Consider the following 576716-nt stretch of genomic DNA (forward strand, 5'->3'; position numbering starts at 1 on the left):
ATGTGGTGACATGTACGCACTCTGATAATAAATTTTGCTTTGAACTTTGACAATTCATTCTTGAAATAAAGATTGTATTTATATATGACAATAGCCAACCTGTATACAAACAAAGTCATTTTTCAATAGTTACTATTAAGATCACCAAATGATTCAAAAAAAATTGTGTTCAACTACCCAACAAAGTAATCACAAAGCTTCTCAGCCAGGCAATGTGTTTGCTTCTATGAACATTTACACAATAGCTATTCAAAAGCCAGTAATTTAAAAAAGGACTTGATGACTGTAATGTCAGGAGATTCTACCTTGTGATTGGCATGATTTTCAAGACAACATTTTCCAATGAAGGCTGTGTTTATCACCAAGTCTGCTGTTACAGGAATAGTTTACTTAACAGAAATTGAGGAAAAGAACAACAGCTGTACCATACAGAACAAGTAGCTACCTAATACATTTAGAGTATTTGCTTCAAAATACTTCCACCACTACGATCAAAGGTTTAAAAACAGAGGGGATAACTTTACTCAACTTCACTTGCCCTATCACCAAACCGTTTTCGCAACCTTTGGACTCTCTTCCAAGGACTCTTCATCTCATGTTCTCAATATTTATTGCAACACACACAATCATAATGTGAACCATCAACCTGAATCAGTCGTATAGCCATGTTGCCACAAATTAAAATAAAAGCTTCCAGTGAGTTTATCCAGGAGATAATGCATACCCTGTTCATGTTCCATAGTCTTTCAATTTCCTCTTTTAATTCAGCATATTTCTGGTTTTTTCACTTGTTGATTTCTGTAAGTTATGTGTGTTTGGAATGGCTATGTCTATTAAGTAAGTAGTTCTTGCTTTTCATCCTGTATTATTTTACCTGGACGGTTATTATGGATTGTCCTATCTGTAATAACAGATCGGTCATAATACTGTATAATATGTGGGATCCTGACTCTAAAACTGGATCAGGCTTGTATTTATAGTAAGGTATGATTTCTTTTATGAGATCGTATTTTAAAGCAAGACTTTGAATAATGATGTTTGCCACTTGATTGTGCTTGTGTAGGTAATTAGATTGAGTACTGTGTAAATTATTGGATTGCTTCTGTTTTTTCTTGGCATTTTCTACATTTATCATCTTGTATTTGTTGGTCTTTCATTATGCATTTTTGAGTTATTTTTTGTGTTAACCACTTGGTCCTGTATTGCCACAAGAAACCCTTCTGTTTTTGGGAAGAGGTCTCCAACTCTGAGCCAGGTGTTCAACGCTTCCTTGTTGACATCTAATCTGCTCAGATTATGGGGTTGTTTCCATGGAGGGTCATGATCTTCCATTGGTTAACCTTTTCTTAAATAGTGATAATGTCTTCATTTTTCTTGGTTGTGCTCTTATTTAGATTTAGTGGTGTATACTTCCTATCAGAATTGCATATGCTCGCATAGAGCACTGAATCCTGTTTTCATTGATGAAAGTATATCCTTAGAAGTTTTATCTAACTGTTGTGTAGATTTTTAATGTAAGATTATCCCTCTTCCCCCTTCTGTCCTTGGTAGCTTTAATTTAAGCGCATTCAAGTATATATAATGTTTTCTGAAATTTGTCACTTCAATTCTTATTTTTCTTAGTAAATTTTCCAGATCGGTTTCTGACTAAAATATTATGCCAAAAGAATACATTAATATAGGTATAATGAAAGTGTTTATTGCCTTTGTTATATGTTTACTGTTGAACTCTGTTTGATAGATTTTCTTAAGCCTTGAAATAAATTGTCAAAAGTTTATTTTTTTTTGATTTTCTTGTCTTTTGAACACTGGTTGTATGCCCTGTTGGTGCAGTCTTTCATTGATTCTATTGTGTTTCTAGTACTTACTGAGTTTGCCAGCAAGAAAATGAATCTCAGGGCTGTGTTTTTGACATATATGTACTTAGATAATAAATTTACTTTGAACTTTTATCAAGAACATTTGAACAGAAAGGGGAAAATCTAAGTTTCATCCAGATCACGCAGTGAACGTAAAGTATGTTATTTGTCAATGATACTAGAAAGCAGAAGAATTTGGATGAAATGAACAATCAACCCGCACAAGTTGTATCCAGAAGTTAAAATAAAAATATCCAGTGAGCTTATCCAGGAGCTATTGAAACTACATGTTCAAGAATTCTTGAGGTGCTTGATATTTTTTCTTCACCATCTGGATGATGACTGCCTTGTTATTTCAAGCAAGGTCACTTTTTTTTTCAAAATTAAGTTGAGTGGGGACCATTTGTTCCATTAATTTAAACAGAAGAAAGCATCAATTTTCTCCATCTCCACAATTTCATCTCTCTGCTCCGCTCAGACAATACTTAAGCTTTGGTGAGACAAAGAAAAATTGACTCCATTGTTTGATAAACGCAGAAGCACTACACCATCTGATCAATTATTTATTACAATGCTAACTGTTCCTATGATACCACAGGCCTCATTGTTGTAAATAAAACATACCCTGAGACTAACCTGAGGTTAATTGCTTTTAAGAATACTCCAAGGGTAATTAGTGTGTAAATATTCTTCTGTGGATTGGCAGCTGGTTGCAAATTCCTTACCTCCTTCCCAAAATGAAAAGAAGTAGCACAAAATGACTCATTATCCTTTTTCATATTTTATGACTATAACCTATGAAGTAACATCAAAGCAGCCCAAATTAAACGAGAAGCTGGAAAGGGAGATTCACGTTTGCTATTGCTGACAAGGCATGCAAGCTAAGGAGCTTTTAGCATCAAACATAGTTACATCGAAAAATTATATCGAAAGTTAATACAAAAATGAGAACCACTCAATTACTTCAAAAAAAAACTCGTGATGGACTATCGCCTTTTCCTCGGTTGAAACCATAGCTTCGGCCAATCAGATAGCTATGGTTAATTGACTGGTTGAGATCAGATAACTTCTTTTGGGGCCGCACTGAACATTTCTGGTAGAGTTCCTTTCCTTCTCTCTTTCAGCCTTTGCCCCACACACAGCTTTCCCAGTAAAGTCAGATGCATTCAATGTACTATGAATGCTCTTCTTAGGGTACTGCTCACAACTCCTTTAGATCTCAAGCTCAGTTGTAAAACATTAAGTTTTAATATGTCCTCGGCTTTTACAGATTACAGCTCTAATGAAACAAATTTGGGGAAATGCCTGCAGCTCTGCAGCAGTTGACCAATCCACACCAACAGTCTCTCAAATGCACATTCACATTTATCGACTGTAAAAAAATCAGACGTGTGTAAGCTGGGGAGGACTTGTAATTTTGTTGTAATGGTCTTTCGGTCACTTTCTAGAGTATCTTAATGAATGCCAAAGAAACTGGATTTCTGGTCAGGTTTACTCAGTTCACTGCCACAGAATTGATACCTTGATTCATCGAACAGAGTTTCAGAAAACTGCCGGTCTTGCAGAGCAGTTATTCCAACGAACAGTGCCAGTTTGCACATTGCATCTCTTCTCCTCCCTGTTAGTCAGCAAACACTGCAACAGGCAACACAGGCCCTTTGCAGCAGTAACCAGGAGTGACCTCCACAGGGCTTCCTGGGTAGAGTTCAGCCTCATTGTTTCTATACAAAATGTTACCCAAGCTAGGTGTTAAAGCCAACAACATTAATACAAATTGTCTGCACTTATCATACTCTGTGATGGGCAGAGAAGTGCTGTAGCATAATTAATGGCATGAAATAATTTCACATAAATCACACTTACAATCTGGATAGCGGTTCAGAATAAGTGATGGCACAAAAGCACTAGTATGCAAAAAAAAATCTTCAGGTATCAATTTGCAGGTAATGAGCTTGAATTGATATTTACATTACGTGATTCGATTTTTGTGAAATTCATGTAGTGCTGCAGTATTGCAATTGTACCTAAGCACATATTCTGTTATATAATGGATTTGATCTGGAAATGTTTTCTAAAGCCTGAATATGATAGCTTGACTTTCAAATTATATATCTTTTGGAATATATTTCATTTGTTAATTTATTTGTGGAAATATTATTTTATGCATTGTATGTGTGTTACTGCGTCGTGCATCTTGGTCCGGAAGAATGTTGTTTCATTTGGCAATATACTTGTATACAATTAAAAGACAATAAATGTTTCCTGAACTTGAAGTTTTCCTGCATCTTAAATATGTCTTTAGTTCCAAAATAATTTCATAGTTTTTGAAGAATTTTTGCAATAGTGGTGATGGAACCAATAATAATATTTTAGCATTGTTAATTTTAACTTTATTCCTTAACCTCATTGCCTCAATGAGCACAATTGCTTCCATGTTTCCACGTTAACAACTCCCTTTCCTTCAATCAACTCTCAATGTGACCCATCGTGCCCTCAGAAGTGCTGTTTGCTGATGACACCACTGTTGTGGGCTGTGTCAAAGGTGGTGATGAATCAGCATACAGGAGGGTAAATAAAAACTTGGCTGAGTGGTGTCATAACGATAACCTCTCACTCAATGTCAATAACACCAACGAACTGATTGTGGACTTCAGGAGAGGGAAACCAGAGGTCCATGAGCCAGTAATCATCGGAGGGTCAGTGACTTTAAATTCCTGGGTGTCACTATCTCAGAGAACCTGTCCTGGACCCATCATAAAAATATAATTGCAAAGAAAGCACGACAGCACCTCTACTTCCTCAGGAGTCTGCAGACATTCAGCATGTTATCACAAACCTTGGAAAACAGATGTGTGGTGGAAAATGTGCTGACTGGCTGAATTACAGCCTGGTATGGGAACACCAATGCCTTTGAGTGGAACATCCTACAAAAGGTAGTGGATTCAGCCCAGCAGATCATGGGTAAAGCCCTCCCAACCATTGAGCACATGTAAATGGAATGTTGCTCTGGAAAAGCAGCATTGATCATCAAAGATCCTCATCACCCAGGCCATGCTCTCTTCTCATTGCTGCCATTAGGTAGAAGGTGCAAGAGCCTCAGGACTCGCACCATCAGGTTTAAGAACAGTTACTACCACTCAGCCATCAGGCTTTTGGGAGAAAGTGGGATAACTACACTCATTCTACTTCTCATTCCACAACCAATGATCTCACTTTAAGGACTCTTTATCTTGTTACTTCATGCTTGTCATTTATTGCTATTTAATTATATTTGCATTTACACAGTTTGCTGTTCATTGATCCTGTTTATAGTTCCTGTTCTATAGATTTGCTAAGTATGCCTGCAGAAGGTTGAACAAGTTGGGTCTTTATTCTTTGGAGCGTTGAAGGTTGAGGGGGGACTTGATAGAGGTATTTAAAATTATGGGGGGGATAGATAGAGTTGACGTGGATAGGCTTTTTCTATTGAGAGTGGGGGAGATTCAAACAAGAGGACATGAGTTGAGAGTTAAAGGGCAAAAGTTTAGGGGTAACTTGAGGGGGAACTTCTTTACTCAGAGAGTGGTAGCTCTGTGGAATGAGCTTCCAGCAGAAGTGGTTGAGGCAGGTTCTATGTTGTCATTTAAAGTTAAATTGGATAGATATATGGACAGGAAAGGAATGGAAGGTTATCGGTTGAGTGCAGGTCCTTGGGACTAGGTGAGATTAAGAGTTCAGCATGGACTAGAAGGGCCGAGATGGCCTGTTTCTGTGCTGTAATTGTTATATGGCTATATGGTTATAAATAAGAAGCTAAGGATTGTATGTGGTGACATCTATGTACTTTGGTAATAAATTTTACTTTGAACTTTGCTCCTAATACAATACAAAATTGTCAAGGGCAATCGTAAGAACAGACAATAGAGTGTGGATTCTTGCTATCAGTCTACTTTTGGATCAGCTGCAATATCTTATAATTTCTGAAGCCAAAAAATTAACAAACCCAGATAACGGCATTGTGCAGTCAGGTGGTAAGACTCTGATCATCAAATAGGAAAGAATGATAAACTTTGCCCACTCAAGAATGGCTACTTGTCAGAAACTAATATCTCAATTGTGGTTACTTCTGCTTTAAAAAAGGCACACTCGACAACTTTGTGCCCAAAGAAACCACTTTATGTCGAACATCAAAACCAATATGTATATACAGAGGCTTTCACAACCCGTACAGCATGGCAGGGACACTATATACAGAGCATAGGAATTAAAAAGAACGGAAGTAGAAACCCCCCATTATCCTAATTAGTATTAACTTACTTTCAATAATGCTCACATTACAACACTTCTCCCCCTTTAAAATCCAACATTCCTCAAACGTAAAAAAAAACTAGGAAATAAGAACAGTGGTGTTATTTACTTGCGTACCTCTGAAAACTTATACTAGTATCTCAGCAACAGTTTATCAATACAAAACATCTGGAAAACATGACAGATTCAACATTCGATCTAACAACAACAAAAAAAGAACTGTCCCGTCAAAGATTCAGTCTGTCAGGAGGTTTACGAGTGCGCTGTGCTGTGATCTGCACACTACCCCCGGTGACCCAGCAGGAACCGCTGGTGAGGGTGTTTTGGGTGGATCTGGTTTTGGGGGCATGAAAGGGTTCTGTGTGTCTGTGTGAGAATGTCCATCCTCCTCAGGGGACCCCAACCCCTCTGCCAGCGTCTCTCCCTCTGGCAAAGTCACTGGTGGACATGCTTCCACTGTAGTCTGTTTCACAAATGAAAAGTCCATGGAACTGTCTGCCTCTGAGCCGGTATTATGACGCAGGCGCACATGGTCCTGGTGTCTGCGGAAAACACACCCATCAGTCGGCTTAACATCATAGGAGACAGGACCACTCTGCTTAAGAATAACCCCAGGCAGCCATTGCTGATTGTTTCTCACATAGACATTGTCATCCGGTTTTAACTGTCTCTCTCGCACATGTTGATCATGTCCCTCCTTCTGCTTTTCCTGCTTTCTCTCCACTTTCGTCTTCATGTCCGGGCGCAGCAGGTCCAATCTTGACTTGGGCCTACGCCCCATCAGCATCTCCGCTGGAGTGCGGTTAGTTGAAATCTGTGGCGTGAGGCGGTATTTAAACAGGAAACATGAAAGCCAAATGCTAAGAGAGTCCCCTGTCATCCGCTTCAGGCCTTCCTTCACTGTCTGAACAGCCCGCTCAGCCAAACCATTGGAGGCTGGGTGGAAAGGGGCTGCCCGAATGTGATGAATGCCATCCTGCTGCATGAACTCACTGAACAGTTCACTGGTGAACGTCAAGCCATTATCAGTGACCGGAGTGTCAGGCAACCCATGAACTGCAAACACTTGCCTGAATTTGTCTGTGGTTGAGGGGGCTGTGATGTTGCTCATGATGTGAGCTTCGATTCATTTAGAATGCACATCTACCATTACAAGAAACATCTGCCCAATAAAAGGGCCAAAGTCCAAATGTAGCCTAGACCAGGGGTGGTCTGGCCACTTCCATGGGTGCAAAGGAGCTGATGGTGGCATATTCTGATTAGTCTGACATTGTGTGCATGATTTTACCTTGATCTCCAGATCCTGGTCCATTCTTGGCTACCAAACATAGGATCTCGCAAGACTTTTCATTCGAGACACTCCTGGGTGAGTCTCATGAATTTCCTCCACTATCTGTGAATGGCCAGGGAGAGGCACGATGACCCTCGCGCCCCCCCCCCCCAGAAAATGCAGTCATCCTGCAGACTGAGTTCTGTCTTGTGTTTGGCATAAGGCCTCAGTTTCTCTCCTTCCACGACTCTGGGCCAACCTTGCAAAAGAAAAGTCTTGACTTGGGACAGGACTGGGTCCCTCTCTGTCCACTGCTTGATCTTGGTCGTCTTTACAGGTGTCTCTGACAGCCTCTCCAATGAAAACACAGTCTCTGGAGGCACATATGTAGTAACAGGTGTCTCTGGTAAAGGTAGTCGATAGTACATCGGCGTTTGCATTATTCCCACCTGCTCTGTACACTATAGTATGCCGGTAGGCTGACAATGTTAGAGCCCAATGCAGTATCCTGGCTGAGGCTAGTGGTGGGATGCATCTAGTCTCACTGAACAGGCTCATCAGTGGTTTATGGTCTGTATAAATTGTAAATACGTGTCCATAAAGGTAATGATGAAAGCGTTTGACCACAAAAACAATGGCCAGACCTTCTTTTTCTAGCTGTGAATATCCCTTCTCAGCTGCTGTCAGGGTACGTGAAGCAAAACCAATAGGCTTCTCTGAACGGTCCTCCATTACATGTGAGAGAACTGCCCCGTCTCCATAGGGCGACGCATCGCATGCCAGGGTGATCTCCTTGTCTGGGTCATAGTGAACAAGCAGCTTCACTGAGTGGAGGAGTTCTTTCACTTCCTTGAAAGCTTTCTCCTGCTCTTCACACCACTGCCACTTAATGTCATTGTGAAGCAGCTTATACAGTGGGGTCAAAACCCTTGAGGGGTCAGGAAGAAGCCTGCCATAATAATTCACAATGCCCAAAAATGATCTGCGTTCTGTGATGGTCTTAGGACTTGGGGCCTCCTTAATAGCTCTCACTTTGTCCTCCACAGGGCAAAGCCCCTCAGCTGTGATCTTGTGTCCCAGGTAAGTCACACTCGATGCCAGGAACACACATTTTCCACATTTCAACCACAGCCCTGCGTCTGAGAGCCTCTTCAGCACCTGTTCTATGTTCGCCAGATGCTCCGCCTCCGTAGCCCCCATGATCAAAATAGCCCCTGCAGCAAAGTCTCCATTGTCCTTTGGAAAATGGCAGGGCTGGACAACTCCAAATACCAGGCGATTGTACTTGAATAATCCCTTGTGTGTATTAATTGTGACCTACTCCTTTGAATCCTTTTCGAGCAGCAGCTGTTGGTAGGTGTGGCTCATGTTCAGCTTTGCGAACAGTTTACCCCGCCCCCCGACAGGGTCAAAAACGGGTCATCCACCCATGGCAATGGGTACTCCTCCAGCCTAGAGACCTGATTCACAGTAAGTTTATAGTCCCCACATATCCTCACCGTTTTGTCTGCTTTCAAAACTGGAACAATGGGAGCCGTCCACCTTGAAAACTGGACGGGCTCAATAATGCCCAGCCTCTGTAAGTGTTCCAGCTCCTCTTCGACTTTGCCTTTCATGGCATAGGGCACCGACCTGGGCTTTAAGAAACGTGGTGTAGCCTCAGGGTCGACATGGAGTTTCACTTTCACGCCCTTCAGTGTTCCTAGCTTGTCCCTGAAAACGTCATTGTACCACTGCAGAATGTTCTCCGTCGTGTGTACGTACTTAATTTCATGCCAATTTAGCCGGATTTTGCGAAGCCAATCGCGACCCAAAAGACCGGGCCCCTGCCCTTAGCTATCACTAGCCTGGCTTCAGCCTTCTGACCCCCGGCTGAAATGTCCACGTATAACACCCCTAAATGAGGTATGGGCTGCCCCATATAGGTCCTGAGTTTGAGATTTGATGGTCTAATGGGAGGCAGGTTGGACCCCCATGTCCTCCTGTAGGTCTCCTCACTAATAACCGATGCAGTAGCCCCTGAATCAATCTCAAACTTAATGTTCTTTCCCCTGACAGTGACTGTGGCATAATATGGTTCAGGTGGTTCCTCATCCGTTTCCACTCCAAACATGTTGTAGGCACACGCTGCCTCTTCATCTGTTTCTTCTAGATGGTGTGTGGCTGCCTGAGCCTGTTGAGCTTTCCCCCGCCCAGGCTTAATCTTACCCTTTGAACTTCTGCACTTTTTAGCTAAATGTCCCTTTTTGCTACAAGCATGGCAGACAGTGTCTTTGAATTTGCAATCATTCGCATAGTGCGACCCTCCACACCGGAAACATCCCACCTGCTTTGCCTGTTTACCAGTCTCCCTCCTGACTTGGTGCACTGCTGCCGACTGTGACCCCCCCCCCGCATCATGTCCTTTCTGGATATCCTTGACATTATTAGCAGCCATCTCCATGCCTTGGGCAATCTCTAAGGCTTTCTTGAAAGTCAACACTGGGGTTTCCCCTAACAGGCGGCATTGTATGCCGACATTATTAATGTCGCATACCAATCTATCACGGAGCATGTCTTCCAAGTTCGGCCACAGACTGACCTGGCTTCCTGAAACGGCTGTGGAACTTACACCGTTGGACTATCACAGAAGTTTTCGGATTGTAGTGGTTCCCCATGAGCCTGCCCAGTTCGTCATATGGAATGTCTCCCGGTTTCTGCGGTGTGGCTAAGTTCCTTATTAGCTTGTAAGTCTTTGCCTCACACACACTCAGGAGAATAGAGCGCTTTTTAGCCTCCTCAGTAATTCCATTAGCACAGAAAAACTGTCCCAACCTTTCCTCATACTCCGGCCAGTCCTCCGTCACCTCCACAAAATCACCGGTAGTCCCAAACATAGCCATCTGAACGTGAGGCTGCTGTTCCCGCTCAAAACGTGCCGACACGTCCACAAAACCAGTTCACCTCGTCGCCAAAAATATGTGGTAACTTCTACCTTGAAAAGGGCACACTCAACAACTTCATGCCCAAAGAAACCACTTTATCTCAAACGTCAAAACCGATATGTATATACAGAGGCTTTCACAACCCGTACAGCATGGCAAGAACACTATATACAGAGACGACCAGAAGTAAAAAGAACGGAAGTAAAACCCCTCATTATCCTAGTTAGTATTAACATACTTTTAGTAATGCTCACATTACAACATCAATAATTCATCTTTTCGTTGTCGTAGGTCGCATCTGGAATCTCCAGTTGGTGGAGGATTTCCCTCCACGCCGCTCTGACATATTGGGAAATCATGTACGTGGCAGGTTACAGCAGTGGTTTGCCTTTGCCTTCTGCCGGGTGAATTTAAAGAGATCACCACCTCTTGCAGTGGATAACCAGGATGTCTACGTGCCTTGTCGTGCTCTTAGCGCTCCACAAAGCCTGCTGGCCTGCCTTCTTGACCGTTGGACCATTAATCACTCTCTTCCTTTCAATCTGCCATGGCCAGACTTCACACGCTGGGATAGGCAGATCCTCTACCTCACCGAGGGTCGAAGGCCCGTCTGCCGAGACAGTTTACCGGGATGTGGCCACTGCGCATGCTACAGCTACTTGGAGCCACAGGTGAGAGCTGAGCGCCAGGTGGGGACCAAAGGTGGATGAACTACTCTGAAAAGGGCATGATGGGCACCCCCACCAGAGGTGCTACCCCTCCCTAGACACCCCATACACCCCAATGTATCTTTTACAACACAGAAATAGGCCATTGATCTTATCGGGTCTATGCTAGATCCCATTAGACCCTTTCATTGACTCCTGACTTCTTTGTATCCCAACAAATCTCTTATGATTCTTTTTGCCATTAACCCCTTATGATTCTTTTGCCATTACCTTTTGCCCAGAGGTAATTACTGTAAATTATAATTTACAGTAGCCAAGCGACCCACTAACCAAGCACATCTTTGGGATGTGGGAGGAAGCCAGAACAGCTAAAGAAATCCATACAGTTGTGGAGGGAATACTTAAATTCTGCATAAACAAACCCGATGGTCAGAACGAAATCCAGATCACTGTAGAGAAGCAGATATCTATTTTTTTTTCATGGTGTGGGGGGTTCTTTTGAAGACCCTGACCTGGAGTTACACTCTGACTTCGGTTCTTTGTGAGAATGGGACCTGCTCTCAGGGTCTCATGACCAGCTGCTTTTTGATATCCCGAGGACGCGGCCTGGAAGACGAACTTGAGGGCAGGGTGAAAGTTGGAGGCAAAGTTAATGAAGCCAATGAGCTCAGCATGCGTGCAGTCGTCGATGTAGCGAAGGAAAAGTGGGGGACAGATACCAGAATAGGTTTGGTGTTCCATAAAGCCAACAAAAAGGCAGGCATAGCAAGGACCCATACGGGTGCCCATAGCTACACCTTTAGTTTGGAGGAAGTGGGAGGAGCCAAAGGAGAAATTATTAAGAGTAAGGACTAATTCCACTAGATGGAGCAGAGTGGTGGTAGAGGGGAACTGGTTAGGTCTGGAATCCAAAAAGAAGCAGAGAGCTTTGAGACCTTCCTGATGGAGGATAGAAGTATATAGGGACTGGACATCCATGGTGAAAATAAAGCGGTGGGGGCCACAGAACTTAAAATCATCGAAAAGGTTAAGAGCGTGAGAAGTGTCACGAACATAGGTAGGCAGGAATTGAACAAGGGGGGATAAAACCGGGTTGAGGTATGCAGAAACGAGTTCGGTGGGGCAGGAGCAAGCTGAGACAATAGGTCTGCCAGGACAGGCAGGTTTGTGGATCTTGGGTAGGAGGTAGAAACGGGAAGTGCGGGGTGTGGGAACTATAAGGTAGGTAGCAGCGGATGGGAGATCCCCTGAGCGGATAAAGTCGGTGATGGTGTGGGAGACAATGGCCTGGTGCTCCTTAGTGGGGTCACAATTGAGGGGTAAGTAAGAGGAGGTATCTGTGAGTTGTCGCTGTGCCTCGGCAATGTAGAGGTCAGTACGCCAGACTACTACAACAACTCCCTTATCGGCCGGTTTTATAGTAAGGTTAGGATTAGTGCGGAGGGAGTGGAGAGCAGAGCGTTTGGAAGGAGTGAGGTTGGAATGGGAACAAGGTGCAGTGAAGTCAAGATGGTTGATGTCCCGTCGGCAGTTAGCAATAAAGAGATCCAGAGCAGGCAGAAGACCAGAGCGGGGTGTCCATGAAGAGGAGAAGGGTTGAAGACGGGAGAAGGGGTCATCAGTGGGGGTGGAAGAGTCTTTGCCACTTAACTAGTGGTGTTCTGCAGGGGCCAGGGTTGGGTCTACTACTTTTTATGTAATAATTTAATGATCTGGTTGACAGATTTGATGGCTTTATGGTGAAGTTTACAAATAATACAAAGATAGGTGGTGTGGTGGATAGTGTTGAGTAAGCAGGGAACCTGCAGGAGGATTTGGACAGAATAGGAGAGAGGGCAAAGGGAATACAGAAAAGTGTATAGTCATGAAGTAAAGATTAACTTGCAGGTTGAGATGGCATTGAAAAAGACAAGTGAAATATTAGCATTCATTTCAAAAGGACTAGAATATTAAAGCAAGAATATAATGCTAAGGTTTAATGGCATTTGGCAGACAATATTTGGAGCATTGTGAGCAGTTTTGGGTCTCATATCTAAGAAAGAATGTGCTGGTTTAGGAGAGGGTCCAGAAGAGGTTTACAAAAATAATCTAGGGAATGAAAGGGTTAACATATGAGGAGTGTTTGATGGCTCTGGGTCTGTACTTGCTGGGGTTTTGAAGAAACCTAACGATTATTAAAAGGCCTATATATGGACATGGAGAGGACGTTACTATTAGTGGGAGAGTCTAGGATCAAACGGCACAGGCTCAGAATAGAAGGACATCTCTTTAGAGCAGAGATGAAAATTTTGTTTCTGAGAGTGGTGAATCTGTGGAATTCATTGCCACGGATGGCTGTGGATGCCAAATCATTGGTTATATTTAAAGTGGAAGTTGATAGGTTCTTGATTAGTAAGGGCGTCAAAGGTTGCTGGAAGAAGACAGAAGAATGGGGTTGAGAGGAAAAATAGATCAACCAAGATAGAATGATAGAGCAGACTCAATGGGCCTAATGGCCTAATTCTGCTCCTATGCCTTATGATACAGACAGCATCAATGAGTAGAAAAGACAAATTTATATTTTGGGTCTAGAGTCTTGGAATATTTCTGGGTTAAGAATCACATATTTTCTGACAATATTTTTGATACCATCACTTTCCATGGGGGTCTTCAAGTGAACGCATTTCATCTGGTGATGTCGGGCTACAGTGCTTTGATGTGTGAAACCATTTGAAGATTTGGGAATATAATAAATTAAAATTAAACTGACATACTACTAGTTTGTTTAATGAGAAACGATTAGGGTTTGGTAAAGGTAAATGTAAACTGGGTTAGCGGAATATGCAAATGGACATGCATGTGTAGGCCACAAAGGATAAATGGTATTGCTCAAACATGAGGAAATCTGCAGATGCTGGAATTTCATGCAACACACATAAAAGTTGCTGGTGAACACAGTAGGCCAGGCAGCATCTCTAGGAAGAGGTACCTCTTCCTAGAGATACTGCCTGGCCTGCTGAGTTCACCAGCAACTTTAAAATGGTATTGCCGGTCACCTTCATTTTCCTTTAAATATCCTGACTCAGATGCTTTATTTCTCATCTCTTGCAGATGATGTAGTGAACCTGGTTTTCCACCAACCTGCAGTAATCAGTGAGGACCATTTTCAGATATCAGAGAGGGCAAACTTCTATACAGATAGCTCATGCAATAGTTTGACAAACATCAGCCAATACAGCACTGCTCCACAGGCACTGTCATTGTCTTTTAGGTATCACCTTTCCAGAGGGAGAGAGTCGTAATAAAGGATTTCAAAACTTACAGAGCCATAGATGTGCTGTAGAGTTGGCAATTTCTTTTGATTATCCACATTTCAGTATGAGCAGCTGGAGACCTGAAGACATTGATCTCACAACCTTCATGGTTGTTAAGTCATTCTGTGGGATAGTGTAACAGTACTTCAATGCTTTCAGCTTTTAATAGAGGAGGCACTCAAAGATTATTAAATGCAAATTACTCCTGTAATATGTGTTTTTTATTTTGCTAATGGAAAATAGTCATTTTTTTAATTGTGGTATAATGGTAACTGGATGCTCTCGATCAGATTTCAATTTCCTGCAGTTCTGCTAAGGAGTATATTAGCAAGGGATTGTACAGTGAGATGGCATTCTGGCTACAGAGGCCTTGGACCCAGCTGATTACAAAGTCATCACCTGGTCAAGGTTGATGATGAGTCTGTGAGTATAATGAGAATTTAACAACAATGATAACTATGAATATGGTGAATTAGTAATCAATAAAACAATGTGCCAAAAATCTAGGAGGAGTTAAAAAAGACTGAAAACAACTTGTTTTGTGGCTGGTTGAGTAAATGGTTGGATGAAGTTGGGGCAACTTCAGTAAAGGTGCATCAAAATCAGTTTAATTCAGTTCACGAAATAAGGAACAGGTGTATGCACACTCCTTATAATTACCTGCTGGAAGATCTTTTGTGCAATACTCACAGCACGCTGGAGGAACTCAGCAGGTTGGGCAGCATCAGTGAAAATGATGAGTCGATGTTTTGGGCCGGAATCTTCTACCGGCATCTCCTCCATTTCTCGCACTTCGGCCCTCACCCCATCCTCCCGCCACCACGACAGGGACAGAGTTCCCCTTACTAGTAGAGTGGATAGGGGAGAACCAGTGGATTTGGTATATTTGGATTTTCAAAAGGCTTTGACAAGGTCCCACACAGGAGATTAGTGTGCAAACTTAAAGCACACGGTATTGGGGGTATGGTATTGATGTGGATGGAGAATTGGTTGACAGACAGGAAGCAAAGAGTGGGAATAAACGGGACCTTTTCAGAATGGCAGGCAGTGACTAGTGGGGTACCGCGAGGCTCAGTGCTGGGACCCCAGTTGCTTACAATATATATTTATGACTTAGATGAGGGAATTAAATGCAGCATCTCCAAGTTTGCGGATGACACGAAGCTGGGCGGCAGTGTTAGCTGTGAGGAGGATGCTAAGAGGATGCAGAGTGACTTGGATAGGTTGGGTGAGTGGGCAAATTCATGGCAGATGCAATTTAATGTGGATAAATGTGAGGTTATCCACTTTGGTGGCAAAAACAGGAAAACAGATTATTATCTGAATGGTGGCCGATTAGGAAAAGGGGAGGTGCAACGAGATCTGGGTGTCATTATACACCAGTCATTGAAAGTGGGCATGCAGGTACAGCAGGCAGTGAAAAAGGCGAATGGTATGCTGGCATTCATAGCAAGAGGATTTGAGTACAGGAGCATGGAGGTACTACTGCAGTTGTACAAGGCCATGGTGAGACGACACCTGGAGTATTGTGTGCAGTTTTGGTCCCCTAATCTCAGGAAAGACATTCTTGCCATAGAGGGAGTACAAAGAAGGTTCAGCAGATTGATTCCTGGGACGGCAGGACTTTCACATGATGAAAGATTGGATCGACTAGGCTTATACTCATTGGAATTTAGAAGATTGAGGGGGAATCTTATTGAAACATATAAAATCCTAAAGGGATTGGACAGGCTTGATGCAGGAAGATTGTTCCGGATTTTGGGGAAGTCCAGAATGAGGGGTCACAGTTTGAGGATAAAGGGGAAGCCTTTTAGGACCGAGATTAGGAAAAACTTCTTCACACAGAGAGTGGTGAATCTGTGGAATTCTCTGCCACAGGAAACAGTTGAGGCCAGTTCATTGGCTATATTTAAGAGGGAGTTAGATATGGCCCTTGTGGCTAAAGGGATCAGGGGGTATGGGGGTAGGCTGGTACAGGGTTCTGAGTTGGATGATCAGCCATGATCATACTGAATGGCGGTGCAGGCTCGAAAGGCCGAATGGCCTACTCCTGCACCTATTTTCTATGTTTCTATCTTTCTATGTTTGTCCTTACCAACCACCCCACCAGCCTCCAGATCCAGCACATTATCCTCCGCAACTTCCGCCACCTTCAGCAGGACCCCACCACTAAGCATGTCTTCCCCTCTTCACCCCTCTCTGCTTTCCACAGGGATCGGTCCGTCGCGACTCCCTTATCCGCACGTCCATCCCCACGGATCTCCCACCTGGCACTTATCCCTGTAAGTGTAAGTGCTACACCTGTCCCTACACCTCCTCTCTTGCCACCATTCAGGGCCCCAAACAGTCCTTCCAGGTGAGGCAACACTTCACTTGTGAGTCTGTTGAAGTCATCTATTGCATCCAGTGCTCCCGGTGCGGGCTCCTCTACATCGGTGAAACCCGACGCAGATTGGGGGACCGCTTCGTCAAGCACCTCCACTCCGTCCGCCACAACAGGTAGGATCTCCCGGTAGCCACCCACTTCAACTCTGCTTCCCATTCCCATTCAGATATGTCCATACATGGCCTCCTCTACTGCCATGATGAGGCTAAACTCAGGTTGGAGGAGCAACACCTCATATACCATCTAGGTAGTCTCCAGCCCCTTGGTATGAACATAGAATTCTCCAACTTCGGGTAATTCCCTCCCCCTCCCTTCCCCTATCCCTATTTCACTCTGTCCCCTCCCTCAGCTGCCTATCACCTCCCTCATGGTTCTGCCTCCTTCTTCTACTACCCATTGTTTTCCTGCTTCCCCTCCCCCACCCCTTTGTCTTTCAAATTACTGGTCTTTCAACTGAACCTACAAGCATTCTTCAAATCCTTCCCCCTCCTTCTTTGTTCAGTCCCGACGAAGGGTTCCGGCCCGAAACGTCGACTCATTGTTTCCACTGATGCTGCTCGACCTGCTGAGTTCCTCCAGCGTGCTGTGAGTGTTGCTTTGGAGCATCTGCAGATTATTTTGTGTTTAAGATCTTTTGTGCAGTTTGTCCATTAACCCCATACTACGAAGAAAGGCACTTAACCACACAATGCTCCAGTCTACCCAGCTGAGAATGGGTACCGGCTGGGGGTTAACCTTGCGATAGACTGGCATCCTATCGGGGTGGGGGGGGGGTCTCGTACTCTCAGTCACTTCACGCCATGGAAACTGGCATCAGCACCAGCCTGATGGGCCACAAGGCTCGTGACAGATTTTAATTTTTAAAAAATGAAGAAAGAAAGAACTTGATTCATGCAGCTCTTTCCACGATTAAGGAAGCACCACACAAAGAAATTTAGTGAAAATCTCATTAAGCCTCAGAAACAAGAGCTGGTCATATAACAGCCTCACAGCCAATTGCCAAATGTACTAAATGCTTTTGTTCACATCTATGAAATGGAGTAATTAGGATGGTCAGACTGTCCATTTTCACTTAGTGGGGATGTAGCAGAACCAACCATTTGCATGCTCAGCTCCACACTGACAAACTATTACACACCTTCAGCTGGTTTCCTAGTCATTGACAAGAGCTGTTACAACATCCAGTGTCAATGAAAAGAAAAGTAATTGTTAATCTCGGTAAGCCCAAACTGATGGGCATCCTATTAAGAAAAAATGAACAAAGACATAAATTTGTGATGACATATCCTTAAGATTTAAAACAAATTAACAGTAAAGAAAGGGAAAGTTACATCCTAAGCAAAGTAAAGTCAATTTGTCACAATTAAAGGCACAATAATTAGGAGTTTTAATAAATATTTAATGGCAGTAAAACAGAAAGCTTTTTTGAGGCAGAAATACAGAATACACACGTCAGCATTAATGATAAACCAAACCTTTTTTATAAACAGAAAAGACAAAGTATCAGAATAAGGCATATTCAAACCCAAATATACTGCAATCTTGTTTCTGAAACATACCCTTTTATGGATCCATTTGCAATACATATAGAACACAATTGCTACCTGATCAATCACCTTGTCAGGAGCAACAGCAGGCCCTCATGTAATTTTGTTGCACCATGGACTGATTCAGTATTCATACATAATAAAGCTTCAAGGGAAAGTATAATCATCTCAATGATATTTCCATGATTCCATAAACACTGAATTTTTACTAAGATGCAAACTCAACTATTTTGTTATTCCTTTTATTCCTAATTTTGTAATTACAGTAATTTTTATGTCTTTTCACAGTACAGCTGCTGTAAAGTGACAAACTTCACATCAAATAATTCTGGGATAATAAACCTGATTCCAGTTCTCATTCGGATAATTTTAATATCACAATGATAACCTCAAGAATATCAGAATATGTGTTATACTTTCATCTTTCAAATAATCTTACTTTTCCTAGTAACCAGTAATTAAAGGTAGATTCACACCAAAAGACTAGCCAGTGATGTTAATGAGTTGTAAAAGCTGGAACTAATGCCCACATTTGTGTTTGATTTAAACTCTCAGATAGAATATAACTCTATACTGAGCTCAACTTTTAAATTGGGTTTTCATGTTTATGAGTTTATGTTTTGGAACATCCATATGACGCTCCTTTCTCTTGCTTGTCTGACCACTGCTAAGAGTTTCTTTATGTCCTTTATGAGCTTTGACTCCCATTAATAGTTTATAATACCCCAATTACAAGGTCATTGACAGATAAGATAGATGGCACATAACAGGGATTCAAATGACAAGATGATATAACCATTTTGATTTGTCTGAGAATCCAGAGCCAATACAAAGTCAGATAGTCATTTTCAGCACTTATCAAATTGCGGGTTTTTGTTCACCAATAAAACCTCCCTTTTCTTCCCTAAATATAGCTTGAAATAATTTAATAACGCTATTTAATTGTATTCTTGAAAAAATTCTTCATTACCATACTTTGCGCTATAGTGATTTCTCAGTGGGTCCCTGGATACTGAATCTATCATCTTCTCACCATACTGTCTTCTTCTGTCCTTTCATTAAGACGCTCATTTCTACTGATGTCAGAACAAAAACAATTTATACACCATTTAGCATGACCTCAGCCAACCCATGACATGTGGCCAATTGAACATGTTTGCGAAGCTAATATGCGCAATCCAAGATTTCCAAAAAAACAAAATAGATCAGCTATTCATTAGTGAAATAAAAACAGAAAATGTTGAAAATGTTTAGTAGAAAAGAAAACAAGGTTAATAAAGTTCAAACTGGAAAATGTTAGAGGTGAATGCCATTTAAATGGAGCAAAGCCAAATCAGGGGAATAAACAGAACTGTAGGTGTAACTGAGTAGAGAGCAGATTAAGTGGTGAAAGTGATCGTAAGGGGGTGAAACTGGAACTACCACCTGCCGGAGAAAGTAAAGGAAATATTGAAAATGAGGAATAAATAATGCCTAAGCCACTGCCAGTAACGCCATTCTCTGTATCAAGGGAACATGTTACTTACATCCAATGTTACGAGAATACACATAAAATTAAGATGTTTGCTGGCCTGGGCTAACATCAGTGGCATCAGCAGTTGGTCTGCCACCTGCCCTCAGGGGAAGGAGAGATAAGGAGCAATGGAGCAGCGTCTGGAGATGTGTAATGAAGGGACGTGGGAGAGAGAGAGCTGTCTGGAGCGGCTCCCCCCTTTGAACCCTGAACTGTTTGAAGTGATGGACAGGCGATGCCCCAGCAGGGGGATAAAAAGGGACAGGTTCGCTAAGACAGACAGACACGCCACCCGAGGTAACGAGACCCTGGAAGCGGTACGCCTCTCACGAGTGGTGAGAAGTACCGGACAACGCACAGGGTGGAAAGGTACGATCAGCGGGAACCCGGTGTGTGTCCGCCCTTGCCTGGGTGCCGGGTTCACTGCAGAGGATCGACCGCATCTGGAGGAGGGGTCACAGTCGGTGACCTCAGGTGACATCACCAAGGACCCGCCCAAAAGCTGCTTGTGAGCCATCTCGCCGGTCTGTGAGTGAAGTGGTCTGAATGATCAGTTGTTCCTGTTCCATCTCTCTCTTCCCCCACCTTGTCCATCGCCATGGCAACGATTACTGCGAACTGAACTACTAACTGGACTGAACTTTGAGTCATTTTGAAATTTGGTCATTTACCCCAGACAACGATAGAGTTTGATTGATGCTGTTATCTTAATTCTGTGCACATGTGTGGTTATCATTGTTGAACTGTTGCATTTATTATCCTTTCGATTACTGTTTTGCTTGTTTCTTTAATAAAACTTTCTTAGTTCTAGTACTCCAGACTCCAACTGAGTGATCCATTTCTGCTGGTTTGGCAACCCAGTTACGGGGTACGTAACACCAACAACAGGGACAAAAGGAGTTGAATTTCATTCAAAACACCGTACCTTCAAAAGTACTGCACCCACTCTCTGTTACCTGATTTATTTTCATATTCTTCTAATTTCACAGGCGATTTTACAGTCTCTCTAGTCTATGTCAGATCCCAGATCAATCCAATTCCTCTGTTTTTCCCCATAACTTATTCTCTCTTACGTACCCCTTAATTCCCCCTTTAGCATACAACCTTCCTACCCTGGGGTAATTTATAATGGCCAATCAACCTAGTGAAAAGCCCATCTTCAGGATAAGGGAGGAAACTGGGGGAAATCTAAGTGGTCAGAGGGAGACTGTGCAAACTCCACACTGCATCACCTGCTGTACTCTCTCGTGTGAGTCTCAAACCCATGATTCAGGTATGACTGAGCAGTTGAAGAACAATCCACTCTAGCCCAGCCCTTATCCCCAACTATCCCAGTAACTATTCTACGCATAGGATACAAGTTTGGACTGTCTAAAAACTACTTAATTGCAAAAGCCATCATTAGCAACTATCCTGACCTAAAGTGCACTGGTATCCATTTTCCAGCCCATCTCTGCTCTGAGATGCCATTTGCTGCTCCCACCAATGCTAGTGATCAGTTTATTCAAAACAAACCGAACACTGAACCCAGGACTTTGTGCCATTGCTGATATCATCGACATTCATTTGCTGAGTCACTGCAGAAATATTGCACTTTACTAAAAGATGGAAACTACCAGTGTGCTTTTGGAAGTTCTTTATCTTGGGAATGAGAATCAAGTGCATTTGGAGGGAGATCTCATCTGTTTGGTTTTGTTAGCATCTGCTACTCTTTTCAAATGTTACACAACTTTTGTATTTGAATTCCAAGACAAAGGCACTTAAACACAATTTAAATTGTGATTCAAAAATTGCTCATTGGAAATAATATGCAAAGCAAACACAATGTTTGCCTGATGCCCTTTTAGAAATGATGAGCGTGGAAGAATGGCAGAATGGTCTTTGGTCTTGACAGAGCAAGGACTTGGTCTGGTGGCAATTGATCCAAGATGACGCCAGACCAGAATCGGCCGTGCGAACTTAGCACACATATATACATGGGCACTCACAGAGACACCTCCTCATATTCACACACACACACAAAGGAATGAACATGTTCTTCCATCTCACTTTTCTTACCCACCCTATTCCCAGCACTATCCTCCTCCTCTCTCTTCCTCTGTCACATACCTCACGCCTTTCCTTTTCCTTCAACCCACCCAACTCTCCCAATCCAAAGACCCACTTTTTTTCTATTTTTCTCCAACTTGCGAGCTGCCAGCAGCCTCTCAGCTGGCACACTCATTGCCGATAATAAAATTAAATAAGATAACTAAAATAACTGGGCCCAGAACACATGCACTCTAATGACGCAAGCATTCTATTTATACTACTTGTGCACAAGAAGAACAGCATGGACCCCTGTCATCCTCACTGTTCTGAAGCCTGAACAGAAAGCCGCTATTTTAACACAGAATTGTCTTACCTGTTACAGATACTAACCATTTGGTAAATTGTATATGTTTGAATTCCTTACTTGCAATTTCAATCATCATTCACAAGAGAGATGTTAAAAGTTAATAGGAACTTTGTAAGCTGACACTTTGAAGTTAGTAAAGCAATTTTTCCTTAATTGTTGCGTGTATTTCACATCCTTCCATTATTCCTATCTCATCTGACTCTGGCATCCCCTAAAGGGATGCTATATTTTAGGAAGACCTTTCTAAAAAGGTCTCACTACAGAGGCTTCACTTGTCTGACTTGAGTACGCACTGCCACAGTCACTACCGCGGATTCACTTCAAGGGTCTCGCTTGACTACAACTGCCCCAGGCTATTCTTGCCTGGACGTTGCCTTTAACCGTTGCATTAATGCAACTCCACACTCCCTCCTCTTTGTCCAGTATAGGATAAAACGTAAATCTTCCTGAATTTCAATAGTGCAGAGTCTTTGAAGTTTCATCAGAGACAGCTGGCTGTTGATATGAGGGATGTACGTACAACACTCCTGGCTAATAATGGCACAAATACCACCCCTCTTAGACAACAGAAAGTCGATTTTGAAGGGATAAGGTGTGGATTGCCTGCGTTTCAGCTGTAATGTCATTGATATCCTGGCTCATTTCAAGTAGTGCTAAGGTTATAAAATTAGCCAATTTCTCCAGCAGCACTGAAGCCATGGTAATGCTTTCAGAACAGGAATATCATAATCCAGAAACATTGTCTTACAATGGCATCCACACACGGTATGATGCAGACAGGCCTACGCACTTGGTTTAGATTCAGGCCAAAGATTCTATTTAGAAGGGGTGCCCATGGCAGTCAGCGAGAGCCCTGAAGGCCTCATACTCAGTAAGTACCATTAACATAGATACTGAAACTTAGAAAACCTACAGCACAATCCAGGCCCTTCGGCCCACAATTCTGTACTGAACATGTACTTAACGGGATTGAGAGGGCCACCAGTAATATAGATATTGCACATGCTGTTACCTAAGTCTAGACCCATCCCCTGACAGTAACACCCCTATCTCTATGAAGCAGCTTCAGAGCAGGATGGTTAGGCAATTGTTCTAAGTAGGTTGATACCGTCCCTCAAAACAGTTGCATTGCCAAGAGTCATTCCTATGGGTAGTGCAGTCCTGTGCTCCCTTACAATTGGAATTGTGTTATCAAATAAGAACACAAAATTGGACTCACTATGATTCAGGGTAGAAACATATTGGCAAGCCACCTTCTGAATGTATAGGCCCTCTCTAGAGCACACCAAACAATCTGGCCAGTTATTACACGGTGCACTTTTAGAACTAAGGTGACAAGAAGTGTCAGGAGCATTGGCATCATGAGATACTTCTGTATCTGGGCGGAAAATAGATGTCCAGGTTATCCAAAACTGATAATGCATGGTGATCACTTAAGGTGGCAAATAGCAAAGATCAAAACTTCAGTCTTGGCTTCAAGTACCTGTTGTTGGAAACAATAATGCAGCATGCTTCCACTCATAATATGGATGTACATCTGTTTAATTAAAAAGGGCGGGGTGACTGGCAAGAGCATGGTGCAGTTTTAGGAAGACCTGTCACAATAGAGACGTTAAAAGTCAATTATTTGAAAAGACGTTTCAAGAAGTGTCTGATCTAGAGGCCTCACTTGCCTGGCTTGAACACACACTGCCACAGTCACCCTCACCTATCTCATCTGTAGTAAGCAAAGGTGTCTCCAGCAGTCGTACTTCAAAGGTCTCACTTGACTACAACTGGTACAACTATCCTTGCCTCAACGTTGTCTTTAACCCTTGCCCCAACACAACTTCCACAGCACCAATCACCCTTTCAAAGCATAGCCTGTCAGACTGATTCCCTACAAACCAGGTCTGTCGGCAGCCTGGCGCAGATGACCTCCACTATAAGAGGACCCAAAAATAAATGTCATTAACAGGATACCACCAACACCAACTCTTCCATAAAATTCTCCAAATCCTCAGACAAGGTAAACATTAAAATGCCAGCATCCTCTTCATGATCATCATGTTGACTTGCCCTGGTGAGTGGGTCACATTGTCTAAAGATCTACCTCCAGACTCCAGTAAAACAAACACTTCACTCTGACCTTTCTCGCAACAAGCAATTCCCAGGACAGGCGAATTGCTTTCCCAAAGGAATATGACTTTCTCTTTGCCTCAACACTAGTCAAACTGCAGAAGTACTTGAAGACACAGAATTATTTTGGTCTCTCCATGGGGGAGCACATAGAGTCTAAGCACAAATGGTGTATGCAGCGTGCAATATCCTATATGTCCACCTAACCCCTCCATCTCTAACTGTCCCACCTGTGGCTGAATTTGTGGATACCACCTATGACTCTCTCAGAACCCATAGAACTGAAGTACAGCTTCCAGCCTCAGGGCCTGTTTGGTCCATAATGCAAGTGTTACACAGCATTGTTTGAATGTACTTGTGGAGAGTGCCCTCTGCTGTAAAATATATGCAATCTCAGTGATTTGGTCACATATGCTGATACATCACATCATTTCAAGTTAACAACTAAAATACCATCAGAATTAAACTATTATAATCTTAGTTATTTAGTTACTTATTCGTATCTATTGATATTATGCATAATTAGATCTTTTTTTCCTATTGTCATGTGCAAGTTGTGTGAGATATATGTGCATTTGCCAGTATTTTGTGAACAGACACATAATGGATGTGTAGGAAATATTAAGAAAACAGATATTATTCCTAATTTAAGTCTGTAATGGGTTGCAGGGAATGAAGAGAGAAGACATGAGAGGCAAATTTCCTGCACTTGCTGGGTAATTTGCATAACCTTCACAATACAAATGAAGACTGAAGACAAGACACTGCAGACGATGGAATCAGGGGTAAAAAAATAACCCTGGCAGAACACAGGTCAGGCAGCATCTGTAGAGGCGGAAGTTGTGAGTCAATATTTCAGTTCGAGACCCTGCATTAGGACTAAGTGGGAAGAGGAAAGTGTGAGGTAAGGGTAGGTCAGAGGTGGCAGATAGAACCAGGTGAAGAGGGGGGTGGAATTATGGGCAGGTGGAGCCAGGTGGGTGAGAGGATGACAAAGTTGAATAAACCTGGATGGACAAGTATAGGACACAGGTGTGTGGGTTATCTGAAACTGGTAAATCCCAAAGTTGCTATCATTGTGTTGTAGGCTAATCAAGCAAAATATGAAGAGCTGATCTACTAGCTTGACCTGTGGTAGTGGAGCAACCTGAGGAGAGAGAGGATGGTAAAGGAAGGGAAAGTGAAAGAGAAACTGAAATTACTAGGACCTTGAAATGACATGTTCTCTCATGGCAATGAATGGAATCCACGGGGAAGCAAGACAACTGGATTCATACTTGGCTTAGTAGCAGGAAGCAGAGGGTGATAGTTGCTGGTTGTTTCTTAGACTGGAGGCCTGTGTCCAGTGCTGTGTCAAGGGGCTCACTTCTAAGATCTTTGTTGTTTGTAATTTATGTAAATGACTTGGATGTAAATGTACAAGGCAGAGTAATTTTAGATTAGTTATGTGGATGATTCTAAAATACATGGTAATATAGATCGTGCAGGTTATGAAAAATTACAAGGGCATCTTGATCAGCTAGGTTCGTGGGCTAAGAATTGGGAAATGGTTTTCAATACAGATAAGCAAGAGGTATTTCATTTTGGGAGTTAAAAATCAAGGTAGGACATACACAGTGAGCTGTAGAGACCTAGGGAGTGGTCTGGAACACAGGGACAGAGGAATACAAGTGTAAATTAGCTGAAAGCTGTGTCACATTGGCATGCTGTCCTTCATCTATCAGGATACAGAGTATAGGAGTTAGAAAGTTGTTTTGCAGTTGTATAAGATGACTGCACTCAGAGAACTTTTACCTCTCAGTGGGAGAGGGGTGCTTAAAACAACAGGGCATGAGTTTAAGATCGGAGGCAAGAGATTTTAGAGGGACATCAGGAACAGCTTTTTCATATAAATGGTGATGCGTATTGGGAATGAGATGTCAGAAATCATGGCCGAGGCAACAATTAAAAACTCTCTAGATAAGTACATGGATACGAGAGGTTTAGAGGGCTATGGGTCAGAGGCTGATGGACTAGCTCACTGGGCAAGTCAGTATGCTCCAAGTTGGGCCAAAGGGCTTGTTACCAAGCTGCATGATTATTACATCCATTGGAAGCTTAAGGATCCCATTGTCGACAGAGCATACATACTATGCCTGGTGTTGCTGATGTAGGGGAAGTCATGCCTGAGCACTGAGTGCAATAGACCATGTTGGAAGAGGTGCTGGTGAATCTCTGCCTCGCTTGCAAGTGGTATTTTTGTGCCTGGATGGTGGTGCAGGAGGTGAAGGGATATATGATGCATCTTACCTTCTACGGTTGCAGGGGAAAGTGTAAGGGTAGAGGCAGGGATGGGTGGGAAGGAATGAATAGAACAGGGAGTTAGATATATTGCTATGGATAGCAAATACATGGAGCGAGAGATGACTTGTGACATGAGGTGCACGTTCCCAGCACTTGCTGGGTAATTTACAGCATCTTCACAATAGAAATGCAGATATTAGAGCATTCAACAAAAATCAGAATGAAGAGAGATCCAAGACTACAGATGCTGGGGTCTGGAGCAACGAGCAATCTGTAGGAATAACTCTGGGTCATGCATTATCCATGGAAGCAAGCTCTAAGCCAGCATTTCCAATTGACACTTCGACCTATACCACCAATTAGGGCTGAATTTCATTACTGCAGGTTTAGTCTCAGCTGGCTCTATTAAGTTTACATATCAACTATTTTTTACTGCAGTAACTTGTACAAGTTGCTGGCACGAAGTCAACCCCTCATGAAAACTTGAACCATCAATCTGACGTCCTTGACCAGTGAGATTTGATGAACAGAGGAGCAACAAAGTGTGAACTTGCCTCAATATAGTCAGAGAATTAACATTTAGACAGCTACCGTCTACAGATTGTAGTTGAATTGTTCCCAAAGTCTGACTGAAATAGCACACAAAGAAACCCACATCAGGCAAGCATCCCCTAAGCAGTTATGGCCATCTGAATTGCTTCTGCCTTTCACCTTGCCCTTGCTTATCCTATCCACTTGCCCTTCTGTGCTGCTCAGCAACCCACCTATTTAAACAACCAACTGGTATGTTTGGACTGTGGGAGGAAACCCAGTCACAGGGAGAACGTACAAACTCCTCAGACTGCACTGGAATTACAGCATCATGTTCCTGCACTCCTGTGTTCTCAGTACCTTTAAACTTGTTTCCTTCTACATCCTCTCACGTCTGATGAGTGAACATTGACCTGAATATTTCCAGCATTTTATTTTTATTAAATGCTAATTTGAGCAGCAAAGGCCAAGATCTTCCAGATGGAACTAGAGGACAACTTCTCCCAGCCCATGAGCACAAGTTAAAATCCTTCCTCTTCTAATGTCTCCATTTTCCTTTTCAGGCTGGTTGGGGTCCTGTCAGGTCTTTGATCTACAGTGGTACTCAAATTGTGGTTCAGTGCAGCAGCATGTGGTGCTCCTGGAGCGCACCAATCGGCCACATTTTCCATATGTCCAGGTTCAGTCTTGAGTCGGATGCCTTCAGGGTGGACACGAATTCTCACTGGTGTTGCGGTGAATGAGTTTGCTGCCAATTCTTGAGTTGGGGAACACAAAATAAAAAGCAATTCTGCAAACTATAAATGAGTGAGTTTGTCTCCCCTCTTCCTTGTTAGAGAGAGGGACATTGAATTGACGGAATTTAAGCTTTTTACGTACTGTACACCAGGCTCTTTTGAGTCTTTGCTGTGGCTTGCATGGTGGATGATGGGAATGCCAATGTTTTATACCAGGGGTCCCCAACCATTTTTGCACCGCAGAGCGATTTAATATTGACAACATTCTTACCGACTGGGGGTGGGTGTAGGGTAAACTCACCTCAACATGTCTTACAGTTAGGGTTGCCAACTTTCTCACTCCCAAATACGGGACAAAAGTAGCAGTCAAATCCCGGGACATCTTACCCCAATAAAGACTACCATGAAGCCTTGTGCAAGCACCTGTGTGTGCATGCGTGCCAATATCCCCCCCCCCACCAAATCAGTTTTGCCTTCATCTTTCCGACAATACTATACATTATTTCTACTTTTTATAGGCTGTGTATTTCTAATTTATCATTCAGTTGCTTCTTCACTTCATGCCATTTCAACACAAAATATTTCATAGGAACGCTCTACCTTAGCGGGTGAAATACGGGACAAGGGCGGTCCCGTATGGGACAAACCAATTTAACCCAATATACAGGACGACCCGGCAAATGTGGGAGTTGGCAACCCTATGTTCAAGTTCAACAGTGCGTGACAGGGAATGAGGAAAAGGTGCATCTGACTCATATGGTTTCCTCGCAGCCCAGTGATTGTGAACTGCTGTTTTATACTACAAAAAGTGTAGAGGGGTTGCATGTAAGGAGCTATGGGGTTTACATTCTTTTCCTGTCATTTATTCTTGAGGGTTTTCTTCCATAGTTCAAGTATGCATGGAGACTGAGAATTTCAGGTTGCATATTGCATACATTCTCTATAAAAATAGATAATCCATTGAAACCACAATTCTGTCAATGTCTATTTGATCAGTATGCATTTTCCCATCCAGCCCCAGAGCTGATGCACAAGCTGGATACCATGCAGAGAACAGGCTCTTCAACGTGCTGCCCAGCAATCCTGATTTAATTCCAGCCTAATCAAGAGACAATTTACAATAACTAATTAACCTACCAATCAGTCAGTCTTTGGCTTGTCGGAGGAAACCTACAGTCACAGGGAGAAAATAAACTTACAGGCAGTAGTGGAAATTGAACAGATCACTGTACTGTAAAATGAAATGCTAACCACTACACTCCCATTACTTTTGGTCTCCATTATTAGATCACTGCATTTGCACACAATTGTCCACTAAACTGGTATCAAATAATTTTCTGCAGTAAGAGTCAAGTATCTTAGCACTACAATTCCCTGATCATCTACAATAAACTGTTCGTGTAAGTGCCTTCACTCCCTATTTGGAATAGGGAATGGGGTCTACTAAAAAGTAGATACAAGACATGACAAATTTACTGTATCTTAGGAAGATCTAGAAACTTACTTTGTGAAACAAGATGAAACAAATGTAAATATTTGAAATTTTATTCAGAAAGTGCGTTTTGACATATTTACATAAAAAAACCCACTGAACATAGCTATAAACACAGGTGGCTGAAGCTACTTGGGCTCCTTAATAAAACACTTGACAGTACCAATGCATACTCAAGTGGTTCTACACAAAATGATAGGCGCACTGATGTGCTGTAAACTTCAATTACTGTATGTACATCTTATTTCAAATATGAAATGGTATATGCTACTGAAAACATTAAAATGTGCAACGTCTATGGAATGCAACTCATAGTACAAACCAGATCATTAATACAAACTGAAAGTCGCTCATGCATGGAACTAACAAAAGTCAGCTTTTCCAATCCCATTTTGTCCCAGATACAGATCTTCAGTCCTTTCAGAAATCTGCATCCAGTGTGAAAGAGTTATCAACTGACTTGGCCATCACACCCATTCTCTGGTACTCGCCAACTCTCTTTTCAAAAAAGTTAGTTTTGCCTTCTAAAGAAATGTTCTCCATGAAGTCAAATGGATTTTCAGCTCTATAGATCTACAAAGAAAGTCATTAACACAAATCAATTTGACGTTTAAAACAAAGTAAACTACATTTTTTTTTAAAAAAGTGAGCTGAGCCTGTTGGCATGTCTGTGTGGTGGGAAATCGCGGATTATGTTGGAAATAGATACTTGTGGACTTCAAGAACGAACGTGCTGACTTCAAGTAGTAAGTGGGGTCTGTCAGGACTTGTCTGCAGTGGGAGATTGCTTGGATTATTACTAACTTAGCAAGGGCCATTAAGAAAAAGCAAGGCTCAAGCAAATCAGCTATTGCTTGAGTGGGCCAGTGTTAGAGCACTCTGGCCTTGCCTCAACAGGTTGAGGTGAGAATTTAAAGCTTGAGAAGTTAGAGCCAAAGGTACAAGTGTAGGCACAGCAGTAGATAAGGCAGTGTAATGCTCCTCCTGTTAAGGTGTAGGGTATCCAAGTCTCCCCGATGACTACATCTGTGGAAAATGCATCTAACTTCAGGTCTTGACTAACAAGGTCAAGGAACTGGAGCTGGATGGACTCTGGACTAACCAGCTGGGTGCAAACCTCAGACAAGTCATTTTCTGAAGAGTTCAGCTGTGGCCAAACCTCTTAGCAACAAGTATATACCCCTTTCCTGGCCCTTGGATACTATTAGGGCATAGCTGCAGGAGCCAGGCCAGTGGCCAGCTTGGAGGCTTAACAGGGAAGAGTAAAGGATAGGAGTCTGAATAGTTAGGGGGATGGTCCAGACGCAGGAGGTGAAACTTGGGAGACCACAGATTCCCCCACCCCCAAAAAAAATACAAATATTTAAGTATTTAATTGGCACAGTGAAAATTTACAGGCTGAAACTCATAGAACTCTAGACAAGGTTTCTTGCTAACGGGATGAAAGATTACTGTGGATAAATGGAAATGCAGGGTTGAGGTTGCATCAGGTTATTGAAATAGAAAAGCAGGCTGGTGTAGTCCTACTTTTAGTATGTTCGTGCATCATACCTTACTAAATCCCAGTTCCAACATTAATCGATCAGCTACAAATTCAATGTAACGTTTCATTAAGGTGCAGTTCATTCCAATCAAATTCACAGGTAAAGAGTCTGTCAAGAATTCCTGGAATGAAAAAAAAAACTGAAAAAGTTCAATGGGAAATAACACAATGTAGATCCCCAGAAATATGTCAACTGCATATCCTACAAAGAACTGCTATTAAAGACAAAATTAAAACTCACCCAACCACAACCAACCCTAATCAGATCCCACTAAACACAACTCCAATCATCTCTGTGGAAATGTACACAAGTTTTTATTTTTAAAATTACCTGTTCTATACAAACAGCATCCTGGATGATATCTCGCACTCTCTCTTCTGAAGGTTTTCTTACCAAGTGTTTGAACATCAGGCAAGCAAAATCACAATGCAGACCCTGCAAAATTACAGCACCACCTTTAGGTTTTAAGATTTTGTGTTTGGATTACAATTATGGTACTACGGCATGTAATGAAACTTCATAAATACATCATAATACAAATCCAACAGGAATATACAACTTAACCAAAGGACCCCCCAATTAGGATTGGGTGGGGGGGGGGGAAAATATGAGAAACTAAATCCATTTTACAAAGAAAAACATAGTTGCTGCAATGCAGAACAAAATATCTCCCGCCCCTTCAAGACATGGGCCCATAAACAGATCATGAACTCAGAAACCAAACAAAATTGTTTGCCTTCAGCATACAATTGGCATTGATAATTAAATCGTGATGTCCAGGTTATCAATGCAAAGATTTATTTACTTTATTTCAGAGTAAACAATACTAAATTGTAATTTTAAAAGGTACTAAATCAAAATCCACACCACCTGAATGTCATACCTCATCTCTGCTGATGAGTTCATTGGAGAAAGTCAGCCCAGGCATTAAACCTCGCTTCTTCAACCAGAAAATCGCAGCAAAGGATCCAGAGAAGAAGATTCCTTCAACAGCAGCAAAAGCTACAATTCGCTCACCTGGTAAACATAAAATAATCAACATTACTTCGAGATGCGAATTTAACAACTTTTTGTCATAAATGCAAGGCTAAATAGGCTATTCAATTCAGTGCAAATTCTATATTACAATCCCAAGAGTTTGTATTTCCTGGAAGCAGCATAGTGCTAGATTCACTCTTACCTGGTAATGATCTACTACTGACAATCTATCACCATGGTCCATGGTTGGAACCAACGGTAATCAAGGTCCCGCACAGTGCAAGAATCAAGCTCCAAGTCTAGTGTCATGGTTAGAGACCAAACCCCACTCAAATCCTCAGGGCTGTTTCTGCCACATATACTGGCAAGCAGGTTTGAGTGTTTTCCAATAAAAACAGATGTTATTTAAAAACTAAAATGCAAAAGCACTTAATTGAAAATGAACTTAGTCTGAAAGACTGCCTCATATTTCCTTCCCAAGAGAAATGAGTGCAATCACTAAATCTTTGCTAGGGAACAAGTTCTCCTGCTGCTGCACGAGCTGAGAATCGGAGCATGAGGAAATAATTACCAAGGGGACTAAGCAAGTCACTGAAGGATGCTGTGGTGGGGCTTGAATTCTATCACCTCCTACACCAAATGACAATGATTTGCTCCCAGACGAGCTCAGTCTTTTATGGTCACTTTGAATGTCAAAACACAGAGCCAACAACCCTGTGATTTCAGTCTGAGGCCAACATAGGAGCATCCTTTAGCAGGGTCAACCCCACAGAAAGCATTTGGCCCAGATTGGATACTTAGCTGAGTGGCGAAGACCCAAGCTGATGAACTGCCTGGAGTGTTCAATATTTTAACCTCTCACTTCAGCAGTTGGAGGTTCCAGGAACGGGGCCTCAGTGACTATTATCCAATACTTTGCTTTGAGAGGTTGGTGATGCAACATACCAACTCCTGCCCGAGAAGCGACTTGGATCTGCTCCAACTTACCAACCACAACAGGTGCCATTTCACTGGCTCTTCACTCAACCTTGGTACATCTGGACACTGAAGATGCAGACATCTTGATGCTCTTCATTGACTACAGCTCAGCATTCAATACATTATCCCTTCAAAACTAATCAATAAGCCTCACAGACTTTGGCCTCAGTACCTCTTTGTGCAACTGGATCCTTGATTTCCTCAGTTAGTTAGGAATGGAGGATCTGTCCTGGGTCCAACATGCAAGTGCCATTACACAGAAGGCACGAGAGCTTAGAAGCTTGCAGTGATTTGGAATATCATCCAAGTTTGACAAACTTTTAATAGGTGTGTGGTGAAGAGAATATTGACTTGTTGCATCACAACCTGGTATGGAAACACTAATGCCCTTGAATGGAAAAGCCTAACAGTAATGGATACAGCCCAGTCCATTACAGGCAAAGCACCCCCCCCCCCAACCATTGAGCGCACCTAGAGCACTGTTTCAGGAAAACAAGGACGCCCTCCTTCCAGGCCATGCTCTTTTCTCATTCATCTACAAATGATACAGATTGTCGGTCCTTACCGAATGTTGCTTGATGGTCACCAATCCAACGTAGTGCCCAGTCAGCTTTCCGCTTCACACAGGGCATAGTCTCAATCGCGTTGAACAGATATTCTCTGTGAAGGAAAATGAATACTTCAAATGTTTGAATGGGTAGAAGAGATGATAATTTGAAGCTGCATTGACAATCCATTTACCTCTCCTTAGAATCTTTGATGTAAGTGTCAATAAGAAGACTGTACATCTCAGAGTGGATATTTTCCATTGCAATTTGGAATCCATAAAAACAACGAGCCTCTGTAACTTGAACTTCTTGACTGAAACGTTCAACCTTTTGACAAGTAAAAGCAAGATCAGTAATAATGCACCAAAACAATCAGACCACAAAATACCAGCTAAAAACATTACATCTTACCAAATTCTCATTTACAATGCCGTCACTTGCTGCAAAGAAAGCCAAGACATGAGAAATGAAGTACTTTTCTTCTGGTTTCAAGGACTCCCAGTGTTGAAGATCTTTTGAGAGATCAACCTGAAAGAGAAATTTATACACATTAGTACTCAGCCAGTCACAAACTTCAAGAAAACACTGGTTGCCAATTCAAAATAATGCAAAATTCTGGCTAAAAACCTCAAGATTTAACATTCTCTCAGCTACATTATGAAACTGTAGCTTTTGAAATGTGCACATGGAATTAGAAAACGAATGGCAAGTCTGGAGTTTGAAAATGCTTTTAAAAAAATGCAAGATGGAGGACAAGGATCAAAGACATGAACAGAGATGACCTGAAAAATGGGAAGATGTGCATAAAAGAAACGAATATATATCATATTCAGATTTTGTAATATGGCATATTATGCAATTTATTTTTGGGATGAGACATAAACGAGGAAAGCTGATGACAAAACAAGATGCCACCACTTGATGTGTGCAATAAGGCACAATTGCTCAATTCTCAAGATTTACGGCATAGGATCAACGGGAACAGCAAAATTAAAATATTGCCCAACAAGATTTTGCAATGCCCAGGATTTATGGCATAGGATCAACAGGAACAGCAAAATTAAACTATTGCCCAACAAGATTTTGCAATGTCCAGGATTTATCAACATTATCAATAAAACTGATGAAAGTTAGAATCAGAGGGGAAAAAAACAAGAACAAAAACTACTATTGAATACTACCCACTGTAAACATTTGTAATATCTTTTGTTTGTGCAACTGCAATTTAATCAATATTGCAAGTGTGTGTTAAGTTTGTTAGATGTGAAGCCAGGACGGGCTGTGCCTAAAGAGTTGTATTCTCTGATAGCTGGCACCTTGTAAGGCCGCTTGAATAGCTCAAGGGCGGTTAAGTTGTAGAGGTCACGTACAAGACTAATTAGACCAGGGCAGTATTTTCATTATTATTGGGGAAACCAATGAAATCAGGATGAAAATAAAATCAACATATAATTTCGCGTTTGAAGATTGCATTATCCTGTTAATAAGATTATTTAAAGTGTTACTGTAACTTCCGCCGATGACTCGACTGTATTCCGATTTGAACTGCACGTCATAAATCAGTTTACAAGATTCACCCCTCCCCTTCTACGTGGCACACATTCCCGCTCAACGACGAGCGTTGACATTAATACTTAACTTCAGCTTTTAAATGTTAAAGCCTCCAAGCGCCTCCTCTCGGCTGTCAGCTATAATACCCAAATTCGGCTGTTACGTAATACAAAAGGCCACTATGAAGCTCAGATGGTACAACAGTTAAGGGTTTCTGAAAGATTAAGTGCTACAGGTACTGAAAAGCGAAGAAAAATAATTAAATTACTGTAAAGACTCATCAGCAACTATTAGGAAAGTTACCTCTTCTGCCGTCCAAAAGGACGCTTCAGCTTTCTTGTACATCCGCCAGATGTCGTGATATTGTATGGGGAAAATGACAAAACGGCGGGGGTTTTCTTTTAGTAGAGGCTCATCCTGTAAACTCGACGACTCGTTAATGTTTTCAGGTATGATCTGCAAGAAAAAAAATCACTGTTAAAGAACCAACTCTACACAAAGCAGCAAGATTCCTTACTCCAGCAAAGGGAGGGGGGTAGAAACATTTGGCGCCAATCAGCTCTGGTTCCCCATCCTGACAGAAAAAAAAACAAGTATTTTAAGTTATAAGGCTTAAATGTTTTCAAACATCGAGGTTAGGCGGATTCGCTCCCAGGATGAAACGCATTCGTTGGGATTTTGCAACCATACCAGAGGCGCAGGTCCTCGATGTTTGGCGCCACAATCCAAGCGCGCACTCGGATTAGCGGGAACCGGGAAGGCTGACAGAGCCGACCGTAAGGGCTACTCACTTGGGTAATATCTCCGAAGATGTTGCGGGCTGTTTTACTGGCCAGAATCCGGGTACTGTTTACAGAAGGCGGCTGTGGAATGAAGAACAAAAAAAAAATTACTCCTCCATTTATCCCACGTATCGGTCTTTAAATAATAGGATTGCACATTTAGAGAAATAAAATTTCCTCCAATTTACCGTATTTTCCTTGTCGTTGAGAGAGACGTCATTCATCTGAGTAAAGATTACATTTTCATTCTTGGCAGCGAGAGGAGTGCGTTGCGAAAACATTTTGGTAACCGAGAGGTATAAAAGTGAATTTGTTAAAAGGAAATGTAGGAGAAACGATTTCAAATTGGGGTGAAAAACCGCGTTAACCTATGTAATAGTCTGCAAAAGTGGCAGAGCACGAAGTGTGCTTACTTCAGCAGAATACACCAAAACCCGTCTTCCTATGAATACCAGGTTTGGCGCGTCGATTCACCCTGAAATGCTTTTGCGAATTTGGCGCGGATTCCAATCCTTCCAATCAGTAGCAACGGAACCGCCCCTGACGTGACGTATCAAGTGTCTGGTGGCCAATCAGTACACGCCAAAAGTTCGCGGGAGTTTCAACTTGTCAACAGCGCCCGCCTGCTGGGGTGGGGGGATTTGAGCGCGGAAACCCTCGGACAAAAAGAACAATAATGATATTCACCAGTTTGGCGGGAAATACTTCAAAGTATCACTTTTCACAATGTATTTATTTCTTATATTATTTTTAGATATTTAAATCTTACGATTAAAAAAAAGTCTCGCCGGAACTGTTCCCTTTAAATGTGCAAGTCATTACCGGTTTACCAACCGATTTTAAATTAAAGGAAATGTCCTTGACATTTGGCTAATCTTGGTGATCATGCAATTTACCGTTTGGATGAAATATTAATCAGTTTTATTGCAATATTGATGAAGTGCAACAAGAAGTTTAAGCACATTCCGCAAAGGTGTAATGGAGCAATAAAACAAAACAATCTGAAATCGGTGCAAGACTAGTGGATGTATTCTGACAGAATTAATCCTGTCGTTTGATTTTTATTATGTTCACAATTCCATTTACTAACAATGTGGAACGAATTTTCAACTTATTGTACGAATATTTACAGTGTAACGTAATCCAAAGACAATCGTTTGCAAAACTTCACGTAAGGCAGTTATTCCCTTTATCAATATGCAGGGAATAGAATTACAATCAAAACGCGCACAGAAGTTAAAGATTTTTCCACAAACAATTCGAAAATCCGAATTTTAATCAAATCATTCCCGGCAGCAATACTGTATAATGATCATTCCCAGTGGCTCTTGTAGCACCCCTGGAGGTCGGAGTATAAAATTAACCGTGTTTTATCTGAAACTGCAGTGGAAAGAATTCCCAGTACAAAGACCGCAGATCTTGGGGTGAACGAAAATAAAATGGCGTGGTTATCATTTCTGATCAACTTCTAGTGACCTATTCTGAAAAGGACGTATGTGCTCTGGGGACTGAACAAAGCAGGTCTGATGGCAGATTATATGATCACAGACACATCACAACCAAGCTCAATCAAGCTGCTGATAGTGTATGCAGTTGTATTTCTTGCTGAGTTTGCTGGACAGAATGAGAAGGCTTGAGCAGTAAATTGAGGATATTAAACCCATTGCAATCTCTGTTTTACCCAGATTAATACCAAATGCTGCCAAGCAAAACAACCCCATTTAGCTTCTCTTCCCAGACAGTGTCAGGGGTCGTTTCATTCCTACGCTGTGGGTTTAAAGGGCAATATGTGATCCACAGATCCGCCATGGATAGAACAGGGGGTGCTTGGTATGGTGGTCAGGTGGTGGCTTGGGAAAGGGTGAGCATCTTCCCATTATTTACACTGGGCTTCTAACCGCTCCCCAGAAGCTAAGGTGAATGCCTTCTGTCTTTCCCTGCCTGTGCTTTAGCAAGATTATGTGGAGAGAGTGTTTGTGACTCCTTTCCAGAACTTTGAGATGCCTTCTCTAGGTAGTCCATGTTTCAAAAAGGTACAGGATGGCAGAGATTACTGCTGCTTGGTAGACCATGAGCTTTGTGCCACATATATGGTCTTGATTCTCATACATTCTTTTCCTCAAACGAAAGTCTGTGGTGGGACCCTGAAAGAGATGATGGAGGTTATCATCAATGCATGTCTTCATTGAACAGTCTTCTCACTCTTCGGCAAATATCTCCATTACTATGAAAAGTATTGAGGTACAGTGAAGCTTGCCACTCGTACAGATCATTTCATCAGCACATTGAGGTAATACAAGCGAAAAGTGATGTTGCAATGCAGAATGTAGCATTATACAGTACACTTACAGAGAAAGTACAGTGTAGGCAGACATAGTCTGTGAGGTCGAGGGTCCAGCTTAATGTACAGGCAGTTCATTCAGGAGACTTGTAACAGCAGGATAGAAGCTGTCCTAGAGCCTAGTAAACATGCTTTAAGGCTTTTCTATCTTCTGCCTGACGGAAGGAGGGAGAAGAGAGAATGTTTGGGGTGGATGGGGGTCTTTTATTACACTTTACTGAGGCAGCAAGAAGTGTAGACAAGGTCCACAGAAGGAAGGCTGGTTTTCATTATATGCTGAGTTGTTTCCACAGCTCACTGCAGTTTCTTGTAGTCTTGGGCAGAGCAGCTGCCAAACCAAACGATGATGTATAGGAGGCTTTCAAAAACATTGGTGAGGGTCAACAGCAACATGCCAAACTTATTTAACCTCCTGAGGAGTTAAAGGTGCTTTATTGGCCATGATATCTACGTGGTTGGACTAGCAGAGGATATTGGTGAGGAACTTGAAGATCTCAACTTCAATACTGTACCACTGATGTTAAAAGGAGCATGTGCACTGGCCCACTTCCTGAGTCAATGACCATGACTGCAATTTGAAACTCAGCCAACAAATCCTCCAAATGTGCACAATCATGTGTTTCTTCAGCATTTCTACTTCTGCTTTCATAGCATAATAATTCAGCCCACTTTCCAGAAGGCCATTTGGAGACTAAAATGCAAAGAATATTAGAAGGTAATATGGAGACAAAAGGCAAACTACTGGAGGAACCCAGCAGATTGACAGGTATTTGTGGAAGGAAAGGAATTGTCAATGTTTTCAGTTAGAAAACCTGCATCAGGACAGTTATACAGCGAGCATGACTTTTTGGACTGCAGTGAGTACAGGTACTAGCTGATGCTATAATGACACTCACATGCATATACGTTTTTCAGATGATACATGAGATGATTTTAGCTAGAGTAGTACTACACCTGATCGGCCTTTCAAATGTTTGCATTGGGGCAAATTTGAAGGGAAAAGGAACTTTGCAATTGGTGTCTCTGAGAAAAAATGAGATTGTCAAATGACAATGGAAGTAGTTGTATGTTTCACTCTATCCTCAATAATTGCAACTGTCATCATCAAAGTTCAAAGTTTCAATGCGCAGTTTGCCTCTATGTAACTTGACCCTAGTCAGGAACACCAGGACTGGAGAGAAGTGAGTCCTGAGTCTCCAGTATTTCCAAGGCAGAAGTGAGAAGAGAAGATGTCCTGGGTTGTGGGGGTCCCTGATGATGGATGCTGTTTTCCGGTGACAACGCTTTATATAGATGTGCTCTGCTCTCTATATACACATGACTGTGTGGACAGGCATAGCTCAAATACCATCTATAAATTTGCTGATGATACAACCATTGTTGGTAGAATCTCAGGTGGTGACAAGAGGGTGTACAGGAGTGAGATATGCCAACTAGTGGAGTGGAGCCGCAGCAACAACCTGGCACTCAATGTCAGTAAGACAAAAGAGCTGATTGTGGACTCCAGGAAGGGTAAGACGAAGGAACACATACCAATCCTCATAGAGGGATCAGAAGTGGAGAGAGTGAGCAGTTTCAAGTTCCTGGGTGTCAAGATCTCTGTTGATGTAGTTATAAAGAAGGCAAGACAGTGGCTATACTTCATTAGGAGTTTGAAGAGATTTGGCATGTCAACAAATATACTCAAAAACTTCCGTAGATGTACCATGGACAGCATTCTGACAGGCTGCATCACTGTCTGGTATGGAGGGGCTACTGCACAGGACTGAAAGAAGCTGCAGAAGGTTGTAAATCTAGTAAATCAGCTCCATCTTGGGTACTAGCCTACAAAGTACCCAGGACATCTTCAGGGAGTGGTGTCTCAGAAAGGCAGCATCCATTATTAAGGACCTCCAGCACCCAGGGCATGCCCTTTTTCACTGTTACCATCAGGTAGGAGGTACAGAAGCCTGAAGGCACACACTCAGTGATTCAGGAACAACTTCTTCCCCTCTGCCAGCCGATTCCTAATTCACATGCCGGTGATAATAAACCTGATTCTGATTCTGATTCTGCTAAGTGGTAGGGAGGGTGATGGGCCGTATTGATTACTTTACGTAGGATTTTCCGTTCAAGGATATTGGTACTTCCATACCAGGCTGTGATGCAGCCAGTAAATATACTCTCCACTGCACATCTATAGAAGTTTGTCAAAGTTTTAGATGTCACACAGAAACTTTGCAAACTCCTCAGAAGATAGAGTATTTCTGTGCTTTCTTCATATTCGCACTTACATGCTGCACCCAGGACAGGTCCCTCCAAATAATAACATCAAGGAATTTAAAGTTGCTGACCCTCTCCACCTCTGATCCTCTGATGAGGACTGGTTTTCTCCTCCTAAAGTCAATTATCAGCTTTCGACCATTAGGTGTTCAAGGTCAGGGGAACCTGAGCTCAAATAAACCACCACATTGGAACACCACCAAGAGTTTATCATGAAATACTCCCAGATCCGCCTCTCGCCTTTTTCGAATCAGAAGTTTGGTCCATCCTGTGAATTGGGAAGTCTTTGGGTCTGATCACTGTATCTAGGGTGCTGGGAGTAAGCCAAATCTCATTCAGACATAGAACACAACAACCTCTCATTTCCTTCCAATATAGCAATCTTGCCCTCAGGTCCCCAGTTTTGTTCTCCAGTGACTGCACATTTGCTAACAAGATGCTGGATATAGGGGATATCATCCCTCTGTATTTCAGCCTGGCTTGGAGTCCTCCCCTCCTGCCTCACGATGGAGATCAGCCATCGTCCACTTAAAGATACCGTACCTGCTTGCTTGAGAATTAAGTCTGCCGATTCCTTCATAAGATAGTGAAATCCATTGATTATTAACTTGATTTAAAAGTACATTGCTTAAAGGGAAATTACATGCTGCAGATTGCAGTGAGAGTAATTCAAAAGAAGTACTGAACGTGGCCTGCAGGAGGTTGCTATGATTCACCACATTGGGAACAAGGGTGGACTGGTCAATATCAAGAGGAATTACATGTATTTTATGGAGCTGGTACTTACACAGAAACATAGAAAGCCTACAACGCATTACAGGCCCTTTGGCCCACAAAGTTGTGCCGAACATGTCCCAACCATAGAAATTACCTAGGGTTACACATAGCCCTCTATTTTTCTGAGCTCCATGTACCTATCCAAAAACCTCTTAAAAGACCCTATCGTATCCGCCTCCACCACCGTTGCCGGCAGCCCATTCCACACACTCACCACTCTGCGTAAAAAAACTTACCCCTGACATCTCCTCTGTACCTGCTTCCCAGCACCTTAAACCTGTGCCCTCTTGTGGCAGCCATTTCAGCCCTGGGAAAAAGCCTCTGACTATCCACACGATCAATGCCTCTCGTCATCTTATACACCTCTATCAGGTCACCTCTCATCCTCCATCACTCCAAGGAGAAAAGGCTGAGTTCACTCAACCTATTCTCATAAGGCATGCCCAATCAAGGCAACATCCTTGTAAATCTCCTCTGCACCCTTTCTATGCTTTCCACATCCTTCCTACAGCGAGGCAACTAGAACTGAGCACAGTACTCCAAGTAGGGTCTGACCAGGGTCCTATATACCTGCAACATTACCTCTCGGCTCCTAAACTCAATCCCATGATTGATGAAGGCCAGTGCACCGTATGCTTTCTTAACCACAGAGTCAACCTGCGCAGCAGCTTTAAGTGTCCTATGGACTCAGACCCCAAGATCCCTCTGATCATCTGCACTGCCAAGAGTCTTGCCATTAATACGATATTCTGTCATCATATTTGACCTACCAAAATGAACCACCTGATACTTATCTGGGTTGAACTCCATCTGCCACTTCTCAGCCCAGTTTTGCATCCTATCGATGTCCTGCTGTAACCTCTGACAGCCCTCCACAATATCCACAATACCCCCAACCTTTGTGTCATCAGCAAAGGTACTAATCCATCCCTCCACCTCCTCATCCAGGTCGTTTATAAAAATCACGAAGAGTAAGGGTCCCAGAACATATCCCTGAGGCACACCACTGGTCACCGGACTCCATGCAGAATATGATCCGTCTACAGCCACTCTTTGCCTTCTGTGGGCAAGCCAGTTCTGGATCCACAAAGCAATGTTCCCTTGGATTCCATGCCTCCTTACTTTCTCAATAAGCCTTGCATGGGGTACCTTGTCAAATGCCTTGCTGAGATCCATATACACTACATCTACTGTTCTTCCTTCATCAATATGTTTAGTCACATCCTCGAAAAATTCAATCAGGCTTGTAAGGCATGATCTGCCCTTGACAAAGCCATGCTGACTATTCCTAATCATATTATACCTCTCCAAATGTTCATAAATCCTGCCTCTCAGGATCTTCTCCATCAACTTACCAACCACTGAAGTAAGACTCACTGGTCTATAATTTCCTGGGCTATCTCTACTCCCTTTCTTAAATATTGGAACAACATCCGCAACCTTCCAAACCTCCGGAACCTTTCCCGTCCCCATTGATGGTGCAAAGATCATCGTCAGAGGCTCAGCAATCTCCTCCCTCGCCTCCCACAGTAGCCTGGGGTACATCTCATCTGATCCCGGCGACTTATCCAACTTGATGCTTTCCAAAAGCTCCAGCACATCCTCTTTCTTAATATCTACATGCTCACGCTTTTCAGTCCACTGCAAGTCATCACTACAATCACCAAGATCCTTTTCCATAGTGAATACTGAAGTAAAGTATTCATTCAGTACCTCTGCTATTTCCTCTGGTTCGATACACACTTTCCCACTGTCACACTTGATAGGTCCTATTCTTTCACATCTTAGACTCTTGCTCTTCACATACTTGTTGAGTACCTTGGGGTTTTCCTTAATCCTGCCCGCCAAGGCCTTCTCCTGGCCCCTTCTGGCTCTCCTAATTTCCTTCTTAAACTCCTTCCTGTTAGCCTTATAATCTTCTAGATCTCTAACATTACCCAGCTCTCTGAACCTTTCGAAAGCTTTTCTTTTCTTCTTGACTAGATTTACTACAGCCTTTGTACACCATGGTTCCTGTACTCTACCATAACTTCCTTGTCTCAGTGGAACGTACCTATGCAGAACTCCACACAAATATCCCCTGAACATTTGCCACATTTCTTCCGTACCTTTCCCTGAGAACATCTGTTCCCAATTTAAGCTTCCAAGTTCCTGACTGATAGCTTCATAATTCCCCTTACTCCAATTAAACGCTTTTCTAACTTGTCTGTTCTTATGTCTCTCCAATGCTATTGTAAAGGAGATAGAATTATGATCATTATCTCCAAAATGCTCTCCCACTGAGAGATCTGACACCTGACCAGGCTCATTTCCCAATATCAAATCAAGTACAGTCTCTCCTCTTGTAGGCCAATCTACATATTGTGTCAAGAAACCTTCCTGAACACACCTAACAAACTGCACCCCATCTAAACCCCTTGCTCTAGGGAGATACCAATCGATATTTGGGAAATTAAAATCTCCCACCACGACAACTCTGTTATTATTACACCTTTTCAGGATCTGTTTCCCTATCTGCTCCTCGATATCCCTGTTACTATTGGGCAGTCTATAAAAAACACCCAGTAGAGTTAATGACCCCTTCCTGTTTTTAACCTCCACCCACAGAGACTCTGTAGACGTCCACCTTTTCTGCAGCCGTGACACTATCTCTGATCAACAGTGCCAGGCCCCACTTCTTTTGCCTCCCTCCCTGTCCTTTCTGAAACATCTAAAACCCGGCACTTGAAGTAACCATTCCTGTCCCTGAGCCATCCAAGTCTCTGTAGTGGCCTCCACATCATAGCTCCAAGTACTGATTCACACTCTAAGCTCAACTGCTTTGTTCACAGTACTCCTTGCGTTAAAATAGACACATCTCAAACCGTTGGTATGAGCACATCCCTATTCTATCACCGGCCTATCGTCCCTCACACACTGTTTCCGAGCTTTCTCTATTTATGAGCCAACTGCCTCTTCCCCAGTCTCTTCAGTTCAGTTCCCACCCCCCAATGATTCTAATTTAAACTCTCCCCAGTAGCCTTAGCAAACCTCCCTGCCAGGATATTGGTCCCCCTGAGATTCAAGTGCAACCCGTCCTTTTTATACAGATCACACCTGCCCCAAAAGTGGTCCCAATGATCCAGAAATCTGAATCCCTGCCCCCTGCTCCAATCCCTCAGCCACACATTTATCCTCCACCTCACTCTATTCCTATACTCACTGTCGCATGGCACAGGCAGTAATTCCGGTCTTGCTTCTCAACTTCCTTCCTAACTCCCTGTAGTCTGTTTTCAGGACCTCTTCCCTTTTCCTACCTATGTCATTGGTACCAATATGTACTACGACCTCTGGCTGTTCTCCCTCCCACCGCAGGATATCGTGGACGGGATCTGAAACATCCCGGACTCTGGCACCTGGGAGGCAAACTACCATCCGAGTTTCTTTTCCGCATCCACAGAATCACCTGTCTGCCCCCCTAAGTATAGAGTCCCCTATCAATACTGCCTTTCTCTTCCTTTCCCTGCCCTTCTGAGCCACAGGGCCAGACTCTGTGCCAGAGGCATGGCCACTGTTGCTTCCCCCAGGTAGGCTGTCTACCCCCAATAGTACTCAAACAGGAGTACTTATTGTTCAGGGGGACAGCCACAGGGGTATTCTCTAGTACCTGACTCTTCCCCTTCCCTCTCCTGACTGTCTCCCGTGGCCCCGGTGTGACCACCTGCCTATAACTCCTTTCTATCACCTCCTCGCTCTCCCTGACCAGACGAAGATCATCGAGCTGCATCTCCAGTTCCCTAACGCGGTCCCTTAGGAGCTGCAGCTTGACACACTGAGTGCAGATATAGCCATCCGGGAGGCTGGGAGTCTCCAGGACTTCCCACATCTGATACTTCTGGAAGATTCTCCCAGCAAGATATTTGCAACATTGCTTTTCTGTTTTGAGTTAAGTTAACAGCTCAAAAATGGCAGGTAAGACAGCGCTCACTTGCATCTACATACTGCCGTCACTCCAGGCTGGTCTTCTGTTTATTTTGCTGAAGTGATTCAACCCCTAAAATCCAACTGAGGGAGGGTGGTATCTTCCGTAGATGCACTGGTTCTTCATGGCATCAACATGTACAAATTAGACAGGAATTTACAATGACAGCAAAGAGCAGAATTCACCATCATCACCATGTAAAACGTTGACATCAAATTCTGAAATCTGTGCTTGCACAGTTTAATGTGGAAATCCTCTGGTTATTGGTGTCGTTCTTTGGCTGCCAACTGGCGGCATTCAATGCAGATTAAATCCACGTGTAATCAGTAATTTGATATGAACTCTGAATTTTAATTACTGTTCTTGCTTTTAATACTATTGAAATATTAACCCCTGCTGAATGTGGTGTAGCTGAGTTTCCAATGGTATACTATTTCATAATCTCTGAACAAAACCTCTGACACTAAAAATTAAGTTTCTAAGTCTTATTTCCATTCCCTGATAAAAGTTCCATTGATGTTTAAAGTAACATGCATTTTTTAAACTTTATAATAATTTAGCTTCCACTTTAATTCCATGCAGATGCTCCTTTATTTCATGCTATGTAATCTAAGATAATTAAATGCTAATTTTAATTGATGGTTTTTATTTCTCTTTTACTCCAAGAAGCTGTTTTGCCTCACATTTAATATCACTGAGACCCCCTCTTGACAGCACCAGACAGCACTTATTACCATCATAGAAATTGTTATTTCTTTGTGGATTGCCTTTTTTCAAAGTCAACAGTGGACTGTTGTTCCTTTGCAAAACCCAAACCAGTGAGTTTGAGATATACCATCTATGCAAGAGGAGAAGGTATCAATGGAAAGACATTCTAAAATAAAAGTTCCCTTGAGAAGAAGGAATGGCCATAGCATTGTTGCCTTCTTCTTGGCAGTGTCTTTATAAGATGGGTGGTCCCAGCCATTATCAATACTCTTGAGCAATTGTCTGCCTGGCATCAGTGGTCGCATATCCCAGGTGGATACAAAAGATATTACAGAAGGACAGAAGAATCCCCTGATATCCTGGTCAAATTGATCGCTTAAGGAACATCCTGATATAAAACAGATTGTCTGTTCTTTTTCACTCTATTTGTATGAGTTTTTTCTCTGCAATAGGCTGTGCCCATGAAGTACGTAATTAGAAACTAAACCTTTTGTGACCACTACAATGTTTTAAAAATGTAGTTTCAGTAAAAGCACTGGTCCCATTTTTGAGAAGTACATAAGATTGTGCAGAACCGTGGTTTTAGACTTAATAAGGAGCTTAGAGGTTGCAAATTTGATATGTGAGTGGCATTATGACAAACTGTACCATATCAATAGACACGTTCCAAGGACTGAATGCCTAAATGCAATGATACAGAAGATCTGCTCTCTAAATGCAATGGAAAACAGTAGCGATTGCCAATAATGGTACATAGAAGATTTGAGCTTTTTTTTGATTATTTATGGAATTATTTAGCTCATTCTTTGGTGTTTATTTTATGCAGTTTTAGTGAAAGAACTTGTTCTTACATTGGGAAATATAGGATACTGAACTGAACTGTAGATTTGGACTTAATAAAAAGTTAACTAATTGGCAATTCACTGGCTGAAAAAATTACTATGCTTTTAAAATATTTCATCAATAGGTGGTGCTTTAGAGCCATGAACTCCAATTTAAATCATTGAAATTTCTTTGTAAAGAGTGACATCACTTTTATTTTTCAGTATTTATTTTGCCTTGCTCCTCCTGATTAGGGTCAGAAATAGTTGTGATGGCAATCAGGCAATTATGAATAAATAACCTATCTTTGCAGAATATATAGACCAATTCTGAAGATGATCTTGGCCCGAAACATTGACTGTTTAATAGGAAAGGAATAAGCCTGACCCGCTGAGGTCCCCCAACATTTTGTGTTTGTTCTTTTACCATGACACTGCCATTTCTCTGTGAGTGTACATGGGTTGACATCATTCACTGTACAACATTGCATTTGGAGAATTACAGTGGATCCTATGATCTTGCAGCCCACAACTTTGGGCACATTTTCAAAGTACAGCTACATACTAAGCTCCCAGCTCCTCAATCAAATAACTGCTGTATATACCTGCTCACAGTACATTTGGACCTCAAACTAATGACCATTTGAGTCCAACCAACAAATAGTGGTGGAACATACATCAAAGTTGCTGGTGAACGCAGCAGGCCAAGCAGCATCTATAGGAAGAGGCGCAGTCGACGTTTCAGGCCAAGACCCTTCGTCAGGACTAGTCCTGACGAAGGGTCTCGGCCTGAAACGTCGACTGCACCTCTTCCTATAGATGCTGCTTGGCCTGCTGCGTTCACCAGCAACTTTGATGTATGTTGCTTGAATTTCCAGCATCTGCAGAATTCCTGTTGTTTACGTTTAAATAGTGGTGGATATGGCCCAGTCCATCACAAGTAAGGCCCTCTACAACACTGAGCACATCTACACAGAGTGTTTTAGCAGGAAGGCAGTATCCATCATTGAAGACCGTCACCACCCAAGTCATGCTCTCTTCTCACTGTTACCATCATGAAGGGGGTACAGGAGCCTCAAGATTCACACCATCAGCTTTAGGAACAGTTATCACCCCTCAACCACCAGGTTCTTGAACCAAAGGGGATATCTTCACTCAACTTCACTTGCCCCACCATTGAAATACTCCCATAACTTTCAAGGTCTCTTTATCTCATGTTCTTGATATTGCTCATTTATTTAATATTATCATTTGTGTTTGCACAGTTTGTTTCTTACACACTGGTTGAATGCTCAGTTGCTGCAGTCTTTCATTATTCTGTTATGGTTATTATTCCATTATGGATTTATTGAATATGTCCACAAGAAAATGGGTTGTATATGGTGACATATATGTACCTTGATAATAAATTTACTTTGAACTTTGAACCTAACAAAAGGAAGACCCGTGGCATCTTTTACAAGCACTTAAATTATGTGGATGATATTGTTCACTTCATTCTTTGAGTGATGGCACTACTCATCTTCTTTAAAACAGCAAGAAAAATATCTGACAAATGCACTACATCTGCATATTTATAAACACAAAACTTTTGCTTCTTACAGACTTTAAAGATGAACTCATAATCCAGATTGCAATGTTGTCCCTCTGAGGGAAAGGTTTATTTCCTATTTTTCTCTGCTGACTGAGGTGTACTTTGATGCTTTGTGGTAGCTCTGTGGGGGCCAGCAGTCCTTTGGTATCCTTCCCAAGTGGTTTTTCTTCGTGAGTGAGCCTAATTATTAAAGTGCAGATTCCTCAACCTGATCCTTCCAGTTGACAAGTGCAGACAGGTCTGGAACATGTAATTTTCCATCTGGAAGATCACAGACTACCAGGTCAAATCTTGCAATTGGCATCCCACAAGGACGTCGAATTCCGACAATTGTACTGAAGTCAACATTTTACTCAATGACAAATGTTCATGTTATGATCATTCCCATTCTTAATTAAAGTAAATTTATGGCTACTTTACACTTTTACAGTTGTGAGTTAAGTTTGCATCTCACTCCAGAAACTTGAGTAAATATTCGCAGATAATAAAGGACGTTTCCTTCAGATGATATATTAAACTCAATCACATCAACCTGAAGTGGATGGAAAAGAACTTCAATGACACTCTTGGAAGGAAACAGACATTCTTCCAGAGCACAGGCTAACATATACTCCCAATTAATACATCTAATATTTTAAAAAATCTATCCAATTATCTTTTTGTACATTCTGGGATCTTATTATTATGACCTTACGAAGGAAGGGAGGTCATTGATGTAGTTGAAAATGATTGAGCCTTGGATAGTGCCCGAAGAAATGAAGTCATGTTTCAAAATCATCATAGTCAGAAGACAAACATGATCTTTATAATATCCCTTGGACATGCATTTGGAAATTATGACAATATTTTGGCAGATTCCTGTTGTATTTCCTTTAAATTATGCACATTTCAGTCAACATGACCGAGGAACGGAAAATGTAAATGTTTCCAATGGTGGATGGATCATCTATCGAACAGACTCTAGTGCGCTAAACAGTGTTTAACAAATGTTTATGTATGTTGCTTCAGAGGAAGGGACAGTAGATGTACAGGTAGGCACAGAGTGTAGAGAGACTATGAGGAAAGATAGACAATGGATAGGGCATAATTGCAGTCAGTTGAATGGGTTGAAGAGTGTCTCTTTTAATAAGTATCAGGAACAAGGGCAATGATTGGTCAGTACATGGAACTACATCATTTTGGCCATTTCAGAGCCTTGATTGTCACAAGGGCAGGAATGGCTGCTAGATGTTAGATGGGATTAGATGTTTCAAAATGTTTCAAAAGGAACAGGAAGGTAGTTAAAAGAGGTGGGGGAGTGGCATTCCTAATCAGGAATAGTATCACAGCTGTAGAAAGGGATCTTTATCTAAGTCAGTGTGGGTGGAAGTTAGAAACATTAAAGGCACAATCACTGAATTGTGAGTATTCTATAGACACCTTAATAGCAACGGAGAAACTGAGGAGTCGATCGGGAGGCAGATTTTGGAACCGTGATAAAATAATGCTTATTGTCATGGTTGACTTCAACTTCCCTAATGTTGATTGGCACCTCCTTAGTGCAAAAGGTTTAGATAAGGTGGAATTTGCTGGGTGTGTCCGAGAAGGGTTCCTGACACAGTATGTAGTTAGGCCAACTACAGGAGAGGTCATACTGGATCTGGTACTACCCAATGAACCAAGTCAGGTGTTGGATCTCTTGGTGGGTGAGCATTTTGGAGACAATGACCACAGCTCCCAGACCTTTTCCATAGCCTTGGACAGGGATAGAAAAAAATGAAAGAAAACCTTGAGGTGCTCTACATGTACATGAAGAACAGGAAGATAGAAAAATATTTTGATAGTTAAGTCCCTGGAGCTGGATGGGATGTAGCCCAGAAGTGAGGGAAGAGATTGTTGCATTCTCACTGGCCATAGGAGTAGCAACAGAGGACTGCAGGGTGGCAAATGATTTTCTTTGTTCAAGAAAGGAGATAGGGTGGGATAGTAAGTTTACAGATGACATGAAAGTTGGTGATGTTTTGGATAGTGTAGAAGGTTGCAGTTGGTTATAGCAGGACATTGATACGGTGTGGGGCTGGGCTGAAAAGTGGCAGATGGAGTTCAATCTGAAAAAGTGTGAAGTGATACACTTTGGAAGGTCAAACTTGAAGGCAGAGTACTGGGTTAATGGCTGGTTTCTTACCAGAATGCAGTAACTGAGGGATCTTGGGTTCCAAGTCTATAGATCCCTCAAGGTTGCTGTGCAGTTTGATAGAGTGGTTATGAAGGCATATGATGTGTGAGCAACACACATCAAAAGTTGCTGGTGAACACAGCAGGCCAGGCAGCATCTCTAGGAAGAGGTACAGTTTACGTTTCGGGCCGAGACCCTTTGTCAGGACTAACTGAAGGAAGAGCTAGTAAGAGATTTGAAAGTGGGAGGGGGAGGGGAAGATCCAAAATGATAGGAGAAGACAGGAGGGGGAGGGATGGAGCCAAGAGCTGGACAGGTGATTGGCAAAAGGGATATGAGAGGATCATGGGACACGAGCCCCAGGGAGAAGGAAAAGGTGGAGGGAGGGAAAAAAACCCAGAGGATGGGCAAGGGGTATAGTCAGAGGGACAGAGGAAGAAAAAGGAGAGAGAGAGAAAGAATGTGTGTATATAAATAAATAATGGATGGGGTACGAGGGGGAGGTGGGGCATTAGCGGAAGTTTGAGAAGTCAATGTTCATGCCATCAGGTTGGAGGCTACAGATGGAATATAAGGTGTTGTTCCTCCAACCTGAGTGTTGCTTCATCTTTACAGTAGAGGAGGCCGTGGATAGACATATCAGAATGGGAATGGGATGTGGAATTAAAATGTGTGGCCACTGGGAGATCCTGCTTTCTCTGGCGGACAGAGCGTAGGTGTTCAGCAAAACGATCTCCCAGTCTGCGTCGGGTCTCGCCAATCTATAGAAGGCCACATCGGGAGCACCGGACGCAGTATATCACCCCAGCCAACTCACAGGTGAAGTGTCGCCTCACCTGGAAGGACTGTCTGAGGCCCTGAATGGTGGTAAGAGAGGAAGTGTAAGGGTATGTGTAGCACTTGTTCCGCTTACAAGGATAAGTGCCAGGAGGGAGATCAATGGGGAGGGATGGGGGGGGGGAACAAATGGACAAGGGAGTCGTGTAGGGAGCGATCCCTGTGGAAAGCAGAGGGAGGGGGAGGGAAAGATGTGCTTATTGGTGGGATCCCGTTAGAGGTGGCGGAAGTTACGGGATGTGTGTTGGCTTTCATTAGTCAGGGGATTGAGTTCAAAAGCCACTAGGTAATGTTGCAGCTCAATAAAACACTAATTAAACCATTGTGTTCAGTTCTGGTTACCTCATTATAGGAAGGATGTGGAAGCTTTGGAGAGGGTGTAGAGGAGCTTTATCAAGAGTTTTCTCAAACTTCCAGTAATGTCTCCCCCACCCCCTTCACCATTTACCATTTCCCATCCCTTTTCCCTCGCTCATGTTATCTCCCTGCCCGCCCATCACATCCCTCTCGTGCTCCTCTTCCCCCGCCCCCCCCTTTATCATTCTTCCAAGGCCTTCTGGTTCTTTCATCAATCAATTTCCCAGCTCTTTGCTTCATCCCTCCCTCTCTGAGTTTTGACTTTCTCCCCTCCCCCCAAATTTCAAATCTACTCCTCAGCTTTTTTTCTCCGGTCCTGCCAACGGGTTTCGGCCCGAAACGTCATGTGCTTTTTTTTCTCCCCATAGATGCTGCCTGGCCTGTTGAGTTTCTCCAGTATTTTGCGGATTTTTTCCTGCATCTGCTGATTTTCTCTTGTCTGTTAATTGATTACCAGAATGCTGACTTAATCGGAGAACATGTCTTATGAGACTATCTTGAGTGAGGTAGGGCTTTTCTCTTTCGAGGAAAGGATGATAAGAGATGACTTGAAAGACCTGTACAAGATGATAAGCCATAGATCAAGTGGACAGCCAGAGATTTTTTCCCAGGGCAGAAATGGCTGATACGAGGGGTATAATTTTAAGATGATTGGAAGTAAGTATAGGAGGGATACTAGAGGTAAGTTTTTTTTCCACACAGAAGATGATAGGTGTGTGGGAGCCACTGTTAGGGTGGTGGTAAAGGGAAAAATATAAGAGACTCTTAGAGAGGCACATGGATGAAAGAAAAATGGAGGGCTAATTGGAAGAGAAGGGGTTGATTGCTCTTGGAGTAGGTTAAAAGGTTGGCACAACATTGTGGGCTGAAATGCCTGTACTCTGCTGTACTGTTCTATGTTCATCCAGTGAGGGCAGAGTATTCCATTATATTGCTGGTTTGTACATTGTGGAAGGATCCTAGAGAGTCAGAAGGGGAAATCACTCAAATCAGATTATTAACCTATGACCCACTTCTATAAGCAACTAAATTTAGGTAATCCTGTTAATATTGCCCCCGCCCCTCCCCTCATGGTATGGATGAGGTAGATTACATATTGGGAATACCTTTGAAAATTCAAAGTGGCTAGAGCTCCCCTGCTGGCGATGATTTGAGGTGAATGGTGTGTGTTACTTGTCACTCTTATTCAAGTCCTGTTAAATTAAGCAACATTTATATCCAACAATGACAATCTTCCTTTGTGTATTGTTTGACTCCAGTTTATGTGGAGTGTTTTCTCCTTCATTACAGTTTTACCAATGGTCTATGATTCCACACTTAGCTAAATACTACCTTGAAGTCACGGGTGGTTCTTCTCAGGAATTCAACTCTTTTGTTTGTATTTAAGCAAATTCCCAACCAAGTAGCAGTGTGTGTGTTCTTGATGTAATAAGTGCAGTTTCATGCCACTGCTGTTGTTCCCTCCATTGCTTCCTGATGGAGCAGTTATTGGTTAAACTAGTTTTGTCCTTCTCCAAGGCAAATTATTATTTTTGTTGAAGGACTATCTCAAAATGTAAGCGGAATATGCCCATCACAGACTTAGCAGAAAGAGTGATATGGTTCAATAACAAAAGGAAGAGCACAGAGGCTTCCATGACATAGGAATTATCCACACAATGGAAAGCTATATTTCTAAATGAAATACAGTGGATTCCGGTTAATCAGAACACATCAGGACCAGTACATTTTGACCCAATTAAGTGGCTGCCCCAATTAGCCAAATTTTCAAGAAAATAGTTAAAAAGGTATAAAAAAGACAAGCTTCCATTTAACTGAGTAGCAAATTATTGTATTTATTTAAATAAATCAATACTACTTCAATACTATAAAACTGTATATTAGATGTAGTAAACAACAGGAATTCTGCAGATGCTGGAAATTCAAGCAACACACATCAAAGTTGCTGGTGAACACAGCAGGCCAGGCAGCATCTCTAGGAAGAGGTGCAGTTGACGTTTCAGGCCGAGACCCTTCGTTCTTCCTGACGAAGGGTCTCGGCCTGAAACGTCGACTGCACCTCTTCCTAGAGATACTGCCTGGCCTGCTGCGTTCACCAGTAACTTTGATGTGTGTTATTAGATGTAGTAGTTATCCACAGAGGAATTTATCCAGTGCATCCTTTTGAGCAAAAACAGCGCAGACAACTAGTGCAGATAATGGACTGCCTTCATACGATTCTATCAATGATTGCATTCTCCAAATCTTCGTTTTCATCGTAACATTGAAAATGATTGTCGATACTTTCAAATTCTTTTTGGATCCTAACTTGCTGAAGTAATGAAATCACTTCATTTTCACTCTGGGCCATTTCTGGTATCTCAAACCTGGACACTTGAAAGCACAGCGAGAAAAGCAGTTCTAAGTTGTCTTACTGCCTATTTCTTGCCAACTATTGGTGACAAGAATTACTGCTTTTTGAACACAAGCACACAGAACTGATGAGATTTAAGAACTAATCATGGTGCAGTGTCTAACAGCCACACAAGTGCACACGTCAGCTGCTTAGAAACTGTTCAGCAACAGTCTGTTGCCCCAATTAAGCGGCATAATGTCCCAAATAAATAAAGGGAATCCCAGATATTTTTGTGATTAATTTATGTCCCTTAAGATAGTTTCTGTCCTAAATAAGTGGCTGCTCCGATTAACCAATGGTCCAATTAACTAGAATTCATTGTAGTTACAAATAGAAGATACTAGCTTTTTGTATCAAGAAATCTACACTCGTAGTTTAATTCAAGCACCCTATCAAATTTAATTCCACTCTTCTCTTGTTTCCTTTAATATTCCATATTTCAACTAATCAAGGATGGATGCATATTCAATAAAAAAATTAAGTTATGCTGAGCAATATCATGCCTCCTTATGAACAATATTGATGCCGTCTCAAAGAAGTGGAAGTCTGCTAACAAAGGCATAGCAACAAGCTTTCAAAGGGTTTCCCAATAAATTAAAAGGCTCAAAGGTTCATTTATTATCAAAGTATACAACTCAGAAATTCTTCTTCTTCAGATAGCCAGAAAACCAAGAAAGAAAAGAACAGCAACAGGACCGTCGAACCCCTCCTGCCAATCACCCTCCCCCACAAACAAACTTAGAAAGATCAGGCAAAAAACACAGAATATAGAAAACAATAAGACTGAAAAGGTCCGTAGTCCAAGTCCATATCCATATCCATATCCAAAACGCAGAAAACCTTAGTAACAATCTCTGGGCACAACAATCTCTGGACACAGCGGCAGGCCACACAGTCTCCCTTCTCCAGCAGCAGAGTGGTCCCATCAGTGATCAAAAGGCAGGCTCACCTTCCCCATTTGCCTAGATGTTTCAATCTCCTTCATCACTTTAATCAGCGAACAATGGAAGCTTTAATCGGTGACATGGAGTTGAATGGCTTGTGTTCCCCACAGCTTCCTCACCACGAGGCTCGTGCACGTTGCCTCTGCCTTCTGCAATCCTCTCAGAGACAGCAAAATTAGCATAACTTACATTATGAAGTGACAATTACTTTATAATATTCTCACTATTCATTTTGTCAGAGCACCTGCCATGTGGCTATTTTAAGAGAGGAAAGAGAAGCATTTATAAACTCATAAAAAGGCCAAATGAAAATTTTGGTTTTGTTTCTACTTCTATGCTGGAAGTTTTGAATGAAGTTTGGGGCACCTTGTGTTGGAATGGATCTCACATCAATGCAAATTCTGGAGTGCAGAGTCACTGTTCTCAGAGATGAAGAGGGACTTGAGAATTTACAGGTCTAACACTAGAGATGCAAAGTGTAAAGTATAACCCAACAAGGGTGCTCTACAAGATATGAAAGGTCATTATGGAAAAACAAAAATCCTGTTCCCAGACAGTGAGTGGTTAGATTAAGAAATACTCTGCTACCAATAGTGGTTGAGACAATTTATGTTAGAAGATGATTAGCTACAGAATGAGTTAATCTAGCAAATTATACTCTCAGATGTGTTTTCATAAAATGATCAGGGATATATCCCTTCCCAAATAGATCTAACAATATGCCTTGCAAACTAGGTGGGCACATTGGCTTCTCTGATTCTCTCATATTTTTAGTTCAGCCAGTATGGTGTAATTCCACACTTAATTCACCTTTCTTTCATAAACTGGACCGTAGGAGAAAATATTTTTCTCTATTTTCATTAAAAACTTGGGAACAGCATCAGTGATAGCTCCTCTTCTGCTTCTCAGGTGCGTGGGATCTGCTGCAAGTAAATGGAGAAAGCATTGCCTGCTTAGAAGCAGGGAGGATGCCAGCTACCACCCTGTAAGGACACTTTCAATGAGCCATTTTTTCTGTGTCGGAAGAGATATGAGACAAGAGGGAATCTGGATCTGGAGTTCACCGACTGGAGTCCAAACATTCTTTGTGAATACCTGGAGACTTCAGGCCAAATTTGTGAAGTTCCCCAATATGATTATAAAATGCTCCCAAGAAATGTTATAATGAAATAGCACAGAATATCGAGTCAATGGCTAATACAATATAAACACTGCTCAAAAACACTAACAAACACACAGGTTCTCCTAAATATTTGATCAAATACAGGTATGAGATCATCTGGTTTTCAATTTTAGTTAAGTAATGAAATACAATTAATTACTACTGTTCTTCTTGAAATATTAGGTCCAAGTAGAAGCAAAACTCATTTTCATTTAACAGCAATTGGGTGAGGCTTTGTCTGAAATTAAAATACATGATGATGATAGCCATTGAAATTATATCAATAATACAGGAATGATTCACAATTTATACCTTCTCATTCAATAGCAGGTTTCTTTCTATAGTCCCAGTTTATCTAATCTATTATTTATAATTCAATAGCTGAGCATGGAATAACGACAGCAGGGCTCTTCAGAAGTCAGCAACTTAACACAGGGGATTGTACAAAAATAGATCAAAGATTAAACCATATTAGTTAAAATTATGTCAATCACAGTAACAATTTAAATTTAAATTGCTCCTATATACTTCTTGAGTGTGATTTTGTGTCAGAGATCCCTAATGAGCCACAGAATTCACATTCGAACTGGACATGCAAAAGTGAAAGTGGAAATTGTTTTCCTTTAAATGAAAGCCCTTGATATGCCAACTGGACAAAGTGTGGTCATTCCAAGCAGCACAAAGAAATACCTCACTAAATTGTTATTGAATATTAAATACAGAACATCAAGTATATTAAAGTCATAAAGTCGTACAGCACAGAAATAGGCCCTTTGTGCCTAATATGTCCATGTTGACCTTTCTCTTGGATTAGCAACAATCAATACCACTAGTAGGGATGATGGCAAAGCAACAATGGCTGGTGTTTCTGGGGACAATTCGGAAGGCACAGGATACATACAAAAGTATTCTAAAGGCAAAATAAGGCAACTGTGGCTGAGAAGGAAAGTCAAAGACAACATAAAAGCAAAAGAGAGGGCATATATTATAGCAAAAATTAGTAGACATTTAGAAGATTGGGAGGCTTTAAAAAAACCAACAGCAGGTAACTGAAAAAAGCCTTAAGGAGAGAAAGGACAAAATATTAATGTAAGTTAGCCAATAATATCAAAGGATACCAGCAGTTCTTTTCAGATATATAAAGAGAAAAAGAGAGATAAGATTGGACAGTGGTCTGCTGGAGAATAATGCTAGAGAGGTAGTAATGGGGGACAGAGAGATGGCAGATGAAATTAATAAGTATTTTGCGTCAGTCTTCACAATGGAAGACAGTAGCAGTATGCTAGAAATTCAAGAGTGTTGGGGAAGAAGTCAGTGCTGTTGTTATTATTAAAGAGAAGGTGCTTGGGAAGCTGAAAGGTCTGAGGGTAGATTGGTCACCTGAACCAAATTGATTACACCCCAGGGTTCTGAAAGAGGTAGTTGAATCCTCGTGCAGGATTCCTTAAAGGTTAACTTGCAGGCTGAGCTGGCGGCAAGGAAGCCAGTGCAATTTTAGCATTCATTTCAAGAGGGCTAGAATATAGGAGCAAAGATGTGATACTGAGCTTTTATAAGGCATTGGTCAGACTGCACTTGGAGTATTGTGAGCAGTTTTGGCCCCTTTCTGAGAAAAGATGTGCTGGGATTGGAGAGGGTCCAGAGACTGATTCTGGAATGTACAGGTCAAGCATATGAGGTGCACTTGATGGCTCTGGGCCTGTACTCTCTGGGGCTTAGATGAATGAGGGGGAATCTCATTGAAACCTATCGAATATTGAAAGGTCCACAAAGCCATCAATTCTGCTATCCAAATCATTGAGATATAAAGTGAAAAGACGCGGTCCCAGTAGTTACCCATGTGGAACACCACTAGTCTCCGGCAGCCAACCATTAAAGGACCTCTTTATTCCAGATCATTCAATGGTGCCTGACCTCCTGAGCTCCTCAGCACTGTGTGAGTGTTCTTTTGGATTCCCAGCATCTGCAGAATCTCTTGTCTTTAAAACATCAAATACATAACATCTACCTTAGATATAAATTTGCCTTTTGTATTAAATATACAACATTATGCAAACGAAAATATGGAGATGATTGGGTCCATCACATCTGGGACAGCCCTTTACAAATGGTAACCAATTAGGCCCACTCTCATGGTTTGTCCTCCTTACTGTAGCCTTAGAAATAGGTTTCTAACACTTCACAAGTAGTTCCAAAAAATATCTATTTGTATTTAAAACAAAATTTCCTGGTTCTTTTCCAAGTACTTTAAACCAGTGTGTGTTGATTGCTGACATTTCCATCAACATCTGATTGCCTACTAAGCTCTGGCAACAACTGGAAAGAGCTCTGTGTGGTCCATATTTAGCAAGGGGAATGACAAAGCCTTAAATTTATACTAAATCAAAGCAAAATATTGTCAGATATCTGAAATAACACCAGAAAACAAGGGAAAAGAAAGATACACTAATTTCTCAGATCAATCACCTTCAATCAGAATGCAAAATTAGATTAGATTAGATTATGAGGACACTCAGTCCTCGGTTATTGTCATTTAGAAATGCATGCATTAAAAAATGATACAACGTTCCTCCAGAATGATATCACAAGAAAACACAGGACAAACCAAGACTAAAACTGACAAAACCACATAATTATCACATATAGTTACAACAGTGCAAAGCAATACCATAATTTGATAAAGAGCAGACTATGGGCATGGTAAGAAGAGTCTCAAAGTCCCGATAGCCTCATCTTCTCACACGGGCGGCAGAAGGGAGAAACTCTCCCTGCCATGAACCTCCAACCACCGCAAACTTGCCGATGCAGCACCATTGTAAGCATCCGACCGCAGTGGACTCTGAGTCCGTCCGAAAACTTCAAGCCTCCGACCAGCCCCTCTGACACAGCCTCTCTGAGCCCCATCCTCTACTGAGCGCTTCGACCCTGCCCCGGCCGCTGAGCAACAAGCAAAACCGAGGACTCGGGCCTTCCCCTCCGTAGATTCTGGACCACACAGTAGCAGCAGCAGCGAAGCAGGCATTTCAGAAGTTTCACCAGATGTTCCTCCATGCTCTCACGTCCGAATCCATCAAATCAGGATTGTGCACGGCACCCTACTTGACAAATAACAGACATCACCACTGGAGTGGCTGCTGCGAGCTGCGTCGCACCGCCATCTTCTCTTCTCCTCATTAGTTTGACATTTTTATAAGCAGGCTGTTGTGTTGTTATACTAGATAGGTTATATAAATATTTTGTATTAACAAATGCAGTTAAGAAATTTCAAATAGAATCCAGAAAATCCAAACCTGTATGATCAATTAGTTAATTTTCTATTTGTAGATGCAACCAATTGCCAGATACTATTATACTATTATGTATTGGAAAATGCTATTTATGAGTGTAGTTTCACATTATCCCATTTTTCACAATTACCAACTTATCATATCAAAGTGAGATTCTTGACTAGTGCAAAGGAAGCTATTTCACATGACTTGTGAATAAAAATAACAAACTACATTTATTAATAATCTTTACACCTTCAAGAAAATATTAAATATCTGAGGTGTTAAATAATATGGAATCAAGGGGGATGAATATGGATTAAGGACTGAAATTTTGAAGTTAAATTCCGGCATGACAAAATATATCTTTGGCTAGGTAGTTTACGGAAAAGGGGGGACTGTTTATTTTATTTTAAAGCAAGTGTCTAATGATTTCATATCAATCACTGAACCACTAATGTACAATACATATTCCATGTCCTCTAGTCAGTAAAAGGTGCAAAAATTTTTCTTAAGATGAATCAAAATACTTAAACTTAATTTAATATTGCCAATTTTTCTAGAACTATGTCTGTGATAGAAAGTGATTCAGTATTTTAAACAGGCATGATCAATACGTCTCACAGAAGCCTACTTCAGAAGAGCATGGGTAGATTGTAAATATGGGAAGAAAGATATGCTTACAATCTGCCTGTAGTCAGCACAAGTGAAGAGTTTTAAAACAGCAAGTGGTTATGGATGGAGTGCCAATCAAACAGATTACTTTAATCTAAACAGACAGTTGATGATGCAGCACTCAAGGCAATGATAAATATATAATATTCCTGACTTGTGCCTTGTAGATGTTGGTAAGACTTGGGTGTTACAAGACTCTACTGCAGCATACTCAATCTCTGATGTATTCTTGCAGCCAAGCTATATACGTATCTAGTCCAGTTGAGTTTCTGGACTATGATAACCCCAAGGATATTGACGATGTTGGATTCAATAATGGCAATATCAAGGGTAGATAATTAGACTGTTCCTTGCAGGATTGCTGGGTCTAACTGGGTCAACAACACAATATTCCAAAAGTCATTATACAGATGTCTTAAACAGCTTCTGGAATGATGAAGACCCCTTTTTACTGTCTATTGCAATGCCTGCTGTAAGATGAAGAAAACAAGCACACATTTTAGGAGACTACATTCAGACTGAGTCAAGCCTTTATCTTGTACAGCTATTAATACTCACACATTGCTAGAAAGAGTTAAAGAAATTAATAGAATGACAAAGAGAAACGGTGTGACAATAGAACATAATATTTACTGGCATTATCAATACAAAGGGCAAGATGGATAATCACAATCAATATTACAGTCCATTATTCAACTGAATAAAGCACTGAAATCTGACTGTAGGAAATGGCAAATGACCCATTTTACAAGCAGCCCACTCAGCACCTTAATCAAACCATCTTATTTAAACACTTGTTTAAAGTGAATAGTCAGAGATAGCCATGGTGATAACAGTTTATTCTCTTGGTTGAAGTCCTCAAGCAGCTAGTACCTGTTTGTGATACTATATTTTTTAAACCAAACTAGACAGAATGCCAGACTAGAAGCACTTGCAATAATTTGATTGCAAAGCTAACCATAAAACGTTTCCCTAACAGGGCTTAAGGTGTATTTATTGCCTTCTGCAGGAAAGAAGTGTCAGAAGAGGTTGGAATGAGATAAATTGAAATATTTAATAAGTAACATTTAATTATGCAAATGAAGTTGAAAGTTATAAATGAAGGTCTATTTGTTTCTCAAAGTGGGATACTTGATCTTATAAAGCTGCATCAGTATCATGCCACTGATTCCAATGGCTTTATACAGAGTACTGTTAGAGAAAGCGAAAAAAAAAGGCAAAAATAATCTTGGGCATTTTCCGAGCAACAACCACCAACATGGAAAGGTTGATATCCACATAGCTTGCTTAATACAGTGAAACATCTACGGAATATCATACTTGTGAACAAAAGTTGATGAAATTAATTTTTAAAATTTCATAGGTACAAATCTTATGCTAGAGAGACATAAACAATAAAGATCCTTTGTTTTTGAAGTTTACAACAATAGATATTTGCAAAATTACTGGAAGATCTTACTTCTAGGCAGATATTTGCTTAATGACATCTTTTTGTCCCTTGGGCTGCTTTGCAGTTTCAAGGAATGATGTTTAGCCACATGGTGCTACATTTTTCAACGCTATGTGTATCAAAAATGATTTTCTTTTTAAGACAGAACAGAATTATAATTGTTTCTGGGTCAAATTGCATCATACTAGAAATTTGGCCAACTTGGCATGTTGTGAATCAGATTGCACAGATCAGCCATTGCTGTCCATATGATGATATAATTTTCCCATAGCAACACACAAAATGCTGGAGGAACTTAGCAGGCCAGGCAGCATCTAAGAAAAGAGTACAGTTGACGTTTCGGGCCGAAACCCTTTGGCGGGACAGGGTTTCGAAGGGTTTTGGCCCGAAATGTCGACTGTACACTTTTCCCAGATGCTGCCTGGTCTGCTGAGTTCGTCCAGCATTTTGTGTGTATTGCTTGGATTTCCAGCATCTGCAGATTTTCTCTGGCTTGTAATTTTTCCATAGAACATTTCTTTTAATCACTTAAAGAAATTAGGTTCTGTTCTGATTTTTGAGGATTCTCAGCACAATCAGATTTTCAGTGTGCTGCCCACTCTGCATCAGTATGGCTTAAAGGGAATCTTTGCAACACACGTCCCAGCTCAGGACTTGAGAATGTAGCATAACCTGGTCACTTTAACTTAATGCTAGCTTGCTCCAGTCCATGCCCTCACCTGCCATTAGCTCCTGCAAAATCACAAGCCTCACTTACTATCCCATACCCACCAATCACCTAACACCTCTCTACATCTTTGATTGTCCATTTCTTTGGCCCAGAGCCACTGAAATTACCCTTATATCCCAATCTCCTTATCTGAATCCTTATACTCACTTGGGGACTTCACTCCCCAGCTTTCCCAATGCAATAACCATCATCATTCAAATTCCTCTAACACTGTGGTCCCCAACCGCCGGGCCGCAAAGAATGTGCTACCGGGCCGCAAGAAAACGATATGATTTGGCGATAGGAGTCAGCTGCACCTTTCCTCATTCCCTGTCACGCCCACTGTTGAACTTGAACGCACATGAGGTCATTACGCACGCGTCATTCATGTCAGCACGGGAAGGGGATCAACTCCTTGAGCTTGCAGATGACGGTGGGCTGAAAAGTATGTTTGACATATCTCCGTATCGTCTGCAAACTGTGCAACAAGGCCATTAATTCCGTCACCCAAAGCAAAGACACAAAACGTAAAAGTAATCATAACATCTCTGCCGGCATTCTGGATCAAAGTCAAGGCTAAATATCCTGAGATAGCCACGAAAGCACTGAAAACGTTGCTTCCATTTCCAACATATCTCTGCAATGAATGCAACAAAAACTAAATTGCGGAATAGACTGGACAAAGGACCCCCCCCCCGCTTCGAGTATCGCTGTCTCCCATCAACCCTCGATGGGACCGTCTTGTTGCATGCAAACAAGCCCAGGGCTCCCACTGATTCAGTGATATTGGTGTGTTGCAATGATTTTATATGTTCGTACGGGGAAAATATGTGCTGTGTATTTAATACCCAAACGTAACTTAAAATGTTATGATGCTATCAACTTATAAGAGACTTTTACAGTAATTGACATCACTATATTCATGTGGGGAAAATATGCGCTGTGTGTTTAATATTAAATTCATTAGATAAACCCTTTTAGAAACGAAATTGAGTGTATTAGCCACTAAAAAGTGACTTATAGTTGACTGATCTTCTATATTCTGGACCCTCCCGCCCCGAACAGAATCGCCAAAAACGATGTGTAGGAAAAAAAATCAGCACGTACACATGCGTGCGCACACAGGTGCCCGCACAAGGCTTAATGGTAATTGTAGTCTTCTCGGGGTAAACACAACGTATTTGACAGTTACTCTTCTCCATTGGCAACCCAACCCCCCCCCCCGCCCCCGGTTCGGCCAGTCCGCAAGAATATTGCCAATAATAGACCGGTCCGCAGTGCAAAAAAGGTTGGGGACCCCTGCCCTAACACACCAATATCTTACCCTCACGCTGACCCCATTCATGAACAATGGACCTCTTCACCATCCATGTTTTGTCCCCCCATCTGCAGCCCAGTCATCTGGAATTTACCTGTTTTTCTTTTTGTATGTTGCACCAGTGAAGGAAGGGACTTTAGTAATTCATTTTAATAGTTCCCATTGCTTGGATTTCAAATACCACAGCATTTGCAAGTAAAAAGCCTCTGGCCAAACCTGCCATTGTCATATGATGCAGCAGGCAATTAACACATCTCTGCAAGTGCTATTGAATGTGTTCCTTCTCTGTGCAATGGGATAACGCAACTGACTCTCATGTTTTGGAATATGACATAGAAATAGGTATGTTGTTCTGGGTTTGATAGTCATAAAAATCTCACATGCTTCTTCATAACCTATCATGAAGGGGACCAGGATGGCAATGCTTGGTTGCTGGTAGGTAGGGTTAATACCTGACTTTCAAGAGCACTTGTGAGTTATGTTCGGGCTGGACTTAGTCCTTAAACCGCTGGAGAACAGTGTGGAAAGAACAGGTGCTGTTTTCTCCCGGTAGGGATTAGTTTTTAGTTCCAAGTGCTCCTGCCACGTTTTGTCACCCTGCAACCTTATCCTTCAATCTCTTTGAATTATGGAGGACAGCATGTGTATAAATGTCTCTCTCTAGCAGATCTCATCATGATCATCATGACTCCAGTATTTCTACTATTTTTTAATGTTTCTTGATTGTACATGTGATTTTTTTGTGTTCTATCGCTGAGCAGCAGTGAACCATCTGACTGGAACATCAGAGTTTTCTTTGGGAACTAGTTGACTTGATCAGCATTTCTCATTTGGCTATTGTTCACGATTGCACTTAATAAAAAAAAATTCCTTCTGTGTGAGAGTCTGGTGTTGCTGAACAAACAAAGGAATTTTGCAAAAGGGTATAAATTGCATAGTATGAGTGCAACCTCCAAGAATATGGGTATTAAGTGTTAGGATTATGTGAAACTTAATTCTGAAACTATGTGATCCAAAGACAAAAGATCAATTTACTTATCAGATAGTTACATTTCTTTACATAGCACAAAGCCTTTGTGGCTTCATAGGAAGTAAGAACAGGAGCAGGATAAGACCTGTGTGCCCATTTAGAAACATAGAAAACTTACAGCAGAATACAGGCCCTTTGGCCCTCAAAGCTGTGCCGAACATGTCCTTACCTTAGAAATTATCTCTGGTTACCCATAGCCTTCCATTTTTCTGAGCTCCATGTACCTGTCCAGGAGGCTCTTAAAAGACCCTATTGTATCCACCTCCACCACTGTCGCTGTCAGCCCATTCCACTCACTCACCACTCTCTGTGTAAAAAAACTTACCCCTGACATCCCCTCTGTACCTACTTCCAAGCACCTTAAAACTGTGCCCTCTCGTGCTAGCCATCCCTTTGATCCACATCCCTTGATTCTCTTAGTTTTCTTTGATCCAAGAAATCTATTGATCTCAGCCTTGAACATTAGAAAGACTGACCGTCCACAACAGTAAAAGGTTTGCTCACCTCTTAAACTGAGATCACATCTCTCAATTATGAGCATATCTGAGGAGGAAATGTCTTCTCAACATCTGCCCATGATTCCCTCCGAGAATTTCAATATTTTTCTAAACCTCTCTTACCCAATCTCTTCTCATGGGCCAAATCTTTCAAAACAGAAATCAACCTATTAAACTGATATTGCACTTCCTCCAAAACACATAAATCATTCCTTAGAAATAAAAGAGCTCAGTACCCAGGTGAAATCACATGAAAGTCCCTGATGATTTCCTTAAGCTTCTGTTTCAGCCTCCTATGCCTTTATAATTGCTTGCTCTGCACCCATGTTAACCTTTTACTGTTGTCATCAGCAATATTTACTAGTCATTTAAAAAAATTAACTTTACTGATCTGCCTGCCAAAGTCAATAACCCTATTTTACACACTGAGCTTTTTGCTAGTTTTGCTCAGGACTATGCTATCCATATTTTTCTGAACACCCTATGGACCTTTATCACAGCATCTTCCACCACTTGACACCAACAGCTAGAAAATGCAAAAACATTTTTTGCTGTTGACCAGTTTAAGAGTGATTGACAGCTGGTTACAAAAGATAATGAGTAACTTGGTTGTTTGGGTTTCTGTTATTTACTCAGCCCTTCTTCATTGCTTACTATTAAAATGAATTTCTGATACATTTACATTCAGCTGATCAGCCTTTCTATTAGTAGTTTACCAATTATACTATTTTAATGCAACAAATGATTTTACTTGAGTATTTTTGGGGTGTGATAGTTTTCAAAAGGATAGCATGGACTATAACATATACAATACTTTTAATTACGCAGGCTGTAATATGTTAAAACTGAATAAATACATTTATCTTATGATGGTTTACAATGTTCAATATACATGATCTAGACTAAATTAAGCAATCGTTTTCTCTGTAATCTCAGTCAAATTTTGTACACAAACCCTGAGTGCAAAAAGCCTTGCAACATTGAAACCATGTTTCTTCACTAAGTTACACACACACAAAATGCCAGGCAGCACGTGCTTGGATTTCCAGCAACTGCGGATTTTCTCTTGTTACTTCAGTAACTTGCATGGAATTCTAAACCAAATGTTTGTGATGAATTTATTAAAGAATTTAATTGCCCAATTTGTCCCATTCTGCTTTGTTTTCAGGAATCATGCTGACATCAGATTGATCTATTCAGAGAGTCATATGAGATGGTTCATAAAGATAACCCAAGTTCTTTCAAAGGCATATGACTTTAACAGAATTAGTGACAAGGACACAGTAGAATGTATGAAGTACTGAAACAACTCAACTGTTACCTTTTACTCAAATCTATTTGCACATTTTAAGGTTAGGCCTTGTTCAGTTACAGAAATGAGAAGGCCCAGATTTCAATATCAACTCGATACATATTGCTCCTGGGTCAATGAGGACAAAACATCTTGTTGAGGCAAAGACCTGTCACTTCTACCAGGGTAATCCTGCCCATGCGTGGGACTTCTGGTGAAATATCAATCCATTATCATCATGGCTAAGCGTCCGTCATCAAGGACCTCCACCATCCAGGCTATACATCCTTCTCCGCTGCTACCATTGGGATGGAGGTACAGGGGATCTCACACCACCAGCTTAAGGTACCCTTCAGCCTCCTGAACCAGCCTGGATAACGTCACTCAGCACTATACTGAACTGATCACTGGACACAACCAATGGAGTCACTTTCAAGGACTCTAGAACTCATGTTCCCAGTATTATTTATTTACTTATTTATTATTACCGTATTTACACAATTCGTCTTCTTTTGCACATTGGATTACTTGTCAGTCTATTGATTCTATTGTATTTCTTTGTTCTGCAGTGAACGCCTGCAGAAAAATGAATCTCAGGGTAGTATATGGTATCATACTCTCAATGGCCACTTTATTAGATACCTCCTGTAGCCACTGAAGAGGCCACTGAGTGTATGTTCATGGTCTTCTGCTGCTGAAGCCCCTCCACTCCAATGTTTGATGTGCATTCAGAAATACTCTTTTGCACACCACTGTTGTAGCACGTGGTTATTTGAATTATTGTCGCCTTCCTGTCAGCTTGAGCCAGTCTGGCTATTCTCCTCTGACTTCTATCATTAACAAGGCATTTTCACCCACAGAACTGCCACTCACTGGATGCTTTTTTGTTTTGTGTACATTTCTCTGTAAACTCTGGAGACTGCTGTGTGTGAAAATCCCAGCAGATCAGTAGTTTCTGAGATACTCAAATGACCCCACTTGGCAACAACAATCATTCCACAATCAAAGTCATTTAGATCACATTTCTTCTCCATTCTAATGTTTGGTCTGAACAACAACTGAACCTCTTGACTGTGTCTACATACTAATTGGCTGATCAGATATTTGCATTAACAAGCAGGTGCACAGGTGTACCTGATAAAGTGGCCACTGAGTGTATGCATACATTGATAATAAATTTACTTTGAACTCTGATGGCACCAGTGAACAACGTGACCAAGGGTGATGGTTCAGGAAACTACAGTGGTGCAAAAAAGTTTCTGAACCCAGTAGAATTTTCTCTATTTCTGCATAAATATGACCTAAAATAGGATCAGATCTTCACACAAGTCCTGAAACTAGATACAGATAACCCAATTAAATAAAGAACACAAAAACATTATACTTGTTTATTTATTTATTAAGAAAAAATATTCAATATTGCATGTATTTGTTGCAGGTTTTTTCCACTGGGGTTGGATGAGACTAAAATTAGAATCATGGTTTAAGGGTGAAAGGTGAATTGTTCATGCTGAACATGACGAAGAGGTTACTCACTCAGAGGGTAGTGAGAGTGTGGAACAGGCTGCTAACGGATACAGGGTTGATTTCAACATTTTAAGAGAAATTGGATGAGCGGGATATGGCGGGCTCTGGTCCAGGCGCTTGTTGATGGGATTGGGCAGATTAATGGTTCAGCACATCCTAGATGGGCCTGTTTCTGTTCTGTAATGTTCTGTGATACTGTGACTCCGAGCTCTCCCAAATCACCCACCCTCCTCAATGGGAAATATATAGTGCAGCCTTTTCTTCATTGTCACCCAGTCAGTATCCTGGAAATTCCTATTGACCTGCATTGTGCGATTACCTTGATTACAAAGATTGCAACGATTCAAGAAGATGGCTTATTCTCAGGGGGAGTTAGTTACGGATGTTGTGCATAAGCTTTGCAATTTCTCCCTACCTTTGAAGGATTTTTAAAAGCAGTGTGCTTGCCTTTTAGGTGGCAAGTTGCAGACGATAATAGCAGCAGCTCTTTCATGCGATTTATTGTGAATAAAATCTAGATGAACAATACCTGTTTTTTGTATAACTGGTATCAGGATCTTAATTATACACAGGGTTCATAATAATCATTACCCGAAACTCTCCGGATGTACATTCTCACTTGAGTATTCTCGCAATCACAGCACAGAGCTACAAGGAGAAATGTCTTGGAGGAACCAAATGAATGATGCATTCAAAATACAGATTTTACAGTTCAATAGGCAAAAGCTAATTATTAACATATCTATGTTGCATTACACAGTCTACTGGTAGAACCCAAGGTGCGTACTCTAAGATCTTCAATTAATAAACAACTTATATCAACTCAGGATTCTTTTTAAATGCTCAGCAGGTTGAGTGATACTGTACTTAAAAGAAAAATATCAGTGCACTTTTGGAAGGGGAAAAAACCCACAGAACGAGCACAAAGAATGTTGGAGGGGAGAAGTTGAGTAGCCCCTGGAAAAAATGATGTAAGCTTTATCTTTTAGTTATCTTCAGAAGGGGGGGGGGTGAAAAAAACATTAGCAAAAATATCCTTTCGGGTTTCGACCATGATTGCCTATACTCCTAGATGGACACCACTCACATTGTACGTCCATACTGTAGTTATCAGAGTTGTAGAGCTCTGTGGCTGACCACTAGGGAAATGAGGGAAATTTGAACTGTGTAATGCCTTTCAGGGGCTTAACCCCTCTGGTGTCAGCTTTGATGTTTCAGGTTTCTTGTTCAGACAAGTAGAAAGAGTGTTTGTACTTTGAACGCCACCGATTATTTATTCCTTTCAGGAGATTTCTCTTGTGATTCGTTCTTTTAAGTATCCAAGTGGCAACATTCATTCCTCTTCCCCTTTCCTCTGTATTCCAACAAGAAGCACCATGGCTTTACATTGTGACATAAAATGGAACACATTTTGGCGGAATTCCATTTTTTCACAACTGTGAACCATTTTTGGATTTTGACGACTTAATTTATACCCCTACAATAGGGCATCTAGAAGCAGAAAACCCATGTTTAAGAATACAATTAAGGTTGCAAACAAACCACAATGAAGGTTGTAATTCATGTGTTCATTTTGGTTTACTGAATAAATGAACTTCCAAATAAATAAATAAACTACAGTACATTAATAAAATTGAGAGAAGGCTGGAAAGGTCATAAGCAAAGAGTTTGCGTAAGAAACTTCAAATATTTTCTTTTCAATGAGAAATTTCATTAGTTAACGTTATAAAAAATACTCATCTGTGGAAAAGTTCTTTGCAGCCCTCTTATATAAAACTGCCATCAATAATTTCAGAAACAAAAGAAAATCTGCAGATGCAGGAAATCTGAGCAACACACACAAAATGCTGGAGGAACTCAAAAGGCCAGGCAGTATCTATATAAAAGAGTAAACAGTCCATGTTTCAGGCCGAAACCCTTTCAGCAGGGCTGGAGAAAAAAAACTGAGGAGTAAATTTAAAAGGTGGGGGAGGGTTCTGATTACAGTCTTGTCTCTGGGAGAAACTGCTTGCTGTCTGCTGCAAGGGATAAGCAACGGAGGAAAACATGACGCTGAAACTCAAAGAGTGCTTTTCCACACTTAGCAACAGGCCAATGTCACTTTCTTCGATCCTTACCCGTCAGCCCACATTACCGGTGCCCTCCATTGCAATCCTTGGTGTTTCCTAACCCAAGACAAGACAGACACACCAGAGGTAAAGGCACATGAATACACACTTGGACTGGTGAGCTCACCACAGGATCTTATGCTTTAGGTTAAACCCTAGCACAGAAACTTTATGTTGACTGACTATCGCATCCCTAGAATTTTATCCCAGAATTTTCTCTTCAATATGTGCATGGAGGTTTACAATAGTAAATTCCTTGTTTTGTATAACGATGCAGCCAGTTATACCACCATTCAAATGTTAACAAATTATTGAGCTCCAACAACCTAACAATGTCTTTACATTTCTCAAGTGATCATTGTCAATCTACTTTTAGAAAGAGCAGCATACCCGTTTATGAGTGCATTATGGTAAGTACAGTCCAGAAACAATTGTGGTATCAATAGATGGTGACGTGAGAGTTAGGATTCATTTCCTCCAAATGTCTGAGTTTAAGAAAAACTGGATATTGCAGTGGACGTCATTCCTACCTTCAGCATGAACTTTCTCCCTTGCTGTGTTACTGTTCTGAAGTCAGATGATTTTATTGTCCAAATCTAGTCTGTTAATATCAGAGTCATAGATCTGAATGGTGGAAGGAGGCCACATGACAGCAATCCAGCTAGTCCCTCTCTCCTGCCATCTCCCCACAGGCCTGCAAATTCTTTTCTTCTATCCAGCTTCCATTTGCACACGCAAACTAAATCTGACTCCCCTACCACCCCTGACTGTACATTCCATATCACAACTGCTCATCATCTAGTACAAACAGATGTGAATAAAATCTTGCTACTGGACCTCACTGACAATGGATTATGCAATATTTAATCACTATCTGAAAAAGTAATGGAGGTAATGCTTCCTGTTATTAAGGTCAGTGCAGGTGGGATTGTAAAACTCTATGTCCATTTCAGATGGAAAGGATGTGGCAGACACCAATACACTGACACACGGTGTTGTTCCAAAAAGAAGCAACTTTAAGAGATGTAAAAGGATGTAATTTATCTTCTGGCTCTGTTGCCCTAGTGTTGTAAAAACAAATTGAATGACCGGCTTTGTCATTGATCTCTGGGATGCCTTCAGTCTCATGAAGGAATGTACGGACTTTCACAAAAAGAAAACTCAATCATTTACCTATCAGGATCCCCAGCAACAGTTGCAGAAACTCTGAAAACATAGCACTATTTACAACAGCCTAATAAAAATCCACTAAAAGGAATAATTATACAGATTCTCCCAATACACATTACAGTTTTAACAAGAGATGCTTTCCAACTAAACAAATTTTCTAAATGATCAAAATTTAACAATTCTAAGATCACACATAACTACGATATATATCAATTCACATCAGTTATTCTTCTACTAAATATGTGAACTTGATTGTGATTACGCAACTGTGCCATTTCAAAGGGTTGGTGTTTGACATGAGTTATTGGCTGGTACATTCAGCTGTAGCTGGAACTTGACATAAAATTGGAAGCTCTCTTATCACCTTAAAGGTAGTCAGAACCTATGGGAGATTACATGAATCCTTTGGGATACTGCAAGTTAAGGTAAACACAATGCAAACATCCAAAATTCCACACAGCAAACGGGATACTGTACTTCAGAGTCAAAATTCTGTGATTTGAGTGACTTTGTGCCTCATCACACAGAGAGTGGTGAATCTGTGGAATTCTCTGCCACAGGAAACAGCTGAGGCCAGTTCATTGGCTATATTTAAGAGGGAGTTAGATATGGCCCTTGTGGCTACGGGGGTCAGGGGGTATGGAGGGAAGGCTGGGGCGGGGTTCTGAGTTGGATGATCAGCCATGATCATAATAAATGGCGGTGCAGGCTCGAAGGGCCGAATGGCCTACTCCTGCACCTATTTTCTATGTTTCTATCAGATATCTTCCTAAGTACACTTAAATGTGGAGTTGATTTACGCTCTATTCATTATCAATCAACATGTTTTAACTATGAACAATGCCACAGGAGGTACTTTACCAATTGTATTTCTTATTTAGGCCCAGTATGACTGAAGAAACTACTCAAATTTTTAAAAAAATCTTGCCAGGACTGAATGGTAAACCCCAAAGTGTGTTGCCTGCCTGTTGTGTCACTGTGGGAGTCCTTACACAGCAACTTAAGACAATAAAAGTTGATGATATAGGATCAGAATTGGGCCATTCAGGTCTACTCTGACACTCAATCAAGACTTTATTTTACTTAATTTTCTGTCTTCTCCCTGCAACTCTTAACCTCATACTAATCAAGAACCTTCAATTCAACTAATCTCTGTTTTAAATACACCCAATGACTTAGCCTCTTCAACCCTCCACGGTAATGGCCTTTACAGATTCTCCACTAATGAAATTTATACTTTATTGTTGTCAAACAATTGATACTAGAATGTACAATCATCACAGCGATATTTGATTCCGTGCTTTGCGCTCCCTGGAGTACAATTCGATAGTAAATATTAAAAATTTAAATTATAAATCATAAATAGAAAATAGAAAAGGGAAAGTAAGGTAGTGCAAAAAAACTGAGAGGCAAGTCTGGATATTTGGAGGGTACGACCCAGATCTGGGTCAGGATCCGTTCAGCAGTCTTATCACAGTTGGAAAGAAGCTGTTCCCAAATCTGGCCGTACGAGTCTTCAAGCTCCTGAGCCTTCTCCCGGAAGGAAGAGGGACAAAAAGTGTGTGGCTGGGTAGGTCGTATCCTTAATTATCCTGGCAGCACTGCTCCGACAGCATGCGGTGTAAAGTGAGTCTAAGGACGGAAGATTGGTTTGTGTGATGTGCTGGGCTGTGTTCACGATCTTCTGCAACTTCTTCCGGTCTTGGACAGGACAACTTCCATATCAGGTTGTGATGCACCCTAGAAGAATGTTTTCTACGGTGCATCTATAAAAATTAGTGAGGGTTTTAGGGGACAGGCCAAATTTCTTAAGCTTTCTCAGGAAGTAAAAGCGCTGGTGGGCCTTCTTGGCGGTGAACTCTGCTTGGTTGGACCAAGTCAGGTCATTTGTGATATTGACCCCGAGGAACTTAAGCTTTTGATCTGTTCCACTTGCGCACCACCGATGTAAATGAGGTCGTGCGGTCCGCTACTCCTTCTGAAGTCAACAACCAATTCCTTCATCTTGCTGATGTTGAGGGATAGGTTATTGTCTTCGCACCATGCCACCAGGTTCTTAATTTCCTCTCTGTACTCAAATTCATCATTACCCGAGATACGGCCTACAAATTTGGTGTCATCAGCAAACTTATATATTTAGTTCAATGGAAACTTGGGTACACAATCATGGGTGTACAGTGAGTACAGCAGGGGGCTGAGTACAGTCTTGTGGGGCACCAGTGTTCAGAATGATTGTAGAGGAGAATTTCTCCTCATTTCAGTTCTAAAGAAACTCTTTGTTCTAATGCTATACCTTCAGACCCTAGATTTCCTAATTAATGGAAAATCCTCTCTGTATCCACTCCATCCAGGCTTCTTGTTTTTGGTTGGTTTTAATGAGATTCTCCCCTCATCCTTGCAAACTCCAGGCCTAGAGCTATTGAACCCTCCTCATACATTAAACCTTTCATTCCTAGGATTATTTTTGTCAACTTCTGGACTTCCTCCAGGACCAGCACATATTTTCTTAGATATGGAGCTCAAAATTGCTCACACTTCTAACCAAAGCCTCAGCAGTAGTTCCTTGCTTTTATATTCTAGCCCTCTGGAAATAAATGCTGACATTGTATGTGCCTTCATTACTGAACTCACCCTAATTTCAGAATTCTCCCCCCATTTAGGGAATAGTCTACACCTTTTATTTTTCCTACCAAGTACATAACCCCACAATTCCCTTCGCTTAGCCCTCACAGTTCCTTAGTTTTGGCACGCTAGAGTAACTCACATGGATCTCAGCCCCTCTTAATGGGAATTCACCGTGGATCACGATTCTTGATAGAAAGTAGGAATTTGAGGTGCAGAGGGGACACAGTATCAGGATATTATCAGACAGCAGGCTATTTTTTCCAGATGGGCTAGAGATGAAAATTGACATGTTTGAGGTTGTTTTGTGGAGAGGGGATTGGGCTGCCTTATTGTTTTTCCTCCCGTCTGTCCCGCCCTCAGGTTGGATTGGTGAACAGAAACTGACGCGCTGTGGTTGTGTTAAATATTTATCCCCGAAAAAGAACATTAAAAAAGTCGAATGCGGGGGGTGGCGGGGAGAAGAAGAAGGAGTCTGTGAGGGAGAAGGTGGACGTTCAGGGATGCCTACGGACAGTGAGTGAAGAATCGCTCGAGGATGGGTGGCAGCGGCAGTAAGTGGAGGAAGGCGGCGGTGGGACCCCCGCTGCCGGCTGAGGAGACGAATGCGGGCGGCAGAAATCGGAAGAGAAGGGGCAAAGAGGAAGAGCACGACTCCGGGAGCGGCTCGCAGTTCGCAGATGAGCGGGAGCCGGAGCCGGGCCCGGCAGCAGCTGAGCGTGGGCACTGGACGCTCAGCCTCCGCCTTGAAGGCGATGGCGGCTCCTCTCGGCGGTCCAACACTTCCACGTGGAGGCTGCCGAAGGCACCGTGCGGCGATTGTACACCTTCCATTCGGTGCCTGGCTGGGCACGGTGGCGCGGCCGGCAGCCCGGTGAACGCCCGCCAGCCGCGGGCAGAAGGGGAGCCGGCTGGCCCCCGGTCCTCAGCACCAACCGGCTCCAAGCTCAGCACCAGCCTTCCCAACCCTACACACGTGAGTCCGCAACTTAATATTTAAAAAGAAATATCAGGGGAGGGTCAGATCAAAACAGTTGTCACAAAATAACGATGCAGCGTTTTCAGCCGTAGAATTCATTTACAAGAACAAGTACTTGTGTTTTTCCTCTGGATTGCAGTCTCAGATCCAAACTTGTTCTACAGTTTTTTTTCCGAAGGATTATTTTTAAAAATTTCGAACATGTATTTCAATTGGATTATTAATTAGTTGCTTTTATAATATTAAAACGATTGTAATCAATATTCGGACTGCAGTCTTAGTTTGTCAAATGAGAAAGAAATTGGGTGCTGGCGTATGAAACGTTTACTAAAAATAAAACTCAATCAAAGTTTAATTTAATATAGTATTACTTTATCAGTAATCCGTAATTTGAGACCTCAAATTGTGCCCAAATATTTTGAAAACTCTTTCTTAAAAAAAATCACGTTTTTAGCAACGTGTTAGGTAATGTGGCCGTACATCTTGTGTCCTTTAGGCTTAGCTTTTTAAAAAAAACTTTCCCCCATTAAGCTTCCTATTTGTACATTAGACAGCGTGGATTAACCAATAATTATTAAGACCAACATTCTTGAATACTTTTGTTCCAACCGCAATTTTTTTTCTCAAGTGAATGTTGCCAAGCATAAAGGCCTGGAAACATCGTAGATTTTAAGTTCAAACCTGAGGTATAGTGGCCAACCGGAGGAAATAAGGCTGGCGAGCTGATGGAATGTGGTAGGCAACTGTCTTCAGTTTATTTCTGGAGAAGCAGGGTGATGCGCGCCGTCCAGGGTTTTCTATGTTGCCTCAGTGTGAAATGGGATTCCCCGGCGGCCGCTCGGGCCCCATCACCATTCTCTGTTCTGTCCCTGCTTAATATTCCACAGTGACATGACCACTGTGAGATTTCAAGGAGCTGATGACTTTTAAATCTTTGAATGTATACTGCGTTTGGACGACGTGGGCACTAGATTGGGTTCAAACATGTAACAAAGATTTCATTGTGAATCAGAATCAGGTTTATTATCACCGACGTTATCTACAATTTGTTGTTTTGCGGCAGCAGTGCAATACATAAAATACTATAAATTACAAAATAAAATTAATACGTAGTGCAAAAAGTGAGGAAAATAGGTGCTCTGTGAGCACTGTGCAGAGGCATGTCTATGTTATATTTGGTCTTGAACTCAGTGCCTTTCTAGGCTGTTACAGGGGACAAAATTAGTGTTAGCAATGCCACTGGGAGTCAGATTGCATGTGGTTAGGCCAAAGTAAGAAAGACAGACTTCCTTCTCTGCAGCCCATTAGCGGGTCAGGTAGATTTTTATGTCAATCAGAGTTTCATGATCACCATTACTTATTTAAAATTTTCAGCTTTATTTAATAACTTAAAGTGCCAGATGGGATTCAGACTTGTGCCTTAAGTTCATTAGCCCTGGCCAATGAATACCAGCCTAATAACTTAACCACACGTCTTCAAATCTATTCTTTCAACAAAAATACAGGATGATGTTGTACTGATAATGAGACAGCTATTGTAAAACAGAAATGGGGAAAAAAGTGGGAAAACACAACAGAGGAGACAAGGATGTGTTTTTAAGAAGTCACATAAACCAGTTCCTAGATGTTTTGAAATATTTCACTGGCTGTGTCCTTTAAATATACACCAAGCAATAAAGTGATGATGCATAAATTCATCACATCATATATTTGCTTATTTCAAGGTACATGCATTATTATTGTGAGGTGAGCAAAATGTATATCTGACCATCTTGTTGCAACTCCAATCCCCAGTTCAACTTGGGTTGGGGGTGGACACTAAATGGGGGTGACAAAATTCCCATTTTATTCTAATACAAATTGCCTCTTCACTTTCACACTTAAAAAAACGAGTTCATTTAGGTCCTGAGAAGTGGGTGCTTAAAAAAAAAAGTTTATTCCTTTTAGTGTCTTGCACTGCTTGCTGCCTGTCTGTAATATCCTCTGATCCTTTAACTTTCAAAGTATTCCCAAAAATCTTGCCTCTTGGATATTCTTGACTGATATTCTTTATCTGTAGAGACCATAACTTCTGAACTTCCCTTCCTTTGTATCCGTTTCTCTCCTTCCATTAAGACTTCTTTTATTAAAAAAATTCCTCATCCAAGCATTTTATCATCTGACCTAATGTCAACTCATGGCTGTCTATTAACTTTGTTTAATAACACCCCTGTAAAGCAGGGGTTCCCACCTTTTCTATGCCGTGGACCAATTACATTAAGCAAGGGGTCTGTGGACCCCAGGTTGGGAACCCTTGGGGTGAAGTTTCTGGAAATCTTTGCTCCATTACTCCGTGCTGCATACACGTAAATTGTTGCATTGTAGATCAAAACAGTAAATTGTGTGCAAAGGCAGTTTTACAGTGAAGATGGAAAATATTTTAGCGATGTCTATGAGAGGAGAAATCTATTTGGAGTCCAAGAGATCCTACTGGCTTTCTTTAGATAGGCACTTGCAATATTTCACAGCCAGGTACACCTAAACAATGTTTTAAGAAGCCAGATGCTTTAATCTCAATCTCTAGTCCTTTTAAAACAAACCTACATTTGGAACCACACTTTTGGTCCTCTGAACATCACTAAAGATTGAGTTCATTTATACTTGCACCTTGTGCAGCTCTTAAGAATGTTTTTGCTACAATTAAACACAATTTACTTAAATTGTGGGTATTTAAACATTTATTACAACTTCTCAGTAACCTACCTGTTCATTCTACAGGATGTATTCATGATAAAGACTCGTGATAAAGAAAACAACAACTCGGTGAATGGGTGAGTTCTGTATAAATATACCAGCCTATAATAATGCTGCCGCACCTTTGAAAGCTAAACCTCTCACTCAAATGTGGAGATTATGCACCAGGTTATCTTAATTAGTTAAACAGCGAGTAAATTAATAATAGTTTTATTTTATCTCAACAGCCTTCCAGCTGAATATTTTTTATACACTAAATGGAATTTGTGTGCTTTCTTGCAAGAAATGATATCGAGTTGATTTTAACTAAATAAAAATGAATAATTTGTCAGCAAGTTAGAGAACATAGATTTTGAAATGTAAAAGGAAATTGTGGATGCAGGAAATATTCAGCAGTGTGTGTAGAAAGAGAAAAACTTAATAGTTCTGGTCAGTGACCTTTCATCAGTTGTAATTTCTAACCTGCTGAGTATTTCCAACATACTCTTATGTTGTAAATGTTGAGGAGCTTGCTGCTTAAAGTTTAACTTGTAGTTTTGTTTGGGCTGTTTTCTTACTTTTCAGGATGGAACACAATGTCCTCTGATAGTAAGAAATGAAATTTGCGTACACATAAACAATAATGACTCTCCTTATAACTAATCTTGTGTTACATCCCACTCAGTCAATGGTATTAACAAAATGCCTCAAGTTTGATCTAGCAATTCCCATTATATCTGAGAATTTTGAATTCACAATCAATACAAGCATACATGTTCTGTGAGATCTTTTGATAAGATTGTGACCAAGTTCCTCCAGCATTTTGTGTATGTTGTTTGTGTAGAGACATTTGCATCAAGAGAATATTCAGTCCCTTCAAACCTGATAATTGGATAATAGTTTATTGTGACTCTGTTTCTAATTGCTATATTGCTTGATGTCCTAGTTTGATTTAAGAATCTTTAAAAATTAAATTTATGCATTTCGGAGAAAGCAAATTCCAGTTTTCCATTAGCAATTTTGTATTTTAAGAAATGCATTTTGATTTCTTTAATGTTTACCTAATAGTTTACCTAATGAAGAAATACATGGGAAGGTCTTTGTTGCATAAAGTAAAAGTAGCTAGTTAAGGAAGTTTCTGGTGAGAACTGATTTAGCGAAGGTAAACTAGAATCAAAGCTCAGCAGCCAAAGTTATGATTGAATGATGAAATGCTTTTTAAAGTGAGGCTGCTTCAGCTGCAGTCAATGTGCTTTCCCATGAGGGAGAAGGGTTGGAAAATTAAAGCTAGAGCTCCATCAATGACCAGTAAAATAATGCAGGGAAAAAGCATAAGAGAGCTGCCAGGCTGTTAATACAAGTGAAAATTGGGCTAATTACAAAAAATATAATTGCAGGCAAAGTTAAAAAGAAAATAAAAGAAGCAAGTATGAAATGGAACCAAAAGCTATAGGCATGCAAAAGGGAGGGGCCATGGAATAGGTTGCAATGGAGAAGTAGTTCAAATATGAGAGAAAAAGGGAAATTTAATCTTGGAAACTAACAGCATGGCTGAATTACTAGACTTCCTTGCTAAGGAAAAAGATGCTTCAGGAGCCTCAGAGAAGGCAAGTGTAACTCGGATTCTCGTTGTGCCAAAATGTAATAGAGGTGAAATAGCTTATCTAATAAGGACAAATCACTGCATTCAGATGTGAGGTTTTTTAGACTGCTGAGGGAAGTAAGGGAGGAAATTGCAGAGGCCTTGGCCATAATTTTCCAGACATCCATAGATATTTGGCTGGTGCCTGAGGATTGAAAAGTTGCAGCTGTAATTCCCTATCCAAAAAAGTGTGTGGAGATAAATCTAGAGACTACAGGCTCCAGAACATTCTCCACCACCACAGTTTAATCATGGTGCAGAATGTTTTAGAAGCAAAATTTTGAGTGAACTTGTGGTCACCGTATGGATTCTTTAAAAAGACAAGACAAAGGCAAACTTGCTGGATCTCAGCCTGTATTACCTCCCTGACTGAGATTTAATTAACTGATATTGGCAGATGTGAACATTGCATAATCCACATGAGAATGTAGTCTCCCTACACTGAAAATCTCTTCTGCTATGTATGACTACCACTGAATTAAATGGAATAGATTTGAGCTCTAAACAGGATGGTTTAAAGACAACACTGCCATCTACTTGATAAAATGGAACATTGCCCAGACATCTCCTGCCTGTTAAAAGTATGGTCAATCCAATCCTTGTAGAGGCTCACTGCCAGTAGGTCTGCTAAATGTCATCTGCAAAGCGATGAAAGGTGTCCTGTCTTATACTTTAAGCAGCAGTTAATAATAATAATTTTTACTAATGGTTGCTTTGGCTTCTGCCAGAGCCAGTCAGCTCCAGATATCATTACAATTCTCAAACATGGACAAAATAACTGGATTCTGAAGCTGTTGAGAGGGACTGCTTTTGATGTTGGGGCAGCACATGGCCTCGAGTCAAATTGATGTCCATTTTTATCAGGTGATGAAATCCTCAATTGGATGAAGTCATAGCAGGCACAAGGGAAGGTTAAGCAGTGTAAACATTTAACATGTTAAACAACATTTACAACTCATTTGGATAGGTACATGGATAAAGAGGGCCAATGTGATAAACGTGGATATGCACCATGGTTGGGCATGGTCAGCCATTGCTGTGCTGTGTGTCTTTCTGATTCAGTGAAGATGGTTGTAGTTACAGGTTTCCCCCGCCATCCGAAGGTAGAGCGTTCCTATGAAACAGTTCGTAAGCCAGAATGTCGTAAAGCGAAGAAGTAATTACCATTTATTTTTATGGGAAAATTTTGTGAGCGTTCGCGGACCCAAAAATAACCTACTAAATCATGCCAAATAACACATAAAACCTAAAATAACAGTAACATATAGTAAAAGCAGGAATGATATGATAAATACACAGATTGCCTGAACTGTTCTCCGTAGCGAAAAGCTCACACAAGCGCTCTCTGCAGAAACACGGTGCAAGCACTCTCCAGTAACCTTTAAGCTATGAAGCTGCCAAATCATACCAAATAACACGTAAAAATACACAGCCGATATAATGTAGAAATAATGTATGTACAGTGTAGTATCACTGGCGGGAATCGGGACGACAGCTTGCCAGGCACATTGATGATGGTGTTAGGCTGTGTTGTCGCAGGTTGGGGTGGTGCAGTGGTCCCCACCCTCCAGGCAGCGAACCGATACCGATCCGCGAAGCATGCAGGGGTACAGCGGTGGCTGGGAGGCACACAGCACACCTTTAAGAAAAAAGCTGAGCAAAAGATGTGCTGAGTGCCTCCTGGCTACCGCTGCATTCTCCGCGAATCGGTATCTGTCCGCGGCCTGGGGGTTGGGGTGGTGGGACACTGGGGTGTCATCTCATCATCGATCAGGGCAGGCAGCTCATCTTCTCCTATCTCTGCCCGCCTCGATGTCAAAGGTCGAGGTTCGTCGTCTGCTGTGGCTGATGTGGAAGGCTTGCTTGACTGCTGAGCCTCGTGCATTTTTCTGTCATACAGTTCTTTGTAAGCACTCAAACCATCTTGCAAATATGCCCTAAAGCTACGTACCCTTTCAAAATTAAAGTCGTACTTTATCATTACTCATTCGGTTTCGTTTGTTTTCCTTTCCTTTTCCAATTGCATCAGCTCTTCATCTATCAGTTCTTGGTCATGGGAAGCCAAAACCTCTTCAACATCATCTTCGTCAACTTCCACAAGCCAAACTCACTTTGTCCTTACTTCGTTCACCACGATCGAAATGCTTAATTATGTCTAGTTTTACGCTAAATGTAACACCCTTATGAGCTCTTTTAGGCTTTTCGAATACCTTAGAACTCATCTTGCTAACGGCTGCTCACAGGCCTGTGTTTAAACAATGCCGGCGAGAATGCCATTCCCAATCCGGGGGAGAGCGGCTGCTCGGGGTGCGCGCTGCTTTTCCCCACGCTCTGCCTTTCTTCGTAACAGTGAAAACACCTTCTGAAAGCAAAAACGGGGAACTAATGTAGGTCTTTCGTAACAGTGAGGTTTCGTAAAGCGAACTTTCGAAAAGCGGGGGACACCTGTATTGGAAGACATCCCTCTCTGTCTGTCTGAGGACATCACTTTGGGGGCTCCTCAGCTCATTGTTGTGAGCCAAGGCACCATCATCAACAATCTTGCCCCGCACCTCTGCACGCCATCCAGTGTGTGCCATCTAAATGATGCACTGTCATAACCCTCTAAAACTTCACATCTGCCTGCAGACACACAAAACTTTACAATCTAGTAATTCTTGGTCTGTAGGTGAGTTGAAGCACCCCCACCTTCCAAATTCATTTCCAAGCTGCATACTGACTTGAATTAGACATGCATAGAAATTTACAGCATATTACAGGCCCTTCGGCCCACAGTGTTGTGCCAACCATGTAACCTACTCTAGGAACTGCCTAGAAGTTCCCTAGCACATAGCCCTCTATTTTTCTAAGCCCCATGTACCTATCTAAGAAGCACTTAAAATACTCTATTATACCTGCCTCCACCACTATTGCCAGCAGTGCATTCCACTCTCTGTGTGGAAAAACGTACCCCTGACAACCCCTCAGTACCTATTTCCAAGCACCTTAAAACTATGCCCCCTTGTGTTAGCCATTTCAGTCCTGGGAAAAAGCCTCCGGCTATCCACACGATCAATGCCTCTCATCATCTTATACATCTCTATTAGGTCACCTCTCATCCTCCATCGCTCCAAGGAGAAAAGGCCAAGTACACTCAACCTATTCTCATAAGGTATGCCCTCCAATTCAGGCAACATTCTTGTAAATCTCCTCTGCACATTCTTCCTGTAGTGAGGTGACCAGAACGGAACACAGTGCTCCAACTGGAGTCTGACCAAGGTCTTGTATAGCTGTAACATTACCTCACAGCTCTTGAACTCAATCCCACGGTTGATGAATGCCAACACACCAAACGCCTTCTTGAAAACACTGTCAACCTGTGCAGCAGCTTGAGAGTGTCCTTTTGAGACGGACCTCAAGATCTCTCAGATCCTCCACACTGCCAAGAGTCTTACTATTTATATTATCTGTCTTCAAATTGGACCTACCAAAATGCACCACTTCACACTTAGCTGGGTTGAAGTCCATCTGCCACTTCTCAGCCCAGTTTTGCATCCTATCGATGTCCCACTGTAACCTCTGACAATCCTCCAGACGATCCACAACATCCTCAACATTTGTGTCATCAGCAGACTTACTAACCCACCCTTCTACTTCATCCAGGTCATATATAAAAATCACAGAGGATGGGTCCCAGAACAGATCCTTGTGGAACACCACTGGTCACTGATCTCCATGCAGAATACGAACCATCTACAACCACCCTTTGCCTTCTGTTGGCAAGCTAATTCTGGATCCACAAAGCAAGGTCTCCTTGGATCCCATGCCTTGTTACTTTCTGAAGGAGCCTTGCATGGGGAACCCTATCAAATGCCTTACTGAAATCCATATACACTACATCCACTGCTCTACCTTCATCAATGTGTTTTGTTACATCCTCAAAGAATTCAATCAGGCTCATAAGGCACGACCTGCCCTTGACAAAGCCATGCTGAAAAAGCGATCCCTAATCAGATTTTGTCTCTCCAAGTGCTCCCTTTCTTGAACAAGGGAACAACATTTGCAACTCTTCAATCCTCCGGTACTTCTCCGGTCCCTATTGATGATGCAAAGATTATAGCAAGAGGCTCAGCAATCGCCTCCCTCACTTCCCACAGAAGCCTGGGATACATCTCATCTGGTCCTGGTGACTTATCTAACTTAATGCTTTTCAAAAGCTCCAGCACATCCTCTTCCTTAATGTCTATATGCTCAAACATTTCAGCCCCGCTGTAAGTCATCCCCACAATTGCCAAGGTCTTTTTACCTGGTGAATACTGAAGCAAAGTATTCATTAAGTACCTCTGCTGCCTCCTCCGACTCCATGCACACGTTTCCACTATCACACCTGATTGGTCCTATTCCCACACAGCTCATCCGCTTGCTCTTCACATACTCGTAGAATGCCTTGGGGGTTTTCCTTAATCCTGTTCATCAAGGCCTTCTCATGGCCCCTTCTGGCTCTTCTAATTCCATTCTTAATCTCCTTCCTAGCAACCTTGTAATTTTCTAGAGCACTAACAGTACCTAGTTTCTTGAACCTTTCATAAGCCTTTCTTTTCTTAACTAGATTTTCTACATTCTTGGTACACCATGGTTCTTTAACGCTACCATCCTTTCTCTGCCTCAGTGGAACATACCTATGCAGAACTCAATGCCACATTTCTGTCGTGCATTTCCCTCAGAACATTTGCTCCCAAGTTCCTGCCTAATAGCACCATATTTCCCCCTACCCCAATTAAATGTTTTCCCAAATTGTCTTGCTCCTATCCCACTCCAGCGCTATGGTGAAGCAGATAGATTTGTGGTCACTACTTCAAAAACGCTCTCCCACGGAGAGATCTGACACCTGACCAGGTTCATTTCCTAATACCAGATCAAGTCCGACTTCTCTTCTAGTTGGCTTATCTACTGATATACTTATCTACTGGGTTATTTCCTGATGCTGCATCAGGAATCCTTCCTGAATATACCTGACAAACTCCATCCCATCTGAACCCCTTGTGCTAAGGAGTTGCCAATCAATATTAGGAAAGTTAAAATCTCCTATCACAACAACCCTATTATTATTGCACCATTCCATAATCTGTCTCCTTATCTGCTCTTTTGATATCCCCGTTACAACTGGGGGGGGGGTGTGGTCTATATAAAAAAAAACCAGTAATGTTATTGCCCCTTTCCTGTTTCTGACTTCCACTCATGTCGACTCAGTAGACCATCCATCCGTGACTTCCTCCTTTTCTGCAGCCGTGACACTATCCGAATTAGCAATGCCACACCCTCACCTACTTTGCCTCCCTCTCTGTTCTTTTTGAAACATCTAAAGCCCGGCACACTCAGCAGCCATTCCTGCTCCTGAGACATCCAAGTCTCTGTAATGGTTCATCGGCCTTGTTTTTGATACTCTGTTCATTAAAATATACACACATCTCAAACCATCAGGCTGAGTGTATCTTTGCTCTAACATCTGCCCATCCTTAATGTGCATCACAATTCTTTCACTGTTTGTCAGAATGTAGGAATTCCTGACAGTAACAGCAGTCCATCACTTTGGCTTTGCCTGTTAGAGAAAATACTTTTCCTCCAGTTTCTGAAAGACAGTCAGTAAAGGGAACCCATGTCCTTGAGTAAATAAAAATAAGCAGGAATCTTAATAGGATTGTGTTTAATTGAGGCACCAGTTTTGAAGTCCCATATACTTGAAATAAAATCCCCCCCATTATATTTGTACTGCTACACCTCCTTCACACCTACACTTAAATCCCTGGCCCTCCATAGCTCCTGGTGAACATGATGTATTTATTTTTATATAAGGGGGTTTCGTCTTTTACGTTACTGTGTAGGCTAATTAAAATGGCTTCTTTGTTATGTTATCCAGGAATGCTTCTTTGTTATGTTAAATGCTGAGAAAGTCCTTCCCGCTAGCAGTTTGTTTTGTATTATCTATTAATATGAGGACGAATGAACCAATTGGGATAGTTGTTATATTTTTGGTGTATTTGAAGATACTGTATGCATGGGGTTTTGGGGCAGAAGGCGGGAGAGAGAGATAGAGAATGGACCAGGTGCTGTGAGTCCGCTAACGGGGTCAGACCCCAAGCGGGGCGTTCGGCGAGGAGGGGAAACGGAGTTGGACTCATGGAGCGTCTGGTCCACCACCGTTGTTGGTCCCAGGCGGCCGGTCGAGGTGGTCCGAGAGGTCGCAGGGTGAAGAAGAAGGGTCCTGAGCTCCAACTTTTTTGTGCACGAAGAGATTGTACTTTGATAAGTGTGGCGCCTTTTATTTTCCTTTTATATTTTATTATATTATCCCCTTCCCCCCATTCCCCCCCTTCCCCCCAATAATCTGCTTCCAATTGTTAATAAATCCTGATGGTTTGCAGTCTGGCTCCGCTCAGTGCTGGGGTCCAGTGCTCCTGCACTCCTGTCAATGCACCAAGAGCTGGGGCTTCTGCGCTTGCCTCAACATATTAGGGCCTGAGGTTCCCATACTCCCTCAACTGACTGGGGCCCTGTTTCCATGTTCCCTTTAACCTTATCAGGTACTACGGGAGAAAATGAATAAATAGTGAATTCAAAGTGTGTTGGACTATTAATCAGGAATAAAATCCAATATTCTGTAAAATCTGCCAGTATAACACCACCAAAGTTCCTCATCTGCTGGATAACAAAGTTTTGGTATACAGGTTTCACCCTGCCATCCGAAGGTAGAGCGTTCCTATGAAACGGTTCATAAGCCGGAATGTCGTAAAGCGAAGAAGCAATTACCATTTATTTATATGGGAAAATTTTGTGAGCGTTCGCAGACCCAAAAATAACCTCGCAAATCATGCCAAGTAACACATAAAACCTAAAATAACAGTAACATATAGTAAAAGCAGGAATGATATGATAAATACACAGCCTATATAAAGTAGAAATACTTATCCACAATCATTGCCAGCACTGTTCTCCGTAGCAAAAATCCTCACGCAAGCGCTCTCGGTAGAAAATCTCACGCAAGGACTGTTGGCAGAAACACTCTCTCCAGTCACCTTTAGGCTATGAAGCTGCGAAATCATACCAAATAACACATTAAAAATACACAGCCTATATAAAGTAGAAATAATGTATGTACAGTGTAGTATCACTTACGGGAATCAGGAAGACAGCTTGCCGAGCACACTGATGATGGTGTGTTAGGCTGAGTCGTTGAAGTTTGGGTGGTGCAGTGGCCCCCACCTTCTGGGCAGTGAACCAATACCGATCCGTGAAGAATGCAGGGGTACAGCGGTAGCTGGGAGGCACCCAGCACATCTTTAAGAAAAAAGCCGAAATAAGCTAATTAATTAGGTGCCGCCCAGCACGTAATTGTCGGCCCAGATCAGAGGTGACGCCATCGGCAATCACCTCCGATCTGGGCTGACATTTACGTGCCGGGCGGCACCTAATTAATTAGCATGTTTGTTTGGGCTTTTTTCTTAAGGATGTGCTGGGTGCATCCCAGCTACTGCAGCATTCTCCGTGGATTGGTATCTGTCCGCGGCCCAGGTGTTGGGGTGGTGGGACACGGTGTCATCTCATCGTTGATCAGGGCAGGCAGCTCATCTTCTCCTATGACTGCCCACCTCGAGGTTGAAGGTCGAGGTTTGTCGTCTGCTGTGGCTGATATGGAAGGCTTGCTGGACTGCTGAGACTCGTGCATTTTTCTATCATACAGTTCTTTGTAAGCACTCAAACCATCTTGCAAATATGCCCTAAAGCGACGTACCCTTTCAAAATTAAAGTTGTACTTTATCATTGCAGCGAAAATCTCACGCAGTTGCTTCACGTTCAGTTCCTGGATGACTTGACTTTCGCTACTGAATTCAGTTTCAGTTTGTTATCCTTTCCTCTTCCAATTGCATCAGCTCTTCATCTATCAGTTCTTGGTCATGGGATGCCAAAACCTCTTCAACATCATCTTCGTCAACTTCCACAAGCCAAACTCACTTTGTCCTTACTTCGTTCACCACGATCGAAATGCTTAATTATGTCTAGTTTTACACTAAATGTAACACCCTTACGAGCTTTTGTTGGCTTTTCCAATACCTTTGAACTCATCTTGCAAACGGTTGCTCACAGGCATGTGTTTAAGCAATGCCGGCTAGAATGCCATTCCGAATCCGGGGGGGAGCGGCTGCTCAGGGCACGCGCTGCCTTTTATCGTGCGCTGCTTTTCCCCGCGTGCTGCCTTTCTTCTTAACAGTGAAAACACCTTCTGTTAGCAAAATCAGGTAACTAATGTAGGTCTTTCGTAACAGTGAGGTTTCGTAAAGTGAACGTTCGAAAAGCGGGGTACACCTGTAACCATCATATATAGATTGGAAGTGACTTTGTTTCTCTAACGAATTTCAACTGCTTTGCTTTTTCCCTACTCTTACATTTCTTATGTAACTTTCCCTTCTAATCCTCCCTAACTTGTTGGTTTCAGCTGCTAATTTGGACATGCAGTACATTTCTCAATTCCTCCATCCATTCAATAACTATAATGGGGAAGAGACCAGCAGATTATGTCTGAAAACTTCCTATTGATTTTAATCTTGTCTACATCAATTGTGGGGCGTAGTCACTTTATAGTGATTATCGATCGCGGTTTGATTCCCGCTACCGTCTATAAGGAGCTTGTATGTTCTCTCTCTGACTGTATTGGTTTCCTCCTACATTCCAAAGATGCGTATATAGAAACACAGAAAACCTTCAGCACAATACAGTCCCTTTGGACCACAAAGGGCCAGACGTGTCCTTTGCTTAGAAATTACTTAAGGTTACCCATAGCCCTCTATTTTTCTGAGCTCCATGTACCTCCAGGAGTCTCTTAAAAGACCCTATCGTATCCGCCTCCACCACCGTCACCGGCAGCCCATTCCACATACTCACCACTCTGTGTGTGTGTGTGTGTGTGGGGGGGGGGTGGGAGGGGGAACACAAACAAATAACAACTACTTACCCCTGACATCTCCTTGGTACCTACTTCCAGGCACCTTAAAACTGTGCCCTCTCATGCTAGCCATTTCAGCCCTGGGAAAAAGCCTCTGACTATCCACACGATCAATGCCTCTCATCATCTTATACACCTCTATCAGGTCACCTTTCATCCTCCGTCACTCCAAGGAGAAAAGGACGAGTTCACTCAGCCTAATAAGGCATGCTCCCCAATCCAGGCAACATCCTTGTAAATCTCCTCTGAACACTTTCTATGGTTTTCACATCGTTCCTACAGTGAGGCAACCAGAACTGAGCACAGTACTCCAAGTGGGGTCTGACCAGGGTCCTATATAGCTGCAACATTACCTCTCGGCTCCTAAACTCAATCCCATGATTGATGAAGGCCAGTGTACCGTATGGCTTCTTAACCACAGAGTCAACCTGCGCAGCTGCTTTGAGCGTCCTATGGACTCAGGCCCCAAGATCCCTCTGATCCTCCACACTGCCAAGAGTCTTACCATTAATACTATATTCTGCTATCATATTTGACCGACCAAAATGAACCACTTCACACTTATCTGGGTTAAACTCCATCTGCCACTTCTCAGCCCAGTTTTGCATCCTATCAATGTCTCGCTGTAACCTCTGACAGCCCTCCACACTATCCACAACACCTCCAACCTTTGTGTCATCAGCAAATTTACTAACCCATCCTTCCACTTCCTCATCCAGTTCATTTATAAAAATCACGAAGAGAAAGAGTCCCAGAACAGATCCCTGAGGCACACCACTGGTCACCAACCTCCATGCAGAATATGACCTACCTACAACCACCTGTGGGCAAGCCAACTCTAGATCCACAAAGCAATGTCCCCTTGGATCCCATGCCTCCTTACTTTCTCAATAAGCCTTGCATGGGGTACCTTATCAAATGCCTTGCCGAAATCCATATACACTACATCTACTGCTCTACCTTCTTCAATGTGTTTAGTCACATCCTCAGAAATCGTTAGGGTTGGTATGTTATGGGTATGTTATGTTGGCACTGGAAGTGTGGTGATACTTTACGGCTGCCTGCAATACAATCCTCGGTGATATGATGCATTTCACTGTAAATGTGACAAATAAAGCTAATCTTTAATAAATACTTAGTTGTCGCATATTTCCCATTTATCACCCCTTAGCTTGTTATGTACCAGCAGCAATAGATCACAAATAAGTCATGTTTTAATGTTAAAACCACTATCTTTATTAGTAACTACTCCAAATATAGAGACTTAAATGAAATAAACAGAAGTTAACAGTGTTATGTGTGTATATGTATGAATATGTAGCTCCAAAACTATCAAGCTTGGGAAACACCACTTAAAGTCTTAAGATGGTAAAGTAGAAAAGTTCACTAATCCACGGAATAAGTGAGTGAGGGGAGAGATTTGTAAATACACATGAAAATGTAGAGAGAAGGCAATTATGAAGAATTCCACTGATTCCACGCTGGGTAAACGAAATAACAGTCACCAAAGATCTTATTCATCGAGTTGTTCCGAAATCCAGTTAGAAATATCACCAGGTGACAGTCACAGGAATATCATCTTCAAGTGGTTACCACATAACACCCGATTCCAGGTAAGGGCCAACAAAAGTGATACCACAGGATACTCCGACAAATCCACACACATGGATTATACAAAGTGACAGTCACACATCCGTTGTGCGCTGCGTGCTGATGATCAACCCAATCTTTTTGGGCATGAGAGAGATCCAAACCATCTCCTCCCCCCCCCGAAAATCTTAGCAGTCTGTCGCAGCTTGTGATACTATCGTAGTTCCGCCTCATCCAAGCGTCTTAAAGTGACATTCCACAGTGAATGAAACCTGTGGTCTCATAACAATCTCATAATTTAGATGTCCATTGTAATTTATATTTTGTACTTCTCATTGCAAAACCAAATATTGAAAATCTAAAATGGAGCAGAAAATGCTGGAATTACTGAGCAGGTCAGGCACCATCTATGAAGGAAAACTAGACACTGCCTGTTGAGCAGAATATCTGGAATTTCTGTTTTTATTGCATTTATATTTGCTTTACATCCCTTGTGATTTCTGTTGGTCTCATTGTTGCTTTTATATGTTTTTTGATTTCATTTAGTTAACTATCAGCAATAGCAAAAGCTTGGCTTCCTTGGAACATGGGCTAATACCAACAAAAAACAATTGTGGTATTTATATAGCAAGTAAATGTATACTTTTACTGAGATCCTCCTTTCCATGACAGAAAATGCTCATTCTTGTTTCTAGCCATTGAGATGTGCTAACATCTTGGCATGTGGTGAAATTAAAGGAGGCTGTTTGTATCGGAATATGAAAACCAGGATGTTCACATGGCAACAGAGTATGATGAAGACAGTATTTTATCACACTGAAGTTGCACTGGCTTTCAATAACTTGCACAGAAAAATTTGGAGAAAATAATCTTGACACTGGATTGGAGTTGACAAGATGGCAAACCTCCTTGTCTACAACAATCTTGTTGAATGTTATTCATTTTCCCTTGTCCCCTTTCGACACTTCCTGAAATTTCTTGATTTTTAAAATGAAATGTTTTTGTCATGTGGTTAGGAAACTGTGCATTTATAATTCTGTTTGTTTCTCCTCTTCCAGATTCCAGATCAGTGGCGAAAATGTGTCACACAACTTAACTCCAATTCTGTATGATTATTCTGAAGAAGAACTAATGGCCAGTATTGAAAAAGAATATAGCTGACCTGGAATGAAAGATTGCCTATTTGACAGAATCCATACACTTTACCAAAGTGAACAGGAATGCCTTTGAACATATTTAGCACTTTGCAGCAGTTTTGCAAAATGTATTAGTATATCAATTGTTTAGTATATAATTTTTTAAATAAATGATTTGTGTACAGAAATATTCATGGTTGACAATTACTGGTTTCAATTTATTCTATGCAAGCTGGATTATTAACTGGGTAGTAGGTTTATTGCTGGTACCAAGGCAGTGTTTGCATATTTGTAAAAGATGTTTGATCATGGGTGCAAATCTTAGTATCAGTCAATAGCCCAATTTTTAAAACCTAAAAAAGCAAGTTCTCTGTTGCCATCCAATCACAAACAAGAGAAAATCTGCGGTTGCTGGAAATCCAAGCAATACATACAAAATGCTGCAGGAACTCAGCAGGACAGGCAGCATCTATGGAAAAGAGTACAGTCGACATTTAGAGCTGAGACCCTTCAACAGTCCTGCTGAAGGGTCTTGGCCCGAAACGTCAACTGTACTCTTTTCAATAGATGCTGCCTGGCCTGCTGTGTTTCTCCAGCATTTTGTCTGTGTTGCTTCTCTGTTACCAGTTGTCTACCCAGGAAATAATGTTCAAAATATGATTGTTATTAGTAGTGTAGCTATTTCATCAATGATTCCATTTTAAAGTTTACTTCAGAATAATTCTCATTTAGGTCATCATACTTTGGCTAATCAATAACGTGACTACAGCTTGCATTTTCCTGTAACCATGTGAGTTTTGTCCAGGTGCTGCCATGATCATGGGTGAAATGGCCTCTGTCATGAGGTAAATAATACTTGTTCTAGAAGGTCTCCAGAAAGCTAAAATTTTTCTTGAAGGAATTAACTACTTGAGGGCACCCATCATCTGTCACCTGCTGTTTCCACTTTGCATTTAAGGTTTCCAGGAGATTAGGTGCAAATGGTGCAAGTCAGCTACATATTCTAAGTTTGTCTTTGTTGAAAATGGGGCAAGTCACGGGTTTGAATTTGGGTAATGTCTAGATATTTTTATACAGAAGACTATATTTTCTATACATGAGAAATAGCCGTTGGGTACAAAATCACTAAAATATGTCAAATTCTTCAAACCAGATCCAACTTGATTTGTTCTTTGGTATCTAATTAATGTGTACAAATTTAAGAACAGTAGACCTGGGAGGGAGGGAAAATGCATGTTTATGTAATGTTTCTAAAGTTGGACATACCATACAAATTTTATAGAGCAAGCTTACACAAAAATCTATGTGCAAATGATCAGATAAATTGTTTATTTTCTGCATATAGAGAAATCTGACTCATTGGATAACTGCTCTGCGTGCCTTGGAAACATGGCCATGTACCCTTCATGCCACCTGAGATGGTAGATGAGGTCTCAGTTATTAGCTAATGAAAGATGATTTGCCTGATCCTACAGCACTTTCAAGTGTCGACCTCTGCACACGCGTCTTTGGAGCGGGACTTGAACCCAGGATCTTCCGACTTGGCTCCTAGTAACTGAGCATTCACTAACCATTGATGCTGCCCTCACCGGCATCTCTTCCATTTACCAGACTTCCACCCTCATCCCATCTTCCCGCCACTTTAACAGGGCCAGAATTCCTCTTGCCCTCAGCTACCACCCCATGAGCCTCCACATCTGGCGCATCACTCTCCACAATTTCCACCATCTTCAACAGGATCCTACTATGAAATATGTCTTTACTTCCCCCCCTCCTCACCCCCACTACCACCAACTCTCCACATTCTGTAGGGATCACTCCCTCCATGATCCCTTTGACCATTCATCCCTCCCCAATAAACTTCCTCCTGCACTTACCCTGCAAGTGGAAGATGTGCTAAACCTACTCATTCACTTCCTCCCTCACCTCCTTTCAGGGCCACAAGCTGCCTCTCCAGGTAAGGCAACACTTCACTTGCGAATCTGTTGGGGTTGTCTACTGTATCCAGTGCTCCTGAGGCAGCCTCCTCTATACTGGTCAGCCCACTATAGATTGGGGGACTGTTTTGTCGAGCATCTTCACTTCAACCACAAAAAGCAGGATTTCCCAATGACAAACTATTTTAATTTCAATCCCCATTCCCATTCCAACATGTTGGTTCATGGTCTCCTCTGCTGCCACAATGAGGCCACTCAGGTTGGAGAGGCAACATATCATATTCTGTCCGGGCAGCCTCTAACTTTGATTTCTCCACATTTCAGAAAGCTTTTCCCCCACCTCCCCTTTCCCTCTTCAATTCCCCACTCTGACCCCTCTCTATCCTCTTCCCCTCACTTGCCTATCGCTCCCCCAGTGCCCCTCCTCCTTCTCTTTCTCCCATGGTCCACTCTTCTATCAGATCCCTTCTTCTCCATTCCCTTACCTTTTCCACCTATCACCTCCTAGCTTCTTACTTCATTCCATCTCCCCCACCTACCTATCAACTAGCTTGTACCCCTTCCTCCCCCCCCACCCATCATATATTGGCTTTCTCCTCCCCCCTCTACTTTCAAGTTCTGATGAAGGGTCTCAGTCCAAAATATTGACTATTATTATATATATTGTTACATACCTCATGGATATCTTGTGACTGTCTTATGAGGATGATGTAATGGCCTTGAGGTCACATGATGTAAATTTTCCCGCCGATGTGAGGTCACGTGAGGACCTGTTCTCAACAGGTATATATAAGGGTAGACCCCTGGTGATGCAGTTAGTTTTCCCAGTTGAGTTTTAAGTTTAGTTCATCAGTTACTCCGTATTGCTGCGTATTTTTTTTATGCTGCAGTTTCGTTTTAAAACGGAGGTTTACTTTCTATTGTAAGGTACAGAAGTATTGGGCTGGTAGTTGCACCAATCGCTGCCAGGTTTGTTGATGTATCTTTTCAGTAGTATTGGAGAGTGAAGACGGGAACCTGAAGGAGTCGTTCGGTGGTTTTGGAGAGGGTCGACCATTATTGAATTCGTTCAAGTAAGAGCGATCTGCATGAGATAACCTCTGCTAAAATTAGCAGAAAAAGTTGTGCAGTATCTAGTCCATGGAGGAAAAAGGTCAGTGCCTTTAAACCGTTTTATTTCCGTCATCGTTAATCCTGTGGACAAGGCAGGTTCCGGCTGGAATCGGCAGTAACGTCGAGTCTTCAAGGAATTCTTTACTTCAGAAAAGTCTCTCCTAATTGACTGGTAAATTTGAAAGTCCAAGAGATTTATACTTTCTAAGAACTGTGTTCCAATTTACCACTTTAAGAACTGTTTTCACATTTACCGCTTTAAGAACTGTACTGAGGAGCGGTTTGTTAAATGGCCGCATAGCAGTTTACTTCCAGTTAAGGTTTTCATTTGTTTATCTTTTTACTAATTTTGAGCAGAGTTTAATAAATGTTTATTTGTTTATAAAATCTGACTCATTTCTATATTCACTGTTCCCAGTCACGTGACAATATATGCATATGAGACAGGAGCAGAATTAGGCCGTTTGGCTCAATGAGTCTGCTCCACCATTTCATCATGGGTGATCCAGTTTCCCTCTCAGCCCCAATCTCCTGCCTTCTCCCTGTATCCCTTCATGCCTTGACTAATCAAGAATCTATCAACCTCTGCCTTAAATATACAAAAAAGACTTGGCCTCCACAGTTGCCTGTGGCAATGAATTCCATAGATTCACCACCTTCTGGCTAAAGAAATTCCTCCTCATCTCCTAAAAGGTCACCCCCCCCCCCCCGCCATTCTGAGCATGTGTCCTCTGGTCTTGGACTCTCCCACCACAGGAAATATTTTCTTCACATCCACTCTATCAAAGCCTTTCACTGTTCAATAGGTTTCAAATCAAGTCAACCCCATTCTTCCGAATTTTAGTGAATGCAGGTACAGAGCCATTAAATAGGCTTCATATGACAAACTGTTCAAACCTGGAATCATTTTCATGAACCTCCTTTGAACCCTCTCCAGTTTCAGCACATTCTTTCTAAGATAAGGGGCTCAAAACTGCTCACAATACACCTAGTGAGGCCTCAAGAAGGCCTTATAAAGTTTCAACATTACATCCTTGCTTTTATATTCTAGTGCTCTTGAAATGAATGCTAGCATTGCATTTGCCTTCCTCACCAGAGACTCAGCCTAGGATTAAACCTTTAGAGAATCCTGCACTAACTGTGCTTTAGTTTTTTTTTCATATTTTCTCTGCATTTAGAGAGTAGTCAACCCTTTCACTTCAGAAGTGAAGATGGAATACAATGTTGGTAAATGTGAGGTCATCCACCTTCAAGGAAAAATGGAAGATCAGATCATTACTTAAATGGTGAAAAATTGCAGCCTACTGCTGTGCAGAGGGACGTGGGAGAGCTTGTGCATGAATCACAAAAGGTTGGTTTGCAGGTGCAGCAGGCTATCGAGAAGGCAAATGGAATGTTGGCCTTCATTGCTAGAGGGATTGAAATTAAGAGCAGGGAGATGATGATGATAACGTCAACTCAGGCCTGAGAAGCCAGCGTTGGGCATTTTCATGCCTTACAAGGCGTGGAACGAAGGGCTGTGTGGGGCACCACTCCTCGCACAGACATTTCGCTGTATTATTTTACGAGGCTGAGTTGCGAGCTCGACGTCAACCCAGCGCGCTTGGGGGCGGTCTGTCACCAGATGGAATTTGGAAACCTTCGCTCTCGAGCCTGGCTCTGATCTCACTGCGCCACCAGTGGAGCAGGGAGGTTATGCTGCAACTATACAGGGTACTGGTGAGCCGCATCTGGAGTACTGCATGCAGTTCTGGTCTCCTTACTTGAAGAAGGATATACTGGCTTTGGAGGTGATGCAAAGGAGGTTCACCAGGTTGATTCCAGAATTGAGGGGGGAGAGATTGATTTGCCTGGATTGTACTCGGAGGAATTCAGAAGGACAGGAGATCTTATAGAAACATATAAAATTATGAAAGGGATAAGATAGAGCAGGAAAGTTGTTTCCACTGATTGGTGAGATGAGAACTAGGGGACATAGCCTCAAGATTCGAGGGAGTAGATTTAGGATGGCAATGAGGAGGAACTGCTTTTCCCAGAGAGTGGTGAATCTGTGGAATTCTCTGCCAATGAAGCAGTGGAGGCTACCTCAGTAAATATATTTAAGACAATGTTGGATACATTTTTGCATAGTAGGGGAATTACGGGTTATGGGGAAAAGGCAGATAGGCAGAGATGAGTCCAGGGTCAAATCAGCCATGATCTTATTGAAAGGTGGAGCAGGCTTGATGGACCAGATGGCCTACTCCTGCTCCTATTCTTATGTTTTACTAAAGTGCATGACCATACACATCCTGACACTGTACTCCATCTGCCACTTAACCTATTCTCTTAAATCTATCCTTCTGTAACCTCTCTACTTCCTCAAAACTACCTGCCCCTCTACCTGTCTTAGTATCATCTACAAAGTTTGCAACAAAGCCATCAATTCCATTATCCAAAACATTGACATATAATGTAAAAAGAATCCGTCCCAATACAGACCCCTGTGGAACAGCACTAGTCACCGGCAGCCCACCCAAAAAAACACTTGCTTTATTCCCACTCTTTGCTTCCTGCCAGTCAGCCACTGACTGCTTTATCAATGCTAGAATCTTACCTGTAATACTGTGGGTTTGTAGCTTGTTGAGCAGCCCCATGTATGGCAACTTGTCAAAGGCCTTCTGAAATCCAAATAAACACCATCAATCGATTCTGACTATCTCCTCTCTCATACCTCTGTAATTCCCTTTACTCCACTATAATACTGATACATCTGACTTTAGCTCCCCCTTCTCAAAATTCAGGGTGCATTTGATCATACTATAATCACTCTCCTTGGGGTTCTTTTACCTTAAGCTCTCTAATCGATTCTGGATCATTGCAAAACACCCAATCCAGAATAGCTGATCCTCTAGTGAGCTCAACCACGAGTTGCTCTAAAAAACCATCTTGTAGGCATTCTAGAAATTCCCCCCTTTGGAATCCAGCACCAACCTGACTTTTGGAATTTGCCTGCATATTGAAGACCCCCATGACTATTGTAACATTGCCCTATTGGCATGCATTTTCTATCTATCATTGTAATTTGTAGACCACATCCTTTTTACTGTTTAGGGGTTTGTATATAACTCCCATCAGGGTCTTTTTACCCTTGCAGTTCCTTAGTTCTATCCACAATGATTCAACACCTCCCAACTCTATATCACCTCTTTCTAATGAACTGATTCATTCTTTTCCAACAGAGGAACACCACTCCTTCTGCCTTCCTGCCCGTTCTTTCAATACAATGTGTATCCATGGACAGTATCCTCCCAGCTATAATCTTCTTTCAGCCATGATTCAGTGAAGCCTACACCATTGTACATGCCAATTTGTAAATGTGCTACAAGTTCATCAACCTTATTCCTGTACTGTATGCATTCAAATATAATGCCCTCAGTCCTGTTATCTTTTTTGATTTTGTCCACCTTTTACATTGCAACTCATACTGTTGACTGCAATTTTGCCCTATCATCAGCCTCTCCTTGCTAGGAGTCTCACTATACACTGCCTCTGTTTGTAACCGAACCACCTCATCTTCAGCACTATCACACCAGTTCCCATCCCCTGCCTAAACTATAAACCCACCCAAACAACTCTAGCCAACCTGCCCTCGGTTTCAGGTGTAACCCAACCTTTTTATACAGGTCATACCTTCCCCAGAAGAGACCTTTGTCTGGTCAGGGAAAGTGAGGAGGTGATAGAGAGAAGCTAGAGGCAAGTTGTCACACTGGAGCCTCGGGAGACAGTTAAGTGGGTAACAGTCAGGAGAGGGAAGTGCAAGAGTCAATACTAGAGAGTGCCCCAGTGGCTGTCCCCCTTAACAGTAAGTACTCCTGTTTGAGTACTGTTGGTGGGGGAACAACCTACCTGGGGGAAGCAACAGTGGCCATGTCTCTGGCACAGAGTCTGGCCCTGTGGCTCAGAAGGGTAGGGCAAGGAAGAGGATGGCAGCAGTGACAGGGGACTCTATAGTTGGAGGGGGGGGGGCAGACAGGCAATTCTGTGGACACAGGAAGGAAACACGGATGATAGTTTGCCTCCCATGTCCCAGGGTCTGTGATGTTTCTGATCGTGTCCACAATATCCTGAAGTGGGAAGGTGAACAGCCAGAGGTCATGGTACATACTGGTACCAACGACATAGGTAGGAAAAGGGAGTAGGTCCTGAAAACAGGCTACAGGGAGTTGGGAAAGAAGCTGAGAAGCAGGACTTCAAAAGTAGTAATCTCAGGAATGTTGCCTGTTTCAGGCGACAGTGAGTATAGGAATAGAGTGAGGTCGAGGATAAATGTGTGGCTGAGGGATTGGAGCAGTGGGCAGGGATTCGGATTTCTGGATCATTGGGACCACTACTGGGGCAGGCGTGTGTTGTAATGTGAGCATTATTAAAAGTAAGTTAATACTAATTAGGATAATGGGGGCTTTTACTTCTGGTGGGCTTTGTTTATAGTGTGCCCGCCATGCCGTACGAGTTGTGAAAGCCTCTGTATATACATAAGAGTATTGAAGTTTGAGATAAAGTTGTTTCTTGGGCATGAAGTTGTTGAGTGTGCCTTTTTCAAAGTAGAAGTTACTACATATTTTTGGCGACGAGGTGAACTGGTTTTGTGAACGTATTGGCACGTTTTTCGAATGAAAGCTTTGTGTTTCAGATGGCTACGTTTAGAACTATCGGTGAATTTCTGGAAGGAAACGAGGACTGGCCAGAGTGTGAGGAAAGGTTGGGACAGTTTTTCTGTGCTAATGGAATTACTGAGGAGGCTTAGAAGTGCTCTATTCTCTTGAGTGTGTGTGGGGCAAAGACTTGCAAGCTAATAAGGAACTTAGCCACACCGCGGAAACCAGGGGACATTCCAAATGACGAACTGGGCAGGCTCATGGGGAACCACTACAATCCGAAAACTTCTGTGATAGTCCAACGGTGTAAGTTCCACAGCCGTTTCAGGAAGCCTGGTCAGTCTGTGGCCGATTTCGTGGCCGAGCTCCGGCAGCTGCCGGAGCACTGTGATTTCGGAGCGGTGTTGGAAGACATGCTCCGTGATAGATTGGAATGACGGCACACAACGTCGTCTGTGGAAACCCCACCGTTGACTTTCAAGAAAGCCTTAGAGATTGCCCAAGGCATGGAGATGGCTGCTAACAATGTCAAGGATATCCAGAAAGGACATGGGGGGGGGGGGGGTCGCAGTCGGCGGCAGTGCACCAAGTCAGGAGGGAGACTGGTAAACAGGCAAAGCAGGTGGGATGTTTCCGGTGTGGAGGGACGCACTATGCGAATGATTGCAAATTCAAAGACACTGTCTGCCATGCTTGTAGCAAAAAGGGACATTTAGCTAAAAAGAGCAGAAGTTCAAAGAAATTAAGCCTGGGCAGGGGAAAGCTCAACAGGCTCAGGCAGCCATACACCATCTAGAAGAAGCAGATGAAGAGGCAGCGTGTGCCTACAACATGTTTGGAGTGGAAACGGATGAGGAACCACCTGAACCATATTATGCCACAGTCACTGTCAGGGGAAAGGACATTAAGTTTGAGATTGATTCAGGGGCTACTGTATCGGTTATTAGTGAGGAGACCTACAGGAGGACATGGGGATCCAACCTGCCTCCCATTAGACCATCAAATCTCAAACTCAGGACCTATATGGGGCAGCCCATACCTCATTTAGGGGTGTTATACGTGGACATTTCAGCCGGGGGTCAGAAGGCTGAAGCCAGGCTAGTGATAGCTAAGGGCAGGGGCCCGGTCTTTTGGGTCGCGATTGGGTTCGCAAAATCCGGCTAAATTGGCATGAAATTAAGTACGTACACACGACGGAGAACATTCTGCAGTGGTACAATGACGTTTTCAGGGACAAGCTAGGAACACTGAAGGGCGTGACAGTGAAACTCCATGTCGACCCTGAGGCTACACCACGTTTCTTAAAGCCCAGGTCGGTGCCCTATGCCATGAAAGACAAAGTCGAAGAGGAGCTGGAACACTTACAGAGGCTGGGCATTATTGAGCCCGTCCAGTTTTCAAGGTGGACGGCTCCCATTGTTCCAGTTTTGAAAGCAGACAAAACGGTGAGGATATGTGGGGACTATAAACTTACTGTGAATCAGCTCTCTAGGCTGGAGGAGTACCCATTGCCATGGGTGGATGACCCGTTTTTGACCCTGTCGGGGGGCGGGGTAAACTGTTCGCAAAGCTGAACATGAGCCACACCTACCAACAGCTGCTGCTCGAAAAGGATTCAATGGAGTAGGTCACAATTAATACACACAGGGGATTATTCAAGTACAATCGCCTGGTGTTTGGAGTGGCGTCCAGCCCTGCCATTTTCCAAAGGACAATGGAGACTTTGCTGCAGGGGCTATTTTGATCATGGGGGCTACGGAGGCGGAGCATCTGGCGAACATAGAACAGGTGCTGAAGAGGCTCTCAGACGCAGGGCTGTGGTTGAAATGTGGAAAATGTGTGTTCCTGGCATCAAGTGTGACTTACCTGGGACACAAGATCACAGCTGAGGGGCTTTGCCCTGTGGAGGACAAAGTGAGAGCTATTAAGGAGGCCCCAAGCCCTAAGACCGTCAGGGAACTCAGATCATTTTTGGGCATGGTGAATTATTATGGCAAGTTTCTTCCTGACCCCTCAAGGGTTTTGACTCCACTGTATAAGCTGCTTCACAATGACACTAAGTGGCAATGGTGTGAAGAGCAGGAGAAAGCTTTCAAGGAAGAGGAAGAACTTCTCCACTCAGTGAAGCTGCTTGTTCACTATGACCCAGACAAGGAGATCACCCTGGCATGCGATGCCTCGCCCTATGGAGTCGGGGCAGTTCTCTCACATGTAATGGAGGACCGTTCAGAGAAGCCTATTGGTTTTGCTTCACGTACCCTGACAGCCGCTGAGAAGGGATATTCATAGCTAGACAAAGAAGGTCTGGCCATTGTTTTTGTGGTCAAACGCTTTCATCAGTACCTTCATGGATGCGTATTTACAATTTATACGGACCACAAACCACTGATGAGCCTCTTCAGTGAGACTAGATGCATCCCACCACTAGCCTCAGCCAGGATACAGCATTGGGCTCTTACGTTGTCAGCCTACCAGTATACTATAGTGTACAGGGTGGGTGGGAATAATGCAAATGCCAATGTACTGAGTTGGCTACTTTACCAGAGACACCTGTTACTACATATGTGCCTCCAGAGGCTGTGCTTTCATTGGAGAGGCTGTCAGAGACACCTGTAAAGGCGACCCAGATCAAGCAGTGGACAGAGAGGGACCCAGTCCTGTCCCGAGTCAAGACTTTTCTTTTACAAGGTTGGCCCAGAGTCGTGGAAGGAGAGGAACTGAGGCCTTATGCCAAACGCAAGACAGAACTCAGTCTGCAGGATGGCTGCATTTTCTGGGGGGGGGGGGCGCGAGGGTCATCGTGCCTCTCCCTGGCCATTCACAGATAGTGGAGGAAATTCATGAGACTCACCCAGGAGTGTCTCGAATGAAAAGCCTTGCAAGATCCTACGTTTGGTGGCCAAGAATGGATCAGGATCTGGAGAACTAGGTAAAATCATGCACACAATGTCAGACTAATCAGAATATGCCACCACCAGCTCCTTTGCACCCATGGAAGTGGCCAGATCACCCCTGGTCTACGCTACATTTGGACTTTGGCCCTTTTATTGGGCAGATGTTTCTTGTAATGGTAGATGCGCATTCTAAATGGATTGAAGCTCACATCATGAGCAACATCACAGCCCCCTCAACCATAGACAAACTCAGGCAAGTGTTTGCAGTCCACGGGTTGCCTGACACTCTGGTGACAGATAATGGCCCAACGTTCACCAGTGAACTGTTCAGTGAGTTCATGCAGCAGAATGGCATTCATCACATTCGGACGGCCCCTTTCCACCCAGCCTCCAATGGTTTGGCTGAGCGGACTGTTCAGACAGTGAAGGAAGGCCTGAAACAGGTGACAGGGGACTGTCTTAGCATGTGGCTTTCACGTTTCCTGTTCAAATACCCCCTCACGCCACAGACTACAACTAACCGCACTCCAGCAGAGATGCTGATGGGGCATAGGCCCAAGTCAAGATTGGACCTGCTGCACCCAGACATGAAGACAAAAGTGGAGAGAAAGCAGGAAAAGCAGAAGGAGGGACATGATCAACATGCACGAGAGAGACAGTTAAAACTGAATGACAATGTCTATGTGAGAAACAATCAGCAATGGCTACCTGGGGTTATTCTTAAGCAGAGTGGTCCCGTCTCCTATGTTGTTAAGCTGACTGATGGGCGTGTTTTCCGCAATCATCAGGACCATGTGCGCCTGCGTCATAATACCGGCTCAGAGGCAGACAGTTCCATGGAGTTTCAATTTGTGAGACAGACTACATGGAAGCATGTCCACCAGTGACTTTGCCAGAGGGAGAGAGGCTGGCAGAGGGGTCGGGGTCCCCTGAGGAGGATGGACATTCTCACGCTGATACACAGACCCCTCTCATGCCCCCAACACCAGATCCACCCAAAACACCATCACCAGCGTTGCCTGCTGGGTCACCAGGGGTAGTGCGCAAATCACAGCACACTTGTAAACCTCTTGACAGACTGAATCTTTGATGGGACAGTTTTTTGTTGTTGTTAGATTGAATGTTGAATCTGTCATGTTTCCCAGATGTTTTGTATTGATAAACTGTTGCTGAGATACTAGTATAAGTTTTCAGGGGTATGCAAGTTAGTAACACCACTGTTTTTATTTCCTAGTTTTAACATTTGGGGAATGTTGGATTTTAAAGGGGGAGAAGTGTTGTAATGTGAGCATTATTAAAAGTAAGTTAATACTAATTAGGATAATGGGGGGTTTTACTTCCGTTTCTTTTACTTCTGGTGGGCATTGTATATAGTGTTCCTGCCATGCTGTACGAGTTGTGAAAGCCTCTGTATAAACTAACGGTTTTGAAGTTTGAGATAAAGTTGTTTCTTGTGCATGAAGTTGTCGAGTGTGCCTTTTTCAAAGTAGAAATTACTATAGCATGACCTGTACAAAAGGGAGGGGTTGCACGAATCCAAGGGGGTCCAATATCCTGGCAGGGAGGTTTGCTAAGGCTACTGGGGAGAGTTTAAACTAGAATTGCTGGGGGGTGGGAACTGAGCAGAAGAGACTGAGGAAGGGGCAGTTAGCTCACAAATAGAGAAAGCTTGTAGGCAGTGTGAGAGGGAGGATAAGCAGGTGATAGAGATGGAATGTGCTCAGACTGATGGTTTGAGATGTGTCTATTTTAATGTAAGGAGTATCGTGAACAAGGCGGATGAGCTTAGAGCATGGATCAGTACTTGGAGCTATGATGTTGTGGCTATTACAGAGACTTGGCTAGCTCAGGGTCAGGAATGGCTACTTCAAGTGCCAGGCTTTAGATGTTTCAGAAAGGACAGGGAGGTAGGCAAAAGAGGAGGGGGGCGTGGCATTTCTGATCAGAGACAGTGTCATGGCTGCAGAAAAGGAGGAAATCATGGAGGGGTTGTCTACTGAGTCTTTGGGTGGAAGTTAGAAACAGGAAATGGTCAATAACTCTACTGGGTGTTTTTTATAGACCACCCAATAGTAACAGGGACATCGAGGAGCAGATAGGGAGACAGATTCAGTAATAACAGGGTTGTCTTGATGGGGGATTTTAATTTCTAGAGGAAGGGGTTTAGATGGGGTGGAGTTTGTTAGGTGTGTTCAGGAAGGTTTGTAGACAATATGTAGATAAGCCTACAAGAGGAGAGGCTGTACTTGATTTTTTATTGGGAAATGAACCTGGTAAGGTGTCAGGTCTCTCAGTGGGAGAGCATTTTGGAGATGGTGATCACAATTCTATCTCCTTTACCATAGCATTGGAGAGGGATAGGAACAGACAAGTTAGGAAAGCATTTCGTTGGAGTAAGGGGAAACATGAAGCTATCAGGCAGGAACTTGGAAGCATAAATTGGGAACAGATATTCTCAGGGAAATGTACAGCAGAAATGTGGCAAATGTTCAGGGGATATTTGTGTGGGGATATTTCTGCACAGGTACATTCCAATGAGACAGGGAAAGGATGGTAGTGTACAGGAACCGTGGTGTACAAAGGCAGTTGAAAATCTAGTCAAGAAGAAAATAAAAGCTTATGAATGGTTTAAAAAAACTTGGTAATGATCGAGATCTAGAAAATTATAAGGCTAGCAGGAAGAGTTTAAGAATGAAATTAGGAGATCCAGAAGGGGCCATGAAAAGGCCTTGGCGAGCAGGATTAAGGAAAACCCCAAGGCATTCTAGAACTATGTGAAGAGCAAGAGGAAAAGACATGAGAGAATAGGACCAATCAAGTGTGACAGCGGAAAAGCGTGTATGGAACCGGAAGAGATGGCAGAGGTACTTAATGAATACTTTACTTCAGTATTCACTATGGAAAAGGACCTTGGTGATTGTAGTGATGACTTGCAGTGGACTGAAAAGTTTGAGCATATAGATATTAAGAAAGAGGATGTGCTGGAGCTTTCAGAAAGCATCAAGTTGGATATGTCACCGGGACCGGACGAGATATACCCCAGGCTACTGTGGGAAGCAAGGGAGGAGATTGTTGAGCCTCTGGCAATGATCTTTGCATCATCAATGGGGATGGGAGAGGTTCCAGAGGATTGGAGGGTTCCAGATGTTGTTCCCTCATTTAAGAGAGGGAGTAGAGATAGCCTAGGAAATTATAGACCAGTGAGTCTACCTTCAGTGGTTGGTAAGTTGATGGAGAAGATCCTGAGAGGCAGGATTTATGAACATTTGGAGAGGCATAATATGATTAGGAGTAGTCAGCATGGTTTTGTCAAAGGCAGGTCGTACCTTATGAGCCTGATTGAATTTTTTGAGGATGTGACTAAACACATTGATGAAGGAAGAGTAGTAGATGTAGCGTACATGGATGTCAGCAAGGCATTTGATAAGGTACCCCATGCAAGGCTTATTGAGAAGGTAAGGAGGCATGGGATCCAAGGGGACATTGCTTTGTGGATCCAGAACTGGCTTACACACAGAAGGCAAAGAATGGTTGTAGGTGGGTCATATTCTGCATGGAGGTTGGTGACTGGTGGTGTGCCTCAGGGATCTGTTCTGGGACCCTTTCTCTTGGTGATGTTTATAAATAACCTGGATGAGGAAGTGGAGGGATGGGTTAGTAAATTTGCTGATGACACGAAGGTTGGGGTGTTGTGGATAGTGTGGAGGGCTGTCAGAGGTTACGACAGGATACAAAACTAGGCTGAGAAGTGGCAGATGGAGTTCAACCCAGGTAAGTATGAGGCGGTTCATTTTGGTAGGTCAAATATGATGACAGAATATAGTATTAATGGTAAGACACTTGGCAGTGTGGAGGATCAGAGGGATCTTGGGATCCGAGTCCATAGGACACTCAAAGCTGCTGCGTACATTGACTGTGGTTAAGAAGGCATACGATGTATTGGCCTTCATCAACCATGGGATTGAGTTCAAGAGTTGCAGCTGTATAGGACCATGGTCAGACCCTACTTGGAGTACTGTACTCAGTTCTGGTTACCTCCCTACAGGAAGGATGTGGAAACTATAGAAAGGGTGCCGAGGAGATTTACAAGGATGTTGCCTTGGTTGGGGAGCATGCCTTATGAGAATAGGTTGAGTGAACTTGGCCTTTTCTCCTTGGAGTGACGTAGGATTAGAGGTGACCCGATTGAGGTGTCTAAGATGATGGGAGAGGCTTTTTCCCATGGCTGAAATGGCTAACACGAGAGGGCACAGTTTTAAGGTGCTTGGAAGTAGGTACAGAGGAGATGTCAAGGGTAAGTATTTTTACACAGAGTGGTGAGTGCGTGGAATGGGCTGCCGGCGACAGTGGTGGAGGCGTATACAATAGGGTCTTTCAAGAGACACATGGATAGGTACATGACACTTCAGAAAATAGAGGGCTATGGGTAACCCAAGGTAATTTCTAAAGTAAGTACATGTTCTACACAGCATTGTGGGCTGTAGGTTTTCTATGTTTCTACATCCCAATTGTCCATAAATCAGAACCCCTGCCCCCTGCACCAGTTCCTGAACCATGCATTCATCTACCAGATCATTCTGTTCTTGAACTTACTGGCACGTGGCACAGGCAGCAATGCAGAGATTACTACCCTGGAGGTCCCGTTTCTCAGCTTTCTACCTAGCTCCCTAAAAGCTCTCTTCAGGACCTCCTCACCTTGTCTACCTCTGTCATTGGTGCCAATATACACCAAGACTTCTGGCTGCTCACCTGCGCCCTTGAGAATGCCACAGACCCAATCAGAGACATCCCTGATCCTGGCACCAAAGAGGCAACATACCACCCAGTGTCTCTGTCATGCTCACAGAACCCCTCCTCTGTTCCCCTGACTAAGGAATCTCTTATCAACACTTCAGCCCTCTTCACCTTTCTGCTATTCTGAGCCACATCACCAGACTCGATGCCAAAGACCTGGTCACAGTGGCTGCCCCGTAGGTCTTCCCCCTCAATAGTATCTAAAGTTATATACTTATTACTGAGGGAAACGGCCACAGCTGTACTTTGCATTTGCTGTGCATTTCCCCTCCTTCTGACAGTCACTCAGTTACCTGTCCTCTGCAGATCAGGGGTGAGTACCTCCTTGTAGCTATCTATCACCTCTTCATTCTCCTGTATGTGTTGAAGGTCATCAAGTTGCAGCTCCAGTTCCTTAATATATTCTCTCAGGAGCTGCAACCTAGTGCACTTTTTGTAGATGTGTTTATCTGGGTGATCTCCCAGAATTCCCACATCCCACATACAGTACAAAACACTGTCCCTCTGAGCCATTCTCAATACACTTCTGTGCCCTAACAGGCGAGGAATGAAGAAATAAGAACAAAAAGAGAAAGTTGCCAAAAACTTTACCTCATCCAAGCCTGATCTTGCCTTAGCCTGATGAGCCAAAGGCACTCTGAAGACTAGCATACTCCAAGGAATGGCTGCTCCGCTTGCACTGGTGTTAGCCTTATTCGCCCTTCCTAATGAATCCCTCTCTGTTGATCAGTTGCTCCTCAAATCAGAAAAACTGCCATGAAACTCTGCCTTCAAAATCTTGATAGCACCCCTGATTTAAAAAGTAGCTCTTTTTCACACACCCCTGTTGTGTATTATCCATTTCCATAGATGCCTGACCTGCTGAGTTCCTCCAGCATTTTGTCTGTGTTGCTCTGGATTTCCAGGTTCTGCAGAACCTCTTGGGTATCCACTTTTTAGTAATACATTTCCATCACAGTGGAATCAGAAGGTCAAAAATTGACCATCCTTCCAAGGGAGAGAACTTGCTTGGCTTTCTTAGTGCAAACACTGGTGGATCTCACATTACATAACCTGGTAAGGACAACAGACTTGTCAATGAGGAGAAATAGTGAAATATGTTTTTACAACACAGTGCTAGTTTCAGGATCATTATTATTGAGACTGGCTGTTTTGCCGCTTTTTAAATGGAAACTTTAGATCAGTAACTGACTTTAAATTGCACAGCTGGAATGGTGGGGTTTGAACTCGGTTTGTCACTCCAGCCTTCTGGATTATTAATCAGACAATTTAAACACAGTCCGAATCTCATCCTTCCATACTTTCCTGTTATTAATGCATAGATGGAATCCTGCTAAGCCTCTGGATAGAGCAACTATCTTAGGCAGTGAAATTCAATGTTTCTTTCTCTGGAAAGGCCAGGCCAAGCCAAAGGTGGAGCCCATCCGTTTATCAATGTTCTCAATGAACTGAACAACTATGAACATTTATATAAATGTTTTCAAAAATTAAATTCCTTGAAAACATAATCATTGAGAAAACATGAAAAGATAGTTAAAATGATTAACTTTTAGAAAAGAGTAACAGTTCCTATTCTACGGGATGAGAATCCTCATTGATGGATTGGCATTGAATTGGAGAAGACTCAGATTCGGACTGTGGTCGGGTGCTTCCAGGATGCTGCATCGGCAAGTTTGTGGTGCTGGAGGCTCATGGCAGGGAGAGTTTCTCCCTTCTACTGTCTGCGTGAGATGTTTGGACCATCGGGAATTTGAGACTTTTTTTTACCATGCCCGTGGTCTGCTCTTTATCAAATTATGGTATTGCTTTGCACTGTTGTAACTATATGTTATAATTATGTGGTTCCTGTCGGTTTTAGTCTTGGTCTGTCCTGTGTTTCTGTGATATCATACTGGAGGAACATTGTATCATTTTTTAATGTATGCATTTCTAAATGACAATAAACGAGGACTGAATGTCCTCATAATCTAATCTAATCTACTCCCTCCAATCCAGGCAACTCTTAATAATTTCTCCTTTGGCTTAGTCCTTACTCTTAATAATTTCTCCTTTGGCTCCTCCCATTTCCTCCAAACTAAAGGTGTAGCTATGGGCACCCGTATGGGTCCTAGCTATGCCTGCCTTTTTGTTGGGTTTGTGGAACAATCTATGTTCCGTGCCTATTCTGGTATCTGTCCCCCACTTTTCCTTCGCTACATCGACGACTGCATTGGCGCTGCTTCCTGCACGCATGCAGAACTCGTTGACTTTATTAACTTTGCCTCCAACTTTCACCCTGCCCTCAAGTTTACCTGGTCCATTTCTGACACCTCCCTCCCCTTTCTAGATCTTTCTGTCTCTGTCTCTGGAGACAGCTTATCCACTGATGTCTACTATAAGCCTACTGACTCTCACAGCTATCTGGACTATTCGTCTTCTCACCCTGTCTCTTGCAAAAACGCCATCCCCTTCTCGCAATTCCTCCGTCTCTGCCGCATCTGCTCTCAGGATGAGGCTTTTCATTCTAGGACGAGGGAGATGTCTTCCTTTTTAAAGAAAGGGGCTTCCCTTCCTCCACTATCAACTCTGCTCTTAAACGTATCTCCCCCATTTCACGTACATCTGCTCTCACTCCATCCTCCCACCACCCCACTAGGAATAGGGTTCCCCTGGTCCTCACCTACCACCCCACCAACCTCCGGGTCCAACATATTATTCTCCGTAACTTCCGTCACCTCCAATGGGATCCCACCACTAAGCACATCTTTCCCTCCCCCCCCCCGTATTCCGCAGGGATCGCTCCCTACGCAACTCCCTTGTCCATTCGTCCCCCCCAACCCTCCCCACTGATCTCCCTCCTGGCACTTATCCGTGTAAGCAGAACAAGTGCTACACATGCCCTTACACTTCCTCCCTTACCACCATTCAGGGCCCCAAACAGTCCTTCCAGATGAGGCATCACTTCACCTGTGAGTCGACTGGGGTGATATACTGCGTCCGGTGCTCCCGATGTGGCCTTTTATATATTGGTGAGACCCGACGCAGACTGGGAGACCGCTTTGCTGAACATCTACGCTCTGTCCGCCAGAGAAAGCAGGATCTCCCAGTGGCCACACATTTTAATTCCACATCCCATTCCCATTCTGACATGTCTGTCCACGGCCTCCTCTACTGTGGAGATGAAGCCACACTCAGGTTGAAGGAACAACACCTTATATTCCGTCTGGGTAGCCTCCAACCTGATGGCATGAACATCGACTTCTCTAACTTCCACTAAGGCCCCACCTCCCCCTCGTACCCCATCTGTTACTCATTTTTATGCACACATTCTTTCTCTCTCTCCTTTTTCTCCCTCTGTCCCTCTGAATATACCTCTTGCCCATCCTCTGGGTCACCCCCCGCCTTGTCTTTCTTCCCGGACCTCCTGTCCCATGATCCTCTCGTATCCCCTTTTGCCTATCACCTGTCCAGCTCTCGGCTCTATCCCTCCCCCTCCTGTCTTCTCCTATCATTTTGGATCTCCCCCTCCCCCTCCAACTTTCAAATCCCTTACTCACTCTTCCTTCAGTTAGTCCTGACGAAGGGTCTCAGCCTGAAACGTCGACTGCACCTCTTCCTATAGATGCTGCTTGGCCTGCTGCATTCACCAGCAACTTTGATGTATGTTGCTTGAATTTCCAGCATCAGCAGAATTCCTGTTGTTCCTTGTAAATCTCCTATGCATTCTCTCTGTAGTATCCACATCTTTCCTGTAGTGAGGTGACCAGAACTGAACACAGTACTCCATGTGGGGTCTGACCAAGGTCATCTATATCTGTAACATTACCTCACGGCTCTTGAACTCAATCCCACGGCTGATGAATGCCAATACACTATACACCTTCTTTATAACACTGCAGCAGCTTTGAGTGTCCTATGTACATGGACCCCAAGATCTCTCAGATCCTCCACACTGCCAAGAGTCTTAACATTTATAGTATATTCTGTCTTCAAATTGGACCTACCGAAATGAACCACTTCACACTTATCTGGGTTGAACTCCATCTGCCACTTCTCAGCCCAGTTCTGTATCGTATCGATGTCCCGCTGTAACCTTTGACAACCCTCCAGACTATCCACAACACCCCCAACCTTTGTGTCATCAGTAAATTTACTAACCCACCCTTCTATTTCTTCATCCAGGTCATTTATAAAAATCACAAAGAGGAGGGGTCCTGGAACAGAACCCTGTGGAACACCACAGGTCACCAACCTCCTTACAGAATACGAACCATCTACACTACATCCACCCTTTGGCAAGCCAGTTCTGGATCCACAAAGCAAGGTCTCCTTAGATCCCATGCCTCCTTACTTTCTGAAGGAGCCTTGCACAGGGAACCTTATCAGATGTCTTACTGAAATCCATATACACTACATCCACTGCTCTGTCTTCAATGTGTTCTGTTACATCCTCAAATAATTCAATTAAGCTCGTAAGGCACAACCTGCCCTTGACAAAGCCATGCTGACTATCGCTAATCAGATTATGTCTCTCCAAATGCTCATAAATGCTGCCTCTCAGGATCTTGTCCAACAAATTGCCCACCACTGAAGTCAGACCCACTGGTCTATAATTTACTGGGTTATCTCTATTCCCTTTCTTGAGCAAGGGAACAACATTGGCAACACTCCAATCCTCCAGTACTTCACATCCCTATTGACGCAAAGATCATCGCAAGAGGCTCAGCAGCCTCCTCCCTCAGTTCCTACAGTAGCCTGGGGTATATTTCATCTGGTCCCAGTGTCCTATTAAACTTAATGCTTTTCAAAAGCTCTAGCGCATCCTCTTTCTTAATGTCTATATGCTCAAGCGCTTCAGTCTGCTGTAAGTCATCCCCACAATTGCCAAGGTCTTTTTCCTTTTTAGAGTATACATTAAGTTCTTCCAGAACCTCCTCCGACTCCATGCACACGTTTCCACTATCGCACCTGATTGGTCCTATTCTCACATGGCTCATCCTCTTGCTCTTCACATGCTTGTAGAATGCCTTGGGGTTTTCCTTAATCCTGCTCACCAAGGCCTTCTCATGGCCCCTTCTGGCTCTTCTAATTCCATTCTTAAACTCCTTCCTACCAACTTTGTAATTTTCTAGAGCTCTAACAGTACCTAGTTTTTTGAAACTTCTGTAAGATTTCTTTTCTTCTTAACTAGATTTTCTACATCCTTTGTACATCATGCTTCTTTAACCCTACCATCCTTTCCCTGCCTCAATGGAACATACCTATGCAGAACGCCATGCAAATGTACCCTGAACATTTATCACATTTCTGTCATACATTTCCCTCAGAACATCTGCTCCCAAGTTCCTGTCTAATAGCATCATATTTCCCCCTACCCCAATTAAATGTTTTCCCAAATTGTCTGATCCTAACCCTCTTCAGTGCTATGGTGAAGGAGATAGATTTGTGGTCACAACTCCAAAATGCTCTCCCACCGAGAGATCTGACACCTGACCAGGTTCATTTCCTAATACCAGATCAGATACAGCCTCTTCTCTAGTTGGCTTATCTAAATATTGCATCAGGAAACTTTCCTGAACACACCTAACAAATTCCACCCCATCTAAACCCCTTGTGCCAAGGAGATGACAATCAATATTAGGAAAGTTAAAATCTCCCATCACAACGACCCTATTATTATTGCACCGTTCCAGAATTTGCCTCCCTATATGCTCCTCGATGTCCCTGTTACTATTGGGGAGGGGGTCTATAAAAAACACCCATTAGATGTACTGCCCCTTTCCTGTTTCTGACTTCCACCCATACTGACTCAGTAGACCATCCCTCCATGACTTCCTCCTTTTCTGCACTGTCCCTGATTAGCAATGCCACACCCCACCTCTCTTGCCTCCCTCTCTGCTCTTTTTGAAACATCTAAAGCCCGGCACACTCAGCAGGCATTCCTGCTCCTGAGACATCCAAGTCTCTGTAATGGCCACAACATCACATATTGATCCAAGCTCTAAGTTCATCTACTTTGTTTACAAAACTCCTTGCATTAAAATAGACACATTTCAAACCATCAGGTTAAGTGCATCTTTGCTGTAACATCTGCCTATCCTTCCTCACAAACTCCCTACGAGCTGTCCCTACCTGTGCTCCAACCTCCCCACCCTCTGCCTCTTCACTTCGATTCCCACCCCCCTGCAAACCTCCCCTCCAGTATATTGGTCCCCCTTGGATTCAAGTGCAACCCATCCTTTTTGTACAGGCCACAACTGCCCCAGAAGATGTCCCAATGTTCCAAAAATCTGAATCCCTATCCCCTGCTCCAATCCTTCAGCCACGCATTTATCCTCCACCTCATTCTATTCCTATACTCACTGTCACATGGCACAAGCAGCAATCCTGAGATTACTACCTTTGAGGTCCTGCTTCTCAGCTTCCATCCTAACTCCCTGTATTCTGCTTTCAGGACCTCCACACTTTTTCTACCTCTGTCATTGGTATCAATATGTACCACGACCTCTGGCCGCTCACCCTCCCATTTCAGGATATTGTGGACACTCTCAGAAACATCATGAGCCCTGGCACCTGGGAGGCAAACTACAATCCTTGTTTCTTTTTCGCTTCCACAGAATCGCCTATCTGTCCTCCTAACTATAGAGTCCCCTATGACTGCTGCCCTCCTCTTCCATTTCCTACCCTTCTGAGCCGCAGTCTCAGTGTCACTGTTGCTTCCCCCAACAGCACTCAAAATGGAGTACTTATTGTTAAGAGGGACAGCTACAGGGGTGCTCTCCACTACCTGATGCCCTCCCTTCCCTCTCCTGATGGTCACCCACACCTGTCTCCTGTGGCACTGGGGTGACTACCTGTCTTTAGCTCCTGTCTATCACCTCCTCACTCTTCCTAATATGCCGAAGGTCATCGAGCTGCAGTTCCATTTCCCTAACTCGGTCTGTAAGGAGCTGCAGCTCGATGCACCTGGCGCAGATGTGGCCGTCCGAGAGGCTGGAAGTCTCCCGGACATCCCACATCTGACACCCAGAACAGAAAACTGGCCCTGCAGTCATACCCACTATCCTAATGCACCAAGCCCCACAAAATGCACCTTTTTCAAACTCTTCTCCCCAACCTGTGTGAGGCTCTCTCTCTCTCTTTGAAGGCTTACCTCTATATCTTCTGCGTGATCCTACTTTGAAGTCTAAATCAATAACGTTCTTCATAAAGAGAAAGGGACATAATGATCAGCTTGATAAGAGCCTTAAGTCACAAAACAACCATCATCCATTACCCTTTGCTTTGCATTATACCACTGAACTAATTTCACATCAAATTCAATACAATGGCAACAGTATAAGTGTATACTGTGTATAAGATGATGAGAGGCATTGATTGTGTGAATAGTCAGAGGCTTTTTCCCAGGACTGAAATGGTTGCCACAAGAGGACACAGGTTTAAGGTGCTGGGGAGTAGGTACAGAGGAGATGTCAGGGGTAAGTTTTTTACGCAGAGAGTGGTGAGTGTGTGGAATGGGCTGTCAGCAACGGTGGTGGAGGCAGATACAATAGGGTCTTTTAAGAGACTTTTGGATAGGTACATAGAACTTAGAAAAATAGAGGGCTATAGGTAAGCCTCGTAATTTCTAAGGTAGGGACATGGTCGGCACAACTTTGTGGGCTGAAGGGCCTGTATTGTGCTATAGGTTTTCTATAATTCAAGTTTAACTGTCATTTAACCATACTTGAATACAGCCAAATGAAACAGTGTTACTCTGGAGTCAAGATGCAAAACACAATACCAACAGTCACACACAGCACAAAGAAGAGCGCAAGCAAAAATGGTATCATAATCATGTAAGAAAAGAGTCCAAAACTCATGCCATCAAACACTGGGGGGAGTTGGGGGTGGCAGCACCCAATCCATCCTGGACACTGCGCTGCACTGGCCCTGATGCTCCTCCCATGACACCACGGCTTGAGGCCCAGTCCACGCATAGACAAGGTGACAAGCTCATATAGAATATCAGCAAAACACAACTGCACAAAATATATACGTAAATAGTTCAGACCCATCAGTCCATTGAAATCTCCAGTGTCCACAGTGGAAATTGTCTTCTCCCAAGTGAACACTGGGGAGTGGCTGGGGGTGGGGGGGGAAGAACCATCTCCAGCCCGGATGCTGCAGGCACCACGCCACAACTGATAGAGCGCACCAGCTTGGACATCTCTGACCCGGCGGATATAAAACTGACGAACCTGCAACTTGAGGCCCGGAGTCCATTGAGTACTGCCAAAGTCTGCAGTCAACCACAACAGAGCTTGTCTTCTGTCAAGCAAAGCACTGACTCCGTCCTGGATGCCACGCCACACTGCCCCAGGGGAGCACTTCGACGACTCTGCAGACAGGCGTCTCCGTGCCTTGAGCCCTGGTCCCCACTTCGACCGAGGCCACGCGGCTCCCTCTAACTTGGATCTACTGGACATTTTGAACAGTCTGCTTTGTGGGGCCTTATCAAAAGCCTTACATCAGTGAAGATGGACAGATAGTAGCAAAGATACTGCCCTGAATCAATGTCCATGTTATTTCTTCATAACATTCCATCGGCTCAGGACTTTTCCTTTAACAAAGTTATGCGATCTGATCCTGATCCTTTTGTGGGTGCACATTATCCTGACTAGTTGCATCAAAGACTGGTGTGGAAACACCAATACCCAAGAACAGAAAAGCCTACGAAAAGTGGTGGACGCAACCCAGTTCATCACAGGCAAAGCCCTCTCCACCACCAAGCACATTTACAAGGAGCGCTACAATAGGAAAGCAGCATTTATCATCAAGGACCCCCATCATTCAGGCCATGGTCTCGTATCACCGTTACCATCAGAAGGAGGTCCCACACTACCAGGTTCAGGAACAGTTATCACCCCTCAACCGTCAGGCTCCTGAACTGGTGTGTATGACTGCAGCCACCTCAAATCTGAACAGGTTTCACAATCTATGGACTCACTTCCAAGAACTCTACAACGCATGTTCTCAGTGTTATTTATTTTTTATTCGAACAGTCTGCCTTCTTTTGCACATTGGTCGTTTGTTTAGTTTTTCATTGTTACTATTCATTTTTTTTTGTTCCTTTACAAATGGCTGCAATAAAGGTAATGGAGAGAAGGCAGGGGAATGGGGTTGAGGAGGATAATAAATCAGCCGTGATGAAGTGGTGGAGCAGACTTAGAAACATAGAAATTACGATGTATATTCATGATTTGGAATATGGATTAAATGGTTTTGTGGCTAAGTTTGCGGATGACACCAAGATAGGTGGAGGAACAGGAAATGTTGAAGAAATGAAAAGGTTGCGGAGAGACTTAGTCAGTTTAGGAGAGTGGGCAAAGAAATGGCAGATGAGATACAACATTGACAAATGTAAGGTTGTACATTTTGGAAGGAGAAATAATCAGGCAGATTATTATTTAGATGGGGAGAAAATTCAAAAATCGGAAGTGCAAAGGGACACGGGGGTCCTCGTGCAGGATACCCTAAAGGTTAACCATCAAGTTGGATCGGCGGTAAGGAAAGCGAATGCTATGTTGGCATTCATTTCAAGAGGAATAGTGTATAAGAGTAAGGAGGTGTTGATGAGGCTCTATGGGGCATTAGTAAGACCTCATTTGGAATACTGTGTGCAGTTTTGGGCCCCCTATCTTAGAAAGGATGTACTGATGTTGGAGAGAGTTCAGAGAAGATTTACGAGGATGATTCCTGGAATGCAGGGGCTAACATATGAGGAGCGTTTGTCGGGTCTTGGACTGTATTCATTAGAGTATAGAAGAATGAGAGGGGATCTCATAGAAACATTTCAAATATTGAAAGGGTTGGACAGAGTAGATGTGGAAAGGTTGTTTCCCTTGGTGGGTGAGTCCAGGACAAGAGGCCATAGTCTTAGAATTAGAGGGTATCCAGTTAAAACAGAGATGAGGAGAAATTTTTTTAGCCAGAGGGTCGTGGATTTGTGGAATTCGTTGCCACATACAGCTGTGGAGGCCCGATCATTGAGGGTGTTTAAGGAGGATATTGACAGGTATCTAATTAGTCAGGGTATCAAGGGATATGGGGGAAAAGCCGGAAATTGGAACTAGATGGGTGAATAGTTTAGCTCATGGGGGAGCTGCAGAGCAGACTCAAGGGGCCGAATGGCCTACTTCTGCTCCTTTGTCTTGTGATCTTGTGATATACTTTGATAATAAATTTACATTGAACTTTGATTAATCTGTGGCTTTCTCAAGGATTTACACTCTCCTTGGAAATGATTCCAAAAATTTGCTCACCTCCAATGTCAGGTTAACTGGCCAACAATTGCTCAGCTTATACCCCTTTTTCTTTTTAAACAAAGGTACAATGCCAGAAGTAGGCCTTGTCCGTTCCAGTTTCATGACTTGTTAAACATTAAGCATTGCCAAGGAATCTCTCTGGCACTGAAGATTAACTTCTGCAAATGTTAATATTTGTTGGAGATGTGGAAAAATTGAAATAATGTTTAATAATGTTTCCATCTTTTATACCTTTTATAAGTCCCAGCTTTCTTTCATTTTATTTTCCATTTTATGCACCAGTTGGCAATTAACTTAACTTAAATGTTCATTTTCAGACTGGTTAAATGCAAAAGTCAACAGTGGATTGCATTGTTGGCAAGAAAAGGAAAAAAAACAGGCCCACATTTTAGTTCAGAAAAGACTAGCTGATATAAATATCTGCTCAGGTCAGAAATCTACAAAGAAAGAACTCTGCTAACTATGGTATTAATTTATCTCTTTCAGGAAACACTGCATTATTGAAACTGTTTATTTAGTTGAACAGACTTCAAGAACTGTTACTATTATTCCCGATAGTCACAGAGAAACTTACTGTGTTATGATCGTGGCTTTTATTATTTGTTTTCTGAAATGACGTCCTATCTGACGCATGGAGAATAAATAGGTCGATTGTTGGATCCCGCTGCGCTATCCCAGAAAATGTGATGCCATTCTCATAGAAAAATAATATCTCTGTTTGTCATGGAGGAACGGTGCATTAAGAAGCAATGGTTCTTCAGTGCATGTGACACGCAGTTGTGTTGCTTCCTACCTGCAGCCCAGTGCCATAATGGCATTATCTGTGGTGACTCTGAGCTGTATTAAATCTGGAATTATCCAGCTTGCAGTAAGGAATGTCAATAACAGTCTTGTATTCATGAGGTTAGTGATGCCAAGTCCTTTTGCTGAGTTCCTTGTACACAGCCAAGAGCTGCAGGACAAAGCTCCTAGGCTTTGCTTCCTCACGAACTGCACTGCCATTTCTCCATGGAAACTTTCTAATGAACCTGATGACAAAGGTTACCACTTCATTAATGAACATCTGACTTGTTAATAAGCAATGCATCAGGCAGGTACTTGCTGATGTTCCTGACAATAATTACAATGTGTATGTGCCATTTTTTGCTTGCATACAGCAAGTGAGAGGCTGACTAGGACAAATGTTTTCCCCCCCTGAACACTTGCTTCATGATGAAATTTATTCCGATCCAGAGATAAACCAGAGTCTTCTTCACGCAGACCTTTGGCACCCTCAATCAATAACCCCGTGACTTTAACACCATTCAGTGATAGTCATTCAATATAAACGGTATAATTGTCTCGCAAAGGACTACAGAAACATCCTATTTAGAAAAGAACTTCAAGGAAGAGTACAAGCCTTCAGCCAAAGCTCTTTAGCAACAGCTCACTGGAGCATTTCAGCTGGACAATACCTGCAGGAAACTTATGTTTGAACACATGGGATGAAGTGCATCTGCTAAAAGAACACTAATACCCTGTTATTAATGTTACCCTGTAGGAAACTGATGCTCACACATCTAAACACCGCCTCTTCCCTAGAATTACCAGCGATTACAGGGGCAGCCATTTTAATGGAATCACCAAGCTCCATTAAGAACAAGTGAATATGTGCGTATATTTACTAATGCTAATATTCTTAATAAATTTATGTCGACTAATGGAATTAATAACCTACAGGAGCTCTGACCCTACATTGTAAGGTGTAAATAATATTAAGTTGATAGCGTCCTTGGGCAGGTGTAGTTTGCTCCACATGTTTATACCATGAGAAACATATAGGAGAATCTCTCTGAGCACAAGCAAGATTCGAGGGGCAACATGTGGCAAGAAGGGTTTTTGTATTCTGGCTCAATGTAATGAGGTTATATGAAATTGTTGTTGACAGGACAGATAAAAGCGTTACATCTTAATGTCCAGAAAACACTCAATAAAATGCTAAATATTTATTTTACATAAAAGTAAGGATCATATGATTGGATAATTATGTAATTAGTATAGAACATAGAATATTGCAGCACAATACTGGCCCTTCAGCCCATGATGCTATGCTGATCTTTAACCTACCCTAAGATCAATCTAACCCTTCTCTCCTATATAAAAAACAATTTTCTATCATTATTCTGGATATCTAGGCATTTCTTAAATGCCCCTAATGTACCTGCCTTAACCACCATCCCTGGCAGGGCGTTCCATGCAACTACCACTCTCTGTGCAAAGAACCTATGTCTGACGCACCCTCCCCAAACTTTCCTCCAATCACCTTATAATTATGCCCCCCCCCCCGCCCCCTGTTTTAGCCATTTCCACCCTAGGAAAAAGTCTCTGGCTGTCCACTCAATCTATGCCTCTTACTATCTTGTACACAACTATCAATTCACCTCTCATCCTCCTTTACTGCAAAGAGAAAAGCCCTAGCTCACTCATCTTACCCTCATAAGACATGCCCTCTAGACTAGACAGCTGGTAAATTTCTTCTGCACCTTTTCCAAAGCTTCCACAGCCTTCCTATAATGGAGTGACCAGACTGAATACAATATCCCAAGAGTGGTCTAACCAGGTTTTTATAGAGCTGCAACAACGTTACCACACAACTCTTGAATAAGCTGAGAACTTGACAGTGGACAGAAAGCACAGAGTAAACAGAGAGGGTATATTCACAGTTGTAAATTGTGTGGAGCCACAAAGAACCGTGCTAAGTTATTTGCAAGTCATATCATTGACTAAGTACTATCAGATCATTGTACTGTGCTGACTGGCTGTGTCAACATCTGGTATAGGGTGGGGCTACCGCACAAGATTGAAATAAGTTGCAGAAACTTGTAAAATTACTCATCTCTGTCATGTGTACCAGCCTCCGTAGGGAGCGGTGCCTTAGGAAGGCAGCATCCGTCATTAAGGATCCCCATCTCCCAGGACATGACCTCTTCACACTGTTACTTCGGGAAGGAGGTACAGAAGTCTGAAGGCACACAGTCAGCAATTCAGGAATAGTTTCTTCCCCTCTGCCATCCGATTTCTAAATGGACATTGAACCCCTGAGCACTACCTCACTACTTTTTTATTTCTGCTATTTTGCACTACTCATGTTAGGTTAACTATTTAATAGGTGTGTGTGTATATATATATATATAAAAGTGAAAGGGAGTGCACTTAATATAGCAAAAAAATTAGTGGGAAGTTAAAAGATTGGGATGCTTTTAAAAGCAAGAAAAGACAACTAAGGAGGGAGGGAGGCAGAAGAAAGGAAATGATAGGCCAGTTAGCCTGACCTCAGTGGTTGGAAAGATGTTGGAGTCTAAGTAAAGTTGTGAACTGTTTTCTAAATGGGGAGAAAATTCAAGTATCAGGTGCCAAGTCCATCTGCAGGATTCCCTAAAGATTTACTTGCAGGTTGAGTTGGTGGAGACATTCATTTCAAGCAGACCAGAATGCAAAAACAAGTATGTAATGCTGAGGCTTTATAAGGCTCTGGTCTTGGGGAATGAGCAGTCTTGGGCCCGGAGGAGGTTCATGAGAATGATCTCAGGAACGGAGGTGAATATATGAGGAGCATTTGATGGAGAAGACTATGAAGTTAAAAGTTGCTTATTGTGGACACATTACGCGGAGAGATAACATCTTGTCGGACTTGCTATATGGAAAGGTGGAGGGAAAAAAAGGGAGAGGAAGGCAAAGAACAACATGGCTGGATTACATCAAGGATTGGACCAACCTGGCCAAGACTAGGGATTTTGTGGACAAGTGTCGGGACAGAGTGGCGTGGAGGGAAATCGTCCGCCAACTGGAAATTCCAGATGCGACCAAACGACGACGACGATTTGATGGCTATGGGCCGAACTCACTGGAGTTTAGAAGCGTAAGGGATCTCATTGAAATCTACGGAATATTGAAAGGTCTGGACAGGGTGGATGTGGAGAGGATATTTCAAGTGTGGAGGAGTCCAAGACCAGAGGGCACAGCCTCAGAATTGAGGGATGTCCACTTAGAACAAAGATATGGAAAAATTCTTTGGCCAGAGGGAGATGGATCTGTGGAATTCTTTTCCCACAACAGCTGTGGAGGCCAAGTCACTGGGTATATGTGAGGTGGAGGTTGATAGGTTATTGATTAATCAGGATGTCAAAGGTAATGGAGAGAAGGCAGGGGAATGGGGTTGAGGAGGATAATAAATCAGCCCTGATGAAGTGGTGGAGCAGACTTAGAAACATAGAAACATAGAAAACCTACAGCATAATTCAGGCCCATCGACCCATAGTGCTGTGCCGAACATGTACTTACTTTAGAAATTACCTAGGGTTAGCCATAGCCCTCTATTTTTCTAAGCTCCATTTACCTATCCAGGAGTCTCTTAAAAGACCCTATCGTATCTGCCTCCACCACCATTGCCAGCAGTCCATTCCACGCACTCACCACTCTCTGTGTAAAAAACTTACCTCTGACATATCCTCTGTACCTAGTACCTTAAAACTGTGCCCTCTTGTGTTTGCCATTTCTGCCCTGGGAAAAAGCCTCTGACTATCCATACGATCAATGCCTCTCATCATCTTAGACACCTCTATCAGGTCACCTCTCATCCTCTGTTGCCCCAAGGAAAAAAGGCCGAGTTCACTCAACCTATTCTCATAAGGCATGCTCCCCAATCCAGGCAGCATCCTTGTAAATCTCCTCTGCACCCTTTCTATGGTTTCCACATCCTTCCTGTATTGAGGTGACCAGAACTGAGCACAGTACTCCAAGTGGGGTCTGACCAGAGTCCTATAAAACTGTAACATTACCTCTCAGTTCCTAAACTCAGTACCATGGTTGATGAAGGCCAATGCACTGTATGCCTTCTTAACCACAGAGTCAACCTGTGCAGCAGACTGGCTGGGCAAAGGGCTTAATTCTTTTCCTAGGTCTTCTGGTCTTGTGTACTTAGTGGAGGACACCAGTCTAATGTATACTACTTTGCTGATGACGCAAAGACAAACAGAAGTGAAAGCAGTGAGGGAGGTGCAAGTGGATGGTGAGCCATGTTGAGATTAGCAAAAGGATGTGAAATGGAGGATATAAATTGAATTTGATCACTTTAGCAGGAAAATGCTATTTTTAAAATGCTGGCAGACAAGCAGCCATTGATACACTCACAGATTCAGGCGTTCTTTTGCAAAGGTCGCAAAAAGTAAACACACAATTATAGTGTCAAAAGTAAAAGATCTGATTATTTTATTGTGTAGAATTTGGAAAACATGAGTAAGAAAGTCCTGTTGCTGGTAATGTTGGGTTTGATGAGACTACATTTGGAGAACTATATACAGTACTGTCTTTCTCGAAGTAGGATACAGTTGGCCTGTAGTGTTAGCAACCAGTAAGAGGGTTGTTTAAGGGGAGAGATTGAGCAGTGTGGGTTGATGGTCTCTGGAGTTTAGAAAAATCTAAATGAAATGTATTAAGGCTTCAGAAGCCTAGACATAATTAAGAGATTATTTTCCCTGGCCAGATTCTGAAACCAGAGGCAGGCCTGATTTCAGAGTTATGATTGGTTAAGGCTGAGAGGAAGAGAAATTTCCTCAATGAGAGAACTATTGATGATTGTTCAATAGGTATACTCGAGGCTGAGATTAATAGAACATAAAGAGAAATGACTTTGTGGGGAAGCTGGAGCTGATACAAGTAATCAGCCATGATTTTATTCGATAGTGGAACAGATTTGAGGAGCACAATAGATTACTCTTGCTGTTCCTTTTGTTCTTAGGACTTGATCTTTAACTGATTACAAGGCAGGACAGAAATTAGGTATTACTGAACATAAAGAAGACATTCAGGGCTCTAAAGGGAATGAAAGGGCCTCAATAAATTGTCCTGACAAAGGGTCTCGGCCCGAATCGTCGACTGTACCTCTTCGTATAGATGCTGCCTGGCCTGCTGCGTTCCACCAGCGTTTTGTGTGTGTTGGTCGAATAAATTTTAATTTCTGCTTTGAGGCATGCTGTTCCTTACAGTGTAAATAAATTTGCAGATTAATGGAAACACTCAAAAATTATACATTAAAATTGCTTGGATCTTCCTGCGAGCAAGGTAGCGACCCAAAAGGCTTAGTAGGGTAAAGCAGCAGTACATTTTCACAGTGAAGGTCAAAGGACATAGCTCAAAACAGTTAATAACCTGAAGCTTATTGGAACGGATCCCTTTGATAGGAGTCAGTTCAAAATTCTTGGATGCGGAGCGGAGTCCACCGGAGCAGCAGGGAAAGATCCGAGCTGGGTGATAAGTAAAACTCAGCATCGCCCCCCAGGTCACTTCTTACCCAGAATTGAACCTGAGGAAATCTGGAACTCTGTGATGCAGGATTGGTCTGGGAGATCTCCTTATATGTCTTTGGAATCAACATCTCCTGTGCATGGCAAGAAGCAGAGTTTGGAACACCGTTCAGACACAGAGAGTACTCTGGAACAACAGGACCGATGTACAGTGAGCACAAAGGAAAATCATATCACTGGCAGCAAAGATAGAAATATTCCTCCACATTATTAAGACGGTAAAAACAATTATAATCCAATTAGATTTAGCATTCAGTGATGTCAATACTCAGTGAATTTTACCCAAGGAACAGACCTGTAGATTTCCCCCTGCGACAAGCTATCATAAAATCTTGGGTATATCTGCTGTTTAAGTTATGATTTATCTATGGTTGAATGCAGTTTATTGCATGTTTGTTAAGGCTGTTTGTGAACTAACTGCAAGCCGTTTTTGCAAGCACTGACAGATTGCTGAAGCCAGCATGTACATCCACATTATTCCTGGCACAATTGTGGGGTGTGGTCTCCTTGCAATGAAAACAGTTAGTCATACTGTATGAACCTTTGCTGTAAGCCCGGCAACCACCTCAAAGCATTCTCCTAAGATGATCATTGCCAGAAATCTTGGCACATCGAAAAAGCCAATAAAATAGGCTGATTGCAAGGGAAAATAAGACCCATAGGATCATAGTCACGAATGCCTCAGCAAGTCATGCTTGGCTCACTTAAGCATTACCGCTGTTCTGCTGATTTCAAGCCAGTTCTGCTACTAAATAGCTCCCTTAAAAATTCCATTTTTCTATCATAAACAACAGAGAACTGCAAAAAGAAAATTCATTTCAAAATGTTACATATTCTATTTTTTTTCAATATATTTTAAAAGCCTGATTATACACATTTGTAGTTGTAACTAAACATTGGTTATACATTTTTAAGGCAGTATCTTTCTTACAATACACAAGGCCTTTTGGCCCATCAGATTGGTGCTAGTTCCCTGCAGAACAATCCCATCGGTACCTATTTTTATTAGCTCTGTAAATTCATTCACTTCCCTTTGCAGATTATCTTTGCCACATATACACTGTGGGGCAATTTACAGTGGTCAATCAATCATCTTCGGGACATAGGAGGGAAGCAAACGACAGAAACCCATGTAATCACAGAACAAACATTCAGATTCCAAACAGCTGGCTGAGATCAAGAACCAAACTTGGGTCCGTGAAGATATGAAGTAGCAGACTAACTGCTGTATTACAATGTCACTCTTCTTATTCAAAGATAGCTATCCATATACTTCTTTCTTAGGACACAATTGTGTACGTGCAGGGCATCACTTTAAAAATTTGCCTTAAGTGCATGCCCTCTGGAATGTATTAGACATTTCAACTTTGCAAAAAGATACTGCCTGCCTACTCTATTTATGGCTGTCAATATCTTATAAACCTTCTATCAAATATCTCAGCCTCCACTGCTCCAGAGAAAGCAACCCAGCTTTGTCTAACCTCTCATTATAGCACATGCCCTCAAACCTAGCAGCATCCTAGCACCTCTTCTACATCCTCTCCAAAGCCTCAGCATTCTTCCCATAATGGGAGTGACTAGAAGTGCCTGTAATACTCCAGATGCAGCCCAATTAGAATTTTATAAAGCTGCAATGCAAGTTCCTGACTTTTGAGCTCAATGCTTGGCCTAAAAAAGGCAAGCATGCCATTTGCCCTGTTAACCACCCTATCAACACATGTAGACATTTTCAGGGAACTATGAACTTGGACCCCAAGATTCATCGGCTCATCAACACTGTTCAAAGTCCTTAACAGTGACTGACTCTTTACATTTGACATTTCTCATTTGGCCAGGCTAAACCCCATCTAGCTTTTCTCCACCCATACATACCAGCATCTATATCCCACCATATTCTTTGCCATAATACCAGGAATCTTCGTATCATCTGCAAACTAAGAATTCTCTCCAGTAACTTCCCTACCACTGATGTGAGACCTGCCGATCTATAATTTCCAGGATTATCCTTGGATCTCTTCAAGAATAATGGAATGTTAGCGACTCTTCAGTCCTCCACAGGACCTCACCCATGGCTAGAGAGGACACGAGGGTGTTGGTCAAGGCCACAGCAATCTCTTTTGCCTCTCTCAATAACTTGGGATATATCCCAACAGGACCTGAGGACTTACCCACTTTAATGCTCTTTAAGAGAGCCAACATGACTTCCTCCTTTACCATGAAATGCACTAGCAATACGCTCAGCACTAGTTTACCTATCCACAACATCCTTCTCATTTGTAAATACTGACGTAAATACTCCATAAGGACCTCATCCACATCCTCCACGTTCAAACAATGTTTCCTCTACCCACTCCCTAATTATCCTCTTGCTCTTGATGTATGTATAGAATGCCTTGGGATTCTCCTTCAATTCTTCTTGGCATTGAAGTACTGATAACGAACAACTGAAGCACTTGGAAAAATTTGAGTTTCAATCAATTATCTTCATAGGAAAACAAATATTTTAAATTGCTTTGTGACATTAAAAAGCATTTGGCCAAAACCTTAGCAATAACAAACTGTAGCTACTTCTGTCATGGAAACAAGCACCAGTTTCAGGATAGCAAGCAAACACAACAATTGTTCCCTGTGCACAAACCTCATTTAGTATCCCTTCCTCCTAGTTTGGGAAGTATTGTGATTAGCCTGATGTGTATTGAGAAACACCAAGAATGAATTGGTACATGTAGGAATAAGATTTTGCAGTTCGTGTTCCCTGCTGGTTCAGAGGGCAAAAGTCAATGCAGAAATAATATGAACCACTGCAACTACAGAATGTACAAAGATGTTAAATTAGCAAAAACATTCCATGGTGCCTTACAGACAGATTAGCAAAGGGAAAATTACGATGAGCAACACGAGGTATTACCAGAAGCTTGGTCAAACAAGGAGGTTTTAAGAAACATTTGAAAAGAGGATGGAGAGGTAGAAAAATTGATAGGCTTAGGAGGGAAATCCAGAACTTTGGACTTTGCAGCTGAAGGTACAGCTGTCAGAGACCTAGTGGGTGAAGTTCGGGAGGTTAGAAATGGAGGAGCACAGATTTCTCATATGTTCATAGGACTCAAAAGAGATTATAAAGCTAAGGAAGAGTGAGATCATGGAGGGATTTAAAAAAAGAGAAATGGCAAGTTGTCATTACAAATAACACCAAATGGCAACAACATTGTAAAGCTAACTTTTTGACGAAGTGATAATTTTCTGCTGGTCAACTTCAGTTACTTTTAAAGGCATACATGTTATTGTACAATTATGAAGTATACTGGCAGCCAAGTGGAATGTGTGCTTATCAAGCACACAGATATATGAAAAAGTAATTATGAATTTAGGTAATGTTGTAAAACTTTGGTCTCAGCTTTCCCTCATTTAAAGCAGTTCCCCTGATTTCCATTGCTAATAAGGATCCGCAGTCACTTAATGACAGAGTTATGCCCATTTACTTCGGTGTTTCTCCTTGATTATCATATCTTCACTGAACCCATCTTCTGCTTAATGAAAATGCTGTAGAATAGTTTCCGGTGTTTTGTTTTTATTTCAGATTTTCAGCATCTGCAGTTTTTTTTGATTTTCTTCACCCGATTACTGCTTGTAAACCAGAGATTAAAAAAAAATACAGCCCATCCTGTCCTGATCTTGAACAGGGCACTTCGGATAGCTACACACAATTTGTGTAATATATGGCACACAGGAAACAAAATACTATATAAATGCTGACCATTGAAAATAATTGTCATAATACCATAATGTGAATGAGAGTAAATACATTATCAATTTACAAAATAGTCACGTCTAAAATATAATATTTCAATTCTTATCCTGGTGCTGCATAAAATTATTGCTTAAAGCAATAAAACAGTTCAGTGCTATTCCTGAATGGCAAAAACAAACATTTCTGATCTGTTATACATGAAAATTGATTTATTAAATAGAAATATACAATATGCATAGCAAATACTATTTACAATACACTTAAAATATTTAGATGAAAATTTCCATGAACCACTGCAGAATTTCCCCATAGCAAATGAGGAAAATTCCACCCTTACGTTTGTTATTTATGCTTTCAACCCGTTCACAAAAGTCTTGTTACCACTCACATACAGTATGTCAGAAAGATAAGTCATACTTTGTAAATGTAGTAAAGCACATTGCTTTCAGAATTTCTCGAGCATTCCATCAAACAACAGCCACTTCTCCAGTTCTGTTGATAACTCATTTAGTGCAAATATTGTCTGCAAGTCATCTCATTTAGGTGGATGTTGTGGGAGGAAGCAGTATGTTTTTCACAGGGATGGCAGAAGGTGCTGAAATAGCTATTTTGTTCAGTTTGTTGACCTCTGCCTGCCAATTAGGAACTTTCTTTGTGGTCATGTGACGCCGAGCATGTTTCGTGAGGTGATCACTGCGCATGAAGCGTCGATCACAAACGGGGCACATGAACTTCTTCTCTCCGGTGTGAGTCCTGCGGTGTCGTGACAGTTCATCTGAGCGGGCAAACTTTTTGTCGCATCCTTCCCAGTTACAGTTAAATGGTTTCTCGCCTGAAAAGATAAAATACATTATTAGAATTGAACTTCAATGAGAAAAGCACGGTTTGGATTAAGGGACTCAGTTTTCTTTGCTGAAATATACCAAAAATTGATTCAAACCCAGTGGCAGATCATTGGACTCTGGCATGGTGCCAGAGGACTGGAAAATTACAAATGTCACTCCACCTTTTAAGAAAGGAGGGAGGCAGCAGAAAGGGCATTATAGACCGGTCAGCCTGATATCAGTGGCTGGGAAGATGTTGGGAGTCAATTGTTAACCATGAGGTTATAGAGTACTTGGTGACACAGTGCAAGATAGGACGAAGTCAGCATGGTTTCCTTCAGTGAAAATCTTGCCTGACAAACCTGTTGGAATTGTTTGAGGAGATTACAAGTAGCATAGATAAAGGGAATGCAGCGGATGTTGTATATTTGGATTTTCAGAAGGCCTTTGACAAGGTGCCACACACAAGACCGCTTACTAAGTTAAGAGGTCATGGTATTACAGGAAAGTTACTGGCATGGTTAGAGAATTGGCTGATTGGTAGGAGGCAGCGAGTGGGAATAAAAAGATCCTTTCCTGGTTGGCTGCCAGTGACTAGTGGTATTCTGCAGGGGTCGGTGATGGGACTTCTTTTTATGCTGTATATCAATGATTTAGATGATGGAATAGATGGCTTTGTTGCCAAGTTTGCAGATGACACAAAGATTGGTGGAGGGGCAGGTAGTGTTGAGGAAACAGGTAGGCTGCGGAAGGACTTAGACAAATTAGGAGAATGGGCAAGAAAGTGGCAAATGAAATACAATGTTGGAAAATGCATGGTCATGCACTTTGGTAGTAGAAATCAATGTGCTGACTATTTTCTAAATGGGGAGAAAATCCAGAAATCTGAGATCCAAAGAGTCCTTGTGCAAGCACCCTGAAGGTTAACTTGCAAGTTGAGTCGGTGGTGAGGAAGACAAATGCAATGTCAGCATTCATTTCAAGAGGTCCAGAGTACAAGAGCAGGGATGTGATGCTGAGGCTTTATGTTGTGAACAGTTTTGGGTTCCTCATCTTAGAAAATATGTGCTGGCATTGGAGAGGGTTCAGAGGATGTTCAGAATGATAATTCCAGGAATGAAAGAATTATCATACAAGGAACATTTGATGGCTCTGGAATTTAGAAGAGCGAAGGGGGTTGAGGGTGGTCTCATTGAAACCTTTCGAATGTTGAAAGGCCTAGACAGAGTAGGTGTGGAAAGGATGTTTTGCATAGTGGAGAGTCTAGGAGAAGACTCTCCTAGCACAGCCTCAGGATAGAGGGGCATCTATTTAATCAGAGATGCAGAGAAATGTCTTTAGCCAGAGGGTGGTGAATTTGTGGAATGTGTCACCACAAGAGCTGTGGAGGCCAGGTTGTTGGGTGTATTTAAAGCAGAGCTTGATAGGTTCTTGATTGGACATGGCATCAAAGGTTATGGGGAGAAGGCTGGGAGTGGGGTTAAGGAGGGGAAAAAGGATCAGCCATCATTGAATGGCAGAGCAGACTCAATGGGCCAAATGGCCTAATTCTGCTCCCATGTCTTATGGCATGAATCACAAGTTGCAGAAGATATTCAACAGACATAGGTGACTCTGTCCAGTGCCCATATAGTGACACGTGGGCAGATTTAATTCGGGCTGATATTAAGTAAATGACATTTGTGCCATCTCAATCCAAGGTTCCATCAAGACGAAGTTGAACCCATTTCACTTGACATTCAATGGCATCACCGCAGCCAAGTATCCTGCGTCAACATTCTGAACAACGTTACCAGTCAGCCACACAAAAAACAATGGTTTCAAGCATAGACCACAGGCCCTGTGACAAATGATCATCTCTGGATTTCCAAAGCCTTTTCACCATCAACACAGAACATCTCTGGAAGCATGTAGATCCAGCAGTTGTCATGAGCAGTGGCAATGCTCAAGTGAAATGAATACACTTGATTGGCAACCCATTCTTCAATATTTCCTCCCTCTACCCCTAATCACTGCAAGCTGCTCTGCACAAAGCACCAACTCCCTACAAGAAGAGGAGCAGCAGATGCATGGGAGGAGCTTAACCTCCAAGACACACAGCTGACCCTGAGTTGGCACACATTTCCACTTGACCCTTGACCCCTGTTGCTGCAACTCTGTGGAAGTACGGCGCGGCTCAGCACCACCTTTACAATGGAAATTAGAAATGGTCAATGCATTCTGGTCTTGCTGGCAAAGGCAGTTTCTCTCAGTTACTTTGCTGATTATTGACAGTTCAGCTTGCTTGGATTCTGAAGCAATAACAGAGGAATATGAAATATTGCAGGAGGCAAACGCAAGGGTCATTTCCAGCCTTTTAAGGGGAAACCGAAACTTGGTTTTGCTGTGCACTATCTACACAGTACTGTGCAACACATACAAAATGCTGCAGGAATACACAGCACTGTATTTATTTTGGCTAAAAAAAAAATGAGAATGGTGGGGAAAAAAAGTGAATAAATAGATGCAGAGGTGCTTAGGATAATCCAAGGCAACAAGATACAAGAGCAGAACTGGGCCATTGAGCCCATCAACTCTATTCTGTCATTCTATCATTTCTGTATTTTCTAACCCATTCTCCCACCTTCTCCCAGTAACTCTTAACAACCAGTCTTGGTCTTAAATCCTTAAAACTGAGATTGTTGTTATGTAATTTACTTCAACCATTGGAGAAAGCATCAGATGTATAAATGAGCATCTACTTTGGCAATTTGTTACATTTCTACTCATACAGATAACTAGACATTGAATAACATTGAGATTAAACTTGACATGAATATTTTACAACTGAGATCACATTTCCAGCACAGAGCATCAAAGGACACTAAACATGTGGAAAACAAGGAATACCTGTGTGTGTCCGGAGATGTGCTTTCAAGTGCGAACTCTTGAAGTAGGTTTTCCGGCACCCAGTGAAGTTGCAAATATAATTACGCCTCCTGGAGAAGTCCAGCTGTGGAGCACAGTGTTGACTCGATGAAACAAACACTGGAGCAGGGGCCAGTGGTAGCAGCTTCGTGTTGCCGACGGTCATTATCGTCTGATGAGCAGGAGTTGACGGCGTTAAAGTAGGTTGGGGTAGCACAAACATCACAGTCCCTTGCGATACTGAGGTTCCCAACAGAAGAGGCTGAGAAACTGGAGATGTCTGGGGAAGTATAGGCTTTACACAGTTGCTTGGCTTTGGGACCAATGCTGAAATGACTCCACCTCCACCACCTCCTCCTCCACTCACAGACACCATCTGACAGATCACCGGAGTGTTTGGCACAGGGGCAGGGGGTAGGCGTGCTGGTAGGGAACTGGCTAGGCTCTGATGTTCGGTTTCAGGTTTGTTTATTGTACAAGATGGTGCTAGGGAGGGTACTGTTGGCTCTGAGTCCTGGCCAACTGATCTGGAGACATTCTTCTGCAAACAGCACCTGCTCTCAGAACCAGAGGCCAAAGGCATCTCCTTAGCGTGCTTACACTGGCCTGTTGCATTTCCTTTTGCCCTCATCCCAAGGCTTTGGAGACTCGAGTGGGGCCTTTCGATCACCGATGGTGAGGGAATGTGGCAGCAAGGGGAATTATCGGCAGTGTGACGGATGACACTGGTGGCCACCGACCGGCAGTGAGAGGCAACAGTCTTTTCAGCTGCAGGAGACTTTTGGCGTGAAAACTCGTGAATGTTCACTAGAGCAGGTTTCACAGTCACCGTATTGACTGCGTGGATTCCACTGCTTGCAGTGGTAGTTGCTGGCTTCGTGTAGGTAATTTGTGGCACCGGAGGAGTATTACCAGATTCAACAACACCAGGACTGTGCGGTGGTGTCATACACTGTAAAGATATAGGAAACTTAATACTTAGTTTGAGGCCAAGCTCAACATGTCATCTATAATAGATGCAGTAATCTGTTCATATTCTTTCATTGCGTTTGATTGCAAATAGAATATCAACAGCTGCAACTACAACTATAGCCAGTCTTAAAATTTAGATCACTGCCAAGACTATAAAATTTGGTTTTGACTTCCTAGTTACAAAGAGGCATCAGTTGGAACAACTGCATACTTACAAGGAATGAGAATGAGTGGTAGTCTCTCTGCAACACTGGAGGGACAGATTCACAGTGCACAGAATCTGTGTCTGAAGCAGGTGTAAGTGGCCGCATTTTTAGGAGATCCCCTTTTTGTGACCGCTGTCCCCAGGAGCTCATACAAACAAGAGCTTCCACAGCTTCGATGTCATTCTGTTCCAATGGACTGCCAGAGGACCTTTCACTGTCATGACGTTTCCTTTCTAATATCGACTCATAAATGTCTATGATTTCAACCTGGAGGCAAAAACCATTTTGATTTTAAAGTTAAAATCAGTTGCATATCTATCGTGGAAATCCTCATTTACCCACATATTTTTGTGTTTTCCAAAATTACTTGTACGCATGATACAGTGTTCATAAAGGTACAATTTAGATTTTTCCTCAATTTGTTCCAAAAGTGACATAAATACTGCAAAGTGCATTTATACATCTTACAAGTGTTAAACAAGCAGCACCCGTGCCTTTCCCAGTTCAGGCATAGAGTCTTTGACCTGAAATATTAACTCCGTTTCCCTCCTCAATGATGCTGCTTGACGCCGAAGCACATTTCGTTTTTTAACGTTAATCGATTATTGCCAATTGGCAGTTAATTGATTAATATCAAATGCTCTGGTGTTGCCAATCTAAGGGAGTTGCTGTAATGTATTACGAGATATTGGACACAGGGTAGCAGCAATGACCCTGAACGTCTTCAACTTCAAATATAGAATCACGCTGACGTCACCAAGTAAGCAGCCGTGTGAAGTCTGCATGTCTACAGGGCTTCTACCAGGAAGTCCCCTCCTACAACACCTCTTTGTCCAAGGAAACAACTGGAAAGCTTGATTTAGTTTAATACGAAATTCAATATTGTGCAAATTGCTCCGAGACGGTACCTTAAAACAACTTGGTCGCTTTGATAGACTATGAACGTATTTTATTCGTTAAGTGCTCCGCTTTGCTACAATTATCCAATTCGTATCAATGAATCTTTAAACAAGAATATCCAAATCGAGCATGAAGTAACATAATCACCTTAATAAACACTGATTGCAATACACAGCTATGTCGAGACCACTAATAATCCAGTTCTGTTATACAATGCCCCGTGATGCCCCTAAAGAGCGGTCCTAGACCATTATTGCATTGAAAGCGCCTTTTTTCTGCATTTTCTCCTAGCCGCTTAACATCTATCTTAAAATGCAGCTTCAAGAGTATTACAAATATTAGACGAAATACGCAAAATTCATATTTTTATCATTTCAAATTAAATGTCCTTTTTAGAATTAACTATTACTGTAACATTAATATACTTACGTTGCGTGATTCTTCCATTTCTCCAACTTGACACCGCATTTTAATTATTTTAACTTAATTAAACATGAACAAAAATTCAATGAAAACAATATAACGTTGAAGGGAAAAGCAAGAAGGGAAAGCCATCGCAAATGGTAGCAATAGGAATAACAAATTCTCTCCGGGATGGACATAACGACCCGATTGCAACATGCACAGAACAACAAAAATTACATTACAGCTGGCGGCTGCGAAGCTCCACCAATCGTAGGCAACGGTGTAGAGCGCGCCGGCCAATAGGAGTACAGCGAGCGCGTGATCAGAGGCTGATCCCTGGCGTGGGCACCCTTCGTCACCGGCGTGATTGGCGGGAACGCCACGACGGCCCCTCCTCCCCCCACCCTTAGCCTGCTCTCAACCAGGTCCGCCGAAATGCTGGTCTTTTAAGTCAACGCGAACTGCATGAACTCAGCTCTGGAAAGTAGGAGAAAGGTCACGCTGCGTCAGCCGGCCCGAAGCTACCGCGGCCGCTGCAGAGTAAACAGGAGGGGGTGGGAATGGCAGCGGGATGGGAGGTTCCAACCATCTGGAAATTGTTATCCTTTTTAAAGGATGAAGTCAGCAACTTTTTTTTCCGCGAGGCTTTTAAAGGTGCAATTTTCATCACAGCTACTTAAAGACACCAACCTGTAACAATTTCAAGAAATTAATATTTTTCAATGTTTTTAAAAAAGCTGTCCCTGATAGTATTATATTTCTTTGGCTAACGAGAGCAAGAATGCTGATCCTTTAATTGCTGCTCCGAGGTTTCTTTGTGGGGATTTTTTTTCCCCCTTTCACCGTAAACTTATGCATACCTTAGCCTGTGGGTAAGAGCAGAAATCCTTCTTCATCCTTTCATCGCAGGGAAAAAAAAATATTTGAGAAGAATGCAGAAGTTTGGGAGGAATTGAGGAAAACGAGCAAGGCCTGAAAGACAAGTTATTAATGTAAATACATACAGAATGCCAAGAAGGAATGTTTTAAAGGTATTTTTTTGAGTGGGTGCAGGAGGATAAAAGTAGAAGCAACAGCTCAGATGGCTCACAGAGAGTTTGTGGAAGGAGAAACAGATTTCTCCACAGATTCTGCCTGACTGTTGAGTTTCTAGCATTTTCTGTTTACTATTTCTACAGCACCAATGCCGAAAGAACTGAGTAGAATGGATATGGGGAGGATGTTTCCATTACTAGGAGAATCTAGGATCTAAGGGCACAACCTCAGAATAAAGAAGGGTTCCTTCACATCTGAGATGAGAAGGAATTTCAGAGAGTAGTGAATTTGTAGAATTTGCTGCCTCAGAGGTGCCCTGGAGACCAAGTCATTGGGTATATTAAGGGCAGAGATTGAGAGATTTTTGTTTAGTGAGAAGATGAAGGTTTTTGTAATGGGAATTATTATTGTCACATGTACTAAGATGAAGTTTATCTTGCATACGCGTTCATACAGATCATATCATTACACAGTGCATTGAGGTAGAACCAGGTAAACAATAAAGCAGAATGAAGTATAACAGCTATAGGAAAAGTACAGTCCATACAAAGAATAAGGAGAGCGAGCGGAAAGACCTAACTTTGCTCCTATATTTTACGGCCTGTGTTTATTTCAAAATATCAGGTTTTTTTGCTTTGCAATAGAAATATTAAAAAGTAGGAAATAAATTGAAGTTAAAATTGTGAGTTACAGTGAAGTGTGAATACATTTACAGGCTGAATAGAAAGACTCAGCAAAGTGGTTTCATGATCATTTTATTTCTACTTGAAAAGAATACGCTGTGAGCATAGCCTCAGTGGCAACTTTAATAGGTACAGGACTGGAGTGGCCTTCTGCTTTAGACAGTTTTCTGATGCTGTAGTCCACCCACTTCCATGTTTAATGTGTTGTGCATTCTGATGTGCACGCCGCTGTTGTAATGCATGGATGTTTGAGTTACTGTTGCCTTCCCGGCCATTCTCCTCTGGCCTCTCTCATTAACAAGGAGTTTTTGCCCGCAGAAAACTGCCACTCACTGGATGTCTTCTGTTTTTTGCACCATTCTGTGTAAACTCAAGAAACTGTTGTGCAAGGATATTCTAGGAGATGAACAGTGTCTGAGTTAGTCCCGTCTGGCACCAATAATCAATCCATGGTCAAAGCCACTTAGATCACATTTCATTCCCATCCTGATGTTTGGTCTGAACCGCTCATCTCTGTAAGAAAAAGATGCTGGGTCTAAAAATACAGTATTGTATGTGCAAACAGATAAAAGTAACACCATGTACATGGAAATCAAATTCATTTATTTAAGATCTATTTATTTACCTCTGTACGAAAAAGGTAAATAAATAGATCTTAAATAAATGAATTTGATTTCCATGTACATGGTGTTACTTTTATCTGTTTGCACATACAATACTGTGCAAAAGTCTTAGGCACCTGTAAAAAAATCCTGTAAAGCAAAGATGCTTTCAAAATAATGAAAAGATTTTTTCTAAATATAAAAAAAAACTATAAAGTGCAGTAAAAAAAAACTAGATCATATCAATATTTGGTGTGACCATTTACTTAGGTACACTGTCGAGCAGTTTTATAAGAAATAGGCTGGGTTAGGTTGTTCCAAGCATCTTGGAGAACTGGCCACAGTTCTTCTGCAGACTTTCAATACCTGGCTTGCTTCTGCCTCTCCAGGTAATCCCAGACAGCCTCACTGATGCTGAGATCAGGGCTCTGTGGAGGCTATACCGTCTGAAACCATATAAAAAATCTAGGGTGCCTAAGACTTTTGCATAGTACTCTGTACTATATAGAGACTGGTTTTTAAATAACTGTAAATAAAAGATTTTGCCAAATGTTACCAAAAATTTGCTGGTGGAATCAGATTTGATACAAAGCAAAATTGGGTAATTACTTATCTCTTTCGTTCCGCAGGAAAACAAAGGAATAGGTAGGTCAAATTGATGACCTTTCTAAAGGGCAGGCCTAAGCAGAATGGCTTGTGCCTGTGAGGTATCACCCTATGATACGTACTGTGGTCTGAGGAATAAGCCTGATGCAAATAGAGACAATGGTCTAGAAAATATAGAATTTGCAGTTCAGTGTTTTGTGGCAAAAATATGTGAAGATAATCTGGTTGACACAAAGGTGAGTGGAATATAATTAACACAAATATGATCTATTTAATGCTGGAAAAAGGTTTATAAAACACTGGTTCAGCCACAGAAGAATATTGTGTGCAGTTTTGGGCAATGATTGACTCTGTTTCCCTCTCTTTATGGATGCCGCCTGGCCTGCTGACTGTTTCCAAAATTCTGATTTTATTGCAAATAAAAGCAATGTGGTCAAGTGTGAGAATAATCTAGTTACAATCTTTAGGTGTTCAACCTAAAAATGTTGGAGGAGAATACTGTCAGCCTGGAAAGCTAGAGATGGTGGAGGACCAAAGAGATTTAGTAGCACAAGGACCTCGTTCGTAAAAATGCCATGTCAAAGTCAAAGTAAATTATGTCTTTGACTTTAAAATGCCATGTAACATCACAAAGAAATCAAAAGCCTATGGAGGATCAGACCTCATTTAAAGGATAATAAAACAAGAGGTTAGAAGTTATGCTGGAAGTATACAAAGCCTTGGAGAATTGTGTGCAGTTTCGAGCACCACACTCTCAGAAGGATACATTAGTCTCAACAAGAGTCCAGAATGGATTTGAAGAATAATAATCCAGAGTTTGGTTAAATTATGAAGAAAACTTGGACAACCTGTTATATTCCATGGAATTCTATGTGATTTAATCCAAATTTTTAAAGTATTGGTGCAAACATAGATAACACGTAGAGAAGCGATCTCAAAATCAAAGTTCAAAGTAATTTTGGAATCAGTACATATATGTCACCATATACAGCCCTGAGATTCATTTTCTTGTGGGGATACTCAATCCAATAACATGATGGAATCAATGAAAGACTGCACCTACAGGGCAGACAACCAGTGTGTGAAAGACAACAAATAGTGCAAATACAAAAAGAGAGAGAAAAAATAATTAATATAACAATAACAATAAATAAGCAATAAATATCAAGAACCTGAGAAGGAGTCCTTGAAAGTGAATGGTTCTGGGAACATTTCAGTGATGGGGCAAGTGAAGTTATCCCCTCTGGTTCAAGATCCTGATAGTTGAGGGGGTAATAACTGTTCCTGAACCTGGTGGTGTGAGTCTTGAAGCTCCTGTACCTTTTTTTTGATGGCAGTAGCAAGAAGAGAGCACGCCTGGGTGGTGGGCATCCGTGACAATGGATGCTGTTTTCATGCAACAACATTCCATGTAAATGTGCTCAATGGTTGGGAGGGTTTTACCTACAAATCCACTGGGCTGAATCTACTGCTTTTTGTAGGATTTCTATTCAAGGACATTGGTGTTTACTCTTTACCAGACATCTATTGAAGTTTTCCAAAGTTTTAGATGTCATGCTAAATCTTCGCAAACTCCTGAGGAAGAAGAGGCACTGCCATGGCCAAGGGCAGATCCTTCAAAATGATAACACCCAGTAATTTGAAGCTGCTCACCCTCTCCACCTCCAATCCTTTGATGAGGACTGGCTCATGGACCTCTGTTTTTTCCCTCCTGAAATCAATAATCGGCTCCTCGGTCTTGCTGACTTTCAGTAAGGGACCTGCTGCGGCACCACTGAGCCAGATTTTCAAGCTCCCTTCCATATATATATATATTCATTCATCACCACCTTTGATTTGGCCTATGACAGTAGTGTCGTCAGCAAACTTACATAAGGCATTGGAGGGTGCTTAGCCACACAGTCTTAAGGGTAAAATGTGTAGAGCAGGAGACTAAGCAGACAGCCCTGTGGTTCGCCTGTGCTGATGGAGATTGTAGAGGAGATGCTGTGTCCAATCTGAACTGACTGGGGCCTGCAAGTGAGGAAATTGAGGAAGTATTGAGGCCAAGGTCTTGAAACTTATTGGTTAGTTTTGAGGGCATGATAGTATTGAATGCTGAGCAGTAATCCATGAACAGCATTCTGATGTATGCATCTTTGCTGTCCAGATGTCCCAGGGTTGAGCGAAGAGCCAATGAAGCAGCACCTGCTGCTGACCTGTTGTACTGGTGGGCAAATTGGAATGATCCAAGATGCTGCTCAGGCAGGAGTTGATCTGTTTCATCACCAATCTCTCAAAACACTTCATCGCTGTGGATGTAAGTGCTACTGGACAACTGTCATTGAGTCAGGGTTTTTATCTTAGGCACAGATATAATTGAAGTCTGCTACAAGCAGGTGGGTACATCAGACTGCCAATGTGAGAGATTAAAGATCTCAGTGAACACTCCAGCCAGTTGATAGCACAGGTCTTTAGTACTTAGCCATCTGGGCCGGAGGCTTTCTGTGGGTTCTCCCTCCTGAAGGATGCTTGGACATCAGCCTCAGAGACTGATTATCACAGGATCATCAGGTGCTGTGGGAGCTTGTGATAGTTCTTCCATATTTTGACAGTGGGAGTGAGCACAGAAGGCTTTGAGCTCACCTGGAAGCGAAGCCCTGCTGTCACCTATGTCACTTGATTTCACTTTGTAAGAGATGATTGCATTCAAGCCCTGCCACAGCTGTGGAGCATCCTGCATTGATTCAAGTTTAGTTCGGAATTGCCACTTCACCTGTGAGATGGCTTTCTGGAGATTCTACCTAAACTTTCTTGGTCACCAGACTTGAATGTCACTGATCTGGCCATCATCAGCAGATTGTGGATCTCATGGTTCATCCAGAGCTTCTGGTTGGGGAAGACTCTACATGGTTTTGTGGGGACGCATTCTTCTATGACTGTTCCTATAATTGAGTGACAACCATAGTGTATTCACTCAGATCCAAGGATGAGTCCTTGAACACGGCCCAGTCCACCAACTTGAAGCGATTCTGTAGCCACTCCTCTTCCTCTCACAACCATCTCTTTGTTGCTCTAATCTCTGGAGCTTTGCTCTTTAGCCTCTGCCTGTATGCAGGGAGGAGAAGGACAGCCAAGTGATCAGATTTACCAAAATGCAGTCTGGGCATGGAATGGTGGGCATTCCTTAACTTAGTATAACGGTGGTTTAGTGTGTTGGGACCTCTGGTGCTACATGTTATTTTCGGATGGTAGTTGGGCAGGGCTTTCTTCAAACAAGCCTGGGTGAAATCTCTGATTATGATTTGCAATGTGTTGGGATGGACAGTTTCTTGTTTGAAGATGGCATCATGCAGTATCTCAAGTGCTTGATCATAGTTGGCCGCTGGTTGTATGGCAGCTGACGTCAGGATTACGGAGAACTCTCTTGGTAAATAGAATCGTTTGGTTGTTAGGTGTTCAAAGTTGGGGGGGGGGTGGGACAACAAAAGTGTCACATCAGAACACCACAGAAAGTTTATCATGAAACACATAACTCCACCTTTTGCCTTTCTGTCCATCCTGTGTATCGAAAAGCCTTCGGGTCTGATTGCCGTATCTGCCATACTCTGAGGAAACAACGATGATAAGGGATTGATGAGGGAAAATGATATGAGAATATAGGCTACATAGTCAAAATCAAAGCCATGCCTTCAAGGAGCTGAGTTAAAAAAAAATTCTAGAGAATCAGGTTGCTATCACTGATATATGTTGTGAAATTTGTTGTTTTGTGGTAGCAGTAGAGTGCAATATATTAAAAATTATTTTGTAACAATATATTTGATAGATATTTCTCACCTCTTATGGTTGGTGTGTATGTGTATTTTTCCCTCAATCTCGAGTCCTCTACCAGAGGCCTGGGAGCTTGAGGTGTCAGTGCAGTCGCTATTCCCAGTGCAGTCTTCTGGACTGAGATCTCAGGTGTTGTTCCTGGGATTTGTTGGAGCCACTCTCCCAGTCTGAAGTCACAGCTCCAAGTGCTTCTATCACCACCAGGATTACTCTGGCTTTAACCTTCCACATCCTTTCTGTCTGCACTTTCAAGCCCTGGTATTTCTCCAGCTTCTCAGATTTGTTCTTCCTAATGTTACTGTCATTCAGGATTGCCACATCTATCACTATTGCTTTCTTCTATTCCTTGTCCACTATTACTGTGTCTGGTTGGTTGGCCAGTACCTGCTTATCAATCTGTATCTGGAAGTCCCACAGGATCTTAACTCTGTCATTCTCCACTACCTTTTGGGGTGTTTCCTATTTGGACTTGGGAGTGTCCAATCCATATTCAGCACTGACGTTCCTGTACACAATTCCCTCAACTTGGTTGTGCTATTCAGCGTTAGCTGTTCCTGCCTGCATCTTGCACCCTGCTACTATATGCTGGATGGTTTCAGCAGATTCCTTGCACAGTCTACATCTTCGGTCTTGTCTGGTATGATAGACCCCTGCTCATATTGCTCTTGTGCAGCCATGAACTCTGTGCTGTCCCTCAGTCCTGCCATTTCCACCCGTTGGCAGGACTTTCTTATAGAAACATAGAAACATAGAAAATAGGTGCAGGAGTAGGCCATTCGGCCCTTCGAGCCTGCACCGCCATTTATTATGATCATGGCTGATCATCCAACTCAGAACCCTGCACCAGCCTTCCCTCCATACCCCCTGATCCCCGTAGCCACAAGGGCCATATCTAACTCCCTCTTAAATATAGCCAATGAACTGGCCTCAACTGTTTCCTGTGGCAGAGAATTCCACAGATTCACCACTCTCTGTGTGAAGAAGTTTTTCCTAATCTCGGTCCTAAAAGGCTTCCCCTTTATCCTCAAACTGTGACCCCTCATTCTGGACTTCCCCAACATCGGGAACAATCTTCCTGCATCTAGCCTGTCCAATCCCTTTAGGATTTTATACGTTTCAATCAGATCCCCCCTCAATCTTCTAAATTCCAACGAGTACAAGCCCAGTTCATCCAGTCTTTCTTCATATGAAAGTCCTGCCATCCCAGGAATAAATCTGGTGAACCTTCCTTGTACTCCCTCTATGGCAAGGATGTCTTTCCTCAGATTAGGGGACCAAAACTGCACACAATACTCCAGGTGTGGTCTCACCAAGGCCTTGTACAACTGCAGTAGTACCTCCCTGCTCCTGTACTGGAATCCTCTCGCTATAAATGCCAGCATACCATTCGCCTTTTTCACCACCTGCTGTACCTGCATGCCCACTTTCAATGACTGGTGTATAATGACACCCAGGTCTCGTTGCACCTCCCCTTTTCCTAATCGGCCACCATTCAGATAATAATCTGTTTTCCTATTTTTGCCACCAAAGTGGATAACTTCACATTTATCCACATTAAATTGCATCTGCCATGAATTTGCCCACTCACCCAACCTATCCAAGTCACCCTGCATCCTCTTAGCATCCTCCTCACAGCTAACACTGCCGCCCAGCTTCGTGTCATCCACAAACTTGGAGATGCTGCATTTAATTCCCTCATCCAAGTCATTAATATATATTGTAAACAACTGGGGTCCCAGCACTGAGCCTTGCGGTACCCCACTAGTCACTGCCTGCCATTCTGAAAAGGTCCCGTTTATTCCCACGCTTTGCTTCCTGTCTGCTAACCAATTCTCTATCCACATCAATACCTTACCCCCAATACCGTGTGCTTTAAGTTTGCACACTAATCTCCTGTGTGGGACCTTGTCAAAAGCCTTTGGAAAATCCAAATATACCACATCCACTGGTTCTCCCCTATCCACTCTACTAGTTACATCCTCAAAAAATTCTATGAGATTCGTCAGACATGATTTTCCTTTCACAAATCCATGCTGACTTTGTCTGATGATTTCACTGCTTTCCAAATGTGCTGTTATCACATCTTTGATAACTGATTCCAGCAGTTTCCCCACCACCGACGTTAGGCTAACCGGTCTATAATTCCCTGGTTTCTCTCTCCCTCCTTTTTTAAAAAGTGGGGTTACATTAGCCACCCTCCGATCCTCAGGAACTAGTCCAGAATCTAACGAGTTTTGAAAAATTATCACTAATGCATCCACTATTTCTTGGGCTACTTCCTTAAGCACTCTGGGATGCAGACCATCTGGCCCTGGGGATTTATCTGCCTTTAATCCCTTCAATTTACCCAACACCACTTCCCTACTAACGTGTATTTCGCTCAGTTCCTCCATCTCACTGGACCCTCTGTCCCCTACTATTTCTGGAAGATTATTTATGTCCTCCTTAGTGAAGACAGAACCAAAGTAATTATTCAATTAGTCTGCCATGTCCTTGCTCCCCATAATCAATTCACCTGTTTCTGTCTGTAGGGGATCTACATTTGTCTCTACCAGTCTTTTCCTTTTTACATATCTATAAAAGCTTTTACAGTCAGCCACCTCTGATGGTACATCCCATGCAGTGGCTTGTCCTGCCATGGCCTCTGGCTCTGCTTCACCCACTTCCACTTCCATTTCCATATCTCCTGCCCTGCTGTCTGAGGTGTTCCCCTAGCAGGTCATCCTTAGGGGTCATCTGGAACCTGAGGCTGCTCATCCATTCCACAACTGACCGTTCAATGAAGACTGCTGTGTGTTCTCATGACTTCCCCACCCTGAAGACTAGTCATTTCCTTATTCTTATTGACATCGAATGCAAGTTTGTTGTGGAACACCACTAAAACAGCCAATCTATCTCTCTCCTGTCCGGCTTTTGGTCACCATCTGAGATTCTGCTAACAACAGTTACGTCACTGGTGAATTCTATAGTTGGCACTTGGAGCGACGGAGGATGAGAGGTGACCTGATAGAGGTGTATAAGATGATGAGAGGCATTGATCGTGTGGATAGTCAGAGGCTTTTTCCCAGGGCTGAAATGGTTGCCACACGAGGACACAGGTTTAAGGTGCTTGGGAGTAGGTACAGAGGAGATGTCAGGGGTAAGTTTTTTTATGCAGAGAGTGGTGAGTGCATGGAATGGGCTGCCGGCAACGGTCGTGGAGGCGGATACGATAGGGTCTTTTAAGAGACTTTTGAATATGTACATGGAGCTTAGAAAAATAGAGGGCTATGGGTAAGCCTAGTAACTTCTAAGGTAGGGACATGTTCAGCACAACTTTGTGGGCTGAAGGGCCTGTACCGTGCTGTAGGTTTTCTATGCTCTATGTTCTATGTATCCTTGAGGTGCGCGATGGTGATTGTTAGTGAGGAGATGTTATTACTGATCTGAACTGATCATGGTCTCCCAATGAGAAACTCGAGAATCCAGTTGCAGGGTGGGGTAGGGAGTCCCAGAATTTGGAGCTTGTTGATTAGTACTGAGGGGATAATGGTGTCGAGTGCTGAGCTGTAATCTATAAAGAGCAGCCTGACGTAGGTATTGCCGTTGTCCACGTGCTCCAAGGCCAAGCGAGTAAGATTGCATCTGCTGTAGACTTGTTTCAGCAGTAGACAAATGACAGCGTATCCAACTCCTTGCTCAGGTAGGAGTTAATTTGGACCATGACCAACCTCTGAAGGCACTTCATCACAGTGGATGTGAGGGCTACCAGGCAATATTTGTTGAGGCTGTTTTCGGCCTGGAACTTAGAAGAATGTGGGTTGGGGGATCTCAGTGAAACCTATTGAACGTGGAAAGGACTAGATAAGGTGAATGTGGAGAGGATCTTTCCTATGGTGAGGGTATCCAGAACTACAGGGCACAGCTTCAAAATTGACGGGCCACCTTTCAGAACAGAGGTAAGGAGGAATTTTTTTAGCCAGAGAGTAGTGAATCTGTGGAATGCTCTGCCAGAGACTGCAGTGGAGGCAAAGTCCATGGGTATATTTAAGATTAATAGTTTACTCTTTTATTTTAAATCCTTCAGTTAAGGTTGAGTGAGGTATACTTAAGGCAGAAGTTCATAGTTTCCTGATCAGTTAGGGCATCAAAGGAGGGGGCAGGTGTATGGGGTTGAGTGGGATTCGGGAACGGCCATGATGGAATGGTGGAGCAGACTCGATGGGCTGAATGGCCTAATTCTGCTCCTATGTTTTATGATCTTATGGTTATATTTCTTATAAATATCATGAGACACTGATGTCAAATTAACACTTTTATTAATGCTGTCCTACATGACCCCCTCCCCCCCATCAGATGATTGGGAAATTAAACATGTTACTATTCTGAACACTGTTTCTTGGTGAGTTAAGGCAGAATCCCATGTTTAATCTGGTACTTTAAAGCAACACACACAAAATTCTGGAGGAACTTTAACAGCTTAATTGCTTAAAGGTTTCCTATCAAAATACTCTTATGTGATGTTTTCAGCATGACCTCGATCACACGCAGTTTTGTATTTCCAAGCCACAGTATAATGATCAGTTTCTGATTTACAATGATCCTGTTGGTTGGGATTAGAATGACACAGCCTTTAGTCATATGTGATTAGATTTATTAACTTGTTCAAGTAACAAAGTTCGCCTAATCGTTCCTTCTGAATCCTCCCTTCTGAATCCTCCAGTTAAGACTTAATGACATTAGTAGCAAGGCGAATGAAGTACAACTGGGACTTGCAGAGATTTGGCCAAGACTACAAAACCCAGACAAATGTGAGGTCATCCACACTGGGCGAAGGAAAAATAAAGGCAGGGTAATTTTTTAAATATGGAAAAAATTAAAAGTTGGATGACCTTATGCACAAATCTCTGCAAGTAAGACATATAAGTGCATAAGCCCATAAGACATAGGAGTAGAATTTGGCCATTTGGCCCATCAAGACTGCCCTGCCACTCCATCATGGCTGATTTATTTTCTCTCTCTGCCCCATTCTCCCAATAAACTTTGATGCACTTCGACCAAGGACCTTAAATATATCCAACGACTCCACAGCCATCTGTGGCAATGAATTCCACAGATTCACTACCCTCTAGCTAAAGAAATTCCTTCTCATCTCAGTTCTAAAGTGACATCCTTCTATTCTGAGGTTGTGCTTTCTAGTCCTAGACTCTCCTACTATTAGAAACATCCTCCCTGTGTCCAGTCTATTTAGGCCTTTCAATATTCATTAGGTTTCAATGAGATTCTCCTCTCTAACTTGTGAACTCCAGTAAGTACAAAGCTATCAAATTTCCTCATACATTAACCCTTTCATTCCTGGGATCATTCTCGTGAACCTCTTCAGGATCCTCTCCAGTGCCAGTACCTCCTTTATTAGATATGGGGCTCTAAACTACTCAATATAATTCATAGAACATAGAACATAGAATAATACGGCACATTACAGGCCCTTCGGCCCACAATGTTGTGCTGACCCTCAAACCCTGCCTCCCATATAACCCCCACCTTAAATTCCTCCATATACCTGTCTAGTAGTCTCTTAAACTTCACTAGTGTATCTGCCTCCACCACTGACTCAGGCAGTGCATTCCACGCACGAACCACTCTCTGAGTAAAAAACCTTCCTCTAATATCCCCCTTGAACTTCCCACCCCTTACCTTAAAGTCATGTCCTCTTGTACTGAGCAGTGGTGCCCAGGGGAAGAGGTGCTGGCTATCCACTCTATCTATTCCTCTTATTATCTTGTACACTTCTATCATGTCTCCTTTCATCCTCCTTCTCTCCAAAGAATAAAGCCCTAGCTCCCTTAATTTCTGATCATAATACATACTTTCTAAACCAGGCAGCATCCTGGTAAATCTCCTCTGTACCCTTTCCAATGCTTCCACATCCTTTCTATAGTGAGGCGACCAGAACTAGACACAATACTCCAAGTGTGGCCTAACCAGAGTTTTATAGAGCTGCATCATTACATCGCGACTCTTAAAATCTATCCCTCGACATATGAAAGCTAACATCCCATAAGCTTTCTTAACTACCCTATCTACTTGTGAGGCAACTTTCAGGGATCTGTGGACATGTACCCCTAGATCCCTCTGCTCCTCCACACTACCAAGTATCCCATTTACTTTGTACTCTGCCTTGGAGTTTGTCCTTCCAAAGTGTACCACCTCACACTTCTCCGGGTTGAACTCCATCTGCCACTTCTCAGCCCACTTCTGCATCCTATCAATGTCTCTCTGCAATCTTTGACAATCATCTACACTATCTACAACATCACCAACCTTTGTGTCATCTGCAAACTTGCCAACCCACCCTTCTACCCCCACATCCAGGTTGTTAATAAAAATCACAAAAAGTAGAGGTCCCAGAACAGATCATTGTGGGACACCACTAGTCACAATCTTCCAATCTGAATGTACTCCCTCCACCACGACCCTCTGCCTTCTGCAGGTGAGCCAATTCTGAATCCACCTGGCCAAACTTCCCTGGATCCCATGCCTTCTGACTTTCTGAATAAGCCTACCGTGTGGAACCTTGTCAAATGCCTTACTAAAATCCATACAGATCACATCCACTGCACTACCCTCATCTATATGCCTGGTCACCAAAGCCATGCTGACTGTCCCCGATCAGACCATGATTCTCTAAATGCCCATAGATCCTATCTCTAAGAATCTTTTCCAATAGCTTTCCACCACAGACGTAAGGCTCATTGGTCTATAATTACCCGGACTATCCCTACTACCTTTTTTGAACATTTGCCTCCCTCCAATCCTCCGATACCATTCCCGTGGACAACGAGGACATAAAGATCCTAGCCAGAGGCTCAGCAATCTCTTCCCTCACCTCATGGAGCAGCCTGGGGAATATTCCATCAGGCCCTGGGGACTTATCCGTCCTAATGTATTTTAACAACTCCAACACCTCCTCTCCCTTAATATCAACATGCTGCAGAATATCAACCTCACTCATATTGTCCTCACCATCATCAAGTTCCCTGTCATTGGTGAATACCGAAGAGAAGTATTCATTGAGGACCTCGCTCACTTCCACAGCCTCCAGGCACATCTTCCCACCTTTATCTCTAATCGGTCCTACCTTCACTCCTGTCATCCTTCTGTTCTTCACATAATTGAAGAATGCCTTGGGGTTTTCCTTTACCCTACTCGCCAAGGCCTTCTCATGCCCCCTTCTTGCTCTTCTCAGCCCCTTCTTAAGCTCCTTTCTTGCTTCCCTATATTCCTCAACAGACCCATCTGATCCCTGCTTCCTAAACCTCATGTATGCTGCCTTCTTCCACCTGACTAGGTTTTCCAGCTCACCTGTCACCCATGGTTCATTCACCCTACCATTCTTTATCTTCCTCACCGGGACGAATTTATCCCTAACATCCTGCAAGAGATCTCTAAACATCGACCACATGTCCATAGTACATTTCCCTGCAAAAACATCATCCCAATTCACACCCGCAAGTTCTAGCCTTATAGCCTCATAATGTATTCAAAATTTTTCTGTCCCCTCTGATTCTATCCTTTTCGATGATAATGCTAAAGGCCAGGGAGCAGTGGTCACTGTCCCCCAGATGCTCACCCACTGAGAGATCTGTGACCTGACCCGGTTCATTACCTAGTACTAGATCTAGTATGGCATTCCCCCTGGTCAGCCTGTCCACATACTGTGACAGGAATCCATCCTGGACACACTTAACAAACTCTGCCCCATCTAAACCCTTGGAACTAATCTGGTGCAAATCAATATTAGGGAAGTTAAAGTCACCCATGATAACAACCCTGTTATTTTTGCACCTTTCCAAAATCTGCCTCCCAATCTGCTCCTCTGTATCTCTGCTGCTACCAGGGGGCCTATAGAGTACCCCCAGTAGAGTAACTGCTCCCTTCCTGTTCCTGACTTCCACCCATACTGACTCAAAAGAGGATCCTGCTACATTACTGATGCACCATCAATAACTCCAAAAGACTGGAAGTAGGGTAAATACTGAAATGCTTTTATTCGCCGTAAAATGTGACCCCCAGCATACTGAGTGTCTGCCCCTGGACTGAGAGGAGGAGCCAAGGCCCAATCGCCTTTATTCAGTGGTCTGTGGGAGGAGCCACAGGGGCAGTCAGCAGAGGGGTGTGTCCAGACAGGTCACCCAATTACAACATATATACACGGTTTACCACAATTACCCACTCTTTCTGTAGCTGTAATAGTATCCCTGACCAGTAATACCATCCCTCCTCCCCTTTGCTCCCCCGCTCCATTCCTGCCCTGGTGCCAGCCAAGTCTCTGTAATTCAGCTTGAGTGATAGAACATAGAACATAGAATAGTACAGCACAGTACAGGCCCTTCAGCCCACAATGTTGTGCTGACCCACAAACCCTGCCTCCTATATAAGCCCCCACCTTAGATTCCTCCATATACCTGTCTAGTAGTCTCTTAAACTTCACTAGTGTATCTGCCTCCACCACTGACTCAGGCAGTGCATTCCACGCACCAACCACTCTCTGAGTGAAAAACCTTCCTCTAATATCCCCCTTGAACTTCCCACCCCTTACCTTAAAGCTACGTCCTCTTGTATTGAGCAGTGGTGCCCTGGGGAAGAGGCGCTGGCTATCCACTCTATCTATTCCTCTTATTATCTTGTACACCTCTATCAGGTCTCCTGTCATCCTCCTTCTCTCCAAAGAGTAAAGCCCTAGCTCCCTTAATCTCTGATCATAATGCCTACTTTCTAAACCAGGCAGCATCCTGGTAAATCTCCTCTGTACCCTTTCCAATGCTTCCACATCCTTCCTACAGTGAGGTGACCAGAACTGGACACAGTACTCCAAGTGTGGCCTAACCAGTTTTATAGAGCTGCATCATTACATCGCGACTCTTAAACTCTATCCCTTGACTTATGAAAGCTAACACCCCATAAGCTTTCTTAACTACCCTATCCACCTGAGAGGCAACTTTCAGGGATCTGTTGACATGTACCCCGAGATCCCTCTGCTCCTCCACACTATCAAGTATCCTCCCATTTACTTTGTACTCTGCCTTGGAGTTTGTCCTTCCAAAGTGTACCACCTCACACTTCTCCGGGTTGAACTCCATCTGCCACTTCTCAGCCCACTTCTGCATCCTATCAATGTCTCTCTGCAATCTTTGACAATCCTCTACACTATCTACAACACCACCAACCTTTGTGTTGTCTGCAAACTTGCCAACCCACCCTTCTACCCCCACATCCAGGTCGTTAATAAAAATCACGAAAAGTAGAGGCCCCAGAACAGATCCTTGTGGGACACCACTAGTCACAATCCTCCAATCTGAATGTACTCCACCACCGCCACCCTCTGCCTTCTACAGGCAAGCCAATTCTGAATCCACCTGGCCAAACTTCCCTGGATCCCATGCCTTCTAACTTTCTGAATAAGCCTACCGTGTGGAACCTTGTCAAATGCCTTACTAAAATCCATATAGATCACATCCACTGCACTACCCTCATCTATACGCCTGGTCACCTCCTCAAAGAACTCTATCAGGCTTGTTAGACACGATCTGCCCTTCACAAAGCCATGCTGACTGTCCCTGATCAGACCATGATTCTCTAAATGCCTATAGATCCTATCTCTAAGAATCTTTTCCAACAGCTTTCCCACCACAGACATAAGGCTCACTGGTCTATAATTACCCGGACTATCCCTACTACCTTTTTTGAACAAGGGAACAACATTCGCCTCTCTCCAATCCTCCGGTACCATTCCCGTGGACAACGAGGACATAAAGATCCTAGCCAGAGGCTCAGCAATCTCTTCTCTCGCCTCGTGGATCAGCCTGGGGAATATTCCATCAGGCCCCAGGGACTTATCTGTCCTAATGTATTTTAACAACTCCAACACCTCCTCTCCCTTAATATCAACATGCTCCAGAACATCAACCTCACTCATATTGTCCTCACCATCATCAAGTTCCCTGTCATTGGTGAATACCGAAGAGAAATATTCATTGAGGACCACGCTCACTTCCACAGCCTCCAGGCACATCTTCCCACCTTTATCTCTAATCGGTCCTACCTTCACTCCTGTCATCCTTCTGTTCTTCACATAATTGAAGAATGCCTTGGGGATTTCCTTTTCCCTACTCGCCAAGGCCTTCTCATGCCCCCTTCTTGCTCTTCTCAGCCCCTTCTTAAGCTCCTTTCTTGCTTCCCTATATTCCTCAATAGACCCATCTGATCCCTGCTTCCTAAACCTCATGTATGCTGCCTTCTTCCACCTGACTAGATTTTCCACTTTACCTGTCACCCATGGTTTCTTCACCCTACCATTCTTTATCTTCCTCACCAGGACAAATTTATCCCTAACATCCTGCAAGAGATCTCTAAACATCGACCACATGTCCATAGTACATTTACCTGCAAAAACATCATCCCAATTCACACCCGCAAGTTCTAGCCTTATAGCCTCATAATTTGCCTTTCCCCAATTAAAAATTTTCCTGTCCTCTTTGATTCTATCCTTTTCCATGATAATTATAAAGGCCAGGGAGCGGTGGTCACTGTCCCCCAGATGCTCACCCACTGAGAGATCTGTGACCTGACCCGGTTCATTACCTAGTCCTAGATCTAGAATGGCATTCCCCCTGGTCGGCCTGTCCACATACTGTGACAGGAATCCATCCTGGACACACTTAACAAACTCTGCCCCATCTAAACCCTTGGAACTAATCAGTTGCCAATCAATATTAGGAAGTTAAAGTCACCCATGATAACAACCCTGTTATTTTTGCACCTTTCCAAAATCTGCCTCCCAATCTGCTCCTCTGTATCTCTGCTGCTACCAGGGGGCCTATAGAGTACCCCCAGTAGAGTAACTGCTCCCTTCCTGTTCCTGACTTCCACCCAGATTGACTCAAAAGAGGATCCTGCTACATTACCCACCCTTTCTGTAGCTGTAATAGTATCCCTGACCAGTAATGCCACCCCTCCTCCCCTTTTTCCACCCTCTCTATCCCTTTTAAAGCACTGAAATCCAGGAATATTGAGAATCCATTCCTGCCCTGGTGCCAGCCAAGTCTCTGTAATGGTCACTACATCATAATTCCATGTATGTATCCAAGCTCTCAGTTCGTCACCTTTGTTCCTGATGCTTCTTGCATTGAAGTACACACATTTCAGCCCTTCTACCTTACTGTCTTTACACCATTTATTCTGCTTCTCTTTCCTCAAAGCCTCTCTGTATGTTAGATCTGGCTTTACTCCATGCACTTCTTTCACTGCTCTATCGCTCTGGGTCCCATCCCCCTCGCAAATTAGTTTAAACCCTCCCGAACCATGCTAGCAAACCTACCTGCAAGGATATTGCTCCCCCTCGAGTTCAGGTGCAACCCATCCAATCTGTACAGGTCCCACCTTCCCCAGAAGAGATCCCAATGATCTAAAAATCTAAAACCCTGCTCCCTGCACCAACTCCTCAGCCACGCATTCAACTGCCATCTCCTCCAATTCTTACAATCACTGTCACGTAGTACTGGCAGCAATCCTGAGAATGTCACCCTTGAGGTCCTGTTCTTCAGCCTTCTGCCTAATTCCTGAAACTCACACTTCAGGACCTCATCCCTCTTCCTGCCTATGTCGTTGGTCCCAACATGTATCACGACTTCTGGTTGCTTTCCGTCTCGTACCAGGATGTCGTGCACCCGGTCAGAGACATCCCGGACCCTGGCACCCGGGAGGCAACAAACCATGCAGGTGTCCTTCTCACGTCCACAAAATCTCCTGTCTGCTCCCCTGACTATAGAGTCTCCAATGATGACAGCTCTCCTCTTCTCCATCCCACCCTTCTGCACTACAGGGTCAGACTCAGTGCCGAAGGCCCTGCCACCATGGCTCACACCTGGTCGGTCGTCCCCGCCAATAGTATCCAGGACGGTAAACTTATTATTCAGGGGAATGGGTACAGGAGTGCTCTGCACTACCTGTCTGCTCACCTTCGCTTCCCCCCCTCTGACTGTCACCCAACGACCTGCTTCCGACAGCCTAGGTGTGACTACCTCCCTGTAGCTCTCGTCTATGACTGCCTCATTCTCCCTTATGAGTCGAAGGTCATCCTGCTGCTGCTCCAGATTCCTTATACGGTCTTCCAGATCGCCCAGCCGCATGCACTTCTGGCAGATGTGACTCTGCGGGAGAGGGGCGTTCCCTCAAGACTGCCACATCTCACATGAGAGGCACATCACCATCTCAGGAGAGATTGTAAAAACTAACTGCGAGCTAGCTTGTCCTCCGCCTCTGCTCGTCGAACCCTCTCGAGTCAAAGCCTCAAAGCTCCACTCCTTCACTGGCCCACTCACGCTCTGGCTGCTTTCCACTGCCTTATAAAACCTCAGCATTGCATTCTTGCTTTTATTTTCTAGCAAACGAATGCTAACATTGCATTAGTGTTCTCACTATCAACTCAAACTGCAAGTTAACTTTGATGTAATCCCGAACTCAGTCTCCTAAATTCCTTTGCACATCTAATACCTGAATTAGCTCCCTGTTTAGAAAATAGTCTACTTATTTATTTCTTCTACCAATGCTCACGACTGTACATTCCCCAATGCTGTACTCCATCTGCTACTTCTATGCACATTCTCCTAACCTGTCCTTTTTCACATTCGCTGCTTCCTCAATGCAATGTGCCCCTCCACCTATCTTTGTATCATCTGCATAATACACAAAGCCATCTAGATCATTAATATATAAAGAGAAATGTCACAGACCCAACACCAGCCACTGTGAAATACCGTTAAGCACTGGCAGACAATCTTCTGTCCATACTAGTATTTTTCTCGCGATACTGTGAGCTGTTATCTTGCTTAGCAGCCTCACGCATGGCACCTTGTCAAAGCTCTCTGAAATTCTAAGTTAACAGCATCCACAGACTCTCCTTTGTTTATTCTGCCTATTAGTTTTTCAAAGAATTCCAACAGATTTGCCAGCAAGATTTCCCCTTTTGGAAATCGTGCTGACTTTGGCCTGTTTTATCGTGTGTCTCCAAGTGCTCTGAAACCTCATCTATAACAATGGACTCTAACATCTCGCCAAACACTGAGGTCAGGCTACCAGCCCTATAATTTCATGGAACATAGAAATCAACAGCGCGTTACAGGCTCTTCGGCCCACAATATTGTGTCGACCATGGAACCTACTCGAGAAATTGCCTAGAATACCACCAGCACATAGCTCTCTATTTTTCTTAGCTCCATGTATCTATCTAAGAGTCTCTATTGTATCCACCTCTACCATCATCACAGGCAGTGCATTCCATACACCCACTACTCTGTGTGTGAAAATCATATCTCTGACATCCCACCTGTATCTACTTCCAAGCACCTTAAAACTATGTACCCTTGTGTTATCCTTTCAGCCCTGGGAAAAAGCCTCTGACTATCCACACCATCAATGCCTCTCATCATCTTATACACCTTTATCAGGTCACCTCTCATCCTCAGTTGCTCCAAGGAGAAAAGGCCAAGTTCACTCAACCTATTCTCATAGGGTACGCCCTCCAATCCAGGCAACATCCTTGTAAATCTCTGCACTCTCTCCATAGTGTCCACATCTTTCCTGTGGTAAGGTGACTAGAACAGAACACAATACTCCAAGTGGGGTCTGACCAAGGTCTTATATAGCTGTAACATTACCTCACAGCTCTTGAACTCAATCCCATGGTTGATAAAGACCAACATACTATACACCTTCTGAACAACATTGTCCACCTACTTTGAGTGTCCTTTGGGCATGGACCCCAAGATCTCTCAGATCCTCCACTCTGCCAAGAGTCTTAACATTAATATTATATTCTGTTTTCAAATTTGACCTACCAGCATGAACCACTTCACACTTACCTGGGTTGAACTCCATCTGCCACTTCTCAGCCCAGTTCTGCATCCTGTCGATGTCCCGCTGTAACCTCTGACAACCCTCTAGACTATCCATAACAACCCCCACCTTTGTGTCATCAGCAAACTTACTAACCCACCCTTCTACTTCCTCATCCAGGTCATTTATAAAAATTACAAAGAGGAGGGTTCCCAGAACAGATCCCTGTGGAACACCACTGATCACCAACCTCCATGTAGAATACAAACCATCTACAACCACCCTTTGCCTTCTGTTGGCAAGCCAATTCTGGATCCACAAAGCAAGGTCTTCTTGGATCCCATGCCTCCTTACTTTCTGAAGGAGCCTTGCACAGGGAACCTTATCAAGTTCCTTACTGAAATCCATATGCAATACATCCAGTGCTCTATCTTCATCAATGTGTTTTGTTACACACCCAATGAATTCAATTAGGCTTATAAGGCATGATCTGCCCTTGACAAAGCCATACTAACTATCGCTAATCAGATCACATCTCTCCAAATGCTCGTAAATCCTTCCTATCAGGATCTTCTCCAACAACTTGCCCACCACTGAAGTAAGACTTTCTGATCTATAATTTCCTGGGTTATCTCTACTCCCTTTCTTGAACAAGGGAACAATATTTGCAACTTCCCAGTCCTCTGGTACTTTTCCCCTGCCTATCTATGATGCAAAGATCATCACCAGAAGTTCAGCAATCTCCTCCCTCACTTCCCACAGTAGTCCGGGATATATCTCACCTGGACCCGCCAACTTATCTAACTTATTGCTTTTCAAAAGCTCCAGCACATCCTCTTTCAGAATGTCTATATACTCAAGTGCTTCAGTCCACTGTAAGTCATCCCCACAATTATCAAGGTCCTTTTCCCCAGTGAATGCTGAAGCAAAGTATTCATTAAGTACCTCCACTACCTCCTCCGACTCCATGCACGTCTGTCACACCTGATTGGTCCTATTCTCACATGGCACATCATCTTGCTTTTCACATACTGGTAGAATGCCTTAGGGTTCCTTATCCTGTTTGCCAAGGCCTTCTCATGGCCCCTTCTAGCTCTCCTAATTTCATTCTTAAGCTCCTTCCTGACAACCTTTTAATTTTTTAGAGCTCTAATAGTATCCAGTTTCTTGAACCTTTCATAAGTTTTTCTTGTCTTCTTAACTAGATTTTCTACATACTTTGTACACTCTGGTTCTTTTACCCTACCATCCTTTCCCTGCCTCAATGGAACATACCTATGCAGAATGCCATGCAAGTGTTCCCTGAACATTTGCCACATTACTGTCATGTATTTCCCTGAGAACATCTGCTCCCAATTCGTGCACCCAAGTTCCTGCCTAATAGCATCATATTATCCCCTAACCCAATTCAATGTTTTCCCAAATTGTCTGTTCCCATTCCGCTTCAATGATATGGTGAAGTAGATAGAGTTGTGGTCACAAAAATGCTCCCCCACTGAGAGATCTGACATCTGACCAGGTTCATTTCTCAATATCAGATCAAGTACAGCCTCTCCCCTAGTTGGCTAATCTACATATTCTATCAGGAAACCTTCCTGAGCGCACCTAATAAACTCCACCCCATCTAAATCCTTTGTTCTAAGGAGATGCCAGTCGATATTAGGAAAGTTAAAATCACCCATCACAACAACCCTATTATCATTGCACCATTCTAATCTGCTTCCCTATCTGCTATTTAATGTCCCTGTTACTACCAGGGAGGGTCTATAAAAACATCCAGTAGGGTTATTATCCCTATCCTTTTTCTGACTTCTACCCACACTGTCTCAGTAGACAATCCCTCCATGACTTTGTCCTTTTCTGTGGCTGTGATAATATCCCTGATTAGCAATACCACACCTCCACCTCTTTTGCCTCCCTCCCTGTCCTTTTTGAAACATCTAAAGCCCAGCATACTCAGCAGCCATTCCCGCCCCTCAGACATCCAGGTCTCTGTAATGGCCACAACATCATAGTTCCACGTATTGATCCACACTCTCAGTTCATCCGCCTTGTTTATGATTCTCCTTGCATTAAAATAGACACATCTCAGGCTATCTGGATGAGTGCATCTTTGCTCTATCATCTGCCTATCCTTCCTCACAAACCCCCCACAAGCTGTCACTACATGTGCACCAACCGCCCCCTCCTCTGCCTCTTCACTTCGGTTCCCACCCCCCGGCAAACCTAGTTTAAATCCTCCCTAATAGCATTAGCAAACCTCCCTCCCAGGATATTGATTCCCCTCCAGTTCAGGTGCAACCTGTCCCACTTGTACAGGTCACCCCTTCCACGGAAAATGTTCCAATGATCCAAGAACTTGAAACCCTGCCCCCTGCACCATCTCCTCAGTCACTCATTTGTCTGCACTGTCTTCCTGTTCTGACCTTCCTTAACTTGTTACACCAGGAGTAATCTGGAGATTACCATATTGGAGGTCCTGCTCTTCAGCTTCCTTCCTAACTTCATAAACTTACTGCACAGGATCTCTACCCCTCTCCTGCCCATGTCATTGGTACCAATATGTACCATGACCTCTGGCTGCTCACCCTTCCCTTCAAGAATATTCTGCAACTGCTCAGAGACGTCCTTGATCCTTGCACCCGGGAGGCAACACACTATCCTGGCATCTCTTTTGCTGCCGCAGAATCTCCTATCTGTCCCCCTAACTATCGTGTCCCCTATGACTATTACTCTGACTGACTTCACCCTACCCTACTGAGGCTCACAGCTGACCACAGTGCTATTGGTCTGGCTGCTGCTACCTTGCCCAGATAGGTCATCCCCCTCATCAGTATCCAAAGGGATATACCTTTTCTGAGGGGAATGGCCACAGGGGGAGCCAGCACTGACTTCTTTCTCCCTTTACTTCTCTCAGTGTTCACCCATCTACTCCCTGAATTCTGCACTCTAGGTGTAACCACATGCTCAAAAGTCATATCAAGCAATTGCTCTCCCTCTCGGATAACCTTAGTTCATCCAACTCCATCTCCAGCTCCTTAATGTGGTCGTTTAGGAGTTGGAGTTGGCTACACTTCCCGTGGATGTAGTCATCATGGATCCATGAATTCCCTCATCCTACAAGAGGAGCATTCCACTGCCATATCTGCAATCCTGCCTGCATTGTACTATGGGCAACCAAGACCAAATCAGCAATAAACTAAGGGAAGACCTACCCTTCTTACCTGTTTCTTTGGCCTCAGACTCTTCTCATCGAAGACTCTTGAGTCAAACATTCAAGTTCCCAGTCTGTCTCTAGTCCCCACTCGAAGATGGCCAGTTCAATGATGACCATTCCACTCGACCCTATCTCTCCTTTATGGTTTAAAAAATAAGAAAAATGCCCACACAAGGAGAAAGAACTCATTGTGTTTGGTGGTGCTTTGCTGATGTCTCTGATGCTTCCCGTGCCTCCCTTTCCTGTCTTTTTCCTCTCTCCCTTCTTAAAGAGTGGAGTGACATTTGCAATTTTCCTCTTTTCCTGAAACATTTGCTGAGTGATTTATCTACCAGGTGACTGTACCACCTTCAGCCCTTTCAGCTTCCCATACACCCTCTCCTTTGTAATAGCAACGACTTTCACTTCCGCCCATGACACTACAGCGAATAAAATTGAAGCACCTTCAATAACTCCAAAAAACTGAAGTTGGGTAAAATACTGAAAGGCTTTTACTCGCTGTACAATACGACCTCCATGCTGAGTGTCTGCCCCTGGACTGAGGGGGAGGGGCAAGGCAAAATCACCTTTATCAGGATCTGTGGGAGGAGCCACAGGGGCAGTCAGCAGAGGAGCATGTCCAGACAGTTAACCCAGTTACAACATGTATATGGTTTACCACATTCACCCCTCCTTCTTTTTAAAAGAGTCCCACGGGGTGAAGTGACTGACAATATTTAAACAAGTATATTTACAGGTCAAGTCTATCAGGCGGTCGAGTCCTTCACTGTGATCTACGTAGCACCGGTGGTGATTGCACCGTGTCTGGGTGGTTAAAACTCTCCGTGCTGCCCGTGTCAAACAGGCAGCTTGTTCTGCGCCCCTCCACCAGGATGTCCATCATTGACCTTGCGAGCTAGTGGGGAGCGCTTTGGTCGAGGGTCATGGAGGCCAGGGTTGAGTTGCTGTCTTGGTCCGGCGCGGTGGGGTGCCCCGTGAGCACCCGTTGGTCGTAGGCGGTGGGAGGGGGTGCCGATCATGATGGCCGCCCCCATGTCTCGCACATGGTGGCGGCGTGCAGGGAAGATTGCGGCAGGCAAGATGGCGACCCCATGTCTCGCATGTGGTGGCGGCGTGCAGGGAAGATGGTGACCCCCATGTCTCGCACGCGGCGCTGCTCGATCCCGCTCACGGTTTGGACTTACAGACCTTGGTGAAGTGGCCCTTCTTTCCACAGCTGGAGCAGGTAGCTTGTCGAGCCGGGCAGCGTTTCCGGGGGTGCTTCTCAAGTCTGCAGAAGTAGCACTTGGCGGACTCGCGACTGGCAGCAGCCGATGTCGATTCGTCGGCGGGTTGCGGGGTCTGCGGCACACATGAGGCAGTCGGGGGATCACATGCGTGGAGAGCCTCGGAGTTATGTAGAGCGGCCTCCAGCATGTTGGCCAGCTTGATCGCCGAACTTAAGGTAAGATCGGCCTCTTCCAACAGCCGCTGGCACACATACACTGACCTGGTCCCCGTGATGAAGGCGTCTCTCACTAGGAGCTCTGCATGCTGTGCCGCCGTCAGCTCCCGGAAATCGCAGGCTCGCACGAACGTCCATAGGGCCTAGACGAATTCAGCACTTGACTCCCTGAGCCGTTGTTGCCGTGTCGCTAAGCGATGTTGCTCGTAGACGCTGTTTATCGGCTGCAGGTATTATCCTTTGAGTGCGCTCATCGCGCTGTCATAGCTCGGCTGGTCTCTGAACAGCGAATAGACCCGTGGACTGACCCTGGTGAGTAGAACTCTGCATTTCGCTACGGGGTTGGTATTGAAGCACCTTCAATAACTCCAGAAGACTGAAGTTGGGTAAAATACTGAAAGGCTTTTATTCGCTGTACAGTACGACCTCCATGCTGAGTGTCTGCCCCCGGACTGAGGGGGAGGGGCAAGGCGAAATCACCTTTATTCAGGAACTGTGGGAGGAGCCACAGGGGCAGTCAGCAGAGGGGCATGTCCAGACAGTTAACCCAGTTACAACATATATATATGGTTTACCACAGACACTCCTGCATTTCTGGCATGCATCTGGTGTCTTACACTGACACAAAATGTGCCAGCCATTTCTCTCCCCCCCCATCACTAGCTTTCCAGCAGCCTGAGTCCATTCTTGACTCTCTTTTACTCTTTACATATTTGAAAAACCTTTTGGTATCCTCTGTTGTTTTATTGACTGCTTACATTGATATTTCATCTATTCTCTCCTTTTTGGTTTTTTAGTTGACTTCTATTGCTTTTTTAAAAGCTTCTTATTCCTATAGCTTCCCACTAATTAGCAATACAAATTGTTATATTGTATGCCCTTTCTTTTGCTTAAATACTGTCGTTGACATCCTCCATCAGCCGCAGTTGCCTCATCTTCCCGTTAGAGCCCTTCTCTTGGATGAACTGATCCTGCATCTTCTGCATTACTCACAGAGCTTCCAGCCATTGATATTCTCCGGTTGCCCCTGCTAATGTCTCCTTCCAGTCAACTTTGGGCAGCTCCTTTCTCATACCTCTGTAGTTTCCTTTACTCCACTGTAATACCTACCATCTGATTTTAGCTTCTCCCTCTCAAACTGCAAGGTGAATTCTATCATATTATGATCACTGCTTCCTAAGGGTTCCTTGAGTTCCCTAATCAAATCTAGTCCAGATTTTCCTTTTCCCTAGTGGACTCAACCACAAGCTGCTATAAAAAGTCATCTCATAGGCATTCTACAAATTCCTTCTCTTGGGATTCAGCACCAACCTGATTTGTCCCAAACCACATGCATATTGCAATCTCCCAAAACTATTGTAACCTAGCCCTTTTTACATGCCTTTTCTATTTCTCATTGTAATTTGTAGCCTACATCCTGGCTACTGTTTGGAGGCCTGTATGTAACTCCCTTCAGGGTCTTTTTGCCCTTGCAGTTTCTCAACTCCACCCACAAAGAATCTACATCTTCTGATCCTATGTCACTTACTTCTCAGGATTTGATTTAATTTTTTACCAACCAGTTCCCGCCCCCCTCCCCCCCCATGCCCACCTATCAATACAATGGGTAGATTAGAGTTTTATTATCATTGCTGAGGACAACAAGATTGAAGTGCTCTTCATTCAGTGCGTTACAGAATGCTGGCAAATCAATTACTAATAACACAATGGCTACAATTAAAAATAATGTCTGTATTTTTTGGAATGACATCTGAGTTAAAACTAAATTAAAAACAAACAACTCTAAAATTAAAAGAAACCATTCAAGAGTTGCATGTACCCATGTTATAAAATACAATGATTAAATATAAAATAGCATCAAGAATTATGCCCAGGTATTGCATTTAGAGTTCATCCATAGTACCTATGGACTATGGGTGAGGAGGCATTGTATGACAGCCGTGGGGAAAAAGCTGTTTTTCAGTCTGGATGTCCAGGCAGAGATGTTTCTGTATTTACTGTTAGATGGTAGGAGATTGAACAGGTGATTACTGGGATAGGTCCATCACGATTTTGTGAGCCTGGTGTAGACATCATGAGTTGTAGTTGGTTTCCATATCTTGTAGATGTGCCCCAATGATGTTCTGTGCAGTCCTAGTCACTCATTGAAGTACTTTTTGGTCAATCTGTTTGCAGCTAATCTACCATACTGCCCTGAATCTTAAGCTCCCAGCTGTTATCTTCTTTCAGCCAATACTCAGTGATGCCCACAATATCATCCCTCTCTCCATTTTCTAACTGCACTCAAAACCATCTACATTATTATGTGTACTGCATGCATTTAAATATAACAACTTCCGTTCTGCATTCATCACCCTTGTCAATTTTGTCTCTATGTTGCCCAAAGTTAAATGCTTAACCCTTTCTGAATTTTTTTCTTATTCTTTATTCTGGAGACTTCCATAACCTTTCCTGCACTCTCCATCCTTTTCACTTTATCCCTACCTTTCCAAGCTGTTGAACTATTTGGTTAAAAGCCCTATCCAGAGCACTAGTTATGTGACTTGCCAGGGCCCTGGTCCCAACATGGTTGAGGTGGAGCTATCCCATCGGAAGAGCTCCATCCTTCCCCAGTGCTGGTGCCAATGTCCCATGAATTCAAACCCACTGCTCCCACATCAGTATTTGAGCCATGTATTTAGCTCTCTGATCTTATTAACCCTGTGCCCATTTGCATAATGCTCACTTAACAACCCAGGGATTATTACCTTTTTGGTTCTGCATTTTAATTTAATAGTTACTCAATTTCCCTCAGTAGAACCCCTTTCCTGGTTTTCCTGATGTCACATGGACCACAACAGCTGGATCTTCACCCTTCCAGCCCAAATTCCTTTGGAGATCAGATGAGGTATCCTGAATCTGGGCGCCAGGCAGACAACACAGCCTTTGGGACTCTTGATCCTTAAAACAGAGAATTGTGTCTATTCCCCTGACTATTCTGTCCTCAATTACAACACTCTTCTCTTCTTTCCCCACTAGACCTTGATGCCCCCAATCTCATTCTCACGGGGAGCAACATTCTCAGACTTGTTGGGCAAACTCAAGGGCTGAGGCTCTGTCAGCACTACCTCTGAGATCTCATTACCCTCCTCACTCACAGTCATATCTTCTTTCCACGGCCACAGACTGAATTTGCAGTTATTATTCTAATGGGTGTGACTGCCTCCTGTAGCACAGTGTCCAGATAACTCTCCCTCTCCCTGATGTGTTGCAGTGTTTGAAGCTCAGATTCCAGCTCATCAACTTTGAGCTTGAGTTCCTTGAGCAAGCAGATTTGATGCAGATGTGGTCACCAGGAACCATAAGGGAGTCCATCAGCTCCCACATCATATAGCTACAACACATCACCTAATTCTGCATCCTATTTAATTTGTCATTATTTGGTATCATTTTAGTTAGATATGTATAAAAAAAGTTACCTGTTCTTACTCACTACTCACCTGTGCCTTCTTGCAAAAACCTTTTTGAGACAAAGACTCAAATCTTAGACTCCTACACTGGCCCACTCACACAATGGCTGCTCCCAAAAGGCCTTTGGGAGCTTTGCCTCCACACCTTCTTGCAGAAGCCCCTGGATCCAAAACCTCAGTTCCCTACTTTAGCTGTGTCCACTCACACAATGCCCACTCCCACAATATCTGCTCCACCTAAACCTCACTTCTATTTTATTGGCCCAAGCTCTCCTCTACGATCACTCTGAGCAGCGGTGCCCCACAAGGCTGTGTACTCAGCCCCCTGCTGTACTCACTGTACACCCATGATTGTGTAGCCAAGTTTCCATCAAACAATATAGTTGTACAAGGCCTTGGTGAGACCACACCTGGAGTATTGTGTGCAGTTTTGGTCCCCTAATCTGAGGAAAGACATCTTTGCCATAGAGGGAGTACAAAGAAGGTTCACCAGATTGATTCCTGGGATGGCAGGTCTTTCATATGAAGAAAGACTGGATGAACTGGGCTTGTACTCGTTGGAATTTAGAAGATTGAGGGGGGATCTGATTGAAACGTATAAGATCCTAAAGGGATTGGACAGGCTAGATGCGGGAAGATTGTTCCCGATGTTGGGGAGGTCTAGAACGAGGGGTCACAGTTTGAGGATAGAGGGGAAGCCTTTTAGGACCGAGGTTAGGAAAAACTTCTTCACACAGAGAGTGGTGAATCTGTGGAATTCTCTGCCACAGCAAACTGTTGAGGCCAGTTCATTAGCTATGTTTAAAAGGAAGTTAGATATGGCCCTTGTGGCTACAGGGGTCAGGGGGTATGGAGGGAAGGCTGGGTTCTGAGTTGGATTATCAGCCATGATCATAATAAATGGCGGTGCAGGCTCGAAGGGCCGAATGGCCTACTCCTGCACCTATTTTCTATGTTTCTATGTTTCTATAAGTTTGCTGATGACACAACAATTGTAGGCCTTATCTCGGGTAATGATGAGTTTGGGTAGAGAAAAGAAATTAAGAACCTATTGGTATGGTGCGAAGACAATAACCTATCCCTCAACGTCAGCAAGACGAAGGAAATGGTTGTTGACTTCAGAAGGAGTAGCGGACCGCACGACCCAATTTACATCGGTGGTGCGCAAGTGGAACAGGTCAAAAGCTTTAAGTTCCTCGGGGTCAATGTCACAAATGACCTAACTTGGTCCAACCAAGCAGAGTTCACTGCCAAGAAGGCCCACCAGCGCCTTTACTTCCCGAGAAAACTAAAGAAATTTGGCCTGTCCCCTAAAACCCTCACTAATTTTTATAGATGCACCATAGAGAGCATTCTTCTAGGGTACATCACAACGTGGTACGGAAGTTGTCCTGTCCAAGACCGAAAGAAGCTGCAGAAGATCGTGAACATGGCGCAGCACATCACTCAAACCAATCTTCTGTCCGTGGACTCACTTTACACCGCACGCTGTCGGAGCAGTGCTGCCAGGATAATCAAGGACACGACCCACCCAGCCAACAGACTTTTCGTCCTTCTTCCCTCCGGGAGAAGGCTCAGGAGCTTGAAGACTCGTACGACCAGATTTGGGAACAGCTTCTTTCCAACTGTTACGTACCCTGTAACTGGGTTGCCAAACCAGCAGAAATGGATCACTCAGTTGGAGTCTGGATTACTAGAACTAAGAAAGTTTTATTAAAGAAACAAGCAACACAGTAATCGAAAGGATAATAAATGCAACAGTTCAGCAATGATAAACCCACATGTGCACAGAATTAAGATAACAGCATCAATCAAGCTCTATCGTTGTCTAGGGATAAATGACCAATTTCAAAGTGACACAAAGTTCAGTCCAATTTAGTAGTTCAATTCGCAGTAATCGTTGCCATGGCGATGGACAACGTAGGGGGAGAGAGAAAGAGAGAACGGGAACGACTGATCATTCAGAAACGGCTTCCACTCACAGACCGGCGATAATTGCTCACAAGCAGCTTTTGGGCAGGTCCTTGGTGATGTCACCTGAGGTCACCGACTGCGACCCCTCCTCCAGATGCGGTCGATCCTCTGCAGTGAACCCGGCACCCAAGCAAGGGCGGACACACACCGGGTTCCCGCTGATCGTACCTTTCCACCCTGTGCATTGTCCGGTACTTCCCACCGACTCGTGAGAGGCGCACCGCTTCCAGGGTCTCGTTACCTCGGGTGTCGTGTGTCCTGCCTTAGTGAACCTGTCCCTTTTTATCACCCTGCTGGGGTATCGCCTGTCCATCACTTTAAACAGTACAGGGTTCAAAGGGGGAGCTGCTCCAGACAGCTCTCTCTCTCCCGTCCCTTCATTACACATCTCCAGATCGTCTGTCCATCACTTCAAACAGTTCAGGGTTCAAAGGGGGAGCCGCTCCAGACAGCTCTCTCTCTCCCGTCCCTTCGTTACACATCTCCAGACGCTGCTCCATTGTTCCTTATCTCCCCTTCCCCTGCGGACAGGTGGCAGACCACTTGCTGATGCCACTGATGCTAACCCAGGCCAAAACATCTTAATTTTATGTGTATTCTCGTCACACAACTGTGATAAGACTGCTGAACAGACCCTGACCCGGATCTGGGCTGTACCCTCCAAATATCCGGAAATTCAAAAATATGAGCTGTAAAGTAACTTGGAAGTTCTCATGCAGGATTCCCTAAAGGTTAACTTGCAGGTTGAGTTTGTGGTGAGGAAGGCAAATGCAATGATAGTGTTCTTTTTGAGAGGCCAAGAACATAAAAACAAGGACATAATGCTCTTTATAAGGCATTGATGAGGACTCATTTGGAATATTATGAGCAGATTGGACCCCTTATCTGAGACAGGATGTGCTGACATTGGAGAGAGTTCAAAGGAAGTTCATGAACATGATTCTGGGAATGAAAGGCTTATCATATGAGGAATGTTTAATGACTTTGGGCCTGGGCTCACTGGAATTTTGAAAAATGACGGGGGGGGGGGTTCTCATTAAAACATACAGTATTCAATTTTGAAAGGCCTACATTGAGCACGTGTACCTTTTGCCTGATAGTAGTAGCAAGAAGTAGGAATGGCCTAGATGATGGGCACTTTTGATGATAGATGCTGCTTTCTTATGGCAGTGTTCCATGTAAGTGTATTCAATAGTTGGGAAGTCTTTACTGATGATGGGCTAGGCCGTGTCCACCACCCTCTGTAGCATTTTCCATTCCTGATTATTGTTGTTTCCATGCCAGGCCATCATGCATCCAATTAGCATACTCTTCACTATGCATCTACTGTATAAAAGTTTGTCAAAGTTTTGAGCGACATGCCAAATCTATGGAAACTAGTAAGAAATTGGAAGAGATGTTATGCCCTCTTTGCGATGACACCTGCATGCGAATCTAGGACAGATCCTCTGATATGTTAACACCAAGGAATTTAACAGACCCTCTTCATCTCTGATCCCCTAATAAGGACTGGCTCAAGGATCTCCAGCTCCTTCCCCCTGTGGTCAATAATCAGCTCTTTGGTCTTGCTAACATTGAGTGAGAGGTGTCGTTGTGGCACCACTCAACCAGATTTTAATTTTTCCCTCCTCTATACTGATTCATCACCACGTTTGATTTGGCCAGCAATAGTGGTGTCATCAGCAAACTTAAATATGGTGTTGGAACTGTACTTAGCCACACAATCATAAGTATAAAGTGAGTAGAGCAGGGGTTTCAACATGCAACGTTGTGGTGCACCTGTGCTGATGGTAAGTATGGAGGAGATGTTGTTGCTGATCTGTACTGATGGGGTCTGTTAAGATCCAGTTGCACAGGAAGGTATTGGGGCCCATGCCTTGGAGATTAGTGATACGTTTTGTGGGGATGATAATGCTGAAAGCTGAGCTGTAGTCAATGAAGAGTATCCTAATGTAAACATGTTCATTGTCCAGGTGTTCCAGAGCTGAATGAAGAGTCAATGATACTGTTGACCCATTGTGACAGTAAGCAACTTGGAGTGGATCCAAGCCACTCCTCAGGCAGGAGTTGATATGCTTCATGACCAACATCTCAAAGAACTTCAGCACAATGGGTGTAAAAGCTACTGGACGATAATTATTGAGGCAGGTTACCAAGTTCTTCTTGGGCACTGATACGATTGAAGTCTGCTTGATGCAGGTGGGTACCTCAGACTGCTGAAGCAGAAGGTTGAAGATCTCTGTATACACTCCAGCCAGTTGATTAGCACAGGTCTTCTATTGTAAGTCAGCCTATTGTGAATTCACCCTCATAAAGGATGCTCTCATATTGACCTTAGAGACAGAGGTCACAGGGTTATCGGGGGCTGCAGGGGTTGATGAAGGTACCTTCACATTCTATCAGTCAAAGTGGGACACCTACAAATTATGAGGAGTTTTCATTCCTAGAAAATAACCCATTTTGCAATTTTCTATAATACAAAGTTTCATAAATTTACCTTTTGCCAGATAAATTCTATAATAGTAAATTTGATTCCACAGCTCTAATTTTTGGGTAGTGATTTGTCAATCCTGTCAGAGCAAATTTCTGTTATTCCAAAGGTTGTAATGTGTGGCTCGCCTGTGTGTGGTACCACCCACTGCCTCCTCATCGACACTTATTGTTACTACAGCAGAATTCAATCATGTTGAGAAGATTCCACATGGTAGGCTTTTCTAGAATGTTAGATCACATGGATCCAGAGAGAGCTGCTAATTGGCTTGATGGTAGAAAGCATAGGATGATGGTAGAAGGTTGTTTTTCATACTGGAGGCTCGTGATGAGTGGTGTGGCTCGATGTTTGGAGCTGGGCCCATTGTTGTTTGTCATTTATATCAATGATTTGGATGAGAATGTACAATGCATGGTTAGTAAGTTTGCAGATGATACTAACATTGGTGGTGTCAAAGACAGTGAAGGAGGTTATCAAGAATTACAGATAAGGAAACATGGAGTTTAAATCAGGTAAGTGTGAGGTGTTTCATTTTGGAAAGTAAAATCAACTTTCATTTAAACCATAGGATGCTTGAAGGGTTGTAGAACAGAGGAACCTTGGAGTTCAGGTACGTAGTTCCCTGAAAGTGGAGTCATGGGTAGACAGGGTGGTGAAGAAGGCTTTTGACCTGCTGGCATTCATCAGTCAGGATATTGAGTATAGAAGTTGTATGTTGTACAGGATGCTGGTGAGGACACACTTGGTGTATTGCATTCTCTTTTGGTCACCCTGCTATAAAGGAGATGTTATCATTCCACAAAAAGTGCAGTAGAAATTTACAAAGATATTGCCATGACTTCAGGGACTAAGATATAAGGAGAAGCTGAACAGGCCAGGGCTACTTCCATTCAAGCATAGGAGACCACTGAGTGATCTTATGGATTAAAATCATGAGGGGCATAGATAGGATAAATGCACTCAGTCCGTTTTCCAGAGTTGGGGAATCAAGGAATAGAGGGCACAGATTTAAGGTGAAAAGGGAAACCTAGGTGTAAAAGAGATACAGGAACTTGAGGGGCAACTTTAATACAAGAGAGTGGTATGAATTATATATGGAATGAGCTGCCAGAAAAAGTGGTCGAGGTATGTGCAATAACAGCTTATAAAAGGCAATTGGATAGGTACCTGAATCAGAATCGTTTAGAAGGACATGGGCCAAATGTAGTAAATGGGAAAAATTTGATGGGTCTTTGGTTGGCATAGACCAGTTGGGCTGAGGGGTCAGTTTCAATGCGGTGTGCCCCTGTGTTGCTGTTAACAATTTCCTGCTGACTTTTATTTATTGCTGAGCTTTTCTAAATAGTAAATAAATTTAAAGATCTGTAGTCAAAATCTACTTATTCTACTTGGTTTCACTTCTGTTTCCAGTTCCAGTCCATGATAATGCACTGTTTTACTCAGAAATATCCAACTTTAGTTTTGAGAAATGCAACTCCAGTACTTTGACCACGTGTTCTAGCTGGAGTCTTCTCTATACAGTTTCTGATCTCATTGGCTCCCACTCTAGAAACATTTTTATCTTAACATTATTATCTTTGTTTCAATTCCATCCATTGCCTTTAGGACCCTCTGACCTTTCAATGCTCCTCCATTTCTGGTGTTTTGATCCTGTCTCAAGGCAGATGTACCCTCACCTACAGATCTTTAAGTTCTTCTCTCTTTCCCTTGCCCCTTTTAAAAATTCTTATAAAACCTAATGTTTTGCAAAGATGCCATCTTCTAATAGGTTCCATTAACTCCCCCATGACTCATTATCAAACCTTGTTTCATAATGCTCTCATAAAGTACCTTGGAACATTTGTCTTCTTAATAATAATATAGAGATCAGAGCTCTTAGTGCCTTCATTTTTCCCATCTCCCTACATATTTCTAAAGAGCAGAGTCAGCTTCATTGATAACTTTGTTACCAGTGTCACTGAGTGTTTTATCCCGTTTATCTAGTGATGCAGGATCATTGGGATTAGAGCCAACTTGTCACAATCAACAAAAATTTCCACTTTCCAATCCCTCTCCCTGGAGCTTGGCAAAAGACAGCAGCTATAGGATTGATACCCTGAATCAGGAATTCCCAACCTTTTTTATGCCATGGACCAATGCCATCAAGCAAGGAGTCAGTGAACCCCAGGATGGGAAGCCCTGGCGTAAATGTTCAAAGTTAGTACCATCCAGTAGAAAACTGTGGGTAAAACTGAGTGATGTGTGGAAAAATAAATGCAAGAGATTCTGCAGATCAACACACACTCAAAATGCTGGAGGAACTCAGCTGGTCGGGCAGCATCTATGGAAATGAATAAATAGTAAATGTTTTGGCCCTAGACCCTTCATCAGGGCTGGAAAGGAGGGGGGATGAAGCCAGAATAAGAAGGTGAGGGGAGGGAAGGAGTACAAGCTAGTAGATGATAGGTGAAGCCAGGTTGGTGGGAGGGGGGTGTGAAATAAGAAGCTGGGAAGTGATAGGTAGAAAAAGTAAAGGGCTAGAGATGAAGGAATATGATAGGAGAGGAGAGTGAACCATGGGAGAAAGGGAAGGAGGAGGGGCACCAGGTAGAGTGATAGGCAGGTGACGAGGGGAGCCAGAGTGTGGAACTGAAGAAGACGAAAGGGGGAAGGGTAAATTTACCAGAGGTTAGAGAAATCAATGTTCATGCCATCATGCTAGAGGCTAACCCAAATGGAATATGTGGTGTTGGTCCTTCAACTTGAGAGTGGCCTCATCTTGGCAATACAGGGGGTCATGGACCGACATATCAGAATGGGAACGGGGATTGGAATTGAAATTGTTGGCCACTGGGAAATCCTGCTTTGTGTGGATGGAGTGAAGGTGCTCAGCAAAGCAGTCCCCCAATCTACACCGGGCCTCGTCAATGGAGAGGCACCGCAATGGTGCCTCCAATGAGGCACCGGACAACAGTAGATAATCCCAACAGATACACAGCTCACAACAGGAATTCTGCAGATGCTGGAAATTCAAGCAACACACATAAAAGTTGCTGGTGAACGCAGCAGGCCAGGCAGCATCTGTAGGAAGAGGTGCAGTCGACGTTTCAGGCCAAGACCCCTCGTCAGGACTAACTGAAGGAAGAGTGAGTAAGGGATTTGAAAGCTGGAGGGGGAGGAGGAGATGCAAAATGATAGGAGAAGACAGGAGGGGGAGGGATAGAGCCGAGAGCTGGACAGGTGATAGGCAGAAGGGGATACGAGAGGATCATGGGACAGGAGGTCCGGGAAGAAAGACGGGGGGGGGTGACCCAGAGGATGGGCAAGAGGTATATTCAGAGGGACAGAGGGAGAAAAAGGAGAGTGAGAGAAAGAATGTGTGCATAAAAAAGAGTAACAGATGGGGTACGAGGGGGAGGTGGGGCCTAGCGGAAGTTAGAGAAGTCAATGTTCATGCCATCAGGTTGGAGGCTACCCATACGGAATATAAGGTGTTGTTCCTCCAACCTGAGTGTGACTTCATCTTTACAGTAGAGGAGGCCGTGGATAGACATGTCAGAATGGGAATGGGATGTGGAATTAAAATGTGTGGCCACTGGGAGATCCTGCTTTCTCTGGCGGACAGAGCGTAGATGTTCAGCAAAGCGGTCTCCCAGTCTGCGTCGGGTCTCACCAATATATAAAAGGCCACATCGGGAGCACCGGACGCAGTATATCACCCCAGTCGACTCACAGGTGAAGTGATGCCTCACCTGGAAGGACTGTTTGGGGCCCTGAATGGTGGTAAGGGAGGAAGTGTAAGGGCATGTGTAGCACTTGTTCCGCTTACACGGATAAGTGCCAGGAGGGAGATCAGTGGGGAGGGATGGGGGGGACGAATGGACAAGGGAGTTGTGTAGGGAGCGATCCCTGCGGAATGCAGAGAGAGGGGGGGAGGGAAAGATATGCTTAGTGGTGGGATCCCGTTGGAGGTGGCGGAAGTTACGGAGAATAATATGTTGGACCCGGAGGCTGGTGGGGTGGTAGGTGAGGACCAGGGGAACCCTATTCCTAGTGGGGTGGTGGGAGGATGGAGTGAGAGCAGATGTACGTGAAATGGGGGAGATGCGTTTAAGAGCAGAGTTGATAGTGGAGGAAGGGAAGCCCCTTTCTTTAAAAAATGAAGACATCTCCCTCGTCCTAGAATGAAAAGCCTCATCCTGAGAGCAGATGTGGCGGAGATGGAGGAATTGCGAGAAGGGGATGGCGTTTTTGCAAGAGACAGGGTGAGAAGAGGAATAGTCCAGATAGCTGTGAGAGTCAGTAGGCTTATAGTAGACATCAGTGGATAAGCTGTCTCCAGAGACAGAGACAGAAAGATCTAGAAAGGGGAGGGAGGTGTCGGAAATGGACCAGGTAAACTTGAGGGCAGGGTGAAAGTTGGAGGCAAAGTTAATAAAGTCAACGAGTTCTGCATGTGTGCAGGAAGCAGCACCAATGCAGTCGTCGATGTAGCGAAGGAAAAGTGGGGGACAGATACACAGCTGAAGTGTTAATGTCTCATTTCAATTTCTGTGGACTGAGAAAATAATAGGAGAAGTGGGAAAAGATGTTGATCAATGAAGCAAAACTTTTCTGGCTGGAGGGCTTGTAACAAATTTCAACACAGCATTATTGGATCCAGCTGACTGATTACTGGCCACTTGAACAGATTCAGAGATCTGAGTTACAGAGACATGGGTTGGTCATGGTCTGCTATGCTGTACAATCGTTTCATGCCAGCAAATGCATTCAATGTCAGTCTTCTGTTTACATGGGAAGCAGTCCAAGTATTAATTTGTTCTCGTGCCTTCCCAGAAACTGGCTAGCCTTCCATCACTCCAATGTAGAAATGTATTCAGTTCACTGAAAATTATGTATCATCTTCAAAGTTAGTTTACCCTGGCCGAAGAGGATTTCAAGCAGCTCCAGATGGGGGAAATTTTGAATGTTCTTGATGGAGCCATCTGACAAATAAAGTTGCCAAAAAATATCCCATTTGCTACTACGGGATAATGGTGGATTTACTCATGGTGTAGTAAATGAGTCATTTACTCATTACTCTGCCTAAAGAAATAGGCAGTGTATCAATCTGCTCCTTTGAGAAATGATCTGAAACACTTTTATGTTTCTCCTTTGGCTACCATTCTTGAGGAGGATATGTTGGCTGTGGTTAATCATTTATTAACCTGTTTATCAGCAGTAGCCCAGTGCCAGTTAGTTGCTGTCACATTAAGCAGAAGAAAAATAGATCAATTGCAGGTGCTTATCACAGAGACTAATGGTTTATGTGTTCCTGGGTGAGATCAAGAATATTCGTGGCTTTTTCAAACAACTTCTTTTCCAGGTAAACATAAAGCTAAACTATATGGCTTGCATAAGTGTAAGGTAAGAATGAAGCAGCTTCATTCAATTTCTGATGTGCTGATTGTGTAACAGACTTTTGAATCCATTTTGACACCAGAGTAAACTGGTGATTCAGTGATTAATGTTTGACTTTCCCTGTATTGGTTTGACATTTGGTGATGAAGCTGACACCAATCATTTTGTTCTCCTTTACATATGACATAACAGGAGAATTCGGCTATTCAGCCCATCGAGTTTGCTCCATCATTCGATCAAGGTTGATTTATTTTCCCGTTCAACCCCATTCTCCTGCCTTCTCCTTGTAACCTTAGACACTCCTACTAATCAAGAACCTATCAACCTCCACTTTAGATATTCCCAATGACATGGCTTCATGAATGAGCTGTCATTGGCAATGAATTCCACACATTCACCAAGCTCAGGCTAAAGAAATTTGTCCTAATCTCTGTTCTAAAGGTATGTCCTTCTATTCTGAGGCTGTGCTCTCTGGTTCTAGGCTCTCCCACTATTGGAAACATCCTCTGCACTTCTACTCTATCTAGGTCTTTCAATTTTCGGTAGGTTTCAATGAGAACCACTTCATTCTTCTAAACTACAGCAAGTATAGGCCCATCAACTGCTCCTCATATGTTAACCCTTTCATTCCCAGCATCATTCTCATAAACCTCCACTGGACCCTCTCCAATGCCAGCACATCCTTTCTTATATATGGGGCCTAAAACTGATAGCCAATTAGAAAAGGCTCCCTTTATTCCTACTCTTTGCCTTTTACCAGTCAATCAATCTTCTGTCCATGCTAGTATTCTTCTCACAGTACCATGGGCTGTCATCTTGTTTAGCAGCTTCATGTGTGGCACCTTGTCAAAGGAATTCTGAAAATCCAAGCAAGCAGCATCCATTGACTTTCCTTTGTCTATTCTGCCTGTTATTTCTTCAAAGAATTCCAACAGATTTGTCAGGCAAGATTTTCCCTTAAGGAAATTTCTTTTCCTAAAGGAAACCATTGAAATCAGGCAAACTGGCCTATAATTTCCTTTTTGCATCCCTCCCTTCTTAAAGGTGGAGGTACGTTTGCAATTTTTCAGTACTCCAGAACAATTCTGGTCAAGATGGTGCCTACGTACAATGCTCCCTTAGTTGGCTTCTTTTGGATAGATCACGAAAGCATATATTTTGCATCTTTTATACCTTTTATGTTTTTTTGTCTTGAATGTGACGCTGGAACTGTTGAAGCCAGTGATTTGCAGTTTGGAGATCGTGTGGGTGTTTCAGCGCACTGCAGTCTCCCAGAGGATTGCAGGAGGCAGATGTAGCGTGTGTGAACCTCCAGCCTGTCAGAATGCTCTCTATGCTACAACTATAGAAGTTTTTGAGTGTTTTTATTGACATATCAAATCTCTTCAAACTCCTATGACGTATAGTCGCTGTCTTGCCTTCTTTGTAGCTACATCGATATGTTGGGTCCAGGTCAGGTCCTCAGAGATCTTGACACCCAGGATCTTGAAACTGCTCACTCTCTCCACTTCTGATCCCTCTATGAGGATTGGTATGTGTTCCTTCATCTTACCCTTCCTGAAGTCCACAATCAGCTCTTTCATCTTACTGACGTTGAGTGCCAGGTTGTTGCTACAGAACCACTCCACTAGTTGGCATATCTAGCTCCTGTACACCCTTTTGTCTCCATCTGAGATTCTACCAATAATGGTTGTATCATCAGCAAATTGAAAGATGGTATTTGACCTATGCCTGGTCATACAGTCATGGGTATAGAGAGAGTAGAGCAGTGGGCTAAGCACGCACCCCTGAGGTGCACCTTTGTTGATCGTCAGCGTGGAGGAGATATTATCACCAATCTGCACTGATTGTGGTCTCCCAGTTAGGAAGTTGACGATCCAATTGCAGAGGGAAGTACAGAGGCCTGGGTTCTGTAACTTCTCAATCAGGATTTTGGGAATGATGGTGTTAAATACTGAGCTACAGTCAATCAACAGCATCTTGACATAGGTGTTTGTATTGTCCAGGTGGTCTAAGGCTGTGTTAAGAGCCATCGAGATTGTGTCCGCCATTAACCCACGAGGGGTGATTGATAAGTTTGTGGCCTAAGGTAGAAGGAGTCAATTTTAGAAAACCTAGCATATTTATTTTTCAACATAGTCCCCTCTTACATTTACACACTTAGTCCAGTGATCGTAGAACATACAGATTCCCTCTTTGTAGAAGTTCGTGTCTTGGACCTCCGGAAAGTGGTCCAACAGCAGGGGTGATTGATAAGTTTGTGGCCTAAGGTAGAAGGACATGAGTTATACAGCTCTCATTACATGCACGTGCAGTTCAACTCTGTCAGTGATTATGCAGAAAGTTTGAAGTCAATAACGTCCAAGACGCCGACTTCTACAAAGAAGGGATCCGTATCCTCCAAGACTGCTGGACTAAGTGTGTATACGTAGGAGGGGACTATGTTGAAAAATAAATGTGCTAGGTTTTCTAAAATTGACTCTTTCTACCTTAGGTCACGAACTTATCAATCGCCCCTCGTATTGTGGCAATACGCAAATTGCAGTGGATCCAGGACCTTGCTGAGGCAGGAGTTCAATGTAGTCATGACCAACCTCTCAAAGCATTTAATCACTGTAGATATGAGTGCTACTAGGCAATAGTCACTAAGGCTCACATTATTCTTCTTAGGCACAGGTATAATTGTTGCCTTTTTGAAGCAAGTAGAAACTTCCGCCTGTAGCAGTGAGAGGTTAAAAATGTCTTAGAATACTCCTGCCAGTTGGCACAAGTTTTCAGAGCCTTACCAGGTACTCCGTCAGGACTTTCTGCCTTCTGAGGGTTCACCCTCTTTAAAGACAGCCTAAGATCGGCCTCTGAGGCAGGTATCACAGGGTCACTGGGTGCAGCAGGGATCCACACAGCTGTAGTTATGTTCTCCCTTTCAAAGCGGGCATAGAAGGCCTGATCTTTCTTGTTTTTTTATGTATGGGGGGGGGGTCAATGTGTCTGTTCTGCTTTTGTTCATTTTTTTGTGCGGGAAGAGGGATTCAGGGGGTTGATGACTGTGCTGCCATTCTTTTTTTTTGTTTCATAGCTATCTGGAGAAGAAGAATTTCGGAATTGCATACTGTGATAATAAATGAAATTTTCTATCTTTGAACCATTGCAGAACCTAGTGATTCTTGAAAGATCATAACTTGGTGGCTTCACAATCTCTTCAGCTACCTCTTTCAGAATCCTGGGGTGTAATCTATCTTGTCCAAGTGACTTATCTATCATCAGACCTTTCAGCTTCCCAAGCACCTTCTCCTTAGTAATAGTGACTAAACTCAATTCTGCCCCCCGACACTCTCAAGTTTCTGGAATGCTGCTGGTGTCTTCCACAGTGAAGACTAACATGAAATGATTAACTAATTCATCCACCACTTCTTTGTTTCCCATTATTACCTCTCCACCATCATTTCTCAGCAGTCAATGTTCACTCTTACTTCCACGTTCATCCTTATATATTTGAAAAATCTTTTGGTATCCTCTTTTATATTGTTGGCATGCTTACCTTCATATTTTATCTTTTCTCTCCTTGTTGCCTTCGGTTGGTTTTTAAAAGCTTCCGAATCCTCTACCTTTCTACTAATTTATGTTATATTGTATGTCCTCTCCTTTGCTTGTATGCTGTCTTTGACTTTCCTCGTTAGTTACAGTTGTCTCATCCTATCTTTAGAATGCTTCTTATTTGGGATGAACCGATCTTGTATATATCTTCTGAATTACTCCCAAAAACTCCAGCCATTCCTGTACTACCATCACCCTGCTAGTTTCCCCTTCCTATCAACTTTGGCCAGCTCCTCTCCTATACCTTTACTCAACTGCAATCCAATTTTAGCTTCTCCCTCTCGGAATCTGCAGGGTAAATTTTATCATAGTATGATCACAGTCTCCTCATGGTTCCTTTTTCCTAAGCTGTCTAATCAAATCTGGTTCATTACATGACACCCAGTTCAGAATTGCCTTTTCCCTAGTGGGCTTGATCACAAACTTCTCTGAATGCCATCTGGTAGGCAATCTTCTCTTGGGATCCAGCACCAACCTAATTTTTCAAATCTACTTGCAGATTGAAATCTTGCATGACCTTCATAACATCACTTTTTTTTTGAGGCCCCTTCCATCTCCCATTGTAATTTGTAACCCACATCCTGCCTACTGTAAGAAAACAATAACAGAAAACTTAGTGATATTTGGAAGAGTCAATGCAAATTTATGAAAGATGTATCATGTTTGGCTAAAGTTTTCTTGAGGCCGTAGTTAAGCGAGAACCAGATAATGTAGAGTTTTGGACTCACAAAAGGCTTTTGATAAAGTGCCATTCTAGTGGCAATCAAACAAAACTACAGTTTGTGGGATTGGGATTAGGGTGTGATATATTATCACGAATCGCAGTTTGTTGAAGAATTTAAAAAGGAATAGATAATTGGGTAATTTTAGGCTGTGACCAGAGGGCTGTTTAGTGGCGGTGTTGGGGCACGAGATTTCACTTCTATATTAATGATTTGGAAGAGTACACCAGTATATGAATCCAAGGTTAGAGATGATAAAAAAGCTGGATGTCAATGGGGTATTGTGAGGACGTTACACAGGCTTTGGAGGATGTAAGTAGCCCGTTAATGGATAAGAACCTTGCAGATGGAAAAATAATCTGAAAAAATGGTAAGTTATCCACTTTGATAGGAAAAATAGAAAAAAAGTATTAAAAACAGTGAGAGATTGAAGTGAGGCTGTTCAGAAATACTTGGGTGTTCTTGTACATGAACCATTTAACATAAGGGTGCAAGCAATTAGGGAGGACATTTTGCAGCAGGATTTGTCAAGAAGAGTATAGGTTACTTACACACATTCCAATTGGAGGAGCAACACTTTGTATTCTGTCTGGGTAGCCTTCAACCTGAACATCCACTTCTTGGACTTCATTTAATTGCCCCCCACTTCACCATTCCCCATTCTTGTTTCCTACTCACACCTTCTCTTCTTACCTGCCCATTACTCCCCTCTGGTGTTCCTCCCTTTCCCTTTCTTCCACATTTTTCTGTCCTCTCCTATCAGATAACCCCTTTTCTGGCCTTTGTGTCTTTCACCAATCAACTTCCCAGTTCTTTACTTCATCCCCTCCTCCTCTCCTGGTTTCACCTATCACCTGCCACTTGTACTTTCTCCCCTCCCTCCACCTTCTTATTCTGACGTCTTCACCTTTCCTTGCCAGTCCTGATGAAGGGTCTCAGCCCAAAATGTCGACTGTTTATTCCCATGTATAGATGCTGCATGATCTGCTGAGCTCCTCCAGCACACTGTGTGTATCGCTCTATATTTTCAGCATCTGTAGTACCTCTTGTGCCTATGATTTACTAAAGTTGTATGTTGTATACAGTTTCGGTCTCCCTCCCCAAGGAATCAGAATCAGAATTCAATTCAGGTTTATTATCTCCGGTATGTGTTGTGAGACATGCTTAGCAGCAACAGTTTAATGCAATACATAATCTAGCAGAGAAAAAAAAATAAGTAAATCAATTACAGTATATGGATATTTAATAGATTAAAAATCATGCAAAAACAGAAATAATATATATTAAAAAAAGTGAGGTAGTGTTCACGGGTTCAATGTCCATTTAAGAATCAGATGGTAGAGGGGAAGAAGCTGTTCTTGAATCGCTGAGTGTGTGCCTTCAGGCTTCTGTACCTCCTACCTGATGGTAACAATGAGAAAAAGGTATGCCCTGGGTGCTGGGAGTCCTTAATAATGGACGCTGCCTTTCTGAGACACCGCTCCTTGAAGACATCCTGCATATTTTGCAGGCTAGTACCCAAGATGGAGCTGACTAAATTAACAACACCCTGCAGCTTCTTTCAGTCCTGTGTAGTAGTTCCCCCCCAACCATATCAGACAATGATGCAGCCTGTCAGAATGCTCTCCACGGTGCATCTATAGGAGTTTTTGAGTTTTTTTTGTTGACGTACCAAATTTCTTCAAACTCCTAATGAAGTGTAGTCACTGTCTTGCCTTCTTTGTAGCTGCATCAATATGTTGGGACCAGGTTAGGGTCTCAGAGATCTTGACACCTAGGATCATGAAACTGGGTTTCAAGGAATGAAATACTTGCAATAAAGGGAGTGCAGCAAAGGTTCATCAAAATCGATTCCTGGTTGGGAATGTTGTGGGAGTGATGTGAAACCTAGAGATTTGCATAGAGTTCAGAAGAATAAAAGGTACAAAATTCCTACAGAGGTTGGTGTTTCCCCAGATTGGATGTCGTTTGAATTGTCTACCCAGGAATCCTTTGGAGGCTCAGTCACCAACCATATTCAAGATAAGGTCTTGAAGATTGAGGAGATCACGGTCTGAGTGCCGGGAAGTGTTGCTGAGTAGATCACCAATGATCTTGTTGAATGGTGGAAATGGGTGCAATGGCTTTTTCCTCTTTATTTCATTTTCAGTTACACAAGTTTAGATCAATGTCAACAAGAAAATAAGTTTCTAATTCATGAGTTAACTTTTTCTGGCATTAGGTTAAATACCTTTTAACTAATTTGTTACAGGCTATTATGAAACATAATTTACTACAAATTACTAGAAATCTGTTGAATTTTCAATGCGTTTTACAAGTATGAATATGTAGTCTCCACTGCCTGATATGACCTACATGAGTTGTCCATATATTCTGCATGCCATTTGAATGGAAATGAGGCATCCAGTTCTTGTTCCTAAAATTGGTCTTTGGTTCTTTCTCTATGCAACTAGGGCTCCCAAAATGCTTTGGCAACCTCTTTACACAATCCAGATGTCTCCACTGTATCTAGAATTTGGCCAAGTTAACTCAGGAAAGTAGTTAATATGTGGGTTAGCAGCAGTTCCTAAAAAGTTGCTCCACCAGAAAAATAACCCGTTGAATGTGCAGACTCATTAATGTTGAGCATTAATGAGTCTCTGCGGACCAACTGACAGAAGTACTTACAGACATAGACAATCTCTCACTTCTGCACTGAGGTTCCCATGCGTTTCATCTATTTTACCAGTATCCAAGACCTGTGTGCTGACTGCCTCAATGAGTACCATCTGGTAGCACTTACAGCATCCATATGGAGATTATTATAGCATGAAGTCTTAGAGCTAACCTGGATCCATACCAATTTGCCTACCACCACAATAGACCAATAGCAAATATGATTTCTCTGGCTCTTACCTCTGCTCTGGACTATCTGGACAACATAGACTGCAGCTTCTTGTTCAATGTAACTTTCCTATCCAAACTCAGCATCAAATTTCAAGACCTGGGTTTTTGTATCTCCCTCAACTTCCTCATTGGCAGACCTCAATCAGAGAGGATTGGTAACAACAAATCCTCCCCACTGACCATCAACACAGTTGCACCTCAAAGCTGCCTGCTTAGGCTCCCGCTCTGCTGTCTATATGCACATGACTGTGTGGTTAAGCATAGTAATGATGTCATCTTCAAACTTGCTGATGAAAGTACTGTTGTGGATGAATCATAGAAGTAGATCATCTGGTTGTGAAGCTGCAAAAACAATCCCTTTCTCAATGTCAGCAAAACTAAGGAGATGATTATAGACTTCAGGAAGAGGAAGGCAATCATGTGCCAATCTAATCTGGGGGAAGTGGCAGTGAAGAGAGTCAGCAGCTTCAAATCCCTGGACCTGGCTCCAACACATAGACACAATCATAAGGAAAGCCAATGTCGTTACTTACTTAGGAGGTTAAGGAGGTTTGGTTTGTCGTTGAACAGTCTAGCATACTTAAACAGTTATATGGAGATGGAGGAACTGAGTGAAATACATGTTAGTAGGGAAGTGGTGTTAGGTAAATTGAAGGGATTGAAGGCAGATAAATCCCCAGGGCCAGATGGTCTGCATCCTAGAGTGCTTAAGGAAGTAGCCCAAGAAATAGTGGATGCATTAGTGATAATTTTTCAAAACTCGTTAGATTCTGGACTAGTTCCTGAGGATTGGAGGGTGGCTAATGTAACCCCACTTTTTAAAAAAGGAGGGAGAGAGAAACCGGGGAATTATAGACCGGTTAGCCTAACGTCGGTGGTGGGGAAACTGCTGGAGTCAGTTATCAAGGATGTGATAACAGCACATTTGGAAAGCAGTGAAATGATCGGACAAAGTCAGCATGGATTTGTGAAAGGAAAATCATGTCTGATGAATCTCATAGAATTTTTTGAGGATGTAACTAGTAGAGTGGATAGGGGAGAACCAGTGGATGTGGTATATTTGGATTTTCAAAAGGCTTTTGACAAGGTTCCACACAGGAGATTAGTGTGCAAACTTAAAGCACACGGTATTGGGGGTAAGGTATTGGTGTGGGTGGAGAATTGGTTAGCAGACAGGAAGTAAAGAGTGGGAATAGACGGGACCTTTTCAGAATGGCAGGCGGTGACTAGTGGGGTACCGCAAGGCTCAGTGCTGGGACCCCAGTTGTTTACAATATATATTAATGACTTGGATGAGGGAATTAAATGCAGCATCTCCAAGTTTGCGGATGACACGAAGCTGGGTGGCAGTGTTAGCAGTGAGGAGGATGCTGAGAGGATGCAGGGTGACTTGGATAGGTTGGGTGAGTGGGCAAACTCATGGCAGATGCAATTTAATGTGGATAAATGTGAAGTTATCCACTTTGGTGGCAAAAATAGGAAAACAGATTATTATCTGAATGGTGGCCGATTAGGAAAAGGGGAGGTGCAACGAGACCTGGGTGTCATTATACACCAGTCATTGAAAGTGGGCATGCAGGTACAGCAGGCGGTGAAAAAGGCGAATGGTATGCTGGCATTTATAGCGAGAGGATTCCAGTACAGGAGCAGGGAGGTACTACTGCAGTTGTACAAGGCCTTGGTGAGACCACACCTGGAGTATTGTGTGCAGTTTTGGTCCCCTAATCTGAGGAAAGACATCTTTGCCATAGAGGGAGTACAAAGAAGGTTCACCAGATTGATTCCTGGGATGGCAGGACTTTCATATGAAGAAAGACTGGATGAACTGGGCTTGTACTCATTGGAATTTAGAAGATTGAGGGGGGATCTGATTGAAACGTATAAAATCCTAAAGGGATTGGACAGGCTAGATGCAGGAAGATTGTTCCCGATGTTGGGGAAGTCCAGAACGAGGGGTCACAGTTTGAGGATAGAGGAGAAGCCTTTTAGGACCGAGATTAGGAAAAACTTCTTCACACAGAGAGTGGTGAATCTGTGGAATTCTCTGCCACAGCAAACTGTTGAGGCCAGTTCATTGGCTATGTTTAAGAGGGAGTTAGATATGGCCCTTGTGGCTACAGGGGTCAGGGGGTATGGAGGGAAGGCTGGGGCGGGGTTCTGAGTTGGATGATCAGCCATGATCATAATAAATGGCGGTGCAGGCTCGAAGGGCCGAATGGCCTACTCCTGCACCTATTTTCTATGTTTCTATGTTTCTATATACTCATACTGTTGGAGGTATCCTGACTGGATGCATTATCGTCTGGTATGGCAAATTGACTGCTCAGGACGTAAGAAGCTGCTGAGAGTAGTGGACTTTACCAAATGCATCACAGGCATCTCCTTCACAGCCAAGAGAAAATCTGTAGATGCTGGAAATCCAAAGCAACATACACAAAATGCTGGAGGAACTCAGCAGGCCAGGTAGCATCTATGGAAAAGAGTAAACATCCAGTGTTTCGGGCCAAGACCCTTCAGCAGGACTGTTGAAGGGTCTCGGCCTTAAATGTTGATAGTACTCATTTCCATAGATGTTGCCTGTCCCGCTGAGTTCCTCCAGCGTTTTCTGTGTGTTACAGGCATCTCTCTCCCCAGTACTGGCAGTATTTACAGGCACAAGATAACATCTATCAAAGATCTTCAGCACCCTGGCCATGCCATCTTTTTAAGCTACCCATCGGGGCAGGAGACACAGAAGACTGAAGTCCCTCCCCACCAGGTTCAAGAAGAGCTACTTCCCTTCAACTATTCAGTTCATGAACCAACGGGCAAAACCCTAATCACCACAGCATTTTAGTGCCACTATGACCACTCTGATCACCTTGTCCTAAAATACTTCTTTTTCTGTTCTATTTGTCATTTTTTTCTTGTGAAAGTTGTGTATAGTTTGTGTTTGTTTTCCTTGTGAATGCTGCTATGTGCCTGTAATGATGTTGCAAGTAAGTTTTTCATTTCACCTGTGCATATATGTACAGTACTTGTGCACTTGAAAATAAACCCCTCTTGACTTTTGTTTTTGACGATGGAACACCAGATATTTTCATTTCACTTTTGTTACTGAAAACAAAGTTTACAGGTTGGAGTGTATATTTCTTGCAGCCTCACTTGAAAATATGGTGAAGACATGAGGGTCTCTCAATAATAAATTGCTGATTTATGAATTAAGAATTTTGAAGCAGAACATTGTTAACTTTTTGCATTATCACCCCTCTTCCATATTTGTTTTATTAAAGAGTTTATTGAATGATCGTTTCATTCTTCAGCCAAAGTATGCAAACATGCATGTTAAGGGAATCTTATATTTGAAATGAGCATAATTAATATTTGCTTTTATCTTAATTCCATGGAAATAGTCCTAGTGAGTTGAGTCTTTCTTTGTAACAATATCTTTTTCTCTTGCCAGGCATCATCCTGAAGAATATATGTGTACTGCGTCCAGTGGCTTAAGTGTTATTATTGACACTGAGAAAATTGCTCTGTATGGTAGTTGTGGCCTACCTTATGCCATGCAAACCTTGTATCACTTCTTTACATAAAGAATAGAGTAAAACATTTTATGCCTCCCTTTGTAAAACACCTATTATGTTTGAAACATAGAAACACAGAAAACCTACAGCACAATACAGGCTCTTCGGCCCACAATGCTGTGCCAAACATGTACTTATTTTAGAAATTACCTAGGGTTACCCATAGCCCTCTATTTTTTGAACCTCCATATACCTATCCAGGAGTCTCTTAAAAGACGCTATTGTATCCGCCTCCACCACCGTCACTGGCAGCCCATTCCATGCACTCACCACTCTCTGCGTAAAAAAAAAACAAAACTTGCCACTGACATCTCCTCTGTACCTACTTCCAAGCACCATAAAACTATGCCCTCTCATGTTAACCATTTCAGCCCTAGGAAAAAGCCTCTGACTATACACACAATCAATGCTTCTCATCATCCTCTATCAGGTCACCTCCCATCTTCTGCCGATCCAAGGAGAAAAGGCCAAGTTCACTCAATCTATTCTGATAAGGCATGCTCCCCAATCCAGGCAACATCCTTGTAATTCTCCTCTGCACCCTTTCTATAGTTTCCACATCTTTCCTGTAGTGAGGTGACTAGGACTGAGCTCAGTACTCACAGTGGGGTCTGACCAGAGTCCTATAAAGCTGCAACATTACCTCTCGGCTCCTAAACTCAATCCCACAAGTTGAATGTTTCCTCAGAGCTTCTGCTTTGTAGCAAAAAGACATTTGTGAATTTGGCATGTTTGATAAGCCAGGACATTCCAAAGAGTTTTGCAGCCTATTTAAATATATTTGAAGTATTGTCACTGTTGTCATAAAGTTAGCAGTTAATTTTCACACTGTAAATTTTTTTTAAATATCCTGGGTGCCATTGGTTTGTATGAAGGAGTGGGTGCAGGAAAGAATCCTCAACTTTACTTTTACATTGCCTTTACACATCCTTCCCAGATTTAGGTAATATCCAAAGATAAAAGGAAACCTATCTGTGGCATGGTCTATCAGCGGCGTTAACAAAGCTTTACCAAGATGGATTTCTCGCAGGTTGGCGGTTATTTAAAAAGGGAGCTTTGAGAGCACTTTTCCATTGTACCTGACCTATTAATGGCTATAACTGGAGCACCAATCATAAGTTAGATAGCAGGGAAGTTTCAGGTATAAAAGGGAGACACAGCCTAGCAGAGCAGTCATCAAAGGAGCAATCATCGACGGAGTGATCTGAGGCAGAGTGGTCGGGCTTTGGCTCATTCGGGTTTCGGTGATAACGGGTCGGGGCGAGGTAGCTTACCTGTGAGGAATAGAAATGGGAAGTATGTCTGTGAGGCCGGTGTTCTGTACTGGGTGTCAGATGTGGGATGTCCGGGAGACTCCCAGCCTCCCGGATGGCCACATCTGCGCCAGGTGCATTGAGCTGCAGCTCCTTTGGGACCGCTTTAGGGAACTGGGGATGCAGCTCGATGACTTTCGTCTGGTCAGGGAGAGTGAGGAGGTGATAGAGAGGAGCTATAGGCAAGTAGTCACACTGCGGCCTGGGGAGACAGGTAAGTGGGTCACGATCAGGAGAGGGAAGGGCAGGAGTCAGAGGCTAGAGAGTACCCCTGTGGCTGTCCCCCTTAACAATAAGTACTCCTGTTTGAGTATTGCTGGGGGGATGGCCTGCCTGGGGGAAGCAACAGTGGCCGTGCCCCTGGCACAGAGTCTGGCCCTGTGGCTCAGAAGGGTAGGGAAAGGAAGAAGGCAGCAGTTATAGAGAACTCTATAGTTAGGGGGTCAAACAGGTGATTCTGTGGACGCAGGAAAGAAACATGGATGGTAGTTTGCCTCCCAGGGTCCAGGGTCCGGGATGTTTCTGATCGCGTCCATGATATCCTGAAGTGGGAAGGTGAACAGCCAGAGGTCATGGTACATATTGGTACCGATGACATAGGTAGGAAAAGGGAGGAGGTCCTGATAATAGACTGCAAGGAGTTTGGAAGTAGTTCAGAAGCAGGACCTCAAAGGTAGTCATCTCGGGATTACTGCCTGTGCCACGCGGCAGTAAGTATAGGAATAGAATGAGGTAGAGGATAAATGCGTGGCTGAAGGATTAGAACAGGGGGCAGAGATTCAGATTTCTGGATCATTGCGACCTCTTTTAGGACAATATCCTGGCAGGAGGGTTTGCTAAGGCTATTGGGGAGAGCTTAAACTTGAATTGCTGGGGGTTGGGAACCAAACTGAAGAGACGGAGGAAGCGGTGGTTGGCTCACAAATAGCTTGGAGACAATACGAGAAGAAGTAAACACAAAATACTCTGCAGAGGCTGGGGTCAAAGCAACACTCACAACACGCTGGAGGAACTCAGCAGGTCGGGCAGCATCCGTGAAAACAATCAGTCAATGTTTCAGGCCGGAACCCTTTGACAGGACTGAAGAGGGAAGGGGCAGAGGCCCTATAAAGAAGGTGGGGGGAGGGTGGGAAGGAGAAGGCTGGTAGGTACCAGGTGAAAAACCAGTAAGGGGAAAGATAAAGGGGTGGGGGAGGGGAAGCAGGGAGGTGATAGGCAGGAAAGGTGAAGAAGGAATAGGGAAAACACAATGGGTAGTAGAAGGAGGCGGAACCATGAGGGAGGTGATAGGCAGCTGGGGGAGGGGTCAGAGTGAAATAGGGATAGGGGAAAGGAGGGGGAGAGAATTACCAGAAGTTGGAGAATTCTATGTTCATACCAAGGGGCTGGAGACTACCTAGACGGTATATGAGGTGTTGCTCCTCCAACCTGAGTTTGGCCTCATCATGGCAGTAGAGGAGGCCATGTATGGACATACCTGAATGGGAGTGGGAAGCAGAGTTGGGTGGCAACTGGGAGATCCTGTCTGGTGTGGCGGACGGAGCGGAGGTGCTTGACGAAGCGGTCCCCGAATCTGCGTCGGGTTTCAGCGATGTAGAAGAGGCCACACCGGGAGCACCGGATGCAATTGTTTGTATGAAGGAGTGGGCGCAGGAAAGAATCAAGATGAGCTTAGAGCATGGATCACAACTTGATGCTGTCGCCATTGCAGAGACTTGGATGGCTCAGCGGCAGGAATGGTTACTTAGAGTGCCAGGCTTTAGATGTTTCAGAAAGGACAGAGAGGGAGGAAAAGAGGTGAGGGCATGGCACAGTTGATCACAGATAGTGTCATGGCTGCAGAAAAGGAGGAAGTCACGGAGGGAGTCTCTGTGGGTGGAAGTTAGGAACAGGAAGGGGTCAATAACTCCACTGAATGTTTTTTATAGAGCACCCAATAGTAACAGGAACATTGGGGAGCAGATAGAGAGACAGATTCTGGAAGGGTGTAATAATAACAGGGTTGTCGTGGTGGGAGATTTTAATTTTCCAAATATTGATTGGTATCTCCCTAGAGCAAGGGGTTAGGATGCGGTGAAGTTTGTTAGGTATTTTTAGGAAGGTTTATTGACACAATATGTAGATAAGCCTAAAAGAGGAGAGGTTGTACTTGATCTGGTATTGGGAAATGAACCTGTTCAGGTATCAGGTCTCTCAGTGGGAGATCACTTTGGAGATAATGATCACAATTCTATCTCCTTTACCATAGCACTGGAGAGGGATAGGAACAGACAAGATATAACCATGTAACAATTACAGCACGGAAACAGGCCATCTCGGCCCTTCTAGTCCATGCCGAACGCTTACTCTCACCTAGTCCCACCGACCTGCACTCAGCCCATAACCCTCCATAAAGATAAGAAAGCATTTAATTGGAGTAAGGGGAAATATGAAGCTATCAGGCAGAACTTGGAATTATAAATTGAGAACAGATGTTCTCAGGGAAATGTATGACAGAAATGTGACAAATGTTCAGGGGATATCTGTGTGGTGTTCTGCACAGATATGTTCCAATGAGACAGTGAAAGAATGATAGGGTACAGAAACCGTGGTGTACAAAGGCTGTTGAAAATCTATTCAAGAAGAAAAGGAAAGCTTACGAAAGGTTCAAAAAAACTAGGTAATGATAGAGATCTAGAAAATTATAAGGCTAGCAGGAAGAAGTTTAAGAATGAAATTAGGGGAGGCAGACGGGGCCATGAGAAGGGCTTGGTGCTCAGGATTTAGGAAAACCCCAAGGCATTCTACAAGTATGTATAGAGCAAGAGGATAAGATGTGAGAGAATAGGACTAATCAAGTGTGGCAGTGGAAATTTGTGTATAGAACCGGAGGAGAGAGCAGAGGTACTTAATGAATACTTTGCTTCAGCATTCACTACGGAAAAGGATCTTGGCAATTATAGGGATGACTTACAGCAGATTGAAAAGCTTGAGCATACAGACATTAAGAAAGAGGATGTGCTGGAGGTTTTGGAAAGCATCAAGTTGGATAAGTCACCGGGACCGGACCAGGCTACAGTGTGAGGCGAGGAACGAGATTGCTGAGCCTCTGGTGATGATTTTTGCATCATCAATGGGAACGGGAGAGGTTCCAGAGGATTGGAGGGTTGCAGATGTTGTTCCCTTATTCAAGAAAGGGAGCAGAGATAGCCCAGGAAACTATAAACCAGTGAGATATACTTCAGTGGTTGGTAAGTAGTTGGAAAGGATCCTGAGAGGCAGGATTTATGAACATTTGGAGAGGCATAATATGATTAGGAGTAGTGAGCATGGCTTTGTCAAAGGCAGGTTGTGCCTTACGAGCCTGACTGAATTTTTTGAGGATGTGACTAAACACATTGATGAAGGAAGAGCCGTAGATGTAGCGTACATGGATGTCCGCAAGGCATTTGATAAGATACCCCATGCAAGGCTTATTGAGAAAGTAAGGAGGCATGGGATCCAAGGGGACATTGCTTTGTGGATCCAGAACTGGCTTGCCCACAGAAGGCAAAGAGTGGTTGTAGATGGGTTATATTCTGCATGGAGGTCAGTGACCAGTGGTGTGCCTCAGGAATCTGTTCTAGGACCCCTTCGCTTCATGATTTTTATAAATGACCTGGATGAGGAAGTGGAGGTATGGGTTAGTAAGTTTGCTGATGACACAAGGGTTACAGTGTTGTGGATAGTGTGGAGGGTTGTCAGAGGTTACAGCGGGATAGCAATAGGATGAAAAACTGGGCTGAGAAGTGGCAGATGGAGTTCAATCCACGAGTGTGAGGCGGTTCATCTTGGTAGGTCAAATATGATGGCAGAATATAGTATTAATGGTAAGTCTCTTGGCAGTGTGGAGGATCAGAGGGATCTTGGGATCAGAGTCCGTAGGACACTCAAAGCAGCTGCGCAGGTTGACTCTGTGGTTAAGAAGGCATACGGTGCATTGGCCTTCATCAACCGTGGGATTGAGTTTAAGAGCCGAGAGGTAATGTTACAGCTATATAGGACCCTGGTCAGACCCCACTTGGAGTACTGTGCTCATTTCTGGTCACCTCGCTACAGGAAGGATGTGGAAACTATAGAAAGGATGCAGAGGAGATTTACAAGGATGTTGCCTGGATTGGTGAGCATGCCTTATGAGAAAAAGGTTGAGTGAACTCAGTCTTTTCTCCTTGGAGCGACGTTGGATGAGAAGTGACCTGATAGAGGTGTATAAGATGATGAGAGGCATTGATCGTGTGGATAGTCAGAGGCTTTTCCCCAGGGCTGAAATGGCAAACACGAGAGGGCACAGTTTTAAGGTGCTTGGTAGTAGGTACAGAGAAGATGTCAGGTGTGAGGTTTTTTTTACACAGAGAGCGGTAAGTGCGTGAGATGGGCTGCCAGCAACGGTGGTGGACGCGGATACGATAGTATCTTTTAAGAGACTCCTGGATTGGTACATGGAGCTTGGAAAAATGGAGGGCTATGGGTAACCCTAGGTAATTTCTAAAGTGAGTGCATGTTCGGCACAGCATTGTGCTGTAGGTTTTCTATGTTTCTATGAAAATGTTTTACGCCTTCAGGTCTCCTTGAAAGCATTATAGAAATTGTTTTTGGAATGAAGCATAACAATTTTTCATTTCTGCCCATATTGGTTGCTCATGATGATGAACAGCAATTTGTAATCTGTTTGTATTAGCAAAACCCTGTAATATTAACATTGGTGGATCAAGGATCAATCTCATTTGATATCTCAAGATATTCTATAGTTTAATTATATAATAATATGGCTTAAGAATAGTTAGCAAATGTGCATCTCACTGTGAAAATATCCATATAAAATTTATTCCCTTTGGTATACAATAAAGTTGGAATACATCTTTTCAAATGCACATCAAAACAAAATCAGTGAAACATTTTCAGTGATACAATAAAGTTTGCTGTAAAAAGCCCTTTTCCATCTTATTCTGAACAAACTGGATCATAATTATCTGGAAGATATCGAGACATTTAACTGGAGTACGACCTTTTACCAAAAGTATGCATGGGCAGAGTCCTTCCCTAGGTAACTGTACAAACCTGCAATAATGCTTTGCCTTGGCTATTGAAGTCCAGGGCCTCATTATACAGTATTGTAATTAAAAATATGTTTTAATAAGAGTACATTTATTTGAAGCTTTTGTATTCTTTTGTTTCATTCTTACATTGAAAATTATGTCTTCTTATTTCTCTGCTTAGGAGTAAAGACAAAAATACTTGAAAGTAAGTATTCCCCTTTTAAAGTATGTCTCAATCCTATAGTTGAAAATAGGATATTTTCTCAAGATTAACTTGAGGGCATTTTCTCCAAAATATGCCCCAGATGGAATGGATGGTGGCCCTGAAATTTAAAGCAAGGAACCCCACTGTGATGCAACAGCATCCATCGAGGTTGGGGACTCACTTTCCTTGATGCAAGTTATAATTACAGCAGAATGCATCACAACCCCTAGGTCAATAACCTGAAACATCCATGGGTGGACCCTGCCTCTGGATTTCAAAGAAAACTAAACAGCCAGAACTAAATTAAAATGGAAGCTGGCAAATCTGTACTTTAGACTTTGTAAACAGGCAGCTATTTGGACACCTCAGTAGACATGATCACACGTGAAGCTACTCTAGCAAAGTGAACATCATTAGTAATGTGCCTTAAAAATATATTGGCAAATTTTGAAAACATTGATTATTATTGAATCTAGTGTCTTGAAATTTAATATCAAATTGTCTACCATAGGGTGACCTACAAAGTAACTGTTCAGTGAACACTTAATTTAACAAGAACAACTAGTTGTTCTTGATACCATTCAAATGCATTAAAACAGTTTATGGGCTGTAGTGAAATAATTTTATTCTAATGATTGCAGGGACCTGCTTAAAGATAATCACTGTCTGAATGAGTGCATCATCTCAGTTAACTATTTGATTCAAAAGAAGTGCAAAAGCTGGCCTCAAATTGTCAGCTTACTGGAAAAGAACACTGCATTTTTAATAGCCCTTCACAGATTCCCAGGAAACCCAAAACATTTTTAAACTTGCCTTAACTATTCATCTAAAGAAAAGCGACATTTCATCATAAACATTTAGAAATGCAGTTGTATTTTGTTTAAATACAATCCAAACAATACAATTCATCTGTAAAACTTAGACCCTGACCCTCAGTCTTAGTAAACTGACTGCTTTGCAAATTACAATGATAAAAGATAGTCCAAACCTATGTATATAGTTCTGTGATAATATATTGCACTTAACACACATACACACAAAAATGGCTTTATTTCTATGGCTTCTTTTGCCATTTACTGCATTTTCCTGTAGTTATGCCAGTCTAATCCCTAATAAAGGAGTCTAACTGCAATTATTGTGAAAATATCATAAATGATTTTCTTCAAGTGCTCTGTCTCAAATGTTGTTTCCTGCAGTTTTTTTAAAGTTATCAAAAGGTAAGATAAATTTCTAAAATCTGAAATTAAGACATTAATTGAATTGAGACAAAACATCATTTAACTTCCATATTAAAAATATAGGATGCACAATTAATGGGCTGTCTATAACAAGGCTGCAGCGTACCAAAAGGATCAGGTATTATCTGAACCCCAGGTTGCATTCAACTTTGAAAACCATTGCTATGCACTTTATAAACTATACATAATATATACAAAATGAATAAGAGCTTTATTATTGTCATTCTCTTTGATTACAACACAAGGATTTGATATCTTTTATATCTAAGTCCTCAATGTGTTTAAAGTAACATTTCTATCACAGTCCTGGGGAGGCCAAAGGAATGAAAAAAAATCAGAATCTGTTGGAGGAAAACATGGATCGTCGCTTTGGAGCAATTGGTTGTTGATTTTTATGTTATCTTATTCAGGTTTTTATTCCAAAACAATATAGAAGTAGACAGTTTGGCCAATTGAGTATATGTTGGGTTTCAGAGCATTCCCACCTGTGCAGTTTCCCACTTACTTCGTAGTAACCTATGTTCTCAGAGGCCCATACCTTCCCCAGTTCTCCTGCGACCCACCTACACGAGTGGCAATTGACAACATGCCTTTCAGATGAGGGAGGAAACCAGAGCAAACCTCTCACTAGCAGCACCCAGAGCGGTAGTAGCACTAACTGCTGTGCTGCTGTGCCTCTGGTGATTACATGCAAACCTTGCTAGGATAAGCATGCAAGGAGCCGGCCGGATTTGAACCCAGGACCACTCGCCTCAAAGTTCAGTGCGGCTGTCACTACACCACCAGCAGGCACACTTTCCATCTGTGCTAGAATGAGTGTCGAGCTAGCAACTCATTAAAAAAAAATAGACAAAAGTTAAAGAAGTGGTCAGGTCGCCACCTGATGCACCACAAGGCACGGAGAAGAACAATAGCAACTTGCTGGTACAGCATGCTCTTTCACTTTGGAGTTTTGCAGTAACTTATGTAGTGTGGATTTATATAATAAACATACTTTTTCTTTCATTCCTTTGCTCTCACATTGTATATGGTTCATTAGCTCGATCATAATTGCTGAGAATTATATGAGCCTCCAGTTTATTCTCTTCATATCTCAGCAAGCGTGAGCTTGTAGGATCCTGCAATTTCTTCAATATTCAGTTGGAATGTGTCTTCATTGGAATAGTGCTTCACAATGTTATCATCCATATTCACTAAGATGCTGGTAACAGAATGACAATAGGTCAATATATGCTTTTTTGATAATATTCCTGTAGATTTTATTCTGCAATTTTAACACCTTTAGATCTTAAATGGCATTATGATCATAGAGCATCGTAAGGACTAAAACAATTTTAGAAATGATGAATCAATTAACATTATGGAATAGTAAATATAGGCTTTGAAGTTGACAAATTGAAGGAGGGAAATTTTAAAAGGAGGACAATTCTATACATTTTGAGTTCCTGAGTCAATCTCAATCAATTCCTTTAGTGGAGGTTCCCTTGATACATTGAGGGGGGTGCAGCGGGGAGCCATCTCTCCGAAAAATATGCTGGAGAGGCATTGGAGTAGAACATTGCCTACATCTGGCAACCAAGGCTCTTGCTGAGGATGGGAAGGATGACCAGCAGAGGTACATCCCGGACGTCTACATCTGCGCCAAGTGCATCGAGATGCAGCTCCTAAGGGACCGCGTTACGGAACTGGAGCTGCAGCTCGATGACCTTCGTCTGGTCAGGGAGAGCGAGGAGGTGATAGAGAGGAGTGGAAGGCAGGTGGTCACGCCGGGGCCACGGGAGGCAGACAAGTGGGTCACGGTTAGGAGGGGGAAGGGGAAAATGCAGGTGATGGGGAGTACCCCGGTGGCTGTGCCCCTTGACAATAGGTACTCCTGTTTGAGTACTGTTGGGGGGGACAGCTTACCCGGGGGAAGCGACAGTGGCCCTGCCTCCGGCACAGAGTCTGGCCCTGTAGCTCAGAAGGGTAGGGCAAGGAAGAGGAGGGCAGTTGTGATAGGGGACTCGATAGTAAGGGGGTCAGATAGGCGATTCTGTGGACGCAGTCCAGAGACCCGGATGGTAGTTTGCCTCCCTGGTGCCAGGGTCCGGGATATTTCTGACCGTGTCCATGGTATTAAACAGGAAATTAGAAATGTGTGCAATAAAGGAACAGCAGTTATAATGGGTGACTTCAATCTACATGTAGACTGGGTGAACCAAATTGGTAAAGGTGCTGAGGAAGAGGATTTCTTGGAATGTATGCGGGATGGTTTTTTGAACCAACATGTCGAGGAACCGACTAGAGAGCAGGCTATTCTGGACTGGGTTTTGAGCAATGAGGAAGGGTTAATTAGCGATCTTGTCGTGAGAGGCCCCTTGGGTAAGAGTGACCATAATATGGTGGAATTCTTCATTAACATGGAGAGTGACGTAGTTAATTCAGAAACAAAGGTTCTGAACTTAAAGAGGGGTAACTTTGAAGGTATGAGACATGAATTAGCTAAGATAGACTGGCAAATGACACTTCAAGGATTGACGGTGGATATGCAATGGCAGGCATTTAAAGGTTGCATGGATGAACTACAACAATTGTTCATCCCAGTTTGGCAAAAGAATAAATCAAGGAAGGTAGTGCACCCGTGGCTGACAAGAGAAATTAGGGATAGTATCAATTCCAAAGAAGTAGCATACAAATTAGCCAGAGAAAGTGGCTCACCTGAGGACTGGGAGAAATTCAGAGTTCAGCAGAGGAGGACAAAGGGCTTAATTAGGAAGGGGAAAAAAGATTATGAGAGAAAACTGGCAGAGAACATAAAAACGGACTGTAAAAGCTTTTATAGATATGTAAAAAGGAAAAGACTGATAAAGACAAATGTAGGTCCCCTGCAAACAGAAACAGGTGAATTGATTATGGGGAGCAAGGACATGGCAGACCAATTGAATAATTACTTTGGTTCTGTCTTCACTAAGGAGGACATAAATAATCTTCCAGAAATAGTAAGGGACAGAGGGTCCAGTGAGATGGAGGAACTGAGCGAAATACATGTTAGTAGGGAAGTGGTGTTAGGTAAATTGAAGGGATTGAAGGCAGATAAATCCCCAGGGCCAGATGGTCTGCATCCCAGAGTGCTTAAGGAAGTGGCCCAAGAAATAGTGGATGCATTAGTGATAATTTTTCAGAACTCGTTAGATTCTGGACTAGTTCCTGAGGATTGGAGGGTGGCTAATGTAACCCCACTTTTTAAAAAAGGAGGGAGAGAGAAACCGGGGAATTATAGGCCGGTTAGCCTAACGTCGGTGGTGGGGAAACTGCTGGAGTCAGTTATCAAGGATGTGATAACAGCACATTTGGAAAGCGGTGAAATGATCGGACAAAGTCAGCATGGATTTGTGAAAGGAAAATCATGTCTGACGAATCTCATAGAATTTTTTGAGGATGTAACTAGTAGAGTGGATAGGGGAGAACCAGTGGATGTGGTATATTTGGATTTTCAAAAGGCTTTTGACAAGGTCCCACATAGGAGATTAGTGTGCAAACTTAAAGCACACGGTATTGGGGGTAAGGTATTGGTGTGGGTGGAGAATTGGTTAGCAGACAGGAAGCAAAGAGTGGGAATAAACGGGACCTTTTCAGAATGGCAGGCGGTGACTAGTGGGGTACCGCAAGGCTCAGTGCTGGGACCCCAGTTGTTTACAATATATATTAATGACTTGGATGAGGGAATTAAATGCAGCATCTCCAAGTTTGCGGATGACACGAAGCTGGGTGGCAGTGTTAGCAGTGAGGAGGATGCTAAGAGGATGCAGGGTGACTTGGATAGGTTGGGTGAGTGGGCAAACTCATGGCAGATGCAATTTAATGTGGATAAATGTGAAGTTATCCACTTTGGTGGCAAAAATAGGAAAACAGATTATTATCTGAATGGTGGCCGATTAGGAAAAGGGGAGGTGCAACGAGACCTGGGTGTCATTATACACCAGTCATTGAAAGTGGGCATGCAGGTACAGCAGGCGGTGAAAAAGGCGAACGGTATGCTGGCATTTATAGCGAGAGGATTCGAGTACAGGAGCAGGGAGGTACTACTGCAGTTGTACAAGGCCTTGGTGAGACCACACCTGGAGTATTGTGTGCAGTTTTGGTCCCCTAATCTGAGGAAAGACATCTTTGCCATAGAGGGAGTACAAAGAAGGTTCACCAGATTGATTCCTGGGATGGCAGGTCTTTCATATGAAGAAAGACTGGATGAACTGGGCTTGTACTCGTTGGAATTTAGAAGATTGAGGGGGGATCTGATTGAAACGTATAAGATCCTAAAGGGATTGGACAGGCTAGATGCAGGAAGATTGTTCCCGATGTTGGGGAGGTCTAGAACGAGGGGTCACAGTTTGAGGATAGAGGGGAAGCCTTTTAGGACCGAGGTTAGGAAAAACTTCTTCACACAGAGAGTGGTGAATCTGTGGAATTCTCTGCCACAGCAAACTGTTGAGGCCAGTTCATTAGCTATGTTTAAAAGGAAGTTAGATATGGCCCTTGTGGCTACAGGGGTCAGGGGGTATGGAGGGAAGGCTGGGTTCTGAGTTGGATGATCAGCCATGATCATAATAAATGGCGGTGCAGGCTCGAAGGGCCGAATGGCCTACTCCTGCACCTATTTTCTATGTTTCTATGTTTCTATATCCTGAAGTGGGAGGGTGAGGAGCCAGAGGTCGTGGTACATATAGGTACCAAATACATAGGTAGGAAAAGGGATGAGGTCCTGAAGGGAGAATATAGGGAGCTAGGAAGGGAGTTGAGAAAAAGGACCACAAAGGTAGTAATCTCGGGTTTACTGCCTGTGCCACGCGACAGTGAGAGTAGGAATGCGATGAGGTGGAGGATAAATGCGTGGCTGAGGGATTGGAGCAGGGGGCAGGGATTCAAGTTTTTGGATCATTGGGACCTCTTTTGGCGTAGGCGTGACCTGTACAAAAAGGACGGGTTACACTTGAATCCGAGGGGGACCAATATCCTGGCAGGGAGATTAGCGGGGGCTACTGAGGTGACTTTAAACTAGAATGGTTGCGGGGTGGGAATCAAATTAAAGAGGCTAGGCGTGAGGAGGTTAGTTCACAACAGAGGGATGGGAACCAGTGCAGAGAGACAGAGGGGTGTAAAGTGAGCGTAGAAGCACAAAGTACAAAGGAGAAAAGTAAAAGTGGCAGGCCGACAAATCCAGGGCAAGCATTAAAAAGGGCCACTTTTCAACATAATTGTACAAGGGCTAAGAGAGTTGTAAAAGAGCGCCTGAAGGCTTTATGTGTCAATGCAAGGAGCATTCGTAATAAGGTGGATGAATTGAAAGTGCAGATTGTTATTAATGATTATGATATAGTTGGGATCACAGAGACATGGCTCCAGGGTGACCAGGGATGGTCCCTGACCAGCTCAACGTTCAGGGATATTCAATATTCAGGAGGGATAGACATGAAGGAAGGGGAGTGGGGTGGCGTTGCTGGTTAAAGAAGAGATTAACGCAATAGAAAGGAAGGACATAAGCCGGGAAGATGTGGAATCGATATGGGTAGAGCTGCGTAACACTAAGGGGCAGAAGACGCTGGTGGGAGTTGTGTACAGGCCACCTAACAGTAGTAGTGAGGTCGGAGATGGTATTAAACAGGAAATTAGAAATGTGTGCAATAAAGGAACAGCAGTTATAATGGGTGACTTCAATCTACATGTAGACTGGGTGAACCAAATTGGTAAAGGTGCTGAGGAAGAGGATTTCTTGGAATGTATGCGGGATGGTTTTTTGAACCAACATGTCGAGGAACCAACTAGAGAGCAGGCTATTCTGGACTGGGTTTTGAGCAATGAGGAAGGGTTAATTAGCGATCTTGTCGTGAGAGGTCCCTTGGGTAAGAGTGACCATAATATGGTGGAATTCTTCATTAATATGGAGAGTGACATAGTTAATTCAGAAACAAAGGTTCTGAACTTAAAGAGGGGTAAGTTTGAAGGTATGAGACGTGAATTAGCTAAGATAGACTGGCAAATGACACTTAAAGAATTGACGGTGGATATGCAATGGCAAGCATTTAAAGGTTGCATGGATGAACTACAACAATTGTTCATCCCAGTTTGGCAAAAGAATAAATCAAGGAAGGTAGTGCACCCGTGGCTGACAAGAGAAATTAGGGATAGTATCAATTCCAAAGAAGTAGCATACAAATTAGCCAGAGAAAGTGGCTCACCTGAGGACTGGGAGAAATTCAGAGTTCAGCAGAGGAGGACAAAGGGCTTAATTAGGAAGGGGAAAAAAGATTATGAGAGAAAACTGCCAGAGAACATAAAAACGGACTGTAAAAGCTTTTATAGATATGTAAAAAGGAAAAGACTGGTAAAGACAAATGTAGGTCCCCTGCAGACAGAAACAGGTGAATTGATTATGGGGAGCAAGGACATGGCAGACCAATTGAATAATTACTTTGGTTCTGTCTTCACTAAGGAGGACATAAATAATCTTCCAGAAATAGTAAGGGACAGAGGGTCCAGTGAGATGGAGGAACTGAGTGAAATACATGTTAGTAGGGAAGTGGTGTTAGATAAATTGAAGGGATTGAAGGCAGATAAATCCCCAGGGCCAGATGGTCTGCATCCTAGAGTGCTTAAGGAAGTAGCCCAAGAAATAGTGGATGCATTAGTGATAATTTTTCAAAACTCGTTAGATTCTGGACTAGTTCCTGAGGATTGGAGGGTGGTTAATGTAACCCCAATTTTTAAAAAAGGAGGGAGAGAGAAACCGGGGAATTATAGACCGGTTAGCCTAACGTTGGTGGTGGGGAAACTGCTGGAGTCAGTTATCAAGGATGTGATAACAGCACATTTGGAAAGCGGAGAAATGATCGGACAAAGTCAGCATGGATTTGTGAAAGGAAAATCATGTCTGACGAATCTCATAGAATTTTTTGAGGATGTAACTAGTAGAGTGGATAGGGGAGAACCAGTGGATGTGGTATATTTGGATTTTCAAAAGGCTTTTGACAAGGTTCCACACAGGAGATTAGTGTGCAAACTTAAAGCACACGGTATTGGGGGTAAGGTATTGGTGTGGGTGGAGAATTGGTTAGCAGACAGGAAGCAAAGAGTGGGAATAAACAGGACCTTTTCAGAATGGCAGGCGGTGACTAGTGGGGTACCGCAAGGCTCAGTGCTAGGACCCCAGTTGTTTACAATATATATTAATGACTTGGATGAGGGAATTAAATGCAGCATCTCCAAGTTTGTGGATGACACGAAGCTGGGTGGCAGTGTTAGCAGTGAGGAGGATGCTAAGAGGATGCAGGGTGACTTGGATAGGTTGGGTGAGTGGGCAAATTCATGGCAGATGCAATTTAATGTGGATAAATGTGAAGTTATCCACTTTGGTGGCAAAAATAGGAAAACAGATTATTATCTGAATGGTGGCTGATTAGGAAAAGGGGAGGTGCATCGAGACCTGGGTGTCATTATACACCAGTCATTGAAAGTGGGCATGCAGGTACAGCAGGCGGTGAAAAAGGCGAATGGTATGCTGGCATTTATAGCGAGAGGATTCCAGTACAGGAGCAGGGAGGTACTACTGCAGTTGTACAAGCCTTGGTGAGACCACACCTGGAGTATTGTGTGCAGTTTTGGTCCCCTAATCTGAGGAAAGACATCTTTGCCATAGAGGGAGTACAAAGAAGGTTCACCAGATTGATTCCTGGGATGGCAGGACTTTCATATGAAGAAAGACTGGATGAATTGGGCTTGTACTCGTTGGAATTTAGAAGATTGAGGGGGGATCTGATTGAAACGTATAAGATCCTAAAGGGATTGGACAGGCTAGATGCAGGAAGATTGTTCCCGATGTTGGGGAAGTCCAGAACGAGGGGTCACAGTTTGAGGATAGAGGGGAAGCCTTTTAGGACCGAGATTAGGAAAAACTTCTTCACACAGAGAGTGGTGAATCTGTGGAATTCTCTGCCACAGCAAACTGTTGAGGCCGGTTCATTGGCTATGTTTAAGAGGGAGTTAGATATGGCCCTTGTGGCTACAGGGGTCAGGGGGTATGGAGGGAAGGCTGGGGCGGGGTTCTGAGTTGGATGATCAGCCATGATCATAATAAATGGCGGTGCAGGCTCGAAGGGCCGAATGGCCTACTCCTGCACCTATTTTCTATGTTTCTATGTAATACTACTAAATGGCAGTTGTCGCATCAGCTTAAGTTGTCTTAGAGTTGTAAATAGGGCAGGCGTGGGCTGAGGGTGTTGACAGAGAGATGGGCTTGGAACTAGTGGACATCAGCACGTTCAGGAGGAGTTTGGATTGTGAGTGAAGAGCATGAATGCATCACAAAGAGCTTCTTGAGGAGTGGACACGGGTGAGAAGCAGTATCGTGTTGATGAAGCTTTAACACGGTTAGCAAATCAAGAGTCAATAAGCAAAGCTGGATATGAGGAAGGGATTGACGAAAAAGGATGAAATGCATGGAGTAGGTGAGATTGGCAAGGACAACTGGGGTAAACGGTAGGATGCTGAGCATATTCTGGAATGTGAGAACAGCTAAACTTATTATGGAGAGGTGAGAAATGGGGTTTGTAAGAATTAGAAGCATTTCTGCAGTGCCTCTATTTTAGAGATAGCAACTAGTTTATACTTAGAGGAGATAATAAAGGGGTTTTAAAAAGATAGGTTGTCAGGAATGTCTCACACTTCCAAGATAACTTTATATTAATTTGAGTTATGAGAAGGAGCAAAGTAATCTTTAAAATGGCTGAGCTGGAGCTCGGAGCAGAGGGTGAGATTATTTCAGAGTAATTTTCAATTCTGTGACTCTGGGCTGTGATCAGAGTGATAGCGACGGAACAGTAAGTATACATAGTAAATATAAATATAAAACTAACATTGTTGAATGATTTATCCCAAGACAAGCAAAACCAACTCTAAGCCATTACACACTCACCCTTTCTTGCACTTTTTGTAGACTTTTGCAATTTTCTCAAAGGGCAATTCATATTTCTCTGAAATCTAAAATGAGAAGTCAATTACTACTTCAAAGAGACATAGAGCATATTATCTGATAAGTTGCAAAAAATGGAACATTAATTAGTCATCAGTCTACTGCAAGACATACTTAATGCTGGAGGAGCTCACCTAGTCAGTCAGCATCTTTGGAAATGAATCAACAGTTGACATTCCATGCCAAGACCTTTCTTCAGGATTGAGAAGGAAGGGGATAAGATGCCAGAATAAGATGGTGAGGGGATGGGAAGAAGGACAAGCTAGAAGGTGATAGGTGAAGCCAGGTGGTTGGGGGAGGGGAGTTGATGTAAGAAGCTGGGAGGTGATAGGTGGAAAGGGTAAAGGGTTGGAGAAGAAAAAATCTGATAGGAGAGGAGAGTGGAACATGGGAGAAAGGGAAGAAGGAGGGACACCAGGGGGAGTTGCAGGTGATAAGAAGAGGTAAGAGACCAGAGTGGGGAACAGAAGAGGGAGGAGGGAGGAGGAAAACAAACTACTGTAAAGAGAAATCGATGTTCACGCTGTCAGGTTGGAGACCTAGAAAAATACGAGGTGTTGCTCCTCCAACCTGAGGGTGGCCTCATCATGGCAGAAGAGGAGGCCATGGACAAACATTATAGAACGGGAATATGGATAGGAATTACAAAGGTTGGCCATTGAGAAATTGTCATTTTTGCGGATGTAGCAAAGGTGATTGACAAGATAGTCCCCCAGTTTATGTCAAGTCTCACCAATCTATAGGAAGCCGCATCAGGAGCGCCAGATACAGTAGGTGACCCCAACAAACTCACAGGTGAAGTGTTGTCTCACCTGCAAGGACTATTTGAGGCCTGAATGGACGTGAGGGAGGAGATGAATGGGCGAGTGTAGCACTTCAGCTGCTTGCAGGGTTACATGCCAGGAGGAAGATTAGTGGGGAGAGACAAATGGACAAGGGAATCACATTGATTGTTGCAGAATGCGGAGGATGGCGGGAGGAAAAGATGAGTTTGGTGATACCAGTTGAAGATACCAGAGTTGCGGAGAATGATGCGTTGAATGCGGAGGCTCATGAGTTGGTAGGTGAGGACAAGATGAACTCTTTGCCTGTTAAGGTAGGAGGAGGATGGGGTGAGTGCAGATGTCTGGAAAATGGAGGAAATACAAGTAAGGGCAGCATCAACAGTGGAGGAAGGAAAACCCTGTTCTTTGAAGAAGGAAGACATATCTGATATCCTGCAAAGGAAAGTCTCGTCCTGGGGACAGATGTGGTGGAGATGAAGGAACTGAGAAAAAGGAGTAGCATTTTTACAGGATGCAGGATGGAAGGGGAATAGTCCAAACAGCTGTGGGAATTTAAAAACACAAACAACAGGAATTCTGCAGATGCTGGAAATTCAAGCAACACACATCAAAGTTGCTGGTGAACGCAGCAGGCCAGGCAGCATCTCTAGGAAGAGGAAAAACGAAGAGTCCTGACGAAGGGTCTCAGCCTGAAACGTCGACTGCACCTCTTCCTAGAGATGCTGCCTGGCCTGCTGCGTTCACCAGCAACTTTGATGTGTGTAGCTGTGGGAATTGGTAGGTTTATAAAAGATATTGGTAGACACTTTGTCTCCAGAGATGGAGACAGAATTCGAGAAAAAGGAGAGAGTTATCAGAGATGAGCCAAGTGAATTTAAGGGCAGGGTGGAAGTTGGAGACAAAGTTCATTAAATTGATGAGTTCAGCATGGGTGAATGAAGCAGCACCAATGCAGTTGTCAATGTAGTGCAGAAGGAGTGTGGGGAACACTACCATAGAAGGTTTGGAACATGGAATATTCCACGCAGGCAATGAAAGGACAGGCATAACTGGGGCCCATGCGGGTGCCCATGGCAACACCTTGAGTTTGAAGAAAGTGGGAGGAGCCAAAAGAGAAAATATTGAGAGTGAGGCAGTTCGGCCAGCTGGAGAAGGGTAGTAGTGGAGGGGAACTGGTTAGGTCCATTGCCGAGAAAGCGGAGAACTTTAAGATCTTCTTGATGGGGGATAGAATTGCAGAGGCTCTGGTCATCTATAGTGAAAATGAGGGAGTCAGGTCCAGAGAATTGAAAGTTGTTGAGGAGATCAAGAGCATGCGAAGTGTTGTGGATGTAGGTGGGAAGGGACTGAGCCAAGGGGAACAGAATGGAATTGAGATATGAGGATACGAGTTCAGTGGAGCGGAAGCAGGCAAAAACAATGGGCTTTCACAGTCGGTCAGGTTTGTGGATTTTGGGAGGGAGGTAAAAACGTGCAGAGCAGGGTAAGGGAACCATGAGGATGGTGGCAACTATGAGAGATCTCCAGAGTTGATGAGATTTGTGGTGGTGTGGCCTAATAGTCCAGAGTGGGGTCCTTCTCAGGGGGTAAGTAAGCAGAGGTATCTAAGAGAGTTCCCATCTGGCCTCAGCAAGGTAGAGGTCAGTTCACCACACTACATCAGCACCCCTTTTGGCTGCGGGTTTGATGGTGAGGTCGGGATTGGTGTGGAGAGAATGGAGAGCGGTGCTTTCAGAGGGGGTAAGGTTCGAAGAAGAGAGAGGAGTGTTTAAGTTGAGCTGGTTGATGTCTCCTTGGCAATTAGAGATGAAGAGATCTAGGGTGGAGTGTCCAAGAAGAGGCGAAGGGTTGGAGATAGGAGAAGGGGTCACTGATGTGGGGTGGTGAATTCTTGGCAGAGGAGTGAGCTCAGAGACAGTGGCAACAGTAGAAGACCTCAGGGTTGTGGCAGGGACAATGGAAGAAGAGCTCAGCATTGTGGAGTCACTTCTGACCTTCTATGGAGGGAGGGGGCATGTGTGACGGAGCCAGTGAGGTACAGTTGTTCCCTCACAGCTTCAGTAACCCACGTTCAATCCTGGCCTCAGTGCTGTCTCTGGAGTTTGCATATTCTCCATGTGACTGCATGAGCTTCCACCGTGTCCCAAAGGCATGCAAATCAGTAGGTTAATTGGCCCACTGTGAATTGCCCCCCGTGTGTTAATGAGTTGTAGCATCTGGAGTTAGTTGAAGAGAATGGGGCATATAAGGAAAACAGAGTGGGTAATGTGATTGCTCACAAACAACAGAAAATCTCCAGATGCTGGAAATCCAAGCAACACACACAAGGTGCTGGAGGAACTCAGCAGGCCAGGCAGCACCTATGGAAAGGAGTACGGTTGACGTTTCGGGCCGAGACCTTTCAGTGTGAATGCTCTATCAGTGGGCCTGACAGTCTGAAATGGTCTCCTTCCGTGTTTTAAGAAAATGTGGAAGTTGATTGAGCCTAGAGTACTGCCCTGAGGAGCTCTTGCAGTGATGACCTAGGGTTGAGGTGATTTTCCCCCTCAGTAAAAATAATCTGGTTTCTGCTCGGTCTAGCTCCAACCATTTGACTTTTACCAGAGTTATGACACCGTACTTGGTCAAATGCTATCTGGAGTCAGGAGCAGCTGCTTCCACCCATCTTTGTAAGTCAACTCTTAGGTCCAAGCATGGACTAAGGTTGCACTAAAGTCTAGAGTAAAGTGGACCTAAAGAAACCCAAATGGAACATTGTTGAATATAGATGGAAGTGTAAACTTACTGCCTCCATTAGTCCTTTCAGCGAAGGAGCTTTCAACATTAATGCATCAAACACCTCTTCACATTCCTTTCTGACATAAAGCAAAACTGAAAACAGATACAAGTTTGAATGTAAAGCAGAACTCAGTGCTTAGCGAAATTTGCTGACCTTTCTGTAACATTTTATACAATAGATTATTAAAAGAACTATTTTTGAAAATGTTTTCAGTGATTCAAACATTTAAAAATATTAAATGTATCATTGTATACTGATATACATGTAGCAAATAATTCACAATTTCATATATGTGACAGTAGGATTCTGATAAAATCAGTGTTGACATTCTCCATAAATCGAAAGCCAATCCAACAAATAATCAGCCGAAAATCCACATTGAGACTGAGTGAAGGTCATGTTCTATGAAACTCCACTGTCCATGTTTCTGGTAAGTGCTGGACCAACTCTGCATAACTTACCCTGTCAACATTGTGTTTGTGAGCACAGTTCAGGTTTATATTTGCAAAAGTGCCAGAACCCTTCGTGCACCAATATGCTGCAAGCTACTAATATTGACCAAATAACAACAATTGTACTACGGGAATCTGATTCACGTAAGTTAAGTCAGCTGATGGCCAGATTTTCATGTGATGTTGGAAAGAGTTTCTCAATAGTATGCCATCCCTTATCTATCATGGTATCCAGGTCAAGTTATCCTTACCTCTAAAGTAAAATCAAAGGCATTTAAAAGCAAAACAAACACTATACACAGCATGCCCACATGCACAAATCAATGCTCAGTTGCTTGATCTAACCTTTCATTTATAGTATTCTTGTTAGCCTTTATTAGCTTCTCTCTAACTTAAAATTCGTTACATTCTCTAAATTACACTATAACCAAGTATAGTTTCCCCACTAAAATTACATGACCAAGCACTGCAGATTGAGTTAATATTTATGTAGACTTGATGGATTATGATCGACAACAGAAAAGGGAATGTGGAGAACAGCATCAATGGGGAGAGACTATATTAATGAAACCACAGATCATGATCACAGTTTATCTCAATGGGAAACTTAAGTCATGTTCTAGATACGATACACCTATGACTGTGTGCAATTTTTTAAGAATCAGAACATGTTAGATTAATGGGACAATCAAATCTATATATATAAAACACACACACACATTATATATTATGTTTATAAATTATAAGTGGCATACAGTATGTAGGTTAGACAGTCAAATAGAATATTTTTCCCATGTCAAGTACTACAGAACATGGAGAGAGGGGAAAGTTTAAGGAAATGAGTGCAGCAAGTTTTTTTTTAAACACAGAGCGCGATAGTTGCCTAGAATAGGATGCCAGGGATAGTGTTGAAATCAGGTACAATAAATGCACTTAAGAGGCTTTGAAGATTGGCACATGATTAGGCAGGGAATAGAGGATATGGATCACACACAGGCAGAAGACAATTTAACTTGGCATCATGTTCCCATAGACATCGTGGGCTAAGGGACTGTTTCCTGTGCTGTTCTCTGAGATTCAGATTCTAAATGGGTGGTACAATACAGTGCTGCTAGTAGAGCTGAGATCTGGGTTCAATCCTGATCTCGGGTACTGTCTCTGTGGTGTTTGCACATTCTCCCTGTGACGATATGGCTTTCCTCTCTGTGATCAGGTTTCTTTCCATATCTGGAAAGGCATGCACCTGTCTAGGTTACCTGGCCACTGTAATTGTCCCTGGGATGTAGATGAGTGGAGAAGCTGGAGAGGGATGATGAGAACGTGAGGAGAAGGGATTAGTATAGGTGTATGTTTAATGGTCAGTGCAGACCTGGTGAGCCGAAAGGCCTATTTCTCTCTGACTGAAATCCGAAATACTTGCTTTTCAAGCATTTGTTTTTTGATCAGATTAAACAACTGCAATCTCTTGAGGAACATGAAGGGTGTAAGAATGAAGTTCCAAAAGTAATTAGGAGGGCTAAAAGGGGCCGGGAAATACTCTTGGCAAGTAAGATTAAGGAGAATCTAAAGATATTCTGTAAGTATAATAGGAGCAAAAAAATAGCTGGATGTGGGTCCCACTTGTGTCTTTGGGGTAAACTATGTATGAAGCCAAGGGATGTGGTCCATTGGCTTCCAAACCTCTGCTATCCATGTACTTATCTAGATAGCTTTTAAATGTTGCTAATGTGTTCACTCCAACCACCAATTCTGGCAGCTCATTTCAAATAAGCACCATCTTTGGTGTGAATACTCTGCCCCTGATGTACCTTTTAATCTCCTCTGATTTTAAACCCATACCCTCTTTTTTTTCAAGCACCCCTTCCTGGGAAAAAGACTATCTTCTTTGACGCAATGAGGTCATCCTTCAACTTCGTACATTGTAGGAACTAAAGTCTTATTTTATGCCAGCTCTCCTTGTAACTCAGGCCCCCAAGTCCAGGCAATATACTGGTAAATCTTTTCTGTACTTTTTCCCAAAACAGAGTGACCAGAGCTGTGCACAATATTCCAAGTACAGCCTCACCATGTCTTATACAGTATAACTGCAATTTAACTTCCCTACTTCTATACTCAATGTCCTGACTGATAAAAGGCCAGCATGCCAAATGCCTCCCTGTCTACCCTTGATACTACCTTCAGTTTACTATGCACATACACTCCTAAGTTACTCTGTCCTAGGGCCCTACCATTCACTGTATAGTCATAGTCATACTTTATTGATCCTGGGGGAAATTGGTTTTGTTACAGTTGCACCATAAATAATTAAATAGTAATAAAACCATAAATAGTTAAATAGTAATATGTAAATTATGCCAGGAAATAAGTCCAGGACCAGCCTATTGGCTCAGGGTGTCTGACCCTCCAAGGGAGGAGTTGTAAAGTTTGATGGCCACAGGCAGGAATGACTTCCTATGACGCTCTGTGTTGCATCTCGGTGGAATGAGTCTCTGTCTGAATGTACTCCTGTGCCCAACCAGTACATTATATAGTGGATGGGAGACATTGTCCAAGATGGCATGCAACTTAGACAGCATCCTCTTTTCAGACACCACCGTGAGAGAATCCAGTTCCATCCCTACAACACCACTGGCCTTACGGATGAGTTTGTTGATCCTGCTGGTGTCTGCTACCCTCAGCTGCTGCCCCAGCACACAACAGCAAACATGATAGCACTGGCCACCACAGACTCATAGAACATCCTCAGCATCGTCCGGCAGATGTTAAAGGACGTCAGTCTCCTCAGGAAATAGAGATGACTCTGACCCTTCTTGTAGACAGCCTCAGTGTTCTTTGACCAGTACAGTTTATTGTCAATTCTAAGTCCTATCCTGGCTTGATCTCTTAATATCCTCTCTTCTGATTGACCATGCCTGGATGGAAAGCCAGTCCTCAGCTCACAAACCAGGCTGATCATATTACAACATGACCTATTTCAGTATCATCTGAAAATTTACTAACCATGCCTTGTACATTCACATCCAAATCATTTATACAAATTGCAAACAACAGAGGTCCTACCATCAACTTCTGGAGGACACAGACCTCCAGTCAGAGAGAAAAAAAGCCCTCAACCATCACAATCTGCTTCCAACCACTGTGCCAATTATGAATCCAATCTGCTATTTTGCCCTGGATCGCATGTGATCTTACCTTCTAGACCAGTCAATGAACTGTCTGTATTTACCAAGGAAAAGGACATGGAGGAGGTGAGTTTAAGGAGGGATGTGTTGATTGTCTAGAGTATGAAGGTATTCAGGAGGTGGAGGTATGTTTTGGAATCTAGGGTGAGATATGATCTATCCCATAATGTTACAGGAAGCAAGTGAGGAGGCTGCTGATCCTTTTAGTGACTTTTGCATCATCATAACTAAAGGTGAAGTACCAGAAAGCTGAAGATAGTTAATGTTGTTCTTTTATTTAAGAGCCGCAGGAATAACCCCAGGCAAATTCAAATCAGTGAGCCTTATGCCAGTGCCAGGGAAAGCATTGGGGGAAATTATAACAGAACGAGTTCATACACATTTGCAAAGACAAGTGCTTAAAATCAACAATGCGATTAGCTTTGTGAGGGGAAAGTCCTGTCTCACTAATTGGATTGAGTTTTTAAGGAGCTAAAAAGATTCATGAAGGCAGGGCAGTAAATGTTGTTCCATATGGGGAACTGGGGCACTGTATATAATTTTATAAGCAATAGATAAGGTAAGTAGTCAAGATCTCTTTCCCATGATAGAAGCATCAAAAATAAAAGGGCACATATTTAAGGTAAGAGGAAGGTGGGGGTTTAAGCAAAAGCTTTTTTGTTTTACACAGAAAGTGGTTGATATCTGGAATGTATTGCCAGAGAAGCTGCTGAAATCAGTTACAATCACTACATTTCAGAAGCATTTCAAGGCATAGTTGGACATGATCCATTGCAGGAAATTGAGCTTAGTGTCAATGGACAAAATGGTTGCCATGGATGAGCTAAAATGAAGGACATTTTCTATCTTAAAAAACTCCATGAAAGGTTTAAGGGCACATACACTTTGCACAACAAATACAATGTAGATCAGGACAGTTTAGGTCATCAGCACTAGTGCACAGCAACAGCCATGGCCATGGAAACATGATATATGATTTTAATTGCATCATGTTGACCACCCAGTAGATCTTGGCTCAGCACTAGAAAAATGTGTGCCAAACAATAAAACAAGCAGCTTTTTTGGAGCTTCAGCTGAATCATTGTGCAGAGTACTTGGCTTTGATGTCAGTGTTGTTCTTGGGGAATAACGTCTAACGGTCAGAGAGATAAAAACGTAAAGGACACTCAGAACAAAGAGAGGATTGTAATCAAAGCTCTACAATATTTTTAAAAAGAGATATTATAGAAAAGAATGTTTAAGATTCTAAGATACACAAGATGTCCAAAAAGTCATGTACAAAGGAATGAGAGAACTAATTGATAAGCTACTTTTTATTTCAATGTGTTGAAATGGATTGTCAGACAAACTTTACACCTGGGCCATCAGTAAATACCCACAATGGATAATTTACACAAAACTACTTTTTAATTCAATTTCGATGCAGATATCGCTGGTCCAGGATTTATTCCCCATCTCAATTGCCCTCAAGAAGGTGGCGCTGAGTTAGTTTCTTATGAATGTTCCCCACAATGCTGACAGGGAGGGAGTTCTAGAGATTATACTTTGTGATCATGGAGGGACATCCATTTACTTCCAAGGCTGCTGTGTGAATTGGAGGGAATGTGCAGCAGATGGTTCTCCCATATACTTCTAGTGGAAGAGTTTGTGGGTTTGGGACAGGCTCTCAGAGTAGCCTGAGTGAAGAACTGTGGAACATTTTGTAGTTGGTATATTCTGCAGGAGCAGTGCACCACTGGAGAGAACATTCTTCCCTCTATCAGTACTTGAAACAAACAGGGATTAGTACTATAAATGACATTTACCCTCATGAGTGCATAATTCTGACCACCAGTTATTTTGGATTCAGACAAGAACCCTGTCAATATGTTGTCGCTATTTTTGTCTCTTGCCTAAATCCGCTGCCTCAATTTTAATCCAGTCCCTGCATCACATCCACTTTCATCCTTATCTATCCAGGCATAGTCTGAGAATCACTGATAATGGATCCTCTCCATGTGTTTCCATATGCAGACTGACTACTCCTTGATCCATCTCACCACCGCTTCCATCATTCCTCTTGTGTCTCCAAATTAAGAACATAACATATAGGAGCAGAATTAGATGATTTGCCCCATCGCATCTTATAACTATATAACCATATAACAATTACAGGATGGAAACAGGCCATCTCGGCCCTTCTAGTCCGTGCCGAACTCTTACTCTCACCTAGTCCCACTGACCTGCACTCAGCCCATAACCCTCCATTCCTTTCCTGTCCATATAGCTGTCCAATTTAACTTTAAATGACAACATCGAACCTGCCTCAACCACTTCTGCTGGAAGCTCGTTCCACATAGCTACCAGTCTCTGAGTAAAGAAGTTCCCCCTCATGTTACCCCTAAACTTTTGCCCTTTAACTCTCAACTCATGTCCTCTTGTTTGAATCTCCCCTACTTTCAATGGAAAAAGCCTATTCACGTCAACGCTATCTATCCCCCTCATAATTTTAAATACCTCTATCAAATCCTCCCTCAACCTTCCATGTTCCAAAGAATAAAGACCCAACTTGTTGAACCTTTCTCTGTAACTTAGGTGATGAAACCCAGGTAACATTCTAGTAAACCTTCTCTATACTCTCTCTACTTTGTTGACATCTTTCCTATAATTCGATGACCAAAACTGTACGCAATACTCCAAATTTGTCCTCACCAATGCCTTGTGCAATTTCAACATTACATCCCAGCTCCTATACTCAATGCTCTGATTTATAAAGGCCAGCATACCAAAAGCTTTCTTCACCACCCTATCCACATGAGATTCTACCTTCAGGGAACTATGCACCATTATTTCCAGATCCCTCTGTTCTACTGCATTCCTCAATGTCCTACCATTTACCATGTATGTCCTATTTTGATTAGTCCTACCAAAATGTAGCTCCTCACATTTGTCAGCATTAAACTCCATCTGCCATCTTTCATCTTCTCCGCCATTTCGTCATGGCTGATCTAATTTTCCACTCAGCCCCAATCTCCTGACTTCTCTCCATATCCCTTCATACCCTGACCAACCTCTATCAATCTGGAAGAATCTATCAATCTTTGCCTTAAATATACATACAGACATAGCCTCCACAGCTGCCTAGGGCAACAAATTCCACAGATTCACCACTCTCCCGCTGAAGAAATTCTTCCTTATCTCCATTCTAAAAGGATGCCCCTCTATTCTGAGGCTGTGTCCTCTGATCTTAAATGCTCCCACTATAGGAAACATCCTCTCCACTTCCACTCTGTCAAGGCCTTTCACTATTCGATAGATTTCAATGAGGCCACCCCTCATTCTTCTGAATTCCAATGAATACAGGCCCAGAGCCATCAAAAGATCTTCATATGATTAGCCATTCAAACCTGAAATCATTTTCATGAACCTCCTTTAAATCCTCTCCAGTTTCAGCTCATCCTTTCTAAGATAAGGGGCCCAAAACAGTCCACAATACTCAAGTGAGGCCTCACCAATGCTTTATTAAGTCGCAACATTACATCCTTGCTTTTACATTCTATTCCTCTTGAAATGAAAGCTAAAATTGCATTTGCCTTCCTCATCACATACTCAAACTACAAGTTAACTTTTAGGGAATCCTGCACAAGGACTCCCAAGTCCCTTTGCACCTCAGTATTTTGTATTTCTCTCCATTTAGAAATAAACCCTTTCATTTCTTCTACCAAAGTACATAACTAAACACTTCCCGACACTGTATTCCATCATCCACTTATTTTCCCATTCTCCTAACCTAAGTCCTTCTGTAGCTTCGCTATTTTCTCAAAACTATCTGCCCCTCCACCTATCTTTGTATTGTCTACAAACTTTGCAACAAAGCCATCAATTCTATCATCAAAATCATTAACATATAACGTAAAAAGAATCAGTCCCAACACAGACCCCCTGTGGAACACCACAAGTCACCATCAGACAACCAGAAAAGTCTCTCTTTATTCCCACATTTTGCCTCCTGCCAGTCAGTCACTGCTGTATCCATGCTAGAGTCTTCCCTGTAATACTATGGGCTCGTAACTTGTCAAGCAGCCTCATGTGTGGCACTTTGTGAAAGACTTTCTGAAAATTCAAATACACAACATCAACCGATTCCCCTTTTTCAATCCTGCTTGTTATTTCTTCAAAGAATTCCAAAGATTTCCCCCTTGATGAAACCATGCTGATTATGGTTTATTTTATCATGTGCCTCCAAGTACCCCAAAACTCCTAACAGTCAACTCCAACATCTTCCCAACCACTAAGGTCAGACTAACTAGCCTATAATTTCCTATCTTCTGCCTCTCTCCTTTCTTGAAGAGTGGAGTGACATTTTCAATTTTCCAGTCTTCCAGAACCATCTAGTGATTCTTGAAAGATTATTACTAATGCCTCCACAATCTCTTCAGTCACGTCTTTCAGAACCCTGAGGTGTACGCCATCTGTACGCTGAACCCTGAGGTGTACGCCATAAGTCACCATGTGACTTATCTACCTTCAGACCTTTCAGTTTACCAAGAACCTTCTCCCTAGTTATGGTAACTTCACACACTTCACACCCCCAGACACCTGAACCTCCAGCATATTGCTAGTGTCTTCCACAGTGAAGTCTGATACAAGATACTCTTCAGTTCATCCACCAGGTCCTTGTCCCTCATTGCTATCTCTCCAGCATCGCTTTCCAGCAGGCGATATCCTCTCTCATCTCTCTTCTACACTTTAAGTGTCTGAAGAAACTTTTGGTATCCTCTTTAACATTATTGGCTAGCTTACTTTTGTATTCCTTCTTTACCTTCTTAATATCTTTTTAGTTGCCTCTTGTATCCTGTAACTTCCCACTCATTTTCGCTCTAATATATGCCCTCTCTTTGGCTTTTATGCTGGCTTTGACTTCTCTTCTTAGCCATGGTGGTGTCATCTTTTCTTTAGAATACTTCTTCCTCTTTAGGATGTATATTTATTGTGCCTTCTGAATTGCTCCCAGAAATTCCAGCCATTGCTGCTATGCCCTCATCCCTGTCAGTGTTGTTTTCCAATCAATTCTGGCCAACTCCTCTCTCATGCCTCTATAATTCCCTTTACTTCACTGTAACACTGATACATCTGACTTTAGCTTCTTGTTGTCAAATTTTAGTGTGAATTCAATCATATTGTGATCACATGTCCCTAGTGTTCCTTTACCTTAAGCTCTCTAATCAATACTGGTTCATTGCACAACACCCAATCCAGATAGCTCAACCACCAGCTGCTCTAAAAGAGCTTTTATTCTTGAAGTTCCTTAGCTCTATCCACAATGATTCAACACCTTCCAACACTAAGTCACCTCTTTCGAATGATTTGATTTTTTTTTAACCAACAGAGCAATGCCATCCCCTCTGCCTTCCTGCCTATCCTTTTGATACAATGTGTATCCTTTGACATTAAGCTCCCAGCATCATCTTCTTTCAGCCATGATTCAATGATGCCTATAACATCATAAATGTAAATCTGTAACTATGTTACAAATTCATCTGCCTTATTCTGTATACTGCGCACATTCAAATATAACACTTTCAGTCCCGTATTCACCCTTTTTGATAAATTGTCATTTATCATCCAATATCTATACTAAATATCTTAAAATTTCCTCCAACAGAACATTGGGATGTTCAAAATCATCACCCTCAGCCTCTGCTCCTTATCCTCAGACTCTAGGCCTATGCTCATTATCTATCTGACATCGAACCAGACTGCAAACAGCCTTATTGTTACATATTACTCTGAGTTAATCAGACCGCATATCTGGACTCTTAATAACTTTTCTGTGATACTGCCCATGTCCAGCCTAGTTCACCTGCTGCCAAAATTCTCGTCTATATCCTCATTACCTCTGGACACAAGTATTCCAACTGAATTTTGCCTGCCCCTCCATTCTCTAAACCTGAGTTCTTCCAAAGCCCAACTAGCCCTGTTATGACATTTTTCTTGTTTAATTATCATCTCAGTACTTGCTGACTTACATTAGCCTTCAGACAAGCAATAGTATTTTCAAAATTGCCATATTTGCATTCAAATCTGTCAATGGCTTTGTCCTTCTCAATCCTTGTAATCTGTTCCAATCTACACTCTCCAACATACCTGACTCCTCCAATCATAGATGTATTAGCATTTCTAATCTAATCTACCTATCAATACCACTCCTTCTATTAACTACTAAGGTCCTCAATGGACTTTCTTCCCTAAACCCCCCCACTTTGCTCTCCCTCTTTCCTCCCTCAAGATACTCCTTAAAAGCTCTTCCTTTTAACCTAATTATCTCTTTTAATGATTCAATTGACTGCACTCTAGTCAAATGCTTAGACAATTTTACAATGTTAAAAGCATGATATAAACATGAGTAACTGTAGTTGTTGTCATTTCCTTCTCACTAAACTAGGTTTTTTGCAACACAACAATCTAAACGCCAGCATCTAGCCTCTTACAACGTTATCCTTCTTAAAGCAATTGACGTTAGCAAATGGGATGAGAAATATATGTGAAGGTTATCTCAACAAATTGGCAGAACTTATTTATGGGGAATTATTCAATGGAGCTCCATTGATAAGACACTGTAACTTCACAAATCAGTTAAACCACCTCCCACCTGTAATAAATATAGTAAATGACATCTATATCAAAATAGGTCATATAATGTTAGGGAAGTTATTATCATTTTCATTTTTCAAAAAATAAAATGTTCTCTTTAAGGTTTCCTTCAACTCCACAAAAGTTAATCAAATTGCAACTTATTCTGTCACCCAATGGTATATTAAGATAGGTGCTCAGTACTGCTCTATTATCACCTGTTCACCAGAAACATTTACCTTTCTTTGGTTCTTCTATCCTAAGAATCTTGTTGGGTGAGCCAAAATCTTCATCTGGTGAGTATGGCAATCTTTTTAACCCTGATCTGAAATATTAAATGTGTATACTGTTCAGAATCTAATTGCAACAGGACATGAGAAATGGTTTAGAAATTAAAAGCAGAATATTCTCATGGTTTATTTTTATTGGCCATGCATTGTCACAGAATAGCAAAGTTGCATTTGTCATTCTTTGTAACACACAAGATGGTGACCGAAACTTAAATTAGCAGATTGGCTGAATATCAGACCACAGGCACATGTCAATAAGGTATATTGCAGTCACGGTGCACTTTGCAAGGATTGGGATTAATGCCACTCAGTACACAGATTTCTAAGGAAAAGAACATTTGCTACACCAACTATTTCAAATACTTTCAAGAATCCAGGTTGACCAAGGTCCACATGAGACTTGACCCACCTTGAATCCTTAAATCATCCTCACCTCTGAATCATAGATTTAAAATATATTCAGGCAAAGGAAAATAAGCCACATTACATAGATAGATATTGGCCTTGGTAATAGCAGTGTCCTATTTTGCCTAGATTAGAGATGTCAGAAGTCTTCAGTAGGCAAAAACTTAGTTCAAAAGCTTGAAGACCACCATCTACCTCTCTTTATATTCCTCTGCTACCATTATCTTCAACAGATTGAGATTTATTAGTGAAGATGTGAGAAACTAAGTTGGTTAGCTTCTGAAACTGAGTGCGATGCACGGTAAGCCTATGCTTATTAATGGTGATCCAGGCAACATGTCAGTTCTGTGTTGCCTGCTCTTGGCAATTATATCTGCTCAGAGTGCACTGTTTCTCATGTAGATGCATCAGCTGAGGTCTGATAAAGGTGGTCATTTGCAAAAACTAAACCTAATTACACTGATTAAAGTTAACTTGCATCTCTTACAGGGAATGTCTACTGAGGCCCAAATAGCTGCTGGCAGACAGGTCAAATAATTGTCCAAACACTTGGCAAATGGAGTTTAATGTCGTGCAAGGTCATGCACTTTGTCAGAGGGCTGTAAAGGCAGATTGGTATCTAAGTGGAGAGGCTCTGTAAATGAGTGAAGTGCAGAGGGATCTAGGTGTTCTGGTACATGATCATAAAACATTAGCAGGAAGGTTCAACAAGTAGTCAATGAAACAAATGGCATTGAGGCCTTCATTGCAAAGGGTTTGTGGTTTTAAAATAGCTAAGTTTTGCCACAATTGTACAGGAGTCTCGTGAAGCTACCATACACCTGAAATACTGGGGACAATTTTGGTCCCCTGACCTAAAGATGGATAAAGTAGTATTGATGGCAGTCCAAAGGAGATTCACCAGGCTAATTCCTGGAATGAGTGGGATGTCCTATCAAGAGAAATCTGCACAGTTCATGTTTGTTTTCTTTGGTGTTTAAATGAGGTGTGAATTTATTGACACATACATGTTCTTGAGGGAATATGGCTGGGTTGATGTTGAGGTGACATTACTAGTGGAATAGTCTAAAATAAGGGCCTTAAGAAGCTATTCATTGTACATGGACATTTCTTTTCATATAAGGTGGTGAATCTTTGGAGTTCTCTACACCAGAGGGTTATGGCTGCTAATAAATCATTAGAAGTTGGAGATAGATTCATTTTTAAAGATCAGGAAAATGAGGACCATGAGGAACAGGCACAGAAGAAGAGTTGAAGGTTGGCTATGATCCTATTGAATCATGGGACATGCTGGAGAAGTGTGGAAACCTACTCCTGTGATCTTGTCTGCCATAAAAAGGACTTCAGTGGGTGAGGGAAGAACATCATACTTAAACCATTCTTTTTTCTTTAGCCAAACAGAACTGCTGTAAATATTCACACCATCATATTTGGCATTGGCACCTTTATTGCACTTTATTATCTAGGATAAAAACAAGCAAAACTAATGAAGAATAAAATTACCAAGAGTGATCCATAAATAAAATTATCGATTAATTTTAAAGATCAACATAAGCTTACCCTTCACCTTCTAGTTCATCTGTTCCAACAGGGAAGCCCTGTGAAAAGTCAAGTTTATCATGACTAATTAATCTGAGTTTAGTAAAATCTTATTCTTAAAACATCTTACTAATGCACCGTATCAATATTAGTACACTATCATCCATATTTATAATAAACTAACTAAAACTTTTGGCATTTTGATTCATCTGAGGAACAGAAATAATCCCCTTGCAAGTTACTTTGATGAAATGTAAATAATTTCTGTGTTCATGATACTTACATGCAGATTTTCCCTTATTTTGCATGTTTGGGAATATAACAGTCAGAAAGTTCATATAAAACCTGGCTATTCTACATCAATCTGCTGCCTTCTATCTCTATACACTGTAGAAATTAAGCACTTTCACACAACTACAGGACTTCCACAACTCCAATGATACACTTGTCAAAAGTCAGGCGGTGGAATGTAGACCTGTGCAAACATACAACACTGGGGAACCTGTCTGATGAACCTGGCACAGTTTCTGTAACTGCATTCATTATAGCAGAAGGAATGGTCCAAAGGGAGAAAGGCAATCTCAGGTGAGTTTATTTCATTATGTAGAATTAATATACATTTACTTAATTGTTAAATGCTTTCTAGTATTTATACTCGAGTAATTCTTAAGTTATACTATTTAAAAGAATTTGAAAACTATGTTTGATTTTAATCAGTGTTAGAATGTTTTTAATTAGTTGTGGATGTTAGAAACAGTCACTATCATTCAAATTCACTCACAGGTTTGGCTTCACCAGCCCCCAAAGAACTTCTGTGGAATGGATAATCAGTACAGCCCTGTGCTGCATTAGGTTTTTCCTCTCAGAGCTGAGCAGATGTCCAAGGATAAAAGATGAATCGGATGGACAGGTGACCAGTAGTTTTGAGTAGAGAACAACCTTGCAGAAAATTTGGGCTATAACCAAATCACATTTCCGAACTCAAAATTGGGAGCACAAAGGGTGGGAATTCAACAACACAGATAGAACAGAGACCATTGCTCATGCAGTGGAGGAAGAGTTAAGATGTTTTAGTGGTAAACACTTCAGATATGCACTACAAACAAACAAATGTGCACATTAGGTGCAGATCCATGGACCCAGATTCAACCTTGGCGTGGAGTTTGCACATCCTCCACAGTGCACTCAAACATCCCAAACACACACTGGTATATTAACTGGCTTCTGTACGTTCCACCTTGCTGTAACATGTGAGGAAGAATAAGTAGAAGGGGTACAGGGACATAAGCAGTCAGGGGAAGGGGGATTATGCAATTACTATTAGGAGCTATCATGAGCCAAATGGGCCAAGTAGCCTCCTTTGGGACAATTACAAGTAACTTCTGTAGATCTGACAGTATATTGTCAAAGTACATCATGATACAGTCTGTATAATAAATAATGACTCAATGGCATTACCAAAATGAAGTATTTGCACAACACATGATTCAAGTGCACATTGAATGTAGGTGCCTGAGTTGAGTCTGGCTGGACATGGTGATCTTGGCCATTTCTGTCTAAACTCTCCAAATCTGGTTTCTTGTCCTCTTCCCCCCTGCAGTCTGAGCCTCTCTGCTATCCTCACTGTCAGGTACCTCCCCATCTACTCTACTAGTACCAAGCAGCAGAGCCTGATCACATGCAAATTTTCTACCAGATACCAGCCATTTAATATCAGCTTGCCAGTTCAGTCCCAACACAGGCATCATGCCCTTGGGGCTGAGTAACAAGTTGCACAGGCTGATGACTCTTCCAGGGATTCTGAGGAATCCTCCCGGAAAATGAGGATCTATGTTAACCCACCTATCATCTCCTAATATAATTCCAGCAATATTAGAAAGATGCCCAACTATTCATTTTGAGCTATGCTTCCAAATAAAATAAAATGAATGGCCTCAAATGAAGAGGCAATGTAAGAAGACATCCTTTTATATAAAAGAGCAAATCCTGCAGAATTATCAGAAAACACAATATATGACAGTAATGCTAAAATGGAAACCACCTACTGCACAAATAAAGTGCAATATTTTAAAAAATATTATAAATAAACATATCCAACATACATGCACAGTACGTTGCTGGACGTCAGGAATGAAGAGAACTGGCTGAGTGACAAGATCGGGAATGGATTTGAAGACTGTGGCATCCATCTGCTTGTGGTTGGGAATCAAGGGTATCTTTGCATCGTGGACTGCAATTAGAAAGCGATTATGTATTTGGATTAAATTATAGTTAATAATTATTCATAAACTGGTTGATTACAAGATTGTGCCTGCAGTAGAATAACAAATGTATAGCAATAACTTTATTCTTTGGTTATGTCACATATCACATAATCTACAGCAGTACTAATTCTCACTGGATCTTGCACTATTACCATACTTACACAATAATCTTATATTTTAAAAAACTTCAGAATTAATAATTATTCCACTGAGTCACGTCACAAAGACACAGAAAATGCTTTTGAAACATCTGAAAACCAGCAAATCTACCTTTTAGAGGCCAAAGTGATAAATGGGCATTTAGATAATTCAAGAGTGCTTATCTTGGACTGATAAAAACATAGTTACATTTTTTTCTATAAATTAGCCATGTATACAGAGGGTGCTCAACAAGCTGATGGCATTTTTGGAGAAAGAATCAGGGTTAATTTTCAGATCAATAATCTTTCATCAGATTAGTCTGAAGAAAGTTTATTAACTTGAAGCCTTAAAGTTGTCTATCGCATAATTGTGTGCTGTAGCACTTAATTTTTATTCGCAGTTATTTTGTAAATAACCCTATTCTTTGCATTTCTGGTTAGATGCTAACTGCATTTCATTGGCTTTGTATCTGTACTTGGCACAATGTCAATAAAGTTGGATCTAATCTAATGTAATCTAATAAGTGTCTCTGACCGATTGGGTGCCTCCATTTTCTGATATTTTTTAAAGATCTCCAAATTTTGCAGTTATTTTGCTTTCCAAACATTAAATTGTGTTCTAAGCAATGCAGGCTAATAACCTGTAGGACATTATTTTGAGCATGTTCTAGTTATGTAACTTCTACATTTGGGTACTCACGAGTACTAAGATGGGAGCTGTTGTCATTGGATTTGGACTTCTTCCGGGACTGCTTACGTTCCTCATCGCGTATCTTTCGTTCAGCGCCCTATGCGGCAAAGACACAAGTGGGGAAAAAAGAAAGACAATTGATTAACTTTAAAGCTACTTCCAGGAGTTTTTTTTCCCCCTGTTGATTAAAATGTAGAAGACACTTTGAGCCACTGCCTTCACAACACAGTCATTACTGAGATCTTTCTCTTAGCTTTATTGTGTTACATCCTTATTTGTATTACTCGGTACAAAGAGTATTTCCTTCCTCAACATGATATATTTGTAGTTAAGTGCTGGTGAACATTGTGTGGAAAATCCAAATGTAACTTAAAGAGAAAAGACTTAGTTGGTGAATAACTTGACAAGCAAATTGCTACTAAATTTTAGCCTTGGCCAATGGTGAGGCTTGGATGATAGCAAACTTGATCATCTATTTTTTTGTATACTGCTTCTGATTTTTATTTCAACTAACTTATGTAAATATGTAACAGCAAAGCAATCTTATATCATCTGCTTTATACCATCAGTGAAGGTTAAAATTATCCCCACTTGCCTTGAAATTCAATTGCTTGACATTTTCTCCCGCCACATTTTGCAATAGAAAGTCTATTTTTTTCTGGTGAAACTCAATAATGACCACTTTCATTATTTTCAAACCCACGTCTCCATCAAGGACACACAAGATGTAATAATTTTGGAATACTGGATGGGGAGCATGTCCCATTGCCCCAGCAATACCCATTGTTGTGCACTCCCAGGATCCTTATCCCCAAGTATCCAGAGCACCTCCCCAATTGGACCTGTGGCCATTGGCCATCTTGAACCCACCTCTGAAAGGGGTACCTCAGACACAATAGAAGCATTCAGCCGACAGCTAACAGCCTAATCTGTCACAGAGATCCATGGCTATTTATTTAAAAGATGTGTTGCCAAGAAATTCTAATCCTTATCAATATATTTTTAAAATAAAGATAAGTTTGTTTCTCTGTGTTATCTCCTAAACCATTAGCTGCCAATTGGGAAATGGAATTCATATCATCCATGCTCATTTACTTATCGTATAATGTAAATATGTAGTGGGAAATAAGACACATTCATCATCAAACCTGTCCTCTGTGCAGACAATGAGCAATTTGTTCCACTATAATATTGAGAGGAATATGCATGACAAGTTTTAACTTTGAGGATTCAATCCTGTGCATTTATCACTCTTTGGTTATTTTGCTACTTACCAAGATCCTTTGATTAAAACATAAGCTTTATAAAGCACTATTGATGACTTTAGGATACCTAACTGCTTTGCAATCCAATATACTGCAGCTTTTGTACGTATATTATCACACTTTGTGACTAACAGATATTGCAAGGTGTCAATGTGCAGTGTTCAACCTTTTTAAAGATACAGAATAAAATGTCTCTTTTGCTTGGTCCAATAAGCCCAGGGACAAGAAGGGATCTACAGGTAACCTCTAAGATGAATATCACAATAGTCTCAAGCACAAAGTATTAACTATTAGCAGAACCAATGCTTCATCAACAATGTCATCAATTTACTGTAACTACTTGTACACGTGATATAAAAGCAGAAATGGACCATATAGTCCTAGCTTGCTCAGCCTTTGAGTAACATTATGGCTGAAACTACCCATCACATCCAATTTTCTGCTTGGTTGCTTTCCTATCCAAAAATCCATCTCGACCTTGAATATATTCAACAACTGAGCATCCATAGGCCAATCATAGTGAATTCCACATTCATAATAATGCAAAGAATTCTTCCTCATCTCAGCCCTAAATGACCATCCCCATATCATATCCCTCCATTCTCTACTTTTGGCTTTCCAGTCGAAGGAAACAACACTCTTGACCTTTACCCTACCACTCCTCTTCAGAATTTACTATGACTCAGTGGGATTCTCAATCTTATTAGGTGCAATGAGAAAAGACCAAGATTTTTCCATTCACTCTTCATAAGTCAATCCCCTCACTACAAGACTTAGTCTTGGAGGCAATGCAAACTATATTTACAGGGTCAGTACAACTTTCCTCAGATATGGAGGCATAGTGGTTTCACCAAAGCTTTGTACAAACTCAGCAAGGTTTCTTGATGTTAGCAACAACCATCTTGCAGTTTGTCTTCCTAAGTGTTTGCTTCACCTGCATACTTACTTTCTATATCTTCCAAATTGGTACACCAATGTGTTGGTTGTTGGCCAAATGATGTCTTTTACTGAGTGTTTGGATGTGAATGTGATAAATAAATTAATCTGAATCTGAATGAATTTGAGTTCCAGCCCTCATCACAGTTCACATTCCCACTTAGGTTTGCGTCCTCAGACCAATATGTTTTCTCAACAAATTCATTAATATGTGGATTACTGAGGGCTCAACATTAATCTCTCCAGCACTCTATCAGTGACAGTCTGCCAGTCTAATAAAGATTAAAACTTACCTTTGGCTAAAGAATGGAAAGGAAACCCTCATTGCACTTATATGTTACACCCAATCAATGAACCACAATACCATTTGATGCAGTACCGCGTCAAATATCTTTTGGATATTTAGATATACTACATTTAATGGGGGCCTTTTCTCTACTCTGCTTGTTATATTATAGTAAGAACACCTTAAAATATATTACGCTGTCTAATCATCATTTATAATTTTCTGAGCATCCTATTACCAGCACTTTAATGATGGTTTCATCGAAAAGCATTTCAGGATGTATATTATATAGATTTCTCTGACATTAAATGTACCTTTGAAACCTTTGAAACATTTCTCCAAAAACTGATGTCATGCTAATTGGTGTATAATTCCCTGCCTTGTCTATACTTTCTGAATTGCCGTTGACGTACTGTATTTGTAATATTCCAACCTGCAGGGACTATTCAGGAATCTAAGGAGTTTTAAAAGATCACTTCTAATGTAGTCACCTCGTTCTGAATGCATTCTGTTGGGTTCTAGTCCCCATAATTTTTCCGGTGCTGTCTCCTTTGTGCAATTAATTCAGACATAAAGGTGCTTCCTACAACTGTAGCATGGAGCTCACAGCAACCTATTACTCTGTGTAAGTAGCTATGATCAAATATAATGAAAAAACAAGAGCACTTGATTACAAAAAGTTAGGCTACTTCTCCCAACAGCATACCTTGTCACAGAATACTTTAATCTGACAGTATGCCCTATGGACTGGCTTGTTGCTTCGGGTGTTGTAACTGTATGTGTCAATCTGGATGTTCAGTGGTAGCCCTTTGACTCCTTTCTGGGACGAGAAATCTGTGCTGAGACAGTTGACTGAGACGAAAATCTGAAACGAAAACAAGTCAGCGATCGAGTAGTAAAACAAATAGATCCAACTAAAACATGAAAGCAGTATATCCTGGCAGTTTTAATACCAGAACATCTATGTAGGAGACAGAGGCTCACTCTGCAAAATTCTTTTTCCAGCAGAGAGCTTTTCAAATAGCAGCTAATGAAGATGGCAACTGGGACGTCATAGCCACGCCCTTCACCCACGTACCAAAGACAATGCTTCTTCGTCCTTTGCCTGTCTCTCAAAATAAAGGAAGATTTAAATGGAGTCCAGTTCTCTGGGTTCTGAGGCAGGTGATGAGAATATAGACTCCTTTAAAGGTGGGGTACGAGGTGTGCTCTTTCCGCCATTTCTGCTAAGGTTCCAACTCATATACTGAAGGATCTCAACAGTGTTCCAAATATCTTTTGGCCCACCCAGTGATATCTGTCTGAGGACAACACCCAGTACTACCTACCTGACAATGCACAAGACAGCCCGGGCTCATTAGCAGGGTAAATCCAACCTGGACTAATATTTCGTGATCAACCTCCCCCTAATTATCCGAATACCAGGAGGTGAAGGCAACTTCCAGAAGACCCAAGAAAACAGGAGCAGGATAAGGACATCTGGCCTCTCAAGCCTGCCCACAATTCAATATAATCCTGGTGATCTGCCCCAAGCCTCATCATTTTGAACCACATCTATCCAGGCAAAGACCAATTGTGTAGTGAAGCAATGCTGGTCATTCTTGAGAACTTACAGCAGATGTCCTGAGAAGGTGGACCTGCGTCTTTTCCTACAGATCATCAGAGGATGGGGGTGGGTCTCTATGAAAATGCAGGTTGATTTACTAAGACTGTGGTAGCTACAAAGAACCACCTATCTTTGCATCTGGTAGAAGCAGACTCAATAGACCGAATAGCCTACTTCTGTTGCTATATCTTATGGTCTAAAAACTAGCTTGCTGGCTTGAATGTCTTTCTTTCTATTTTAAGTTACTGTTTCTCCACCGTCCAATCATAGGCTGATCCAATTCTTCCAGTCATCCCCACTCCTCTGCCTTCTCCAGAGGAGATGTCAGGGGTAAGTTTTTTTACGCAGAGAGTGGTGAGTGTGTGGAACGGGCTGCCAACGACCGTGGTGGTGGTGGATATGATAGGATCTTTTAAGAGACCCCTGGACAAGTACATGGAGCTCAGAAAAATGGAGAGCTATGGGTAACCTTAGGTAATTTCTAAGGTAAGGACTTGTTTGGCACAGCTTTGTGGGCCGAAGGGCCTGTATCGTGCTGTAGGTTTTCTATGTTTCTATGTTTTATGTTTCTCCACATACCCTTCGATGCCCTGGCTAATCAAGAACCTATCTATCTCTGCTTTAAATACCCCCAATGACTTGGCCTCCTCAGTCGCTCGTGATAACAAATTCCACAGATTTACAACCCTCTGACTAAAGTAATTTCTCTGCATCTCTGTTCTAGATGAACGTTCTTCAATGCTGAGGTAGTACCCTCTTGTTCTGGGCTCCCTTACCATGGGAAATAACTTTGCCATATCTAATCTGTTCAGGCCTTTTAACATTCGGAATGTTTCTATGAGATACCCCCTCATTTTCCTGAACTCCAGGGAATACAGCCCAAGAGCTGCCAGATGTTCCTCATATGGTAACCCTTTCATTCCTGGAATCATTCTCATGAATCTTCTTTGAACCCTCTCCAAGGTCGGTATATCCTTTCTAAAATAAGGAGCCCAAAACTGCACACAATACTCCAAGTGTGGTCTCATGAGTGCCTTCTAGAGCCTCAACATCACATCCCTGCTCTTATATTCTATACCTCTAGAAATGAATGCCAACATTGCATTTGCCTTCTTCACCACCGACTCAATCTGAAGGTTAACCTTTAGGGTATCCTGCACAAAAGCTCCCAAGTCCCTTTGCACCTCTGCATTTTTAATTCTCTCCCCATCTAAATAATAATCTGCCCATTTATTTCTTCCACCAAAGTGCATGACCATACACTTTCCAACATTGTATTTCATTTGCCACTTCTTTGCCCATTCCCCTAAATATCTAAGTCTCTCTGCAGGCTCCCTGTTTCCTCCTCAACACTACCCACTCCTCCATCTATCTTTGTATCATTGGCAAATTTAGCCTCAAATCCAGTAATCCCATAGTCCAAGTCATTGACATACAAACGTTTGTACATGACACACATATTTTTTCCAATAAGACAATTTCTGCTATTAGATTTAGATAAGCAAAAGGTACAAATAAAGAAAAAACAAATAAAATTCAATGAAAATAATAAAAACAAACTGAAAGTACTGGAAATCTGGAATTAAAAACAGGAAATCTGGAATAAAAACAGAATATGCTGAAAAATCTTAGCAGGTCAGAAGGATCCTGTGGAAAGAGCATTTTCTGTTAAAAACACTAAATCTTTTATTTCAAGTGGAATATAATTAAATACATATTATCAAATAGCTGCCATTTTCCCCTCTGTTGTGCAATGAAATACTACCTGCAGTATTTCTGTCAAAGAATGTAAACCTCCAGCATATGCTTCTCCTACAATGGGAGCTGCCCTCTGCTGTAAAACAGCAGCAACAATCTTTTGTCAAACTCTTAACTTTCAACCAGGGATGACTGGTGAAATGACGTCACCCAAAATTGTACCAGGGAGCACAGAACCATTCGGAGAAATCAGATAGAAACACCTTCAAACCGTAAAATAGATTTTCTGTAACTAGGTACAGTATTTCTCTGACTAATTGATGTTGCTCCTATCAATATTCCACTGCAGATTTAATTCACTTTTCTTAGATGTTACACAGGAGTGTAGTACATCTTCCAGTGAACTACGTGAGTTTAAATGAGAAAACAGTTGTCTGGTGAGTTTAATAGGAGTGAGAGATATAGGACTCTGGTGAATTTAAAGAGATGATGAGAAATGGGACCCTGGTGAGTTTATAAGGAGGATGACCTAGTGACTTTATTGGAATGCAGAAACATCTCCCAGTAAGTCAAATGCTGAACCATCAGAACACAAATAATCAGTTATACCATGTATGTCTCTTTATATCAAATAACTTATATGTGGATTATGTGGACTTATTAGTAGGATGTGAACATTACTGGCAAGAACAGCACTTATTGCCCACTGGAAATTGCCCCTAAAATTGAATGGCTTGCACCCGCTTCAGAAAGCAGTTGGGAATACCATACCAGGCAGATTGGATAAGGATTGCAGATTAAATTCCCCCAGAAGAATATTGGTAAGCCAGATTTCTTTTTCTGACAGCTTCAAAATCACTATTACCATAACACATAGGAGCAGAATTAGGCCATTCAGCCCATCAAGTCTGTAAAGCCACTCAATCATAGCTGATTTATTTTGCCTCTCAACCCCATTTTCCTGCCTTCTCCCCGTAACCTTTAGCAACTTATTAATCTAGAGCCTTTCAATCTCTGATGTAAATATATCTAATGATGCATGTTCAAGCAAATTATCCTCCACTCTTAATCAAAACTAGGCCAAATATAAAATTTGTCAACAACATACAATAAATCTGTGTGAATAGGGTCACTGTTGCAACCTAAAATGAGATAATATCAGGAATCTGTCACAGATATTGTACTCTATCCATACTTCCATCAATAGGTTCATTATTTTAATATTGGAAATGGCCCAAAAACATTTCATTTAATTCATTCATTAATACACAAAGTCAGGCATCATAAAATCCAACATCTTACGTACTTCATTCCGATTTTCATGCCAAGAATGCTGCACAGAACATTTAAGCACTCATTTATTTTGTAATCTGCACTTCAAACTATAATTGCAAAGTTTTATAGTGTATAAGTCAACATTAGTATTGTTGGGTCGACAGGCAGTGGCACACAGTCTCAGGGTGTTTCTGTTTTTTATTATAGAAATTCTTTCATAGTTGGGCAGGTCTTTACCAGAAGAGGTGGACATAATGCTAAAGCATCAAATATAGCACTTCGTGCTTTACAAAACAATGAGGTCAATACATTTGTGAAATAAAGATCTACAGAAGTGGAAAATCTGAAATAAACACAGAAAACTCTTGAAATACTCAACAGGTCAGGAAGCATCTGTGGAGCAAGAAACAAAGTTAATGATTCAAGTCAATGAACTAGGAAGAATTAGAAATCAGTTATGTTCCTAATTGCAAGGAGAGAATAGGTGGAGTGAATCAAGCAAATATCTGTAATAGTCTGGAGACCAAGGGACTAAATAACACAAGTGGTGCTGATATCAGCTAAGAGAAGGTGGTGAAGGCAGCATCTAACTATTTTGAAAGAAGATTTAAAATAGGAAGAAATGAATGAGATCAAGGACAGGTTGGTGTGAGAAGCGGGTGGAGAATTATAATAATTGGCAAATGGAAGCTTAGAGTTACCCATGTGGACTGAAGGAAAGCATTCTGCAAAATGGTCACCCAATTAATCTTTGATTCTTCCAATGTACAGAAAACTACATTGTTAACTATCACTTTAACTAAACTAGAGAGAGGTGAATTGCTGCTGTCCCACAGAGTGACTGGGTCCCCAGATGATGGAATGGAGATGGCGAATGGGCAGATATTGCATCCCCTGCAACTACACGGAAGTTACTATGAGAAGGGAAGTGGGTGTTGGCAGAGAGGCAATGAAAAAATAAACAGGAAATCATACTGGAGGGGAGGGAAGCTTGTTACTGGTGGCATCATCTCATTGAGGACAGTGGGAAGATTACAAAGTATGATTGTTGTATGATACATAGAGGCTGGTGGGATGGAAGATAAAGTCAAGGAGACCCCCATCCTTGCTCATGGTGGGGAAAGAGTGTGTGAGACACAAGTACAGGAAACCAAACAGCCATGGTTGCAAGTCTTGTTAATTATGTTGGAAGGAAACCATCATCATCGGAATAGGTATCATGGAGCCAGAAAAATTAGAAGAGTGGAATGGAGTCCTAATTGGAAGCAAGGTGACAGGAGATGTAGTCAATACATTGTGGGCAATTAATTTATATTGGTTACTAGCTTGTTCCAAAAATGATATGGAATTAAATTTCAGTTTGAGAACTGCTTTAGCCAGATAGTGGTGAAGGGGCTCTTGTTGGGCAAGAAGGAAGGGAAGGGGTCTCAGGCCAGTCTGGTGCAGGATGGAGCAGCAGAAGGATTGACATCCATGGTCCCAACAAGCTAGTTGGGGCCAGAAAACTGAAAGTGTTGAAGAACATCAGAAATGGAAAGAAGTCACAAAGTAAAGTAGGTCAAACTATGTTTGGGTGGCAAAAATAAGCTGAAATAACAAATCTACCAGGACACTTGGGCAAAGGTAGGAGCTGTTAGTGAAAGTCTGTGGCACTAGGGAGAGACATTGTGAAGGACAGAGTTGCAGACAAAATAAGGTCTGGGAGATAATGACCTGATACGGTGGGTGCCATGGTAACGTAACAGTTAGCACAAAGCTATTACAGCTCAGGTGCGTCAGAGTTCAGAGTTCAATTCTGATGTCCTCTGTAAGAAGTCTCTGTACGTCCTTCCCGTGGAATACGTAAGTTTTCCCACAGTTCAAAGACATGGCAGGTAGGTTGACACATAATAAATTGACACATTGTAAATTGACACATAATTAGGGTTAAACTGGGGTTCTTGGGGTTTGCTGAGGTAGTGCAGCTCAAAGGGCCAGAAAGGCACGTTGTATCACTAAATAAATCATTGGTGGAGCCATGGCCCAGAGGAAGTGTTAGAGAGCTGGTGTTCTGTGAGGTGAAGGTCAGTTCCCCAAGCCACAATAGTACTATAGTTTAAAGATTATATTGGCATTGATCCTTAGTGACTGGAGCATTGTGTTCAGAGGAGTGAGTGGGTACAGTGGAAAAACTGAGACAGCCATTGTCCAACACAGACAAAGCTGTAGAGGTGGGTACAATCTATTTGTTTAGATAGATTCATGGATAGGAAAAGATCAACATGGATGGTTTGGGCTGAAGGGCCGGTTTCTCTGCTGTATAGCTTTAGGACTTTATAACAGATAGCAAGTAATATATCTTCACCGGTCTATTTTAGAGAGCCAAAGCAGTCCCACTCTACCACCAATCCTCCATTACTTGACTGAATTTATGCACACATTGAACAACTTCTGCTTTAACTCAATTAATTTCCTCTATATTAAAAGTTGGCATTTTGGAAAGGCACCCTAGTCCACCTGTCTCATTGTAGGATATGTGCCAGTGTTTCAGTCCCACTCCTGTTGTCCATCCACTCCACTTTTTTTCCTGGAACGAAGAGGTAAAATAAATTGGAAAAAAAAGAGAAGCAGAAGAAAAAAGGCAAGAAATAGAGGTAGAGAGAAAACAAAAAAATGATAGAGAGAGAAAGCAAGCAGAAGCAAGAAGGGATGAAGGAATCCCAGAGCTTAGTCTCTGTAGCTGAGTGGGTAACTGATAGGATGAAAGAAGGCAGGGAGAAGAGGTGGCTTCATGAAGGAAAATACAAATGAGAGGAAGAAATTGTAATCTGTGTTTGGAGAAGGGGAATAAATGAAGATGGGCAAGGACAAGAATAAGGGAAGCAGGGTATCATGTGAGTAAGAAGAAACGAATAGCAGTTAAAGCTAGGTGATCAAAAGATGATAATTTCTGTGCACTAAAATGAGCAAAAGCAAGAACAAAGGTTGACAGCATTGCAGAATTGGACATATATGGTCTTGGTGAAGGATGAGAAAGAATAAGGGGAATAAACATTTCCATCAGGGCCTTCATGTAAAATCAGTTTTCCAAATATGTAGCAAACAGGAACATCCTATGAATTTTTCTTCAGACTGGTGAAGGACGATTACTCAGAGAGAGGTGAGTGCGTGGAATGGGCTGCCGGCAATGGGGGTGGAGGCGGATACGATAGGGTCTTTTAAGAGGCTTTTAGATAGGCACATGGAGCTTAGGAAAATAGAGGGCTGTGGGTAAGCCTAGTAATTTCTAAGGTAGGGACATGTTCAGCACAACTCTGTGGGCCGAACGGCCTGTATTGTGCTGTAGGTTTTCTATGTTTCTATGTTTCTAAGATTTCACCAGGTCAAGCTAAATGAAAACCAGGTAACATATAACACACTGCGAGTATCTTTGTAACATTGCTATTGTGATGTTGCTCTGCCATTAATTTCTTTTTGCTTTTGGTTACAGAGATAACCATTCTCTACATGGGGTTCCTCCCACATTCCAAAGATGTACCAATCAGACCTTTTTGAACCAAATCCAGGACAATGATCCAACAACAGAATTGCATTTCATTCATGGGAGATATATATGTTAAAGGGGTGAAACACTATAGAATGACTTCTTGATATGAACTATATATGTGTTGAGCCCTCGTACAATCCTTGTTCGAAGTAAACATAAAAATCCAGTGTGATTGGAAGCTGAGAGTAGATACCAGGCAAAAGAGAGCAAGGAGCCTGAGGAGATAAAATGTTTAAAATAAAAGTCATAAAACACAAAAAATGAAAAACTATGGGTTATTCAAACTGCAATTAAATATCACACATGAAAGAATTAACGCACTAGAGAGATGAGCTTCTGAGAGGCTTTTCCTATGGCACAGGGTCATCTTGTTGTTTGTATTTGGCAGGTATTCCAGCTCGCCAGCAGGTGGCACTCAATAGCTATTGCAAGGAATGAGCAGGCCGAGGCTGTCTGAGCAACAAATTGGTTCTTATTTATGCAACAGGTGTCTAATTCACTGTTATGTACTTCCTCCAAGAAAAATCAAAGAGTAGCTTGTCTAATTTTTGGACTGTTTCTCCACCCTTTAATGACTCACTAATAAATTATAATTTAAATTTAGTAGACAAATCAACCTTTAGATTTGGATCAGGTTTAAAAGTTACCAGGAAATGAAATTGATGATTCTTTTGATAACTTTCATTAATGGCTTGTCTTCCACAACAATTCTCTCAAAAACTACAGCATACAATGTATAAAGTAAAATAAATGTTATGTCATTTTTGAAACAAAGAAGATCCATCTAAATTTACATACATACATGTTGTTTTAATAACTCAATAGGATGTGTTATATAATTCTGCACATCAAGTATATCAATAGCTGAGATTTTTATTTACTTTTGTGATTGAAGGCATCATTTATTACCTCTCATTATCCTGAATAGTGGGATGGGCAACTTTCTGTGTGATAAAGGCACATGCCCTAATGCTACTACACTTGATAATTATTCAAATCAACGAAAGGCTTTGACAAACTTCTTCAGAGAGGAGCCAACAGTCCATCTCATTACATACCACCTTCCACATTGAACTGTGGCTCCGACTCATATGACAAAGAGAAACATGAAGGGAACGGCTTTTTGATGCTGCACCAGTTGTCAGCTGTCCAGCAGATTATAATGATACCTGAATGTACTTATTACCCAGAAGCAAAGGTCTTTGCAGTTAGCCCAAGATGCATCAGAATGATCCAGCATTTGGTATTGTCTGAAAATATCTGGGGCCCTGAGCCAATGTCTGCTTCAGAGTAAAATCACAGGGTTATGTAAAAACAGGATCACTAAAATACAGATATAGTTCTGCTGAGCTCATCCATCATTTTTACCTTTGCTGATTCTTCACGTTTTTGTATTTGATGATTATCTGAGTATCATATTTTTGATGAGGTACCGTTCTACCTCCTTCGCTGATTGCCAGTTGCAGATATATAAATTCATGGCAAGGATTGCTTTAGTAATGAAGGGCTGCTGCTTTTCAACTATACTAAAAGATGTACTGAGAAAATAGAAACCACCTTTCACAGCTTCAGTATTTCCAAAAACTTTTTATTAACAGTGATGGACTTTTGGAAATCCAATTGTTATTGTAAAATGGGAATCACAGTTGAATGCACCGAAGGGAATGTAAAATATTACAAAGAAGATAATCCATTCAGTGATATTGCTGAAGGCAGCAGGGGAAGCCTCGCACCTACTTGTATCTTATCACCTCCCAGCCTCTCTCTCTACCACCCCCTTCCCCAGCTCCATCTGCCCCTTTTTTCCCTTACACCCTTGTCTTTCTCTCTTCTCACCCACTAGCTGTTGTCTCCCAACTCTACCTCTTCCTCCCTCCCTATCTGGCTCGACCTACCCATCCCTCTCCTCACCTGGTTCCACTCATGACCTGCCAACCCCTGCCTAATCGCTCAGTCTCACCTCATTATATCTACCCTCTTACACTTCCACTCTGACACTGACTTTCAGTCCAAAATGTTGTCCATCTCTCTGTCTCCCCAGATCAACCCGCTCAGTTTAGTTTTGCCCTAGATTGCAGCATCTGCAGTTTCTTTTGTGTCACCAGGGACATCCCCCAGCTTTTCTACATAGTGCAATGGGCTTGTTACCATCCACCAGACAGGGAAAGCAGTGTCTCCTTTTGATATCCCATTCAAAAGTGGCATCTCATTGAATGCAACATGCTTTCAGTTCTACACTGAAATTCACATCGTACACAAATGAAACCCCACCCCACCCCTTTCTGGACATCTCTGGAAATGCGGCTGGTTAGCCCTTCACTAACAGCCAGTGGATTTCACAGCTATAAACCCGTCTTTCTCTAGCTTCATACGTCTAATGTGTTACGACTTTGGTCCCAGCAAATCCATGAGAATGGGATGTCTCGCCCGCCTAATCCCCGCTTTGTGTGAATGCTGTGTGATTAACTGCCCTGCAATAGCCCGTCGGCATTAAATAACAGATTGCCCACTGCATGCAATCATAAAGAAATATATTTGTGAATATACTGCCAAAGAGTTAATAAAAAAAAGAAAGCAAAAAACAAAATGGCCCATTATAATCAATCAGTCAAATGTACACAGGTTGGAGTCCAAATCTTCCAAAAACTGTTTTCACCGATCCTTGGTGGATCTCTGTGTCTGGGCTCCATCAAATCACGTTTCCCCACCAGATCAAACCCTCTCCAGCGTATTCTTTCTTCATCTCCCACCAAACAAAGACTGAGACCCACCAGCGGTGTCAGTCACAAAACCGCTCCCCCATTCTCCCTGTTCCATTCTCCTAAATAGATGGCCACATTCCTGAGCATCCCTCATCTCCCACAGTAACCCAAACACTGCTTCTACAGAAAGACCATTGCAGAAATACCCTACAACCTTATCAGTAAAAACCATTACCTGGGTGTTACACCAGGTTAGAGCATGCTGAATCCATTGTACATTGTGTGCATTTCACCTGCCAGCATTTGAAGAAAGTTTTGGATATAAACTGTCACCTTTCTTGTGATTTATTTGCACATCACATTCAAGTAACAGGAATAGCACTTGACTTTTTAAGTTGAAATGTAAAACACAATTCAGTAAGGTCAGATTTTTACATACAGGGTCTGTACCAAACACAAAAGAGCACATTGCTGCCTTCACAAATTCTGCTCACGTTCCCTTCACACTACTTTTTATTAATAACCTGCCTAAATCTGCAGGTTGGTAGAATTCAACGTTTTCAGATAGACTACTTTCATATTAAACCACAAATGCACATGTAAATCTGTTATTAAATTTCCTTCACCACAGAAATACTCTCACCGAAAGCTTCTCATTAAAATTAATTGCCTGAAATTTCCACAGGGTTCTCCAGCGGACAAGTCTTGGGAATCAGGATTTTAAAATGTTGGAAATAGTCACTTGTCAGGTTTAATATCACTGGCATATATTGTGAAATATGTTATTTTGCAGCAGCAGTACATTATAATACATAATAAAAAGCTATAAATTACAATTAAAAAATATATTAAATTAAACAACTCATGCAAGAGAGCTAAAAATAATGAGATAGTGTACATGGATTCATTGTCCATTCAGAAATCTGATGACGGTGGGGAAGGAGCTGTTCCTGAAACATTGAGTGTGTGTCTGCAGGGTCCTGTACCTCCTCCTTGTTGGTAGCAATGGGAAGAGGAGAGGTCCTGGGTGATGGGGGTCCTTAATGATGAACACACCTTTTTGAGGCATCGCCTTTTGAAGGTGGCCTCAGTGCTAGGGAGGCTAGTGACAATAATGGATTTGGCTGAGTTTACAACTTTCTGCAGCTTTTTCTGATCCTGTGCAGTGGCCCCTCCATTTAATTCGGTGACGCAACCAGTTAGAATGTTCTCCATGGTATACCTGTAGAAAAATTGCAAGCGTCGTTGGTGACATACCAAGTCTCCTTGAACCCCTAATGAAATGTAGCTGCTATTGTGCCTTCTTTGCATTTGCATCAATATGTTGGGCCCAGGATGGATCTTCAGAGATGTTGACGCCCAGGAATTTGAAACTGCTCACCCTTTCTACCGTTGATCCCTCGATGAGGACTGGTGTGTGTTCCCTCAACTTCCCTTTCTTGAAGTCTATCATCACTTACTTGGTCTAAATTACTTTTGAGTGCACGGTTGTTTTTGTGGCACCACTCAACCAGTTGATCTATTGCTCAGATTTCCAGCATCTGCAGATTTTCTCTTGTTTGTGATTGAGCTATTTTACTCCTGTATGCCTCCTCGTCACCATCTGAAATCCTGCCGACAGTTGTTGTGTCATCAGCAAATTTACAGATGGTGCTAGAGTTGTGCCTAGCCGCCCAGTCGTGGGTGTAGAGAGAGTAGAGCAGTGGGCTCAGCACGCATCCTTGAGGTGCGCCAGTGTTGATTGTCAGGGAAGAGGAGATTGGAGCTGATTAATCACTCACACCTCATACAAGACACCCCAGAGGCAGAGGCATGTAGTACTGTGCTGTTGCTGCTCAACAGTGCTATTGAGGGATGAGCGCTTGGATTTTGAGTCAAGTCTATTTCTGAAGCTTATGAGAACTGTACTTATAAGTGAATAAGTCTATGTATAATAATCCCAAGACATAGTGACCTCAGTACAGCGAGTGCTCAGGATATTTCTAAGCTCTTTGAACAATTCTGGTCCCTTCCATTGCTTCAGTTGCAGACTCTCAATGGATGCCATGTATCCTGCTGAAAGCCAAGCCTGCATTATTAGTGATGCATCGCCCAGAAACGGGTTCTGGGTCACATTGAGCCTTGCAAGCAAAAATGTCCTGGTGTATCTTCCTCTGGTGGCTAACCTGCCCCAGGGATATTCTGGTTCCAGTGAGGCTACTGCCTGAAATTAAGGAGTGCAGCTTCCTAGTATTTTTACTGCAGAGCTACAGCTTCAGTAAATATTTGTTCAAACCTCACTTAAATGTATGAACAGTGGTTCTGTGGAGTTTATGACAAAAGAGCAGTAGCACCTCCAAAATTCACAGAGTTAAGTACATTTCTTATTCTGGTTAAGAGCAGTCTGGGTGTGCTGGCGGTAATATAGGCAATCAGGTTATGCAGGTTTTTACATCCAACCACCATAAATTAGTTGCCTAACAGGTCCAGTCATCATACAAGCATCCATCAATTCTTTATCCTTTGAGTTTCTGGAATTTTCATTATTCAGGAAATCACTCTTGTTCTCAGATTGGTAACAGATAATTCTTGGGCGAAGTATTTTTGAACAAGTTTGTACCCTGGGAGAAACTCAAAAGCAGCTTCAAAACATTGAACTAAAGCAGCTACAACCCCAGTATGCAAATTATTCTCCCTTCCTGGAACTCCACCTTTAACTAACACTGAACCACAATTTGAAAGCAGCTGTCTCAGTTTAAATCTTCACAGGCCAACAGATCAAGAAGAAACTCTCTCTCTCTAGATTAGAAGAACCATTATTGCACTCAGACATTCTAAAAGCCCAAGTCACTCAAGAAGAAATGCTTATCGTAAGACATTGCTATGCTTGTCAGCTGAACTTGGGGGTCCTTGTTTAAAGATAAAAAACAGGATGCCTATTTAAAACCATGGCAAAGTGAATATTATTCTTTTAATGGTTCACAGGTCTCAAAAACTCAATTTCTGAAAAAGGGATGGAAACAATTCTTTTAATCTTTTTATGGCAGAGTTAAATAGAACTTTGATAAGGGTCTGAATAGTTACTACTGTAGATACAATTGTAGAGCTGAAATTTAAGTCATAATTCTTTTAAATTGTGAAGCAGGCCTGAGGGGCCAAATGGCCTACTCCTGTTCCAGATTCATATGCAATTAGTATAAAATGTCAGTGGACCAGTGAGGTTGCTTCCTGTGAAGTTGCTGCTAAGTTTTTAAGATCTGTATTCTTTGCAGCCTGCAGACCACACTGGGAAGATACTGTATTCAGACAGGTGTTTTCTTTGCTTTAGCAGACATTTTCCACAGGTAGGACACAAAGTTATGCCTGGAGTTCTTTACATGAAGCCGGACTGATAAGTGACAATGTAATGATAGATGCAGAGAGAGAGAAAGAAAGAATAAAACACACATGTAGTGCAATTTACATTTTCTAATCGAACAAACAGGTCAACATTTCATGGTATCTTCCAATTCACCAGTACAGCAAGGTTCCTTCTTTGCTAAGGACCTCCGTTTGTGAACATTTCCTCGTTCCTTTCAATTTGTGGAATGAAGATTAATCATGTGGATATGTACTTTCTTTATTCATAAGGGCCCAGCACCTAAGTGCAATTACAAAGGAATCATGGCAGTGACTCTACCTCCTTAGGAGTTTGCAAAGGTTTGGCATAACATCTGAAACTTTGACAAATCCTATAGGTGTGTGGTGGAGAGCACATTGACTAGCTGCATCACAGCCTGATGTGGAAACACCAATGTTCTTGAAAGGAAAATTCTACACAAAGCAGCCCATCACGGGTAAAGCCCTCCCCACCATTCAGCATATCTACATGAAGTGTCGTCACAGGAAAGCAGTATCAGGGACCCAACCACCCAGATTGTGCTCTCTTCTCACTGCTGCCATCGGGAAGGTGGTACAGGAGCCTCTGGACTCACACCATTAGGTTCAGGAACCCCTCAACTATCAGGCTCTTGAACCAAAGGGGATAGCTTCACTCAACTTCATTTGCCCCACTACTGAAATGTTCCCACAACCTATGGACTCACTTTCAAGGACTCTTCATCGCATATTCTCGATATTTATTGCTCATTTATTATTATTATTTCTTTCCTTCTGTATTTGCACAGTTTGCTGTCTGCTGCACAATGGTTGAATGCACAAGTTGATGTGGTCTTTCATTAATTCTATTATGGTTATTATTCTATTGTGGATTTATTGAGTATGCCTGGAAGAAAATGAATCTCAGGGTTGTATATGGTGACATATATGTGCTTTGATAATAAACTTACTTTGAACTTTAAATTAGGAAACCTATTTAATTTCTCAACTAACATCTTTTTGATTAAGCGTGAGGGTTACAGTATTTTAGGTTCTGATTAGAAAGCAATGCAGTAACTCTAAAAAACAAGTATGGCTAAATTAGCTCAAGATACATAGAAGCGAGGGAGGTCAGAAATTCCTTGCGCCCATTTCACTTTTACATCAATAACACTTTCATCTACTAATCTCATATCCCTTCACTTTTTTGACATCTAGAAAAACATTCGTTTGTGACAAACACCATCAGATGTCAGGGTTTTTTTGTGATTCCAACTGTACCCAACTATAAAAACAAATAAGGGAAAACAAATTGCTGGAGGAACTGAGTGGACTGAGCAGCATCTGTAGAAGCAAAGTATAGAAAATATTTCAAGTCAAGACATTGCATCAGAATTTATGCATAAAAGATGTTTGATCTGAAACATTATTCCTTTGCTCCCACAGATACTGCTTGTCCTGGCCAGTCCCTCCAGCAGTTTGTTTCCAGCAACTGTAGTCCCTTGAGTGGCCAATTACAAAACAGATTTTATCGGGATAGAGTATTTTTGCTGGTGATCTGTTCACCAAAATGAATTGCGTAACAAGGATCCCAGTTCTCATTCAAACCAACAAAGGAGTGCCAAGCCAAGAAGCTGAATGGTGCACGATGACAGTGGGGGCACTTCAACTACTTCGGGGCATTGCCGATGGGATGTGATGTTCAAAACACTGTACTGTAGTGTCAAAAACCAAAGCAATCCAACATTGCGCCCAACGTAAGGAGTTCAGGAAAGAGGGGAGAATGGGTAAGCTGGATGGTGGGAGGTGGGGAGGAGGAGACAGTAAGATGAAGGAGATGGAAACCCAGTGTATAAAGAAACTTTACTACACTATCAAACTTCAAGCCATCACTGCTTATATTAAACGTTTCAGCTTTGAAAATAAAGATTCCATTTGTGAAAACAAAATAAAATTGCATGCAGTTATTTTGCTGTGAATAGAAAGAGTAAGTGCTGCAATATTCAGCAGACGAGCAATGGCTGTTGCGAGTGACACAGTTGTCATGTCAAGCCAAAGATCCTTCAAAAGTATTCTGATAAGCAAGATTGTTACGAAACATCATCAGGGTGAAACACAGAGAAATGAGACCGCCTTTACCCAGCATCTTGTTAGCAAAGGAACAATCGCTGAAGAACAAAATTGAGGACCTGAAGGCAACATTACTGTATCAGAGGGAAATGAGAGATTGTTCTGTTCTATGTTTGACTGAGACATAGCTTACTCCCAGCACACCAGATATGGTGATTAGACCCAAAAGCTTCTCGGTTTACATGATGGACCGAACTGCTGATTCGGAAAAGGCATAAGGTGGAGGGGTGCATGTTTCATGATAAACTCTCGGTGGTGCTTTGGTGTGGCGGTTTTGTTGAACTCATGTTCCCCCGACCTTGAACACCTAATGGTCAAATGCCATCCATTCTATTTATCTAGGGAGTTCTCCTTCATAATCCTGACCACAGTTTACATTCCACCAGTAGCTGACAATAATCAAGTGCTTGAGATACTGCATGATACTGTCTCCAAACAAGAAACAATCCATCCTGACAAATTTCAACTCATGGTCAGGGACTTCAACCAGGCTTGTCGAAGACATTCCTGCCCAATTACCATCAGCATATAATCAGTAGCACCAGATGTCACAATACACTAGACCACTATTATACTAAGACAAGGTATGCCTACCGTTCCATGCAAAGACTGCAGTTTGGCAAATCTGATCACTTGGCTGTCCTTTTCCAACCCATATACAGGCAGAGACTAAAGTGCAAAGCTCCAGAGATTAGGACAAGAAAGAGATTGGTGCAGGAGGCAGAGAAGTTGCTATGTGATTGGTTCAAATTGGTGGACTGGGCCGTGTTCAAGGACTCATCTGGGGATCTGAATGAATAGACCATGGTTGTCAGGGACTTTATAAAAAAACAGTTATAGATGATTGTGTCCCCAATAAATCATTCAGAATCTTCCCAACCAGAAGCCCTGGCTGAACCATGAGATCCACAATCTGCTGAGGGTCAGGTCAGAGGCATTCAAGTCTGGAGACCAAGAATGTAACAAGAGGTCCAAGTACGATCTCCGGAAGGTCATCTCATGGGCAAAGTGGCAATTCTGGATTAAACTTGAATCAACGGAGAATGCTTGACAGCTGTGACAGGGTTTGAATACCATCTCCTCTCATAAATAAAATCAAGCGACATAGGCAACAACAGAGATTCATTTCCAGATGAGCTCAATGCCTTCTATGCTTGTTTTGGCTGTCAAAACATGGAGGATCCATTATGAATTCCCACAGCCCCCAATGATCCTGTGAGCCAGACGCGCACGTAGCCTTCAGGAGGGTGAACCCAGGAAAAGCATCCGGCCAGATGGGGTACCTGGTCAGGTTTTAAAGACGTGTGCTGCTCAAATGTCTGGAGTGTTCACTGAGACCTTTAACCTCTCGCTTCAGCCGTCTGAAGTACCCAGCTACTTCAAGCAGACTTCCCTCATACCGGTGCCTAAGAAGTATGTGGTGATCTGCCTCAATGATTTACATCCAGTGATGAAGTGTTTTGAGAGGCTGGTGGTGAAACATATCATCTCCTGCCTGAGAAGAGACTTGGATCCGCTCCAAGTTGTCTACTAGCACAACAGATTCACAGAACATGCCATTTAGATAGACAGATAGATAGATAGATATACTTTATTGATCCCAAGGGAAATTGGGTTTCGTTACAGCTGCACCAACCAAGAATAGAGCGTAAATATAGCAATATAAAAACCACAAACAATCAAACAACAAAATGCAAACTATGCCAGATGGAAAAAAGTCCAGGTCCAGTCTATTGGCTCAGGGTGTCTGACCCTCCATGGGAGGAGCTGCAAGTTCAATGGCCACAGGCAGGAACGACCTCCCGTGCCGCCCAGTGTTGAATCTCGGTGGAATGTGGCCGAAGTCCAACAGTAAAAAGTTCAATATCCAGTCTACAAACACGTTCCTCGATTGTAAAATACCCAGATTGCACCATCTGTTGTTAACCAGAACAGTAAGCACCCAACTCCTTTACACTTACCGCTCTCAGTGCACTTCCGGTCAGCCGGAACGGTCTGGAAGCCGTCCATGGAGAAGTTTTGATCGGGTATGTCCTCGTGCAGCCCCGTTCCAGTGAAACACATAACACTGCACTCCCGAAATGTTCTCTGACGCCTGGCTAGCGACGTGAACTCGTCCATTTTATTACCCACCAAACACCTCTTCTCCATAAGTCTCTGTTATCTCGACCCAGTCCTCTTTCCTCGACTTTGTGATCCCCCTCTGCATCCTCTGTGTGTTTTCCTCCAGATTTCAGCACGGGTGTCCGCCGCTCTGCTCGCTAAACCAGCCGGTATTAGCGCAAGCAGCTGGTCCCTAGAATGAACAATGCGGCCATGCTTCTGTCCCGCATGTCGGGATGTAACTATTTCCAGTGCTAAAAACCCAAATAAAACTCTCTTTACCAGCATGTTAGAGAGGGTGCAGCTTCGACGTGTTACCGTGAAAAAAAAATACAAAAAATAACATAAGTTAAAAAGTAAGAAGAAAAAAGTAAGAATCCGATCGGAACGGCTGTAACAGGCTGCATGCACGACCAGCACATGTGCATTTCATTGGCTCTTCACTCCATCCTGGAACATGGGGACAGCAAATATGTAATCAGCAGGATTCTCTTTATCAAATACAGCTTGGCAGTCAATACCTTCATCCCCTCAAAACTAATCAATAAGCTCCAAGAGAACTTGGCCTCGTACCTCTTTGTGCAATTGGATCCTGGATTTCCTCACTTGCAGACCCCAGTCAGTTCAAATTAGCAACAACATCTCCTCCACAATCTCCATCAGCAGATGTGCACCACAAGTCCGGGTAATTAACCCCCTGCTCTACTCTCTTTACACTTATGACTGTATGACTAAGCACAACTCCAACACCATATTTAAGTTTGCAGACAACATCACTGTCATGGGCCGAATCAAAGGTGGTGACAAATCAACATACAGGAGGGAGATTAAAGATATGGCTGAGTGATGCCACAACAACAACAACCTCTCACTCATTGTGATCAAGACCAAGGAACTGATTATTGACTTCAGGAGGAGGAAATCAGAAGTCCATGAACCCAATGCCCTTGAATGGAAAATTCTACAAAAAGCAATGGATAGAGCCCAGTCCGTTGTGGGTAAAGCCCTCCCCACCATTGAGCACATCTATACAGAGCATTGTTACAGGAAAGCAGCATCCATCATCAGGGAACCCACCACAACCAGGACATGCTCTCTTCTCACTGCTGCCATCAGAAGAAGATACAGGAGCCTCTGGACTCACACCACTGGGTTCAGGAACCCCTCAACTTTCAGGCTCTTGAACCAAAGGGAGTAACTTCACTCAAATTCATTTACCCCATCATTGAAATGTTCCCATAACCTATGGAGGCATTTTCAAGGACTCTTCATCTCATGTTCTCGATACTTATTGCTCATTTATTTACTATTATTATTTCTTTCTTTTTGTAATTACTCAATTTGTTGTCATTTGCACATTGATTGAATGCCCAAGTTGGTTCACTCTTTCATTGATTCTGTTATAGTTACTATTCTATCATGGATTTATTGAGTATGCCCACAAGAAAATGAATCTCGGGGTTGTGACATACATGTACTGTGATAATAAAGTTACTTGGAACTTTATTTCTCTCTCAATTGATGCTTCCTGACTTGCTGAGTGGTTTATAGTATTTTTGGTTTTTATTTCAAATGTCTCGCATCTGCAGTTTTTTGTTTTTGTTTTACTGTGATCGTATCTAAATAGTTTAGAAAAAATACATTCCATAATCTGGATACATATTCTCTGTAGCTTTACCCTAGCATAGTTAGTCAGACATGACTTCCCATTCACACAGTCAGTTGACCGTTCAAAGTCAGACTCCATTTCTCCAAGTATTGGTAGACCCAATCCCTCCAGCAATTTACTCCTCGCAATGGCCAGGCTCACTGGCCTGCAGTTTCCTGGCTTGTTTCTGCTACCCTTTTTAAAACAATGGTACCACATATACCTATCTACAGTGTCAGTGTGGGTGGAAATCAGAAACAGGAAGGGAGGAGTCACTTTACTGGGAGTATTTTATAGCCCCCACCGCCCCACACCCGCTCCCAAGCACAACAGGGACACGAGGGAGCTGATTTTGGAAAGGTGCAAATTAAACAGGGTTGTTGCTATGGGTGACTTCAACTTCCCTAATATTGATTGCCACCTCCTTAATACACAAGGCTTAGATAGGGCAGAATTTGTTTAGTATGAGGTCGGGTCGACTAGAGGAGAGGCCATACTAGACAACGAATCTGGTCAGATGGCAAACCTCTCAGTGGCTGAGCATTAAAGGCTCAGTAAGCACAACTCCCTGACCTTTAGCATAGCTTTGGACAAGGATAGGAGCGAACAGTGTGGATATTATTCAATTGGGGAAGGATAATTATAATGCTATTAGGCAAGAACTTGGAAGAGTAAATTGGGAAGAGATGTTCGCAGGGAACTGTACAACAGAAATGTGAAGGTTGTTTAGGGAGCACTTGCATGTTGTTCTGGATTAACTGGTCCCTTTGAGGCAGGGAAAGGATGGTAGGGTGAAGGAACCATGGTTGACAAGAGAGTTGGACATTTAGTCAACAGGAAGAAGGAAACATTCTTAAGGTTTAGGAAGTAAAGATTGTACAGGGTTTTAGGGCATTATAAGGTAGCCCGGAAGGAGCTGAAGAAGAGACATGCGAAGATCTTGGCGAGTAGGATTAAGGAAAACCCAAAGGCATTCTACATGCATGTGAAAAACAGGCAGATGACTAGAGTAATCAGGGATAAAAGAGGAAACGTGTCAGGAGTCGGGAGAGGTAGGAAAGGTCTTTAATGAATACTTTGCTTCATTATCCCCCAGTAAGAGGGTCCTTCATGAATGTGAGGTCACCACAGAACACACTAATATGCTGGAACATGTCCAAGTTAACCCATAACCACTAGTTGTAGTCCCACCCACCCTGAGTGGAAAAAGCCTGCTTGCACTTACCCTATCTGTACCCCTCATAGTTTTGTATACCTCTATCAAATCTTCCCTCAATCTTCAACATTTCAAGGAATAAAGTCCTAACATGTTCAATCTTTCTATATAACTCAGGTCCCCCAGTCCCAGCAATATTCTTGTAAATTTTCTCTGTACTCTTTCAAACTTATTTACATCTTTCCTGTAGGTAGATGACCAAAACTGCACACACAGGGAGAAGGTAAAACTCCTTACAGGCAGGATATGAACTCCGATCGGTGATCAGTAGTGCTTTAAAACCTTGCGCTCACCACTACATTATTGTGCCACTTAAAGCCACAATAAAAAGCAGTGCAGGATGATTTACCTCCTTGTGGATCCTGAGGTGGCCAATGATGCCAATGAGGGTAACACAGATTTTTCCACAAATGATGTAGTTGCCATATAACAAGTAGTTTCTAACTAAAAATCTATTTTCATCTCCTCCATAAATTTCCTACTGTTTTATTTTCTTCATCTGTACTTACCAACCCCTCCATACCAGCAATGCATTAACAAACAAAACTCCTCCAACCAAGACAAGTTTCAGGCTATCATGATAGTTGACTCATAAATAGTGAAACAATTTCTTTTCTCCCTTTCTGAAAGCTGAAAATTGCATCACAACATCTACTGTTTAAACTTTTCCACCCCCTTTCTTTGAAATTTATAGGTAATTTAATAGACCTCTTAGCTCCCAGCAATGTAATAGCCTGTTTGCACATTGACATCACCACATACACCCATGTTTGCAGACAAGGCATTCTGTTCTCAACATATTAAAGCCCCTTTAAAAACCATAATTGTTATTTTATTGTTTATAATTCTCCTGTTACTATCCACATTTATCTTTTATTTTTTCCTAAACCACAAACCCACACCCATTATTATTCGGTAATTTTCAACTTTTCAGGTGATTGTGCGAAATGTGAATGTACAACAATGATAACATTCATTTATTGCCATTCTCAAGCAATAAGTAACCTCAACAAATTATAATTATTTTGTTCAGGCAGCTACAGAGCTTTGAAAATTGACACACTGAAAAATGAGGAAAGTGAAGTTCACTGACTATGATGAAAATACCCCGAAAGATACTATTCTCAAATTACCCAAGTGCATCCAATTTTCAACTTCAATTTGTGACCATACCGATCCGAACTATACTGCGTTGTGATGCCTATTAAACGATATCCGAACTGTATTGTGTCATTTTACAGAAGATTACATTCTTTTTCAAGGTAAACTTTGCTTGCTTATCTTAAATAAATCTTTTATTCAATGAGCAATCTCTGTCTACTTAGTTTTGGTAGAGAAGGAATTTCTGTATCAGGAGCCCAATATTCTTTTTACCCATGTCATAGAGAATAGTGGACCAACTCTACTACTTTATTTGCTCAGGGTTATGTGCTTAGCCCACTGCTCTACGCTCTAGATACCCATGACTGTGTGGCTAGGCTTAGTTCAAGTACCATCTATAAATTTACTGATGATACAACCATTGTTGGTAGAATATCAGGTGATGACGAGAGGGTGTACAGGAGTGAGATATGCCAACTAGTGGAGTGGTGTCACAGCAACAACCTGGCACTCAACATCAGTAAGACTAAAGAGCTGATTGTGGACTTCAGGAAGGGTAAGACGAGGGAACACATACCAATCCTCATAGAGGGATCAGAAGTGGAGAGTGTGAGCAGTTTCAAGTTCCTGGGTGTCAAGATCTCTGAGGATCTAACTTGGTCCCAATATATCGATGCAGTTATAAAGAAGGCAAGACAGCAACTATACTTCATTAGGAGTTTGAAGAGATTTGTTATGTCAACAAATACACTCAAAAACTTCTATAGATGTACAGTGGAGAGCATTCTGACAGACTGTATCACTGTCTGGTGTGGAGGGAGGGGTTACTGTACAGGACTGAAAGAAGCTGCAGAGGGTTGTAAGTCTAGTCAGTTCCATCTTGGGTACTATCCTACAAAGTACCAGGACGTCTTCAGGGAGCAGTGTCTCAGAAAGGCAGTGTCCATTATTAAGGACCTCCAAATTTCACATCACTTGCCGGTGGTAATAAACCTGATTCTGATTCTGATTTCTATTAAAGGACAATAGAAACAGCTATCTTCAAAGGAGATCTAAGGTTATGTCATCTTCAATTACACTTGAAAATTCATGACTCTGCTCTCTGGTCCATGTTGTGGGAGGAAAAAAGTTGACTGTGTGATATAGGTTTTGTCAACAATAGAGTTGATTAGGTTAAATTCATTATCTCCCACCCACAAGAAAGGTTGCCACTAATCCATGTCGAACAAATAGATCCGAGGCAGGAAAGCAGCAGGATTGCTGCAATTCTGTCCTTGACTATACCGTGTCCAGCCTTTATAAAAAGACACTTGGTTCATTCCCTCAACTGAAGAATTCAATTAACAAAAATGCAAAGTATGATGAGTTTATAGCACTACATGCATCAGCAGAAAATGATGGATAAATGAGTAGCGTGGTTCTTGGTGGGATGGAGGGCAAGCTCTATCAAGGTGACAACTGAGACTTTCAGCTGACTTTTCCTTTCACCTGCCAAAAGTGTGCTGGCACTTGCCAGAGTCTTCTAATCAGTCGAACACAAGCTTGTATGATCACATAACTGTCTGGAAATTTGAATTCAATTTAAGAATAAGGAAATAAAATCAATGTCAATAAAATGGTTACTATACTGTTGTATCATTGTTTAAAGAAAGAAACATTCCATTCGTATTCCACACTGCTCTCTCTATATGACTCCGGATCTTCACCAAGGTGATTGACTCTTAACTGCCCTCTGAAGCAACCTACTCAGCCACTCCATGGCATAACTCCATGACATTTTAAACAAACAGCCTGCTATCACTGTCTTAGGACAACAAATCCCAATTTGACTGGTGTCACTCAAATATCTAAACATCAGCCCTGCACGAAGGACATCTATCATTTCAACACTCTCCTTTGCATGCATTCCCCTCACTCTTGGCCAAAATGAAAAATGTACATTTCATGTGTAAAATCTATAATATACTGTAGTTTCACCATAACATCAATAAAGCGTGATACTTAATCTGGTACCTAATTCCATTAGTACATGAGAAGAGGAAAAAGATTTATGGAAAGGATCTCAAACAAAACATCAGTTTCCTCAAACTCTGACCTAATCATCAGAAAACTTTCTCAGACTTTTCATCTTAACTGCCCATTGAGTTTTGACTTTCTTTTCCAAGTTGAATGATCTTCAATACTTTCTTTAAGCAGATTGGACCTGAGTACAATAGCCAGGGTTTGGAAAGAAACTCCAGCAAAACAAGGGGGAGCAAGAGAAGGAAGGTAGGAAAGAAAGAGAGGGCAAAGAGAATTCTCTTAGTGCTTGCAGAATCCTATTGACAGATAATGAATGAATGGGGATCGCAGCAGTTCACTAAGACTGCAACATCTATCTCTCTGGCCTAAATTTAAGAAGTACTCCTTGACTAGAGTGAAATACTCTTGTACATTACAGCTGGACACAAATTAATAGTGATGTTTACTTGCAAATTTGTTGCCAGAAGAATGAAGTCACTGACAATGAGATCACCTTTCGTACCTACACTGCAATGCTTGCAGTTACCCATTGTCTGGATTAACAGAGGCTCCCAGTGATGCTCGAGCCCTGACAACTACCCTGTTCAAAGTACATTAAGTGTGCAGTGATATTTCTGAAATGCCATTCTGCCATTACACAATGTGGCAGTGATTTGCTATGCAAAAGTTAGACCTTCAAAAGTATTAAAACTCCAAAACATCTCACACACAAATGGATTAAAAGTTCTCAACTGCCCTGATTAACATTACTAAGGCTGATGAAGAGGACAAGATATACTGGTCATGGTAGCTTTTGCAGCTGCTCCCAAAAGTTTCTAAAAGCAATAATGATTGGTCTGGTGCCTCAACATCCACTAGTTGGCTATTATTTTTCTCATCCCAGAAATTACCAGTCAATATTTTTGAAATACAGTGATCACTGCTAGATTAATCAGTGCCAATGTATTTGCACTCTTTTGTAGCCAGGATCAGTCAGCAGTAAGCTCTTTCAGGTCTAAGCCACAAAAAAAAACTGAGGGTCCACTTCTAACAATTATAATACAATAGTAATTTATATACTACATAGAAGTTCATAGCAAGATGAACACCAAGCAACACAGAAAAGAAATCTTCATGCATCGATTAAGGTAAAGGTTGAAATAATGAGTATCTGAACAATGGCAGTGATAAAGCTAATTATTCCAACTTGCATTCTCTTGCTGGGAGAAACCTAATAAACTGCAGTATACCAGCCTATAGGCATAAGTCCTACCTTAGCTTCATCATTGACGTCCCATGTAAAGGAGATGGCATTGTAGGCGATTTCTTCAATGTTACTAATTGTGTTGAAACTTTCTTTGTAATCGGCTGCAGAAAAATAACAGAAATGAGGAGGTGATGATTACTTGCAATTTTTAAATTTCAGTAAGTTTCATTATTAAACTGCATAAAATTTGTCATATATAGCTAAGAAAGTCTTGCCTTTGTCCAAACTCCTTTCTGTATACTGAGTCACAATTTGCTATTAGTCACACCATGTGGAAAATAAATTACATTATCAAGTAACTGAACTTCAGTTCCCAGCATAGAGCATTGTACGCAGAAAGCACATAAGTAGGGATTTTAAGTATAGGGCCTATGGAAAATACAGGTCTTCTTAATACATCAGAGGTCTTATTGACCCAATGTTCTGCATTACAAACACAAATTCATAAGATTTGGTTGATTCCTGAAAGTGCCCAGAAAAACCCACAAAATTGCTTTTAATGCAGTTCGATTCAAACCAAAGGTTCAGCCTCAGCCTCCAGGGCGGCAGTAATTCAAATTCTCATACTTGTTTTTTTTTAACTCTTTCAGAAGCTGATAGTGCATTTATTTTACTGATTACACAAATGCTTACTTGCATGCCTTGAACTTTAACTACATGAAAGAAAATTGAGTATAAAATGGGTTGCTGTGAAATGTGAAGCTGCCAGTATTCTCCTGTGATTACATGTCAGATTGCATTGCTGGTCTGACTCATCAGATTTTCTCAGTGGTCTTAAAGCTTCATTAAGTACCTCACAATTGGCACCCTCTGGCAGTCTGGACAACTAGGGCTATCTGTCTGAATTCCAAATGTGAAGTTTTAATGCTGAGGGCCTAGGGGATATGTCCAAAACATTGATGTTTCTCGTGGTCTGGGAGAGCTGGAGGGTAAGGAGGGGTGAGACATTATCCTGATGTCAAGGGAGGCTACCAGCACTCCTGAGGCACTCACTCATGCAATTATCAATTTGCATTTCTTAACTAAATTGGCCACTTAATCTGAATATGGTGTTAAAACTCTATACTAATGTTCTCAGTATAACTTATTATTCCTTCACTAAAATAGGTTGCCTCAAAATTCAGCCCTAGACAGTAGCCCTTATGAATGATTGAGTTTCCATGTTAGAGCACAATGTGTTAACAATAAGACATGAATTTGCCGGCAATAATCTTTTTTAAATCATGTACTTTGGTGTACAGAACTTGGGTAAGGGTTTACAGGCAGGTTCTACTTTGTTTACCATTGTCTTCAAGTGCTAAGTTCTGTTCAGAAATCAACCCGAGGTTTCACAAGAAAGACAAAGCCATTCAGGTTAGACTCATCTGTTTGGAATTGCAACAATATTCACTGACGCTTGTATGACAATCAGCTATGATTAACCTATAATTATTAGAACTTTGCTATTGGTGTAAGGTTACAATGCAAAACTCTGCAGTCTTTCAGCAGTTAAAAATTGAGGAAAGAAGGGAATTTGCATACCTGTCACTTTGTATCAAAGATCAAGATTAGACATCCCCCTTAAACTCAAAAATACATTATGCTTTCAGAATTAAAACCTTTACCCTTACTGACCTTTACTGATCACTGCTGCTTTACTCGACTCAAGAGTCATTGATCCTTGGGGGTGGGGGGGGGAACATAGCCCAATTCAAGAAAATAATTTATTCACAAAAACCAAATCCGGGAATTTATAGAGGTAATCTGATTCCCTCTCCTGGCAATCTGCCAAAACTATTATGATCCAGGATCTTGTGCTGGCACAGCAATATCCACTTAAGTTCCACACAATTAGTACGCGCCTCACCCAACCCACAAATACTTCCAGATAAAGCTTAAGGGGACAACCGAAACAACACGCAGAGCAAAACTCATTACCACAACCACTTCCAACATTAGTTCTTGGAGTCAAACATAAAATAGACCAGTGAAAGAAAAACCTTCTTGCCACACATCATACCATACTCATCCATGATCACAAACGTAACATTATTTGACAAGGTTTATCCACTTGTGAGAATTCAGTGACTTTACACCGGCACCAAAAAAAAAATGTGAATTACCTGACAAATGGAATTAAGCAATACTGAATCAATGAAAATTGTGATCAATATTGGGTCATCCCAAGGTGCACTTCATGAGCCTGATCCAAGAAACAAAGTAATCCCAAACCACTTTAGATGATGTCAAATGATTACTGTATGAGTCAGATATTTGGTAAATTGCATTATTATTGTTACATGTACTGAGGTATAGTGAAAAACTTGTCTCGCATACTGTCCATCCATATAGATCAACTCATTACAAGCAAAGCTGAGGTAGTACAAGTAAAACTAACAGTGCAGAAGAAAGTGTTGAAGTATAGAGAAAATACAGTGTAAAAAATCAATAAAGTGCAGGGTCACAACAAAGTAGTTAGTGAGTTCAAGAGTCCATCTTATGGAACCATTCAGTAGTCTATAACAGCAATGTAGAAGCTGTCCTTAAGCCTGGTGGCATATACTTTCAGCTTTTGTATCCTCTGCCTAGTGGGAGAGTGAAGGAGAAACAAACGAAAGAATGCGAAGAAGATAGAGAGAGAAGTTGAAGCAGGGAATTTTCGAAGACACAAACATCAATGGTGGAGTGATTAAATTCAGGGACCAGCCAAAGGCTACACAGACTTCTTGGAGGGAATTCTTCTCTGCTAATTAGGCAGTTCCTTGGAGTCAAAATGAGATTACAGAGCTAAGAAAGAAGTGAGATTACAGAGCAATTCAAAAAAAGGAAAAGTTTAAAGTGCATCTTTGTTTAACCAGGAATATTTATAAATCCACAAGAATGTGTGTGTGAGAGAGAGAGAGCAGAATGTGGAAGGTATTAGGACTCAGACCACAGCTTTAGGTGATATCATATTTTTGAAGAGTAGATGGATGTCAATAGGCCAGTACATTAGATAATGAAGTCTAGGAGAGAATGAAGTTACAGCAGCACATTAGCTGAAGCAGAGAAGGTCACAGATACAAAAATCAAAGTTCAAACTCAGGATCAAATATGGCATTAAGACTGAAAACAAACAATGGAACCAGAAATAACTACAATGTTTTGGTGAGACCAGTCATAAATCGAGGGACCGCTTTGTCGACCACCTCTGCTCTGTCTCCCAAAAGTGAAACTTCCTGGTGGCCAAGTATCTTAATTCCAATTCCTATTCCCATTCTGACATGTTGGCCCATGGTCTCCTCTTGTGCCAAGATGAGGCCACCCTCAGGGTGGAGGAGCAACACCTTCTATTCCATCTGGGTAGCTTCCAACCTGATGGCATGAATATCAATTCTCCTTCTGGTAAAAGAAAAATTCCCCTCCCCATCCCCTTTTCTTCTATTCCCCGCTTTGCCTTTTATCGCCTCTCACTTGCCTATCACTTCATCCCTGGGTGCCCTCCTCCTTCCCTTTCTCTGTGGTCCATTCACCTCTCCTATCCAATTGCCTCCTCTTCTACATTGCTGCTATAGACCTTTCCCACCCATCTATCTTCACCTATCACCTTCCAGCTAACCTTCTTCCCCTCCCCCCACCTTTTCATTCTGTCATCTTCCCCTTTCCTTTCCTGAAGAAGGGTCTCGGCCTGGAACATTGACTGTTTGTTCATTTCAGTGGTTGCTACCTGACCTGCTGAGTTCCTCCAGCACTTTGTGCGCCTTGCTTTACAATACATAGAAACATTTAGCCGTAGCTGTGTTTGTGGGGTAGGTTGTCTGCATGCATCAAGTATATTAAGCAAAGTTATTCTGCAGCATTGGGCATTGGATGCAAATCAAGATCCCCAGGTGAAATTATGGAACCTAAGTGACTATAACTGGAAGGTGGAGGAAACAAAAGGTCCCACAACATAACTGGCTTAGAGTCAGTACCATGGAAAAGTTCAGAAGTTGGAAGTAGATAAATGTTTCTGATCTGAGGGGCTGGGAAGTGCACAGTGCTGGCTCTTCCCCTTGGCCAGATATGCTCCATTAACTAGTGAAGCTTTATCATGGAAGGTGCTTTTTCTATAATATATAGATAGGGTGGAGGAGCAAAAATAAGCAACAAAAGGCAAGGAAAGCTGCAGAAGTTTTCTGAGAAACTAAGAGAGGCAACCTGCCCCCAGACATTTCATCAATCTAACAGGGATACGCAGGTCTTTCCAGGAATGTCTGAAGATACCACATTTCTCATGACTGGTAATCTCTGACCTTTACACTCTCAGGCACAAATGTCTGTAATTACTCTGAGGTTATAAAAATGACTTGACCTTCTTCACCTTCGTGTGTGTTCATGCATTGTTCTGGTTCACCTCACAGTTAAAACTCACAAGTACATCAGAGGGATGTCAGCTGGTTGATTTTGACTGGTTAACCATTACATCCACAGGGACAAAACCAATGGCACTGTCCACAGGGGTGACATAGTAAGGATCAAATACAGCACATGAACCACAAAATAATTAGCTCCGTAGTCAAAGCGGTTCCGATCAGAAGAGAAGTGAATGGCTTCATACCGATGTCAATGCAGCGCTGTTTTGCAGTATGCTGCCGAGAGTGCCAGTATTTCCAGTGCCTGAGTTGCTCGTCGCGTATTTTATCATCGCCGAAAACAACCATTATCACACTCTGAAAATGGGGGTAAAACAGTCACTGTTATTATACAATAACTTTCACCAGGATTAGCTTTAATGAAAATTAATATGATGTCTAGAAATCCTGGGGCTTGAAGGAAGGGGCAGTAAACATACAGGTCAATGCATTACATTCTGTGCCTGCTATTTCAAAATTCAGGAGTATCTCTTATTCAGGGGACCAGGTACTAATAAAAATAGTATCTGGTTCCCTGGATATGAGATACAGAAATTGACTACCCTTTATCTTACATGCTTTCCGATGTCGGAGAGTGAAAATAATTAATAGGTGGGCTTGAGTTAGGTTAAGGGGGAAAGTGGTGGGGAGGATTTCAAAAGTCTGACCAATTGGAGTGGAGGAGTGGCCTACAGGGACAAGACTATGGGGTGAAGCTGACCTGGGTGAATGTTGCAGTGGGAGAGCTAGGAAGTAATTATATGGATCTTACCCAAGTCAGGCTCTTGGCATTTGGCTGAGGCTTGTTCAAATTTCACCCTGGGGTGCACAAGGAAATGCACCTTGGAACAGTATGAACCAATTTTCTCAGCGACACTCTAAAGGAGCATTGCATGAGGATTAAAACCAAAGTATTAGCATCTGACAAGGAGATCATGTCATTTGTGGAAGTGGACTTCACAACTAAAAGTAGCCAATTAAATTTCTAAGTGGTGTGTTGTAACTCAGAAATTATTACAGAATTGTATCCCACTCTAGAATTTTTTTTCAAAAAAGAAATATTCATAAATTAATTGCTGGTCCTTGTATGCAATCTTTTAAAAGCATAGGAGTGGATTTTTATTCTGCAGGGCAATGTAAAATAATTCTTAGCAAATCAACAAAACTGAAGGTTGATAAACAAGTTGGTGACTTGTCATCATCTTTTTGCATTGTTTCACAATGTCAATATTGCTTTCCCTCATTGAGGTCTGCATTTCAGCCATGTAGTAAAAATATTTTACAATGCATGCTTCTTTCTAAGACTTCATCAAGATTCCTTTTCAACATTAGTTTCTTAAATAACATTGTAGTACAGTACTAGCTAAGTCAGCAAAAATAACTTATTACGAATAATATCTGAAATTCGTACAAATCATGCACACTTACTCTGACTTTACTGACTGGGTGATGGATTTCTTTGTTGGCACTCACTTCTTTGAGTGTGATGGGATAAAACTGGCCTTTGTTCAGGTACGTCATAGTCCCATCACATGCCTTCTGTTTAAGGGACTTGGAAGCTTCCAATATATATTCAAATGAACTTTTGTAAAACAGAACATAAAATGTTAAATTAGATATTCAATCTCAGCAATGTGACAAAGATAAAGCTATTATGAAAGTATCTGTGTCAGGATTACAAATATTAGGCACTCTTAAGTATTCTTGATTGCAAACAACAATTTACTTTCTGGTCCTAATTCTATCAAAATTAAGCTACACATCACTTACCAAAGTGCTTAACTTTCTAAGATATTCAACGTCTCAATCATTTAAAGTCAATGGTCGACAGGTAGAAGTTCTAATGAGATTCTCTATTTTGTTGATAGTTTCATATCAATAAAATCAGGGTTTTAACCTATCAAATCTTGGCACAGTCTGGGTCAAGTTCTACACTACTGCTAGACTGTTACTATATAACACATGGTATTACTGGCTGCATACATTCTGTAATGCCCTGAAGTACCACACATCATAAGTTAAGATATAACTGAAATGGCTGAAATTTTAAAACAAATATTGATACTTATGAATATATGTGTAAGTCAGCTCCCACATAAGTTTCTAACATTTTAAGTATTTACCCCATTCTATCAAATGGATACTCCTCCGTATCTAAAGTAGGCATTCGAATGTGGAGATCAGTAGGAAAGCCAAATACCTGCTGATGAAACAAAATATAAATGAGTAAAAAGGCCTCAGCCTATGATGGCTTTTCTTCCTCAAATAGTTTACGATTTATCATATTGTATTATTGTACTGTGAATACTTCGTCCTGACTCCAAAGACAGGAGTAATCATGCAATCTTTGCTATGAAATACTTCGTGTGCTAAGAATGGTATCTACTTGGTCACAGCATTAGTGTAATTACTGTACTCCTTCTTAACTGGACCTTCTTCAGGAAAAACTTCTACAGAATGAAGTTGCACTTGCATTGCATTTTAAAGTGGTTTCTGTTCCAAATACAGTGAAAAGAATCCTTTTTAACTCCTAATATTTTAAATTACATTATTAATGCAGATCCTCCCCGGTTTACAAGTGCTTGAATTAAGTACAGCTTGTAGATACACATGAGCATTTGGGACACCAGTAGGATGGATCTGCTGGCTACTGCAGTGCTGCAGACATCTTCTGCTGTGTGGGAAATCTGGCAGAGTGGAGCCTCAACAGTAACCTCTAAGTCAATGTCTGCAAGACCAAGGAGCTGATTATTGACTTCAGGAGGAGGAAACCAGAGGTCTATGATCCAGTCCTCATCAGGAGATAGGAGGTGAGAGAGTTAGCAACTTAAATTCCTGGGTGTTATCATTTCAGAGGATCTATTCTGGGTCCAGCATGTAAGTGCCATTACAAAGCATGCACAGCAGCACATCCACTTCCTTCGGAGATTGTGAAGATTTGGCATGACATCTAAAACTCTGACAAACTCTGTAGACGTGTGATAGAGATTATATTGACTGGCTGTTTCATAGCCTGGTATGGAAATACCAAAGCCCTCAAACAGAAAGAGAAACAGAAAGAAATATTCCCATAACCTATGGAGTCACTTTTAAGGAATCATCATTCATGTTCTTGACATTTATTGCTTATTTATTTAATATTATTATTATTAATTCTTCTGTTTTGTACTTGCATAGTGTGTTGTCTTTTGCACACTGGTTGAATACCCAAGTTAGGTGTTTCATTGTTTCTATTATGGTTATCAGTCTACTATGGGTTTATTGAGTATGCCCACAAGAAAATGATTCTCCGAGTTGTATATGGTGACATACACAGTTTCAAGAAAAAGTTTGTAAACCCTTTGCAATTGCCTGGTTTTCTGCATTAATTACGCACAAAATGTGGCCTGATCTTCATCTAAATCACAATAATAGACAAAGAGAATCTACCTAAGCTAATAACACACAAACAATTGTACTTTTCATGTCTTTATTGAATACATTGTTTAATCATTCACAGCCCAGGCTAGAAAAAGTATGTGAACACTTTTACTCAATAACTGGTAGAACCTCCTTTAGCAGCAATAACCTCCACCAAATGTTTCCTGTAGCTACTGATCAGACTTGTACAACAACAAGGAGGAATTTTAGACCATTCTTCCATACAAAACTGTTTCGTTTCGTCAATGTTTTTGAGATACCTTGCATGAACAGCCCTTTTCGGGTCATGCCACAGGATCTCAATTGGGTTAATGTCTGGACTCTGACTTGGCCTTTCCAAAACAGAAATTTTCTTCTTTTGAAGCCATTCTGTTGTTGATCTGTGTTTCAGATCATTGTCTTGTTGCATCATCCAACATCTATTAAGCTTCAGGTGCTACCTGAACTGTTACCCTGACATTCTCCTGTAAAATGTTGTGATATAATTTTGAATTCATTGTTCCCTCAACAATTGCAAGCTGTCCAGGCCTTGAGTTAGCAAAGCAGCCCCAAACCATGATGTTCCTTCCACCATGCTTCACAGTTGGTTTGAGGTTTTGGTGTTGGGGTGCAGTGCCCTTTTCCCTCCAAACTTAGCGGTGTGCGTTTCTGCCAAAAAGTTCAACTTTTGATAATCTGCCCACAGAACATTGTCCCAGAAGCATTTAGGAACATCCAGATAGTCTTTTGCAAACTTAACTCGTGCAGCAATGTTTTTTTTTGGAGAGCTGTGGTTTTGTCTGTGGTGTCCTTCCACGAATACCATTCTTGTTCAGTGTTTTTCATATAGAGGACACATGAACAGAGGCTTTAGGATGTTCACATACTTTCTTCAACCTAGACTGTGATAGCTTAAGTGATGTACTCTGTATTGATGAGAAGACGTACATTTGTTTGTGTGTTATTAGTTTAGGCAGATTGTGTTGTCTATTATTGTAACTTAGATGAAGATCAGACCACATTTTATAAGTAATTAATGCAGAAAACCAGGTAGTTGCAAAGGCTTCACAAACATTTTCTTGCAACTGTCTGTACTTCCAAAATGAATTTACCTTGAACACAGTTTGCAGCCACATTTCCAACTTAAGAACTATTCAGATTATGAACGATTCACAATAAAGGAACTCTGTTACAACCTGGGGACACCTGGATCTACCTATCACTGGACAGCTCTTGCTCCACTTCTATACATCGGCTCTTTATATTGGCCATCTCCCTCCATTTTTCGTTCCAAAGGGCCTTGACTCAAAATGGCGACTGTCCATTTTCCTCCAAAAACCCTGTCTAACCTGCTGAGTTCCTCAAGCATTTTATTTTTTTTTAAATGACCTGTAGTGTTTTGGACAACATTTCAGTAGCATCTTGCGTATCTCCAATCTGTCTCTAATCCAGAAATATGATACTGATAGACAAACCTAAAAACCACATCAACCACTTAAAGTGCATCAAAGCCTCACCTCAATACATATATACGTATATTCAAAGGCTCATTTATTGTCAAAGTATATAACATGAAATTATTCTTCTCTGGGTAGCCATAAATCCAAGAAAGGCAGCATAATCATCAACACCCAAAATCCCTCCTCCCTTCACAAAAAAATGAACAAAAACAGGACAGGCACAACAACTCCCAAATCCCTCCTCCCCACACAAAAATACAAAAAAGATCAGGCAAAAAACACCAAATACGAAAAACTATAAGACAGGAAATATATATTTGATATTTCAGTGTAGGTTTTGTAGGTGGCTGCATTATCAGCAAGTACCAATTTTTGGAAAATAACAAGGTTTCCATTTAATTACGCAAACACGAGGAAATCTGCAGATGCTGGAATTTCAAGCAACACACATAAAAGTTGCTGGTGAATGCAGCAGGCCAGGCAGCATCTATAGGAAGAGGTACAGTCGACGTTTCGGGCAGAGACCCTTCGTCAGGACGAGTTACTATCTCTTCTTTCAGTTATTCCTGACGAAGGGTCTTGGCCTGAAACGTCGACTGTACCTCTTCCTATAGATGCTGCCCGGCCTGCTGTGTTCACCAGCAATTTTTATGTGTGTTGCTCCCATTTAATTATACTTGTTGACAAAAAAAGTTCATGTTATATCATTTGAAGAAAAGAGATGATTCTCCCATCACTATTCTCACCTAAGGTGGTTTGACTGGTTATGAATTGCATTGTAGTTTTCAGGGGTCATAGCTGTTGTTTTTGGATCCATTATACAACAGTGAATACACTCCAAAATATTTCAATGTACTGTATGTGAAGAACATTGTGATGCCTGTGTGAATACAAGCTATTTCCATCTCTAATTGGTCTGCAATAATACTGTTTTCTATCATTGCTTTGGACATTAGCCTTAATAAAAAGCCATTGCAAGTGAAAACTGGATAAATCACCCTATACTTTGTAATATTTATCCACTTAAAAAGCATCAAATGGAATTAAATACACATAAATGCATCACAAATCTTATTCCTATTGATTGGGCACCAACTTATACAGCACATTAATCAATATCTGGCACTTATACAGTAATGCATTCACTGCCTTACGAATATTTCCAATATGTTTAATTAGATTGGTGGGGTAGTAGCTTGGTGTGAATTTAGCAACTAACAGAGAGCCAAGTACAGAAAACCTGGATTGTGGATCATATCATTCTTTAATCTGAAGTCCTGTTTTGTCTGCGGTAATGATACAACCTCCGGCTAATGCCACAGTATTTATTGAGAGCTCTATCCAGATTCTGCTTGTGTGCCAAAGCATTAACATATAATCAGACTCATTCCCATGAAGACAGAGTGGAGTGGAAACAAGGAAATAACCAAGTAGCTTTTGTGACAGAAATTATGTAAATAGTTCATTTGTTTATTACTTTATTAATCGTTAGCAGCAAGAGAAATATTTTGACTAAGAAACACGAGCACAAGGTGGAGTACTAACGTAAGGAACATCAGTGTAAGAAGATCAACTACACCAAGCAAAGTTGATTAGATGAAACACAGAGTGTGTAATAACAGCAATACCCAATATCTACCACTTCACCATCCTCGAGCTTCATCGTGGTCAAATGTGAACACTCAATATTGAAAGGGGTTAATTTTAGTATTATTTGAAGTGTGTTTGGCGTAAATTCATCCGAAACAAATGTCTAATCTGAATGCTGTTCCAACAGCGCATCATCTCCCCAGTAATGCTTTGGAATTTCAGCCATGAGAAAATCTGCAGATGCTGGAAATCTGCTGGAGGAAAGTGCTGGAGGAATCCAGCAGGCCAGGCAGTGCCAATGCCAAAGAGCAAACAGTTGATATGTCAGACCAAAACCCTTCATCAGGGCCGAGAGCAACCCTTCATCAATATCCAGTCTTGATGAAGGATCTCGGCATGAAACATCAGCTGTTTACTCTTTTCTGTAGATGCTGGCTGGCCCGAGAGATCCTCCAGCATTTTGTGTGTGTTGCTTTGAAATTTCAGCCTACATTTTTGTGTAATGTCTAGGACGTGACATGATTGAAGTAAGGTCCTATGAAACTATAGCAAATGAAGCCCGTTTGGGCTGCTTCCCAGGATGAATTTCTACACCAGAATTACAAATGGAACTGTCCTAATGCCCTACTGTAAATTTGGTGGATGTTTGATGACATCCCAGGGAAACACCTACAATGGCCATTTCTGCTTTTCTGTTAAGTATATGACAAGAGATCAAAAAAGGAAATACAGCAATTGTAATCCAAACCTACCAGCATCATTACTGAGCAGAGAAGTTTGTATACATTCAGCAAATGAGATTTGTTGGAACATACAGAATAAATCTCAGCGCCTTGCAAGACTTTGAAGATAAAACTGAAAGACAACAGATATTTTCTTGCATGTTTAAGAGTATTGAATGTGTTGAAGGACCAATGTTCTGAACAGTCTTACTTTTGTACTTCACTGAAAATTTAATTGAAGCCTAAAACTGGACAAAGAGAATTTCTCTTTATTGTCAATAATTTGACATGCATACAAGATCATAAGATATAGGAGAAGAATTAGACCATTTGCCCCATCGAGTCTGCTCCACCATTAATCACAGCTGATCCAATTTTCCTCTCAGCACCAATCTCCTGCCTTCTCCCCGTATCCCTTCATGCCCTAACAAATCAAGAATCTATCAACCTCTGCCTTAAGTATACCCAGTGACTTGGTCTCCACAGCTGCCTGTGGCAAAGAATTCCATAGATTCATCACTCTTTGGCTAAAGTTTTATCTATATTTGTATAGTTATCCATATCCATAGTTATATCCATATGCAAGCTCTATTTTGTGGACTGCACTCATACATGACCATTCCTGCTCATGTATAACTATGACAAGAATAGACAGGTTGTGGGGTTAGCATAATCTATATAGTTATTTATTATAGATGTTCATGATTACAGTATCTGATTGGAGTATGGGCCATTATATAATTATCTAGTCAGACAAGGAAAGTTTTGGCTAATTATAACCTTTGAGTGCTATTGCTTCATTAAGTGGTATAATTGTTCCATAGTACAAAACCAGATATGAAAGTAGTCAACAACTGAACAATATCGCCAACACCAGCATCTTGTATTTATGTGGAGAAACTTCCCAGAAACCACAATGGAACAATATCAAAGAAGCAGCTGTGAGTAGGGGATTAGCCTGGAGGACCAGGTGTATGGTCATAGAATCTTGCTTTAAGAAGCATCGTAAAGGATGAAATATTGAGGTCGACAACATTAGGAAGCAAGACCATAACTTAGGATGCATACAAATGGCAGTGGTAACGTAATTAAAACTGGATACATGAAAGGGTGAATTTGAACATAATGCAGATCTCTCAAAGCTAAAAATAAAAATGTCTGCAAAGACAGCAAAAGTCAAGACCACAGAGTATTTGAAGAGATCAAAGAATTAGCATATAGATGGACAGAGACCCAAAATAGATCAGTTAATACAAGGATGAATAGAACATGGTGCAAGTACAAAGCTGGGTAGCAGAGTTTTGGCAACTATGGTCTTGTCATTTCTGGATTGTATGACATCAGCTTGCTGTCTGAAACCATCTGCTTCCAAAGGGCTGAGACTCTGCACCTTGACAAGTTTGACTACAACTTGATGTTGGGCCAGAACAAGCCCGCACTTGGAATGGCCACAAAATTATTTTGGTAATATTTCAAGATGTGCAATACTTCTCAAAGAAACTGACATTCAGAACTGTTTACGAACTATTATAAATTGAGCCAATGAAGCAAGGAATCTTTTTATTAAGCAGTTTTTAATCACTTAAACAAAATTAACATTAAAGCAAACAATTAAAGTATATAAATTATATTTTACTTGCCCTTCCCCCTTACAGGAATCCCTACCCATTGAATAGGACAACTGTGCCAGGACCAGGACATAACTTGGCAGAGATTCAGCAGGCTGATTGCCTAATCTACCTGCAGGGGAAACGCAGCGATGAATCATATTCACAAGGAGGCCAACCGCAGAAAGCCACTAGTCAATCACTGGAGCTCGGTCAGCACATCCAGGATTTACCCCACTGCACAGGAGCCCAACGAAACATCTACACTGGCCCATAACCACCCACAAATCCCAGCACGTTCTAGTCAGAGGGATTTTCATTATGATCCATCAGGGTATTGTCAAATTTAACTGTACTCCCAGGTGTTTAATAAAATAAAAATCAAGCTGAATTACCTCAAAAGTCACATTGCTGCAAGAACATTTTCTACGTGTTCAACTATTCATCAATGACACATGAAACTTGCAGCATGCACTCAGAAACTGCCCAGGTAAGCTATTGCAGTATTACAGTGATTCCTAATTCAAAATGTAAATAAATAATACTGACGAGTAGATGGCTCTGTCCTATCTTAGATTCTCCCTTAGAGCACTTTTGCATAAGAAATATATTCAATCAATTCAATTCCAACCAGGGATTTTTGGTCTGGAAGTGCAGCTTAATTTACCAACCTGAGCTTCAGCTCATTTGTTGAACTTGCTGGAGGCATACAGTCACCTAGGAATTTTACCTGTACGTTTATCAGGCTACTTGCCAGCAAAAATCTAATAGAGGTGGGTGGTGATGTTGTGGCTATTCTGTATCTCACAACGGGCACAGAAGTAAGACAAGATGAGCAACATTCCTACATTCTTGGTTATTCACTAAGGTAGTTAATAATTACTCAAAGTGAAGCCAGCTCTCCACAAAAGAGTAAAAGAAGGGGGGTAATGACAACAGGTTGGGAAAAACCTACAGGTGGAAGAATTGAAATGATCCTATAGGTGCATTTTGGCAAAATCCTTCTCTGATGACTGAGCAAAATAGACAATAGAAATTTAATCTCAGAATCACAGAAAGGATACAGTGGAACTGAGGTCATTTGACCATTCGAGTACATACTGGCTTTAAATATAGGCAGTTAAACTATTCTAATAAGCCTACACGTTTAAATCAATAAAAACCTGCAGATGATGGAAATCTGAAACAAAAACAAAAAATGTTGGAAACAATCACCTGGTCAGAGAGCAGAAGTGGAAAGAGAAATAAAATTATCGTTTCAGATCCAAGACTCTATAGCAGAACTAGGAAAGGGACATTAATTGAAATAATTTATTTAATTCCTTTTATTTTAAGAGAAATGGTTTGATGTGGCATAAAAACAGAAAATGTCGAGAAAACTTAGCAGATCAGGCAGTAACTGTGAAAGGAAATAACATACAACATTTTGGATTTCCAAACATTCCACAGATTCACCTGATTTGCTGAGTTTTAAAAATATTTTCTATTTTTATTTGAGACTTTGAGCACCTGCAGTTTTATTCCTTTCCATGTGCGGTTAATGTGGCAGTTACAAGTAGATTATGTTTCTTTGACTGTATTATGTTAGCAGGCTGTGTGGGGTCAAGCCCAGCAGATCAGCGTATCCAGTCTATCTGTACTATGAACAAACCAAGCAACACACACCAAATGTTGGAGGAACTCAGCAGGCCAGGCAGCATCTATGGAAAAAAGTACAGTCGACATTTCGGGCCGAAACCCTTCGGCAGGACAGTGTATGAACAAACCAGTTGTTTACAAAGGTTCGTCATTCTTTCTTCCTGGACTTCATGCTTCTATTGCTATGTATAAAACCCAGGATCCGGTACAACTATTTAAATTACATTCACAACCTGCATGTAATAATTTATGCACATAAATTAATTACTTTTTCTTGAAGTCTCTTACTTGTTTTACTTGCAGTTCACTATACTTCTGAATTTTTTTGTCTTGCTAATGCCTAGTTTTAACTTCACATTTTTGCCAGACTGGTTGTAAATTGTCTGCTGAGCTCTGGAGTTGTTATTTTCAATTTTGCACCACCGCTAAAGTTGAATTTCATACCTAATAATTGACTGGTCTCCGAGTAAACCCAGTTAAAAAGATTACAGTACTTTGGTACCTTCAACTTAAAGAGCTACAATGTGTGTGATTTACTGGAAAACATTACAACACAGCGAAGCAACACACATCAAATTTGCTGGTGAACGCAGCAGGCCAGGCAGCATCTCTAGGAAGAGGTACAGTCTGCCTGGCCTGCTGCATTCACCAGCAAGTTTGATGTGTGTTGCTTGAATTTCCAGCATCTGCAGAATTCCTTGTGTTTATGTTTTTAAACAACACAGCGAAGGTCTTCTGGTTCAGCTCTTTCCACCCAAGGTGAAGTAGCTTCAGCAAAAGCAAAAATTTGCCAGTCCAGGCTTACTCCTGCATGCCCAGAGCCTTACTGGCAGATCATTTCCTACCTGTTCTCAGGACAGCTGGAGTTAAAAGAGCGACATTTATTCTATCATAAGAAAGTGAACAAAACCCCAAAAGTTGCTCAATAAATGAGTAAGTGATTAGTTTACCTCCTGAGACCCTTCCTTGAATGTCTCTGTGAAGGTGGTGTCTGGGGTCCTCCTTTGCGTAGACAAAGACGGGGCGAAGTGGTCAGTGTGCAGATTTCGGTCACAGATGACGATGCGCTCGGGAGGCTCCCCACAGTATGTTGCTGGAGATGTCCCCACTGTGAAGTTATTAGGGTGGCACTCTGTTTTGATGGAATGGGGTGGTATTGTTGTAACAGAGACCGTGACAGTGGTGTCTGGTGCTGTAAACTGATTCACTTTGTCATGTCCAATGGAGTGGCTGGGCAACACCAGATTGACTGGTAAAACTCTCAACTGTTGCACTCTGCTGTCTATTGTAGAAATTACTGGCTGATCTGCTGCAGATGGCATGGAGTTCCTTGAACATGAAAATATCACTTTCAAAAAGATTATAACACAAAGGTAAAGTTGCAAACCACTCATCAAACTGAATTCTCAATTTGTTCCTTATTTCCTCAGTTTCTGCCTGAATATCAATGGCCAAAATCATTAGAAGAAGTGGCCCCTTCTCATCCCCAGACTAGATTCCCCTTCAAGGCATACACAGAGTTAGCATCATAAAGAGTGGTCTGTCATGAATTCTTTCCACTTTACCAAATGCAAGTTTTAAATTAAGAACAAAGGTGAAGGCTAGTCAGAAAGGCACTAATGTGTGAGTGCTTGATGCAATTTTGAAATACAAAGCACTAGTAAGAAAATTAAGTTACTTTCACAATTGTGTAGAATATTCAGCCAATACCTAGAAGTCCATTAATTGGCTAATCTTCATTCCTTGCATTTGATTTTATACTTCCCATTTTCCTAAATACAAATGTCACATTTCAGTCCCAAACCTCTCAACTCTTCAATTACATCAGAACACAGCAGGAATGCCAGTGTTTAATGACCTTCTAATTTTACTATTAATAAAATTACCATTCCGGTGCTTTTCTTTCTTTAAAAGAGGTAAAATTAACTTATCTTTTAAATCAATATTAATGTAAATGTTGAGATCTTCACAATGTTGTGATAATCATAACATAACTTCTAAAAGGAAGCAATAACTGCATTCGCCCCTTCCATCAGGAATAAATCCTATAATACAGAGCACAAACTACAAAAAACATGAAAAATGTTGGCAAAGCAGCTGACGTTTTTACTTACTAAGCCTAAAGAGCTGCAATAATTACAACAAAAATCAAAACTACAAGAAATAACATTTAAAGTCTTGGTTTATTCATAATTTCAAGCAACAAAGGCATCCTACTGATTGAGATAACCTAAAGTGACAACTGCAATGTCAATCCCTCTGAATAATTAATGAAGGGAAGATGGAATATTATAATGAAATATTTAGATAGCATAAATCACTGCTTAATGTAACATCTATAAGCAGATCGATTGTTATTCTTATGAATTGTGTGTATTTAACAGGATTCAGTGTAGCTTAGTAACACAAGAGGCAGACTGCTTGCTTCTGAAATGGAATTTTTCTCATTCAAGTCTTAGTCAAATCTGTATAACTTAATTGAGGTTTCTCAATTTCAAATCAGGCTTCCAGATGGAGTGCCACACTATGAGAGGAAATGTATATTAGAGAAAGACCATAAGACCATAAGACCATAAGACAAAGGAGCAGAGGTCGGCCATTCGGCCCATCAAGTCTGCTCCACCATTTTATCATGAGCTGATCCATTCTCCCATTTAGTCCCACTCCCCCGCCTTCTCACCATAACCTTTGATGCCCTGGCTACTCAGATACCTATCAATCTCTGCCTTAAATACACCCAATGACTTGGCCTCCGCTGCTGCCCGTGGCAACAAATTCCATAGATTCACCACCCTTTGACTAAAAAAAATTTCTTCGCATCTCTGTTCTGAATGGGCGGCCTTCAATCCTTAAGTCATGCCCTCTCGTACTAGACTCCCCCATCATGGGAAACAACTTTGCCACATCCACTCTGTCCATGCCTTTCAACATTCGAAGTGTTTCTATGAGGTCTCCCCTCATTCTTCTAAACTCCAAGGAATACAGTCCAAGAGCGGACAAACGTTCCTCATATGTTAACCCTCTCATTCCTGGAATCATTCTAGTGAATCTTTTCTGTACCCGCTCCAACGTCAGCACATCCTTTCTTAAATAAGGAGACCAAAACTGCCCACAGTACTCCAAGTGAGGTCTCACCAGTGCCTTATAGAGCCTCAACATCACATTCCTGCTCCTATACTCTATTCCTCTAGGAATGAATGCCAACATTGCATTCGCCTTCTTCACTACTGACTCAACCTGGAGGTTAACTTTAAGGGTATCCTGTATGAGGACTCCCAAGTCCCATTGCATCTCAGAACTTTGAATTCTTTCCCCATTTAAATAATAGTCTGCCCGTTTATTTTTTCAGCCGAAGTGCATAACCATACACTTTCCAACATTGTACTTCATTTCCCACATCTCTGCCCATTCTTCCAATCTATCCAAGTCTCTCTGCAGACTCTCCGTTTCCTCAGCACTATCAGCCCCTCCACCTATCTTCGTATCGTCAGCAAACTTAGCCACAAAGCCATCTATTCAATAATCCAAATCGTTGATGTACAATGTAAAAAGAAGCGGCCCCAACACTGACCCCTGTGGAAAACCACTGGTAACCGGCAGCCAAGCAGAACAGGATCCCTTTATTCCCACTCTCTGTTTCCTGCCAATCAGCCAACACTCTATCCACGTATGTAACTTTCCCGTAATTCCATGGGCTCTTATCTTGTTAAGTAGCCTCATGTGTGGCACCTTGTCAAAGGCCTTCTGAAAATCCAAATATACAACATCCACTGCATCTCCCTTGTCTAGCCTACTGGTAATTTCCTCAAAAAATTGTAATAGGTTTGTTAGACAGGATTTTCCTTTAAGGAATCCATGCTGAGTTCTGCCTATCTTGTCATATGCCTCCAGGTACTCTATAACCTCATCCTTGACAATCGACTCCAACAACTTCCCAACCACCGATGTCAAGCTAGCAGGTCTATAATATCCTTTTTGCTTCCTTGCCCCATTCTTAAATAGCGGAGTGACATTTGCAATCTTCCAGTCCTCCGGAACCATGCCAGAATCTATCTACTCTTGAAAGATTATCGCTAATGCCTCCGCAATCTCCACAGTTACTTCCTTCAGAACACGAGGGTGCATTCCATCTGGTCCAGGAGATTTATCTACTTTTAGACTATTCAGCTTCCTGAGTACTTTCTCTGTCGTAATTGTGACTGCGCACACTTCTCTTCCCTGCCACCCTTGAGTGTCCGGTATACTGCTGATGTCTTCCTCAGTGAAGACTGATGCAAAATACTCATTCAGTTCCTCTGCCATCTCTTTATCTCCCATTACAATTTCTCCAGCATCATTTTCTATCGGTCCTATATCTAGTCTCACCTGTCTTTTACTTTTTATATACTTGAAAAAGCTTTTAGTATCCTCTTTGATATTATTTGCCAGCTTCCTTTCATAGTTAATCTTTTCCCTCTTAATGACCTTCTTGGTTTCCTTTTGTAAGGTTTTAAAAACTTCCCAATCCTCTGTCTTCCCACTAATTTTTGCTTCCTTGGGGGGGACGGGGGAGAAAGCCTAATGTTGTCTGCTCACCCTGTTTGAATGGTGCCTCCTTCTGGACGATCATAAAGCAGCATTGATGTTGGTTGTGAAGGAGGCAGCATGCCAGATCGTACTCCCCTTCTAACACGAGCAGGATGCATGGGTGTGAGTAATCTTCAGCCAATAAAACAAAATGGAGAGAAATGGTAAAAATTTTACAATTGAAAAAAAGACAACAGCACAAAGCAAAAATTAAAAAATGAAATACTGCTGTAAGTCTGAAATAAAACAGAAAATGCAGGACAAGCAAAGTCAGCAGAGGGAGAAAAATAGAGTTTATATATCAGATCATGGAACTTCTGTCAGGTTAACTGTTTTTTCTCTCCTGTTGACCACATTCTGTTTTATAACTGGCTAGAAAGTGTACAACAGGCTTCTTCGTCAAATTTGGGTAATCATTTGTAAACTCCATTCAAACGTTTGTGCAGACCAGTCTTTCCAACTTGTTCAAGTTGAGAGCATGGACAACTATTTACTGGCCTTAAAAGCAATAACAAGACGTGCAGAAGCCATGAAATGTACTGATTCAAAAGAGAGCAAGTAATTTACTGTAAGCCCTTCTCAGTCCATTCAAAGTTTTGAATGAAACAAGAAATGTACTTAAAGAAAGCCTTTAGCGATCTTCCACAGACTTTTTTATGGCCAATGATTTTTTTTAGCAGTACTATATCTGCTGCAGCATAAGAAACAGAGCAGTCAGTTTTTGCCATTCTCAGTTTTGATGTACCTGAGGTATCAAACATTAAAATAAAGAATTATAGTGAATGAAATCACTAAACCTAAACTGGAAGATAATTTATCCCTAGCCAACAAGCTCAGGATTCATGAAAGGGTCCCCAACATGGCAGACATTAAGCAAGTGAATGTGTCAGTTCCTTGTGAACTCCTGACAATGCTGGTTTATATTGATGTGTGATACAAGGAGACTGAATGATGCAGTATATACCGTATGTAAGCAACTATAGACCTAGTTTGGACCAAGTGTTTGGATTTTGAAAGGGAGAAATGAAATGAAATGAAATGGGGCGATGATTCTTGCTAATCACCTGACTGTGCCTCATGGAAAATGGCCAGGTCTTCATGGACAACAAAGAATAAACAGATAAGCAAATGTCACGGTCTGAGTTCACTTGAACTACAACATGGAAATACTGAAAGTCATGAAGCATTTAGACAAGGGGAAACAGCTTCCAGGAGCAGCATAATCCAACAGTTATGAAAACAGTTATGAAAAGATTTACTTTGACAACGACATGGTAAATGAATGCCATGATGAAATGAATAAATATGTTAGGCATTCAAAAGCCCAAGAAAGACACAGTGGACCAAAGAAGCTTTTCCTGCCACGCTGAACATATCAATAGTTATAACACTTCTACCTTTTGTTGTGTTCCGTGTCAGTATTAGAACTTTTCTCAGGTGGTATTGTCCTCTTCTCCCTGGGCACCTAAAGTTTAAAAGGTGTTTCTGTTTCAGTGCTTTGTAAACAGCATCTTTAGCATCATCAATCAGATCACAGCTATTTTCTATGAGTGGTTTCTGTACATTCAGCAAATAGCCCATGCTAATCAGCCCCAGTTTATACTTACAGTTGAACAAGGAACACAGTTGTCAATGCTTTCACATTTCTTATTACCAAACAGAAGATAATAATTTAAAGGACCTAAAATTATTTTATTTAAACAGAAATATGATCTAATTCAAGACAGCTGCCTTCATCTACATTCCATATCAGCTTCACAAATGTACTAATTCTACTCTGATTTAAAACCAGTAAAAACTCCAAATTGAAGAGTTGCTTAAACAGTCTAGAGATAAGCAACAATATGTTAACCATGGAAAAATGGATTACAGCCAAAGAATGACAGAACCAAGTACTTCATAAAATGACAGAAAGCCAGCATCAGTGGCGGTTCAGAGAAACTTGCGTTTCTGTGCACGAATCATTTAGTGTCGTGTACAGGTACTATCATCTAGCACCTTGCAAACTGTGTGTTTGCCAAGAAGATCTGGAAAGGGACATGGTGGTCCTTTTGAGGTTCATCGTGAGCAGCTGCACAACTATGTGATCTATGAGCTGCTCCCAGGGATAGAAGACAAACATCAACTGCTTCTGGAAGATGATCAACTCAGTCGATCTGCCTAAACTTGTAGGCCTTCCAGTGCTAGAAAATGTCCTCAAGCAAATGTTGTCAACTGGCACATTCCAGAGGAGAGAAGCGCACAGTGATGGAGTCATTGAAACAGTGTAGCCACCATGAAGCCTTGGGAAAGCAGATAAGGGTAGAGGGATGGTGGACCACAGACGAGGCTGTTGCTGCTACTGGACAACAAGTAAATGGGCTCTGTTTAACAGCTTCCCAAATACTCCACTAATGCAATGTGGAAAATCATTAGTGGAATCAATGGGTTGTAAGGGAATGCAATGAGTTGCTTAGTACAATGAATGTAGATAATGGCAAGTGCCAATCTAACGTGTTTGTGTGTGTGTATGCATATATGTTTTTTAAGTACAAAATAAGTGTTATGATGTTATGGATAAGTTACGGACAAGTACAGATAATAAACTGAGAAGAATGCTAGCCTGAATATCTAGAGGTTCAGTGTATAAACAAAGAGACATTATTCTACAACTGTACATGTTCTAGTTAGATCACACCTAGGTTACTAAGAGCAGAATGGGCATCAATTGGGAAAGCCTTAGAGAAAGTGCAGATCTACACTAAAAGCAGTGAAATTAAAAATGCGAAGAAGAGAACCTGAGGTCATATACCCCAACGGTTAGAAGACTAATGGGTGATCTTTAAAAAACTATGAACAAAAATGATGGGGCAAAGAAACATCTTCACTGATTAGGGAGCCTAGTTGTGGTGGAGACTTAAAAACTAGAACCGTACCTAGGAAACACTTGCACATGCAAAGCTTGGTAAAAATTTGGAACCCTCTTCCACAGATAATAATTGACGATAGAACAATATATTTTCCATCATAAGGCGTCAAGGAGCTCGAGGAAAATGTAGTATATGGAGTTAAGTCAGATATCAGTAGATCTCATTGAATGTCCTTCTATTTGTTATCAGGGCCCAAGAGTTTTCAAAGGTTTCTACTTTTATTGTACTTAGTTGTCAAGCAAATCAATTCATAACCAATGGGTCTAGGCAGTCAGGAGTTTCCCTGAGCTTGGCAGCTGTCTTGGTACTAAATAGAGAGGAAAAAGACTATTCCCTTAATGATTGTTAAATTTGCAAACATCAACTGATAAATATCAAAGGCAGCACACCCACTTGAGGTCACTTATGGTGGATGGTGTATAACTGAAAACAATAGCTATCAAGGCCAGATCAGACCATGAGTAGCGACAGTACCACTGGATTACTTGAGCATCACTATTAAAATCATGGCATCCCCGTCATTTGCAGGCGTTAATGTGGAGTACATTCGTGCACTATATTCACATACCTTGTAGTAATCATATAGTAAGCCCAAAGCCGCAGCACTATCGTCATCCCCATTGATGCTCATCATAGCCTTAGTGGCGGCAGTCAGGGGATTTTCCAGAAATGATTTCCAGGCTTCATCTTCACTGGTGTAGGAACGGCGTTGGGGATAAAGAGGCTCATTCTGTAGCACTAAAACGGCTCTCTTACTGTAAAGGATGTAAAGGAAAGTTAGAAGAGACTATTTACACCTTCTAGAATTAAAATCCCCCAATACCCATAAGTTTTGAAGCAGACAAGTGAGTTTTGTTCAGTATGTAAACAGGCCGACCGGGGGAATGCCATACTAGATCTAGTACTAGGTAATGAACCGGGTCAGGTCACTGATCTCTCAGTGGGTGAGCATCTGGAGGACAGTGACCACCGCTCCCTGGCTTTTAGCATTATCATGGAAAAGGATAGAATCAGAGCGGACAGGAAAATTTTTAATTGGGGAAGGGCAAATTATGAGGCTATAAGGTTAGAATTTGCGGGTGTGAATTGGGATGATGTTTTTGCAGGGAAATGTACTATGGACATGTGGTCGATGTTTAGAGATCTCTTGCAGGATGTTAGGGATAAATTTGTCCTGGTGAGGAAGATAATAAATGGTAGGGTGAAGGAACCATGGGTGACAAGTGAGGTGGAAAATCTAGTCAGGTGGAAGAAGGCAGCGTACATGAGGTTTAGAAAGCAAGGATCAGATGGGTCTATTGAGGAATATAGGGAAGCAAGAAAGGAGCTTAAGAAGGGGCTGAGAAGAGCAAGAAGGGGGCATGAGAAGGCCTTGGCAAGTAAGGTAAAGGAAAACCCCAAGACATTCTTTAATTATGTGAAGAATAAAAGGATGACAGGAGTGGAGATAGGCCCGATTAGAGATAAAGGTGGGAAGATGTGCCTGGAGGCTGTGGAAGTGAGCGAGGTCCTCAATAAATACTTCTCTTCGGTATTCACCAATGAGAGGGAACTTGATGATGGTGAGGACAATATGAGTGAGGTTGATGTTCTGGAGCATGTTGATATTAAGGGAGAGGAGGTGTTGGAGTTGTTAAAATACATTAGGACAGATAAGTCCCCGGGGCCTGACGGAATATTCCCCAGGCTGCTCCACGAGGCGAGGGAAGAGATTGCTGAGCCTCTGGCTAGGACCTTTATCTCCTCATTGTCCACAGGAATGGTACCGGAGGATTGGAGGGAGACGAATGCTGTCCCCTTGTTCAAAAAAGATAGTAGGGATAGTCTGGGTAATTATAGACCAGTGAGCCTTACTTCTGTGGTGGGAAAGCTGTTGGAAAAGATTCTTTAGAGATAGGATCTATGGGCATTTAGAGAACCATGGTCTGATCAGGGACAGTCAGCATGCTTTGTGAAGGGTAGATCATGTCTAACAAGCCTGATAGAGTTCTTTGAGGAGGTGACCAGGCATATAGATGAGGGTAGTGCAGTGGATTTGATCTACATGGATTTTAGTAAGGCATTTGACAAGGTTCCACATGGTAGGCTTATCCAGAAAGTCAGAAGGCATGGGATCCAGGGAAGTTTGGCCAAGTGGATTCAGAATTGGCTTGCCTGCAGAAGGCAGAGGGTCGTAGTGGAGGGAGTACATTCAGATTGGAGGGTTGTGACTAGTGGTGTCTCACAAGGATCTGTTCTGGGACCTCTACTTTTTGTGATTTTTATTAACGACCTGGATGTGGGGGTAGAAGGGTAGGTTGGCAAGTTTGCAAATGACACAAAGGTTGGGGGTGTTGTAGTTAGTGTAGAGGATTGTCAAAGATTACAGGGAGACATTGATAGGATGCAGAAGTGGGCTGAGAAGTGGCAGATGGAGTTCAACCCGGAGAAGTGTGAGGTGGTATACTTTGGAAGGACAAATTCTAAGGCAGAGTACAAAGTAAATGGCAGGATACTTGGTAGTGTGGACGAGCAGAGGGATCTGGGGGTACATGTCCACAGATTCCTGAAAGTTGCCTCACAGGTAGATAGGGTAGTTAAGAAAGCTTATGGGGTGTTAGCTTTCATAAGTCAGGGGATAGAGCTTAAGAGTTGCAATGTAATGATGCAGCTCTATAAAACTCTGGTTAGGCCACACTTGGAGTATTGTGTCCAGTTCTGGTCGCCTCACTATAGGAAGGATGTGGAAGCATTGGAAAGGGAGATTTCAAGCATTGGAAGAATTGGAGATTTACCAGAATGCTGCCTGGTTTAGAGAGTATGGATTATGATCAGAGATTAAGGGAGCTCGGGCTTTACTCTTTGGAGAGAAGGAGGATGAGAGGAGACATGATAGAGGTGTACAAGATATTAAGAGGAATAGATAGAGTGGACAGCCAGCGCCTCTTCCCCAGGACACCACTGCTCAATACAAGAGGACATGGCTTTAAGGTAAGGAGTGGGAAGTTCAAGGTGGATATTAGAGGAAGGTTTTTTACTCAGAGAGTGGTTGGTGCGTGGAATGCACTGCCTGAGTCAGTGGTGGAGGCAGATACACTAGTGAAGTTTAAGAGACTACTAGACAGGTATATGGAGGAATTTAAGGTGGGGGGGGGTTATATGGGAGGCAGGGTTTAAGGGTCAGCACAATATTGTGGGCCGAAGGGCCTGTAATGTGCTGTACTATTCCATGTTCTATGTTCTAAGTAAACTAAGTAATCGAATGTCTTTAAAAATGCAAAACCTGTACTTCAGGTGTTGTTTTCAAATGGGAAATTTTGCCCAAACTGGTTTGGCAACAATTGTTTGTGACACAATTTCATGTACTATTGTAATGCTTTAATTTATTTTTTTCAGTTGCTGAAGATAATTCCCAGTCACTCAGATTACACAACTAGTATATCAGATTTTACAAACTGCATGCAAGTTTGAAATCTCTACGTAGGAAAGGTGAAATAAAAGTAGAAAATGCTGGAAACACACTACAGATCTCTGAGAAGAGACATGGATTCAACATTTCAAGAAGAAATCAAGGGCTCTCAAACCATCGTTCCCACCAACCCCAGCAATCCCCACCTTCTCCACAATGGACAGTATTTTACATTTCTAAGTTTTCTCAGTTAACAAAAAAAAACATTAACTCTGTTTCTCCCTAATCCAGGGGTTCCCAACCTTTTTTAAGCCATGGACCAATACCATTAAGCAAGGGGTCTACGAACCTGAGCTTGGGAACCCCCACTCTAAACTGATGTTACCTGATCTGCCGTTTATATGAAACATTTTCTGTTTTATTTCAGAGTTCCAGCACTGCAGTGTTTTATTCCTTTGTCTCTGTTTGTCCAAACCCTAATTCCATTATGAAAGCCTCTTAAAGCTTTGGAAGTAATGTCTTCCATTCTTCTAGTATTAAATCTAAGCACTGATTCATGTCAATATAATCCTCTCCATTGCTTGCTCAGTCTTTATGAAGTAGTTATGCCAAGGAAACTATTAACGTGTTTATAAACAAACAACTCAAAAGGTTTCTCAATTTTGACAATTAAAATACCATTAGGTTCAGCAAGGTCACCCAATTCCCTTCTAAATGTGAAACCATTAACAATGGGAAATCAACAGCAACAATAGTAGTGTGCATCAGTGTCTCTCAGACGAAATTCACTTCACAAGAAATGACGTTACCATTTCATACCAAGTGGTTCACGTCACTGAATGTCGAAGGAGAGCAAGTACAATACAGCTGATGTAATTTTAGAAAATTACTTCATCTTGAGTCCAAAGTTGTGCAGCCTACAATCAAATTGCTTTTAAACATTTTGAAAGCAACCCACCTCTCTGAAAATACAAAATAAATAATGAACAAGGAAATTCAGCCAGAGGCAAAACATTGCAGACACTATATGTCTGAAATAAAAACTGAGAAGTTTATGAAACAGAAAATGCTGGTTAAGCAGCACTTGAGGAGAGAGAAACAATGTTAATGCTTTAGGTCTATGATATCTTGTTGGTACTGGTTACTCACTCATCATTCATCTTTCCATTTATAATTTTGTTTTATATATTTCACATTTGTGTGGTATTTTTTCTTTTGAGTATATTTGGTGGAAGAAATTGTTGGGTTAGAGGAGTTCTCTGTCCAGACTCAAATGTTCGAAGAAGTGATTAGATTGTCTTTTTCAGCAGAGGCACGAGACCACACAGGCGACTATAAAGAAATGGTTTATTGTTGTCACATGTACTGAGGCACATTGAAAAACTTTGCTTTGCATATCTTCCATGCAGATCACTTTGTCACATCAGGGCATTGAAGTAATACAGTTACAGAGAAAGTACATTCAGGCAATAAATAAAGTGCAAGGCCACAACAAAGTACACGATGAGGTCAAGAGTCCATCATGTCATACAAAGAGACCATTCAATAGTCTTATAACTGTGGGACAGGTTCTTGTATCTACTACCCAATGGGAAGGGGGAAGACAAGAGAATGATTGGGGTGGTTGGGTTTTTTGATAATGTTGGCTGCTTTAGTAGGGTGTTGAGAAGTGCAGACAGAATCTGCAAAGGGGAGGCTAGTTTCTGTGATCGGCTGAGCTGCATCTGCATCTCTTTTATACCAAGAGCAGAAACATTTGCCCAACATTCTGCTTTTTATTTATCCCTTACACCAGATCACTTATCTTCTTGCTGCTCTACACAAAACTAATCTCACCATTTTCCAACATTATAGGAGTTGGAAATCTGCTGATGATTACACAAAGTTCTGCCCCTTTCACAGTTCCTCAGTAATGGGGCAATCTAAGCCCACATGTACCCAGACCTGTAAGTAAACACTGTACTGATCATTTGTGGTTTGCCTATCTCGGTTCACTTTGAACAGGATTCTGGGCTCCGTGGTGCAATGGAGAGGATTTCAATTGGTGATTGAAAAGGAATTCAAAAGTTATGAGTTCGAGATTCACCAGAGGGGCAGTTTTGAGAGGCACAATGGTGCAGCAGGTGGTGTTGCTGACAGAAAATCTCCAGAGACCCAGGTTTAATCATGAATTCCAGTGCTGGGTGCATGGAGTTTGCATGTTCTCCCTGTTCTTCTGGGGACTCTGGTTTCCTCCTTTATCCCAGAGGTATGCAAATAGGTAGGATAATTTGCCACTGTAAATTGGCTCTAGACTGTAAGCAAGCCCTAAGGCTTGTGTGGCAGATTGGAAGATGGGGAGAATAGGATTAGTATATATGAATGTTTGTCGATCAACATGGACCTGATGGGCTGAAGGGACTCTTTCTATGCTATAAGACTTTATTATGTTCATCAGATCTCCATTCCAAGAGGAATGCAGGGAGCATCATCACAACCATAAGTGACTCCTTTTCACCCCAATAAATATTTAAAGTTGTGAGCAACCTTCTTCAAATGTGGCTGCATGCAGAAATTCATCTCCATCTTGCAGCTGCTACATGATGCGTGCAAGCCACGATCATTACCAATATATCTGCATCAGAAACAGTATCAAGGGAATACTTATGTTCCCCAAAGGAGTGCATTAAATTTACAGCTGAGAAATGATCCAGTTTATGTTGCTTCCAATACAGAACCAAGCTAACTTCAGCCTCAGACAACGTGCTTCAATTGTGCATTTGACACACATTTGGAGGCACATGGGTGAAAAAGAAATTGAGGGCTATGTGGGAGGGAAGGGCCAGACTGATCTTGGAGTAGGTTAAGAGATTGACACGCCATCATGGGCTGAAGGCTGTACTGTACTGTTCTGTACTGTTCTATATTCTAATTCAAGATATTATTGACTCTTTCTCTGAAATATAACTGCATAAGAGCCTTGTACTACATATCTGCCACCAACCTGCTTCCATCATGCAGTATCAACCCTAGACAGTAAGGATCCATGACATGACCCTGGAAAAAGTGAAATATGTCTATATCTTGGGAGCCTATAAGGCAGACATCATCATCTTTAGTGTGCCTGGCAAACCTTTTGGATATATGAGAAAACAACAGACTAGCCCTACAATTCATTATCTATCTGGCAGCAATGTTTCTTACCCTCTTGCATGCATTATCTGCAGTAAACACAGCAAAGCAATGGGGAGATACCATTCACACTGTCATGCAAAATCCTCCAAATCCAGTGACAGGAAAGATAAATACATCTTTGTCTCATCTCCCAGCCCAAATATGGCAGTATTAATATCTGAATCACATTCAGTGGCCTCTTTTGGGCACATCAATCACCCCCCTTACCCGCTGACTCCAGAAACAGATGTTTTATTCTGAACTCTGTCGTGACAAGAGGTTACCATCTGGACAGAAACATAGAAGCATAGAAAATCTACAGCATAATACAGGCCCTTCAGCCCACAAAGCTGTGTCAAACATGTCTTTATCTTAGAAATCACCTAGGGTTACCCATAGCCCTCTATTTTTCTAAGCTCCATGTACCTGTCCAGGAGTCTCTTAAAAGACCCTATCGTATCCACCTCCACCACCATTGCTGGCAGCCCATCCACACACTCACCATTCTCCACGTAAAAAAACTTACCCCTGACATCTCCTCTGTACCCGCTTCCAAGCACCTTAAAACTGTGCCCTCTCGGGCTAGCCACTTCAGCCCTGGGAAAAAGCCTCTGACTATCCACAAGATCAATGCCTCTCATCATCTTATACACCTCTATCAGGTCACCTTTCATCCTCCGCTGCTCAAAGGAGAAAAGGCCGAGTTCGCTCAACGTGTTCTCATAAGGCATGTTCTCCAATCCAGGCAACATCCTTGTAAATCTCCTCTGCACTCTTTCTATAGTTTCCACATCCTTCCTGTAGTGAGGCAACCAGAATTGAGCACATTACTCCAAGTGGGGTCTGACCAGGGTCCTATATAGCTGCAACATTACCTCTCGGCTCTTAAACTCAATCCCATGATTGATGGAGGCCAATGCACCGTATGCTTTCTTAACCACAGAGTCAGCCTGTGCAGCAGTTTTAAGTGTCTTATGGACTCGGACCCCAAGATCCCTCTGATCCTCCACACTGCCAAGAGTCTTATCATTAATATTATATTCTATCATTATATTTGACCTACCAAAATGAACTACCTCACACTTATCTGGGTTGAACTCCATCTGCCACTTCTCAGCTCAGTTTTGCATCCTATCAATGTCCCGCTGTAACCTCTGACAGCCCTCCACGCTGTCCACAACACCCCCAACCTTTGTGTCATCAGCAAATTTACTAACCCATCCCACCACTTCCTCATCCAGGTCATTTATAAAAATCATGAAGAGTAGGGATCCCAGAGCAGATCCCTGAGATACACCACTGGTGACCCAACTCCATAAATAATATGACCCGTCTATAACCACTCTTTGCCTTCTGAGGGCAAGTCAGCTCTGGATCAACAAAGCAGTGTCGCCTTGGATCCCATGCCTCCTTACTTTCTCAATAAGCCTTGCATGGGGTACCTTATCAAATGCCATATACACTACATCCACTGCTCTACCTTCATCAACGTGTTTAGTCACATCCTCAAGAAATTCAATCAGACTCGTAAGGTACTACCTGCTTTTCACAAAGTCATGCTGACTATTCCTGATAATATTATGCCTCTCCAAATGTTCATAAATCCTGCCCCTCAGGGTCTTCTCCATCAACTTACCAAGTAAGGCACACTGGTCTATAATTTCCTGAGCTATCTCTACGCCCTTTCTTGAATAAGAGAACAACATCTGCAACCCTCCAATCCTCTGGAACCTCTCCAGTCCCCATTGATGATGCAAAGATCATCGCCAGAGGCTCAGCAATCTGCTCCCTCGCCTCCCACAGTAGCCTGGGGTACATCTCATCTGGTTCCAGTGACATCCAACTTGATGCTTTCTAAAAGCTCCAGCACATCCTCTTTCTTAATATCTACATGCTCAAGCTTTTCGGTCCACTGTAAGTCATCCCTACAACCACCAAGTTCCTTTTCCGTAGTGAATAGTCATAGTCATAGTCATACTTTATTAATCCCGGGGGAAACTGGTTTCCGTTACAGTTGCTCCATAAGTAATAAATAGTAATAGAACCATAAATAGTTAAATAGTGATATGTAAATTATGCCAGTAAATTACGAAATAAGTCCAGGACCAGCCTATTGGCTCAGGATGTCTGACCCTCCAAGGGAGGAGTTGTAAAGTTTGATGGCCACAGGCAGGAATGACTTCCTATGATGCTCTGTGCTGCATCTCGGTGGAATGAGTCTCTGGCTGAATGTACTCCTGTGCCCACCCAGTACATTATGTAGTGGATGGGAGACATTGACCAAGATGGCATGCAACTTGGACAGCATCCTCTTTTCAGACACCACCATGAGAGAGTCCAGTTCCATCCCCACAACATCACTGGCCTTACGAATGAGTTTGTTGATTTTGTTGGTGTCTGCCACCCTCAGCCTGCTGCCCCAGCACACAACAGCAAACATGATCGCACTGGCCACCGCAGACTCGTAGAACATCCTCAGCATCATCCGGCAGATGTTAAAGGACCTCATTCTCCTCAGGAAATAGAGACGGCTCTGACCCTTCTTGTAGACAGCCTCAGTGTTCTTTGACCAGTCCAGTTTATTGTCAATTCGTATCCCCAGGTATTTGTAATCCTCCACCATGTCCACACTGACCCCCTGGATGGAAACAAGGGTCACCGGTACATTAGCTCTCCTCAGGTCTACCACCAGCTCCTTAGTCTTTTTCACATTAAGCTGCAGATAATTCTGCTCACACCATGTGACAAAGTTTCCTACCGTAGCCCTGTACTCAGCCTCATCTCCCTTGCTGATGCATCCAACTATGGCAGAGTCATCCGAAAACTTCTGAAGATGGCAAGACTCTGTGCAGTAGTTGAAGTCCTGAAGCAAGGTACTCATTAAGTACCTCTGCTATCTCCTCCAGTTCCATACACACTTTTCCACTGTCACACTTGATTGGTCCTATTCTCTTATGGCTTATCCTCTTGCTCTTCACATACTTGTAGAAAAGGTTCAAGAATATTCTCAAAGCCACCTTGATAATGTGTAGCAATTTACTGATCAGGGGAACACTGGCCCCCCACCGCTCAAAATGGAGGACGGTTTTCAGCACGATAATGAGAATTTCAAATCTCTTTGTTGAGCGTACATTGAAGCCCAGCATAAGCTATGACCGAATGCCCAAACTACACATTCAGCTGCCCTCCTGACAGAATCTGGGAGTCCTTCATGAGCACATCAAAACATAGCGGAAAGGGAACAAGTCATTGTCTGTTCCACAGAACTGCTTGAGAAGAAGGGCCATCACCCACGACAGAGTAAAACCATCCCTCTTAATGTGAAAAGTTCAAGGAGGTAATTGACCATCAGCTTTACAAGGTTGATTATGGATAACGTAGGTATCATTCTGCTGATGGCAGCGCGCACGACCACTTCGGTGATGATATCTGTTATCTGTCAAGTAAGGGACCGTGCACAATTCTGATTTGATGGAGACAGACGTGAGAGCACAGAGGAACATCTGGAAAATTTCTGAAATGCCCGCTTCACCGCCGCTGCTACTGTGTGGTAACCGGAATCTCCGGAGCTGAAGGCCTCGAAATCCTTGGCTTTGCATGTTTCAGCGGCTGGGGAGAGGTCGGAGGCACTCGGCAGAGGATGGCGCTTGGGAGGCTGTATCAGAGAGGCTGGTCGGAAGCTTGAAGTTTTCGGACGGATGGACTCAGTGTTGGCTGTGGTCGGCTGCTTCCAAGGTATCGGCAAGTTGACGGTGCCTGGAGGTTTATGGCAGGGAGATTCTCCCTTTTGCCTCCTGCTATTGGGGACTTGGGAATCGATCGACTCGGGACTTTGAGACTTTTTTTTTACTGTGCCCATGGTCTGTTCTTCATCAAATTATGGTATTGTTTTGCACTGCTGTAACTATATGTTATAATTATGTGTTTCTGTCAGTGTTAGTCTTTGGTCTGTCCTGTTTTCTGTGATATCACTCCGGAGAAACTTTGTATCATTTCTTAATGCATGTATGCATTTCTAAATGACAATAAAAGAGAACTGAGTGTTCTCATAATCTAATCTAATCTATACATTTTATGAACTGAAGAGAAACCATAGAGATTTGTAGATGTTCAGCACTTTTGAGGTCATATTTACAATCTGCACATTTGGTTTAACATTGTTAGCATATTATGTTTAAATAAATCTTCCCAAAGCTTCTCTTTAATGCACTGGAGGAGGCTCACCCGTAAACAACCACTGTCAATGCTGTCACTAATAGCCAGTGGGCTCGTCGCAATCAGTGACAATAGGATAAAATGCATTCTTGACATGCAACAAACAAAAGCTCTCACAGCAATAAAAACAAGAATTTTAGCAGGAATAATGATTCAGCTATTTGGAACTCTTTATTGCAGAGCATATTGCAAGACTGTATGGCATAGCCATGAAAGGCATAACCATCCACCACCTCACCCACATCTTTTAACTTCAGTTTAGTTCACAGACGTTTGAATTATAGTGGATTCTGGCTAACTGGAACACATCGGGACCAGTACATTTCAGCCCAATTAAGCGGCTGTCTCAATTAGTCAAAGTTTCATGGAAATAGTTAAAAGGGTATTTTAAAAAGACAAATTGAGTAGCAAATTATGTACTTAAATGAGATTTGGAACAAATTAGAACACTATTATATACGTTTTTAGTTCATGATAGTTATCGATGGAGGAATTCATCAGTGTATATGGCAGTATTCTTTTGATTGACTGTAAATGAACAAAATCAGTGCAGATAATGGACTGCCTTCATACAATGCTTTTGATGACTGCATCCTCCAAATCTTCATTTTCAATGAAACATTGAAGTTGATTGCTGATACCTTTAACAAAATCAGAACTATACAGTTTTGAATAAAATTCTCTAAAAGTGTCATTTATTTCAAAATGGTCAGTTGTCAAATCACTTTATTAGCTTTTTTCTTAATATATGCAGTATAGGAGATAATTTGTCCTCTTATATATGCCTTAAAAGCGTCCCAAATGATAATATCGTAATGTGTGATTTCTCTGGATGCAGAGAAGGCTTTTGATCGAATTGAATAGAATTACCTATTTAAAACCTTAGAAAAATTTAATTTTGGGCCCCATTTTATTCTTTGGATTAAATTACTTTACTTATCTCCCTCCGCTCGGGTCCTTACTAACTTCCAGAATTCTAAACCAATTAAACTCAAGCGTGGAACCAGACAAGGATGTCCGTTGAGCCCTTTGCTTTTTGAATTGGAATTAGAACCTTTAGCAATTGCCTTTCGAGAGTCTAAAGATATCACCGGTATCTTAAGGAAAGGTACTATTCATAAAGTTTCACTTTATGCTGATGACCTATTGCTTTTTATATCTAATGTTACAACTTCTTTACCTTCTATGTTTCTTTTACTGACTAATTTTAGTCAGTTTTCAGGATATAAATTGAATTTACATAAGAATGAATTGTTTTCTTTAAATAATTTGATACCAACTGATATTAACCTTCCTTTTAAAATTGTAAGAAAACAATTTACATATTTGGGTGTAACAATCACTAAGAATTATAAAGACCTATTCAAAGAAAAATTTCTAACCTTAATGAATTATGTGAAAAAGACACTTTCTAATTGGTTGCCTCTCTCTTTATCATTGATTGGTTGAAATAATTCTATTAAAATGAATATTTTACCTAAATTATATATCTTTTTCAAGCTGTACCTGTTTTTATTCCTAAGTCTTTTTTTGATTCTTCCTTCCTATATATGGAAGAACAGAAAACCCCGATTAAATAAAGCCCACCTTCAAAAAATTAAAAAGAATTGAGGCCTTGCTCTACCCAATTTTAGGTTATATTATTGGGCAATTAACATACGAAATCTTACGTTCTGGTTATATTATATTAATCATGAGGATTGTCCAATATGGGTCTTTTTGGAAGCCAACTCTGTTATGAAATTTTCTATTCTTTCTCTTCTTGGATCCTCTCTTCCTTTATCTTTAAATAAATTAACTGACAGTTTGGTGGTTAAACAAACTTTGAGGATTTGGCTACAGTTTAGAAAACATTTCAGTTTATTGAGATTTTCTCTTTCCAGTCCTATTTTTTCTCAATTTTTTTTAAACCATCTACGACTTATCTGTTTTTTAGAGAATGGGATAGATTAGGCATTAAATGATTTCAGGATCTATTTGTTGGAGGGAATGTCTCTTCTTTTGAGCAGCTCTCAGTGAAATATAACCTATCAAATACCCACTTTTACCGATATCTACAGATGAGAGATTTTTAAAGATCTAAACTACATATATTTCCTACTAGCCTGGATAAGAACATAATAGATGTAATTTTTAATTTGAAACCTTTTGATAATGGCTCAATATCTTACATTTATGGTCTGTTGTTGGGACTGAGAATGGCTCCTTTAGACAAAGTTAAAAAAGATTGGGAAAAGAATTTACAGACTTCATTATCTGATGAGTGGTAGCACCACTAGGAAGAGGTACAGTTGACGTTTCGGGCCGAGACCCTTGGTCAGGACTGACGAAGGGCCTCGGCCCGAAACGTTGACTGTACCTCTTCCTAGAAACGCTGCCTGGCCTGCTGCGTTCACCAGCAACTTTGATGTGTGTTGCTTGAATTTCCAGCATCTGCAGAATTCCTCATGTTTGCGTTATCTGATGAGACCTGGAGGGCTATTTTCAAAATGGTTAATTCTTCATCATTATGTCCTCGTCATCCCCTTCTGCAATTTAAAGTGGTAAATAGGGCTCATATGTCTAAAGAGAAGCTCTCTCGTTTTTTTGCAGATATATCTCCTTATTGTGACAGATGTAATAATGGAGAGGCTTCATTAATTCATATCTTTTGGTCATGTTCGAGCCTTGAAAAATATTGGAAAGATGTATTCCAAACTTTTTCTGTACTTTTTAGAGTTAATTTTAAGCCCAATCCTTTGACTGCCTAATTTGGTATTGTTGAGGAAAGATCTATAATCTTGGAGTCTTCTCATTTGCGGGTACGGGCTTTTATTTCTCTTATGGCTAGGAGGGCGATCTTGCTTAAATGGAAGGAGGTTGCCCCCCCTACCATGCTCAATGGTTATGCGATGTTATGTCATGTTTAAATGTAGAGAAGATTCGTTGTTCGATTTCTGATTCTAATCAAAATTTTCAAACGTTATGGGGACCCTTTCTGAACTATTTTGAAAATCTTTGAATTGTTTTTGTTATTAAAATATAGATCTGGGCTATTATTATAAAACACTGTATGGTAAAGTACTCTTTTTCTTCTTTTATTTTTTTTTACCAACCAGCTTTGTCTTGGCAGTGGGTGTAGATTTTTTAAAATAATAATATTAACCATATTATTGTATTTCATAATTCAATTTATTTTATTTGATTGGTCATGAATGTGGGATATCATGATTGTATCAGTGTGATTTATATATAGTGCATTTTGTGCTACCTAATTTTGACTTATAATAAGTAGCCTTCTGAATTCTGTATTTGTGAATATGAAATTTAATAAAAATATTGGAAAAAGAAAGAAACTGTTCGGCAATAGTCTCCCACCCCAATTAAGTGGCATCGTGTCTCAAATAAACAAAGGGACTCCCAGAAATTTTCTTGATTAGTTTTTGTTCCTTAAAAGTTATCCCAAATTAACAACTGTCCCAATTAACTGATGGCCCAATGCCAGAATCCTCTGTATTTCTGTGACCAATATAGCCATACGGCCAGATTTTTCCTCATTGTCTGAACTAACAGTGCCAGCCAACTGTGTTCAATTTCACCAGAGTCTGTAAGGAGTTTGTGTATTCTGCATTAATGCGTGGGTTTCCTCTGGGTGCTCCAGCTTCCTCCCATGTTCCAGAGACATATGGGTTAGTAGGTTAATTGGCAGATGCGTGCAACTGGGCAGCATGGGCTCATTGGTCAGGAAGGGCCAGTTACCATGCTGTATCTCTAAATAAAACAGTATCTACTTCCTGTCTGCTCAGTGAACGACTGTCATAAGTCTATTTAATTTTAGTGTCAACTCAAAATCAACTCAAGAGTCTAAATTTATGTCAATTGGCTTGTTCAAACTGGACAACACTGGCTAAGTTGTTAAGTTCAAGGAAGCTTGCAGACCAGATTGATATTGTGTCTAAGGTATTGTGTCTTAGCATATCAAGCAGCTGATCTGTTAATAACTGGAAGATTTGTGCACTCAGGAGGTCAATATTCACAACATTAATTGTGGGTACATGGGATCTCTGTCTCCAGAAGCTTTTAGACCACCTGTGTTAAAAGGTATCTGAAAAATTATCACTTGTGTGTGAAGTCATCTAAGTGGCAGAGAAACAGTATAAATGTAGAGAGTAGTCCAGCCTTTTTAGGAATGGTCCAATTAAGAAGAGTGACAAAAACATGGAGTGAACTGGAATCCATTCCTCTGCCTTCGATTTCTGCAACGGATGCCCAGTTTGTGTACAGCTTGTGTGTATGTCTTTTAGATTATAAGAACAGTACCTGTATTTTGGAAATCCATAGTAAATTGGAAGTCTTTAGTAAGATAGAAATCCTCTGTGAATTTTAAATGTGTTTTAAGAAGGTTAATTGAATTTAAACGTGAATCACTGAAAATGAATGAACTCTGTTCAATCCACTCTCCTCCTTGTGGGGGAATCCACCACGTAAACAGTGGGTACTAGCAGCTAAACTTGCCATGGCCGATAATCAGGGAAATGAAGTAGTCTTTGAAGATTGGGTAGTTATAGAATAACCTCCCTTTAATGAGAAGCTATCCATAGTTATCTGCATCAGATAAGGATTAAGGTCTTTCTTTAAGATTAGAACTTAATGGTCAGCAATCCCAATACCATCACATTTGAAAATAGGCAGCAGTTTGAAAATTCAAGGTAAATAGTCAATCTCTGACAAGATTTTTGAAAAGACCATTTTGGCAGCCAAGTGACGAATAGATAACTACAATACATCTCTTCCTCTCTTTTAAATGACTATTTAGAAAAATTGAATTAAGAAAATTTAACAAAATCTTTGTTCTACTCAGATTGTCACAAAACACTTCAGCCTTGATGAGCTGCTGCATTAAATTGCAAAGCTGCAAAATTGCAGATAAAAACATGCATAACAAACTGAACCTCAAGAATTATCCCCACAACATATAAAACGTATCTGGATGAACACTTGGATTCACAAATACTGGTAAATGGGGTTAGAATTGATGAGTATTTAATAGCCATTATAAATATATGGGAGGGCTGAAAGACTTGTGTGATACAGTATGTGACTCTAGGAGAAGACAGGATAATATGCAAATGGACCATATAGCAGCGGATAGAATTAAGAAATAGAACCACAAACATGCAGCATAGAATAATAAAATTGAAAATTTGAATCATTATAATATCAATGAAGTCCATCCAGCTGACCACGGACAATTGCATCCCCTCTCCCTACCAGAAGGTGATGAACTCCGCTTAGGTTCCAAAGGGTAAAGGAAAACCCCAAGGCATTCTTCAATTATCTGAAGAAAAAAAGGATGACAGGAGTGAAGGTAGGACCGATTAGAGATAAAGGTGGCAAGATGTGCCTGGAGGCTGTGGAAGTGAGCGAGGTCCTCAATGAATACTTCTCTTCGGTATTCACCAATGAGAGGGAACTTGATGATTGTGAGGACAATATGAGTGAGGTTGATATTCTGGAGCATGCTGATATTAAGGGAGAGGAGGTGTTGGAGTTGTTAAAATACATTAGGACAGATAAGTCCCCAGGGCCTGACGGAATATTCCCCCGGCGGCTCCACAAGGCGAGAGAAGAGATTGCTGAGCCTCTGGCTAGGATCTTTATGTCCTCGTTGTCCACAGGAATGGTACTGGAGGATTGGAGGGAGGCGAATGTTGTTCCCTTGTTCAAAAAAGGTAGTAGGGATAGTCCGGGTAATTATAGACCAGTGAGCCTTACGTCTGTGGTGGGAAAGCTGTTGGAAAAGATTCTTAGAGATAGGATCTATAGGCATTTAGAGAATCATGGCCTGATCAGGGACAGTCAGCATGGCTTTGTGAAGGGTAGATCGTGTCTAACAAGCCTGATTGATAGAGTTCTTTGAGGAGGTGACCAGGCATATAGATGAGGGTAGTGCAGTGGATGTGATCTATATGGATTTTAGTAAGGCATTTGACAAGGTTCCACACGGTAGGCTTATTCAGAAAGTTAGAAGGCATGGGATCCAGGGAAGTTTGGCCAGGTGGATTCAGAATTGGCTTGCCTGCAGAAGGCAGAGGGCGGTGATGGAGGGAGTACATTCAGATTGGAGGATTGTGACTAGTGGTGTCCCACAAGGATCTGTTCTGGGACCTCTACTTTTTGTGATTTTTATTAACGACCTGGATGTGGGGGTAGAAGGGTGGGTTGGCAAGTTTGCAGACAACACAAAGGTTGGTGGTGTTGTAGATAGTGTAGAGGATTGTCAAAGATTGCAGAGAGACATTGATAGGATGCAGAAGTGGGCTGAGAAGTGGCAGATGGAGTTCAACCCGGAGAAGTGTGAGGTGGTACACTTTGGAAGGACAAACCCTAAGGCAGAGTACAAAGTAAATGGCAGGATACTTGGTAGTGTGGAGGAGCAGAAGGATCTCGGGGTACATGTCCACAGATCCCTGAAAGTTGCCTCACAGGTGGATAGGGTAGTTAAGAAAGCTTATGGGGTGTTAGCTTTCATAAGTCGAGGGATAGAGTTTAAGAGTCGCGATGTAATGATGCAGCTCTATAAAACTCTGGTTAGGCCACACTTGGAGTATTGTGTCCAGTTCTGGTCACCTCACTATAGGAAGGATGCGGAAGCATTGGAAAGGGTACAGAGGAGATTTACCAGGATGCTGCCTGGTTTAGGAAGTATGGATTATGATCAGAGATTAAGGGAGCTAGGGCTTTACTCTTTGGAGAGAAGGAGGATGAGAGGAGACATGATAGAGGTGTACAAGATAATAAGAGGAATAGATAGAGTGGATAGCCAGCGCCTCTTCCCCAGGGCACCATTGCGCAATACAAGAGGACATGGCTTTAAGGTAAGGGGTGGGAAGTTCAAGGGGGATATTAGAGGAAGGTTTTTTACTCAGAGAGTGGTTGGTGCGTGGAATGCACTGCCTGAGTCAGTGGTGGAGGCAGATACACTCGTGAAGTTTAAGAGACTACTAGACAGGTATATGGAGGAATCTCAGGTGGGGGCTTATATGGGAGACAGGGTTTGAGGGTCGGCACAACATTGTGGGCCGAAGGGCCTGTACTGTGCTGTACTATTTTATGTTCTATGTTCTATGAATCAAACCACCGTGGATCAACCTTCAAGATAATCTCTGTGAGTTGCCTCTCCACCTTCTCACCCATCGCTCCTCAAAACAAACATCTAGAATGCTAATAGAGTTTAATAGCCTACAATTACTGCTTGACATTTAAATGTTCTGTAGACTGTTTGATCATCAATAGATGTTCTTACCTTCATTATGTTCAATCATGTTCCAAACTAAATATTCACTAATGTCAGACTAAACCAGTTAATTTTGGCAGCCTACTTCAAACTTTTACAATGGAGGAAGTGAACAGGCTGATTCAGTCTTTAGTTTTGTCTAAAACCTATAGCACTACTGCTCCATTCTGTAATTAATGTAAAATGTCTATCACCAATACAAACCTAATCGTGACTGATACTTGTTCTCCTAAACTCTGTCTAGATTCCCTATGTCAATCTCTATACCAGTTTCACTGTTCTATGCCAAACCAAGCAATAAAATCCACATGCAAAAAAACACACACATTGATAAAGGAAATCAGCAGGCCAAGAAGCTTCAGCTTCTCAGATCACTTCACTGCTGAACCAAAGTGCCATCTATCCCCTCGCTTCCACAGATGCTGCCTGCTCTGTTGAGTTCCTCCAGAAGTGTGTTTTTTGCTCGACTAGCTTCAATCTCTTGTGCCTCAAATAAAATACACCTGATAGTCTTCCATTTTGTCATATATGGTCCAAATTTTTAAAATATAACATCTCCTTGTTTGTAATGGCATAAAGTAAAAGTGATTTCTCAATCTACGCTTCTTCTCAGTTCAGCTGACCTACTTTATGCTGCGATTCCTGCAGTTTTAGATGCAGATTGAATGGGTGGCACAATGGTGCTGGAGGTCGTGAAGCTGCCTCATAACTCCAGTGACCTGGGCTTCATTCTGGCCTCCAGTGAAGCCTTCATAGAATTTGCACATGGGGTACCTCCCATGTCCCAGAGATAGAACATTTGTCAAATCAATTGGATGCTGTAAATTGTCCCCTGGTGTAAGTGGATGGTAGGAAGATCAAGAGTGTGTTGATGGGGGTATATGTGACAGAATTGGTTACAGAAGAATGGGGACTTCAGATTGTCCTAACAACCTGCTGAATGCCCTGATATGTCATAATGGAATAAGAGAAATATATGAATGCCTATGAGATGGCTTCTTAGAGCAGTGTGTGCTCAAGCCTACATGGGGAAAGGCTATCTTAGATTGGGTGTTGTGTAATAGCCCAGACTGTATTAGGGAGCGTAACGTAAGGGAACTTTAGAAGGCAGTGATCATAATATGATTGGATTCATGCTGCAATTTGAAAGGGAAAAGCGTAAGTCACATGTATCAGTACTTCAATGGAATAAAGGGAATTACAGAGGTATGAGAGAGGAGTTTGCCCAAGTGGATTGGAGCAGGGTACTGGCAGGGATGACAGCGGAGCAGTGATGACTGAATTCTCTGGGAATAGTTCACATGGCACAGGATAGATATGTCCCACAGAAGAAGTTGTTCTCAAATGGCAGGGACAGGCAACCGTGGCTGACAAGGGAAGTTAAGGACTGCATAAAAGCCAAGGCAGGGGCATATAAGGTAGCAAAAGTGAGTGGGAAGTTGGATGATTGAGAAGCTTTTATAATCCAAAAGATAACTAAAAAGTTATAGGAAGGGAAAAGATAAAATATGATGGCAAACAAGCCAATAATATAAAGCAGGATACTAAAAGATTTCTCAATTATATAAAGAATAAAAGGGAGGTGAAAGTTGATATTGGATCACTGGAAAATGATGCTGGTGAGGTAGTAATGTGGGACTAAGAAATGGCATATAAACTTAATAGGAATTTTGCTTCAGTCTTTGCTGTGGAAGATACTAGTTCTATGTCAGAGGTCCTTGAGTGTCAGGGAGCAGGAGTGAGTGCCACTTGAATTACAAAGGAAAAAGTACTAGGCAAACTCAAAGGTCTTAAGACAGATAGGTCACCTGGACCAGGTGGACTACATCCCAGAGCCCTGAAGGAGGTTGCTGAACAGAAAACAGATGCATTGGTCATGATCTTTCAAGAATCGTTTGATTCTGGCATGGTCCTGGAGGACTGGATAATTGCAAATGTCACTGCACTCTTTAAGAAGGGAGGAAGGCAAAAGGAAGGAAATTATAAGCCATTTAGCCTAACCTCAGTGGCTGGGAAAATTTTGGAGTCCATTAAGGTTTCAGTGTACTTGGAGATTACTTGGAGGGTTTTTGCAAAGGGAAATCTTGCCTGGCAAATCTATAAGAATTCCTTGATAAAGTAACAAACAGGATGGACAAAGGAGAGGTAGTGGATGTCATTTACTTAGATTTTCAGAAGGCATTTGATGAAGTGCACCACATGAGGCTGCTTAACAAGATAAAGTCCTGTGGTGTTACAGGAAATATACTGGCATGGATAGAGGAATGACTGACAGGTAGGAAGCAGAGAGTGGGATTAAAGGGGGCCTTTTCTGGTTTGCTGCCAGTGATTAGAGGTGTTCCTCAGGGGTCAATATTGAAACCGCTACTTTTCACATTGTTTGTCAATGATTTGGACAATGGAATTGATGGCTTTTTGGCAAAGTTTGTGGATGACACAAAGGTAGTTGGAGGGGTAGGTATTGCTGAGGAAGCAATGTGATTGCAGCAGGACTTACATAAATTGGAAGAATGGGCAAAAACTGGCAGATGGAATACAGTGTTGGGAAACGTACGATAATGCACTTGGTAAAAGAACAATAGTGCGGACTATTACCTAAATGGTTCAAACATCAGAGATGCAAAGGGACTTAGGATACCTTGTGCAAGACTCCCAGAAGGCTAATTTACAGGTTGAGTCTGTGGTAAAGAAGGCAAATGCAATGTTAGCATTTATTTCAAGGGGAATAGAATATGAAAGCAAGGAGATAATACTGACACTAGTCAGGCTGCACTTAGAGTACTGTCAACAGTTTTGGACTCCTCATCTCAGAAAAGATGTATTGTCATTGGAGAGAGTCCAGAGGCAGCTCACGAGGATGATTCCAGGAATGAAGGGCTTAACATATGAGGAGCGTTTGGCAGCTTTGGGCCTGTACACACTGGAATTTAGAAAAATGCATGGGGATCTCATTGAAACCCACCAGGTGTTGAAAGGACTAGATAAGGTGGATGTGGAGAGAATGTTTCCTCTGGTGGGGGTATCAGGAACTAGAGGGCAGCCCTTTAGAACAGAAGTAAGGAGGAATTTTTTTAGCCAGAGAGTGGTGAACCTGTGGAATGCTCTGCCACAGACTGTGGTGGAGGCCAAGACCATGGGTCTATTTAAAGCAGAAGTTGATAGTCATAGTCAAAAAAATGTACAGCACAGAAGCAGGCCCTTTAGCCCATCTAGTCCATGCCAAGCCATTTAAACTGCCTACTCGATTGACCTACACCCAGACCATAGCCCTCCATCTATGCACCTATCCAAGCTTCTCTCAGACGTTGAAATCGAGCTTGCATGCACCACTTGTGCTGGCGGCTCATTCCATACTCTCACCACCTTCTAGGTGAAAAAGCTTTCCCTCATCTTCATTTAAACTTCTCACCTTTCACCCTTAACCCATGACCATCTGGTTGTAGTCCCACCCAACCTCAGTGGAAAAAGCCTGCTTGCATTAACCCTATCTATACCTCTCATAATTTTGCATACCTCTACCAGATCTCCCTTCAATCTTCTACGTTGTATATATATGTATATGTGCTTTGGTAATAAATTTATTTGGACTTTGAATTTGAATATACTCGAATTTTGACTTTGGAGAAAACGGCCGTTCCTGCCCATCAAACACCCACTTACACTGAACCTACCTACACAATTCTCATATTTAATTCTCCCTACATCCTCATCAACTCCATCCCTCCATTCTCCCACTCACTGACTAACTAGAACAATTTACAGTGGTCAATTAACCTACTTTCCTCCAGCACCTTTGGCGCATGAGAGGAAAACAAAATAGCTGGAGGTTAACATGCAAATTCCAAACTGACATCATTGAGATCAATTCTGAACACAGATCTCTGGTGCCATTAAGTACATTTACAAGGAGTGCTGCCACAAGAAAGCACATTTATCATCAGGAAGCCCCACCATCCAAGCCATGTTCTCTTCTCGCTACTACCATTGGGCGGAAGGTACAGCAACCTTAGGTCCCACACCAGCAGGTTCAGGGATAATTATTACCTTACAACCATTAGCCTTCTGAACCATTGTGGACAATCTCACCTCAACTTTGAAATGATTCCACAATCTACCTTCAGGAACTTTACAACACATGTTCTCAGAATTATTTTTTTTAATTTGCACAATTTGTCTTCTTCTGTACATCGATTATTTGTCAGTCTTTGTTTATATATAGTTTTTCATAAATTCTGTTGTATTTCTTTATTTTCTTTTAATGCCTGGAAGAAAATGAATCTGAAGGTATATGTGGTGACATATGTATACTTTGATAATAAATTTACTTTGATTTTTGCCTGAACCCAGTTCTCTGGTGCTAAAAGCTAACTGCTTTATCAACAAAATGAAAAAGGAATCTCTGGGTTGTATATGGTGATATATTTGTACTTTGATAGTGTGGGCACGTGGACAAGTGGTTAAGGCATTCGACTAGTGATCTGAAGGTTGCTAGTTCGAGCCCCAGCCGAGGCTGTGTGTTGTGTCCTTGAGCAAGGCACTTAACCACACATTGTTCTGTGATGACACCGGTGCCAAGCTGTATCAGCCCTTGCCCTTCCCCTGGACAACATTGGTGTCGTGGAAAGGGGAGACTTGCAGCATGGGCAACTGCCGGTCTTCCGTACAACCTTGCCCAGGCCTGCGCCCTGGAGAGTGAAGACTTTCCAGGCGCAGATCCATGGTTTTGCAAGGCTAACGGATGCCTTTATTTATTTATTTATTTATTATACTTTGATAATAAATTTACTTTGAACTGCGTCACTAGGCCAAAATCTATTCAAAAAACCCAATGTTCCTTAAAATTAATATTCACAATCAGTTGGATGTTAATGACTTGTATGTCATTATATATTCCATTCCTGACTTTATAGATTCCTGATTGGTCGGGGCATCAAAGAATATGGTGAGAGGGCAGGTGTATGGGACTTGGGATCAATCATGATGAAATGGCAGAGTGGTCTTGATGGGCTGAATGGTCGAATTCTGCTCCTACGTCTCATGGTCTTATGTGATATGTCAATAGAAGATTTTTTAAAAGCCTTACCAACAGCTTTTTAGCGAGATTCCATTCGAAGCACTGGCCTCTGAAATCCACAATACCGCAAATCCCACTGGGAGGCTGATTTTACCTGGAGATCCCCTGCTAGTCATTACACACCCTGCCCACTTTCTTTACCACAGCATTAATGGCACTCATCACACCTCATGTAATTGCAGATTAGGATTCAGTGTACAACAAAATGGGAAGCAATTCAGTTTCACGCAAACAATGCCGCTAGACCAATCCAAAACAAAGAAAAAGATTGAACCTGACGAGGCCCACAACCCTGGCAAGAGTCACAGGGCCTCAGCCCCAGCACGTAGTAGATTGATGGGGATTCGCTCCCATCTTGCTCTCAGATGCAATGGCTTCTCTCCCTTCCCCTCCAACCAGACCATGGGATCCCAATACCTCAGCTGGTACTCAACTCTGGCTTTACCCCTGTTGTTTCTAATTTGGACATCAATGCAATTCTCAAAAGAAAACATGTAAATCCTCATTTAGTAAAAAGGTAGGTATATCAGTTACTGGAGACAAATTATACTGTAACATATCAGACAGTGTTAATAAACCTTCTCATTTATACATATGTGGTTTAGATCTACAATGAACTAAAAGGAAAGAGTTAATTAACAATATGAGACTGTAAGAGGCTGCATTGGAAGAACACAAGAGATTGGGCAGATGCAAGTTCATTCCTCCCCACTAATCTCCCTCCCGGCACTTATCCCGGCAAAAAGTGCCATACTTGCCCATTCACCTCCTCCCTCACCTCTATTCAGGGCTCCGAACAGTCCCTCTACCTGTGAATCTGTTGAGGTCATCTACAGTATCTGCTGCTTCAGATGCACCTCCTCTACATTAGTGAGACCTGATGAAGATTGGGGGACTGCTTTGTCACGCACCTTCGCTCCATCTGCAAAAATCCTGGTGGCCAGTTATTTCAATTCCAATTCTCATTCCCATTTCTACATGTCAATCCATGGCCTCCTCTATTGCCATGATGAGGCCACACTCAGGCTGGAGGAGCAACATCCCATATTCCTTTTAGTAGCCTCCAACTTGATAGTATAAATATTGATTTCTTGAACTTCCAGAAATTTCCCCCTCCCCCTTCCATCTTCTTTCATTCCTCACTCTGATTCCCCTCTTAATCTTTTATCCTCACCTCCCCAGTACACCTCTTCCTTTCTTTTCTCCCACTCTCTTCTTCAGCCATTTCCCTTTTCTACCTATCACCTCCCAGCTACTCACTTTATTCCCCCTTTCCCTCACCCACCTGGCTCCAACCATCACCTTCTGCCTTGCACTCGTCTTCCTCTGTCCCACCCTCACCTTCTTATTCTAGCTCCTTCCCTCTTCCTCTCCAGTCCTGTTGAAGGGTCTTGGCCTGAAACATCATCTGATTATTCATTTCCATAGACGCTGTCTGACCTGCTAAGTTCCTCCAGCATTTTGTACGTTTCATTGAAGGAAAGATAGGGAGAGTGGGCATATAAAGAGTAAACAAACAATATCCTGAATTTAAGACATTTCCTTTGAAAATCCCTGGGAAATGTTTTTCAATTCTAAACAGATATCTTCTTTAAAATTCAGCTTACTTTATTGTAATATTCTTTAGACTCTTATGCATTAGTTTCTTGCCAATGACAGACTGAATTTTCATCTTCAGAGTTGAGTTTTTACACTCTCAAAGGAATTGTCTTAAATGGAGTAAATTCCTTTATCAAGATTTTTGTGTGATCACTTTCCTCCTTTTGAAGCCTAAATCCCCAACTGAAATACTGTATTTTAAAAGGGCAATTTCCTGAAAGCATTTGAAAAAAAGGTCTTTGCAAGTAGGACCATAAAATTGTTGAGTACAACCATTTAGAGAAATGACATTCCTTGGCCACACCTCATTTTTAAGTGTCCACCCCTAAGCTGTATCCGATTAAGCCGGACACACCTAAGAATTTGCCAGAGCAGCTCTCAGCCAGCCCAACTTAACATTGCTGTCAAACTGAAAAATTTAGCTCATTTTAACCATTTTAGCATTAAGCTATTATTATAATTTTGTACTTAAATATTCACAGTTAATGGGTGAATTTTAATTATTCATTGGCAATTTGCTCTAATTTACCTGCCTAAGTTAATTTCCAAAACATTAAGAAAATATTTATAGATGCTATAGCAAAAAAGTAATTCAGAAGTAATGATCTTGAAAAGTGTTTGCCACTGTGGCTGAAGTCACTTACAAAACACCTTACCACATTTACACAAGTTGAATAAGGAGCAAGTTGTGATGGGGTAGAAGTGCCAGGGGTCATTTGATCATAATTGGTACACAATGTATCTTTGATACTTTTATAACCATTTGGAAAATAAACAGAATAAAGGTACTTAGATCAGAAACGAAGTTCTGAAACTTACAATGTTACATTTTTCCTGAAAAATTTGTAGTTAACTTATTGACCAAAAGAAATTACACTTATGAAGCATTATTTACAGTGCGAAAGTTTTAATTGTTGTTTGTTTCAATAGTTTGTATGATTTGTTTTTTTTTTGTCTTTCTCTTGTGCATCGTGTGTTAGTCTTTTATTTTTATTCTTTTTTTCTTTAATTGGGTTCTTTTGGGTTCTTGCTTTGTGGCTCCCTATGAGCAACAAATCTCAAAACTCTATAATTTATACATTCTTTGAAAATAAATGAATCTTGAATCTTAAAGATATTTATAAAAATGAACATTGTACTTTTGAGGAATCTGGAAGTAAGGTAGGTCAACAAAGCCAGAAGTGATGAAACAGTATGACCTAGTGTAGGAGAGTAGCAGGGGAAGTCAGAGTCGCTGGATTCTGTAAGAATTCTCATAAAAATCAAACCAAAATCCACTGTCCCTTGAAAATCACAGAGAATTGCGTGGGGGCTAATCAGACAGAACTACCAAATACTCAAGGCTGGATTTCAGAAAAAAACAAATTATAATGCTGTAGTTGTGGAGGATTTAAACCAAGGCAGGATGGTGTGACCGAAAATGATTACTTTAGACAGGCAATGTAGAAGGCCAGAGTGGGAGGTTTGAAATGGGGAGGCCTCCTGTGTTAAAGTTCCTTATGGTTGAGTAAGGGCAGAGCAATGGCAACATTTCAGAAAGATAGACAACTACCCTCCAGCTGCTTTGAGTCAACCAAAAATAAACTTTTCTTCTTCACTGTCCTGTATGGCAAGTGGGAGAGGGTACAGTTCACATGCCTGCCTCATGAACACAAATTTTACACATGTGGAAGTTCAGAGACATTAACAGATTCAAGCCCTCTTGCCATTATTTAATCCGAAGGTAATAAAATATACTATCTCAAAGAAATTTGATGAACTTGCTATGCACACATCGACAACTGCATTTCTTATTTCACAACAGTAATTGAACTTCAAAAGTACTTCACTGGCAGATAAGCATTTGTGACATAAGATCATACAGCACAGAAACAGGTCCTTCAGCTCAAACGGCCCATGCCAATCAAGGCCCCCTCCTGGTTTCACATTCCCTCATTTGGTCCGTATCCCTCTGAACCTTTCCTACTCACATACTTGTTCAAGTACCTTAGATGTTGTTGCTGTACTCATTCCATATACTGATCACTCTCTGGGTGAAAACACTGCTTTTCAGGTCCCTTTTAAATTACTCTCTCTCACCTTAAACCTACACCCTCTAGTTCTTAATTCCCCAACTTTGGGAAAAAGACTGTGTGCACTCACCCTATCTATGCTCCACACAATTTTGTAAGATCATCACTGATTCTTCTATGCTCCAATGAGTAAAGTCCCAGTGATATCAACCTCTCTCCCGTCAGTACTGGTAATATCCTTATAATTCTTTTCTTCACACTTTCCAGCATAATGGCATCTTTCCTATAGCAGTACGACTACAACTGGACACAGTATTTCAAATGTGACCTCACCAATGTCTTATAGAACTGCAACATAACAGCCCAACTAAACTCAATGCCCTGACTGATGAAGGCCAGCATGACTGTACTCTTTCCCATACGGGCTACCTGGTCTGCTGATTTTCTCCAGCATTTTATGTGTGATGCCAAAAGCCTTCTTCACCACCCTATCTACCTGTGCTGTCACTTTCAGAGAACTATTTTGAACATAGAACATAGAAATCTACAGCACCTTACAGGCCCTTTGTCCCACAATGTTGTGCTGACTATGTAACCTACTCTAGAAACTGCCTAGAATTTCCCTTCCACATAACCCCCTATTTTTCCAAGCTCCATATACTGAGTCTCTTAAAAAACACTATTGTATCTGCCTCCACCACCATCACCAGCAGTGCATTCCACACACCCACCACTCTCCGTGTGAAAAACTTACTCCCGACATCCCCTCTGTACCTACTTCCAAGCACATTAAAACTGTGCCCTCTCATGCTAGCCATTTCAGCCCTGGGAAAAAGCCTCTGGCTATCCATACGATCAATGCCTTTTGACTTTTATTTATTTCTACTCCTCGTTTCTACAACACTTCCCAAGGCCATACATTTATCTACCCAACTTGCAGCACCTCACACTTATCCAAATTAAACTCCATTTGCAATTCCTTGGCCCATTTACACAGCTGATTAAGATCCCACTGTAATTTCTCATAACCATCTTCACTGTCTATAACACCACCTATTTTAGTGTCACCTGCAAACTTACTAACCACATCTTCTACATTCTTCTATGATGTAGATGACAAATAGCAATGGACCCAAAGCACAATGCTAGTCACAAGCCTCCATTCCAAGAAATTACTTTGCACCATTACCCTCTGCTTCCTACCATCAGTAAAAATGTGTATCTAATTAGCTATCTTCCCGTGGATTTGATACAATCTAGTTTTCCATAGCAGTTTACCATGAGGATCGATATCATACTAAAGTCCATATAGACTATGTCAACCGCCTAGGGCCCTCATTGACTATTTATGGTTAGTTCTTAAAACTCATTCATAATGAGACATAATTTCCCATGCAAAACACAGTGTTGACGTCCCTTAATCAACCAGTATACTGTTTTGCACTGAATGGAGTAGCAGCGCAATCCTGTTGTTCTCAGCTCTAACTACCTAACTAACCTGTCTTTCCAAATGCATGCTCATCTTATTCCTCAGGATCCTCTCCAGACATGTTGAAGTTATAGAAAACACAATATAAAAGGGCCTTGGCTTTCTTCAAAAGATTCCAGTCAATAAAACTCCAGAAACATGAGGTGTTTTAAGTTAATGGAGCAATTTATTGTTTAGTAACCCTTAAGTGGTTAGTAATCTTTGAGACTTAATATGCAAAAAGCATGCAAAGATCTCCAACGTGAAACATTTTGTGTAATCTGTTCAAAGACTGCCAAAAATCCATTGTACCTGCATTAAATCTCCTGCTGGAGAGCTGAATAATCTGTAAATGCCTGGACTCTTCAAAAGGAAGATGGCTCATGACAATTTTACTTATAACAAAAACGAAAATCTGTTGTTAACATTACAAACAACCTTATTTTCCCTTCCATCGAATATTCAGCTGCTATTGACCAATGTAGGGAGTTGGGAGTTTTTCCTTCTCAAGAAAAATGATAATAGGTACATTCTAAACACATTTTAATTCCAACCTGTTTGTTTAAGAACTGCACAGCCACAACAGAAGCATTCTCGTGCAAGTCAGGTGAGGAGCTCCAAAAGGAGGTACCAACTAGCAAAGCGGTCTTAGAAACATAGAAATCTACATGTTATAGGCCCTTCGGCCCACAATGTTGTGCCAACCATGTAACCTACTCTAGAAACTGCCTAGAATTTCCCTGACACATAGCCCTTTACCTCTCTAAGCTCCATGTATCTATCTAAGAGTCTCTCCAAAGATCCTATTGTATCGGCCTCTACCACCATCGCTGGCAGTGCATTTCATACACTCGCCACTCTCTGTGTGAAAAAACTTACCCCTGACATCCCCTCAGTACCTATTTCCAAGCTCCTTAAAACTATGCCCCCTTGTGTTAGCTATTTCAGCCCTGGGAAAAAGCCTCTGACTATCCACATGATCAATGCCTCTCATCATCTTATACACCACTATCAGGACACTTCTCATCCTCCATCACTCCAAGGAGAAAAGGCCAAGTTCACTCAACCTATTCTCATAAGGAATGCTCTCCAATCCAGGCAACATCCTTGTAAATCTCCTCTGCACCCTCTCTATAGCATCCACATCCTTCCTGTAATGAGGTGACCAGAACTGAACACAGTACTCTAAGTGGGGCCTAACTAAGGTCTTGTATAGCTGTAACATTACGTCACAGCTCTTGAACTCAATCCCATAATTGATGAAGGCCTATTCACCATACGCCTTCGCAACAACACTGTCAACCTGTGCAGCAGTTTTGAATGTCCTATCGACACGGACCCTGAGATCTCGCTGATCTTCCACATTGCTAAGAATCTTACCATTAATATTATATTCTGTCTTTAAATTTGACCTACCAAAATGAACCACTTCGCACTTGTGTCATTGTGGGAGCAGTCGTCATCTGAGTAGTAAGGCTTTGGCTCAACAGGGCTTCGGTGAGAACAGGTGGAGGGAGAGTAAGGAGGTAAGTTCATTCCTTATTTCTTATTCTGAGTTATCTCTAGAGAGAATAGGGAGTACTGTGTGCCTACAGAGCCAGTGTTCTGTTTTGTGTGTCAGATGTGGGATTTCCAGGACATACCCAGCCTCCCCAGTGGCCACATCTGCAGCTCCTTAGAAACCGAGTTAGGGAACTAGAGCTGCAGATCGATGACCTTCCGCTTGTTAGGGAAAGTGAAGCAGCGATAAACAGGAACCCCAAGGAGGTAGTCACAGGAGACAGATAAACAGGTGACTGTCAGGAGAAGGAACGAAGAACGTCAGATAGTGGAGAGCACCCCTGTGGTCATCCCTCCTCAACAATAAGTACTCCATTTTGAAGCAACAGTGGCCGTGCCTCTGGCACTGAATCAGGCTCAGTGGCTCAGAAGGGTGGCAGATAAAGGTATGGCTGAAGAATTAGAGCACAGGGAAGGGATTCAGATTTCTGGATAATTGGGACCTCTACTGGGGCAGGTGGGACCTGTACAAAAGGGACAGGTTGCGCTTGAATGCAAGGGGGACCAATATTTGTGCAAACAAGATGGCTGAAATTTCTGGGAATAGTTCACAATATGCAGGATAAATATGTCCCACAGAAAAAAGAACTTCTCAAATGGCAGGGCTAGGAAACCATGGCTGTCAAGGAAGTTAATGACTGCATAAAAGCCAAGGAAAGGGCATATAAGATAGCAACGGTGAGTGGGAAGTTGCATGATTGGGAAGATTTTAAAATCCAACAAAAGGCAACTAAAAGAAGCTGTAAGAAGGGAAAAGGTGAAATATAGGGGCAAATTAGCCAATTATATAAAGCAGGATACCAAAAATTTTTTCAGTTACATAAAAAGTAAAAAGGAGGTGAGAGTTGATATTGGACCACTGGAAAATGATGCTGGTGAGGTAGTAACGGGGGCCTAAGAAACTGCAGATCAATTTGATGGATACTGTGCATCTATATTCACTGTGGAAGACACTAGCAGTGTGCCAGAAGGTCTGTGAGTGTCAGGGAGCAGGAGTGAGTACCATTGCTATTACTAAGGAAAAAGTGCAAGGCCAACTCAAAGGTTTTAAGGTGGATAAGTCACCTGGACCAGGTGGACTACATTCCAGAGTCCTGAGAGAGGTTGCTGAAGAGATAGCAGATGCATCGGTCATGATCTTTCAAGAATCACTTGGTTCTAGCATGGTCCCGGAGGAATGGAAGATTGCAAATGTCACAGAACACTTTAAGAAGGGAGGAAGCCAAAACGAAGGAAATTATTGGCCAGTTAGCCTAACCTCAGTGGTTGGGAAAGTGTTGGAGTCTATTATTAAGGATGAGGATTCGGGGTGCTTGGAGACTAATGATCAAAGTCAGCATGGTTTCTGGAAAAGGAAATCTTGCCTGACAAATCTGTTAAGGTTCTTTGAGGAAGTAACAAGCAAGATGGATGAAGGAGAGGCAGTGGATGTCATTTACTTGGATTTTCAGAAGGCATTTGATAATGTGCCACACATTAGGCTGCTTAACAAGATAAAATCCTGTGGCGTCGCAAGAAAGATATTGGCATGGATAGAGGAATGGCTGACAGACGGGAGGCAGTGAGTGGGGTTAAAACCGGCTTTTTCTGGTTGGCTGCTGGTGACCAGTGGTGTTCCTCAGGGGTTAGTATTGGGACCGCTACTTTTCACATTGTTTGTCAATGATTTGGATAATGGAATTGAGGGTTTTGTGGCAACATTTGCGGATGATACAAAAATAGGTGGAGGGGTAGGTAGTTTTGAGGAAGCAACATGATTGCAGCAGGACATAGACAAATTGGAAGAATTGGCAAAGAAGTGGCAGATGGAATACGGTGTCGGGAAATGATAATGCATTTTTGTAAAAGGAACAATAGTGCAGGCTATTATCAAAATGGGGAGAAGGCTCAAACCTCCGTAGTGCAGAGGGACTCAGGAGTCCCTGTGCAAGACTCCCAGAAGATTAATTCCCAGACTGAGTCTTTGGTAAAGAAGGCAAAAGGAATGTTGGCATTTATTTCAAGGGGAACAGAATATAAAAGCAAGGAGATAATGTCAAGCCTTTATAAGACAATAGTCAGGCCACACTTGGAGTATTCACAACAGTTTTGGACTCTATGTCTCAGAAAGGATGTGTTGTCTTTGGTGAGCATCCAAAGGAGGTTCATGAGAACAATTCTGGGAATGAAGGGGTTAACATATTAGGTGTGTTTCGCAGTTCTGGGCCAGTACTCACTGGAATTTAGAAAAATGTGTAGGGATCTCATTGAAACCTACTAAATTTTGAAAGGACTAGATAGGGTGGTTGTGGAGAGGATGTTTCCTATGGTGGAGGGTATCCAGAACTTGAGGGCACAGCCTCAAAATTGAGGAGCAACCTTTTAGAACAGAGGTAAGGAGCAATTTTTTTTAGCCAAAGAGTAGTGAATCTGTAAAATGCTCTTGGATCATGGACTGCAGCAGAGGCCACTTCCTTGTGTATACTTAAGGCAGAAGTTGATCATTTCTTATCAGTCAGGGATCAAAAGATGCGGCGAGAAGGCAGGAATATGGGGTTAAGTGGGATCCAGAATCAGCCACGATGGAATGGTGGAGCAAACTCAATGGGCTGAATGGCCTAAGTCTGCTCCTAGGTTTTATGGTCTTATCTTTATTAAGTCAACCGTGACAAAAGTCTTGTAACCATCCAGTCAACCATAAGAAATATGAACAAGCTGTGAACACCAGTCCATTTGCTCAATCCCACATAGCTCAAATGTAACTCTACTCTAACCTGGAGGAAAATCAATGGCCCAGGTTGTGAACACTCTCAGTACCTGTTTTTTTTTAAGCTACATTTAAAATGTATTCAGCTTCCTTTTATACTTCAGCTATCAAAAACCTCCTAGTGTTGCAATCTTTACATAATGCCACATAAAAACATCTGAAATATTAGCTAAAGTTACTGACTGAGAATTCTTCAGGCTGCTCAGGAATCATTGGTTCAGGGCAGGAAACCCAATGGGAACTAATACTAGAAGATGGAAGTCCAACACAGAGACCCTATATTATTGGGATAATTTTCTTTGAGGTCAGCTGCAACCACAATCATTTTGCCCCTGACCAAAAAGTACCAGTAAATATTGTATAGTATTGTATGATAAAGCACTCTTTTGGTATAATATCCTGCGGGAGTTTATCTTGATTTTAAAGTAATTGCCAGCTAAATTATCCTTTTTAAACTCATGGTAACATTGAAAACTTATGATACAGAAAAGGCTATTCAGTCCGTTACATATCAAATTTTATATTTTGGTTTCAAACTTCCTTTATTTTTCTGATTGTTTGGGTTACTTTCCAAAGATCATATTCCCTTTAGTAACTTATTTATTATTCCTTGTGTAATTTGCTTACATCTTTGCCTTACATTTCATCTATAAGTTGATCCTTGAAGCTTTCTTCAAGTTGAAGAAAGTCGAAGCTTTCTTCATGTTTGTTCTCATTTTATAATCAAATGCAACTTTTTCTAAATTTTGCTTTTCTCTTGAATAATACCAATTTTGTCAATGCTCCTCCTAAGAAACATTACCCATAAGGGTAGCGTTCATCTTTATATTTTGTCACTTCAAGTTGGATAAGTCACTGGGACCAGATGAGATGTACCCCAGGCTACTGAGGGAGAACATTGCTGAGCCACTGGCGATGATCGTTACATCATCAATGGGGACGGGAGACGTTCTGGAGGATTGGAAGGTTGCGGATGTTGTTCTCTTATTCAAGAAAGGGAGTAGAGATAGCCCAGGAAATTATAGAACAGTGAGTCTTACTTCAGTGGTTGGTGAGTTGATGGAGAAGATCCTGAGAGGCTGGATTTATGAACATTTGGAGAAGCATAATATGATTAGGAATAGTCAGCATGGCTTTGTCAAGGGCAGGTCGTGCCTTACGAGCCTGATTGAATTTTTTGAGGATGTGACTAAACACATTGATGAAGGTAGAGCAGTGGATGTAGTGTATAAGGCATTTGACAAGGTACCCCATGCAAGTCTTATTGAGAAAGTAAGGAGGCATGGGATCCAAGTTGACCTTGCTTTGTGAATCCAGAACTGGCTTGCTCACAGAAGGCAAAGAGTGGTTGTAGATGGGTTATATTCTGCATGGAGGTTGGTGACCAGAGGTGTGCCTCAGGGATCTGTTCTGGGACCCCAACTCTTCGTGGTTTTTATAAATGACCTGGATGAAGAAGTGGAGGGATGGGTTAGTAAATTTGCTAATGACACAAAGGTTAGGGGTGTTGTGGATAGTGTGGAGGGCTGTCAAAGGTTACAGCAGGACATCGATAGGATGCAAAACTGGGCTGAAAAGTGGCAGATGGAGTTCAACCCAGATAAGTGTGAGGTGGTTCATTTTGGTAGGTCAAATATGATAACAGAATATAGTATTAATGGTAAGACTCTGGGCAGTGTGGAGGATCAAAGGGATCTTGGGGTCCAAGTCCATAGGACACTCAAAGCAGCTGCACAGGTTGACGCTGTGGTTAAGAAAACATATGGTGCATTGGCCTTCATCGATCATGGGATTGAGTTTAGGAGCCGAGAGGTAATGTTACAGCTGTATAGGACTCTGGTCAGACCCCACTTGGAGTACTGTGCTCGGTTCTGGTTGCCTCACTATAGGAAGGATGTGGAAACCATAGAAAGGGTGCAGAGGCGACTTACAAGGATGTTGCCTGGATTGGGGAGCACGCCTTATGAGAATAGGTTGAGTAAACTCGGCCTTTTTTCCTTGGAGTGGCGGAGGAAGAGAGGTGGCCTCATAGAGGTGTATAAGATGATGAGAGGCATTGATCGTGTGGATAGTCAGAGGCTCTTTCCCAGCGCTGAAATGGCTAGCATAAGAGGGCACAGTTTTAAGGTGCTTGGAAATAGGTACAGAGGAGATATCCTCTGACCAAAAAGTTTTTTTATGCAGAGAGTGGTGAGTGTGTGGAATGGGCTGCCGGTGACGGTGGTAGAGGCTGATATGATAGCGTCTTTTAAGAGACTCCTGGATGGATACATGGAGCCTAGAAAAATAGCTATGGGTAACCCCAGGTAATTTCTAAGATAAGGACATGTTCATCACAGCTTTATGGGCCAAAGGGCCAAAAATGTGCTGTAGGTTTTCTATGTTTCTAACATTATGATAAGCATATTATTTTGCCACCTCTATTCTCAATCACTTTGGTTCATTTTCTATTACTAGATCTTTTAGAATATCCCTCCTAGCCATTTTATTTGGTGAGAGCTGAAATTCCCTACGTTTTTTTTAATTTTAGAGATTATTCTTCGGCTTCCATTCCAATATTTGGTAATCTGTGATACATGTATGTAGCTGATCTCTTCTAGTCCCTCACCTCAACCAAGATGGAAACAGTTTCCACTGCTTTGTTAATTAAGTTCTTTCTTGCTCATATTATTGCACTATTCAGGAGCCTCATTTCCATATACTTCCCCTGCAAGTCACCAGTATTTGATCGCCCAGCCTAGTCATTGGACTCTTTCTTAACATCAGTTTTCTCATTCAAACTAACGATGACAGATGCTCACCCGAACTAAAAAGAATTTATTCCCATTAACTGAAAACTGTGAAATGATGTTGTCATTTAAGCAAAGAACTACAGTTTACTGACTAAGATATTCCATATGTAGTATGTAGATAAAATTATGGAAAGAACAAACTTTGCATAGGGGACCTCTATCAGTAGGAATTATGTGATAATAGTGGTGACTGAAGTAATGGTATCTGTCTTATCTGATTGTGTGTGGTTATAAAGCTACTGATGCAATGAAGCATATAACAAACTTGTTCTATTTCAATTCTCATTGAATTCAGCTGTACTCTTACACAACATTAGTATATTAACAGAAGGGACTACATCTAGAAAATGGACTTAAATAACCATTGGCATGGTAGCACAGAAAATGCAAAGAGAAACAGTATCAACCAATTTTTAAGAACTCTGCAGGAAAGAGTTCTAAAACTCTGCTTAAATACTGATTATCACGAGCCTAGAGAGCACAAATGATAACTTATAACTAATTATTGAAGTATGTCCAAGAAACTTAATTTAGTATGCAGTTCCTATCCCGGGTTTAGCAATTCACTCAGAATTAGTGCAGTTGAAAATGAATAGATAAAATCCAATCCAGCTACATTTGCCTAACTTTTCTTTTACTATCTAGCCAAAACTTGAGAAATAATGCATACAGAAATCAGCGTATGAGTTTGACACCAAAAACAAAAAGAAAAATAGTCTGCTGCCCCTTTTCGTTGGTTAACTGATACCATCTTTCAAAAGTTGGAGTGAGACCTATTGGGTCGAGTTCTAAATATCCGTGCTCAGCACCTGGCTGGAGTATTCACCGATACCTTTAACTTCTCACCTCAGCAGTCTGAGGTACCCACCTGCTTCAAGCAGGCTTCAATTATACCTGTTACTTGTAGCAACAACGCAGAAAACCTTATACCGATTTCAAAAACAGGGCGACTTTTTTAATCCTCCTCAAAACTTCAGATCTGGAATTCAGGGGACACGTTAGCAGTTTGTAGATAACCGTTGCCAGGTTGGCGTTTGTACTGCAACTTCTTTTTTCGAAGCTTAATCAAACTGTTTTTAGATTTTAATATCAAGTTATCACCAGCGTCCCAACCTTGCGAACTAATGGAATTGCCCGCATACACGAACTGAGGGCCATTGCGAAGGGAAAAGGAGGGGGTGAAAGAAGAACAAGTACGTATTTGCGGTTTAATTAGGAATTGGGACATCAGAAGTGGCCAATAGTAAACTGCAAGTAAAGAAAAAAAAAAGTATTTGAGCAGACGCCACAATATAATGGTCGTTTTGGCGGATAGATGACGCATCGTGTTGCAGATCTTATTAATGTTAGTGTAACATTGCCTGAGGTTGACATTCTTCACATGAGTGTTTCAAACAGCCCGTAACACAGGGTCATGAGAGCAGCGATCAAAACAAGGTCAAACTAATGCAAGTTGATGAATCCTTAGCCCCCTCTCCCCCTACCTGTAAGCAAAGTGTTTATTGCTAAGCACCTGCCAGCCGGTTGTTCTCCTGACTCAGGGATTTTGGAAGATGACGGCCAACGCCTCACAGGTGTAGAGTTTCACCGCTGTCAAGTGTCTCCGCGCTATATCCTTCAAGTCTCCTTGTCGAAACTATCAACTTGCGGGCAAACGCTCAGCAAAGCCCCTCGTGCCCAATTTGCTGCTCTGATTTATGAACTTGATTACCTGAGCTGTTTGTGACCGAGCATTAAAGTGGAGAAGAGGTGAGCAGAGGATGGGGCCATTCACTGCGAACATTAAAGCAAACTCTTTCTTGTTGTGGTAACCGGTGGTGTGAAGAGGCTGCCTGGCCCCACATCCAAAGCAGCTTCTGCCAACGCCGACCCGCCTGGTATTTTCTGTCTGCTTCCTTCCCTTGTCCAATACCCCTGCCACAAATCTCGAAGGTACTTTATTTTCCCCTCCACCTGATATTGTGAAATTTGCCCTCGGTGCTTTAACTAAACCGAAGCGAGTTTCGTGGTTTGGTTAATTCGACCCAGAGCCTAATCCCAGCGACACCCCCGCTCTCCCCGCCCAGGCCAAGATTCAGTGCCAAATCAAAGCTGGTGATCTGCCTCTTGCCCACTCATCACTCAGTGATCACCCCTACCCGAGGAGCTGGGGGGGGGTGGGGGAGAGAAAACTTTCACACCATAAAAACAGCAAACATAAACTACAAACATGAGAAAATCTGCAGATGCTGGAAATCCGAGCAACAGACACAAAATGCTGGAGGAACTCTGCAGGCCAGGCAGCATCTATGGAAAAGAGTACAGTCGGCGTTTCGGGCCCAGAGACTTCATCAGGACTCCACTGGCCGCGGAGGCCGTCCAGTTAAACAGAAGACAAAAGCACGGACAATTTGGCCGAATTTATCTGAAAAACGTCTTGAGTCGGTTGTGGGGATGTTTGGAGCTGGCCCCGGATTTACGGCCGGTAAATCAGACGGAATCAGATTAGCGTCACTCTCTCGAAAGTGGCAGTAAATGTAAGCGAGAAGACCCCCGATCCGGGTGGAAATTCCCGGTGATAGAAGGTGGTGGGGTGGAAGAGTACACCAGACCGCGGGTATCCCGTGCCCACCCACTCTACAACCCGACGGCTCAAACCCCCCGGTGGTAAATTGGGTATTGGGCCGACCCAGAGAACAGGTGCCGGCCGCTCAGGTGCTGCGTTAACAGGTGTGCTGCATTCCCTCACTCACTGGCTGAGCCCGAGGCGGAGGGCGCAGAGTCCCACTCGTTATCTCACTCGATTCCTTTAAGAGGAAAGACAACTTACTTAGGGGGGGGCGGGTTAGTGTAGTTGTGAAAGAAATAGACCCCATAATATCCTTTCCTCCTTAACCAATACCCGACACCTACCCGCCCCGAACCCTCAGATCCACGCAGAACTGGACTTGAAGTAGCAGCAAAAACGAGTGCGTTCACTTACTTATCGTGTTCTTGTGTCATCTTCTCTTTCCCCCCACCCCTGTCACACAATCTCAATCTCGTTCTCCTCGGTCGGTCCAACTGGACTTTCTAGTTAGGCCAATGTGCGGCGAAACCCGAATAGCCAGCGTCTCCGCTCGGCGCGGCGGTTAAACGGGTTCTGCGGAGATTGTTTTTGTTTTTCTTTCTCTTGCGCGCACACACACACAAACTTTACAACCCAGTCTCGTTGCAGCAATTCAGGTATAGAATGAATTGCGGGTCTCAATAGGATTGGATTGCCAGCGTGTTTCCCCGTCCCTCCTTCCTCTGTCGGTCCCATGTGATTGGCCATGCTAATAGCTGCAGGTAACGGGGTGTGAACTCAGCTTTCATGAGCAACCTGTTCCCGCTTTCGCCTGTGGTCTTGAGACCGATCAGTGAAAAAAAAATGCTTATAACCAGAAACTGGCTTAAAAATGTTGGTACACCAACTTTGGATTCTCCCACCTGTCACAAACGAGACGATTGCATTCGTATGGTGGCATTTAACTTTTAGGTGTTTCAAAGCTCTGCAAAGCCAAGTCGCTTAACGACAAAAAATGATGGAAACTCTGCAGATCTATCAACATCAGTGAAAAGAAAAACAAAGTTTATTGATCCTGCATGTTTCTTTTTGTTGCGACTGTAGCAAATACTCCGACCAGTTTGCGTGCAGTATCTGCCGCGAACCGCAAAGTGACATTGACCGGATAATCTGATTCAGTAATGGTAGCCGAGGAGTAAACATTCCTGCTCGTGAATTAGTACCATGGGATGTCCTGCATCCATTCGAAAGATTGTGCAATTGCTCTAGCACTGCGGTGAAATGCACTCCCCCGGTTTGTACACTGAATTGATAAACCGTACCACACACAAAAACAAACTTCAGCTAACTGAAACCATTCATTTGCAAGTGGGTTATCTGTGCCCGTTAATCTCAATTTTACGAATGTTATGTTATTATGCCAATGTTATGTCAAAGTTTAAAGACCATTTTTTGAGATTTTAAGTGTAGCTCGGTAACGCATGCGACTGAAACCTGACTGGGGAACGTGCAGTGAAGATCAGCAATCTTTACTTTCTTATAGGGCGTTTTTATTTAATTGGATATATATTATCCGATTATAATTTGATTTATGTGGTTAGTTGAAACTCCTTCACAGCCATCGACAAAAAAGATGAAAATAATGTTGATTTTAACCTAGTCATTGTTTAGAGTGTGCCTTCCGGTAAAGATCCTGGCGAAAGTAGAGACATGGTACAAGTTGCTATACACGATGAACATTGCACAAGATATTTCCAAAAATGGTCCAAGTTTAAGGGGAAACTTCTCCACTCAGAGGGTTGTGAATGGTGCATGCGTGCATGCTAGGTTTCAACGTTTAAGAAAAATTTGGATAAGGCCATGGAGGGCTACGGTCCCAGTGCAGGTGGATGGGAATGGGCTCTGTAATGGTTTCAGCATGACGGTTTTGGTGCTGTACTTCTCCATTATTTGTTTTTCACAAACAAATTGTATAAACTTGTATAAGAGATAACTGTCCGTATTAGCAACGTAGTTTATTGTACTATGACTATTGTACAAAAATAAGTAAAAGTTCTAAGTAATGGCTTAATTGTATCTTTTTGTAACACCATTTCAGTTTAAGGGAAATTTTCTATTATTCATATAACACAGTGACCTATTCAAACAATGGACTAGTTTAATAAATAAATGCATGCATTCAATATTTTCCATTAAAGTCAGTTTTAAAGTACTGTACTATTACTCTATTTCATTTGCAAAGATTAATATTTGAATATATGATTGGATTTTTTTCCTGTAACATTGTACTTTAGACTGCCTTTATGCAAGTCAACCCTCAATTTTGTTTCTTTTTAATGTTGCATATATGGATTCTTAGAATATACACAATACTCCAACCAACAACCTTAAAAACAAGATCAGTTGAAACTTAATCTCTCTTGTAGTTTTACCTTCTACTTATTCATATGTGTGTGAGTTTCAAGCTTTATTTCATGCCCTGTAAAATATGTTAGAATGATGCAGTTTCCCTCTAGGTTGCCACCTATGTGAGCATCTTAATGCTATCAGCTGCTATCTCTTTGAGTAGCAAAGATCCTTCTGCACTGACTCCTAACAGCAAAATCCAAGCCATTTCCAATGTGCTGTCCTCAAACCTCCCAACTCCTAAGACTGCATCAAAGTCTGAGAAATCTAACACTGATTTGAAAGTAGCAACAGCACCAAGTTCTCACATTATTGATATTTTGTACTCTTGTAATACTGATTTGGTGCATTCTTGCCAGGACAAACAGGTTTTTTTTGTTATTCAGCAGATCAAGCAGCGTCTGTGTAGGAAAAGAATGATCAGCATTTTGTGTCACAACTCTGCATCAGATAAATATCTAACTTCAGGTGTCTAAAATCAGACTGGTAGAACCTATTGACTGTCATTGGGAGTGGACGGTTTGGGTAGTGAGAGTAAGGTGGGTGTCTTCTGTAAACACAAACTTTTGTGATTAATAGCAGTTTCCAAAAAAAGGACACATTCAGTTTCTGAGGAACTTTGTCTCAGTACTTGAATTCCATGAACAAAACCAAAAAAAAAATTTTGACCTCAAATGAAGCTGAACTGTTAGCTTTGAAGTTCAAAGTTTATTTATTATCATGATTATGTATATGTCATCATATACTATTCTGAGATTCACTTTCTTCAGGCACTTACAGTAGAACAAAGAAATTCAATAGAATCAATGACAAAAGACACCCAAAGACCGACAAACAACCAATGTGCAAAAGACAAAATGTACAAATACAAATAAAAACAAATATAATAAATAATGCTGAGAAAATGAGTTGTAGGGTCATTGAGAGTGAGTCCATAGGCTGTGCAATCAGTTCAGTGTTGAGGTGAGTGATATCATCCGTGCTGGTTCAGGTGTCTAATGGTTGAAGGGTAGTAATTGTTCCTGAACTTGGTGGTGTGGGGCCCAAGGCTGTTTTACCTCCTTCCTGATGGCCTGAATGGTGGGGATCCTTGATGATGGATGCTGCTTTCTTGTGGCAGCATGTCTTGTAGAGCTTAGTGTCCTCTACAATAATTTTAATCAAGAAATAATAATAAAAGTAATAAATGCTGTGTCATTTAAAGAATTTTAAAGTTCCAAATTATATCACCATAAAAGTATTGGGCCAAGTGGTTAAGGCGTCTAGTGATCTGAAAGTTGCCCGTTCGAGCCTCAGCTGAGACAGCATGTTGTGTCCTTGAGCAAGGCACTTAACCACACATTGTATTGGCCCTAGTGTCCTTCCCTTGGACAACATCGGTGGCATGGAGAGGGGAGACTTGCAACAAGGGCAACCATACAACCTTGCCCAGGCCTGCACCCTGGAAACCTTCCAAGGTGCAAATCCATTGTCTCACGAGACAAATGATCCCTACATCACCAAACTTCCCTTGGTTAATCTATAAAGGTACATTTTGCCCGTTAGATAATTTATTTATGACGAAGTTGTCCCAGAGTGGTAAATAAACACAATGTCAGGACACCACTGTTTGTTATGGTTATCAAAAGGTAATTGGACCCTTAGAACCTAATAGGATTAGGCTAGAACAGCTAATCAATCTCTATGCACTTACTGTCAATTCACCAAAAACTATGTATGATAAAAGGATGCAGGATACTTTTATTGGAAATATCTTATCTGCCACTCTTTCCATGACATCCTGCATGTTCATCTTGTGTCAGTGCTTATGGAATTATGCTGCAGGTGCAGGTTGCACAGGCAAAGTTGTAATAAGGAAGAACCCGTACTTTTTCCTAAACGTACTATGAAAGTAGACTCAGCAGGGTACCAATGGAACTGAGAAATTGGTTTGGATGTCAGCTTGCTCTTTTCTAAACTTCTGGAAACATCTGTAATTGTTTCCCATGGGAAGAGCAAGTTCTGAAACATACCACTTAAGTTCACTGCTGAATAAGACCTATATTTGTACTTGGTACAGAAGGTTTGTTTGGTGTCAGTTATCCTAACGTACCTGCTTTGGTGGTACAATGTTTTTGTTTACATTTATGCTTTTACTAGACATTTACATTTCTGAAAAGACCAGGATTATTGCCAGTCCTTTGTTCTGGCTACAGCAAGCTACCTTTTTTGAACTGCTGCAGTCAGTATGGTAAAGGTGTGTTAAACCGGTAAATTATAACAATAAAGAGGCAGTAATAAAAAACCAAATCCAGATGGTGCACTATTTAAATAGAACACAGAGAGATGTGTTCCTATCACCCTCTTTCTTCCAGGTAGCAGAGGTCACAGGTTTGAGAGGTTCTTATTGAGAAACATTGATAAGAAATTTCTGTGCATCTGGGCACAGTGACTCAAATATCCAAACGATTTTTTTTACTTGTGATATCTTTAGTACTGTGCATTACATTTTCAAAGTATGAAAGTAAAATGTTTCAGGATAAAAAATGGGTGTCCAATTTTGATAATTTTGATGCTGAAATACAAAACAGAATTAGTTTGTATGAAAAACTAATTACAACACTGTTTGTAAACAAAATACTTCTGGTTATGAGGATCTGACTGCATTCTTAATTTTACTTAGTTAACAAGAAAAGTGAAGATGCTGGTGTGCTATGAAGTCTCATCTTGAAAAATCCAAAACACCCTGAGTAGCAGCCCCAAAAGAACCCAAAATATATAACAATACTTAGCACAATCTTGTTGTGCACCCCAGATCACACAACGAATGTGGTAAATTGCTCAAAAAAGTCACACTTAGCCAAATTAAACACGAATGGTTCATAATTGTTGTACATTTTTACGACTGAGAAAGAATTCTGCAAATGATTTTTAGAGTCATAGAGTATGACAGTCAATTCAGATTTAGAAACCATGTATCTGAATTAGCACATAGATGTAATAATGTAAAGAAAAAATATCAATAATAAATTTTAAAATTAAGATTTATATACAAAAGATTCACAGAGAAAAAGCATCAGTCAGCAAAATAAAGAAAAATTAATAACTGCAGAAACATGTTGATATATATGTGTCACTAAAACAACTCATTCTGTGCGTGTGGTACGTTCATGTCTTATGTAAATGCTCCACAATAACAAGATTTAGATATTTTCTCCTATCAATATGTGGTCTTTTCACTTTAAACTCAATAAAACACTGAAAGAATCTCATGAACATCTCCATTGCTGAGTTATGATTTATTTTTTATTACAGACAGAAGACAAAGCCTACCGAAAATGGACTCAGCAAGTCCCTACGTGCTCAGTTTCGACAGTTCTCACTAAGTAAGGAACTCCCATCTCATGATTAAGTCATCTTGCCTTAGGGTTAAGAGAAAAAAACTAGTACTTATTGTATCTCTAATTTGAAATACACCTTGCAACTTTTCTGTTGATAATTGTGGGAGCCTTTTTGCTTCTGCATTCACCTATGAGTTTCCGTCTGCTAAAACAAATGGTTTAACAACTATAGATGAAAAACCAGGAAGAATGTGCACTTACAGGTAGAAAATTGACCTGGGAAACAGTCATCAAAACCAGGAAGCAGTGTGAATTAAACAGATTTTAAAGCCTATAAGTTGCTATACAATGACGGTTAGCTACTAGGCTAAAAACATCAGGAGATCAGCATAAAGTGGCTGATCATTGTTAAAACTGAATGTCTCAAGACCCACTATTCAGGCCACAGATGAAATTTGAGGAATGGAGAAGAGCAAATCTAAACTGATGCTTACAGAGAGGACAGTGTTTGCATTTCAGAGGAGGAGGGTGTCACAAAGGCGGGGGCATTGGGAGCAAGGGTGGACCCAAATGCAAGACACATCTTGTGAGGTTACGGTATGGACTCCGAGCCAGAGACTGGGCAAGGACCCAGTACCTGGGTCTTGCCTTGGGCTCGGACCCCAGAACCAGGCATGGACGTGACATGGGCTAGGGAGAGGAGGAACATAGAAAAACAGAGCCTCGGTCTTGGGAGAGCAGGTACATGGAACCATGGACACATACACAGACCACAGAGTCGGGACCCCTCCTTGGAAACAGGACATAGGGCCGGGACTCACACACAGAACAGAGAGCCGGGACCCCTCCTTGGGAACAGGACATAGGGCTGGGACTCATGACCCCGCCCCCCCCCCCCCACCGGGCAACGGCACGATGGCCTGACTTACCCCACAGAGGCAAGGACAAGACAAGACAAGACATGACCCCCCGCAGAGCAACGGCAAGACGGCCTGACTTACCCCATGGAGGCGAGGACAAGACAAGACAAGACATGACCCCCCGCAGAGCAACGGCAAGACGGCCTGACTTACCCCACTGAGGCGAGGACAAGACAGGACAAACACCAAAGAACAACACAGTTCCTATCTAGCTCCAGCAATAGAACTAGACCGAGGTGCAGGCGAGGGCTACAGACGAGGGCTAGAGGCGAGAGGGGCAGAGAAGGGATTCAGACGGGGGGTAGGATAGGAATCACGGACCACCAGGGCCAGGACTTGACTAGGTACTCGGATGCCACCAGGACCAGGACTTGACTTGATACTCGGATGCCGCCAGGGCCAGGACTTGACTTGGTACTCGGATGCCGCCAGGGCCAGGACTTGACTTGGTACTCGGATGCCGCGAGGGCCAGGACTTGACTATGCCGCCAGGGCCAGGACTTGACTTGATACTCAGATGCTGCCAGAGCCAGGACTTGGACTTGGACGTGGTACTTGGACGCCGCCAGAGCCAGGACTTGGTACTTGGAACCTCCGGGTAGTGGCGAGCTCTAGACTCGGACCAGGAACAGTAGACAGCGGCTCCTGATTCTCTCTGGCTGGATAACTGACGGACCCACCTTGATGAGGAAACTTTGCAGGCTCGCTTCGGCAAGGTAACTGGACAGGGTTGCTCCAGTGAGGAAGGGTGAATTACCGGCACTTGCTTTGGCAGAGTCTAGGCTTGCTCCGGCCAGACGACATCGGCACACTGTACCTTTGATGACTTTGCAGACGCTCCCGCGCCGAACGGCTGAAAGCCGGAGACTATAAACTACCGGTTCAGCCGAGCATTAATTGCCTCGAATCACCAAAGCCAAGGGACACAGGAAAACAGGGAATCAACGGTCCGGATCGTAACATAAACAAGGTAAATTTAAAGGGACCCCGATCCGGACCATGACAGAGGGTGTTGGTTCTAGGGATGGGCGGTTGGGAAAGTAGGTGAAGGTCTTGTGGGGTCTGGAGAACCACCACTCTGATTGGATCTCAAAATACCCTTTCAAGAATACTACAGCTAATTCCTGCTCAAGAGAGATAGCAGAAAAAGATCAGTGGTCAAGTCCCAGGAATAACTTGTAAACAAGAATTCTAAACTCAGTAGAATTGTTCTCCATCATCCTCGCCACCACCCCCTCCCCCATCAGTAATGCTTGATTTCCAGGCTCAGTGACCATGACAACTAGAAAACAGGACACACAAGTGTTTGTGGATGCTGGAACCTGGAGCAACAGTCTGTGGAAAGAACTCGGCAGATCATAAGCATTTGTTAGAGATGGGGCAGGGAGTGGGCAGGGGAGGAATTAACGTTTTAGGTTGAAACCCTACATAGGAACTGAGGGTTGAGAACAGTCATCCCAGGGAGGTACAATAATGGTTTAAAAATCAGAAAAATAAAATCCTTTCCTGTTTGTTTTGGAATTTACATTTACTGGTTCTTGGAAAGCTTGTGATGATGTGAATATTGGTGGGGGGACTGAGACATAAATTTCTAAGCTATGTAGTATAACTTTGAAAACCTCTGCTTTAGACAACACTGCAAAAGAATTTTTAAAAAACTGACAGGTGATTCCAAATGCATGGGATTGTAGAATACAAATTGAGCAAGATTACATTGTGGCTAAAAAAGAGAAAGAACATATTTATTTCTATTTTTGGATGGGTTTGTGCCATGAAGAGTTTACAGATATATCAGTACAGTCTGGACAGATGTTTACAGTGATAAACTCATAACAATACAGAACACTAAATAGGTTTGTGCAGATTGGTGGAATTTGAAGCTGAAAACACAGCTGAATACTAACTTGAGTACGGAACTACAGTATAAATGGCTATTTTTCATTTCTTTCTTTTAATTTCCAACATAAATGATTACTTAGAACATAGAAATTTACAGCACATTACAGGCCCTTCGGCCCACAATGCTATACTGACCATGTAACCTACTCTAGAGACTGCCTAGAATTTCCCTACCGCATAGCCCTGTATTTTTCTAAGCTCCATTTACCCGTCTAAGGGTCTCTAAAAAGACCCTATAGTATCCACTTCCACCACTGCTGCCGGCAGTGCATTCCATGCACCCACCACTCTCTGTGTCGAAAAACTTACCCCTAACATCCCCATGGTACCCATCTCTAAGCACTTTAAAACTATGCCCCCTCGTGTTCACCATTTCAACCCTGGGAAAAAGCCTCTGGTTATCAACATGATCAATGCCTCTCATCATCTTATACACTTCTATCAGGTCACCTCTCATCCTTCATCACTCCAAGGAGAAAAGGGCAAGTACACTCAACCTATTCTCATAAGGTACACTCTCCAATCCAGGCAACATCCTTGTAAATCTCCTCTGCACTCTGTCTATAGTATCCACATCCTTCCCGTGGTAAGGTGACCAGAACTGTACACAGTACTCCAAGTGGAGTCTGACCAAGGTCTTATATAGCTGTAACATTACCTCACAGCTCTTGAACTGAATCCCATGGTTGATGAATGCCAATGCACCATTTACAAACCACCCTTTGCCTTCTGTGGACAAGCCAATTCTGGATCCACAAAGCAAGGTCTCCTTGGAGCCCATGCCTCCTTAATTTCTGAAGGAGCCTGGCATGGAGAACCTTATCAAATGCCTTACTGAAATCCGTATACACTACATCCACTGCTCTACTTTCATCAATGTGAGAGATTTTATTTCTTACTCCAAACAGATTCCACAGCAGATTATTGGAGCTAAGTGAATGGAAAAATCATACCACAGGGTTCAAATTGGGACACTGAACATTTGGAAGATATTTGCTCTCGTGCAAAGTATTTCATAGTAACTCATAATTGCATAGAATGAAGATAACGATAATGTAAAACAGAGTTATTAAATATCTTGATTTGGGTGTTTAACATAGGGATGAAAATTGACCATCAGAAATTACAAAATCAAAAATACATAATTCGAGATCTCTTTTGGGTAAGGTACAACCTGTAGAAAATGGACAGGTTACAGCTGAATTTAAGGGACCAATATCCTAGCACGAAGTTTTGCTAGAGCTGTTGGAGAACCTTTAAACTAATTTCTCAGGTGGATGGGAACTAGAGTGATGGGTCAGTTGGTGTACAGGTAGATGCAGTGTGTAGAGAGACTATGAGAAAGGATAGGCAGTTGATAGGATAAAATTGCAGTCAGTTTTGAACAGCGGCCAGAGGTTGAGAGTGAGAGGAGGCGTGACTCAATCAGGTCAGCAAAGTGCATTAAAAAGCAGTGCTCCTGGGGAGTTTCAGTGTTTGAACAGCATTGAATCAGAGATCAGGATTTATTAGCAAGTGCAAATTAAAATAAGGCAGGGGCAAGTAGAGCAACCTTTGCTGGAGTGGGCAGTGTTAGAGTGGGGATTTTGAGGGTTTAGCTCTTCGAGGCTTCAGCAAGGAGAGGCTTGAGTGAGAGAAAGTGAAAAACTGTAGGTAGGCTATTGCCCCCACAATTTATTTATTGTTTTTCCTTCTTTATATTTGCTCAGTTAAAACAGTAGGGATGCCAGGCAGGATCGTTGATTGTCCCTCTTGTGGTGGTGTGCAAAGAAAGTGTCCCTGAGACTTTGCCTGCAAGAAGTGCATCCAGCTGCAATTTCTATCACTCCACGTTAAAGAGTTGGAGCTGGAACTGGATGAGCTCCGGATCATTCAGAGAGAGTCAGCAGGGTGAAAGGAGTTAAACAGCCAGTGCAGAGTAGCCCTGTGGCCTGCCCGTTAGCAACAAGTATACCACTTTAGACACTATTAGGGAGGATGACCCAGTTGAGGAAAGTCACAGCGGTCAGGTCTCTGGCACTGAGTCTGGCTCTGTGGCAGAGAAAGGAAGGGAGAATAGGTAAGCTGTGGTGATAGGAGGTTAGTTAGTTAGGGGAACAGAAAGGAGGCTCTGTGTATGAGAACAAAATTCCTGGGTGGTATGTTGCCTCCCAGGCGCCAGAGTCTGGGACATCTTGGATCGAGTCCTCGGCAAGTGGGAGGGTGAGCAGCTAGAGATCATGGTCCATATAGGTACCAATGACATAGGTACAAAGAGGGATGAGGTTCTGCAAAGTGAGTTCAGGGAGTTAGGTACTAAGTTAAAGGACAGGACCTCCAGGGTTGTGATCTCAGGATTGCTAGCAATACCATGTGCTAGTGAGGCTTACCTGCTAAATAGGACGATAATACAGGTTAACACATAGCTAAGGAGTTAGTGTAGGAGGGAGGGCCTAAGATTTTTTGGATCATTGGGCCCTCTTCCAGAGAAGGTGGGACGGTACAGAAGATCAAAGTTGCTGGTGAACGCAGCAGGCCAGGCAGCATCTTTGATGTGTGTTGCTTGAATTTCCAGCATCTGCAGAATTCCTGTTGTTTCCGGTACAGAAGAAGTGGTTTGCACCTAAACTGAAGGGAACTAATACCCTAGCAACACACAAACAATGCTGGAGGAACTCAGCAGGCCAGGCAGCATTTATGGAAAAGAGTACAGTCAAGCTTTCGGGCCAAGACCTCTTATCATGATTTCTGACATCTGCATATATTTCGTGTTTGTGGTGGGACTAATATTCTGGTGAGAAGGTTTGCTAGTATTGTATGGGGGTGTTTAAACTAGAGTTATGGGGTGGGGGAGGTGGGATGGGAACCAGAATGCTAGAACAGATAGTAAAATGGTTGTAGAGACAGATGTTGTTAAGATCTCAAAGTACTGTAACCGGCTCAACAGGCTGATATACAAACTCAGCTTGTCAGCTAACTCTGCTAACAGCCACGTAACTCAGTGGTGAGAAGGCCCCCTTTCATAAACAATATAAGACTAGGATCGGTATGACTTGGGGTTCAACCAAACAGGAATGTTGTGATGTTCCTGTCAAAGGAACTTCGATTTGAGCGAATACCGCCCATACACAATTATTGGTTGGCAGAAATAACAGATTGTACACCGCATAAGATTATAAAGAAAGTATATTTACTAGTTTCAGCTTTATCAAACAGTTATTAAGAGAAAAAAATTTTTTTAAAAGGGCGCATTACAGTTAAACCAGTCTAAGTGTGGACATAACTGTAGGAGCTCGTCTCTTCCAAAAGCTGGTATAACTATTACTCATGGCTCTGAATTCTCATCACAGGAAGAGCTTCCCATCTTGAATTCCTTCATCTCAAGAAGCACTCCTTGCAAATGCGCCTTCCATTGGATTGAATCCTACAGGCGTCTTGCCCAATCTTCTCTTTACCGCATCTCTCACCAAAAGACCACCAATCCCACCAGTGTCCATCACAAATCTCTCTTGAGAACTTTCTCCTGATCCTGCCATCCTGATTGGCTGACACAACATTCCTAAATTGAACAACACAGCCCTTCCTTAACTTTAGCCAAAACCAGAACATTCTACCAGCAGGATACACTGCTATTACAGAAAACTACTAAAGTGAAATATTTCACAGCATAGCAATAAAAATCCTAACCAGGACATTACAGTCAGGAAGCAAAGGGTTGAGCATGGTGTAACTAATACTCTGAGTTGCACATATTTCAATGAAAGAAGTATTGTAGGAAAGGTAGATGAGCTCAGGTCATTGATCAACACATGGAATTATGATATTGTAGCCATTAGTGAGACTTGGTTTCAGGAGCAAAACCAGCAGCTCCATATTCCAGGGTTCTACAGTTTTAGATGCGACAGAGCAGGAGGAGTTAAAGGATGAGGGAGGCACAACTATTAAGGGAAAATGTCATGGCAGTGCTCAGTTAGGACAGATTTGAGAACTCGTCTACTGAGGCTTTAAGGATGGAACTGAGGAAAAAGAAAGGTATGACCAGGTTAATGGGGTGGTATTACAGACCACTCAACAGGCTGAGGGATATATGGGAACGAATTTGTAGAGAGAGTGCAGACTTTTGCAAGAAACTTAAGGTTGTGATAGTAGGCGATTTTAACTTTTCACATGTTGACGTATTCACCACACTATAAAAGAACAAGGTGGTATACAGGTTGTCAAATGTGTTCAGGAAAATTTCCTTAATCTGTACATAAAAATCCCAACAAGAGTATGTGCAATACTTTATCTATTAAGGAATGAGAGCGAGCAGGTGACAGAAGTTTGTGATGGGGAAACATTTTGCACTTAGTGATCATAATACCATTAGTTTCAAGATAATTATGGAAAAGGCTAAGGTCTGGTCCTTAAACTGAGACTCTAAATTGGAGAAAGGCCAATTTTAATGGTATCAGAAAGGATCTGTCAAGTGTGGATTAGAACAAGCTGTTTTCTGGCAAAGTTATACTTGGTAAGTGGGAGGCCTTCAAATGTGAAATTTTGAGAGTACAAAACTCCCCCTGGGTCTTCTCCACCTTCCCTTTCTCCTATATTCCACCCTCTCCTATCAGATTCCTTCCTCTCCAGCCTTTACCTTTCCTGCCCACCTGGTTTCACCTATCAAAGGGATTAGATTAAATTAGATTCAACTTTATTGTCTTGTGCCGAGTACAGATACAAAGCCAATGAAATGCAGTTAGCATCTGACCAGAAATGCAAAGAATAGTGTTATTTACAAAATAACTATGAATAAAAAGTAAGTGCTACAGCACACAAATATAAAAGTACTGAGACAGTACAATATGGGTGCAATACTGCTTAGCGCTGTGATGTGAGGTTCAGCAGGGTCACAGCCTCAGGGAAGAGGCTCTTCCTGTGCCTGCTGGTGCAGGAGCGGAGGCTCCTGTAGCGCCTACCGGATGGGAGGAGAGTAAAAAGTCCATGGTTAGGGTGAGATGCATCCTTGATAATGCTTTTCACTCTGCCCAGCCAGCGTTTATGGTAGATGTTCTCAATGGGAGGCAATTGAGTGCTGATAATCTGCTGGGCAGTTTTCACCACACGCTGGAGTGCTTTGTGGTCCAGTACGGGACAATTGCCATACCACACTGAGATGGAGTTGGTGAGTATGCTCTCAATGGTACAGTGGTAAAAATCCGTCAGTATCCTGGGACAGAGGTGAGCTTTCTTGATGCTCCGCAGGAAATAAAGGTGCTGTTGCGCCTTTTTGATCAGGATGGAGGAGCTCAGGGACCAGGTGAGATCCTCAGAAATGTGGACACCAAGGAATTTAAAACTTGATACATTTTCCACTACAGCTCCGTTGATGTAGATGGGGACGTGAGTGTGGCTCCTAGCATGCCTGAAGTCCACAATGATCTCCTTGGTCTTCTGGGTGTTAAAGGCCAGGTTGTTGTTGGCACACCACGTGGCCAGGTGCTGGACCTCGTCTCTGTAGGTTGTCTCGTCATCCCCTCTGATTAGGCCAACCACCGTGTCGTCTGCGAACTTGATTATGGAGTTAGAACCATGTACGGGAATGCAGTCATAGGTGAAAAGGGAGTACAGAAGAGGGCTCAGCACACAGCCTTGAGGCACACCGGTGTTCAGGGTGAGAGTGGAGGAGTAGAGGTTGACTAACTTAACTGATTGGGGTCTGTTAGTCAGAAAGTCCAAGGTCCAATTGCAGAGGGATGAGCTGATACCAAGCTGGCGAAGTTTGGCGATCAGCGCGGAGGGGATCACAGTATTGAATGCCGAACTAAAGTCAATGAACAGCATTCTGAAGTAAGAGTTGGGGCTGTCCAGGTGGGTCAGGGCAGAGTGAAGTGCCATGGAGATGGTGTCCTCTGTTGACCTGTTGGTGTGATAAGCAAATTGATGAGGGTTCAGAGTAGTGGGCAGACAGGATTTCAGATGTGATAGAACCAGTCTCTCAAAGCACTTTGCAATGATGGGGGTGAGCGCAACTGGATGGAAGTCATTCAGGTCTGTGGCAGTGGAATGCTTCGGCAGTGGCACGATGGTGGTGGTCTTGAAGCTTGTGGGGACAACTGCCTGGGCCAGGGACAGATTAAAAATGTCCGTGAAGATCCCGGCCAACTGCCCTGCACAGACTCTGAGCACACGGCCAGGTATTCCATCCAGACCAGCTGCCTTCTGTACATTCACCCTGCTCAGGGTGGCACAAACATCGGAGGTGGAAAGTGAGAGAGGCAGTTCACCAGGTGGGAGATCCGCTTTGAGAGTGACCTCCTTGTTCTCTTGGTCAAAGCGAGCATAGAAGTAATTGAGCTCATCAGGGAGGGAAGCAAAGCTGAAAGGGGGCACAGTACTAGGTGATTTGAAGTCTGTAATGACCTGTATGCCATGCCACACGTGCCGGGGGTCCGAGGAGTTGAAATGCTCCTCGATTCTCTGTTTGTATCTGTGTTTAGCCTGAGAGATTCCCTTCCTCAGGTTGGCCGTGGCTGAGCTGTAAGGGGGAGGGATGGTGTTATTAGTCTGAGAAAATATCATGGCAGTGCTTCGTCAGGACAGACTGGTGAACTCATCTAGTGAGGCTTTATGGGTGGAACTGAGAAATGCCAGGATGTTCTACACATATGTGAAGAATGGGAGGATGACTAGTATGGAGGTAGGATGGATCAGGGATAGAAGAGGAAATGTGCCTGGAGTTAGAAGGGTAGGGAAGGTCCTAAATGAGTAACTTGCTCTGTATTCACCAGTGAGAGGGACTTTGACCAATGTGAGGTCAGCACAGAACACACTAATGTGCTGGAATGTGTCAAGATTAAGAAAGAGGATGTATTGGGACCTTTGCATGACAATAGGATAGATAAGTTCCTGGGGCCAGACGGGATATACCACAAATCATAAACACAGGAAATTCAGCAGATGCTGGAAATCCAAAGCAATACACACAAAATACTGGAGGAACTCAGTAGGCCAGGCAGCATCTAAGGAAATAAATAGTCGACATTTTAGGCCGAGACCCTTCTTCAGGACTGGAATGGTGGGGAAAAGATGACAGAATATAAAGGTGGGAGGAATGAGAATAGCTAGAAGGCATTAGATGAAACCAGGTGGGAAGCGAAGCTAAAGGGCAGAAAAGGAAGGAATCAGCTAAGAGAGGTGGATGGACCATAGGAGAAAGGGAAGGAGTAGGGGGCCAGGGGAGGTGATAGGCAGGTGAGAAGAGGTAAAGGGCCAGAGCGGGGAATAGAAAAAGAGGGGAGGGGAGGGTTTTTTTTTTACTGGAAAGAGAAAGAGAAACCAAAATGCATGCCATCAGATTGGAGGCTACCCAGCTGGCATATAGGGTGTTGCCCCTCCACCCTGAGGGTGGCCTCATCGTGGCACAAGAGGAGTCCGTGGACCGATTTTGGTTATCACAGGAGGTTGGGAAAGAGATTGCCACACCATTGGTGACAATCTTTGCATCCTCACTGGCCATACAGATAGTACCAGAAGATTGGAGAACTGCAAATGTTGTCCCTTTGTTTGAGAAAGGTAACAGGGATAACCCTGGGAATTACAGACAGGTGAGTCTTAGTGATGGGCAAAGTATTGGGGAGAATTCTTAGAGACAGAATTTGTGAGCGTTTGGAGAAGCAGAGGCTGATTAGGAATAGTCAGTATGGCTTTCTGAGGGGCAGCATTGGCCTCATGAGCCTGATTGACATTTTCAAGAAAATGACAAAACAATCTGATGAATATAGAGCGGTTGATGTGATGTACATGGATTTTAATAAAGCATTCAACTGGGTTCTTCAAGATAGATATATTCAGAAAGGCTGGAGGCGTGGGATCCAGGAATTTCTGGCTCCATGGATTCAGAATTGGATTTCCCACAGAAGACAGAGGGTGGCAGCAAGTGAAACATATTCTGTCTAGAGGTCTGTGGCTAGTGGAGTTCCACAGAGAATTGTTCTGCAACCTCCTGCTCTTTGTGATTTTTTTTATTATAAGTGTCATAGACGAGGAAATGGAAGGATGGGTCAGTAAATTTGCAGATGACACGAAGGCTGGTGGTGTTCTGAATAGGGTAGAAGGTTGGAGATTATAATGGAACATTGACAGGATGCAGGGATGGGCTGAGAAGTGGCAGATGGTATTCAATTTGGAAGTGTGAAGTGATACACTTTGGAAAGTCAAACTTGAAGGCAAAATACAAGGTCAATGGCAGGATTCTCAGCAGTGGGGAGTAACAGAGGGATCCTGAGATCAGAGGGATCTCACAGATCTGGGGCAACTAGGGATAAGAAATAAATGCTGTCTTAGCTGGCAATGCCCTCATCCTATAAAGAAAAGAAAAATCCCTCAAAGCTGCCATGCATGTTGATAGTATGGTTAGGAAGGCATATGGTGTGTTGGTCTTCATTAGTCAGGGGATTGAGTTCAAGAGCTGCAAGATAAAATTGCAGCTCTATAAAACTCTGGTTAGATCATGCTTGGAGTATTGCGTTCAGTTCTGGGGCCTCATTACAGGAAAGATGTGGAAGCTTTAGAGAGGGTGCAGAGGAGATATAGCTCGATGGTGATAAATTAGAGAACAAGCCTTATGAGGGATGGTTGAGCAACCTAAAGCTTTTCTCGTTGGACCAAAGGAGATATGAGGCAACTTGACCGAGATGTATAATATGATAAGAGGCATTGATGAGTGAACAGCTAGTACCTTTGTCTGAGGGCTGAATTGGCTAATATGAGGGGATATAATTTTAACTTGATGGGGAGGTGGGAGAAGTATAGGGGGGATGTCAGAGAGAAGGTTTTTTACATGGAGAGTAGTGGGTGCATAGAACATGCTGTCAGGGATGGTGGTAGAGGCAGATACATTAGGGACTTTTAAGAAACACTTAGATAGGCACATAGATGATAGAACAGTAGAGGGCTATGTGGGACGGAAGGGTTAGATTGATCCTAGAGTGAGTTAAAAGGTCAACACACACCATGGGCCAAAGGGCCCGTAATGTGTTGTTCTACGTTCTATGAAATAAGCTTAAAAGTGAACCCAGAAACAAATATCTACATGCAGAAAATGCACCATTCCCGAAGGCAACAAATACAATAACCTGCAAAACATTAATCATACCTCAGCAAAGAAACCATGGACCATCGCTGAACTACCATGGATTTGCTTGCTCTAACATCTCATTTTGTAGTTTTCCTCTATGCTGTGTTGCATAATTTATATTCTGTGTGTCCAAAGATCAAAGTAAAATTTATTATTGGAGTGTCACCATATGTCACCATATACAACCCTGAGATTCTTTATCTGCGGGCGTACTCAGCAAATCTATAGAACAGTAACTGTAAACTGTAAACTTCAGGAACTGTTAAATGCAAACAAACTATGCAAATACAGATAATCAAGTCAAGTCAAGTCACTTTTATTGTCATTTCGACCATAACTGCTGGTACAGTACACAGTAAAAACGAGACAATGTTTTTCAGGACCATGGTGCTACATGAACAAGACAAAAACTACACTGAACTACGTAAAAAAAAACACAAAACTACACTATACTACAGACCTACCCAGGACTGCATAAATTGCACAAAACAGTGCAGGCATTACAATAAATAATAAAGAAAACAATATCACAATAGAGGGCAGTAGGCTGGTGTCAGTCCAGGCTCTAGGTATTGAGGAGTCTGATGGCTTGGGGGAAGAAACTGTTACATAGTCTGGTCATGAGAGCCCGAATGCTTCAGTGCCTTTTGCCAGGTGGCTTGAGAGAGAAGAGTTTGTATGAGGGGTGTGTGGGGTCCTTCATAATGCTGTTTGCTTTACGGATGCAGCGTGTGGTGTAAATGTCTGTAATGGTGAGAAGAGAGACCCCGATGATCTTCTCAGCTGACCTCACTATCCGCTGCAGGGTCTTGCGATCTGAGATGGTGCAATTTCCGAACAGGCGGTGATACAGCTGCTCAGGATGCTCTCAATACAACCTCTGTAGAATGTGGTGAGGATGGGGGGGTGGAAGATGGACTTTTTTCAGCCTTTGCAGAAAGTAGAGATGCTGCTGGGCATTCTTTGCTATGGAGCTGGTGTTGAGGGACCAGGTGAGATTCTTCGCCAGGTGAACACCAAGAAATGTGGTGCTCTTAACGATCTCTACGGAGGAGTCGTCGATGTTCAGCAGAAAGTGGTTGTTCCGTGTCCTCCTGAAGTCAACAACCATCTCTTTCATTTTGTTCACATTCAGAGACAGGTCGTTGGCTCTGCACCAGTCCGTTAGCCACTGCACTTCCTCTCTGTATGCTGAATCATCGTTCTTGCTGATGAGACCCACCACGGTCGTGTCATCGGTGAACTTGATGATGTGGTTTGAGCTGTGTGTTGCAGCACAATCGTGGGTCAGCAGAGTGAACAGCAGTGGACTGAGCACACAGCCCTGGGGGGCCCCTGTGCTCAGTGTGATGGTGTTGGAGATGCTGCTTCCAATCCAGACTGACTGAGGTCCCCAGTCAGGAAGTCTAGGATCCAGTTGCAGAGGAAGGTGTTCAGGCCCAGTAGGCTCAGCTTTCCACATCAAAGTTGCTGGTGAACGCAGCAGGCCAGGCAGCATCTCTAGGAAGAGGTGCAGTCGACATTTCAGGCCAAGACCCTTCGTCAGGACTAACTTCGTCACTTCCTTCAGTTAGGCCTGACGAAGGGTCTCTGCCTGAAACGTCGACTGCACCTCTTCCTAGAGATGCTGCCTGACCTGCTGCGTTCACCAGCAACTTTGATGTGTGTTGCTTGAATTTCCAGCATCTGCAGAATTCCTGTTGTTTGAGGCTCAGCTTTCCAATCAGTTTCTGAGGAATGATTGTGTTGAATGCTGAACTGAAGTCTATGAACAGCATTCGAACATATGTGTCTTTTTTGTCCAGGTGGGTTAGGGCCAGGTAGAGGGTGGTGGCAATGGTATCGTCTGTTGAACGGTTGGGACGGTACGCGAACTGCAGGGGGTCCAGTGAGGGGGGGGGCAGCAGGGTCTTGATGTGCCTCATGACAAGCCTCTCGAAACACTTCATGATGATGGGTGTGAGTGCAACGGGACGGTAGTTATTTATAATAAATAAATAGCAATAAATAATGTGCATCAAATAACAAGATAAAAGAGTCCTTAAATGAGTGTAGCTATCCCTCTTAGTGGGTAGTGGCTCCACATGTCACTACTACAGGGTGTGACGATCCTGCCTTACACGAGTCTCGGACTCAGCTGGCTCCGGCTGACAGTACCCGGAATGGGCCCCTATCCAGGGTTACGGATCCCACTGCCTTGTGGGTATCTTCAGGAGAAGAGAAGGCTAAGGAGTAAACCCTACACAAATCCACAGTGGAGTCCCTAAGGTGGTTGGATGACATGTCACGTCACCTCCCGGCAGCTCCTGCAGCCAAGCTGATGCCAAATGTACTGCTTCACATTCCTTTGGACCACATCCACGAGGCGGAGTGGGGGAACTTGATGTCTGGGCAGCCCAGGATCTCCATTTTCATCACTCAGGTCTGCGCTCCAGAGGGGCACATCCATTGTCTACTTAGACAGACGGAGCCATGATGATGTATCCCGCTTTGTTCAAGAGCCTGGTGGTTGTGGGGTAGTAACTGTTCTTGAACCTGGTGGTGCGAACCTGAGGCTCTTGTACTTTTTACCTGGTGGCAGCAGCAAGAAAAGAGCATGGCCTGGGTGGAGAGGATCTTTGATGATGGATGCTGCTTTTCTACGGCAACATTTCATCTAGATGTGCTCAGTGGTTGGGAGGGCTTTACCCGTGATGTACTGGCCAAATCCACTATATTTTGTAGGATTTTTTGCTCAAAGGCATTGGTGTTCCAATACCAGGCCATAATGCAGCCAATCAGAACACTTTCTTTGCAATTACAGTTATATGATGGGTCCAGGGCAGGGCATCTGAGGTAGTGACACCCAGGAATTTAAAGTTACTGACCTTTTCCACCTCTGATCCTCCAGTGTTTACTGCCTCATAGACCCCTGGTTTCCCTCTCCCGAAGTCTACCATCTTATTGACATTGAGTTGTTGTTATTACACCACTCAGCCAAGTTTTCAGTCTCCCTCCTGTAGGCTAATTGATCACCCCCTTTTATAGAGCCCACAACAGTGGTGTCATCAGCAAACTTGTATATGATGGTAGTGCTGTACTTAGCCACAGAGTCACAGGTGTAAAACAAGTAGAGCAGGGGGCTAAGTACACATCACTGTGGTGCTCCTGTGTTGATGGAGATTCTGGGGTCTACAAGCGAGGAAATCCAGGATCCAGTTGCACAAGGGGGTATAGAGGCCCAGGTCTTGGAGTTTACTGATTAGTTTTGAGGCGGTGGTAGTGTTAAATGCCAAGCTGTGATTGATAAAGGGCATCCAGACATATGCATCTTTGCTGTCCAGATGTTCCAGGGTTGTGTGAAGAGCCAACAGGGTATCATCTGCTGTAGACCTGTTGCTTCGGTCGGCGAATTGAAGTGGTTCCTCCCTGTTCTGGTGATCAAAGCGCGTATAGAAGGCATTGAGTTCATCTGCACACTCTGCTCTGCAGTCCCCCATGTGGCAAGATTTAACTTTGTAGGACGTTATGTCATTCAAACCCTGTCACAGCTGTCGAGCGTCGCTTGTTGATTCCAGTCTGGTCAGGAATCTCTACTTTGCCAGAGAGATGGGTTTCTGGAGATCATACCTGTACCTCCTGTAGCATTCTTAATTCCAGACTTGAATGGCAGATTCCAGATTTCACTGTTCATCCAGGTCTTCTGATTGGGGAAAACCCTGAAGGATTTTGTCAGGGGAGTAGGAGTACAACAAAATGATCCAACTTACCAAACTACAGTCTCGGGAAGAAATGATAGGCATTCCTGATCGTAAAGTTGCAGTGTCCTAGTATGTTGGGACCTCGGTGCAACAAGTTACACGTAGGTGATGATTGGGCAGGGTTTTCTTTGAACAGGCCTGGTTAAGGTCACCAACTATAATTTGAAATGCGTTGGGCTGAGCTGTTTCTTGTGCACAGACAACACTGTGCAGTTTCGTGAGTGATTGCTTATAATCAGTCGCTGGTGGTATGTAAACTGCAGTCAGGGTCACGGATGAGAACTTCCGAGGCAAATAGAATGGTCAACGTTAGTTTTTCTATGTCAGGAGAACAAGAAGTTGACATAACCCTAACCTCTGTGCACCGAGGAGAAATGACTAAAAAGCGTACCTGTTGCCTTACCAGAGTTCACGGTTCGATCCATTCTGAAGATCGTAAAGCTTTCCAGTCATATCACTGCATTCGGTGTACCTGCATTTAACTAAGTTTCAGTGCAACAAACAACTGAGATCTGCCTCATCTACCTCTGATATAGCAGCCTTGCTGTGAGATCATCAGTCTTACTTTCCAGTGGCCATACATTCAGCAACAAGGTACCAGGTGGAGAAGGATTCATCCCTCCAAGCTTCAGCCTAGTTTGAATTCCACCTCTCCTACCGTGTTTTTGGCCATAGCATTGATCTTTAATGGCACTGCGCTTAACTGCTACGCACTTGACTGTCGAACATGAGATCTGAAGATCATTAATGTAATTTTGTAGTCCGAGTTAAGAGGAAATCTGGTACAATTTTTTGCATCCCATGAGAGTTGCCAATGTACACTGGTGCAGTCTTGGAAGGGATCCTCTGAATGTACATGCCGTGATGTGGCTGCAAGCTTTTCATTGTTTCTCTACCTCAACATACCTGTACATATGACAACAAACTTGAATTGACTTGTCAAGTATTTATGGAAGTAATTAAACTCAGCAAATATCCTGTAATCCTAGCGGTTTACATCAACACTGTTTTCACATAATGTCATATTATCAAATAATATTTAAAAAGTACACTGAATTAAATTTAAAACACAGTGAGACTTTGTTTATTAATGGTCAATGGTTAGAAAATCTAGTAAAGCAGTGTCACTTCACAACTACAGAGGGGTTTTAGATTAGCATTTATCATCGATCTCAGGATACCTTCACTATCAGATGCTTCCTTCTTTATCCCTTTACCTCTTCTATTTATCACGTCCCAGATTGTCATATTAATCCCCACCCCACCCACCTTCCCCCTCACCTGGTCTCACCCATCACCTGCCAGCTTGCACATCTCCCCCTTCCCCCACCTTGTTATTCTGGCTTCTGCCTCGTTCTTTTCCAGTCCTGATGAAGGATCTTAGCCTGTAACACCTTCTTAGGTGCTGCCTGACCTTCTGAGTTCCTCCAGCAATTTGTGTCAAGATTTCCAGCATCAGCAGAATTTCTTATGTGTTCACTATGATCTTTCTTCCTACAGGGTTAGATATGTAACAAGAAATGCTTAATAAAAACAGAAATTGAACACAGCAAACTTAAAGGCACCTCTTGAGGGTATATGGTTATTTTTTATTTATTTATAATGTCCTTCCCAGATTACCTGGTTATTAAACAGTTTTAAGTCAATTTTCAAGAAGAATTAATACAATCTAGATATCTTCCAGTAAGAGAGTTCACAACTGTCAATTTTCAATTAAAGAGTTGTTTGAAGCATGCACTATTTTCCCTTCACTGAACTAATTTAGATTTCTTGCAAGTTTTTCCAGGTTTCAGTGTTTCTGATACATCAAACAGCTTATGTTCCAATTGACAGACTTCATTATGTAGTACTGAGAACTCTACTCCAAGTAGGAAAGCGAAAAGTTTTAGGACAAACAGATAACTTCCAGGAAAATGCTTCAATTCAGACTTGGTTAAGTGTCTGCAGGACCTAAATTGAGAAAAACAGTATTAATAAAAAAAATTGAAGTTTTTGACACCATTCTGCTGATCATTTTTAAATAACTCTTTTTTAAAATATGGAATAATAATTCAAAATGACATGTTTCAATTTAAATAACCTTCCTCTCAATCCAAGTACCATCCCTTTTTCCACCTGCCCACACAAACTTCACTGATAACATCTCAAACTTGCCAATTCAATGCAAAAGAGCTGATTTAAAGTGACTTAAATATAACCTATTAAAATGGTAATAAACAGGTAAAAATTCCTTGCAAACAAGGTAGTCTTCTAGTTCTAATTAAGATTCATAATTAGCTCTCACAGATCAAAGGAGATATTTTCAAGCCTATTTTGTAAAGAGAAGATCACCGCAGTATTCTATTTATTAAATAAATTGTGAACAATGGAGTTCTGATAATTATCAATAAAGCCTATATTATTTCTAAGATTTTGGTAAATTATCATTGCCAAGTTTGCTCTGGATAGACCCTTAGGCTTAGTGCAATTAAACCTCAAGATCATGAGCTTTATCACCATATATAATCAAATTGTGTGACACAAGGCATTGGTGAGACAAAGCCAGATGCAAATCATCCAGCTGCTTTGCATTGCAGTTATCAAGTGAATACTGAATAAAAGTCACAGTACTTATCTTCAGTACAGGAACACAGGAATAGGAATAAATTATTCAGCCTGTGAAGCATATTCTGTTTGTCAGTAGATTACGACTAATCTGCACCTGAACCACTGTTCCATAATCTTAGTACCCTTACATAATAGTTACACATCTCAAGTTTTGAAACATTCATTTGTCCCAGCATCAACATCTTTGAGTGGGTTCCTGTTGATCTTTGCATGAAAAATTGCTTACTAATTTCACTCTAAAGTGACCTAACTGTAATGTGATTTTGCATCCCTTAGTCTGGATTCCTCTCGAGAAGAAAGAGTGTGTACGAACCATATAGAATTCCTCATTTCTTAAACATCTCTATCACTTTTCACTTTTTCATTCAACTTGGAAAATTTCTAAGAAATAAGAATTGCATAATTTTCTACTCACAAACTGGATGTACGTACAATTCTCTACTCCTTCATCCAAACAGCATTATGTGCAAAAGTAAATATGAAATTAACATTTACTCTTTTAATCAGCCCCTTTCACGAACTTCCTGTAACTAGATCCAGGTTAAATAATCCAAAGTTGCCTTACCAGGTTTCTTGGTCCAGAATTGGATAAGAGCTAATTCAGCCTTTGACCGATCACTTTCTAGGTGCTGGCTAGGTGACTGTTTCCCCTATTTCACCACGCCACCTACCATGTATGCTGATGCTGTCTGACTTCTGTAGTTTCCAGGTTTTAATTCAGGTTTTTAGCATCCTCCTTCTTCCTCCGCTCCCCCACCTTCTTACTCTCTCTTCTCATCTCTTTTTTTCCCTATTCCTAGCGAAGGGTCTTGGCCCAAAACGTCGACTGTTTACTCCTTTTCATAGATGCTGCCTGGCCTGCTGAGTTCCTCCAGCACTTTGCGTGCATTACTTTGATTTCCAGCATCTTCAGATTGTCTCATCAATAGACTATAAGACTACAAGACACAGGAGCAGAATTAGGCCATTCAGCCCATCAAGTCTGCTACACAATTCCATCATGGCTGATGCTGGATCCCACTCAACCCCGTACACCTACCTTCTCGCCATATCCTTTGATACCCTGACCAATCAGGAAACGATCAACTTTCGCCTTAGATATATACCCACAGACTTGGCCTGTGCCAGAGCATTCCACAGATTTACTACTCTCTGACTAAAAAAAATCCTCCTTACCTCTGTTCTAAAAGGTTGCCCCTGTATCTTAAGGCTGTGCCCTCTAGTTCTAGATACCCCCACCATAGGAAACATCCTCTCCCAATCCACCCTTCCTAATCCTTGCAACATTCAGTAGGTTTCAATGAGATCCCCGTGTTTTTTCTAAACTCCAGTGAGTACAGGCCCAAAGCTGCCAAACACTCCTCATATGTTAACCCCTTTATTCCCAGAATCATCCTTGTGAACCTGCTCTGGACTCTCTCCAATGACAACATATACTTTCTGAGATATGACTTTGATAAACAATTCTGCATCATGTTCATAGACAAATATGTTCACCATTATTAACCAATGGCAAGCAAAACAAATCATATATTATACAGTTTCACTATCCATTGCAATTCTTGCAACCGCATCAAATTAACTTTCTTAGCCGTAACCCCAATACAGGTGTCCCCCGCTTTCCGAACGTTCGCTTTACGAAACCTCACTGTTACGAAAGACCTACATTAGTACCCTGTTTTCGCTTTCATAAGGTGTTTTCACTGTTACGAAAAAAATCAGCGCATGCCCCAAGCAGCCGCTCTCCCCCAGATTCGGAACGGCATTGCTTTAACATGAGCCTGTGAGCAGCCGTTTGCAAGATGAGTTCTGAGGTCATGGAAAAGCCTGAAAGAGCTCGTAACAGTGTTACATTTAGCGTAAAACTAGACATAATTAAGCGTTTTGATTGTGGTGAACGAAGTAAGGACAACGTGAGTTTGGCTTGTGGAAGCTGACGAAGATGATGTCGAAGAGGTTTTGGCATCCCATGGCCAAGAACTGATAGATGAAGAGCTGATGCAATTGGAAGAGGAAAGGATAACAATCGAAACCGAATGCAGTAGCGAAATGAATGTGAAGCAACTGCGTGAGATTTTCGCTGCAATGATAAAGTACGACTTTAATTTTGAAAGGGTACGTAGGTTTAGGGGATATTTGCAAGATGGTTTAAGTCCTTACAAAGAACGGTATGATAGAAAAATGTGTGAGGCTCAGCAGTCAAGCAAGCCTTCCACATCAGCCACAACAGACGATGAACCTCGACCTTCGACATCGAGGCGGGCAGTCATAGGAGAAGATGAGCCGCCTGCTCTAATGGAAACAGACGACGATGAGATGATACCCCAGTATCCCACCACCCCAACCCCCAGGCTGCGGACAGATATTGAATCGCGGAGAATGCAGTGGTAGCCGGGAGGCACACAGCACATCTTTAAGAAAAAAAATGAAATAAACATGCTAATTAATCAGGTGTCGTCCCACACGTAAATGTCGGCCCAGATCAGAGGCGATGAAATCGGCAATCGGCACTGATCTGGGCCGACAATTACGTGTCGGGCGGCACCTAATTAATTAGCATGTTTATTTCGGCTTTTTTCTTAAAGATGTGCTGTGTGCCTCCCGGCTACTGCTGTAACCCTGCATGCTTTGTGGCAATGTATCGGTCGGCGGCCTGGAGGGTGGGGACCACTGCACCGCCCCAGCCTGCGACGACTCAGTCAAACACACCACCATCAGTGGGCTCGGCGCTGAACCAATTCCAGTAAGTGATACTACACTGTACATATATTATTTCTACTTTATATCGGCTGTGTATTTTTACGCGTTATTTGGTATGATTTGGCAGCTTCATAGCTTAAAGGTTACTGGAGAGCGCTTGCGCAGTGTTTTTGCCGACAGCGCTTGCGTGAGATTTTCTGCCGACGGTGCTGGCATGAGATTTTCGCTTCGGCGAACAGTGCCGGCAATGATTGTGGAAAACTATTTCTACTTTATATGTGGTGGCCAGTGCTATCATGTTTGCTGTTGTGTGCTGGGGCAGCAGGCTGAGGGTAGCAGACACCAACAGAATCAACAAACTCATTCGTAAGGCCAGTGATGTCGTGGGGATGGAACTGGACTCTCTGACGGTGGTGTCTGAAAAGAGGATGCTGTCTAAGTTGCATGCCATCTTGGTCAATGTCTCCCATCCACTACATAATGTACTGGGTGGGCACAGGAGTACATTCAGCCAGAGACTCATTCCTCCGAGATGCAGCATAGAGTGTCATAGGAAGTCATTCCTGTCTGTGGCCAACAAACTTTACAACTCCTTCCTTGGAGGGTCAGACACCCTGAGCTGATAGGCTGGTCCTGGACTTACTTCATAATTTACTGGCATAATTTACATATTACTATTTAACTATTTATTACTATTTTCTATTACTATTCTATTACTATTTATTATTTCTATTACTGTTTACTAATAGTAATAATACTATTACTATTTCTGTTACTATTTATTATTTATGGTGCAACTGTAACGAAAACCAATTTCCCCTGGGATCAATAAAATATGACTATGACTATGACTATAGGCTGTCTATTTATCATATTATTCCTGCTTTTACTATATGTTACTGTTATTTTAGGTTTTATGTGTTATTTGGCATGATTTGGTAGGTTATTTTTGGGTCTGCGAACGCTCACAAAATTTTCCCATATAAATAAATGGTAATTGCTTCTTCGCTTTACGACATTTCGGCCTACGAACCATTTCATAGGAATGCTCTACTTTCGGATGGCGGGGGAAACCTGTATACCTAATGCACAGAAATTATTCGAAGTTCAATCCTGGAAAATATAGTCTTGTCACAGAAATACAATGCTGTACACCTCATTGTGAAATAAGGCCATAAGACATAGGAGCAGAATTAGGCCACTCGGCCCATCAAGTCTGCTCCACTATTCCATCTGGCTGATATATTATCTCGCTCAACCCCATTCCCCTGCCTTCTCCCTGTAACCTTTGAAACACCGACTAACCAAGAACCTATCAACTGCTGCTTCAAATATACTCAGTAACTAAGCCCCTACAGCCATTCGTGGCAATGAATTACACAGACTCACTACTCTCCGGCTAACAAAATGCCTGCTCATTTCTGTTCTAAATGGAAATCCCTCTAGTCTGTGGCTGCACCCTCTTGTCCTAAAAGGCACTACAGGTTTCCCCCGCCATCCGAAGGTAGAGCATTCCTATGAAACGGTTCGTAAGCCAAAATGTCGTAAAGCGAAGTAGCAATTACCATTTATTTATATGGGAAAAATTTGTGAGCATTCGCAGACCCAAAAATAACCTACCAAGTCATGCCAAATAACACATAAAACCTAAAATAACAGTAACATATAGTAAAAGCAGGAATGATATGATAAATACACAGCCTATATAAAATAGAAATACTTTTCCACAATCATTACTGCGCTGTTCTCCAGAGCGAAAATCTCACGCAAGCACCGTCGGCAGAAAATCTCACGCAAGCGTTGTTGGCGAAAACATAACGCAAGCGCTCTCCAGTAACCTTCAAACTGCCAAATCATACCAAATAACACGTAAAAATACACCGCCTATATAAAGTAGAAATAATGTATGTACAGTATAGTATCACCTACCGGAATCGGGACAGCGCCAAGCACACTGATGATTGTGTGTTAGACTGAGTCATCAGAGTCTGGGTAGTGCAGTGGCCCCCACCCTCCAGGCCGCGCACCGATACATTGCCACAAGGCATGCAGGGGTGCAGTGGTAGCTGGGAGGCACACAGCACGTCTTTAAGAAAAAAGCTGAAACAAACATGCTAATTAATTAGGTGCCGCCCGGCATGTAATTGTCGGCCCAGATTAGTGCTGATTTCCGATTGCGTCGTCTCTGATCTGGGCCGACAATTACGTGTCGGGCAGCACCTAATTAATTAGCATGTTTATTTCGGCTTTTTTCTTAAAGATGTGCTGTGTGCCTCCCGGCTGCCACTGCATTCTCCGCAAATCGGTATCTGTTCGTGGCCTGGGGGTTGGGGCGGTGGGACACTGGAATTAGGGTAGGTAGGTCATCTTCCATCTCTGCCCACCTCGATGTCGAAGGTCGAGGTTCGTCATCTGCTGTGGCTGATGTGGAAGGCTTGCTTGACTGCTGAGCCTCGTGCACTTTTCCATCACACAGTTCTTGAGTGTAAGGACTCAAACCATCTTGCAAATAACCCCTAAACCTACGTACCCTTTCAAAATTAAAGTCATATTTTATCATTGCAGCAAAAATCTCATGCAGTTGCTTCACATTCAGTTCGCTACTGCATTCGGTTTCAATTGTTATCCTTTTTTCTTCCAATTGCATCAGCTCTTCATCTATCAGTTCTTGGTCATGGGAAGCCAAAACCTCTTCAAGATCATCTTCGTCAGCTTCCACAAGCCAAGCTCACGTTGTCCTTACTTCATTCACCACAATCAAAATGCTTAATTATGTCTAGTTTTACGCTAAGTGTAAAACCCCTACGAGGTCTTTCAGGCTTTTCCGACACCATAGAACTCATCTTGCAAACGGCTGCTCACAGGCTCGTGTTAAAGCAATGCCAGTGAGAATGCAGTTCCGAATCCGGGGAGAGCAGCTGCTCGAGGCGCGCGGCGCGCTGCCTTTTATCGCGCGCTGATTTTTTCACGCGCTGCTTTTTTACGTAACAGTGAAAACACCTTCTGAAAGTGAAAACAGGGTACTAATGTAGGTCTTTTGTAACAGTGAGGTTTCGTAAAACGAACATTCGAAAAGCGGGGGACACCTGTATAGGAAACATCCTCTCAACATTCACTCAATCTAGGCCTTTCAATATTCGATAGGTGTTAATGAGAGGTGTTAACAGGTGCTTATTCTTTTAAATTCCAGCAGAACATTCAAATGCTTCTCATACGTTAACCCTTTCATTCCTGGATTTATTTTCATGAACCTCCTCTGGACCCTCTCCAATGCCATCACATCCAAAAAGATCCAAAACTGCTCAAGATATTCCAACTGCAGTCAGACCCATGCCTTATAAAGTGTCAGCATCAACTACTTGCTCTTAAATTCTAGTCCTCTCAAAATGAATGGTAACACTGCATTTGCCTCAACCTACAAGTTAACCTTTAGGGAACCCTGTACAAGGGCTCCCAAGACACTTCTCACCTCTGATTTTTGAATTTTCTCCCTATTTAGAAAATAGTTTGCACCTATATTCCTCTTACCAAAGTGCATGACCATATGACACTATACTCCATCTGCCAATTCTTTTCCCATTCTCCCAATCTGTCCAAATCCTTCTACAGACACACTGCTTCCTCAACACTACCTGCATATCCAACTATCTTTGTATTACCTGCAAACTTAGCCACAGAGTCATCAATTCCATCACCCAAATTGTTGACATATAATGAGAAAACAGACGGACCAAATACTGACCCCTGCAGAACACTAATAGTTACCAAACAGAATAGGTCCACTTTATCCCAACTCTTTGCCCCCTGGCAGTCAACTAAGCTTCTAGTATCTTCCATGCTAGTATCTTTCCTCTTGTTATGCAGCCCCATGCGTGGCACCTTGTCAAAGGCCTTCTGAAAATCCAAGTTTACAACATCAACCGATTGTCCTTAGTCTATCCTGCAAGTTATTTCTTCAAAGAATTCCAACAGATTTGTCTAGCAAGATTTCCCTTTATGGAAACCACATTGACTGTATCCTACTTTATCATGTGCCTCTAAGTAACCTGAAATATCATCCTTAATAATGGACTCCAACATCTTCCCAACCATTAAAATCAGACTAACTGGCCTACAATTTCCTGTCTTCTGCCGCCATCCCTTCTTAAAAAGTGGAGTGACATTTGCAATTTTCCAGTCTTCTGGAACCTAGTGATTCTTGAAAGGTCAATACAAATCCTCCATATACTCTTCAGCTACCTGTTTCATAACTCTGGAGTGCAGTCCGTTTGGTCTAGATGACTTACCTACCTTCAGTCCTTTCAGTTTCCCATTACTTCTCCTTAGTAATAGCAACTACACCCACTACTGCCCCCGGCACTCTTAAATTTCTGGTATACCGCCAGTGTCTTCCACAATGAAGACTGACACAAAATACTTATTACAATTGTCCCCCATTACTAACTCTCCATTGTCATTTTCCAGCAGTCCAGTATCCACTCTCGTCCCTCCTTTACTCTTTGTATATCTGAAAAAAAAAACTTTTGGTGTCCTCTATTATATTATTGGTGCAGAGTTCTCAGTAATGTTAACTGCTAAGGCTAATGAAATGGCTTCTCTGTAGTATTATATGAAATGGCTTCTCTGTAATGTTAAATGATGAGGTAATGTTTCTCTGTAGCTGCGATGCTTGGGTTATAATTATAGATAACAGGGGACTAACCAATGGAAGTCATGTTATTCTATCTGTATGTGTGGGGACCTGAGTGAGTGCGTGGGAATTCGGCGAAGAGGAAGGACGTGCGGGAAGCGCTCTGGTAGACCATCGTGGTTGGTCCCAGTCCGCGGGTCGAGGAGTTCAGAGGAGATCAAATGGTGGAGAGAAGACTCTGTTTCTTGAGCTCCAACGATTGTGCACAAACTGATTAACTCTGATAAGTGTGGTGCCTTTTTCTTTTATATTTGTTTCCCTACTAACCACATAGTCACAGTAATTTTTATAAAGTGTAATCATTTAATCGTACAGTGTGTACTGTCAGATATTTTACTTTGTGGGGTTTGTACCGGGGTGCATTACACAGCATCTACGCAAACATGAGATGCAGTTTAGCGGGCAGACGGTGGTTTCCCCCAGACGAATGTAAGGTGATAGCGCTGAGTGTTTCATTTGCTTCATACTTTTATATTATTATTACCTTCATATTTCATCTTTTCTCTCCTTATGGTTTTTATAGTTGCCTTCTGTTCATTTTTAAAAGCTTCCCAATTTTCAAATGTCCCATTCATTTTTGCTCTATCCCTTCTCTTTAGCTTTTATGTTGGCTTTGACTTCCCTTGTCAGCCACAGTTGTGCATTCTGCCTTTAGAATACTTCTGCATCTTTTGAGATGTATCTATCCTGCGCCTTCTGAATTGCCCCCAGAAACTCGAGCTGTTACTATTCTACCATCATCCCTGTTAGTGTCCCACGTGAATCAGCTTTGGTCAGCTCCCCTCTCATGCCAATGTATTTCCTCTTACTCCACTGTAATTCGGATACATCCGACTTTATCTTCTTCCTTTCCTCTCAAACTGCAGGGTCATATTATGATCACTGTGTCCTATGGGTTCCTTTACCTTAAGCTGCCTAATCAAATCTGGTTCATTACACAACACTGAATCCATAGAACATAAAACATAATCATCTACAGCACATTACAGCTCCTTCCAGAAACTGCCTAGAATTTCCCTCTCGCATAGCCCTCTATTTTTCTAAGCTCCATGTACCTATCTAAGAGTCTCTTAAAAGACTCTGTTGTACCTGTCACCACCACTGTTGCCGACAGTGCATTCCATGCACCCACCATGCTCTGTGTGAAAAAGTTACCCCTGACATCCCCTCTGTACCTATTTCCAAGCATCTGAAAACTATACCCCCTTGTGTTAGCCATTTCAGCCCTATCCGGAATTGCCTCTCCTCCAGCTGGCCCAAACACCAGCTGCTCTAAAAATCCACCTCACAGGCATTCTACAAATTCCTTCTCTTGGGATTCAGCACCAACCTACTTTTCCAAATCTACCTGCATATTGAAATCCACTACGACTATCGTAACATTATCCTTACTACATGCCTTTTTGATCTCCCATTGAAAGTTATATCCAATATCCTAGCTAAAGTTCAGGGCCTGTATATAACTCCCGTCAGGGTCTTTTTATTCTTGCAGTTTCTTAGCTCTACTCACAAGGATTCTACATCTTCCGATTCTATGTCACCACTAAAGATATGATTTCACTTTTTACCAGTAGAATCACCCCACCCCCTCTGCTTACCTGCCTGTCATTTCAATACCTTGGATGTTAAGCTCCCAACTATGATCTTGTTTCAGCCACAATTCAGTGATGTTCAAAATGTCATACCTACAGTACCAATCTCTAAATGCACTACAAGATTATCTACCTTATTCCATATACAGCACATTCAAATATAACACTTTCAGTCCTGTATTCATCACCATTTCTGACTTTGCCCCCACATTATACTTCAACTTATCCCACTGATTGCAGTTTTGCTGTGTCATCTGCCTGTTCTTCCTCACAGCCTCACTACACTGCATCAACTTGCATATCAACTGCCCCATCCTCAGTCATATTGCTCTGGTTCCCATCCCCCTGCCAACCTAGTTTAAACCCTCCCCATTAGTCTTGTGTTTTATACATAATAAATAATTGATTAGTAATGATGAAAATATTTGTCTGTGAGCATGAAGTAGAATCATTTATCAATATCTATTGATAAGTAATGAATTACACCAGGCCTAGATGCAGTATTTGTTATAATCTATAGGCATATCTCATTAATTGATTTTTAAAATGATACATCTTCATAGGGAAAAAAACCCTCACAACTCTAAAATATTTAATGCGATGAAAGAATTTACATTGCGATGTGCATGACTTGTCATATCTTGGAACATTCTACTCACCCAGAAAAACGCACCTGTAATAAGTAAACGTAATACAACACTTTGTTTACTTTCCATCTGCCACACAATGAAGGCTCAGTCCAGAAGTGAGAATACATTCAAGCACAGACAAGTATGATATAAAAAATACCAAGTACCTAACTGCCAGCTACTCAATATTTTAAAGGCATAAATCAAATACACATTTTTTAAAAATCTTAAAATATAAACAGAGTATGGAATTTCACTACAACAATCAAAATAATTGCTGAAATCTGAAACGAAACAGAAATTGCACAGAAATCTCCAAGTAAGGCAGTATCTGTGGAAAAGGAAAGAGCAAATGTTTGAGTCAAAGATCTTCCCTCTGAGGGCTAGAAATGTTAACCTTGTTTCACTTTTCAAGGATGCTGTCTGGCTTACTGTTGGTTTCCAGCTTTCTTACGTTTTATTATAGAATTTTATCACACCTGTTCTATAGAAAATTTTGAATTAAAAAAAAACTTATTTAGCTTCTAGGGGCAAATGCTTTCTGCAGTGGATTGTAAATCATAGCAATTCTATAGCTTACTGGCTATGGCTGTTTAATTAAGGTTTAATTAAGTATATTTAAAGCAGAGTTCAAACGAAGTCATTAAGGGAATTATTAAAACATTAGAAAGTAGTAGAAGCATGCCTGTTCTTCCATTCAATAAGATCCGCCAATTTTCTTCCTTAATGCCTCTTTACTGTATTACCCATATAAGCTTTAAAATTTATTAGCATGCAAAAGTCTACCAATCTCTATTTAAAAATGCTCAGTAACTGAGCCTCCATAACATCCTTTTCATTAAAGAAATTACTTCTCAACTTAGCTCTGAATGACCACCTCCTTATTTTGTGTCTGTAACCCCTTGCACTAGATGCTTCATGTCAGGGAAATCCTCTCAATCTTTTTTTTTAAGTCGTGTTGACAAATTGTTGGAGGAACTCAATGGGACAGGCAGGATTTGTTGAGGTAAATGGATAGTCAATATATCACAGGACCTAATGCAGGATCTTGACTGAAACGTCAACTATCCCTTTGTCTCACTTGCTGAGTTCCTCCTTTAACTTGTTTCTTTGCTCAACATTCCAAGCATCTGCAGACTTGCATCTCCAACCTTGCTAAAATATTGAACATTTTAATGAAATAACATCTTGTTCTTCTACACTCAAGAAAATAGGTCCAGAACTGATTGATGTCTTATATATTCTTTGTACCTCAATATATCCTTTCTACATCCATATTCTCTCATAAATTAATCTAGTAAATATTTGTTGAAATCCTTCCAATGGAATTATATCCCAGATGGGCTCTTATCCACCCTGGTGCCAGGGTCAGGGACGTCTTGGATCACGTTCACAGCATTTTGGAGAGGGAAGGACAGCAGCCAAATGTCTTGTACATATTGGTACCAATAACATAGGAAGGAAATGCAAAGAGGTCCTGAAAAGGGAACTTAGAGAGCCAGGTAGAAAGCTGAGAAGCAGGACCCCCAGGGTAGTAATTTCTGGATTGCTGCTTGTGCCACATGCCAGTGAGGGTAGAAACAGGACAATTTGGCAGATTAATGCATGGCTGAGAAGCTGGTGCAGGAGGCAAGGCTTCAGATTTTTCAATGATTGGAATCTCTTCCAGGGAGGTATGACCTATTCAAATGTGGTGGGTTGGATCTGAACCCGAGGGAGACAAATATTCTCATGCGCAGGTTTGTTAGAGCTGTTAGGGACAGTTAATGTAATTTGGCAGGGAGGTGGGAACCGGAGTGAAGGGACTCAGGATAGGAGAATGGTAAAAAACAAAGATAGCATTTAGTCAGATTGTCAGGAAGGGCAGGCAGAAGATAGGACAAAATTGCAGACAACAGTGTGAATATCAGTGCATTAAGGATGCAGAATCAAAAAGGGTAGCAAATACAATACTCAAAGTGTTATATTGCAGTGCACAAAGTATAAATAAGATGGATGATCTTGTGGCACTATTACAGATGGTCAGGTATGATGCTGTGGCCATCACTGAATCATGGCTGAAGGATGGTTGCAGTTGGGAGCTGAATGTTACATGGTGTATTGGAGGGATTGGAAGATAAGCAGAGGGGTGGTGTGGCTCTGCTAGTAAAGAATAGCATCAAATCAGTAGAAAAATGTGACATAGGATCGGAAGATGTTGAATATTTGTCGGTTGACTTAAGAAACTGCAAGGGTAAAAGGACCCTGATGGCAGTTATATACCGGCCTCCCAACAGTAGCAGGGATGTGGACCACAGAATACAACAGAAAATAGAAAAGGTGCATCAAAAGGGCAACGTTGTGATAGTCATGGGAGATTTCAACATGCATGTCAATTGTGAAAATCGGGTTGGTAATGGATCTCAAGCGAGTGAGTGTGTTGATTTCCTACGAGATGGTTTTTTAGAACATAAGAAATAGGAGCAGGAGTAGGCCATCTGGCCTACTCCTGCCATTCAATAAGATCATGGCTGATCTGGCCATGGACTCATCTCCACCTACCTGCCTTTTCCCCATAACTTTCAATTCCCCTGCTATGCAAAAATCTATCCAAACTTGCCTTAAATATATTTACTGAGGTAGCCTCCACTGCTTCATTGGGCAGAGAATTCTACAGATTCACCACTCTTGGAGAAAAGCAGTTCCTCCTCATCTCCATCCTAAATCTACTCCCCTGAATCTTGAGGCTATCTTTAGAGTAGTTTGTCGTTGAGCCTACTAGGGGATCAGCTATATTGGATTGGATGTTATGTAATGAACTGGTAGTGACTAGGGAGTTTAAGGGTAAGAAATCCTGAGGTGGCAGTGATCACAATATAATTAAGTTCAGGTTGAAATTTGATAGGAGAAAGTAAAATCATAGTAGTATTTCAGAGAAGTAAAGGAAATTACAGTGGTATTGGAGAGGAGTTGGCCAAAGTAATTTGGAAAGAGATGCTAGCAGGAATGACAGCAGAGCACCAATGGTGTGAGCTTCTAGGAAGAATGAGGAAGGTGCAGGATAGATGTATTTCAAAAACAAAGAAATACTCAAATGGCAAAATAGTACAACCGCGGCTGACAAGGGAAGTCAAAGCTAACGTAAAAGCAAAAGAGGGCATACAACAATGCAAAATTAGTGGGAAGACAGAGGATTTTAAGGCTTTTGAAAACCTAGAGAACTACAAGAATCAGTCAGAGGGAAAAGATGAAATATGAAAGCAAGCCAGCAAACAGTATGAAAGTGGATAGTGAAAGCTTTTTTCAAGTGTATAAAAAATAAAAGAGGGATGAGAGTGGATATAGGACCGCTAGAAAATGAGGCCGGAAAAACAATAATGGGGGCCAAGGAGATGGCAGATGAATTAAGTAAGTATTTTGCATCAGTCTTCACTGTAGAAGTCACTAGCAGTGTGCCAGATGTTGAAGGACGTGAGGGAAGAGAGGTGAGTACAGTTACGACTACAAGGGAGAAGGTGCTCAAAAAGCTGAAAGACCTAAGGGTACATATGTCTCCCGGACCAGATGAATTCTTAAAGTATCAGCAGTAGAGAACTAATGGAGGGAGTAGTAATGATCTTTCAAAAATCATGGAACTCTGGTATGGTGCCAGAATATTTGAAAATTACATATGTCACTCCACTCTTTAAGAAAGGAGGAAGGCAACAGAAAGGAAATTATAGACCAGTTAGCCTGACTTCAGTGGTTGGGAAGATGTTGGAGTCAATTGTTAAGGATGGTAACACAGGATAAGATAGGACAAAATCAGCATGGTTTCCTTGAGGAAAAATATTGCCTGACGAACCTGTTGGAATTTTTTGAGGTGATTACAAGTAGGACAGATAAAGGGGACGCAGTCGATGTTGTATATTTGGACTTTCAGAAGGCCTTTGACAAGGTGCCACACATGAGGCTGCTTACCAAGTTAAGAGCCCATGGTACTAGAGGAAAGTTACTGGCAATGGTTAGAGCATTGGCAATTGGTAGGAGACAGCAAATGTGAATAAAGGGATCCTTTTCTGGTTGGCTGCCAGTGACTAGTGGTGTTCCGCAGGGATTGGTGTTGGGACCAGTTCTTCTTATGCTGTATATAAATAATTTAGATGATGGAATAGGTTCGCCAGTTTGATCCCTGGGACGGCAGGACTTTCATATGATGAAAGACTGGATTGACTAGGCTTATACTTGCTGGAATTTAGAAGATTGAGGGGGGATCTTATTGAAACGTATAAAACTCGAAAGGGATTGGACAGGCTAGATGCAGGAAGATTGTTCCCGATTTTGGGGAAGTCCAGAACGAGGGGTCACAGTTTGAGGATAAAGGGGAAGCCTTTTAGGACTGAGATGAGGAAAAACTTCTTCACACAGAGAGTGGTGAATCTGTGGAATTCTCTGCCACAGGAAGCAGTTGAGGCCAGTTCGTTGGCTATATTTTTAAGAGGGAGTTAGATATGGCCCTTGTGGCTAAAGGGATCAGGGGCATGGAGAGAAGGCAGGTACAGGGTTCTGAGTTGGATGACCAGCCATGATCATACTGAATGGCGATGCAGGCTCGAAGGGCCGAATGGCCTAGTCCTGCACCTATTTTCTATGTTTCTATGAATAGATGGCTTTGTTGCCAAGTTTGCAGATGATATGAAGATTGGTGGAGGGGCAGATAGTGTTGAGGAAACAGGTCGGATGCAGAAAAGACAGATTAGGAGAATGGGCAAGAAAGTGACAGATGATATACTGTGTTAGAAAATGCACGGTCATGTATTTTGGTAGAAGAAATAAATGTGCAGACTATTTTCTAAATAAGGAGAAAATCCAAAAATCTGAGATGCAAAGCGACTTGGGAGTCCTTGTGCAGAACACCTAAAGGTAGAGTCAGTGGTGAGGAAGGCAAATGCAATGCAAAGTTAGCATTCATTTCAAGTGGTCTAGAATACAAGAGCAAGGATGTGATGCTGAGGCTTTATGAAGCACTGGTGAGGCCTCACCTTGAGTATTGTGAACAGTTTTAGACTCCTCATCTGAGAAAACATGTGTGTTGGCATTGGAGAGGGTCTAGAGGAGGGTCACAAGGATAATTCTGGGAACGAAAGGGTTATGATACGAGGAACATTTGATAGCTCTGGGTCCATACTCGCTGGAATTTAGAAAGATGAAAGGAGATCTCATTGAAACCTTTCGAATGTTGAAAGGCCTAGACATGGTAGATGTGGAAAGGATGTTTCCTATGCTGGGGGAGTCTAGGACAAGAGGGCACAGCCTCAGGATAGAGGAATGTCCATTTAAAACATAGATGTGGAGAAATTTCTTTAGCTAGAGAATAGTGAATTTGTGGAATTTATTATCACAGGTAGGTGTGGAGGCCAAGTCGATGGGTGTATTTAAGGCAGAGCTTTATAAGTTCTTGATTGGACAAGGCATCAAAGGGTACGGGGAGAAGGCCGGGCAGTGTCTCTGAGGAGGGAAAAAATGGGATCAGTAATGATTGAATGGCGGAGCAGACTCAATGGGCCCAATGGCCTAATTCTGCTCCCATGTCTTATGGCCTAATTGCAATAGGATGTCTTTACCCTTGTACTCAAATCCTCTTGCAATAAATATCAACATACTGTTTGTTTTCCTAATTTCTTGATGTACGTGTACATTACCTTTCAGTGTTTGAGTTCATGGATACGCAGGTCCTCATGAACACCAGCGTATTTCAATCCCATACCATTTAAAATTTAAAAAAAACATTTTTCCTATCAAAATAAATAACCATGCACTTTTCACCATTATTTAGCTTGCCTATATATACTTCTGAAGCCTCTCTGCATCCTCCTCATGACTCATAGTGCAATCCAAATTTGTATCTCAACAAATCTTAATATATTACAGCTTCTCTTCTCATCCAGATCACAAATAATAGATCAAGAAACAATCTGCTAGAGGAACTCAGTAGGTGTCTCTACAAACATTACATTATGAACAGCTGGGAAACAAGCACTGATTCCTCCAACGCCTTCCCGGCTATGACCTCCCACCACATCTGCATATTAACTTCAATCTCACTTGGTCTAATTTTGCTGTATGACTTTTTGTTTAGTACACATTGAAGGTCTTCTGTCAGTCCTAATACACCCTGTCTACTGATTCCTCCTGTTACATTCTGCTCATTATATCCTAAATCTGCTCTAAGGTGATTTCTTTTTTGCACATCAATGCGCATTCTGCCCAATCTTGTCATTTATCTCTATGTTCCCTTTGAGCATTTTCCAAACTAATAATGCCAGACTAACTGATCCGCACCTTGTGTTTTTTGACTCTCCTCTCTTAAGGAGTATGTTACATTTGATGCCTTCCAATCTGTGGGAATCATTCTATATCTATGAAATTAAGGGATATCGGTCTCAAACAGGAAAGCAGATTTCAAGTCAGGATTGATCATGATTCAACTGAATTGTAGAGCAGACCGGAGGGACAATAGGGACCTAATCCTGAAGCCCCTGTGTTCTCTTTTATAAAAATTGTGTTAGATTACACTTAACTAGTCTTATGGATAGATCTCTCACTAAACTGAATAATACTTCATGGAATTTAATAATTCTGAAATTTAATTGCAAAGTCAAATTCAGAAATTGCAATTTCCAAATGATTGCATTGTTTATAGAATAAAATTACATACTTCTCATTGCAGATTTTCAGACAACAGAGCCAGTAGCGGTCGTTGACATTTATAATTCGTTTGCTTTTTTCATTATCATATCCTTTGAGACTGTCTCCATGAAAGCAAGGTCTCTCCAGGTTGTCTTCATTCCAACTGAACCGGAAACTGGAAGGTTCTTTCCTTTCCAATGCTGGCTGGGAAGTAAGTCTAACAAATTGTTTTGTAAGACTGTGGATAATACCTAAAATTAAAGAGTTGCCTAATTTCAAACCAGGAGGTAACAAGATTTCATTATTTTTAAACAAGCACCAACTTCTGAATATTGGCTAATTCTGAGATTATGTGGTCAGTTTTTTGTTCAACAAGGTGCAGGATATCAATACCCTTTTTTGCCACCTTGCATCAGTTTCCAGTCCACCTTGGTGATCAGCTCCCTCCAATGGTTGGTGAGCAGTTACTGTATACTACAAGACACAAAGTCTGAGCTAAACAGCAGAAAGTTGTTCCTCAGTTCATTCGGAGTTCAACCACAACATCAACAGACCCATGAAATTTAGCTGCAGTTCCCTGACCTTTCAAACTGGAATTTGTTTGCAGTAATGAGGGATGGTGGAGAAATAATCTAGTATGCTCTTTCTTGATTTTTTTGTGCTAATAAACCATTCTAGCCAACGAATGTCGGTTGAAGTTGTCAGATTCAGCTATTGAACCTTCTTTAGTGTATTACTGCACTAATACTCACTACTCAGGCTCAGTCATTTGCTAAAATATTAAGTAGCTACCAGTACCTAGTAAGTAAAACCTAAAAATCAGGCTCTCCTTCATGAACAAGTTGAAAAATATTTCTAAAAGAAGATATGATTGCGACATTTAGGAGGCATTTGGACGATCAGATAACATGCAGGGAATGGAGGAATATAGATCATGTGCAGGCAAATGAAATTAGTTTAATTTGATATCATAGATTGAAGGGTTTGTTCCTGTGCTGTGCTGTCCTATGCTCTAAGTAAATGTAAAAAAAACCTTTCAAATCAGTTATACTTCATCATACCATCAATTTAGTTCAAACCTAAAATATTCCCAGCAAAATAATAATAAAAAAAACATTTTTCTACTTTCCCAAATCTGCTACTTCTGCAGGGCTAAAAGTGCTAGTTTCCAGTGGGCTGTCAGGTCTGTGTTAAGCAAACCATATATTTCAGTGGTCTACCACACATTTTGAGATTTAGTCATCCCTCAAGTTTTAATGAAATTTTAAATGTTCCTGACTTTTCACAATTGCTTTAATCAGATGATATTAATTATAACCAGAAATTAATTATTAATAAATTAATTGGAATCTCATGACAGAGACCTGTAATAGCACTGCAAATTTGATCTCTGATCAGTCCTTTCACTCAAATCTACAGCTTTTTTTTTACATTTTATCTCAATTCTTCCTCATTATCTTCATGCCAAAATAACATCAACCAATAATACATTCTATTCATCCAATGATCCTCCTCTCAACTGCTATCCACTATTAGCCTTTCCTGATTTATTACTAGTTATTTTGTTCCATGTTAATTTCTAGCAAAAGAAAATGAAAAAAAAAATCAATGCTGTAAATCAGAAATAAAAATAGAAAATGCTGAAAACATTCATCAGGCCGGGTAGTGTCTGTGGAAAGAAAATCGGTTTACTTCTTAAGATTAAAGACCCTTCATATGAATGGCTTGCTAAATGTTTCTGGCACTTCTGCTTTCATTTCTTTTCCAGGATAGGGAATATCTGTTGCTGGAAAGTTGGAACAAGTATAGACTCACTTCATCCAGATGCACAAAACCTGACATTCCTTGTATTTAGAAGCCAAGAGAAAGAATTTTTTAAAACTATTTTTTTAAACCAAAACAAAAAACATTTATGATCATGAATAATACCAAGGAAATAAATGTACTTACGCTTCCTTTTGTAGACTACTGCTTGGTCTTTTGCAGAAAAGAAGAGTGGTTTTTCACATTTCCACAGATATCTGTAAAGTGTAGTGCATATCTTAGCACATTTTGTTTTAGACATGGACATGTTAAAATCTCTTGATCTAAGTTTTCTTTATCAATGTGAAATGAACGCACTCAAATGCAGCAAATCAGCAAAATAGATAAATAGTACTTCAATGACTCACATGAGTTATAGTTAGATAATCTTTCCCAGATTGTCTTTGCCAAATTCATTATGTTGTAGGATGCTGAGCTAGACATTTATTCAAAACTGTGAATGTGTATGTATATACTTACACATACATACAAACAAACTTGAGTCAATGAGGTATACTCAACAGCTGTGGCAGGGATACAGCAGGGCTTTGCTTCCAGATGAGCTCAATGCCTTCTATGCTCGCTTTGACCATCAGAATATGGAAGAACCATCACAATCCCCCACATCTCCCAATGACCCTTTGATCTCTGTATTTGAAGCTGACTTGTGGGGCTGCCTTCAGGAGGGTGAATCCACGGAAAGCATTGGGGTCGGACGGGGTATCTGGCCACGTACTAAAGGCCTGTGCTGACCAACAGGCTGGTGTGTTTACTGAGATCTTTAACCTCTCATTTCAGCAGTCTTCAATTATACTGGTGCCCAAGAAGAACATGGTGACATGCCTCAATGACTATCACCCAGTTGCACTTACATCCACAGTGATGAGATGTTTTGAGAGGCTGTTGATGAAATACATCACCTCTTGCCTGAGAGGTGACTTGGATTCTCTCCAAATTGCTGACTGGAGCAAACAGTCCACAGCAGATGCAATCTCATTGGCTCTTCGCTGAATTCTGGAACATCGGGACAGCAAAGATGCATACAACAGGATGTTCTTCACTAGCTACAGCTCTGCATTCAATACTATCATATCCTCAAAACTAATCAATAAGCTCCAAGACCTTGGCCTCCAAACTTCCTTGTGCGATTGGATTCTGGATTTCCTCACTTGACAGCCCTGTCAGTTCATATTGGCAAAAACATCTCCTCCACAATCTCCATCAGCACAGGTGCACCACGGGGCTGTGTGCTTAGCCCCCTGCTCTACTCACTTTACACTTATGACTGTGTGGTTAAGCAGAGCTCCAAAGCCGTATTCAAGTTTGCTGATGACCCCACTGTCATAGGCTGAATCAAATGTGGTCATGAATCAGCATACAGGAGGAAGATTGAAAATTTTGTTGAGTGGTGTCATAACAACAACCTCTCACTCAATGTCAGCAAGACCTGATTGTAGACTTCACAAGGGGGAAACTGGAGATGCATGAGCCAGTCCTCATCGGAGGATCAGAGGTGGAGAGGGTTAGCAACTTCAAATTCCTGGGTGTTACAATTTCAGAGTATCTGTTCTGGATCCAGCAGGCAAATGCAATTGTGAAAAAAGCATGGCAGTGACTCTACTTCCTTAGGAGTCCACGGGGATTTGGCATGACATCTAAAACTTTGACAAACTTCTACAGATGTGTAGTGGAGAGTTTACTGACTGGCTTCATCACAGTCTGGTATGGAAACACCAATGCTGATGAACCAAAAATCCTACGAAAGGTAGTGGATTCAGCCCAGTAAATCACGGCTAAAGCCCTCCCAAGCACTGAGCACATCTACATGAAACCTTGCCGTAGAAAAGCACAATCCATCATCAGAGATCCCCACTACCCAGGTCATGCTCGTTTATTGCTGCTGCCATCAGGTAGGAGGTACAAAAGCCTCAGGACTTGTACCACTAGGTTCAAGAACAATTACTACCCCTCAACCATCAAGCTCTTGAACAAACAGGGGTAACCACACACACTTGCTCATCCATTGTGCTGTTCCCACAACCAGTGACCTCACTTTAAGGACTCTTTATCTTGTTATCTCATGTTTTTGTTATTTATTGCTATTTATTTATATTTGCATTTGCACAGTTTGTTGTCTTCTACACATTGGTTGATCTTTCATTGACCCTGTTATACTGTAGTTACCATTCTATAGATTTGCTGAGTATGCCCGCAGGAAAATGAATCTGAGGGTTGCATATGGTGACATATATGTACTTTGATAATAACATTTACTTTGAACTTTGATACAAACACACTTTTTTTAAAAAAACATTACTCAAAGAAAGTACAAAATTCTCAATGGTAATCAAGCTGGACGTGAATCGCGTGTGTCATTCTCCTAATCTGTCCAAGTCCTGCAACCTCTGTTTCATCAACACTACCTGTCTCTCCACCTATTTTGTATTGTCTGCAAACTTTACCACAAAGCTATCAATTTCGTCATCCAAATCACTCACATATAACATAAAAAGAAGCGGTCCCAATACAGACCCCAGTGGAACACCACTAGTCACCAGCAGCCAATAGAAAAAACTCCCTCCATTTCCACTCTTTGCTTCCTGCCAATCAGTCAATGCCCTATTCATGCTAGTATCTTTCCTGTAATACTATATGCTCTTAACTTAAGCAGCCTCATGTATGGCCTTCTGAAAATCCAAGTACACAACATTCACAGATTCTCCTCTGTCCAAACTACTTGTTATTTATTCAAAGAATTCCAACAGATTTGTCAGGCAAGATTTTCCTTAAGGAGACTATGCTGATGTTGGCCTATTTTATCACGTGTCTCCAAGTACTCAAAAACCATATCCTTAATCATCAACTCCAAAACCTTCCCAACCACTGAGGTCAGATTAACTGGCCTATAATTTCCTTCCTCTCCCTTCTTGAAGGGTGGAGTGACATTTGCAAGTTTCCAGACCTCTGGAACCATACCAGAATCCATTGATTCTTGAAAGGTTGTTACTAATGTCTCCAAAGTCGCTTCAGCCACCTCATTCAGAACCCTCAGGTGTTGTCCATCTAGTCCTGATGACTTAACTATTTTCAGACCTTTCAGCTTCCCAAGAGCCTTCTCTCTAATAATAGCAACTGCTCTCAGTTCTGCCCAATGACCTACTTGAACATCTGGCATACTGCTAGTGTTTTCCACAGTGAAGACTGATGCAAAATACTTATTCAGTTTGAGCATCATTTTCTTGTTGCCCCATTACTAAGTCTCCAACATCATTTTCCAGCAGTCCGATATGTATTCTCGCCTTTCTTTCACCCTTTATATATCTGTAGAAATTTTTGGTATCCTTTTCAATATTATTGGCTATCCTCACTTTGCATTCCATCTTTTTGCTCTTTATGACTTTTTTAGTTGCCTTTTGTTGGTTTTTAAAAGCTGCCCAATCTCCAACTTCCCACTAATTTTTGCTCTATTATATGCCCTCCCTTTGGCTTTTATGTTGGCTTTGACTTCCCTTGTTAACCACAGTTGTGTCATTTTGCCTTTAAAATACTTCCTCTTCTTTGGAATGTATCTATTCTGCACCTTCCAAATTGCTCCTAGAAACAGGAGCCATTGCTGCTCTGCCATCATCCCTTTTAGCATCCTCTTCCAATCAACTTTTGGTCAGCTCTTCTCTCATGCCTCTGTAGTTCCCTTTACTCCACTGTAATGCAGATACATCTGACTTTAGCTTCTCCCTCTCAAATTGCAGGATAAATTCTATCATATTATGATCATTGTCTCCTAAGGGTTCCTTTACCATAAGCTCAATAATCAATCCCAGTTCATTGCACAGCATCCACACCAGAATAGCTAGTGGGCTCAGCCACGAGCCGCTCTAAAAAGCCATCTTGTAGGCATTCTACACATTTCCCCCCCCCCCACCCCTTGGGATCCAACACCAACCTGATTTTCCCAATCTACTTGCATATTGACAACAGCCCCATGACTATTGTAACATTGCCCATTTGGCATGCATTTTCTTTCTCCCGTTGTAATTTGTAGCCCACTTCTTTGCTACTATTCAGAAGCCTATATATAACTCCCATCAGGGTCTTTTTACCCTCGCAATTTCTTAGCTCTCCCCACAATGATTCTACATCTTCCGAACTCAAGTCACCTCTCTTTAAGGATTTGATTTCATTTTTTATCAACAGAGCCATTCCAACCCCTCTGCCTACCTGCCTGTCCTTTCAATACAATGTGAATTTTTGGATGTTAAGCTCCCAGCTTTGATCTTCTTTCATCATGACTCAGTGATGTCCACTGCCAAACTCTAACTTGTGCTAGAAGTTCATCTACCTTATTCCATCTTCTGCGTGGATTCAAATGTAACACCTTCAGACCTGTATCCATCAGCCTTATCAATTTTGTCCCCTTTTTACATTGCAACTCATCCTGTTGACTGCAATTTTGCCCTATCATCAGTCTGTCCTTGCTAGCAGTCTCACGACACATTGCCTCTGTTTGTAAACCAACTGCCCCATCCTCAGTCCTATCACTCCAGTTCCCATATCCCTGCCAAATTTGTTTAAACCCTCCCCAACAGCTCTAGCAAACCTGCCCACAAGGACATTGGTCCCCCTATGGTTCAGGTGTAACTCATCCCTTTTGAACAGGTCATACCTTCCCCAGAAGAGATCCTAATGACCCAGAAATCTGAACCTCTGCCCCCTACACCAGTTCCTCGGCAATGCACATATCAGCCAAATGTTCCTATTCTTCACTGGTGTGTGGCACAGGCAGGAATCCAGAGATTATAGGTAATATGAGCATAAGTTTTATTCAGTGTGTAGTTAGAAGCTGCACTGTCTATAAATGGTGGAGGCAGGTTCCGCTGTAACCTTGGAAATGGTGCACTTTAAAGGCACTATATCCCATATTACTTCTCTATCTACAACTCAGATGCATTCATTTGACTGTTAAGTGCTTAATTTGGTCATGACGAATAGATATTAACTCAAGTTTTGTTTGATAATAACCGAGATGGAACCACTTTAAATGCTCAAGGCTGCTTACAGGTTGATTGCATTCTCCTAATCCCTTTGACTAGATCCTAAGACCAAGAAAGGCAGGTAACTGATTGAAGAATAATGAAGGAATAGGGCGCAGGAATCTTCAGTTATTGTTAAAGAAAATCTTAAAAATTGCGGATACAAATGTAATTTTTTAGAACAAACTTCTGTAAATGTTTATAAACTTGAGATAACTTGAGAAACTGAATAATTCAACAGATCAAAAATAAAATTTCTGGAGATTTCTTGGTATATATCCTCTTCCAGGGCTATGCCCCATTTCCAGTGTCCTTTACATTCTGTATGTGTTTATAGAACTTGCTGCTTTCTATACCCTGTGGAATGCTTTCCTTCCAAACTATTAAAACATTAATAAGCAATTCATCAAACTTTAGTCGATCATACTCTCGTCCCACCTAAGGCATCTGCATCGAGGTGTTCAATTTTAATCAGAAATTTACATTTTTAGTTAATCTTGGTCAAATCTATCATATGGTTACAATCATTTAATATGTGACATATACAGAATGGATTTTTAAGAAATGTGAATTTTTCTCCATAAGCAAAAAATATTTTTCTTTAAAAGAAATGGTGGAGTGCATACCTGGCTGCCTGCTCTTCCACTTCCTTTTCACTTTCATCCAGATAGCTTTTCATTACCTTGTACCATTTTCTGAACTGAAAGTGTTTAATGCCTAACAAGAATGCAAGCCACGAAAGGAAACAAAAAACAGGTGCAGTGAAGATCCTGTCAGGATTGACTATTTATTTTCAACATTCTGATTTTATTTGAAAATCATAAAATTAAATCATCGATTTAAAATATTTCTGCTTAATTATGGTGTAATTTAAATGAAAAATGTACTTGCAGCAGACTGCCACATTCAAAGAAATCACCTATACTTTCATTGTAATGTTAACCGTCTAATTATGAAAATCTGTTTTTTGAAGCCAGATATCCCTTAATTTCTGACCTCCATTTCTGAAATGAATTATCACCTCACTTGCAGATGTATGTTAACACACAATTAAGTCACAGAGATCAGCCCATATACTAAAGTTTTTGGGAGCTGACAAATCAAATGAAAGTAGACATTTTATAATTTAGTGATTCACAACATTATTTTCTAAAAAGTATTTATAAAGAAATATAGGCCCAATTTACTTTTCTTGAAATGGAAGCATAATTACATTAAATGCACAAAAATGTGGGGTGCTGATTATCAGGATAAAGTACATTCAAAAGATTCAAGTCAACATCACAGTTATGCAACTCACAGAACCAATGACCGTCGAATGTATTGGCTGGAAAAGGATTCTGCTACACAAAATATCTCCTAGGGCACACGGTCTCTCCTAAACAACTGCAGTTCAAGTGACCATAAACATTCGCACAACTGAACTGGACTTAAGCTAATAATAAATGCAAATGCACAGTTGCATTTTCCTCCTAAACATGACAAATGTATGGCTGCAACAGATTTAACAAGTATTGCAAACTGGGAGAAATCTTGGAGGCTCATTCAGCACAACAGGTCTTACACAGGGTAGTTAAGAAAGCTTATGGGGTGTTAGCTTTTATAAATCGAGGGATAGAGTTTAAGAGTCGCGATGTAATGATGCAGCTCTATAAAACTCTGGTTAGGCCACACTTGGAGTACTGTGTCCAGTTCTGGTCACCACACTATAGGAAGGATGTGGAAGCATTGGAAAGGGTACAGAGGAGATTTACCAGGATGCTGTCTGGTTTAGAAAGTATGCATTATGATCAGAGATTAAGGGAGCTAGAGCTTTACTCTTTGGAGAGAAGGAGGATGAGAGGAGACATGATAGAGGTGTACAAGATAATAAGAGGAATAGATAGAGTGGATAGCCAGCGCCTCTTCCCCAGGGCACCACTGCTCAATACAAGAGGACATGGCTTTAAGGTAAGGGGTGGGAAGTTCAAGGGGGATATTAGAGGAAGGTTTTTTACTCAGAGAGTGGCTGGTGCGTGGAATGCACTGCCTGAGTCAGTGGTGGAGGCAGATACACTCGTGAAGTTTAAGAGACTACTAGACAGGTATATGGAGGAATCTAAGGTGGGGGCTTATATGGGAGGCAGGGTTTGAGGGTCGGCACAACATTGTGGGCCGAAGGGCCTGTACTGTGCTGTACTGTTCTATATTCTATATCAATTCGCCCACTAATCATGCAGACAGTGGTCCCAATTAATAATAATGCCAATATACAATGATATTATAATATTTTACACACAGCCTCCAAGCCAAACTCATCATAAGGTGAAGCATATTGGTTTAAGTGCATATAAGCATATAAATGAGAGATGGAACAAAAAATATGCTTCCTTTGGCAAACATTATGAATAAAACTAATAAGATTGCACAATGCATTCATAAAATTTATATCTGAATGCCTTTTCTAAAGAGTTGAAACAATAGCTGCAAATTTAGAACTTAGAAAACCACCACAAATTAGTTAGGATAGAATCATGGTGGACTAATTAATTTCCTGATAAAATTGAGGGATGTAAGGCTCCCTGCCCCATTCTAACAACTTCCTACAGGAGCACAATTGAGAGTATCATGTCTGGCTGCATCATTGTGTGGTACGGAAACTGCAAGTCCCTACAGAGGATAGTAAAAGCCGCTGCGAGCATCACTGGAGTCTCCCTCCCCCCATTTGTGACATTTACCGGGAGTATTGTATAGGAAGGGCCCGAAGCATTGTTGAGGATCCCTACCACCCACCCCTCAAGCTCTTTGACCCACTACCATCAGGGAGGAGGTACAGGAGCAACAAGACTAGGACTGCCAGACTGGGTAACAGCTTCTTCCTCAGGCTGAGAGACAAATGAATACTCTGCCACCACCGAGGTCTCATTACTAGGACAGTGAGCTGTTTACTGTTCACTTGTGCTGTGCACTGCATGTATTAGTAATATTTTGTTTTCAGGTGCAGGTAAGCGTGCTGGACGAGGGTCACCAGTTGAAAAAAAACAGAAGGTAAGCCACAACTGCATGATAGTGCTAGGAGTTTTATTTAGTGCCAGATGAAAACAGTGCAAAAGCTGCCCAAAAGTTATGAAGAAAAAAAGTATTTACAAATAGACAAATGAAAACAAACATGTATGTACAAAAATTTAAATATACAGAGGCTTTCTCCACAACACACTTGGCCTTTAACTGTCCCAATATAACTGTTCCCTTAACATCAAATCCAACCTCCACACCTCTAGCAAAGCCAGACTGAGGATTTAAATCTGCTTGGCCTGGCCTAGAAGGAACAGGAAATTCTACTGTTGGTCTGGAGTTGGAGGGGGGAGAGAAGATAATCACATGACTAGACCATAATAATTATTTCAAATGCAGAACTGGAACATTTTAAACAGGAATTCCAACATCCTACAGCTACTATTTTAACTAGTACTTTAGTTAAACCCAAAGATCAGTGTCCACATGCTCACTTGAATATAAAAGAATAATGTCTCGCCACCAGTGGTGTTGCCTGTATAGGGTGTGGTGCGCCTGCTCCCACTAACCCAGGCATTATTTTAGGACGCCCCAATCTGTCCCTCAGATCTTTTGGGGCCATTCTACTGTCTACAAATGGGGTGAATGAAAATAAATGAAACTGTTTGGAATGCCTGTGTCTGGAATCATTTTTTTTTATGAGTTATAAACTAGTAGAGCACGTTAACCGAAGATAATCTTTCGATTAGCCAAGCCAGCAGTTGTTTTACTGTTGAGCTGTGTAAATGGTAAACTCCCAAGGACTGCAGAAGGGGAGGGTAAAGTGTGTGAACTACTGGGGAAACCAGACCACGGACTGAACAAGCAGGAGTGACTAATTGAGCAAAGGGGCAAGGAGAATTAGCATTGCCAACCTGTTCTGTCACAATATACTTTGTATGATATACAGTGACTATAAAAAGTATTTACCCACCCCCCCCCCGAAAGGGGGTTTTCATAATTTATTGTTTTAGAATATTGAACTACAGTGGATTTAATTTAATTTTTTTGACATCAATCAACAGAAAAAGGCTTTTTCATATCAAAGTGAAAACAGATCTCTAGAAAGTGATCTACAAACTGTAAATTAATTACAAATATAAAACACAAAATAATGGATTGCTTAAGTATTCACCTCCCCCTCTAATATGACACACCAAATCATCACTGGTACAGCCAATTGGTTTTAGAAGTCAAATAATTAGTTAAATGAAGATCTGTTTTTGGAGACCTGCGTGCAGTCAAGCTGTTTTAATTGACTGTAGTAAAATACACCTGTATCTGGAAGGTCCAACTGCTGGTGATTCGGTATCCTGGCAATAACTACACCATGAAGACAAAAGAACACTCCAAGAAACTCCGCAAAAAGATTATTGAAAAGAACATCAGGTGATGAATACAAGAAAATCTCCAAGTCACTCAATATCCCTTGTACTACATTTAAGTCAATCATTAAGAAATAGAAAGAATATGCAACAGCTGTAAGTCTGCCTAGAGCAGGCTGTCCTCAAAAACTGAGTGACCGTGCAAGAACGGGACTAGTGAGGGAGGCCACCAAGAGACCTATGACAACCCTGGAGGAGTTACAAGCTTCAGTGGCTGAGATGGGAGAGACTGTGCATACAACAACTGTTGCCCCGGTGTTTCACCAGTCACGGCTTTATGGGAGAGGGGCAAACAGAAAGCCACTTTTGAAAAACTCACATGAAATCTTGGCCAGAGTTTGCCAGAAGGCATGTGGGAGACTCTGAAGTCAGTTAGAAGAAGGTTCTATGATCTGGTAACACCAAAATTGCGCTTTTCGGCATCAGATTAAATACTATGTTTGGTGTGAGCCAAACACCACACATCATCAAAAACACACCATTTCTACCATGAAGCATGATGGAGGCTGCATCATGCTGTGGGAATACTTCACTGCAGTAGGCCCTGGAAGGCTTGTGAAGGCAGAGGGTAAAATGAATGCAGCAAAATACAGGGGAATCCTGATGCAGTCTGCAAGAGAACTGCAACTTGGGAGAAAATTTGTTTTCCAGCAAGACGACTCCAAACATATAGCCAAAGCTACACAGGAATAACTTAAAAACAACAAAATTAATGTTCTCGAGCATCCAGACCTCAATCTCATTGAGAATTTATGGCTGAACTTGAAAACTGCTGTTCACTCATGATCCCATATAACCATGTAACAATTACAGCACGGAAACAGGCCATCTCGGCCATTCTAGCCCATTCCGAACACTTACTCTCACCTAGTCCCGCCGACCTGCACTCAGCCCATAACCCTCCATTTATTTCCTGTCCATACAGCTATCCAATTTAACTTTAAATGACAACATCGAACCTGCTTCAACCACTTCTGTTGGAAGCTCGTTCCACACAGCTACCACTCTCTGAGTAAAAAAAAAAATCCCCTCCATGTTACCCCTAAACTTTTGCCCTTTAACTCTCAACTCATGTCCTCTTGTTTGAATCTCCCCCACTCTCATTGGAAAAAGCCTATCCACGTCAACTCAATCTATCCCCTTCATAATTTTAAATACCTCTATCAAGTCCCCCCTCAACCTTCTACACTCCAAAGAATAAAGACCCAACTTGTTCAACCTTTCTCTGTAACTTAGGTGATGAAACCCAGGTAACATTCTAGTAAATCTTCTTTGTACTCTCTCAATTTTGTTGACATCTTTCCTATAATTAGGTGACCAGAACTGTACACAATACTCCAAATTTGGCCTTACCAATGCCTTGTACAATTTCAACATTATATCCCAACTCCTATACTGAATGCTCTGATTTATAAAGGCCAGTATACCAAAAGCTTTCTTCACCACCCTATCCACATGAGATTCCACCTTCCGGGAACTATGCACTATTATTCCTAGATCCCTCTGTTCTACTGCATTCTTCAATGTCCTACCATTTACCATGTACGTCCTATTTTGATTAGTCCTACCAAAATGTAGCACCTCACGTTTTTCAGCATTAAACTCCATCTGCCATCTTTCAGCCCACTCTTCTAACTGGCTTAAATCTCTCTGCAGGCTTTGAAAACCTACTTCATTATCCACAACTCCACCTATCTTAGTATCACCTGCATACTTACTCATCCAATTTACCACCCCATCATCCAGATCATTAATATATATGACAAACAACATTGGACCCAGTACAGATCCCTGAGGCACACCACTAGTCACCAGCCTCCAATCTGACAAACAGTTATCCACCACTACTCTCTGGCGTCTCCCATCCAGCCACTGCCGAATCCATTTTACTACTTCAATATTAATACGTGACGATTGAACCTTCCTAACTAACCTTCCATGTGGAACCTTGTCAAAGGCCTTACTGAAGTTCATATAGACAACATCCACCGCTTTACCCTCGTCAACTTTCCTAGTAACCTCTTCAAAAAGTTCAATAAGATTTGTCAAACATGACTTTCCACGGACAAATCTATGTTAACTGTTCCTAATCAGACCCTGTCTATCCAGATAATTCCATATACCATCCCTAAGAATATTTTCCATCAATTTACTGACATCAAACTCACAGGCCGATAATTGCTAGGTTTACTCTTAGAACTCTTTTTAAACAATGGAACAACATGAGCAATACGCCAATCCTCCGGCACATTCCCCGTTTCTAATGACATTTGAAATATTTCTGTCAGAGCCACTGCTATTTCCACACTAACTTCCCTCAAGGTCCTAGGGAATATCCTGTCAGGACCCGGAGACTTATCCACTTTTATATTCCTTAAAAGCGCCAATACTTCCTCTTCTTTAATCATCATAGTTTCCATAACTACCCTACTTGTTTCTCTTACCTTACACAATTCAATATCCTTCTCCTTAGTTAATACTGAAGAAAAGAAATTGTTCAAAATCTCCCCCACCTCTTTTGGTTCCGCACATCGCCATCCACTCTGATTCTCTAAGGGACCAATTTTATCCCTCACTATCCTTCTGCTATTAATATAACTGTAGAAACCCTTTGGATTTATTTTCACCTCACTTGCCAAAGCAACCTCATATCTTCTTCTAGCTTTACTAATTTCTTTCTTAAGATTCTTTTTATATTCTTTAATTTCCTTGAGCACCTCATTTACTCCTAGCTGCCTATATTTATTGTAGATCTCTCTCTTTTTTCAAACCAAGTTTCCAATATCCCTTGAAAACCATGGCTCTCTCAAACTTTTAACCTTTCCTTTTAACCTAACAGGAACATAAAGATTCTGTACCCTCAAAATTTCACCTTTAAATGACCTATTAAATCCTTCTCATAAAACAAATTGTCCCAATCCACTCCTTCTAAATCCTTCCGCATCTCTTCAAAGTTAGCCTTTCTCCAATCAAAAATCTCAACCCTGGGTCCAGTCCTATCCTTCTCCATAATTATACTGAAACTAATGGCATTGTGATCACTGGACCCGAAGTGCTCCCCAACACGTACCTCTGTCACCTGCCCTATCTCATTCGCTAACAGCAGATCCAACATTGCTCCTTCTCTAGTTGGTACCTCTATGTATTGTTGCAAAAAACTATCTTGCACACATTTTACAAACTCCAAACCATCCAGCCCTTTTACAGAATGGGTTTATGTGTGGAAAATTAAAATCTCCCAAAATCACAACCTTGTGCTTACAATTATCTGCTATCTCCTTACAAATTTGCTACTCCAATTCTTGCTCCCCATTAGGTGGTCTTTAACAGCGGTCCTCACCACCAGGCCGCAAAGCATGTGCTACCGGGCCACGAGGAAACGATATAATTTGGCGATAGGAGTCAGCTGCACCTTTCCTCATTCCCTGTCACGCCCACTGTTGAGCTTGAACGCACGCGAGGTCATTACCCGCGCGTCATCCATGTCAGCGCAGGAAGGAGATCAACTCCTCAAGCTTGCAAATGACGGCGGGCTGAAAAGTATGTTTGACATAACATCTCTGCCGGCATTCTGGATCAAAGTCAAGGCTAAATATCCTGAGATAGCCACGAAAGCACTGAAAACGTTGCTTCCGTTTCCAACGTATCTCTGCAATGAATGCAACAAAAACTAAATTGTGGAATAGACTGGACATAAGGAACCCCCTTCGAGTATCGCTGTCTCCCATCACCCCTTGATGACACCGTCTTGCTGCAGGGAAACAAGCCCAGGGCTCCCACTGATTCAACGATATTGGTGTGTTGCAATGATTTTATATGTTCATACAGGGAAAATATGTGTTGTGTGTTTAATATTCAAATGTTACTTAAAATGTTATGATGCTATTGACCCATAAGTAACTTATAAATGACTTATCATTATATTCATGCAAGGAAAATATGCGCTGTGTGTTTAATATTAAATTCGTTAGATAAACCCTTTTAGAAACGAAATTGAGTGTATTAGCCACTTATCACCTATATTCCGGTGGTGATTAACATCCCCCCTGAACAGAATCACCAGAAACGATTTGTAGAAAAACAATCGGCACATACACGCATGCGCACTGGTGCCTGCTCAAGGCTTCATGGTCATGGTAGTCTTTCTCGGGGTAAACACAACATATTTGACTGCTACTCTTGTCCATTGGCAACACTACCCCCTCCCCCCAACCCGGTCAGCCGGTCCACAAGAATATTGTCAATAATAAACCGGTCCACAGTGCAAAAAAGGATGGGGACCCCCGGTCTATAATACACCCTTATAAGCGTTACTACACCTTTCCCATTCCTCAATTCCTCCCAAATAGCCTCCCTAGACAAGTCCTCTGATCTATCCTGTCAAAGCACCACTGTAACATTTTCTCTGACAAGCAATGCAACACCTCCCCCTCTTGCCCCTCCGGTTCTATCACACCTGAAGCAACGAAATCCAGGAATAGTTAGTTGCCAATCACACCCCTCCTGCAACCATGTTTCACTAATAGCTACAACATCATATTTCCAGGTATCAATCCATGCTCTAAGCTCATCCACCTTTCTTACAATGCTCCTAGCATTAAAACAGATGCATTTAAGAAACTCTCCACCTCTTACTCTCTGTTTATCCCTAATGGTACAAACAACTTTGTCATCTTTTTCTTCCTTCTCCCGTACATCTTTGGTCTGTGTGCTCCCGTTCTCCGTCCCCTGCCTATCCTCCCTCACACACTGTCTACTAGCTTTCTCTATTTGTGAACTAACCTCTTCTCTCCTAGTCTTTTCAATTTGATTCCCACCCCTCAACCATTCTAGTTTAAAGTCTTCCCAGCAGACTTTGCAAATCTCCCCGCAAGGATATTGGTCCCCCTAGGATTCAAGTGCAACCCGTCCTTTTTGTACAGGTCACACCTGCGCCAAAAGAGGTCCCAATGATCCAGAAACTTGAATCCCTGCCCCCTTCTCCAATCCCTCAGCCACGCATTTATCCTCCACCTCATTCCATTCCTACTCTCACTGTCGTGTAGCACAGGCAGTAATCCCGAGATTACTACCTTTGCGGTCCTTCTTCTCAACTCCCTTCCTAACTCCCTATATTCTCCTTTTCCCTTTTCCTACCTATGTCATTGGTACCTATATGCACCACGACCTCTGGCTCCTCACCCTCCTATTTCAGGATATCTTGGACACGATCAGAAACATCCTGGAAATTGGCACCAGGGAGGCAAACTACCATCCAGGTCTCCTGACTGCGTCCACAGAATCGCCTATCTGACCCCTTTACTATCGAGTCCCCTATTACTACTGCCCTCCCCTTCCTTTCCCTACCCTTCTGGGCTACAGGGCTGGACTCTGTGCCGGAGGCACGGCCACTGTTGCTTCCCCCGGGTAAGCTGTCCCCCCCAACAGTACTCAAACAGGAGTACTTATTGTCAAGGGGCACAGCCACCGGGGTACTCTCTATTACCTGACTCTTCCCCTTCCCCCTCCTAACCGTGACCCACTTGTCTGCCTCCCGTGGCCCCGGTGTGACCACCTGCCTGTAACGCCTCTCTATCAACTCCTCACTCTCCCTGACCAGATGAAGGTCATCGAGCTGCAACCTAACAGAGGTCAAGCAGTTTTATAAAGAATGGAGAAAAATTGCAGTGTCCAGATGTGCAAAGCTGATAGAGACCTATCCACACAGACTCAAGACTATTATTGCTGCCAAAGGCACATCTACTAAATACTGACTTGAAGGGGGTGAATACATCTGCAATCAATTATTTTGTGTTTTATATTTGTAATTAATTTAGATCACTTTATGGATATCTGTTTTTACTTTGACAGGAATGAGTCATCTGTTGATCAGTGTCAAAAAAGCCAAATTAAATCCATTGTGGTTTAATGTTGTAAAACAATACAACATGAAAACTTCCAAGGGGGTTGAATACTTTCTATAGGCACTATATGTTTTGTGGATAAACCGTGGTCCAGAAGAATGTGGTTTTCTTTGGTTGTAAAAATGTGTTTTCGAGAGGCTCGTCATGAGGCACATCAAGACCCTGCTGCCCCCCTCACTGGACCCCCTGCAGTTCGTGTACCGTCCCAACCGTTCAACAGACGACGTCATTGCCATCACCCTCCACCTGGCCCTAACCCACCTGGACAAAAAAGACACATATGTTCGAATGGTGTTCATAGACTTCAGTTCAGCATTCAACACAATCATTCCTCAGAAACTGATTGGAAAGCTGAGCCTACTGGGCCTGAACACCTCCCTCTGCAACTGGATCCTAGACTTCCTGACTGGGGACCTCAGTCAGTCCGGATTGGAAGCAGCATCTCCAACACCATCACACTGAGCACGGAGGCCCCCCAGGGTTGTGTGCTCAGTCCACTGTTGTTCACTCTACTGACCCACTACTGTGCTGCAACACACAGCTCGAACCACATCATCAAGTTCACCGGTGACACGACCATGGTGGGTCTCATCAGTAAGAATGATGAGTCAGCATACTGAGAGGAGGTGCAGCGGCTAACGGACTGGAGCAGAGCCAACAACCTGTCTCTGAATGTGAACAAAAGAGATGGTTGTTGACTTCAGGAGGACACGGAACGACCACTCTCTGCTGAACATCGACGACTCCTCCTTGGAGATTGTTAAGAGCACCAAATTTCTTGGTGTTCACCTGGGGGAGAATCTCACCTGGTCCCTCAACACCGGCTCCATAGCAAAGAAAGCCCAGCAGCGTCTCTACTTTCTGCGAAGTCTGAGAAAATCCATCTCCCACCTCCCCCCCCCACCCCATCCTCACCACATTCTACAGAAGTTGTATTGAGAGCATCCTGAGCAGCTGCATCACTGCCTGGTTTGGAAATTGCACCATTTTGGATCGCAAGACCCTGCAGCGGATAGTGAGGAGATCATCAGGGTCTCTCTTCCCACCATTACAGACATTTACACCACATGCTGCATCTGTAAAGCAAAGAGCATTATGAAGGACCCCACGCACCCCTCATACAAACTCTTCTCCCTCCTGCCATCTGGCAAAAGGCACTCACGACCAAACTATGTAACAGTTTCTTCCCCCAAGTCATCAGACTCCTCAATACCCACAGCCTGGACTGACACCAACCTACTGCCCTCTGCTGTGCATACTGTCTTGTTTATTATTTGTTGTAATGCCTGCACTGTTTTGTGCACTTTATGCAGTCCTTGGTAGGTCTGTAGTCTAGTGTAGTTTTGTGTTGTTTTTTTTTACGTAGTTCAGTGTAGTTTTTGTATTGTTTCATGTAGCACCATGGTCCTGAAAAACTGTGTCTCATTTTTACTGTGTACTGTACCAGCAGTTACGGTCAAAATGACAGTAAAAACTGACGACTTGACTTGACTTGAGATGGCAATAAACTTGACCTAATCTTAGTTTTAGTTTGAAGCGAGTGGCAAAGACAATGCAATTGTCATATGGTTTTTCAAAAAGCACTCAATTTGTGACTTGATGTCAAAAATAAGGACCATGGGTTAATAACAAAATGGATACAAAACTGATTAAAGGACAGGAGTGAAGAAATGTGATGAATGGCTCCTTACCCAGACTAGAGAAAGGAATCCAAAAGTTTAGTATCTGGACTGCATTTTTGTTTGCACAAGCATTAACATCTTTATCTTTGGGGTAAAGTTACAATGCTAAAACTTGAGCCAAACGAAAGTGTAATGAATAAAGTACAGAACTGTAACAGAATAAGAGATTTCCATTCAATCCATCAAGTCCATGTCAATTCCCCAGAAAGCAACTCTGCAAGTCGCCTTCTTCTGCTCTTGCCCCTCAGCTCTGCAAATAATTCTCCCTCAAGTGTCTATCTGCTTTCTCTTTTGAAGGCATCAACCGATTTTGTTTTACAGCCACCGTTACAAGCAGTGAATTTCAGATCTTAACTACTCCCTTCCCAAGTGTGTCTTTTGCCCAAAATTTTGTGTCCCCAGTTCCTGATCCATTCACTAATAGGATTAGCTTTTATTTATTTTCTCAAAGCCTGTTAAGATTTTGTACATTTCTATTATTCTCCCCTTAACCTTCTTTGCTCTAAGGAAAGAATCCCAGCCTCTCCAACCTAACCTCACGGCTGAAATCCCTCATTCCAGGAACTACATTGGTGAATCTTTTCTATACCCTCTCTATGAACTTCTGAAGTATTTAACATGTGATACTCAAAAAATGGACACAACAGACCAGTTGTAACCTAACCAATGAACTGTACAGATTCAACAACCTCTTATAGACCCCAGTATCAAATGTACTTTAACTAAGCACACTTTCATCATGACCTTCCACTTACAAACATTTACATACACACACTCTTGTGCTGGCCTTAGTTCCTACTGTGTGGTACATACTAAGAAACTTCAAGAAGACACAGCAAATAGAATTGAGCTTAAAGAGTAGGACAGCAAGAAGAATTGATAAAAATATTATCAAGTTTCAGCAATAAAGGAGAACAATTACATGGATAAAGTTTAGAAGCTAGGACTATCCTAACAGCAGAAAAGGCTAAGAAATTGGATAGCAACGTTTAAAACTACAAAAGGGTTTAGATTTTTTAAAAAGTGGAGACACAAGAGATTCTGCAGATACTGTGAATCTTGAGCAACTTTTTCCCTTGCCCATTCTGGGAAATAAACAATCCTTCCACGTGAGTCGTACATGTTGGAGTCATTTATTATATCTGGTGCTCCAGATGCAGCCTCCTCCTCGGCATAAACATCGATTTCTCTAACTTCCAGTAACCACTCCTCTCTGTTTCACCCGACCCCCCCCCCCAGCCATTATATCCCCCATTCTGGCAGCACTCTCTCCCCTTCTCTTCTCCCTTGCCCATCATCTCCCTCCCATTACTGCAGTGTCTTCTATCAGATTCCTTCTTCATCAGCCCTCTATCTCTTCTACTTTTCACCTTCCAGTTTCCCATTCATCCATTCCCTCCCCCCATCTACCTACCTTCCCCCTCACCTGGTCTCACATCTCACCTATTGCTTGCCTGTCCCCTCCTACTTACTCTGGCCTCCATCCCCTTCCTTTCCTTTGGCCTACAGCATTACCTGTTTATTCCCTTTATAAATACAAACTGACTTGCTGAGTTCCTCCCACATACTGTGTGTTACAAAGTGGAATTGTTTGCAATACCCACATGATTCAACAAATAGAAAGTATAGATTTAAAATGATGGCAAAAAGAGTCAGAGGGAATACGGGTCTTGTTTTTAAAGAAACATTTGTACAGGACTTAGAATGCTCTGTCAAATATTGTGATTGATCACATTCAAAGCAACCTTCAAACTTTGTGATAAAGAAACTGCATTCCAATTCATTCACAAGAGATCATAAACACAAGAATGTCTGCAGATGCTGGAAATCCAAAGCAACACACACACACAAAATGCTGGAGGAATTCAGCAGGTCAAGCAGCATCTATGGAAATGAACAGATGGTCAACGTTTCAGGCCGAGACCCTTCAGAATTGAGAAGGGGGAAGATCCCAGACTAAAATGGTGGGGGGAGGAGAAGGAATCTAGCTGGAAGGTAATAGGTGAAGCCAGGTGGGTGGGAAAGGTCAAGGGCCGGAGAAGGAGGAGTGGACCCTGAGAGAAAGGGGAGGGGGGGGCCAGGGGGAAGTAATAGGCAGGAGAGAAAAGGTAAAAGTTAAAGTGGGGAATAGAGAAAGGGGAGAAGAAAATTATTTTACCGGAAGGAGAAACTGATATTCATGCATTCAGGTTGGAGGGTATCCAGACGGAATGTAAGATGATGCTCCTCCACCAAAGCTGGCCTCCTCTTGGCACAAGAGAACACCATGGACCGACACATCAGAACAGAAATCAGGATTAAAATGTTTGGCCACCAGGAAGTCCCACTTGTGGTGGATGGTGCGGAGGTGCTCAACAAAGCAGTCTCTCAATTTATGACAGGCCTTACCAAAGTGGAGGAGGCCATATCAGGGCCACCGGATACAAAAGACGATCCCAGCACACTGACAGGTGAAGTGTTGCCTCACCTGGAAGAACTGCCTGGGACCCTGAATGGAGGTGAATGAGGAAGTGTATGGGTAGGTGCAGCACTTACACCGCGTGCAGGGGTAAATGCTAGGAGGGAGATTAGTGAGGACTGGCAGAAGAAGCAATCCCTGCAGAAAGCAGAGGGAGGAGTTAAAGGAACGTTTAGTGGTAGGATCCCTTTGGAGATGGTGGAAGTTCCGGAGGATAGGATAATGTGTTGGATGAGGAGGCTGATGGGATGGTAGGTAAGGACAAGAGGGACTTTATCACTATTAAGGTGGCAAGAAGATGGATAAGCGTGGATGTATGGGAAATGGAGGAGATGCGGGTGGCAGCAGCATCAATAGTGGAGGGAGGGAAACCCCGTTCTTTGAAGTAGGAGGGCATTTCTGAAGTCCTAGGATGAAATGCCACACCTGGGGAATGGATATGCCAGAGGCAAAGAAACTGAGAAAAGGGAATAATATTTTTACAAGAGATAGGGAGGGAAGAGTATAGTCGAGATAACACACAAAATGCTGGAGGAACTCAGCAGGCCAGACAGCATCTATAGAAAAAAGTACAGTCGCTATTTCGGGCTGAGACCTGTCCTGCCAAAGATTCTCAGCCCAAAACACTGACTGTACTCTTTTCCATAGATGCTGTCTGGCCTGCTGAGTTCTTCCATTATTTTGTGTATGATGCTTGGATTTCCAGCATCTGTAGATTTTCTCCTGTTTGTACTGAAGATAACTGTGCGAATCAGTAGGTTTATAAAAGATGTAGGTTGACAGTTTGTCTCCAAAGACAGAAAGAGAGAGAGATCAAGAAAGGAAAGGGAGGTGTCAGAGTTGGACCAAGTGAATTTAAGGGCAGGGTTGAAGTTAGAGGCAAAATTGATAAAACTGATGAGCTCAGTATGAGTGCATGAAGGAGCACCAATGCAGGTGACAATGTAGCGGAGGAAAAGTTGGGGAGTATAACTGGGGAAGGCTTTGTACATAGACTGTTCTACGAAGACAAGGTGCTGGCGATCAAGGTCTGGGCTGGAGCCGGAGCTGGAGGTTGCGCAATTAGCAGTTTGAAGTAGGACAGGAGCAGGCAGAGGCAACCCGGGCAGTCCGGTTTGTGGATCATGGGTAGGAGAGGAGATCACCAGATGGATTTCTGGAAAATAGTCAAAGATGTCCTTCAAAACCTTGGGAAAAGTTGCAAAATCTGCACCAATTCCTGTAAATCCTTCAACCCCAGCCTTTTAAAGTAGAGAAGGTCCAGTGAGGATAATTTTGAAAGCTCAGTGGGAACCATATGAAAGCCTAGCATAAAGGATAAGAGTCTACAACATCACAAGCTACCCATCCATTCATTCAACCCATCAGACAATTTCTGCCTCATCCAAGCAGAGCACATAGCTCCAACACTGACTGCAGTGGTCATACCAGATGCTGGAGTAGCAGAATGAAAACAAGTCAGCCTTTACCATGAGGGACCATCTACCAAGATGGAGTTGTCAAAAGAGAATTAGATAAATACAGAGCAAAATTACAAGGATAGGCAGAAAGAATATAGTGAGTGGAAAAAATGGATTTGCTCCAGAAAAGGGTGCATCTACTGTCTATTTGATGTCATAGATTGTTCACAAATGTAACTGCTCTGACAACGTGTATCCTAAAAATAAAAAGTATACAGCTAGGGTATTATGTTTGTTTATGAACATTCAATTAAACTGAGATGGTTAATGGTTGAGGTGGTGAATGTGGGGGCGGGGGAACCTATCAGATATTGAAACCGCCTAGGCAGAGTGGATGCTTCCAATGGTGAGGGAGTCTAGGACCAGAGGGCATAGCCTCCGAATACAAGGAAGTCCTTTAGAACACAGACGAGGAGGAATTTCTTTAGCAAGACGTAGAATTGATTGCAACAGATAGCTGGAGGCCAAGGAATTGGGTATATTTAAAGCAGAGGTTAATAGGTTCTTGATTAATAAGGGCTTCAAAGTTTACATTTAAAAGGTGGGAGAACAGGGTTGAGAGGGATAATAAATCAGCCATGATGGAATGGTGGAAAAAACTTGACGGGCTGAATGGCCTAGTCCTACTCTTATGTTTTATGATCTTATGGAGTTCAATTGTCTCCTCAACACTGGACTATTTAATGATCAGAATATAATAGCTAAAAGAAATGTGTGGTATATCACTCTTGATTGCCATAATACTGGAATGTAGATTCACATATCTTACAAGAACATGAAATACCTTTATCATTTTGCTTGTTTATCTCATTTGCTCTGTTAGACAGCAACCTGTTAAATGGTACAAAATTACAAAGTAGTTTTAAAAATCATACCTTTGCAATTTCTGTAATACTTTTATAAAACACATCAAGTGACTTACCATTCATGCTTGTCATCAAGCACAAACAGGAGTTTCAGAGATATCACAATCACTGCTACAGCCTGAATTTCATAATTGATGGTCTTTGCCCCTCTAGATAAGGGGTGAAAGGTCAGATAGTCCACATTGCCAATGCCCATTTTCTTCACCAATCTTTCTATCCAAATACACATGCTCTCTGGTTTGAGATAACCAATTAAAAGAAAAAATTAGTTTAACTTCAAAGAATTTCTTAAAGCTGTATAGATTGTCCATATTTTTCTTTTCCTTTATTCTAGTAAAACCAGTTTGGGTTCTAATGCAAACACCACCACCTTATTTATTACCCATCCAGTTTAATTGAATGTTTATAAACAAACATTATATCCTGGCAAGATATACATTTTATCTTTAAGATATACATTGGGAGAGCAGTTAAGATTAACTAACAATCTGTGATATAGCCAGCCTTCTGGCATAACTGATTGTAAACACTAGAGGACAAAACTATTGGCTGGTACTAAGTAGTACACTTCCTACTGAAGGTTAGATAGTTTGCTGGAGTAAGCAGGTCTCACCGTAAATTTCGACTAATATCATGCTGGTGACTATTCTTGCAGTAATAACCTGAATCATCCTATACTGTGAAAGACTAACCAATTTATTCCCTTACATAATGATGGCCTAGGGGAAGTTTTATGGTGTATACAGTCATAAAGCACAACAGCACAGAACCAAGCCTATGGGCACATTTAGTCCATGCCAAACTGTTATTCTGCTTAGTCCCATTGACCCGGCCCTGACCATAGACCTTCATACCCCTCCCATCCATGTATTTACCAAAACTTCATCCAACACTCCTTCTAGTAGTTTGATCCACACTAGTACCACCTTCTGAGGGAAGAAGTTTCCCCCTCAGGTATTAAATATTTCAAATTTCACCCTTAACCTATAATCTCTAGTTCTAGTTTCACCAGAAAAACCCTGCTTGCATTTACCCTATTAATACCCTTCATAATTCTGCTACCGCTATCAAATCTCCCCTCATTTTCCTACGATTCAAGGAATACAATCCAAACTTATTCAACCTTTCTTTATAACACAGATCTTCAAGTCCCAGCAACATCCAGTTACAAACGCAGTGAGGAGGATGCTAAGAGGATGCAGGGTGACTTGGATAGGTTGGGTGAGTGGGCAAACTCATGGCAGATGCAATTTAATGTGGATAAATGTGAAGTTATCCACTTTGGTGGCAAAAATAGGAAAACAGATTATTATCTGAATGGTGGCCGATTAGGAAAAGGGGAGGTGCAACGAGACCTGGGTGTCATTATACACCAGTCATTGAAAGTGGGCATGCAGGTACAGCAGGCGGTGAAAAAGGCGAACGGTATGCTGGCATTTATAGCGAGAGGATTCGAGTACAGGAGCAGGGAGGTACTACTGCAGTTGTACAAGGCCTTGGTGAGACCACACCTGGAGTATTGTGTGCAGTTTTGGTCCCCTAATCTGAGGAAAGACATCTTTGCCATAGAGGGAGTACAAAGAAGGTTCACCAGATTGATTCCTGGGATGGCAGGTCTTTCATATGAAGAAAGACTGGATGAACTGGGCTTGTACTCGTTGGAATTTAGAAGATTGAGGGGGGATCTGATTGAAACGTATAAGATCCTAAAGGGATTGGACAGGCTAGATGCGGGAAGATTGTTCCCGATGTTGGGGAGGTCCAGAACGAGGGGTCACAGTTTGAGGATAGAGGGGAAGCCTTTTAGGACCGAGATTAGGAAAAACTTCTTCACACAGAGAGTGGTGAATCTGTGGAATTCTCTGCCACAGCAAACTGTTGAGGCCAGTTCATTAGCTATGTTTAAAAGGAAGTTAGATATGGCCCTTGTGGCTACAGGGGTCAGGGGGTATGGAGGGAAGGCTGGGTTCTGAGTTGGATGATCAGCCATGATCATAATAAATGGCGGTGCAGGCTCGAAGGGCCGAATGGCCTACTCCTGCACCTATTTTCTATGTTTCTATAATACAAAGAGGCTATTACTGCTTTCCTTGGAAAACAAAAAACTTTTCAGCAACATTGGAGTTTATGCAATTTCTTTCACTGGCCACTCTTAAAATAGAATTGCAGGATGATGATCTGATTGTATAACTTTTTCATTTGAAACAACGGCAAACCGATAGGGAATTTCAGTTCAGAGTCCTGCTGGAGGTGCATATTCCAGATTGGGTGGTGGATCCATTTGAGGTGAATGCAGCAAGCAAAATTTCTGGATAACTAGTGATACTCAAAATAAGTTTCCACAGCTCTGGGAGAAAGCAACCTTGTTCTTAATTGGATTTCCCACCCTTTATTTAGTTGAATATGGTTTTAGTCAAGCTCTTCAACTGCTATCAAAAGCTTGTAATCGTTTTGATGTTGTGAAAAGAGGTCATCTTTGATTACCTTTAACCAAGTTGCAACCAGATATTCAAAAGCTCACTAATTTGTGTCAGTCGCAAGGATCTCACTAAATACCCAAAGTAACAATACACTTTTCATTGCTGGATGGAATAATATTACATAAATTATAAATAAAGTATCCTATTCAAAGCTTTAAGATTGTTTTTATTTTTCATATACATCTGTAACATTATATTTAGCATATAATAATACCCATAGCCTGCTAAAACATAAATATTGACTGTATTTTAAATAATTAGTACAGTTGACCCAAAAAAAACTTGAGCAACTAACGAAAGGTGGGGGGCCACAGAGGTAAATGAAAGTCACAAGTGGGCCACGAGCGAAAAAAGATTGAGAACCACCAGAAAATCTTTACTTTTATTCTACCTTTACCTTCTCCATAACTATGATAAATCTAACTAAATTATGACTACATTATTTGTATTCCTTTCATTGACCTGCTTTATTCTCTAAATTTAAATCCAATTTCCCCAACACCTCTCCCTATTGTTGCTATTTAATAGATAAAAATGTTCTAAGTGCAATCTAGAAATTCGGTGGCCTCATATCTTCCCCACTGATTACATTTCTATTAATGTCAATGGCAACTGAAATACTCCACTTTTGTAACTTATTAGTTTGGAAGTAAACATGTCAGAAATGTTCCTCCAAATTTGTTCTTCTATCAGCCTCAGACTATGAGCAAATCTGGAGTATATTTCCAAGGTTTATTCCTTCTTCTGTTCTTTAGTACAAACCATTAAGTGTCAATGCTGATCCTTCTAACATACCTTGCCTCAGCTACATTTTTTAAAATCAGCATTGCTCCCCCACCTCCCTTTATATTCCTCTCCCTATCTTGCCTGGAAAACCTATGAACACAAATATTAATTGCATTCCTCCCTCCCCTTCAGTCACATTTCAGCTAAATTATTGTGCTTCCAATTCAGATAAGGCAAAGGTAGTCACTTTCACTGATGTTCTCAGCCGGATTCTCTTTTAAGTATGTGCAATGGTTTACCTGGCAAGTTAGCTTCCAACAAGTACTTCATACAAAGTAAGTTTGGATGCAAGAAACATTTTTCAGTTATTTCAGGAAAACGTGGCATATCCAGAAATTCAGCAAGTTGATGCATTTTTCTTTGGATCTCGTCATAGGATGGAATGGACTGCAACAAAAATCAACATAAAAGGATCTTATATTAGCATAACAGCAGAAACATAAAGTAGTACCCTAAAGCTCCACAGAATGTTGTACAATAAGACTGCTGTAATTGATGATATTAATTATTGTTGCTGCTAAGATCATGTGTAGATAAAGGAAACTGGAATCCAAAACAATGATGGAAGTATATAAGCAATTAGCTATTAAAAATAATATATGGCCTGGGTATACCCTCTTTTCAAACTTCCCAGTTTACAACATTTACTGTTTTCTTACTTTATTTCTGGAACCTGTTCATTCAAAACAGATGAGATGAAAGGTTTGCAAAGATGGTTGAAATGGGAAATGGAAATTTCATCATGATTAACTGCTCTTCAGGGAAAAAAATACTATGAATATCAGGAGAAACCATTCCTGATAATTTGCTGGCCATGACAAGCATAAAATTAGATGAATGTTATCCCACCTTGTCAGATAATGATGGAGTTGCATTATCAGAGGATAGTATAGTTAACCACAACATTTAAGTCAATTAGACACTTCTGTAATACTTGCTTTTTGATCCTCATCATTTTCCGATAACATAAAATTTACTGTAAATGAAAATCAAAATTCCAGATTCCAAATATCTGAACCTGAAACATTAACTGTTTCTCTTTCCACAGATGCTGCCCATTCTGTAAAGTTCTTTTTCAGCATCTTGCTTTTGATACACATTCACAGGTTCTCGTCTATAGGTTTTCATATCTCCTAAGTAATTTTAAAGAACCACACAACACAAACAATGTCCAAATAATAAAACCACCATACTTCTTTTGGAAAATCTTCAGATAAGGTGATGGAATTAACTTATTGTGGCATGAGAGTTAGAGTTCACAACATTTTTAAAAAAGTGAATCATGCAATTGTGGACTTGTGTTGCATTGATGACTAGGTCAGTCTTTAACAAACAAGAGGAAATCTGCAGATGCTGGGAATTCAAGCAACACACACAAAATGTTGGAGGAGCTCAGCAGGCCAGGCAGCATCTATGGGAAACAGTACAGTCGATGTTTTGAACCGAAACCTTTCAGCAGGACTGGAGAAAAAAAAGAGTCTGAGTAAGAAGGTGGGTGGAGGGGTGAAGTAAAGAACTGGGAAGTTGTTTGGTGAAAAAGATAAAGGGCTGGAGAAGGGAGAATCTGATAGGAGAGGACAGAAGGCCATGGAAGAAAGAAAAGGGGGAAGAGCACCAGGGGAGGTGATAGACAGGTACGGAGATAAGGCAAGAGATAGAAATGAAAAGGGAATGGCGAATGGTGAAGGTGGGGGGTGGGGGGGAGCATTACCGGAAGTTTGAGAAATCGATGTTCATGCCATCAGGTTGGAGGCTACCCAGACCTATAAGGTGTTGCTCCTCCAACCTGAATGTGGCCTCAGCACGACAGTAGAAAAGGCCATGGACTGACATGTTGGAATGGGAATGGGAAGTGGAATTAAAATGGGTGGCCACTGGGAGATCTCGCTTTTTCTAGTGGACAGAACATAGGTACACAGTGAAGTGGTCTCCCAATCTATGTCAGGTCTCACCAAATTACAGGAGCCCACACTGGGAGCAATGGATACAGCAGATGACCCCAACAAATTCACAGATGAAGTGTCGCCTCACCTGGAAGAACTGTTTGGGGCCCTAAATGGCAGTGAGGGAGGAGCTGTAGGGGCAGGTGTAACATTTGTTCCACATGCAAGGATAAGTGCCAGGAGAGAGATCAATAGGAAAAGACGAATGGACAAAGGAGCATAGGGAGTGATCCCTGCAGAAAACAGAAAGTGGGAGGGGGGGGGAGGGAAAGATGTGTTTAGTGGTGGGATCCCATTGGAGATGGTGGTAGTTGCAGAGAATTACGTTCTGTACGCAGAGGCTGGTGGGGTGAAAGGTAAGAACAAGAGGAACACTATCCTTGTGGGGTGAAGGGAGGATGGGGTGAGGGCCGACGTGCTTGAGGGCAGCGTTGGAGGAAGGGCAGCTCCTTTCTTTGAAGGAGGAGGACATCTGAGAACAGCTGCGGTGGTGACAGAGGAATTGAGGAAGGGGATGGCATTTTTACAAGTAACGTTGGGATAAGGTATAGTCCAGGCAGCTGTGAGAGTTACATACATCAAAGTTGCTGGTGAACGCAGCAGGCCAAGCAGCATCTGTAGGAAGAGGTGCAGTCGACGTTTCAGGCCGAGACCCTTCGTCAGGACTAACTGAAGGAAGAGTGAGTAAGGGATTTGAAAGTAGGAGGGGGAAGGGGAGATCCAAAATGATAGGAGAAGACAGGAGGGGGAGGGATAGAGCCGAGAGCTGGACAGGTGATAGGCAAAAGGGGATAGGAGAGGATCATGGGACAGGAGGTCTGGGAAGAAAGACAAGGGGGGAGGCTGACCCAGAGGATGGGCAAGAGGTATATTCAGAGGGACAGAGGGAGAAAAAGGAGAGTGAGAAAAAGAATGTGTGCATAAAAATGAGTAACAGATGGGGTACGAGGGGGAGGTGGGGCCTTAGCGGAAGTTAGAGAAGTCGATGTTCATGCCATCAGGTTGGAGGCTACCCAGACGGAATATAAGGTGTTGTTCCTCCAACCTGAGTGTGGCTTCATCTTTACAGTAGAGGAGGCCGTGGATAGACATGTCAGAATGGGAATGGGATGTGGAATTAAAATGTGTGGCCACTGGGAGATCCTGCTTTCTCTGGCGGACAGAGCGTAGATGTTCAGCAAAGCGGTCTCCCAGTCTGTGTCGGGTCTCGCCAATATATAAAAGGCCACATCGGGAGCACCGGACGCAGTATATCACCCCAGTCGACTCACAGGTGAAGTGATGCCTCACCTGGAAGGACTGTTTGGGGCCCTGAATGGTGGTAAGGGAGGAAGTGTAAGGGCATGTGTAGCACTTGTTCCGCTTACACGGATAAGTGCCAGGAGGGAGATCAGTGGGGAGGGATGGAGGGGACGAATGGACAAGGGAGTTACGTAGGGAGCGATCCCTGCGGAATGCAGAGAGAGGGGGGGAGGGAAAGATGTGCTTAGTGGTGGGATCCCGTTGGAGGGGTGGCGGAAGTTACGGAGAATAATATGTTGGACCCGGAGGCTGGTGGGGTGGTAGGTGAGGACCAGGGTAACCCTATTCCTAGTGAGGTGGTGGGAGGATGGAGTGAGAGCAGATGTACGTGAAATGGGGGAGATGCGTTTAAGAGCAGAGTTGATAGTGGAGGAAGGGAAGCCCCTTTCTTTAAAAAAGGAAGACATCTCCCTCGTCCTAGAATGAAAAGCCTCATCCTGAGAGCAGATGCGGCAGAGACGGAGGAATTGCGAGAAGGGGATGGCGTTTTTGCAAGAGACAGGGTGAGAAGAGGAATAGTCCAGATAGCTGTGAGAGTCAGTAGGCTTATAGTAGACATCAGTGGATAAGCTGTCTCCAGAGACAGAGACAGAAAGATCTAGAAAGGGGAGGGAGGTGTCGGAAATGGACCAGGTAAACTTGAGGGCAGGGTGAAAGTTGGAGGCAAAGTTAATAAAGTCAACGAGTTCTGCATGCGTGCAGGAAGCAGCGCCAATGCAGTCGTCGATGTAGCGAAGGAAAAGTGGGGGACAGATACCAGAGTAGGCACGGAACATAGATTGTTCCACAAACCCAACAAAAAGGCAGGCATAGCTAGGACCCATACGGGTGCCCATAGCTACACCTTTAATTTGGAGGAAGTGGGAGGAGCCAAAGGAGAAATTATTAAGAGTAAGGACTAATTCCGCTAGACGGAGTAGAGTGGTGGTACAGGGGAACTGATTAGGTCTGGAATCCAAAAAAAAGCGTAGAGCTTTGAGAACTTCCTGATGGGGGATGGAAGTATATAAGGACTGGTCATCCATGGTGAAAATAAAGCGGTGGGGGCCAGGGAACTTAAAATCATCGAAAAGTTTAAGAACGTGAGAAGTGTCACGAACATAGATCGGAAGGGATTGAACAAGGGGTGATAAAACAGTGTCGAGGTATGCAGAAATGAGTTCGGTGGGGCAGGAGCAAGCTGAGACAATAGGTCGGCCAGGACAGGCAGGTTTGTGGATCTTGGGTAGGAGGTAGAAACGGGAAGTGCGGGGTGTGGGAACTATAAGGTTGGTAGCAGTGGATGGGAGATCCCCTGAGCGGATAAAGTCGGTGATGGTGTGGGAGACAATGGCCTGGTGCTCCTTAGTGGGGTCACGATCGAGGGGTAAATAAGAGGAGGTATCCGCGAGTTGTCGCTGTGCCTCGGCAAGGTAGAGGTCAGTACGCCAGACTACAACAGCACCCCCCTTATCGGCGGGTTTAATAATAAGGTTAGGATTAGTGCGGAGAGAGTGGAGAGCAGAGCGTTCCGAAGGAGTGAGGTTGGAATGGGGACAAGGTGCAGTGAAGTCGAGACGGTTGATGTCCCGTCGGCAGTTAGCGATAAAGAGATCCAGAGCAGGCAGAAGACCAGAGCGTGGTGAGCAATAAAGAGATCCAGAGCAGGCAGAAGACCAGAGCGGGGTGAGCAATAAAGAGATCCAGAGCAGGCAGAAGACCAGAGCGGGGTGAGCAATAAAGAGATCCAGAGCAGGCAGAAGACCAGAGCGGGGTGAGCAATAAAGAGATCCAGAGCAGGCAGAGCAGGCTGTGAGAGTTAGTGGGTTTATAATAGACATCAGTAGATAAGCTGTCTGCAGAGATAGAGACAGAGAGATTGAGAAAGGGGAGAAGGTGTCAGAAATGGACCAGGTAAATTTGAGGGCAGGGTGGAAGTTGGAGGCAAAGTTGGTGAAGTCGAGGAGCTCCGCATGGCTGCAGGAAGCAGCACCAATGTAGTCGTTGATGTAGCGTAGGAAAAGTTGGGGAACAGATACCAGTGTAGGCGTGGAACATAGACTGTTCCACATAGTTGACAAAATTACAGGCATAGCTGGGACCCGTGCCAGTGACAAAGTCTTTAAAATGAGTTTATTACAAGTAAGCAAAAACACAAAGAGAACACATTACAATTTGAGTTAGGAATGTGGGAGGAGGAGAGAGCGGTTTCTATTTGCAGGTCTAGGTATAATTTTAGGTTTAATAATAATAATAATTCCAGGTATGAAAAATAATTTTCTGGGCTGCCATCTTCCAAAGGGAAAAGGGAAATTAAGACTAGTCACATGTAGCTAAAGGGCATTCAATTAATTTGGAAGTTAATTCAAAAGATAATTTGCAAATTGCTACCTTAAAATAAGCTGCACAGGAATAGTTACTTCACAAGAATAAATAATTTTACTCCATTCTCAGTCAAAAAACTTCACTGATTTGGTTTCTGGATGATAATCCACTTTTCATCAACAGACAGACATACATACATGGTTTTGCTAAGAAGTGGCTTCTTTGGTGTGGAAACTGCTCCATGTTTTATAAGGTTTTGCTGAGAATCTTTACTGTTAGGGGCAATATGATACAGCAGCAAGGTAGATGTTGGACCTTCACTGTGGACATATTTAGTACAAGGTCCATATGCATTCTGTTCTGAGAATGGGGTAAAAGCACTACAAAAATATTTTGAAACGCTGTAATTTTATCAAATGGTATCAGACACAAACAAGAGTAAAAACAAGGTAAAATAGAAGCATCTGTGGATATTTTCTAGCTTTCATATTGTAGATCGGTGTCTTGTTTTATTAAGCTGACTTTATTCTCAGGAAATTATTACTGAGTAGCTGGTTGAAAATAGTTCTGATTGAAGTCATTGTCTCTGACGGTGGTGTCTGAAAAGAGGATGTTGTCCAAGTTGCATGCCATCTTGGACAATGTCTCCCATCCACTACATAATGTACTGGGTGGGTACAGGAGTACATTCAGCCAGAGACTCATTCCACCGAGATGCAACACTGAGCGTCATAGGAAGTCATTCCTGCCTGTGGCTATCAAACTTTACAACTCCTCCCTTGGAGGGTCAGACACCCTGAGCCGATAGGCTGGTTTTGGACTTACTTCCATCTGGCATAATTTACATATTATTATTTAATTATTTATGGTTTTATATTGCTATATTTATACTCTATTCTTGGTTGGTGCAACTGTAACGAAACCCAATTTCCCTCGGGATCAATAAAGTATGTCTATCTATCTATCTATCTATCTGGACAGTACTTTGGGATCAAGGGTGACTTGCATCCAGTGGAAGTAAGGGCCCCAAGGTGGTAAATGAGGCTGAAGTTGTAATTATAGTTTCTTTCTCAACCAGGGTAGGTGGTGGTTGGGTTTTGCGGGTGTCTGCACCATCTGCTTATACAAAGGCTCTGTGTGCTCCCAATGCACAGCAGGGATTCTCAACACCATCTCAAAACCACCTTCTGCAGGGGATTTTGTATCTTCAAGACAGTTTCAGGAAAATGCTTGATATTTTTCCCCATATTTTCCTGGTAATTTTGTCCTAGGTGACAGAATTGCCCAGCATAGTCAGCTGAGAATAACTAGGGTCTCAGTAGCTGAGAGAGAGGGCAGTGATGTTAGTTCGTATGTCCATTCAGTGTATTTAAACGATTTTGTATATGTGACATTAATGTGCTTTTAAAAAAAAAGTGCTTTAAGATGCTGCTAAAAGTAGTCCAGGTCTCATAATGAAAGAAGAGCAAGGGTCACTGCTGCCTTGTATATCACAATTGCGTGCCAAATAGGAAGACAACGTTCATGCACTCTTTTCATTATATTGATGACATGCTGTACTGGCACATTAAAGGAGGTGCTGAATTTTATCATTCATGTCTACTTTCATAGAGAAATGGCTCCCAAGATATGAGAGGTTTTCCATGAACATTTATTGCACATGCAGCAGGACAGATTGGTAGGGAACTTTTGTCTTGCAAATGTTGAATACAACGCCCATCCTCTTGTATGCTTCTCAGACCATATGATGGTGTGCAACCTAGTCCTCGAGCATGTGCAAATTCAGCATCATCAAGATATAGTGCAGCTCAGCTACTAAAGTCAGGGTTACTTTGGTTCTCCGGTATTGGAGGTTGAAAAGTTTCTCATTTGATTTGAAGATTAGCTCTACTCCTGTGGGAAATTTGTCAGAAGCAAGATCAAACATTGCCACAAGGGCGATTGAAGAAATACATTGTGGCAATGATACAGACATGTTTGGCACCAGAATTCACTGACAGTGGTTCTGTTGTATATTCATTTGTTGATATCATGACTTGCAAACCTGCATGGAGAAAACCCAAGACAAGATGAGTTTCTACGGACAACTTAATTTGAGGAAGATGCTCAACGTCTCTCCTGATTGATGAGGTGAAGAGATGTTGCTGTTTGATGTATTTTTTTGGAACAGGTTGCCAGTGAAGATCATCTCTAATGTGCCTCTGGATGGGAGGAATCCATAGTGATTCAAGGACCTGCTCTTCAAACACCATGACGAGTGATGGACAAGGAATTAGCCATGAAATTCCCTATGGAACCCCCTCCCCCCATAATTCCTGCAGCTGGTCATGTTACAGAACCTCACATATTCCCTAAATTTCCCTCCACCTCCCAGATGGGCAATGAGGCAATGGGTTTGTGACTGAAGTCCTTCACCACCAAGTTTTAGCATTTCAGTGGAGATACCATCTACCACCAAGGTCTTGTTATTTCTGAGCTTGGATATGTTCTTCCCTGCTTGTTCTTGGTCAGGAGTGCTGACCCAGACAAACTGCTCATGAACAGCATCATAGTGGAGAATGTCTTTTAGGTGTACCTTCCATTATCTGTTAAATCCTATGCTGTTTCTTAATTCTCTCCTGGTTTCTGGTTCCCAGTAGTTTGACTTTTTTTTTTAAGTGTTGAACCACCCACATATCATGGCTGTAGACAATTTACAGAGCCACCTGCATTCTCTCCATCCTCCATCTTTCCCCTGGAAAAGCAGAGCTTCCAGTTGAGCATCACCTTATGTTTCCAGTTAATTCTCTTCCAATCACTCTTCATTCTCCTTGTTATAAAAATCAAGAATTTCCTGGCAGGTGCCAATTATAGCAAACTTCAGAGCAGCCCTTAAACTCTGGAGACTCTGTGGTCGTATTAGCTGGGAATTGACAGGTTGTTCGTGTAGCACTGTCAGACAAAAGGCAGCTTTGTGGAGTTTTTGAGGAAATTCATGATTGATCTTCAGGTAGTAATATTCCTGTTGGTACTGGTGTTTCTGAGCCATAAAATGGATTAGATGACAGCCAGTCCAGCAGCCATTGATGCGTGTCATGGCATAGATGATATTCATATTTCTGCAGCCCCTTGCATGGACAATGAAATAATCTGGCAGGCACCAGCACCTGCATAAAAGGTATTGTGAAACAAGAAAATATATCATAATCAACTTGTTCTAAGGCAACACTTATAAAAGGTAAATCATAATCATAGTAGGATTTTTTTTGCAGATTAGGGGAATTAAGAGTTTTGGGGAAAAGGCAGGTAGGTGGAGATGAATCCATGTCCAGATCAGCCATGATCTTATTGAATGGCGGAGCTGGCTCGACGGGCCAGATGGTAGTCTTGCTCCTATTTCTTATGTAATCAGGAACCCTCAAATTTCTTTCTCACTAAACTTAGTTAGAAGAATTAAATCTTACTGAAACACACAAGATCCTAAGGAGTCCCAACAGGAGGCTCAGCTTCTAGTTGAGATGTTTTCGTGAGAAGTAGAATCTTGAACACAAGAACATGGTCATCTAATACCGATATACATAAGAAATTTCTCCTTGCTGAGAGTGGTGAATCTCTGGAATTCTCTGTCCCAGAGTATTAGGAGTACTTAAAGGGCAGGTTGGTACAATTTTGTAGAACAAGGCAACTGGCTACTATAGTGATCTGGCACAGAGGAGGATTTGAGGCTTATGGTAGATCATCCATGATTATATTGAATGATGAGGCAGATTTGAGGGGTCAAGTGGCCTACTCCTGCTATTATTTTCTTGCGTTTTAGCATGCAACCGAGGGAGCACCGTGAACAAATGTATTTTTATGCTTTATTCATGCATTGCTGTTTTTGCTGAAAACAGTTAAATAACATGGACTATGAATTACAATTGGAACCTTATTTAGTTGCCCATTGGATAAATATAAAAGGAAAATTGGTACCTATTGAGATATTATGTCACATTCTCAAAGTTCATAGTAAATATATCAATATATCGCGTGCGCGGCCACTTCGGTGATGATATCTGTTATCTGTCAAGTAGGGGACCGTGCACAATTCTGATTTGATGGAGATGGACGTGAGAGTATGGTGGAACATCTGGAAAACTTCTGAAATGCCTGCTTCGCTGCCGCTGCTACTGTGTGGTAACCGGAATCTCCGGAGCTGAAGGCCCCAAAATCCTCGGCTTTGCGTGTTTCAGTGGCCGGGGAGAGGTCAAAGGCGCTCGGCAGAGGATGGCGCTCGGGAGGCTGCATCGGAGAGGCTGGTCAGAAGCTCGAAGTTTTCGGACGGATGGACTCAGTGTTGGCTGTGGTTGGCTGCTTCCAAGGTATCGGCAAGTTGACGGTGCCTGGAGGTTTATGGCAGGGAGTTTCTCCCTTTTGCCACCTGCTATCAGGGACTCGGGAGTCGATCGACTCGGGACTTTGAGACTTTATTTACCGTGCCCATGGTCTGTTCTTCATCAAATTATGGTATTGCTTTGCACTGCTGTAACTATATGCTATAATTATGTGGCTCTGTCAGTGTTAGTCTTTGGTTTGTCTTGTTTTCTGTGATATCACGCCGGAGAAACATTGTATCATTTCTTAATGTATGTATGCATTTCTAAATGACAATAAAAGAGGACTGAGTGTTCTCATAATCTAATCATCATGGTACATATATGTCACCATATACTACCTGAGAATCATTTTCTTGTGGGCATTCACAGTAGAATCGCAATAGAATCAATGAAATAATGCACACAACAAATATGAACAAACAACAAGCTGTGCAAATACAAAAAGAGAGAGAACGACAATGGTAATACACAAATAAGCACTAAATATTGAGAACATGAGTTGTAGAGTCCTTAACAGTGAGTCTGTAGGTTGTGGAATCAGTTCAGTGTTGGAGTGAGTGAAGATGAGTGAAGTTATCCTCTCTGGTTCAAAAGCTGATGGTAGACAGGAAATAACTGCTCCTGAACCTGGTGGCGTGGGACCTGAGGCTCCTGTACCTCCTTCCTAATGGCAGCAGCAAGAAGAGAACATGGCTTGGATGATGGGGGTCCGTTGTGATGGATTCTAATTTCCTGCGACAGTGCTCCTTATAAAAGAGAGCAGTTTGTGGGAGTCGGCCATTTTTCTCGGCGGTTGATCGGGACAGGACTGCGCAAGCGCATGTAAGTCAGTCCGTGAAGCAGCGGGAGTATTTAAAAGAGAGCAGTTTGATGGAGCGGGCGACTTTGTAGCGGGCAACAAAGTAGAGGGAGACAGAGTAGGAAGGCTTTGGCTTGAGAGGCTTCGGCGAGCAGAGGCTGAGGATGAACTTTGCTCCAAGTGAGGCAAGGCCGGGTAAGTTCCTTTAACAGGAGAACGGTCTGCAGCGGTATTTTATTTGAAGCAAGGAAGGCGGCGAGGCTGTAGCGTATTGGGTAGGTCATGACAGCTGAGATCAGCCCCGTGGTTTGTTCATCCTGTAGCATGTGGGAAATCAGGGATACTTCCAGTGTCCCTGACGACTATGTGTGCAGGAAATGTGTCCAGCTGCAGCTTCTGGCAGACCACATTGAGCGGCTGGAGCTGCGACTGGATTCATACTGGAGCATCCGCGATGCTGAGAAAGTCGTGAGTAGCACGTTCAGTGAGTTGGCCACACCTCAGGTAAAGGATACACAGGCAGAAAGGGAATGGGTGGCCAGCAAACAGCGTAGCGGTAGGCAGGTAGTGCAGGAGTCCCCTGAGGTCATCTCCCTCCTAAACAGATATACTGTTTTGGATACTGTTGGGGGAGATGTCTCAACAGGGGACGGCAGCAGCAGCCGAGTTCATGGCACCATGGATGGCTCTGCGGCACAGGAGGGAAGGAAAAGCAGTGGGGGAGCTATCATGATAGGGGATTCGATTGTAAGGGGAATAGATAGGCGTTTCTGCGGCCGCAAATGAGACTCCAGGAGGGTATGTTGCCTCCCTGGTGCAAGGGTCAAGGATGTCTCTGAGCGGCTGCAGGAAATTCTGGAGTGGGAGGGTGAACAGCCAGTGGTCGTGGTGCACGTAGGTACCAACGATATAGATAAAAACGGGATGAGGTCCTACAAGGTTAATTTAGGGAGTTAAGAGATAAACTAAAAAGTAGGACCACAAAGGTAATAATCTCTGGATTACTACCAGTGCCACGTGCTAGTCAGAGTAGAAATAGGAGGATATTTCAGATGAATCCGTGGCTTGAAAAATGGTGCAAGGGGGAGGGATTCAGATTTCTGGGGCATTGGAACCAGTTCTGAAGAAGGTGGGACCGGTACAAACAGGACGGTCTGCACCTGGGCTGGACTGGAACCAATGTCCTAGGGGGAGCGTTTGCTACTGTTGTTCAGGAGAATTTAAACTAATGTGGCAGGTGGAAGGGAACAAGTGCAGAGAGACAGAGGGGTGTAAAATGAAGGAAGAAGCAAAAAGTAGTAAGGTGAAAAGTAAAAGTGGCAGGCCGGCAAATCCAGGGCAAAAATCAAAAAGGGACACTTTTCAATATAATTGTATAAGGGCTAAGAGTGTTGTAAAAGCAAGCCTGAAGGATTTGTGTGTCAATGCAAGAAGCATTCATAACAAGGTGGATGAATTGAATGTGCAGATAGTTATTAATGAATATGATATAGTTGGGATCACAGAGACATGGCTCCAGGGTGACCAAGGATGGGAGCTCAACGTTCAGGGATATTCAATATTCAGGAGGGATAGACATGAAAGAAAAGGAGGTGGGGTGGCATTGCTGGTTAGAGAGGAGATTAACGCAATAGAAAGGAAGGACATTAGCTGGGAGGATGTGGAATCGATATGAGTAGAGCTGCATAACACTAAGGGTCAGAAAACGCTGGTGAGAGTTGTGTACAGGCCACCTAATAGTAGTAGTGAGGTTGGGGATGGCACTAAACAGGAAATTAGAGATGCGTGCAATAAAGGAACAGCAGTTATAATGGGCGACTTCAATCTATATATAGATTGGGTGAACCAAATTGGTAAGGGTGCTGAGGAAGAGGATTTCTCGGAATGTATGCGGATAGTTTTCTGAACCAACATGTCGAGGAACCAACTAGAGAGCAGGCCATTCTGGACTGGGTATTGAGCAATGAGGAAGGGTTAGTTAGCAATCTTGTCGTGCGAGGCCCTTTGGGTAAGAGTGACCATAATATGGTGGAATTCTTCATTAAGATGGAGAGTGACATAGTTAATTCAGTAACAAAGGTTCTGAACTTAAAGAAGGGTAACTTTGAAGGTATGAGATGTGAATTAGTTAAGATAGACTGGCAAATGATACTTAAAGGGTTGACGGTGGATATGCAATGGCAAGCATTTAAAGATTGCATGGATGAACTGCAACAATTGTTCATCCCAGTTTGGCAAAAGAATAAACCAGGGAAGGTAGTGCACCCGTGACTGACAAGGGAAATTAGGGATAGTATCAATTCCAAAGAAGAAACATACAAATTAGCCAGAAAAAGCAGCACACCTGAGGACTGGGAGAAATTCAGAGTCCAGCAGAGGAGGACAAAGGGCTTAATTAGGAAAGGGAAAAAAGATTATGAGAGAAAGCTGGCAGGGAACATAAAAACTGACTGTAAAAGCTTTTATAGATATGTGAAAAGAAAAAGATTGGTTAAGACAAATGTAGGTCCCTTACAGTCAGAAACAGGTGAATTGATCATGGGGAACAAGAACATGGCAGACCAATTGAATAACTACTTTGGTTCTGTCTTCACTAAGGAGGACATAAATACTCTTCCGGAAATAGTAGGGGACCGAGGGTCTAGTGAGATGGAAGAACTGAGGGAAATACATGTTAGTAGCGAAGTGGTGTTCGGTAAATTGAAGGGATTGAAGGCAGATAAATCCCCAGGGCCAGATGGTCTGCATCCCAGAGTGCTTAAGGAAGTAGCACAAGAAATAGTGGATGCATTAGTGATAATTTTTCAAAACTCTTTAGATTTTGGATTAGTTCCTGAGGATTGGAGGGTGGCTAATGTAACCCCGCTTTTTAAAAAAGGAGGGAGAGAGGAACCGGGGAATTATAGACCGGTAAGCCTGACATCGATGGTGGGGAAAATGCTAGAGTCAGTTATCAAGGATGTGATAACAGCACATTTGGAAAGCGGTGAAATCATCAGACGAAGTCAGCTTGGATTTGTGAAAGGAAAATCATGTCTGACGAATCTCATTTTTTGAGGATTTTGAGGATGTAACTAGTAGTTTGGATAGGGGAGAACCAGTGGATGTGGTATATTTGGATTTTCAAAAGGCTTTTGACAAGGTCCCACACAGGAGATTAGTGTGCAAACTTAAAGCACACCGTATTGGGGGTATGGTATTGATGTGGATAGAGAATTGGTTGGCAGACAGGAAGCAAAGAGTGAGAATAAACGGGACCTTTTCAGAATGGCAGGCAGTGACTAGTGGGGTACCGCAAGGCTCAGTGCTGGGACCCCAGCTGTTTACAATATATATTAATACTTAGACGAGGGAATTAAATGCAGCATCTCCAAGTTTGCAGATGACACGAAGCTGGGCGGCAGTGTTAGCTGTGAGGAGGCTGTGAAGAGAATGCAGGGTGACTTGGATAGGTTGGGTGAGTGGGCAAACTCATGGCAGATGCAATTTAATGTGGATAAATGTGAGGTTATCCACTTTGGTGGCAAGAACAGGAAAACAGATTATTATCTGAATGGTGGCCGATTAGGAATAGGGGAGGTGCAATGAGACCTGGGTGTCATTATACACCAGTCATTGAAAGTGGGCATGCAGGTACAGCAGGCGGTGAAAAAGGTGAATGGTATGCTGGCATTCATAGCAAGACGATTCGAGTATAGGAGCAGGGAGGTACTACTGCAGTTGTACAAGGCCTTGGTGAGACCACACCTAGAGTACTGTGTGCAGTTTTGGTCCCCTAATCTGAGGAAAGACATTCTTGCCATAGAGGGAGTACAAAGAAGGTTCACCAGATTGATTTCTGGGATGGCAGGACTTTCATATGATGAAAGACTGGATCGGCTAGGCTTACACTCTCTGGAATTTAGAAGATTGAGGGGGGATCTTTTTGAAACGTAAAGGGATTGGACAGGCTAGATGTAGGAAGATTGTTCCTGATTTTGGGGAAGTCCAGAACGAGGACTCACAGTTTGAGGATAAAGGGGAAGCCTTTTAGGACCGAGATGAGGAAAAACTTCTTCACACAGAGAGTGAAATTTTCTGCCACAGGAAACAGTTGAGGCCAGTTCATTGGCTATATTTAAGAGGGAGCTAGATAAGGCCCTTGTGGCTAAAGGGATCAGGGGGTATGGGGAGAAGGCAGGTACAGGGTTCTGAGTTGAATGATCAGCCATGATCGTACTGAATGGCGGTGCAGGCTCGAAGGGCCGAATGGCCTATTCCTGCACCTATTTTCTATGTTTCTATGTTTCTATAAATGTGCTCAATGGTAGGAAAGGCTTCACCCTTGGTGGATTGGGCTGTATCCACTAATTTTTGTAGGCTTTTCCAATGAAGGGCATATTTCCATATCAGGCCATTATGCAACCAGTCAGTATACTCTCCACTGAGCATCTATAGAAGTTTGTCAAAGTTTTAGATGACATGCTGAATCTTCATGAACGTCGAAAAAAGTAGCGGCACTGCTATGCCTTCTTTGTAATAGCAGTTACAAGCCGGTCCCAGGACAGATCCTTTGAAATGATAACGCTGAGCAATTTAAAGTTGCTGACCCTCTCCACCTCTGATCCCCAGATGAGGACTGGCTCATGGACCTCCAGTTTCTTCCTCCTGTAGTCAATAATCAGCTCTTTGATTTTGCTGACATTAAGTGAGATGTATTTGTTGTGGCACCATTCAAACAGATTTTCAGTCTCCCTCCTATACGCTGATTTGTCAGCACTTTTGATTTAGCCAACAGCGGTGACGTCAGCAAACTTGAGTACAGCATTGGAGCATTAATTAAATAAGGAATTCCATATTTATAGAAAATTAGATGTTTTAAAAAGCATTCTGGGAAAAACCCAGTACTGCGCAAAAGTCTTAGGCGTTACAGATTTTTTTTACAGTAAATAAACTTTGTTTTAGATATTTATTTTTGTCTTCTGTATTCATGTCAGTAGAAAAGTGCAAATTTTAGATTTCCAGACAATTATTTTACAAAAAATTAAATGTTAGAGAATTTTTGTAATTACTTTAAAGACACAACCTATAAGGTAATAGGTCATTTTACAAATAAAAACTTGATTATCTTGTAGGTATATAGCCCAGTGCATGATTAAACAAAGATAACCAACAATCAATAACATAATGCGTTGTATGAACTAACCCGATTAAGTGAAACTGAAATGGGGAAATGGGTGTAGAAGGAGACAAACTGGGTGAAGGACAGCCAAACTAAAAGGTGAGGGGATGGCAGATATGACAGTTTAACCTTCAGATCATCAATTCTTATACTATAGCAAGAGTAAGTATAGCAACAAGACAACAGGTGGCCATCCTGCATCAGCAAGGTCTCTTCCAAGCAGAAATGTCACAACAGACAGGAATTTAAAGGTGTGCTGTCCAAGCTCCTCTGAAGAAACACAAAGAAATGGGGGAGGTTGAGGACCAGAAATGCAGTAAGAGATACATGGAAACAACTGGCCATGGAAACTGACTGCAGCAGACAAGAGACACAACAAACTTATGTCCCTTCTAAATCGGAAGTAGTTCAGCACTGCTATCAGCTCTGAATTCACAGAAACCACTGGAACTCAAGTACACCCCTCTACAGTCTGAATGTTCTTCGTGGAAGAGTTGTTGCCAAAAAGCCATTCCTCCGAAGTGGAAACAAAGCCAAGAGATTTACCTACACATAAAAGCAAGGACTGAGGTGCTGAACAACGGTAACAAGTGTCCTGGACCGACAAGTTAAAATTTTGAAACAGGACACAGTTTATCAACAGAACAGCTGGACAGTACTACATGGATGAGAGTCTGCAGCCAACAGTGAAAACGGCAGAGGTTCCCTACAGGTTTGGGGCTGTATTTTTCCAAATGGAGTTGGTGATCCGGTCAGAATTAATGGAATCCTCAATGCTGAAAAGAACAAGTAGATTCTCATCCATCACGCAATATCATCAGGGAGGTGTCTGATCGGTCTCAACTTTATTCTGCAGCAGGACAATGACCCCAAACACACAGCAAAGGTCATAAAGACTATCTGCAAAAAGAAGAATGAGGAGTTCTGCAAAAGATTGTATGGCCTCCACAGATCCCTGATCTCAACATCATCAAGGTATCTGGGATTACCTGGAGAGACAGAAGCAAGTGAGACAGCCGAAGTCTGCAGAAGACTTGTGCATGTTCTCCAAGATGCTTGGAATAACAGCCAACCAGCTGATTTTCTTATAAAACTGTATGACAGCGTACCTAACAGAATTGATGCAGTTTGAAAGGCAAAGGATGGTTATACCAAATATTGATTTGTTTTGTTTTACTGTTTACTACTCTTTTGCAGGAACATACTGATATTTAGAAACTTCTTGTTTCATTATTTTTAAAGCATCTTTGCTTTACAGAATTTCTTTACATGTGCCTAAAACTTTTTGCACTGTACTGTCAATAGAATGCAATATGAAAACAAAAAAAAAGAATTTCTCTTTAACAACAAGGGCACATACTATTGTTCTAATTGCACAAAGAAATCCACATAGAAACTCAAGTGGAAAGAGAATGTAGATATTAAGGAAGAGGGTGTGCTGGAGCTTTTGGAAAGCATCAAGTTGGATAAGTCACCGGGATCAGATGGGATGTACCCCAGGCTACTGTGGGAGGCGAAAAGGAGACTGCTGAGCCTCTGGCCATGACCTTTGCATCATCAATGGGGACGAGAGAGGTTCCGGAGGATTGGAGGGTTGTGGATGCTGTTCCATTATTCAAGAAAGGAAGTAGAGATAGCCCAGGAAATTATAGACCAGTGAGTCTTACTTCAGTGGTTGGTAAGTTGATGGAAAAGATCCTGAGGCAGGATTGATGAACATTTGGAGAGGTATAATATGATTAGGAATAGCCAGCATGGCTTTGTCAAAGGCAGGCTGTGCCTTACGAGCCTGATTGAATTTTTTGAGGATGTGACTACACACATTGATGAAGGTAGAGCAGTAGATCTAGAGTATATGGATTTCAGCAAGGCATTTGATAAGGTATCCCATGCAAGGATTATTGAGAAAGGAAGGAGGCATGGGGACCTTCCTTTGTGGATCCAGGATTGGCTTGCCCACAGAAGGCAAAGAGGGGGTGTAGACGGGTCATATTCTGCATGGAGGTCGGACAACAGTGGACTGCCTCAGGAATCTGTTCTAGGACCACTTCTCCGTGATTTTTATAAATGACCTGGATGAGCAAGTTGAGGGATGGGTTAGTAAATTTGCAATCTTAGACCTAGAAGTTGTTAACATGTTTGCACTATTTTACTGCATGTAAATTAGCAAAAGGAATGAGATGTACCGGTTTAACTAGTCCTGGATGAATCCAAAAGCTTCTTTTAAGTAGTGATAATTTTCAATGGATGTATCCTTGCACTATAGATTTATTTTTTCTGTCTATTAAATTCATTTTTTGTTGATTATACCCATTATTATTTTGAAAAAATTAACAAAATATTAGGATGAAGTGCAGTAATAATTATGCGTAATTTTATATAGCAGTTTAATTAACTTGTAGATCTTTCATACACATATTGATTTAAGGATTAAATGAAATGTCTTCTGTAGGTTAAATATTTATGGTGGTAGTAGAAATTTAACTTTGGTTTAAAGTGAATTAGATTCACAAAGGTTGGGAGTATTGTGGATAGTGTGGAGGGCTGTCAGAGGTTACAGCGGGACATTGATAGGATGCAAAACTGGGCTGAGAAGTGGTAAATGGAGTTCAACTCAGATAAGTGTGGGGTGGTTCATTTTGGTAGGTCAAATATGATGGCAGAATATAGTATTATGGTAAGACTCTTGGCAGTGTGGAGGATCAGAGAGATCTTGGGGTCCGAGTCCACAGGACGTTCTAAGCTGCTGTGCAGGTTGACTCTGTGGTTAAGAAAGCATATGGTGCATTGGCCTTCATCAATCATGGGATTGAGTTTAAGAGCCGAGAGGTAATGTTACAGCTATATAAGACCTTAGGTAGACCCCACTTGGAGTACTGTGTTCAGTTCTGGTCACCTCACTACAGGAAAGATGTGGAAACTATAGAAAGAGTGCAGAGGAGATTTACAAGGATGTTGCCTGGACTGGCAAGCATGCCTTATGAGAATAAGTTGAGTGAACTTGGCTTTTTCTCCTTGGAACGACGTTGGATGAGAGGTGACCTGTTAGAAGTGTATAACATGAGGAAAGGCATTGATCTTGTGGATAGTCAGTGGCTTTTTCCGAAGGCTGAAATGGCTAGCACGAGAGGGTACAGTTTTCAGGTGCTTGGAAGTAGGTACAGAGGAGATGTCAGGGGTAAGTTTTTTTACGCAGAGAGTGGTGATTGCGTGGAATGGGCTACCGGCGACAGTGGTGGTGGCTAATATGATAGGGTCTTTTAACAGACTCCTGGACAGGTACACGGAGCTCAGAAAAATAGAGCGCTATGAGTAACCCTGGGTAATTTCTAAGGTAAGGACATGTTCGGCACAGTTTTGTGGGCCAAAGGGACTGTATTGTGCTGTAGGTTTTTTATGTTCTATGTTTTTATGAGAAGCTGTTATAATATCCCAAGGCAATACTGAAATAGAATTGTTGGTGTGGAACCTTTCTACTTCTTTTAAAATCATGATATTCTCACAAAATATATTCAAAAATAATAATTAGGTACACTCAAGATGAACACCTATGACCTAAGTGGGGAAAAATACCAGGCACAGACAGGAAGCACTGAAACAAACAGCATTCTCTTCAGCTCACAAAATGAGAAACAAAGCACAGGATATTTGCTATATCACGCTGAGCATCTTACAAGAGCATATTAAAGATCATCAATAAAAATAATAAAACTAGCCCATAAAATAGTCAAGTTCATCAAACATAAAATCCCTCAAACTCCAATGCATATTGTACCTTCATGCAGATGTGCATCCATATATTGATTTGTATTTTCTTTAATTGGTCCATGAGTAACAGATGGGACATTTCCTCAATATGAGCAAATCCAATAGAATTTTTTTTAAAATATCCTCACACATTTTTGGAACTACGTAATTCAAACACAAAATTCTTTGTATTCTTAGAAGAGCAATTGTTGTCCCGAAAGAGCCCTCAGTTGTGTACTAGATATGCTTTTGGTGGATGACTATTGCACCATTTACCATATCTTGTAGTACTGCTCAGACTGGTTAGAGCAAACCTACTAATTACATGCAAAACAAGGAAATGGAAATTCTACACTTTCTTGTAGTAAGAATAATTGACATCATCATAAGGCAACATAAGAAGTTGGTAAATGATATAATGTTGTCATCTACTTTCACAAAATTACTTTAGTATCAACAGCATATTTCTTTCAATTTAGGAAGATGTACATCTTTACCTGCACTTGAAAGATACGAATGTCTGGTCCATAAAGTTTCATCTCTTCAGGAAAATACTGGAAAGTATTTATATATGGTATATGTAGCTCTGAGACAAATCTATTATTTAAAAAAATGCATATTAAAAAAATATAAAAGGTTAAACTGAATTTCAGAATGGTATAGAAGTTGCATTCCCCTAACAAATGCTCATTTCATTGGCAATCCAAGTTGCTTTAAAATTATGGGCCAAAGTCTCCCAGCTTCTTAAAAAGGTCAAACTTTTTCCTTCCCCAATTTCCAACCACCAAAATTCTGGCCTGAATCATTAATCACTATTTAAAAATAAGGAAGTCAAACATTACTAAATCCTGTCACAAAATGTAGGTACAGCATGAAAATTTAGACATCCATAATGCCAATATTCCCCAAAGAGGAAACTCTATAATCAAAATAAATGGCAGAAAATGAATTTGCTCCTGTACAGTAACATTTTTGTTGTCAAACACAACAAGGTGCTTCATATTAAGCATTGAACAATGCAGTCAATGGTAGTAATAAAATGACTTGCAATCACCTTGGGTGAGATATCTTGGAGTCCCTGTGACAAAATACCAAGTTTGGGTCATTTTCAGGCACTGACTCGTACCAGCTCTCAGAAAGAGAACAGTCTCTACATTGAGCTCAATGGAATTGTGATTTACACCCAATAGTTCGATGAATAAAATAGGGACCTATCCTTGACTAACCTTCCAACTTGAAAACAGGAATAAACATTTTGAAATCAAGGCATTATTTAATTTGGTATAATTGTCAAGCACAGCATGACAACACACAGAATGGTATGAGTTAGGACAAAGCCAGCAAGTCTTTTAGATGTTCGTATTTGCCAAGGATCCAAAGTGAGAGGCAACAAAGAGTTTATTGGCAAAGGTCATAGGAAATAGTTTCTCACCAAAATTTGCTATTGATGTAGCCCCAATAATACAAGAATAAAAAGATAATCTGCTATCTGACAATTCAGAAATCCCAATGATAGAGTATCGAAGGATTGGGAAACTTTTAAAGAACAACAGAAGGTAACTAAAAAGGCAATACGTGGAGAGAAAATGAGGTATGAAGGTAAACTAGCCAAGAATATAAAGGAGGATAGTAAAAGCTTCTTTAGGTATGTGAAAAGGAAAAGAATAGTTAAGACCAAAATTGGGCCCTTGAAGACAGAAACGGGGGAATTTATTACGGGGAACAAGGAAATGGCAGACGAGTTGAACAGGTACTTTGGATCTGTCTTCACTACAATCTCCCAGATGTAATAGTGGCCAAAGGACCTAGGGTAATGGATGAATTGAAGGAAATTTATATTAGGCAGGAAATGGTGTTGGATAGGCTGTTGGGTCTGAAGGCTGATAAGTCCCCGGGACCTGATGGTCTGCATCCCAGGGTACTTAAGGAGGTGGCTTTAGAAATCGTGGATGCATTGGTAATCATTTTCCAATGTTCTATAGATTCAGGATCAGTTCCTGTGGATTGGAGGGTAGTTAATGTTGTCCCTCTCTTCAAGAAAGGAGGAAGAGTGAAAACAGGGAATTATAGACCAGTTAGCCTGACGTCGGTGGTGGGAAAGATGCTGGAGTCAATTATAAAAGATGAAATTATGACACATCTGGATAGCAGTAACAGGATTGGTCCGAGTCAGCATGGATTTACGAGGGGAAATCGTGCTTGACTAACCTTCTGGAATTTTTTGAGGATGTAACTATGAAAATGGACAAGGGAGAGCCAGTTGATATAGTGTACCTGGACTTTCAGAAAGCTTTTGATAAAGTCCCACATAGGACATTAGTGGGCAAAATTAGGGCACATGGCATTGGGGGCAGAGTACTGACATGGATTGAAAATTGGCTGGCTGACAGAAAACAAAGAGTAGCGATTAACGGGTCCCTTTCGGAATGGCAGGCGGTGACCAGCAGGGTACCGCAGGGTTCAGTGCTGGGGCCGCAGCTGTTTACAATATATATTAATGATTTAGATGAGGGAATTAAAAGTAACATTAGCAAATTTGCCGATGACACAAAGCTGGGTGGCAGTGTGAAATGTGAGGAGGATGTTATGAGAATGCAGGGTGACTTGGACAGGCTGGGTGAGTGGGCAGATGCATGGCAGATGCAGTTTAATGTGGATAAATGTGAGGTTATCCACTTTGGTGGTAAGAACGGGAAGGCAGATTATTATCTAAATGGAGTCAAGTTAGGAAAAGGGGAAGCACCATGAGATCTAGGTGTTCTTGTACATCAGTCACTGAAAGCAAGCATGCAAGTACAGCAGGCAGTGAAGAAAGCTAATGGCATGCTGGCTTTCATAACAAGGGGAATTGAGTATAAGAGCAAAGAGGTCCTTCTGCAGCTGTACAGGGCCCTGGTGAGACCACACCTGGAGTACCGTGTGCAGTTTTGGTCTCCAAATTTGAGGAAGGACATTATTGCTATTGAGGGAGTGCAGCGTAGGTTCACAAGGTTAATTCCCGGGATTGCGGGACTGTCATATATTGAAAGATTGGAGCGACTGGGCTTGTATACTCTGGAATTTAGAAGGCTGAGAGGGGATCTCATTGAAACATATAAGATTATTAAGGGATTGGACACACTGGAGGCAGGAAGCATGTTCCCGCTGATGGGTGAGTCCAGAACCAGAGGCCACAGTTTAAGCCATTTAGAAAGGAGTTGAGGAAAAACTTTTTCACCCAGAGAGTGGTGGATATATGGAATGCTCTGCCCCAGAAGGCTGTGGAGACCAAGTCTCTGGATGCTTTCAAAAAAAGAGATAGATAGAGCTCTTAAAGATAGCAGAATCAAAGGTTATGGGGATAAGGCAGGAACTGGATACTGATTGTGGATGATCAGCCATGATTACAGTGAATGGCGGTGCTGGCTCAAAGGGCCAAATGGCCTACTCCTGCACCTATTGTCTATTGTCTATCTTGCTCACTGGGTATCAATTCCTTGATTTCCTTTCCACCCATTGGTGTTCTGGTTTTGTTTCCTTTACACATCCTGGGATAACTGGAAAACTTACTATGTGACATCTAAAGAAGTGACTCATTCACCAGAACAACATCAAATACTCTTGAAACTCTGTTATTCCAGCATTGCCAAAGTTAAGAGTGTGTGAGATTAATGGAATTATACACTGGCAGTTAATAGAGGAAACTGCATTTGTAAACAGAGCTATTCTCTCTGCAGGAGAATTTTTTTTTTGAGTGTGACCTCCACACTTCTAATTAGCAGATTATACAAAAGTCAAAACATTAATTTTATGCTGCTTCTTTCTGACCTAGAAATTCACACATTTGCAAAAGGCAATTAGACTTATGGGATCTTACAAAAGCAATTCAACTGAAACATAATTGCATTTTCCTAGCAGTATTAGAGTGCCATTGCCTTACCGTAGGAGATCTGCAAGAGTAACTGCTTCTCTGAGCCAAAGCAGTCCCAAGTAACAAAATGCTAGTGTCATTGGCATGGACATCAATAACCTTTTACGACATGCAGCACGCAAATAAAGGCTACCATCAACAGATCCTGATCGTACAGATGATGTATCATCCTCTAACAAAGAAAAGAATTGCAATACTTATGTACTTTTCTGAAAACATAAAATAACCCCATTTTCTTTCCCTTCACAATTTGTTTCAGGACTAGGGTTACTAAAGCATTCGACAAAATGCTTTTGTCGAATGTGTCGACATATGTCAATATGTCGACATATCGACATTCCACAAAACTAATTCCATGATTGGAATACATTTGTTCAAACAAGGACATCTAGATATTGCTGTGAATGATTCTGCAAGATCCTCCAAGCGACACTGATTTTTCCAAAATCAACTTGGAGATTGACATACAGAGATTAAGAGAGTGAGAACTTGGGCTAATTGCCCTCTACATAGAGAAAGAACTCAAATAATCAATACCAGATTTAAGGAGTCACAAACAAATCAATTCTCACAGATTTTAATGGGAATTTATAATGCTAGAATCTGTGAAAGACCACAATAATAGCTAATTTTAAAACACTCTTGCATGTTTTTTTAATTTAAAACTATAATATTTTTAGACAATGTGTTTTAAACCTACCTTATGACCTGTAAATTTGGATTATATTTTCCAAGTTTTTCTAAGTTTAAAATATTTAAGGATTTTAAAGTTTTTGAATATTTTTAAAAGTTTAAAATCAAAGCAAGTCAGACAAAATTTAGTGCATGACAGCCAACTGTTAATTTCTTATTCAATTTCTAACTTAGTGAGTGGTACAGCCCTAATTTTACACTCACAAGATATCACTTTATGGGACAAATAAAAATCTCCAAATCAATTTCAGAATGATCAACATAATAACATAAGAAATAGGAGCAGGAGTAGGCCATCCAGCCCATCAAGCCTGCCCTGCCATTCAATAAGATCATGGCTGATCATCCGTAAACTCAGCTCTATCTACCTGCCTTTTCCCCATAACCCTTAATTCCCCTACTGTGTAAAAACCTATCTAACTGTTTCTTAAATATATTTGGTGAAGAAGTCTCAACTGCTTCCCTGGGCAGCGAATTCCACAGATTCACCACTCTCTGGGAAAAACAGTTTCTCCTCATCTCCATCCTAAATCTTCTCCCATGAATCTTGAGGCAATGTCCCCTAATTCTAGTCTCACCTACCGATGGAAACAACTTTCCTACTTCTAACTTATCTATCCCTTTCAAAATTTTGTATATTTCTATAAGATCCCCTCTCATTCTTCTGAACTCCAAAGAGTATAGTCCCAGGCGACTCAATTTTCCCTCATAGGTTAACCCCTTCATCCCTGGAATCAACTTGGTGAACCTCCTCTGCACTGCTTCCAACGCCAGTATATCCTTCCTCAGGTGTGGAGACCAGAACTACACACAGTACTCCAGGTGCGGCCTCACCAGTACCCTGTATAGTTGCAGCATGACCTCTCTGCTCTTGAATTCAATCCCCCTAGCAATGAAGGCCAACATTCCGTTTGCCTTCTTAATAACCTGTTGTACCTGCAAGCCAACTTTTTGCAATTCATGAACAAGCACTCCCAAGTCCCTCTGCACAACAGCATGCTGCAATCTTTCACCATTTAAATAATAATCTGCTCCTCTATTATTCCTTCCAAAGTGCACGATCTCGCATTTACCAACGTTGTATTCCATCTGCTAGACCTTGGCCCACTCACTTAACCTATCTATATCCCTCTGCAGACTCTCCACATCCTCTGCACAATTTGCTTTTCCACTCAGTTTAGTGTCATCAGTAAATTTTGCTACGCTACACTCAGTCCCCTCTTCCAAATCATCACTGTAAATGGTAAACAGCTGCGGGCCCAGCACTGACCCCTGCAGCACCCCACTCACCACAGACTGCCAACCAGAGAAACACCCATTTATACCAACTCTGCCTTCTATCGGTTAACCAATCCACTATCCATGCCAATACACTTCCTCCAACTCCATGCATCCATATCTTATTTGTAAGTCTCTTGTGCGGCACCATATCCAACGCCTTCTGGAAATCCAAGTATATGACGTCCACTTGTTTCTCTCTATCCACTGCACTCATTATGTCCTCAAAGAACTTCAGTAAGTTTGTTAAAGAGGACCTGCCCTTTCTGAATCCATGCTGCGTCTGTCTAATGGAACCACACCTTTCTAAATGTTTCGCTTTTTCAAAGTGTGCATTTAAAATAAGTTCAGTAGTGAGCAATGCCAACCGATCTGTCTACTTGACTCCAGGACATAATAACATTGTGGAAATGGGAGTGGATAGTAACATATTTTAATAGGAAATGATATGGGTAAGTAACAAAAACCTCATCTCAAGTGATTATATAGTGTAACTTAGAAACAGTAAAATGTTATCAAAACATGCTTATACCTGATAAAAACGCATTTCTGGATATGTCAATACTGTTGTTTTGAGAGGTACATTCAGAATTATTTTCAAGTAATGAAGGGCATCCACGCAAGGATAATATATCTGTCTCGGTGTCAAATCCAGATGAGCTAGAATTTGCTTCTGAGTTCTGTTTTAAGATGGAAATAGCAAGGTAAGAGAAAAGAGAAAATTGTTAAAGGAAAGCGTTTAATTTCAGGAGTTTGCTCAGGCAATGTAAGTAAAATTAATAAGCCCATCATTGTAGATCTTTTTTAATAATACATCACTATGATTGCATTGAATTAAATACAGAGTTTGGCCATTTAACACCAACTTGGTTCCGGATAATTTTGATAAGCAATTCACCTTTGTTTAATATTACATTAATGTCAATGTGCAATTAAATTCATATCCAGATTTGAGGGGAAAAAACCACCCCAACTTTTGTAATATGTCCAATCCATTCAAAGTTCTGAAGACCTATTATATTAACTGATTTCTTTTCTGTTGCCTAATCTGCTGATTACTTTCAACTTTCTCCTGTTATTACATTCATTATTAGGATGAAAATAAACCAATTAATTTGCCATGCATGTTTTTGGTAAAACTGATGGGTTGAGCACATCTTGTACTCCCCTCACAGGAAGGCCACCTGATAGTGCTGCCAACGTTGCTGATGAGGTGGAGTAGCACCCAGGTTGTGGGAATAAGGGCCTTGATTTCAGACCTTCCCAAATGTATCCTGGCAATTTGTGCTATCATACAACATTTTCCACTATTTCTAAATGCCCCTGATAATCATGGACATTTAGAAACAATGAGAAAACAGTAATTAAATATAATTAAACACTTCATGAAAACTACCATTTAATTTACTTAAATTTAAAACATTATTAAATAAAATTTAAAAACACAAGAGAGAGTTAGTGGACTTATTCAAATAAAGTTGCAATTGATATGTCTGCTACGGCTGGTGTACTCGAAAGGACTTGATATAAAAAAGTAGTTCCAGCCTCTCAGTTCTCTGCATTGTAAATCACTGTTGACTAAGTATGAAATCTGGAACGTAGAGACACACATATCACAGTTAAGGAACAGTTATCCCAACTACAGATTCACAGAAATAAAAACCAGTAGAAAATTAAGTGACATATTGGGACAGAACACTGACCATTTACCTTTGAAAATGAATTAAATATGGGAAAAAATGAAGAGGTGACTTTTCATCTTCCATACAATGTTCTCATGATCAGTCTTACCACAACTAACTTTGTGAAAATTATCTTAGAGAAACATTCTCCGGATTGTTGTCCCAACATTCTCAGTTGTAGTTGCGATTAAAATTTGGGATTAAAGTAAAATTTTGGGAAAATATGAACGAAGCTTTGTTTTTTCCAAACCCAACATACATAAAAAAGCCAACTTCTCACAGATTTGGCTCCAGATTTCCTCTTGCACTTTTTACAGCGTAGGCAATTTTTACTGCAACTAACCCACATGTAAGATGACCTTTTGCACAATTCCAAATGTTATAACAAAGATGTATGTAAAGAGCTGGAATTGCGAACAGCTGGGTTGTAAATTTAGCCGGCTCCATCTTGGTTACTAGCCTACAAACTACCCAGGATATCTTCAAGGAGCGGGGTCTCAGAAAGGCAGCATCCATTATTAAGGATCTCCAGCACCCAGGGTATGCCTTTTTCTCACTGTTACCATTAGGTAGGAGGTACAGAAGCCTGAAGACACGCAATCAGCGATTCAGGAACAGCTTCTTCCCCTCTGCCATCTGATTTCTAAATGGACATTGAACCCTAGAACACTACCTCACTTTTTTAATATATATTATTTGTTCTTTGCACAATTTTGAATCTATTCAATATACGTATACTGTAATTGATTTACTTATTTATTATTATTATTGTTCTAATATTATGTGTTGCATTGTACTGCTGCTGCTAAGTTAACAAATTTCACAACACATGCTGGTGATAGTAAACTTGATTCTGATGGTTCTGACAATGCCTTTTGAGTTACCAGAGATATTGTTACTGAAGGAACTAATCAAAGTGATTTAAAATGTGCACTTCCTCATTTGGCCACAGCACAACACTTGCATTACAACTGCCAGTATTTCTGCTAAACTTGGACGGGTTTCTGATATACATTATTTAAGAAACAGGCGTTTACATTCAGAGGTTTGTTAATTTTGTGAAGTGTACCATTATACTGTGAATTTCTAGGAGTTAATGTATAGGGAATTATCCAGACACCAGTATGGTGACACCTTCACCAAATGCTGTACACGCTACAGAGTGCAGGAATGCAATATACAAAACTGACCAAATTTACATTAATCCTGAAATGAAAACCTAGGTTCATAAAGGTAACAAGAATAGTATCTGAACACACACAAATATATGGAATCTAGAAACATAGAAAACCTACAGCACAATACAGGCCCTTCAGCCCACACTGCTGTGCCAAACATGTTCCTACCTTAGAAAAAACCTAGGGTTACTCATAGCCCTCTATTTTTCTGAGCTCAATGTACCTGTCCACGAGTGTCTTAAAAGACCCTCTCGTATCTGCCTCCACCACCGTCGCCAGCAGCCCATTACACGCACTCACCACTCTCTGAGCAAAAAACTTACCCCTGACATCTCCTCTGTGCCTACTCCCCAGCACCTTAAACCTGTGTCCTCTTGTGGAAACCATTTCAGCCCTGGGAAAAAGCTTCTGACTATCCACATGATCAATTCCTCTCATCATCTTATACTCTTCTATCAGGTCACCTCTCATCCTCTGTCGCTCCAAGGAGAAAAAGCCAAGTTCACTTAACCTATTCTCATAAGGCATGCTCCCCAACCCAGGCAACATCCTTGTAAATCTCCTCTGCACCCTTTCTATGGCTTCCACACCCTTCCTGTAGTGAGGTGACCAGAACTGAGCACAGTACTCCAAGTGGGGTCTGACCAGGGTCCTATATAACTGCAACATTACCTCTCGGTTCCTAAACCCAATCCCACAATTGATGAAGGCCAATACACCATATGCTTTCTTAACCACAGTCAACCTGCGCAGCAGCTTTGAGTATCCTATCGTTCCCTCTGATCCTCCACATTGCCAAGAGTCTTACCATTAATTCTGTCATCATATTTGACCTACAAAAATAAACCACCTCACACTTAGCTGGGTTGAATTCCATCTGCCACTTCTCAGCCCAGTTTGAAATCCTTTCAATGTCCCACTAGAACCTCTGACAGCCCTCCACACTATCCACAACACCCCCAACCTTTGTGAATCTATTTCACTTTAAACCAAAGTTAAAATTCTACTACCACCATAAATATTTAACCTACAGAAGACATTTCATTTAATCCTTGTCATTATGTGTATGAAAGATCTGCAAGTTAATTAAACTACTACATAAAATTATGCATAATTATTACTGCACTTCATCCTAATATTTTGTTAATTTTTTCAAAATAATAATGGGTATAATCAACAAAAACTGAATTTAATAGACAGAAAAAATAAATCTATAGTGCAAGGATACATCCATTGAAAATTATCACTACTTAAAAGAAGCTTTTGGATTCCTCCAGGACTAGTTAAACTGGTACACCTCATTCCTTATGCAAATTTACATGCAGTGAAATAGTGCAAACATGTTAACAACTTCTAGGTCTAAGATTGCTGCATAATGATAACTGCTCATAACCAGGTGAACCCACCAAACACATATACAAGAAAAATTGATTAAAGGGACAGTGATCAAGTTCTTACAGATGCATCTTGATAAACAATTTTGGAAGAGCCACAGAGTCAAGACCAGGTGCATTAATATACAAAAATGCCTAATAATTTACATAATATCCTGCAATGAAACAAGCCAGGAGATTGTATTTTGGGACTATATTTTTCAAAGGAACACACTCAGGTCTTCACAACCCTAGGCTCCTCCACAAGTGCAAATCAAGGTATTTTAGAAACCTGCTGTCAAATCATTAAGGAACATACGGAAGCCATTTGGCGCATCACATTCACAGATTTAGGGTTCAGTTAGTTCTATTACATTTTGAAGAAACTTGATTAAAGGATAAAAATTTTACTGATAATATTTATTACTGCTCATTTTTCAATGCATTTTAAGTATAATATTAGGGTTAAGATTAGACCAAACTAGGAATTGACAATTTAAGAAACAGAAAAACAAAAAGTTCCTGCAACATCGAGGTAGATCTGGATCTCCACATATAATTGTTTGCATCAAATTAATCTGATTAAATCTATTCAAACACCTGTGGGTATTATATTCAAGATTATTATCACTTAAAAAATATCATTCCAAGTGTCCCATACTTTTTTTCCCTAAAACCTGGCTATACAACACCTTGTAGCTTCCTTAAATGCAAAGCAGCACACTTAATTGGAATCAACCTCCTGCAACGTTTTTGAATGGTGCAGATTTTGTTTCAGTCATGTTCAAACATGCATGTAAACAAAACAAGGAAACAATCTAAGTACTAGAATATGGTGTGCACCACCACATTCACTCAGGTCCAAAGGTATATCCACCTTCTATACAAAAATAGCACATACAATAGACAGATTTTCATTCCTATTCATGACTTTTAATAGAATGCATCATTTTGCTTGAATAAAAAAGAACCAATTCAGCTTTCTGTTAATTCCAATTGACTAAGGAAAGTCAATAGCAATATATGTTGCCTAGGATGAAAATAAAAGAAACAGCTCATTCTGATAGAGTGTCACAGACCCAAAACATTGATATTCTCCTTCTCCACAAACTTGCTGAACTTTTCCAGCATTTAATATTAATTAATATTATGACTTAATATTATTATTATATTTATTATTATTGCTCAGTGTGTTTTTAAATGTTGCTGCTGTAATGAAATAATTTCCCACTCGGGTTCAATAAAGTACTTAGTACTATTATTTTCTGTTTCGATCTTTGTTTCAAATGCCTGCTTAGACCAGGACACAAGTAAACAGAGAGAAAAATCCTATTTTGGATACCATAGACCATTGGTGACTTTCAAACTCTCTTTGAATGAGCTGCATGATTTCTTTCTTGAATTGTTCCGACCACAGCAAATTTAAATGCTTTATAAAAAAGTAAATTGGTGAAAATTAAATAAGAACAGCAGAATTATGCAAAAAAAAAGCTATGCACGATTCACTATGTCGGTAGAAAATTGACTTACTAGATGTGGTAGAAAATTTGGAACTAACCATCTAATTAATGAGGAAACAATTAGAAGCAATGATCATTGATTCTGAAGCAGCAATTGTGGTTCAGGTGGTGACAAAACTATGTGGAACAAGTAAACGTCAAAACACAGAAGTGGGTTTAACTGAAATGGCTCTGTGCCACTGTGTTCTGTTTTGAAACCAGATTTAATTTCAAATACAAGTACCTGGATATAGGGATAGAGTTGTCTGGTAAACTTTGAATAACATCCTAATTACAATATAGAAGTAATAATGATTAATTCACAGAATCAAAAAAGTACAAGGGAAAATTCAATAAGATATGCTAAAGAGTGGAATATGGAAAGTAATGCCAGTAAATATAAGGTGGTACATTTAGATTTTTAAAAAATCATTTAGATTTTAAAATATTTAAAATCATTTTAAAATATTTAAAATATTTAAACATTTAGATTTTAAAATATTGGGTTATTATTGTCACAGTGAAAAACTTTTGTTTTGCAAGCCATCCAGACAGATCATGCCATACTTGATACATCAGGATTGAATTAAGAAAACAGAATGCAGAATAGAGTGCTACAGTTACAGAGAAAATGCAGTGCAGATCAAACAAAGTGCAAGATGGGAGAAAGACAGATGATATACTGGAGAGTTAATAAGTTCGCAAGACATTAAAGACAGCACCTCAAGTGGATAAGACTACCAAGGAATTCCCTTGGGGATATGTCCTTGGCTTAATTACCTTCAGAGCCTGCATGGCATTTTTTGCATCTTGTGGTCAAAAGCACCACATGTACTGAATGTAACGAAGTTTAAACCTATTTGATTTCCTTAGCTAATGAAGCGAACCATACTACTGTAGGTACAAACTTAACTAGATCTGCCACATATATTCTGCGCTAATAAGAACAGGCAAGAACTTATTAGTCTGCAGCAAATAGTTCACCTCTCCATTCCCAAAGAATTTTCACCATTCACAAGACCTAATTCAATGGTGTGACACAAATAAGTACAGCTTCAACACCCAGGGACCTCAATATCAGATCATGTACCATTCCCTTTATCAAACACAATGCACCAGCTTGAACATTCCCTTCCTCCAGCATGACAGCTGCATGCCTTTACTGTGTAGTGTTGACTAAAGAACTGCATCACATTGAGTTTTCTCCTTTATAACCTGCAACCTTGCCATCTAGCTAGACAAGTGCAGCAAGAAGAGAGGAATATTTCACCTCCAAATTTCTCACCAAGATACAAATCAAAATACATCACCTCCACTCAGGCAAAATACTGGAATTTCCAGTGAGGGCATTCTCAACAAACACAATGCCAAGGTTTAATAAGTTAAATCACTGCTACCTTAAGGAATTAGAATCAGATTTATCATTGTCTTAATTGATAAGGTTTTGAACTTGTAGCACAGTTACAGTTACAGATTGGCATGTATGATATTGTGGGCATCACTGAATTGTGGCTGAAAGAAGACTATAACTGAAACCTTAATGTCCAAGGATACACATTGTATTGAAAGGACAAACAGGTAGAAAGAGGGGGATGGCCTGGCTCTGTTGGTTAAAAAAAATTATATCATTAGAAAGAGGTCACACAGGGTCAGAAGGTGTTGAATTGTTATGAATCGAACTAAGGAACTGAAAGGGTAAAAAGACCCTGATGGGAGTTATATACAAACCCCCAAGCAGTCGTAAAAGTTTAGTCTACAAATTACAATGGGAGATAGGAAATGCATACCAAAAGGGCAATGTTACAATAGTCATGGGGGATTTCAATATGCAGGTAGATTGGGAAAATCTGGTTAGTGCTGGATCCCAAGAGGGGGAATTTCTAGGGTAGCTTTTTAGAGCAGCTCGTGGTTAAGACAACAAGGGGATCAGCGGCTCTGGATTGGGTGTTGTGCAATGAACCGAAATTGATTAGAGAGCTTAAGGTAAAAGAACCCTTAGGAACAAATGATCATAATATGATTGAATTTGCCCTGCAATTTGAGAAGGTGAAGCTAAAGTTAGATCTATCAGTATTAAAGTGGAGTAAGGATAATTAAAGAGGCTTGAGAGAGAAGCTGGCTCAAATTGATTGGAAAGGAACACTGGCAGGAACGATGACAGAGCAGCAATATCTGGACTTTCTGGGAGCAATTCAAAAGGCACAGGATATATACATCACAAAGAGGAAGTAGTATTCTAACTGCAAGATGACACAACCATGGTTGACAAAAGAAGTCAAAGCCAACATAAAGGCCAAAGAGAAGGCATACAATAGAGCAAAAATTTGTTGGAAGTAGAGGATTGGGAAGCTCTTGAAAACAAACAGAAGGCCACCAAAAAAGTCATAAAGAAGGAAAAGATAGAACACAAAGATAGGCGAGCCAATAATACCCAAAGTTTCTGCAGATACATAAAGTATAAACGAGAGGCGAGAATAGATATTGGACCCTGGAAAATAATGCTGGAGAGGTAGTAATGGGGGACAAACAAATGGCGGATGAAATGAATAAGTATTTTGCATCAGTCTTCAGTGTGAAAGACACTAGCAGTATATTGAAGGTTCGAGAGTGTCAGGAGGCAGAAGTGTGTGAAGTTGCTATTAATAGGAAGAAGGTGCTGGAGGAATTGAAAAATCTGAAGGTAGATTAAGTCACCTGGTGTACACCCCAGGGTTCTGAACGAACTGGCTTTAGAGATTGTAGTGGCATCTTTCAAGAATTAATTGATTCTGGCATGGTACCAGAGGAATAGAAAATTGCAAATGTCACTCCACTCTTCAAGAAGGAAGAGAGGCAGAAGAAAGGAAATTATAGGCCAGTTAGTCTGACCTCTATGGTTGGAAAGATGTTGGAGTTGATTTTTAAGGATGTGATTTCAGGGTACTAGGAAGCACGTGATAAAATCAGCTGTAATCAGCATGGTTTTCTTAGGAGAAAATCTTGCCTGACAAATCTGTTGGAACTCTTTGAAAAAAAGATTAAGCAGGATAGTCAAAGGAGAGTTAATGGATGCTGTGCACTTGGATTTTCAGAAGACCATGGCATTACAGGAAAGATAATAGCATGGATAAAGCATTGGCTGACTGGCAGGAGGCAAAGAGTGGGAATAAAGAAAGCCTTTTCTAGTTGGCTGACGGTGACTAGTGCTGCTAGTGGTTGTCCACAGGTGTCTGTGTTGGGGCAACTTCTTTTTACATTATATGTCAATGACTTGGATGATGGAATTGATGGCTTTGTGGCCAAGTTAGTGTACAATACAAAGATGGTGCAGGGGCATGTAACTACATGTCGCGGCAACGCAGACTGCAACAACTGTGATTGGTCCGCTTGGTAGCATCGCATTTCCTCATATGCTGCAGTAGCTTCCCATTGGGCGACTGAAGGGCAGGGAAGGAACTCTGGCTGCAACGCTTTCCATAAAGCTTTACAGACCTCCGAAATTATGGAGGACACATTTTGCTTTTACGAAAAAAGATGCTCACTTTAAACTTGTTTACCCTGAGAAAGACTACCATGAACATGGAGCCTTGCATGGGCAGGTGTGTGTGCATGCATGATGTGCGCGAATTGCAAAGCGACGCAGACACACCAATGCACAAGTATAAACCAGCCTTAAGAAGGCATGTCCCAGATGGTGAGGGTCCTTAACGATAGATGCCAGTTTCTAAAGGCACCACCTCTTGAGGATGTCATTGATGATGAGGAGGGTAATGCCCATGATTGAGCCGGTGACGAGGAGGGTAATGCCCATGGTCGAGCCGATGATGAGGAGGGTAATGCCCATGATCGAGCCGATGATGAGGAGGGTAATGCCCATGATCAAGCCAGTGATGAGGAGGGTAATGCCCATGATCGAGCCAGTGATGAGGAGGGTAATGCCCATGGTCGAGCCGATGATGAGGAGGGTAATGCCCATGATCAAGCCGGTGATGAGGAGGGTAATGCCCATGGTCAAGCCGATGATGAGGAGGGTAATGTCCATGATCGAGCTGGCCGACTTTGTAGCTTTTGGTGATCCTGTGCACTGGAATCTCCATACCAGTCAAAGTACTGTCAAGCATATACACCTGTAGAAATTTGCTAGAGTCTTTGTGGTGACATACCAAATGCCCTCAAAATAGAGCCATCGATGTGCCTTTGTCTTGACTGCATCAATGTGTTTGGCCCAGGATAGATCCTCGAAGGTGTTGACACCAAGAACCTGAAGCTGCTGACCCTTTCTACTGCTGACCCCTCAATGAGGACTTGATGTATGTTCTATCAACTTCCCTTTCCTGAAGGCCTCAATCAATTTGTTGGTCTTGCTGACGCTGAGCATGAGGTTAATGAATCCCACTCTGTCTCACTTCTGTACACCTCCTTGCCACCATCTGAGCTTTTACCAATAACAGTGGTGTCATTTAGATTATTAGATGGCGTTTGAGTTGTGCTTAGACACAGTCATCAGTGCAGAATAGAGCACTAGAGTAAGCAGGCAGGCTTGAGGTGCGCCTGTGTTGACTGTCAACAAAGAAGAGTTGTTATTACCAATTCTTACTGACTATAGTTTCCCAGTGAGGAATCCAGGATCCAGTTGCAGAGGTTAGGTACAGAGGCACAGGTTTAGAAGTTTGATTAATACTGAGGGGTTGATTGTACTGAACACCAAACTGCAATCAATAAACAATAGCTTGATCACAAACAAGAGAAAAGCTGCAGATGCTGGAAATCCGAGCAACACACACAAAATGCTGGAGAAACTCAGCAGGCCAGGCAACATCTGTGTAAAGAGAAACAGTCAATATGTTATCAGAAGTGGGAAAGAGAGAAACAAATTAGTTCAGGTAGCACAAAGGTGGGGGTGGGAAATGGTTGGAACAAGGAAAATTTCTCTAATGGCTGTCAAGGTCAGATTAGCAGGCCAGTCTATAAAAAAAGAGAAGAGAGAGAAAAACGGTTTCCCATTTCCCAGTTCAGATGATGGGTCCCAGATTCTGCCTGTCCTGTTGAGTTTTCCAAAATTTCTCTTTTTATTTCTGGTATCTGGAGTACGTTCTTGATTTTTATTTATTGCCCTTTTCAGTAATGCCCAGATCTCATCAACAAAATAAATAAATCAGCCTGCTCTTTTGGACAAAGTGTGCGCAATAGAAGTTCAAGATAGATTTCTAATCAGTATAAACCATGGCAAAGCTAGCATGGGAACTATATACAGTTTGGCCTCTACATTCTTGAAAAGATGTTGAGGCAACAGCAAAAGTACACTACAGAGTCACTAGGATTCTGCTTAAGAGGAGGAAATATACAGAGTAGTCCTTTAGTAAAATAAGGTGGACTCTTAATCTCATAATCTACTTTGTTATGACCTTACAACTTAGTGTCTACCTGGGGGGAAATGGACTAAGGTGAACGGTCTTCACGTAAAAGTTTGACTGGCCAAATCCCTCCACAAATGCTAACTGACTCACTAAATTCCTCCAGCAACTCATTCTAAAATATACTTGAAACTAAGCATTTTCTTCCAGATACTGAAAATAGACCAGTTTTCTTGCTGATAGCGCCAATATTTCTTCAATCATACCTACCCTCTGTTTTCTGGTGAAAGCAGCAATGGGTTTGTTTGTATAAGCTTGTTGGCTTTTTTGCAAGTAGCGCCTCCAAACATTGCACAGGATTTCATCCTAGGAAAAGAAAAATACAATCATCTATTATGCTTCAACCTAGGGAGTGGTTCAGTGATACCATGGTGGTGTTCAATTGCACCAGAACATTATAGAATGCATGTTCTCATAACATTTCAGATCATTATCTCACTTTCATTGGAAAGAATCTGAGCAGAAAATAGAGATGTCAAAGACAAAAATATCAAAGGCAATGGGAGATAGATTTAGCCTACTTGTAGTATCTGTTCAAGAATCATTATAAGAAATTAGACAAACATTGAAATTATGCAGTGAGAATACAGTCACTTTACAAGAAAGAAACAGCCCTTGTGCATTTCAGATTGAACCAATTACTACAAGTCAATGAACAGGTTTTATAAAGTCAGAAAGTGCCCCCTGCTGGATTTCTAAATCTAATAAAGAATCCAACACATTTTCATTAATTTAAAATAGTATTGGAGAATGTAAGGACATCTTAAAACAGTGGATTTTACAACAGCATCACAAATCCCTTCAAGGTACCTACTCTGGTAAACACTAACAAGAACAGCAAAAGGAACTTCAGTTTAATATTATAGTTAAAGTGTTAATACAGTTATGGAAGCATATCCTCAGAGAAGTCGAAGACAAGGTTGAGGCTTCTGGCATGCAGTCTTTTAGATTAGAGACAAATCTATTGCTGGTTAGAGATCTCCTACACAATAACACAAAATACTCAAATTATTTACTGCATTGTCAGTTTTAAACATGAAACATTAAGTAGAAGTGATGGGAGGCTACGTCAGATAAATACCATATTACCATAAAGGCAATTTGAAATTTGAATCAAAAAATAGCAAGAAGAAAAATAAAAATGCATAAAGAAAACAATGATAACAGTTGTTGAAATGCAATCTGAGCACTAAATATGGATCTCAAAAGTCTAACTGGATTGACCAATTCCTCTAGGCACAGTATTTTAAATGATTATGGTTTATTTAGGTTCATGGATTTTAAACATTTTTAAACGATTGCTTCTCCAATTCTGGCAGTCCTCTAATATCTATGTGTATTTATACTTAATTTATACATAACACATTCAGAAGAAAAATGTTAATAAGATGAAAATATCAACCAATACAGATATAGATGAACCTCACTAATCTTGCTGAAGCTACATAAAGAAAAGGATTTGTTTACTGCATTAGAAATGTATGTTTAAAATAACTATTCTTTTATAACGGTTCCTAAATGATCAGTAGTCAGGAGGAAAAACAAATCCATCTTTTTTGCTACACAGTGCTTGAGTTAATTGGACTGGTCTACTGAGTGCATCCCAACTAGGTTGAAGGAAGTTAAACTAAACTAGCAGGAGAATGAACAGTGGGAGAAAAGGAATGAAATACACAAAGGAGGAGGAGTGTAAAATAACACTAAGCAGCAGCAATTAATTAGGAGCATATTAGGAGAAATGACGATGGACAAAAGGTGGATTTCAAATGCAAAACAAAAGGTTTATGAGCTGTAAGAATAAACAGCAATAAAGACATAGAACATAGAAATTGGCCCTTTGAGCTACCAAGTCCATCCTGACCATCAATTATCCATTTAAAATAACTCCAATTTTTTTCTCCCCACAAACTGATGAACTTCACTCATTCTACCACTAGGGAGAATCTAGAGTGACCAATTAACCTACCAGCCCATGTCTTCGGGATGTGGAAAGAAACTGGAGCAATAGGAGGAAACAACGCAGTGAAAGGGAGAAAGTACAAACTCCGCACAGACAGAACCAGGTCAGGACTGAAACTCCTAAGCTGTGTGAGGGTATGATACACTTCCAAACACTGAAGCGTTCTCAATATCTCAGAAAGAACAGAAATGGCACCTGCAGGGTAGATTGTGTAGATGGCCTGCCAACACCTTCTGTCCCTGAACTCATCATTGAATCTTAAGACAACCCTAATGACACAAGATGAGGAGAACAAGTACACTATATCTGGCTCCCAACATTCTTGCCAGTCATAGCAATGGGCGAGTGTGTGAAAGCAAATGCAGTTTCACTGGCACTCCAAGTGACTTTGGACCACCTAGACAACAGCAATACCTACCTCTGTCAGGCTGCTATTCGTTGATTACAGTTCAGCATTCAACACCATCATCCCCTGAGTACTAAACAACAAGCTTCAAATCATGGGCCTTTGTACTTTCCTCTGCAATTGGAACCTTAACTTCCTCAGGAGAACCCAGTCAGTGCAGATTGAAAATAACATCTCTTCACTGACATTCAACACATGCATACCTCAGGGATGTGTGAAAAGCCCACTCTTCCTCTCTCTCTAACTCATGACTGTGTGGCTGGGGAAAAGCTCAAATGTCATCTATAAATTCAATGAAGACACAACTGTTGCTGAATCTCAAATGGTGACGCAGAAACATACAGGAGATAGATCGGCTGGCTGAATGGTGTAGCAACAACAATCTCGCACTCAACGTCAGTAAGATCAAGGAATATAGTGTGTAATTCCGGAATGGAAGTCGGGAATACCCACCAGACTTTATCAAGGGGTCAGCAGCTTCGAGTTTCTGGATGTCAATGTCTCACAGCATCTATCCTAGGCCCAACACACTGATGCAATCACAAAGAAGACACACCTGTAGCTATACTTTATTGGAAGCTTGAAGAGATTTGGTATGTTATCTAAGACTACTTAATTTTTATAGATGTACCATGAAGAGCATTCTAGTTGGTTGCCTCACAGCCTGGTATGAGGGGGTCCAATGCACAGGATTGGAAAAAAAAAACTGCAGAGGGCTGTACAATCAGCCATTTCTATTTTGGGCACTAGCCTCCCCCCATTGAGGACATCCTCAAAAGGCAGCGCCCCAAAGACAACAGCATCTATCATTAAGGACCCTCACCAGCCGAGAAAAGCCCTCGTCTCACTACTGCCATCAGGGAGAAGCTACAGTCACCTGAGGATGCACCCAATGTGCTAGAAACACATTCTTCCCCTCTGCCATCAAATTCCTGAATGGTCCATTAGCCCTTGAAAATAACTTCACTGTTTTGACCTTTCTGCTGCTGCAAAAGAATAAATTTCATGACATACTGTACGTCAGTAAAAAACAAACCTAATGCTAATTCTGCTTTTAAGTTGTCATTCAAATTTTTATTAAATGCTGCAACTGCTTCTAAACATCTCCAACCATTAGAAATAAGTGACATGGTGGCACAGCCGGTAGAAATGCCTCATGGTTCCAGTAACTGGGTTCAATCCTTGTCATCGTCTGTAAGGAGTTTGTATGTTCTCCCCATGACTGAGTGGGTTTCCTCCAGGTGCGCCGGTTTCCTCCCACATTCCAAACATTGACAGGTTAGGGTTTGTAAATTGAGTGCATGCTATGCTGATGCTGGAAGCATGGCGACATTTGCAGGCTGACCTCAGCACAGATTCAGACGGTGTCAGCCGTTGACAAAATGACACACTTCACTGTATGTTTCTAAATCCAGATGAAGCTAATCTTTAACCTTGTATGGAATCTGCATGTTCTCCAAGTGACTGCCTGGATTTCCCTGTCAGCTCCTATCAGTGGATTCCTCCCACACCATACCAAACCAAGATGTGCAGGTTGGTAGGTTAATTAGGCCCTAAGTGAGTGTTAGAATCTGGGTAGAGTTGGTGGAAACGCAGTGGGGGGGAGAGGAGATTGAAGTATGCACTTAATGGACACAGAGTCAGTGGGCTGACTTCCATGCTGTGCAGTACATTCTGGGAAGTTGAACCAGGACACTGAACGTCAAGGCTAGAAGAGTACATTGGAACAGAGAGACCCAGGGAAGTAAGTACATAGTTTCTGAAAATGATGATACAGTTAGATAGGATGTGAATGAGTACAGCATGCTTGCTCTCATTTGGTAGGGCACTGAGTACAAGAATTTGGAAATCACATTACAGCTGTACCAGATGTTTCCGAGGCTGCACATAGAATATTGTGCAGTTCTGGTTGCTGTACTAGGTCCCGCAACAGCTGAAAGATGCCAGCATAGTCCACATCTACAAGAGGAAAGGCAACCGCCAGTCTTGCGACAACCACCGAGGCATCTCCCTCTTGTCCATTGCGGGGAAGATTCTGGCCCCCGTCCTGCTCAACCATCTTCTCCAACATCTTGAGCAAGGTCTGCTCCCAGAAAGCCAGTGCGGCTTCCGTGCTGAACGTGGGACCGCGGACATGATTTTTGCTGCGCGCCAACTCCAGGAAAAATGCCGGGAGTAACACAGCAACCTCTTCGTGACCTTTGTCGATCTAACCAAGGCTTTCGATACGGTCAGCAGAGAAGGCTTGTGGAAGATCATGGAGAAGTTTGGCTGCCCCAGCAAGTTCATCACAATCGACCGGCAGTTCCACGACGGTATGATGGTGAAAGTTCTGGATGACAGCAACGAGTTGAAGGCCTTCCCAGTGACAAATGGCGTCAAACAAGGCTGCGTTCTTGCCCCGACTCTGTTCAGTATGGTATTCTCTGCCATGCTGACAGATGCCTTCCGTAACTACGAAGAAGGAATTCACGTCAGGTACAGGACTGACGGCAGGTTGTTCAACCTTAGGCACCTGCAGGCAGTTACAAAGGTGCGAGAGACTGTCATCAGAGACTTCTTGTTTGCTGATGACTGCGCACTCAACACCAGCACAGAGCAGGAAATGCAGCGTGAAATGGACTGCTTCTCACAAGCCTGCGACAACTTCGGTCTCACTATCAGCACCAAAAGGACCGAAGTTATGTACCAGCCTGCCCCAGGAAAGCCATGCCAGGAGCCGCACATCACAGTGAAGGGCCAGAACCTGCAGGCAGTCGACAACTTCACCTACCTGGGCAGCATACTCTCTCGCGCAGTGAACATAGACGCTGAGGTCAACAACAGGATTGCCAAAGCCAGCGCCGCCTTTGGGAGACTCTGTGAGAACGTCTGGGAACGGAGAGGACTCAGCCTTACCACCAAGCTGAAGGTCTACTGTGCAGTGGTCCTTACCACCCTCCTTTACGCCAGCAAGACCTGGACTGTCTACAGCAGACACGCCAAACAGCTCAACCACTTTCACCTGAGCTGTCTCTGCAGACTCCTCCACATCAGGTGGCAGGACAAAGTCCCCGACACGGAAATCCTGGAACGAGCTGGGCTCTGCAGCGTCTACACCCTCCTGCTGAAAGCCCAAGCCAGGTTGGCTGGACATGTGGTCAGAATGCCAGACAGCCGATTGCCTAAGCAGCTGCTGTACGGAGAACTATGTCAGGGCAAGCGCTCAGTCGGGGGGCAGAAGAAACGTTACAAAGACTGCCTCAAAGCGTCCCTCAAAGGCCTAGGTGTCGACATCAACACGTGGGAGACGCTTGCCCTCGACCGTCCAGCTTGGCGCAGCAAGATCACCACAGGAGCCCGTGCAGCTGAAGTCAGGCGCATCATCGAGGTGCAACGAAAACGTGCTGTGCGCAAGGCCCAAGCAGCATTCACTGCACACTACAGCACCCACCCACTTGTGTCCCACATGTGGGCGAGCCTTCAGGGCCCAGATTGGCCTCATCAGTCACCTCCGGACCCACAGTCACCAATCTCCCATTTGACTTTGAAGCCATGGTCATCTTCGATTACGAAGGACGAACAACAACAACAACAACTATAGGAAGCATGTTCGAGCAAAGTCTCATAAGGGTGCTGGACAGGAGTGCTTACAGATTGAGGACATAACTTAAAGATAGGCAGGGATTGCTTTCTCTTAAGCAAAGAAGGAACCGCGCAAACCTTATGGCTGGTTAAGATTTCTACTACTATCCTGTGAGATAGCTTGTATTAGCAGTTTTCTGTAAAAGCAGTGTGCCATGCTTTAATAATTGGTGTAATACTACAATAAAGAATAAGAGGGGACGAGCTTTCTGAAATTTGTTCAAGATAACTTCCTTCATCAATATGTTTCAGCCAACTAGGAAGGAAGTTCTTGTTACATTTATTTTGGTAAATGAAGTGGTCCAAGTGGGCTTCACAACAATGGAGAATCATTGAGAAGAAGGACAAGGAGGAATATAAAACAGAGAACAGGAGAATGTCATTTGCCCAGGATAAAATGCACCAAAATATTGGTAGGTAAAACTTAGAAAACAACAAATTACTTTTAAAATGCAAATGCTTCAGGTACAATCTAGTGACATTCCTCACTAGGGTGGGGCAGAGAAACTGTAAAAGAATTAAACCAGAGATGCCTGGGTGACATAAAAAATGATTAAACAAAATGGAGGCTTGTGCGTTGCACGTCATCAGGTACGAACTAGGTACACAAGTTGAGGGAGGAAGTGACAAAAATGAAAGAATACAACAGAATGAGATATAGGAGCAGAAGTAGGCCATTTGGCCAATCAAGTCTGCTCCGCCATTTCATCACGGCTGATCCATTTCCCCTCTCAGTCTCAACCTCCTGTCTTCTCCCCATATCCCTTCATGCCCTTCAATCAAGAATCTATCAACCTCTGCCTTAAATATATGTAAAGACTTGGCCTCCGCAACTGCCTGTGGCAATGAATTCCACAAATTCACCTCTCTCTGGCTAAAGAAATTCCTCCTTGTCTCTGATCTGAAAGAACTCTCTTCTATTCTGAGGCTGTGTCCCCTGGTCTTAGACTCTCCCACTACAGGCAACATCAGAATGACAGTTAACACAAAAGAAAACCATGCAGTCTTTTATGCACATAAGTAGCAAATGAATGATAAGACGAGGAGAACAGCCAATTATTGATGATGAAGGCATTTTTTACATAAAGAAGAAGGCATGCTGAGTGGGTACTTTGTCTTCTTTTTTATAGAGTTATGTAATATTGCCAAAATCTCAGTGGAAGCAGAGGTCATGAGGCAAAACTAAAAATGTTGGAAATATTCAGATGATCAGGCAATATACACAGTGAAATAAAGAGTTAACAATACAGGTTGATGACTATATAACCTTCTACCAGATGCTGTCTGACCTTCTGAGAGTTTACAGCACTTTCTGCCTCATTTCAGATTTAAAACATCATGCCATCACTAACTTTTAGTTTCATGAAACTCAATTATTGCACATTTTGATGATTTGCCTGCAGATATCTGAAGGATCCCTCATCATTGATTGACACAGAATAGTTCAGCAATCTGGTAACTCAGTGCTGTTGTTATCTTTTGGTAGTCGAGTTAATGGTTGGGAGGATATATTAGAGTAGATAAGGTGGGATTCACCCTGACTTCCTGAAGGTGGAGCCAATGCAAAGGGTTTTTCCGCGTAATCTTGCAAACCTCTCCAAATAGGGTGTAGAGTCAGTGTGGATTTGTTAAAGCAAATCATATTTACTAGCCTGGTTTAATTATTTGTTGAGATAGCTGAGAATATTATTGAAAGAATGCAGCAGAGGAAGTCCACAGGGGAAAAAGCTAATTAGCAAATTTGAGTTCCATAAAATTAAAAACCAATAGCACCATGGATGGAAAATTGATGTGAGAGTCATGTGTTGTGTTTAAAGCTATCGCATGGCAGATTGCGATATCCCAAAGGCTCATTGTTTCTTTTGATATAGACATGGAATTGCAGGGTAATATTTCCAAGTAAGCAAATGTAACCGGTGACCGTCAAATCTTATTCAGTATCGTTAAAAGTGTACTTAGGCATCCATCCCGGTAATGCCAGAATAGTTGTCTGTGCCTTTAAGTGGAAACAGTGATGTCATGATGCACGTGCAGGATAGTGGGGAGACCATTTTGTTTTCTGCTGAAGAAGCTGGCCAGGCGTTGAAATTGAGTTCGTCCCAGAGATACTGGGCATGGTGAGGAAAGATTTTCACGAGTGAAAGCATCGACGCTGGATAGCGTGGCTTATGCAAAGTTCCTTACCAGCCAAGTAGGATTGCCACTACCGTATTAGTTTTGTGCGGTTTGTTTTATGTATTTTTATACTGCATATGCAATTTGCCACTACACAAGAGTGTGGATCAAAAGTTAAACTGATATTGTAATGGCAAGAACTGGTTGTAAATTCGTTCGTTTTGTTTTGAGACCCTCTTCTGGCATTTAAACATCTAAAACAGATAAAGGAATTAAAACCCGAAGAAGTATTTGTTGTCCTGAGTGTATACTTTTCCCCAGGCTACAAAATTTGGTACCAGGAATGGGGCTAATTCCAAGCCAGTTTACAGGGTCTCTGATTGTTGTATGCAGTACCAGATACGGTAGTGGTGAAGACAGGACCGTGTTCCTGTCGGGCGGAAGGAGAGAGCGCCTGTTGCCTCAGGACTGGGCCGGGACATCAGCGACTGACGCCAGGACGCAGAACGGAGACGTGGATCCAGGGAAATGCGGGCCGTGAAGCCATCGCGTTTGCAGCAAGGGACGGCAGCAACTCCTTTTGCAGGCTTGTGAAAACTTTAAGGGCTTGAGCTTTTACTATGTCACGCTCAGAGGACACACCAGTTGAACTTGATTTGAATGAACAAATTAGGGAATTACGTAGTAGATATGATGAAGCCAAGGCAACCATAGATAAATTAAGCAAAAGGTCCTATGTATATGTCCCAATGGAAAGACACATTGTTCCATTTACGGGGGATGTTGAGAAAGATGGGAGGTCTGTTGATGACTTTATTGAAGAAGCACAACGTGCACTTCATACTAGAAATCAGTCTGACAAGGATCAGCATGACTTTGTTATGTCCCTGCTCAGGGGTGCAGCCTTAGAGGGAGCACGTATGTGCAGTGATGCTGAGGAAGACCGTGCTGATGACTTGTTCACCTATCTCAGGGAAGCTTTTAGAGACGAGCGTAGTGCACCCCAGCTGTGGCATGGCTTCTACAGTCACAAACAGCGTGAGGGTGAAGATGTACGAGAGTTTTCCCATGCCCTAGCCCAAGCTCCTAACTTGATACTGAAGCACTTCCCCGATGCCGTGACCAGTAAGAGGGTGGTACTAAGAGATCAATTTATAGAGGGGATCAGGGATCCTTCCCTCAGAAGGGAGCTCCACAGATTCATGTGGGACCACCCTGAGTCCTCAATGATAGAAGTGAGGGAGGAGGCTCGTCTGTGGCTCGTAGAAGAGCCCCTGGGAAATACAAAGTCTGGAAAGTCAAAGTGTAGCAGTGACCAGGCACAGTGCTTGATTCTTAAAGCTCGGGAGTCTGAGTCTGTCACACTAAATGACGTCCTTAAAGTGGTCGCAGAGCAGGGCAAAGCCCTTTGTGAATTGATTCAAGCAGTGAAAGATCTCACTGTACAGAGGGATCTTACACGCGCTACTAGCAATAGACGTAAGTTACAGCCTAGGTTCACAGAAGATGGACGACCAATATGTTTCAAGTGTCTGGTGGGAGGGCATTTGGCCAAGAATTGCCCACGGGAGCGGGGTGCAAGGGAAGTGGAGTCTGCTTCCTCCTGCCCTCAAGAGGTTGGGAGTCGGGCAATTCTGCGGGACCTCATAGATACAGATAATGTACAGCTATCCCGTGACCAGTTACTGCAACGCGCCATAGGAACATGTCCAGTTGTTGAGCTTGAAATATCAGGTGTCGCTGTCCGTTGCCTGTTGGACACAGGTAGTCAGGTAAGCACCTTGACCGAGCAGTTCTTTCGAGAACACTTGAATGGAGAGGACGAGGATATGTTGTCCACTGCTGGCTGGCTTAGGCTAACAGTTGCAAGTGGTCTTGATAGTCCTTACCTTGGGTATCTAGAGCTAGAGGTTCAAGCAATAGGCATGAAGATACCAAATTGTGGCTTTCTAGTAGACAGGGATCCTGTTAGTACCGAACCACCTATCCCATGTATTGTAGGCATGAATATTATCAGCCAGTGTAGGCAACTTGTCTAAACAGAGTTTGACACTGCCCTAGAAGGGAAGCTGGATTCTGATTGGAGAGATGTGTTCCAGAAAGTGCAGATGCACACTACTGAAAAGAAAGCAGTAGTCCGAATATTGGGAAGAGATACTGAGCTCATACCTGCTGGATCTGTAGTCACCATTGTGGCTAGCAAGGCCACTGGCGATGCTGGTAGTGACCATAAAATGTTACTTGAGCCACTTAACACCCCTTTACCAGGAGGTATTGCAGTCATTCCTACGGTCATTGACTCTGGTAATCATATAGTGCCAGTACAGATTTTAAACCTCTCTCAAGACGATGTATGGCTTGCACCTAGGACCCGGCTGGGTATCCTGTCAAAGGTGGAGCATGTGGACAGTGATCCACAATGTGCAGTAAGATTTCAGTGGATTTCAGCTGGCATTGATCATGTGACAGTGGGTGCAAAGGAGGAGTGTAGTAATCACAAGTTAAAGTCAATTCTAGACAAGCTCGACATTGGGGGTAGCGAAGGACAACAATCTCAGCCAAGAGCTTTACTGGTTAAGTACCTGGACATCTTTGCGGTTGAAGAGGAAGACCTTGGGTACACTGACAAGGTTAAACATGAAATTCAGTTAATTGATGACGAGCCTGTATCACAGCCATACCGTTGCATTCCGCCGAATCAGTACAACGAGCACATCTCAAAGTTGTTGAAGAAGGGTGTGATTCAGGAGAGCAACAGTGCGTATGCTTCACCTGTAGTGTTGGTCCGGAAGGCTGATGGTAGCATAAGACTGCGTGTAGATTATCGGAGACTGAATCTGAAGACCAGAAAGGATGTGTTCCCGCTCCTGCGTATTGATGAGAGTTTTGATGCCCTGCAGGGAGCGTAATTTTTCTCAATAATAGACCTCGCAAGTGGTTACCACCAAGTGGCAGTAGAGGAGTGTGATTGGCATAAGACTGCTTTTTCGACACCGTTTGATCTGTATAAGTATCTTCGCATGCCATTTGGGGTCTGCAATGGGCCGGGAACTTTTCAAAGGCTCATGCAGGCAACCATGAATGACTTAGTCTTCCAAATCATGCTTTTGTACTTGGATGATATTCTGGTGTATTCACAGACTTTATAAGAATGTGGGAAGAATAAAATGAAGGATTAATATGAGAGTACTGTAAATGGGTAACAGATGTAAATGGACTTTATGGCCCAAAGGGCCTCTTTCTGTGCAGGATTTCTTTTTGAAAGGTAGTGACAAATATGAGTTTAAATTATTTAAGACAAAAGATTAACAGCAGAAAGAATATTCATAATGAAAAGGAAGGCACAAAAAGGGAAATGAGGTCATTTAGCATGGCAGAGATAAAGAAACAAACTGCGTTCTGCACCTCAGAATCAGTTTCTTTAAAACATGCTCCTAATATTACAAGATCAATCCCAAACACCCTTCCTGTCAGTTTCAGGAGTACAAGAAAGTAAACTATCTCCCAACAGCAAAACTTTTCTGAAGCACTAGTACCAATAAATATTAAACAGATGGAATAAGATAACATCAGTAATAACAGCTTATTCTCAAAGAAAATGCTTGATCACATACCTGAAGGCCCAAATTGTCAAGTATTATTGAGATGGAAGAATCCCAAAGTAATCACATTCCTGCACTGATGATAACACATTACTATCTCAGAAACATTCAAGAATGTTCTTCAATGAGGTAATAAGGACTCCTTATCAGGTTGTCAGTACTGCCACCAATAAAATTATTCAAAAACAGAGGAAAATCAACCGAACTAAATGGGAATCTAACCTGTCAAAGCTGCTGTATATCTTTGACATTCTGAAATATTCAATTACATTCAAAATTATTGAAAATAAGCATAAAATGTTACAAATGTAGAACATTTATAAACGATTAACCTTTGAGTAAAAACACTTCTGTGCCAATTTCTCAATTTTCCCTGCCAATTTAAAGAACTATGCACAGATACTATCAGAACGAGCTATTCAAGTGCAAAAAGATTTGTTTGTTTGTTTTATCGACTACACAAAAGCATTTGATAAAGTGAAGCACAATAAGTTATTTGAAATATTACAGGAAACTCTAGATCTAGATTCGAAAGACCTCGGCCTAATCAGAAATCTGTACTGGGAACAAACTGCCGCTGGAAGAATAGATGGAGAAGTGAGTCAGTTTACAAAAATCAAGAGAGGCATTAGACAAGGGTGTGTTTTCTCCCCTGATTTATTTAATGTGTACAGTGAAACAATATTACAATAAATAAGAGACATCTTGGAGAGGTGGTGTTGGAGTTGTTAAAATACATTAGAATGGATAAGTCCCCGGGGCCTGAAGGAATATTCCCCAGGCTGCTCCATGAGGCGAGGGAAGAGATTGCTGAGCCTCTGTCCAGGATCTTTATCTCCTCGTTGTCCATGGGAATGGTACCAGAGGATTGTTGTCCCCTTGTTCAAAAAAAGGTAGTAGGGCTAATCCGGATAATTATAGACCAGTGAGCCTTACGTCTGTGGTGGGAAAGCTGTTGGAAAAGATTCTTAGAGATAGGATCTCTGGGCATTTAGAGAATCATGGTCTGATCAAGGACAGTGAGCATGGCTTTGTGAAGGGCAGATCGTGTTTAACAAGCCTGATAGAGTTCTTTGAGGAGGTGACCAGGCATGTAGATGAGGGTAGCGCAGTGTATGTGATCTATATGGATTTTAGTAAGGCATTTGACAAGGTTCCACACGGTAGGCTTATTCAGAAAGTCAGAAGGCATGGGATCCAGGGAAGTTTGGCCAGGTGGATTCAGAATTGGCTTGCCTGCAGAAGGCAGAGGGTGGTGGTGGAGGGAGTACATTCAGATTGGAGGATTGTGACTACTGGTGTCCCACAAGGATCTGTTCCAGGACTTTTCGTGATTTTTATTAATAACCTGGATGTGGCGGTAGAAGGGTGGGTTGGCAAGTTTGCAGATGACACAAAGGTTGGTGGTGTTGTAGTTAGTGTAGACGATTGTCAAAGATTGCAGAGAGACATTGATAGGATGCAGAAGTGGGCTGAGAAGTGGCAGATGGAGTTCAACCCGGAGAAGTGTGAGGTGGTACACTTTGGAAGGACAAACTCCAAGGCAGAGTACAAAGTAAATGGCAGGATACTTGGTAGTGTGGAGGAGCAGAGGGATCTGGGGGTACATGTCCACAGAAAGTTGCCTTACAGGTGGATAGGGTAGTTAAGAAAGCTTAAGTCGAGGGATGGAGTTTAAGAGTCACGATGTATTGATGCAGCTCTATAAAACTCTGGTTAGGCCACACTTGGAGTACTGTGTCCAGTTCTGGTCACCTCACTATAGGAAGGATGTGGAAGCATTGGCGGGGTACAGAGGAGATTTACCAGGATGCTGCCTGGTTTAGAGAGGATGCATTATGATCAGAGATTAAGGGAGCTAAGGCTTTACTCTTTGGAGAGAAGGAGGATGAGAGGAGACATGATAGAGGTGTACAAGATGATAAGAGGAATAGATAGAGTGGATAGCCAGCGCCTCTTCCCCAGGGCCCCACTGCTCAATACAAGAGGACATGGCTTTAAGGCAAGGGGTGGGAAGTTCAAGGAGGATATTAGAAGAAGGTTTTTTTACTCAGAGAGTGGTTGGTGTGTGGAATGCACTGCCTGAGTCAGTGGTGGAGGCAGATACACTAATGAAGTTTAAGAGACTACTAGACAGGTATGTGGAGGGATTTAAGGTGGGGGCTTATATGGGAGGCAGAACATTGTGGACCGAAGGGCCTGTACTGTGCTGTACTATTCTATGTTCTATGAATCAAAGTCGGCAGTGAAAACATCAATAATTTCAGATATGCAGATGACACTGTGTTAATTGCAAGTATGGAGGAAGAACTACAAAACTTAATTGATAAAATTGTTGAAGAAAGTGCAAAAATGGGTCTATCTATCAATTCCAAAAAGACAGAATGTATGGTGATATCCAAAAAGAAGGAGAATCCTATCTGCAGGCTGAAAATAAATGGGGAAGACATAAAACAAGTACAGGATTTTTGCTACTTAGGAAGCTGGGTGACATCAGATGGCAGGTGCAACATGGACATCAAAAGCAGAATAGGGATGGCAAAAGACACCTCTACGAGAATGAAGAGTATATTGACCAATACTAAACTAGGCATGGCAACCCGCCTCAGAGTACTGAAATGTTACCTTTATCCAGTTATGTTATATGGCTCAGAATGTTAGACAATATCTAGTAACATGAGGAAACGAATTGAAGCAGCAGAGATGTGGTTTTTGAGGAGGATGCAAAGAATATCATGGATGAAACGAATATCTAATGAGGATGTCATGAACAGAGAAAACACAAAAAGAGAAATAATATATGAGATCATGAAAAGGCAACATAACTTCATTGGACATGTGATTAGGAAAGAGGAGTTAAAAATGCACGGTAATTATGGGAAAGATTGACGGGAAGAAAGCAAAAGAAACGCAAAGACAAATGATGATGGAGACAGCAACCAAAGAATTGGAAATGAATACCAATGAATTGATCCACTTGACCCAAAACAGAGTGTGTGGGCCATGGCAGTCAAAGCTCAAACTGGGCATGGCACCTGATGATGATGACATGGAAGGAGGAGGTATGAAGGACTCAGGCCCGGGTGCATGTGAATGGAACTAGGCAGATTAATAGTTCGGCGTGAACTCGATGTGCTGAATGGCCTGTTTCTGTGCTGTAGTGTTCTATGAAGGTACAATGAAAAGTAAAGCTATGTGACCAAGTTATGAGCACAGGGACAGTGATATGATTCAAAGAAGTCTGCTTCAATTAATTGGGTGGGATAAAGAACAGCAAATACAAATTGGATAAATCTAATTAAAAAAGGTGAGTGAAATCTGAATACAGAATGACCTTCTACTTATTTTAAAAAAAGGATATACTTCAATTATTGCAAGTTACTGCAAAGATAAGCTACAACATCCTGCAGCGGGAGGGAGAACAGACAGAGGTCGTGGGACATATTGGTACCAATGACATAGGTAGGAAAAGGGAACAGGTCCTGAAAAAAAGAGTACAGGGAGTTAGGAAGGAAGTTGAGAAGCAGGACCACAAAGGCAGTAATCTCGGGATTGCTGCCTGTGCCACGCGACAGTGAGCATAGGAATAGGACGAGGTGCAGAATAAATGTGTGGCTGAGGAATTGGAGCGGGGGGGGCAGCGTTTCAGATTTCTGGATCATTGGGACCTCTTTTGGGGCAGGTGTGACCTGTACTAAAAGGACAGGTTGCACTTGAATCCCAGGGGGACCAATATCCTGGCAGGGAGGTTTGCTAAGGCTACCAGGGAGAGTTTAAACTAGAATTGTTGGGGGGGTGGGAACCGAACTGAAGAGACTGGGGAAGAGGAGGTAGTCTCACAAATAGAGAAAGCTTGTAGACAGCGCGAGAGGGAGGATAGGCAGGTGATAGAGAAGGGACGCGCTCAAGCCAAAGGTTTGAGATGCATCTATTTTAAGGCAAGGAGTGTTGTGAACAAAGTGGATGAGCTTAGAGCGTGGATCAGTACTTGGAGATATGACGTGGTGGCCATTACAGAGACTTGGATGGCTCAGGGACAGGAATGGTTATTTCAAGTGCCAGGTTTTAGATGTTTCAGAAAGGACAGGGAGGGAGGCAAAAGAGGTGGGGGCGTGGCATTGTTGATCAGAGATAGTGTCACAGCTGCAGAAAAGGTGGACGTCATGGAGGGATTGTCTATGGAGTCTCTGTGGGTGGAGGTTAGGAACAGGAAGGGGTCAATAACTTTACTGGGTGTTTTTTATCGGCTGCTCAATAGTAACAGGGATATTGATGAGCAGATAGGGAAACAGATCCTGGAAAGGTATAATAATAACAGAGTTGTCGTGATGGGAGATAGTAATTTCCCAAATATCGATTGGCAAGGGGTTAAGATGGGGTGGAGTTTGTTAGGTGTGTTCAGGAAGGTTTCTTGACACAATATGTAGATAAGCCTACAAGAGGAGGGGCTGTACTTGATCTGGTATTGGGAAATGAACCTGGTCAGGTGTCAGATCTCTCAGTGGAAGAGCATTTTGGAGATAGCGATCATAATTCTATCTCCTTTACAATAGCATTGGAGAGAGATAGGAACAGACAAGTCAGAGAAGCATTTAATTGGAATAAGGGGAATTATGAGGCTATCAGGCAGGAAATTGGAAGCTTAAATTGGAAACAGATGTTCTCAGGGAAAAGTACGGAAGAAATGTGGCACAAGTTCAGGGGATATTTGTGTGGAGTTCTGCATAGGTACATTCCAATGAGACAGGGAAGTTATGGTAGGGTACAGGAACCATGGTGTACAAAGGCTGTAATAAATCTAGTCAAGAAGAAAAGCTTACAAAAGGTTCAAAGAGCCAGGTAATGTTAGAGATCTAGAAGGTTATCAGGCTAACATGAAGGAGCTTAAGAAGGAAATTAGGCGAGCCAGAACTGGCCATGAGAAGGCCTTGGTGGGTAGGATTAAGGAAAACCCCAAGGCACTATAAGTATGTGAAGAGCAAGAGGATAAGACGTGAAAGAATAGGACCAATCAAGTGTGACAGTGGGATAGTGTGTATGGAACCAGAGGAAACAGCAGAGGTACTTAATGAATACTTCACTTCAGTATTCACTATGGAAAAGGATCTTGCTGATCGTAGTGATGACTTGCAGCAGACTGAAAAGCTTGAGCATGTAGATATTAAAAAAGAGAATATGCTGGAGCTTTTGGAAAGCATCAAGTTGGTTAAGTTGCCAGGACCAGGTGAGGTGTACCCCAGGCTACTGTGGGAGGCAAGGGAGGAGATTGCTGAGCCTTTGGCGATGATCTTTGCATCATCAATGGGGACAGGAGAGGTTCCGGAGGATTGGAGGGTTGCGGATGTTGTTCCTTTATTCAAGAAAGGGAGTAGAGATAGCCTAGGAAATTATAGACCAGTGAGTCTTACCTCAGTGGTTGGTAAGTTGTTGGAGAAGATCCTGAGAGGCAGAACTTATGAACATTTGGAGAGGTATAATATGATTAGGAATAGTCAGCATGGCTTTGTCGAGGGCAGGTCGTGCCTTACGAGCCTGATTGAATTTTTCCGAGGATGTGACTGAACACATTGATGAAGAAAGAGTAGTAGATGTAGTGTATATGGATTTCAGAAAGGCATTTGAGAAGGTACCCCATGCAAGGCTTATTGAGAAAGTAAGGAGGCATGGGATCCAAGGGGACATTGCTTTGTGGTCCAGAACTGGCTTGCATGGAGGTCAGTCACCAATGGACACAAATAAATGACCTGGATGAGGAAGTGCAGGGATTGGTTAGTAAGTTTGCTGATGATGCAAAGGTTGGGGGTGTTGTGGATAGTGTGGAGGGCTGTCAGAGGTTACAGCAAGACACTGATAGGATGCAAAACTGGGCTGAGAAGTGGCAGATGGAGTTCAACCCAGATAAGTGTGAAGTGAAGGTCAAATATGATGGCAGAATATAATATTAATGGTAAGGCTTTTGGCTGTGTGGAGGATCAGAGGGATCTTGGGGTCCGAGTCCACAGGACGCTCAAAGCAGCTGCGCAGGTTGACTCTGTGGTTAAGAAGGCATACGGTGTATTGGCCTTCATTAGTTGTGAATTGAATTTAGGAGCCGAGAGGTAATGTTGCAGCTATATAGGACCTTGGTCAGACCCCACTTGGAGTACTGTGCTCAGTTCTGGTCGCCTCACTACAGGAAGGATGTGGAAGCCATAGAAAGGTGCAAAGGAGATTTACAAGAATGTTTAAAAATGCAAACATGAGGAATTCTGCAGATGCTGGAAATTCAAGCAACACACATCAAAGTTGCTGGTGAAAGCAGCAGGCCAGGCAGCATCTCTAGGAAGAGGTACAGTCAACGTTTCAGGCTGAGACCCTTCACCATGACTAACTGAAAGAAGAGCTAGTAAGAGACTTGAGAGGGGGAGGGGGAGATCCAAAATGATAGGAGAAGACAGGAGGGGGAGGGATGGAGCCAAGAGCTGGACAGTTGATTGGCAAAAGGGATATGAGAGGATCATGGGATAGAAGGCCCAGGGAGAAAGAAAAGGGGGAGGGGGGAAAAACCCAGAGGATGGACAAGGGGTATAGTGAGAGGGACAGAGGGAGAAAAAGGAGAGAGAGAGAAAGAATGTGTGTATATAAATAAATAACGGATGGGGTATGAGGAGGAGGTGGGGCATTAGCGCTAGTTTGAGAAGTCAATGTTCATTCCATCAGGTTGGAGGCTACCCAGATGGAATATAAGGTGTTGTTCCTCCAACCTGAGTGTAGCTTCATCTTTACAGTAGAGGAGGCCATGGATTGACATATCAGAATGGGATCAGAAAGCGGGATCTCCCAGTGGCCGCACATTTTAATTCCACGTCCCATTCTCATATGTCTATCCATGGCCTCCTCTACTCCTCTCTCTCCTTTTTCTCCCTCTGTCCCTCTCACTATACCCCTTGCCCATCCTCTGGGTTTTTCCCCCCTGCCCCTTTTCTTTCTCCCTGGGCCTCCTGTCCCATGATCCTCTCATATCCCTTTTGCCAATCAACTGTCCAGCTCCTGGCTCCATCCCTCCCCCTCCTGTCCTCTCCTATCATTTTGGATCTCCCCCTCCCCCTCCCACTTTCAAATCTCTTACTAGCTCTTCTTTCAGTTAGTCCTGACAAAGGGTCTCGGCCTGAAACGTCCACTGTACCTCTTCCTAGCGGTGCTGCTTGGCCTGCTGCGTTCACCAGCAACTTTGATGTGTGTTACAAGGATGTTGCCTGGATCGGGGAGCATGCCTTATGAGAATAGGTTGAGTGAACTCCGCCTTTTTTCCTTGGAGCGATGGAAGATGAGAGGTAACCTGATAGAGGTGTATAAGATGATGAGAGGCATTGATCATGTGGATAGTCAGAGGCTTTTTCCCAGGGCTGAAATGGTTGCCACAAGAGGATACAGGTTTAAGGTGCTGGGGAGTAGGTACAGAGGAGATGTCAGGGGTAAGTTTTTTACTCAGAGAGTGGTATGTGTGTGGACTGGGCTGCCGGCAACAGTGGTGGAGGCGGATATGATAGGGTCTTTTAAGGGACTTTTGGATAGGTACATGGAGCTTAGAAAAATAGAGGGCTATAGGTAAGCCTAGTAATTTCTAAGGTAGAGACATGTTCAGCACAACTTTGTAGGCCAAAGGGCCTGTATTGTGTTGTCGGTTTTCTGTGTTTCCATGACATCATAGGACCTGACAATGACAGAAATTTATCTTTGGGGCAAAGTCGCATGTCAACAAAAAATAGTTTTTATTGTAATAATTTACATACAGAACACAAACCAAAAATTGAAAAGCAGCAATACAAAATTTTAAAAGACAGTAAATATCGGTCAGAAGCCACCATGGGAAATCCAAAGTGACTGACAACCACTGAAAGCTTCTACTCATTATGAAGCCATTATCAAGAAGGTTAATGAGAATTAGGATACCTCTCAAGGGCAATTAAGGAAGGAACAAATCATTCAAATTCTGTGCAGATCACAGTGAGACATTTGGAACAGTATGCAATTAATGGCACACTCCCTGTACAATAACACTAATGTATTTAACTAATCAGATAACAAAAGAATAATCCTGAAATTCTAAATTACAAAATTGTATTAATCCAGTTTACTGCTAGTAGCAACCTATGCTGCTGACCATGCCTTTTGTAAACCAATTTTCCAAACTAAAATGATGTGTACTGGATGACCTAGTACTACTCCCAACCAAGGATCCCAGAAAAAATATCTCCCTCTCACAAAACACTTGGAAAATTTATTCCACATATTTAATCTTCCGCTTAAATACCAATCAAACCTGTCAATACTGCTGAATGTACAGTATTCATATGTCAATTACATTTCCCTCTATGGCCCTCTCTGTTACATCACCCATATCTCCATGAAGTAGGTTATAGTCAATTTTCTTTTAAATTCATGCTATCTTTCTGTAATCAATCTATTCTTGTTCAATAAATGTTAATTCTGTCCATGATTATGTTAATTACTAAAATAGTGCTAACTAATCAGATTAATTGAAGTGAATAATTAAAGAGCTAAAGAACACAAGGACTCAGCCCACACTAAAAAATAAAAGCAAATCCCTGTTATACATCACCCCATCCGACAATACTTGATGATGCAAAAATAATTACATTACCATACCATCAAAAAGGAGAGTAATTGTACCTGGTTAGGAAAAGCACAAAAAGTATTAGATAGATGGTCCTGATCTTCTTTCTATGGAGTTAGCACCTTCTCCCTGGACCACATGGGCTTCCCCTGGTGTTCCAGTTTCCACAGTGAGTGACCTGGCTAGAGCAAACTGCCCCAGTATGTAGCTGAGTGGTAGAATCTTGGAGAACTGGGCGGTTGATAGTGAAATGAAATTAGATTGGTGTAAATGGGCGCTTAATCATCTACACAAGCTCAATGAAACAAATGGCCAGTGCCCGTGCAGAGATTCCATGATTATAACTCTATGATAAAATCAAATGATTTGAAATAGATCATCGCAATGTATTATCAACTGTAGAGTTGATCAGGTTTGAATAGTGGGAATGAGTGAAGAGGAGTTTTATTAGATCAAGGTTTTGGAGAACATTAAGCCAAGCTTCTGTTCAAAAGATTAAATGTAGGAAAAAGTTAAATACAAGAACATAATCCTATATTTCAGTTTTAGATATGTATCACTAGTTTTATTTGTTTTTATTGACAGATATACTGTACCCATTCTACAGAAAGATCCAGTCTACAGTCTAAATGTTATGCCTTACTGTAGATAGGCCATCAATGTAACATCATCACAGTGAACATTATTAATGAAGTAGTTAAAAGCAATTCATCACAAAGTAAGACCAAAAATTCAATATAAATTCCGTAACAGTTTCTCCATGTACTGAAAGACAGTTAAAGCGTGGTACAGTAAAGCAATATAGACAGGCTCCCATCATTGGACAGAGTCCCAATACAATATATTAACACCTGCATCCAATTAAAGCTATAAACAGACTAATTAGGGCCTTACCAAATACCTATTTCACATATTTCAATGCATAACATGTGTCATCACCCTCTCCTTTTCTACTTGCCTCATTGTCCAAAAACAGTAAAGCGATGTCTTTGAAATTACAAAGCCACAGAGAAGTTTTTGTGACAAAATACTTTGTACATGGGAGGTTAAACAGAGAATATACAAGGAGAATGGGAAGCCATATAATTTTCTATGTGCATTTAAGGTAGGTTTCTTGAGTAGCATGTCCAAGAATCAGCAAAATGGAAGGAGGAGTAAAACTCGCTTACTAATCCAACGATAAGTGGTATTAATTGAACACCAATTGCAAAATGATGAGTCAAACTTAAGCTTTTTACTAGGATTTGTGATTTGGCAATTCCAATTTCATTAGGATGCGACGGCAATTACTAACAGCGAGCTGGGCTCAGACAAAATTGCGGAAATGTTCAAGAACTTACTTCAGTTAACACAGATAAGAGATTCTGCTTACGCTGGAAATCTTGAGCAACACACACACACACACAAAATGCTAAAGGGAGTTAGCAGGTTCAGGCAGCACCTCTGGAGGGAATTGAACAATCAACATTTTGGGCTGAAACACTGCAGGTCTTGATGAAGAATCTCAGTCAAAAATCTTGACTGTTCATTTCCCTCCATTTCTGCTGCCTGACCTGCTCCGTTCATCCAGCACTTTGTCTCTGTTACTCACTATTTGGTTAAATACAGAATGAACATACATCCTGAATGTGAAAGACCTCCACTTACCACATGAAACATCATGGACAATAGAAACAGTAAGAAATGACATGAAATTGAAGGAAAAGGCCGACAAATGAGTAAAGAATAATTTAAACCCAAAAGATCAGAAAGATAAAGAGCAGCAAAACACAAAGGAATATAAAAAATGTGAGTAATATCAAGATTAAGAGACAATGTTTCAGGCCTTCATCAGTACTGGAAAAAAAGAAGAGATGTTAGAGCATGAAGTCGGGGGGAGGGGAGGAAGAAGTACAAGGTGGTAGGTAATAGTTGAAACCAGGAGAGGGGTAGAGTGAAGTAAACGGCTGGAAAGCTGATAGGTGAAAGAAAGAAAGGGCTGGAGAAAGGGGAATCTGACAGGAGACAGTAGAAGACCATGGAAGAAAGGGAATCAGGAGGATCAACAGAGGGAGATGAAGTGAAAGGGGGAAACAGGAATGGGAATGATGAAGGGGTGGGGCAATTACCGGAAGTTCGAGATATTGATGTTCATACCATCAGGTTGGAGGCTACCCAGATGGAATAAAAGGTGTTGCCTCTCCAACCTGAGTGTGTCCTCATCGCAGCAGTAGAGGAGACCATGAACTAACATGTTGGAATGAGAATGGGAAGTAGAATTGAAGTGGCCACCAGCATATCCCAACTTTTCTGGCAGACAGTGCACAGGTGCCCAACGAAGCAGTCTCCCAATCTGTATCGTGTAGAGTCACCATTCCCGTTCTCATTTCCGTCTCTCCCGTCATCTCCTTACCTGCCCATTACTTCACTTCCCTCTGGTGCTATTTCCCCTTCCCTTTCTTCCATGGTCTTTGACCCTCTCCTATCAGATTCCCCCTTCTTCAGCCCTTTATCTCTTTCACCTATCAGCTCCCAGCCCTTTACTACACCCGTCCCCCTCTCCCAGTTTGAACATCACCTTCCTCCCCTCCCCCAATGTTTTTACTCTAACTTCGCATCTTTTGAGTATAAAAGGTGATCATTTTTCTTTGGCGGTTTGATCAACGCAATTCTGTTTACGCAGGAAAGAAACATGATGGTCGTTTGCCTCCCAGGTGCCAGGATCAGGATGTTTCTGATCACGTCCACGATATCCTGAAGTGGGAAGGTGAACAGCCAGAGGTCGTGGTACATATTCATACCAACGACTTAGGTAGGAAAAGAGAGGAGGTCCTGAAAACAGACTACAGGGAGTTAGGAAGGAAGTTGAGAAGCAGAACCTCAAAGGTAGTAATCTTGGGATTTTAAACGCAAACAACAGGAATTCTGCAGATGCTGGAAATTCAAGCAACACACATAAAAGTTGCTGGTGAACGCAGCAGGCCAGGCAGCATCTCTAGGAAGAGGTGCAGTCGACGTTTCAGGCCGAGACCCTTCGTGACGAAGGGTCTCGGCCTGAAACGTCGACTGCACCTCTTCCTAGAGATGCTGCCTGGCCTGCTGCGTTCACCAGCAACTTTTATGTGTGTTGCTTGAATCTTGGGATTATTGCCTGTTCCACGTGACAATGAGTATAGGAACAGAGTGAGGTGGAAGATGAATGCGTGGCTGAGGGATTGGAGAAGGGGGCTGGGATTCAGATTTCTGGATCATTGGAATGACCTGTACAAAAAGGACAAGTTGCACTTGAATCCAAGGGGGACCAATATCCTGGTGGGGAGGTTTGCTAAGTCTTTTGGGGAGCGTTTAAACTAGGATTGCTGGGGGGTTGGAACCAAACTGAAGAGACAGAGGAAAGGGCGGTTGGCTCACAAATTGAAAAGGCTTGTAGACAGTGTGAGAGGGAGGATAGTCAGGTGATAGAGAAGGGATACGCTCAGACTGATGGTTTGAGTTGTGTCTATTTTAATGCAAGAAGCATCATGAACAAAGTGAACAAGCTCAGAACATGGATCAGAACTTGGAACTATGATGTTGTGGCCATTACAGAGACTTGGATGGCTCAGGGGCAGGAATAGTTACTTGGAGTGCCAGGCTTTAGATGTTTCAGAAAGGACAGGGAGGGAGGCAAAAGAGGTGGGGGCATGGCACTGCTGATCAGAGATAGTGTCACGGCTGCAGAAAAGGAGGAAGTCATGGAGGGATTGTCTACTGAGTCTCTGTGGGCGGAAGTTAGGAACAGCAAGGGGCCAATAACTCTACTGGGTGTTTTTTTATACACCATCCAATAGTAACAGGGACATCAAGGGGCAGATAGGGAGACAGATTCTGGAAAGATGCAATAATAACAGGTTTGTCATGGTGGGAGATTTTAATTTCCCAAATATTGATTGGCATCTCCCTACAGAAAGGGGTTTAGATGGGGTGGAGTTTGTTAGGTGTGTTCAGGAAGGTTTCTTGACACAATATGTAGACAAGCCTACAAGCGGAGAGGCTATACTTGATCTGATATTGGGAAATGAACCTGGTCAGGTGTCAGGTTTCTCAGTGGGAGAGCGTTTTGGATATAGTGATCACAATTCTATCTCCTTTACCATAGCACTGGAGAGGGATAGGAACAAACAAGTTAGGAAAGCGTTTAATTGGAGTAAGGGGAACTTGGAAGCATAAATTGGGAACGGATGTCCTTAGGGAAATATACGGCAGAAATGTGGCAAATGCTCAGGGGATATTTGAGTGGTGTTCTGCATAGGTACGTTCCAATGAGACAGGAAAAATATGGTAGGGTACAGGAACTGTGGTGTACAAAGGCTGTTTAAAATCTAATCAAGTAGAAAAGAAAAGCTTATGAAAGGTTGAAAAAACTAGGTAATGACAGAGATCCAGAAAATTATAAGGCTAGCAGGAAAGAGCTTAAGAATGAAATTAGGAGAGCCAGAAGAGGCCATGAGAAGGCCTTGGTGAGCAGGATTAAGGAAGACCCTAAGGCATTCTAAAAGTATGTGAGGAGCAAGAGGATACGACGTGAGAGAATAGGACCAATCAAGTGTGACAGTGGAAAGGTGTGTATGGAACCCGAGGAGATAGCGGACATAATTAATACTTCAGTATTTACTATGCAAAAGGACCTTGGTGATTGTAGGGATGATTTACAGCGGACTGAAAAGCTTGAGCATATAGACATTAAGAAAGAGGATGTGCTGGAGCTTTTAGAAAGCATCAAATTGGATAAGTCACCAGGACCAGATGAAATACTGTATACCCTAGGCTACTCTGGGAGGCGAGGGAGGAGATTGCTGAGCCTCTGGCAATGATCTTTGCATCATCAGTGGGGACGGGGGAGATTCCAGAGGATTGGAGGGTTGCAGATGTTGTTCCTTTGTTCAAGAAAGGGAGTAGAGATAGTCCAGGAAATTATAGACCAGTGAATCTTACTTCAGTGGTTGGTAAGTTGATGGAGAAGATCCTGAGAGACAGGACTTATGAACATTTGGAGAGGCATAATATGATTAGGAATAGTCAGCATGGCTTTGTGAAAGGCAGGTCGTGCCTTATGAGCCTGACTGAATTTTTTGAGAATGTGATTAAACACGTTGACAAAAGTAGAGCAGTAGATTTCAGCAAGGCATTTGATAAGGTACCCCATGCAAGGCTTATTGAGAAAGTAAGGAGGCATGGGATGCAAGGGGACCTTGCTTTCTGGATTCAGAACTGGCTTGCCCACAGAAGGCAAAGAGTGGTTGTAGACGGGTCCTATTCTGCATGGAGGTTGGTGACAAGTGGTGTGCCTCAGGGATCTGTTCCGGGACCCCTTCTCTTCATGATTTTTATAAATGACTTGGAAGAGGAAGTGGAGGGACGAGTGAGTAAATTTGATGATGATACAAAGGTTGGGGGCGTTCTGGATAGTGTGGAGGTCTGTCAGAGGTTACAGCGGGACATCGATAGGATGCAAAACTGGCCTGAAAAGTGGCAGCTGGAGTTCAACCCAGACAAGTGTGTGGTGCAAACACGAGGAAATCTGCAGATGCTGGAAATTCAAGCAAAACACATCAAAGTTGCTAGTGAACGCAGCAGGCCAGGCAGCATCTCTAGGAAGAGGTACAGTCGACGTTTCGGGCCGAGACCCTTCGTCAGGACTAACTGAAAGAAGAGCTAGTAAAAGATTCATTTTGGTAGGTTAAATATGATGGCAGAATATAGTATTAATGGTACTGTTGGCAGTGTGGAGGATCAGAGGGCTCTTGGGGTCCGTGTCCACAGGACACTCAAAGCTGCTGCGCAGGTTGACTGTGTGATTACGGCGCCATACAATGTATTGGCCTTCATCAAATGTGGGATTAAGTTCAAGAGCCAAGAGGTAATGTTACAGCTGTATAGAACCCTGGTCAGACCCCACTTGGAGTACTGTGCTCAGTTCTGGTCACCTCACTACAAGAAGGATGTGGAAACTATAGAAAGGGTGCAGAGGAGATTTATAAGGATGTTGCCTGGACTGGGGAGCATGTCTTATGAGAATAGGTTGAGTGAACTTTGCCTTTTCTCCTTGGAGTGACGGAGGATGAGAGGCGACCTGATAGAGGTGTATAAGATGATGAGAGGCATTGATCGCGTGGATAGTCAGAGGCTTTTTCCTAGGGCTGAAATGGTGCTTGGAAGTAGGTACAGAGGAGATGTCAGGGGTAAGTTTTTTTTTATGCAGAGTGTGGTGAGTGCATGGAATGGGCTGCCAGCGACTGTGGTGGAGGCGGATACAATAGGGTCTTTTAAGAAGCTCCTACATGGAACTTAGAAAAATAGAGGACTAAGGTAACCCTAAATAATTTATGAAGTAAGTACGTGTTCGGCACAGTATTGTGAGCCAAAGGGCCTGTGTTGTGCTGTAGGTTTTCTATGTCTCTATGTTGCTGTCTCTTTCACCTATTAGCTTCCTAGCCCTTTACTTCACCCTTCATCCTCTCCCAGTTTGAACATCACCTTCTTCCCCTCCTCTCACGTTTTTAGTCTAACTTCTCATCTTTTTTTCCAGTCCTGATGAAGGGTCTCGGCACAAAATGTGGACTGTTTACTCTTATCCATAGGTGCTGCCTGGTCTGCTGAGTTCCTCCAGCATTCACTGTGTGTTGCTTGGATTTCCAGCATCTGCAGATTTTCTCATCAAGATTAAGAGTGTTTGTACAATAATATTGGAGGAAAATTACTGCCATTGGAAATGATAGCCTAATGAGCTAACCTAAGAAAATAGCGAATTTATTGAATGATTGTAAAGACAAGAAACAGATAATAACCCTGACATTCTAGGGAAAATAATAAGGAATCAAAGTATACTGAACTTCACAAAAGGAAAATGAATTACATGAACAGCACTTAATGGGAACAAATCTTGCTGTGCTATAATATCATAAGCATTGAATTAGTATGCAATAATTAGCCAGAAAGTCTGGATATAAATCATAAAAATAAGGCTCCCAAAAATCATTGTTACAATAATTACTGAATAAATGCTTATTTTGTGCAGGTCCTCTGGACAAACAATGCATTTTGTCTTTAAAAAGCATGACATTTTAATATATTATGATCCATACACAAGTTAATGCAGCAATCTTTCCATGATATATTATGCAGAAAAAAAATATACTTCTTTAAAATCTAAACTTCATTTGCAACAAAATAGCCCTTTATTGGGTCCACAGTTCTACTATATTACACCACACAGTGGATTTAACTGCAGCTTAACTGCAGCCTGATAGATACAACATAGAAACAATCTAAAGCAAATTGAACACTATTATTCTTGTCACTCTCTTTGATGTCACTATTTGCCCACTCAAAAATAAGTCCACATATGCTACTTTTTCATGTTTGATTTTAATACATGATAATACATTTCGATTATATGGAAGCAATTACTATTAGAAACAGTGCGTTGATTTCAGCTGTTAAGCCTCAGTTTAACATCTAAATCCTTATAGTTCTCTGATTTTAAATACCATACTTACTTTGATCAATGGAGAAGCCCCCAAAGCTATCAAGGCCTTAGCTTGCTGAGTCAAAATATACTGAAAGCCTTCACAAACATACCATTCACAGCCTTGATCTGTAATACAACGTGGAACACAGATTAGTACATTGTAAGTTTAGATCTGTAAACTAATTATCTATTCATTATTATTCATTGGAGATCAATAAGTACTTTTATGTGACTAGCTACAACATTCTATGTAATTCTATTCGTGCAAGTTGAAAAAGGTTTTTCTCTTTATCATGCCAAAATTATTAAATTACAAATTTTCCGCTTGTATATACTACAGCTATTAAAGATAATTTTGCAGTTATTTGCACGATGCAATTTGGAGCAATATAATTCACATTTCACTTATCCTTTAGATTCAAAGGCATTACTGACCATCTGTGGAGGTCACAATTGATGAAAAACTCAACTGGATCAGCCACATAAATACTGTGGCTAGAAAAGCAGGTCAAAAGCTGAGTGACTTACCCTCTGACACCCCAAAGCCTGTATGATGAAATATCCTCCCCTTGCCTAGATGAATACAGCTTCCACAACTCTCAAGTTGCCTGATCCCCTTCAGGACTAAGCAGCCTGCTTGGTTGGTACCCCATCTAGGTCCCTCTAGCACAGTCACTGCAGTGGATCCCATCTACAATATACACTACAGTAACTTGCCCAGTTAATCTAACAACACTAATAAGCTCCAAGAAGTATTATCACCATCAAAAATACTGCTTTCCAGAAAAAACAAAAGCAGAGCTGAACAGGCTGATTAACAATCTGGAATTATGCCACAATTATTTTACTAACGCTACATCATGAGTGTCTTTATCAATTTGCTTCCTTCCAGGGGTTCCCAACCTGGGGTCGACAACCTAGTGGTGGGGTTGACCAAACAGAGGACAGTCAGTGGTTTGGTCTCTGGCATTGAGTCTGGCTCTGTGACCCAGAAGGGAAGGGGGTAGAAGAGGCTTGTGGTGGCGATAGGAGATTCATTAGTTAGGAGAACAGATAGGAAGTTCTGTAGATTCCCAGATGGTATGTTGCCTCCTGGATTCCAGGGTCTGGGATATCTCAGATCGAGTCCTCAGCATTCTTAAATGGGAGAGTTAACAGCCAGAGGTCGTGGTCCATGTCGGTACCAATGTTATGGGTAGTTTGAGTGACAGAGTTCTGTATAGGGAGTTCAAAGAATTCGGTAGTAAGTTAAAGGACAGAACCTCCAGGGTTGTGATCCTAGGATTGTTCTCCATGTCACATGAAGCCAGAGAGAGGGAGAACATTGCCTCTCTGACTGGAGGCCTGTGACTAGTAGGGTGCCGTAGGAATCGGTGCTGGATCCGTTGTTGTTTGTCATCTATATCAATGATCTGGATGATAATGTAGTTAACTGGATCAGCAAATTCGCAAATGTCATCATGATTGGGGGTGTAGTGAGGAAGCCTATCATGGCTTGCACAGGGATCTGCATCAGGTGGAAATGTGGACTGAAAAACAGCAGATGGAATTTAATGCAGACAAGTGTGAGGTTCTGAACTTTGGTGGACCAACTATAGTAGGTCTTAAACTGTAAACGGTAGGGCACTGAGGAGCCTGGTTGAACAAAGGGATCTGGGAACACAGGTCCATAATTAGTTGAAAGTGGCATCACAGGTAGATAGGGTCATAAAGAAAGCTTTTGGTACACTGGCCTTCAGAAATCAATTTATTGAGTACAGAAGATGGGATGTTATGTTGAAGTTGTATACGATGTTGGTGAGGCCTGATTTGGAGTATTGTGTGCAGGTTTGGTTACCCTAGCTACAGTAAAGATGTAAATACGGTTGAAAGCATGCAAAGAAAATTTACAAGGAAACATGAGGGGAAACTTCTTCATTCAGAGGGTCGTGAGCGTGTGAACTGAGCTGCTAGCAAAGTGGTGCATGTGAATTCAATTTCAACGTTTAAGAGCAATTTGGATAGGTCAATGAATAGTAGGGATATGGAGGGCTATGGTCCCAGTGCAGGTTGATGGGAGTGGGCAGTTTAAATGGTTTTGGTATGGACTAGATGGGCTGAAGGGCCTGATTCTGTGATGAAGTTCTCTGTGACTCTAACCATTTATTTGCTTTGAAATAAAGTGTATTTGTAACAGATTGCATATAAAAAGCACTAATACCAGAGACAAAAAGATGTGTTTTGTACCTCCTATGAATGTCTATGAATGCCAATGAAGCCAACTGTGGCAAAACTCTGATAATCTGCTCTCCGATTATCCAGATGGTTGGACATCTGGCTCATGAGATAATATTCTAAACCCCTTTCAACTGACTGGGGCCCCTGGTTCCAGTGCTCCTTTTCAACTCTGTCTACTGAGAAATTTATTACTGAGAAATAACAGTGCAAGTTATTTTTTTTTTAAATCACTATTTTATTTGGATATTAGGAATAGTATCTGAAAATCCGGTGGTCTAGCAACATCAAAATGGTTTTTGGTACAGACTAGATGGGCCAAAGGATCTGTTTATGTGCTGTACTTCTCTTTGACTCTATTCGAAACTTCTGAATTCGTAACTTATGGATTCTATCCAAGTCACGTTATTGTAGATTTACTGCACTTGAATATTGGAGAAAGAAACTGCAAATGCTGGAAGTTCAAAACAGAACCAGAAAATGCTGGAAACACTCAGCAGGTCAAGCAGCACCAGCGAATATTGCCATTTCAGATTGTGGCCTTTCTCTCTCTCACAGATATGTATTCTTTTGTGTTTCAATTTGTTTCTTATTGCTTCTGCCTTTTTTAAGGAGTAAAATTTGACTTAACAACTTTGGTTGGAAAATGACCAAAACACACTCATTTTTTCACTCCTACCATCTCTGCAATTTTAAACATACCACATTTTTCCCCATTATGATGAAGGATCCTACGCTTACTCCACTGAAAATTTCTCTCTTCTCTATCTGCAGAGTTCTTTCAGATTTTTCTGCTTTTGGCTTTATTGTAATAACTTTACTCGACTTGGAAAATCATCTTTGATTTTTCTTTTCAAACATCAAAGGGTTTGAATAAAGATACAAGTGAGGTTGAGTCTATCCTTGATCAATTGAGTCATATGACATTCCTACAACTTTACTTCAAATTCAGGTTCACCATTATTTGAAAAGTTGGCAAAATATTATATCTCTTTTCTTTAACATCATACACATTACTTATCAAAATGGAATCTGATGTGTTAATTTTCTTTTTTTCGCCCAATTTTGTCAAACAATATTCATGATTTCCAATCCATCACGTGAAGTATTATTTATTCGTCTGCTAGGAAAGCACACAGGCTCTTATCAATTCTAGTAAGCAAACGAATGGTGATTAACCCCGAAGCAATGTACTTTACCAAATACTTCACGAGGTCGTTTTAATTTCTATTAGACCAGGGGACCAACTATATTCCCAACAGTTTTTTTTTGTGTGGCTGGGACAAATAAGTGTACAGTCCTTCATAGCCAGAAATGTAATAGATAGGTAGAACGAATAAGCAGGACACAGGAGAATACAATCAGAAGCTGTTAACTTTCAGCAGAGCATACAGTAACTGATAGCTCATTATTCTGTTATAGAAGATGTACGAATTTAAATTGCAAGGATGAAGGTTAAATCTAATTGCTCAATAAGAGAATTAATTTGATGGAATGACTCTAGAGAAGCAAAGTCTCCCCAGCCTTCACACTGTCATGTGTTCAGCTCTGATTGTCATTGCTGTGAAGTTGGAAATCTCTGTAATATTATCTATCATGCTACCTTTGTAAACAAATTCAACAAGTATATGATGAGCAAGATTGACTGATCAGTGAGCCACCCAAGCTTTCACTCATTAGCAAGGTCCAGGTAAAATAAAATCTGTCTATAAGCAAAAAGGCTGGCTGTGCCCTCAGATAGGCTTTGCTATCTAGCAATGGCTCACCCCTGACTCAGGAATTATAAAAGAGTGAAAATTTACAAATGAAGTATTTTTAACTTCTCCATGCTAATTTGACATGAAGCAATCCAGCCCTAGATAAAATGATGTACTGTAAATGCATAACCTGAAACATTCTAAATGCCTTGCCTTAAAGATGCACTTTTAAATCTGTGCAGAAAACATTCCCAAAACATTATGATCCAGCAGAAATCCAAATGCAAGCTGACAAACAAAAGAACTCAAATTATAAGACTGCAAGACACAGAATCTACACTCACCTAGTTTTTTTCTTTTCCTTAGTCCCCTGGAAATAGTATTCACTCTTGCATTTTGCATAAATAACTCAGAGGCAATATCTGCTGTTTTCTGCAAGAACAAGGAAAAATACTTTAACTTAAATATGTTTCACAACATAGTTGAAATCATTTAATATTTGAATGAACAATACGGAAACTGATACCATTCTATTCAATTCCAGTTTAATTGTCATTCAGTAGTACATGAATACTCACGAATACAGTCAAATGACACAATAGTACTTCACAGCCAAGTACCAACAGTCATACACAGCACAAAGAGCAAATAGAACATACAAGGTAGCAAGCACATAAAGATATCAGTAAGATTTAGCTCCCAAATTCATAAATCTATTCCCAAAGAGAAAAATTGAAAAAGAAACATATGATCTTCTTCCAGTAGTTCCCTTGAGAAAACAGTGTTTTACAATCTTGACAAAAATTAAGATTATTGGAATTGATGCCTTCACTATCATGACTAAGCAAGAAGAAATGGAAATCATTCACAATCAAAAACTTTAAGAATAAACACATTGTTCATAAAATCTAACATATAAAATTAGTCAGAAGAAAAACACTTGCTCTCAAAAATCATTGCTTTCAAATTCCTCCTGAAATTTTTCACTAACAGGATAAGTTTGAAGAATGAGGGTGAAAAAATATCAACTAGTAACAGAAATATTTATCCAGATCACAGTAATTCTCAGAAAGGTAACAAATAGTTGAACTATATACAGATTGATATTCAAACATAATCATAAAGTTAGCTAAAAAAAATCCTCCTGTCTGAAATAACATTACATATTTCAAATAATTTTATTTGCAGTCTAAACAACTCATTGCTTTCATTGTAAATTCTTATGGCTTCTCATGGTATTTTATTTATATATTATAAAGTATGCAAAATTTTATCTGTAGAAGTCTCAGGAGATTTTTTGGTATCTTCTCCCTTCAATCAAATTCTGGCTGCTTTGAATTATAATAGTACAAGCAGTCCTATAGCTGTCCTTATAGTAAGTAAACATTTACTGATGCTAGGTAATAAATCTATAGCTTCCCTAAATTAAACAGTTGTCCTTATCAATGACAAGAAGAATTGCCTCAATAACTACAATAGAATTATAAAAACATTATCATGATAAGAAAAAATAAATACCATTTAAACCTGCTTTCATCAACCTTTCAAAAACACATTCAAAGACAAAATTTAATACATGAAAAATATTTTCCTTATGTCACCCTTCATTTTATTATCACTTACAATTCTAGTTATCCATCAGTCTACTGTTGGAAAATTAATCACCCTTGGGATTTATTTTGCTCTCATCTCTTACCTTCACTAATTTAAGAACTAATTTTAGCCTCTCTAGTTTACTGGAATTCCTCAGTATAAAGCAAAAAAGTAAAAAGTGCCATTTAACTGAGTAACAAATTATGCATTAAAATGAAATACAGAACAATTTAGAAGACTCTCAATACCTCTACAGTACTATAAGGCTGTGCATTAGCTCTTAATAGTTATCAACAAAGGAATTCGTCGAGTGTACGCTGCCGTGTTCTTTTGATTGACTGTAAATTAATAAAATCAGCACAGGCACCTAGCGCAGATAATGGACTGCCTCCAAACAATGTTTTCAATGATTGCATCCTCCAAATTTTCATTTTCATTGTAATACTGAAGATGATTGTCGATACCTTCAAATTGTTCATAGTTCCCAACTTGTTGAAGTAGTGAAATCTTTCCATTTTCACTCCTGGCCATTTCTGGCATCTCCAAGCCTGAATGCTTGAAACCATCTTGAATCATCTTGAATCATCCTACTACTTATTTCTCACCAACTATCAGTGACAAAATCACTGCTTTTTGAACACAAACACATGCAACTGACATTATTTTAAAAAATATTTGTTCTAAGTACGGTGTAGTGTCTAACGGTCACACAAGTGCACGCGACTGATGCTAGTTAGAAACTGTTCAGCAACAGTCTCCTGTCCCAATTAAATGGCATAGTGTCCTAAATAAACAAAGGTAATCCCAGCTATTTTCTTGATTAGCTTTTGTTCTTTAAGAGTTGTCCCGATTAACCGATAGCCCGCTTAACTGGAGTCCACTATATCATTAACTTTCTACTTTAGGCATTCAATTCATCCTTACTTCATAATTTACTGATGTTTTTAGAATATTCAATAGCACTGATTGTGTGAACAGCAATATTACTTTGAATTGTTTTAGGAAATTCCTGCTCCTATAGGCAGTTACCATTTTTCTTAAACTTTACAAAGAAATAAAGGTACTGGTTATCTGAAATCTCATGTAAACTTTAATTTCTTTCCTTCCTATTCTCATTTTAACTGGCATATTCGTATTTGAGTGAAATTAAGTAATTTGCATTTATTTAACCTAAGCATGCACCCTTTTATTCATACTACTTATTCAACACAAAGGTTTAATGGTGTTCTGTATTTGCTCAGTAGATATACTTCATCAGTAACTTCCAAAATTTATTTCATTTGGTTGAATCTAGATTATCTTGCAGATTACATTTTTGATTATTTATTTATTCCTGGCAAACTGCCAGATAATTGTACATATGATTATACTGTAATTAAGCTATTGCCATCAGTATCTTGCTCTGTTCCTTGATGAACAGAAGGCATCTGTTCAAAATACTAAGTATTTAATCTTTCTTTTATTGTACTCACCTCAATAACACTATGGCAGGACTTGCAAAAGAACTTGCCTTCATCAGAGATTCCCCAGTTAATCACAGAACATTGTTGACATGGCTGTCTAAAATCTCTCTGAAAAATATACAAACATACTAAACATCAACTTTTTAAAAACTCATATCCTGAGCAGAGCGATTTAAAAGTAAGCTCGAGGAAATAGTATTCTCATGATACATTACATGAAGGTAAAAGTTGGTGGTCTACTATCAACATCACAAAGAGAAATAATGCTGAAAATGTCTCAATTGCACATCTTGTACTTGGCAATTAATGTGTAATTTATTCTAAATGCTGAGCAGCTGCGTGGAGTTCTCCAGCACATTTTCCATATGAGTCTCAGCCTCGAAAGAGTCCCAACTGTGTGAAAAACAGCATGTGTGGTCCCAGGAAGGGCCAACCAAAAAAGTCTTAAATTCTTGGATGACTGCTGTCTAGTGGCCTTGACCTCACACATCACGAAGACCCTCGAGAGGCTAGTCCTGGCTCACCTCCGACCCCTGCTCAGATTAACCCTCGATTTCCCCTGCAGTTTGCCTACTAGGAGCACAATGGAGATGATGATGCTGTCATCTACCTGCTGAACAGAGCCTACTCCCATTTGGATAAGCAGGGCAGCACTGTGAGGACAATGCTTTTTGATTTCTCAAGTGCCTTCAATGCTATACAGCCCTTGTTGCTGTGGGGAAAGCTCCACTCAATGCAGGTTGGCACTTCCATTGTATCCTGGATAATGGACTATCTGACTGGCAGACTGGCAGACTACAGTTTGTGCGTCTTCAGAGCTGTATGAGCAGCACTGTGGCCTCATAGGGGTCTGTATTGGCTTCCTTCCAGTTTACTCTTGTACATTGGACTTTAATTGTAACACTGAGTCATATCATCTACAGAAATTCTCTGACTCAGCAATAGTTGGGTGTATAAAGGGACGAAGGGAAGATGAATACAGGGCCCTGGTGGAGGACTTTGACAAATGGTGCAAGTTGAATCATCTGTAGGTCAACATTGGTAAGACAAAGGAGATGGTGATGGACTTTAGGAAGACTAAGCCTGTACTGCTCCCTGTTACTACTGATGGTGAGGACGTGGATGTGATGAGGACCTACAAGTACCTTGGGGTGCTCCTAGACGACAGAAAAGTGGAACACCAACACAAAGGCTGTGTACAAGAACGGCCAGAGTCGCCTCCACTTCCTGAGCAGACTGAGGACTTTTGGTGTATGGAGGCCTCTCCTTCACATGTTCTATCAGACTGTTGTCACCAGAAAACACGTGTGGTGTGCTGGGGCAATGGCATCAACACGGGTGATGCCAACAAGCTCAAGAAGACCATAAGATATAGGAGCAGAATTAGGCCATTTGGCCCATTGAGTCTGCTCCACCATTCAACTAAGGCTGATCCTTTCTTCCCCTCCTCAGCCCCACTCCCCAGTCTTCTCCCTGTAACCTTTGATCCCATGTCCAGTCAAGAACCTATCAAGCTTTGCCTTAAATACACCCAACAATCTGGCCTCCACAGCTCCTTGTGATAATAAATTCCACAAATTCACCACCCTCCGGCTAAAGAAATTTCTCCACATCTGTGAAACTTTGTGAGCAATTCTGGGCCTCTTATCTAAGAAAGGATGTGCTGCCACTGGAGAGGGTCCAGAGGAGGTTCACAAGAATGATCCAGGGAATGAAAAGATTAAGGTTTGAGGAGTGTCTGATGGCTCTGGTCATGTACTCACTGGAGCCTAGAAGAACGGAGGGGGGATCTCACTGAAACCTTGGACTTTAGATACAACACTGAATCATGTCATCTGCAGAAATTCTCTGATGTCTCAGCATGGTCTTATGGTATTATAGCTGGGTGTATAAAGGGTATTATATATTGAAAGGTCTGGATAGAGTGGTAATGGAGATGATATTTCCTGTTGTGAGGGGAATCTAGCACCAGAGGGCACAGCTTCAGAATATAAGGATGTCCCTTTAGAACAGAGATGAGGAGGAATTTCTTTACCCAAAGGGTGGTGAATCTGTGGAATTTGGGTGTATGGTAGAGAAGGACCAAGGATCTTTGGGGCTCGGAGGTTTTGGGGAAGACAGTAGTGAGGGTTCCCAGAGAATGTGGATTGGGGTATGGGGAAGAAGAGGCTAGGCCAGTTGTGGTGGGGGGTGGGGGCGTTAGGAAGAATGCAAGGACTGGTGTTGGTGGGGTATGGGGAGAGAGGAAGAATGGACAGAAAAGATGACTAAGGCTTAGAGGGAACGGAAGAGGAAGAGGGTCCCGGGGATAGGAGGGGAAGTAGTGAAAAGGGATGTAAGAGAGGAATGCGGAACACGACGGATAATGAGAGAGGAAGACGGAACGGGATCACGTGGGCTCAGAAAGCTGGAGACCTGCGCTCACCGTATTCTCTTCATCCATCTTCGAGACCACTTCACCTTTCAGCCCCGATTGCAATTGTGAACCCGGAGTACTTTCTCCGCACACACGTTTTTTGCTGTCCGTTTGTGAAATGGGGCCGGCTAAACTCTTGTTGAACAGTTTTTGGTGCCCGAGATAACACAGAAATCTTTGGCCAGTGTCTTTCGTTTTAAATAATGTTTTTGTTCTGATGTGTTACTCGCTTATTTAGCTGCTGCTGATATGTTTAGATCGTGTTTTTTTTTATTTTAGCAACGTCAATTTGGTGAGTTTTACGAGGTGTAAGTTTGAGTTACGGCAATTTATCGGCTACAAATTTCAGTAGCTCTCGAAGTCTTAAAATCCGTTTAAGCGTAACGATTAACGACCAATACATCGTATTTGAGATTTACTTTGATCAAATGAGTCGAGAAATACACAGGCAGATTTGACCAATAAATGCCGTTAAAATTTAGCAGATTAAACTTGTTAGATTGGTGCAATGCACCAAGTGAAAGCATAGAAACCATATAAGCACAGATACTGATGGGTTTTAAGTATAAGCTACCGCAGTAAAACTGCGGTTTCCCATTCGAAAATCCTGATGTTTAGGCAATAGGATTCACCCGATTGTTTCCTGTGCTGCCATTGTCACACCTCGTCCTTTTATATATTGTTTTCACGCTGGCAGCTATTCTGTACGTTCCATGAAGCATTAAGTCCACGTTTTTAAAGCAATTTTGTCTGAATTCGCTAATTTATCAGGCTACACACTGAGCATATTCACAAGAAATGATTTGTCATGATCTGGAAAGCTTTACTGCTGGAGTTTCTAGCCTCACCAGATATTTGCCAACCACTTCCTCCGAATTATGATTTCATGTGGCAGACTTGTGGTTGTCAAAAATATATTTTGGCATTAGTTAAAAATGTCCCTTAAAGGTATTCGTTGTGTCCTAGTATCAGACCTCCTCGTACTACCATCTTGTGTACCTTGGCGGTGACATTGTCTTCCTCCTCTCGTGTAAAACCACATTTTCTCTGATCTGTCTTTATTCAGGACTTCAAATACATTGTCTACCCTTCATTGCATACAGAAGGCAAGTTGGCCGATTCCGCTCCTGTCTTTTGAGTTCGTTAACATACTGCCATGTCCATTGGCAACCATTACTATTTTTTAATTGAAGTTGATTAATGTCCAAAGACTCCCTCAAAATCAATACTCGTGTGTGCTGGGTTGCTGTTACCAAGTTACCTTTATTGGAGACAGAAAATCCACTGTCCACTGGAGACAGTACATCCACTTCATGGCAGTGTTTGGTACGATAATATATCAGAAGTCATACCACATCTGTAAATATTTGTAAAAGTAAACTTGCACTTGTACATTAGAGGTGCAAAATTAATTGAAAGATTGGCTGTGCTCTGAGTGGGCAAGTTGACTGATTCAGATGACTTCCATCCTAGGTTGCAAAGGGGAGTGATTGTGGCGATGGCGCTTGTTACGATCTTCCAGTATTTCTTTGTGACAGGGGATGTGCCAGAGGAGTGAAAACTGATGAATGCGACACCCTTGTTTTTTTTTTAAAAAAGGGTGCAAGGACATTTCAAGGAATCAATTTAATGTTAGTGGTTCTATAAATTATAAAAGGGGAAAAATATAAAAGCTTGGAATGGTTTAATTTAATTAAGGATTCTAACTGATTTTTCTTTTGTAGAAGTAACAGAAGGTCATTGAAGGATATGCAATGATTTGCCAATATGAATTTTCAGAAAGAGTTTGACAGCATTGGCATACTTGGTTGGCTAAAAAAAAGTGAGGCTTGTGGAATTGATGGCCCTATTTGGATTTTTTTTTAAAAAAAGAAGCTCAATAACAAGGAACGAGAAATTGTGGTAATTGTTTATTTTTCAGGACAGTGAACAGTGATGTTTAAATATAGAGTAAAATATTAAAATATGCTTTTACCAGATGCACAAGGACTGGGAGCATACATTTAAGGTTTTGGCCAAGAGATATAGTAGGAAATGTCAAAAATTTCTTACCCAGTAGAAGGTAATGACCTGAAACTCATTGTGGAAGCTGACAGAATCAATAATTTCAAAAGCAAATTGAATAGGCAAGTGAGAGTATGAACTTGCAGATTGACAGAAACAGCGCAGGGGAATGTGACTGTCTAATTTTGCCTGCATTAAGCCAACAAGAATTTGATGGGTCAGATGTTTTCCTGCTACAACATCATGGTTGTAAAAATAAGAGAGGGTGATTGAAAAGAATAAGAAAAGACAAGTGGACAGCTGCACCACCTTGGGACACAAATGATTCACTTTTGAGGAAGGAGGTGAATCAACTGGTGTACATTCCATAGACATGTTTTAACGTGAGAGAAATAGTTAGTAATAAGGGGGAAACGTATTTTAGATCTACAATGAGTCACGAAGATCTGGACTGAGCAGTTCAGGGTTATGTTCTTTACCTTATATTTTCTTTGGGATCTAAACATTTTGGCCTCACATTAAAAAGTAGAATGCAGTGAAAAGTATTGGCCATTTGAGTCAGCTCAGCCACATAGCAGATCAAATATTAGCCTCAGTTATACTTTTTAGCTGTTCCTCATAACCCTTAAGCGTCCTATAAAATAAATCTACAGAGGCCTTGAAAAATCAATTACTCAATTGTCACTATTATCTGGGATATGCACGTTTAATGATTCATGACTCCATAAGAGAAGAATTTTCTCCTCAATTTTGTCATGAATGTGCAAAATGCTTACTCTGAAGCTATGTCTCCTAGTTCCAAGTTTCTTCACGAGGGGAGACAGTCTTGTTGCGTCAAGTTCCTTAAATAAACAGGACAAATGGTTTTGAGCTGCTCCTGCTGTGGTCTTGCCATACTCTAGTAGGAGCATGATTTCCCTGCTTTTATCCTGCACCTATCTTCATCTTCTAACCATGAGAAGTGTTTTAAAGTGTTACCTTCTGACCAAGATTTGTCTGACATTGATTGATCCTCTTTCTGTCATGAGGGAGAAGCAAATAGAGAGTGTGGTCGAGTTTAGTCAAGAAATTGAAAAGCAAAACGAGAAAGATGTTTTTAATTTATGCTGAGGTAATTGCTAATATCAGACATAAGAATGGAGATGTTTAAATCCCATACGTTTGATGGAGGTGAAAGGGTAGAAATGTCAGTGTATTTACATAATAAGCATTGGTACACTGTATCAAAGATCAAACTAAATTTATTATCAAAGTATATTTGTTACCATATACTACCTTCAGATTCATTTTATTGCAAACATTTAAAAGGGAAAAAAGAAACAGTAGAATTTACAAAGAACTGTTCATACACAGAGAAAGTGACAAATTATGCAAAAATAAAAAAAACTTAGAACATGAGTTGTAAAGAGTCCTTGAAAGTGAGCCTGTAGGCCGTAGAATCAGTTCAGAGCAGCAGTGATCGAAGTTATCCATGCCAGTTCAGGACTGTAGTCATTGTAAGGTAATAACTGTACCTGAACCTGGTGGTGTAGCAACTAAGGCTTCTGTACCTTCTGCCTGATGATTGTTAAGAGACGAGGGCATGGCCTTGATAGTGGATGCTGCATTCTTGTGGCTGGGCACCATGTACTGGAGATGTATTCAGTGATTAAGAGTGCTGTGCCTGTGCTGGACCGGACTGTGTCGACCACTTTCTGTCGCTTTATCCATTCCTGGTATGTTTCCATACCAGGCTATGATGCAACCAGTTAAGACCATCTCCACTGTGCATCTACAGAAGCTTTTTACAGGTTTTGGTGACGTGCCAAATCTATGCAATCTTATAAGCATTTATAGGTACTGTCATGCTTTTTTTTCTAGTGATACATATGCTAGTTCCAGTACTGATTCTCTGATATGTTAACACCAAAGAGTTTAAAGGTAATGACCCTCTCCACCCCCATTCCCCTAGAGAACCTCCTGTGGGTTTCTGGCTTCTTTGTCCTGTAGTTGATAATCAGTTCTTTGGTTTTGTTGACATTGAGTGAGAAGTCGTTGTGGCACCATGAACCAGATTTTCAATCTCCTCTTACATGCCAATTCGGCACCACCTTTGATTTGGCCAACAACACAAGCGCCATCAGCACACTTATATACGGCGTTGGAGTTGTACTTAGCCGCACAATCATAAGTAGAAATAGAGTACAGCAGGGAGCTACGCACACAGCCCTGTGGTGCACCTGTGCTGATGATAAGTATGGAGGGGATGTTGTTGCCGATCTGTACTGACTTGGGTCCACCAGTGAGGAAATCGAGGAACCAGTTGCACTGGGAGGTACTGAGATCCAGGTCTTGGAGCTTAATGGTGAGTTTCCTGAGGATGATAGTGTTGAATGTTGAGCTGTAGTCAATGAAGAACATCCTCACGTATGCATCTCATTTTGGTGATTCTTCACTGTGGTTCTTGCAAAACCAGTATATAATTTCAGAATTGTAGTGTATAGGATGGGTAGCAGATATGCTCCAACCAGCACTTTGAATCCTGGTGGCAAATCTTCTATCCTTTATTTTCTGATCCTTTTGGTTACAAAATCTAAAATTGCATTAACCTTTCTTTGTGAAATGTACGGCAGAAATGTGGCAAAGGTTCAGGGGATATTTGTGTGGAGTTCTGCATAGGTACGTTCCAATGAGACAGGGAAAGGATGGTAGGGTACAGGAACCATGGTGTACAAAGGCTGTTGTAAATCTAGTCAAGAAGAAAAGAAAAGCTTACAAAAGTTTTAAAAAAACTAGGTAATGATAGAGATCTGAAAGATTATAAGGCTAGCAGGAAGGAGCCTAAGAATGAAATTAGGAGAGCCAGAAGGGGCCATGAAAAGGCCTTGGTGGGCAGGATTAAGGAAAACCCCAGGACATTCTACAAGTACGTGAAGAGCAAGAGGATAAGACATGAGAGAATAGGACCAATCAAGTGTGACAGTGGAAAAGTGTGTATGGAACCGGAGGAGATAGCAGAGGTACTTAATGAATACTTTACTTCAGTATTCACTACGGAAAAGGACCTTCGCGATTGTAGGGATGACTCACAGCGACTGAAAAGCCTGAGCATATAGATATTAAGGAAGAGGATGTGCTGGAGCTTTTGGAAAGCATCAAGTTGGATAAGTCACTGGGCCCAGATGAGATGTACCCCAGGCTAATGTGGGAGGCAAGTGAGGAGATTGCTGAGCCTCTGGCGATAATCTTTGCATCATCAATGGGGATGGGAGAGGTTCCAGAGGATTGGAGGGTTGCAGATGTTGTTCCCTTATTCAAGAAGAGGAGTAGAGATAGCCCAGGAAATTATAGACCAGTGAGTCTTACTTCAGTGGTTGGTAAGTTGATGGAAAAGATCCTGAGAGTCAGGATTTATGAATATTTGGAGAGGCATAATACGATTAGGAATAGTCAGCTTGGCTTTGTCAAAGGTAGGTTGTACCTGATTGAATTTTTTGAGGATGAGACTAAACACATTGAAGGTAGAGCAATAAATGTAGTGTAAATGGATTTCAGCAAGGCATTTGATAAGGTACCCCATGCAAGGCTTATTGAGAAAGTAAGGAGGCATGGGATCCAAGTGGACCTTGCTTTGTGGATTCAGAATTGGCTTGCCCACAGAAGGCAAAGAGTGGTTGTAGATGGGTCATATTCTGCATGGAGACCGGTGACCAGTGGTCTGAGACCCCTTCTGTTTGTGATGTTTATAAATGACCTGAATGAGGAACTGGGGGGATGTGTTAGTAAATTTGCTGGTACATAAATGTTGGGGGTGTTGTGGATAGTGTGGAGGGTTGTCAGAGGTTACAGCGGGACACTGATAGGATGGAAAACTAGGTGGAGAAGTGGCAGATAAAGTTCAACCCAGATAAGTGAGGTGGTTCATTTTGGTAGGTCAAATAGGATGGCAGAACATAGTATTAATGGTAAGACTCTTGGCAGTGTGGAGGATCAGAGGGATCTTGGGGTCCATGTCCATAGGACACTCAAAGCGGCTACACAGGTTGACTCTGTGGTTAAGAAGTCATACAGTGCATTATCCTTCATCAACCATGGGATTGAGTTTAGCAGCCAAGAGGTAATGTTGCAGCTATATAGGACCCTGGTCAGACCCCATGGATCTTAGAAAAATAGAGTGCTATGGGTAACCCTAGGTAATTTCTAAAGTGAGGACAGGTTCAGCACAGCATTGTGGGCTGAAGGGCCTGTATTGTGCTGTAGGTTTTCCTTGTTTCTACAGCAGTTATTAATTTTTTTTAAAAAACAGTCATAGAGGCATAGAAAAGTACAGCACAGAAACAGGCCATTTGGCCCATCTGTTCTGTGCTGAACTATTTAAACTGCGTACTCCTATTGAGCTGCATTGGGACCATAGCTCTTCAAACCCCTACCATCCATGTACCTATCCAAACATTGAAATCAATTTTGCATGCACCACTTGTGGAAGGACATTGTCCAGAAATAAAACAATATGGAAGTGTCAGAGAACCCATGTCAATATTGACTTTCCAGTTCTTAAATTATGTTAAGCTATAATGTAAATGGGATTCATGCTGTACTTTTTGAGTGAGATAATGTAAATGAAGTGCCTTCATAAAACCACTGAGTATTGCAGATGGTGCTATTTTTGCATTATATATCCACTTGTGAAAGAGCATTGTTATCTATAATAAGTATTTGTTTCTGTCAAGTTCAGATTGTGCATAATAATTTTCCTCCACTTTCAATATTTTGCATTTTAAAGATGTAACTAATGAAGATATGACAGACGTTTTCATATGATCATCTGCACAATGCAATTCTATGAAATTGCTAAATATCTCTTTGTTCTCCTTCATACCAGAGTGGTGTTGCTTTCTCATTATTCTGCTAATCATAGATAATGTTGATTGTTAATGTCTTGTTTGCTGTTTTCATATAATTTCTCACTGGTGGATTTATTTTCAACTTTGCTCAATTTGGTTTCCTGCATCTCCTTTTCTAGTTACCTGTTACCGTTGGAAGGGAGGAAAGGAAGGGATACAATGATAAAGGTCAAGAAAGGATGAAGCTGGTAAGGAGAAGAAAAAAATGGAAACACCGTGGATAAGAAAGAAATGCAAAAGCAAACTACTGTAAATTCAGGAGATCTGAACTTAAACAGAAAATGGTGTAAATTGTTTTACCAGTCAGGCAACATCTGCGGAGACTGAAATAGTTAACATTTCAGGTTGATGACCTTTCATTAGAATTAGACAATAGGTGCAGAAGTAGACCATTCGGCCCTTCGAGCCTCCACCGCCATTCTGAGATCATGGCTGATCATCTACTATCAATACCCGGTTCCTGCCTTGTCCCCATAACCCTTGATTCCCCTGTCCATAAGATACCTATCCAGCTCCTTGAAAGCATCCAGAGAATTGGCCTCCACTGCCTTCTGAGGCAGCGCGTTCCACACCTCCACAACTCTCTGGGAGAAGAAGTTCCTCCTCAACTCTGTCTTAAATGACCTACCCCTTATTCTTAAACCATGCCCTCTGGTACTGGACTCTCCCAGCATCTGGAACATATTTCCTGCCTCTATCTTGTCCAATCCCTTGGGAAATGGTGGAAATAAAGATCTTTTAATTTGCCAACACTGAAGTGACAAATCGAACAAGAGAGGTGCCTAAAAGGGTCAAAGGCAGAAGAGGTTGAAGGTGTCTACTAAAAGAAGGCAGTAAAAGCTACCAAAATAACAGAACACTTGTTAGAGAGTTGCATAAATAGGGGGAAATGAATGAAATCTGGAATTTTCAAAAATAAAGAGAAAATTGTAAATACAGAAACACAAGAGATACTGCAGATGCTGGAAATCCAGAGCAACACACAAAAAATGCTAGAGGTACTCAGCAGGTCAGGCAGCATGTAAGGAAATTAAACAGTTGACATTTCAGGCTGAGACCATTCATCAGGACTGGAAAGGAAGGGGAAGAGGTCAGAATGGAGGTGGGGGGATAAGCTAGAGGTTGATAAGTGAAGCCAGGTGGGTGGGGGAGGGATAGATTAAGTAAGGAGGTGGAAGGTGGTAAAGGCGAAGGGCTGGAGAAAAAGGAATTGGAGAGGAGAGTGGACCATGGGAGAAAAGGAAGGGGAGGTGATAGGCGGGTGAGGAAAAATGGGGAAGAGGCCGGAGTGGGGAATTGAAGAAAAGGGAAGGGGAAAATAATTACTGGAAGTTGGAGAAATTGATGTTCCTGCCATGAGGTTGAAGGCTAACTTGACGGAATATGAAGTGTTACTCCTCCACCCTGAGAGTGGACTCATCATAGCAGATGTGGAGGCCATGGACCAACATGTCAGAAGGGGAATAAGGATAGAAATTAAAAAGATTGGACACTGGGAAATTCCACATTTTGCAGATGGAACAGAGGTGCTTCCCTGTAAATACTGAGAAGCTTAGACGTAAGACTGGAATGTCCAGGAGAGGATGAAATGGATTAGTAAAGGAAGGGGGGGGGGCACGAAACACATGAACCAAGAGAAATAAGATGGGCAGGGCTGAAGATATGTTTAAAGGAAGGAAACTGGTGGATTGAAAGATGGGGTAAGATAATTAATATTCTTTATTCAGGATGGAGAGTAATCCAGAAAACAGCTCAGGGAAAAGTGGAAATGAACAGTGTCAGTGGAAGGGAGCCATTTTCAATGTGACTGGGGAAATGTTGCCAACAGCTAGGTGTACAAGAACGTACTCAGAATATAAAATTGGAACAAATGCAAAAGTTAAGGTTTCAATAGTAGTGCTTTCTCTTTGTGTTTAAGACCAATTTGAGTGCCGAACAAGAAATCAGAATATCCAAAGGATTTTGTGTGAAGTACCATGGAATAGGTCAGTAATTTTACAGTTAGGAATGTACAGATGGTTTGCAAATATTGCTCCATAAACACTTGGAAAAATAATATGAGCCTAGTCCTCTGTCGTAACTGTGCCCCACTTACTCTAATCCAGTAATTTGTAATGGGACATTCATTTGGCAGTACATCCAATCATCTCCAGTCTACCTGTTCTACAGTATTGAGGCCATTGCCTCAACATTATGACCTACTTAAAATGGATGTGATAATTAACAGAACACTGCCATTTGATTAACAGAAATAACAGGATGCTGTCCAAGTTGCATGCCATCTTGGACAATGCCTCTCATCCACTACATAATGGACTGGTTGGGCACAGGAGTACATTCAGCCAGAGACTCATTCCACCGAAATGCAACACAGAGCATCATAGGAAGTCATTCCTGCCTGTGGCCATCAAACTTTACAACTCCTCCCTTGGTGGGTCAGATACCCTGAGCCAATAGGCTGGTCCTGCACTTATTTCCTGGCATAATTTACATATTACTATTTAACTATTTATGGTTTTATTACTATTTATTATTTATGGTGCAACTGTAATGAAAACCAATTTCCCCCGGGATCAATAAAGTATGACTGTGACTATAAATAATACTGGTCATAATATCAAGAATATTTTAACATTTGGTTATGGTGCAAAATGAATTATATCAGATTGGCCATTGAATACACAATTCAGCAGATTTTTGAAAATCAGACAGTGTATGAGTGAGCCTATTACCATAATGCTTATAATCTAGCAATCCAAACAGTTTGACTGCTGAGCTGGAGAATGCCACAATTAAGGAAGTACTTTGCTGGTGTGGGAAAAAGCATGAGAGCATTGAAGAAGTGAATGCAGTCACCAATGCATTAAGTTAATAGGAAGAAGAGGCACTGTCAATGATTGGATTTAAACCTGAGCTGACAATTGGAAATAGAGGATTCAAAACCAAAGTCAAAGAAAAGCTTGCAGTCATTCTACACTTAGCAGATTAACGATCAACCATGATAATGTTCATTTATATTTTTAAAATTAGATCTAATAGCATGGCAAATGAATCTGAAACAGCATAAAGGAAAACCCATAAATGCTTTCTTCAGTTTTACTTTCAGTTATGAGCTTCATGACATCTAAAAATTAAGTTGGCATACTTATGAAGCAAGGCAAAGCTAACAGGGTTAATTTTGATCAGTAATAAACAAAATTGATAAGGAACTAAAGGATGGCAATTCCCTTCACCAATCAAAAAATTAGCTCCAATTAATCCAATCTCATGAATATAAAGTCTTAGAGTCACTAGCGGCGATATAGAAGGTACTGATGTGGAACAATTACACATGGAGACAAAAAATGCATTTGTAGGAGCAGAATGTAAATTACTAAGTTTAATTTTGGGGAATGTCAGTAAAGCATTTAAACAATATTCTCAGGAGACCCACCATGAAAGAATGAAGGCATGTTGAGCATTAGACGCATGGATTATATTGCTTTCCCAAGATTTGTAGCATAGGCTTAAGCAGCCTTGAAGTCAGCTGATATGTTGTGTAACAGCGTGCCTGAGTACAATCTGGAAGTAGTAAATCCAAATCCTCCCAAACTCATTAAGAAGCCTTTTGCCAAATGGCTATGTAGATCATGTTGCAGGTTAACAGGTCAACAGGAATATGTGCCTATTCTGCACAAGTTATTTTAAACATGAAGAAACAAATTTCCATATTGTTAGTCGGATAATAATATGGTCATATATTCCATTATTTACCAAAATAGCCTCATTTCCAAGAGTATTTACCATGATTGAGATAAAGGGAAGAAAGCTACCATACAGCAAAAAAACTGGTGCAGATATGACAAGTGCAACAGCAAAAGATGTGGTAAGAATTTGAAAAGAGCAGAAGAGTTGCATTGAATAATGGGATCATATTATAGCCCTAAGTCTGTGGTTCATTTACCATAAGATATAGGAAAATTAGGCAATTTGAGTCTGCTTTGCCATTTTATCATGGCTAATCTATTACTCCCCTCAGCCCCAAACTCCTACCATCTCCCTGTATCCCTTCATGCCTTGAGCAATGAAGAATCTATCAACTACTGCCTTAAACATTTGTAAAGAGTTGTTCTCCACAGCAGCCCATGGCAACGAATTCCACAGATTCATCACTCTCTGGCTAAAGAAATTCCTCATCATTTCCATTCTAAAAGGATGCTGCTCTATTCCGAGGCTGTGTCCTCTGGTCCTAGGCTCTCCAACCATAAGAAACATCCTCTCCACATCCGTTTTATCAATACCATTCAAAAGGTTTCCATTAGGCCATCCCTCATTCTTCTGAATTCTAGTGAATGCAGGCCCAAAGCCATGACATTCTCTTCATGACAAGCCATTCAGTCCTGGAATCATTTTCATGAACCTCTTTTGAACACTCTCCAATGTCAGCACATCTGCGATAAAGGGACTCAAAATTGCTCAGTACTTCCCTTATAAAGCCTCAACATTACATCCTTGCTTTTATATTCTAGTCTTCTTGAAATGAATGCTAACTTCACATTTGCCTTCCTCATCATAGACTCAACTGTAAAGTAACATTTAGTGAATCCTGCACAAGGACTCCCAAGTCCCTTTGCACCTCCGATTTTTGAGTTTTCTCTCCATTTAGAAAATAGTCTACCCTCTCATTTCTTCTACCAAATGCATGATCATACACTTCCTGACACTGTATTCTATCAGCCACTTCTTTTCCCATTCTCCTAATATGTCTAAGTCCTTCTGTAACTTCTCTACCTACTCCAAAACTACCTGCCCCTCCAACTATCTTCGTATCATCTGAAAACTTTGCAACAATGCCATCATTTCCATCATCCAAGTCATTGACATATAACGTAAAGACAAGTGGTCCCAACACAGACCACTGTGGAACACCCCTAGTCACTGGCAATCAGTCAGAAAAGCTTCCCTTTATTCCCACTCTTTGCCCCCTGCCAATCAGCCACTGCCTTATCCATGCTAGCATCTTTCTTGTAATGTCATGAGCTTTTAACTTGTTACGCAGCCTCATGTGTGGCACCCTATCAAAGACCTTCTGAAAGTGCACAATATCAACCAAGTGTCCTTTGTCTATACTGCTTGATATTTTTTTTTCCAAAGCATTCCAATAGATTTGTCAGGCAAGATTTTCCCTTGGGGAAACCATGCTGACTATGGCTTATTTTATCATGTGCCTCCAAGTACCCCAAAACCATATTCTTAACAATTGATTCCAAAATCTTCCCAACCACTGAGGTCAGACTTAACTGGCCTATAATTTCCTTTCTTCTGCCTTTCTCCCTTCTTGAAGAGTGGAGTGACATTTGCAAGTTTCCAGTCTTCTGGAACCATGCCAGAATCTAGTGATTCTTGAAAGATCATTACTAACTTCAGTCACCTCTTTCAGAACCCTGGGGTGTACACCATCAGATCCTGGTGATTTATCTACCTTCAGTTTCACAAGAACTTTTTCCCTAGAAATGGCAATTTCACACACTTCTGACCCTTGGCACTCTGGAACCTCCACCATACTGCTAGTCTCTTTCACAGTGAAGACTGAAGCAAAATACTTACTTAGCTTGTCTGCTATTACTACCTCTCCAGCATCATTTTCCAGTGGTCTGATATCCATTATCAACTCTCATTTACACTTTATGTATTTGAAGAAACTTTTGGCATCCTCTTTAATATTATTGGCTAGCTTATTCTGTATTCAATGTATTCCTTCTTAATGACATTTTAGTTGCCTTCTGTTGGCTTCAAAAGCTTCCCAATCCTCTAACTTCCCACTACTTTTTGCTCTATTATATGCCATCATCTCCTTGGCTTTTATGTTGGCTTTGACTTCTCCTGGTAGCCATGGTTGTGTCATCTTTCCTTTAGAATACAACTTCCTCTTTGGGATGTATATATCCTGTGCCTTCCAAATTGCTTCCAGAAATTTCTGCCATTGCTGCTCTGCCATCATCCCTGCCAGTGCTCTTTTCCAATCAATTTTGGCCAATTCCTCTCTCATGCCTCTGTAATTCCCTTTACTCTATTATAATATTTGACGTATCTGACTTTAGCTTCTCCTTCTCAAATTTCAGGGTGAACTCGATCATATTATCCTTGTCCCTAAGGGTTCATTTACCTTAAGCTCTCTAATCAATTCTGGTTCATTGCACAACACCCAGTCCAGAATAACTGGTCCCCTATTGTGTTCAACCATGAACTGCTGTAAGAAGCCATCTCATGGGCATTCTAGAAGCTCTCCCTCTTGGGATCCAGCACCAAACTGATTTTCCCAATCTACCTGTATATTGAAATCCCCAATACCTATTGTAACATTGCCCTCTTGGCATGCATTTTCCACCTCCCATTATAATTTGTAGGGCACATCATTACTACTGTTTGGGGGTCTGTGTATAACTCACTTCAGTCTTTTTACCCTTTCACTTCGTTAGCTCTACCCACAACGATTCAACACCTTCCAACCGTATGTCACCTCTTCCTAATGATTTAATTTCATTTTTCTTTTACTAACAGAACTACTCCAACACTTCTGCCTACCTGCCTGTCCTTTTGATACAATGTGTATCCTTGGACATTGAGTTCCCAGCTATAATCTTCTTTCAGCCTAATTCAGTGATGCCTAAATCATCGTACATGCCAATCTGCAACTGTGCTACAAGTTCATCTACCTTATTCTGTATACTGCACGAATTCAACATAACACCTTCAGCCCTTTTCGATTTTGTCTGCCTTTTATATTTCAACTCAGCCTTGTTGACTGCAATTTTGTCCTGTCATTGGCCTCTCTTTGCTCGAAGTCTCATTACAGATTTCCTTTGTTTGTAAGCTAGCTGCCTCATCCTCACTACTATTAATCTGGTTCCCATCCCCCAGCCACATTAGTTTAAACCCTGCTAAACAACTCGAGCTAACACAAGGATTTTGGATCCCTCGGGTTGTGTGCAACTGATCAGTTTTGTACCGTGCCTACCTATGTCATTGGTGCCAACATCCACCAAGACTTCTGGCTGCTCACCCTCTCCCCAGTGAATGAGAAAAGTAAAAGCTCAGAAATCAAGTTTAAGAAAAGAACTGATTGAGGAGCATGCCTTATGAGAATAGGTTGAGTGATCTTGGCCTTTTCTCCTTGGAATGACGGAGGACGAGAGGCGACCTGATAGAGGTGTAGAAGATGATGAGAGGCATTGATCGTGTGGATAGTCAGAGACTTTTTCCCGGGGCTGAGATGGCTAACACGAGAGGGCAAAGTTTTAAGGTGCTTTGAAGTAGGTACACAGGAAATGTCAGGGGTATGTTTTTTTTATATAACACAGAGAGTGGTGAAAGCGTGGAATGGGCTGCCAACGATGGTGGTGGAAACGGATATGACGAGGTCTTTTAAGAGACTCCTGCATAGGTGCATGGAGTTTAGAACAACAGAGGGCTATGGGTAACCCTAGGTAATTTCTAAGGCAAGGATGTGTTCAGTACAGCTTTAGGTGCCGAAGGGCCCTGTATTGTGCTGTAGGTTTTCTATGTATCTATGTTTCTATATTTAAGCAGTCTAATAATATCCCAATTAGCATAGTAAGCAGTCAAACTAAACTAGTGTCAATAATGGTCAAACTGAAATTGCATTCCATATGAAATATTAAGCTGCCAGTCCTGCCCTTCCTGCAACCAAGTCTCACTAATAGCTATAATATTATAATCCCACCTGTTAATCCACGCCCTAAACTCATCTGCCTTACCTACAATACTCCTTGCATTGAAATTGATGTACCTGAGAACATTTCTATCTTGTACAAACCTTTGATTTCTGTACATACATGCAGTCTTCACATGACCTTTACCCTCCTCCACCTCACTATCTGCTCTAAGACTCTGGTTCCCCTCCCCCTGCAAATCTAGTTTAAACCCCCCGGAGCAGCACTAGCAAACCTACCCGCAACAGCAATAGCAAACCTACCTGCAAGGATGTTAGTCCCCCTCCAGTTCAGGTGCAAACCGTCCCGTTGGAACAGGTCCCACCTTCCCTGGAACAAAGCCCAATTGTCCAGAAACATGAAGCCCTCCCTCCTGCACCAACTCCTTAGCCACGTATTTAGCTGCATTATCTTCCTACTTCTAGCCTCACAAGCACGTGGCACGGGTAGCAGTCCTGAGATTGCAACCCTGGAGGTCCTGTCCTTCAACTTTGCACCTAACTCTCTAAACTCCCTTTGCAGGACCTCCTCCTTCTTCCTATCTATGTGATTGGTCCCTACATGGATCACAACATCTGGCTGCTTACCCTCCCTCTTGAGAATACCAAGAACTCGATCTGAGATATCGCAGACTCTGGCACCAGGGAGGCAACAGACCATCTGGGATTCTTGATATCTCCCACAGAAACCTCTTATCTGTCCCCCTAACTATCGAATTCCCTATCACTACTGCTCTCTTCTTTTCCCTACTTCCTTTCTGAGCTGAGGGTCCATTCTTGGTGCCAGAGACGTGACCACTACAATTTGTCCCTGGCGGGTCAACCCCACCAACAGTATCCAAAATGGTATACTTATTATTGATGGGAATGGCCACAGGGGTGCTCTGCTCTTTTTGTCTATTCCCCTTCCCTCTCCTGACAGTCACCCAGCTACCTGCCTCCTGACTTTTAGGGGTGACTATCTCCCTGAAACTCCTCTCTATTTCTGCCTCTGCCTCACAAATGATCCAAAGTTCATCCAGCTCCAGCTCCAGTTCCCTAACTCGGTTTGTCAGGAGCTGCAGCTGGATGCAGCTTTTACAGGTGTAGTCATCAGGGACAATTGTGCCTGCCCTGACTTACCACATACTGCAAACAGAGAACTCAACTGCCCTAACTGCTGCCTCCATTACCTACTCCTAATTTAATTAAATTAATTAAAGGAACTTACCCGGCCTTACCTCACTGGGAGCAAGCTCGTCCTCAGCCTCTGCTCACCGAAGCCTAAAAACTCCACTCCTGCCCTGAGCCACTCACACACTGGCCACTCCTCTTCCTCTTCTTTGAGTTTTTGTGGCAGTTGGCATTGTTGCATTACTGCCATCTTCAGGATTTATTTTCCTCATTGTCCATTCACTTTAAAGCCGTCTTTCCAGTCCCATTGCCCTTAAGTAACTAAACAACCATTTCCTCCTCTGATCACTCTCCCCACATTCCAATAAACCTTTAACACTGTTCTCTACCAGTCCTATTTTGCGTAATGGTTGTAACATTTGTGCCTTTCCTGTGCAAATTTCCGGCATGAAATAAGGATATGCTCTACTGTTTCAGTCTCCTGACATAGATCGCAAAAACCTGTTGGATGCTTACTTATGATGGCCAGAGTGCCATTAAGGTTGCTGTGCCCAATTCTCAGTCTACTTATAATTACTTGCTCCTTCCGCTTTACTCCCCTAGTTCTTCCCATATCTACACTGTTCTGAATTGAATGTAAATGTCTTCCTTTTATTGCTCTATCCCAATGCTGCTGCCACTGTTGATTTATCCTTCTCCACACTATGCTCTTCCCCTCTGATTTTGATAGTTTAATATTGACCTCTATAGATCCTTTTTTGACTGCTGCTTTTGCCAGCCTATCTGCGGTCTCATTTCCCATAATACCCGAATGTGCTGGAACCCACATGAATGCGATATTTTTGCCTTGTCTAGCCAGTCTTGAATTTGCAAACAGGACTTCATAAAGCAGATCCTGGTGACCTCTAGCTGTACCTGCCTTAATGCTTGCAAGAGCCGATACAGAATCGCTGCATATCACAAAGTTATTACAATTAACCTGCTCACTCCATTCTAGTGCTAACAATATGGCAAACATTTCAACTGCATATATACTCAAGCAAACAGGTGTTCTCTTGCTAATCTCCACTCGATAACTTGGTACAACAATTGCAGACCCTGTTGCACTTGTTTCTGGATCCTTTGATTCATCCGTAAAAATCTGTATGCTTTTATATTTACATTCCCTATAACTATGATATTCACTGAGTATATCAGCCGTCTTATTACTGTGCTTAATCTTAAGCAATTCCAAATCTACAGAGGGATTTTCTAATACCCAGAAAGGTCTGACAGACCACACCACACTTGGACAAAACTCTTTATCGTATACACTCATATCTTTTGCTGTTTGCTCTCCTGTCCAGCCAAAACTTTCTTTTTGTGACCTCTCCTTCTCCCAGCATGTCTGCAACACCCTTTTTGTAGGATGGCTATCACCATGCCCCCTTAAATTAATCCAGTAATTGGCCTCCAGCTGTTTACGCTGCAGCCCCAATGGTATTTCATTTGCCTCAACTTGGAGAGCACACACTGGGGAAGTTCTAACCGCTCCCAAGCACACCCTTAGAGCCCGAGCTTGTACGATAGACAGTTCTGCCAGCACAGATTTTGCTGCTGACCCATATACAATACTTCCATAGTCTAATCTTGATCTTATTAATGCTACATAAATATACTTCAGTGATGCAAAATCAGCACCCCATTCCAATCCAGCAAGACACCTCATGACATTTATCACATTTTTACATTTACTAACTACATATCTAACACGTTCTCTCCATGTTAATCTCAGGTCAAAGTGCACTCCCAAAAACCGAAAACTTTCAACTCTCTCCAGGTTACTTCCATACAGATTCAAGTTGAGTCCCCTGAACTTTTTCCTTGTAAAGAACATGGCTTTTGTCTTCTCCACTGAAAATTTAACACCCCACTTTGTCCCCCACTCTTCAACCTGATTAATTCCATCTTGCATTTTCGTAATTACATGTTCAATATTTCTCCCTCTTTTCCACAAAGCCCCGTCATCTGCAAACAATAACCTCCCCACTTCTGTTGGAATATTTACGAATATATCATTTATCAAAATGGAGAATAAAGTTGGACTCACTACATTCCCCTGAGGCGTCCTGTTTAATACAACATACTGGCTTGATAGCTCTGATCCTATCCTCACCTGAATAGTTCTCCCGTTTAAAAAGTCCTTAACCCAATTGAACATTGCGCCCCCCCCCATTCCCATTAAATGTAGCTTGATTAGGAGCCCCTCTTTCCATAACATATCATAAGCTTTCTCAACATCAAAAAAAACTGCAACCACTGTCTCTTTATTTACTTGAGCTTTTCTTATTTCATCCTCTAGACACAACACTGGATCCATAGTATTCCTTCCCTTCCTGAACCCGCTTTGATACATAGCCACCATACCTCTACTTTCCAAGAAGTACACTAACCTCTCATTTATCATACATTCCATAAGTTTACATACATGTGACGTTAAGGCAATTGGCCTGTAGTTTTCTGGCCTGCTGGCATCTTTCCCAGGTTTCCTTATTGGAATAATTATTGTCTCTTTCCAGCTTCCTGGTATTCTCCCTTCATCCCAGACTTTGTTATAGAGAAGCAGTAGTTTCTCCAGACTCCCTTCACTCAAGTGTTTTATCATACTATAACATATTTCATCTTTACCTGGTGCAGTCTTTCCTGTTTTATCTAGTGCCTTTCTTAATTCTCCCATGCTGAAAGGGACATCCTGCACACCGTCAAGGTTAGTTTTCCTACATAAAGCCCCCATATTTTCAGCTTTTGTTCTCTCTCTACCTCTTCTTCCCTTCTCAGACAAGTTATCGGAACTATGTACCATAGCAAAAGTGTTTGCCAACAACTCTGCCTTTTCCTTATTTGTTACTGCAGTCACATTTCCATCAACCAGAACTGGGTAACTCCACTCTCTCCTGTCCCCTCCCATCCTTTTTATCATCCCCCACACCTCTCCTACTTGAGTTGTGTTTCCGATTGAATCACAATACTGTCTCCAGTGCGTTCTCTTAGCATGTCTTATTGTCCTCCTTACTACTGCCTGAGCTTGTTTGTACTGAAACATATGTTGGAAGTTATGAGTTCTTTTAACCAGTTTAAATGCCTTATTTCTATTTCTCACTGCTTCCTTACAATTGTCATCCTACCATGGTATTATTCTCTTCTTTACTCTTCCTTTACTTTTAGGGATGGATTCTAATGCAGCTGATGTTATACCTTGTTTTAATATGCTGTCAAGTGTTCCTATGTCCATTCCATCACTGACCTGACTTAGATATCTATCACTTTTTTCCAGAAATTTCTCCCAATTGGCTTTCTCAAGGATCCATTTCCCACCTGTATTCTCTCTGACCAATGAAGCAGAAATATTTATCTTGCACCAGATTGGGTAATGATTGCTCCCTACAGTTCCTTCTTGGTACACTAACCAATCACACACTGATGCAATGGAGTTTGATACTAATGTAAGATCAAGCACAGATTCTTTACCTGTATTAACATCAATTCTAGTACTACTGCCATCATTTAGGCACACTAAATACTTCTCATCTAGCAACTCCTCTATTACCTGACCATTGATGTCTGTTCTGTCACTCCCCCATAATACATTATGTCCATTAAAATCACCACACCAAACAACGTTACTACTATTCTGCCCTTCTATCTCCTCAAGCTTGTTTAACTCTAGTCTTTTGCATGGATTATAATTCACAATCACCAACTCTTTCCTTTCAGACCATACTTTTACTACCACATACTCTTGTTCACTGCCTACACCTAGTATTCTATAAGGAATACCTTGCTTTACATAAGTTGCACATTCTCCTCCTCCGCCCTCTCTCCTGTCTCGGCTTACTGCCTCATAACCATATAAAACAAAATCTAAATTAGGTTTTAACCAGGTCTCTTGGATACACACAACATCTGGCTTTCCTCTCCTACTCGCTATAAACTGCTTGAAATCTTGTCCATTAGCAATCAGGTTTCTTGCATTCCATTGAAGAAGTAGCATTATTAGTAATATCAACCCACACATACTGTCTCTTGACTTGACCGTACCCTGAGTTCATCGTTTACTTCTTCCCATTTTAATCCTATCATACCCAAACGGTGCTCTGCTGCTTTCACAATAATCTGGATCCTTTCAGTTTTAGATTTGATCTCATACGTTGCGTTTACCACTCCTGCTATAAAGGTCACCAATTTCTTCTCTATCCACGCGTTCTTCTTATCTTGCCTTTCTTTAGCTGCCGCTTGCTCTTTGCTACACCCTCCCTCATTCATTTTCTTCTATCCTGCCAACTTGACTGCCCCAGCATATGAGACTTTTTCCTTCACCCTTATCTGCTGCACCTCCATCTCTTTTTTCAACACTTCACATCCCCAGTAGGCTACACTATGGTTACCTCCACAATTACAGCACTTTGGTCTCACTCCCTCTCCACATTTTCCGTATTCATGTTCCCCCCCACACCTTGCACATCTTCTCTTTCCTTTGCACACTTTAGCCACATGCCCAAACACCTGGCAATTGAAACACCTCATAGGTTTTGGTATATATTCTCTTACATTGTATCTTAGAAATCCAAAATATAACTCCTTTGGAGGCACCCTATTCTCAAATTCTACCAGAACGGTTTTAGTCTCCCTTTTCTCTGCTCCCCTTGTCATTCTTTTTACACTCTTCACTGAACTATTCCTCACCCTCGAGTTCTCCACTAGCTGCTTCATATTAACACTGAGGGGAACCCCAGATATCACCCCCTTGCAACCATTGACTCTTTGTGCTCCAACTCTTACAGCCCTGGACACTTTGACTTTCCCAACATTAGTCACCTTCATTGCCTTCTCCAGCTGCTCTTCAGTTTTACATCCTATCAGCAGGTTTCCATCTCCTAAAATTCTCGCATGATTCACTTCCCCTACTTGTCCTCTAATGATTTTTGTTAGCTTAAGTGAATCGATTTTCTTTACTCCCCCTTCCCCCTCAAATCTTATCACTACATTTAGCAATTTTGCCCTCGGGCCCATCTCCTCAACTCCTCTTCCTTCACTTTCCGATCCACCTACACTAGACCCACCTCCTTTCTTTCTCTTCCGACCCATCATCTTCCTGATCTTAGTCCCTCTCCCTACCTCTTCCCACTCACACTCCGTGCTATTGCTGTCACCATCAGTCTCCCTCCCTGCCATCCTATCAGAGTTTGCAAGGGACCGTGTACGAATATTGTTCCGGACCTATACAGGCCGTTGGTCAATATTCCCACAGAATGTCCCCCACAACACCCCACAGCCAGCAGCTAACTCGTAACTCTGGCCCAGCAGTTGGAGCTTCCAGCCCAAAGCCGCAGAAAACCCTGGCCACTTCTCTTCAGTTACCCCTCTTTTTATTTGTCCCTGCCAATTATTTCAAGTACTCACTCCCTCTAATCAGCTAATCAACACTCTGTTTAACCTTTCAGTTGCCCTCCATGCTCTTTTTAAAGCACACTCCCCTCAGCTCCTCAGCCGCTTTCCAGCACTCAGTGCTCGGGACCCTCGCTCCTCCTCCTGCTGTGACGGTCCTGCGATCACACTGTAGATGGAGTTAAAGCAAGATCTGACCACACTCATGAGCATACAAGGAGGAGAGCAGAGGACTGAAGACACTACCTTGTGGAGCACCAGTGTTTAGAATAAATGTTGCAGGGGTATTGTGCCTGTCCGTACTGTCTGCAGTCTGTAGGTTAGGCTGTAGAGGAAGGAGGGAAGGCAGTAAAGTTGCAGAGGGAGACACTAACACTCGGGGTCTGGAGCTTGGTGATGAATTTGCTTGTAATTGTAGTATTGAAAGCAGAGCTGTAGTCAATAAACAATAGTCTGATGTAGGGTTTTATTGTCCAGATGCTCCGAAATTGAGTGTGGGGCCAGGGAGATGGTGTCCGCTGTGGACCTGTTTCAGCAGTAGGTAAATTGCAGTGCTTGAGGTTATCTGGAAGGCTGGAGTTAATGTACCACATTGCCAGCCTCTTAGAGTATTTCATGGTGGTAGATGTCAGAGTCACTGGGTGGTCGGCGTTAAGGCACATTATCTTATTTTCCTTGGGTAGCAGAAAGGACAGGAATCTTAAGCAGGTTGGAACCACAGATTAAATCCATGAGAGGATAAAATGTCTGCAAATACCCATGCCAGCTGATCTGCACATGATCTAAGTACATGGCCAGAAACACCATCCAGGCCAGATGCTTTCCATGGATTCACTCACCGGAAGATAGACCTTGTGATTGCAACAGTGACTGTTGATTCAGATGACTACTGGGGAGGATGGTAACATACCTTTTCCCATCCGTTGAAAACGGGCATTAAGCTCATTGGAAAGGGACGTGCTGTTGTTGGCTAAGCTGCCTGGAACCATTATTGTACGTAAGCCCAGCCTGATTTTATATTGGAACCGTTATAGTATGTAAGCCCTGCCATAACTGATGGCTGATCTAGGACTTAATTTTTGGACTGTTACTGTCTCTTGGCATCTCTGAGAGTGCTGCGGAGGTAGTTCTTCAATTTCTTGTGAAGGTCAGGCTCTCTGATTTAAATACTGCAGATTTAGAATTCAGTAGGGAGTGGATGTCCTGGTTCATCTCTGGTTTTCAGTTTGGGAACACTGTCTTCTTTGGTCCCAATCCTCAGCACATTTGCTGATAAAGTCCATTATGTGACATGCTCATCCAGGCAGGCAGCTGAGAATTAAGGGAATTAAGTTTCTCTTTTTGATGAGAGGGTAAATTAATATCTCATCAGTCCACAACAGTGAATGTAAAAAAAAACTCACAAACAAAAAATCATGTTTTCTTGGCTGATATTATTCCTCAGTCAATATCAGAGACGTTGCTTAATCGTTTTTCTGTTGCGGGCAAATTGGTTGGCATATCTTCTTATGAGGGGAAAAATTCACTTATAGTGAAGCATGTTAAAGTTCAAAGTAATCATATGTCACCAAATACTACACTGAGGTTCATTTTCTTACAGGCATTCACAGTAGAAATACGATGCAATAGAATCAATGAAAAACGGCACAAAGACTGCCAAACAACCAATGTGCAAAAAGAGACAAACTGTGCAATTTAAAAAAAAATTCTGAGAACATGAGTTGTAGAGTCCTTGGAAGTGAGACCATAGGTTGTGATCAGTTCAGCAATGAGGTGAGCTAAGTTGTCTGTGCTGGTTCAGGAGCACAATGGTTGAAGGGTAATAAATGTTCCTGAACCTGGTGGTTTCAGACCTAAGGCTTCTATACCACCTTCCTGAAGGCAGCAGTGAGAGGAGAGCATGGCCTGGATAGTCTTTGATGATTGATGCTGCTTTCTTGTGGCTGTGCTCCTTGTAAATGTGCTCAATGGTGGAGAGGTTTTCTTTCTATGAAGGACTGGATTGTGTCCACCACTTTTGGTCGGCTGTTTCATTCCTGGACATTGGAGGTTCCATGACTATGGCCATGATGCAACCAGCCAGTATACTCTCCACCATGCATCTATAGAAGTTTGTCAAAGTTTTAGTTGAGATGCCTAAACTGCACAAACTTCTAAGAAAGTAGAGGTGCTGCTGTGCTGTTTTTGTTATGGCACTTACATGCTGAACCCAGGACAGATTCTTTGATATGATAATGCCGAGGAATTTAAAGTCATTGACTCTCTCTGCCTCTAGTACCCTGATGAGGATTGGCTCATGGACCTCAGTTTCCTCCTCTGGTAGTCAATAATGAGCTCTGGTTTTGCTGACGTTGAGTGAGAGGTTGTTGTTGTGGCACCACACTGCCAGATTTTCAATCTCCCCCCTTTGTGCTGATTTGTCACCACTTTTGATTTGGCCAACAACAGTGGAGTCATCAGCAAACTTAAATAAGGCATTGGAGCTGTACTTGGCCTCTGTCATAAGTATAAAGCAAATGGAGCAGGGGCTAAGCACACAGCTTTGTTGTGCACCCGTGCTGTTGGTGATCATGGAGGAAATGTTGTTGCCAGTCCATCCTGGCTAGGTTCTGCAAATGAGGAAATTGAGGATTCATTTTGCACAAGTCAGTATCGAGGCCAAGGTCTTGGAGCTTAGTGATTAATTTCGAGGGGATGATGGGGTTGAACACTGATCTGGAGTCAATGCAGAGCATTCGTTCACTGCCCTGATGTTCCAGGATTGAGTGAAGCTAGCATCTGCTGTTGACTTGTTATGACAGTAGGCAAATTGGAGTGGATCCAGTCGCTGCGCAGGCAGAAGTTGATATGCTTCATGACCAACCTCTCAAAGCACGTCATCACAATGTATGTAAGTGCTACTGGATGGTAATCGTTGAGGCAGGTTATCATGTAGTTCTTGGGCACTGGTACGATTGAAGTCTGCTTGGCGCAGCTGGGTGAAGCAAGAGGTTAAAGATGTTAGTAACCACTCCAGCCTGTTGATTAACACAGACCTTCAGTACTCGGCCAGTTAGCCAGTTGCATTCCATGCGTTCACCCTCCTGAAGGATGCTCTCATGGCAGCATTAGGAACTGACATCACCGGGTTGTTGGAGGCTGTGGGAGCTTGTGAAGGTGCCTCCATGTTTTGTTGGTCTAATTGAGCTTAAAATGCATTGAGCTCATCTGGGAGCAAAACATTGTTGCCACATATGTTGCTTGGCTTTGCTTTGGAAATGGTGGTAGAATTTAAGCCCGACCACAACTGTTGACCATCTTCCTGCAATTCAAGCTTGGTCCGGAGTTGCTACTTCACGTGTGAGATAGCTTTCCAGAGGTCACACCCAGACGACTTGCACATTCCTGGATCACTGAACCTGAATGCCACTGGCCCAGCCCTCTGCACACTGCACATCTCTTAGTTTATCCAGTGCTTCTGGTTGGGGAAGACTTACTTTGCAGGCACACACTTGGCCACGAGTGACTTTATAATGCCTGTGACAACTGTGGCATATTCATTCAGGGCCTCTGATCTCTGAACATGGCCAGTCCATTGACTCAAAGCAACCCGATACAGGTATGCTCCTTCTCCTCCCCTGACATCTTCTTTGTCTTATCCTGAGATGAAGAAAATACAACATATATCAAAGTTAGTTTCTGCAAATGTCCAAGATTTACATTTTATTTTGATTCCATACTGTAGTTTGCTTTCACTTTTTTAATTAATAAATATTGTTTTTATTGGGGTAGAAGTTCTTGGATGTGGAGAGGAGGCTATGAGATAGAGGAATTGTTGTTTCACCACAAACAGTACAAACAGACTGTGCAAACTAATATTTTGTCAATTTTGAAACCCTTCCAGGGAAATCAAGAATACTATAAATATTTTACTTAACTTGCCTAAAGACAGTTGTAATGATATTAATTTAACTTAAATGCTTTAAAAATTCACAGGCACTGTTGCTGTAAGCTTTCATTTGTATTGTTAGTTTAGAATGGAATTGATTTATAAATTGGAAGGTGCGCCAATGAGCAAGACAGCAAGCACGTCATCTCAAAATGTTTTCTAAAGGGAATGGAGAAAACATTTTTGGTTTTACTGTAGGTTTTCACTTCTGATTTACTTAGTTTTATACCGTGCTCATGTGGCGCTTCATGCATGTATCCAATCTGCTGCATTCGAGTTCAGTTTATTATACACGTGTATACTGCTAAATGAATCAAGCTTCGTCTGGACCAAGGTCCGTAACACAGTGCATATAACTCACACACATAACACAAAGTAATATTACAGCGGAAAAAAAAACAATAGGCTGATCTAACTGTGGTTGGCTGGAATTCCGTGACAAAGATTGAACAAGACTGTGCAGCTGTGAGTCAGCCAAGTAGGTGGATCGGTACAGGCTCAAAAGATTGTGCTGTCCTTCTCTGAAAATTTGGCTGAGCCTAAAGTAAATGCCTGACGTGCAGTCACTCTTCTCTGATTCATTGCATTTTGAAATGTCTTAACAGAGTTAGTCCTTACAGAACAATGAAACACTGGCTCCTTAAACTACTTGACTGATCCATTAGGTGGCTATGAGGGAACTACAGAATTAATTGTTGAATCTCACATAGAAAGACAACTGCTAAGTCAGACAGGAAGACTTGCTAACAGTTGGGATAGTTTCCCAGGCATATCAGATCTTTGACATGTATTGCAGATTAAGAATCCTGTTCACAGAAGCAGGTGATTCCACATAGCTATTTGATAGGTATTTGGGCAGGTCTCATGGCAAGAAAGCCAGTGTGACAAGATAGATAACAAAGCTTGCTAACTGGCTTTATGGGAGAAATTATGTATATTCATCCAGGTACTGAACTACCAAAGAATTAGGTATAATTTATGACATAGTTTAAACAGTATGATTTCATGAAACAGAGGAACATGTTAAAATTTGTTATTTATTCCTCATTCAAGAAACAAAGATCAGATTAGCTACTAATTAAGAAGTAAATATAATGCAAGGGAGGAAAATGTGGGGAGAATTGGTATATAAAGTGAAGAGGCGTATCGATAGGGCAAATGCAGGCTTCTCCACTGAGGTTGAGTGAGACTAGAGCTAGACGTCATAGGGTAAGGGTGAAAGGTGAAATAAGGAGAATCTCTGGGGGAACTTCAGGTGCAAGTATAGAAAGAGCTGGGAGTGGAAGTGGTGGATGCAGGTTTGATTGCAAGGAAAATGGAGTAAAAAAGCAGGGAAGTTGTGATCCAACTTGGTGAAGCCATACATGTGCTCTGCGTGCAGTTCTAATGTTTTTTTTAAGGAAGGATTTAATTGCCACAGAGGTGGTCCTGCAGAAGGTTGAACAGATTGATTCCTGGGTGAGGAGCAGTATGGCTTACATTCTTGGGAGTTTAGAAGATTGAAAGGTATTTTCATTAAAACAAATATGATGCCATGAGGATGTTCTCTCTCACGAAGAAGTAAAGAGCTTGTGGGACATAATCACAGGATTTGATTTTGGCCACACAACTGAACTAATGAAGAATTTCTGTAAAGCTTATAAATCTTTGGAATTTTTAACCCCAGAGAGCAGCGCATTCTGAATGATTGATTATATTTGATGAGATACATTTGGAGCGATGAAGAGTTATGGGGATCAAGTGGAAAAGTGGAGATGAAACAAAATCAAATCAGCCATGGTCTTGCTAAATAGTGGAGCTGGCTCATGTGGCTATATAGCCCATTCTAATTCCTACGTTGTGAATGAACCTCCTTTATCACAATAACCAGAAAAAGCAGTAAACTTATGTTCACATCAATATAAAAGTAAATGTCCTTATTGATCTATATAATCAACTGGTAAGAGAGACAGTCAACATTTCAGGACTCTGACCTTCTGTCAGAACTGGAGAAGGCCCAAAGGCTCAGAACGTTGATTGTCATTCTTTCTAAAACTGAGTTTTTTCAGCATTTTCTATTCATGTTTTAGATTTACAGCATCTGCATTTTTAAATTTACATTATGAGTTAGTTTTATGTGAAAATTTGAACTGACCGGAAAGTGGGAGTCTTGACTCAAAGAGCTGGATCTTGCATTCTCTGGCAGACTGCTGATGTATACTGTTTAAATGTGGGGCACTGCAACTGTGCTTCTTTATGGAAGTACATTCCTTACTGACAGTTTTAGAACACCAAATCCATCAACTTGCTCTGCCGTGTGATTCCATGTGGACTGGAGAAAACTGGGACTCTGCACACAGCCTCTGGCACACTCATCAATTTCAAAGGCTATGTTAGTGGCACCTCAGACAGCAGCATCTAGCAGATTAGCAAGAGGAGGGTCGGAAAGAGGTAATTAAAGAAATAAACAAATTACACAATGGAAATCTTTCAATTTGTATTAAAATCAACCATTACTGGTGTTTTGTCTACGAACTTGCAAATCTTTATTAACCTTTGATTGCAATAATGAAACTTCCAGAAAAAACTCCGTTGTTTACAATGGTTTGTGAAGTTCATGAAAGTATTAGAGGCTTAAATATAATTGTAGAGGGTCCTTAATCTGTTGCTATTCAGTTATTTAGGCGGGTTTGGGAGAATGTCCTGGCTGTTAATAGATGTGGGTGGTTCATGGTCCGAGGTATCCTTATTGACAACCTACAGCACATTTGTTTTTGGGCTCTGAGATGCTGAGGCCTAAGCCAACTGAACCCAAACCTACAAAAATGGACGATCATCATGATTATGGGTAGGTATAAAATACTGACAAAAGGTATTGCTTCTTCCAAGTGGTGGGCATGGGACTGTATGATTTGGCTCTGAGTCAGAAGGTTGTGAATTCCAGAAACTTGAGCACGTATTCTAGGCTAATACCTTGGTGGTGTATTGAGAGAATTCTGGAGATGCTGTCCCACAGATTCAAGACCAAATGTTATTTCTGGCTAGTTCGGTTTTCTTTTTGCTATCAATATTTTTGGGTCAGTCTTTTCTGCTCTTACTTAATGAAAAAATTAACTACAGAAATGTGTTGGAACCTGCCAGGATGTTACATGCATGTGAAAAGTAGGAAGATTAGTAATTTTATACCTACAGTGGTACTTAAGCATTCCCAACAAAAGTCCAAAATTTTTTATCAGCTTTAAGGTTATAATATTGTAGACCTGGCAATCAAACCTATGGGCCCTTGGAGTGGAGTTTTCCTACTATGTATACAAAACCAAAGAATAATCTCCAATATTTAATGTTAAACCACAAATTGGTCTATTAGGACTGAATCCTACAACAGATAAACTGCAAATGCAAATATAAATAAATAGCAATAAATATCAAGAGCATGAAAGAACAAGGTAAAGAGTCCTTAAAGTGAGACCATTGGCTGTGGGAACACTAGAAATAGAATGAGTGTCGCTATCCTCTTTTGTTCAAGAGCCTGATGGTTGAGGGGCAGTAACCGTTCTTGAACCCGGTGGTGCGAATCCTCAGAAACTTGTACTTTTTGCCTCATGGCAGCAGCGAGAAAAGAGCATGGGCTGGGCGGTGAGGATCTTTGATGATGGAAGCTGCTTTTCTACGGCAATGTTTTATACAGGTGTGCTCAATGGTTGGGAGGGATTTACCCATGATATACTGGGCCGAATTCATTACCTTTTGTAGGATTTTCTGCTCAAGGGCATTGGTGCTATGCGGCCAGTCAGTACATTTTCCACCACGTTTAAGTTAATGGATAATGTGTTTTAGTAGAACTGGTTGAGGGATGAATGTTGACCACAGCACCAGCAGGGATCCACAGGTCCTTGAATTGTGATATGAGTCAAATATCTTGGCTTGAAATCTCAATCACAAGTTAATATAGTTTCAAGTTTGCAAGATGAGCTTGTGCTAATATCATGTGCCCCTAACTCTCAGGTGGAAATCAGGATAATTATAGACGTAGAAACTTACCTTCTTCCTGCCTGTGCTGTAAACCACTACTTATGTAAATCAGAGAGAAAGAAGGTGTAATGGAAGCAATTCTATTAGCATTGTGTTGAGTTTTCATGCTATATACGTTTGAACTTGTTATGCACTTACTTTGAGATATAAATTGCCCAATTTCAAAATGACAAATTCTTTTAATGACACTTATTACAAATGGAATTTCTTGCTTAGCAAGCATTTGATGGTAATGTATGCATACTTAGTAAGCTCTTAAGTTTTGTAATGTACCAATAATACAAGGCACTCATTCAAGTTGTATTTAGTTTATTCAAATATTCTGCTCTCTGAGAATATATTTTGATCTCAGTCTTCTTCACTATTCTTATTGCCTGTGTGAACTTTCCTAACCCTCTCATCAAACACCTTGACAATTTCCAACCCCCACCCTCCAGTGTCCTTGATACTCTACCTGCTCATCTTTGAACCACTGGGACATCTCAGTACACAACTCTCATGCAGATTGGAGACACGAGGTGCTGGAAATCTTGACCAACACACACAAAATACTGAAGGAACTCAGCAGAACTATGGAGGGAAATAAGCCGTCAACAATTCTGGTCCAGACCCCTCATTAGGACTGCCTTGCCTCCAGTTTTCTTTCCTAGTTGGTTTGATTTCTGAACCTTCTGCGTATTATCACTTTGATATCTTTAATTTTGAAGTCATAGTGTTTGTTATATCACCATCGGTATGTCATTGAAAATGACCTCTTTGAACCTAGTTTTCTGTTACATACGTTTCCCTTCATTTGCGGCACTCTTGGACTACCTTAGCTTTCTATATTTTGTTTTGCCCAGTATGTAGAGGTTATGTGTCCTTGCTTTAAATCATCTTGCTGCACTGAACTGACATACCTGTGCTAATTGAATCCCATTGCAGTACTAGTTAAGTGCAGTACATTTGCAGATGGAATTTTTGAATGACTCATGCTCACGTGGTCCAGACTCAGTGTCAGAACTCCCATGTTCATTCCCGCTATTGGTCTGTGTACTAATATTTTGTTGCAGATGACATTTCTTCATATTAGAGGATGTTTCCATTAGTATCATAAGCTTGCATGCCTGTTTGAAAGCCTCGATCTAATTCTTTCATTGACATGAACTGAATGTGCTCATCAGTTAATCTACATATTAATTTAGTGTAGGATCCAAGAACACATTAAAGTTACTGTGCCATGCCATATTTTTTTTAAAAACAACCATATAAATGTGAATTATTGCTCCTTCTGTGATTGCAGGTTTAAAATTTGTAACTTTTCACAGCCCCTGAGTGCATAGTTTAAGTGTTTGTATAGTTTTTCTATTCGTCATTAAATGGAGCATTGCGAGTAAGTCTGCCAGTGTTGCCTTATTATCTGGCCCATTTTCTACTAATAGAATCATGCGTTCCTGTATGGCCTCATTTTCTCTCTCTCGTCCTCTAGTCACAAAAATGTTATTCATCCCACAAACATCTCCATCTGTTCTATGTGCAAATTGAAGGGCTCTTGTACTTTATTGTAGCCATCAAGATTTTCAATATTTGAGAGTATATTGCCTTTTATACTATTTTTCACTGAAACAGTTAGTAGCTATGTCCTTATTTGCAAGATTTTATTCAGGCACTGCCTTTGTCTTCATGCTCAAGTCACAACCTTCGATTTGCTGCAATTACTCATGAGCTTCAAAGTTTTGACCAACCTGTGCTCAGTCGGTATCAGTGCCTTGACAGATTGTTCATTTCTGTATTCTTCAGTATTCTTGATAGCAATGTAAATTACATAAACATAGAGCAGTACAGCACAGGCAGGCCTGTGGGCTCACAAAGTTTGCTGAACGAATTAAGTTAATGACATCTAATCCCTCCCTCCATATCCCTCCATTCTCTGTGTATTCTTGTGCCCATTGAAGAGTCTCTTAAATGGTTCTATCATTTATGTGTCTTCAGTGATTTCTAAACTCCCAACAAAATGTATGGATTTATACACAAAAAAAAAGATGTAAGGAGCTAAAACAAGGTATTGATCATTCAGTGGCTCTAGGCATACAGTACTATCCTTGTGCAAATATTCTGTGCACTCGCCTCTTATCTACAGATGCCACTGGGGATTGCAGTTACTTCTTAAAATTCCAAAATTTAGATTATATGCATGAATGAAATATAGAAGAAATACAGCCCTTTCAATCCACCATATCTATGCCAATGATTGAGTACCAATCAATACTAATCCCACTCTCTAACACGACAGTCATAATTCAAGTGTTCATCTTGATATTTCTGAAATGTTGTAAGAGTCTGTAACTACCATTTTGTCAGGCAATGGATTCCAAATTCCATCCACCTTCTGGTGAAAAAATGCCTAAACTTCCCACTGCTCTACCTTAGACCGTACCCTTTGGGTTTTATACATCTCTGCTACAGGAGAAAGTTTCCTACTGTCTACCTTTGACCTGAATAATTTTGTACATCTCTATCACGTCCCCTCTCAGCCTCATCTGTTCAAAGAGGAATAAGCCCAACCAATCTAGTCTCTGCTCATAACTGAAACAATCCATCCTAAGCAATAAATATTTTCAGCACCTTGCAATCACATACTTGCAGTCTGTGGATCAGCACCTCATTCAGTAGACAAGCCATGGCCTGACTAGTGTTTGATAAAATTTTCCATAAATCACCTACTTCTATATTCCAAGGCCAGCTAATAAAGGCAGGTATCCAGTTTCCACCATCTTATTTTCAGGAATCCTTGAACTTGAACACCATGGACCATCTGTTCTTTAATACTTCTTACAGTCCTACCAAATTCCATCTCAATTGCTTTGCTCATTTAACCAATGCTTCAAAATTGTCTCAGAATACACTCCTGCTTACCAATCAATAGCCCACAAGGTCTCTTGTCATCTACAGACTAAATAATAATTTTCTTCACCATTCATATCCAAATTGTTAATACATATAACAAAAATTAATTGTCCCAGCACAAATCATTTGTTACAGGCATAGCAACCATAAAACAACCTCCCATCATAACTTAGTGCCTCCAAATCACAAGCCAATTTTAGATCTAATTTGTCAATTTTCCCTGAATCCCTTGGACTCTCACCTTTTAGACCACTTTCCCATTAGTAAGACAGGATCTTATCTGATTAATACTGACTCCCTTGGATTAATCTCTGCCTTTCCTAGTGTAGATGAATCCTGTCCAACAACTTCCTATCACTGACATTAGCATCACTGGACTTGATTACCCGGTTTATCACAAGTGTCCTTCAAAAAATAAAGGTACAATTTTGCTGTCCTCCTGCAATCTGGCATGTCACCTGTGGCAGGCAAAGATTTGAACAATTCAGACAGCCCCAGTAATCTACTCCCTTTCCTTCCATATCAGGCGTGACAACTCATCAGGCCCTGGGAATTTATTCACCTTTAACCACATTCCCATACTTCTTTAAAATTCACCATTGCCCCATTCCCAATGCAACCTTTACACACAACAGGATCCTCATTCCCATGTTTCTTTTTAGTTCACCCAAGCCTAGCTTCCTGCACTCACTTAAACACACCAAATTCACTGGCAAATATATCAGGGAATTAAAAGCATGTTGGGGCGTTAATAAAAAAAAATCTGCCAGTCCAGCAGTACCAAATTCCTGAGTGGAATTTTCCTGTATTTCACCTTTCAACTAACTCATGGTTATTTGCAAGTAGCTGCTCCTAACCTACTTTTGCCAGGTCCTGTCTTACCAGTTTAAAAGCAGCCTTCATCCACTTCAATTCTTTAACTTCTGGTCCATTCTTACCTTTTATCAAAACGAACTTGAAACTCCCAGAATCCTGGTCACTATCTCCAAAATCCACTCTTGACACTTCAGCCTAGCTAAGGCTATGTTCGAAACAGTTCCTTTTCTTGTATTGGCTCAAGTGTCACATCAGCACACACTTTAAAAATGTTATTCCCTTGAAGTTTTTCACACTGGGATTATCTCTGTTAATATTGGAGAAGATAAAATCTCCAACAAATATTATTCTTTAACCTGCCCATAATCTGCCTACAAATCTGTTTTTTCCCACTGGCTGTACTAAACACCCAGCAAGTTCTAACCAACCTCCAGCCCCTTACAAACTTTTCTATCAAGGTTGAGGGTATGCAAAGAGATGGTTAAAATTTCCAACTTAAAAAAATTTCAGTCCATGACCAGTGCAGAAGATAATTTGGTGATACATTTAATGTTGGAACAGCTGAGAGAAATTGTGTGGGTAGGAGAGGTGGAGTCAGTCAGCACTTCCCACAAAGAAACCCACAGAAATCCCTGCAAATAAGACTGCTACAGTGAGCTTCTGGTGATAATGATAAACAATTACAGTTCAACCTAAAAAAAATGCATTTGTGCATAATTTATAACATGGTACAAGCTTCATGATGTGGGTGTAAAGTGGGCAATTTAGCCTGTACTGTAATCAAGGACACATTTACTACATTAGCAAGCCTCAAGCTGATACTAAGAGATAAAGAAATGTTTTCCTTTGTTGGATTTGTGCAACAGAGCCCAACAAAAGCATTAGTGGTAATAAATAAATTTCTTCAAGTAATTAACAGACGAGCATTTGAAGTGCTGAGGTGAAGTTAGGAACGAGGGCATTCCACAAGAGGAGCTGGCATGTGGCACCTCTGGGACAGACCCAGTGATTTAATAACTACATTTTTCCTTGTCAACTGAACCACAGGACAATATTCCTGCCTTGCGAAAATCTTCCACAGCACTAATAGGTGACTGAGGTTTCCATCTTCTTTTCCTGATCTTTGCACCCAAAGAGTGAACCAATCTAGGTGCCAAGGCAGGAGTGGGAGTATCAATCCCTAAGATTTATTGCACACACCAATTTAGTTTTAGCTGAGCTCTTGTGAGCATTTGAATTTCTCAGAAATGCTGCACACTGGCTTATAGACAATGAATCTGATTAACCTATTTCCTTAGCAACAGTCAGTTCCCACTTAACATTGTAAAAATTACTCCAGTTGCAGCCAGCATAGATTCAGTGACCTGAATGGCCTCCTTCCATGCTGTGATAATTCTAAGAAGAGACAATTCTGTAGTAAATGATGTAGAAACCTGCAAAACATCAAGTAAAGAATATTCTATATTCTGCTAAATGTATTTAAGTAAGTTTCCCAAATAATCCAAAAATCGGAATTTTCTGGCATTTACAGGATTATTTCAATTACCTATCATGAGGCCTGCAATGCCAAATGTTATCTATCTTTGACTGTACAGTATATTTGGAATCTTCTCCGTGGATTGTCACCTTGTCGCAGTGGAGAAGCTTGTGTGGTCCTGAGATCCTGAGAGCGATGCCGTCTGGAGCTATGCTCCTGGTAGAGTCACCCATGGTGGTAAGGTTGAGGGTGAGGTCCCTGACAAAGAACAATCCAACCAAGACCTCAACGATGGAACAGGCAGATGAAGTTACTTCGAACTCAATGGCTGTGAAGGCGGATGAAGGCTGCAACAAATCCATCAGCTCCAATCGTCGTGGTTTCCATGCCATTGGAATCAGTTGGTTGGTTTGTGAAGTATCATGTGCTTCTTGGAGTGCAACACCAAGTACACGTTAAACAAATACATGCACAAGCGTCTTCGCTCTGTGGGCCACTTGATCAACAGAACGAAGACCATCATTCTCGACCTCAAGGGATAGCCACGACGACGACGATATCTGGAATGCCACAAGAGATTATGCTGGAGCATAACTATTCATGCCTTACAAAAACCAAGGAAGGGTTAAGACAGAATGAAGGAGTATGACAGTGTAGTCATAATATCTGCTTTCATGTCCAACATATTTGCCTATGGGGAAGTCAGCACGTAAAACTGCTTTCTCCTTGGGATGTGGACATCACTTGGCAGGTCAGCATTATCATTCATCTGCAATTGCCTTCAACAGAGTGGCTTGCATGGCCTTTTCCAGAGAACAATTGAGTTAGCCACCTTAGTGGATCTGAAGATGCACATAAGCCATATGGGGTAACAATGGCAGATTCTCTTTACTGAATACAGTAAGTGACATGAGCTCTTAGGACAGTCTCATAAATTAATAGTCAACATTATTGATACTCTTAATTCCAGATTTCAAATTCAAGTTTAGTTTATTCTCATTCTGCTGTATATATGTATACCACCAAATGAAATAATATTCTTCTGGACCAAGGTGCACAACACAGTACATATCACTCACACACATAATTAGTAGGCATCCGTTAGTCCCGTGGGACCATGGATTTGCACCTTGGAAGGTTTCCAGGGCGCAGGCCTGGGCAAGGTTGTATGGAAGACCGGCAGTTGCCCATGCTGCAAGTCTCCCCTGTCCACGCCACCGATGTTGTCCAAGGGAAGTGCAAGGGCTGATACAGCTTGGCACAGTGTTGTCGCAGAGCAATGTGTGGTTAAGTGCCTTGCTCAAGGACACAACAGGCTACCTCAGCTAAGGCTCAAACTAGCGACCTTCAGGTCACTAGACCGATGCCTTAACCACTTGGCCACGCGCCAACACACATAACAAAGTAAAATTACCACAAATAAATGAACAAATAAGGTGCATATACGATACAAGTTAAAAAGTAGACAGTATAACCTACAGCCGCTTCATGTGATGAGACCATATGATGAGATTTATATGCGGTGGCAGGAAGTTCAGAAATCTTATGGCCTGGGGCAAGAAGTTATTTCCCATCCTAACAGGTCTTGTCCTAATGCTATGATACCTTCCTGCCTGATGGTAGGTGGTCACATAGATTGTTGGATAGATTGACAATGCTAAGGACCTGCATATGCAGCACTCTTGTTTATTAGTATTAATTACACAAGTTGCCAAGTTGGGATTCAAACTCATATTTCCAAATCAATAGTGCAGACATCTGGATACACCCAGTAACTTAGCCATTCAATTGCAATGAATGACCAAGGATTTATCATGCATAATGATTGCTTTACCTCTTGGAGGAATTGAACTTAACCTCAAGGCCTTTCTGATAAATAAACCCTTGCGCATTACTGTTCTGAAATGTTGGTCCTAAATATTATGTATTGAGTTTAGTAGTGAGACTTGAATCCACAAACTTGTGGTTTAGAGGCAAGAGTGAAGCTCTTTATCACATGTACTATTACTTGGTAAATGATTAAACAAAAGATTTGAAATCATAGATCATTTGGTAATAAAATAATCCCGACCAGCTTCTAGCATGCAGACAAAATGCATTCTGTTGTGTAGCTGTATATTCCAGTTTCTAAGATTAAATTAGAATGCTACTGAACCAATTATTAAAATAATCACAGTTTTAATTATGTTTTCTTGCGCAGAACATTTATAAGACTAAGAAACAAAATATTCATGGAAAACATATTCAGAAAATCAGAGTTTACTGTTTTAGGTGAAGTAACCATACATTTAGAATTGTTGAGTGCCTTAATGAATACAGATCACATTGGAGGATTATTGAAGAGTACATAATTTTTTATAATTGTATTTGACACCAATCATTTCAGCACTGTATAAGTACTCTGATGACTTCTTATGTAAACAGCCTATCGGTTTATGTAACATAGTTCTGCACTACTGGTGCTACAAAGTCAGGTTTTTCATACTGACATTATCAGACGATTTTGTTATAGCAGCTGAGAAGTCATTCTCCAGTCCCTGTAGGATATTCACACTTACACACATGCTTCTGTCTGTGGGTGACTAGCAGAGTTTCAGAAGACTTCACTGCTCCTTGATGTATGTATGTATGTGAGGTCATACCTCATTCTCCTCTGCTTCAAAGAATCCATCATGGCTACCTCTGCCTACAACTCTAATCGATGCAGCATCCTCGTAAATCTCTTCTGGACTCTGTCCAGCCTGACAATGTCTTTCCTATAACACGGCGACCAGAACTATGTGCAATACTCTATTTTGTTCCATTACCATTTTAAAGCTAATGGAGTTGTAGTCACTAGACTCAAAGTGACCCCCAACTACCACTTCGGTTACTTGGCCCACCTTGTTCCCCTTACTCCTTACTGAGTATATATTGTATGAGGATGCACCATACAAATTCCACTCTATCCAAGCCCTTTGCCCTCTGTGAGGCCCATTCAATGGCAGAAGAATTGAAATCTCCCACTAACATTACCCTACTATTCTCACAACTACATGTAATTTCTCAGCACATCTTCTCCTCACATTTCCAGTGATTACCATGGTGGTCTATAATACGGCCCTACCAAGCTGACCATCTTCTTATTTCTAAGTTCTGCCCAAATGGCCTAGTTAGGTGGCTCCTCAAGTATATCGCTTCTAAGCACTGCTGGTATGTCCACCTTTATCGAAAAAGCAACAATTTCCACTCTTACCTGTTCCTGTCACACCTAAAGCACTGGTATCCCAGAACACTGAGCAGCCAGTCCAGGCCTTCTCTCAGCCATGTTTCTATTACGGCTACAATGTCCCATTCTCTAGAGACAACCCACACGATAAGTTTGTCCACCTCACCTATTAAGCCAAGTGCATTGAAATAGATGCAATTTAGAGTAGTGGTCCTATCTGTCCTTTTACTGAAAAGGTGGCTATCCTGACTGCTAGGCTTACACATTTTGGTTGTTGCACATCTTCTCACTGACATTACTCTCTTGAGTTCTACCCATCCTGCCAATTTAGTTCAAACCCTCCCTGGTGGCAAAAAATAAAAAATTCCTGCTGGGATATTGGTATCTATCTGTTCTCCTGCAACCCATCCCTCTTGCACAGAATACCTCTACCCCAGTAGAGATCCAAGTAATCTGAGAATAAGAAACCCTGCCCTCTACACCATGTGTCATGGTGCGCTCACGAAGGACTGGACCCAGGTGCGGAGGAGCAGCAGGATCCCCAGGAAGAGACAAACAAGAGGTTCAATGTCAGAATCAGAGCTTTGGAGGTGTGACTGAGTGACACCATGAAATAATTCATCCTCTCCAACACAATCGCAGAACGTGGGAAACGTGCTAGCCACAATAATTTGACAATATTAAACCAAAAACACAAGGGCTTATCAACTATAGTTAAGACACTGATTATCAAATAGTGGTCTGGTCCTCAGAGGAACATTCAGTAGGACCTCACCCCTTGTCTGTCTTTTTGTACCAATGTGCACAACAACCTCTGGCCACTTGCCCTCCTCCTCAAGAATTTTCTGTAGTTGCTCAGAGACATCCTTGACCCTGGCACCTGGGGGTCAACACATGATCCAAGAACCCCTTCTGCAGCCACAGAATCTCTTGTCTCTCCCCTTCACTATTGAGCCTCCAATCACTATACCCAGTCTGACCGTACCCTTTCCCTCTGAGCCTTAGAGTTAGTCACAGTGCCAAAGAACTGACGACTGCTTCTAGCCCCTGAGAGAACATTTGCCTCACCAATATCCAAAGAGGTACACTTCTCCTGGTGGCCACCCATCTGAAGCTGGTACCTTTTGGTGTGACCACCTTACCAAACCTCTCATCTATGATGTCCTAGTCTGTCAGGAGCTGCTGGAGGGTGCACTTCCCACACATTTAATCATCAGGGAGACCATGAAGTCAGGAAACCACCCAGATGGTCATGTACTGTTACACCTTTCTCCCCTCAAAGTGTAACAGTGCCTGATGAGCAGAGTGGTTCACACCACTCAACTTGGAGCTGCTGCCAGAGATCACTTTTTAGGTTCCAGTCCCTACCCCATTTCCACAAGTTGTCCTTTCCTGTGAACAGCTCCCATGGGTTTCTAACTATAGCCGTCTTTCATGCTGCGGCTGACCATTCTTCCAGCCTCTTCACTGCTTAAAGAAAATGACAGCTGGGAGTTAGAACAGTCCTGTTTTTATACATATCTGTCTGATCCTCTTCCTGCACTTAGTCCATCCCCGTCATTAAAACCAAGACTGCAGCGAGGTAATGGGTCACCCTTTCTTTAAAAGGTTTGTGTATACAGGCTGCAATTATCTTCATGAAAAATGTAGTATTTGAACAGACATAGTAGAAGATGGATGGAATAAGTATTCGTAGATAGTTATAGATAGTAGGTAAGGCTGCCTCCTTGGCTAGACAAGTAATGTCACTGAATTTCCTCCAGCATTGAACTGCTGGTGAAATCTAACTGCCAAAGATCTCTATCAATTTTGATATTGGCTTCCTGCCATTATCCTCAGATATTTGCTTCCTCCACACTGATGCTTGTTGCTTGATGGTTCGTATGCAAGTTTTAAATTTTATTCATTTTCAGGATACGGGCAACCTTAGAATGGTAGAATTAATTGCACTAATGATAGTGGGCCTTCCTTCATAGGTGTGACCTTGTTTGTGGCAGGATCCCTTTTTTGACCATGAGATTTTAAGACAGTCACACAGCGTCAGTGCTTGTTTTTTTCTGCTGCTGTTCTACTTAATATCATGCTTAAAGAATTCAGTTTCAAAACTTAGCACAGTGGAATTTCAATATAATTTCTGCTTTGCAACTATGTATGTTAACCCTCTTCTGGTTGCTTCCTGGTGTTACATCACTGTTCTACAGCCAGTTAATTCTCAGATCAGCTTCAGATGATGGAACACAAACATGTAACTTAGGGTGCAGGAACAATAATTATTTATTCTCTTCTGACCTTGAAAGCCTGAAAAAACTAAATAATTGTAAATAGAGTAGGATGTATTTACGATAATTGGGTTGCATGCCCTACCATCCTTTTCTCAAAATCAAAGGTTTCAGACTAGAACAGCCACAAGTTTCTTTACTTGTTTGCAATCATTGGCTTCCTCCTTTTCCCATATTCTCCCCTTATCCTACCCATCACATGCTGCTTCTGGATTTTTCACTTTATTATCATATAGTTAAAGATAAAGTCTGTCCTGAGCCTTGTGACCCATCAGGTCGGTGCTTATGCCGGTTTCTGTGGCGTGAAGCGACTGAGAGTACGAGACTCCCCCCCCCTCCCCCCTCCCCCCTCCCCCCTGGATAGGACACCGGTCTATCGCGAGTTTAACCCCCAGCATTTGCTGGTACCCATTTTCAGCTGGGTGGACTGGAGCAGCGTGTGGTTAAGTGTCTTGCTCAAAGACACAACACGCTGCCTTGGCCGAGACTTGAACCCATGACCTTCAGATCTTGAGCCCAACACCCTAACCACTTGGCCACACGCCACACATTATCATATAGAGAAGGGATTAAATGTATTTTGTTATTTGTGCTGTTATAAACCAGTGATTTTAGGATTAATTGGAAGAAAACTGGTGTCAAATCAGATGGTTTTGGAAATAAAGTTCATGCTAGCAGCTACAATTCCACTAAATTTCCTGGATCCTGTGAAAATGTTAAGATAGTAATAAAAACAGATAAATTGTATTCCATTCTGGAAAAACTCAAGAGTAATAATTGCAAATGAAATGGTAGTTATGTAACTATTCATTTTATATTTCAGATTGAAATGGTGGAGGGTCATTAATCAAAAAGCATTACAATGTCTCTCTTTTGGAGGGTGCTGCTTGTTATAAATTAAGGCATGACTTGCAGTTTTGTCAATGGGATGCAAAATAACATCCTGGTAATCTCAGGAGGTCAGTTTAAGTCTGTCTGCTAAACTGGTTTAGAATCAGAATCAGGTTTATTATCACTGATATATGTCATGAAATTTGTTGTTTTGCAGCAGCTGTGAAGTACAATACATAAAACATGCTACAAATTACACTAAGAAATATGTATATGAATATATAATTAATAAATAATGCAAAAAAAGGAGCAAAAATAATGAGGTAGTGTTCATGGTTTCTGCACGTTGCAAGTACTTGCATGATGGGAAGGAATACATAACCCCACAAAGGAGGGAATTTACACTATTTGCCTAAAATATATTTTTTGATTTTTGTTAATGAAACTTCATCTTGAAGGAAAATAGAAGATTATGTCCACCAGCTGCTAATAACAGTATATCCTGTCCAGCTTTGTTTTAGATTAGATTAGATTATGAGGACGCGTAGTCCTCTTTTATTGTCATTTAGTAATGCATGCATTAAGAAATGATACAATGTTCCTCCAGTGTGATATCACAGAAACACAAGACAGACCAAGACTGAAAAACTGACAAAAACCACATAATTATAACATATAGTTACAACAGTGCAAAGCAATACCGTAATTTGATAAAGAACAGACTATGGGCATGGTAAAAAAAAGTCTCAAAGTCTCTCGAAAGTCCCAACATCTCACGCAGATGGTAGAAAGAAGAAAACTCTCCCTGCCATGAGCTTCCAGCACCGCAAACTTGCCGATGCAGCACCCTGGAAGCACCCAACCACAGTCCAACTCTCAGTCCGTCTAAAAATTTCGAGCCTCCAACCAGCATTCTGACACCGAGCGCTTCGACCCCAGCTCCGGCCACCAGCAACAGGCAAAGCTGAGGATTTGGGGCCTTCCCCTCTGGAGATTCTCGATCGCACAGTAGCAGCGGCAGCGAACTGGGCATTTCAGAAGTTTCTCCAGATGTTCCTCCGTGCTACTCACGTCCACCTCCATCAAATCAGGATTATGCACGGCCCCTATTTAACAAATACGATATCATTTCACCGGAGAGGCCGCATGCGCTGCGTCTGTTTTAAGCTGATTTTTGAAGGCTTACGTCCCAGAGTTGCCTTCTACATTAATTTGCCTGCCAGTGTTGCTTTGATTCAGTGATAGAGCCACTAGATGGAGTGTTTCAGTATGGATGGCAACTCCATTTCCATCAAGAATTGGGGAAAAGGATATGTCACTTTTCAACTTTACTGTGTGGGCAGCCTTCCAAATGGGAGGATTCTATCTGTGGCCAAACCTGCCCTCATTTAATTCTATTTTGATCATACCACAAAAAGGGAGCCTTTAGATCAGGGGACAGGGAGGAATTGAAACATGTACAGAGGGAGCTAGAGGAGAAGATCAGAGGAATACAGGAGAGAAGTGGAGAACAAGCTTGGGCAGAGTAACACACGGGAAGTGTGGAGAGGCTTGAAGAACATCACTGGCTGCAATCAGCCTCGGGATGCAGCCGTGGATGAGCTAATGAATTAAACCAATTCTTCAATAGGGTTCACAATTGCCCTCCTGTTCACACTCCCCTCAGCACACCAGTCCAAGCGCCAAGGCACCCAATGCTCCCTCAGCACTTGTATCTTGCCTCCTCCCCTCTCCAGTTCAACAAGTGGACGAACAACACAGGTTACCACTGTCTAAATCCTCTCCTTGCTTTGTACCTACCATCCACACCTCCACATAACACATACCAATCTTCACCTCCCCCTGCCCCCACCTTCCACCAACTCCCCAGTCATCATGGACTCACCTTCACTGCTGAGCAGGTGAAAAGGGCTCTGGGGAAACTCAGGCATGGCAAAGTATTGGGACTGGATGGTGTGAACTCCAAAGAGTGTGCTGAGCTGCTGCGTGGAGTTCTCCAGCACATTTGCAGACTGACTCTCAGACTGAAAAGAGTCCTGACTGAGTGGAAAATGGCATGTGTGGTCCCAGAACCCAAGGGTCAATCGAATGCCTTGACTGACTTTCGTCCAGTGGCCCTGACCTCGCACATCATGAAGACCATAGAGTGGCTGCTCCTGGTTCACATCCAACCCTGGTCAGATCAGCCCTCAATCCCCTGCAGTTTGCCTAACAGGAGCACATTAGAGTAAACGAAACTGTCATCTACCTGCTGAACAGATCCTACTCCCATTTGGATAAGCAGGGCAGCACAGTGAGGATCATGTTTTTTGATTTCTCAAATGCCTTCAATGCTATACAGCCCTTGTTGCTGTGGGGAAAGCTCCATTCAATGCAGATTGGCACTTCCATTGTATCCTGGATAATGGACTAACTGACTGACAGACCACATTTTGTGCAGCTTCAGAGCTGTGTGTCAGACATGGCTATAAGCAGCACTGGGGCCCCACAGGGGACTGTATGGGCTCTCTTCCATTTTATCCTGTACACCTTGGACTTCAGATACAACACTGAGTCATGATATCTGCAGAAATTCTCTGATGACTCAGCAATAGTTGTGTGTATAAAGGAAGGAAGGGAGGATGAATAGAGGGCCCTGCTGGAGGACTTTGTCAAACGGTGCAAGCTGAATCATCTACAGCTCATCAGTAAGACAAAGGAGATGGTGATGGACTTTAGGAAGACTAAGCTGCTCTGCTCCTTGTTACTACTGATGGTGAGGACGTGGATGCAGTGAGGACCTACAAGTGCCTGGGGTGCTCCTAGATTACACACTAGCCGAGCACCAGCACAGAGGCTGTGTACTAGAAAGGCCAGAGTTGCATCTACTTCCTGAGGAGACTGAGGTCCTTTGAAATATGCAGGACTCTCCTTCACATGTTCTACAATTCTGTTGTTGGAAGCACAATTTTCTATACAGTGATGTGTTGAGGCAATGGCATCAATACTGGTGATGCCAATAGGCTCAATAAACTGATTAGAAAGGCTGGCTGTGTTATAGGGGTCAAACTGGACACACTAGAGGCTGTTGTAGAACAAAAGACCCTATGGAAAATCCTGGCAATTCTGAACAATGTTTCTCATCCTCTGCATGCCATAACCTTGGCCATTAGGCTCCATAATGAGTCAACCTATAGGCAGTAAAGTGATGACCCGCCGCCCCACTCCTGTTAGACTGTTTAAGGTAACTCATTTTCTATTCTTTCTTACTTCTCTTCTAATATTTGTATATCTCTGCACTTGTAACACTACTGTGATGCTGTAATTTCCTTTGGGATTAATGAAGTATCTATCTATCTATCTAATATTGGAATAGAATTAGGCCATTTGGCCCATCAAGTCTGTTCTGCCATTCAATCATGACTGCTTTACCTTTCCCTTCTATCTCATTCTCCTGCCTTTTCCTCATAACCTGACGTATCAAGAACCTAGCAATCTCCACATTAAATATGCCCAATGACATGGCCTCCACAGCCAACTGTGGCAATAAACTCCACCCTTTAGCAAAAGAAATTCCTCCTCATTTCTGCTCCAAAAGAATGTCTTCCTATTTTGAGGCTGGTCCTAGACGCTCCCACTAATGGAAACATCCTCTCCAAGCCTACTGCATTTAGGCCTTTCAATAATTGATAGGTTTTAATGAGTTCTTCCCTCATTCTTCTAAATTCCAGTGAGCACAGGGCAAAAGCCATCAAACACTTTTCTCATACAGTAACCCTTTCATATCCGAGATTATCTTGCTTTCCTCCTTTGGACCCACTCCAATACCAGCATATCCTTTCTTAAATATGGGACCCAAAACTGCTCCCAATACTCCAAATGCAGCCTGACCAATGCTTTAAAAAGCCTCATCATTTTACTGTATATTGTATTCTTCTGGAAATGAATGCTAACATTGCATTCGCCTTCCTTACTATTGAATCATTTAAAGAACAAAAAACAGCTTTATTTGTCACATGTACATTGAAACATACACCTTTTGAACCATATCAAATCAACGAGGGATCTGTAGACATGTACCCCCAGATCCCTCTGCTCCTCCACACTACCAAGTAACCTACCATTTACTTTGTACTCTGCCTTGGAGTTTGTCCTTCCAAAGTGTACTACTTCACACTTCTCCGGGTTGAACTTCATCTGCCACTTCTCAGCCCACTTCTGCATCCTATCAATGTCTCTCTGCAATCTTCAACAATCCTCTACACTATTCACAACACCACCAACCTCCGTGGTCATCTGCAAACTTGCCAACCCACCCTTCTACCCCCACATCCAGGTCGTTAATAAAAACCACGAAAAGTAGAGGTCCCAGAACAAATCCTTGTGGGACACCACTAATCACAACCCTCCAGTCTAAACATACTCCCTCCACCACCACCCTTTGCTTTCTGCAGGAAAGCCAATTCTGAATCCACCTGGCCAAACTTCCCTGCCTTCTGACTTTCTGAATAAGCCTGCCGTGTGGAACCTTGTCAAATGCCTTACTAAAATCCATATAGATCACATCCACTACACTACCCTTATCTATATACCAGGTCACCTCCTCAAAGAACTATCAGGCTTGTTAGACATGATCTGCCCTTCACAAAGCCATGCTGACAGTCCCTGATTAGACCATGATTCTCTAAATGCCCCGAGATCCTATCTCTAAGAAACTTTTCCAACAGCTTTCCTACCACAAACGTAAGGCTCACTGGTCTATAATTACCCGGACTATCCCTACTACCTTTATTGAACAAGGGGACAACATTCACCTCCCTCCAATCCTCCGGTACCATTCCCGTGGACAACGAGGACATAAAGATCCTAGCCAGAGGCTCAGCAATCTCTTCCCTCGCCCCATGGAGCAGCCTGGGGAATATTCCGTCAGGCCCAGGAGGCTTAACCTTCCTAATGTATTTTAACAACTTCAAAACCTCCTGTCCTATCCTTGCTTCCTAAACCTCATGCATGCTGCCTTCTTCCACCTGACTAGATTTTCCACCACACTTGTCACCCATGGTTCCTTCACCCTACCATTCTTTATCTTCCTCACCGGAACAAATTTATCCTTAACATCCTGCAAGAGATCCCTAAACATCAACCACATGTCCATAGTACATTTCCCTGCATCATGCCAATTCACACCCGCAAGTTCTAGCCTTATAGCCTCATAATTTGCCCTTCGCCAATTAAAAATTTTCCTGTCCTCTCTGATTCTGTCCTTTTCCATGATAATGCTAAAGGCCAGGGAATGGTGGTCACTGTCCCCCAGATGCTCAACCACTGAGAGATCTGTGACCTGACCCGGTTCGTTACCTAATACTAGATCTGGTATGGCACTCTCCCTAGTCGGCCTGTCAACATACTGTGACAGGAATCCGTCCTGGACACACTTAACAAACTCTGCCCCGTCTAAACTGTTGGAACTAATCAGGTGCCAATCAATATTAGGGAAGTTAAAACCATCCATGATAACAACCCTGTTATTTTTGCACCTTTCCAAAATCTGCCTCCTAATCTGCTCCTCAGTATCTCTGTTGCTACCAGGGGGCCTATAGAATAGTCCCAATAGAGAAACTGCTCCCTTCCTGTTCCTGACTTAGATATAGTTATAGATATAGACTAGTACAGCACAGTATAGGCCCTTCGGCCCACAATGTTGTGCCGACCCTCAAACCCTGCCTCCCATATAAGCCCCCACCTTAAATTCCTCCATATACCCATCTAGTAGTCTCTTAAACTTCACTGGTGTATCTGCCTCCACCACTGACTCAGGCAGTGCATTCCACACACCAACCACTCTCTGATTAAAAAACCTTCCTCTCATATCCCCCTTGAACTTCCCACCCCTTACCTTAAAGCCATGTCCTCTTGTATTGAGCAGTGGTGCCCTGGGGAAGAGGCGCTGGCTGTCCACTCTATCTATTCCTCTTATTATCTTGTACAACTCTATCATGTCTCCTCTCATCCTGCTTCTCTCCAAAGAGTAAATCCCTAGCTCCCTTAATCTCTGATCATAATGCATACTTTTTACACCAGGCAGCATCCTGGTAAATCTCCTCTGTACCCTTTCCAATGCTTCCACATCCTTCCTATAGTGAGGTGACCAGAACTGGACACAGTACTCCAAGTGTGGCCTAACCAGAGTTTTATAGAGCTGCGTCATTACATCGTGACTCTTAAACTCTATCCCTCGACTTATGAAAGCTAACACCCCACAAGCTTTCTTAACTACCCTATCCACCTGTGAGGCAACTTTCAGGGATCTGTCGACATGTACCACGAGATCCCTCTGCTCCTCCACACTACCAAGTATCCTGCCATTTACTTTGTACTCTGCCTTGGAGTTTGTCCTTCCAAAGTGTACCACCTCACACTTCTCTGGGTTGAACTCCACCTGCCACTTCTCAGCCCACTTCTGCATCCAATCAATGTCTCTCTGCAATCTTTGACAATCCTCTACACTATCTACAACACCACCAACCTTTGTGTCATCTGCAAACTTGCCAATCCACCCTTCTACCCCCAAATCCAGGTCGTTAATAAAAATCACAAAAAGTAGAGGTCCCAGAACAGATTCTTGTGGGACACCACTAGTCACAATCCTCCAATCTGAATGTACTCCCTCCACCACCACCCTCTGCCTTCTGCAGGCAAGCCAATTCTGAATCCACCTGGCCTAACTTCCCTGGATCCCATGCCTTCTAACTTTCTGAATAAGCCTACCATGTGGAACCTTGTCAAATGCCTTACTAAAATCCATATAGATCACATCCACTGCACTACCCTCATCTATATACCTGGTCACCTCCTCAAAGAACTCTATCAGGCTTGTTAGACACGATCTGCCCTTCACAAATCCATGCTGACTGTCCCTGATCAGACCATGATTCTCTAAATGCCTATAGATCCTATCTCTAAGAATCTTTTCCAACAGCTTTCCCACCACAGATGTAAGGCTCACTGGTCTGTAATTACCCGGACTATCCCTACTACCCTTTTTGAACAAGGGGACAACATTCGCCTCCCTGCAATCCTCCAGTACCATTCCCGTGGACAACGAGGACATAAAGATCCCAGCCAGAGGCTCAGCAATCACTTCTCTCGCCTCGTGGAGCAGCCTGGGGAATATTCCGTCAGGCTCCGGGGACTTATCTGTCCTAATGTATTTTAACAACTCCAACACCTCCTCTCCCTTAATATCAACATGCTCCAGAACATCAACCTCACTCATATTGTCCTCACCATCATCAAGTTCCCTCTCGTTGGTGAATACCGAAGAGAAGTATTCATTGAGGATCTCGCTCACTTCCACAGCCTCCAGGCACATCTTCCCACCTTTATCTCTAATCGGTCCTACCTTCACTCCTGTCATCCTTTTTTTCTTCACATAATTGAAGACTGCCTTGGGGTTTTCCTTTACCCTACTCGCCAAGGCCTTCTCATGCCCCCTTCTTGCACTTCTCAGCCCCTTCCTAACCTCCTTTCTTGCTTCCCTATATTCCTCAATAGATTCATCTGCTCCCTTCCTGTTCCTGACTTCCACCCATATTGACTCAAAAGAGGATCCTGCTACATTACCCACCCTTTCTGTAGCTGTAATAGTATCCCTGATCAGTAATGCCACCCCTCCTCCCCTTTCCCCCAATCTCTATCCCTTTTAAAGCACTGAAATCCAGGAATATTGAGAATCCATTCCTGCCCTGGTGCCAGCCAAGTCTCTGTAATGGCCACTACATCATAATTCCATGTATGTATCTAAGTTCTCAGTTCGTCAGCTTTGTTCCTGATGCTTCTTGCATTGAAGTACGCGCACTTTAGCCCTTCTACCTCACTACTTTTACACCCTTTATTCTGCTTCTCTTTCCTCAAAGCTCCCTGGCCTTTAGCATTATCATGGAAAAGGATAGAATCAGAGAGGACGGGAAAATTTTTAATTGGGGAAGGGCAAATTATGAGGCTATAAGGCTAGAACATGCGGGTGTGAATTGGGATGATGTTAGATCTGGCTTTACTCCGTGCACTTCTTCCACTGCTCTATTGCTCCGAGTTCCATCCCCCTTGCAAATTAGCTTAAACCCTCCTGTCCTATGCCAGCAAACCTACCTGCAAGGATATTGCTCCCCCTCGAGTTCAGGTGCAACCCATCCAATCTGCACAGGTCCCACCTTCCCCAGAATAGATCCCAATGATCCAAAAATCTAAAACCCTGCCCCCTGCACCAACTTCTCAGCCACGCAGTCAACTGCTATCTCCTCCAATTCTTACCATCACTATCACGTAGCACTGGCAGCAATCCTGAGAACGCCACCCTTGAGGTCCTGTTCTTCAGCCTTCTGCCTAGTTCCCGAAACTCACACTTCAGGACCTCATCCCTCTTCCTGCCTATGTCGTTGGTACCAACATGTATCACGACTTCTGGTTGCTTTCCCTCTCGTACCAGGATGTCGTGCACCCGGTCAGAGACATCTCGGACCCTGACACCCGGGAGGCAACAAACCATGCGGGTGTCCTTCTCACGTCCGCAAAATCTCCTGTTTGCTCCCCTGACTATAAGAGTCCCCAATGATGACAGCTCTCCTCTTCTCTGTCCCACCCTTCTGCACCACAGGGTCAGACTCAGTGCTGGAGGCCCTGCCACCGTGGCTCACCCCTGATCGGTCGTTCCCACCAACAGTATCCAGGACGGTAAACTTATTATACAGGGAATGGCTACGGGGTGTTCTGCACTACCTGTCTACTCACCTTCGCTTTCCCCTCTCTGACTGTCACCCAACGACCTGCTTCCGACAGCCTAGGTGTGACTACCTCCCTGTAGCTCTCATCTATGACTGCCTCATTCTCCCTTATGAGTCGAAGGTCATCCAGCTGCTGCTCCAGATTCCTTACATGGTCTTCCAGATCGCCCAGCTGTATGCACTTCTGGCAGATGTGACTCTGTGGGAGAGGGGAATTACCCCAAGACTGCCACATCTCACATGAGAGGCACATCACCATCTCAGGAGGCATTGTAAAGCCTAACTGGGAGCAAGCTCATCCTCTGTCTCCTCTCATTGAAGCCTCTCGAGTTAAAGCCTCAAAGCTCCACTCCTTCACTGGCCCACTCACTCACTGGCCGCTTCACTTGAGCTATCCCTCTGTTTATTTTTTTGAGCTTTTCAAACTACTTGATCACCTGACCTCGATTGCCCAATCAGCTGCTTTCTGCTGAGTCTGAGCTATTCAAATCTTGATTGACTTGATAGCACAATCCAACTGCCAAAACTGCCAGAATTTGCAAGAATAGATTGGGAAGCTGAGACAATTTTCTTTGGAGAGTAGTAAGCTAGGGGGGAGGATATTTGATTGGATATAAAAAACATAGTGGAGGCTCTTCCCTGTACAGTCAGAGTTCTGTGACTACATAGGTGGTGTAGTAATTTAGCACATTGCTTTACAGTGCCAACAACCGGCATTCAATTCCGCCGTTTTTATGTACTCACCACGAGCACGCAGGTTTCATCTGGGTGCAATGGTTTCCTCTCACATTCCAAAGACTAGTAGGTTAATTGGTCACATGGGTGTAATTGGGGGGCATGGGCTCGTTGGGCCTGTATCTCCAAATAAACATAAATTAATAAAAATTCTACAGTGTGGAAATGGCCCATCATGCCATGCTGAACTTTATCGCCTTCCATATTAATCCTATTCCCCACAGTGGGTCCATGTCATCATCATCATTATGTGCCATGTCGTAAGATGTGGGCGATCATGGTCTTTGACCATGATTATTCTTGGCAAATTTTTCTACAGAAGCAGCTTGCCATTGCCTTCTTCTGAGCAGTGTCTTTACAGGATGGGTGACCCCAGCCATTACCAATACTCTTCAGAGATTGTCTGCCTGGCGTCAGTGGTCGCATGACAAGGATTTGTGATATGCACCAGCTGCTCATACAACCTTCTCCCATGGTTTCACGTGACCCTGATCGGAGGGGAGGCTAAGCAGGTGCAACGCCTTGCCCAAGGGTGAGCTTCAGGCTAGCAGAGGGAAGGAGCGACTTACACCTCCTTTGATAGAAACGTATCTCCACCCCACCACCCATAATTCTATGTATAGCCTATTTAAGTGCACATCGATCCTAAACCTAATGGTTGTGGCAGTGAATTCCAGATATCAACTATTCTCTGTATAAAATAAACTTTCCCCTTAAATCCCCTTGTGATGGTATTGGGTTTGCTAACAACAAAGTTACAAACTCAAACAAAGATCTTAAGTCCTATCTGATATAGATAGCTATACGTACCCTCACTAAGGGGAATTTATATTGCAGCAATCTACTCTTAAAAAGCTCGTTCACTCCCCTGTTTATTCTCCGTGGTGTGTTTAGCTGCCAATACCTATTATCTGAGTGGTGGGTCCTCCTTCCCTACCAGTGAGATACTTCCAGCTAACAAAGCAGTTTAAACACAGTTCTTTTTAGTGATGCACATTTCAAATTAATCAATGCTCTTAAAACACACTTAGATCTCAGAGAGGACTTCTATCATACAAAAGATTTCCAAATTACAAATTATTTCTAAAAGACAAAGGACTTCCAAGACACAGGTACAGTTCCTGTAAGCTAAAAAAGACATACCAATGATTTGCTGATGAACGAATTGTCCATCACAGAAGTAAACAGTAGAGGAATGGAGTATGGTCCCCCTCTTCCTGTCATTCTTTTTGATGTTCTTTGACGATTCCTAAAATATCTGACTGCTCTGTGCATTTATACATTTTTTTCTGCCACTTGGGTGACTTCACACACATACGTGATATTTTCCAGACCCTTGATCAGGACTATGGTTGAATATGTATGTCTCGTTCAACCAGTGCAGTTGCAGTGGCTATTGATTGATCACAGTACAAATCCAACAGCAAGCCTCCAGTGTTCCTATCAGAAATGTTAGTTTATTACTATCTGGGGCAAGTAGGTGTAAAGATTTTATAGTGTTTTTAATCCCATATATCTATAACTTTATAAGTTATATCTATGTAACTTAATCCCATATATATATAACTTTATAAATTATATCTATATAACTTAATCCCATATATCCATAACTTTATAAATTGGAAACCACCTCATTTCCATGTATTTCTACAATTTCAATTTTCACTCTCCTAGTTTATGGCCTTGAATAATATCAGAATTTAGCATTGAAGTGTCTGCATCTATATCAAAACAGCAGGGTCATACAGCAAGGTTTGGTCTGGCTAATCTGCATCCTACTCTATATTCCAAACCTTCATCATTCCAGTCTCTGATTTGAAGAATAAAATATTCATCATGTTCAATATGAGGAATAATTGGGGTATTATCCCATAGTTCTGCTATATTATTAACACATTCATAATATCAACCAACATTTGCCTGCACAACTACTTTAACCAGGATGTCGTCCATTTTATAGTCCGAGGGGGAATGGCACAGCACATGTCAAATGCACTCTGAGTTGGACTACTACTAAATAATAATTGTTTTTAAAATAATGCTTCTGATATAATGTGGCCATGTTGGTGACCAGCTGCGATGGTACTGAGTTTCTTGTCTGTAAAACTCAAATGAAGATCTTAAGTCCAATCCGATACAGAGAGCTACGTGTACCTATCTGTTATACTGTAACTACCTGTTCTTCAAAAGCTAGTTCTCTTCCCTCTTTATTCGCCATGGGGAATTTAGCTACCAACACCCACTATCTGAGTGGTGGGTCCCCTTCCCTACCAATGAGGAGATACTTCCAGCTAACAATGTAGTTTAAACACAGTTCTTTTTAGTGATGCATGTTTGAATTTAAACTACACATTTAAAACTGACAGAGGATTTCTATCTTATAAAAGATTTCCAGAGAATGGCAGAAAAGCTATAGGTAGAATTCGCCTCCTCCCCACAGTGCACTGTTCTTCCTTCTTTATATTTGCTCCGTTAGAACAGTAGAGATACCAGGCAGGATAGTGGAGTGCTCCTCTGCAGGGATGTGGGAAGGCAGGGAGACCTCCATTGTCCCTGACAACTACACCTGTGAGAAGTGCACCCAGCTACAGCTTCCAACACTCCACCTTAAGGAGCTGGAGCTGGAACTGGTTGAGTTGCAGATCATTCGAGAGGCTGAAGGGGTGATGGATAGGACATTATCGAGAGGTAATTACACCCAAAGTGCAGTACACAGGAAACTGGGTAGTCAGGAAGGGGAAAGCGTTTACGGAGCCAGTAAAGAGTAGCCCTTTGACCAATCCCCTCAATAATAGGTACCGTACATCACTGTGGATACTTCTGGGGGGATGACCTTGCAGAGGAAGGTCACAATGGTCAGGTCTCTGGCACTGATTCAGTCTCTGCAACTCAGAAGGAATGAGGGGAGAAGAGGCACGCTGTGGTGAGAGGGGATTTGTTAGGGGAACAGAAAGGAGGTTCTGTGGACAAGAATGACATTCCTGGATGGTATGTTGCCTCCAAGGTTCCAGAGTCCGGGACATCTCGGATCGAATCCTCAGTATTCTTAACTGGGAGGGTGAACATCCAGAGGTTATGGTCCATGTAGACACCAATGACATAGGTAGGAACAGTGACGAGGTTCTGCAAAGTGAGGTCAGGGAGTTAGCTGCTAACTTAAAGGGTAGGATCTCCAGGGGTGTGATCTCAGGATTGCTACCCATGCCACATGCTAGTGAGGCCAAAAATAGGAAAGTTCTTCAGTTTAACACGTGGCTAAGGAGTTGATGTAGGAGGGATGGTATAAGATTAATGAATCATTGAGCCAGAGAAGGTGAGAGCTGTGCAGAAGAGAGAGTTTGCACCTGAACCGGAAGGGGACTAATATCCTAGTGGGAAGGTTTGCTAGTGCTGCACAGTGGGGTTTAAACTAGAGTTGCAGGGTGGTGGGCACCAGAGATCATGTGACCTGATTGGGTGTGGAGTGGGTTAAGCAGTGGTAAACCTTGCCCAAGGGTGACCTGCAGGCCAGCAGAGGGAAGGATGCCTTATACCTCCTTTGGTAGAAACGTATCTCCATCCTGCCACCCAAAAATATCTATGCCATGAACGCCACCTACATACCAGTTTGAGATTAGAAAGCAAGGCCTGGTATGCACTCTGCCTCGTTAGACAGACGTTGGTACAAATGAAAAAGGAAGCAGCAAAATAGGTGATCAAACAATTTATCAAAGTGGTATGTCTTAAGTGGTATGTGAAAAGAGGGCAGTGAGTGATCTAAAAACAACGAGAAACCCTATGGCAGAAGCACCAGGGACAGTAGGTGTTCAAAGAGATCAGAGGTGAAGGAATGTAGAGTTGTAGGACTATAGGAACATACGAAGTGTCCTCCTGAAACTCAGCTGCCCACCCAGCATGAGAGTTGCCTGTTGAAAAAGTAATGAAGCATGAAATACTCTACAAGCCCTGACAAGGTCTATAAGCAATTGGTAGGAATCTTACAATCCCCAGTACTGAGAGTCCAAGTACCACATCAAAAGGCTAAACTTGAATTTGATTCCTCGAAAACAATGAGTAGTCAGAATTGAAATTAACACTTGCTCCACAGATTTCTTGATGTTTATATTCTGAAAGCCTGGCAGCCATGCATTGCAGGTGGCTGTAAAGTTTTCTTCTAGGCACTAGCAAGGATGTGGAAATGAGCTCACAGTTAGCTTTACATAATGCATGTGATAGGTAATGGCTAGACTGATTGATTGGACAGATTGTTTGGCAAGGCAGGGAGGTACATAAAACTACCTGCTGACACCAGTAACAACAACGAGCAGTGACTCAGGTATGCTTCTTAGGCTAGTCACCTGAAGCTAGGGAGCCATCGACTCCACAGGTGTGGCAATTCAAGCACATCCAAACTGGAGATTTTGTCAATGCAAGAGCTTTCATTCCATCAAAATTTAGATAATGTGCAACCAAAAGAACAGAATTATGCCGGTCTATGCCAGGTAACTAAAGAACTGCCTATATGCTTTTAGTTGATGCAATCAAAAATCACTCGACTGTTCCGACGAGGAATCAGACTTAAAGTTGTCTTCTAGCTGGCAGAGCAAATCCCTTCAAACACAGCATATGTTCAGCTCTGAGAAATCTCATTGAGGAACATGGAGCATAACTGCACTCTTGCATATCATCTGAGTCACAAGCAGACCATTAGTTCACTCAAGTAGCATGTCAGGTCTGTAGACTACTGCACTCACCAGCAAGAGTCTCCAGAATGATCACGATATGTTCGTGCTAGTGAAGGTTTGCTCATGCTGCATGGGGTGGGGTTTAAACTAGAGTTGCAAGGGGATGGGAGATAGAGTAGAGAGGTTGTGTACAGATGAGGTAAAGATCTCAGGCAAAGTCAGAAATCGAAAGGTTGAGCATGGTGCAACTAATGTCCTGAGCTGTGTAGATTTCAATGCACAAAGGATTGCAGGAAAGGCAGATGAGATCAACACCTGGAATTATGATATTGTAGCCATTAGTGAGACTTGGTCATTCAGGAAAGTTTCCTTAATCAGTAGGTCAAAGTCCCAATGAGAGAGTGTGTGATACTTGATCTGCTTTTCGGGAATGAGACAGGGCAGGTGATAAAAGTTTGTGTAGGGGAACACTTTGCATCTAGTGATCATAATGCCATTAGTTTCAATATAAATATGGAAAAAGATAGGGCTGGATCATCGGTTGAGATTCTACATTGGAGGAAGGCTGATTTTGATGGTATCAGAAAGAATCTGGCAAGTGTGGATTAGGACAGGTCATTTTTGGTAGTGGGAGGCTTCCAAAAGTGAAATTTTGAGAGTACAAACTTGTATGTGCCTATCAGAATAAAAGTTAAAGATAACAGGTTTATGGAACCTTGGTTTTCAAGAGATATTGAGACCCTGGTTAAGAAAAAAGAAGAGGTGCATTGCAGGAAAAGGCAGGTAGGAACAAATGAGGTATTTATGAGTATAAGAAATGCAAGAGAAATGCACTAGCAGGCAAGGGGAAGAGGAATCCTAAAGGATTCTACAGATATATTAAGAGCAAACGGATTGCAAGGGAGAAAATTGGTTCTCTGGAAGATCAGAATGGTAATCCATGTGTAGAGCCAAAAGAGATGGGGCAGATATTAAATGGAATTTTTGCATCTGTATTTACTCAGGAGATGGACACAGAGTCTATAGAAGTGAGGCAAAGCAGCATCGACTTCATGGACTCTATACAGATTACAGAGGAGGACATGTTTGCTGGCTTGAGGCAAATAAGGGTGGATAAATTCCCAGAGCCTGATAAGATGTTCCTTCGGGCTCTGTAGGAGGCAAGGGCAGAAATTGCCGGGGCCCTAGCAGAGATATTTAAATTATCGTTAGTGACAGGTGAGGTATCAGAGAATTGGAGGATAGCTAATGTTGTTCCACTGTTTAAGAAAGGCTCTAAAAATAAACAATGAAATTATAGGCCAGTAAGCCTGACACCAGTAGTGGGAAGGTTATTGAAAGGTATTCTAAAGGACCGGATATATGAGTATTGGGATAGGCGTGGACCGATTAGGAATAGTTAGCATGACTTTGTGAGTGGTAGGTTGTGTCTAACCAATCTTACAGAGTTTTTCGAGGGAGCCAGCAGGAAATTTGGTGAAGGTAAGGCAGTGGATGTTGTCTACATGAACTTTAGCAAGGCATTTAACAAGGTGCCGTATGGGAGGTTGGTCAAGAAGGTTCAGTCGCTCGGCATTGAAGCTGAGATAGTAAATTGGATTAGATATTGGCTTTGTGAGAGAAGCCAGAGGGTGACAGTAGATGGTTGCCTCTCTGACTTGATGCCTGTGACTAGTGGAGTGCCATAGGGATCGGTACTGGCTCCATTGTTATTTGTCATCTATATCAAAGATCTGGATATTGTTAACTGTATCAGATGACACCAGGATTGGGGGTAAGGTGGACAGCGAGGAAGACAATCGGAGCTTACAGTGGGATCTGGACCAGCTGGAGAAATGGGCTGAACAATGGCAAATAGAATCTAATGCAGACACGTGCGAAGTGTTGCACTTCGGTTGGACCAACCATGTCATGTCTTACACATTGAACAGTAGGGCACTGAGGAGTGTGGTAGAACAAAGGGATCTGGGAATACTGGTCCATAATTCATTGAAAGTGGCATCACAGTTAGATAGGGTAATAAAGAAATCTTTTGGCACATTGTCCTTCATAAAGCAATGTATTGAGTACAAAAGATGGCATGTTATGTTGTAGTTGTAAAAGACATCGGAGAGGCCTAATTTACATAAGAAAATAAGAAATAGGAGCAGGAGTAGACCATCTGACCCATCGAGCATGCTCTGCCATTCAATAAGATCATGGCTGATCTGACTATAGACTCATCTCCATCTACCTGCCTTTTCCCCATAACCCTTAATTCCCCTACTATGCCAAAATGTATCCAACCTTGTCTTAAATGTATTTACCAAGGTAGTGTCCACTGCTTCACTGGGCAGAGAATTCCAGATATTCACCACTCTCCGGGAAAAGCAGTTCCTCCACATCTCCGCCCTAAATCTACTCCCCTGAATCTTGAGGGATCTTGATTTTTGGAGTATTATGTTCTGTTTTGATCACCTGCCTACGGGAAAGATCTAAATAAGGTTGAAAGAATACAGAAAAAATTGACAAAGATGTTGCCAGGACTGAAGGACCTGAGTTATAAGGAAAGATTGAATAGGTCAGGACTGTATTCCTTAGAACATTGATAGAGGTATACAAAATTATTAGGGGCATAGATAGGGTAAATGCAAGCAGGCTTTTTCCGCTGAAGTTGGGTGGAACTACAACTGGAGGTCATAGGTTAAGGGTGAAAGGTGAAAAGTTTAAGGGGAACACAAGGGGAAGCTTCATCACTCAGAGGATTGTGAGAGTGTGGAATGTGCTGCCATCACAAGTGGTGCATGCAAACTTAATTTCAACACTTAAGAGAAGTTTGGATAGATGCATGAATGGTACAGATGTGGAAGGCTATAGTCCTGGTGTAGATCATTGGCAGGTTAAATGTTGTAGGCATGGACTAGATGGGCTGAATGGCCTGTTTCTGTAGAGTACTTTTCTATGATTCTATGAGTCTATGTGCTGGATTCTACACATGCTGAAACAGGATTAATAAACAACACAGTGTACCTCATCTGATGAGAATTCCAGGAGGGAGAAGAAACAAGAGGGAGATGGAGGTGTAATGAACCAAAATAGGGCAGATGTTAGAAATATAGGTTGATTTTATTTACATTAATTGCTCCACAGCTTCAATGGCCATGATATTAATATAGACTGATGATCTGAGTAGGAATGGAAAGCAATTGATTGGAAGCTCCCCAAGGAAGAGATGTGTTAGTAATTTGAATATTTTAATCACCCATCCAGAGCAGCCCTTCAATACCCACAAGCTTAACAGCTCTCATTTGGCTTTCAGTGACAAGATTCAGAAAGTTCCGGAAGGCCTTCCGTTTTTGATTAAAGATAAAAACATCGCTGAATATACAAGTTCTATGAATGTTAAAAAGATGATAGGTGGAGTGATGTAGAGGTGCAGGATATTCTTTCTATAGTGCAATGATAAAAATTGGTGAGGGTTGCCAGGGGCCTACCAAATTTTCGTAGCTTCTTGAGGCATAGGTACATTTTCTCGGCCATTGGTTGCACAAGATAACTATTGGTGATGTTGATTCCTAGGAACTTGAAGCTCTCAGCACCGTTGATGTGCACCATCCCCTTCCTGAAATCACATTTCTGGGAGGATATCCAGAAGATATATGAACCTTCAGCTTTGCTCCCCTTGCTAAACCTTGCACTTATCTTGTTCTGCTGCATCTTCTTTACTGCTGAAGAGGGAATTCTTCTCAGTCTTTACTGCACAATATAGAGAGAAGACCTTGCTTCCGTCTATGAATCTGTCTTTTCCACTTTAAAACCAAATTTACAACTTTCAGACTTACTTCTAAATGTCAGCTGTGGCTCAGTTGTTAACACTCTCGCATCTGATTCAGACAGCTGTGGGTCGAAATCCCACGCCAGAGACCAGTGTGTAAACTTTAGGTTAACACTCTAGTCTGCAGTGTTGAAAGTGCTATATATTGGATGTGACATCAAACTGAGGCCAATCTGCTCTCTCAGATGAAGGAGCAACAGAGATATCCCTGGAGTTCTGCCCAATATGTGGTGTTGAACCAACATCACTGATAAAATTATATTATCTGCCGGTTACTATACTACTCTTTGTGGCAGCAGAATCTAATTTGACTACTGCTTTTCCTAGAGGTGTACACATTTCAGCAGTCCTTCCTTGGTTGTAAAGTTCTCTGTACCGAGATTCTGAACGAATCCGAAACAGGCTTATTATCACCGGCATGTGTTGTGAAATTTATTAACTTAGCAGCAGCAGTTCAATGCCATACATGATAATGTAGAAAGAAAAATAAATAATTCAACTACACAAAGTATATATATGAATATTGAATAGATTAAAAATAGTGCAAAAAGAGAAATAATATATAATAAAAATAAGTGAGGTAGTGTTCATGGGTTCGGTGTCCATTTAGGGATCTTATGGCAGAGGGGAAGAAGCTGTTCCTGCATCGCTGAGTGTGTGCCTTCAGACTTCTGTACCTCCTACCTGATGGTAACAGTGAGAAAAGGGCATGCCTTAGGTGATGGGGGTCCTTAATAATGAACGTCGCCTTCCTGAGGCATCGCTCCTTGAAAATGTCTTGGGTACTACGGAGGCTAGTACCCATGATGGAGCTGACTAATTTTACGACTTTCCGTAGCTTCTTTTGATCCTGTGCAGTAGCCTCCCCTCTACCAGACAGTGATACCGCCTGTCAGAATGCTCTCCATAGTACATCTGTAGAATTTTTGAGTGTTTTAGTTGACAAACCAAATCTCTTCAAACTCCTAATGAAATATTGTTGCAGTCTTGCCTTATTTATAGCTACATCAATATGTTAGATGAGGTTAGATCCTCAGAGATCTTGACACCCAGGAACTTGAAACTGCTCACTCTCTTCAATTCAGATCCCTCTACGAGGATGGGTTTGTGTTCCCGCGTCTTGCCCTTCCTGAAGTCCACAATCAGCTCTTTCATCTCTTTGATGTCAAGTGCAAGGCTGTTGCTGTAACACCATTCAACTAGCTGGTATATCTCACTCCTGTACACCCTCCCATCTCTATCTGAGATTCTTCCAACAATGGCTGTATCATTAGTAAATTTATAGATGGTATTGGAGTTATACCTAACCACAGAGTCGAGGGTATAGAGAGAGTAGAGCAGTGGGCTAAGCACACACCCCTGAGCTGCACCAGTGTTGATCGTCAACAAGGAGAAGATATTATTACCAATCCTCACAGATTGTGGTCTCTGGTTAGGAAGTCAAGGATCCAATTGCAGAGGAAGGTACAGAGGCCCAGGTTGTGGGAATGATGGTGTTAAATGCTGAGCTATAGTCGACGAACAACATTTTGACATGGGTGTTTGTATTGTCCAAGTGATCTAAGACTGTGTGAAGAGCCATGACCAACCGCTCAAAGCATTTCATCATTGTAGATGTGGGAGTGCCACTGGGCAATAGTCATTAAGGCAGCTCACACTATTCTTCTTAGACACTGGTATAATTGTCGCCTTTTTGAAGCAGGTGGGAACTTTCAACCACAGCATTGAGAGGGGTATGTCTTTTCTTCCAGCTGCACCACTTCAGTGAACAAGGCCTTTAAATATTTGAGGTGAAATCATAGCAGGATATTCAATAGATGAGTCCAGATCAAGTGTCTTAACTTGAAACTTTGAATGTTTATCACCCTCCATAGATGCTGCCTGATGGACTGAGTTGCTCCAGTGCTTTGCGTGTTGCTGTAGTATATTCCCTGTTGTGTTTACCTGTATTAACTGGTGACAAAAAAAAATTGGAACTAAAATGATTACAGCTAATTGATTTCGATTTCACACTGCACTGCACCCCGTAGTTTATTTTCCAAATATCACCTTCTACCACCATTAGCAGGGTCCACACCATCCCACCATAAGACCATCAGACAAAGGAGCAGAAGTCGGCCATTCGGCCCATCGAGTCTGCTCCGCCATTTTATCATGAGCTGATCCATTCTCCCATTTAGTCCCACTCCCCCGCCTTCTCACCATAACCTTTGATGCCCTGGCTACTCAGATACCTATCAATCTCTGCCTTAAATACACCCAATGACTTGGCCTCCACTGCCGCCCGTGGCAACAATTTCCATAGATTCACCACCCTCTGACTAAAAAAAATTTCTTCGCATCTCTGTTCTGAATGGGCGCCCTTCAATCCTTAAGTTATGCCCTCTCATACTAGACTCCCCCATCATGGGAAACAACTTTGCCACATCCACTCTGTCCATGCCTTTCATCATTCGAAATGTTTCTATGAGGTCCCCCTTCATTCTCCTAAACTCCAAGGAATACAGTCCAAGAGCGGACAAACGCTCCTCATATGTTAACCCTCTCATTCCTGGAATCATTCTAGTGAATCTTCTCTGTACCCTCTCCAACGTCAGCACATCCTTTCTTAAATAAGGAGACCAAAACTGCCCACAGTGCTCCAAGTGAGGTCTCACCAGCGCCTTATAGAGCCTCAACATCACATCCCTGCTCCTATACTCTATTCCTCTAGAAATGAATGCCAACATTGCATTCGCCTTCTTCACCACTGACACAACCTTCACCACCGGCTCAACCTGGAGGTTAACCTTAAGGGTATCCTGTACGAGGACTCCCAAGTCCCGTTGCATCTCAGAACTTTGAATTCTCTCCCCATTTAAATAATAGTCTGCCTGTTTATTTCTTCTGCCAAAGTGTATAACCATACACTTTCCAACATTGTATTTCATTTGCCACTTCTTTGCCTATTCTTCCAATCTATCCAAGTCTCTCTGCAGACTCTGTTTCCTCAGCACCACCGGCCCCTCCACCTATCTTCGTATCATCAGCGAAGTTAGCCACAAAGCCATCTATTCCATGATCCAAATCGTTGACGTACAATGTAAAAAGAAGCAGCCCCCAACACGGACCCCTGTGGAACACCACTGGTAACCGTCAGCCAACCAGAATAAGATCCCTTTATTCCCACTCTCTGTTTCCTGCCAATCAGCCAATGCTCTATCCAGGTATGTAACTTTCCCGTAATTCCATGGGCTCTTATCTTGTTAAGTAGCCTCATGTGTGGCACCTTGTCAAAGGCCTTCTGAAAATCCAAATATACAACATTCACTGCATCTCCCTTGTCTAGCCTACTGGTAATTTCCTCAAAAAATTGTAATTGGTTTGTCAGGCAGGATTTTCCTTTAAGGAATCCATGCTGAGTTCTGCCTATCTTGTCATACGCCTCCAGGTACTCTGTAACCTCATCCTTGACAATCGACTCCAACAACTTCCCAACCACTGATGTCAAGCTGACAGGTCTATAATTTCCTTTTTGCTTCCTTGCCCCCTTCTTAAATAGCAGAGTGACATTTGCAATCTTCCAGTCCTCCGGAACCATGCCAGAATCTATCAACTATTGAAAGATCATCGCTAATACCTCCGCAATCTCCACAGCTACTTCCTTCAGAACACGAGGGTGCATTCCATCTGGTCCGGGAGATTTATCTACCCTTAGACTATTCAGCTTCCTGAGTACCTTCTCCGTCGTAATTGTGACTGTGCACACTTCTCTTTCCTGCCACCCTTGAGTGTCCGGTATACTGCTGATGTCTTCCTCAGTGAAGACTGATGCAAAATACTCGTTCAGTTCCTCCGCCATCTCCTTATCTCCCATTACAATTTCTCCAGCATCACTTTCTATCGGTCCTATATCTACTCTCACCTGTCTTTTACTCTTTATATACTTGACAAAGCTTTTAGTATCCTCTTTGATATTACTTGCCAGCTTCCTTTCATAGTTAATCTTTTCCCTCTTAATAACCTTCTTAGTTTCCTTTTGTAAGTTTTTTAAAACTTCCCAGTCCTCTGTCTTCCCACTAATTTTTGCTTCCTTGTATGCCCTCTCCTTTGCTTTAACTTTGGCTTTGACTTCTCTCGTCAGCCACGGATGCATCCTTTTTCCATTCGAAAATTTCTTCTTTTTTCGAATATACCTGTCTTGCCCCTTTCTCACTTCTCGCATAAACTCCAGCCACTGCTGCTTTGCTGTCCTTCCCGCTAGTGTCCCTTTCCAGTTAACTTTAGCCAGTTCCTCTCTCATGTCACTATAATTTCCTTTACTCCACTGAAATACTGACACATCAGATTTCGGCTTCTCATTTTCAAATTTCACAGTGAATTCAATCATGTTATGATCACTGTCTCCTAAGGGTTCCTTCACCTCAATCTCTCTAATCACCTCCGGTTCATTACACAATACCCAATCCAGTACAGACGATCCCCTAGTGGGCTCAACAACAAGCTGTTCTAAAAAGACATCTTGCAGACATTCTACAAATTCTCTCTCTTGAGATCCAGTGCTGACCTGATTTTCCCAATCCACTCACATGACACTACCCTTCTGACAAGCCTTTTCTATTTCCTGTTGTAATTTGTAGTCCACATCACTGCAGCTGTTTGGAGGCCTGTATATAACTGCCATCGGGGTCCTTTTACTCCTGCAATTTCTTAGCTCAACCCATAAAGATTCTGCACCTTCCGATCCTATATCACCTCTTTCTAATGATTTAATATCATTTCTTACCAATAAAGCCACGCCTCCCCCTCTGCCTACCTTCCTATCCTTCCAATACACTGTGTATCCTTGGACATTCAGCTCCCAGAGACATGCATCCTTTAGCCACGTCTCAGTGACGGCCACAATATCATACCTGCCAATCTGTAGCTGTACGACAAGATCATCCACCTTATTCCTTATGCTGCGTGCATTTAAGTGTAACACCTTAACACCAGTATTTGGTACTTTTCGCTTTGATCTCACTGCTACTTTATTGCACTGCAACTCATCCCGATGGCTACAAATTTGCCCCATCACCTGCCTGTCTTTCCTGACATCTTCACTGCTTACTATCTTAGATTTATTTCTGTTTTCCCCTTCCTCTACTCTGTCATTCCAGTTCCCATCCCCCTGCCAAATTTGTTTAAACCCTCCCTAACAGCTCTATTAAACCTTCCCGCCAGGATATTGGTCCCCTTCGGGTTCAGGTGTAACCTGTCCATTTTGAACTGGTCATACTTCCCCCAGAAGAGATCCCAATGATTCAAGAATCTGAAGCCCTGCCCCCTGCACCAATCTCTCAGCCATGCATTCATCAGCCTGATCCTACTATTCCTGCCCTCGCTAGCACGTGGCACAGGTAGTAATCCCGAGATTACTACCCTGGAGGTCCTGCTTCTGAGCTTCCTTCCTCACTCCTGGAAATCTCTCTTCAGGACCTCCTCCATTTTCCTATCTATGTCATAGTACCAACATGTACCAAGACAACTGGCTGCTCACCCTCCCCCTTCAGAATATTCTGGACCCGATCCGAGACATCCTGTACCCTGGCACCCGGGAGGCAACACACCATGCGGGTATCTCTATCAGGCTCACAGAATCTCCTGCTCATGTCATAACTCTGCATTAATACTGAGCCTATATACAGTGTTTTTTGAAATTTATGCTTAATGTTATGAGTAGCAACGGCTCAAAGCACTGCAACATAAATTTATCGTAAGACTTATCATCAGGATGTTACTGAGGTGGATGTCAGGTTATTTACTGTATTTCTCAAACTCGAAAAGGTCTGCAGGTGCTGGAAATCCGACTCAATGCACACAAAATGATGGAGGAACTCAGCAGTTCAGGCAGCATCAACGGAAAAGAGTAAAGAGTCGACTTTCAGGGCCAAAAACCTTCACCAGGACTGGTAAGGAAGAGATGCAGGTGAGGGCAACGTTGATGGTGAAGGAAGGGAAGCCCCTTTCTTTGAAAGAGGAGGACATCTCAGTTGTTTTGCTACAGTGATGACTGCGTTGGTGCTGCTTCCTGCACTCATGCTGAGCTAATCGATTTCTTCAACTTTGCCTCCAACTTCCACCCTACCCTCAGATATACTTGATCCATTTCTGACACCTCTCTCCCCTTTCTCGATCTTTCTGCCTCCATCTATGGACACAGTTTGATATTTACTGATATTTTTTATAAACCTACTGACTCTCACAGCTATCTGTACTGTATCCCTTCCCACCCTTTCACCTGTAATCCCCTTCTCCCAGTTCCTCCGTCTCCACCACAGATGAGGCTTTTCATTCCAGAACGACTGAGATGTCCTCCTTCTTCAAAGAAAGGGGTTTCCCTTCCTCCACCATCAAAGCTGCCCTCACTGGCATCTCTTCATTTTCATGCACATCTGCCCTCACCCCACCAATCCAGGGATAGGGTTCCTCTTGTCCTCACCTACCAGCCCACTAGCCTCCACATTCAGCATATAATTCTCTGCAACTTCTGCCATCTCCAACGGGATCCCACTACCAAACATATCTTACCCTCCATCTCCCCCCACTTTCTGCTTTCCGCAGGGATCGCTCCCTACATGACTCCCTTGTACACGCCCCTTGTACACTCATCCCTCCCCACTGAACTCCCTCTTGGTACTTATCCTTGCAAGTGGAACAAGTACAGCACCTGCCCCTACACCTCCTCCATCACTACCAATCAGGGCCCCAAACTGTCCTTCTAAGTGAGGCAACTCTTCACCTGTGAGTCTGCTGGGGTCATCTACTGTACCTGGTGCTCCTAGTCTGAGCTCCTGTATATCGGTGAGACCTGACATAGATGGGGAGACCACTTTGCTGAGCATCTTTGCTCCACCCGACAAAAAAAGCAGGATCTCCCAGTAGCCACCCATTCCAATTCTACTTCCCATTCCAATTCCGACATGTCAGTCCATAGTCTCCTCTTCTGCCATGATGAGGCCATACTCATGTTGGAGGAGCAACACCGTATATTCCGTTCGGGTAACCTCCAAATTGATGGCATGAACATCGATTTAAGACGTAAGAGCATAAGGTATAGGAGCAGAATTAGGCTATTTGGCCCATCGAGTCTGCTCTGCCATTTCATCATGGCTGATCCAATTTTCCTTTCAGCTCCAATCTCATGCCTTCTCCCCGTATCTCTTCATGACCTGACCAATAAGAATCTATCCATCTCTGCCTTAAATTATACATACAAACTTGGCCTCCACTGCTGCCTGTGGCAAAGAATTCCACAGATTCACCACTCTTTGGCTAAATAAATTCCACCTCATCTCCATTCTAAAAGGACGCCCCTTTATTCTGAGGCTGTGTCCTCTGGTCTTAGACTCTCCCACCAGAAGAAACATCCTCTCCTCATCCACTCTATCAAGGCCTTTCACCACTCGATAGGTTTCTTCTAAGTTCCAGTGAATACAGGCCCAGAGCCATCAAGTGCTCTTCTCGAACTCCCAGAAATTGCCCCCACCCAGTCCTCTCCTTCAACATTCCCCATTCCTGTTTCCCTCTCCCACCTTATCTGCCTGCCCGCTCATCACCTCCCTCTGGTGCTCCTCCCTCTTCCCTTTCTTCCATGGTCTTCTGTCCTCTCCTATCAGATACCCGGCCCCCCCCCATCTCCAGCCCTGTCTCTTTTTCACAAACAACTTCCCAGCTCATTACTTCACCCCCTCCCCATCTCCCGGTTCCACCTATCACGGACCACCTTGTATTTCTTTCTCCCCTCCTCCCATCTTCTTACTCTTACTTCTTTTTTTTCCAGCTTGATAAAGGGTCTCGGCCCGAAATTTTGACTGTAAATGCTGCCTGACCTACTGAGTTCTTCCACCACCTTGTGTGGGTTTTTTTTACTGTATTTATTGGTTTGCTTATTTATTTATTTGTTTATTTTTGTATTGTTTTTGCAATTTATCTTCTTTTGCACATTGGTTATTTCCCAGTCTTTGTTATTTATAATTTTTCATAAATTTTATTGTATTTCTTTATTTACTTGCAAATGCCTGCAAGAAAACGAATTTCAAGGTAGTATATGGTGACACATACATACTTTGATATATCTACTTTGAACTTTGAACTTTTGATGGAGTGTTACAATTATTTCTGCTGTACTTAAGAAGTTTGAGAAATGCAACTGGCAGCAACAACTGACAGCTTCTAACTTTGAATGCAAGCTTTAGTGACCCCAACAAAAATTATACTCTGAAATGCAGTAATGATAGACTTTAATGAAAAAGAAAAGCATTGTTCTGAGCTGTGGCTTCAGTTCCAGTTGGACAGTGAACAGAAGCTATTAAAACTGAAATAAAAAAGTTTTAATGTAATTAGTAAGCCGTATTATCGTAGACAGGTTGACTGAAATATTTGACATGTCTGTAATGTATCAGGCGGCTACAGCAGTGGGATAGGTTATCTAGATCACTGGCCAGGTGTTGCAGTTCACAGTAGTTGAGTCCCACCCTAATGAACAATTGACTATTCATTCACAGCAGACACCACACCTCTTGCGACAGCAAGTCAACCAGAGTTTTTCAACTCACCAGAAGAATAGGTATTGAAAATATTTTTACATTTTTTCTGGCTAAATATGAAAGCTTGGGTCAAGCAGTTTTCACTTGGAAATGAGGAATATCAGGAAAATTGGCAAAAATAAAGGATGCTTCTGCGTTACTTTCCAGGGTGTGGCATTGCTACCTTTGCTCCACACCTCAGCAGATGCTGGATGATTTCATCACTAAACATGTGTAAGCACGCAATGTAACTCTGATCAGATCCACGCCCTGAGTGAGTAATGGAGGTGCAGGCAAGGCTCTTTATTCTCCATGCTATGGGCAGGACCAGTCACAGTCAAATTACTTTCTACCTCCTTTCCTCATACATTTTTTAAAATAAAGGTACAGAATTAGGCCATTTGGCTCATCAAGTCTGCTCTGCCATTGCATCATGGCTGATCCAATATTCCTCTCAGCACCAATCTCTTGCCTTTTCCCTGCATCACATCATGCCCTGGCCAATCAAGAATCAATCAACCTCTGCCTTAAATATACAGTATATACAGACTTGGCCTCCACAGCTCCCTGTGGTAAAGAATTCCACAGATTCACCACTCTCTAGCTAAAGAAATTCCTCCTCATCTCTATTCTTACAGGACACTCCACTATCCTAAGGGTTTTAGGCACTCCCACAATAAGAAACATCCACTCCACATCCACTCTTTCAAGGCCTTTCACCATTCAATAGATTTCTATGAGGTCACCTCTCGTTCTTCTGAATTCTAATGAATATAGGCCCAGAGCCATCAAATGCTCTTCATTTGACAAGCCATTCAATCTTGGAATCCATTTCATGAACCTCCTTTGAACTTTCACCAGTTTCAGCACATCCCTTCTCAGGTAAGGGGCCCAAAACTGCTCACAATACTCCAAGTGAGACCTCAACAGTGCTCTACAAAGTCTAAACATTACATCCTTGTTTTGATAATCTAGTCCTCTTAAAATGAATGCTAACATACATTTGCCTTCCTCACCAAAGACTCAACCTACAAATTAACGTTTAGGGAATCCTGCACAATGACTCCCAAATCCATTTGCACCTCAGGTTTTTGAATTTTCTCTCCATTTAGAAAATAGTCAACCTTTTCATTTCTTCTTCCGAAGTGCATGGATTTGTGGCTAAATTTGCCAATGATACAAAGATAGATGGAGGAGTGGGTAGTGTTGAGGAAACAGAGAGCCTGCAGAGAGACTTGGATAGTTTAAGGGAATGGGCAAAGAGCTGGCAAATGAAATACAATGTTGGAAAGTGTATGGCCATGCACTTTGGTGGGAGGAATAAATGGGAAGACTGTTATTTAGTTGGGGAGAGAATTCAAAATGCAGAGATGCAAAGGGACTTGGGAGTCCTTGTGCAAGATACCCTAAAGGTTAACCTCCAGGTTGAATCGGTGGTGAAGAAGGCAAATACAATGTTGGCATTCATTTCTAAAGGTATAGAATATAAGAGCAAGGATGTGATGTTGAGGCTCTATAAGGCACTTGGAGTATTGTGTGCAGTTTTGGGCTCCTCATTTTAGAAAAGATATACTGACATTGGAGAGGATTCAGGGAAGATTCACGAGAATGATTCCAGGAATGAAAGGGTTACCATATGACAGCTCTTGGTCTGTATTCTCTGGAGTTCAGGAGAATGAGGGGGGATCTCATTGAAACATTCTGAATGTTAAAAGGCCTGAACAGATTAGATATGGCAAAGTTATTTCCCATGGTAGGGGAGTCTCGGACAAGAGGGTATGACTTCAGTATTGAAGGTCGTCCATTTAGAACAGAGATGCGGAGAAATTACTTTAGTCAGAGGGTGGTAAACCTGTGGAATTTGTTGCCATAAATGGCTGTGGAGGCCAAGTCATTGGCTGTATTTAAGGCAGAGATAGATAGGTTCTTGATTAGCCAGGGCATCAAAGGGTATGGGAAGAAGGCAGAGGAGTGGGGATGACTGGAAGAAATGGATCAGCCCATGATTGAATGGCAGAGCAGACTCAATGGGCCAAATGGCCTGTTTCTGCTCCTATATCTTATGATCTTATGGTCTTATATTGTTCCCAGCACTGTATTTCATATGCCATTGCTTTGCCCATTATCCTAATCTGTGTAAGTCCTTCTAATCCTCTCTACTTCTTCAAAACTACCTGCCCCTCCATCCATCTTCATATTATCTGCAAATGGTACAACAAAGCCATCAATTCTATCATCCAAATCATTGATATATAATGTAAAAAGAATCAGTCCCAACACAGACCCCTGTGGAACATCACTAATCACCGGCAGCCAATCAGACAAGGCTCCGGTTATTCCCACTCTTTGCCTCCTGTCAATCAGCCACTGCTTTATCCATTCTAGAATCTTTCCTGCAATACCATGGACTCGTAGCTGGTTATGCAGCCTCGTGTGTGGCACCTTGTCAAAGGCCTTCTGAAAATCCAAATACACAACATCAACCAATTCTCCTTTGTCTATCCTTTTGTTATTTCTTCAAAGACTTCCAACAGATTTGGCAGGCAAGATTTTCCCTTGAGGAAACCATGCTGACTACAACCAATTTTATCATGTGCCTTCAAGTACCCTGAGATCTCATACTTAATCCTTAATAATCAACTCCAATCTTCATATATATCCTCATAGAATGGAGAGACTTATGTCTACAAGAACTGGTGAACACAGCCCAGTCCATTACAGGTAAAACTCTCCCCACCACTGAGCATATCTATAAGGAAGGCTGCCACAAGAAAGCAGCATCCATTATCAAGGGCCCCCACCATCCAGCCCTAGCTTTCTTCTCACTGCTGTCATTGGGAAGGAGGTTCAGGAAATGTAGGTCCCACAGCACCAGGTTCAGGAACAATTATTACCCTTCAACCATTAGGCTCCTGGACCATTATGACTAACTTGATTTACCTCAACACTGAACTGATTTCACAACCTATGGACTCACTTTCATGTTCTCAATATTTATTTATTTATTTGTTTGCTTGTTTATTTAATTATTCATCTGTTCCATTATTTATTTATTCATTCATTTACTCATTTGAATATTTATACATTTACTTATCTATTTGTTTGCACTCTTATTTTGCACATTGCTTGTCTTTGTGGACACATTTTGATAGCGTCTATTTCGTTTCCTGTTCTACTGTGAATGCCTGCAAGAAAATGAATCTCAAGGTAGTGTATGGTGATATATACATACTTTGATAATAAATTTATACCATAAACATAGGACCAGAATTATGCCATTCGGCCGGTCTACTCCTTGCTATTTCATCAGGGCTGATTCATTATTCCGCTCAACCCTATTCCTCTGCCCTCTCCCCATAATGTCTGACAACCTCTGCTTTAATTATATCCAGTGGCTTGTCCTCCACAGCCATCTGTGACAATGAATTCCACAGATTCACTACCCTCTGGCTTAAGAAATTCCTCCTCATCTCCGTTCTAAATGGACATCCCTCAATTCTGAGTCTGTGCCCTCTGGTTCTAGACTTAACCACTATAGGAAACATCCTCTCCACATCCACTTGTCTAGGCTTTTCAATATTTGATAGGATTGAATGAAACCCCCCTTCATTCCTCTAAACTCTAGCAAGTACAGGCTCAGAGCCATCAAACGCTCCTTGTATGTTAACCCTTTCATTCCTGGAATTATTCGCGGGAACCTCCTCTAGATCCTCTCCAATGCCTGCCCACCTTTTCTTAGATAGGGGCCGAAAACAGCTCACAATACTCCAAGTGCTGTCCGACCAATGCATTATAAAGTCTCAGCATTACATCCTTGCTCTGATATACTAGTCTTCTCAAGTTAAGTACTAGCAGTGCATTTTCCTTCTTTCTGTAGGGCAGGGGTTCCCAGCCTTTCTTTATGCCATGGACCAATACCATTAAGCAAGGAGTCCATGGATGCCAGGTTGGAAATCCCTCACAGTCGTAACATACACTGTATCTACTCGTATATCTACTTGCTCATCCACGGCTCTATTACTCCTGTTCCCATCCTCCTACCAAGTTAGTTCAAACGCTACAGGATTTGCTCATAAAGCCATTCTGTGCATGTTCGGTCGCCGTAGACAAATTCTAGAGGTGATTAGCAACCCAAGGTAAATTGGCCTGGCAACTTCAAACTTTGACCTCCTAATATTTGACCAGTGCCAAGCACTCAGCTAATGACAACATCCCAGTGTATAGCAGGTTTCTCTGCATTATTGGCAAAAACATTGTGCTATGAAGCTGTGTGCTATGACTTTTTAAATAAAGAATACCCTAACATAGAATAAGAAGACAAAGAGATGCCAATCAAAGGTTCCCCATTGTGGTATTGGTGGATCAGTCACAGCCTCACTGGTTCTGGCCGACTCGTACATCTGAGCTCCAATTTTGTTCATAGCCATTGACAACAAAAACTGCAACATTTCTTTATCCTGCACTCATCTGTACATTTAAAGCCCCTTGATATGCCTGTACCTCTCAGTGGTTTTGGATCATTTGTGGATGGAGGTGGATTGGACCTCATTATTGTTTGTGTGGGTGCGTTGGTGGGGGTGGGGGGGAGAGGTGGGTTCTTGACAACGCAGGAGTATATCGTGTTCAGCCACTCCCACCCCAGTGTCTCTCGCCCATGCAGCAAGCACTAATCCTCTTCAACAGTGGCTGCTGTTTAGAGCTGACGTAGTTCCCAGTGATCAGCACAACAATACACCGGTAAAGTTTTATCACATGATTCAGGATATAAGTTACTTTAAGTTTTTAGAATGTTCTTCTCCATTCTTCTGCTTTTATTTTTTGCATGTGGTGCTCATTTAGTGAATCAAAAAAAAAAGCGCAAAATCTCATTTCTAGGCATTGATATTTCCAGTTCAAGGCAAAGGCTCTATGCTGAATGTCATGTGTATTTATTTCATATTTGTATTCAAAATGTCTGTGAGTCTGCTACCTACATTCCTTAAATTTCTATCACCTGCCAGTTTTCAGGCTGCCTTTAACATTGTAGTTTTAAAAGAACTACGAAGGTGCAATGTGTCCAAAATATTCATGAAGCTGACAACTCATGAATTGCATTATCTTCCTAAAAAACAATAACCAAAATCCTTTGTTTAGATTGAGGCCTATTTAATGGTAGATAGCTTCTCCAAACTTACTCTTCTCTTTTAACTTGTGTAGCTTTTGGCTAGTTTGATTCATCACTGCTGTAAATGGGTTGGCCTGTATACTCATAATTAAACTAAGATAAAAGGGGTTTAATTGTGAAGTCTAAACTTGCTGTCAGTTCACGGGACTGAATTATTTCCAACGATAAAATTGCAAATGGATGGCATTTTTCCAACAAGTCGATCCAGTTTTAAGACCAACAGCTGGTGTTACTTAATTTATGAGAAAGACCCACCCAGAGTAGCAGAAATCTTGAAATAAGAATCATGTTGCAACAAGGCAAAGTTCTTTGTTGAAATCTTCCCATAACTAGCACTTCTCACTCATTAATATCATATGAGTATACAGGTTGAGTCCTGCTCAGATCAGAACAAGATTACTCACATGACTTGAGAAAATGTTTTAACAAGTAGAGCTGAAATACAGAAAAATTCAGGCTTCCTAATTTTTTCTCCATATCTAAAGTTAAGTCGGGTCATCCCTACAGCTCTTCTAATACATAGTGTATTGAATCTTTCATCTATATTAAACCGGAATTTAGCTCAATGTCATTCTTCTGTGTTCTTTCTATGGTAAGAGTAATGTCAACTGTGAGAGAGAAAACAATCCATATAAATCATTGAAATTTAATAGCCATACTTAGGCTTTTGGGAATTCCTGAGCCTGTGAAATCATCCATGTGAATGCAAGGCTTTTTGTTTTTAATTTGCCAAAATAATTATACCTTTATATGTGTCATTCAAAGGGAACACAAATTAACAAGTAGGGGTTAATAAAACCGACATAATTAAATGACTGAACCACCTAAATTATTCATTCCGACCATATTTCAAATGTAGTGAGATAATGTGTCAGACGCTAACCTAAACCAGATTCAGTAATTTAAATAACTAGCCAGTTAAAATACAACAAGAACACAACTGTTAAAACAAATGTCAGAAAATGTGATACAAGTACATTGTGCAAAATAGGGAAAATAGAACAAGTATGGGTCAGGTAAATTATAACAAGTTTAAACATTTTCATTGCAGGATTAGTGACAACATAAGCATGTGAAATGTTACGGCATGCAGGGTGAATAGCAAGCTTTAAGTTTATGTTGGTAGAGCTATTAATTAATTTGGGTGTAGGCTGTTTTGTGTACCATACTGACTAACAGTGAATGAGACAACAGGCAGATTGCATTGATGATTATACCCCATGAATGACTAAAATAAGTCACAACACTAGATAGGTATGTAAAAATCAGCTACACGACTGCATTGAATTTTCCTACAAAACACTTCAGCCTGCACTACTAATTATTGTGTAGAAGTTATTAGCCTGTTCTCTCAAGTGGTATTAATTTGTGGAAGACCAGGAGATTTGTCTCCAGTGCGCTGATAATGCTTAACTTCAATCAACTGAAATAAACAGTGTATCTGGTCTTTGTCAGAAGGCAGTTTGTGGCGGACTGCAAAATTCACATTGGCTGATGGCTTGATGCACATTTGTCATTGTCTCCCATACATTCCTACAGTTAGAATGCTTCTGAATACTACATTAGTTATGTATATAAATGCAAACCTTTTATTTCTTTACGAATGTATTTTTTTCATATAAGATTACATTTGTACAATTTCAGGACATCACAACATTTCTCACCCTTACTATTAAAACGTAAGCACCAACAAACCTTCATCATCGGTTCTTCCGTGGGGAACAATGAGTGTTGGTAGCTATGAAGCATTTCAAAGGGTGACATACCTGTGGCAGAGGAGGTGTGAAGATTGTGGGACAGCTCAGCCCAGGACAGATACTCTTTCCATGTGGAAGAGTTAGAGGTGCTGAAGTACCACAGAAGCTTCCTCACTTGCTGATTGGCTCTGTATGACTGGACTGTTGGTCTGTGGATGATAGATAGCCAGAGGACAAGCTCACCATTGTCAGGTGCAGAGGAGGGAACAGAAGGTTTGCTAGAAGTAGGAGCCAAATTGTGGGCTCCAGTCTGACACAATCTCTTGAGGGAAGCAGAACTACATGTTAGAGAACCAGGCCCACCATCTCAGCGGCTGACAGAAGTTTAGGGAGGGCAATGAAGTGGGTTGCATTGGAGAACCAGTCCACCACAGTCAAGATCACCGTGGCCCCATTAGAAGGTGGCAAACCCATGACAAAATCTATGGCAATGTGGAACCACAGGCATCAAGGGACTGAAATTCCAGGGTCTTTTGTGCACCAGGATGGTTGAGGAGGGGTGGGGAATGGACACAATGGCACCTCAAGGCACATGGCCACCGGTAAGTATGTGGTTGTCAGACATGTTGGCTGGACCAGGCTCATGCTGTAGGGCCTGGTGGATCTAGTTCTCAAAGTCCCAGGTGATTGGGGCGAGGATCTGCATTCAAAGTTCAAAATAAATTTATTATCGAAATACATATATGTCAACATTTACAATGCTGATTCTTTTTCTTGCAGGCATTCACAGTAAATACAAGAAATACAATAGACTCAATAAAAGACTGCTCCATCAGGATAGACAAACAACTAAATTACAAAAGTCAACAAACTCTGCTAATACAAAAAAGGGTAAAAAAAATAATAATAATACAAATAAAATAAATATCGAGAAAATGAGATGAAGAGTCCTTGAAAGTGACTCTATAGGTTATGGGAAAAGTTTAGTGATGGGCTAGGTGAAGTTGAGTGAATTTATTCCCCCTGGTTCAAGAGACTGATGGTTGAGGAGTAATAATTATTCCTGAACCTGGTGATGTGGGTCCTGAACCTTCTTTCTGATGGCTGTAGAAAGAAGAGAGCGGGGCCTGAATGGCGGGGTCCTTGAGGATGGATGCTGCTTTCCTGCAACAGCCCTCCATGTAGTTGTGCTCAATCATGGGGTGCGTTTTTAGCTGCAATGGACTGGACTGTATCCACTACTTTTTGTGGGCTTTTCCATTCAAGGGCATTGGTGTTTCCATATCAGACCGTAATGCAACCAGTCAATATGCGGTACTCTCCACCACACACATCTAAAGAAGTTTGTCAATGAAGAAGGATCTACTGCTTTCCCGGCATACATGATGAATAAACTCTTCTCTGGCTTCCAGCTGGGTACAGGTATGTTAGTTTATCAGCGTTTCAGATGACACGCTGAATCTTTGTAAACTTCTAAGCAGAGGTGCTGCTGTGTTTTCCTTGTAATGGCACCTACGTTCTGGACCCAGGACAAATCCTCTGAAATGACAACACCGAGGAAATTAAGGTTTCTGACTCTCTCCATTTCTGATTCCCCCAATGAATAATGGCTAATGGACCTTCGGTTTCTTCCTCCTGAAGTCAGTAATCAGCTCCTTGGTCTTGCTGACATTGAAGGAGAGGTTTTTGTTGTGGCACCATTCAGCCAGGTTTTCGGTCTCCCTCCTATATGCTGATTCATCACCACCCTTGATTCGGCCTGACAGTGGTGTCATTAGCAAACCTGAAAAAGACATTGGATCTGTGTGCTTAGCCACACAGTCATAAGTGTAAAGCGAGTACAGCAGGGGGCTAAGCACACAGCCTTGTGGTGCATTTGTGCTGATGGTGATTGTGGACCAAATTGAAGTAACTGGGGTCTGCAAGTGAGGAAACTGAGAATCCAGCTAACAAGGAGCTATTGAGGCCAAGGTATTGAAGCTTATTGATTAGTTTTGAGGGGATGATAGTATTGAATGCTGAGCTGTAGTCAATGAAGAGCATCCTGATATACGCATCTTCACTGGCCAGAGGATGGAATGATGGGCTGATGGTTGAACTCTATGTCCACTGGATCGAACTGTCATGATGGGGTGTCTGCCTTTTGTTCTTGGAGCCAGGTTGGTAGGAGATGGTACCGTTGAATTGCTCAAAGAAGAGGGCCCAACAAGCCTGATGTGGATTGATGTTGGTGGGTCTGTTGAATGGATATGAGGTTCTGGTGGTTAGTCCAGATCGGGAAGGGCTTCCAATCAGTCAATGTCTCCATTCCTCCAAGGCCCATGTAATGGCAAGTAGCTCCCTGTTTCCTACTTCATAATGGCACTGTGTAAAGATGATCTTGTGCAAGAAGGCAACAGAAGGAGTGTCTTCCTTTCTGGTCCTCACCGGGAGAGGAAGACCCTGGCACCCATGTCAGCTGCATCAAACTCCACCACAAAAGGAATGGGAGTGGTGATGAAACATCACTTGAGCTCCTCACAAGCATGATCTGCAACAGCAGACTAGGCTATCCATGAGGTAGGTGACTTGGTGAGGGGGGTGAGTGGAGCAGCAGATTGGCAGTAGAAGTTGGAGAAGCCCAAGAAGCACTGAAGCTGTTTGAGGGAATGCAGTCAGGGCCAGTCAGGGTCCATGGTTATGCCTTGGGGTGAAAGGATGTAACCCAGGAACGAAATGACTAGGCTGTGGAAATGGCATTTCTCTAAATTGCAGTAGAGTTGGTTTTCGAGGAGACTGAAGAGGCGTGACAGACATGGTCTCGGGGACCCTTGGAGAAGATGAGGATGTCGTCAAGACAAACACATGCCTGTGTAGCATGTCTCAGAGGCTTTCATTAACAAAGTCCTGGACTGTTCCAAAGTCCAAAAGGCATCACCAAGTATTCGTAGCTGGCTGTGGGTGTTATGAACGCCGTCTTCCATTCACCCACTGTTGGATGCGGTTCAGGTTGTATGCACAATGTAGATCCAGTTTGGTAAAGATCTGGGCCCCACAGAGCATTCCAAATGCACTATCCATCAAGGGGAGAGGGTGGCGGTTCTTAATGGGGATTTTGTTGAGTTCACAGTAGTCAGTGCAGGGACAGAGACCCCCAAATTTCTTTGGACAAAGAAGAATCCTGTATTGGCTGGGGACTGGGATGGTTGAATGAAGCTGTTCTGTAATGCTACAGTGACGTAGTCATTCATGACGTGTGTCTTGGGGGGGAGGGGAGGTGAAGTGAGGGACATGAGCAGAGACTCAAGGGTAACCCAAAATGAAAGAAGTGCTGGGTGAGTCAATCAGGAGGAAGTGGATGAACTTATGGTGTTCTCCGATGCTCGTTTGACAGGCTGTGTGCACGCTCTGAACACCTGAGACCCCTAGGGATGTCTGTCAATGGCCGTGATGCAGAAGTGGCTTGGTAGGCTTTCCAAGCTGCACACACAGAGACCGGTCCAGACATTGCCTGCTGTGCCAGAATCCATCAGAGCCTGCTGTGTGTGTCGAGCCATCGGGGTGTGGAGGAGAACAGAGAGAGTGAGTCAGGCTATGATGCTGAATCGAGGGGCCGGGGAGCGCTCACCAGATAGAAAGCCCCTCATACCTACCTGTTTCCTGGACGCCATGGGCATTGAATGCGTGGGTGATCGGTGGCTCCTCAGTAAGCACATGTTTATGTCTCCCACAGTGCTTATGCTCTGGGGTGGGGTTAAGGGAGTTCTCCCTAACTGCGTGTATCCTGGAGGAGTTGATGAGGGTGCTGCAGCCTGACATCGTTCTGGGAACAGAACTAGGGTTCTTGCTGATGATCGGGAGGGTCATTCCATAAGATACTTGCTAATTTGGAGGGCCAGAGTAATGAGGCCTTTGCGGTCCGTGGCCATCTCCCAGGTAGACAGCTTGTCTTTCAAGTGCTCCGAGAGGCCGTGATACTAATGGGGTAGCAGCACTTCTGCATTCCGCCACGAGGGTCCTGAATTCCATGGTGTTAGTCCAGCATGAGCCTTAATACAGGCGAAGTATCGTATCTGATCCGCTGACCCCCTCCACTTCCCAGTCAATAACTGCGGCATCTCAGTGGTGAATTCCTCATATTTATTGCAAATGGAGGTTATATTGTCCCAGTTAGCAGCAGCCCAGGTCAGACCTCACCCAGTCAGGAGAGGGATGACAAAAGTTCTCTTGGCTTGGTCTGCAGAGTACAGAGATAGCTGGAGCTCAAAGTGTAAGGAAGTTGCAGCGTTGGGTTGGAGATCCACTGAAGCATTTGGACATGGGATTCTGGGGCTCAGAGGGAGAGGTTGACTGAGACAGAGAATAGGAAGAAAGCGGTGAGCATGTGGTCAGTGGTTTCCTGGTATTGTGTGTTCATGTTGATGGATGACTTCTTTCTGGTGAGCATATTCTGCTGTGTCGATAGATGGCTCGCCCATCCTATTGGGAAATGTAGAGGAGGCTTGACCCAGAAGCAGAGCAGTTGAGCCAATTTATCTGTAAACAATACTTTAATAATAAAATGCAAAATAACAAGCAGTAACATCGGAGAGAACGCACTAAACACAACAGGCAACAAGGTAACTGAAGGCTAGGAGCAATTGGTTGAGGCTGGCTGATTCAATGGTTAAGCAAGATGACAGCTGGGTTCAAATTGGCTGCAGGTGATGAGTTGGAAATGAGTGGGGTGGTGACTGGGAGGTGCTTGCCTGTGCAGGCCTAACACTGCTGAATTGATGAGATTAAGTATTTGACAGGAATGAATTATTTAGGAAGTGTTTGAAGTATTATACAAGCAGAAAAGACTAACTGGATGGCTGTTTTAAAGGAAGATGAAGTGGGTCAGAATGATATCCCTCTGAGGCCACTGTTTATACAATTCATTTAAGCATTGTTATTTGAGTCTAAATAGGATCCGGTCATGTGTGGCTCTTTTGTTGGTATGATTGTTCTTTATTGTTTTCATGAATGACGTAAATGAACATAATTACAACTTATCAGTAGATCTGAACATGTGCACAGTTTATTATTGAATTGAATTGAATTGACTTTATTTCTTACATCCTTCACATACAGGAGGAGTAAAAATCTTTACATTACATTTCCATATGAATGTGCAATGTGCAATCATAGTAATTTATCATAATTTATAATAAATAGAACAGTCAATGTAACATAGAAATACATTCAAATCAGCGTGAGTTAATCAGTCTGTTGGCCTGGTGGAGGAAACTGTCCCGGAGCCTGTTAGTCCTGGCTTTTATGCCATGGTACCATTTCCCAGGTGGTAGTGGCTGGAATAGATTGTGGTTGGGGTGACTCGGGTCTCCAATGATCCTTCGGGGCCTTTTTTCACACCTGTCTTTTTAAATGTCCTGAATCATGGGAAGTTCACAACTACAGATGTGCTGGGCTGTCCGCACCACTCTCTGCAGAATCCTGTGACTAAGAGAGGTTCAGTTCCCATACCAGAAGTGATGCAGCCAGTCAGGATGCTCTCAGTTGTGCCTCTGTAGAAAGTTCTTAGGATTTGGGGGTCCATACCAAACTTCCTCAACCGTCTGAGGTGAAAGAGGTACTGTTTTGCCTCTATCACCACATAGCTAGTGTGTAGAGACCATGTGAGGTTCTTGGTGTTATGGATGCCGAGGAACTTAAAGCTGTTTACCTCTCAACCCCAGATCCATTGATGTCAATAGGGGTTAGCCCGTCTCCATACCTCCTGAAGGCCACATCCAGCTCCTTTGTTTTTGTGACACTGAGGGAGAGGTTGTTTTCTTGACACCACTGTGTCAGAGAGATGACTTCTTCCGTGTAGGCCACCTCGTTATTGTTTGAGATCAGACCAATCAATGTAGTGTAGTTGGCAAATTTAATTAGCAGATTAGAGCTGTGGGTAGCAACACAGTCATGGGTATACTGGGAGTAAGGGGCCTGAGGGGCACCTCTTTTGAGGGTCAGAGGGGCGGAAGTGAGGGAGCCCACTCTTACCACCTGCTGGAGATCTGACAGGAAGTCCTGGATCCAGCTGCACAAGGCAGGGTCAACATAGAACATAGAACAGTACAGCACAATACAGGCCCTTCAGCCCACAATGTTGTGCTGACCCTTAAACCCTGCCTCTCATATTACCCCCCCCCCACCTTAATTTCCTCAATATACCTGTCTGGTAGTCTCTTAAATTTTTCTAGTATATCTGCCTCCACCACTGACTCAGACAGTGTATTCCATGCACTACCCGCTCTCTGAGTAAAAAACCTTCCTCTAATATCCCCCTTGAATCTTAAAGCCATGTCCTCTTGTATTGAGCAGTGGTGCCCTGGGGAAGAGGCGCTGGCTATCCACTCTGTCTATTCCTCTTAATACTGTATCTTGTATACAAGGCCAAGGTCTCTGATTTTCTTGTCGAGGCTGGATGGAGTTATGGCGTTGAATGCTGAACTGTAGTCCAAGAAGGGCATTCGCACATAAGCATCCAGATGTGCAAGGACAGTACGTAGAGCAGTGGCTATTGAGTCATCTGTTGATCGGTTGTGTCGGCAGACGAATTGTAGGGGGTCAGTTTGGGTAGTAGCATGCTGCAGATGTAATCCTTGACTAGCCTCTCAAAGCATGTGCTTATTATTGAGGTGAGTGCGACAGGACGCCGGTCATTCAGACATGTTATCTTGGTCTTTTTAGGTACAGGGACAATGGTGGATAATTTGAAGCAGGAAGGCACTCTACACTGGGAGAGGGAGAGATTAAAAATGTCTGTAAACACACCTGCCAGTTGTGCTGCGCGCATCCTGAGTACCCGCCCTGGGATGCCATCCTGTCCCGCAGACTTGCAACTGTCCACTCGTTGGAAACATCTGCGTACCTCAGCCTCAGAGATGGCTATAGAACAAAGTGTTGGAAGCTGATTTATTGTCATTTATGTTCCTTTTATTTATTCGTGTGGCATGCATAGAGTAATCATTTATTATCTACCCCTGAGATGAATTGAATTGACTTTATTTCTTACATCCTTCACATACACGAGGAGTAAAAATCTTTACATTAAGTCTCCAAAAATGTGCAATGTGCAATCATAGTAATTTACAATAATTTATAATAAATAGAACAGTCAATGTAATATAGAGTACATTCAGATTACCGTGAGGTCATCAGTCTGATGGCCTGGTGGAAGAAGCTGTCCCAGAGCCTATTGTTCCTGGTTTTTATGCTGCGGTACCAATTCCCGGATGGTAGCAGCCGGAGCAGTTTGTGGATGTGATGACTTGGGTCCCCAGTGGTCTTATGGGCTCTTTTTACACACCTGTCCTTGTAAGTGTGGTGAGTTAGCTTCATGATCTACCTCAGACTTTCTGGTGGGAAGTACTCCTACAGAGCTTTTGATTGAAGTTTCAGGATTTTAGCTCAATGAAAATAAAGGAAATAATGTATTTCCAGGGCAGCATGATTTATATGATCATTTCCAAAGGAATTGGGAGATTGTGCAACACAAGAGACTCCGCACATGCTAGAAATCTTGAGCAACACACACAAAATGCTGGAGGAAGCTAGCAGCATCTATGGAGGGAAGTGAGCAGTTAACATCCTGGGCCAAGAGCCTGACCTGATGAAGGGTCTCAGCCCGAAACTTCAACTGTTTATTCCCCTCCATAGATGGTGCCTGACTTGCTGAGTTCCTTCACCATTTTCTGTGTGTTGGACAGTAAATACTAAAATGAAGGATAGCGTAACAATCACCCACAGCTGCTTTATCCTGGACAATATGAACTATAATTTAAGGCCCATCCATCTGAGCAGGAGGAAGGTATTCCATCATTCTCCTTTGTAGACTGCTAAAATTTATGGTAAGTGGTAACAGTCAAGGTGTTGTTGGTGGTGAGTTCCAAACTGCAGCATCTGCAGTTTTTTGTGTTTCCAAGATTCATGTTTGAATGTGAAGAGGAGCCTGGGTTCTGCCTTTGTGGAGGTGGCCATTGCTTGTCCATCGTGCAGTGTGAGTATTATTTAACCCTCATCAACCTATGATTGATATTTGCCTTGTTTTGTTGAGCCCAAGGTACTTCACTAGACAGACTGAAAAAGAGCCATGTGCTTCTCAGGGTCCTCTTGTTTGACCTCGTGGTGGAGGAAATCTATTGACAATAAAGCTAGAGGTTTTGAAGAAATTTGACAATATGTCAGAGTCCTCAATTCATGCATGGCAGTACCATAAATTTCAGGTTGAGAATTCATCCAGTGGTTATGTGCTTTAAGTTAAATATCGGCAAGTGATCTGCAAGCAGGTTAAAGTAGTGGTAGGAAAAGAAGGGTTTCAACTGTATTACAAGGACATCTTATATAAAACAAAGAGCTTTGTACATCCACTGTAACCGTCTTCAGTACTTGTGTACTTGAGTATTAGGTCCAGTTTTGGCCCCTGCAGGTGAAGAATTCCGATGTCGAGGTACTGAGAAAAATACACAGTGAGTTTCCAAGGCAGCCTACTGCAGTCAGGGCAATTTGATATTTTATGAAATGAATTGAGTAAACTCAAAATGCCTGAGGAGGAAAGGTAGCCAGTTAAAAGAGGAGAGGGGAGGTGTGATGTAGAGGCTGGGAGATGAGAGTGGATGGAGGAGGGCTGAGTGATGATAGGCAGAGAGAGCCAGGTGAAGAAGGGGTAGGGTGGGATTTGGAGACAGACAGGTGAAGAAAAGGGCGAGATAGAGCCAGATGTGGGTGGGGAGAATGAGGGAAGAGTGAAGATAGAGAAAGAGGCTGGAGAGCCAAGAAAAGAAGGTGATAACGGAAACCACTTAAGTGAGAGATGAGTGACAGATGGAAGCAGATGGGGGACAACCAGGTGGAACTAGATAGGTCTAGAAAATGGGCTTAATACATCTTTACATCAAAAGTAGGTCGGCTACCTATTGCTGGACATTAAAAACCAGACAAACAAATCATGTGCAACATATGGATTCACTGCTGCCTTTCTAAAGGAAAATTAAACTAATTTTGATGTGAAAGAGATATATCAAACTGTTATAGAGAGCAAGTTTCCAGTTAACTGGTGAAGAGTTACATTCAAGGTTAGATATCTTTTGATATCCAACCATTAATAGATATAACTGCATGGTATAAACATGTCTCAGACTTCTCTTAAGAGTTTAGGAAATCGGGGAAAAATTTCCATAACTTGTGGCTGAGATAATCACAGTTTTCCAGAAATTTGGGATAAATTTCATCTAATTTGTAGAGAGAACGCCTGAGATTATGAAATATTGGTTTTATATCTTGTCAAATATTCCACTCTTGGCCTCAACAGAAAGTACAATTGTACAGTTAGTAAACCAAAGTTGTCACCTACCCAGAAGTTGGGTTAGGTTAAACTTCACATCGAGGATGTTGCAAGATTAGATTTGATGTTAACCTCATATGTGTGTGGTTGCATTGTCTCTGAACAGGATGGGTTTGCTGAGCTTGGTACTCATTTCCTGTTTTGTTTGAATTTTGTGTCAGAATAACGTAGCACTCTATATTTTGTGACATTCTGTGTTATCTTTATTAATGTATCAATGAATATCAATAAATAATGCTTAAGTAAGTAAAGATGGAACTGAAAGCAACTTGGAACCTTAGCTCGCAAACACGAGGAAATCTGCAGATGCAGGGGTCTCGGCCTGAAATGTTGACAGTACCTCTTCCTGTAGATGCTGCCTGGCCTTTCGTGTGTGTTGCTTGGAATCTTAGCTGATGGTATTAAACATATCATTGTAACCAATGCACAAGAATAATCAATGAAGCTAATAGCACCTTAACTACATAACTACAAAAGCTCAGTCTAAAATAGGTGGTGATGATCAAATCTTGTGGTGCAGTTTGAATCCCTCTTTTATATTTACTTAGATAAATAGATAGGTAGATACTTCATTGATCCCAAAGGAAATTACAGGGTCACAATAGCATTACAAGTGCACAGATATGCAAATATTAGAAAAGAAGTCAGTCTAGCGGGAGGGGTCATCACTTCCCCAACTATAGGTTGTCTCATTATAGAGCCTAGTGGCCGAGGGTAAGAATGTCCTCGTATAACACTCTTTGGAGCATCTCAGTTGTCTAGTCTATTACTAAACGTGATCCTTTGTTCAGCCAAAGTGGCATGCAGAGGGTGAGAAACGTTGTTCAGAATTGCCAGGATTTTCTGTAGGGTCCTTGGTTCTGCCACAGCCTCCAGTGTGTCCAGTTTGACTCCTATAACAGAGCCAACCTTTTTAATCAGTATATTGAGCCTATTGGCATCACCCGTGTTGATGCCATTGCCCCAGCACACCATCGTATAGAAGTTTGTACTAGCGACAAAAGACTGGTAGAATATGTAAAGGAGAGGCCTGCATCTCCAAAGGACCTCAGTCATCTCAGGGAGTAGAGGCAACTCTGGCTATTCTTGTACACAGCCTCAGTGTTGATGCTCCACTCAAATCTGTCATCCAGAAGCACCCCAAGTTAATTGTAGGTCCTCACCACATCCACGTCCTCACCATCAATACCAACAGGGAGCAGAGCAGACTTAGTCTTAAGTCCATCACCATCTTTTTTGTCAAGTGGTGCAAGCTGAATCATCTGCAGCTCAACATCAGTAAGACAAAGTCCTCCTCCAGAGCCCTGTATTCATCCTCCCGCCCTCCCTTTATACACCCAACTATTGCTAAGACATCAGATAAAATTTCTGTAGATGACATGACTCAGTGTCGTATCTAGAGTCCAAGGTATGGAGGGTAAACAGGAAGGGAGGTAATACAGTTTCCTGTGAGGCCTCAGTGCTGCTTATAGCTACATCTGACACACAGCTCTGAAACCGCACTGTGATCTGCCAGTCAGGTAGTCCATTATTCAGGATGCAATGGAAGTGCCATCCTGCACTGGACTGAGCTTTTCCCCCAGCAATGAGGGCTGTGTGGTATTGAAAGCATTTGAGAAATCAAAAAACATGATCCTCACAGTGCTTCCCAGCTTATCCAAATGGGAATATACTCTGTTCAGTAAGAAAATGACAGCATCGTCCACTCCAATGTGCTCCTGGTAGGCAAACTGCAGGAGATCAAGGGCCAATCTGACCAGGGGTCAGAGATGAGCCAGGTCCAGCCTCTCTAGGGCCTTCATGATGTGTGGAAACATGAGAATAATTCAAGGACTGGGGATACTGTGAATGTAAGTCACTAGTTTGATCAATGAAAAAGATTTCGAGTTATAAGAAAAAAACATCAGAACTTGTGCTCTTCTGCTTAATAAGGAAATATGTGTGTGTTCATATTATGGCTTTGAAACAGAATAAAAACTTAGTATATTTTTCTCAAAATTTACTTTATTCGTAAAATAAACAAATGTACAATTGAAAGCTAGCATTATTGTAAATCACTGCCAAAGCATTTAATTATATTTGATATTTGCTGGAGGAACTCGGTGGGTTTAGCAGCATCAGTGGAGGGAAAAAGAATTGCTGAAATTTTGAGTTGAGACCTTGTATCAGACTGGGTGAGACTTGTCACTATGTTTCATTCTTTAAAATTTCATCAGCAAAATCTTTAATGTCATACAATTAGCAACTGATACTGGAAAATTACACCAAATACTAACATAAGATTCCAGAACTAAAGGCCTTTTAATGATTTAGTAAATAACTGGGTTCTAAAGTGAGGAAGATTGAGAACCCATCTCCATGGATAAATTATAGTGCACTGACTAGCATTTTCATTTGTAATTATCTGGTGAACATTTAATTGTGTTGGAGACACAAACACATGATTAATCACAATATCAAATTTGCAGCTTGTTGCTATGGCTAACTTTCAAATTTCATATATTAATAATTTTTCTACATTCATGGTTTGAAGTAACTTGCAATCTCAGGTGGATGAAGACAAGATTTAAGCTTGCTGTCACTTTATTGCCTTGCTTAAGTATTTGCCCATATTTGTAAAATCTGATAGATTAAGAAGAATTGTGTATAGGTTAATTTTCTACACTATGAAGGCAGCTCGGAATCCTTCAATATTTTTATTGTACTTTTTATGGTGGTTGTATAGAACATAGAAGAGCGCAGCAGAGAAACAGGCCATTTGGCCCACAATGTTGTGCCAAACCAGCTAAAAAGCAAATCAAAAACTCCCAAACACTAATCCCTCCTCTATACACCATGTCCATATCCCTCCGTCTTCTTTACATCCCGGTGCCTATCCAAATGTCTCTTAAAAGCCTCTATCACCACACCAGGCAGCACATTTCAGCCATCCTCCACTCTCTGAACAAAAAAGTTTACCCCTCACATCCCCTTTGAACCTACTGCCCTCTTACCTTCAATGCATGCCCTCTGGTATTAGACATTTCAACCCTGGGAAACAGATACTCTCTGTCCACTCTATCTATGCCTCTCATCATCTTGTAAACCTCTGTCAGATCTCCCCTCAGTCTCCAAAGCTCCAGAGAAAACAACCCAAGTTTATCCAGTCTCGATAGCACATGTCCTCTAGATGAGGCAGCATCCGGGTAAACCTCTTCTCACCCTCTCCAAAGCCTCAATATTCTTACTACAGTGGGACGACCAGAATTATTCACAATACTCCAGTTGTGGCCTCGTCAGAGTTTTATTAAATTGCAACATAACCTCCTGATTTTTGAACTCAATACCTCGACTAATGAAAGCAAGCATTCCACAAGCCTTCTTCACCACCTTATTGACCTGTGTACCCACTTTCAAGGAGCTATGAACTTGGATCCCAAGATCTCTCTGCTAATCTACACTGTTAAGCACCTTGCCCTTAACAGTGTACTGTCTCCTTGCATTTGCCCTACCAAGGTGTAACATCTCACATTTATCTGAGTTAAACTCCATCTGCCATTTCTCAGCCCATATCTACAACTGATCTATATCATGCTGTATTCTTTGCCAATCTTCCACACTATCCAAGATTTGGTAATCTTGGTAACATCTGCAAATTTACTAACCCACCCATCCACATTTTCATCCAGGTCATTTGTATACATTACAAACAGCAGAGGTCCCAGCACGGACCCCTACAAAACCCCACTAATTACAGAACTCCAGCTGGAATAAGTCCCTTTTAACCACTACCCTGTCTTCTATGCTCAAACCAGTTCTGAATCCAAACAGCCAATTCGCCGCAAATCCCATGCATCTTAATCTTCTAGATTAGCCTCCCATGAGAGACTTTGTCAAATGCCTTACTAAAATCCATATAGACAATATCTACTGCACCACCCTCATCAGTCTCTCTTGTCACCTTGTCAAAAAACTCAGTCAAGTTGGTAAGGCACGACGTGCCGTGCACAAAGCCATGCTGGCTCTCCCTAATTAGGCTATGGGTTTACCCTTGGTAAATGGGTTCCTCAAAGTCCTGGTAGCTATTAGGTGGAATGTTCTACAATCCCATCAGTGTGATTGCGCCCTTCCTCCTCCTGAGTTCCACCCAAATGGACTCAAAGTCTGGACCCCTCGACTACATCTCCCCAAGTTCAACTATAACACTGTCCCTCATTAACAGTGCAACTTCACCCCCTCTTTTACCTCCTCCTCTATCTTTTCTAAAACTTCAAAAACCTGGTACATTAATCACCCATTCCTGCCCCTTTCTCAGCCAAGTTTCAGTAATGGCTACAACATCATAGTTCCATGCGCTGGGTTCATCAGCCTTATGCATAAATACTCCTAGCAGTAAAATACACACACTTCAAACTATATGACCTATCTTACCTGCTATTTCGATTTTGCCTTTCAATGTCTTTCCTTACATCTACCTTCTGGTCTGGTCCTTCCCTTATTGACCTGGGATTCTGGCTCCCAGCCCCCTGCAGAACTAGTTTAAATCTCGAGAGCAGCATCAGCAAATCTCCTGGTAGGATATTGGTTCCCCTCCAGTTCAGGTGCAACCCATCCCTATTGTACAGGTCACCCCTTCCTCAGAAAAGGTTCCTATGATCCAAGAAATTGAAACCCTGTACCCTGGACCATCTCTGCAGCCGCTCATTCATCCGTGCTATCGCCCCATTTCTACCTGCACTAGCCCATGGCACAGGGAGTAATCCAAAGGTTACAACCTTGGAGGTCCTTCTCTTCAGCCCCTCTCCTATCTCTATATACTCATTGTGTAGGACCTCTTCCCCTTTTCTCCCTCTGTCTTTGGTACCACTATGCACTACGACTCCGTCCCCCTTGAGTGTCTACTGCATCTGCTCTGATACATGGACCCAACAGGCGGGAGGCAACAGATCATCCTAGTGTCTCTTTTGCGGCCACAGAATCTCCTTCCTGACCCCTTAACTATTGAGTCCCCTCTAACTACCACACTGCCTGACTTTACCCCTCCCTGTCGAGCGTCAGAGCTGACAACAGTGCCACCATCCTGGCTGATGCTGCTGCGATCTTCTTAACTGTTCCTTCATCTGTTCACGCCGAATCCTGTTAGGCCAAAGCCTTCACACTCTATCACCAGCACACTCAAACAGTGGCCGCTCCAACAATGGCTCCTCTGCTTGAGCCGACCCTCCTTTTATTTGCAGCTGAGGTTAGGTCTCTGACACCAACACTTCCTGTGCCTGCGTAGCCCAAAGAGACTGGTCTTGCCTGGTTTTTTTATCCTCTCTCTCCCGATTTCCATAGGCCTCTGACACTGACACACACTCCCCTCACCTGAGCCAACAAAAAAAGACTGAATTTACCTGAGTTCGCTCTTCTTACACCTGCACTCCTAAATTCAGTTGGCCTCTGACGCCAACCGTTTCAGCGCCTGTGCAGCTGAAAAGGACTGTCCTTCCCCAAATCTGCTCTTTTTATTCTCTTTCTCTCTCTCTCTCTCTCTTTCCCTCTCTCTCTCTATCTATCTATCTCTCTATCTCTCTCTCTCTCTATCTCTCTCTCTATCTCTATCTCTCTCTATCTCTATCTCTCTGTCTCTCTCTCGATCTCTCCCTTTCTCTCTATCTCTCTCCATCTCTCTTTATCTATCTCTCTATCTCTCTTTATCTCTATCTCTCTCTATCTCTATCTCTATCTCTCTATCTCTATCTCTCTATCTCTATCTCTCTATCTCTCTCTATCTCTCTCTATCTCTATCTCTCTGTCTCTCTCTCTATCTCTCTATCTCTATCTCTCTTTACCTATCTCTCTATCTCTCTCTATCTCTCTATCTCTATCTCTCTCTATCTCTATCTCTATCTCTATCTCTCTATCTCTCTCTCTATCTCTATCTCTCTCTCTATCTCTCTATCTCTCTATCTCTATCTCTCTCTCTATCTCTCTCTCTATCTCTACCTCTATCTCTCTCTCTATCTCTCTCTATCTCTCTCTCTATCTCTACCTCTATCTCTCTCTCTATCTCTATCTCTATATCTCTCTATCTCTCTATCCCTCTCTCTATCTCTCTCTATCTCTCTCTATCTCTATCTCTCTCTCTATCTCACTCTATCTCTATCTCTATCTCTATCTTTCTGTCCTTCTATCTCTATCTCTATCTCTCTCACCCCCCAAAAGTTATATTCTGTGGGCTCTGACACCGACCCACATTTCTCTCACCTGAGCCACTGAAAAAAGACCAGCTTTACCCCAGTCTGTTCTTTTATACTCAGACTCCTAGGTTCGGTAGGCTTCTGATGCCGGAGCTGTTGTCAAATCAGCTTGCTGCTGTTGCATCAGAATATACTGATCGCAACCATGGTCCATCAGTAGATTGAGCACTGAGTACTTAGGTGGTGGATGGGTGTCAGTTAAATGGGCTGAATTGATCTGGATGGAGTTGAGGTTCCAGTATACTGTTCTTGTGTCAACATCCAAGTAAGGAGAGACTATTCCATGACATTCCAACATGTTGATGGTGCCAAGCCTCTATAAAGTCACAACATGAACCATCAATGATACTGATCTGTTCTTGGACCTGAAGTATTTATATGGCCAAATTAGAAACAGAAAATGATGGAAATACTCAATGGGTAAGGCAGCATCTGAAGGGAGAAGCAACTCCCGTTTCAGTTCTTTGGAACTGATTTTAAAGTATTGACGTGATGTTGTCCATGTGTAACCCACAGGTTTGGCCAGCATGTGTTTGTCTGGGGGAGGAGAGTCTCTGGCCCAGCCAAACTGAGAAATCTCGTTTGTGTGGATGTTGCATGATGTGTTGTCGGGTTACAAATCCGCACCGTAAAATATCAGACAGTACACCATATGCAATTAAACGATTAAACTTTATAAATCTTAATGTGACTATTAGGTTAGTAACGAAATTAAATAGAAAAAAGGGTCCATTTTAATGAAACAGTCTAATGTGCATGTTGGAGCTCACAGTTCCGTCCATTCATTCCCCATTGACCTCCTCCGAGCGTAGCCGACCCTCAGACCCTTGCTCTAAGTCCACTCTGTCCGGTGGCCTAACAACTTTCTCCACTCACATCTCCTCTCTTCATCTCTCGCCAACAGAAGACCGCAAATCCCTTCTCTCAGACCCACAAGAAAGAACAGCATGCCTCTTATTGGATGGTGCACATTCCAAACCTAGCATTATCTCTAGTCATAACCCAAACATTGCTGCTACAGAGACACCATTACATTATCAGTGAAACCTTACACACGTTGTAAGGAAGAAGAATCGTATTCTTTAAATCAAGGGAAACTGCAGAAAGCTGCAGCACCAAGAGATCTGGTGGTCTGTGTGCATAAAATAAAGAAAAACTACACACAAATGTGCTGGTATAAAATGAAAGCTAATGGGATGTTAGCTATGATTTCAAGGGAGTAGGAGTATAAAAGGGAAATCTTATTGCAACCAATGAGATCACATCTAGAATACTATAAGCAATTCTAATCCCAAATTTAAGGAAATACAGTATATTATTTATTTGAAGCTGTTCCAAGGAGATTCACAAGGATGTTCCGGAGGATGGAAGTGCTGTCCTTTGAAGTAATGTTATAAGGCTGGGACTCTGCCCATTAGAATTCAGGAGAATAAGGGGCAATCTTATTGAAACGTATGTAATTCTTAAAGAGCTATATAGGGTAAATGGTAAAAGACTATTTCCTCATCTGAGATGGTCTGAAACCAAAGGAGATGTTCTCGGAATAAAGAAGCACCCATTTATGGCTGAGATGAGAAATAATCTGTACTCTCAGATGATTGTAAGTCTTTCGAATTTCATGTTACAAAAAGATGTGGGAGCAGAGCCCTTGTGAATATTTACGGCTAAGATAGATTTCTACTCAGTAAGGGAATCAAGGGAAATGGAGAAAGGGCAGGAAATGGACACCAAGAATATCATAGCCATAATCCCATTGAATGGTGGAGAAAGCTCAAGAGATGAATAGTCATAAATCCTGTTCTTACCACTTTTGGTCTCATGGTCTATGCTCCTGCATAGAAAGGGTAATAACAAAGAAATAGAGTTCTTATTAATACAGAAGTAGCAAAAACTGTTGAGGAGGAGTAAAAGGGGTGAAGGAATTGGGAAGAACAAGAGGGAATGGTGGAAAGAGAGAAGGAGGAAGAGAAGGATGATGCAACATTGCACCTGAAATCCCACACCACCACCAGGGACACTGGAACTACAAGCAATGAACAGTTTCAATCAGAGCGATGCATGGTACAGAGTTAAACAGACATGCCAGGCTGTAGTCTGGTGGAAGGTAGAAAGAATCCTGTGTGGGGTTCCCAGGGGAGTGATTTGACAAGGGGCATGGAGCCATTCATCTCCAAGCTCTCAATGCCAGGAAACCATGAGCTCCACCGTGGAGGTGCTGGGTTTCAGTGACGATCACATCACATGGTGCCCATGGTAACCCCTGAGAGCTGTTGTGGAAGCACAAACAGTGACCACATTTGCAGACACAATAGACTGCAGATGCTTGGATTCAGAGGCTCCCTGAATTCAGACTCCTTTTCATTATGAACAAATATCTCCCTTCGCAATGTCACCACTTTACATTATCATATTCAATTTTGCAACCAGTCATCCACAATTGTTTCTCAAGCCAGCCCTGGGCAGCAGTCTGAACCAGAAAGGCAGGAGGTTTTGTGGGCTCTCAAGGATATCTACATGCACTCAAAGTGAAAAGAAGCAACTTTCCAGCAGCCACACTACAACCACACAGGGGACTCTGTAACACAGAAACCCACATAGATTATTGCAATATAGAAAGTTACAAAGTTATTTTACTAAAGCATTTCATCACTTACAATATGTGTACTCATTGATTCTATTTCTGTTATTATGATTATAAACACACTAGTGTCACTCAAATGCATTCTCATTTAGGGCACATCCCTTCATTGTGCAAAGAATGAATGAATGAGTTAATGAATGAATGAATGAATTTATATGCAGTAAACCAAAGCACCAGGAGGAAACCCACATGTACATGGGAAGGAATGCACAAACCTGTTTACAGAGGACTATGGAATTGACTCTGAACTCTGAACTCTGATGCCCAAGCTGTAACGGCATCGTGCTAACCGTTGCGACCTAAGGGTCTCGGCCCGAAACGTCAACTGTTTATTCCTCTCCATTGATCCTGCCTGACCTGCTGGGTTCCTCCAGTTCCTCCAGCCACATGTGTGTGTGTGTGTGTGTGTGTGTGTGTGTGTTTGTTACTCTAAACTGTTAGTGTTGGCTGAGGTGTGTGTCTCAGAGATTAGAACACATGCTCTCACTGCTAGCTGCTCAGAATTGTTACCTGACTCACACTTAGTTCAGCAGGATTTTGTTGTTAGAGACACAGAATATCTGCGATCACAGCACTGACACACACGGTAAACAAAGTACTTTATCCTCGGCTCTCTCACACTTATTACGCCAATTTCTGTCGGCAGCCCTTGGATGACTAATCGCCCTCTACTTCTACTGTAAACTCTTTTGCAAATATATATTACCTAACCTTTGCTCTTCCTTCACAGCTTTGAAAATATCTGCCCTGGAATTAATTACATTCGGGTGAGAATTGAACCGACACTGATCCTGACCTCCTCTGATTCTGTGTGCTCTGTTTATTTTTGCACATCACTTGTGAACTGTGCTTTTCCAAACCATTTCAAGCCACAACACTCTTAATTTGGCTGTAAATCCACCACCTGCACAAAGGATCAGGGATCCACATACATTTGCGTGGATTAGCAATCTGCTGTGGTGTGTTGGTCAGGGCACACCTCTACACCAGCTCATTAATGCAAATATGTAATAAGTAAGTCATGTGGCAGCAACTCAATGCATAAAAGTGTGCAGACTAGTCAAGTGGTTGTTCAGACCAAACATAAGAATGGGGAAGAAGTGTGATCTAAGTGACTTTGACTGTGGAAAGATTATTGGTGCCAGACGGGGTGATTTGAGTATCGCAGAATCTCCTGATCTCCTGGGATTTTCATATACAACAGTTCCTAGGGTTTGCAAAGAATGGTGTAAACAGACAAAATACATTGAATGGGCTGCAGGTCTATGGGCAGAAATGCCTTGTTTTTGAGAGAAGTCAGAGGAGAATGGCCAGACTGGTTCAAGCTGACAGGAAAGTGACAGTAGCTCAAATAACCACGCGTTACAACAGTGGTGTGCAGAGAGCACTTCTGAATGCACAAATGTATTGAGCTTTGAAGTGGATGGGCTACAGCAGCAGAAGACCACATTGAGTTCCACTCCTGTACCGAATATAGTGTCCACTGAGAGTACATTTACATGTATTAGGAATTTGTTATGGTGTGTTGGTGCAACAGACAACAAGTATAAAGAATAGAAAATTATATAACTATAAAGTTCAAGATTAAAGTACAGATATGTAACTTATTACTGCCCATTACGCCCCTGGTATATAGGGCATCAATGAAGGTCCAACATCTCTAGCAGTGTTCAGGGCTTCCTTCATCACGTCAGTAGCTTCCTCTCGGTTTTCGCTACTGTTAGTCACACAAGTCCCAGGAGGAGAATCTGGAATACAGTCACACTCAGGTGCAGAAGGATTCTTCATTGCTGTTTCCATAACATTCTATCATTCAAGGTTGTTAACCCTCAGATGAACTCCTGAACATGGAGGACTGGTGGACAACTCTTAGTATGGCCTCTGCCCTTTGACCTGTTTGGCATGGGTGACCCTACCAAGAGCCAAAACATAAAGCCCCAACTCCAACCAACACAGCTCTCCAGGTCACTGAGGCATGTAAGGCTCCAAACCACAACAAGGTTATGGTCCTCTTGGAGGGTGGATATGTAAACAGCAGTACAAAAAGTGGTTTAAAGTGTTTACAGTGCAGTGCAGAGACGGGGTAATGGGTAGATGGGGGCTTGGGGCTAACTAGAATGGTTGATCATCTTAGCTGCCTGGGCAGAAACTTTTAAGATGGAGTAAGGTTTTTGTTTTAACAGCCCTATGACAATTTCCAGACTGGATCTCAAGGATCAAGTATCAACTTCATTCACCATATACATTTACATGTATTAGGAATTTTCTCTGGTGTGTTGGTTTGGGGTGCGACATGCAGCGAAAACAACAACATTCAACCATTATGAAGAATTACATAAAAATTAAGTTTGAGGTTAAAGTTCAGATATGGAATAAATACATAAATTTGCAGATAACACCAAGAATAGGGGCATAGTGGATAGTGGATATCAAAGCTTGCAGTGGGAACTGGAACTGCTGGAAAAAGGCAGATGGAATTTAATGCAGACAAGTGCCAGGTGTTGCACTTAAAGAGGACCTACACGTTGAACACTAGGGCACTGAGGAGTGCAATAGGACAGAGGGATCTGGGAATACCTATACACAATTACTTGAAAGTGGTGTCACAGGTAGATAGCGTCCTAAGGAAAGTTTTTGGCACATTGGCCTTCGTAAAGCAATAGACTGAGTAGAGGAATTGGGATGTTTTGTTGAAGTTGTAAAAGACGTTGGTGAGGCCTAATTTGGAGTATTGTGTGCAGTTTTGGTCACCTACCTACAGGAAAGATATCAATAAGATTCAATGAGTGCAGAGAAAATTTACAAGGATATTACCAGGACTTGAGGATCTGAGTTATAGAAAGGGTTAGGACTTTATTCCCGAGAGTGTAAGAGAACGAGGACAGGTATACAAAATTATGAGGGATATAGATAAGGTAAATGTAAGCAGGTTTTTCCACTGAGGTTGAGACGGACTAAAGCTAGAGGTCATAGGTTAAGAGTGAAAGGTCAAATGTTTAAGGGAAGTTCATTACATAGGGTGGTGTGAGTGTGGAATGAGCTGCCAGCGGAAGTGGTAAATGTGGGTTCAATTTCAACACTTACGAGAAGTTAGGATAGGTACATGTATGGGAGGTGCAGTCACAGTCAAATCAGCGGAGGAGGCCTCACGCAGGTTCGGGAGAGAGAGATTGTAAAAAAGAGCTTTCGTGGAAGTTTGGTTTTTTTCCTGCAGAGCAGTCATGATTCATTAGCAAGGGCAAATAAAAATAAGACAGGGACAAGCAAAGCGGCCATTTTTTGAAACAGCCGTTGTGTGAGTGGACCAGGGTTAAATAAGCGTTGGAATATCAGCCTTTGGCGAGAACGGGCTGTGGGAAGGTTAGTATCTGGTGAGTTTCTTCTTCATTCTTCATTCTTCGTCTGTTAGTGAACAGTTAGAGCAGTGAGAATGGCTCCAGGGGCTGTGTTGTGTTCTTTGTGTGAGATGCGGGAATTCTGAGAGATCTCCAGCCTCATGGATGACCACATCTGCACCAGGTGCACCGAGCTGCAGATCCTCAGAGAACGTGTTAAGGAGCTGGAGCTGTAGCTTGATGATGTTCAGCTTATACGGGAAACTGAGGAGATGATTAATAGGAGCTACAGAGAGGTAGTCACTCCTAAGTTGCAGGAAACAGGGGGTGTGACTGTCAGGAGATGGAAAGGAATTGGGCACCCAATACAGAAATCCCTGTGGCCGTTGCCTCAATAATAGATATACTATTTTGGATACATTTCGGGGAGACAACCTACCAGGGGGAGTCATAGCAGCCCGGTTTCTGGCGCTGTCTGACACTGTGGCTCTGAAGGGTAGGGGGTGAAAAAGACTGCAAAAATGACAGGGGATTCCATAATTAGAGGAGTAGACATGAGATTTTGTGGACACGAGAGAGACAGCCAGATGATATGTTGCCTCCCAGGTGCCAGGATCAGGGACATCTCGGTTCAGTTCCACAATATTCTAAAGGAAGAGGGTGAGTAGCCAGAAGTCTTGGTACATAACGGCACCAATGACATAGGTAGGAAATGGAGGTCCTGAAGAGCAAATTTAGGGAGCTAGGTAGAAAGCTGAAAAGCATGACCTCCAGGGTAGCAATCTTTGGGTTGCTGCCTGTGCCACAGGCAAGTGAATAGGATGATTGGCAGATGAATACATGGCTGAAGCCCTGCAGCAGGGCCAGGGATTCAGATTCCTGGATCACTGGGATCTCTTCTGGAGCAGGTATGACTTGTACAAAAGGGACAGGCTTCACCTGAACCCGAGGGGGACAAATATCCTTGCAGGCAGGTTTGCTAGAGGGGGGTGGGAATGGGACTGTTCGTTTACAAGCAGGAGCAGAGTGTAGTGAGACTGTGAGGAAGAACAGGCAGATGACAGGGCAAAATTGCAGTCAATAGGATGAGTTTCAGTGTAAAAGGGGTACAAAATCGAAAAGACTGACAAATACAGGATTGAATGTGTTATATCTGAGTGCACCTGGTACTCGGTATATAGATGATCTTGTAGCACAGTTAGAGATTGGCAGTTTTGACATTGTGGGCATCACTAAGTTGTGGCTGAAAGAAGATTATAGTCCAGGGATACACATAGTATCAAAGCACAAGCAAACAGGCAGAGAGGTTGGCATGGTTCTGTTGGTAAAAAGTGAAATCAAATCGTTAGAAATGGTGAAATAGGATTGGAAGATGTAGAATCCTTATGGGTAGAGATAAGCAACCGGAAGGGTAAAAAGATACTGATTAGAGTTATATACAGGCCTACAAACAGTAGCCAGAATGGGGGCTACAAATTACAATGAGAGATAGTAAAGACATATCAAGAGACCAATGTTACGATAGTCATGAGGAATTTCAATATGCAGGTAGATTGGGGAAAATCAGGTTGGTGCTGGATCCCAAGAGAGAGAATTTGTAGAACGTGAGATGGATTTTTGGAACAGCTTGTGGTTGACCCCTTTATGGGATCAGCTATTCTGGATTGGGTGTTATGCTATGAACTGAAATTGATTAGGGAGATTAAGGTAAAGGAACCCTTAGGAGACAGTGATCATAACATGATGGAATTCACTCTGCACCTTGAGAGGGAGAAAATAAAGTTAGATGTGTCAGTATTACAGTGGAGTAAAGCTGGTTAAAGTTGATTGCAAGGGGACCCTAGCAGGGGTGATGGCAGAACAGCAAAGACTGGAGTTTCTGGGAGCAATTCAGAAGGCACTGGATAGAGACATCCCAAAGAAGATGTATTCCAAAGGCAGGATGACATAGCCATGGCTAACAAGAGGAGTCAAAGCCAACATAAAAGCAAAAGAGAGAACAGATAATAGAGAAAAAAATGGTGGGAAGTTAGAGAATGGGGAAAGTTTAAAATCCAACAGAAGGCAATTTAAAAAGTCATTATGGGGTATAGATTAAATATGAAGGTAAGCCAGCCAATAACAAAAAGGATACCGAACGTCTTTTGAGATATGTAAAGAGAGGCGAGAATAAATATTGGACCACTGTAAAATGAAACTGGAGAGGTAGTAATGGGGAACAGGGAAATGGCAGATGAACAGAATAAGTATTTTGCATTAGGTCTTCACACCGGAAGACACTAGCACTCTTCCAGAAATTCAAGAGTGTTGAGGGGTCAGAAGTGAGTGTAGCTGCTATTACTAGGGAGAAGGTCCTTCGGAAACTGAAAAGCCTGAAAGTAGGTAAGTCACCTGAACCAAATTTCTGAAAGAGGTAGCTGAAGAGATTGTGGAGGCATTTGTGATGATCTTACAAGAATCAATGGACTCTGGCATGATTCCCATGGACTGGAAACTTGCACATGTCACTCCACTCTTTAAAAAGTGGCGGAAGGCAGAACAGAGGAAATCATATACCAGATGTTGGATTTGATTGTTAAGGATGTGGTTTCAGGGTACTTGGAGGCACATGATAAAATAGGCTGAAGTTTCCTTAAGGGAAAATCTTGCCTGACAAATTGACATTGGTGTGAGTGCTGCCAGGGGTATTACAATGAAAACACCCGTTGAACAGATATAACAGCAGCTAAATGCTGAAAAATGACTCCCTGTTAGTCTTAGCCAACTCTGTCTATTTTGGAAAGTATTTGTGCAGCCAGCTGAGAGTTCTGAAGTTGTCCAGTCACAGTGTGAGTTTGCACATAATTTCTGTGACTGCGTGAGTTTCCTTTGGTCCTGTTTCCTCCCACAGGCCAGAGATGTCATAGAGAAGTACAGCACAAAAACAGGCCCTTTGGCCCATCTAGTCCATGCTGAAACAATTTAAACTGCCTACTCCCATTGACCTGCACCAGGACCATAGCCCTCCATACCCCTATCATCCATGTACCTATCCAAACTTCTCTTAATCTTTGAAATCAAGCTCACATGCACCATTTGCACTGGCAGCTCATTCCACACTCTTGTGCCCCTCTGAGAGAAGAACTTTTCACTTTTCACTTTCATCCCATGACCTTTGGTTGTAGTCCCACTCAATCTCAGTGAAGCTTGCATTAACCCTGTCTATATCCCTCATAATTTTGTATACCTCTGTCTAACCCCCTCTCAAACTTCTACATGCTAAGGAATACAGTTGTAACCTGTTCAATCTTTCCTTATAACTCAGGTCCTCCAGACCTGGCAACATCCTTTTAAATTTTCTTGGTTCTCTTTCAAACTTGTTTACACCTTTCCTGTAGGTAGATGACCAAAACGACACTCAACACTCCAAATTAGGCCTTACCAATGTCTTGTATAACTTCAACATAACATCCCATCTCCTGTACTCAATACATGGATTTATGAAGGCTGATGTGTCAAAAGCTTTCCTTATGACCCTATCTATCTGTGACCCCACTTTCAATGGATTATGGACCTGGATTCCCAGATCCCTTTGTTCTACCACACTCTTCAGTGCCCTACCATTCACAGTGTAAGTCCTACCCCAGTTGTGCAAAGCCTTGCACTTGTCTGCATTACATTCTATCTGCCATTTTCAGCCTATTTTTCCAGCTGTGCAGATCCCTCTGCAAGCCATGATAGCTTCCTTGTGTCCACTACAACCCCAATCTTGATGTCATCTACAAATTGATCCAGTTGACCATATTATCATCCAGATCATTTATACAGTTGACAAACAACAAAGGACCCAACACTGATCCCTGTGGCACTCCACAAGTCACAGGCCTCCAGTCAGAGAGGCAACCATCTACTACCACTCTCTGGCTTCTCCCAAAAAGCCAATATCTAATCCAATTTACTACCTCATCTTGAATGCTGAGTGACTGATTTTTCTTGACCAACTTTCCATGCAGGAACTTTTCAGATGCCTTGTTAAAGTCCATGTGGACAACATCTACTGCCTTGCCTTCACCCACTTTTCTGGTAATTTTCTCAAAAAAACTCTATAAGATTGGTTAGAAATGAGCCACCACACAGAAAGCCATGCTGACTATTCTTAATTAGTCCATGTCACTCCAAATTCTTGTATATCCAGTCCCTTAGAATACCTTCCAATAACTTTCCCACGACTGATGTCAGACTCATTGGCTTATAATCTCCTGGTGTATTTTTAGAGCCTTTTTTAAACAACGGAACAACATTGGCTATCCTCCAATTCTCTGGTACCTCTCCTGTCACTAAATATGATTTAAATTTCTCTGCTAGGCCTCAGTAATTTCTGCACTTGCCTCCCGTAGGGTCTGAGGGAACACCTTGTCAGGCACTAGGGATCTATCCACCTTGATTTGCCTCAGAATAACAAACACCTCCTCCTCTGTAATCTGTACAGGTCCATGAAGTTGATGCCACTTTGCCTCACCGCTATAGACTCTGTATCCATAAATACAGATACAAACTATTTATTTAAAACCTCCCCTATCTATTTTGGCTCCACACATGTATTACCATTCTTGTCTTCCAGTGGACCAATTTTGTTCTTTGCAATCCTTTTGCTCTTAACATATCTGTAGAATTCCTTAGGATTCTTCTTCATGTTGTCTGCTAGAGAAACTTCATGCTTTCTTTAACTCTGCTGATTTCTTTCTTGTGTGTTCTCTTGCATTTCTTGTACTCCATAAGCACCTCATTTTTTCCTTCCTGCCTATACCTGCTATGCATCTCCTTTTTTCTCTTAACCAGGGCCTCAATACCTGTTGAAAATCAAGGTTCCCTGTAAGTTTTATCTTTACCTTTTATATTGACAGGCACATACAAGCTTTGTATTCTCAAGATTTTGCTTTTAAGGGCTTCCCACTTGACAAGTACACCTTTGCCACATCGGGTTAGTCGATAACTTGTCTGCTGTAAATTGCCCCAAGTATGTATGTGAGTGTTTGAATCTGAGGGAAGTTGATGAAAAATTGAGAGAATGTAAACTATGTGGGATTAATGTAGAATTACGTAGTGGGTGGGTGATGGGTGGCATCGACCCTCTGGGCTGAAGGCCCTACTTCCATTCTCTGTAGCGCTATCTCCCAGTGTAAGTCAAGTGCCTCTTTAAATAAACATAATGAAGTAGCTCAGTTTGCTCTTGGCTTTCCCAACAAAGGGCAAGGGTTGCATGCAAAACCTTCACTTTATTTTGGCAAATGAGGAAATATGTGCATAGCATGTGATGTAATTCAGCATCCAACTGCACTGGTAAATTATGTATGGAGTTGCCTTGACCAATTTCCCATTCAGTCTAATTCACTCAAAAATTATCAGCTGTGTGGTTTAAATTACTTTCATGTTTTAATGTGTGCATCTAACCTCTCGGCTAATGCTCCAGTGTTCTTGATTTTACAGCCAAACAGAATTGCTTTCCATTTTTACCCAAGAAAATTTGCATATTTTAGCAACTAGACTATCTGATTCCTCAAACTTCTAAATTCAATGGATTACAAGCCAACTTAATTCAAGCTGTAGCTATAATGTAAACCTGTAAGTTCTAGCAAGGATAATTTTATAAATTGATACTTTTTCTGCCCTGCACTACTGTCTAAAACCATATGCAGTACTCCAGTGTGGTAATAAGTAACTCTCATTGCACTTGGAGTTTAATTTCCTTCCTTTTGTATTCCAGTCTGTTTAAGATAAAAGTCAACATTCCGTTAACCTTGTTCATCATTCTACAATCAGTGATTGTAAACTGCAGAAATAGGAAATATACAGTGACACCATTACATCAAGGAAGCTCTAGATAATTAATGTTACTAAATCTATTAGCTTAAAGAATATTACAAATTAATTGTGTGACTTTTTCGTGGTCTCTTACCATCATTAATTGAAAAAAGGTACAGATATGTATGTTTGTCCTTGAATTTTTTGTGAAGCATTGAAAATAGACATGTTCATTTAAGTCTTTTTGGAGACTCTCATTGTAATAAATACAGAAGGTCTGATATTTTTTCGGCATTAACTGGTATCAAGAGAATAAACACAACCAAAAGGCTACCTGCAAGGAATGTGTTTTTTTTTCTTTCGTTGATGAGTCTTCATGCAGGAATCAAAGTAACCTAAAGAAGGGGTCATTAATTTTGCATGAAGAATGTCAAACATGGCTTTCAATGTGCTCTTGTAGATTATTCACTGATTCTACAGGATACATTAGTCAGGAACATAACAGTGCTGTCATGATGGAAAAATAGGTCTTCTGAAAGGTCTGTCCTAAAATGTTAACTGTGCCTATTTCTTTAAATGCGAGCCAAAATGCCGAGGGCTTCCAATATTTTCTACATTTTACATGCTGCTTAGGGGATCTTTTCAATGCCTAATCAAGTCAAGTTGAGCTTATTGTCACGTGCACAACTACAATGAAAATCTGACAATGATAAGAGGTCATGAGACTTCATTATCACAAATGAGAAGGGCCTATCTCCTTACTGCGGCACCTTGTGGCATTTCTGCTGCAATCAAATTTCTAGGCCATTGTATCTAATTCAGGTTTTATGAGGTGACTGTTGTCAACATTTTTTGCTAATGGAGTGGAAAATGATATCTGTGCAATCAAATTGATTGATTTCCTCAAATAAGCCAGAAGTGTTAGTAATCTAGATGATTGATTGCCCCTATTATTTCACATGAAAAAATGCCTAGTGATATAGGTCGTAACCACACTATCTAAATCATACAATGTCTCTTTTGCAAATAAATACAGATCGGTACAATGATCCAGCAGTCCATGGATACCTTTTACTCACTGATTTATTCACACTATTAGCATCTGAGCTTTGATAGCAGCTCAGATGATTGATGAAGTGAAAACGTCATTAACAACTTGAGGCTTGAAAATCAATTCTATAGAACAGCTGGCTTTGAACGTATCCACGAATTCCTTCCTCAGACCATCTAGTTGTCTCTTCCAGTGACAGAGCTCAGAACCGGTTATCCACTATGGGAATCTGCTGTTGGTAATGCATATGACATGGTTTCTTCTGCAGAAACTGTAAGCACAGGGGCTTAAGCACTTTGCTGGGGGAGTTCATTAAGATTGGTACACTTATCTGGGGCTCCACAGGGGACTGTCTTGTCTCCCTTTCTCTTCACCATTTACACCTCGGACTTCAACTACTGCACAGAGTCTTGTCATCTTCAGAAGTTTTCGGATGACTCTGCCATAGTTGGATGCATCAGCAAGGGAGATGAGGTTGAGTACAGGGCTATGGTAGGAAACTTTGTCACATGGTGTGAGCAGAATTATCTGCAGTGTAACGTGAAAAAGACTAAGGAGCTGGTGGTAGACCTGAGGAGAGCTAAGGTACCAGTGACCCCTGTTTCCATCCAGGGGGTCAATATGGACATGTTGGAGGATTACAAATACCTGGGGATACGAATTGACAATAAACTGGACTGGTCTAAGAACACTGAGGCTGTCTACAAGAAGGGTCAGAGCCGTCTCTATTTCCTGAGGAGACTGAGGTCCTTTAAAATCTGCCGGACAATGCTGAGGATGTTCTACGAGTCTGTGGTGGCCAGTGCTATCATGTTTGCTGTTGTGTGCTGGGGCAGCAGGCTGAGGGTAGCAGACACCAACAGAATCAACAAACTCATTCGTAAGGCCAGTGATGTTGTGGGGATAGAACTGGACTCTCTCACGGTGGTGTCTGAAAAGAGGATGCTGTCCAAGTTGCACGCCTTCTTGGTTAATGTCTCCCATCCACTACATAATGTACTGGGTGGGCACAGGAGTACATTCAGCCAGAGACTCATTCCACCGAGATGCAACACAGAGCATCATAGGAAGTCATTCCTGCCTGTGGCCATCAAACTTTACAACTCCTCCCTTGGAGGGTCAGACACCCTGAGCCAATAGGCTGGTCCTGGACTTATTTCATGATTTACTGGCATAATTTACATGTTACTATTTAACTATTTATGGTTCTATTACTATTTATTATTTATGGTGCAACTGTAACGAAAACCAATTTTCCCCCGGGATCAATAAAGTATGACTATGACTTATCCTTACAGTGAATTTGGAGGATTTGGCAGAGGTACTATTGGTAGCAACTTTTCAGTATCTTGAGGTGCCTGATAGAGGTAGTTCAGGTTTTTCAAGGGTATGGATTCACATTACGAGCTCACCATTAAGGGTTTGGGGAAAAGCAGAATTATAGAATAACACAGCAGTCTCTTCGACCAAACTCATCCATGCAAACCAAGGCGTCTTCCTGAGCTCGTCCCACTTGCCTGCATTTAGCCCATATCCCTCAAAACCTTTCTAATCCATACACCTGTCCAAATGTCTTTTAAGTGTAATTATACCTGCCTTTACCACTTCCTTTGGCATCTCTGTACCACACTTGTCATTCTCTCTTTTCCCTTCCATCAGGCAGAAGATACAAAAGCTAGAGACAATACACCCCCAAGGTCAACAACAGCGTAGTTATAAGAATCTTTAATGTAACTCTTACATGTTAATGATGAGTTCTTGTTCTCTCAGTTTACCTCAAAATGTCCCTTGCGATGTACCTGCATAGTTCTTTCTCTGTGACTCGAACAATATTCTGCATTCTGCTATTGTTTTCCTTTTGTACTGCCTTAATGTACTGACAAATGGAATGACTTGTCTGGATGGCATGCAAACGAAAGCTCTTCACTGTATCTTCGTTAATGCGGCATCAATAAGACAAATACATATCCTCAGCTCCCTTTTAAATTGTTTCCTTCTCTCCATAAACCTGTGCCATTTATTTTCAGACTTCCCTACCCTGGAACAAAGACTGTAGATACCTAGCAACACACATCAAAGTTGCTGGTGAACGGAATTAGTCCTGACGAAGGGTCTCGGCCTGAAACGTCGACCGTACCTCTTCCTAGAGATGCTGCCTGGCCTGCTGCGTTCACCAGCAACTTTGATGTGTGTTGCTTGAATTTCCAGCATCTGCAGTATTCCTGTTGTTTGCATCTGTAGATACCTACCCCATCTATGTCCTTCATGATTTTATAAACCTCTATAAGTTCACACTGTAACCTCCTTCACTCCAGAGTAAATAGTCCCAGCTTCTCACTCCTCTGTTTATACCTCAAGACTTCTACTCCTCGCAACATCCTTGTGAATCTTTTCTGTACGCTCTTTAGGTTAGTCACGTCCTGCCTGTAGTGTGGAATCAAAAACTGCACAGAATATATCCTATTTCCCACTGATAGTAAAATCAGATGTAAATCAAATGTTAGTGCACTGACTGCCTGAGTACCTCACTTCCTTTGCTTTCTTTCATCTATTGGTGCATCACAGTACTAATGGTAAGACTCTTGGCAGTGTGGAGGCTCAGAGGGATCTTGGGGTCCAAGTCCACAAGACACTCAGAGCTGCTGCACAGGTTGACTCTGAGGTTAAGAAGGCATAAGGTGCATTGGCCTTCAACAATCGTGGGATTGAGTTTAGGAGCTGAGAGGTAATGTTACAGTTATAAAGGACCCTGGTCAGACCCCGCTTGGAGTCCTGTGCTCAGTTCTGGTCACCTCACTACAGGAATGATGTGGAAACTATAGAAAGGGTGCAGAGGAGATTTACAAGGATGTTGCCTGGATTGAGGAGCATGCCTTATGAGCTCGGCCTTTTCTCCTTGGAGTGACGGAGGATGAGAGGTGATCTGATAGAGGTGTATAAGATGATGAGAGGCATTGATTGTGTGGATAGTCAGAGGCTTTTTCCCAAGACTGAAATGGCTAGCACAGGCGGGCACAGTTTTAAGGTACTTGGAAGTAGGTACAGAGGAGATGTCAGGGGTGAGTTTTTTAACGTAGAGAATGGTGAGTGCGTGGAATGGGTGGTGGAGGCGGATATGATAGGGTCTTTTAAGAGGCTCCTGGATAGGTACATGGAGCTTAGAAAAGTAGAGGGCTATGGGTATCGTGAGGTCATTTCTAAAGCAAGTACATGTTTGGCACAGCACTGTGGGCTGAAGGGCCTGTATTGTGCTCCAGGTTTTCTACGTTCTGTTTTCTATAAGAGGCGTCCTGACGAAGGGTCTTGGCCCGAAACGTCAACTGTGCTTCTTCCTATGGATGCTGTCTGGCCTGCTGTATTCCTCCAGCATTTTGTGTGTGTTGCTTAATCTTGCACCTGATTGTTTACCTGCATGTACTTTCTCTGTAGCTGCTACTCTTTATTCCGTGTTGTTATTGTTTTACTTCAATGCACTGTGTAAAAAAGGTTCAAAATTTAAGGTAAGTTTATTATTGAAGTACATATACGGTATGTCACCACATAACTACCCTGAGATTCATTTGCTTGCAGGCATTTATAGGAAAAAAAGAAATACGTACAATAAAATTTATGAAAATCTATACTTATTAAAGACTGTGCAAAAGAGGACAAATCTTGCAAATAATAAATTATACTGAGTTGTAGAGTCCGTGAAAGTTAGCCTGTAGGTTGTTGAGTCAATTTAACATTGAGGTGAGTGAAGTTATCACCTTGGTTTAGAAGATTGATAGTTGAAGGATAATAACTGTTGCTGAACATGCTGGTGTGGCACCTAAGGCTCCAGTACTTCCTTCTCGATGGTATTAGTGAGAAGAGGATGATGTGGTCCTTGATGATGGATGCTGCTTTCTTCTGGCACTGCTCCTTGTAAATGTGCTCAATGATGAGGAGGGTTTTGCCTGCAACGGACTGGGCAGTATCTACCACTTTCTGTTCCTGAGCATTGGTGTTTCCATACCAGGCCGTGATCAGGGTATTTTTCACTGTGCATCTATAGAACTTTGTCAAAGTTTTAGATGACATGCCAAATCTGTTCAAACTTCTAAGACAGTAGAGGTGTTGTCATACCTTCTTTGTGATTATGGCACTATTCAATCAGATTTTCAATCTCCATCCTATATGCCAATTTGTCTCTACCTTTGAATTTGGCCAACCACAGTGGTGTTGCTGGCAAACTTAAATATGACATTGAAGTTGTACTTAGCCACACTATCATTGGTATATAGTGAATAGAGCACACAGCCTTGTTGTGCACCTGTGCTGAAGATGACTGTGGAGGAGATGTTGTTTCCAATTCATACTGACTTGGATCTGCAAATGAGGAACTAGAGGATCCAGTTGCACAGGGATGTATCAAGATCTAGATCTTGGAGCTTGGTGATTAGTTTTGAGGAGATGATAGTGTTGAATGCTGAGCTGTAGTCAATGAAGAGCATCCTGATATATGCATCTTCACTGTCAGATGTTCCAGAACTGAGAGAAGAGCAAATGAAATGGTATTTGATGTTGACCTGTTGTGACAGTAGCCAAATTGGGGCAATACAAGTCACTTCTCAGGCAGGAGTTGATATGCTTCCTGAATATTCAAAGCACTTCATCACAGCTGATACAAGTGCTACTGGCCGATAATCGTTGAGGCAGATTACCACGTTCTTCTTGGGCACCAGTACGATTGAAGCAGGTGGGTATCTCAGACTGCTGAAATGAAAAGTTGAAGAGTTTGTAAACACTTCAGCAGTTGATTAACATAGATCTTCAGTATTTGGCCAACTACACTGTCTGGGCAAGATGATCTTAGTGGGTTCACCCTATTAAAGGATGCTCTCATGTTGGACTCAGAGACTGAAATCACAGGGCCATCGAGGGCTGTGGTGCTTCGTGAAGTTCACCCTATATTTTGTAGGTCAAAGTGAGCATAAAAGGCCTTGAACTCATCTGGGAGCAACACCTTGTTATCATTTACATTGCTTGCTTTTGTTTTGATCTGATCTGTGTGAACTTTCTTCATCTCTATCTTTTATGGAACTGAACTTCAGTTGTGTAATCACTGTGGGCTGATGGTACAGTTGTAGTATTAATGCAGCCTTTGTTTCTCATCCTATTATCAGTACTTATTTTTCCAATTCATCATTTTCTTTTACTACAAACTTGCTTTTATTTTAAACTTTTTTACGACAGTAAGATCCAAACACTGTGACGTCAGTGAATCCAGTGATGAATTGCTGAACAATTCCTCTTCCAGTTAATTTTGAGGAAAGATTTCTCTGCTAATGATGAAAATAGACTTAGATTCAGATAAACTGGAATCCTTGCTGATGTTTCATGTATCAAGTTTGCAAGTTATATAAGAGTGAACAAAAGAAGTGACCTAAGTTGTCTTGCCTGGTTTACTGAATCTTCTTAAGATATGGGAGGCTATATCTATTTGCAACTAACAGTTCAAACACATATTTTTTGAGATGTCACAGAATATTGTAGCTTGGTTTGGCTATTTGAAAGTTTGGTTGATCACCAAACTTGGCAAAATGTTTGCAGATGTTTTGACTCCGATCGAGAAGCTGTCGTAAGTACGCAGCTGAGGGTGTTGTCTCCTCAGAATGCCAGTTTACACTCCTTCAGGGTCTGCAGGGTTAGTGATCTGGTTGGCTGGTTCAAAACACTGTGAACAGGTTAGCAGTAGAAGATTCTGATTAGTTAGCTTCGAGGGAGGTCCATCAGAAATGTTTGCTTCACGCTCCAGATTCCGAGATGAATGCTAATTGCTGATTAATCCTGACCTAATAAAGACTGATTGCTGATGTCGTTGTTTCTCTCTTCTCTGTAAGGGGTCATGTACCAGATCTAACATATGTCGATGTGTTGGTTGATGGATCCTTCTGTAGAGAATCACACTTTAAGAAATTCTCGTTCTTGCTGGAGTCAACCTCAGCATCAGAACAGCGAAGTGAACATATCCAATGGACCTCGCTTGAAGTTAGCCAGTCAGAATCTCCTACTGCTGAACTGTTCACAGTGTTTTGGACCAGCCAGCCAGATCACGATGTCTAATCAATATCCGTTCGTCCCCTGGAGGAGTACAAGCCGGCATTATGAGGAGACAACACCCACAACTGCGCACTTATGATGGCTTCTTGATTGGAGCCGAAATATCTGCTAACGTTTTGCCAAGCTCGGCGATCATCCAAACTTCCAGTTCAAAGACAAAAATTATAAACTTATCTTACAAATTTACTTATACTGTAATTTATCATTGGCGTGCTGTTGGGTGATGGCCCGAGTGCAGAGGAGGAGACACTGAAGCCGAGTGAACAGTTCACTGAGTTTTAATAAGAACTGTGCAGAACAAAAGGAAAATAATAAATACTAGGCCAACAGGGCCGCTAACTAAAACCTCAAACTAAAAAATCTAATGCCGACACTGCAGTTCGGAAGCAGCAACTTCATAATAACTGAATAACGCTCCTTTACGGCGTCAGTCTAAATTGTAGACTTCTTTCCCAGAACGTGGACTCAGGAAGCAGGGAACGTTGCTATCGCTGTGCTTTGGTCAAGACTTGACAAGACTGAAATGAAAGGAAGGGAATTAAATACAACCAACCACAAAAAATCTGTAATTGGCTGGAATATGCGTTCTCACAAGCGTGATTCCTGACCCCTTGCAGCTGCCCACCTGCGAGGGCACCCAGACTCTGTGGCAGTGTCTGTAGTTGTCTAAATCCATCCATAGAAGTTCCTCAACTCACTTGTGTGTTGCTTCATATTTCCACCATCTGCAGTCTCTTGTGAATCATTTCTACTGTGCTTTCTTCTGTGTTTATAAGCATATTAATAAATACTTCATTGATCCCGAGTGGGAAATTCTTTCATTACAGCAGCAGCATTTAAAAACACACTTAGCAGTGTGCAGACTTAACTAATAATAAAGTACAGAATAATAACATGCACAATATTATCTTAGAAGAGATGTGCTGGCATTGGAGAGGACCCAGAGGAGGTTCACAAGGATAATTCCGGGAATGAAAGGGTTATCATATGAAGAATGTTTGATGGCTCTGGGTCTGTACTCGCTAGAACTCAGAAGGACGAGGGGGGATCTCACCGAAACCTTTCGAATGTTGAAAAGCCTAGACAGAGTAGATGTGGAAAGGATGTTTCCCATGGTGGGAGACTCTTGGACAAGAGAGCACAGCCTCAGGATAGAGGGGCGTCCATTCAAAACAGAGATGTGAAGAAATTCCTTTAGCCAGAGGGTAGTGAATTTGTGGAATTTGTTGCCACGTGCAGCTGTGGAAGCCAGGTCATTGGGTGTACTTAAGGCGAGATTGATAGGTTCTTGTTTGGACATGACATCAAAGGTTACGGGGAGAAGACCAGGGAGTGGGGTTGAGGAGGAGGAAAAAAAAGGATCAGCCATGACTGAATGACGAAGCAGACTCGATGGGCCAAATGGCCTAATTCTGCTCCTATGTCTTATGGTCTTACAATAATAATTTACCAATGTGCAATAATAATGTACAAAATAATAAAACAGAGACTATTGTACCATGCTGTGTGTTCTGCTGTTGCACAGAGATGAACAGTTGTATATGCTTATTGCATTTGATAGGAAAGATATTTTAATAGAAGAGAATATTATTTTCCCTTTTACACCGACTTTCTAAATTCATTTCTGTACTTTGCCAAGTTTGTTGGTGTCTTAAATTTTTAGGGTGTTTTAGATTTGTTTTACCTAAGAGCTGTCAGAGAAAGGCCAAAGAGCATTCTTCTGTGCTACAAATAGCCACATTTCTAAGGACACAGCATATTAACGATGGGAGTAAACACAATGCTCTATATTTTGTGAGCAGCAGCAAATATGTATGCTCATCTTTCATAATGCTTCGAGCTCACCTCTAACACTTTGTGGATTATTGAACAGCAGTTTGGTGTCTGACCCAATGGCATGCCCTCCACGGCAGACCAGGTCTCCTTTACCAAACAGGTAAAGCACCAGTGTGACTCTTCAGCCAATAGGATTAAAGAATTATCACTGAGTCACATGGATTTGAGCTTTAGTCTGGATGGCAAGTTCTACTGGGCAGAGGCCTTGAGACTCCCGGGAGAATGGGCTTGCAGCATGTCCTACATTTTTTAACAAGGGTGCTCCTTTAAATTATTTTCTGCCAGTCCCCAGCCATGGGCTGCCGGATTAAGAGGCTGGAAGACTGCCAGAAACTGGAGAGAGCATGCAAGGCTACATGAGGTTTTGGTCTCCATTGTGGTTTGTGATGTCTATTTGTCTAATTGTGAGGTGTGAGGATGGTAGAGGGCTAAAGATTCCAGTGGTAGGTGGCATTTCGGAAATACTGATGTTGTGCGATTCAGTATGGATTTAAGGGTGAGGATGGTGAGAGGTTGTGCAGTGTGGAGGTTCGATGGTAAGTGGGAGAACATTAGAAGATAAGAAATAGGAGCAGGGGTAAGCCATCTGACCCGTCGAGCCTGCTCCGTGATTCAATAAAGATCATGGTCGATCTGGCCGGACTCATCTCCACCTACCTGCCTTTTCCCCAAAACCCTTAGTTCCCCTACCATGCAAAAATCTATCCAACCTTGTCTTAAATATATTTACTGAGGCAGCCTCCACTGCTTAAGTCATCAGGCTGGTTCAGTGCGACTAATTTTATATATTACTTCCTGGCCTAAAAGCAGAACTGTAACGGCACTTAAGTAGTAGATTCGGCTTTTCTGGTCTTTTTGCAGCTTCTGGATTTCTGAGGTCTGTGAAGCAAGGATATCTTCAATTAAAAATAGAATGACTGTTCACATGAAAGCAAAAAACCCAGTCCTGCTGAAGGGTTTCGGCCCAAAATGTCGACTGTACTTTTTTCCATAGATGCTGCCTGGCCTGCTGAGTTCCTCCAGCATTTTGTGTGTGTTGCTCAGGTTTCCAGCGTCTGCAGACTCTCTCTTGTTTGTGAAAAAAGTGTGTCAATATGTTCATTTGCCTAACCTGCTTCCCATAAGCAGAGATGGAGAACCGATACTCCAGTTCAGTAGGGACAATGATATCTGTGGGGTCAGAATAATTAGTGTGCTGATAAAAGCACTGTTGAATAGGAGAATGGCATAAGAACACAAGAAGATAGGATCAACAGTAGGTCACCTAGGCATTCTAGACTGATTCACTATTCAATATGATCACGACTGATCTGCTCCAGGCCTCAAGTTCTCCTCTATGCCACATCCCCAAAAACCTCATTTTTCAAAAAAAATCTACTACTTTAGGCAAATTGGAGTGGATCCAGCTCCGTTCTCAAGCAAGAGCTGATATGTCTATCACCAACCTCTCAAAACACTTCATCACCGTGAATGTAAGTGCTACTCGACAATAGTCATTAAGGCAGGTTACCACATTTTCCTTAGACACTGGTATAATTGAAGTCTGCTTTAAGCAGGTGGTTACCTCAGTCTGCTGAAGTGAGAAGTTAAAGATCCCAGTGGACACTCCAGCCAGTTGATCAGCACAGGTCTTTAAGTGTTTGTCCAGGTATCCAGTCTGGGCCAGTTGGTTTTCATGGGTTCACCTGCCTGAAGACTGCTCGCACGGCAGCCTCAGGGACTGAATTCACAGTATCATCAGGGGCTTTGGGAGTTCATGATGGTTCCTTCATGTTTTCACGGTCAAAGCAAGCACAGAAGGCGCAACAGCAGATGCCATCTCATTGTCTCTTCACTCAACCCTGGAACATCTGGACAGCAAAGGTACATACGCACTTCAGCATGCTCTCTATCGACTACAGCTTGTATTCAATAGCATCATCCCCTCAAAAATTAATCAATAAGCCTCAAGACCTTGGCCTCAATACCTCTTTGTGCAATTGGATCCTTGATTTCCTCACTTGCAGACTGCAGTCAGTTCAGATTGGCAACATCTCCTCCACAATCTCCTTCAGCAAAGGTGCACCACAAGTCTGGGTGCTAAGCCCCCTGCTCTACTCACTTTACACTTATAACTGTGTGGCTAAGCATATCTCCAATGCCATGTTCAAGTTTGCAGAAGACACCGCTGTTATAGGCCAAACCAAAGGAGGTGATAATTCACCATACAGGAGAGAGATTGAAAATCTGGCTGAGTGGTGCCACAACAACCTCTCACTTAATGTTAACAGGACCAAGGAGCTGACTATCGACTTCAGGAGGAGGAAACTAGAGGTCCATGAGCCTGTCCTCCTTGGGGGAATCAAAGGTGGAGGGGTCAGCAACTTTAAATTCCTTAGTGTTATCATTTCGGGGGAACTTGTCCTAGCCCAACACATAAGTGAAATTATGAAGAAAGCGTGGCAGTGCCTCTATTTCCATAGTTTACAGAAATTCAGCATGACATTTAAAATTTTGACAAACTTCTATAATGTGTGGTGAAGAGTATATTGACTGGCTGCGTCACAGCCTGCTTAGGAAACACCAATGCCATTGAATGGAAAATCCTACAAAAAATAGTGGATACAGCCCAGTCCGTTGTGGGTAAAGTCCTCTCCACCACTGAGCACATCTATACAGAGTGTTGTCACAGGAAAGCAGCATCCATCATCAGGGAACCCACTACCCAGGGAATGCTCATTTCTCGCTGCGGCCATCAAGAAGAAGGTACCAGAGCCTCAGGACTCACACCACTTGGTTCAAGGACAGTTATGCTCAAGAAGGAAATCAAGAAACTGTGCACAAGCTCCTCTACACATAAATGATAAAGCAGTGGAAAGGGTCTCCAGCATTAAATTCCTGGAGGTGAACATCACAGAGAAGCTCTCTTGGACCATAAACACCTCCTTGATGGTAGGGAAGGCTCAGCCATGCCTATGGTATCTTATGAGTTTAGAGAGAGAAAATCTGCCCCAAATGCTGCTGGTAAACTTTTATCAATGTGTAATTGAGAACATACTGACCTACTGCATGACAGTATGGTACACCAGCTGCAGCTGATCAACTAAAAAGCACTTCAAAGAGTGACCAGGACTGCACAGAATATCACAGGCACACAACTACCAGATATGGAAACCATCTACAACTCAGGACGTCTACAGCAGACTCTCAAAATCGTGATGGACCTACCCCACCTCAGAAATTACCTGTTCAATCTCCTACTATCTGACAGTAAATGGAGAAACATCTCTGCCTGGATATCCAGACTGAAAAACAGCTTTTTCCCCAGGGCTGTCATGCATCTGAACAATGCCCCCCCCACCCAAAGTCCATAGGTACTATGGACAATCTCGAAATGCCATACATAGGCATAATTTTTGATGCTATTTTATACTTAATCATTGTATTTTGTAATTAGGGCATGTGCAACACTTGAATAGAGCAGCACTGTTTCGTTTAAATTTAGAGTTGTTTGTTCTTAATCCAGTTGTAATTTAGATGTCATTCTCAATAACTCAAGACATTATTTTAAATGTAGTCATTATGTTTTTAGTAATTGAATTGCCAATATGATGTTTTGCTCTGAATGAAGTGGCACTGCAATCTTGTTGTCCTCAGCAATGACAATAAAGCTCAACTAACTAACTGACTATTACTCTTCAACTATCAGGGTCTTGAACCAAAGGGTATAACTTCACTCGACTTCATCCGCCCCATCACTGAAATATTCCCATAATCTATGGACTCACCTTCAATTACTCTTTGTCCCATGTTCTCGATGTTGATTGCTTATTTATTAATTATTATTATTTCTTTCTTGTTGTATTTGCACAGTTTGTTGTCTTTGGTTGAACTGCATCTCAGAGTGCTTAAGGAAGTAGCCCAAGAAATAGTGGATGCATTAGTGATAATTTTTCAAAACTCTTTAGATTCTGGACTAGTTCCTGAGGATTGGAGGGTGGCTAATGTAACCCCACTTTTTAAAAAAAGAGGGAGAGAGAAACCAGGGAATTATAGACCTGTTAGCCTAACATTGGTGGTGGGGAAACTGCTAGAGTCAGTTATCAAAGATGTGGTAATAGCACATATGGAAAGCGGTGAAATCATCGGACAAAGTCAGCATGGATTTGTGAAAGGAAAATCATGTCTGACGAATCTCATAGAATTTTTTGAGGATGTAACTATTAGAGTGGATAGGGGAGAACCAGTGGATGTGGTATATTTGGATTTTCAAAAGGCTTTGGACAAGGTCCTACACAGGAGATTAGTGTGCAAACTTAAAGCACAGGGTATTGGGGGTAAGGTATTGATGTGGATAGAGAATTGGTTGGCAGACAGGAAGCAAAGAGTGGGAATAAACAGGACCTTTTCAGAATGGCAGGCAGTGACTAGTGGGGTACCACAAGGCTCAGTGCTGGAACCCCAGTTGTTTACAATATATATTAATGACTTGGATGAGGGAATTAAATGCAGCATCTCCAAGTTTGCGGATGACACGAAGCTGGGCGGCAGTGTTAGCTGTGAGGAGGATGCTAAGAGGATGCAGGGTGACTTGGATAGGTTAGGTGAGTGGGCAAATTCATGGCAGATACAATTTAATGTGGATAAATGTGAGGTTATCCACTTCGGTGGCAAAAACAGGAAAACAGATTATTATCTGAATGGTGGCTGATTAGGAAAAGGGGAGGTGCAACGAGACCTGGGTGTCATTATACACCAGTCATTGAAAGTGGGCATGCAAGTACAGCAGGTGGTGAAAAAGGCGAATGGTATGCTGGCATTTATAGCAAGAGGATCGAGTACAGGAGCAAGGAGGTACTACTGCAGTTGTACAAGGCCTTGGTGAGACCACACCTGGAGTATTGTGTGCAGTTTTGGTCCCCTAATCTGAGGACAGACATCCTTGCCATAGAGGGAGTACAACGAAGGTTCACCAGATTGATTCCTGGGATGGCAGGACTTTCATATCATGAAAGACTGGATGAACTAGGCTTATACTCGTTGGAATTTAGAAGATTGAGGGGGGATCTTATTGAAATGTATAAAATCCTAAAGGGATTGGACAGGCTAAATGCAGGAAGATTGTTCCCGATGTTGGGGAAGTCCAGAACAAGGGGTCACAGTTTGAGGATAAAGGGGAAGCCTTTTAGGACCGAGATTAGGAAAAGCTTCTTCACACAGAGAGTGGTGAATCTGTGGAATTCTCTGCCACAGGAAACAGTTGAGGCCAGTTCATTGGCTATATTTAAGAGGGAGTTAGATATGACCCTTGTGGCTAAAGGGATCAGGGGGTATGGAGGGAAGGCTGGTACAGGGTTCTGAGTTGGATGATCAGCCATGATCATACTGAATGGCGGTGCAGGCTCGAAGGGCCGAATGGCCTACTTCTGCACCTATTTTCTATGTTTTCTATGAACACTCAATTTGGTGTGGTCTTCCATTGATTCCACTATGGTTATTACTCTATTATGGATTTATTGAGTATCCCTGCAAGAAAGTTATGTCAGGGTTGTATATGGTGACATATATATACTTCAGTAATAAGTTTACTTTGAATTTTACTGCTTCAAATGAGCTGACATCCACAACTCCAAATTATAGAGAATTCCAGAGATTCAATATGCACTGCAAGAAATTTCTACTTCAGGACCTGATGAAGGGTCTCAGCCTGAATTGTTGACTCTTTATTCCTCTCCACAGATGGTGCCTCACCTGCTGAGTTACTCCAGCATTTGATGTAGGAAAGAATTTGGTACTTTCGGGGGAACAACATAAATGTACCCTGACAGCAGCTGTGAAGTGGAAAAATATCTGAACAGAAAGGCTGGACAAACATATGGCAAGTCAAAATAGCTTTAAAGGAATATTTTAATTTCAGCGGAAACAGGAAGAAACGAATTTGCTTTTGTCAGAAAAATAGCACAACTCACTGTAGTTTTTAAAATAGCCTTCTTCAGCAACATCCTAGAATCAACACTCACAAGTCATATTAGATTTAGTGTTAACTAATATGCTTTATTAAATTAATTCCTTGTATTCCTAGTATTTGGAAAAAAAAGATTTGGCTATCAGCCTTACTGTGCATGATATTCCTCTAATTGCAATGATAATGTGATTAGCTTCAACATGTTGAAAGGAAATACATACACTCAGTGGTAGGCCTGTACACTTGCTTGTTAATGCAAATATCAAATCAGCAAATCATATGGCAGCAGCTCAATACATAAAAACATGCAGACATAGACAAGAAGTTCAGTTGTTGTTCAGGCCAAACATCAGAATGGGGTAAATTGTGATTGAAGTGACTTTGACCATGGAATGATTGTCGGTGCCAGACAGAGTGGTTTGAGTACCTCAGAATCTGCTGATCTCCTGGGATTCTCACACACAACAGTCTCTAGAGTTTACAGAAAATGGTGTAAAGAAACAAAAATAATTAGTAAGCGGTAGGTCTAAAGGAGAAAATGCCTTGTTGATGAGAGAGGTCAAGGGAGACTGGCTCAAGCTGACAGTAACTACACGTTACAACTGATGTGCAGAGAACACCTCTGAATGCACAACTTTGTCGAACCTTGAAGTGGATGGGCTACAGCAGCAGAAAACCATGAACATACACTTGGCAGCCACTTTATTAGGTACATGCACCTGGAAAGTCTTCAATCTCCAGGGCGCAAGCCTGCAAGGTTGTATGGAAGACCGGCAGTTGCTCATGCTGCAAGTCTCCCCTCTCCATGACACCAATGTTGTCCAAGGGAAGGGCAAGGGCCAATACAGCTTGGCATTGGTGTCGTCACAGAGCAATGTGTGTTTAAGTGCCTTGCTCAAGGACACAACACACTGCCTCGGCTGGGGCTCGAACTCACGACCTTCAGGTCGCTAGTCGAATGCCTTAACCACTTGGCCACTTGGAGGTACCCAATAAAGTGACCACTAAGTATATAACAGATACCACAACTCTTGATGTAGGTGAGCCTGCATTTCAATTAACGGGATGGAATGTAGCAACAAACTGAGGGATCATGTTAATAAGTAAAATGGTAACAGACCCATTTGATGTGCTCAATGAAGGAATTTAATGTAATTCACAGCTAATTTGTACCTATAAGGCCAGGAGTGACATTTGCTTAAATAGACTACTCAAAAGGTAGGGACATTATTAAACTGAAAAAGAACAACAAAAATGCAAAGACTGGCAAAGATTCTGGTTTCCTCATGGCAGCAATGAAAGCAAAGCATGTTATTAAGCTATAGAAAGTGTATGAAAAAATGAAAGGAATGTAACAGAAAAATTATCACGATTATATTTGAAATGATAAGATTGGCCAGTAGTAATCTTCTTAAAGACTGACAACAGTAATATTGTAGTTAAATTGAGGCTCCCTGTTGGTCAGGGCTGACCATGGGTGTTGCGTGAATCACAAGCCAGGGCAGTATGACATGAAGAGCAAGCTGTAACCCATGCACAGGCTCCCCCTCTCCACACTTTTGATGGATTGAAAGGAACAGCAGAGACCTATATAGTTTGGCACCAGTGGCATCACAAGAGTTGCCGGTCAGCATTGAACTCAATGTAGGACTATAGGACTGCCATAGGGGCTGCAGCTCCAGAATTTTTTGGGAGGTTTACTCCTGAAGCCTTCTCACGAGTGGGTATAGCCACAAGTGGAGTTTTGAGATCAGAGTTTTCTTCCAGATGAGCTGCCAACCATGGCTGATAAGCTCTAGCTGCACAAAACAACTGGATTTAAGGTGCCAGTAACCTGTCGCTGCCCCTTCTCCAGTCAGTAGAAGCGGTTCTGCCGGGCTTAGTATCTAAGCCACATGTGAAGGCCAGGAGCCGGACTTGGTTGTCAGAGGCTATTTGAGGTGCACGCCACTGGGAGAATTTAATAGATAGTGGGAGCTTGTTCCTACTATCACCTCTGGCTATAACAATCTTAAGGAAGTGTCGTTCAATTGAAAGTGGCATTAATATTGAATAATTATCTTGTGTCAGGTAGAGAAAAATTATATGCAAGACATCTTAAGGAAGCTAATTTTAAATCTAGGCTGGGAAGTTGGCAAAAGCAGTGTAGCAAAATTAAAACAATGAGGAAATGGCAGTAGAAAGTGACAATTCCCCAGAATTAGATAGTCTGCATCCCAGGGTTTTAATTGAACTGAATGAGAAATTCAAAGTTGCCGTAATTCAGATAATAGTTATGTTAAACCAGAAAATTATGCATGTAAGTAACAAAAGTGGGGAAACCATATACCTACAAATCAGTTAACCTAATGTCTAGTGTTAAGAAAGTATTAAATTTTAAAATTAAGAATTGAGTAGCTGAATACTTTGAACAGTTAATTAGAGAAACCATAAAAGTTAGATTAAAACTAACAAACTTAAATAGTGAAAAGGGGATGACAGTGGCTTCTATTTAATACGGATCTTCTAAAAACATACAAAAAATGTCCCTCATAAGAGAACATTAACAAAAAGTAAAGCTCATGAACTGAAGACAACTAGACCATTGCAGGGCAGCAAGTAACACCGAGAAAAGACTGTTGTCAGAAATTGTTATCAGCATGATATGACTTGTGATACCCATCAAAGATCTGCCTCAGGTTAGCACTGATTGCCACATTTATTGAAAACCAAGATGATCAGAGGGAAAGGCACATACTTAACATGGCTCATAACACAGATAACAAACTTTTTTTAATTTCATTATGACATGGAAGGTTCTCATTTTGGCTTATCAAGTCTATTATGGATTACAGAGCAATCCCATTCCCTACTTATTTTCTTAATAACTGCTTTTCTCCACATTCCCATCAATTCTACCCAAATTCTGTGCACTAGGTGCAATTTCTAGTGGCCAATTAACCTGCTAGCCTGTGGGTCTTTGGGATATGGGAGGAAATGAGAGAGGCTGGGGGAAACCCATACAGTCATAGAGGGAACATATAAACCCTACACATAGATCAAGATTGAACTGGGTCACTAGAGTTATGAAGCAGTTCAACCAGCTGCACAATTGTGTTGATAGTGACATTTGAAGCAGTATAGATGGATGCAATAAAATTTAAAGAGTGATTTAGAAACTGGGCAGAACTGTGGCATATGGATTTCATTATCTTTTAAGTAATCAACTTCATTAAGTTATCAAATTTGAATCTAGAAAGGATAAAACAGAGCATTTTCTAAATGATGATAAAAATGGAAACAGTTGAGATTAAAGAGAAAATCTGAGATGTCCTCATTCTTCAAAGATTGGGGTTTCCCTTCCTTTACCATCAATGCTTCCCTCACCCACATCTCCTCCATTTCCCATACATCCGCCCTCAGCTCATTTTCCTACCACCATTACAGAGATGGAGTTCCCCTTGTCCTTAACTACCAGCCCACGAGCTTCCACATCCAGCACATCATTCTCCATAACATCTGTTGTCTTCAACGGGATCCTACCACTCAACACATCTTTCTTCCCCTGTGCTCTACGCTTTTGTGGATCTTTCTATGTGACTCCCTCTTCCACTCATCATCCCTCCCCACTGATCTCCCTCCTAACACTATTCCCTGCAAGCAAGCCAAGAGCTCCCCATTCACTTCCTCCCTCGCTGCTATTCAGCACCCCAAGCAGTCCTTCCAAGTGAGGGGACACTTCTCCTGTGAGTCTGTCAGGCTTACATACTGTATCTAGTGCTCCCAGTACAGCCTCCTCTACATCGGGAATACCCAACGTAGATTGTGGAATCATTTCATTGAGCATCTTTGTTCTGTCTGCTACAAAAGGTGGGACTTTGAGGTGGCCACCCATGTTAATTCTACTTCCCATTCCCCTTCCACCATATCAGCCTTCTCTACTGCCACAATGAGGCCACACTTGGGTTGAAGGAGCAACATCTCATACTCCTTCTGGGTACCCTCCAATCTGATGGCGTGAACGTCGAGTGATTTAATTTGTGTTAATTTCTTTCCCTGCCTCTTCTCTCCTTTTCCATTCTCCATTCTGGCTTCCCTCTTACCTCGCCTCTTCTCCTCACCTCACTCTGGTGCCCCTCCCCCCTCCTCCTTCCCTTTCTTCCATGTTCCTCTCCTATCAGATTCCTTCTTCTTCAGCCCCCTTCCCTTTTCCAACTATCACCTCCCAGCTTCTCACTTCACCCCTCCCATCCCCATTCTCATTCTCCTGATTTCACCAATCACATGCCAACTTGTATTCCTTCTCCTCCCCAATCTTCTTATTTTGGCTTCTTTGTCCCTCTTCCTTTCCAGTCCTGAAGAAGGGTCTCAATCCCAAACATTGACTGTTTATTCCTTTCCATAAATGCTACCTGACCTGCTGAGTTCCTCTGGAATTTTGTGTGGGATGCTCTGAATTTCTAGCATCTACAGAATCTCTTGGGTTTATGATTAAAGAGAATTAAGCATCCATAAATTTAGATCAACAAAATATCATTGACAAATAAGATAGCTTAAGTGCTGAGTAATATCTAAATGATTATATTACATGTGGATTGATGTTCTGTTACAGTTATGCATTGTCATAATTAGTTCACCTACAGTTCTGGGTATCAGATCTTAGAATGTAAGGATAGGTCTTAAGTTTTGCAGAATTATATCTGCACTCAGAGGGTTAAATTACGTAGTTAAGAAAGGATATAGATAAAGAAAAAATATTAATTAATTTTAATAGTAAATAAATTCTGGAAGAGCATTAGTAATCACTCCATTATTCTTAATGCACAATTTAGGCCTATAACAAATCAATATGTACAAAAAAACAAAGAACCTGCTGAAGAAACTCTGTAGATCAAGCAGCATCTATTGGGGGAGAGGAATTGCCCATGTTTCAGATTGAGGCCTTGCTTCAGAACTGAAAGTGAACAGGTAAGATGGCCAGTATAAAGGTGAGAGGAGATGGGATGAGGCAGGAGCTTGAAGTGATTGGTGGACCGATGGGGGTGTAGGATGATGGGCAGATTGCACCAGATGGGAGAGAGGGAGAGATGGAGCTGGGCACAATGGCAAATGAATGATAGATAGAGGTGTACAAAGAGGGAAAACATGAGAGACATGAAAAAAGGAAAATATAAGATGGACTGAGGTGAAGAAAGGGGAGACTGGAGGCATGAGAAGAGAGGAAACTGACTGACCAAACCAGAACCAGTTAGGTGGGGTGAGGTAGGGTGGAGGGGGTGAGATTGTGGGTAAAGTGTGCGTGTGGTGGCTGGATGTAGCCAAGAGGCAGAGAGTGACAAATATAAAGATGAGTGATGAGAGGCTGGGGGTGGCTGGGAAAGGGGACAAAAATAGGAGGATGAGAGGAGGCGAGAATAGGAGGGGGAAGTGGAGGGTTGCTGAAAATAGCTTGTCTCCAAGATGTACGGAAAGTGGTATGGAAAATATTGATGTGTTGCAAAGTATTCTTTAGATCACATAATGCATTAACTGCAGGATTCATAAAGCTTCTTTTACACAATCTTGCTATTAAAAAGCTAGTTAATTAAAGTGCAAATAATTATCCATCTCCTTAGAGACCAAATAATGTAAGAATCAGGTTTCTAGCTGTATATTTATTTTTAAAAACTAAGCGATTTAGCAATCAGATGAACTTGATTTTTTTTCTAAATACAGTATTATGCAGTACCAATAACAATATGTTATTTATATAAAATGCTATAAAATATCATGGTTAAAGGGTGGAATACCAGAGCAAGCAGATCTATTTCACTCACTATTTTAAAGTCACGCATTTAGTTCTTGTCTTTATCCAATATGTGATTTGATTTGATTTTTGTTACATTAAAATTCTTTGAGGTGTTTTTATTTCCTATCTGTACTTTCAATGATATATTCTTTTAACCATATTTATGATAGAAATTTATTGTGTAAACTTATCAAGCTGTAATTACTTCATCCCACAGAGCACCTTTCCTGACAGGACTTTGTAATTAAAGTGCGACATGTTTACATGGGCAGATTATGTGAGAAAAGTAGATATAGGAATTTATTTTACAAATAGAATTAGGGAGACTGAGATCAACAAACAAAAAGATAGCTTACAGAATTTGCTTTAACATTTTCTTCATATAAGCAACAATTCTGTAATGGTTTTAATTTTAATAATTAGATTCTGGTTTGGTTCAAAAAACATTTAGTGTTTGTTCATAACATGTTAATATAGACTCATAGCAAAGGAAAAAATCAGTTATATGTAAACCTATCATTGAAGGACACAGTGTTAGCATGATCTTGGGTAGAAGAGACATAAAGATTTTTTTAACTCTAACAGGAGACAAGACCAAATTCTGCAGGCAGATTCTATAAACCTGAAAAATAGGGGGAAATTGAATGTAAAGAAACCATGTGTAACTGCAGTTTCCTACATGAATTCCAAGATGTTCATTCTGATGTATTTTGAGGGGATTTGTAATAACATTGATCAATTAATAACATATGATAGCTTTATGTACCTTTTCATACAAGCTAAATATCGGTTGCTTGAGGGGCAAAAAGTTCAAAGTAAATTTATTATCGAAGTGCATATATGTCACCATATAAAACCATGAGATTCATTTTCTTGTGGGCATACTCAATAAATCCATAATAGAATAATAACTGTAATAAAATCAATGAAAGACTGCACTGATGTGTGTGTTCAACCCGTGTACAAAAGACTGGACTACTAATTAGCCTGTACTACTAATTATTTTGTAGAAGGTTTTAGCCTATTCTCTCAAGTGGTATTTACTCAGTGATGGACTGGCCTGATCCATTACTTGTTGTAGGATTTTCTGTTCAAGGGCATTTCTTTGCCCATTCTCCAAATCTATCTAAATCCTTCTGTATACTCCCTGCTCCCTCAACACTACCTGCCCCGTCACTTATCTTCAAATCGTTCACAAACTGAACAACAAAGTCATCAATGCTGTCATCCAAATTATGGACATATAACATGAAAAGAAGTGGTTCCAACACCAATACTGCAGAACCCACTGGTCACCGGCAGCCAACCAGAAAACAGCCCCTTTATTACTAATCTTTGCCTTCTGTCTGTCTGTCAGTCAATCTTCTATCCATGCTAGTACCTTCCCTGTAATACCATGGGCTCTTATCTTGTTTAGCAGCCTCCTATGTAGCAGCTTGTCAAAGGCCTTCTGAAAATCCAAGTAAACAAGTAAGGTTAGGAACCAGGTCAGGGTCAGGAGTTGAGCATTGGACAGGGCTTGGGTTAGTGATGAGTGTTAGTGTTATAAATTGAGGTATGAGTCAGGATTTAGCATTAGTGATGTGTTTGCTCCACAGGTCAGCTATGGGTCAGGAATGGTATTTAGAGTTAGGTATTGGGGTTAGTTTGACAAGTTATGGATCTGATCAGAGACAGGGTTTGTGCTTAAGGATTGGGGTGATGGTTACAGTTTGAGCCTTGGGTGAGGGACAGAGTTTAGTGTTGGGGATTTGCTTATTGTGACTTGAGATTTGGGCCAGAAAGAGTGGGTGCTCAACCTTTCCCCTTGCTTACAGGTATCAGATTGTCTGATCTCCAGATTCATTCTTTGCAGCTTTACTGTGCTACAAATGTGTTCCTATGTTACGTTAGTGACCATTCAAGAAAATACTTAGTTTTTTTTGTAAATATCCTTTGAAACATCCCATGTTTGGGAATGACACCTCAGAATTGTCATTTTCTCTCTGTCCATCTCTCACCCTCTCTTTCTTTCTATCTCCCTACATCTTCCCCACCCCCCTTCTGAGATGGTTCTTCCCTTTGGTTGTTGCCCATGACTTTTGATTCTGTTTTGGGGAAAGCTGTTCCCCTCCCTCTTGGGCTTTCATGAGGTCACACTGCCAGGCATGAAGCCATTGAAACATTGCTTGCTGTTGTCAAGGTATCAATTGTTACCATTTTGTATATCCTCTCTTCATTGTTACCTGATCTACCAGACACATTCTGTTCTTGTTGTCTGTACTGGGAGGCCAGCCAGCACATCTGTGTGAGCCATTGCCTCATCGCCAGACCTCACCAACAGGCACTAAGACCTTACCTGGCTGTCAGTGAGGGGGGTGGTGAGTGAGATCCCTCCTGTACGCCCAGAACATCGTCTCCACACCCTGCAGCCCACGAGAGGACTGCAATGAGGTGGAGTTGGTGACTCACCTCTTTGCACACTGTGGGTTTGCGAAGTAGGTGTGGAGGAGGATGGAAGGGACGGTGTCGAGATTCATGCTCAGCAGCTGCGTAACCGAGGACTCCCTGATCTACGGGCTGTTCCCGGGGACGCACATGGAGACAAACATTCAGTGTTGCTGGCAGATCATCAATTCGGTGAAGGACGCTCTTTGGTCAGCCCGAAACTTGATGGTCTACCAGCATATGGAGATGTCCATGACTGAATGCTGCTGGCTGGCACACTCTCGCCTGCAGGAGTACATGCTGAGGGATGCACTCAGACTTGGTGTAGCCACTGCGAAGGCCTGCAGTTTAAGGTTCATCACCCGCGGGAGTGGGAGGGGTTGGGTGGGGAGGAGAATACCCCTCATCAGTGGTGTGGATAGATGAATCAACTTGGTGCCCCAGGAGTGGCTGGAAATGCATAGACCGTAAAAGAACTTCGGTAAAGGAATTAGAGTCTACACCTGGGTTTTTTATTGTTAATAATTGTTTATTGTACATAAGTCTTAATTCTTGACTAAGGTTTGAGAGTCAGCGAACGATTTATCTTTCATTTGAATATCGACTGAGAGTAAACGCATAATTTTATTGTAAATAACTTTATTTATTGAATAAGGACTCAGGGTCAACAAATTTTTTTCTATGTAAATAACTTTATTTTGTAATATTTCTGAATAAAGTATATTTTTGGGAAACAAAGAGAAAAGATCTGTGTGAGCATTTTACTTACCCCTCAATCTGCCCTGAATTTTCCACTTTATTGTTGAGATGACTGTATCAACGTCATTTATATATTTATTGCAGCATGATACATTTGTTTGACCAGTGTATTACTTCCTTTTAAACTGGTGGATTACAACCGACAAAAGCCCAAATCTCCTGAGGGTGAAGTACATGGAAGTTAGGACCAGCATGGTTTCCAGTGATGTGGCGCTCAGAGAAAGGAAGATGGATATTCCCAGCAACCAGGTGGAAAGTAATGTCTTACTGCTTGCACTGCAGTTGGTGGTCAGTAAGGAAGACAGCTGTCCACCGCTGGCCACGTTGTGGGCACTGCTGTCAAGTGTTGCATTCCCTATTGGAGATCCAGGTCCAGTCCTGGAAGAGCAGTACTTTGATACAGATCTTGAGTCCCTCCCAGATGCAGAGGGTGGGGACGGTCCTGCCAGGCTCCCTGCTGGACCAAGAAAATGTATCAAAGAGTAGTTACCACCTTTCGCAGGAGATTGTTTTCGATTAACGCCCTCTCCTGACACCCTCTGCTATCAGTAATCGAGCTTTCCCATCAGTTTAGGAAGAGGGCAGTGTCCAAGACAGATCCTCCAGCCATCATGGCTTTCATTCAATGCACCTTAGTGCATTTTAAAATCTGGAAGTCAGGCATCTGAAAATCATTGCAGCAAACAAAGCTTTCTGATTCTTCAAGCTTAGAAGCGATGCCTTAGTGTAAATTATTTTACTGTAAATAATTTTGCTGTAATTGCTTATTAATGTATCACTATACTAAATAATTTCAAAGTAAATCTACGTAAAGTAATTGCCCTCTTGGCAAAGGGGATGAACGGATAGACATTTGTTAGTGCTGTTTTGTCCTTGTCATGTTTACTGAGATAGAATGAGAGTCCAGACAGTTCACTTCGTGCATAAGTACGCTGAAGCAGTAAAGAGAAAATAAAAGTACAGTGCACTGCAGGTCGATAAACAAAGTGCAAGGGCCATGACGAGATAGATTGGGAGATCAAAATTCATCTTTTAGCTTATCAGCGGAGTATTCAAAAGTTTGATAAGAGTAAATTAGAAGCAGTCCTTGAATCATATATGCTCTTAACCTTTTATAAACTTCTGCCAGATAGGAGAAGGGAGAAGAGAGAATGGCTGGGCTGGGAGGGGTCCATGATTATGTTGGCTACTTTCCTGAGGCATTGGGAAGTGTAGGTACAGACAGTGGAAAGGAGGCTGGTTTGTGTGAAGGACTGGGTTGTGTTCACAGTTCTTTGCAATGTCCTGGGGTCTGGCACAGAGTAATTGCCATACAAAGCCATGATGGATCCATATAGAAGGCTTTCTATTGTGCTTCTGTGAAAATTGGTTGAGATTTATTTGGGATACACTGAACTTCCTTAGCCTTCAGAGAAAGTAGAGGCGCTAATGCATTTTCTCGGCTGCAGCATCAGTGTAGCTGGACCAGCAGCGAGTCTTGGTAGACTTTACACCTGGGAACCTGAAGTTCTCAATTAGTTCTACCCTCTTTACAAAATTATGAAGGGCATAGATACAGCGGCTAGTGCAAAAAAAAAAAATTCCCTGTAATGAAAAACATCTAAAACCAAGAGTTAGAGCTCGAGGGAATCTGAGAAAAAGGTCTTCACCTGGAGGGTTGTTGCAGTCTGGAACTTGTTGCCTTGGTAGGTGGTGGGGATAAGTACTGTCATTTTTATAGAGGAGCTCTTGAATGGCTGAGTCACAGTAAGACAAAGACCTAGTGCTGGTAAGTGGGATTAGTGTTGTGGGCCACTTGATGGTTACAAATTGTCTGTTCCTGTGCTGCTTGACTCTGAGGTATGGCTAGCAATTTCCTTTTAGGATAGTTTATTATCCTCCCCTGTGTTCAACGTTTAAAATGGGCTCTGTTAAATAAAACAACAAATGTGGAACAAATCCAGAAAATGCTGAAACTACATTGATGTTCTGGTTGCCCCATTATGGGAAGGCTGTGGAGGCTTTGGAGAAGGTACAGAAGAGATTCATCAAGACGCTGCCTGGATAAAAGAATATTAAATATAAGGAGAGGTTGGACACATTTGGATTGCACTTTCTTAACTGTCGGAGGCTGAGGGGAGACGTGACAGAGGGTTATAAAATTGTCAAAACTGGAACTCTCCCCATACCCCTTTGTCTGTCCCCAGACTAATCCAAATACTTCCCATTCTCACTCTCTCCCCACAGTCCCATGTCAGGTCACGAACCAGTCCCAATGCCTCATGCAGTCCCTGAGGTGGGACCAATACAAGGACCAACACGGCTCTGAGGAGCAAGCAAGAGAGTGAGTGCACTTCGCGGACTGACACTGAGTTGTCGGAAGAATGAGGGAGTTGAATTATTTTGGGAACTGGCACAATGTTGAGGAGCGAGAGTGGGACACAGGCAACAGTTGGATGGGTTTGCAAATGGAGTGGGCACTGTCACTACTGGGGACTAGTTTGGTGATGGACACAGAGCAGGAGAATACGAGCAGTTGGATTAGTTTGGGGACAGACGTATCTGTAGGGAGAGGGTGGGACAAGGGTCCCCACCCCAAGTTTTGGGTCTAACACAGGGTTGCGGAGACAGAACAAGGGAGTGGTCTTAGTCTGACTACAATCACAGAGCTGCAGGAAGAGAGTGCGGGGTGGTGGGATTAGCTTGGGGACTCACAGGGTGTTTGGAAATAGAGCAGGGCACTTTTGTTATTTAGACACCAACACAGAGCAGTAGGGAGAGAGCTGGGCAGTATCGTGTGTTTAGGTTCAGAAACATTGCTACATGGAGAAAGAAATTCTGTGGTATTAGTCTGGGGTCTGACACAAGTCTGTAGGTAGAGAGGGGGCAGTGGTGTCAAATTGGGGACCAACAGGGGGCTGTAGCTAGAGACCAGAGCAGTGGGTTTAGTTGGGAGATGGACGGGGTATAAGTAGAGAGTGGGGTAGTGGGTTTAGTTTACCTTTGACAAAGGGAGGTGGGATTTATGTGGGGCTTTGTGATTAGTTGTGGACTGGATAGCTGTTGGAACAGAGTGTGGCAATGGTATTAGTTCAGGGTCAGATGCTGGGCTGTGAGCGTGGACAAAGTCAGTGGGATTAGTGCAGTAGGGAGAGAAGATAGCAGTGGGATCAGTCTGGGGTTTGATGCAGAGCTGTAGGGAGAGAGTGTGGCAATGGAATCATTCTGGGGAATGACACAGAACTGTAGGGGGAGTGGGCCTGCGTTCTTCTTCCCAGTATCTCTTGTATGTTCTGTTCCCTTTCCGGGTTCGTGGGTTGAGCCTATCGTCAATCCTCCTTGTTGCGGGTTGACTTTAGGGTTTATGGAGTCTATTATTAATTTTGTCTCCTGGAATACTAATGGTCTTAATCATCCTATTAAAAGGAAAAAAGTTTTTAAAGTGTTCCGGAGACTTAAAGCACAAATTTTATTTTTACAAGAGACCCATGTGCGGAGGGGGGACAGACTACGTTTTTTTAAATTCTGGAAGGAACAACAGTTTCATTCGAACTCCAATGCTAAGATTCGAGGCGTCTCTATTTTTATAGACTCCTCAGTTACTTTTATACAACGATATTATTTCTGATCCGAATGGTAGATTTCTATTGGTTAGTGGTCTACTATTTAATAAAAAAGTAGTTTTGGTTGATGTTTATGCTCCTAATATGGACTCTCCGGAATTTTATAAATCATTATTTAATCAGTTTCCGAATTTGAATGAGTTTTCATTGATCTGGGGCGGAGATCTTAATACCTGTTTATCTCCAGCTTTGGACCGTTCGGCTCCTCTACGGACCTTACCTAATAAATCTGCAACTTTGATTAATTCATTCCTTTCTGATTCTGGGTCGACGGACATTTGGCGTTTTTTGCATCCTCAGGAAAAAGATTTTTCTTTTTTTTCACATGTTCACCATTCCTATTCAAGAATTGATTATTTCTTTATTGATTCTCGTCTTATTTCCTCAGTGATTAAATGTGATTATGACTCTATAACCATTTCGGATCATGCTCCACTTAAGCTTTCTATTAAAATTCTGGCCAATATACAAAATAATAGACAATGGCGTTTTAATTCGCTGTTGCTTCAGGACTCGGACTTTGTTAACTTTATGAATGAACAGATTGATCTTTTTTTTACAATTAACTATACAGAGGATATTTCTGTCAACATTCTTTGGGACACTTTTAAAGCTTATATTCGTGGTCAGATTATCTCGTATTCTGCTGCTTTGAGGAAGAAGCTGAAGCAGGAGGAGTTGGTAATTGTGGACAAGATTAAGGAAATTGATAAGAAATATGTTATAGCTCCTTCTGAGGAGTTATATAAACAAAGAACTGAACTTCAAATGGAACACAGTTTATTACTCTCGTCCTCAATTGTAAACCAATTAAAGAAAACAAGAAGTGAATTTATGTACACAGTGACAAAATTGGCAAACTGTTGGCTAATCAACTGAAGTCTAATTATGCTAAATCTCAAATTAATCAGATTTATAACCAAAAT

General features: G+C 42.0%; 4 protein-coding genes and 1 long non-coding RNA gene across 9 annotated transcripts; 1 reads left to right on the forward strand and 4 right to left on the reverse strand.

The window, feature by feature from the left end:
• Positions 1 to 29356: 29356 nt before the first annotated feature.
• LOC134340480 (ribonucleoside-diphosphate reductase subunit M2) lies at positions 29357 to 36156 on the reverse strand. 2 transcript variants are annotated; one of them, XM_063037794.1, is made up of 10 exons: positions 35876 to 36156; positions 35697 to 35768; positions 35209 to 35361; positions 33766 to 33882; positions 33548 to 33681; positions 33372 to 33466; positions 31734 to 31867; positions 31181 to 31285; positions 30858 to 30971; positions 29357 to 29879 (listed from the first exon to the last, which is right to left on the reverse strand). In XM_063037794.1, the coding sequence occupies exons 1-10, from the start codon at positions 35966 to 35968 to the stop codon at positions 29727 to 29729; spliced, it is 1170 nt and encodes a 389-aa protein (XP_062893864.1). In that variant the 5' UTR covers positions 35969 to 36156; the 3' UTR covers positions 29357 to 29726. The 2 variants fall into 2 exon arrangements, with proteins under 2 accessions (XP_062893864.1, XP_062893871.1); XM_063037801.1 differs by lacking the exons at positions 35209 to 35361; positions 35697 to 35768; positions 35876 to 36156 and adding an exon at positions 33982 to 34197.
• A 90081-nt stretch (positions 36157 to 126237) lies between these two features.
• Positions 126238 to 132890, reverse strand: klf11a (Kruppel like factor 11a). 2 transcript variants are annotated; one of them, XM_063037826.1, is made up of 4 exons: positions 132689 to 132890; positions 131369 to 131626; positions 130164 to 130353; positions 126238 to 127282 (listed from the first exon to the last, which is right to left on the reverse strand). In XM_063037826.1, exons 1-4 carry the CDS (start codon positions 132725 to 132727, stop codon positions 126990 to 126992), a joined length of 780 nt encoding a protein of 259 aa, XP_062893896.1. In that variant the 5' UTR covers positions 132728 to 132890; the 3' UTR covers positions 126238 to 126989. The 2 variants fall into 2 exon arrangements, with proteins under 2 accessions (XP_062893896.1, XP_062893890.1); XM_063037820.1 differs by having other exon boundaries at positions 130164 to 131133.
• Positions 132891 to 188130: 55240 nt separating this feature from the next.
• grhl1 (grainyhead-like transcription factor 1) lies at positions 188131 to 306753 on the reverse strand. Of its 2 annotated transcripts, none has more exons than XM_063071267.1 (17): positions 306532 to 306753; positions 268855 to 269041; positions 266775 to 266842; positions 265387 to 265509; positions 261762 to 262140; positions 252519 to 252595; positions 251824 to 251977; positions 250602 to 250713; positions 246050 to 246144; positions 221141 to 221299; positions 217957 to 218044; positions 216955 to 217082; positions 214874 to 214911; positions 212858 to 212943; positions 202379 to 202464; positions 198752 to 198816; positions 188131 to 191008 (listed from the first exon to the last, which is right to left on the reverse strand). In XM_063071267.1, exons 1-17 carry the CDS (start codon positions 306549 to 306551, stop codon positions 190894 to 190896), a joined length of 1980 nt encoding a protein of 659 aa, XP_062927337.1. In that variant the 5' UTR covers positions 306552 to 306753; the 3' UTR covers positions 188131 to 190893. The 2 variants fall into 2 exon arrangements, with proteins under 2 accessions (XP_062927337.1, XP_062927328.1); XM_063071258.1 differs by having other exon boundaries at positions 252519 to 252598.
• Positions 306754 to 329050: 22297 nt separating this feature from the next.
• taf1b (TATA box binding protein (Tbp)-associated factor, RNA polymerase I, B) lies at positions 329051 to 447150 on the reverse strand. 2 transcript variants are annotated; one of them, XM_063037834.1, is made up of 15 exons: positions 447050 to 447150; positions 444634 to 444732; positions 441913 to 442000; positions 437686 to 437783; positions 410055 to 410150; positions 399252 to 399399; positions 396758 to 396920; positions 393336 to 393435; positions 373467 to 373614; positions 370018 to 370195; positions 369880 to 369926; positions 353801 to 353891; positions 348292 to 348362; positions 346370 to 346592; positions 329051 to 329425 (listed from the first exon to the last, which is right to left on the reverse strand). In XM_063037834.1, the coding sequence occupies exons 1-15, from the start codon at positions 447065 to 447067 to the stop codon at positions 329224 to 329226; spliced, it is 1770 nt and encodes a 589-aa protein (XP_062893904.1). In that variant the 5' UTR covers positions 447068 to 447150; the 3' UTR covers positions 329051 to 329223. The 2 variants fall into 2 exon arrangements, with proteins under 2 accessions (XP_062893904.1, XP_062893907.1); XM_063037837.1 differs by lacking the exon at positions 447050 to 447150 and adding an exon at positions 445770 to 445975.
• Positions 447151 to 447197: 47 nt separating this feature from the next.
• LOC134358787 (uncharacterized) lies at positions 447198 to 455870 on the forward strand. Its single transcript, XR_010020948.1, has 3 exons — positions 447198 to 447332; positions 454047 to 454115; positions 455846 to 455870. It is a non-coding gene; the product is annotated as an uncharacterized LOC134358787 (long non-coding RNA).
• Positions 455871 to 576716: the final 120846 nt, after the last annotated feature.

Source organism: Mobula hypostoma, chromosome 2, assembly GCF_963921235.1.
Source record: "Mobula hypostoma chromosome 2, sMobHyp1.1, whole genome shotgun sequence".
NCBI lineage: Eukaryota > Metazoa > Chordata > Chondrichthyes > Myliobatiformes > Myliobatidae > Mobula > Mobula hypostoma.

Coding starts and splice junctions, on each gene's coding strand:
- LOC134340480 (XM_063037794.1), bottom strand. CDS start 35,968: ATGTTTTCGCAACGCACTCCTCTCGCTGCCAAGAATGAAAATGTAATC. Junction 33,682..33,765: donor GCATTGTAAATGAGAATTTG/GTAAGATGTAAT, acceptor ACTTGTCAAAAG/GTTGAACGTTTCAGTCAAGA. Junction 33,467..33,547: donor ATCAAAGATTCTAAGGAGAG/GTAAATGGATTG, acceptor TTTCCTTCACAG/AGAATATCTGTTCAACGCGA.
- klf11a (XM_063037820.1), bottom strand. CDS start 132,727: ATGCGGTGTCAAGTTGGAGAAATGGAAGAATCACGCAAC. Junction 131,627..132,688: donor AAATGGAAGAATCACGCAAC/GTAAGTATATTA, acceptor TTTTGCCTCCAG/GTTGAAATCATAGACATTTA. Junction 127,283..130,163: donor ACATCTCCGGACACACACAG/GTATTCCTTGTT, acceptor TTATCTTTTCAG/GCGAGAAACCATTTAACTGT.
- grhl1 (XM_063071258.1), bottom strand. CDS start 306,551: ATGACACAAGAACACGATAA. Junction 217,083..217,956: donor CAGCTCCCATCTTAGTACTC/GTGAGTACCCAA, acceptor TTCTAATTGCAG/TCCACGATGCAAAGATACCC. Junction 198,817..202,378: donor TGAAAGGACTAATGGAGGCA/GTAAGTTTACAC, acceptor TTCTCATTTTAG/ATTTCAGAGAAATATGAATT.
- taf1b (XM_063037834.1), bottom strand. Junction 410,151..437,685: donor GGGCTTCTCCATTGATCAAA/GTAAGTATGGTA, acceptor TTCTTTTCCTAG/GATGAAATCCTGTGCAATGT. Junction 348,363..353,800: donor GTGGAAGAGCAGGCAGCCAG/GTATGCACTCCA, acceptor TACACTTTACAG/ATATCTGTGGAAATGTGAAA.